We start from the raw sequence: 498,346 nt of genomic DNA, 5'->3' as shown, positions 1-498,346 counted from the left end.
AAAACGTATGACTGTGATTGTGTGTCACTTTATACTTACTGTCAATTTGTTATTTGGATATACTCTTTTGGATTTAAAAAAAATCTGGTCACCCTATGCATTACTGAAACCGGAAGTAACAGCTCCATTATTTCCACTTGCAATAGAGGGATAAATTTAGATATAGAATCTGTTCTTCAGACAATGAATCCATATCACTTACATACGTATCACTGGCAGAAACTGCTTCCCGTATCTATTAGTGCAGTCAAATTACCAAGAAAGAAAGGAACAAATTAGTAACAAGCTGAAACTTGGTACAGATGTTCGGAATGATGTTGTAAACAACATACTAAAAGTCTCCTGAAATCATACGTGACCTTCGACGCAGCCATATTGGAAAATAGCCATATTGGAAGTGTCAAATGAACAATACCCAGATGAAAATAACAATATCTTCGCAATGGTTGAACATAAAGAGATAAACTTAGTGTCGTTTTATAGAACATAGATAACACAATGAGAACACTACAATGTTCTGATATTAAGCAGTGTTGGGTAAGTTACTTGTAAAAATGTAACGCGTTACAAGTTACTTTACTTTCTCTTAAAATGTAACGCGTTAGTAACGCGTTATTTGCAACAAAAAAGTAACTGTTACTTTAATTCGTTAGTAACGCGTTACTTTTAGGTCTGAAACTTTAAAAATGTGAAAAAAATTATTACTTCAATTTTCCGTACTACTATTACTACCGCTATTATTATTATTATTATTATTATTATTATTATTATTATTATTTAATTATTATTATTATTATTATTATTATTATTATTATTATTATTATTATTATTATTATTATTATTATTATTATTAACAACAACACTGGATATAAACATGAAAGATAGGCGGTTTGTATTTGAATACTAAAAATCTAGTTGATTGCCAACCTCGATAGTCGTGAAGTCTAGGAGTCAAGGACATTGTTCACGAGATTCTGAATTTGGGTTGAGGGTCTTGGTTGAGTATTCGGGCTCGAGCCAAACACTATTAAAAGTAACAGGGCACTGGCCAAATATCTTCAAAACTGCTCGGGCCGGATTTAGAATTGTCAACGACTCCAGCAGCTCGGCTCACACCTCATTCACTACCGACCCGAACCGAGAAGTGAGCCGAGCCAACAGCTCACCCAACGACTCGGCTAGAGCCTTCGGCTCAGTTGAGCCGAACCGAGCAGATGGCTCATCCCTACCAAGCCAGCTCGAGCCGATGGTTCACCCCAAGTGAGCCGGCTCGAGCCATCTTCTCAGTTGAGCCGATCTGAGCTGAGCTTGTTATGAAAAATCTCTTGTGGTTTCGCTATCGAGACGAGACGAGATGCGAGCAGTGTCCCCTCTCATGAGCAACACTAAAAGTATTCCATATTACTGTTTAGCTTACATTTCTCATGGCTTTCGTTTTCCACTGTAATCAGGCCATGATTTCAAGACGAGTTAAAACGAACGAGCCATTTATCAAACTCGACTGGACTCGAAACTCGACGTGAAAACCTCAGTAGGTCCACGTCTCATATAGCCTCGCTGCTGAACGGGACGATAAACTCAAAATCAATCAATCAATCAATCGACGTGAAAACCTGAATCGGTTCGGAACTCGACTCGAGGATATTACCTTTGACTTGACTCGAAACTCGACTTGAATTCGAGTCGAGTCGAGTTTTAGCTTGACTATGTAAAAGTATGTTATGTAAAATTAAAAACACAGAATATAGAGAAACATTACACTACAACTAATAAAATGAGAACATATGAACTGGAAGTGAATCTAAACTCGCCAGTAACTCTAAAATCGATACATGTGTTTTAAAGCTAGTTTCAAACTCTATAATCAACGGGAGTCTAGGATAAGCAAACTGATCTGAAAGAACTCCAATATTACATACCATCAGCAAACTATTTTCTAGTAATAAGGTAGACCTGCTCATCAGAACACAGTTTATTTATATTAACCCCTTACTATAAATCGTTAATTATGGCACCCTAGTTGTTGATAAATATTTTCCGCCGGGGTATTTCAGACACTTTACTTTTAAATTCTGTCCACCATCATCCTCAGTTCTTAAGAAAAAAGTTCGAACGGTAAAATATTTTCGTTCTCCATCTTTATAAAAACAACACCAATCAAAGTAAAATAGACTACCGGTTTCATTGCACTCCTAGTTCACTCACTGAATGTATTGATTTGGAGCTGTCAAAATCTACGACGAAATCTTCCAGGTGCTTGCAATCAGTACACGTGATTTTCTTAAGGCTGTCCTCATCTTCCAAAAACAGCAAGTGACACTACGAACTTATCTGTTTCTCTGTCTGTGACTGTCGGTCACTGACATATATAGTTCATGCTCGATTGTTTCATTCTGAGAAATTCATTTACAGGAAAGAAACATTTGTTTCCGAAAAAAATTACATATATTGTAGTTACTAATCCGAAATGTAACGCGAAAAAAAGTAACGCTAACTAGGTACGTTACTTAAAAATTTGTAACGCGTTACCGTTACAGTTACTTTGGAAAAAATGTAACGCGTTACTAGGAAACGTTACTTAAAAAGTAACGCATTACTTGCGTTACGTTACTTCCCAAGACTGATATTAAGATATAAACTTAGTGTCGTTTATAGAACATAGATAACATAGATAACACAAACATTCAACATGTGTTTTCAGGAGTGTCATTTCAAATTTTCCTGGGAGGTAAGATAAGAGTTTCACGTCTTTTCCTAGTATATTAGTAGACACTTGATTAAAATATATTTAATTCTCATACTTACTTGGGCAATTTCCCCCTGCTTCCCCGTGTTGTGCATAGTCCGCCCAGAAACAAAATTTTAAATGCGCCTCTGGGTCTGACATATTTTCCTGCATTCTTATCACATACAGAGCTAGAAATTGAACGACAATTGTGTGTATACGGTAATTTGGATGACTGTACCACATAGGAAGGCCACGGATACCCACAGAGGGGGGCTATGACGCAAACTGCATCATTGAAATATTGGGGGTGTAAAAATCTATATAAATATGTTTGAGGGGGTGTAAAAATTAATCGAAAAGAAGATTTTTTTTTCATGGAAGAACACCTACGGATAGACAATTGGGGGGTGCGTCATGGACATAAGGGGGGGCACCACTGCTGTAGGCTAATTTTGATTTGCAAATTTGTTTCACGCTCTGATCTGTATTTCAAATCTAGAGAGAGAGAGGTCTTAAGTAGTGGCAATATTATAACTACAAATAGACTAATGATTAATTACCTGTTTTGCGTAATTTGTTGTTTCACTTCCGATTCGAATGTCCTCACATGTCCTTGTTCGGTGATCCTCCTTGGAGCCAAAACCAAAGAATATTTCATTAAAAGCCCTGTACAAGGAATAGTATTTTAAAATATTCTGCTTTTTCCTAAAAAAAAAAAAAAAAAAAAAAAAAAAAAAAAAATTGTGACTCATCCTACCTATCTATGGCATAGGAGATGGAGTGGAAAGCCGGACACCTGTAAGAAAACTTCTGGCTACCTGTGCATTTTCACTCAACATGCTTTGGTTGTATTATTAGGTAGCTTCAACCCATATTAAGTGGTATTTTATTCTGGTAGAACGAGGCAGGATTTCACTTTGCTACAGAGGAAACTCACTGTGTACAGTTTTGCTGTCAACGAACTTACTTTATTAATACGGGCTTGTATCTTGATGGCGTTCGTCTCTTGTTCCTTGATACAGTCTTTATCTTAAGGTTTGCTCGTTGATCACTTTTAATGTGGGTTCAAGCTCAGAATCTTCAGCACTTTTGTCTCCGAGCTCTGAATTTATTTCCTGTATTATTTTACCATATATAGGGTGCTAACCAAATATTCTTTTCAATTATAATCGTTGACCTATTGTTGTGAGAGACTTTTGCAAAATTATCCAGCCCCGTGCGTGCTATATTTCTGATCACATGCGGCTTTTCACTGCATCGGAGTCAAACTTATTACCGATATGCAGCACACTCTATGAGGTGTGTTTATGCTAACAACAATTTCGTCCCAAACGAATTTATTTAGCTGTCTCTTTGTGCTGTTGCTTATGGTTGTTGACCCATCACATCTCGACCTCTAGGTGTCGCCATTAGCCCAATAACACACAAGTAGCTAGAAACTCAAGAAAAAGTTCGGAGCGTTTACTTAATCACGGTTCGAAAAATGAGAATTCTATTGCGTGTGCCTTCTATACGGACCAGGACAGATCAGAATTTAGTCTGGATCGTCTGTGTTTCGCGTTCACTGCTTAACTTATAACAGTTATGATTATGCCCTCGCGTCTAACTTACGCTACGACGTATCACGTTCGCAAGCGTTATTACAAAACCTTCATATTGTATTTAATAAAGACGCTCTTGTATGTTATGGTGAGATGACATCAACAAGGTTTTGATGCCATTGACTACTGAGTGTCGTGTCACATAAGCATTCGGAAAATGAGTGTCGATACAACAGCCGAGGATGCTGCAATGGTAAATGTTGCACTAAAGCACTCTCTCCTACGCTCCGATGTCTATAGCTTGTACCTCGAACGAATGCGGTCCCACTGATGAATGGATTGGAACCAGGTCAACGAGGAAAAGTTCATTCTGGAAAGTTCATTTTGAGTAATTGACAGATGTCATCGTGTACTAGCAGCAGATATGAAGTAATCCTAGCTCACTTAGGTACCAAACATTCTTATGGGACAAATTCTGGCTCACTTGCGTATCTGACATTCTTATGTCACAAATTCTGGCTCACTTGCGTATCGGACATTCTTATGTCACAAATTCTGGCTCACTTGCGTAACGGACATTCCTATGTCAAATTCTGGTTTTCTCGCATATTGAACATTCTTATATCACAAATTCTAGCTCACTTGCGTATCGGACATTCTTATGTCACAAATTCTGGCTAGCTTGCGTATCGGACATTTTTATGTCATAAATTATTGTTTAATGCGTGATGTCAATTCGTCCATATTGGGAAGAGTGTATCATTCCATTCAGTAGTCGAATGTCAGAACTAGAAAGTCAGAAGTACTCCAACCTCAGTGAACATTTATGACGGTCCAACAATATTAATCAGTCTTAGGAATGACAGCTGTGCTTTTAGGGGCTTAATTCTCGCCTTTGTTAGAGTAATTCAAATAGTTAATATCCTTTTAAGTTGGGGGGCGCGGTGGCTCAGTGGGAGTTGCTGTTAAACTGTGCTAGCGGTAGGACGTATTGTCCGGTGCAGTGTTTGTTCGCAGTTTGACGTGCTTAGCTTTACCACTACGTGTGGTTTATTTGTGTAAGTGACTATATATTGTAAAATATTACGATGTCTCAGCTCGTTAGAAAAAATACCATCAAATGTGTATTTGACAAGGAAAAACGTAATAATCGCCCGTCACCCATCGCTATTCATAAATGGATTGAAAGTTTATTTAAAGAGGACTGCCATGACATTATTGCGCTCCAACTTCACTCTGATGAATATGCTGTGTTTGTGACTTTTAATACTGATGCCATTTTTGAAAAAGTGTTAAGTAAGCTCGAACCTACGGTACCATTTAAACATAGTGACGGTAGTACCTCTTTTGTCCAACGTGTCAACTCAATGGAAAATATTACCAGGGTAAGAGTCTTTAATTTACCTATTCAACTAGATAATAATGTTATTGTGCAAATTCTGACTGAATATGGAACAGTGAAAAATATAACCAATGAGACATGGTCTCAAAATTATCCCCTTGCAGTGTCCAATGGAATACGAACTGTGAACATTGTCCTTAAAAAACCTATTCTTTCACGTTTACTCTTTAACGGCTTTCGTGGCTTCATATCATATGAAGGCCAGCCTGTAATGTGTTTTTTCTGTCGATCATTAACTCACCGACTTAGTGACTGTGATAAGAAAAGAAGACAAGAACTGAATGGCCCCCATACGTCTCAAACGTCTGACATTCGATTTACCGAGTTTTTCCCCCCACTCCGCCCCGCATCTAGCGCACCGCCACTGCCTTTACAAATGTCATCTCTCGGCACTATTCCAAAACAACCTTGTGAACAACATGTGCAATTACAACCAAACAGTTCAGCATCAATAACTGACACCTCTACTACGATTGCTGCTCATACGGATGACAACTCTGATTCCCCATCTGGCCTTATCAGCAATGCAGCTGAAGAAACACATACACCTAGTGTTAATGTTAATGACCTTGCAAGTGTAGATAATATCGATACTCCGTCTTGTCTCCCTGGTAAACAGCCTGTTGGTACTGAGAGCTCCCTCCAAGCTGTGAAACAAAAAACTGATATGGAATTCATTGCACCTACTTCAGATACAGAAGGTAGTGACCTTGACCTGGAAAGTGAAACAACAGACATTCCTGATACAAGGGAATTACGTCCACGAAAGAAACGAGGCTCACGTGGTTCCTATTCACAACCTGTGAATGCCATAACAACTCGAAAGAAGAAAAGGCGTGGTGCTTCAATAACTGAATGTTTACGTCACGACGATACTGCCTCAGGTGTGCTCACTGACGTTCAAGATTTGTAAACACTTTTTTCGCTTTTTTGTTGTCAGTGTGACTATATTGACGTTCTCGTCTTCTGTTTATAGTAATACGTCGATATGTTCCAATCTTGCATTTGCTTTTTTGTTTTCTTACTTATAACACTGTACATTACACGTATTGTTTCACTCAATGTAAACCGTATGCAAAATAGTGTTAAAAAAGAATTGTTTAAAAAATTTGTTTATGATTATGACGCAGATTTTATATGTCTTCAGGAAATAATCTCCGATGAACACTGTTCCATCTCTGGTTATAAGAGTCATGTTAATATTGGTGTACATGGTTTTGGAACTGCTATATTAGTGAAAGAAGGAATACAAATTGATTCCCTTAAAATGTTGGTGGATGGCAGAGGGATGGCGTTGTATTGGAAAAACACTGTAATTGTCAATATATATGGGAATTCGGGGCATCAAGGAAAGACGGGTAGAGAGATCTTATATTCTGAAGATTTGTTGTATTTGCTTTCGGAACCTTTTAATAACATTATGCTCATGGGCGATTTTAATTGTGTACTTCGAGCTAATGATTGTATCGGGACACCATCATATAGTCCTGCACTGCAATTTTTTGTTTCTCAATATAAGCTGGTTGGTACTGCTATCTACTGTAAAAAGGACCATATCTTTACTTACGTGCGCAGTAATGCGGCGTCCAGAATTGACCGTTGCTATTGTAATCCAGACTTGGTTAAATTGATTGTTAAATATGATGTCTGTTTAGCCCCGTTTACAGATCATTTAGGTCTAGTTCTAGAATTTAATATTGGTTCGCCATACTGTGTCTGGGGACGATCCTACTGGAAAATGTCCCCCCTTGGTCTAAATGATCCTTATTTTCTTAACCAGTTTCATCGGCACTGGTCAGTCTGGCTTCACCACCGCCACAGGTATACCACACGCCTCAAATGGTGGGAGCAATATGTGAAACCCAAAATCAAATGGCTATATATCGATCACTTTCGAGATAGGAATGCCAATAGTAACCATATGATGCAATTTTATATGAAATGTTTACAATCTGTTAGTGGTTTATCGGCTACTTCCCCAATATCGTACCGAGATATGCAGTATTATAAAGGTAAAATTTTACATTTGCAGAGAGAATGTACTGAAAAATTTCGTTTCTATTGTAAAGATAACACTGTGGTAGAAAACGAGCGTATGACGTTATACCATCTAATTCATACAAAGAAACGTAAAAATCGAGCTTTAATTTCAAGATTAACCTCTAATACTCAGCAAGTACTAACTAATCCGAGTGAAATTAGAGCTCACATTCACCATACCAAGAGTTGTATAATGTATCACAGAACACGACTCCTGTTTGGCAGCCTCTGCCAGATTATACAGTGACATCTGATTATAACGACATGTTAATGCAACCATATACCAAAAATGAGATCCATGATGTAATACTCAGTTTTCAGCGTTATAAAACTCCTGGAATTGATGGATTAGTAGCAGAATTTTATCAAAAGGTGTTTCCTATTATAGCAGATGAGTTTACTACTATTGTCAATGAAATATTGCATCATGGTGTAATTAGTTAATCCTTTGCTACAGGTGTCATTATATTAGTACCAAAGTTACCAAATCCTACTTGTCTTAAGCATTATAGAGCGTTAACTATGTTAAATGTTGACTATAAAATAGTAGCAAAATGCTTTTTCAATAGGTTAAAAACAGTGCTCTCAAGCATTCTACACCCAATGCAAGCAGGATTTCTAGAAGGTAATAAACTTCTTGATGTATTGATGGATCTTCGCGATGCTGTGGCATATTTTGATCACACCAAATGTAAAGGTGGCCTTCTATCTATAGATTTAAGGACAGCATTTGATTTGGTTAACCATGGGTATTTATATCAAGTAATGGAAAAATTTGGATTTCATCCTGCTGTAATTAATCAAGTGAAAATTTTGTACATGTTTGCGAGATCTAAAATCCAGGTAAATGGTTATTTAACACCTTTTATAACAATCAATAGATCTATTAGACAGGGGTGTCCGCTTTCTATGTCTCTTTTTAATATTTACATTTCACCATTGATTTGTGAATTACATGCTATGCAAATAGGTATTTCCTTTGCTGATCTCCACCTTACAGTGCGTTCCTATGCTGATGATCTTTCTGTTTTAGTACGAGATGAAGCTCAACTTAATCAAGTTCTTCATGTCATACAAAATATTGGACAATCTAGTGGGGCATGCATAAATTTTCAGAAAACAAAATTGCTTGCATTTGGTACTTGGGATTTTCAGATGATTACTTTTCCTATTCTCCATGTTGATAGGATAAAAATTTTAGGTGTCTATTTTTATTGCACGGTCCAACAAATGATTTTAGAAAATTGGGCTCTAGCCCTCCAGAAGGTGAAAGGTTTATGTCAATCGTGGAAATTTCGTGGCTACTGTCTTGAACAAAGAATTTGGATTGTTAATACATATATTACATCTCACCTTTGGTATTTAAGTCCTGTTTTACCGTTGCCAAGTCGAATTGCCCGCTCTATGCAAGCTGCAGTTTATTGGTTTGTTTGGAGAGGTAACATTTTTAAAACACCCATGTATGTACTTACTCAATCTAAAAATGCTGGAGGTCTCAACATGGTGGATATATATTGCAAAAGCACTGTTTTATATTTGAATAATTGGATGTACAAGATACAATTACATACACCCAGTTTTGCTAAAATCTGGGGTCTCTATTGGGTACAGGCCACGGCGGTCACCCCTCCTCTTAATATGTCGATTCTTTCAAACACTGTAAAATATTTGTATGATGTACTCTTGAATTCTAGTTACATGGTTCTAGACTTAGATACTCCCAAACACCAGAATATTAAACTTTTGTACAGCTCATATCAGTGTAAACAAAATGTTACTATTAAACGAAAAGACAACTTTCCTAACTATGATTGGGATATGATCTGGAAAAATATCAAAAACACAGTCCTAAATGTCAATCAACGCTCTGTGTGGTATCGAATTGTACTTGGCGTCATACCAACTAATATAAAGTTACAGAAAATTAAGCTGATGTCTAACGGAACATGTTCGCATTGTAGTAGAGACGATACTTTACAACATCGGCTTTCAACTTGTGATTTGGTGCACGACATATGGTTGACGTTCGCACGTATCATGTGTATTCTCGTTCGTTGTGAGATCCAGGATATTTCCCCGCTAATGATTTTATTTCCTGATTTTTCATATTATCCTCATTACAAACAAAATAGTGTAATTTGGTTGTGTGGTGTAACTGTGGAATATTTGATTCAAAGTCAAACGCCAACCCTTGCAGACTATTATTTTCACCTGTTGAAAGCACGATGGAAAATAACTGAAACTATCAAACGAAAACAGTTCTCGAATTATTTAGCTGTTGTTGATGAAAAATTAACAATGATGTATTCATAATTTTTGTATTACTAATGTTTTCTTTTCTTTTTCTTTTTCTTTTTTTTAATGTTTCTGCTGGTTGTGATTTGATTCCTTGTTATTTGTTAATAATACAGTATATGTTATCCTTTTTGGAAAAAAATTGTTATGTATTCCAATGTATAATACTTTTTTGCATCTAAATAAAAAAAAAGTTAGTTAAAAAAAGTGGTAGAGCGTTCCCCTCTGGTGCTTGGGGTCCCGGGTTCGATCCCAGCCCCCGCCAAGTGAACTTTGTGGTGGACAAACACCGTGCTCGTGGGTTTTCTCGGGGTTCTCCCGTTTCCTCCCACTTTCTTCATTCCACCATTTCACTCATCTCTCATAATCACCGTCTCCTTTAGCCTAGCCGGCATAACCGTGGGACGTAAAAATCAAAGATTTCATTTCATTCTTTTTAAGTTATCTTTATAGAACTTAACTGTTAGATTTTTAATTTTATTGCTACTTCTGATTTTCCCTATTATTGTTTCTTTTTGTTATTTATTATTCAAGTTTTCTGGTATGATGTTTTTATACTAATTTTTTTGCTTTGTTCTATTATTTCCTCAAAGCTATACTTAATTTACATTTTTGGAAGGTTTTATATATATATATATATATATATATATATATATATATATATATATATATATATATATATATATATATATATATATATATATATATATATATATATATATATATAATTTTTTCCTAAGACTAGTGTTTCTTTTTTAAAAATTTAGGTTTGTTCCTAGGAATGTTTCTTCTATGTTTCTCGATTTTCAGTTACCTCTCTTAACTCACAATATTTTCTTCTATTTTTTTTTTCAAATCATTGATCAGTTGTGCTCTTCCTATTCCTCACTTTCCTTCCATCTTTCATTCTATAGCGGTATGAAGAAGACAATTTCTTTGAAAGATTTGTCAAATTCAATTTTCCTTCCTATGAAGGATGCTGGTTAAATGTGTCCTCTTCTCTCCTACCCATTTTAAAACATATTTGTTTGTTATTCTTTCCGTCCATTTTATCTTTTCCATTTTCCTCCAAAACAACATTTCGAAGCTCTCTACATATGGATTTCAGCTCTAACTTCCACAATGTCCAAGTTTCTGAACCATATAGTCAAATACTTCATATATAGCACTTGACCAGATTCTTCCTTAGTTCAATGTTAAGCCTGCTAGCCAACAGTAATCTTTTCTTTTTGAATACCTGTTTGACAGGCCGGTAGCCAGCCCAAAAATTTAGAGGGGCCCGACTGAAGTTAGGGGGGGGGGCGATCCAACAATATTATAGTTCATCACCATATTATATTTCATTTGTAAGCCTACCGTGAAAATTTTAGAGGGGCCAGCAAAAATTTATGGGGGCCGCCCCCCAGAACCCCTGGATACGGCCCTGCTGTTTGATTATGGTAATCCTTGATCTCATGTCTTTGCTCCAGTAAGCGTCTCTCGTCAAAACACTTTCCAGATATTTGAAGTTGTCGACCTCTTCATACCTGCCGATATTTCTGATAGTATCTCTTTATGTTAAATGCATATGAGCTGTTTAGTATGATATTTGTATTATCAATATGTATGATATTTGTATTATCTTTCGCATGTATTCCTGATACTATTTGTTAGTAAATCCATATGACCTCTTTTATATGATCTTGGGGGTCACGGTAGCTGAGCGATATATCACTTACCTCTTATGTGTGGGATCCTTCATTCGATCCACGACCAAGCAAGTTTGTGATGAACAACATCGTGTCCGTGGGTTTTCTTGGGGGTACTTCTGTTTCCTCCCACTTTTCATTCTACCAATTCTTCCTCACCATTTACTTGCCTTAATCATCGTCTCCCTTAGCCTAAAGGACATAATCGTGGTACGTTAAACTCAAAGATTTCATCTCATTGTTTTCTATTATATGATCTTCTTTGTATCATCATTACTTTCCATATGTTGAAAGTGAAACGTACTAGGAAAATTGAAGGTAAAAGTCAGATTTAATCTATATTTATCTAAAAAAAATTCAAAAAATATAAAACGAAATGAAATCCTTTACTTTTACGTGTCTCAGTTATGTCATATCCTAAAAGAGACGAATGACTAATGTCATTGAACAATTATTAAAAATATTGGCGACAGAAAAATGTGGGGTCGACAATGGAGAAGCTCCATTGACACGAAGCTGTTCATTAAAAATCCTCTCAAGTCTTGGAATCAAATCGAGTACCTTTCACACCAAAGATGAGCGCTCTGTCACTGATCCAACGCGCTTTCAGAGGGAAATTGAACAAATGGATTTAGTACATTAAAGTTAAAACATACCCTAAGATGACGAGAAAATCAATAAAATGTTAGAAAACTTGAGGGATAAATGAGAAGAATATGGAATTAAAATAAATGTTAGAAACACAAAAGCCATTGTGATCGGAACGAAGCGGTCGGTGTCAAATATAAAAGTAGAAAGGGAGAAAATAGGACAGGTAAGTAGTTTTCGATACCTGGGTGGCATTATTAGTGATGATATGAAGTGTGAAAATGAAGTAAAAACAAGGATTGGAATAATGTAAGAAGCCTTTAGGAGGAAGAAAATACATTTTTGTGGGACCTTGAATAAAGAGTTGAGAAAAAGACTCATAAAATCCTTCGTGTGTAGTATTGTACTGTATGTGGGCCGAAACATGGACATTATGCAAAAATGATGAAAAACGACTGGAAGCTTTCGAAATGTGGGTGTGGAGAAGAATTGAGAGAATTAACTGGGCCAAGAGGAAAGCAGATGAGAAGATTATAGAAATGGTGGAGAAGAAAAGAAAAATTTTAGATACCGTATTTCTTCGAATATAAGGCGCACTTTTTTTGTCAGCTTTTAGACGTCCAAAATTCAGGTGCGCCTTAGATTCGATGGCGTCTTGGATTCGATGTGTATATACTGCAATATACATATTTATTCATTGCATGTAGGTTACAACATAGAATCTACTGCAATCTTTAATACTGGTAGTTACAACTAATTTGCTTAAAATTGGTTGTATTACAACAATGACAGACTGCTCGAAGATGGCAATCACTCACGAACAATGAACATTTCGTTTTACTGATAAGAAAATGCTTATCGAAATAGGACTGTATTTGTACATTATTTCTGCGCCTTACATTCAAAGTCTTCTTTAAAATTGGTTTAAATGAGTTGAAATTTCAGGTGCGCCTTAAATTCGATGGCGCCTTATATTCGAAGAAATACGGTATTATTAAGAAGAGGAAAAGAAATTGGTTAGAATATTGTCTAAGAAGAAATTGTATCATGATCGATGTGCTAGAGGGTATGGTGGCAGGAAAGAGTGGGAGAGGACGAAGGAGACAATTAATGGACGATATAAAAACAGAAAGATCATACGTGAAGACGAAGAGGTTAGTGGAAGACCGTGGAGCACGGAAGCTTCTCAATTGCAGCAAGTGACCTGCCAATAATGACAGAATACCTTTGATGATGATGAGGATGATGATAGCCTAAGAAATAGATAATAAATTGTATTCATAAATTCATGGATTATTTATTTAAAAAAGAACTTTATTTAGTTAAAAAATCAGTAACACCTTAGTCATTAATTAATTTGTACAAAGTTCATTTGTTACAAAAATAGTATATATATATACAACTTTCCAAAGAAATAGCGTACAGTTTTATTTCCTGTCCAACAAACGTAATTTCAAAGGCTTCTTCGGATGATTGATAGCTTTACAGTCATACGTCATCTCACCATAATGGTATTCAACTCTGAAGCGTTGTAAAAGCTAAAATAGATAAATAAATAATTTATTATTAATAGAACATTTATTTATACCCATACTAATTTGTAATAAAAAAAAGCATTATCTAATGTAAATGCATATAGAATAAAAGTTCGTATTTTCTTACTTTTTTGCCTATGTTTCGATTTAGTAAACTAATCTACAAATACATTGAATAGTGTCAATATAATTTTATTAAAATTTTTGTACATAAAGGATAATACATTGGTATATATATTTGTTTGTGTATCAGTCCGCTAAACAAAGCTACATCTTTTAACCAACCACTTAAAATGGTTTTTTAAAAATGGTTACCATTTTGGCCAATCTAAGCTTTTCTCGTGTTACTTCGATTAAAATTTGTATCATAAAAGGTGCAAGTGAGTTCGAAATTATGCGAAAATTATAAAATCTCAGGAACTCAACAAATACGGAAGATGAAGCTCAATGAATACGAGGGTGATTCAGAAAGTAATGCCTTCAAGGTGATTTGTCTTTGACGGATAACTCAGTGGATACAGGTAGACAGTGGAAAGCTTGCAATATTAGATACTAATGGTGAGACCATTTTTCAACATAGTCCGCATTACGGGCTTCACACTTGGCATTACGGCCAAGGTTTTTCATGTTGGCGAAAAATTGTGCTTGCTGCTGGCGATACCATTGCCGAACTTTTGCTTCCATCTCCACGTCACAACTGTAGCGTTGGTCCTTAAGGTTATCCGGACTATAGGCGATCCGGACTTAAAGTGACAAGGACTATAACGTTTTCATAAGAGCCAAAAGTCGCAGGGCGCAAGATCCGGACTATAGGCAAGATGAGACAGAATGTAAAGAAAGCTTTGCCAGCAGATGGGATAACTTTGAACTATTTTTTTGGGCGGAGAAGAGAACATGTTGCGGTTCTTTATCGACTGACGCTTCGTTTCCGAATTGTAATGGTGTATCGACGAGTCGTCGCCGGCGATGAATGTTCCTGGGCGCACAATCTCCCGCAATCAGTAATTCAATGACAGTTCACTGTTTCAACCGGACATCACCACTGGATGCCATGAATTGGTTCATTACTCTGGAGCGAGAAGAGATAGGAAGGTGAAACAAGTGACATTCTATAGCTTAAACATCAGTGCATTAATGATAAAGAGTCAGAATGTTTGCAGTAATATTGGCCAAGTACTGGGCTTGGGAGCATTACTTTCTGAAACACCCTCGTACATAAACTCTTAAAAGTAGTTAGCACTTGAGATGACGTAAGCTTTTAGCATGTTACTTAGAGTAAAATGTATATCTCAGGAGGTAAATAAAGTTCTCATTAAAAATACGTTGAAATGTACCTCGGTGTTTACGAAGATTATGATTCTAACAAGAACAGAAGTAGGATAATTTCTACAGATACAATATTTATAAAATGGAGAATTTGAGGAAAAGGTTGAACCGTTTATAATTTATTTTTGAACGTAGTTAGCACTTGGGTTGACTTGGAATGTTATCACTACCCTTTGATTGAAATGTACAGGGTGGCGCCGAGCCGATTGACTCATTTCAAACTTTAATATTGCACAGGCATAATAACTTATATTGGTTGACGAGGGAAAGGGAGCAGAAAGAGGAAAGAAAGCCATGTCATATAGTTATTTGCAGTAGGGCACAGAATATCGTATTACCTCAGTTGGTAGTTATTACGAAACTAATTTTGTGCCAGAGGTGCAACTTTCTTTAGACGAAACTTTAATGTTGGTCTGTCCACATCAGGCCCGTATCCAGGGTGGTCTAGGGGGAGCCACCCTAAATGTTTGCTGTCCCCCCTAAATTTTTACTGTCCCCTGAAATTTTCACGTAGGCTTGAAAATGAACTATAATATGGTTGGACCGGGCCCCCCTAACTTCAGCCGCGCCCCCACCTACATTTTTGGGCTGGCTACCGGTCTGCTCTACATTCTCACAATCGGGAGTTCGTACTGTTGTTGGAGTTCTACGTTTCACATCCAACACACTGTTAGTCTCTTCAAACTTCTTGGCCCAAGCCAATATGTTACTTGGAGACGTAATCATACCATGTCAACCAACATTGAAGTTTTGTACTTCTGGCACATATTTAGTTTCGATTTTGGATCTCTCTCTTTCTTTTTCTCACTAATTGACTAGATACTTTTGGCTCTCTCTTTCTTCCTCTTGCTAATTGACTAGATACTTTTGGCTCTTTCTTCCTCTCACTAATTGACTAGATACCTTTGATTCTCTCTTTCTTCCTCATGCTAATTGACTAGATACCTTTGATTCTCTCTTTCTTCCTCATGCTAATTGACTAGATGCTTTAGGCTATCTATTTCTTCCTCTTACTAATTGAATAGATACTTTTCATTTTGTTTCTCTTCCTCTTGCAAATTGACTAGATACTTTTCTCTCTCTCTCTTTCTTCCTCTCACTAATTGACTAGATACTTTTGGCTCTCTCTCTCTTCCTCTCACTAATTGACAAGCTACCTTCGATTCTCTCTTTCTTCCTCTTGCTAATTGGCTAGATAATTTTTGGCTCTCTCTCTTTCTTCCTCTAACTAATTGCCTAGATACTTTTCATTCTCTATTTCTTCCTCTTGCTAATTGACTAGATACTTTTGGCTCTCTCTTTCTTCTTCTTACTAATTAACAAGATACTTTTCATTATCTTTTTCTTCCTCTTGCAAATTGACTAGATACTTTTTCATTCCCCTTTTCTTCCTCCTGCTAATAGATTAGATACTTTTGGCTGTCTCTTTCTTCCAATCGCTCATTGACTATATACATGTGCTCTTTTTTCTTTCTCTAGCTAATTGACTAGATATTCTTGACTCCCTCGTTCTTTCTTTCGCTACTCGACTAGAGCTTGATGCCTTGGCTTTTTTCTTGATTTCGATCATTTAGATAGTCAATATGGAATACTCAAATACACAATTTCAGGTGATTTACAAGTAAACACACCCTTTGACCTATTGCCATGAACCTACTGCTTTTCAAGAGGAAGAATTTCAGACGTTTAACAATAGTGAAGATTCTACAGTGAACTATAATTGAGAAGCATGTTTGCTTACTATATTTGAATGATATACACGTTAAGAGCATCTCTTTTATCCTTTGTAAATAGGTGCAATACATGTTAAGAGCATCTCTTTTATCCTTTGTAAACAGATGCAAACTTTGAAAGCAGTCAGCTCGATCAAGAATTAAGAATATAAGGCTGTGGAGTACATATAATAACAAAGCACTTCATGAACAATCTGTACATGATGAAAAAGCTAGGACATGGTACGCCATGACTTCTCAAAGAATTGTAGGACTACCTTTTCCTTTTTCAACGACACTGTTAATACGTAATGCTACTACCACAAAATTTAAGAACAGTTCATTGGACATCTCACCAAGTCTAATATTACAGATTAGTTCCAGCTGGATGGCGCCAGAGCGCACGCAGTCCAAGCATATATGGTATTACTCGAGGTTTTGGGGAATAGCATTGTTTCAACTAGCATATCCTCTGCACAGTCAGCACAATCCAAATAATACATTTGATACCTTACAATACGTAATCTCCATCGCAATACAGCAAATCACCACGGACACCCTAAAACAATGTCTTCAGAGACATGTAGCACCGCGTCTATATCTGTTTCTAAGTTAATAATCATCATTCCTAAAATCTCTAGTATCCGTACTTCTCACGTTACGTTTAATTTTTACTGACTTCCATGTTCCACCACGGGCTATCTACTATGAAACATGACTGCAAAGTCACTTTATGGGACTGTATATGTGTACCATGCTTATTGCTTATGCATTATTATTAAAATATTTAACTACTAATTTTTACAAAATAAATGCAAAATAGCACTGAATGATTTAACACTGTAACTGCAGATGATCTTGACTTTTGCAACCTCATGACATTTAAATTAAATTGTAAATTATTCATTCATGGAAAATTCAAGATTCCTAATAAAACTCCAACTGACCAAAGAAGTATATATATTTAAAGGAATTAAAAGGATCAACACGAGCTGTTGTAGCAGGTATACTATGGAGAACAGCAGATGGGCAGGAAAACCGCTTTGTTTCATGTTGCAAAATCATCAGATCAATCATCACTCTACATCCAAAAAACAAAAACTTTTTTAAATTACAACATTGTCGAGCCTATAACCCAGCATTATGGAGTGATCTGCAAACATTAAAGTGAGAACTCAAAATCCACCCAAAAACACAATTAATAGAGCAACCCAAAAGCATAAAAAGCATATAAAGCATAACAGCAATTTACACATATGGTTGGTACCTTGAACATGATTGTGATTGTCTAAGAGTCCAGAAGAAACTAGTTTTAAAAGCATATTTTTTGAAAATAAAGCATAAAGCATAATTTAAAATATATAGCACAATTCTTGGAAAATTCTCTTTAACTGAAAGTTTAACATACTGTGTTAATATTTTTTAAAGCCAATATTTACAATGCAAAATCATTGTGAACATAACAATGCAACAATGAAAAGCTTATTTTCATTTCTGTAAACTTTTCGGTGTAATCCTTTGATGTGGAGAAAAGAAAGTACAAGAAGAAATTTTTCCGCCATCAATGAATAGTATGCAAGAACTCTATACTATATTGTTATGTTGACTTTTTGAACTTAAGCACTTTCTGTACTTTTTGCTGGCATCTTTTACTTTCCCTTTCTGTATATATGTACCTGTAAGGCGCACACAAATGATAGAAAAAATTTATTCGAGCAAAGCACATCTCTTTACAATGAATTAAGTACAAAGTTCATTAAATATGAGAGAAACTAGTTGCAAAAAAATCAATAAATAGATCAAGATATTTAAAATATTTAATGTATAATAAATATTATACATTATACACGATTAATGTAAAATAATCATTGAAATTAACAATAAAGCATAATTTTAAAAAAAAAAGCATAATTAAACAAGAGATAAACCATAATGGAGGTTGCTCTAACAATTAAGTTGTATGAAGACGAGAAGAAAACCAAAGCTGATTCCTTAACGAATTTCATTGGTCTTCTTTGTGTCTACAAAAACGCATTCCTAGAAACCTACAAGCTAGGTACCATCTCTGTGATTATATCAGTTTCTAGTGCTACATGTGAAAGGTCATTCTCTTCTTTGAAAAGATTAAAGACTTGTATACGCAATTCAATTACTCATGATAGGTTGAAAAACTTAGTGTTACTTTATATTGAGAAGAAAATTGCTAAATCGTTAGATCTTTAACAAGTTGTGGATATGTTTACTGTTGCCCACACAAATAGAAAGATCCTCTTCAAGTAGAGGCATGAACCTATAAGTTATTTTCTTTACCTGTAAAAGTGTGTTTGCTTCCACTTAAGTCAACCAGCTACACATATTTTAAACGCCATGATTAAATAACTATTTACTTATATTAGAAAATAATTGCATTAATGAATCGTAGTTGTTTGAGGTACTAAATTCTTATATTTTCACTGTTTTCCAAAGAGTAAAATCATGAACCTTAAAGATGGAAACATTCACCTTGAATTCACACATACTCACACACACACACACACACATATATATATATATATATATATATATATATATATTGGAGATGGTCCCCTCAAAATCCTCTTGGGCCCTTCATTGCCCCCCCTGAAAGAAACTCTAGCTAATTTACTGGACACCATGCACCAGAGATGAATTCTCTACCACTGAGCCACCGCGGCCCTGCTTGGGCTTGGTCGTTCATATCCAAACTTTCTTTTGACCTTGCTTAAACAACTTCTAGTTTTGTTCTAAATCCAGACTCCATATTGGCGTAGATATTAATATTACAGTCGATTGGTAAAATCAATCTTCCACATTTAAAAATTAAAGTACACACAAGTACAACAATAAGCATTTACCATAAAAACACTAGCTGCAAGTGTTCAAAATAGATTTATGGTTTCTATAAAATCAATTAAAAATTGCTATTTTTAATTAGGCAGCTAGTGAAAAACAGCAGCTTTCGACTCCAGCCGAGTTTAAACTCAACCTAAACTCAGTTGACCAAAGTGAACTGACCCGACTAACCCGACCCGACAACCCGACCGAGCTGACCCGACGCGATAACCCGACCCGAGCTGAACCGATTGACCCGACCCGAGAACCCGACCCGATTGACCCGAATAACCCGACCCGAGCTGACCCGACTGACCCGACCCGACAACCCGATCCGAGCTGACCCGACTGACCCGACCCGACAACCCGACACGAGCTGACCCGAGTTGACCTGACCCGACCCGTTTGAGAGCACTAATTTAGATTGTATATAAGCTGTAAAAATTGGATATTTCTCTCATCATGTGTCTGAGGAAGGCTATGTTACATAGCCGAAACTGTAACACAAAAATATATAATCTTAAAATGCATATACTGCTTTGGTCAGTTGGAGTGTTCTATTAACAATCTTAAATTAAATGTTACTTTTACCTTGATAATAAGAATTTCAGCTTCAAGCTCTGCAAAGCGACGTCCTATACATGTTCGAGGCCCAAATCCAAAAGGCAGCGACACAAATGGATGTATTTTGTGGTCTTTGAAGGGACAAGCTTCCGATTCTTCCTTTGTTGTTTTGTTCTTCTGCCTACTTTTCATCCATCTCTCTGGAATGAATTTCTTCGGTTCTGGAAAATACTCCTCCAAATGACTCAATACCATATGAGGCGTTGTTACCATAGTCTAGAAATAAGGAATTTACAATTATTTATTTTACGACTAATTATTATTCTTGGTTCTCTTAAGGTTAATTCACACATAGTTTGCAGTTCCCATGCCGTGCCCCAACAGGCAGCCTTGAAGAGAGACCATCCTGGTCGTGGCCACGATCCTTCGGCTTTCTTCGGAGTACATGAAGCGATACGAAGTTTATCAGATATTGGGCAATGGCGCAGAAAGCACTATCTGCATGGCACGGCATGGCATATTATAATGTGAATGACCGCGGTCGTGGCAGAGGAAAGGCATGGGCATGAGTCAGCCTTTACATGGAAAACTTAAGGGTCTACAAGACAATAATTTAACTCTCTCATTAGGAGCACATGAAACAAACCAATTAAGCTTCTTCTTATGTTTAATAATGTTATAGAATTAAGAGGCAACTGTTACAATAGGCTGAATGCTTATGCAAACTGGCTATTTCTTAACTTTAAAGAATGTTTTTGAAGCTATAGAGGGTTAAAGGGACGTTACCTTGGCTCTATACTTTTTGAAACTTATTTCGGAATAAAAGGTAGATCTTGATTAGTTCCATCCAATTATGAGGACATGGAGTTTTCGTTTTAATGATTACAGCAAATAGATAAAGAATGGAGAATCAACCTTGTTTGTGTTTACATAGCCTAATTTTGAGAGAAACGTTGGAGAAGCAATGTTGTTTAATTGCTAAATAACGCGAATTTTGTCACTTACTCAATTATGCTAATTATTTCCGGAATTTCTTCGTGACTATGTGGATAGCGTACGCGCTTTGCCGTCGGAAACTCGGGTTCGAGCTCATATGGATCGGATCCCACATTAATCTGTAGGTCTATGTCTTATGTAGCCTCGCTATTGAATGGGACACTAAACTCAAATCCGATCCCATCCAATCGAATTATTTCCGTTACGTAGGCGTGATTTTATTATATGATACAGTAAATCTACATTAATGATTGCAACATATTTACTTACGCCTTTTGGTATCCTGTAGTTTCCTATTACAATATCCTTTACCATTGTTCTTTCATTGCAGCTTACTACAGGAGTTAGCCTTGGAGAAAAGGAAATTGGAAACAAAAAGAATTAGATTATGTATACTGTTCTAGTATGTAATATAAATTTGGTATAATCCTCTACTTAAATGTATTCAAATCGTAAATTTTATTGATTCTAATGAATTATCTTTTGTTTAATTTACTTCGTTACTTTGTGTTTGCATTTTTTTGTAGTAATATTTAAAATTGCATTAAAATATATAACAATTTAGCTTCTTTAAATTCATTTGTTTTAGTCATTGCAGTTAAGATTATATACCAGGGACGGATCCAGGGGGGGCGATCGGGGCGATGGACCCCTCCAGAATAAGAAACTTTCTTATTTTATATATATAAATAAAACCCATCCCAAAGTTTGGAGCCCTTAAAAGTAGCAGTATGACAATCCACCGCCCCCCCCAGAAGTCGGTCCTGGATCCGCCCCTGTAATATACGAGGGCATTTCCAAAACTTTATGGCCTGACACTGAAATGTCGCAACTCTGGTAATAAGCCGTTCATGGTATATAGTGCCATCTATGGAAAAAAAAAGTAATATACCAGTTTCAAATTTTAGCTGCGTCAGTTGAATGGAGGCCTTTGAATCAGTTGCTGGCGTTTAGTTCACATATTGCATGACAATGCTTTAGCCCATACGGCTGTTTTTTTTTGCCAGCGAAAGATTCTCACTTCAAAAAAAAATTACCATCCACCTTAAAGATCAGATTTTTGCATTACAGCGTCGGCAACAAAAGCCATGTGAACTCGAGCATATCATGCAATATGCTGCTAGCTCAACGCACAAAAACTGTTTGAAAATGACCACCTTCAACGAATCATTAATGCCAACTTGAAACATTATAAAAATCCCATCTTCAGAGACAGAAATTCCCAATTTGCTCTTGAAATTCCCAGTTAGACTTAATACAAAATTAAAATTTAAAAACACTACATATATGTCACACTTCTTTAAAAAATATATGAGTAAGCTAGGCGTAAATTTCGAGCTTCTACTTGTATCAAGGACCTGATGAATAACTCTTTTTCTTAATTGAAAGATATAGTTGAAAATGTTAGCGAAAACAAATACATTTTGTCCTCAGGACTTAGCATTTACATACTTCTTTTGTGTCATATTAAAATGAAAATAAATTTATTCTCCAGCCGTTTTGTGTAGAACGTTTCCGAAACAGGTTGTTTCTCATTTTGTACTTTATTTTATTCGTTAATTATATTTTTCTATTAAAACAAAAATACCAGAGCACAATTTATACTTCTAAGCAAGGGCGCTGATCTTAAGGGGTGATGGGGGGCGCGGTGGCTCAGTGGTAGAGCGTTCACCTCCAGTGCTTGGGGTCCCTGGTTCGATCCCAGCTCGAGCCGTGTGGACGTTGTGGTGGAGAAACACCGTGCTCGTGGGTTTTCTCGGGGTTCTCCCGTTTCCTCCCACTTTCTTCATTCTACCATTTCATTCATTTCTCATAATCACTGTCTCCTTTAGCCTAATCGGCATAACCATGGGACGTAAAACTCAAAGATTTCATTTTTCCTAAGGGATGATGTGGCTCCCCCTTATTGTATTTAAGAATATACAATATTTGGCATAATTTGAATGCAATTTGTATTAAAATCCTCATATATGCCTTCTCTATCTGAATGGGCATATATGAACCCCTTCCCCCCAAATTTACAGATAAATCGGCCCCCTTGCTTCTTGGCGCTTCTTTTCTATAAAAAAATTAAAAAAAAAAAGTTCATCTGTACTGGCATGCACTTTTATATAGCAAAATTTTTATAATTAACACTGATTTCAAGATTATTGACAAGTCATTGGTGTACTCACGGCCCTTAGAGAATTTTGTTGCTGTCGATGAAACATTCCATATTTGCTGCCAATTGCTCTGAAAATTTCCCTTTATCCCTTCGCAAGAAATTAATGTCAAAAATCCCACAAAATGGGATTTTCCTTCACGGATTGGCATCACAGTAACGCAGGGAGTAATCTACACCCCCTAACGCCCCTCCAAATTTCTTTACACACACCCTTGAATGGAAAAGGAATACTCCCCCAAATCCAATTGTATCAATCAGTATCATATTGGTTATTTATTACATAGAGTTAAAAAAGGTTTAGCGTTTAGGAAAGAAGACAATATTTTTATTTATTTATTTATTTATTTATTTATTTATTTCACTTCAAAATACGAAGCGACCTCGTTTTCATGTACGGCTTCGAGAACCACATGACCTCATTGTTTCGGGCGATATTTCGATCAAAACAATTGACAAAACAGACCGCGGATACCTACCCTCCTGGGCTCCGCGGTCGTTTCCGAGAAAAGAGATTGATGGACAGATGCAGATGACTGAAATTGGCAACGTCTTGAGCGGTCATTCACCTACCTCCTCCTCAATAAGGAAAAATGTGACAATATAGTAATAAGCCTATACCAGATTCAGTTGGTATATAAGTACTACCTTGCAACAGGCTCGCAACCAGAGGGGAGCTAAGGAGGGCCTGGCTCTCCCTAAATTTTTCATGTCCCCTCCAGACCTCAATACAAAATGCACAATTGAGATATTTGTAAGAGAATTTTTAATGACTTGGCCCCTCCTAACATATTCATGGACCCCAAAGCTTTGTGGCTGGTTTCGAGCCTGCTCTGCAAGTGGTGTATCAACAGACGGACGTTAGAAGGGTGTAGTCAAAACGTTTTTAGAATGAAGAGATCGATCGAAGTAAGAATTATATATATTTTTAGACTGAGTCTAGTGTTATGCAGGAACGCATTTGGCGCTAGCTTAATTTTTGTAAAGTATATTTTTTATTTACGTAAATTCATTGAGCGGAACAGGGCTCATAGCGAGGCACTTTTTTAACTAAAATTTACTTTTTTTCAAGTTGGTCACTCTGTTTCACATTGCCAGTTTTCTAAGAAAAATATGAAAACAAATGGAAAAAGGCAGAAACTTGTTACTCATTACTCTTCTAAAAGCTTCAGTACTTGCTGCCACATGTGAAACAGTCAGCTTTATTCTCACTTTGGCTTCTATTCTTTCTAAAGCACAGTGGATGGTTTGTGGATGCTTAAGCTCTCAAGGTGAGGTTGAGAACCCTTCTGTGTCTATTCTTTCTTCTATCATAATAATCTTTTAGTTTTCTCTCGTAATAGTTAACGCTCCGTTCAACGTTGTGTGTGTGTGTTTCTGTGGTTCATCATGTTCGTCTTGTGTTATGCTTCATTGTATATTCTTCTTAAGAGTAGGTGATGAATTTGAATATTTCACGTTTTTGAGAACTCTCAATGCGAAGTTAAATATAATGTCTTGGATTAAGAAATTCGGAAATAGGCCAGAACTGGTTCTACTTACTTAAAAGCTTTTTACTTCTGCTAAGTCTGCCTACCGTAACTACAAAGAATACTTTGAAAACCTAGGAAAGGAGGAAGCTCAAAAAGAAGAAGTAAAGAAGAAACAAAAGAACAAACAACGAAAGAGGTGATGGAGAAATTGACAAAGGAGAAAAGGGGCATGATGAGATTTTGGTAACTTTTTCGTGTGCTTTTGGCCATTTTTGGTCACTTTTCAACTATTTACAAGAGATCAGACCACTATGAGCCCTGGAATTATTAAAAATATGGTATATTAAAGAAGACAAAACAGAAAGATACAACATATTTGTAAATTAAAAAACTGAATTTCTGGAAAACAACTAAATCAATGAATAATTTTCTTATGAAAGATATTCAGAGCCAATAACGTAGCCAGGAAGAGGCAAGAAGGGAGATTAAGAGATCAAATAATATTACAACAATTAACGTTAATAACAGGGTTAGAATATTAAAATAATGAAATTGGAACTATGTACAGTATTAATTACTAAACGAATGTGATTTCAGCATGGGACGAGGGATTTTTTTTCCAATTAATATTTTGAAAAAAAATCACCCACTAAAACTTGCTGGGGTGAATAAATTGAAATAATAGCAGCAGTTTGCAAAATAATTAGACTACAATAATTCGCATGTAATCAATTCACATGTAATTACTGGGTAAAATAGTGTAGGTTAATTCCTAATACAGTGAAACATCTCTTAACGAGCATCTCTCAACAGTGAACATCTTCGTAAGAGGACAAACTTTCTTATTTTTCTATGCCATAAATATGTGTGGTGTGGTGTTATAAGAGAGAACCCTTCCTTTTAGGGATACCTCTCATTTACGGACAAATAATCGGTTCCATCGATGTCCGTTTTGAGAGGTTTCACTGTATTACTTAATTTAATAATAATAATAAATTCTCAAATGTGTGAACTTACTTTATTGAACCCACCACTGCGAAGAGCTGATATTATTATTATTATTATTAGTAGTAGTAGTAGTAGTAGTAGTAGTAGTAGTAGTAGTAGTAGTAGTAGAAGTAGTAGTAGTAGTAGTAGTATTGCAACAGTTGCGTAACAAAATACACTGTTTTCTTGTTTGAGTTGAGAGCACACAACCCCTTTTATTTTGAACACCCCCCCAAGTAAAAATTTCTGGCGTACTTACTGCAGTAACGGACTGTCGCAGTTAGACAATTGAAATTGATACCTTTTTTTCGTAGATGGCAGTATATGTAATGAACGGCTTGTTACAAGTGGCTGGATACTTCAGTGTTTGACGGGATACTTTTGGAAATATCCTCATAGAGTGCATACAGGCCGGTAGCCAGCCCAAAAATGTAGGGGAGGGGGCGGTAGAAATTAGGGGGACCCGACCCAACCATATTATAGTTCATTTGCAAACCTACTGTGAAAATTTTAGGGGGGTCAGTGAAAATTTAGGGGAGGCCCGGCCAACCCTAGCCCCCCAGTGGATACGGGCTTGAGTGCACACTTTCCTTTATACTATGGTGGCCAGATTTGCAAAATGGAAAAGCGGAACACTTGACAAACTGACATAATTTGACAATCCAACTAGATATAGTTATTTCTATGCCGTTATTCATGCCATAAGGAAAAAGTAACCTTTGATTACTTCCAACGAAATGTTATCGAATATCAAACATGAAGTTTACTAAGGAGCCAGTCGTATCTTTAATTTGTATATATAAAAATGAAACTGACTCTGTTTCTGATTTCACACCGTTTGAACCACCTGGTCGATCTTAATCAAATTTTCAACATAGATGAGGTTCGGGCCTGAAGTAGCTTTTGTCATTTCACTTTGACGGTGCAACTTACGGGAGGGGAAGATAAAATTACCTATATTAGTGCCGAATCCATAGACCTAGTTTCCGGGGTCGCTCAGACGAACAGTGACACTTCCGATGTCGTTGAAATCGAAATGCAGCCCGTTATGTACAAATTGAAACGTATTCTCCCCCCTTGCGAAGAACGGGTATTCTACTAGTATGAAAATATTTTACCTTTCAAAACCGTTTCCAACGGCGATTCAACTATTGTAGGAAAATTATACTACCGGTCAAAAGGTGGTACGGTTTACTTAAAAACAAAAAGACCATATTGGATCATGTTTTCATTTTTCTCCACGGACACTGGATGACTGTATGTTTAAAAAAATAAAAATAAAGAAGATAGTCTTGTTGAAAACGGGACGCCTGCTCATCCAACTTTATATATCCTTCATTTGCTACAATTTCGAATTAAGAAAAGGAAAAGAAATGTATACATATACTATGTTCCGTAAAGTCAAACGAAAATATGTATACTTATCATGGGTACTAACAGCCTAGTCTTTCAAAGTTGGTTGTAGGACATACCATCAAACCCGCTTTCTCTAGACTTTTAGTTCACCATATGCAGGGTGTTTTAAAAAATGAAATGAAATGAAATCTTTGAGTTTTACGTCCCACGGTTATGCCGGTTAGGCTAAAGGAGACGGTGATGATGAGTAATGAATGAAATGGTGGAATGAACAAAGTGGGAGGAAACGGGAGAACCCCGAGAAAACCCACGCACACGGTGTTTGTCCACCACAAAGTTCACTTGGCCGGAGCTGGGATCGAACCCGGGACCCGAAGCACCAGAGGTGAACGCTCTACCACTGAGCCACCGTGGCCCCAGGGTGTTTCAAAACAACACCGACAACGTTTGGGAGGTGATTCCTGAGACCAAGATAAGACGAAAAGTATAGACCAACCTGGATGCACAAATGCTTCCTTTCGGAGTTATAGGTTGCCGAAAACATGAAAAAAAAAATGCACTTTAAAGGTTCATAGCTCAAATACTGAGACCTAATGTAGTCAGGTCAAGACTTTATTTAGGAACTAGTAAATGTCCTATCCAAATATCCATGTTTTAAAATCCTGCGATACTTCCGCAACAACTTTTATAGGAGTTGGTGAGCACTTCAAATTATATGCTCGTAGCCAAACTGCCTCTATAAAAATTGTTGCGGAAGTATCGTAGGATTCTGAAACATGGATATTTGGACAAGGCACATACTAGTTCCTAAATAAAGTCTTGACCTGACTACGGTAGGTCTCATAATATTTGAGCTATGAACCTTTAAAGTGCATTTTTTTTTTTCATATTTTCGGCAGCCTATAACTCTGAAAGGAAGCATTTGTACACTCAGGTTGGTCTATACTTTTCGTCTTATCTTGATCTCAGAAATCATCTCCCAAACATTGTCGGTGTTGTTTTGAAACATCCTTTATTTTTTCTTTTCACACCTATAATGTACGTAAATAAATAAACAATGTTCCCGCAGAATAAAAGATATTAATTGTTATTGCAACGAACAATATAATTTTAGTGTCCGAAAAAGAAAATTATTCCTTCTCTATTTTATTGAAAATTACGGTTCAGAATAAAGTCTCAGGCATGTCATGTGTCATGTTGCTCATCTCGACGCAATGCCCACCTGTAACTAGAACCAACATGACTGGCACAACACAAAATAAAGCAATAATTTCCCTGGTTTTCAATGGCATCTTTCTGTTGTGGATTGCAAAACTAATACGATATATCATGTATTGGGTTTTGGGAATATTAATGCAAAAGATTGACATCTTCATATTCACACATGATGTCTATGAAACATAGGCTACTATTCTACGCTTTCTTATGTTGTGTAATTTCTGATTATATACACCATAGGAAACATCTGGCTACATACACCATAAAAAACATCTGGCTATATACATAAAATGAACAACCTACGTAACTTCATTTATTTTCATCCTAAGAGGATACGATACCAAAATACGATTTTCGCAAAAACGACATCCATATATTACAATTCGTCTAATGCGTGCAAATAGCACGAAATATTAATAAAGTGAGTCTTTATACTATGAAGATATAGAAAGTCATCGATGTTGTGACGGTAGCTGGATTCTAGAAGCGCTATCCTTTTCAGAACTTGTGATAACTCAGCAAGTCAATTGCGTCACAGAAAGACCGCCACTGATCAAAATTATTGATTGGTATATACGTACGCCCCATCCTCGAACACTTTTTTTTTCTTTATTATGAGCTAAGAATATTGTAAAGCTTTAATTATTGAAATACAAAATGCAAATACACTGAAAAATACGTATAATTACCTTAAATTCTCTTTTATGCAAGCCTTCAAATACTTGGCGTCTTCGAGATTATCTGCGTTGATTGAGTCATCTTTAGATGGTATAATTCTCTTAATTTCATTTGCTAATTTTTCTTGCTTTTCAGGATTCTTTGCCATATGATACAAAGTATTTCCTACCAACAGTGATGTCTGCAAAGGATAGAAAAATCCTCATTATATATATATATATATATAGGGTGTGTATATTACAGTAAGAATATGTACTTAGTATACAGATAGAACTGTTAACGCTGTTGATACCTGCGCTATATTAGTGTTTTAGCCTATTCATGTATATAGATAATAATTTTATATTTTTTCTATTGATTATTTTTTTGTTTTTTCTTACTAAATTCTTTTTCAAATCTATCTTAAATGTTCCTTATTTGGTGAAAATCAAATTTCGTTTTACATATTCGAAAAAAAAAATATTACGAGGGATGATCGAAAAAAATTACAAAGCATAAAATTTTAGTTATTCATAACTTAACAAAACTTAATAACTTAACGAAATTTTATTTGTAGATTAATAACATGTCTATCTTGGCGCAGGTTTAAAGACTTCGCATTCTGGTCATGTATAACTGAGGAGTGGACATTAAAAATGATGATTCGTCTGAAAAATTGGTGAAGAGTAAAAGTGAGGTCAGTAGCGTGTTTCGTATGGGCCAAAAACACTACACTTGCTGATAGTCATAGGCAAATTGTAAAGGTGTATGGGGAAGGCTAAATTTAAAAGCAACATGTAGGAAAGCGGTGTCGTGCCTTTACAGGAAAACAGACAAATATTGTTAAAGACAACCCTAGACATAGCGGTAGACCCAATACTTCAACCACTGACGTTACACTTGGATTGACTAGAACACCTCTTCTACAACCCTGACCTAGCCCCAATAACTTTCATCTTTTCTCTGTTTAATGTAATTTTTGTTGATTTTTGGAACGTTCCCTCTGGATTTGACCTTCAAATGACCTTGAACTTAACATGATGGAGGTAAGCCGATCTCGGATTCGGTATCAGCAACCCCAAAAACCCTAGTATACCCTAGTGGGACTCGTTCATACTTCATAGATAAAATGTCGACCTAATTATTACTTTCAGTTTACGAGGAAGCATATTCCTTTAAGTGATGATAATAATCAGTCGATATCTCAAAAGCATGGGTTTTCGGGCTTCGTGTCCATTGAGAATTTTCATCAGGGGACCAAAATACACAACATACTGAAATACAAGCCAATTTAACGGAAACCGGATTTCCATAAGCCCTGAGCGGGGTCCTTTATCAAATTCTGTCTAAACATAGTATTTAATAATGTTACACATCATTATTAAATTAATAATGTACTGAATAGACTAATATTTCAAAATTCTCGTGCATTTCACACGACATTTGAACAAAGAAGCATGCATGGATACGCAGATTACTGAAACATACAGGCCCGGACTGGCCCAGGTGACTAGGGGGCAATCGCCGCTCAGACAGGGGCCAAATGAAAATTTTACTAAAAAGTGGAGGTCAGGAGGAATAGAAAAATGTAGAAAACGTATGCGACAAGTAATATTCTTGTGAACAATCACGATAGCAATATGCATAAACAATGTCTAAGTTATGCATTCAAACTACTACACGAGTTAAGTGGCCACGGATCGTTTTACACTTCCTATATATGACTTATAAGTAAGTGTTAACTTTATGCTGTACTCAGGTTTTCTGTTAGAGGTTTTTTAGTTCTCAAAATAATAATAAAAAAATCGTTTGCATTCGTCCTGAGACAAGAACTTTCAGAGATTTTCTTTTACGTAGAAAGTGACTTTCATTTCGATATGATAGATGGCGTTGCAGTTAGTTTCACTGAGCTGTCTAGAATCCTGAAATTCTAACTTTGTCTGTATTATTCTCATAAATAATGTTACATAACATATACGTGATTGGCTTTTGGCTTTACACACTTGCACTTGAAACGCATGCTTTCATACAATCTGCCTTTTGTCGTACTTGCAAGCGAAGCTTTAGACACTTTGCAGAGCGTCATAGCATCACTGATCATTCATTGGTTATTGACTTGACTTGACTTGCAAAACGCTTGAGTCAAGCTTGAATGAAACACTAAATGCAATGTTGCCCCCATGTAACTTCGTTACTGGAATCCAGCTTGCCGCATGCTTGTACGTTTTCCAATCAAGTCAAATGCAAGCTTGGCCTACTTGCAATTCTAGCTTACAGCAAGCGGTTTGCAAGTTGTCTCTTCTACTAGGGTATGTTATTGTATTGTATAAACCAGGATTTTTTTTTAAATATAGTATAAGACGAAATTTTCGATCTTTATACTAAAGGTTCGAAATTCGTTAAAATCTTTCAACATTTGGAAGAAAAAAAATTAAAAATTTTTCGTCCTCCTATTCTCTTAGGCTAATAATCTTCCAAGTATGAATATCAATACCGTATAATTAGCGATAACAGCTAATTACTTTCTAAATATTCAAAAATTCCTATCTACGTCCTTACAATAGTATCTGCTCGTAATGTCTAGGGTATTAGGCTCATATCAAAGAATATTAAATGAAATTTCGAGAAATTAAATAGGAGATTATTCGTTTATTTACAAATAGAATACTCTAATTTAAAGGTAGGTTACTAACTTTACCTCAGGACGCCACTCCGCCCTATATGCACTCTATCTTCCTTCTTACCCTTCCCCAATAACTAATGGAGAAAGGAAGTATTTTAATCTAAACTCATAGAAATCCTAATTTCCTTATTAATCAAATTACTCTCTATTATAGCAGGGACCTGTGGAAATACGGTTTACAGAATTCAGTTACTCCTGGACCGTACTCCTTGTTTTAAAGACGGGACCTTGACTCAAAGGTCACTGTCTGGCCTAAACCTGTCTCTGGGACTCCAAGTTAAGTCCAAAAAAGGATTCTATCTAGCTTAAGCAAATAATTTTATAGGATAGGTTTGGTATTAGGGATAGGATTGTCAGCCTTTACTCACGGCTCTAAATTTCCTTACACTCAAGGAAATAAAGGAATTTGGTTAAATACTCACTCTAACACTCTCTTAAATGAAAGTTGCAGTGAGAAATCTCTAATCTCTTACAGCACCTAAATATGCTATAATTACATAAGCAGGGATCGAACCCAAACGCATTTGGATTTCAAAATAAATGTTCCTCCACCACTAGGACGGAACCAAAACCTCGAGTCTATACGTGCGTCACTCACCTCCGCCATAGACCCTTAGGAAGCTTATATACTCCCATTCTAAACAAGCAATAGTAATCCAATAGCCTCTGTTATAGGCGTAGGATTGAGCATCTAAAAATAACAACTTATTTCCTAAATCCCTATCATTTGAATATCCTATCTAAACGGCCAAAGCTCAACTGCTTAAGCGGGCATCTGTAATGTAGTAAAATCACTATTCTCTCTACATACAGTCTCTAACTAGAGGGGACTCTCTCCAAACTGCACTATTCTAGTGTTGTGTCGATCATGAACGATTCGATCATTATGAACGAATCATGGCATGAATCAAATGAATTATGATTCTTTTCACAAATGAATCGATTCTTCTAATGAATCATTTGTACTTCTCACTGAATTGTTTGCTGTGATCGAAATGAATTGAGAATCACAAGCTGCCAGCTTGTGTGAGACAATTGGTGAGGTTGCTTCTGCAAATGCGCTTGCAGTTCACGGGGAGTAAAAAAGAAAGAAAACCATACGCGCGTTTTTTCTTCCTGCTTTTGTAGATGTGTGCGACTTTTTTTTTTTTTTTTTTTCTTTCTGCGTGGTAGGGTTGTTTCCTAGGTAGAAAGGAAGCCGCGTTGTTAGATTACTTTCAGAATAAACTTTCTTGTTGCTTGCTTCTTGTCGTGAAATACTGGCAGTGTTGCTCAATTAGATATAATACGATCTCGTAGTTAATTTCAACATACTCTTGATGAGCATTTATCCATTTTATTAAGATACTGTACGTGCATTGGATACAATTATTTTCATTACTTTCAACTCCAGTAGCCAAAAAGGTCAATTTTAATGTTTTATAGTCAACTCGAAGTACTATATTATATTCAATGTAAATACAGTACTTACACAGAAAAAGTGCACTGTAAATTATTTGTACTGTACATAATTGATTTTAAAAATGTACATGTAGAAAGACGAATAAAGATTCTTTCTGGGAAGACAATGTATTGCATATTTCAGTAAAAACACTTGTCCACATGGAACGAAGCTTAGTGGTACCTACTTTTCACTTTACTTCTATTGAAACATACATAAAGACACAAATAGTTCTCTGAGCTTCCATGTAAACAAGATGTGGGAGATCCCGGCGGAAGCTCACGTGGTTCGGATTTCATATTAATCAGTAGGTCCACGCGTCATATAGCCTCGCTGCTGAACCGGACTTTAAACTGAAAATCAACTCAACTGAAATTTAACTAACGGTTTTCTCTTAGAAATGTAGGCAAACACTGATGATAACAGGGGTGGCCGGGGAGAAAATCCGCCAGGCCAAGAAGTTTCTCCCGGGGCATTTCTCAGATTGGGTTCAATTGGGGTTACCAGTATTCTCGCAAATATATGTTCATCTCTGGCTTATTGAAGTAGTAGTGGCTCAGTGGTAAAGCGTTCACTTCTAGTGGATGAGGTCCCTAGTTTTCTATTTGCGCCAAATGGGATTTATGGTGGACAAACACCATATGTGTGGATTTTCTCGGGGTTCTCTTGTTTTCGCTCACTTCCTTTATTTCACCATTTCATTAATTCTCATAATTATCGTTTCCTTTAGTCTACACGATGATAATTATGGAACGTAAAACTTTAAAATTTCATTTCATTTTACGTTTATTCATAGTCACCCCGAGTTAAATCTTTTAAAATTATCACAATAGTATTAAATATATGTTCATGTGTAAACTCCCTCTTTTTCTCTATCTAGAAGGTCAGTATCTTTTCCAGTTAAGAATAAAATAGAACATATTTTAGAATATAATAGAATAAAATAGAAATCTTGCAGTTTAACGTTCCATGTTTATGTCCATTAGCCTAAGGAAAACGAATGCTTAAGGCAAGTAAATGACGATGGAAGAATAGTTAGAATGAGAATATGGAAGGAAAGGGGAGTGGGTTTACCCGATAAAACCCACGGACATGATGATGTACATCACAAACTTACTTAGCAGTGGATCAAACCAGGAACCCCGCGTAAAGGAGGCAAGAGTTTTCTCAGTGAGCCACGGTGACCCCTAGGATAGAATAGAATGGACTGCGAGATAACAATTTACTTTAATTAATCATCCGCATCTTCTTTACCGTACAGGGTGTAACTCTGACTTACAACAACAAAAGAAATCCATTAACATGATGTGCACTTTACAAAGTTTATATGACCTGGACAAATAATAACCACTAGAAATGAATATAACACTACAGACTCATTGTATAATGCTTTCTGTATTTAAAACCAAAAGCATAAATGTCGCCTATACAGAGCTCTATATTTTCCTCTATATTAATATATACTACAATAAGAAGTTGAAAATAAATTGTTATAACTGCTCAATCCCGTGAAAATCTTACGGAGTATATTTCAACAAAATATTACCTCGAAAAACTGAAGTTGGCAGAAAAAACGTGGAGATTGCAACAGTTTTAGTGTTTGTCTCAACCTCTAATATGAAAGCAGGATGCAAAAATAACAACAATGAGAATAGAGTAACAGCATATTATTGAAACTTCATAATTGCACTGAAGCTTACGAGTTCCCGAGCCACTCCACTCACCCAAATGCAACGCTGTCCGTGTCATATGGCAAAGATGAAGTTGCGCAGAAAAGAAGTGCAGTAGCCCAAGCGATTCATATGATCGAATAATTCCCACTCAATTCATATGATCGAATAACTCATTGCGCAAAAGAGATGCGCGGAAACCTAACTGATTCAATGAGCGAATCATTCCCAACCAATTCACTTGCGCAAAAGAGATGCGCAGAAACCTAACTGATTCAATGAGCGAATCATTCCCAACCAATTCACTTGCGTAAAAGGAATGCGCGAACGACCAATTCATATGAACGAATTAAATGATCGAATCATTTTAGTGAATCAAAGTAAATGAATCGATTCTCCGAAATGAATCGTTTTGCCCATCACTACACTATTCACTTCCAGTGCAGCGGACTGGCTGGCCAAGATCCTCAGGAATCCTCAATTTGCACAGCGACGAAGATAGGGGAGGCAGCCTTTTTATACGTTTGACCTGCTAAAAAAAATAGCAACAAAAATTCTTTAGAAAGTTTTTTAGCGCCAACTTCTAGAATGGAAAATTCCCAGTAAGGGAGACTGAAATACAATGGATTTAGCAGCTAGCCTCCTCGACAGGCTTCTAAGAAAAAAGTTAGCATGGAAAAAAGCAACGATAGAACTAGCTAAACTGTAAATAATAATATGGTTAATTCTTAAATAATAGGGGATGATGCTCTAATATATATATACATAAATATACAACATAAATTGATTAAATATTTCCTTACACTAATAATAATAAAATAAATGAATATATATATATATATATATATATATATATATATATATATATATATATATATATATACCAATAAATTAATATACTCCAGGCCTGGATTTCTAACTTATAAATAAACACAATTATTAAATAGAGCAATATTTAAATTATATCAGTTATATTTGAATATAATATCAGCAAGGTCGCAAGACGTACCTTGCACATTCATTAAATTAGGAAATAAGAAGGGGTCAATAATTTATTTCTGAACATTTTGTTACGCTGAATAATTCTGAACATTTCGTTACGCTGGTATTTGTTAAATCAAGGTACTGTAGTTATAGCCAGTGATGCCAATTTGGGGGAAAAATCGCTAAATCTAGGGGACTCGGCTTCCAGGATAGGGACAAAAAAAATATCTTTTTCGATTAGCTGCTTTTTTGATGATTTTTGAATGAGAATTTGGCGACTTACGTAGAAATCTAGCGACTTTTGTGCTACCAAGAACTTGTCCTTCTATAATGAAGTACTATTACTATAATGAAGTACTATTACTATAATGAAGTACTATTAGTCGAATCAGTTTAGATACATGTTTGTTTTCCTTTTGTTTATTTGAATTAGCGTAAGCATTGATGAGCTGGGAAAGTATATAGCATGTATCTCCATATTTCCGCTATGATTGCTGTTACCTCTTGCCCTCTAACGGAGACCAACTCCAATTTATAATGTCCTTTAGGTTGCAGAGGTTCCGTTTAAAGGCAAAAATAATGCATTAGCAATAGTAAGTTGATAATTTGTAGAAACGTAAGTAAAAGTGAATTGGATGTAAGATTCAATCCTTTTTTCGTTTTTCTAAACTCATTTTTGATTTTGTTCAACTGAAATTGATCATAAATTTATATATATATATATATCGTTCTAAAAATGAAATTATTCTTAGTTACATATGAGTCTTTCAATTTGAATTGACCACAAATTTAACACACACACACACACACACGGAGAGAAAGATAGACAAAATTCCACTAATAATTTTTTAGCGACTTTTCACCCGAAATTGGAATCATTTCATCTGTCATTTAGCGACTTTTTGTGACAACTTGTTGGCAACACTGCTTATAGCTTTTTGCCTTATATTTAATGTCACAAACATGAAATTTCTAAACAAGCAAACTCAAACGCACAGTGATCACTAATATTCATAAATATAGAGCCTTCTTCTCAGAGTTATATTGAATGTAGATTGCATTACGTAACACTATACAAAATATTTCATTTGTTCTACGAGAAATTAGCTTGAGTTTCCTACGTATTTAGCTGTTTCATGTAGTGTTATTTGGAAAAAAATCTGAAGTGTAAATTATTTGCATTTTGAAATGTTTTCAATAAACACTAGATAGTGTCATCTCGTGTTATAACTAACAACAATTTTACATACAAACTCAACGAGATCGTAAGAACCGTCCTCCTGGAAACTAAAAATTTTAATAATTGATCGTTAGTAAACTATCCTGTTTAGAGTGTGTTATGAAAGAACAGGAATTCCCGCTGAGCTGGCATGCACTAGGCGAGATCTTGTAACAAAACACTATGTAAATTATCAATATTTCCCTAAGGGTACGGTTATATCGAAATTTTCCTATTTCATTCTTTCCTTTTCCGCCTTCAACGGGACAGAAAAAGCAAAACAAACACATTGATTTAAAAGGAGCCTGGTGATACCAAATTCTGAATCAAGCTTGTTCATCTCGAAGTGGTCAATTGTCTGACAAATGTCTTGTATTTGGACAATATTTTGTTTAAATACAAATTAAAATTTAAGTGGTAATGGCAATTTTAGGGTGTACCTCATGAAGTGTACTGAATGCTGTCGTCTTGGTAGTTTCATAATGAACAGCTTAACGAGGATATATTTTAGTATACATTACAGGTAATTAAATGGTATGAATCTCGTACAGATTTTTTTAAACTTCACAAGTTAATAGGTTTTTCCCCATTTTCTGGGAAATTACGTATGAGGTTTTACATTAATGGATATAATTGTGTTCAGCCCAATAAGACCTATCTATTTATATACATCTCACATCTTTGAACAGTTTATTTTCGTTAAATGTTATTAATATTGTAGAATCTATATCTTTGAGAACAGCCGTTTTTATTTTTCATTATTTCATAGGCAATTGCAGTTAGATCTATTTAAGTGATATTAATGTATGATCAAAATAATTTGGCATTAGCTATGCAAAAATACAAAAAAAAAAAAAAAAAAAAGTAAAACTTTCGTTATTAAACACGAACTTCTGCTGTCCCAGAACCTCACTCCGTATCAATCTTCACAAAATTTGCGGAACGATACGAAACCCCAAAATGTATAAAAAGCAATTATAACTGCTATATGATTATTGCAAACTTTACTGTAAATTTTGCTTTCGGATGCAAACCGCTATGGACTGAGGCCTTAAATAAGGCTCAACGAAGATATGTTAGTGGTTCTGCTGTACTATACTTGCTGTACCATATCTGTTAAGTAAAATATTCATTAACACTTATTACACGGTTTCTTTCGTGTTACAAAAGATAGAATCGTAAAATTACTGCTGCCACAGAGCAGCTTGCGATAATATATATAGTCAGTGGCGTATTTAAGGGGGGCTTCCGGGCTTAAGCACCCTCGAAATCTTACTTACTATAGTAAAGTAAATAAAATATCTTGCAGAATTTTTACATTTCCAGGCAAAGACCCCTCCTCCGAAAGTCAGCAAAGCCCCCCGGAAACAAAGGCGTAAATACGCCACTGTATATAGTGATAGAATTTCCCACACGATTTAACTTGAGATGGGATTCCACTATAGCCTGGCTTTCAATCCTGTGATTTCAATTTGTAAAGAGAATATGTCAATTCGGCACAACGAGTGCTTGTGTCTCCGCAGTTTGTACAGTTTTTGATTCTCCAGGGTGTTTGAGATTCAAAGCACTGGCAGTCAGTGGCAGGTCTAGTCCGGGGCCGGGGGACCTAGGCCCTTAATTTTTTTGAGTAACAAAAAGTTTAAAGTATTATTTATATATTTTTGAAAGTTTATAGTAACATAGTAGACTCATGATACAACCATCATAGTCTGAGTTCTGCCCCCCCCCCCCTTAGTTTTTACCTTCTAAATCCGCCACTACTGGCATTTTCATTAAATTGCATTTTTATTCAAGTGATTGTGCTTGTGCATTGCTGGCCCTTCAAACTCATCCAACATCACACGCTGGATTTCTGATACATTGTTAGTAATAGAGAAAAGGCACACACATTTTACACGCTGCTCGATAGACAACCGTCTTCCGGTCATGTTTTCCTGACTACTAAGTAAGCAAAGTGTTAGGTCCGTTACACAGTCACGCGGAGCTCCACGCATTGAGTCCCGCGTGCCAAGATTGTTCTATTGTTTCTTATGGGTGCATACATAGTCACGCGGAGGCCTCTGCGCGCGGAGTAGCCTCCGCGTGGCCCTATCTGCGCTCCGTCCTCCGCGAGGCGGATAGGGCCATTGAGCAAATGGGTGCTTACATAGTCAAGCGGAACTCCGCGCGCGGAGCAGCCACTTCCCTTTAAAATGTAAAGAGCAAGGTGCATAGTAGCAAAATCAAAGCGGAGATTGATCCAGAAAGACTTATTACAGAAGTTGAATTAAAACCATGTTTATGGGATCCCGCTAGCGTAGAATACAAAAATCGAGAGATTCGCAATTTTTTCAATTAATTCTTCGAACGACCGGATTGACATGCGAAAATAATTGAAGAACTTTTTCTCATCTTCTCACAAATCTTCATACAGAGTCACAAAAGCTCCCATCAAACTTCTTTGAGTAACTAAGGGGTGACTTTGGAACCGCCTATTTTTCTGTGTCCTTCGTTTTCTCTCCTTACAGAGATAATAAGAAGCCACTATTGTCGTTTCGATCTTACTCATGTTGACTCGCAACACTGACTGAGGAGAATTGTGTATGTAATCACGTGACGCGTAGCTACGGATGACTGTGTAAGCACACACGCGTAGCGCGGAGGGCGGAAGACGGAGTGCGGAGCTCCGCTTGACTATGTAACAGACCTTAGGCTCGAACCCTGATGATACTATATTGACAAAAGGTACTTTCTTATTTTTCATGTGTTATTGGTTTGATTGGTTATTAAATGTTCAAAAATGACCATTAAATCTGGTCCACCCAGCACATATACGGGGTGTTTTAAAACAACACCGACAATGTTCGGGAGATGATTCCTAACACCAAGATAAGACGAAAAGTATAGACCAACTCTGTACACAAATGTTTCCTTTCAGAGTTGTAGACTGCCGTAAACATGAAAAACTGAACGTTAAAGGTTCACAGCTCCAATACTATGGGACCTATCGTAGTCAGGTAAATAATTTATTTAGGAACTAGTATGGGCCCTATTCAAATATCCATGTTTCAGAATCCTGCGGTACTTCCGGAACAATTTCTACAGACGTAGGTGGTGAGTACTTGAAATGATATGCCCGAAGCCGAACTGCCTCTATAAAAATTTTGCGTGAGTATCTTAGGATTCTGAAACATGTATTTTTAGATAGGGCACATATTAGTTCTTGAATGAAGTCTCAACCCGACCATGGTATGTTCCATAGTTTAAGAGCTATGAACCTTTAACTTCATTTTTTTTTTTAATGTTTTCGGCAGCCTATAATGCCGAAAGGAAGCATTTGTGCACCCTGGTTGGTCTATACTTTTTATCTTATCTTGGTGTCAGGAATAACCTCCAAACATCTGTGTTGTTTCGAAACACCTTATATATATATATATATATATATATATATATATATATATATATATATATATATATATATATATATATATATATATATATGTGTGTGTGTGTGTGTGTGTGTGTGTGTGTGTGTGTGTGTGTGTGAGTCTAGAAAGGTAGAAAAAAGCTAGGATATAAAAGGGGTAAGTGGTTTACCAAGATGCTCATACGATGTGTTTGAATTTCATGCAAGGCTTCGAATTGAAACAAATCCTGGATGAAAGAGAAACACAAAAGTTAAATAAAGACAAAGATAACTTGTACAAAATGTGAAAACATGTAATGAAACATTCATAGTGAAATTGAAGGAATATTGAAAAAAAATACGTAGAATTATAACTTATTTTTAAACATACTGTATCAACTCCAGCCATCATCATGTCCAAGGCCATTATAATGGGCACTTTAGCGCTTGGATCTTTTTCCAGAAGTCTCTCCAGTAGAGTCAGATCTTCATCACCATCCTTTGGCTTGTTCTTCAACCTCTCAAAGGCTTTGTTGATATGTCTTGAAGACACCCTGTAAATGTTAACACAAAAATTAATACATCAATTTATTTTTCTCTTCTCTTTTTCATAACATGTAAGAATGAAAAGAAATATAATCGAATCCGCTTTAGTGGGGATTATTGTTAATCCTAAATGTAACTAAGTAGGTCCAAGAAATACAGGGTGTTTTAAAACAACATCGACAAGGTTTGGGAGGTGATTCTTGACACTAAGATAGAACAAAAATATAGACCAACCTAGGTGCACAATCTAGGCGCACAGACATGAAAAAATGAACCTCAAAGGTCCATCGCTCCAAAACTATACGACCTACCGTAGTCAAGTCAAGACTTCACCTAGGAACTAGTATGTGCCCTATCCAAATATTTAAGTTTCAGAATCCTGCGGTACTTCCACGACAATTTTTCTAGAGGTAGTTAATGAGTACTTCAAATTATATGCCCGTAGCCAAACTGCATCTATAAAAATCGTTGCCTGCGTACCTTAGGATGCTGAAACATGTATTTTTTGGGCAGCCCACATAATAATTGCGAAGTAAAGTCTTGACCCGTCTACGGTAGGTCCCATAATTTTGGAGCCATGGACCTTTAAAGTTCATTTTCTTCTTCATGCTTTCGGCAGCCTGTAACTCTGAAAGGTAGTATTTGAGCACCCAGGTTGGTCTATACTTTTTATTTTATCTTGGTGTCAGGAATCCCAAACGTTGTCGATGTTGTTTCGAAACACGCTATATAAGGTTTTAAGCTCGGACTAGAAAATAAATGTTCAACGTTTAAATTTATATATCTACAGTGCAAGTCAAAATGATTGACTAGATTTTAGAAATTTATTCTGTGAAATCTATGAAATATATGTCATTGTGAGACATGTGCTAAGGCAGGTAAACTTTTTTCTTCAAACATACCACAAGTATTGCACCTCGCGTAAGTCGACGCACATCTTCTACCAAACCTTTCGTACCATTTTGCGGCCAATATCAGCAATTTATTTCATGTTCGCAGCTGATTCTCTGAAGCAGAAAGTAGAAACACTACGTAAAAATTAAACTTAGAAAGTTAACCTCTCGAATCGCTTGTCTCACAACAATACGTTTATTAGATGTCACAGAATAAATTTCTGAAATCGGGTCCATTATCTTGATCTGCTCTGTATCAGGCACATAGCCAAGGGAGGGGGGGTCCGGACCCCTCTTCGAGACCAGAATCGAAAAAAAATAAGGAAGAATGAAAGAAAATAAAATGGGAAAAAGAAGGATCAGCGTTAAAAATAAACTACAGGAAGCTTTTGGTTACTCTTTCTTATGAGGAAATTTGTATTACTTGCACTACATAGTTGCGAGGTGAGCGATATATCCTGGGAATTTGAAATTTCTAGAAAAGTTGCGGAATTCGCAGAATTTCTGCTACTAGTCAGGGAGATTTCAAGTTTCGAAAGCATAGTGCCGTTGTGTAAGAGCGTGGACATTTTTTATCATAATTTGTCGTCATCGCATCCTTGCAATATCAAACACGTTATTTCAAAAACACTTTTCTACTGCCCCTTTAACCTGTCATTTGAAACAGACGGTAGTTGACGGAATAATAAAAACAAAAATATATGAGGAATGAAAGTTCCGTTAACACTTGATTCAACAAAAAAAGGATCGCAGATATTACAAAATATTTTACAAGACTTATTGAGTATGTACTTATTATAATACTTGAAGTCATAATGAAAGTAAAATTGTTATATTTGAATCAACACAGGAAGGATGTATATATTGTATATTTTTCAATACGTTCTTTTTTATTTTACTCGAGATTTCTTCATAGTTTATTAAAATACTTACCAACATATCCTCACAAACCAATATATGTTGATACTAAAGTAGTTTAGATTGATTGAGCTTCTGGGCCTTCAGAATTTTATGTCACGACCCCTCCCCCCGTTACGAAATCCTGGGTAAACGAACCAATATATGTTCCAGTAAAATTGTTTAGAATGAACGAGCCCCTGGTGTGATGACTACAGTATTTCATGTCACGGATCCCCCCCCCCCTTCACAAAATCCTGGCTACGTGCCTGCCTGTATACATGGGTCCAAAACATACCGAGACAGTTGTCCCAGCATATGTACAGTTATAGGTATACCCATGACAGAAATTAGAGAAGACAATGCCACCCCACATTAGTTGGCCTATAGGATGATGTTTTGAATAGCATACAAGTTTGAACTGGAATTCAATACATACGGTGGGCAATAAATCACGAAAAAATGCATTTGAAGCAAATTATATACCAACTACGAAATTACGAAATTATTACACGGCTTAAGGGGATGTCTACCCACTTGCAAGTGTTTCAGGATCCCTATAAGATAACACGTAGATATTTCTATGTGAATATTTAACAAGATATTGCACTTACCGTCTCAAAATTTTCCATTATATTTTCCAACAGCAATACCTATATGTTCATGGTTTCTGTTTTTGATTTAATGCCCCAGATCAATTTAGATTAATTATAATATATACTTCCGTTTACACTTGGCAACGTAGAGGATAGAATTTCTTCAGGAATTGAGAGTTCTCTGCTGAACCTCTAGCCCTAATAGTCTTCGCGTCACGTGGTAGTGATTTATGAGCGCTTCTGGCTAAAAACAAATGTTGTCTCTGTTTCTTCTTTTTTTTTTTTTTTTTTTTTTTTTTGTCAAAAACTTGTTTTGGACAGCTTTGTCCTCAGTTTTGTCCACTGCCTCTATCGAGATAGCAGTTATACAATGGAGATCGTTTGCAGATCTCATAGCAGATAATGTAACATTCTTTGAAGAAACTCGAAGACTGACATACGAACCACGTGACAATTTGGGTAGGGAATCTGGAGCGTTGCAATTTTGTGTTCTGAAGTCCGCCTTATCACACAAGACGAAATGACCATAAACAAGAGACTTGTGAAAGAAGGAAAATGTTCTTAGTAATTGTATCCAATTGTTTCCACATTTTTCACCTTTCCCCCCGAAAGATCCCTTCGAAAAGGGAAAGAGGGGAGGGTGATTTTGTGACCCTTGAGTTTTAGAATAGTCTTGAAACGAACTGCAAAGTGCACTTACTGGAAATTCTACTGTCGTTGTGCTATAATATCTGTGTTGCAAGAAGTGTGACAAAATGAAGGAATCAAAGAGGAAAAGAATTTGGTACTCTCTCCTTCCAAAAAAGAAGTCTCGCCAAGCTAATTCATATGTGTGGTCGATCTCAGAGTATGGAGTTCAGAGACTGGATAGTTAATATTTACCATTCAGGATTACTTTACAACCAATTAAATTCCATTTTCACCTAGGTTGGGCTGGGTTTGGGCAACTCCCTCTTGTGCAGTCGCCTGGACCCAGATCAGGCTCGTATTTATGGACATGTGTCTATTTCCGGATCACTTCGGAATTGATCCTTCGTTAATGACCATTCAAGTTCATTACTATATTTCCTGAATTATCCAGTAATCCTTTCTCCTCCAATCCTTTATCTTTCTTCATTCTTTCTCTTTTTCTTTTCTTCTCTGCCTCCCTCTGCTACTCTTCTTTCTCACTCTTCTTTTTCCTAACACTAACAAAACTGAAAAACGGTGTCGTGACGGGGAGTAGTCGCTATCAGCACGGTCAATAAGTTGTTTCGATAGTTTTTTTTTCTTCGGGAGCCCGATATGGAATGATTAACTCGAAAATGAACATATACAGAAAGAATAATAATAATAAAATTTATTCATGATTTCAATTATCAGATAGGAGAGTATTGTATTTCTTCCTTACTTCGGGCGACTCCTCCTTCCACCCACGAATAAAATTACCCGTATACATGACAATAGGAAGGTATTTCGTTGAAAAATATGCTTTTTGTAGGATCATTTTAATTTCAGGCATATAGTCATTCTACTCCTTTTCATAATGTAATTAATATAGATGTATGCACAGTATAAATGTAATGTGTTAGAGATGTAATAAACTATTTCGTTGATAATTGTTTTTGGTAGAATCATTTGAATTTCAAGCATAACGTCATACTAAGGGGTTCCATAGTCTTGTGGTTAGAACTTTTGACTCCTGTTCGCGTGATTCTAGGTTCGATTCCCTACTAGAATACTCAAATCATTGGCGTTTGCTCATCGTTGTGAGGTAAGCTGGGGAGCCACGTGATTAAAAGACGTGACAGTCTATAGAATTAATATAAATGTATACACAGTACAAATGTTGTTTGACAGTAGTAAGGTATTTCGTTGATATGTATATACTATTTCTAGGATGTATACATTTCTTTGTATACGACTTTTATAATGTATAATGTATTCTTATAATTAAGAACGAAATTTTAAAATTCTTCTTCTTATTATTATTATTATTAAGTATTCTGCCTTTTGGCCGGTCCTGGGACTGATGAGATTTTTTTCGTTTCTTCTTAATTTTCAGTTTGGACCTTGAAATATTTCTTCCATGTTTTTTTTTTTTTTTTTCGATTTTCAGCTTCTTCTTACTAATAATTAATTATTAATGCTTAATAATAATTAGGCATAACAATGTTAGAAAACTGAAATATTTTAACAGAGCAGTTGATTTCCACGAATGTCTAATAACAAATTTTACCACCCAAGTGAGATTTATACCACTTGACACTATGGTTCGGAACTCATGACTATCATATTTGTGTTACAAGGTTATTTTCTAAAGACAGCTGTTTATTAGTCTAAAATCTAAACTCAGCAATACAGCCCATAGGGGCCTGGACATGCCAGCTGGTAAACATTCACAACCTAGAAGATCGTGATCAGTGCAATCTGCAATGACATCAAACAATCCTTTCGTCTTTCTTGGCCAGAGATCGTTACCACTTTATTCGGATAGTTCTCCGTTTCTTTCACGATGTTGACTCAACTTCGGAAGTTGTGAGCTTACATTGGCAATCGAATCCTATTCTACGTACAATGCAGACACAATATAACGAGATTCAGCTAAGGAGAAACTCCTAAATAGTCATTAGTAGGAAAAGAAGCTGAGTACTATTCAGGAATGAATTGTTGATCATCTCTTAGGGGGAGGATATTTTCGAGAAAATGTACGCATGGAAAATAATAATAATAAGGGTAAACGTCCCCTGAACGGGACGTGTTATCATCTGCATGATCTTCAAATACACTCTCAATATTTAGTCAGGTTTCTAGTCTCAGCAAGCCATTATCGTACTTCACATCTCTCAACAACTGGTGTTTCATGGTTGAATGAATTTTCTCTTTTTCCTGAATTCAGCATTGCAACCTTCTGTCTTAAGATCAAAAAGTTTAACAGAATAAGGAGATATCACTAATAAATTTGATTTCGAGAGTATACTAAGTAATACGAAGTACATCGCACATAATCTTATTATTAACTTCCTAGTAATGATAAGAGACAAGACTTGAAACTTAAGGCTTTTATAAGATTCAGGAGTAGTAGTTAACTCTTGCGACTGACATCTTTCTAGACTATCTTCTCGAATGTGAATCAGTTTTATCAAAAACGACTCAGGTGATTCTGCTTATATTTCATAAATAAATATTTAAATCCAATAACCCAAGAATAATGTGTAAAACAAATTCTTATATAAAAATATGCAGTAAAGGTAATTTCCTGTTAGGGCTGTTTTTTTTGGTGTGTGTGTGTGTGTGTGTGTGTGTGTGTGTGTGTGTGTGTGTGTGTGTGTGTGTGTGTGTGTGTGTGTGTGTGTGTGTGTGTGTGTGTGTCTAATACGGCATGCGATTTTATTGATACTTCCTTCAACTTGCAGAAATATAACTGTTTGGGATTGCAATACATCAAGTTTACGTGAGGTAAAAGGAGTAAATTTTACCCGATGTTGCACCTTTGAACATGCTCATGCAAAATAATTTTCCAGTGAAACCTACCGAATAAATTATTCGATTTTATTAAAATATGTGTACAGTTATCTTCTTTATCGCATTCAAACAATCCTCACTTTTTGCGATTGAAAATAGTAGGGTAAACGGGAACAAATACCCCAGACTTTGGGATTTCCATATTTTAAATAATATAATAAGAAAATAATTTTCTGTAAAGACGTTCGCCAAAATTGCTAGATTTTGTCATAATAAAGAGTATAGTTTGTTTATAGCTTAACAAACATCCCAATGCATGTAGTTAAAATAGATCAAGGCCCCCTTATTCTCCCGATATTCTGAAAGTTATTTCCGCGATAACTTTCGTGAAAAGTATTCGCTTTTGAACAACGTAGTATATATATTGCTTGCGATTTAAATTAGTGAAGAATGGGGATAATCCTAGGAAGGTCATTCCGCTGGTACTTGAAAGTCTCTTCAATGGTAACTTTCGTAAAGAAAAATAAAATAAAATAAAATAAAATAAAAATAAAATAAAATAAAAAATGGAATATGTGCATTGTAGTATATTATTTCGGATGCCTCAAATTTGCCACAATTTCCTTGAGTTTAAAATCAATCAATAATGAAGAAGTTATTCTTTTGAACATGACTTTAAAATACATTTTGTGATGATAAATTATATTTTTTAAAAAGTCAAAACATCGGAATCACAAATAATAATACAAAATCATATTCGATATTACGGCACTAACGGGGAGGGGGGGATCGAGCTGGGTGAGCCTCCCTCTCTATACCACTGCCTCAAAGCATAATCATGGAACATTAAACTAAAAACAATAAGACCGATTCAGAAGGAAATCGGCGATGCTAATAATAATAATAATAATAATAATAATAATAATAATAATAATAATAATAATAATAATAATAATAATAATAATAATAATAATAATAATAATAGTAGTAGTAGTAGTAGTATGAAAAATATTTCCTACTGTTTGCTAGATTAATATTCGAGTGTAATTATTTAACATTTTAAAACAGTCTTTTTTTTTAGGGGGGGGGGAGATTTCCAGGTGTTGGCGCCTTAAATTTGGATGTTTCTTCAAGAGATTATTCAGTGTGTTAGCACATCCTAGGCAAAATACTGCTGGTTAGAATATCCACATGAATTTATAACATGCGATATTGACATTTATAAAATGTCACGATAAATTATATGCTGTCTACTAGTAGGTTGTACTAAGTAGGCTACAACCTCGAGGCGCAATGTCAACTGCCCTTCACACTTTATCCAGGCTTAGGACTGGCAGTGTAATGGTAGTGTATAAATTATTAGCACTACATTGGCGTACTTAAAAGTTAAAAATTGCAGGGGAAATATAGGTCCCTTTGTCATCATTCATTCAGTTTAACGTCCCACATTATGCCGCCTAGGCCAAAGGAGAGGGAGTGATTCCTTAAAATAACATTTTATGTTTTCAAAACCCACTTAAAGGTACACCAAATGAGCACTTAAGAACGTTATAGTAAGATGGTGAATATGAATTAATTACCTTTGTGCATACCCATACGAAAAGTTTTGGCTACATCTATAGATGGAAAGCCCTCCCAGCTGGTCTATGACTACCACGCGACCTTTAGGTGGACGAGGCCCCGGGTCCGATTCCCGGTAGATTATTGAATGATAGTGGTTCGGATTCGACATTAAACTGTACGTCCAAGTCTCATATAGCCGCGCTGCGGAAAAAGGAAAAAAAGACTTGAAAGATGGCTTAAAAATTTTAAACTCAAGGAAATTGTGGCAAATTTGAGGCATCCGAAATAATATACTACAATGCACATATTCCATTTTTTATTTTATTTTATTTTTATTTATTTTATTTTATTTTATTTTTCTTTACGAAAGTTACCATTGAAGAGACTTTCAAGTACCAGCGGAATGACCTTCCTAGGATTATCCCCATTCTTCACTAATTTAAATCGCAAGCAATATATATACTTCGTTGTTCAAAAGCGAATACTTTTCACGAAAGTTATCGCGGAAATAACTTTCAGAATATCGGGAGAATAAGGGGGCCTTGATCTATTTTAACTACATGCATTGGGATGTTTGTTAAGCTATAAACAAACTATACTCTTTATTATGACAAAATCTAGCAATTTTGGCGAACGTCTTTACAGAAAATTATTTTCTTATTATATTATTTAAAATATGGAAATCCCAAAGTCTGGGGTATTTGTTCCCGTTTACCCTACTATTTTCAATCGCAAAAAGTGAGGATTGTTTGAATGCGATAAAGAAGATAACTGTACACATATTTTAATAAAATCGAATAATTTATTCGGTAGGTTTCACTGGAAAATTATTTTGCATGAGCATGTTCAAAGGTGCAACATCGGGTAAAATTTACTCCTTTTACCTCACGTAAACTTGATGTATTGCAATCCCAAACAGTTATATTTCTGCAAGTTGAAGGAAGTATCAATAAAATCGCATGCCGTATTAGAGACACACACACACACACACACACACACACACACACACACACACACACACACACACCAAAAAAAAAAAAACAGCCCTAACAGGAAATTACCTTTACTGCATATTTTTATATAAGAATTTGTTTTACACATTATTCTTGGGTTATTGGATTTAAATATTTATTTATGAAATATAAGCAGAATCACCTGAGTCGTTTTTGATAAAACTGATTCACATTCGAGAAGATAGTCTAGAAAGATGTCAGTCGCAAGAGTTAACTACTACTCCTGAATCTTATAAAAGCCTTAAGTTTCAAGTCTTGTCTCTTATCATTACTAGGAAGTTAATAATAAGATTATGTGCGATGTACTTCGTATTACTTAGTATACTTTCGAAATCAAATTTATTAGTGATATCTCCTTATTCTGTTAAACTTTTTGATCTTAAGACAGAAGGTTGCAATGCTGATTTCAGGAAAAAGAGAAAATTCATTCAACCATGAAACACCAGTTGTTGAGAGATGTGAAGTGCGATAATGGCTTGCTGAGGCTAGAAACCTGACTAATTATTGACAGTGTATTTGAAGATCATGCAGATGATAACACGTCCCGTTCAGGGGACGTTTACCCAATAATAATAATAATAATAATAATAATAATAATAATAATAATAATAATAATAATAATAATAATAATAATAATAATAATAATAATAATAATAATAACACAGCTACACAAAAAGAATAAAAGTTCTGTGCACCAGACCCCAGGGTATGGATTCAAAATATTTTGGTACCCAGAATCCAAATTTCGAAACCCCAGGACGATTGACCGTGATATTTTTTTAAATGGGCGATAAACATAAGCAAACGTAAAACAGCACTTACGTTCTTCGCCCATAAAACAAAGTTGACACGGTCAAATCGTCCTGGAGTTTCAAAATTTGGGTTCTGGGTACCAAAATACATCGAATCAATACCCTGGGGTCCAGTGCACAGAACTTTTATTTATTTTGTGTGGTTATGTAATAATAATAATACTGTATAAGGAAAAGGAATGAAGACGTACTAAAGGAAGCTAATGAAGGACGACAGATCATGAAGATAATAGGAAAAAAAAAAAAGAAACAGCATGCTTGGACATATTCGGCACTCCGATTGGATCACCGTGTTGATAGGGAAAAAGGCAGAAGAAAAACCAGGAAGTGGAAGATCAAGGATAGAAAAATTTATAAGTTTTACGTCCCACAGTTATGCCTGGTAGGTTAAAGGAGCTAGTGATGTTGTGAAAAGAAGGAAATGTTGGAATGCAGAAAGTGGAAGGAAACGGGAGAACCCCGAGAAAACCCCCACACATGGTGTTTGTCCTCCACAAAGTTCACTTGGTGTGAGCTGAGATCGAACTAAGGACGCCATGCATTAGAGGTGAACGCTCTACCACTGAGCCACCGCGGCCCGACCAAGGATAGATGCAGTTACGAAGAAGAGACCTTATCAAATTATAAAACAGCTTTCCCAGGGGAGAGAAAAGTTTTAAAATTTCCTTCTTGCGCATCAACCTATGATTGAAGTAAGGAAGATTATTATTATTATTATTATTATTATTATTATTATTATTATTATTATTATTATTATTATTATTATTATTATTATTATTATTATTATTATTATTATTTTATCGAGAATGTACTTCTGGGTTTCCTCCTTAAAAAATACACACACTATTTCCAATTATGGTTATCCTACTTTTTACAAATTTGTCTTTTTTTCCTCTGTCTTTCATTCCCATCATGCGATGGGTGGGCCATAGAAGGTGACGCCTTTTCTGTGGCCAGAGTGATCAAATTTGTCTAATTCAATATTGCTTTAAATAGTATTAGTTTTCAAGCTACATATATGAGTTCTTTGACTAACTGAATAGTGCACGCCCCTTCTGGCTCACTCGCCACTATTTAACATTAAATTTCAAATGCCTCGATATACTTGCATAAGTTTATTATTTCTAAAATAAACATTACGTAAAAGGTTATTCAAATTGATATCAAGTTTTTCTGACATTTGTATATTACGCATATCTTTCTTAATTTGCATTACTCACATTACCCCAGAGAACGAACAAATTTTAGAGTTCTGGTTTGAACTTCTCTTACAATAATAAGCAAATATACGAGGAACAAATTTACCATTATTGATGATGCGGAGGGGAGGATATTTTCTGGACTAGGAAGGAATGTGTGCGCGGGTGCAGAGCAGAGGTCTGCACGGGCCGGAATTTTCAGCCCGGGCCCGGCCTGTGAATTTACAATGTGAGGCCCGACCCGAGTCCAAAATATGTCTTAGCATTTAGTCCCTAGCCCGGACTGAGCTCTGTGATAATCAAATGAGCCCGAAATAAGCCCGAATTGCAGAAACTTAATTATTAATGCAAAATTGTATTTTTATTTACAGCAATTCGAGGTTTGATTTTGCAGTTGTGTTTTAAAAGTCCTCCAGAAAGAACGGTGCAATTTGTATCGTTTTACACTAGCTTGACAAAGTTAGGCCCGAAAAAGTCCGAGAAATATGGTTGTATATTTAAAAATTCACAGCCCGAACCCAGGGGCGTCATTTAGGAGGACAGGGAGAGGCATCTGCCCCCCTCCCGAGTTTGAGAGTTATATAATTTTATCAATAGCATAGTAGTAAATCAGTGAAAAACGCGAAATTTTACATATATCAAGGGGTCTTGGCCCCCCAAGCCAAATCTGAAATGACGCTATTGCCCGAACCCCTCCCGGGCCCGAAGTGATACATTCTTTGTAGGCCCGAGCACGTGCAGACCTCTAGTGCAGAGGCGTTTCAAGTGCCCACGGCCTTGCATCTTGAGGGACCTCGCAAAGACCAACGAGCCTAAATCGATTTAGCACTCACTTTTGTCGATGCAACAATAGAAACAAATATGAATTCGGACTTAATTACAGAAAAACAATACGCTTCAAATTAACTTTTCATCTATTCCTATATATTAGATCGCTAGCATACGCGACAGGCGGCGAGTTTATTTTAAAATTGCAATAATGAATGTGTATGTCTTTATCGTTGAGATGAATTGTTTTCGATAAATTTTATTATAATTAGCAATTTTTAAAAAAGGGGGCAGGAAGGACTCGTAAACCTTATTCGCCTTCTGTGCAGATGGTATGGTAAAAATCAATACTGGATAATGAAAGTGTAAGTGAAAAGGCTAATATGGAACAGAGAAACAAAAGAGAACTTCTTCAGAAGGAATTGGGAGGGGAAGGGATGAGAGTACAATGCTGTGACACTTAAAATGCGTCATGATTTGTATACTTCAACAAACTTTTCTTATTAGATTACGCAATTTCTAGTTTCTTACTCCGATTATTCAAAGTATTCAAATGTTCTCGGAGGGAGCCCCTCCCTTTAATCCGTCCGTGGTGTCATTCAGTTTGGCTTTTCGCTACTAATTCAAAGTGCTTTCCGAAACAAGTTGTCTTCTTGTGACAGCAGAGGGTGGAAGAAACAAACAAACCGTGAAAGGAAGAAAGAAGAGGTTTTGGGCTCTTCCAGTCCAGACCATTCTAACCACTGAGAAGTGAGAATCACGTGATTTTTCTGGTAAGAGCGTCCTTTTAAAAGCAGCTAACAAGCAAACAGATGGTCAGCCCTCTCCCCTCTGCAGCATACTTTTTATTCTCTGTTGCCAAACTTACTGAAGAATATATTGCAATTAATCTAACGCATGTAACGTAAATTGGAGACCGTGGTTGGATTTATATGGATCTTGTGTATTTGTATTAAAAATTTCAAGTTATTACCTGCATTACTTTGTTAGAAATTACCATATTAAATTTTACATGTTATCAAATGGAGGGTTAGAAACCTAAGCGGAGATGGTAGAAGATCCCCTTAAGTTAAATAAGTTAAACTGCCTAAATCAGATACACAAAGTATTCTTAGTCATTTTTCAATGAACAAATTATTTCTTTGAAGCGCAGAAGAATATATTACGTACATCACTAATAATGCTTTATTATAATTTATCAAATTCAGAATTGATACGTTGTTTCAAATACTCTACATCTGATTTTTTTACCAGTAAGTAGCCCTGTGTAGCGTTGTCACTTACGCTCTCATCTTTGGTGCGAGCGGTCCTGGGTTTGATTCCCGGTGGGGGCACTCGGTCGAAAAAAAATGAAAAAGGTTATATCCGGCCAGTCATCCTAAATGAGGTTTTCATGAGTTTTCCTCATTCACACAAAGCAAATGCCGGAGTGGTACCTAACTTAAAGGTCCCAGGCCGCTTCCTTCCTTTCCCAATCCTTTCTTCCTTTCCTTTCCCCGGATAATGTGCTCGCCGAGGGACGGGTTAAATGCCGAAAGCCCAGAAATCTACCATCCTAAAATCCTAAATATTTACCAGTAAATACTTTATCTTTCATTATACCCAAGATAGAGAATACTGCAAAAATAGTTCGATCACATCTTGGTAGTTGTGTTTCTGTAACCATCACTTGTGAATTACGAGCTACGTTTATCCTTTCATAACTTTCTATTCCTTATAAATGTAGTTAATAATAAACGAAACAAGCGACATACTTTGCTAATCTAGTTAATTGGGAACTGAATTAATTCCTAGCTTCAAAAAAAAAAAAAAACTTATGGCCCATGCTATGTTTTATGCACTGTGAAATCAATTTAATTGTCCAAATATGTTCGTTGTATACCGTTTCTCGAAATTAAACTTTATGAAACGAACTCTTTATAGTAACAGTACAGAGTAGCCTTCCACCTGTTCAGTTTGAAGCTCTTATGTATTAAAAAAGCTATTTCTTCAGAGACAGACATTTAGAGACATTTTCCTACTGCATTCTCAAATGCAAGACACTGAGAATTCCATTTGAAATTAAGGGGGGCACGGTGGTAAACAAGGGCGACGATTTCTCTGTAACTTTGGGGGGTATTTATAAAAAAAATACATATAACAAGAAAAATACATATTTATAAAAGTACAGGGGTCCACATGAGCGGCCCCCCCAGGATCGGCGCCCTTGGTGGTAGAGCGCTTACCTCTGGTGCGTGTGGTCCCTGGTTCCGATCCCCACCCAAGTAAGTTTGTGGTGGAGAACATCGTATCCATGGGTTTTATCGGGGTACTCCCGTTTCCTCCCACTTTATAATTCCACATATTCTTCCAACATTATTCACTTGCTTTAATCATCAGTCTTCCTTAGCCTAATGGGCATAATTCTGGGACGTTAAACTCAAAGATTTCATTCCATTTCATTTCATTTCCATTTGAAATTAAGAATGTCTTCAAATTCGAAAAAATGAAATGAAATTTTTGAATTTTACGTCCCACAATTATGCATGTTAGTCTAAAGGAGACGGTGATGATGAGACAGATGAAGGAAATGGTGGAATGAATAAAGTGGGAGGAAACGGGAGAACCCCGAGAAAACACACGCACACGGTGTTTGTCCACCACAAAGTTCACTTGGCGGGAGCAGGGTTTGAACCCGAGACCCCATGCACCAGAGGTGAACGCTCCTACCACTGAGCCACCGCAGCCCCAACTTCAAATTCGAACTGAATGGGAGAACAGATAAATTGAGATTAGAAATCTTTCACTTAACGTCCCACGATTATGCTTGTTAGGCTAATGGAGACGGGTGATTCAGGCATATGAATGATGATGAAAGAATGGGTGGAATGAGAAGGTGGGAGGAAACGGAAGTACTCCGAGAAAACCCACGAACATCATGTTGTCCACCACAAACTTATGTGTCCAGGGATCGAACCAGGGACTCTGCGCATTAGAGGTAAGGGCTCTAGGACCGGACAACAGTACTGAAAGGGGGAAAATTGATTGGTTTGGGGTTTTGCCTTTTTTCAGCAATGAGCCTATATGAGACGTGGAGCTACAGCTTAATATGGGATCCGAACCACATGAGCTCCTGCCATAATTTTTTGATCCAAAATACGGACAAGCCTTAAAATGACGACTCATCAAAGATACGGTGCCCAAACACAAAAATAGATATTTTGAAATTTCTTACCTAAAAGTCTACTTTTTAGGGTATCACACAATTGTTTACTGTAATACTTAGAATAGTATTGAAAACTAACATGTTTTATAATATTTTTCATTAACACAAACATAATAAATCATACCATTAAATTACGTATATTAAATCTAACCAAAAGAGCCCTGGAATGTAAAAATAAGACTTTTTTTTTTGTTTTTTTTTTTTAAAAACATAACCTACTTTATTAATAGTCACTAAAATATAAATTATATGATGAAAACACAATTCTTTTCGACCGAGATTTTAGCGATTCCCGATTCGGAAATTGTCGGGTAGCTCCAAAAACTGTCAAAACCGGACATTTTTCTATTTCATGCTTTGTACGATACGGACACGGACTCAAAAATACAAACAGTCCGTACAAAATACGGACATATGGCAACCCTAACCAGGAATTGATTCTGGGACTCCCACATCGAAGGCTCGTACCCTATCCATATAGCCAACGAGAAATTACTGGAGAAAAGAAGGACTTCAGGTTGAACAAAAAAAAAAAAAAAAAAAAAATTAGCTAAAACTTCAGATGTTTATAATAAACTAGTATGTATAATAATAGCATTCTCATTAATCACTAAATGTATTTTCTTTTCTCTATTCATGCACAATATTAATATAGAATTTGAAACACAATACTGCTTCAAAAGTCATTTAAACAGTAATCAGAATGTCTCATAGATTGTAGAACTACAGTAGTTTAAATCGACTTCTTTAAGAGTCATCTTTTGCTTTATTTCTAACTTACTCTGTGAAATAATGCTTTATTTCTAACTTACTCTGTGAAATAATCCAAAGCCTGAACGAATTTTTTCCATGTAGGAGTTGGATAATACCTCCAGAAGGGAAACTGGAAATCTAACTTCACAAGAGATTGAAAGAACACTTGCACACAGTCAATCATCTTTTGGGGTTCTGAGTCCGGTGCCAGATTGATGTCCAGGCATCCAAGACGAGTGTCTAGCGCCACCATAGCTATTGCTGAAAGAGGAACAAAATCATACAATAAAGCTAGTCACACAATTAAAGACAATGTTCATCTTCCTCAAAGCTTAACCTAGAAGTAATATATTTGAAGTACATGAATGTCGACCTTTTCTGCTTGCCGCTAAGCAATCAGTAAAGACGTAGTTGCCAACTTATTGTCGTGCAGCTCTGTCAATATTTGAAACACTCGCATTTAGGGGAGACCGGGGTATTCACGAACACTTAAATATATATTGTTTTTGGAGATAAAATTAAAATTTCTTGTGTATAGAAAACTTGGAGTTTTTCCTCTTTACTATAGTGCAGAGGAAAGTCAAAAGTAACATTCTTCAACAAATCAGTGACATATTTTAAAAATGTACCACCGTGGTCGGGGTAATCCCGAACGTAATGTTTACTTTAAACTTTCCTTTACGAAAGAAGCGAAATCCATTAAAATACATTAAAATTATATCGTAATTTAGTATTTAAATCTTTCATAAAAATTATAATTACAAACATAACTCAAGTTAATGCGAATCATTACAGACATCATTATCTTTGAAACTATTAGAAATGGAAGCTAATAGGTAAAAGGCTAAACAAAATGTAATCTTATGAAACAAATTCAGAAATGACGGCGCATTAAGTAAAATATTCATTAAAATGAAAACATTATTATGAATTGTAGAAATCACAGATATACATATTAATGTTTTGCTCCCCAAAACAGTATTCTTTATTAGTCCAATGTCCAAATGCGGTTAATAGGCTGAACAAAATTGGCTAACTGCTAATGGGCGCTACTAGGCTAAATAAATTTTTAAAACACTTTGCGAATCATACACAGAAAAAAAAATTGCAGGCTATGATGAAGGATCAGATATCTAAAATAGGGTTACTGATTATAGAATATTGAAGTAGGATAGTAATGGCCTAAAATAATAAATATAGCAAACTATTTTAATTAATGAAGCTAATAATGCTTATTACCAAGAGATGCTGTATTTCCCAAACTAATTTCATTAACTTATTACTTCCTTTTCAATAAAGAAAGATTTTTTTTTTTTTTTTTTTTTTTGGATAATTTATTTCACACCATGGGGCAATCCCGAACACTTCTGGGTAATGGCAAACATTCTGTCTTGCCATTTTATTGTTAAAGTTGAAAAAAATTGTTGACTGCATACAGGCTAGTAAGAGTACAAAGAACTAATGCACAAATATAAGTGAATATATAGCCTTATCTGTAACAATATAGATAAGAGAAGAGACAAGTTACGTTGCCTAGATTGTTCAATCAACGTTATAGGTGAATCGACAAAAACAACAAAACGTCTTCTTCCTGACAATCCACTCAACTGACTCTAACCAAATTTATACTACACTTTTCCAGGTCTCTCCGCTAGCATGCAGCAAAATCGACTAACAAGCTCCCTTGGGCGTAAACTTGGGTGTTCGGCATTACCTCAGTGTTCGCGAATACCCCTGTTTTCCCTAATTATTCTATGTTACTTTGGATTTAATTGCTGTGGTCTGTCTGAAACGCTCTAGCATTAAACCACAGAACAATTAAAAGAGAATCGGAACATCTACTTATATTTTGAGGTTTAAATTATTGTACTGGGGAACATGGTTTACTAAAAATTAGAGTTTTAAACAAGATTGTATATGTGATGATGTAACAGGGTGCATAGAATGTGAGTAGTGGGCTGTGAAGTAAAACTTCTAGCTCGTAGCAAACATTGCTGACGATAGAGATGACGACGTACGTCATGATATGCGTAGAATTTGGGTGTGTACGATAGGAACACGACAGGATGGTGCAAGTAAACACAGTTCGCTCAGTTAACAGATTATGTTAGAAGGAATATCATGGGTTTATGAAAGGCCGGGTGATCCCCAATGTTGCTATTAATCCAACGAAAGTGTAAATGCAATTCAGTCCTCTTCTGGATACGGAGTAGGCCTGGAAATCCGCATCAGGTGAGCTATCATTGCTAGGACCATCTACAAATATTTGATGAACTACCATCATAGGCCCACTCACCAAGGTTTCCCTCACATCTCATACACTTTCCACTCTGCCTTTAATGATATTGCGAAAGAAAAAATTGAAGGAGTATGTGGTGTTGAGTTGAGTGATGAGTGCTGGTTCTGCCTTGGCACTTGTTATGGTTGTTTACGGATATGGTATTGATCAGCTGAGGTGTATTTTTCACACTACAATGATATCTCGGTACGTATCCACTTTGGAATCAGTTCCATCTTGGTATACGTTGTGTTAGGATATGAAAAATTTTGCTTGGTATACGATCTTTGTTTGAAATACGAGTCGCGTGCTAGAGCATATGTGTCAGAAACAGTGAAGACACCGCACGCTATCTTTGTTTCCCTCTTTAGCGACAAAGCCATGACTGTCCAAGACAGTCAATGCGACAGGGTTCGTATACTATAATGCATACACCCGTACATCTCCTCTACTCTTCTAAGCATCATCCTAGTAGACACTCGACTCTTGTTAGAAACGTCAAGTGAGGTTATTTTTTTTATTTAATACTTCTAATTCCTTTTGTTATACATTTAAGTAGTAAGCATTGTTTAAATGTATTGTATACGAGCCCATCAATTATATGCCAATAACAGATAGGATTGTTTCATGGAAACTGAATGATCATTTCCTCTCTATTTCTTACAGGAAATTCGTTTGATATACGTCCTGTTTGTTGTAAGTCGAAGGATTTAGGACAGATTAAAGACATATACCGGGATACCACCATATGCAGCAGAGAGTCACGGGACTAGATATCATAGTGTGGGGAGATATGGCCTGGAATGATTTTTACTTTGGTTTTCATACAGAAACCATTAACAACCGCAGTGTACATTCAGAACAACATCTCACACGCTGTATCGCTGTTTTTGTATTATGTGGGAAACATAAGCTTTGAACAGTATAATGTTCGCCCACATAGAGGTTCTGTTACCCAAGGAATTCTGCAAGAGCAAGGACATTCCTTGATCTTCATAATCACCAGACCTGCTACTACTGATCATATGTGGGCAACGACTAAACGGCGTCTTGTTCTGTATGGAAATCTGTGTCGACAACAGTTGAAGAGCTGCGCCACCTGGTAGAAGAAGCGTGGAATTCTGACCACGTGTGTAGATCGCTGTGTAACGACGATGTATGGAGAATATAACCCATAAATTGCTTATATGCCAGCCCGCAACTAGAGGAGGCTAGGGAGCCTGCCCCCTAAATTTTTCGTGCCTCCCCCCAGGCCTCAATACAAATTTCTATAATTAATTCAAAAAACACAATTTAGACATTTGTAACATAAATTTTGGCGACTTGGCCCCCCTAACATATTCATAGCCCCCACACCTCTGTGGCTGGTTGCGGGCCTGCTGATATGTATAAAATTCCATTATGTTGTATAAGATTTCTGGATGATCAGTTTCCTTTTTCTGCTTTGATATGGATTGAAAAATACTAGTGGTGTCGCGTACAATGAAAACGATTGATTTTTATTTAAAAGTTGAAGATTTACACCACCTTACTCCTTATTGATATTACTCTCAAGCAGTAGGAGTAGTTCTTATGCATTTAGGAAAATGCATAACATGCTGTACGAAAATTTTATGAAACTTACTTAAATTAGCGATATATTCATTCATCTCCTGGCACTTACTGATATCAATTCCAAGTAATAGGTCATTATATTGAGAAACTTAAAACAAAAAAAAAAAAAAAAAGTGTCATGTTTCATAAAATCGTATCTGGTAATGGACTACTTTTATATGTGTGAATTCTGCCCAAGCGGTATACGACATTTACTGAAAAAGGCAATACCTATCTGTTGCTGGTTCGATAAACGTCATATGCTTATCATTATTAAATAAGTATCCTGTTAAAATTATTATCACCATATACTTAAACAGAAACTCTGCAAAAGACTTTTCTTTAACTTTGAGCACTTACTCCCCTGTGTAAGAATTAAGCCCCTGTGTAATGGTTTCTGGCTAGTTTGGTGACTGAAAGTGAGCATGGTTTGATGAATCAGCGAATAAACACATCTGTAGGTTACCTGTAGGGTTAAGGAAGTAATATTTTCTATGAAATTTAAATTTGAGGCGGTCTCGGACATTCAATATGTACACAGACTTATAATTTATGTGTATAGATTTAATTATTTGCGAATGGACTTTAAAGCAGTGGTAAAAGTGAGGGGTTATGCAGGGAGATGTCCATCACCCATTTCCATAAACATATCTATGGCGTCCCTCCACTTCCTAAAAAATTACAATGGGCAAAGATACTCACATGGGATGGCATGACGTCATCCGTCCCCGGCTTTGTGTGTGTGTTTGAAAAATTCCTACAAAACAATTCGTTTTTTTTTTTTCAAACCTACCCTGGCCCGTATTTAGGTAAGTGCTATTCTGTGCCCGAGCACAGGGTGACAGAATTTAGGGGGTGGCAAAATTTTGGATTTTTTTAAAGATTCACAATAAAGTAATATTTAAAACTAGCAACCTTCAGACTCTCACGCAAGCGCGAGAAAATATGTTATTATGTTTAATTCGCTCTAATTACACTAGTTAGTAATTAGCTAGCTTATCTGGTTATTTTAAAAACTCATCCTCTCCCACCCTCACCCCGACGGGTGAGGATGAACTTGAACATCATGAAAACTGATACAGTTAAAGTCAGCGACCAAGGAAATTATGAATTCAACACTAATATCTGTCGTTTTGATTATTTTTAAAACCTCGCCTCCTCCCTGAAGAGTGGAGTATGACCTTAAAGTTGAATTGGATTGTAACTGTCACTATTCATCTCAGCGACCCCAAAAACTCAATTATTGATCATTTTCGATTATTTTTAGAATGCCCCCATGTTATTCTTATGGTAAATTTTGTAACTTGTAATACCTAAACTGCTACCTAACAAGAGCAGGTATGTTTGCAAAATTATAGCTTGATTCCTTGTTTGAGACATAAGTTTGTGCGATGAAGATGGGGCGGCAAATTATTTACAGCACAAGGCCGCACAATATATAAATACGGGCTTGAACCTACCTCTTTCAAAAGATGCTCTATATATAACTTATTATACTTAAGATTATTGTTGTAACATGTTTTTTTTATTCTTTCGGAAAATAAAATAATACGACATTGTACTAGAACTTATTGTGAAGGTAGTAACAATAAATAATACGTACAATAACTGACAGAAATTTCTCAAACATTGAATATATATATCTTCGACTGTTTACTTGAGAATTAAAGAATCGGAATCCTCGTGAACAAGTTCAAAAATCTGATCATCATGTAAGTTGCTACTTTGCATTCTTAACAGCATAAACGGGAACACAACACGTAATTGTGTTAGCTTCACTGTGACAAAAAAAAAAAAAAAAAAAAAAAAAAAATGTACCGTACTATGTAGTGTCTCAAACTTGAACGCAGAGGCCGAAATAAATACGCACAGAAGACATGGCTGGAATATAGCTCGTAAATCATTCGCAAATAAAAATGTAAAGCAATGAGCAGGCTGTGCCCTCGTTCGCTCTACTGGACGTTAGATCCGTAAGGGTCATAGGATGTCTCTCGTCCGGAAAATGTTATATCCACGCCACGAGGGTCATAACCCGTCTCTCGTCCGAAAAATTTTAGATTTTATGAGAGTCGTAGCCCATCTCTCGTCTGAAAAATGTTAGATTTTACGAGACTCATAGCCCATCTCTCGTCCGGAAAGTGTTAGATCCACGAGTCATAGTCTGTCTTTCGTCCGAAAAATGTTGGATCCACGAGGATCATACCACGTCTCTTGTCCGGAAAGTGTTAAAAAGTCATTATGGAATTTACCCTACGATTTTTCTATCTTGTTAAACTAGTAGCATTATAAATTATTTTCCTTGCTTTGTATCACCGATTACAGACTACTACCAGTCAATCTCTATGCCTTGAAAGTATGTGTTACTCTCCTTGACTCTATGAGCTCAACTTACTTACAGAAAATGAAATAAAAATTTGATTAATCGATTGATTAAGGTTTTACGTCTTTCCTTAGCAAACTATACGGATCGTAACTCAACGTAATAAATGTAACAAGTAATTAATAACTGCTATGCGTATTGTTATATCTTACACGTCTCTGTATTTGTAAACACCAATATATGCTTTTATTTTGTAAACAACACCACATGGTTCCTTACTACAATTACTACAAAAAGTAGACGAGACATCATCGTCATCATTTGGTAATGTGACAGAACAAGAACACCAGGAGAAGGTAGAAAACTTCATGTAATGTCTCAATCGACATCAGTTTCGACTGGTCCATTTTTCTCTCTTCGCTTGCCTGGAGTTCTGAGAGATTTAACGTAGTCCAAGCCTTTCAGCTTGCTTAGAGATCTGAGGCGTCCTGCCCACATAGCTTGCTTGGAGCTTTTGAGAAACTCAACCATTCTCTTACCTTGACTAGAGCTCTAAGAAAATCCTAATTGCAATTGCCTAACTTCCCTGGAACTCTGTGGATTTCCTACCTACCTAGCTTGCTTGGAGCTCTGAGAACTCCTGCCCACCTAGCTTGCCTGGAGCTTTCGGGAAACTTAACCGCTCTCTTACCTTGACTAGAGCTCTGAGAAAATCCTAATTGCAATTGTCTAGCTTGCCTAGAACTCTGTGGATTTCCTACCCACCTAGCTTCCTTGGAGCTCTGAGGTCTCCTGCCCACCTAGCTTCCCTGGAGCTTTCGGGGAACTTAACCACTCTCTTACCTTGACTAGAGCTATGAGAAAATGCTAATTGCATTTGCTTACTTACCTGGAGCTCTATGGATTTCCTACCCACCTAGCTTGCTTGGAGCTCTAAGGACTCCTGCCCACCTAGCTTGCCTGGAGCTTTCGGGGAACTCAACCACTCTCTTACCTTGACTAGAGCTATGAAAAAATTCTAATCGCATTCGCCTAGCTTACCTGGAGCTCTGCGGGAAACCAACCTCTCTTTGCTTGCAGGAGCATTGAAAATTCTTAAATCATCTCCACTTAACTTTTCTAGAGATTTGTGGGAATCTCTCTGTTGGCTAGCTGGGCCTAGAAATTCTTATCTTATCCAAACTACCTAAAAAAAAATATATTGGTCTTCTTTTAGTAACTTTGTTTTACCCGGTATGTTGTATATAACAGAAATTTTATAACAAAAGGGTTGTGATAAAAAAACAAGTCACATGTCCTAAATTGCCATACGTACTATCATACGTATTGCCAAGGTAATTTTACAATCGCCAAAAAAAAAAAAAAAAAAAAAAAAATGAAAATTTTGCTTTACGTTAACGCAAACCGATAAGTATCATGGCACTTGGACGGCATGATGTAGAACGTAAACTACCATTCAGTTCGAAAGAACTTTAACATTACTTCATTACAAGCCAGTAGCCATCTCTAAAATGTAGGGGGGGGGGCGGTAGAAGTTAGGGCGGGCTATCGAACATTATATTATAGTTCAACACCATATTATAGTTCATTTTCAAGCCTATCGTGAAAATTTTAGGGGGACCCGTAATATTCTGTATTGATATATTCAGGTAACCACTCCATACTATATTTAATACGTCCATAAGAACAGGCACTTTTCCGGACAAATGGAAAGAAAGTCCAGTGCCAAAGTCTGGAAATAAAAGCGAAATATAAAACTTCAGACCTACAGCTATATTACATCCTTTTGCCAAAATTCTTGAGAGCATTTTATATACACGAATTCTGAATCGCGTTAAACCAGCTATATAAATACAAAAACATGGTTTCTTACGCAATAGATCTATTGCAACAAACCTAGCAGTTGTAACAAATTTCATAGCAACGGAGTTAGACAAAGGCGGCCAGGTAGACGTTATTTATACCGATTTCAATGAGGCATTCGATGTCGTGGATCATGATGTTCTAATGGCGAAATTAGCAAGTCTAAACTTTACAAAGTCGGCAATAGAATATATTGTGTCATATTTATGCACTCGGAAACAATCTGTTCTGTACAAGGGTCATATCACTGAAAAGTTTGCTACTTTGTCTGGGGCTCCTCAAGGATCTCATCTGGGTCCTCTGCTATTTCTCCTACTTATTAATGATATTCCGCTTTTTATTGAAAACTCTGAGATTCTCCTATTCGCTGATGATCTCAAATTATATTCTAGAATTAATTCAACTGAAGACTGCATATAACTACAACAAGACCTACAGCGAGTTCAAACATGGTGTGATGACAACAAATTAATAATAAATGTATCTAAGTGTAAATCCCTTTCTTTCACGAGAGAAAGAAATTCCATCATCTTCTACTATACACTGAAAGAAACCAAACTGTCTAGGCCAAGTACTGTCAAAGATTTAGGCATTATTTTTGATCCTGAACTAAATTTCAATCAACACATAGATATGATAATAAAGAGCGCATATAGAAACTTAGGTTTAATTTACAGAATAGGGCAAGATTTCTTCAATGAGACAACGTTTACAACACTTTATTTTACATATGTTAGATCGAAATTAGAATATTGTTCTGCTATATGGACCACCAATAATAAAAAATACTCTCAAGAAATAGAAAACATCCAAACAAAATTCTTGAAAATGTTTACATACGAAAAAAACTAGTTTTTATCGCAAATATTTTTCCTACAATGATCTAGTAAACAATTTTAATTTCCAAACTTTAGAAAAAAGAAGATGGATGTTAGACTTTTTATTCTTATACAAGTTATTAAATAATAAGGTTGATTGTATGGAGTTGGTCTCGAAGTTATCACTGCCGATTTCCACTTGCAAAACCAGAGTAGAGAATACAGGTACATTTTATTGTGCGAAAGCTAGAAAAAAATACCTATATTATTTAAGGTTGGTGTAAAGAAACAAGTTTGGCCAATAGATGTCACTCAGTCTTCGTATCTCTCCCATGTATTTCTTACCTTTCACGAAAATTTACAATTTCTCTTTAAAATTTCAACCTAGAGACTTTAAAATTTTAGAGAAGGAACTTCATAATCTACAGAAAGCATCAATCCATGTCGATTTTTTATTTAGAATTTTCATCATTGTTGAAACAGTTATATTGTTAACTGTTTGGATATCCATTGCAACAATCAAGCCATTTCAACAATGTAGAAAATTCTAAATAAAAAATCGGCACGGATTGTTGCCTTCGATAGGTTATGAAGTTCCTTCTCTAAAAATTTGAAGTCTGTAGGTTGAAATTTTGTAAGAGAACTCCAGAATTTTCATGAAAGGCATAAAAGACATGAGATACGAAGACTGTAGTGACATCTATCGGCAAAGTTTGTCTCTTTAAACCAACCTTAAATACCCTATGTGGAGGCTATGTACGTTATATAATGACAGTGTAAATAAGCATGATAAAGTTGATGTATTTAGTTTGTCAGAAAACAGGTTCCGATCATATGTAAAATAAGAATAAAAATAATTAAGAATTTTATGTATGTAACATTTACTGTAAGTACACAACACTATAATTAGGCATTAAGCCTGTTGTGTTGTATATTAAATAAATAATTTATGGGGGGCCCAGCCTCCCTAGACCCCCCTGGATACGGGCCTGCTTCATTAGTGTATCAGGCTGGAACACGCTTTATTGTTAACTACTAACTCTGGTAACAACAGGGCAGGATTTAGGGAGGGGCTTAGGGGGCCTCCTGGTGAACTGTGGCCTCTACTCTGATCAAAATCTGAGCTGACTGTCTAAAAAAAATCACACAAGGTACAATCATCACCATAAGACAAAATATACCAAAAATATGAAACATAGTCCCTTAACATTCCTACCAAGGGCGCCCATGTTGTGGTTTCCAAGGGGGGCAAGTATAAGCGACGTTTGAAATATACTTTCAAATTTTGCTGTAACTAATGTAAAAATTCTATTGGGTTTTCGATATTCCCAAGTATAATTGCCTCTTAGGGGGGCGAGCGCCCCACCTTGCCCCCCCTGATGGGCGCCCTTGATTCCTACTGTACTTTCACAGAAATATTTTTGGCGAAGTCAGCAGGGACCACATATTTTTCCCAGCCAAGGGCCTCCAGATGGGTTAATCTGCCTCTGGGTAACAATAGATGGTACTGTGTATCTGAAATTTTAGAAATATAAATAAATTAATCTCTACCTGGTTTAATTCTAGTTCAAGTACGCTAATAAATATTAAGCTTAAATTCTGATTTACTTACATTCTAAAGCCCATCTGTACAAATCGTTTAAGAAATTGTCTGGCACTTCCATATTGGAATCTCGTAATAAGTAGATCCTGTAACAATATAATTTATTAATCTACTTTGTTTAACTAGCAAAATTTAAACAGTAAGTATAATTGTCATTGTTTGTGAACCACTTTTTTCTCTTCGATGTTTTCTTGATGGTTCACCATTCATTTAAGCTTAAAACATAATTAGGAAACGTTACATATATACGAGGAATGGTCGAAAATGATTACAATGCATAAAACTTTTATGTTATTGGCAAATTGTGATGATATATAGAGAGGGCTAAATTTCAAAGCAACTTGTAGGAACTGGTGTCGTGCTTTCAAAGAGAAACGGACCAATATTTTTAATGACAACTCTGGACACAACGGTAGACCCAGCACCTCAATCACTGACGTTTACGCTTGCATCGACTAGAGCGCCCCTTCTACAGTCCTGACCTAGCCCCCAGGACTTTTCATCTTGTCCGTTCTACAGCATATATATATATATATATATATATATATATATATATATATATATATATATATATATATATATATATATATATATATATATATAACTGGTCACAATTATCTGATATGTGATTATGCCAAACCGCTGCCTCACGGTGACTACGAGAACTTGACGCGGATTTCGATGCAAATGATATGGAAAATTTTATCTATCGTTGTGATAAGCCATGTGCTTAGATCGAGGACTATTGTTGAGCGCCCTCTATTATATCAACTGTGTTAATCTTGCAGATATTTCTCACACATAAACCATAATAGGCTTTGTAACTTTATTCGATCACATGGTGGCCCCGCGTAGCGTAGTCCCTTTGGTGCGAGCGGTCCCGGGTTCGATTCCCGGTGGGGTCACTCGGTCGAATAAGTGTTACTCATTTTTTCAGGCCAGCCTTCCTGAATGAGGTTTTCCTGGGTTTTCATCATTCACACCAGGCAAATGTCGGGGTGGTACCTAACTTAGAGGTCCTTGGCCGCTTCCTTCCTTCCCCAATCCTTTCTCCCTTCCCTTTCCCCGGATTGTGTGCTCGCCGAGGGACGTCATCCCTCAAATTGTGATGAGCTTAGTTGACGAAAGCCTAGAAATCGAAATCCTAAATCCTTTTTACGATCACCCATCGTACTATATACATTAAAAAGACCAATCTTTATGTCGAACATTTTTTACATATTTTCTACGTATTTTTTATGTTTTAACAAAATTAATATTGTATATCTTGTTCCTTAATATTTACGAACACATATATCTATCTTCTTCTTAAAGCACAAGAGATATAGACAACAAATCAAGAAACATTTTTGATAACCTATATTATTTGTTCCGTGAACTCATTATTGTTTTATTAAGAAGGCTTTGTTTGTTTGTCGGATATATAAATTCTTTATTTAGAAATGTATTCTGTTTCTAAGAGTAGAAAAAGGAAGGCAATTTCTATATTTCCTTACAATTTATTTAGTACACATTGATATCAACGCTCTTTGTCGAAAAAATAAAAGCTTACTGGAATTTTGGAACATACGTAGATAGCCTGGCTTTTATTATATGACTTTTTATGGGGAAGGATGAAAGGGAGTTCAAAATTTATCTTAAAAATAGAGTTTATCTCACGTTCCCTTCAAGTTAGCCAGGTGCAATTCGGTTCATAAATTCCTTGTTCAAAAATAAATGAAACGTGTTCCAGCAATTCCGTTTTTAAAGCAGGGAAGGGCAATCTCTACAATAGTATTTTACTTTTATTTTCCCACTAGCTGAATATACTGATTTTTCCCATGGGGGCTGTGTTTGGAAGTCAGTTCCTGTGGGATTATCACTATTCATTTCTGCGACCGCGAAAACTATGGAAAACTATTTTTACTGCCTCGGTATCCCTCTTCCCGTTGACCCCCGGCCCGCATTGGAATAGGGTAAAGGTGGAAGTTAATGCGATCGGAGTTTCACCATTGATCTCAGTGACCACGAAAACTGTGAATTCGACACTACTATCGGTCATTTTCTACTACTTTTACATGTCCAGGTAAAAGCCCCCTTGAGACCCCCGTGGTTCGAATTAAAAAAAAAAAACTCTTCTCCTTGGTCTGGGGTCTGGACCAAGGTATCCGTGACCAAAATTTCGTAACTCTCGGTGAACTTGTCTTGTTCCCAGGCCGGTCCCGCTAAACGCCTCCCCTGAGACTCTCTGGTTCGAAATTTAAAAAAAAAGCTTCATCTTAGTATGGGGCCTGGACCAAGGTACCCGTGACCCAAATTTGGTTACTCAGGGCGTACTCGTTTGATTCCCAGGCCGCATACAGACACACAGACAGACAAACACACACACTTATTATATAGCCTAACTTAGGAAATGGTTGAGCCGATTCACATTAATTCTTCAACATAACTGATATTTAAATGACGTGGGATTTTACCGTTACTCTTTGGTTGAAAAATTAAGGAAAAGAATGGCGAAAGAAGACTTTAAAATAGGGATGCAAATAACCACTCGCCCGGGGCGAGTGATTCACCTGTGCGGGCGAATTTTTAATATCACTATTGTTTACTTCAAAGGTAAGTAAATGATTTCTATTGTGAGATGTGGCCTAGTAGCTTTTTTCTTGGACTACTAAACTTTTGTTGCTTATTTACATCCCTGCTTTAAAAGGAAGAAAATACACTATTTTGTTGGACCTTGAATACAGAGTTGAGAAAAAAGACTCATAAAATTCTTTCTTGTGGAGAGTTGTACTGTATGGGTCAGAAACATGGATATTACGCAAAAATGATGAAATACGACTGGAAGCTTTCAAAATTTGGGTGTGAAGAAAAATGGAGAAAATTAACTGGGTGAAGCGAAAAAGGAATGAGACGGTCTTAGAAATGGTGGGGGAGAAAAGAATGATTTTAAACAATATTAAGAAGAGGAAGAAAAACTGATTGGGACATTGGCTAAGTGGTAGGAAAGAAAGGGGGAGGATGAAGAAGACTACAATTAATGTACAATATGAAAACAGAAAAATCGTCTGTGAAAACGAAGAGGTTAGTGGAAGACCATGGAGCATGGAAGATTGTCAATTACAGCAAGTGACCTGCCAATAATGGCAAAATATCTATGATAATGATGATGATGATGATTGGTTGAAATTTGTTATCATAAGTGACGAAGGGCTTTCTTTCGAAAGAGAAATGGCTGCGCTGTTTGATATATATATATATATATAACAAATGAAACAATTACCTATTTTTTTTCTTCTGTTCCTTGGATATTCGATTAGCTTCGAAATATAAAGTAGTATTTTCGTGTTATATCTACCTAGGTAGTCCACAGTGCCATCTTTTGATTAAAAAAAAAAATAATTAATGTACGTAAGATTTTCGAGATTCGGGGCTAAACGAAAATTTGTAATGATATTTTTCGTATCGTTTCGATTCTTGTCTCGAAAACGAGACAAGAATTGTAATGTTCTTCGTCTAGTCCCGTCTCGAATTTGAAAATGCATTTTTTTTTATTTTTTTTTTCTTTGTCTCGACTCTCGTCTTATTTTAGAGACGCCTCGTATGGGCAACACTATTGGCGTAAGGTCAGAACTGTACGGCGAGTAAGCATTGTGCTCCATACCGAAGGTGGCAAGGTAAGTTTTACGTTGTGTAGTCTTGCATTGTCTTCCAAAAGAAAAACGCTAAATGTCAGAAGGTCAGACCACTTCCTGCAAATGGCACACATTAATAATATTGTCAATGCTAAACAAGTTCAAAACACGTCCTCTCCATACTTGCGCAGCACAGAGTGAGTTATTCATCCAATTTTTCTGCTACTGCAATAGCAATATCTACAGGATCTTGATCGTTACCCCATTGCTTTACGATTTCTCGGCAGGAAAGAAAGGGGAGAAACAAATTCCCCCATATTAATTCATTTGGATTCAAATACGCATTCTAAAGTGTGTGTGGGGAAGGGGGGAGGCTTCAAATATAGTATACCTTTCAAACATTTTCAATAAATGTTATTCTTACCTTGCGAAGAACGAACTCTTCAGCTAGCATATTATAAAATAGTTAGGAAACTGAACTTTTTTCCTTACCTTTTAATAAAGTCATCTGCAACATCATTAACGGGTTTTACGTATAATTTAGCCGTCTTTGGTTGCATCATAGGCTGGTTTACAATACTTCGAAAAGACTGCCAAAGTTCACCCTGTCTAAAGTTAAAAGAACACTAATTAAGTTCACCCTGTCTAAAGTTCACCCTGTCTAAAGTTAAAAGAACACTAATTAACTTCACCCTGTCTAAAGTTCACCCTGTCTAAAGTTAAAAGAACACTAATTAAGTTAAAGATAATAAAAACATCGTTGAAAAGTGTATCTGAACTAGAGATGCAAGGGCTCGAAAAAAAAACGGCTTTTTTGAAAAAAAACTCGGTTTTTTCTGCTTTGCTTGGGAAATTTTGGGCTTTTTTCAAAATTCTGCTTTAAATTGATAAAGCAGACTTTGTTTCGCTTCTCTATAACACAAAAAGTCATTTAATTAGTGGTTGATGCCGATAATAATATAAAAACTCGAAAATAAACCATGAATTTCGAAAAGATATTTTAAACAATTTTACTTCAACATTTTTACGTTATGAATTCCAAAGGATTAACCAATGTATGTAATAAAAAAAAAATCTCCTATATACAAAAGTAAGCAGAGTTGGCAAGAATCATGGTTGTTTCTGAAAATGCCAAAAACCTGTTTTTGGGGGGCAGTTTAAACCAGGCTTTTTTGGGGGTTTAAACCAGGTTTCTTAATTTAGATATTTTGCTTTATGTATTTATATTACATATTCACAGAAATAAGATTGTTTCGCCTTGGTGTTATTATGCAACAACGGGATTATGCTGTAAGAGGTCCCATAAGCTTAAAGAAGTCCGATCAGCAAATTTCTTAAATTGAGAAACTCCCGCCCTAACCATCGCGAAAATCCCGTCATTATTTTAAATGTAAAACAATAACGGAAAAATCCTGTTATTGCTTTCCATGTAAAATTTAAAGGTCAACGTATTATAATCACTACGCTAAATTGAGGTATTAAATTACAAATTTAGTATGTAGATATCATTGAAAGTCCAATCCAAGCTAATGTTGGAAGCTACGTAGGCAATCGATAAATTTTACCAATTTCAATCAATATATTTAAGCAACCTTGGCTTCTTTATAAAACAACAGGCATGCAGAAATATATAACTTGGTTTCGTTTCGTATGTTTAGGCTTAACATCCTTACGTAATACCGAGGATATCAAGGAGAAGACTTTCGCTTAAAGTGACATCCGAACCGCTACTTGGTTTACACATGAAAGTAGGGTTGTGGTTCGACCGAGAATTGAACATGGGACACCTTGATTAAAAGGTGAAAAGGAAATAAGACTAATGCAGATGGTTTGACATGTGGAAACGTCACCATGAAGTTCACACGATTCGCATTTTTGTTCTTTTAATTTTTTTTTTTTGGTTAAACCAGTTATTTAAATAAAAAGCTGGTGTAAACGAGCCAACCCTAAAAGTAAAAACTTATTTTTAAAAAATGTACAAATAACTACTAAAATTGTATGTAGTATTTTTACTTCAAAATATTCCATACCCTCTTTTTGAAACAAAATAAAATTAAAATAAAACATAAGAGAAATACTTAGATTTATATGATACAATTAAAGACTGCACATCAGGAACTTTTGGTTCTGTATATTCTTGAAATTCTACAGTTAAGTTTTTTTATAACCACCATCAAAGGCGCCCATCAGGGGGGCAAGGGGGGGGCGCTCGCCCCCTAGAGGAAAATGTACTTCAGAATATCGAAAATCCAATAGGATTTTTATATTAGTTACAGCAAAATTTGAAACTATTTTTGAAACGTCGCTTATACTTGCCCCCCCCCTTGGAAACCACAACATGGGCGGCGTTGACCACCATCACGGTTTACCCAGTCCTCAAGTTTTCTGAATCTTTAACAAGAGGGATTCAACATATTACGGACTCCCCCCCCCAACCAAAAAAAGAGCTACGGAATATATTTAAGTTAAGCTAAATACAACTACACAACAAACATGACTGAGTGGTTGGCTTTTGCGCTTCTATCGGGAAGTCCGGGATTCAACCCAGCATTCGACCATTCTGACAAAGCTTTCCTTCATTCCATCTGTGAATGTAGAAATAGTGCGTGTACTGGCCGACTAGGAGTGTAGGAGTTGGCCGACTTCCTTTCTTATTGTTTTTAAATCGTTATTATTGCTAATTACCACCAGTGACGGTTTTGCGAAGGTCAGGGGGTCGGTCTTCCGGACTGAAGCCTGTTCCCCAAAGTTGCGGAATGTCTAAAACGAACGATATATCTATTAGTTATGCCTTTACTCATAAACTTTAAGCCCCCGTCAAATAAAAATCACGAATGTTTAGAAAAACTAAACATTAGTAGTAAGAAAACCCCTCCCAAAATACTTTTTCTAAATTCGCCACTGATTCTCAGTATAAAATGATTTTCAAGGTTGTATCCGGAAAATTATTGCTAAACATATAAACGAAATGAAATGTTAGTTATGCCTGTACTCATAAACTTCAAGCACATCCCAAATAAAATTAGGACTTTTTAGGAAACGAAACAATCCGAGAAACCTCTCCCAAAGTACTTTTCTAAATCCGCTACTGATTATTTGTATAAATTGGTATTCAAAGTTGTATCCCGAAAATTATTGCTAAATCATTGCACAACTACAGTATAACAGAAATGTGGAAGTACGGTTTGACAGACATATTGAAAAACGTATGCTTTGACGGATATATAGAAAAACGTAAGTTTAACTTTTGTGCTAGAAGCTAGAGTACTAAGCTCTTAGAAATGAAACACGGATGACAAACTAAAATGATCTAGAGAAGAAAAAATATATATAACTCAAAAGTTAAAATAAAGTTAAATAGCCTGTAAAATTGCCCTCAAATACTACATTCTTCATGTTAGCTTTAATTCGTAAAACATGTGCTCCATCCATCTTGATGGTGAATTACGGAGCTAAATATGGCATTTAGGTCATGGAATTCTTATCTAACTATAGAATATACTATAAGAAAGCTATTTTGATAGAAAAACCATGAAAATGAAAAAAGCCAAAATTTCCAAACTTCTCGTTTTTTTCCAAAAAAGCCGGCTTTTTATGTGAAAAAAACCATCGATTCAAAAAGCCGGCTTTTTTGCATCTCTAATCTGAACTAACTTTAGACTTCTTCCAAAAAAAAAAAAAAGTATTCACAAACAAAGCAGTTTCCTGCCAGAGTTCACGATGCACTCTCTGTTTCTATGAAATATCAAATGAACACAATTATAAAGCGTTTTCAGCACTTGTGAGAGCAGGGGGGCCGTAACTTGTGAGAGCAGGGGGGCAACTGCCCCCAGAAAGGCTTCAAATCGTTCAAGGGAAGCCCATTTTAAGAGAAAATTTTGTTACTCCATATACGATACGAACATGAAATTATAAATGAAGCATCTAACAAGTTCACTACATTACATAAACAAAACAGCACACGAAAGGTAAATAAAACAAAAGTGAGTCATGGGCCCATTTCAGTAAAAAAAAAAAAAAAAAAAATCTACTATTAGGGGCCCTAGAAATAATAGTTATTCGTATGGCTTTGAGATTTGTCAATATTATCCCCTTAATTAATTTGTCATGTATGGAAGGAGTCCAGATGCGTAACTAACGCCCACGCATACCTTACCGTGCGTGAGAGGTCACAACAGTGACGACGCCAGCTTTAAGTTCTTAGGGGGGCAAAGTAGGGGCAGATACATTTTCGGGGAGGGCGGCTATTTGCCATACCAAAAATGACATATTTATTATGTTTGACTTATCTTACACTACATTGTGTAATTTCGTTGCTGTTTTCATATTAGACCTATATGATTATAAATTAAACTTATTTCAAGTAAAATTTGTAACTAACAAATAAGTAATGTCTGCACATGAAATATTTTTCAATGAAACTTTTGAAGCTTAACCCACAAACGCCCAAGACCAGTTTTATTTGTTTGCAACTGCCTTCGCCTTGAACAATACCGTGTTACATCGAAAACCTGAGAAGAAAACTGAACGAAATTCGTACAACAAAAGAATGGGTAGTGTGCCTGAAGTGGAACAACGGGGGTTTGGCTAAATGAATGATATAGCGCATGTAATGTAGTGAAAAATAAAGTGGGTCACTGGTGGCACAAGGAGCGTTTGTGGGTAAAACATAAATTGAATTACTTTTGCGTATGCTACAAGTAACACATTCATCTAGTACTATATGTTACGTATCTCTCTCTCTCTCTCTCTCTCTCGCTATATATATATATATATATATATATATATATATATATATATATATATAGATAGATAGATAGATAGATAGATAGATAGATAGATAGATAGATAGATAGATAGATAGATATAGATAGAGAGAGAATTTAGAAGGAGCTGCTGAAAATGTCCTAGTCCAATCCAGAAAGAGTGTAGGTACTAAGTAGAAAAATGAAACCGTAGTTTAGAAAAACATATCTCTGTATGTATAAATACAAATTTTCATGTTAATAATGAAATTCTTATTGTTTCTCAGGCCTCTGAAGTGATTATGTGTACCCAAATAGATAATTTCACGAACATCCAGATCCTAATTGTTATAACATTTTGTTTTTGAGTGACAAAAATAATTTAAGCTATTATTTATATAGTTTTTAAAGGGTATAGTAAATTCACGATATACTTATTCTAATCTGAGGTCTGGCTGCACCCCGTTTTCTCAGTTTTTACCTTCTTAGCAAAACTTGTGTCAGAGATTCTGGGCATTTCTTTGGAACTCGTCGGTGGCATAATTCAGAATGGCTTCGGTATGCTCAAGTTCTCGACATAATGGGTTCTTAAAATATCTGTCAGGAGAATAAAAGAGTGACGGCATTAAGAGAAGTCTTCTTCCAATTTGACCGTAATGCTGATCAATTTCGCTCACAAGTAGTAACCATAGATGAAATATGGTTGTGCCACTATGATCCTGAATCGAAGCAACAGTCAATGGAGTAGTAGCACTCATTTCTCCATCGCCCCAAGAAGTTCAAGACACAGAAGTAGGTTGAGAAGCTCTTTGCAACATTCTTCTGGGATAAGTATGAAGTCGTACTCATAGACTACCTCCGCAACGGTCAGATATTTAACCCAGAATCTCTTCATTACTTACAAAACTGAAAGAAAAATTCAAAGTTTAACGCCGCGGAAAATGAAAAGAAAGAAATTCTGTTCGTTTAGGAGAATACAGCTGTCCATCAAGCCGCTGCGAACACAACTGACATTGCATAATAATCTAGGATTTCAATGTCTAGATCATCATTCTTATTCCGCAGATTTAGCTCCGTCTAACTATAACGTGTACTTATTTCCCAAACTTAAATAACACTTGAAAGGACGCCATTTTAGATTTGATAGGGGTAGTGCTACGAACAGTGGTGCGAGGAAATCTTCAGATATTTTAACTTCTCCGCAAAAGCTGGAGCACTGTACAAGGTAGTATATTGACTCTCGGGGTAAGTGTAGAAGAAGTAAAACTTCACCACTCCACATGCACTCCTTTTGGGTTGGACTACGAATTTTTCAGCAGTTCCTAGTCAATATGGTAGACGTCACGTCAGTACTTTGAAACAAAATAAGTAAGGGAGCACTAGTATAATAAACCAATTACTAACTAAAGATCAGCACTCTGACAATACGTTTCATTGGGAATCAATTTAATTCCATAAATTTATTATTATCATTTGCAGGAAGGGAAAACACAACTCTTTTTATCCCTTTCAAAAAATTAAGCCCTGGTAGTTGCAAACTAAGCTGTTATAAGCACATCCTCCGAATATTGAAAGCCGAAAATAATGTTCCAGAAAAAAGAAGTACAGAACCTTTAAATAAAACAAAATATGAAACTGAAAACTTCAAACCTGGATAAATACAAACAAGTTACGTAATTGGTTTTACCTTTCTTTTGTTTCCAATCGAAGTTGATTCCGACCAAATCTACTATTGTTCGCTAGGCACAATAATTAAAAATCATAAGAAAGAAGTAGCCCTATAACTAAAATTTACCTCAAAAGGCGCTAAATTTGAAACCAGAAATTTCGTGCATACCCAGACGCTCAAAAAAGAAAGCTTGAGGACTAATCTGCCACATAGTAAATGCATGGAAAGTAGACTACAATTTGACAATGAGATTGATTATGATACTGATATAAAATACTACATGTAGAATGTTTAAAGATTGTAGGAGTCTGGGGGGGGCAGTCTAGGTGGCAGTCAGGGGGGCAGAAGTAGCTACTAGGGGGGCGCTCGCCCCCCTTGCCCCCCTCTGCCGTCGTCACTGGGTCACAAGCTCCGGGGGGGGGCATACAGAGTAAAAGAAAGATGGAAAGAGGGGGCCCAAGAATTAGAAAAACAACTTTTCTAAGAGGCCCAAATACGCGTATTAATGCTTGTCCCCCGCCCCCCGAGAAAAATCTAAGTTACGGTGCTGGTTTTCAGAACAATTCGTCCTCCAAGGCTAAACTATCTCTTGTGATTATTATATTTTTATGAGAACTGATTTAATTGTTAATGAAATATCTATTTACAAAATACACCCTCCATTCCGAAAGAAACCGAACTTTTGAAAACAAATAGTACCAATAGTGCCATCTGTTGTAATATTTTACCGGTAGATAACGTAGTCCCTCATTGACAACTGGTATAAATGTCATGACATTTGGATGCACGGCAACAAAGTTATTGCGTTTCAACTGTCAGTGTGTTGTGTACATCGGTCGGAAAATGAGTTTCAAACAACGAGCTGCAATTGAGTTTTGTGTTAAACTGGGTAAAACTTTTAGTGAAACGCACCAAATGCTACAAAATGCATATGGTGATGAGTGTCTATCTCGTACGCAAGTTTACGAGTGGTTCAGGCGATTCAAATCGGGTAGAGAGACGCTGGATGATGACGAAAGATCAGGCCGTCCCAGAACCGGATTATCGGAAGAAAACATCGAAAAAGTGCGTGAATTCATCAAACATAACAAAAAATCGTCGGTGAAAGTTATTGAAATGGAATTAGGCATTCCTCAAACAACCGCATACCGCATTTTGACCGAAGTTTTGGGCCTTAAGAAGGTTAATTCGCGGTTTGTACCACACAAACTCACCGAAGACCAAAAAGTTGATCGAATTGCGCATTGCAAAGACATCGTTAAAAGTGCTCGGCAGGATCGAAACTTCTTGAAATCGATTGTAACTGGTGACGAGACGTGGTGTTTTGAATATGAGCCCGAAACAAAGCGGCAAAGTGCTGAATGGAGAGCGCCGGATGAAGGATCACCCAAAAAAAGTCGCTTGGTGAAGTCAAAAGTTAAGGTGATGCTGATTTGTTTTTACGATTCAAAAGGAATTATCCACAAAGAATTTGTTCAGCCCGGCCAGACAGTCACTGGAGAGTTTTACTTGGGCGTCATGAAGCGTTTGCTGGCAAGAATTCGTCGTATTCGGCCCGCATATCGCGAAATCATCAGTTGGACTCTTTTGGACGATAATGCACCATCACATCGTTCGCGACTTGTAACTGAATTTTTGGTCAAAAATCACATTATTCGGTTGCATCATCCGCCCTATTCACCAGATCTCGCTCCGTGCGATTTCTATCTGTTCCCGAAACTGCATTTGGCGATGAAAGGAAAGTGGCACGCATCGATTGATGCCATTGAGAAGGCGACGACCGCCGTCCTAAAGACCATTCCAATAAAGGACATGGAGAAGTCGTTTGACAACTTGTTGGAGCGTGCAAATATGTGTATCGATGCAGAAGGGGAACACATTGATTAATAAAAATGATTTGTTCCAAAATGTACATTGCTTTTTTGTTTTTTTAAAACGTTCGGTTTCTTTTGGAATGGAGGGTGTATGAACAAAATCACCACACTTTTGAGTAAATAGTAAGAAAAAAATTATTAAGCTCAAGATTATAGTACCGTGTGTGATTTTTTCATGACAAATGAACTATTTCATATTGTTGGGTTGAGTTGATTTTGTGCTTAACGTCCCTTTCATCAGCGAGGCTATTTGGCAAGGGAGCTACTGATTAACGTGGAATCCGAACCACATGAGCTCCCGCCGCAAATTGAACCCTTGATCTCCAACGTCAAAGGCGTGTATGCTAACCGCTTAGCCACGAAGGAGCTTCTTCATATTGTTAGCTAATTAACGTAACATTTGTTTATGAATATAAACATACTTGAAGAGTCGTTTATGAGTAAATCATCCAAAAAGAACTCACTGCAACAGTAAAAACTATCCCTTCTTTTTCTTTTTTCTTTTTTTTTTTAAAGAGAATGATTTATACCACACTATAGGGTTTTTAATAAAGTATTAACGTTATCAATAGAATTGTTAGAGTCATTTTCAAAAAAAAAAAAAAGGAAAAAGGAAAAGAAAGAAAAAAAGAACTTTTAATTTTTAGCCTTAATTAAACAATCCCTAATTTTAGTGATACGAAAAGCATTCAATAATTTTCCCCAAGAAAATTTTATTTTGAAAAACCTTAAGTTTAAAATTAGGTCTGGTATGGGCTCCAGGTGAACGTACAATAATGTCCAAGATTATTGTCGCGTGTCTATAAATATGTTGTTGTAGGAATATAATTTGATAACGAATTCGCCCGGTATTTCTTATAATGTTAGTATATGTATAATCGGCAAAGACATGTATATGGCAAATTTCATGTCAAAAAGAGTAGTAAATAAGAACAATAAAACTAAAACAAAACTTTCTTGTGCATTTAGCAACAATTTGTTTTACTCATTCTAATTTTCCTAGTTATAATTCTTCACCACAAACATACATTTCCCAATTATACACATAGTATCCGTATTAAAAGTACCCTGCAAAATCATTGACGAATTATATTCTTACAACAAGACAGTTATAGATATGCGACAATCATTTTGGACATGAGTGTACATACATTGGGATGTACAGACGGATAGGCATAAAAAAAAATATCTTTTCGGTACACTGAAAAAATTTACGCAATTAAATTGCCAAATATTAATGTCAAATCATTTACCCTTCTTCTTGTAACTTGATATACACTTCTTTAAATTAAATTACAAAATTTGGTGTTTCTTCTACAAATTTTGAGTAAATTTATAGGCAAATATGATATTTTTATTGATGAAAATGTAATTTTACATAATTTCGTATTAGTAAAAACAATGATGAACTCTTGTATTTGACTTTTTTTTTTTTTTTTTTTTTACGATAATTATACTTGTTTCCCACCTTTCATTACTCGAAAATAAAGAAAAATACAGTAAAAGTTCTCAATAATGGACACAGATGTGATGTTGTTATTTGTCCATAAATGAGAGAATGTCCGTTACAGAGAGGTTAATCAAATTTTGATTACCCACAGCTTTTGTTATAATTGTATGCAGTATACAGTAAATACATTATTTATAAATGTAAATATAGACTTAGATTATATACAACTTATGCAGTAAAAAAATGAAATCCTTGTGTTCAACGTTCGATTATGCTTGTTAGGCTAAATGATTTAGGCAAGTGAATGATGATGAAAGAACCGATGGAATGAGAATGTGGGAGGAAACGGGAGCACCCGAGAAAACTCGTGCATACGATGTTGACCACCTCAAACTTACTTAGCCGGGATCGAACCAGAGACCTACGCACCGGAGATAAGCGCTCTATAACTGAGCCACAGTGCCCGCACCTTATGTGGTAATTGCATACCGTATACGGTAAATATATATATTAGTTGTAAATAAAGGCTTAGATTACTTACAGCTTATATGGTAAGTGTATGCAGGTTACAGTAAATACCTTAGTTATAAATGTAAATATAATCTACACTGTAAAAAATCGTTTTGTTATTTCAACGACATGCATATGTGTTAAAACGATCGTGTTAAAATATAACACAAACAGGTGGTTAGAACAACTCAACTCACTCTCCATTTGGAGTTGTGTGTTAAATGCAGATAGTTGAAGTGACATACACAGCCTGTGTGTTAAATTAACACAAGTATGGAATGTTCGGTGTGATTGCCAAATATGTTGAGCATCTAATTATAAAGGCTTATGAACTGAAGCTATAACCACACTAAAACAAATACTTAAACAAATTCAGGTATTCGCAAAATTTCAACATGCAAACCGTGCGATGTGTTTTCAATTGTTTTACATGTGTTTCTAAAGAAATATGTCAACAGTGAGAAACAACACCGTATTACTGTGTCACTTCTACACTGCACTAGAGCTCACCAGTCAACAAAGGGAATGTGTTTCAAAACTGCCGGAAAATAACTAGAAACACGATTACGAGGCAAACATATTATAAGGATATAGGCCTAGGTAAGAGTTTCCTATCATTCTTGAACAAGATGTTGGTGAATGTTGTGTTTCGCACCATCAAGAAACACTTCACAATAAATGTTGGGGAGGACGACAAAAAATTTTATGAAGATTTTCTAAATGAAGTGTTCTGTAGTTTACTATTCTTATTTTAAAATTAGAATATTCGGTAAGCGTAAGCATGCACGCCACATGGTTTTCCAACACAGAAAAATGGTTACATCAACACCACATACGAAGTTGTTTTATCACCGAAATAGGTATAGTAGTAACACAGAAGTGGAGTCGAACTAACACCAAAAACGACGTTAATCTGGTGGTCTGACCTTGAATTTTAACACAGAAAGTGTTGAATTAACACCAAAACGGTGTACTTACACGGCTTTGCCCTTGAATTGTGACACAAATTGTATGTTGAAATAATAAGAAAATGATGTTGAAATAACACAGGGACTGTGTTATATTGATACTTGATATAATGTAATATTAGCACAAAATAATCAACACACTACACACTGTGTTACTTTCTTCGTGTTGGTGCAACACTGCCACAAGTAACACTCAACACTTTTCCCCACACTACCGACCCTGACATAATATCGAAACAACACCGAAAATACTAACACAGATCCAAATTTAACACCGCTCAACATCGGTTGTGTTAAAAACGTAACACATCCTTTGTGTTAAATGTCAACACCACGGGGTCTGTGTTGAACTAACACCGCATAGTAGTAGTCATGCTGGAACCACTGCCCTGTGTTAAAATTAACTTGAATTAACACAATCATTTCTACTGTATAATATCGAAATACGTACCTAGCGTTAGAATTACTATGAGGAGGATGGATAAATCTTCTCTGTAAACAAACAAATATATCGCTGGGGGATGTGTTTATAAGGGCGGGTATTGCAAAATATAAATGCCTGTGTGATTATTTTCTTCGTACGTACAAATTACTGTAGGCCCTATACCTCAATAAAAGTTAGTTAATTCGCTTACTGATTGAGTTAAAAGTAAAAGTAACTCTTTAAGAACATACAACATTATTATTAAATACTGAATATGTACTTAGGTAGACAGAACCAGCCAATCATGACAGTTTATGGATTTCTTGAGAAAACGCCTGCAACAGTTGACTCTCTGTAATCTTCCAGACACTAGTTTCTGACCAAAAATTCCGTGAAGGTTTTGGATAGAGAGAAGGAATCAATTCAACATTTACTTTCAAATCAGAAGTATTTTCTGTGCTAAATAAGTATGCAGTGAGAATGGATAAAATTGATTGTTCTTGTCCGTTATCTGAGAGTATCCGTAAAACAGAGGGTTCTCTCCCATAATAATAGCTATACTTTTCCAGGGACAAAAATGTTTACCCGTATTATGGAGGTTTCCGTTATCTGAGAGTGTCCGTAAAATAGAGGGTTCTCTCCCATAATAATAGCTATATTTTTCCAGGGACAAAATAAGTTTGTCCGTATTATGGAGATTTCCAATAAGTGATTTTCGTTGTCAAGATTGTTCGTAATAGTATGACGGGAAAACGGCTGAAGTTTATCATTTGAATTTTGAAGCATGGTTGGTATCTGTTTCGAGCTGGTTTCTTTCGTGTTAATTTGATTAAAGGGTACATCGTAAGGACGAATAGGAGGGTTCAAAAGTATGCCAGAAATGAGTACCTTATAAGCTTTTATCATTTCACTATCACTGAGTGGTGTATCCTAAAGGGGGATGGAGGTTCAAATATTGTCTACAAACCTATTCCTCCCGTTCGATGGACGGGCATTTTAGCTAATATTATGTAAACACCTAATATTATGTAATTTTGCGAAAGTTACAGTGGAGAAAATTCACCCACTTACTCTTTACTGATTTTAACTTCGTACATAGAGGATTTTCAGGAAGACTTGAAACTGAAATATGTTCCACCTTGCATCAAAATCGAACTTTCCTTCTATGAAATTCGCCTTCAAAGTTTGTTTACTGGGTTCAAATGTATTCTTTCATTCATAGCAGATTTTAACCACAAATTGTAAGAGTGATTGAAATGTTCTAAAGGAGCTATACACCATGTTCTGTCATCAAACAATATTTACGTAGTTTATACTGGAAAATTGCTTTGCATCTGCAAGCTTGCATCATGAGGTGGATTTTAACCCCTATTCACTCTCTTATACTTAATGGATCGCAGCCCTATATTACAGCGTTATTTACGATCGCAAAAAAAAAAAAAAAAAAAAAACACGTACCAAGTTTCGTTAAAATCGGAGAAGTTTTGCGAAAATTAAGGTGGAAAAAAATAGCGGAGAGACATAGAAATGCCGATTGAGTTGAAGCTTCGATAAACTTAGAAAAAATATTACAAATGTCCTGAGATTGTCCGAAAAATATCGTTGTATATTTTAAAATTTTAAACTTGGAATCTGGCTCGAGAAGAAAGTCCTTACTTAATTTGTTGTAGGTCTGATACGGACACTGACCTTGTCGACTTGTTCTGTGCCCATGTAGAACGCTAATTGAAGAAACACATATATTTATCTTTATAGTGCTAACATTCTTCTTCTTTTATCACTCTGAATCAAAAGAGTACCAAATAATAATAATAATAATAATAATAATAATAATAATAATAATAATAATAATAATAATAATAATAATAATAATAATATAACAAACTTACTCAGATACGAGTCCTCCATATCCTCCGAAGAAGTCCTTGCGAGTAACTTTTCGATAATAGTCAAAACTATTTATTCCTTCCCTGATTGGCCATGGACCTTCATTCCTAAAAACTTTCTCAATGTAATCTGGGTCAAAAACATACAACATATTGCGATTGCCAGGTAATCTGCTGATTTTGCATAACTTCCCATATTTCTTATATAACGCATTATGCATTTCGAAAAAATCAGCTCCGGAATATTCGCCTGTAAATACAAAAAATAGGAATTGTGAGTACATATTTAGCGCTAAAGTTAGTCTTTATCTATAAAGCAAAGTTAAATGAAATTCAGTGGAAGTCTTAACTGTTAGAAGTTGAAACAAAGATATCATAATTTGGGCAAGATTCGTTGAAATCGCCGAATAGCCCTTCCAATGGTGCTATAGTAAAATGCTCGACTAGATACTGCACTCTTCAAGATAATTAAGAATTACTTCAACACTAAGCATTATGACTGCTAATCAGACCTGTAGCAAGCCCAAAAATGTAGGGGGAGCCCGGCTGAAGTTAAGGGGGCCGATGCAATCATATTATAGTTCATCACCAAATTATAGTTCATTTGCCAGTCTACCGTGAAAAATTTAGGGGGCCAGCCAAAATTTAGGTGGTCCCCTAGACCCCCCTGGATACGGGCCTGCTGCTAATGCTAAGTAACATTGCTGAGAGGGCATACTACAATGTAAATCAAAACTGCTAATCTCGTATGGGTTATTAAAACTTCGGATGGGCACACGCACTCATTGGAAATCTTCGTGCCTCTTTGCCGTTATTTGGGTGAATCTCCTTGAGGGTACTCTGTACTAACCAGTATATTTACTGGGTAAAGCTCATTATCATCTTCTCACAACTCGTCACCACTAGTGATGGAAAAGGAGATAGTCCATCATGGAGGAAACATTGCCTGAAATGTGGTCCAAAGAATTATTTCGCACGCGTTTGTCAGTATGATACTTCTAAAGCTTCCGACTATAAACAGCAGGCACCAGTGTTAATTGGGGAATTCCGCTAAAGAGGAATATGATAATGGAAAGCAACATCTTGAAGGCTTACGAGTAGATACTATGATTAATTTACTCAATATTTTGATGGTGCGAATAGTGTAACTGCGTTCGAGGATGATGTTGAAAATATTGTACCTAATATTCTTTTCGGAGACTTCGCAGAAGGAACCTCAAACGAGGCCACACATCCAAGAATGGGGTTCACTCGAGCAGACGGCTCTACCAAAATCAAAATTAATATGTAAAATATGATGTCAAACGCTTTTCGTAAAAGAAGTAGAGTGTGAATATAAGTAATTTCTGTCATTAGACATCATATTGAAATACATTTTGAATGGGAGTGAACGTTTTCTAAGTGTAACTATTTACTGAAGCGGAAGGCGGAAGAATACAAGAATGAGAAAAAGTTGGAAATAAACGGCGGGAATGTTCTGTTCGTGTTAGCAATGGACATTTGCGATGGATATAATGCAAACATACGATTTTATTACAAAGAATTGTGCGATAAAGAGCGTCATATTATAATTTTTTTGCAGCATCATGGTATGTTGAAACGTAAAATCAATTATGCGAAGTGTGGAAAAGAAGTAAACATTCAAAACAGAGGAATTTCTCCTCGCAGCGGACCATTTATACCAGGGAAACCAGTGAAGCAATTTTGAAAGTAAGAGTTATTACGATTATTTAAGTGTTTTTGAAGGTGAAAATTATTGTGGATGTATTTTTCCACTATCCTTGTTTATGCGTATGCCCCCCGTTGCTGACGCGCCTGCTCCCTACGGACGCACCCCCTCGCTCCGCTCGGGCCCTCCTGATGCGCTCCTGCCCTGACTCGGTTAGATAGAATTCGTGCTTTTATTGGCCACCTAGCAAGTTGGTTCGTGGTTTATGCATTAGCTCCTCATTTAGTGCATGCTCTGCAAGGAGAAACCGGAAAATGCAACAAATGTGTGAAAATTTGGTAGAGCCGTCTGCTCGAGTAATGCCCAAGAATGAATCTACAAAACCACCATCTGCCTCAGAGGAAGTGAATTCGAGAAAGTAAAAAATATCAACGAAAGGAGAAAGGTGAATTACTCAAAAAAATCAAGTACGATAAAAAAGAAAGGCAGAGGGCAGGAAGTGAAAGATCTAAGCAGTTTGGCTACAAACATATGTACTGGGAAGTGCAAGGATCAAATGTTGCCACAACTAATTGAAAATTAATTCATTATGTAGAAACAAATCAAATATCTGAGGAAACAACTTATGATTATTCGCAGGAAAAATAAAAGATGGTTCGATTTTACCAACTGTTCCAGTGACTCTGAAGATTAAAATGGAAGTGGACTGAATAACTTATTAAAAAACGTTTTGTATGGATAGAGCTTGAAATTATTGTTTTACAATTCGTATCGGAGCATCAAATGATTACTTTAGCAATTCGCTAATCAGTAAGAGGTAAAAAAAAATCATTTAAAAAAATAATCTTGTTTCTTATTGTAATTTTCGTTCTATTCTTACTCTTATATTGTGTTTGTAATAGGTTTGCTTAATCAGTTTTTCTTCGGAATAGTGTAATCACATTTTTTGTAAAGGGGACAGAATGTTGGGAATTGGAACTGATACAAAATGCTACAGAATGTTTGTACTTGGCTCAAAGTGACACAGAATGTTACACATACTCTATTAGGATGTTGGTAGTAGTGTATCTGCGCAAACAAAGATATAGCAGCTATTATTCAATGGACTCCCATGCAGATTCTCTTGGATGGATGAATCTCTACTCTAGTTAATGTGCACTCTTGTTGATTTGGTATGATCTCTTTTAATAATTGATTTAGGTTTTAGATTTCTGGGCTTTTGGTATCTAAGGCCATTTAGCCCTTCACGATTTGAGGGATGACGTCCCTCGGCGAGTATACAATCCGGGGAAAGGGAAGGAAGAAAGCGGCTTGCGACCTATATGTTAGGTACCACCTCGGCATTTGTCTGGTTTGAATGAGGAAAACCCAGGAAAACTTCATTCAGGGTGGCTGGCCTGAAAAAGCGAGTTACACTTTTTCGACCGAGTAACCCCACCGGGAATCGAACCCGGGACAGCTCTCTTTTAGTAATTGAATCACTCTATCAGGGATATACAAATATATACACAATAAAGGAATCAACAATTATCGGTGTGTTATATATTGCAGTAGTGTGGTCACTCTAAGCCTAAAATCTATCTTTACGAAACGTAGATAATAGATTCGCAAGCTTTCTCATATTTTGACGTAGATTACCAATATTGACTCCGTTTACAACTCCCTTTTCAGATAATTTAATAGTCTAAGTAGCAATACTGAAATTCGCTTTGTATAGAAATCATATTAGAGGTATGTGTATTGTATTGTTTGGATGGGTAAAATGAAGTAGAGGGAGATCCTAGCGAATTTAGCAAAGTACTCTACCAAAAAAAAAACACTTAGTAGCGGAACGCCAAAGAAGAAGAAAAGAAGGACAACAATGACAGGGGAAGATGGGAAAATAATGGGTCGATGCATAAGTTAGTGCGGTTTTTATATTTTATATTTTAGTTTTATTCTGCTGTTGAAGAAAACGAACTATGAAAAATCTCGAGTAAAAAGAATATAACAAAAAGTATTGAAAAAGATATAATCTTCTGAGTTTCTTAAGTTTTTCTGAGAGTCAATCTGATCGAACCGATTTATCGATCGTCATTTGTAGTCCATAGGATTAGCATGGAGCTAGATGGAATTCGGAATGCTCCGTTACAATAATATCAGTCCCCATAAAACAACTCTACAATTTGATTTTTTTTATTTTTTATTTTTGGTGATTTACCTAGGGAACGCTAACGAAAACGTACAAGCATGCCGAATTTCAAGTTTTTATTCCAATTCCAAGTACCTAAAATATGAGATTGTAGGTAAAAAAAAAAAAAAAAAAAAAAAAAAACTAGAAGTACCTGTTTATATAATGTTAGTTTATGTAGTTTTATATATACGAGGAGCATACTGGAAGTCGAGAGCAACATGTTTTCACATGTAATCTTTAGTTGTAACTGAAACTAAGTATATCATCTCGATCTATAGATCATTCTTTCTTTCTTTCCAGATGTTGACGCTGTTTGTTTCTAGCACGTGACCACAGGCAGAATTTCCAAAATGGCGGGCAGCAATGTTTTGTTTCGACAGCGTGCTGTGATTTTACCTTGTTAAAGAGGACCAATCTGCTTCTGACATTCACAGCAGACTGTAGCGTGTCTATGGAAATGTGTACATGGGTGCCAGCAGTGTTAGGAGATGGGTGAAACATTTTAAGGATGAAAACACGAGTATCGAAGATGAGCCTCGCAGCGGGCGCCCTCAAACTGCTTCCACGGAACGCAACAAAGTAAGGATTGATGAGTTGATTAGGGGAGATACGCGTATCCCTGTGAATGAAATTGGTGCAAACCTTGGTGTTGGACATAGTGCGGTACGAGAAATGAGTCACAGCTTCGGTTATCGGAAGGTTTGCGCCTGTTGGGTCCCACGTTTATTAACCAAGGATCACCAGGGGCGGATCCACTATGGAGCAGATCAGAAGAATTGGGTGAGAAACACTTCCACATCCTCCCTACAGCCCCGACATGGCACCCTCCGACTACCATATTTTTAGTTTTGTGAAGGAACAGATACGAGGCCACCGCTACGAGACACTGGAGGATATTCGACAAGCAGTGCGTCAGTATCTAGGGGCAGCTGAAACGGGATTCTTTGGCGATGGTATTTTCAAACTTGCAGAACGATGGTGAAAATGTGTTTTAAAAAAAGAGACTATGAAAAACTGAAAGAAGGTTCTCTAGATTGGGATGATATAGCCTATTTGGTTTCACTTACAAATAAAGATTTTGGTTGTGAAAAAATGTTGCTCACGACTTTCAATATTCCCCTCGTAGTTAGGATTAGGATTTGATGTAAGTAAGAAAGTCAGGAAATCAAATTTATTGTTTATGTAAAATGTTGCTGGAGGAGAAGACGTTGAGGTTCAATTCTTTAATCAAATACTTGAAGGAAGATCTTTGTTTACCCTCAATGAACAAACAGGGGCGTCATTTAAGGGGGGCAAGAGAAGGCAGTTGCCCACCCTTCCTTTCAAGCAAAGTCTGAAATGACGCTCCTGTGAACAAAATGTTTCTTTCTTTGTAAACCTAAATCAAATAGTAGAAAAAGAATTAAAAGGAAAAAATAAGTAAAAGGATATTTTTAGACTTTCAGAAGTGTAGTAAAGAGTATATTGTAGTACAACTCTATGAATTTGACCTAGTTTTTTTTTTTATTTAGTACCTTAGAAGATTGTACCTATTATAATATAACAATGTTTTTGTATTTATAGACAATTACCAAGAATTTTGATTTGTATCTTGTTCTTAACATATTAATATTGAGATTGAAAATAATATTGAGATTTTTACTCTAAATACAAGTTATGACAAATACTTATTGAAGAGTAATACCAATCTATCATTTTCCAACGATTTGGAATGTTACAAAGATTTAATATATTTTGTTTCTCAAGTAGACAAAAATAACAATTATAAAATGAATCTTTGTTTTCTAGAAAAGTGCTCAGAATATATTTCTGAATTTGCATGTATTCTGTATGTTGTTTGTAAGTGTATAACTTTACTAAAACATTGACTGGTTTTTGAAAGCATGCTCAGCGTCATTGGTATAACGTATCATTTTTAATATAATTATAAAGATTACAACGATATTGTATATCTGACATCTGTGAATTACTTCCATTTCTAATTGTAGCTATTTTGGGCAACGGTGCTTAAAAGTGCACAATCTCTTGTGAAGAAGAAGAAGAAAAATGTAGAATATTATGTGGAGATAGATTGATGTTCATGTAATGGTAGTTGCTGTGGGCTATCTAGAGATAGTTATTTGTTTCGTGTTGCTATGACAACAGAAAACTTATTCATGAAATTTTGAAAATAAAAAGTTAGTTGTGCTATGCATTTGATGTGCCTAATTTTAAAGGTATGCAGTTATTAGAACTTGCAATTACATATAAAAATTAAAGTGCTGAATCGTGTTGACTTATCTAGTGATTAGAATTGTGGGCAATATGTGTAACATAAAGATAACAAAAAGTATAAACAACATTACAAGATGAATTATTTATTCGAACAGGTATTGTATGTGTTATTCACATTTTTTTTAAAAAAAAATACATAGAGTACCTTTCATTGTATTGCCTTTGTTTCAGTCTGAAGAAAATTTTCGAATAAAATTTTAAACTTTACTCTGAAAATTAAAAAAATCCTTTGGATTTAAATGGAAATATGGAAATGGAAATGGAAATATCTTTTTATTACAACATCATCGTCGTTTCGGTCACACTGAGGGCCGGATTTGGGGAGGGCTCCAAAGGTGCACGTGCACCACAACCACCCCTTATTTGTTAATATACACTACCTAAAGTGAAAAGCTAGCTGTGAGCTTTGCAAAATCAATAGTTTAGGTCAATTTTCTGAAGGTTGAAGGAAAAGAATTCATCGAGAGCAGACACTTAGCATTTCCAAAGGAATTCTTCATTCACATCACAGATGCCTAAAGGCATTTTAAAAAACTAAAATTTAATTCAAATGTACTGGTAGTTATTGGTGCAACCCCTCAGAGAATCCTGGATCCGGCCCTGGTCACACTGTTTTCCTTTTGGTCGCAAATGATAAAAAGTGTCAAGCCACAACAAAAGTAAATTATTCTGGTTTAAAACCTTGTGATAATATGGTAATTGTGCACCAATTTTACGGTAATGAAAAATCGTATATTCTAAAATTTATCCAAAATTACATGTGTGCAAAAATTGAAAAAAATAAATGAAGTTTTATACATTCTTTAAATTTAAAAAGATACAATTTAATTTATTTTAATCTTGTATGAATTTTTTTTAAAAAAAATAAGCGTCGTGTGGCATATTTTCTGAGCATTTAAAACATATTATTTTACAAAAAAAAAAAAACTTAAAAGACATTTGACTGAGATGTATAGCAACACTCTGAATTTTTTTCTTCTTCATAAAACCTAAATAAATCTACAACCAGCATGGTCGCTTTTGTGATGAATGTGAGAAAAATGTCAAAAGTAGTCGTGCTTATGTCTGTGGCTATTTGAGAATGTGTTTTCAAAGCATTACTCCCTAGACCGAACGCGACTAAGGTGGCCTTTTGGTACCTTAACTTTTGGCAGAGTTGTAAATCATACTGTGAGCCAGTCAGGGTTTCCAGGTCTTTCTTGCCAAGTCCAGGTCTACAATAGCAGAATTCCAGTACTCTGCACAAAGCATCGTCAAAGCAGCTCTTTCTTGCTAAAATCCCCTTGCCTGGCAACACGTCTTTCCTTTTTTCCCTTCCTTTAGACGTATTTTAAACAGCGGGTGGTCTATTGTTCCGAAACGCACCAAATACGCTCGAGCTGACGTTTTCTTCGCGTTTTTATTGCTTTCGCGTTTGTGATTAGCCATTCACATTTAAATACATGGTCAGCGTATTCCAAGCGTACGCGTGAGCAATAAAAATGCGTTGCGATCGCTTCAAATAGCCGCCTTATTACAAAACAAAATCCATATGCGCATGTAAGAGATGTAATAACGTGTAGTTGTCCACTCCTTAGTTTATTGTTTACCTACAAGCGCTAACTCGCAACATCATCTTTTTCTTAGTTTTTTCTATCTGAAATAGAGATGCAAGGGCTCGGAAAAAAACCGGCTTTTTTGGAAAAAAACTCGGTTTTTTCTGCTTTGCTTTTTTGCTTCGGAAATTTTGGGCTTTTTTCAAAATACTGCTTTAAATTGATAAAACAGACTTTGTATCGCTTCTCTATAACACAAGAAATCATTTAATTAGTGGTTGATGCTGATAATAATATAAAACATCGAAAATAAACTATGAATTTCGAAAAAATATTTAAAACAATTTTTCTTCAACATATTTACATTATGAATTCCACAGGATTAACCAATGTATATAATAAGAATTTTTTAACCTCCTATATACAAAAGTAAGCAGAGTTGGCAAGAACCGTGGTTGTTTTTGAAAATGCCAAAAACCCGTTTTTTGGGGGATGTTTAAACCAGGCTTTTTTGGTTTAAACCAGGCTTTTTTGACTTAGATTTTTTGCTTTATGTATTTATATTACATATTCACAGAAATAGCCTAAGTTTGTTTCGCCTTGATATTATTATGCAACAGCGGGGTTATGCCGGAAGAACTCCCATAAGCTTAAAGAAGTGCGGTCAGTAAATTTCTTAAGTTGAGAATCTCCCGCCCTAGCGATTGGGAAAATCCCGTCATTACTTGAAATGTAAGACAATAACGGGAAAATCCTGTTATTGCTTTGCATGTAAAATTTAAAGGTCAACGTACCATAATCAGTACGCTAAAACTGAGGTATTAAATTACAAATTTAGTACCGGTACGTAGATATCATTGAAAGTCCAATCCAAGCTAATGTTGGAAGCTACGTAGGCAATCGATAAATTTTGTCAATTTCTATCAATATATTTAAGCAATATTGGCTTCTTTATAAAACAACACGCATTTAGGCATGTAGAAATATACAATTTGGTTTGTTTCGTATATTTAGGCTTAACATCCTTACGAAATACCGAGGTTATCAAGGAGAAGACTTTCGCTTAAACTGACATCCGAACCGCTACTTGGGTTACGCATGAAAGAAGGATTGTGGTTCGACCGAGAATTGAACATGGGACACCTTGATTAAAATGTGAAAGGGAAATAAAACTATTGCAGGTGGTTTGATATCTGGAAACGTTACCATGAAGTTCACACGATTCGCATTTTTCATTCTATTTATTTTTGTGGTTTAAACCAGTTATTAAAAAAAAAAGTTGGTGTAAATCAGCCAACCCTAAAAGTAAACACTTCTTTTTAAAGAATACACAAATAACTAGCAAAATAGTATGTAGTATTTTTACTTCAAAATATTCCATACCCTCTTTTTGAAACAAAATAAAATTAAAATAAAACATAAGAGAAATACTTAGATTTATATGATACACTTAAAGGCTGCACATCTAGAGCTTTTGGTTCTGTATATTCTTGAAATTCTACAGTTAAGTTTTATAGAACCACCATCACAGTTTACCCAATCCTCAAGTTTTCTGAATTTTTAACAAGAGGGATTCAACATATCATTACGGAACTCCTCCCCCCCCCCAAAAAAAGACTACGGAATATATTTAAGTTAAGCTAAATAGAACTGCACAACAAACATGACTGAGTGATTAGCTTTTGCGCTTCTATCGGGAAGTCCGGGATTCAACCAGCATTCGACCATTCTGACAAAGCTTTTCTTCATTCCATCTGTGAATGTAGAAATAGTGCGTGTACTCTGAGTTGGGCGACTTCATTTTTTATTGTTTTTAAATCGTTATTATTACTAATTACCAACAGTGACGGTTTTGCGAAGGTTAGGGGGGCGGTCTTTCGGACTGAAGCCCGTTCCCCAAAGTTACGGAATGTCTGCAACAAACGAAATATCTATTATTTATGCCTTTACTCATAAACTTTAAGCTCCCGTCAAATAAAAATTACGAATGTTTAAAAAAACTAAACATTAGTAAGAAACCCTTCCCAAAATACTTTTCTAAATCCGCCACTGATTCTCAGTATAAAATGATTTTTAAAGTTGTATCCGGAAGATTATTGCTAAACATATAAACGAAACGAAATATTAGTTATGCCTGTACTCATAAACTTCAAGCACTTCTCAAATAAAATTAGGACTTTTTAGGAAACGAAACAATCAGAAAAAACCCTCCTAAAGTACTTTTCTAAATCCGCTACTGATTATTTGTATAAATTGGTATTCAAGGTTGTGTCCGGAAAATTATTGCTAAATCACTTCACAGCTACAGTATAACAGAAATGTGGAAGTACGGTTTGACGGATATATTGAAAAACGTACGCTTTGACGGATAAATAGAAAAACGGGCAAGTTTAACTTTTGCGCTAGAAGCTAGAGTACTAAAAGCTCTTAGAAATGAAACACGGATGACAAACTAGAGAAGAAAAAAGATGTCGATAACTCAAAAGTTAAAATAAAGTTAAATAGCCTCTAAAATTACCCTCAAATACTACATTCTTCATGTTAGCTTTAATTCGTAAAACATGTGCTCCATCCATCTTGATGGTGAATTTCAGAGCGAAATATCACATTCAGGTCATGGAATTCTTATCTAACTATAGAATATACTATAAGAAAGCTATTTAGATAGAAAAATCATGAAGTTGAAAAAAGCCAAAATTTCCAAAATTCTCGTTTTTTTCCCAAAAAAGCCGGCTTTTTATGTGATAAAAACCATCGATTCAAAAAAGCCGGCTTTTTTGCATCTCTAATCTGAAACCCTTGCACATCTCCTTTCACATGAGTCCTACTTGCCGCTTCCGGCTCCGCTATGACCGACCCTGGTCTACAGTATGCTACCATTGTTGAATTTCTGCAAGCAGGTGGCTAGACAATAAGATCGTTTGTTGGTTCTTCAGATTTAGCGCTATATTTAACTCTTCAAGCCGGCTCGACGTACATGTGTAGGACCCTCATAGTGCTCTAGAGGCGGTTCGACGTATACGTATACGTCCTGTGTAGTAGTATGTATATTCTGCCATACAGAATATACATGAACGAAAATGCATGTCACTTTAGAGTAGATGGCAATGTGCTGCTATTTGCTGGTTCCGAAACGCTCCAATACAAGTTGGACTTCTAAACTAACAAGAACACAAGACAGAAGGAGTATTTTGTAAGCGCAACATGTAAATTTTAATTTTTGTTATATTTATACATTCTTGTGTGGTGTAAACTTTCGTTTACAAGTTCTGAAGGTTTCATTGTAATTGAGGAAATGTTTTTAAAGATATGTTCAATTTTGTGACACTGTGCGAAAATTGCAGTTTTGGTGATTTAAAATTACCACCTCCCGCAGGGGCTATGCGTATTTAACTCCCAGCTTGAAGGGTTAAGCACTGTGACAATATGAGATATGAACTTAAGTTTAAAGTGAGTTGAAAATCCAATGTTTTTCTGTCATGAATCGAACCTAGGACTTCAGAAGCAATAAAACATCGAGACAGGTGAACTGGTTATACTCATTGGTTATAGGAGTAGAGCAAAATTTCTTAAAGTTGAATACCGGAGTTGAAATCATAGCTTAATTTTGTATTTCCAACATCATTATCTAGTCTCTGGAAAGCCTAGAACACCTACTAAAACTTACCAATGATCGGCAAAAATTTATGAATTGACCCTATAACCGGTAGTGGCTTCGGTCCCGGAATATCTTCAAAAGGCCTAGCATTTTTCCATTCTTCCTCAGCATCAACAGTAGCATTGTACGTAGTTTCTGCTGTTGCAGCGACTGTTGATTGTTGACGAATAACTTGGAGAAGATTCGTAAAGAATCTGTTCTTCAATTGGAGTTGAATAACGTTTGTTGTTTTACTCATAACGACCTTGAAATATAAAAAATAAAATCATAATTAAAAACTGTTATATTTAGTAAATCATCTGTAAGCTCTACAATATATTTGTATTTAATGAGAAAACAATGTCTAAAGATGAGCTCATGTTGGTAGCCAGCCCAAAAATGTAGGGCCGGCTGAAGTTAGGGGAGCCGATCCAACCATATTATAGTTCATCGCCATATTATACATTATTTGCAAGCCTACCGTGAAAGTTTTAGGGGGCCAGCAAAATTTTAGGGCGGCCCGGCCCCTCCTAGACCCCCCTGGATACGGGCTTGATTGGGCTGAACAAAATGGTAGACCTATAAATGAGCAGGGCGGGCGCAGAAATTGATTTCGAATGTGGGAGGCAAAGCTTTTCAAGGCAGGTCCAAACTCAATATGAGGAAAAAATTATACGTATTAAAATTTGTAAAATTAACCCTAAAATTATACTAACTGTACACAAAAGTTGAAATCTCGGGGGTCAGGACCCCAGGACCTACGCCGTTCGTACGTCCCTGCAGGTCAAAATAAATAGTCAACTCACCAAAATCAATTGAAAAAAAAAAGTAACCAGCTTCAATGCGCTTATCACTTCATTCGGTCAGAAAACGAATAAGATATCTGAAACTCGATGCCAATTTCTCTTGAAATCCGAAAATCGGAAAATGAAATTTGCAACTTTAGTGCTGAGAAAAACTTGTCAAGTAAAGGCTCACCACACGATACTGTATAGAACTTGTTCTCAGCACTAATGTAGCAAATTTCATTTTCCAATTTTCGGATTTCAATAGAACTTGGCATCGCGTTTCAGATCTCTAAACTTGCAGTTTAAAGTTCACCTGAAAATGAAATGAAATCTTTGAGTTTTACGTCCCACGGTTATGCCGGTTAGGCTAAAGGAGACGTTGATGATGAGTAATGAATGAAATGGTGGAATGAAGAAAGTGGGAGGAAACGGGAGAACCCCAAGAAAACCCACGCACACGGTGTTTGTCCACCTCAAAGTTCACTTGGCGGGGGCTGGGATCGAACCCATGACCCCCAGCACCAGAGGTGAACGCTCTATCACTGAGCCACCGCGGCCCCCAAAAGTTCGTCAGAGTTCAAACCGCTCTTTATACCAGGTAATCAAGAAAGTTCTTGCGGTTTTTGAAAACAGTTACTTTTTTCTTTACTTACGTTAGTGTGGTCAAATTGATTCTGGTGATGTCACATGTTTACATTCCATTCAAGCCTTATTCAGTAGAGAGTTCTTTAGTGCATTGCACGTTTCGCTATCAGTTTTGCAGGAAGCGCAATCTTCGAAAGAACATGTCGTTGGAAAGGGAGATTTTGATGCCTATTTTTCTTTATGAGTACAAATCAGGAAACAAAGCTGCAGAGGCCGCTAGAAGAATATGCTCCGCATTTGGAGAGACGTCAGTGAATACTCAAAAGTGGTTTTCCTGCTTTTCCTCTGAAGACTGGAGCCTTGAAGACAAGCCTCATATTGATCGTCCATCCACCCTCGACAAAGTCCAACTGGAATAGGAAATCAAGTAGATTTCTCATCTTACCTGCCAGGAGCTTGTACACAGTTTGGAGTATCTGTCGAAACCATTCGATCACATCTTCATAACTTTGGGATGATATGGAAGCTAAGCAAGTAGGTTCCTCATGTTCTGTCCCAGGGCAACAAGCTCGAACGGTTGAACATCTGCTTGTCATTGCTGTCGCGTCATAATAAACACTCGTTCCAGGACCAAATCTTGACATGTGACGAAAATGGATCATAAACCGAAAAAGAAAACATCATTGGTCGATTTCTCGTTTGGTCTCATTGGCCGCTAAAGCGAACATGCACCAAAATAAGGAATGCTGTATGTTTGATGAACCAGCACTGGCATAGTAAACTATGAATATGTAGAAAGCGGAAAAACCATAACAGCCGATGTCTATTAGTCACAATTGCAAAGAGTTACAGGTGCACTGCTTCAGAAGCAGCAAGCACTGGTCAACAGAAGAGGAGTTCTTCTCCTTCACGATTTTGTCAAACCTCATACGGGCAAAAGCGATCAAAGAAGTGATCAAAATACTGGGCTGGGAAGTTCTGCCTCACCCACCCTATTTCACGGACGTCGCCTCATCGGATTATTACCTGTTTTTGGCCATAGATAACCACCTGTGGGAACAGCAGTTCCGAAAACGCTGTATCAAATTTTTTGGGCTCCAGAAAAAGGGATTGTTTTAAACGGGCACTTATAAGCTTGTGTCTCGTTGGAAACATGTCGTCGAAGCCAATGATGATTATTTCAAGAAATAAAATGACTGTAGAAAATTTTTGTGGGTTGTGTTTGATGAGTAATGGAAACCACACGAACTCTCTTGGTTACCTGATATTATCTTTAGCCGGTGTAAGTTTTCTCAAATGATACGAAGTTCTAATTAAAAATCTGAAAATTGGAAAATGAAATTTGCACTTTAGTGCTGAGAACAAGTTCTATACAGAATTGTCTCGTAAGGCTTTTTCCTTGGTAAGTTTTTTTTTTCTCTCAGCACTAAAGAGCACTAAAGTTGGAAATTTCAATTTTCCAATGTTCAGATTTCAATAGAACTTGGCATCGCTTCGGATCTCCATCCTTTTTCGGCCTAATGAAGTGATAAATAACTGTTATGTAAGAACCTGGCTCCATTTAACATTTATGTGTTTGGTGCAATACTTCGAAAGCCTTTAGAAATCTCATCTTTCATTTACCTAAACTAGACTATTCTTATTTTTCCCTTGTCCCCCTACTTTTACCACTATCGAGGGAAACATCTTGAGTTCTTACAATATATATATATATATACCTGGTATATATAAGCTGAAAAAGTACCCTATAAGTATTTTCTTCACTTTGAACTTACGTCCTGCATTTGGGTTAAATTTGAAATTTCCATGTTTACAGGAAGGACGTTATGATTCTAATCATTTGGACTTGTTACTATGTAACTTTGCCCTTGCTCTCTTACGTTTATCCCTTCGAGGGGAAAATTAGGTGTTTTTTAGATTTTTCCTTGATTTATACCACAAAACCTGCGTAAAAGTTTCCAATCGTTGTCATAAGTGACGTAATAATATATATTTTTGCTATTTAGCCTTAATCTTCCGGGGTCTGCGGTGGCTCAGTGGTAGAGTATTCACCTTTGATGCATGGGGTCCTTGGCTCGATCCCAGCTCGCGCCAAGTGAGCTTCGTCGTGAACGAACACCGTGTGTGGGGGTTTTCTCGGAGTTCTCCCGTTTATTCCCACTTTCTTCATTCCACCATTTCATTAATTTCCCATCATCACAGTCTCCTTTAGTCTAGCCGGCATAATCGTGGAACGTTAAAATATTTTTAATTTTAGCCTTCGAGAGAAAAAAATCCCGTTTTCATGTTTCTTTCACACTTGTATCACGACTCTTATATTTGTGCCTAATTTCAAGTTTCTGTGTTTAGAGGAACTATCCTATGGATTTTGAATCAAGTGACATAATATCATCTTGAAGCCTAATTTTCTTCCTTGAAGGAGGAAATGTGCCATAGTTACAGACTCGCAACCATTGGTGTAAGTGATTGTGTTATTAATGGTCACCTTTTTTTTTTTTTTTTTTTTTTTTTCAAAAACCTTATTTTGCGCAATCTATCCTACTACGCTAGGTAACATCGCGCACATGGGTAGGTGAGAGTACGCACGACAGTGATATTACAGAAACAACCTAGGGTCAATCCATACGAAATGGTCCAGAGCAGGTTGCTTGACCATCTCCGAAAATTATAGAAATTGGAGTGTGATGAACCTTGTGTATGAGAAGGTCAATAACATCATTCACGTTGTCGTACGTACAAGTGTTCCTGAATGGCGGCCATCTTTGTTGTCAGTGGAGTGCCAATTTTCGCATTTGCAAGTGTTTTGCGAAAACTACAGTTGATCAGGACGTACGAATCAGACGAACACCAAACAAAAACGAATGTTTACAAGAGAGACTGAGGTACATGGATAATACAAACTTTTGCTTCTAAATAAATATGTAGGGTTGCAAACCTATACATGAAATCACTAGAGAAACTACAAAAAATTACACTTTTAAAGGGTATGTATTTTGGAATTGCATAAAGTGTAAGGTTCATACGTTTTGTGCTGAATACTATTGCATGTAAAGAATTTGTACAAGTATCCACAGCTATGATACTACTGGCACCGCAGATTTATGAGGGTCCGAAATTTGAAGTTTGTGATTTTGATGTCATTTTTAAGGAGTATTATCTCAGGAGAGCAAAGTGCTAAAAAAAAATTGCTGCTTAGACCACATAGTAATTCTGTATGTCAATAAAATATTGCAAAAATTCATGACTGATATTACATGGAGAAAAAAGTGAGGACATGGTAAAAATGAGAAGAAAGTACATGTGTGATGCTGGTCGTAGCCCGGGAAAATTTAAATGTTTGGATATGTTTCATGTTATATATCAAAAACTACGCACAAGGCCCACTTTTGATTGTATTCAGTTGTGCAAAAGCTTGCGAGTGGTGTTTGTTCCATCTTTCTATCTTTGCGATCATTGCTATGTTTGTATGGTAAGGGGGTTAGCACCCCCTTGCACCCACGACACCCATCGTCGAACTGGACCGCGGTATTAAGGCACTTAATGTATCAGGAAACTATCATTGAAATCCAGTCCCAGTTAAGGAAATTAATATGTTTACAAGGTTTGTTATAATGTATAGGATAGACTAGCCTTTGGGTAGCTGGGGGCTCTGCCCCCAGTCTCCGTGTTTGCTCGCTCTACGGCCTCGAACCTCTAAAACCTACAATTCTACCAAATTTCAAGTTTCTTTTCGTATTTCAATTATCTAAAAGATAAGATTTTGTATCACAAGAAAACACTCTCCTAAATATCATGGGAATTACTTCATCCCCTATATAAAATCCTTAAAAACTAAAAATATTCATTTTTGGCAATTTTCCTGTGGGTTAGTCTCGGAAGTCTACAATCATGCCAAATTTCATCATTCTAATCCCGGCGAAAGTGCCTAAAGATTTTGGAGTGTAGAGGATATCCCATATAAGTAACATTGGAAAGATTTTTCAGTTCCCCATAAAATTTCTCTACGTTTGAAAATTTTTATTTTTAGTGATTTACTTAGGTAACGCTAATGGAAACGTACATCTATATCAAATTTCAAATTTTTATTCCAATTTCAAGTATCTAAAATATGAGATCATAAGTCCTAAAAAGTGCCCATTTAAATAACATGGAGAATTTCTTTATTCCCCCCTCCCCCGCCCCTGTAGTCTCCCTAGAAATTAAAAGTTATTAACTTTTTGCAATTTACCTGTGGGCTAGTATTTGAAAGCTACAATCATGCTAAATTTCAACTTTCCACGTCAACCAGAAGTGCCCCTTTATTTTATGTCACTTGAAGTTGTATATATATAGTTAGAGGTAATGCAACCTTTTGAACACATTACCTTCCGTAACTGAATTTCAATGGCACTTTGCTGATATATTAAGTGCCTTAGTACCGAGGTCCAGTTCGACGATGGGTGTCGTGGGTGCAAGGGGGAGCTAATCCCCTTATCATATAGACGTGGCTATGATCATAGAGCTACAAAGATGGAACAAACACCACTCGCAAGCTTTTGCACAACTGAACATAAACAAAAGTGGGTCTTGTGCGTAGTTTTCGATATCTAGCATGAAACATTTCCAAACATTTAATTTTTTCCGGCCTACGACCATCATCACACATGTGCTTTCTTCACATTTTTACCATACCCTCACTTTTTTCTCCATGTAATATCAGTCATGATTTTTTGCAATAGTTTATTCACATACAGAATTACTTTGTGGCCTACACAGCAATTTTTTAGCACTTTGCTCTCCTGAAATATTACGCCCCAAAAATGACATCAAAATCATAAACTTCAACTTTCAGACCCTCATTAGTCTACAGTGCCAGTAGTATCATAGCTGTGGATATTTCTGCAAACTCTTTACATGCAGCACAAAACTTATAAACCCCACACCTTATGCAATTCCAAAATACAGCCCCTTTAAAAGTGTAATTTTCTGTAGTTTTTCTACTGATTTCATGCATTGGTTTGAACCCTACATATTTATTTAGAAGCAAAAGTTTGTATTCTCTCCTGTAAACATTCGTTTTTGTTTGGTTTTCGTCTGACTTGTACGTCCTGAGCAACTGTAGTTTTCGTAAATACTTCCAAATGCAAAAATTGACACTCCACTGACAACAAAGATGACCGCCATTCAGGAACACTTGTACATACGATAACGTGAATGATGTTATTGACCTTCTCATACACACGGTTCGTCGTCACACTCATTTTATATATATATATATAATTTTCGGAGATGATCGAGCAACCATTTTCACCATTTTTGGACCACTTCAGATGGATTGAGCTCCTAATGTGATGAAGAATGGTATGTTTTTGAAATAGGGTAAAACTTGAAGTGAACATTTATATGATACTGCACGATATATTACTTATACAAAGCAACAAATCGTCTTAAAATAGACATTTATTTGGCCTATGAAACCTCCTTAAATAAACATTTGCTTATAGAAAGAACCTGTAGATGTCGCATATTTTTCTCATTACTCTCTCTAGTAAAATGTCACCGCGCTCGCTCGCGCAATCTCTCCTATGTACTGGACTATCTCTTCTACTTCATGATTGCGCGAACTTTCCTGTTTGGGTAAAAGGGCTTGGGTGGAATTTTTCAGTCTGGCGGTAACGTATAACGCTAGTTTCGACAACGAGCTAACTCAGATACTTATCAAATTTTGACTATTTGATTCTGAAACCTTTCTTATGAATTTGTATCTATTGTTTGTGGAAATATACGCTTAGTTTGCACCATTCACAAAAACATGGTTGATACTACTTCTGAACGGCTTCTATCGACACGTGAATCCAAGTGATAAATTTATTTGCGTAGTTGTCAATTTCCTATTCGTTATCACTTGCCAGACTCTCTTCTTCCCTATCCCTTGGCTTTCGCCCAATCTACCATACCACGCGATCTCTCCTTACTTTACCCCATAAATTATGTCCATTTTAAATGCAAAATGGAAAGTTTTATGATGGATCAATATTTAGGACCTTTTGGTATTCATTTGCCTTTAGTTATACAGGAAATAGATGAAGCTAAAATTATTTCAGCAATTTAGTGATGTCAACCGGCTCGGCTCGGCTCGAGCCGGCTCGGTTCAGCTCGGCTCAGATGAGCCATCGGCTCGGTTCGGATCAGCTCAGGTGAACCATCGGCTCCAGCTGGTTCGGTTGGGGTGAGCCATCGGCTCGACTCGGTTCGGCCCAACTGAGCCGAGGGCTCGAGTCGGCTCAGATGGGTGAGCTATTGGCTCGGCTCACTTCTCGGCTCGGTGGTGACTGAGCCGTGAACCGAGCCGCTCGAGCTGTTGACAATACTAGATTAAAGTTGCTAACTACGTGCTACGAAATATTAAAACAAAAGCCCAATTTTAGAACTTGGATTACGTGAAGACAAACAAAATGTAGTTGAGTTTGAGTTTGTAGTAACTGACTTGTTAATTAATCTCTTAGATCAGTGGGCACTAGTGTGATCTCTGTTGTAAATATCATTCAAAAACTAATGAAATAATAGTACAAATATGTAAAAGTTCGAGTACACCGACAACTATTATTGTTAAGGTCGTGTAACTGCATCTGTGTAATTTTTTAAAAGCATCCTTTGTGTTTATCTAGACTTGTTTTATTACTTCCATCTGTTTATCAATAACTGAAAAAATATTTCTAAGCGAACTTGTATTTTTCTTTGTTGTTAATCAGAACGATGTTGCGCTCAATCGGCTCGGCTCGGCTTGGTTCACCTGAGTCATCGGCTCGAGCCGGCTCGGTTGCGATGAGCCATCGGCTCGGTTCGACTCAGGTCAGGTGAGCCATAGGATCGAGCCGGCTTGGTTGGGGTGAGCCATCAGCTCGGTTGGAGTTAGCCATCGGCTCGGCTCGGTTCGGCCCAAATGAGCCGAGGGCTCGAGCCGGCTCGGTTGGATGAGCTGTTGGCTCGGCTCGGTAGTGACTGAGCCGTGAGCCGAGCCGCTCGAGTCGTTGACAACATTACAGCAATTGGGGAAATATTTTTATCCCCAGTAAAATATTTAATGACGCCATCAACTGGAGTTGTACTTCTGATTTCCTGTTACAAAGCAAGAACACTAATTACTACTATGCATCCGACACGCAATAGAGGTGAATAGCTTAATAGATATGATTTAATTATTATTGATTTCAGTATCTATTTTTCTGCTCAACAATTATGTCCATTTTATATTTTTAAGTCGACTGTCAGCCCATCTTGTATAAACTGTGTGTGTAACGAACCTCTATACAGTTTTTCGGTCAAATATTGTATGAAATTTCCAACATTTTTCAGTAACTTGATATCAAATGTAAATGCAATTACTACTTCCATTTTCAATTATAGGTTATCGTTTTGTTTATCTTAAAAAGTACATAAGTAAGAAGATACTGAATATACAAAAAAAAAAAAAAAAAAGTTGCATGTGACCTTCACTCACCAAAACAAAGTTATGTAGGCACACCACACATGAGGATAGCGGTGAAGTGGGTATGACTGCATACATCCTAATTGCAAGAATAAATCTTCCATTAAGAGTCCCTATCACTGCGAAATTAAAATACCGCTAATTTTACAGTAATTATGTGATATCTTCATATAGATAAAAGATAATCGAAAAGTGAAACAAGATCTCCCTAGACAATATTATTTTGCGTGAGAAACCGTTATTAAGACTCATTTATCTGCTTTCGATTTCAAGCCATTTAGAAAATAGGCATTTATTTTCGCGTTTCTAAATAACTGCAAACGAAAAGCTACTAGGTGACTAGTGATAACGGTACCTCGTGTAAAATAACATCGTCTAGAGAGGTCTTGATCCACTTTTCGATTATCTTTTATCTATTTGAAGATATCACATAATTACTGTCAAATTAGCGGTATTTTAATTTCGCAGTGATTAGGCCTCTTAAATAAATATATAAAACGTGACTAGTATAGATTCTATACATGAAGCTAGATTAAGTGCGAAACAAAAGGGCTACTATTCTGAAGCAGTGGCGACGCCAGTTCTAATTTAATGAGGTGAAAACGGAGGGCCAAAGACATTTTGAAATGAAATGAAATCTTTGAGTTTACGTCCCACGGTTATGCCAGCTAGGAGACGGTGTGATGAGACATGAATGAAATGGTGGAATGAAGAAGTGGGAGGAAACGGAAAAGCCCCGAGGAAAACTACGCACACGGTGTTTGTCCACCACAAAGTTCACTTGGCGGAGTTTGGATCGAACCAGAAACCCCATGCATTAGAGGTGAACGCTCCACCACTGAGCTATCGCGACACTCAGAGACATTTTGAGGGGCCAGCTATTTTTGCGCATACCGAAAACGATATTTAATAATATTTGGTCTAAATTACAACATGTCTGGGGAGACAGGTGTTGCCACCGGGCTAATCCACCCCCTTGCCCCATCAGGCGTTGTCATTGTTTTGAACAAATAAAATCTGAACGTTACTTTTATAAATTGCGAATTAGTTGTCAAAGTATCCGTATACAATGATGTTTTTAAGAACCAGACTGGTTCAGTTTTTTTTTTTTTTTTTTGTCGTGGTGATTGCCAGTTCTTGAATTTCGTGGTTTTTCCCCGAAAGAAAAATGTCGTAGTTTTTGTTTGAAAAGAAAAGTCTTGCTCAAGTGCACAAAATCAATTACAGAAGAATGAATACTTACATTTGCAAATACATAATAGAGGTACTACCTTTAAATCTTGACTATTAAGGGTCCTCACTACAGCGAAATTAAACTACCGCTAATTTTAGAGTTTTTCTGTAATATCTTCAAAATAAATAAAAATATTGGAAAAGTATAAACGTAGTGAACTAGACAATACGATTTTGCATGTGGTACCGTTATCACAACTCATCTATCTGCTTTCGATTTGCAACTGTAAATAAATTTAGCATTTTTTGCGGATTCTGTAAATAGCGGGATACCAAGAGCAGATAGGTGAATTGTGGTAAAGGTATCACATGCAAAATCGTATTGTCTAGTTTACTACGTTTCTGCTTTTCCAATATTTTTATTTATTTTGAAGATATTACAGAAAAACTCTAAAATTAGCGGTAGTTTAATTTCGCTGTAGCGAAGACCCTTAACAGGAACCAAAAGTTAAGTTTGAAGTAAACTACTGCAATTTATTAAACACTGGAACTTTCAAAGTAACAATGTTGGGAAATATAATTCCATCAATTTATCTCACAAAACAATAACCGTGGTGAAGACGCAAACATCGGGATAATTACAGAAAAGCCAAAAGACAGTCCTAGGACACATGTTAACGAACATACCTGAAATATTTAGTTGTTATTGGCCGAAACTGGAAAATGTAAACAAGTGTTTATACTGATCGGTCAAACGTCTGTTCACAATTTTGAAAGAAAGCTTCTAGAAACTTCTCTTTTTTTTTTTTTTTTTTTTTTAATGGTTTTCTGAACAGTTTTCCAATTAACACCTTCCAGTGACATCCATGTGGACGTAATGTCATTTCCCTTTTTCAGCCCAAATGTTCCCCAATGCAAATGCCTTCTATCAGTAATGTAAATGCTATCGTTGCGCTTACACAATAACTGCCAGTAAATGAAAACCAGGTATGACAGCACGCACATAGAAAAACGACACCTGGAACGCAAGGGGTTAATTATAGTCAATACTTACTCGAAATTGAAATATAATACAATTTCTTCTTTACTAGTGTCAAATTGAGATATTTATAGTTAAGAGTTATGGAATTAGCCATCGAACTGTTTGCGAGTGTCAGAATTTGACACAAAATCACTCATTTTGATCACAATTGTGCATTATTATGAGCAATTGTACGAAATATTTGTCGGATCTAGACAGAGGCGGATCCAGGACCAATTTCTGGGGGGGCGATAGATTGTCATACTGCTACTTTTAAGGGCTCCAAACTTTGGAATGAGTTATATATATATATATATATATATATATATATATATATATATATATATATATATATATATATATAAATAAGAAAGTTGTCTCTTCTGGGGGGGTGATCGCCCCGATCGCGCCCTGGATCCGCCCCTGGATCTAGCCCGTAATGCATACAAACTTTACATGAATAAAATTATATAGAATAACTTATCACTCATAAACAGTATGGCAATGAAAAAACCTCTGCATTCCTGAAAGAACGAAGCACAAACAGAAGGTTAAAATTAAAATTACGTAACCTTTCATGATTCACACAAACTATGTAAGATGTTTCAAAACAACACTGATAACGTTTGGGAGATGATTCCTGACACCAAGATAAAACAATATATATATATATATATATATATATATATATATATATATATATATATATATATATATATATATATATATATATATATATATATAGACCAAGCTAGGTGCAGAAATCCGTCATTTCGGAGTTTATAGGCTGCCGGAAACATGAAATAATGAACTTTAAAGGTCCATAATTCCAATACTATGGCATTACCGTAGTCGGGTTAAGACTTCTCTTAGGAACTAGTGCTTTATCCAAATATCCATGTTTTATAATCCTGCGGTACTTCCGCAACTATTTTTATAGAGGTAGTTGCAAATTATATGCCAGTAGCAAAACTCTCTATAAAAATTGTTGCGTGAGGATTGTGAAACGTATTTTTGGATATCGCACGTATTAGTTGCTAAGTGAAGTCTTGACCCGACTACTTAAAGTCCCATAGTATTGGAGCTATTCACCTTTAAATGTAATTTTTTCGTGTTTTTGGCACCCTATAACTCCGAAATGACAGATTTGTGTACCCACGTTGGTCTATATTTATTGTCTTATCTTAATTCAGAAATAACTCCCAAGCTTTGTCAGTGTAGCTTTGAAACACCTTGTATTTTCTTTAACATGCCGATCTTTCATTAGTCTTCCGGCGTGTGCGTCTTTTTCAGTCAATATATTTAAGGTAGTTTTCAGCTCTGTTCATCATGCCAAGTTTGGTCAAGATTGAATTAATACCGTCAATAGCATCCCATATAAAATACTCTTTCAGTAAGTCCAATTCCATAATTTGATGGTCAATAGCTCAAGGAACAAAAAATCTGGACACCATAATATTCCAAACGTTTACTAAGCTCATGAAGTTCTATCGGCCATCTCAATTTTGGTCAAGATCGGTTGAGTTTCATTCATTGCGTACGATATACAGGCTACGGTTCTATCACCATCCCAATTTTAATCAAGATTGGTTGAGTTTCATTCATTGCGTACAATATATAGGCTACTAGTACTATCACCATCCCAATTTAAGTCAAGATCGGTTGAGTTTAGTTCATTGCATACGATATATAATGTACTATTTCTATCACCATCCCAATTTAGGTCAAGATCGGTTGAGTTTTATTCATTGCGTACAATTTATAGGCTACTAGTACTATTAATATCACAATTTAAGTGAAGATCGGTTGAGTTTAGTTCATTGCATAGTATATATAGACTACTAGTTCTACCACCGTCCCAATTTTGGTCATGATCGGGTTGCGTTTAGTTCATTCCATACGATATATAGGCTAGTAGTTTTGTCGCCATCCCAATTTTGGTCAAGATTGATTGAGTTTCATTCATTGCGTACGATATATAGGCTACTAGTTCTACCACCATCCCAATTTTGGTCAAGATCGGTTGAGTTTAGTTCATTCCACACGATATCTAGACTACTAGTTTTATCGCCATCCCAATTTTGATCAAGATCGGTTTGAGTTTCATTCATTGCATGGGATGTATAGGCTTTTTTTTCAAATAAAAAAAACGATCAAAATTACTATGATCTTCTCCTTCGTAAATGCTAATTTTGAATTTCGCCATTCCAACGTTTGCTTATATTTAGGATTGCTAGATTTTTGCATGCAAAAATACGGACACTTTCGATTTTACTGTAAACTGCTGAAATAATTTAATTTGTTAGTGGTTTTACCTGTTCTTCTCCATAACCTCAAATGCATAGCATGTAACAGGCCACTACATAATTAAGTATAATGCTTCTCTCATAAAGCATTACTCTTATCTTACCTTTAATAATAAAATAAATTGTCTTAATCCTCTTCTTCTTCTACAACCGAAGGTTTTAGCTGAAATCTAATTTTATTCTATCAAACTAAGGTTGTAGGTTTTTGCTCTGAGAAATATATATTTAATATATAACACTTGTAGAATTGATATCAATTTATTTTTAGAATAAAAGTGCAAATATACATATGTACATATAATCAAAATTCTGTCATCGAAGTTCTTCAGCCTTAACTAATTAACCTTTGTATCTTTTGATTAGAAAAATATCTTAATCGATGCCCACAGATTCCCAAATTTACTCTACTCGGAAACCCGCTGTCCGCCACTTCGAACAAGCTTCGACCGATGTCCTACTACTATCAAGAAAGCCTGACTACAACTTTCCATCAGTAAAAAAAAATAGATTAACCTTTCATCTATGACACCCACTTGTGAACATAGAAGGTTAACTCCCTTAAAGAGAACACCATCACTTAGGTCTCTCTGGCCTAAACAAAAAAATATCTAATACTTCAATATATAAGCGATTTGAATCTCAGAACTCAGTTAAATCTACGCTTCTGTATAGACCATCACTCAGGCCTTCCCTACATGAATTTATTTCAAGATAATACTTCTACGGCCATCACTTAGGCCCAGAGAAAATTACTTCTCTCTGCAACTATCATCACTTAGATAGTTCCCTACATGAATTTTATTTCAACATAATATTTCTACGGCCATCACTTAGGCCCAGAGAAAATTCCTTCTCTCTGCAACTATCATCATTTAGATAGTTCCCTACCAGAAGACAGAGAATTTCAAAAGGACATCACTTAGCCCTCCTGACCATCTTCTAAAAAATTACGACTGAGGGTCTTCTTTTATATGGTCGGTGGACGCGTTACTTTCTCTTTTTTTTATTAGGTTTATATTTTCGCTAAAGAAAAAGAACAGCTTGGGTAGGCAAAACCTCCGAGATTCTAGTAATTCCATTCTAAAATTTTCAGCCACCAAATATTTAAAAGCTAAAGGAAAAAAAAGTACGTTAGAAAAAAAGATTAAGCACAAACTATGAACACAATTCTATACACAAGTTATCCTCTACAATTATATATGTATATATATATATATATATATGTGTGTGTGTCTGGCCAGACCTAATAGATTATAAATATATAGTCTTACTAATTAAACATATAAATATGTATAAAATATATTTAATCTTTTTTACCTTATTACAGCAAACCAGTAAGGGCGAAGATACGTCCTTACAAATTAAAGACAAATTATCTACTACAGTAGATCTATACATAACGAGATTGAGATACTGAAAATTAAAACAGCTAGACTAATCTGTTTGTGTAAACGCGTATGGCACTAAAATGCTTTTAAGTATTTTTTTTTCCTTTTTTTGTAAACGTTAAATGATACTTGATTCATTACCTGTTATGTTTTTAACTTGTTAAGCAATGGAATATCCATGGAAGCTAAGGAGTCTGAAATCTATGTCTGTGATTGGCTTTTCAAGGCAGTTTCTTACCTGAGATTGGAAACAACATATTTCCAATTTCACTAAGAGATTTTTTTTCTCGCTCATAATTCTCTGCACTGTTCGCAAACTCATTCCAGAGGCCGCCGCAGTTCTCTCATAAAGACCGCATTCTGTTTTGTGATCTTCTAGGTATCTCTATTATGGAAGAGTACAAAACTTCTGCTTTTTTCTTGGTGAAAGTGTAATCCGTGCATTGGTCAAGGAAACAGTAATTAATTAATCTATTTTTCGAGTTCAAAACAAAAATTCGGATATTTTGTCACTTTTCTAAAGAGTACAATACGGACACGAACCAGTGATAACGCTAGTTTTAATTTCTTCTTGGAGGCAGGAGCAGCTTTTGTTTTTTGTATACCGAAAATGATAGTTCTATATTACTTTACCCATATTAAAGTATAACATATCAAGAGGGGTCGACGAAACCTGCCCTCTTACCCATCTCTAGCGTCGCCACTGATATGGACATAATAAAAACTGTCCACACTAAATACGACCATCTGTCAACCCTATTTATATTAGATTTTCACGCTTTATGTTTTCAATAATAAGAGTCTGATTCTATTTAGGCACTGAATATTAATAATTTTAGGTAGATCCTCAAAATAGGTTTTGTGCATGTTTTAACACGTTCACTGCTGAGAACGCCCATCGGCGTCCAGTACTGAATTTGGCATATGCACCGGACGCCTCTCGGCGCTTGTCCCTGCAGCTAATCAATTATAAAACTTGTATATCAATTATAAAACTTTCCCGTCAATACCTGCACTAGCGCTAGCGGGAAAGTGAATCAGCTGCAGGGACAAGCGCCGAGAGGCGTCCGGCGCATATGCCAAATTCAGTACTGGACGCCGATGGGCGTCCTCAGCAGCGAACGTGTTAAAAAATTTCTGATACAGACAGTGTAGATCACGTGAGCCTTTTATTTATGTGTCCTTGATAGTAACTGAAGCAGTCAGTATTACATGCGCCTCTCGTACCCCAAGTATGTGAGGATTTAACCTCACAAACATTTTTGAAATTTAACCAAAACAATTTATATGTGAGGTTAAACTGGTGCATAAGTCAACAACAATACCCTAGGCTTTATATACCCTCATACCTCTAGTACGTGAGGGATATACTTTCTCATACCCAAAGTATGTGAGGATTTAATCTCACCAATATAGAGGAACTAGCATGTGCCATATCCAAATAGACCTATCCAAGTTTCAGAATTCTGCGATACTTCCGCAACAATTTTTATACAGATAATTGGTGGGTACTTCAAATTATATGCCCGTAACTAAACTCGCTCTATAAAAATTGTTGCGTGAGTCCCGCAGGATTCTAAAACATGCATTGTTGGACAGGACACATATTAGTTCCTAAGTGAAGTCTTCATCGGACTACGGTAGGTCCAATAGTATTGAAGCTATGGACCTTTAAAGTTCATTTTTTCATGTTTTCGGCAGCCTATAATTCCGAATGGAAGCATTTGCGCAGTATATACTTTTTGTCTTATCTTGGTGTCAGGAATCGCCTCGCAAACCTGACGATGTTGTTTGGAAACACCCTGTGTACCCTCTTATACAACGTATATGATGTTACTCTATGCTTTATATACCCTTTTATAGTCAAATGTATGGGATTAAATAATGTCTCCAACATCTTTTGAAGTTTAACCAAAAAATTTGTTAACTTCAAAAACACTTTTAACCTCATAAAATATTTTACCTTTTAACCTAAAGAAATTAGCCTCAGTACATTTTTCTATGTATGGGATATAGACAGTTACTTCCAAAGTAATCGTTATTTGTGAAGATTTTAACGGATTCACTTCATTAAAGGAGCAGTTCGAGTTAAAAACAAGTTTGGTGCAATAGAAAGAGTAACAAAAAATAAGAGACCCGTATTTTTTTATATCTTGATAGGCCGTCTCGTTCAGCTTCTACAGGAATTTGTTTTTGATGAATCGTAAATGCTGACGTCATTGGTGGGATACGTGAGAAACTCAATGTGAGTCAGCAACCATTCCCTTGTATGCAGCTGATAAACCTTTAATAGTGCATTGAATTTAATAGATTGTGTTTTGGATTTGTTAGTTGCTCTGTGTTGAATTCTTGAGCGAAGTTTTTGTAAGTTGTTTTTCCTATAGCATTAGTATATAAAAAAAAAGAGTAGAGAGAGAGCAGTAATTACGTTTGTTGTGCGAAACAGTGTTTCTTCCAGACATGTTTTTATGGTGGCACTGTCTCCCGGAGCTCTGAGAGATTCCCCCGAAGAAGACCAAAATAATACGTCTATAATGTAATAAATATAATAGTACTGTGTAAAAATAATGTGCCTCTCCGAATACTAAGTGTCCCTTTCCCCCCCCCCCGGATTTTTTTCTGAAAAGAACACTAGTGTGAAGTAGAAAACACGTGTTAGAACAGCGCGTGCTGTGTCTGTGAAGTGAAATAGAAATGCCTAACACCTGCTGTGTTTTCGGTTTCTTGTGCAATTGAAGCTGAGGACGTAAAGTATCTTTTCTTTCGTTTCTAAGTCGTGAGAAATCACCAGATCGATATAAATTATGGCTCAAGAAAATCAATGGAAAAAATGTACCAAATAAAATCACTCGTGTTCCAAACATCTTGAAGAGCCTGCCTTCGAGAAGTCAAGTATACTAAAAGAAAAGTTAATGCCAGTGGCGGATCTAGACTGGGGCCGGGGGCCTAGGCCCCCCAGTTTTTCAGTGACAAAATTGATTTAAGCTATTATTTAGATATTTTTGAAAGTTTTTAGGAAACATACATATCATAGTATGGGTTCTGACTCCCCCCCCCCCGAGTTTTTACCGTCTAGATCCACTTCTGGCTAATGACAGGAGAATTATTTACACGCAAACTGAGTAAGAATGCTGTTCCAAGTATATTATTAAAAGGTTTAAAATCCGAGCCATTGAAGAAGCACCGATCTATGTCCAGTTACCAACGTACAAATATCGTACAAGATGCAATTGACGGTTGTAGTCAAGACGAGGCATTAGAGGGTAATAGAGACTATGTCACTCATGATTCTGAAGATTAACAAATAAAACACAGTTCTGACCAGAGCAGAATGAAATATATTAAAAACTATACTTACAATGTGTTACAGTTTCAAGGACCTAACGTCCTCTTCATCAGACACCAACACTCTGATGGTGTCTGATGAAGAGGACGTTAGGTCCTTGAAACTGTAACACATTGTAAGTATAGTTTTTAATATATTTCATTCTGCTCTGGTCAGAACTGTGTTTTATTTGTTAAGCTACTTATCCAGAGTCATGGAGTTTGTTCATTCTGAAGATACTGGTTTAGAAATAAGCTATATAATGTGAATTAGGGAGTGAAATATATCGGCTTGTAGAAGGAATCAGTGACGATGACTGTTCCTCAAGACATTGATTCATCGTTTAATTTCTCTGTATTATGTGACAATGATGATGAAACGGGTGATGAGAGTTGTTCCGCGGACAGCTATGAGAATAAAAGAAATTTAACCAGTGAAGTGTTTTTCGTATTCTGGCAAACTTTACAGATGTTATTTCATTTTTGCTTCATATGTTGCGCTCCTGTACATACCTTGAAGCACAAAATTATAGGGTCAGCGTTAAAAATTGCAACGAAACGTGAAAATGAACATACTTATGTTTGGGAATCGGAAGAATGATTAAAGAAAAGGTACTTAGGTGTTGCAGCAATCTCGTCCGCCATCTATTTACATATTGGTTTCGATTTGTTTTTCTTTTTTTGAAACGCTGAACTCATGCTTTATAGGATACGTTTTATAATATTATAAAAATGTTTGTACAGCCCACCAACAGATATCATTTTCTACATGCAGATGATATTTGTAAGTCTTTGCAACCAGTTCTGGAAAAGGAAACCGCACTTAGAACGTGCCACCACACCTCTCACAAACGAAATGCTTGGCACTGTGTAGTATGTATTGTAAGCCTGCTCTCGCTCTTTGCCCACCTATGACGTAATCACAAATTCTTTCTTCCTCTGTTACTCGCTAACGACTGAACGTATCGCGATCAAACAAACACCATTCCATTTAGAATTTTCAACTCTACAAATGGAAATAAATTGTAAAAAATGCATTTCTAAGTCGAACTGCTCCTTTAAAAAACTCAGCCGAGACAACCACTCTAGCTATCTATTGCACAAAAACAGAATTCAAAAATTCGCTTTCGTTCAAAAGTTATCGTGTGGAGTAACGGACGGTATGTGTCACCGCTACACGTTATGATGGTAACGAATTGCCGTTACTCGTTAAGATCTTAACGGATTGACTTCATTAACGAACCTGTCCAACATAATTACTCTAGTTACCTGTTACAAAAAGAGAATTCAAAAATTTGTTTTCGTTCAAGAGTTATCGTGTGGAGTAACGGACGATATGTGTCACCGCTACACGTTATGATGGTAACGAATCGCCTTTACTCGTTAAGATTTTAGCGGATTGACTTAATTAACGAACCTGTCCAACATAATTACTCTAGTTACCTGTTACAAAAAGAGAATTCAAAAATTTGCTTTCGTTCAAGAGTTATCGTGTGGAGTAACGGACGATATGTGTCACCGCTACACGTTATGATGGTAACGAATCGCCTTTACTCGTTAAGATTTTAGCGGATTGACTTAATTAACGAACCTGTCCAACATAATTACTCTAGTTACCTGTTACAAAAAGAGAATTCAAAAATTTGCTTTCGTTCAAGAGTTATCGTGTGGAGTAACGGACGATATGTGTCACCGCTACACGTTATGATGGTAACGAATTGCCGTTACTCGTTAAGATCTTAACGGATTGACTTCATTAACGAACCTGTCCAACATAATTACTCTAGTTACCTGTTACAAAAAGAGAATTCAAAAATTTGTTTTCGTTCAAGAGTTATCGTGTGGAGTAACGGACGATATGTGTCACCGCTACACGTTATGATGGTAACGAATCGCCGTTACTCGTTAGGATCTTAACGGATTGACTTCATTAACGAACCTGTCCAACATAATTACTCTAGTTACCTGTTACAAAAAGAGAATTCAAAAATTTGCTTTCGTTCAAGAGTTATCGTGTGGAGTAATGGACGATATGTGTCACCACTACACGTTATGATGGTAACGAATCGCCGTTACTCGTTAAGATCTTAACGGATTGACTTCATTAACGAACCCGTCCAAGATAATTACTCTAGTTACCTGTTACAAAAAGAGAATTCAAAAATTTGCTTTCGTTCAAGAGTTATCGTGTGTAGTAACGGACGATGTGTGTCACCGTTACCCGTTATAACGGTAACGAATCGCCGTTATCCGTTAAGATCTTAATGGATTGACTTCATTAATAAACCTGTCCGAGACAGAATTCAAAAATTCGCTTTCGTTCAAGAGTTAGCATGTGGAGTAACGGACAGACGGATGGATGTACAAACATTGTAATCTTATAAGGACCACTATCGTGAGTCCCAATAAACAAGACAAAATTAAAAAAAGAAGTCATAATACATACCATAGTGTAAGGATTTTCAATGTGCTCAGCGAGCACTTTCAAGCCATCAACGAACTGCGATCCCCCAACACGATAACACAATGACTTCTTTACTTTTATTATCACTCCTAATGACAGACAAAAAAAAATTAAAAAGAAAATTGGCAAAGTGTCAAAGGTTCTTTGTGTTTGTTAATGCCCACGCACGTGGACTATAAATAAGAGTTGCCAACTTATTATCTGGACATTCTACTAGATCTAGAGCCACAAGAAATTTTATTTGTTTTTTCAAGCTAATGTTTAAAAGCATCATCCTCTTCCATTTCCAGCTATACATTTCATATTTCCTCTTTATTTTTATGTTTCAACCATTAACAAACTGTGATCTCCTAACACTATAATAGAATGAATTCTTTATTTGCATTTGATTTTATTACTGCTTTAAAGCAAATAAATAAGTATCTAGTTTTTTTTTAAATAGTCTCATTGAGAAGCAGTAATTTTTACAAATTGGTAATCAAATTCTTAAACTAAATATTATTGTATTTGGTTGCTTAACATTTGACAGCAGGACTTCATACGTAAAAAAAAAAAAAAAAAATGTAATTTTAGAAAAGGAAATGAGTTTCATCTCCTTTTCCACAGAACGAAGAAACAATAATTTTAAAAAAGTACAAACACATTAAAAGTTGTATTTAAAAGTAACCTACAAGTTCTAATACCATGAGAGTTGGTCGGTTGGTTGGGTGGATTTTAACGTTCCTTTTCTTCAGTGAGGCTATATGAAACAGGGCCTCACAACAGGCCCGTATCCAGGGGGGTCTAAGGGGCCGGGCACCCCTAAAATTTTGCTGGCCCCCTAGAATTTTTACAGTATGCTTGCAAAAGAACTATAATATGGTTATGAACTATCATATGGTTGGATCGGGCCCCTCTACATTTTTGGGCTGGCTACGGGCCTGCCTCACAATATGCATCTTTTAAAGTTCTGCTTGTTCAGGAGTAGGTAGAGCAAATTACAATCCGGAATCGTTTCCCGCTACAGGTTTTTATTACAAAAATCCACTATAAACAGTATTTTACAGAAATATTACAATAATGTAAATTCTCTAATATACCATAAGGTAAAGAGAGATGATCCAAGGTTCGAGCAGCCTAGGGCAGGATTCCCACAGAGCTCCGAAACAAGCTTCGCTGGAAGAAGGAAAACCTAGAGTTCCGAAGCAAACTAGAAGCTTTGGGTTAGGTACCCCTAGAGCTCCAAAGCAAGCTAGAGGAGGGATTGACCAGTCGAGACTGAAGCTGTCGTTGAAATGCTCTTGTTTATATAGGCTCTCCAGGTGAAGCGGTGGCGCTGCTGTTCCCTTATAGTCATGCTGCTCTTCCCTTGTGGTGTTGCTGTTGTCTCTGTCGTCTCCAGCTGTAGTGCTCAATAGTAAAGTGCACGTCTTTGTTGTTTATAAATAGGAACACATGTTGGAAGTTTGTAAACACAAGCACGTGGGACATTACAATATATTGTTTAAAGTAAAATCAACATCCAATCTGGTACCTGTGTTTGTATCCGATGTAAGTACCTTTCTAGGGAATAAAACTCCGTCCCACGTTACAGTAGTGTAGTAAGTTTTTTTTTTTTTTTTAACTGGGAAGGCAGTACGAGGGCCACTAAAATTCTCAGGATACCATTTGCGTTAAACTCGCTTTGAGAAAATAATACACTATGTAAACACGTATATTACCATTAAATTTAGGATTAGGAATGTCCTGGGTTCCAAACCGAGGTATCATTCTGATTGAAGTTTACCGAAGTGTTTCCCAAGGATTAACCCCATCAGGATCCTGCCGCCTACAGTCGGACAATTTGTCCATGCCGACCAGATGCTGCGGTCGGATTGCCGACGCCTTTCCGCGCGATTTTCGACCGCGACGAATAGTTGCTTGCCGAGCAGTCGGCAAACAGCCGGAAATGAGCATTAAATGCGTCGGCGCCCCCGTCAAAAAGAGGCAGGCAAAAGGAGTTGGCAGAGGGTCGGAAAGAGGCCTTTTCGACTGTTTTGCCGACTCCGACTGTCGGCAAAGAGTATTTTATTTTATGATTTTCGACCGCTTGCCGCCTCGGCAAAAGGTCGGCAACTTTGAACAAGTAGATCGTTGTGCCGCCGCGGAAGGGTGCCGGCAGAATCTGGAAGTCCGCCACCGTCGACGGTGGCAATCTCTCTTTCCGACCGCGACTTCTTGATGGAGAAGTGACAGACTTCCATTATAGGAGTTGACTTTCTTTCTTGAAATGTAAAATTTTGAAACAATCGTCGTTTTTGTGGAAATACTTTTAAATAGTAAAAAGAACAATATATGAATATCTCTTACAGTATCGGACATTCTAAAAGTTTCAATTGTTACTCAGAATCTTAAGTCACAGCAGAAAATCAATACAACATTCTGACACTTCAGACAGTAAACCCTTTCTTTAAAATGCTATCCAAGGTAAACATTAATTTTAAAAATAAAAACAGTTGCAATTTTGTTAGAAGCAAAATTTGTCTTCCAGTAACAGATAGGTATTTACTCAAGTCACACTTGAGATGTATCCAACCTTTGCAATTAAGGCATTCACACATTCTTCTCCAAATGACTGGAGGCAAATGATGTATTTAGTCTTTAGCTTCCCGCTTTCGGTAAGCCTAAACAGGAATAGAAAAAAATATAAAAATGTTTTATATTTTTTTACTGAAGAATTTTATATAATTTTAGTTTGAAATTCCAATATATTGAATGGAATGATATGTATACACATATCGATACAGACGAAGAATTTGATTTTCAGTTTAGCGTCCCTTTTTCAGCAGCGAGGCTATAAGAAACGTGGAGTGACAACTTAACGTGGGACCTGAACCACATTAGTTCCCACCAAGAATTGAACCGGGTCTCCCATACCACAGGGGCGTTTGCAAACGAAAGAATCAGCTCTCAGACAAAGGAACGGAGTGATGGGCATAAAATACGCGAGAGTTACGAGTGCATGTAAACTGTAAATCAGTTATAATCTCGAATTCTATTTCTTATTTTAACTCCCAGACTGTCGCTGTTTTTGGTAGGTTTACTAACAGTAACGGAACAGAAAATGTCCTCGATTCCGGTCCCAAAACTAAGTAAACGTTCTGATTTGGTGTGTGTGGTTTAGGGGAAAGAACCGAAATTCATTTCGACACATTGTTTCTGTTCACGAAACCCGTAATACGGTGTGGCTTTATAAGAAAACTGAAAACACATTTTGGCATTAGCACTTGCAAACAGTGTGCGAATTAAAAAATTTTCCCAGGGGGGGGATGAATTTCACCCATATGCGAACCAATCCTCCCCCCACACATTATATATATATATATATATATATATATATATATATATATATATATATATATATATATATATATATATATATATATATATATATATTTACTAACAAGTACAAAACAGTTCAGATGTGAGATCTTTCATAAATTTTCACTCAAGTAATATTTAGGTTAGCTACGCATCTTATCTTTATGTCCATTTAAAAATACTCCAGAGGGGGGAAAAGTTGTCCCTGCCAGGGATAAAATTTTTCTTCTCCAGGTTGGGAAAGATTTTTGTCAGGGGGGAAATCCCTGGCATCCCCCCCCCGCCAATTCGCACCCTGCTTGCAAATATTGTTGGCTAAAAGTCGTTACAAGTCAAACAATGTTGACCAACTATGAAACGACATCTCAAGGGAAACATCTACAGCGGTTTTCTTACAAGATCTACGCTATTTCTTCTTTCTCTATAATTTCGCTTTCACTTCAATAACGTTTTCGATTTGAAAACTAGAACAAATTTTCTGAAAAATCAATTTTGTTTCTGGAACTAATTTTCTCAAAAAATCAATTTTGGTTTCGTAGTTGGAACAGATTTTTCTCAGAAAATACATTTTGGAACTGATTATCCCAGAAAATCAATCTGATTTAGGGGCGGAATGGATTGTTTTAAAGAAAATCCACTTTGATTCCGTGGTCAGAACGAATTTTCTCGTAAAATAGATTTCAGTACCGAGTTTGAAATAGTTCTTTTCACCAGAAAAAAAAAAAACTGTTTAAAATTCTTGTGCGGAAGTTTTTTTTTTTCGATAATGACGTTCCTGTTCCGGAACCGAAACCAATTAGAACCAATTTACATGATTTGTTCCTTTACGGTTAATAACCCTGGATTTTTGCTCTGGTACCAGTCGAAAGACAGACAGATATACGGTCAAAAGAGTCTGAAAGACTTCCTTTTCTCAGGCATAGTAACGTTTGGAAGCTTTTTATTTTTTTCGGAAACTTTCCAATTGAGTGATAGGAAATTAAGAGTACGTGATAAATATTGGCATTAGGTGTACCAAGGAATTTATTTCTGGAGGAGTCCAATGCAGTTTGGAGGGACTTAATTTAATACGGCAATAAATTATGTTAAATTTTGTGTAAAATAAAGCACCCCTAACATTAGACTAAATTTAGAGAAAAGTTGAGATTTCGGGAGCCCAAACTCCCAGGATTCATACCCTGCATACCTCCTTCATTGACAGTTTACTTTAGGCTTTGTAATTTTGGCTGGCTGAGAGGACAGAAATCAATAGAGAGCTTTTGTGAATGTGGCATTGAACCTCCGGGTTCCATAAGCCATAGTTATTTAGTTAAACGAAGACTTAGAGGGCCAGGACTTATCTGAACTTTCTTCCGGCTCATCAGTGTTCTGTTACCAACATTTGGTCATTTCTTTCAGTTATTATTATTATTATTATTATTATTATTATTATTATTATTATTATTATTATTATTATTATTATTATTATTATTATTATTATTGTGGTTTATTTATAAACTACTAATTATGCGCAATATTAAAACAAGTATGGAAATTATCTCTTCACTAACTCCCATTATTGACTGCGTTCCGTCAAATTAGTGCGGTAAGCGTTCCAGCTATTTTCTGAAGTCACTTTAAGGGCTATAGAAGAAGAAATACGTTTCCAGTCTTCCACAATTTCAGGTGCTTTATGCTATGACATTACCTTAAGCTTTATAACATCTCTAATTCTAGCAATCAACTAACGTTTTAGACCCTACAATGTAACTTTCATGATAGCTCATCAGCGCTGGAGAAAGCTTTATAAATGTTGCAGTTTTCATTCAACTCTCAGAAGTATTATTGTAGTACATAAATATAGACCCTAATAAACAATGTTTTCCAGTTTCTTTTGATTTTCTTTAGCACCACCATAGAGTGGCTATCATATCTCCGTTTTGGAAAATATTAGTGCATATGCATATGCTTTAAAAATGGTTTTAGCAGCGAACCTTATCGTATATACCAGATCTTACTAAATATATTAAATTCAATTAATGATCTCGGAGTTACATTTTATACGAAAGTACCCTTAATAACTATATACGGTAGTTAACATAGTTAATGACTCTCTCAAGATGTTAGGGGCCGCGGTGGTAGAGCGTTCACCTCTGGTGCTTGGGGTCCCGGGTTCGATCCCAGCCCCCGCCAAGTGAACTTTGTGGTGGACACACACCGTGTGCGTGGGTTTTCTCGGGGTTCTCCCACTTTCTTCATTCCACCATTTTCATTCATTACTCATCATCACCGTCTCCTTTAGCCTAACAGGCGGGACGTAAAACTCAAAGATTTCATTTCATTTTTTCAAGATGTTAGGGTTCATGATTAGAACTCGCAAGGAGTTAACATATTACCACACTTATAAAAAGGTATTACTCCTATGTCCGATCAAAACTGGAATACGTGCTGTGATCTGGAACCCATCGCAACACCAATACCAACACTCAACAGCAAAATTTGAACCTATATTTGAAATGTCGTATACTTGCCCCCCTTAGAAACCACAATATGGGCACCCTTGCCAACGCCAACTGGAAAAAGTCAAATCTAAATTTATCAAATACTTGACGTACAAGAGAACTGGGATCTATCCATGTTATGAAAATTATCTTACATTAATAGACAACTTCTGTATCCCTACACTAGAACAAAGGCGAAATGTGGTAGATCTGATCTTTCTTCGTAAAATAGTACAAAATGAGTTTAATAGTACAGATCTGATGTCAACACTAAATTTTTATGCCCCGACCTTAAAACTCGTGTTGAAAACTCTGGCTTATTTTATTGCAAAAAAAAAAAAAGCAAGGAAAAACATATTATTGGAATCACCAATCTGGAGAATCTGCTCTTCTTATAACAAAATATGTATCGAACACAAAGAAATTGACATCTGTAATATGAACTCTATGTTTAAGAAAACTATTGTAAATTAATTTTGTAATACACCAACACTATAATTGGGCTTATACCTGTTATATTGATGACAAATAAATAAATTTTGAGAGAAAAAAGAACAATGTCCAAAATAAAACAACTAATTGTTTAAGAAAAATAGAAACATTCGCTTCCCGACTTCAGTTTAAACAAACCAGGACTAGAGGCGAAAAGAAAGGATTGTTCTGCAGTAGCGGATATAGAAGATAAAACTAAGGGGGCGTCCATAACCCTGACTATGAAGGTATATCATTAATTTACCATAAACTTTCAAAAATATATAAATAATAGGTTCATTTTTTTGTTACTCAAAAAACTGGGGGGGCCCATCCCCCCCGGCCTCGGGCTAGATCCGCCACTGTTGTCCTGACGAAATCGGGACATCTGAAACTTTAGCTAAGAAAAAAATTGAAATAATCTATATCTTGCTAGAAAATAGCAAAATTGGCAACCCTGCCATGATTATCATGTTAACATGTGATTTCTGTTTAGGCATTGTAATGATTACTCAGTCATATGCACTCATATAAAGACAACAAAATATTTTCAAGTACTTTTGTACTTAAAACTGGCAAAAGGGAAAAAAAAGAACTTATGTTTGACGTATGACGTAAGCGATGCGATATTTACATTAGTTATGCGCGAAGGAAATATGACGCATCTGAACAAAATAACCAGACATTGCATTTCTAAAGTATGAAAATCAGAAGCGCTTAGACGTGGTGGAGTTTCAGAGCCTCCCAACTTTAATAATTCGACATACGTTTATACATTTTCTTAATAAAAGCTTACTTGTCCAGCCAAGGGCGTCGTTTTCTTTGTAACTTGGGGGGGGGGGGGCACATTCAGATGCAGAAGGCATATATGAGGATTTTTAAGACAAAATGAACTCAAATTATGTCAAATATTGTATATTCATAAATACAATGCGGGGGCCCTCGTGAATTTTGGGGGTGTCCAGGCCCCTCCAGCCCCCTCAGGATCGGCACTCTTGTGCCCAGCAGAGAAATGATTGATATAGCCTTAAGATTTCATCTTACACTTCATTTGTATTCTTTCTGTTCCTATTAAAGCAATCTAGTTCTATCATTTTTCTTCAAAATGTAGATGACAGAGTAAACAATTACTGTTTTTTTTTTTTAAAAAAAAAAGAAGAAGACATAAATTTTCATTGAAAATGGTGGGGGCCAGGACATCAAAGAAAGTGATTTAAATGGTAGTACCTAGCCCAACCTGTTTATTATCTTCGATTTCATTTGTTACCTTTCTGCTTATCTTCACGGACCCCCCTGAAGTAGGCCTATATCAAGAACTCTGTTATAATCGTTTCACAGCCCGAAAATTATATTCGAAATAAATATAATTATTATTATTTATATATTATTCTGGCGTTAGTAAATAAATTAAATTAGAATAGAATATTGAATATTTTGTACTCCAAAATATTTGGGGGGTACGTGTTCCCCCACCAAAGACGCCCGTGGGTACAATCGAACTTTTTTTTTTTTAAAAAAAAAGGACATATTTGTGAGTTTAAAGTTTTGCTTGAATAACATGTGTTCACTCTGTAAGGTGGGGATCCTTACAATATTCCTGTCCACGATCTTTCATGTCGAGTATGACCTGACACAAAAAGATGCGTTGTCGCCATTATTATTCAACTTTGTTCTCGAGTACTCTGTAAGGAAAATCAAAGATAGCAACCGGGGTCTAAAGCTTGAATGGTATTCACCACGTTATGGGATATGTTGATGATACAAATCTGATAGCGGATGATAGGAGAACAATAGAAATAAATGCAGAGATCTTATTAAATGCTTGCAGAGAATGGATTTAGAAGTAAATGCAAAGAAAACTAAATACATAGAAGTTCGCCGGAATCGTACGTAATACTGCAAAACAATCCAAAACCATAGACCCCCTATTCATGAAGATATTAAGTGTCTACTAAAAGCAGGGGATTGATGTTATTATTCAGTTCAAAATCTCTTGTCCTTGCGAATTCTGTCGAGGAATATGAAGCTTAAAATACATAAAACAATAATCATGCCTATTGTGTTGTATGGTTGCGAAACATGGACGCTTACTCTGAGGGATCCAAGACTGAAAGATCCTAGATCGCAGACTCTCAAGAACAAGATCCTGAGACGAATATTCAAACCTAAGAGGAAACGGGAGCCTAAGAGGAATGGCGGGAACTTCGTAGTTTATAACAGCATTCTTTATAACGTTTACCAAACATTGTTAGGGTCATCAAGTCTAGGACACTCAGATACTCAAGTCTTGAGCCAGAATGGAAGAAAGTAGGAACTTTTCAAACTTTTAACTGGAAATCTAATCGGGAAACGACCCTTAGGAAGACCTAGGCGCAGATGGGAGGACAATATTAACATGGATCTCTCAGAAATAGGAATACAAAGCATAAGCTCGATCCATTTGGCTAAGGACAGAAGTCAAGGGAGAGCTTTTGAGAGTATTGAATTTCCGGGTCCCACAAGCCATAGGGTGTTTCAAAATAACACCGACAACGTTTGGGAGGTGATTTCTGACACCAAGATAAGACAAAAATATAGACCAACCTGGGTGCACAAATGCTTCCTGTCGGAGTTATAGACTGCCGAAAACATGAAAGAGATTAATTTTAAAGGTCCATAGCTCCAATACTATGGGATCTACCGTAGTCGGGTCAAGACTTCACTTAGGAATTATTATGTGCCCTATCGAAATATCCATGTTTCAGAATCCTGCTCTACTTCCGTAACAATTTTTATAGAGGTAGTTGGACAGTGCTTCAAATTATATTCCTGTAGCCAAACTCCCTCTATATATTTTTTGCATGAGTACCTTAGGATTCTGAAGCATGTACTTTCGGACAACGCACATATTAGTTCCTTTGTAAACTCTTGATCCGACTAAGGTAGGTCACATAGTTTTGGAGCTATGGCTCTTTAAAGTTCATTTCTTCATGTTTTCGGCAGCCTATAATCCCGAAAGGAAGCATTTATACACCCAGATTGGTCTATACTTATCGTCTAATCTTGGTATCAGGAATCACCTCTCAAACGTTGTCGGTGTTATTTTGAAACACCATGTGAGCGAATTTTTGAATTCTGTTTGATGAAGTAGGTAGCTAGAGCGATTATCTTAGCTGAGTTCGCTATTGGAATTCTTAACATCGTTAATGGAGGCCTATTCACGGTGAAATTAAAATACCGCTAATTTTACAGTAATTATGTGATATCTTGCAAGTAGATAAAAGATAATCGAAAAGTGGATCAAGAGCGCCCTAGGCAATATTATTTTGCATGAGGTACGGTTACCACGAATCACTTAGTAACTATCCTGTTGCAGCTATTTAGAAACGCCAAAATAAATGCCGATTTTCTTAATGGCTGGAAATCGTAATCAAATAAGTAAGTCATGATAACGGTACCTCATGTAAAATAATATTGTCTAGCAAGCTCTTGTTCCACTTTTCTATTATCTTTTATCTATTTGAAGATATTACATAATTACTACAAAATTAGCGGTATTTTAATTTCGCCGTGATGGGGCTTCTTAACTGAATTTAAGGGTGGCTATTCGAATTTCATACATAGAAGTATTTCGTATTTTCTGTCTACTATCTTTACCAGAGTTTATTGCGGTTTGTTTTCATTCAATATTATTTTCATAATTCTTATATAAACTTTTCAACATTTCTTTTTAAAATTCTAGCTTAGATTTCGTTATAAGACATTTGAATCCTGTTTTTGTTTTTCTTTCTATTTTTGTTTTGTTTATTTCTCTATATTTATATATGAATGTATTGATTTATTTCTTGCTCTATTTTTAGGTTAAGAAAGTCTGCGTAAATTTTTGCTTGTACTTACAGTTACGTGTACGATCTTCGGAGATATACTGATTTAAGCTGGATCGCTTGTCACATTTAGGGTAAAACTTTCTCACTAGATGGCAGAGAACATTGCGACACATGCGATGTTGCCACATGAGTTACGAATAGAAAAGTGTTTACAGACGATCACATTTTATACATGCACACCTGAAGATTATAACAGTTCCAAATAAGAACACTTTTACGCGTATCCAGAAACATCTGTAGGATTTTTCCAAGGGCGGGGAAGGGACAAAAGCCAGACATACTCAAGAACAACTCTACCTTGAAATATATAGATTTTCTAAGTTCAGTGAGAAAATGCACTTGGATATTTATAAATAAAATGTCACTACATCATACAAATTGAAAAAAAAAGTATTTATTATCACAAGCATCAAATACAAAACTCTTTTTTGACAATTTTGACATTCAAGTACACTTGTTATCGTACATTTACACATCTCGACAAAGAAATGTTGTCACAATTCAGGTAAGAAAAGGTGCTTCAGAAAAAAAAAATGAGCCCCTTTTATCACACACAAAAGTCCCGAAGAAGTTAATCTAATATTTGACATTCATTCCTACGTAATTTGAATATTAGCGAAAAGATTTCACATCAAAGTCAAAAATAGTACTTTATTTCAAAATTACATTTGTTTCTTCATTTTTTTAATTGTAGTTAAGTGGCATTTTCGACTAGTATACTGTATATGTGGCATCTAAACTTATGGATAAATATCACCTACTGAATATACAAAAATGTAAATAATCAAAATAATCATCACCTGTCAATTAACATAAATAATCGTTTGTTTTTTCTGGCTATTTTTTCTTTCTTTTGTTTGCTTTAATAGTTAATAGTTACTTTTTTACTTCTGTTGATGTTTTAAAATACAATTTATATACTCTACTCATTTCTTTTCACTTCTTATTGCATCTAACTGTGACGTACACAAGAGGGAGAAATATTGATTCTCAAATCTTCTGATTTGGGAATTCTTTAACTTTAAAAAATAATAGTAATAATAAAAGATACAAAATGAAATAATTGAGTTTATACATATTACTATATAAATGAATGATGATATATGAAGATATCATTTGTTTTACATTTCTGACAGTAAACTAAAGTTTATTCAAGGAACGTTTAGTATCTCATGTAAACAAATACACGTGGTGATTGTTTGATTTTATTGGTTAGAGAGCCTTAGAACACCCATGCGGCAGAAGAAAATAGTCCTTGCTTATAAGGCTCATTACCAGAATTCTTTAGAATTAGACAACAGAAACAACAATTTATCTAAGAACTAAATTGAATTAATGCAATAAAAGAGAATACGCATGCATTGAAAGTGGTTTAGACCCAACTTTAGCGCGAATCACAGTTAACAATATGGTCACATGCGGGGAATAAGTAAAACGTCGACAGGGTACAACAAGCACGTGCTTCTCGAAAGAAGCGCTGACCGATAGCCAATTATCCGATGACTGGCTGAGTAATACAATTCTGCAATGTTTACATCAGGATCAGAAGGTTCGCTGAATGAACATGTATTCTCAAAAGTTTGGTGAAGTTAAGGTAAAATAAAGGAAACAGAAAAATAATGGTTTAGAAACCAATACCGTACACATTAAAACAAAATCAATACTCCTTATAAAGTGAACGTATTCTCTTCAATGAAATGTTTCAGTAATGGTACTATATAAAGTTAAATATACAGATATGTTTCTTTCTTTCTTATCATTGGCATACGGTTGGCCGTTTTTTATTGTTTTCCACAGTCGATTCGACTGTCTCTTTAATAGTGATTCTTTTCTGATATTGTCTACTTTAATAATTTTTAAGCGGAATCTTTTAAATTAAATTTTCTTGGACGATAGATCAAAAACAAGATGCATATTTATCAGATTTGTATACACTTTCTACTTTTGAACTTAGCTTTCCTTGCATTTTAACATTGGATTTATAGCAAGAGAAATCATTGAAGTAGGTCTTTACAATAGTTGAAACCTTCATTACTTGCACGAAATCAAATCAGGTGTGTTTCTAAGGAAGAAAGATGAATAAATATTCTTCCACTATACAAATTCACGCTGTTAGCTTTTTATAAATTAAATTTTCTTGTACGATAGATCAAAAACAAGATACATATTTATCAGATTTGTATACACTTTCTACTTTTGAACTTAGCTTCCCTTGCATTTTAACATTGGATTTATAGCAAGAGAAATCCTTGAAGTAGGTCTTTACAATAGTGAAACCTTCATTACTTGCACAAAACAAAATCAGGTGTTCTAAGAAGAAAGATGAATAAATATTCGTCCACTATACAAATTCACGCTGTTAGCTTTTCATAAGTTAAATTTTGAACATAGGTAGCACTTACTCTGTGCTGTATTGTTACTATATTTCGTTTTAATTGAAGTACAAATCCCAAGAGGATGGAGGTGATGGTCAATGCTTCCCATACAAAGAACAGGGATAAAGCTAGTTGGAAATAAAATCGGGACAAGAGAACATTTAATAAAGAAAGGCGATTATTATCAAATTAAAAAAAGGGATGAGTTGAAAGCTCATCAATGTGGACAACGTAATGTGTCAGCAAAGTACTTTGTGATAAGTTATAAGTTAGTCGCTCATTGTGTAACATCAAGTCAAGGATCTTTTAAAATGGAGGCTCAGCCCTTACAACAAAATCTTGAAGCAATACGTCACAGTTTCACCCCCCCCCCTACTCTGCTCACTCCGCCCAATAGAATCGCAATGTTTTGAGCCAACAATCATGGCGGAAACGAAAGTAGCCAATCATTCTATGGTAGAAACGAGAGTAGCCAATCAGACGTGCCGATGCTCGGTTGCTTTTTGGCTTCACCGATTTAATAGGATGAAGATACATATGGACAGATCCTATATTTATAACATCCTTTCATCAAGTATTATATTTATCTGTTATATTTTCTTTTAACTTTTAACTAAAAAAGTTAATCTGATTTCTTTAGTAAACGTTCGTAATAATGTCCAAAAAATTTCTTTCCCGTATACAACAGTATTTCAAACCTTTTTTCATTTCTAGATGCTACTTGTTTCTTCATGATAGCTCTATAACTAAGATTTCTCAGTACAACATCTGTTGTTTTTGGTACTTTTTATCATCATAGCTGACCAACACCTGTTTCATCATTCGTTTCAGTTAAAGTTTATTCTTATAATCCATAAATAACACATTATTCTATTTATATAGTTATTTTCTTCATTCTCTTCTTTAAATAATAATATTTTATTCTACCTTATAGAGAAATGTTACGGAATTCTATATCAAACTAGTATTAACCCCAATTTCTGAATTTTATTCAAGAAATATTAATTTCAGAAATTTCATCACCATAATTATTTAAAATCTAACACTATATGAAGCAATCCTCTAAATTGTGACATTCTCTTCATTGTCAAGATGTCTTTACAGCATAGATACATATTTACATTTTTTAAGAACAGTATCAAAGGATATTTCTCTACTGAAAAGAAGTTAAAAGAACTCATGCATGTGAAAAAACAATACTCTACGATATTCATTCAACCCAAGTAATTTAATCAGAAGATATGTATTTAGCACATATGATATATGTGTACTACATGACTGTATAGTAGTCAGCAAAGTTGCATATCATTTACTATCCCATCTCCACTTGAACATGTTTGTTTCTCAGTAACTTTCAAATAAATGGTCCAGGTTGAATAGAGTTTTCTGTATTATAATTCTCTAAGATGTTCATGGTAATAAGCCGGATGAAGACTTAGTAAACCAAGAAGGTAATGTGCTTGTTGATTATATATAAACAAACAAAAAAATAATGTTAGAAGTGTACACTCTACCGAGATATGCACCTTTATTGCGTTGAGTTGAGTTGATTTTGAGTTTAACATCCCTTTCAGCAGTGAGACTATATGACACAGGACCTACTGATTAACGTGGAATTCGAACTACATGAGCTCTCACCAAGAATCGAACCTGGGTCTTCCTTGCCAAAGGCGCGTACGCTAACCGCTTAGCCATGAAAGGAGCTCTGCATCTTTGTTGCAAGTAATACTACTAAGATTAATTTATTTTTGTTATTATTATTGTTACAGAAAACTGTATTCAAATTCGTCGATTTGTCTAAATATTATTGACCCAAAAACCGTAGAAGGATATGCACCTTTGCTGAAAACTGAAAGTAATACTCCTTATAATAAAAGAAATTATTTAACTTGGAGCTGTTATAATTAACTTCTGTTCATTTAATTCACTTGTTTTACTAACTTGCTTTTCATACATTAATGATATATTCCCATAGAATAAACAGTAATTCCATTGTTAAACCTTGTTCACGATCTTGATACATTATTTTCAATAAGCAAAATCAGTTCTGTGATACTTATTTGATAGCCGTATTTTCTTAAAAATGTCCAAGTACGTTATATGGTGCTAGACCAATATTTCCATTACCGGTGCAACATATGCTGCTTAGATAAATATTTATTCAAAGTCTTATCAAGAGTGCTCGTTAACATATTTTGATGTATTCCTTTGTTAAAAATTCACAAACATTTTTAAGTTGACCAAAATTATATGTTGGAAGAATTCATAGTTACATACGGTGTTTTTGGTTCAGTTATGATGCGTGTGATATGTATGGTATACAGTATGTAAAATGATAATGATTCATATGTCATGCAGGATGGGAAAATATAACATGATATGAAATATAATCATTTGATAAACGGGGACAAAAGTTGTGTGTTTCTCGTTTCGTATATGAGGATTCTTTTAAGTCTTAAGATAATAGTAAGAAGTTGCAATACTGTTTTTTGCTTCTGGGATATTAAAGCTGTACCATGACTTTAGCACGATTTAAAACAGTTATTCCATCCTAGCAAGTATATACAACAAATTTACCTATACTTTTCGATATCATACATAAGACTTTTTACCAGTGTATTTATATATGAACCGTTATTTGTTAAAACAACGTCTGTAACTGTTTTAGCGATTATCATTTTCACTCCTTCTTCATAAACAGGGTTACTATTTAATAGTTGCTTCAACCCCAAACAACCGTATCCATATGGCCTCCAGCAAGCAGAGAAAATGAAGATCTTCAAAATGTTCACTGACAGTGTTATAACAAATATCGATTCATATGTAAATGTATTTACATACATACACACATATTGTGCTTTAAGTTTCTTTCATAGAAAGATTTCACATTGCTGTTTTTAAGTGTTTCCTTGACGTCAATCGATTTATTTATGGTCATGTAATTTTGCAGTAACGTTAATTTCCCTTGATTTCGATGCTTGAAGCTGTTTCCTTCGTCGCAGATGGAAATGTACCATCACAGTCAGGAAAGCTGTTAACATAATAAGTCCGAGAGCTAGTCCTCCAACCGTATTGACACTAAGAATACTTCTGTGGCTTTCAGTTGTATCTTCACTAAGTTCGTTTCCATTATCGTTATTCGAACTTGCGATAAGGGCCTCTGCTTTCGGCAAAAGATCGTTGTCACCCGCTACTAGAAAAGCGTGTGTGCCAAGTGTGATTTTAATAACTTGGTGTTGATCAACGTCTCTTTTCGCAATCCGGCGAAAATCGTTGTTGACAACAGGGACATCACTGTTGTCCATATTTGGCGCTTCACGTTTGCCAAAATTTCTTCTGTTTGAAGGTCTTCTAGGACTAGGCTGGTACAAGTCTATTGAAATAAGAAAATAACAAATATGTATTATTCAGTTTCGAAGACAACATACTAGGTTTATCTTACAATTGGGGCATTCAGAGCACAATGGATTCAAGTCCAATTACCGAGGTTGTTAGAAAACGAGGCAAACATTTTACACTCCGTTTAAATGCATGGAAGAGTAAATACTGTATTTGTTTTTAAAGTTGTGAGATATTTACAATATCAGAACATGAATCTTTGAAACATTGAAAAGAGCTTTACATAGAGATGCTAATACAAAATATGTCCAAAATGACAAAAAAAAAAAAAAAAAAAAAGGACTTGTATCCTTCTTGCACTGACCGTCCCAATTATAAATCTACAAAAAGTGATGAGAAATGCATAGGCACAATTAAAAACGTGTCTAAGAGTGAAACTAAAAGTTATTATAAAAGATCATTTTACTATTATTATTACTTCTAAAAGAATATGAATGAATCTTTAATAGCAAATCCCATGTCCATCATTTCCCGATATATTGCTGATGTTTCACCAGGATGTTTATCTAGCAGTTTCGTTTTTATAGACTTCTAAACTTCGGGTCAAATATTGAAACTGAACGTGGAATTCTTCCACAACTTTAGGTTTCAATTAAGGGATATGAGTCAAGATAGAAACTAATCTTGGGATCCTGAATCTACACCAAAGAACCATTTCTCACTATCTTTAATCGTCTTTGTTCTATCAGGATTCAATATTGAGAAGTGGAAATGGTGTAATTCTTCTACTTCCGGTTTCAGTAGAGGGACATGGGCAGAGTTGGAACTTATACTTGGAACGACTAATTCGTACCGAAAATCCAGTTCTAACTATTTCTTATCATTTTTTTCCTATCAAGATTCAATATTGAAATTGGACCTGGTATACTTCTCCCATTTCCGCTTTTAATAGAAGGAATAAGAATAGAAATGAAGCCTATTCCTGGTACCCTGAATTAACTTCAAGAAGATTATTTCTTACTATAACTTAACGTTGTGCTCTGATACATGTCGCCAGACAGACAGACGGATAGATGGAATCGTACTTTAAGACGTAGTTTATTATGCCTAGCGTATCGTGGTTTGAAAATCTAAATAATAATTGCATTTAAAATTTGATTCGTCCACCAAATTCTTCTATCAATATTTTAACGGAGGTGGTGGTAAAGATTGGCCTCTTTCCGCCTATGATAGTCATAAAAAGAAAAAGTTTTCATAAAAGCCGGTATGTCGTCTGAATATGAAGTTCAACTTGTATCTTGTTCGTTACAGCTTTGGAAATATTCCACAGTTTCGGCAAGGTAACGTCGTCTTCGTCAGTCAGATTGTATTTGATGAAGGTGACATTATCTTCCGAAACAGTTACACAACTATTATTAATAAATATTTGATTCTCAGTTTTGTTTTATTAATAATGAAGTTCAACCATAGTAAACGTTATATCTCTGTAAAATGCATATGAAGTATATTAAAGGAAGCCACATAAAGGACCCCCCCCCCCAAAAAAAAAAAGCATGGTTGTTGATATTCCGACAGTTTAGACGTTTTTTTCGAACTTCAAACAACAATTTTAGTACCGGTATGAGGCATGTCATTAATCAGTATACTTCTTGTTCTCGTGAAGACTAGAGTTAGTCAACTTATCAACAAGTATTCGTAATGTGGTTTATAAAACGCCTTATTGTTTCAAGTTCGAGGAAACGTCTAAACTGGCAGAATATCAACAACCATACTTTGTTTGCAAGTTTCTTTTTATGTGACTTGATACAATATTTTTCATATACATCTTACAGAGATATAACGTTTGTGGTTGAACTTCATATTTCTACGACATATCTGCTTTTATAAACACTTCTATTTTTTTTATGACTATCATAGTTGAAAAAGACCGATATCTATCTATCTCGTTTATGCACTCTGTAAATTTATATCTTATCTACAGGGTGTTACAAAAATGTGTCACAGAAAAAAAAAGTTCATATGGACCTGTGCTGAAAAGTGAATAGTTTCGAAGTTATAGCCTGCTGAAAACGTGAAATAAGCGAACTTTAAAAGTTCATAGCTCCACGACTATGGGACTTATCTTAGTAGGATCAAGACATCACTGAGGAACTGGTATGTGAACTATTCAAATATCTAGAAGTAGCTCAAGTGGTAGAGCGTTGGCTTCGCATTCGGGAGGTCGCGGGTTCGATTCCCGCTGCCGACCATCCTGATTGGGGTTTCCCAGGGTTTCCCTCAATCCTACCAGGCAAATGACGGGATGGTACCTACTAAAACAGGCCCTGGCCGATACCTTCCCAAATCCTTTCCATTGTTGTTATTGTTAAATATCCAGTATAAAATGGCTTCAGAGCTGTGTCTGGTAATTGTTAAATAAATAAGTAAGTAATTGTTAAATAATTGTTTAAGAATGCTCCAGTACTTGCACATCAAGTTTTAGAGAGGTAGGTGGAAAGTGATTAAGTACTCCCAAACAGCCTCTCTTAAAAAATGATCGTGCAAGTAATAGGGGTTCTGAAATATGGATATTTGAATAGTTCACATACTACTTCTTAATTGATGTCTTGACTCGACTACGATAGTCCTATAGTAATGAAACTATGGACCTTTAAAGTTCATTTTTTTTACATTTTCGGCACCCTATAACCCCGAAACTATGCACTTTCAACCACAGATTCATATGAACATTTTTTTTTTAAATGTTGATGTGTGAAATCTATCCCCAAAATATTGTGACAATTTTTTTTAATGCCCTAGCATCCTGATCATCTTTGTATTTTTAATTCCATCTTTGTAAAACAAAAGGTGGAATATATTAAAATACAGCACTCACACATTCAAGCTTGGTGTATCCGTTAAAAAAAAATAACGATTAAAAATTTTGTTGATTTTAAAATTAATTAATTAATATTTACGATAGTTATTTTTAATTAATAATTGTTAAACATTTTTATAATGATTGAAAAGGTAATTTGTTATTTTTTTTTTAATTCCGAAAAGCCATCTGAAATGGATATTGTGCAAGAACATATCACTAACATGATATTCACCAATCACATTTCTATATTTTAATACTGTATGTAAACAGTAAATGTTCATAATAATAGTTTTCTCACGTCCTTAAGTCTATCTACTAAATTTTATATTAACTTTTCTACTTATTATAATAGTTTTCCCACGTCCTTAATTTTATCTACTAAATTTTACATTAACTTTCATAACTCAAGACAGTGACAGTTCTCAAATAAATAAATAAATAAATAAATAATCTGTAATCAATTAACTTTGAAGTTAACTCTAACTTTAAGCGTTATCTACTAAATTTTTTATTCACTTTTCCAGTCATTATAATAATTTTCCCACCTCCTTAATTTTAATATATACTAAATTTTATTTTAACTTTTCCATCCATTATAATAGTTGTTCCGCGTCCTTAATATTATCTACTAAATTTTTTATTCACTTTTCCAGTCATTATAATAATTTTCCCATCTCCTTAATTTTAGTATCTACTAAATTTTATATTAATTTTTCCATTCATTATAATAGTTGTCTCACGTCCTTAAGTCCATCTACTAAATTTTATATTAACTTTTCCATTTATTATAATAGTTTTCCCACGTCCTTAATTTTATCTACTAAATTCTATTTTAACTTACCCATTCGCTATAATAGTTTTCCCACTTCCTTAATTTTATCTACTAAATTTTACATTAACTTTCATAACTCAAGACAGTGATAGTTCTCAAATAAATAAATAAATAAATAAATAAATAACCTTTAATCAATTAACTTTGAAGTTAATTCTAACTTTAAGCGTTACTTTTTCTAGCATTATTTTTTAATTTAATCAATTATATTCTCGTTGCCTTAATTTTCTTTAATTGTTCTAATTATGCAGAAAATGTATAACATAGATATATGAGCTTTATGGGAAAAGATAATGGTAAATGCCACTTTGGCTAAATTGAGTTATTAAGTGGACTGAATTGGAGTTGAACCACAAAACAGTATGTAGGTAGTTTCAATTCAAAAATATATCCGCAGATGACAGGAAAAGCATGATTGGTATGTGTCATTATTGCATTGCATTGCATGGGAATGTGAAACTTTCTTTTTCAGTTTTAAAAATGTCACTTAGCATTATCTTCCCCTGAGCCGAATATATATATATATATATATATATATATATATATATATATATATATATATATATATACAGGGTGTTACACAAAAATTTGTCATAATATTGGCGGAAGAGATTCCTTACATCAAAATAAGAAAAATGTTCATATGAACCTGTGGTCGGAAGTGCATAATTCGTAGTTATAGGGTGCCGAAAACGTGAGAAAATGAACTTTAAAGGTCCATAGATCCATTACTATAGGACCGATCTTTGTCAGGTCAAGACATAACTGAGGAGCTATGCAAATAATATGTGAACTATCCAAATATCCATCTTTCAAAACCTCCGGTACTTGCACAATCATTTTTAAAGAGGCTATTTGGTAGTACTTGATCACTCTCCACCTAGCTCTCTAAAACTTGGTATGCAAGTACTGGAGCATTCTTTAAACATGTGTAGTTGGATAGTTTACATACCAGTTCCTCAGTGATGTCTTGACCTGACTACGATAGGTCCCATAGTAGTGGAGCTATGAACTTTTAAAGTTCACTTGTTTCACGTTCTCGGCATCCTATAGCTCCGAAACTATCCACTTTTGAGTACAGATCCATCTGAACGTTTGTTCTTATTTTGATATGAGAATCTGTAACCTATATATGTATAAACAGGATGTGAAAAACATAATAATCATATACTGAATTGTTAATAGTAACAAAAATAATAATGATTATAAAGTTATAAAATGCTTCGTTATGAAATGATTATAAAGTTATAAAGTTATTATCATTTATCTATTATCTCGGAGTTCTAATACGAACACGAAAGGTAACGAGTCTAAGAAGGAACGTTCGAAACCGTTATTCGTATATATATTTAAGAACAAAAAAAAAAAAAGAAAAGAAAAGAAAAGAAAAGAAAAAGAAAAAGAAAAAAGAAAAGAAAAAAGTTATATACAAAATCATAAGGTAGGTACGGAAAATATTCTAGAAGGAGGATTTCCATGTTGAATTAACCGTTTATGGGAAATCATTTATAAACATTTCTTATGATTTTGAATATTGCAGTTTTGGATTTTCAGAATACAGTTTCAAATGTAACTTTTTGTTAAATTACTTCGAATATTGCTGTTGTCTTCTGGGATATTAAGTAAAATAATAATCATGTTACTTGATCTTTTGAATATTTCATTTTAGAAAGAAGTGTTTGAAGTACCTATACTCAATCATTATCATTATCATAAGTGTTCTGCCATTATTGGCAGGTCATTTGCTGCAACTGAGAAGCTTCCATGCTCCACAGTTTTCCATTGACCTCTTCGTTTTCACATTCGATTTCCCCGTTTTGATATCACCCGTCAATTGTGGTCTCCTTTTTCCCCTCCCTCTCTTTCCTGCCACCATACCTTCTAGCACGTCCCTCATAATATAGTTCTTTCTGAACCAATGTCCCAACCAGTTTATGTTCCTTTTCCTAATAATATCTAAAATTGTTCTTTTGTCTCACACCATTTTTAACACCCTCTCATTCCCTTTCCGCTCGACCCAACTAATTCTTTCCATTCTTCTCCACAAACACAATTCTTCTCCAATAGTTTTCCATCATTTTGCGTAATTTTCATATTTCTGACCCATAAGTACAATTCTCCAGACGAAGTACTTTATGAGTCTTTTTCTCAACTCTTTATTCAAGGTCCCACATAATATTTTCTTCCTCCTAAGGCTTCTTTCGTCATTCCTATACTATCCATGCTCATTGAAACTTTTTAACTATAATTTGAAAAGCATATTTTTACCATCCAGTCCATGATCATAAGTCCCAGAGAGCTCTCTTGTTTTAAAAAGTTTAAGGTATTAGTTCAAAAAAGTTTTCGGTTATGATAAAACGTTATCTTCTAGAAAGATGGATGATTAGGTTTCTTCTTGTACATGACTGTATATATGAAAAAATGGTGAAATGTATATACTTGTACAGACATGTACTTAAATCTTCATAAATGTCTATTCGAAACAAAACACAGATAAAATTATCAAATTAGTGCAGTGCAATTAGGAAACCAGAACATTCAAAAAAAAAAAGAAAGAAAAAAGAAAAGAAAAAGAAAAAAGCTGAAACCTTTTATAAAATGATCATGATACTCTATTCAGCATCTCAGAGAAAGCCCTAAAAAATCCCGCACCGGTTTTGGTCACTACGGCCGCCATATTGGGTATCCTATTCCAAACGCCAAGAGTTTTCGTGGAAACCATATTTAACCGACTACATTTACAGCATTTACTTTAACTGACTATAATACAGGTTGTAAACACAGCAGAAATATAAACTATACCTCGTTAAAAAGATGCTTAATTAGTCGTACTTATTGTGTAAAAATTGAGGAAATTTACACTTTCCCCAAAAGGAAAAAAGGGGAAATTTCACAAAATTTCTCAAAACAAAAGTGAAAAATTGATTTTGCATCCTTATTACAACATTGTAGGGAGAAGTAACACAAAATATGTACAAATTGTTGGCCAAAAACCCTTCTCAATAAAACATTAAAAATATATAATAATAATATCTTCTAAAACTGTGGTTTTTAATTACATTCACGTGATGCGTTAAATTCACGTAATAGGCTACCCAACATCGCGGCCACAGTGTCCAAACCCGACGCGGGATTTTTCGGACTTTCTCTGAGTTGCTGAATAGAGTATCATGACCATTTTAGAAAAGGTTTCAGTTCTTTCTTAATATTCGGTCTGGCCGCGGTGGCTCAATGGTAGAGGGTTCACTTCTAGTGCATGGGGACCCTGGTTCGATCCCAGCTCGCGCCAAGTGGGCTTTGTGGTGGACAAACACCGTGTGCGTGGATTTTCTCAGGGTTCTGCCGTTTCCTCCCACTCCTCTTTCCACCACTTCATTCATTTCTCATCCTCACCGTCTACTTTAGCCTAGCCGGCATAACCTTGCGACGTAAAACTCACAGATTTCATTTTAATTTTTTGGTTTTCGCCTTCTTTTGATCTAATTATACTGAACTAAATACAACATAACTGGAATTCCAAATAACTAAGTGATAGGTTTCTAGTTCGATTCCAGGCTAAGTGACTTTTCGTGGTGGAGAACATCGTGTATATGGGTTTTCTCATGGTTCACCCATTTTCTTCTAAATTTCTATTCCATCACTTTTAGTAATCATCTCTCGCCTTTAGTATAATTTTACATCTGCGAGATGTAAAATTAAAAATTTCATTTCATTTTATCTCTAAATTACAAAGAAAATCACTAAAATGTTCGCAAGGGGATACATGATCGAAGGACTATAGTTTATATGGCGGATACAGTTTACCAACAATTCAAGAAAGTGAAAAACACAATAAGCAATTAACTATCTAAAAATATTTAAAAATAACTGAATCGTTTAACTTACACGAATGAAATGCGTGATATCTGGGATCTTGATCTTTTCCATGAAAATCTCCCTCGTCATGATCTCTTCCAGGTTTCGGTGTTCGAGAAGTTGTGCTAACAGGAAGACGAGTTGTTGAAAGGCATCGAGGATCTTTTGTTCCAGGGAAACATTTTGGCGGTAAGATGTTAGACGGAAAGTTGACAGAAGTATCACCAGTGCAATTTGCGCCTGAGACTCCCGGGAAGCATCCAGAAGGAGGTTCAGTAGTAGTTTCAAAACAATTAGGATCTTTGGATCCAGGATAACAGCGAGGTTGCGTCGGTCTAGTAGTAGAAGGTTGTGTTGGACGTGAGCAACGGGGATCCGTACTTCCTGGATAACACTGAGGACCTCTGGTAGTCGGAGGTTGTGTTGGTCGTGGACAACGAGGATCCGTACTTCCTGGATAACACTGAGGACCTCTGGTAGTCGGAGGTTGTGTTGGTCGTGGGCAACGAGGATCAGTACTTCCTGGGTAACACTGAGGGCCTCTGGTAGTCGGAGGTTGTGTTGGTCGTGGGCAGCGAGGATCAGTACTTCCTGGATAACACTGAGGGCCTCTGGTTGTTGGAGGTTCTGTAGGCCTTGGGCAACGAGGGTCAGTACTTCCTGGATAACACTGAGGACCTCTGGTCGTAGGAGGCTTAGTTGGCTGTGGACAACTGGGATCTTTGCTTCCTGGATAACAGCGAGGTTGCGTCGGTCTTGTAGTAGGAAGTTGTGTTGGTCTTGGGCAACGAGGATCAGTACTTCCTGGATAACACTGAGGACCTCTGGTGGTCGGAGGTTGTGTAGGTCGTGGGCAACGAGGATCAGTACTTCCTGGATAACACTGAGGACCTCTGGTTGTCGGAGGTTGTGTAGGTTGTGGACAACGAGGATCAGTACTTCCTGGAAAACACTGAGGGCCTCTTGTAGTCGGAGGTTGTGTAGGTCGTGGGCAACGAGGATCAGTACTTCCTGGATAACATTGAGGCCCTCTGGTCGTTGGAGGCTTAGTTGGCTGTAGACAGCTAGGATCTTTGCTTCCTGGATAACAGCGAGGTTGTGTCGGTCTTGTAGTAGGAGGTTGTGTAGGCCGTGGGCAACGTGGGTCAGTGCTTCCTGGATAACATTGTGGCTCTCTGGTCGTTGGAGGTTGTGTCGGTTGTGGACAACGAGGATCTGTACTACCTGGATAACACTGAGGTCCTCTGGTTGTCGGAGGTTTAGTTGGTTGAGGACAATTAGGATCTCTGCTTCCTGGATAACAACGAGGTTGTGTCGGTCTAGTAGTAGGAGGTTGTGTTGGTCTCGGACAACGAGGATCATTATTTCCTGGATAACACTGAGGGCCTCTGGTTGTAGGAGGTTGTGTAGGCCGTGGACAACGAGGATCAGTGCTTCCTGGATAACATTGTGGCTCTCTGATCGTTGGAGGTTGTGTCGGTTGCGGACAACGAGGATCTGTGCTACCTGGATAACATTGAGGTCCTCTTGTTGTCGAAGGTTTAGTTGGTTGAGGACAATTAGGATCTCTGCTTCCTGGATAACAACGAGGTTGTGTGGGTCTAGTAGTAGGAGGTTGTGTTGGTTTTGGACAACGAGGGTCAGTACTTCCTGGGTAACACTGAGGACCTCTGGTCGTTGAAGGCTTAGTTGGCTGTGGACAACTAGGATCTCTGCTTCCTGGATAACAACGAGGTTGTGTTGGTCTAGTAGTAGCAGGTTTTGTTGGTTTTGGACAACGAGGATCAGTACTTCCTGGGTAACACTGAGGACCTCTGGTCGTTGGAGGCTTAGTTGGCTGTGGACAACTAGGGTCTTTGCTTCCTGGATAACAGCGAGGTTGTGTCGGTCTTGTAGTAGGAGGTTGTGTTGGGCAACGAGGATCATTACTTCCTGGATAACACTGAGGAGCTCGAGTAGTAGATTGCGTTTCTGGAAGAGGAGGTAAATATGTAGGCCCTTGTGTCGATACGCGACATTCTGTATTTGAATTACCAGGGTAACATACAATACTTGTACTTGGAGATGTTGTAGTAGAAGGTTTCGTTGGTTTGGGACATCTGGGATCTGAGCTTCCGGGATAACACTGCGGTTGTTTCGTTGTTGGTTTAGTAGGTTTTGGACAACGAGAATCTGTACTACCAGGAAAGCATTGTGGAGGTTTAGTAGGCTTAGGACACCGTGGATCCGTGCTGCCAGGATAACATTGTGGAGGTTTGCTCGTAGGTGGTTTAGTTGGTTTCGGACAACGAGGGTCGGTACTTCCCGGATAACATCGAGGAGCGCTGGTAGTTGGATGTTGTGTTGGTCGAGGACATCTGGGATCTGTGCTTCCAGGATAACATTGTGGTGCCCTGGTTGTAGGTGGCTGAGTTGGTTGTGGACATCGTGGATCCTTGCTTCCTGGGTAGCAAGCAGGTGCTTTGGTAGTTGGAGGCTGTGTCGGTTGAGGACATCTTGGATCTGTGCTTCCTGGATAACATTGTGGTCGCCTAGTTGTTGGAGGTGTAGTTGGTTTCGGACAACGAGGGTCGGTACTTCCCGGATAACATCGAGGAGCGCTGGTAGTTGGAGGTTGTGTTGGTCGAGGACATCTGGGATCTGTGCTTCCAGGATAACATTGTGGTGCCCTGGTTGTAGGTGGCTGAGTTGGTTGTGGACATCGTGGATCCTTGCTTCCTGGGTAGCAAGCAGGTGCTTTGGTAGTTGGAGGCTGTGTCGGTTGAGGACATCTTGGATCTGTGCTTCCTGGATAACATTGTGGTCGCCTAGTTGTTGGAGGTGTAGTTGGTTTCGGACAACGAGGGTCGGTACTTCCCGGATAACATCGAGGAGCGCTGGTAGTTGGAGGTTGTGTTGGTCGAGGACATCTGGGATCTGTGCTTCCAGGATAACATTGTGGTGCCCTGGTTGTAGGTGGCTGAGTTGGTTGTGGACATCGTGGATCCTTGCTTCCTGGGTAGCAAGCAGGTGCTTTGGTAGTTGGAGGCTGTGTCGGTTGAGGACATTTTGGATCTGTGCTTCCTGGATAACATTGTGGTCGCCTAGTTGTTGGAGGTGTAGTTGGTTTCGGACAACGAGGGTCGGTACTTCCCGGATAACATCGAGGAGCGCTGGTAGTTGGAGGTTGTGTTGGTCGAGGACATCTGGGATCTGTGCTTCCAGGATAACATTGTGGTGCCCTGGTTGTAGGTGGCTGAGTTGGTTGTGGACATCGTGGATCCTTGCTTCCTGGGTAGCAAGCAGGTGCTTTGGTAGTTGGAGGCTGTGTCGGTTGAGGACATCTTGGATCTGTGCTTCCTGGATAACATTGTGGTCGCCTAGTTGTTGGAGGTGTAGTTGGTTTCGGACAACGAGGGTCGGTACTTCCCGGATAACATCGAGGAGCGCTGGTAGTTGGAGGTTGTGTTGGTCGAGGACATCTGGGATCTGTGCTTCCAGGATAACATTGTGGTGCCCTGGTTGTAGGTGGCTGAGTTGGTTGTGGACATCGTGGATCCTTGCTTCCTGGGTAGCAAGCAGGTGCTTTGGTAGTTGGAGGCTGTGTCGGTTGAGGACATCTTGGATCTGTGCTTCCTGGATAACATTGTGGTCGCCTAGTTGTTGGAGGTGTAGTTGGTTTCGGACAACGAGGGTCGGTACTTCCCGGATAACATCGAGGAGCGCTGGTAGTTGGAGGTTGTGTTGGTCGAGGACATCTGGGATCTGTGCTTCCAGGATAACATTGTGGTGCCCTGGTTGTAGGTGGCTGAGTTGGTTGTGGACATCGTGGATCCTTGCTTCCTGGGTAGCATGGAGGTGCTTTGGTAGTTGGAGGCTGTGTCGGTTGAGGACATCTTGGATCTGTGCTTCCTGGATAACATTGTGGACGCCTAGTTGTTGGAGGTGTAGTTGGTTTCGGACAACGAGGGTCGGTACTTCCCGGATAACATCGAGGAGCGCTGGTAGTTGGAGGTTGTGTTGGTCGAGGACATCTGGGATCTGTGCTTCCAGGATAACATTGTGGTGCCCTGGTTGTAGGTGGCTGAGTTGGTTGTGGACATCGTGGATCCTTGCTTCCTGGGTAGCAAGCAGGTGCTTTGGTAGTTGGAGGCTGTGTCGGTTGAGGACATCTTGGATCTGTGCTTCCTGGATAACATTGTGGTCGCCTAGTTGTTGGAGGTGTAGTTGGTTTCGGACAACGAGGGTCGGTACTTCCCGGATAACATCGAGGAGCGCTGGTAGTTGGAGGTTGTGTTGGTCGAGGACATCTGGGATCTGTGCTTCCAGGATAACATTGTGGTGCCCTGGTTGTAGGTGGCTGAGTTGGTTGTGGACATCGTGGATCCTTGCTTCCTGGGTAGCAAGCAGGTGCTTTGGTAGTTGGAGGCTGTGTCGGTTGAGGACATCTTGGATCTGTGCTTCCTGGATAACATTGTGGTCGCCTAGTTGTTGGAGGTGTAGTTGGTTTCGGACAACGAGGGTCGGTACTTCCCGGATAACATCGAGGAGCGCTGGTAGTTGGAGGTTGTGTTGGTCGAGGACATCTGGGATCTGTGCTTCCAGGATAACATTGTGGTGCCCTGGTTGTAGGTGGCTGAGTTGGTTGTGGACATCGTGGATCCTTGCTTCCTGGGTAGCATGGAGGTGCTTTGGTAGTTGGAGGCTGTGTCGGTTGAGGACATCTTGGATCTGTGCTTCCTGGATAACATTGTGGTCGCCTAGTTGTTGGAGGTGTAGTTGGTTTCGGACAACGAGGGTCGGTACTTCCCGGATAACATCGAGGAGCGCTGGTAGTTGGAGGTTGTGTTGGTCGAGGACATCTGGGATCTGTGCTTCCAGGATAACATTGTGGTGCCCTGGTTGTAGGTGGCTGAGTTGGTTGTGGACATCGTGGATCCTTGCTTCCTGGGTAGCAAGCAGGTGCTTTGGTAGTTGGAGGCTGTGTCGGTTGAGGACATCTTGGATCTGTGCTTCCTGGATAACATTGTGGTCGCCTAGTTGTTGGAGGTGTAGTTGGTTTCGGACAACGAGGGTCGGTACTTCCCGGATAACATCGAGGAGCGCTGGTAGTTGGAGGTTGTGTTGGTCGAGGGCATCTGGGATCTGTGCTTCCAGGATAACATTGAGGTGCCCTGGTTGTAGGTGGCTGAGTTGGTTGTGGACATCGTGGATCCTTGCTTCCTGGGTAGCAAGCAGGTGCTTTGGTAGTTGGAGGCTGTGTCGGTTGAGGACATCTTGGATCTGTGCTTCCTGGATAACATTGTGGTCGCCTAGTTGTTGGAGGTGTAGTTGGTTTCGGACAACGAGGGTCGGTACTTCCCGGATAACATCGAGGAGCGCTGGTAGTTGGAGGTTGTGTTGGTCGAGGACATCTGGGATCTGTGCTTCCAGGATAACATTGTGGTGCCCTGGTTGTAGGTGGCTGAGTTGGTTGTGGACATCGTGGATCCTTGCTTCCTGGGTAGCAAGCAGGTGCTTTGGTAGTTGGAGGCTGTGTCGGTTGAGGACATCTTGGATCTGTGCTTCCTGGATAACATTGTGGTCGCCTAGTTGTTGGAGGTGTAGTTGGTTTCGGACAACGAGGGTCGGTACTTCCCGGATAACATCGAGGAGCGCTGGTAGTTGGAGGTTGTGTTGGTCGAGGACATCTGGGATCTGTGCTTCCAGGATAACATTGTGGTGCCCTGGTTGTAGGTGGCTGAGTTGGTTGTGGACATCGTGGATCCTTGCTTCCTGGGTAGCATGGAGGTGCTTTGGTAGTTGGAGGCTGTGTCGGTTGAGGACATCTTGGATCTGTGCTTCCTGGATAACATTGTGGTCGCCTAGTTGTTGGAGGTGTAGTTGGTTTCGGACAACGAGGGTCGGTACTTCCCGGATAACATCGAGGAGCGCTGGTAGTTGGAGGTTGTGTTGGTCGAGGACATCTGGGATCTGTGCTTCCAGGATAACATTGTGGTGCCCTGGTTGTAGGTGGCTGAGTTGGTTGTGGACATCGTGGATCCTTGCTTCCTGGGTAGCAAGCAGGTGCTTTGGTAGTTGGAGGCTGTGTCGGTTGAGGACATCTTGGATCTGTGCTTCCTGGATAACATTGTGGTCGCCTAGTTGTTGGAGGTGTAGTTGGTTTCGGACAACGAGGGTCGGTACTTCCCGGATAACATCGAGGAGCGCTGGTAGTTGGAGGTTGTGTTGGTCGAGGACATCTGGGATCTGTGCTTCCAGGATAACATTGTGGTGCCCTGGTTGTAGGTGGCTGAGTTGGTTGTGGACATCGTGGATCCTTGCTTCCTGGGTAGCAAGCAGGTGCTTTGGTAGTTGGAGGCTGTGTCGGTTGAGGACATCTTGGATCTGTGCTTCCTGGATAACATTGTGGTCGCCTAGTTGTTGGAGGTGTAGTTGGTTTCGGACAACGAGGGTCGGTACTTCCCGGATAACATCGAGGAGCGCTGGTAGTTGGAGGTTGTGTTGGTCGAGGACATCTGGGATCTGTGCTTCCAGGATAACATTGTGGTGCCCTGGTTGTAGGTGGCTGAGTTGGTTGTGGACATCGTGGATCCTTGCTTCCTGGGTAGCAAGCAGGTGCTTTGGTAGTTGGAGGCTGTGTCGGTTGAGGACATCTTGGATCTGTGCTTCCTGGATAACATTGTGGTCGCCTAGTTGTTGGAGGTGTAGTTGGTTTCGGACAACGAGGGTCGGTACTTCCCGGATAACATCGAGGAGCGCTGGTAGTTGGAGGTTGTGTTGGTCGAGGACATCTGGGATCTGTGCTTCCAGGATAACATTGTGGTGCCCTGGTTGTAGGTGGCTGAGTTGGTTGTGGACATCGTGGATCCTTGCTTCCTGGGTAGCAAGCAGGTGCTTTGGTAGTTGGAGGCTGTGTCGGTTGAGGACATCTTGGATCTGTGCTTCCTGGATAACATTGTGGTCGCCTAGTTGTTGGAGGTGTAGTTGGTTTCGGACAACGAGGGTCGGTACTTCCCGGATAACATCGAGGAGCGCTGGTAGTTGGAGGTTGTGTTGGTCGAGGACATCTGGGATCTGTGCTTCCAGGATAACATTGTGGTGCCCTGGTTGTAGGTGGCTGAGTTGGTTGTGGACATCGTGGATCCTTGCTTCCTGGGTAGCAAGCAGGTGCTTTGGTAGTTGGAGGCTGTGTCGGTTGAGGACATCTTGGATCTGTGCTTCCTGGATAACATTGTGGTCGCCTAGTTGTTGGAGGTGTAGTTGGTTTCGGACAACGAGGGTCGGTACTTCCCGGATAACATCGAGGAGCGCTGGTAGTTGGAGGTTGTGTTGGTCGAGGACATCTGGGATCTGTGCTTCCAGGATAACATTGTGGTGCCCTGGTTGTAGGTGGCTGAGTTGGTTGTGGACATCGTGGATCCTTGCTTCCTGGGTAGCAAGCAGGTGCTTTGGTAGTTGGAGGCTGTGTCGGTTGAGGACATTTTGGATCTGTGCTTCCTGGATAACATTGTGGTCGCCTAGTTGTTGGAGGTGTAGTTGGTTTCGGACAACGAGGGTCGGTACTTCCTGGATAGCACCTGGGCTCAGTCACTGCTGGTCTAGATGTCGTTTGTGTTATTCTTGCTGTTGCAGTTGTTCTTGGAGTTGTTGAACGTATAGGTATTTCAGGTTCTTCTATGCACCTTCCTTCGCATTCACCCAAACATATCTGTAATTGAGAATATTTGAATCTTAGAATATTTTGTTGCAGTTGAGAGTTATATTTATGAATTTTGTTGTTGTATTTTAAGATTGCATGATTACCCTAATAGCAAGAAAGCTTTCGGCTAGTTGGCGCGTGCCTGACTTTTGGCTTCCTACGCTTGCACTTGAAACGCATGTTTTCGTACAATTTGCCTGTTGTTGTACTTGCAAGCGATGTTTTAGACCCTTCGCATAGCGTCATAATATCACTGGCCGTTCATTGGCTGTTGACTTGATTTGTAAACGCTTGCGTCAAGCTTGACTGGGACACTAAATGTAAGGTTGCCCCGAAGTACCTTCGTTACTGGAATCTAGCTTGCGGTATGCTTGAATGATTTAAAATCAATCTCAATGCAAGCTTGGCCGACTTGCAATTCAAGCTTACAGCAAGCGGTTTGCAAGTTGTGTCCGCTACTATTGTAAAATATAAGTGATGTAGCGTTGATTCTACAAAAAAATATTTACTTTAGAGAGGAACGTTCTGATTGTTTCGTGTTTAATTGTGAATTTAATATTTTCAGTATCTATTTTTGATTTGTTAATGTATAGTTTTGTTTTGTTTCTCTAAATTTACTTTGTATTTTCTCTTTTTTTTTTTTTTTTTTGTTATATTATGGTATAAGTGATATATACGTATTTCATTACTGTTTATATAAAGATATTTCCTTAACTTGAATTGTTGATTGTAGCATTCATGTTAATACCAACTAAATTTATTGTGTATGTTTTATAAATTATTTGTTGGGTATTGGAAAATAATAAGGTATTTAATGAGGTACTTTTTTGGGGGTGGTATATCTTGTTTAAGAGTCTTCATCCCGGCGAAATTAAAATACCGCTAATTTTACAGTAATTATGTGATATCTTCCAATAGATAAAAGATAATTGAAATATGGAACAAGAGTGCCTTAGACAGTATTATTTAGCGTGAGGTACTGTTATCACAAGTCACCTAGTGGCTTTATGTTTTCAGATGTTTAGAAACGCGAAAATAAATGCCGATTTTCAAAATGGCTCAAAATCGAAAGCAGATAAGTGAGTCGTGATAACGGTTTCTCATGTAAAATAATATTGTCTAGGGCGCTCTTGTTCCACATTTCAATTATCTTTTATCTATTTGAAGATATCACATAATTACTGTAAAATTAACGGTGTTTTAATTTCGCCGGGATGAAGATTCTTAAGGAAAATCTCCGGTTTTTCTTTCTCTGGTATCCATGATATACTTTGCATTATGTTTCACAGTGTAGGTCTCGAATGTGATGTTTACAGATGATGTGGCTTCAATTATAATATTTAAACAAAAACCAAGACAGAAATCATTAAAATGGATTTTTCACAGGAGTTAAAATTTTCCTCTCTCGATTCTTCTTGACAGTTAGTTATCTTTGTAAATTCTCTTGAAATATCTACGCGGCAAAATTAGCATATTTTTTCTCTGAGTTTGGACTTCGTTAGAATTATTGTTCTGCCATATACTTATTCTATGTTTATAATTGTTGAAATTTATTTTTGGATCAAAAAATCCAATATATTTCACGCAAAAACTTTCTTGTACGCGTTATACCTGGAGAATTACATACAGTGTAGCGAAACTTAAACTATCAGTTAAATCAGTATGATGTGCTTACTCCGTAAAAGATACGAAAATTCGATTTAGGGGCCATTTAAAAAATTTGTGGCCCCAGATCCAAAAATGCATCAAAAGATCCCACATATTTCAATCAATAATTTTCTTATAGGCGTATCTGGAGAACTACATACAGTGTAGCCAAACCCGAACTATTAGTTAACTCAATATGATGTTCTTATTCCGCAGGAAATAAGAAAACTCGATTTAGGGGCCGTTCAAAAATTTTTGTGGGTCCCTGATCCAAAAACTAATTATTGGTCAAGATCACAATCTTTTGGTCCATTTTTTTGGATCATTCCTAAAATTCTTGTTAACAGAGATCCGTCAAGTAGATTAAACATATTTTACCTTACACACCTTTGCCTCAACTAGGCTTGCTCTAAATCAACCTAAACGCTATACTTATATGTACTATGTGTAGTACTGATAGTGATCCACACGGGCTATTATGGCCTTTATTCATCTAACAGCCCATGATCCACAGGACAGCATGTCTAGAGGTCAGAATCACTTCAGAATTGTTTTTTATAACTTAGAAACTTCTTTCATCTAAATATCTCATATTAATCAGTTTCTTTTCTGTTCTTTAAAATAATTACTTATTCTGCATATAACAAATAAAATATTTGACCCGCCTCTAAGTTCGCCTAAAAATTCACAAGAAAACAAGTGAATGATTAAAATGAAATGAAATCTTTAAGTTTTACGCCCCCACAGTTAAGCCAGCTTACCTAAAGGAGACGGTGATGATGAGAAATGAATGAAAATGGTGAAATTAAGAAAGTGGGAGGAAACGGAAGAACCCCGAATAAACCCACGCACATAGTGTTTGTCCACCACAAAGTTCACTTGGAGCGAGCTGGGATCGAACCCAGGACCCCATTTATCAGAGGTGAAAGCTCTACCATTGAGCCACCGCGCCCCTAAGTAAATAAATTAATCAATAACAGAATATAACTAAGCATCCCGAACAATGACTTCTTTGGTAAAACATGTAACTCAATCTATCCCATCAATAACTCCTATAATTGTTTCCATTGATACTTCCTCAACCTCTCTAAAATATGAATACCGTTCTTAGCGTTATGATCATTTTTGTGGAAAACTCTGTTTATATGTAAGTTGGAGACAAATGTACCCATCTAAAATAGTAATAGGAACTGGATTAAAACAAAATGTTTTGAAAATTGTGAAAAGTTTGCAATGAAGACCAACGTTTAATAGAATACATGTCTGAAAACATTGAAGTTCAACTTTGTTCTACTTTTTAGTACCCATATGTAATTCAAACATTGTGATATTATCTTTGTTACACGGAAATAAAATAACGTGAGAACTTTTACTTGGGACTGGATAATTCATTTTAATTCTACTTCAGTGGTTCCCAACCTGGGAGACGTGAAGATTGAGCAAGGGGACCGCAAGCTATTACAGAAATAAAGTGTAAAAGTATGAATAAACCACAAGTTTAATAAACATTTACACTTTAGCTGTCAAAATGCTACATGTTTGGCATTTTGTCTTTCCTCTTGCTATTTAATATTTCTACTTTATTAAAAACTAAATAATTGGCAAATTATTATTATTATTTTTTTACAAAATTATCAAACGTAAGTAGAAAAATGAAATGAAATCTTAAAGTTTTACGTCCCATGCTTATGTGCAGGCTAGGTTAAAGGAGACGATGGTGAGAAATGAAAGAAATGGTAGAATGAAGAAAGTGGGAGGAAACGGGAGAACCCCGATAAACCCACGCACACGGTGTTTGTTCACCACAAAGTTCATTTGGCACGAGCTGGGATCGAACCAGAGACATCATGTATCTACCACTGAGCCACTGCGCTCTAAGAATGAGTAGAAAATGATATTTCAGTGTATAAGTTGGAGTTCCATACATAATCCAATAAGAACAAAAGAAAACTCAATGTGATCGTTTCCTTCACAAGTTTCTTGATAGTTGGTGTTAAGTTCGACAAAGCACACCTAAGATCATTTTCTACTTCTAAACTATTGTGATATTTTTATTTTATTATGGTTAACATCGGGAATCCTGACTCACAGACGTAGGTTGTCGAGAACTGAACAAGAACTTTTAAGGTTTCTGTTGCTACTCTTAGGTAAACAAGTAGGAAACAAACACATTTTTTTTTTTTCTAAGACGTTGACTGAAAAACTTTATTTCATCTGAATCGCTCTTCAATTCAATTGCTTCCTCCTGAACTTCATGTGGAAGTGAATCTACATCAATAGTGAAAGGTGTTCTTGTTAATTTGTACTGCCAGCCTTCTACACACAAATCAGGAAAATACTGTATCGCTTGCATTCATCATAGACTGAGTCTAGGTGTTAGTTGATATTTTCTCTCCACGTGGTTAAATCACATTCTTTATTGCCAAGAAGTACATTTTACCGATGAAAAGATGAAAAGTAGGGATAGAAGCACTCAGACCGCATTTGCACGGTAGGATCTTGCCATGAAAGCTCTTATCGCACCCTAAGAAGTTAGTATACTCGTGTTTCTATCTTAATTTTAAGATTAAGATTTATTTATTATTTCAAACAAGATTTTTTTAGGAAAACCACAAATGGATCAAAAGATTGCGATCTGGGCTAATAATTAGTTTTTGGATCAGGGGCCACAAAATTTTTGAACCGTCACTAAATCAAGTTTTCATATTTTCTGCGGAATAAGTACATTATGCTCAGTTAACTGATAGTTTGGGTTTTGCTACACTATATGTAGTCCTCCAGAGATACGGCCTAAAAGAAAATTTTTGTGGGTCAATAATTAGTTTTTGCATGAGGGTCCACAAAATTTTTGAACGGTCCCTAAATCAAGTTTTCGTATTTTCTACGGAATAAGCACACCATACTAAGTTAACTCATAATTTGGGTTTAGCTATACTGTATGTAGTCCTCCAGATATAAGGCCTACAGGAAAATCTTTGATTGAAATATATTGGATTTTTTGAACCAAAAACTCAGCAAGATATGAAAGAGAAAATACAAATATGTCGTCAGTTAAAAAAAAAAAAAATAATAAAGTTCACTTTTTTCATACACTTAGGAGAAATATTTCCAAATTTGACTTAAACTCATACACCCTACTTGACATAATTTATATATTAATAATTTGTTTTTAATACTCTTATGCAAAGTACAGGACAAAAATAAACGACCAAAAACTCTATTAAAACTAATGACGGTTTTGGTCGTTTATTTTTGTCTCGCACTTTACAGCACCATCAAACATTATTACATGTATCTTAAAAACATGGGAAACCTATAACCAACATACAAGAGAAAAGAAGTTTCTGGAGAAGTAACGAACGAGTTTAAAATACGAAAAACCAGGACTTTGAAAACTTTTCAATCATATAGAAAAGTTTCTATAATTATATTATATTATTATATATTGTTATTATATCATATTATTATTATATTGTTATATTATTATTATTATTATTATTACACTATTACATTAACTATTTTTAACAATTATAATTTAAAAACAAATAATCAAGTATAATATACGAGGGACAGCCAAAAAGTTCACGGAAATTTGTTTTACCTCTTAATTACCAAAATATAAGCGCAAGGTTACTTAATCATCTTGAAAGTAGGCACCTTCGGAATATACAAACGTGTTCCACTACTCCTGCTATTACTGGAAACGCCGACGAAAGTCCTTTTTTTTTTTTTTGGTATCTTCCGAACTTCAGCCCCCGTCGCATTGGTTTTGATTCCATTTTTAGTCTATCTTTGAGGCTCGTTTTCAGCTTTGGTAAGAGGTAAACATCCGATGGTGCTAAACTGTTTTTAAGGCTACCAAAGTCACTGAAGCAAATTTCTCTCCAATTTGCACATGAAATTGAAGTTTTGGATGTTACTCGAACTGCCACATTGCTTCAACTGCGCATGCGCAAACTGTTCCAGTTCATGTTCCAGTTCTGATTCCGGTTCCGATTCCTGCTCCGATTCATGTTCCGACTCCTGTTCCGATTCATGTTCCAGTACCTCACCACACACTTCCTGCTTTCAGCTACACTACTCATACACTGCCTGTTGTGATCCTTTCATACATGTCACAATTCATAATTAGGAACCCTAAAAACTGTTTCCTAATTATAAGATTCATTGTGATTGCATCACGAATACCGAAACTACAACGTTCCGGGAACGTTTTGACTGCTCTTCGTATACATCAACTATTTATAACAATTATAACTAAAATAACTAACTAAAGTAACAACTTTCAACACGAATTTTAGTGCTTTATATATAAATTAAAGAACTAAACTCTTGGCGCAACACACCTTAGGAGACCATGATCTACTAGCCAGTTTATGGCACATGCCTTTAGGATGATGTGTAGTCATTTCATCGGTCTCAATAATGGCTTTCTAGACCGGAGTTCACTAATTCTTTCTTTTAAGTATCTCCACAGCTGTCCTCACGACACTAGATGGAATCCACAATACTAACACTATCTAGTGAGTAGAAATGGTCACCTATCTTTTCTCAGACATCTGGCACTGCTTCACTTTGTTGATCTCACGAGAAACGGTATTCCAGTGCGGTTAACGCGTTGTCTATATACTTCAAACATAAACATTGCAAAAAGGACAATGTAAAAAAAAAATTTACAAATGGCGACTAGAATCACTCATTACTTTATGTATTTTACGAAGTTGTACCAATACTAATTGGACATATATTATTTATGGAATATATCAGATACTCAATGATCGGTGATACACTAACTAAGAATCACTTCTACCACCAGAATAGATAATATAATTTAAAACTTACGTCATTCCCAGTCTTTAAATAACACCTTTATAGGTGTTACTAAATTTACCATGAGGAGTGTTCCAAAATGTACACAAGATTTGAATTTTGTATCTTTTGTGCGGTAAGGTATTAAAAATAGAGCGTTACATGAAAGAACAACGCGTTTAATGAAGACTTGGCAGCTCCAGTTCGCAATTTTCGTACGAAATATGGTTGAAATGGTGATTTAACTCCATCAATTGTGAAAAGATTTATTATAAAATTTAAGGAGGGTAACCACTTTTTTGTACTTAAATTGCAAGATATGGATCTGAACGACATGAGATTTCAACAAGATGATGCCACATGATGTCACACAGCCCGAGAAACAATTCAATTACTTTATGAATCAATAAAAATAAAAAATAAAAGATACAAGTTTTAATTATAAACTTGTGTTTTCTATCAAAATCACTTCTTCCGTTAATTTTGGGACACCCAGGCGAATATTGTTATATGTTTGGTGCATTAAGGATTATTATTATCCTGCTATATATATATTTCGCAAACTCCACTGTTTGCTTATTCATGTAGTTCTCCTAATTACTTCTTGGACCTTTTCTTAATTCATTCCTTTCTTTCTTCTTCGTCTTCTTCCTCTTGTATTCGGAAGCAAGAATGACTTTAGCACATAAGGTTAAAATTCAGTAGTTTTTTTTTCTTCCTGAGAAATTGGAAAACTGTACACATAACATTTTTTATGATCAGCATATGGTGTCTTCATCTACCTTGTTGAAACAAACAGTATTTCCAAATCCGTTAACATTGACAAAGGTAGATGTTTAGCGAAGTGTGCTGATTCAAATGTTGTGAATATTTCGGTGCAGTGCTAAAAAGAATGCTGTAAAAAATTTGGGTGCTGTAACAGTCGCCATAAGATTGTATTGTTTCCTGTAATTTATGAAGTAGTTTTATTATTTGTCTAAGTTACATTTATCCAAGTTCAATTTTGGGTTCTCGGTCCTGATGAAAAGTTTAGATTAGCACGTTATATTTACGAAATTATAAAATTGGTATCTATATAGCAAACTAAGAAAAGAATTCAATTACAGAGAAATATCATAAGTAAATGAATACCTTGCAGTATAATGAAATGTACTGACTTGAATGTTATTAATTGTCGTAATTTGTTCGCTATTCAAGGTGTGGATAGTGTGAAGATTCCACAAAAGAAACAACGATACCGCGGTCCACAGCAGCCAGAGAGCTGAGTGATTTCGAACGCAATCGGATAGTGGGATATATAATACCTTCAATGATGTCCGAAACCTTCAGATTTTAGATTAGATTAGATTAGATTTATTAATCATTCTCTGGACCATGTTACACGTACATTTGTAAAAAATGGTATAGAACTCGTCAGTACATAATATCGATACAATGCTCTTGTGTTCAACAACTTGTCAAAATAGATATAGGCTACACCAATTCTGCAATCTATATAGCAATAATATATATATATATGGACTTAATTACTATTTTAATTACTGTATATTTGTATTTACCATCTAGTATATACAATTGGAATTTAATTACTTTTGGAAGTTTCAAATTTTGCTGCTAAGATATTCATTTACAGTATTAAATGTGTTTTCTAATAGCAGTTTGCGCACTGAGTTCACAAAGAAACTCTTTCCATGACTATTTTTATGTACCCAGGTGGTTTATTATACAACTTTACACTCATATAGATGTGTGATTTTCCGTATGCAGATGTTCTATGATACGCAGTGGATAAGTGGGTACTATTTACCGAGTGCTACCATTACGAAGGTGCTTTACTCAAACGCACCAAGGCAAGGGACAAAAATTACTAATTTCTTCTTTACACACATGTCAATTTAGACAACACTTAATTCAAAAACACACTCTAAGGATTCATTGAAACACCGATGCACAATTATACGCGCGCGGTTGAGTAAAACCACTACGAAACATGATCTATACTACCCACGAAAATCTTATGACGTCTCCATTAGTCTCATACTGAAGTCTTTCTATCTGTTTATTACCCAGTTTAAAAGATATAAAAAAGAAAAATGTTAGTCCATGTTCTTGCTTACCAGGCTAAAGGCAGCGTCAGTCGAGAACTATGAAGAGTTGTGTGGAAAAATCCCAAGTACAAGGATGTAGACGTGACAGAAACGTCTGCTTGTGAGCCAGATTACCGGCACTGTTACCAGATATTGCATCAACTTAATTCACACGGGAGAGTTGTAAAACGTAAATCCTTGCCCAAAACAGCCGATATTGCTCACCGGAAACAATGAGAAATAAACATGGTGTGGCAGGATGTTAACTGTCGGCACCAGGTAATTTTCTCTCATAAGTCCATATTTTCCCAATTTTCATCCAGTAGACGCAGATGGGTTTGAAAACAACACCTTCAAGAATTCTACTTGGACCACTTACAACCAATGGTCAAACATGAAGGGTTTTCACTGATGTGGGGAGCCATTCGGAGCTCTGGAAGTACCGAGTTGCTGCAATGTATTGGCCACTCAACAGCGTTATATACATTGTCATTGCAAAGGAAAATGTTTCCAACTGGGTTATCTCCAACTATGTTTATGGAAGATGGTTCCCTTTGCCGTACTGCCTGAAATACCCAAATATGTCCCATAAAATGACATCCAAAGCTGCCATGGAACAGTCAGTCCCTAGACATGAATCCAATTAAACATGTCTGAGCTATACTTGATTGTGTCATCAGAAAGTGTCCTTTAAAAAAAAAAAAAAAAAATTCTAGCGGAGAACGTCTCCAATATTTGCGCGAACAATGGACAAAATTGTCCTAAGCCAAAATTACGAAACTTATTAATTCCATGCCTTAACGAGTTAAGACTTTGCTTTAAGCTAAAGATCGGTAAACAAGAAATTAATATGTATCCTCTGGTTACTTTTCGATCTTCAGCTTTCTCTTTCAACTCCCAATATTTTCTCCTATTTTTCAAATCAACGGTCAGCTGTATTCTTCTTCTTCCTATTCCTCGCTTTCCTTCTATTGTGGTATGAAGAAGACAATTTCTTCGCAAGATGTGTTCAATTCAATTGACCTTCCTACGAAGAATGCTGGCTAGAAGTGTCCTCTTCTCTCCTATCCGTTTTAAATAATCTTCGTTTGTTGCTCTCTCTGTTCACTGTATCTTCTCCATCTTTCTCTAACACCACATTTCGAAGCCCTCTAAATATTTCTCGTCTAACTTCCGAAATGTGAACCAAGTAGTCCAATGCTCCATATATAGCATTTGACCAACTTCTTCCGTAGTCCAATATTAAGGCTGCTAGTTAAGAGTAACCTTTTCTTGTTGTATGCTTCTTTAGCTACGGTAATTCTCGACCTGATCTTTTTGGTGCAGTACGTATCTTTCGTCAAAAATATTTCCCAGACATTTGAAGTGATCGACCTCTTCAAGTTGCTTTTGTTCTATTCTGACTCGTAAGGGCACATTTCCACGGGATATTCTTATGACTTTCGACTTTTTGATGTTGATTTCCATTCCATACAGTTTCCCAGTGTCAACTACTTTCTCAATCATCTCCTAGAGTCTTAGTTCGGTTCTAGCTGTATTATCTGCATACCTGATCTTGCTAATGATCTGCCCTCCAATTTTGAAATATCCAATTCCCATTATTGCTTCCTTCCCATTCGCTACACTATTTCCTATGATATTTCCTTAAAATCCTGTCCATCTCACTGCAATGCTACTTTGTGAGTTCAAATGCATCTTATCAATTTATCTTTTCCTTTATTTATTATTGAACTTTTATCAATGTTGCCAGATTAGGAACTTTTGGAATGTCTAAACTGCAAAACTATATTTGCTTTTTTTTCGGGGGGGAGTTAGGGGGGGAGACAAGTTTTACAATATTATTTGTTAACCCCTTGCATACCAATGACATATCCATGTGGATGTCATGAAATACTCCGTTGCAAAATACCAATGACATCCATGAGATGTCACGAAAACGTATTCCTTAACGTATTAACCCTGGAGACGATGAAATTTTTTAGTGGATGCAAGGCATGAGTAAGCTCTACTATTTCTTCTAAGGTGACAGCACCTTGCTGACAGAAACAAAGTTTTGTCTCACTAGATGGCAGGCCTAAAGGAACACTAAATTATGACACACATGTGTTTGTTTTGAAAATAAACAATCAGCAAATTCGAGATCTTATTTCGAGATCGAATAAAATAAAAAATAAAAAATATTTTGTCTTTGATCTCCGGTCAATGCTACCAACATGAAGCAGCATAAAATCCCTTCAGAACATCAAAATTTCCCACTTTCTGTTCAAATGTTCCACAATGCATTTTTTTAATCAATAATATGAATGGTCTCCTCGCGCATGCACAAAATCTTTGCTCTATATAAAGTCTAAATGGCCTTTTAACAGTAAATGAAAACCTGGTATTACAACACGCACATAGGAAAATGACACCTGCAACGCTAGGAGTTAATATTTACAAAATAAATAAATAAATAAATAAATAAATAAATAAATAAATAAAATAATAATAATAATAATAATAATAATAATAATAATAATAATAATAATAATAATAATAATAATAATAATAATAATAATAATATATGTGTGCACCACGGCAATTAAAATTAAGTATCATAATCTAGAAAAAGTTTAAGATAAGTATTCATTTAAAAGAAGTTTAATACATCATTAAAAAAAACTTACCTCTACATTACAAGTTAAAAACACTTGCATCTTGTCAGGAAATTTGAAAGCTGTGATATTGTTGTATGCGATTATACTGGCTCCAGATGCCCCAGTTTCATGGGTTCTTCTCCAATAATGGATTAACTTCCTTTTCCTAAAATCGAAAAGAAAAAAAAGAAAAATAGTTGAATAAGTGACTGGAATTTTTAATTTATCATCCTAAGTCAACATCTTTGTTAGTAACAATTTCGTCTATGTCACTTCATCTACATAACACTTCATTTACATTTTAAACAATATTTTCTTTATATATATCTAAAACTATATCTATATCTATCTATCTATCTATCTATATATATATATATATATATATATATATATATATATATATATATATATATATATATATATATATATAAAGGGTAGATCTTTATCTGGAAATACCATTGTAATGCTTAAGCTGATTCATAAAATTTGCTGAAATTTTGTACGATACAAGTATGAACAAGAGAAATTCGTTTGGCATATGCTGTAATTCCTCCAAACTAACGGTGTTGCTAACCCAATTTAAACTTTTGTTTTCCTTTTTTTTTTCTAGGTAACTCTACATCAGATTATTACTTTATCCATCTTGACTCTGAAACAATTACTTAAATAATTATTATTTTTCTTACCAGAGAAAATAGAATATTAAAATTAAAGTAAGTCGTAATAGTTTCAATTAAACAGTTTAATAAAATGAAATATTGTGCGAATGTATGAATAGTGCTCATTTTTAGTTAGTAATTGGTATCAACTTATATCACTTTTCTTATTTTACGATGTTAGCGGTGAGGTTATTCAGGCAGTACTCCTAAACTGGTTGTCAAAAAGGTCTCTTCACCTCTAGATCCAATACTTATGAATAATAATAATAACTCTCAAGTATTACTTTTGGCAATCTAGTATTCTAGTATATATTTTTTTCCTTTCCATCTTTTAAAGGGTCAATTAACGTTTCATTAAACGATTTACAAGATTTTAAGGATAATCAAGTTGTTTCTCAAGCAGAAAAAAACGAAATGAAATCTTTGAGTTTTACGTCCCACGGTTATGCCGGTTAGGCTAAAGGAGGTGGTGATAATGAGAAGTAAATGAAACAGTGGAATAAATAAAGTGGGAGGAAATGGGAGAACCCCGAGGAAACCCACGCACATGGTGTTTGTCCACCACAAAGTTCACTTGGATGGGGCTGGGATCGAACCCGGGACCCCAAGCACCAGAAGTGAACGCTCTACCACTGAGCCACCGCGGTCCCTGTTTCTCAAGCAGAAATTCCACGAACCATCAAAGAGGCATGGAAAATAATAACTGTTGCTGTGAGTTCCGCGGAGGTAGAGACAGCATTGAGTTTAATAAACACTGTATCTACAGATAAAATGAATTTCCTCTTTCCTGAAAGTATATTTCATTTCATATTTTTTTAAAAAAAATATATATATAGAAAAGCTTTTAGAAGAATGAGATGCAGTGTCATCTGTAAAATAGTGGTTATGCTAAGTATATTACATAGTTACCGAGTGTCGTCCTTGGAAGAAAGCAGCCCCCGAGTACTTTAAACATAAACTAGTCTTGTGATCTCTTCTTAAATTCTAGGCCTATCTTTACAGCTTGTAAGTTTTCCAACAAAGTCTCACATCACAATAACTATGTGGTATGACTTAATTCTATTCGCTGTTACTAGTGTCATTGGAGTGAATAATAATAATATGCTAATACATAATAATATAATCACAGTAAAAGTATTAATACTAAGTTAATTTACAATACTAGATAAAAAAAACAGTTGTGAATTTTAATTAACAGCAATAAATGTGACAGTATTACCATTATTCTGAAAAAGTCTCATGTTTCTTCCAACTACCATATTAACGATTTCCCCTGTTCTGTTAGTCATAATGATCTTGGTTCATGTCTGATTCGAAACTCACCTTTTCTGACCACATCTCCTCAATAGTTAAGAATTCAATGCGTATGTTGGGGCTTCTTTATCAATTTATTGAACTACACCAAAACATCATTAGCAACATTCCATAAAACTATAGCAGCATCCAAGATTGAATATTGCTCTCCTATATGGGCCATGGCCACACCTATTCATCTCTCTAGAATTAATTCTGTTCTCAATTTCTTTATTGCTATAGCACACTTTCTTGTTCCCGCACTTCGAGTATCACCTAGGAAGGAACTCTTACGATATCTTAATATCCAAACTCGGGAGAACGCAGAAATAACTCTGATTGCAATTTCTTCGTAAGATAGTTAATGAGACCTTGAAATTGGAAATTCTACTTCAAGAGCTATCATTATGTGTCCCCTGCCCTAGATTAGAAATTATACGGAGGTCTCTATTCCACAAAATACCGAACTATTACAATCATCTAACAACTGATGTAAACATTTTTTTCGAGCTACCCGATGTTTGCCCAATTTAAACGTGTGTTAGCCCAATAATAATACTTTTGCACTCTTTGTTGACATTATTGTTATTGTCAGGAATTGAAAAAGAACCGTTCTATTTGTTCCAGAACCGGTTCTGAACCGGTTCAGGAACCGAGAACAAATGATAAAATTAGAACCGGTTCCAAAACCAGTGTCATTGTTTACTTGAATTTAAGAACCGCCCTCTGAACTGGTTCTATTGTTTTGTTAACTTTGGAAATCGGTCCCAGAACTAGTTCAACATATTTCCTACATTTAAGAACCGCTCTCCAAAACAGTTCCTCATTTTCTTGATGTCTCAGAACCGGTTCAGAAACCGCTCCTCTCTGTCCTTAACATCTCACAACGGGTTCTAAAACCACTTCCTGAAAAAACAGAATGGTTCCTGAATAACAGCCACAGCCTAGAACCTGCTCAGAAAACGGCCCGGAGCGTTTTCACGGGAACCGGTTCATTTTCCATCTCTGATTGTTGTTGTTGATATATTATTTTTTTATCCTTTTTTCATTTTTTTTCCTGTTTGTTAACATTTCCCTGTGTAAAATGGCAAAATGATGCTGTATCTGGGAATTTGTTCAATAAATAAATAAATAAATTTGAATAAGATTACTGTGTATTATCAAACGTATACAACTATTAATTCTATTATTAACAAATGTCCCTATTAACAAATGAATTTTACTTAGAATGTATCTTACCTGGGACATCCTTCATCATCAGTTAACTGCAATTTGGATGTTCCTCGGGCGTTGTAATCTTGGTCATCATAAGCCCAACAATCTCTCACTCTGAGATCGTACTTATTCTCATCATCTTTCAGGTACACAAGTATAGTCAGTGTTTCCCCAATTTTGATTATCTCATCTATTGGGGCTGTCTGTAGATAATTCACTATTATATATTAACGGTATTTAAGAACATATAAAAATAAATTACCAAAATGGTCCTTTTTAATATTTTAAATATAATTTAATTAATCAAAATCTTTTCCTTCAAGTCCTCTAAAAACATTATTTTTCATAAAAATTTTCAGTCAACATTCGGGACTTCGTCAGGATCATTCTATAAGGAAAAAATGGTTGATGGTTCTTTGTAAGAATAATGCTACCTAGGGTAAAAAGGAAAAAAAAACTTTAAAAACTCATTTACTGGACACGGGGCCTCGGCGGCTCAGTGGTAGAGCGTTCACGTCTCTCGCATGGGGTCCTTGGTTCGATCCCAGCTCGCGCCAAGTAAGCTTTGTGGTAGACAAACACCGTGCTCGTGGGTTCTCTCGGTGTTCTCCCGTTTCGTCCCACTTTCTTCATTCAATCGTTTCATTCATTTCTCATCATCATCGTCTCCTTTAGACTAAACGGGATAACCATGAGACGTAAAACTTAAAGACTTCATCCACTGGACATATTTTTATCAATTTTACAGGCGAGTTTTCCCATCTTATGAAACTTTAATCTTACAAAAAAACCCTGAACCACCTTTTTGTTATTAAAACAAACCTGACCGCTGTGGCGGCTGAAAATTAGCTCTGCTATTTGTGGGACTTAAATGAAAACTTAAGTATTTTGTTAACAACATTGGTCTTCTACGTTACACAAAATAACATTTTAGAAAAATTATTAATTGAGGAATCAATTGTATCATCTGTAAATAAATAAATAAATAAATAAATAAATAAGTAAAATATTTTTTGTTGGTATCAGGAAATTATAGACATTCAGTTCAATTACGATTCCCAAGAAAAGTTAACAATAACAATACATACAAAAACATGCATATAGTGATATTAAAATTAAAGCATACATGAAAGTGACATAATAACATACATTAAATAAAACATTACTGAAATATATAATCAAATTATAAAAATACAGCCACGCACTGACAAAAGTAAAATAAGATAAGTAGGAATCAATATAAAACGAAACATGCAATAGATAAGTAAATAAATAAATAAATAAATAAATAAATAAATAAATAAATAAAATAATTGAATAAATAAAAGTTATGATAAATAAGTAATTATTGGCATTTGACCAACATTTATATATTCGAGCGTCACTAAGAATAGGATTATATTAAAAAATTTTAAAATTTCTTATTGACCTGTTAGGAATACCAAGATTAAGAGCCTCTATTAATGATAATTTGCCGTTCAAAACATTATGAAGTAATTTAACATCAAATAAAGTTCTTCGTTCAGGTAATTTAAGTAAACCAAGTAGGTGCCTAATTTCATCATGGGATTTTTCTGATGAGAATTTGAATTTCCATCGTGACCATGAAAGAAATAAGTTCTGAACTACTTCAATGTCTTTTAGAAGATACTGGGTACTTTTATTCCAAATACTAGTATAGTATTTCAGGTGACTTCTTACGTTACGTCAGCATAATATAGAATTATACTGTTTTAATTTTATAATTTCTAAGTTCCTTTTAGCTTTTGGATGTTCCTGTATAATAATAATAATAATAATAATAATAATAATAATAATAATAATAATAATAATAATAATAATAATAATAATAATAATAATAATAATAATAATATAATCATTGTCGAGCATCAGTTTGTTAGTAAGCTCATTTGTGTAAAAAATATTCTTGTCTAATATTTCACAGTTATGCTTATGATTAAAAAATAGTAAAAACACTATCACACGATATGGAAAAGTAAAAGCGCTTTCGCTAAAGTTTCATCAGACAGAAATGGACATAAGTACATAGGAGAAAAATACAGAACAGAGAAGTAATTGTGAAGTATCTAGTTAGTCTCCATAATGGAAGAATTTAAGCTTATGATTTATGTCTAGCTGTTACAGCTATCATTAATATATATGTGCGTAACCATTAAGTCAGTGATGAATATCTATGTGCGTAAGCTTTCGAGATTATAGTTAATATCTGTGTGCACGAGTATTAAGTTTCTGATTAATGTCTATGTGGGGAATCATTACGTTTGGAGATTGATGCGTATGTGTGTAAGTTTTAAGTCTTTGATTAATCTTAGCGCGTGCAAGATTTTAGCCTCCAATTAGTGTCTACGAGTGTGATTCAGGAAGTAATGCCTCCAAGCTCACTACTTGGCCAATAGTACTGCAAACATTCTGAACTGTTTATCATTAATACACTGATGTTTAAGCTATAGAATGTAACTTGTTTCACCTTCCTATCTCTTCTTGTTCCAGAGCAATGGAGCAATCTATGGCATCCAGTGGTGACGTCCAGTTGAAACAGCGGACTGTCATTGAATTTCTGACTGCAGAAGGTTGTGCGCCCAGAAACATTCATCGTCGCCACTGGATACATCATTACGACCTGGAAACGAAGCGTCAGTCGATGGAGTACCGTCACACGTCCTCTCCTCCTCCTCTAAAAGAATTCAAAGTTATCTCATCTGCTGGTAAAGTGTTATTGACATTCTGCCTCATCCTGTCTATGGTCCGGATTTTGCGCCCTGAGTCTTTTGGCTCTTTCCCAAACTTAAGGATCACCTTATGGGCCAAAGCTACAGTTGTGACGCCGAAGTGGAAACAGCAGTTCGGTAATGGTATTGTAAGCAGCCACCACAATTCTTCGCCGACGGCATGAAAAACCTTGTTTCACGTTGGCGCAAGTGTGTTGTCCGTAAAGGGGACTGTAAAATGACGCCACTATTTGTAGCTGACATTGCAAGCTTTCAACTGGTACCTGTATCGGTGCTATCTGTCAATCACAAATAAAGGTATCACCTTACTTTTTGAATCATCCTCGTACATGAGCAAACTAAACGTTGATAGTTAATACAGAGTATCTATATATATATACGTAACTGAGAATGATCAACGTCATGGTAAGAAACTAAGCCACCCTAATTGTTTGTAGTGAATTTGGATTTGAGATGCCAAGAGATAGTAAGAACAATTCAAGTTAAATGAGATGGATAATTATTCGCAAATAGTAATGTAACAGAGGACGGGTGTTTAAGTATACTATTAATATAAATGTACCCAAGCTTTAAGCCTATAATTAATGTTTATAAACACAAACTTTTAAGTCTCTGTTTATTATTATACCTATGCGGGCAAGCTTTAGATATATAATTGATATTTATGCGTGCAACTTGTAAGTCTATGATTGATTCTTTGTGCTTAAGCTTTAAGTCTATGATTATCATTTATGTTCGCAAGCTTTAAGCCTATGGTTAATATATACCAATCGAAAGTGTAACCAAAAGTGAGCAACACTATACTGTTGAGATCAGTCTGTAATCTGACTCGGTCTTATTAAGAAAGAATTGAATTTTTCCTGGCGATGTGATTTTAGTAACCCTTTTCGGGCTATCAGCCAGATGAAGGCATTGACATTCGAGGTTTCGAACGCAGACATAGGAAGCCATAGCTGTCTCACGGGGAAGGAACAGTCTCAATAGAGAGATGGGTTTCAACTCAGCCCTATCTGATCGACCTTTTTCAGGAACAAAAATAGACATTCAACAAAACCATTTCTCGTAGCCACAACAACATCCAATCAGGAGCCAGCGTCCCTAACCCAATAAGAAGCCAGCATTTCTCTCAGCCAATCACAAGCCCCCATTCAAAGCTCTGCCCCTAAATAGTCACTATATATACATGCTCACGTCTCCGGTCTCTTCGTTACAATCCCTGAGGATGAATGCGATGTGTGTATTCGAAACGTCGGATGTTAATACCTTCACCTGGCTGATAGCCCGGGAAGACTTATTACAATCCCTGAAGATGAATGCGATGACTGCATTCGAAATGTCGGATGTTAATACCTTTACCTGGCTGATAGCTCGGGAACTCGGGAAGACTTATTACAATCCCTGAAGATGAATGCGATGACTGACTGCATTCGAAACGTCGGATGTTAATACCTTCACCTGGCTGATAGCTCGGGAAGACTTATTACAATTCCTGAAGATGAATGCGATGACTGCATTCGAAACGTCGGATGTTAATACCTTCACCTGGCTGATAGCTCGGGAAGACTTATTACAATCCCTGAAGATGAATGCGATGACTGACTGCATTCGAAATGTCGGATGTTAATACCTTCACCTGGCTGATAGCTCGGGAAGACTTATTACAAGCCCTGAAGATGAATGCGATGTGTGCATTCGAAACGTCGGATATCAATACCTTCATCTGGCTGATACCCGAAAAGGGTTGCGAAAATAAGTCTCATTATTAATACTAATATCGGGGACAAGGTATGTTGTGACATTTAGATTGAAATGATATTCAAGGATCAACAAATGATGTGAGTTTAAGACAGAATAAAGCTGATGAGAACTACTTAGTGTATGGTTAAAATGACTACAAAAAGATTTTTAAAAAACTGTAATTATTGTACCGGCATATTAAAATTCCAGATTACATCTTCTACACTCAGATTATATTACCCACAAACTTTTTGTAAATGAAGTGACAGGTGATTTTTTGAATGAAAAGACAAATAATGACGTTTACTTACGTTTGGGTACTCTCCCCTCTGAATGTCCATCCAACAATCAACGGTTCCTTTCTCTACGGGCACTGTCATCACATCCAACATGTCTACTACAAACGGACGGAATATTACTTGTTTTTTGTTGTTTTTGAAACCTCCTCCTCCAAGAGAACACGAGATACGTTTTGCTGTATCCCAGATTTCCTGTTTAAAAAACAAAAATAAATAAATAAAAAATAAATAGAAATGAAAATAAAAGTTATAGAATGAGTTATAATATTCATTGGCTCATTTGATATATACATTTTGTTTTTAAACAAAAATAATACTGTAGAAATGCGTAAAAGGATTTTATTCTGCTTATGAAATGCAAAACAAAAAAGTCAAATAAATCTCCGATGCTATTAAAAAAAAAGAAAAAGAAAAAGAAAGAAAGAAAGAAAGAAAGAAAGAAAGAAAGAAAGAAAGAAAGAAAGAAAGAAAGAAATGTCATCTTAAGGTATGGAAACAGAATGTCCAGGAATCTCACGATGAAGATTAAAGCCATAGCTACCATGGAAGTGCAAATTACCCACGGCTGAATAATTTATTTACTTGTCAAGTTTAGAAGGCAAGCAGAGAAATTTATAAATCTTGCTTAGTAAACTTATTGAACTTATAGAAGTGCGAGCACTCTTGGGTTAGATTCCCAGTGGGGGACTCGGTCGAGGAAGTGTAAAAAGTTTTTCAGGCCATTCTGAATCAGATTTTCCCGGGTTTTCCTCATTCACACCAGGTAAATGCCGGGGTACCACCTAACATATAGATCCCAGGCCGCTCCTTAACTTCCCTTTCCCCGGATAGTGTGAGCTCCTTCGTGGCTAAGCGGTTAGCGTACGCGCCTTTGGCATGGGAGACCAGGGTTCGATTCCCGGCCGGAGCTAATGTGTTCCTATTCCACGTTAATCAGTAGGTCCCGTATCATATAGTTTCAATGCTGAAAGGGACTTTAAACTCAAAATCAACTCAATCAACGTCATTGCTCATACGTGACGGGCTAATATGGCCATAGATGCTGAAAGCCCAGATATTTAATTCCTAATCCTAATCCTGGTGACGGGCTAACATAACCGTAGATGCTGAAAGCCCAGAAATCTAATTCCTAATCCTAATCCTAGTGACGGGTTAACATGGTCATAGATGCCGAAAGCCCAGAAATCTAATTCCTAATCCTAATCCTAGTGACGGGTTAACATGGTCATAGATGCCGAAAGCCCAGAAATCTAATTCCTAATCCTAATCCTAGTGACGGGTTAACATGGTCATAGATGCCGAAAGCCCAGAAATCTAAATCCTAATTCTTATTGAACTGAAAAGATGAATTAATAATTTATAGCCTTGTTCATTTGATATCATGTTCAAATATTGTAAGGTTCCATGTGCTTCCACATCACGTGCTAGATGTAAACACTCCTCAGACAATAAAAGCAAGGAAGACGGCGTCTACCATCGCCAACGATCGGCAAATGACGAAGATTCAAGCAATCAGCAATATTTCTGCATAAAAAAGGCGACAGCATCGCAGAAACCATCAGTCAACCCCTGCTGGTCAACACCAACTTTCTAAGACGCTTGGTCAATGAGAGCTACTTGTTCTATACTCTCTAAACCTCACGGACATTGAGGGATCCTTATGCAAATCTTTAAAACGCTTGGTCATTGAGAGGCACCTCAACCACACTTTGTAAGACGCATAATCATCGAAAGATTCCTAACCTATACTCTGTAAGACTCTCGGTCATTGAGAGTTCCTCTCCTCCTCTTTAAGACGCATGGTCATTGGACTCCTGTAATTGACCAACAACCTACCAAGTTATTTAGAGATACTTATACTTTATTTGTGATATTTATTACTATTGTATACAAAAGGAAACGTTTATAATAAAAGTTAATGGGAAAGCCCAATCTTTTGTGTACCATCTTTTAACTCTATCCTAAAAGACAAAAAGTCTTTACAATATGTAATACATTGTTGTTTGTTTGAGATTTGTTTCTTTGCAATAAGCGTAACTTTTTGTGCACACATTGTTTAGAATTGGTTCTGATTCTTCTTCCGTTACCTCGCAAGTGTTACCTCTATTAAGCAGAATTTTATTTTTCTTTTATTAATCAGTCGGTACCTGTAAAGAAAACACGGTAAGTTATGTTATGTTGTAAATTTCTTTCCAAGTGTATCTAAATATTGTGTGCATATTGAGAACGTGTCGCATACATGCAGATATTGAAGTCATATGGAATATAAGAGACCCCATCACGGCGAAATTAAAATACCGCTAATTTTATAGTAATTATGTGATATCTTCAAATAGATAAAAGATAATCGAAAAGTGGAACAAGAGCTCCCTAGACGATATTATTTTACATGAGATACCGTTATTGCGACTCACTTACTTCCTTTCGATTTTCAGCAATTTAGAAAATCAGTAGGCCTACTTATTTTCGCGTTTCTAAATGGCTGCAAATGGAAAGCTGCTAGGTGATTCGTGATAACTGTATCTAATGCAAAATAATATTGTCTAGCGCAAGCTTGTTTCACATTTCAATTATCTTTTATCTATTTGAAGATATCACATAATTACTGTGAAATTAGCGGTATTTTATTTCGCAGAGATAAGCCCTCTTAACAAACAGACTTCCGTGCAATAATAATTTTGAATATAATAATGTAATTTACACTTTTGAATGGTGAGTCTAATATTTTTTCAGTCCGTTAGTGTAGAATCATTCTTGAATTTAATTCTATTATAGAAAAGCAACAGAGGTATTTTTCTTTCTCATTAAAAAGATCCTCCAAATTAAATTTGAACTTGGATCTGGTTCACATGTGAAACATTTAAGAAATGAAACCCTGTAAAAGAAGAAGAGAAAAAAGTGGACACGAGAAACGCAAAATAGACTCTGATTCAGGTCTACCTGCTGAACATTTTAAAATTATTTGGATAAGTATCTCCTAAATTTTCACCAATATTTCAAGTTTTCTTTTCCTATTTTCAGCTAAAGTCCAATTGGTTCTGAAACATCGTCAAATTGTACTTTTGACTGGTAGGTCTGATATTTTTTTCAGTTAGTCATAACGTACAATTTCTTTAGCGTTGTGTCCTGGAAGTCATCATCTATAGTCAGGCTTGCACTGAAAGACGTGCTTCGGGTGAGTAGAGTTTACTCTGTACGTACTAATGAAAACACTTCAGGAAATTACTAAAACTTGTCAAAATTTGATAAACAGTATATTCTGTTCTAAACGATTATAAAGTTAAAATGTTACTGTGGAATAAAACATTTTGTAATAATGTTGTATGTAGCGTAGTAATATGATATGAAGGTTTTTTTTTTTTTTTTTTTTTTTTTTTTTTTTTTTTTTTTAAGACGCTACTAGCTGAACCTGCGCTCTCTACACAGCGCAACATTCACATATAGGCATGAATCTCCTTGTCATTCCTCACAACATCTGAACATGTCCCTTTACAGACACAAGTGAAAGACGCCTTTATAAAAATCGACAAAGGGTATCATAAATGGGAACTTTTTTCCAATATCTCGCACCGTTTGCAAGATTTGAGCCTACTTCCGGTTGGAGTTTCTAGTTCATGTATGATCAATGTTTTCTTTTTTCTTGCATGCAGTATGTAATAAGAAAATACATTACATACAGAATTAATTATGTTAGTGATATATTGTGTTCATTTGGCAAAACACTTCAAACAACAAAGATTCATCTTGGACTGGAGAAACGGTTATCCTTCATGTTTCATTATCATTTGGCCATGAAATAAACGTCAGAGAGATATATACTGACCTCGTATACAAATGTGTGGTGTTGGGATGTATAACTCGTAGGATATGATTTTTAAGATTTCAATACTTCCAGTGTACCTCTAAAAAATGTAATAAAGAAATAACGGCCGTTTTTTAAAATATTGAATTAGAACTGAATAATCTACACAAAATTTGGAATCGATCAGTGAAAAACGGCATCTTTCTAGAGCTTGTTTTCGAGATACCATTGTTAAAAGAATTGGCCACAAACATATAAACGTCTACAAACATATAAACTTTTCTTGACCATAAACATTATAAACATAGAGCCTTTCTACTTCGACTGTGCCCCTTCTGGCGCTACTGTCGATAAGTGATTTTCCGTACCTTCCTCAAAAGAGGAGAGACAAGTTGCTGCGGCCGAGATCTTTCAATTGTTGGATATGGGAGCGTTGCCCCAAAAGAATTATTTCACGGACTTCGCTGTGCTCTGTCTTGTTAGCCATTCTAAGTAGCCTACGATCTTCACTCATCAAGACCAAACGACTGAATGACAAATTGACAACACAGCTGAGGTCATTCATTTCTTTTCCCTAAGGTGGCGGGGGTGGGCCGAAATATAGTTTGCATATTTTTCAAAGTCACAGGTGGAATAGACAGGTTTTAGCGTTTTAATATATATAGATAACATTTTTGTCTAGGTATCCCTTATCTTGATTTAAGATTGGATTTTTCGATCTAATGTGAAACGATTCAGACATTTCCTTCAATGAAGGATAAATATTTGAGCTTCAATTTATTAATCTTATCATTAGTAGAATTGACATATTTTGACCAGGGTTGGAAAAATCGCGATGTTTTCAAAAATTAATTTTGCTGTTTTTTTTTCTAAATTTAAATCGATTTTTTAAATTTATTTATTTATTTATTTCGAAAAAAAACCAGGCAAATGCCTAATTACAGTTTTCCCTTATTGTAAAGTGTATGTAATACACTTTAAAATACACATATAATAACATACTAATATGGCCTCAATTCTATCGTAATACACTCTAAAATATACATATAATAAAATAATATTATGAAAGCAAAATATACGTTAAAATACAAATACGATATACAGGATACAACAAATTTATGTGGAATGAAAATTTTGTTTGCAACTAAAAATATCTATATCTGGGTGTTCTTGTGACATCTTATTATACAATATACACATTTTTCTGATAGGCGATACATCTAATGCATTAGTCCTTTGCGCTGAGAGATGGAATATGTCATTATGGGGTCTCGTTGCTCTATGTGGGACGCGAATTTTGATTTCTGATAACAAATATTCTGAATCTATGGCACCATGAATTATTTTATGTAAGAAAGATAATATGAAATGACTTCTTCTGCTTTCAAGAGATTGTAATGAATATTTGTTTCGAAGACCTTCGCAGTTCTCAAACTTTGGATATATACCTGTTTCTTTATATGTCAAAAAGTGCACAAATTTATTTTGAATGTTTTTGATTTTATTTATATATTTCTTACTATTAGAACCCCATATTATCGCTGCATATTCCACCTTAGACCGTACATAGCAGTGTATAATGTTTTGAGAGCATTAGTATTAGAAAAATCACCTCCTAATCTCATCACAAAGCAAAGATTCCTAAAGATCTCACCAATCACTCTGTTGACATGAATATCGAATGATAGGTTTGACTGCAGAGAGTGACTCCAAGATCAGTAACATTATCCACTCTCTCAATTGGCGTTTGATTAATAGTATACAGATTGCGTACATAGTTTATTTTCCTGGTGTATGATACTACTTTACATTTTCTAATATTTAGTAGCAACTTGTTTGATTCACACCATTGGGAAATAGCATTAATGTCATTTTGCAAAGAAATTGCGTCTAATTCCGTGGAGATACTGCGATAGATTTTTAGATCGTCAGCAAACAAAAGTTTGTGGAAAGATGTTATTACAGGCGGTAAATCGTTAACAAATAGTATAAATAACAGAGATCCTAAGTTCGATCCCTGACGCACATCAGAGTCTACGACATATTCCTTAGTTAAAATATTCTTGTATCGAACGCGATATTTCCGTTGGTAAAGATAGGATGCTATAAGTTGTTGAAGATTTTGCGAAAAATTGAATGTCTTGATTTATGCTTGATTTTTTCTACAACGAAATACAAAATAAATGATATTCCTTTCTTAACTAGTAAACTACGAGAATTTGAGGTTTATTTATTATGTGATATTAGAATAAAACCGATGTCATGAATTTTTTATATTTATGTTATGTTTCTTCCAAGCTGTTTCTTGCATGGGATAGTTACACAATAGCAGTACGTTTCTGTTTCCCCAGCATTTAAGAGTTAGTGGTTACCGTGATCCTCAGACTTTGCTTTACAATAATTGGACAAAAGAAAGGCAATTATGGTAATCTTAGTGCGTATTTCTTTTTAAGTACTCTTTAACAGTAAAGAACCAAAATAAAATGTGTACGTGTACAATATGCTACCATTTTGTAAACTGCAAAAATTTTGCAATTCGTTGCACAGTGAGTATTTCATATTTTTTGAAAGTTTATATTCATGTAAATTGAATACAATTTTTTATTCTTCTTTCACCAAACTCACAATGAATGTCAGTATATCCTAACTATATATAAAACTACATGAGCTGAGTAAATTATTGAAGGGCTACAATGTATTCCTGTAGGGCTACAATGACTAAATTCGGCATGATTGTAGCTTTTCGGAACTAATCCACACAAAAATTACCAAAAATGAATATTTTTAATTTTTACGGGATCTAAAGAGGGGATAAAGAATTTCCCCATGTTATTTAAATCGGCTTTTTTTTTTGACCTATAATCTCATATTTTAGATATTTGGAATTGGAATAAAAACTTGATACTCCGTATGCTTATACGTTTTTGTTAGTGTTAACTAAGTAAATCGCAAACAATAAAAAATTCCAAATGTACAGTGATTTTATGGGGAACTCAAAAATCTTCCCCATGTTATTTATATGGGACGTCTTTTACATCTCAAAATATTTAGGCACTTCCGGCAGGATTAGAATGATGAAATTTGGCATGATTGTAGCTTTCCAGGACTAACCAACAGAAAAATTGCCAAAAGTGATTTTTTTAAAAAAAATTTTTAGGTGTCTAAAGGGGGATGAAGAAATTCTCATGCTATTTAAATGGGCGTTTTCTTGGGATACAAAAATCTTATCTTTTAGATAGTTGAAATAGGAAAAGAAAAGATAGAATTGTGGGTTTAAGGGGTGCGAGGCCGTAGGCCGAGCAAAGACAGTGTTTGGGGGCGAAGCCCCCGGATGGGCAGATTCAGAAAATATGAAGAGCAAGTTCATGAAATTCACTGTTGATGCAAAGGCCGAAAGATAAGAAATGCGAGGCCGTAGGCCGAACAGACTCGGAAGGAAGGGGGGAGGGGGCAGAGTACCCAGCTAGCCAAACGCTAGTTTGGCTCTAAAATTTAAGGTAAACCTGCAAATCACTATGACTTGTATATAAATATAAGTAATTTCAAGTTATCTGCTCTCAGCATGACAATAATAACAATATAATATTGTTATGTGATTCAGTTATTAAGACCTAGCAATATTTAAGATCTTTTTAATTGTGAGGTGTTTCTAATTGTTGCTTGTTTTGTTTTTCAAATATATTTACACTTTTCGTCCTATTTACAGTATTAACAGCTGGCTGAAATGTGCGTTCCTTGTACGGGAAAAATAGATTTAGGGCATATAAGAGATACATTTCAACCCTCTTTCCAGCCCCTTAGGAAGATTACGTGATTTGAAATGAAAAGATAGAAACCTAATCGGACCCAAGGGCTAACCACTTTCAAAAAATCCTTCAAACGTTCGAAAAACATATTCCTCCTCCCCCTCCCCCCTTTCCTCCAAATATCCATTTTAATCCAAGTGTCGAGCTAATGAAAAGTGCCCAAATCAACCCACGTTGTGCTTAAAACTTTATTTTTTAACGGTTTAACCATGTCTTCATTTTTGCTATTTTATAAATACAATAGGAAATAAAAAATATTACAAAAATGTTTCTGCTTTAGAGACAGAATTTTCGAAAACCTTAGAACATATCTCAACTTATTTTCAATAAGGATATTATGTGTCTAACTTCAATTGGTGGTAAATTCAATAGCTGGTGGATTGGTCTAACTTCAAAGGACTCGTGAAATACATATTTTTGTCATATTCAAATTTTGTTGAAAGTGACAAGTTAAAACCTTTGCTCGAGTCAATTGCTAATTATGCTCAAACATTCATTACAAATGGTCACCCATTTTCCTGTGATGGTGAAACAGGCAACGTCGATGTTATTTTTATATATTTGAGAATAACATAGCAATTATGATCCTTCTCTTAGAAGCGGAAATTTCTAAAATGTAGCACGTGGTCACTTATTTATAATAAGGAGGTTATATCGTCGACAGCGTCACAAACTGTCGTATCTCAGTTTTCTAAACTTTTCAGGAGAGCGATTTTTAGGTTTTCACACAACTTTGAACAGCCATAACTCAAAACCTATTTTACCGAAAGGAGAGAAAATTTACCAAGTTATAACTTAAAGCATAAGAAATCAGTGGAGAAAGTTTTATGGAATTTGCCTGTAAAAGCTTGTGGAAAATTTGGCGGGAAAAAGATACGACAGTTTGTGACGATGGTAATCCTCTCTTGTATGAAAGATACGACGCATATTTTTTTTATACTGAGAACTACATTAATAGATGAACAATCGGAATATATTGCACTTTTATTGAAAAACTTCGTGTTTATTACACAAAATAATTTAACAAGTGCTTCCTGAGATTCTTGAGGGTAAAACGAAATTCCTGAGAACACACAAGATACACAATATTAAGAGCATACTAACCATAACATAAAATAATGCTTTCGAGTTGTCGTTGCCAGAATATAAAATCTTGCAAAGTAATTTGCAAATTGCATGCTTTGATATTGCACTTGAGAAGGATGGCTAATGTGGTAAGTATCTGTAAAATTGAACATGTTCAGGGTTTCGAATGATTGGAGTTGGGCCCGGACACAATGATAACGAGTCCTCGTAGGCGTGGGAGACCCGGGTTCGATTCCTGGCGGAAGCTGATGTGGTTCGGATTCCACGTTAATCAGTAGGTCCACGTCTCATATAGCCTCGCTGCTGAAAGGGACGTTAAAAATCAATCAATGAAAACGAGTCCTCGTACTTTTCTGGAGCAATAATTTTTGACAAGTATGCAAATTAGGAACTTCTATCTGGTGGATTCAATTTGCGTTCTTTTCAGGGAAATAGTTATGTAAGTGTCCTCAAAATGACTTCTCTTAAACTGAATGCAGTTTGGATAGTCTTTGTTCACTTTCACTTCGCGCATTTCCGTCCGATTGATTGGATCTCCATTTCCGTCACGTCTAACTGACAAAATACAAAGACATTGGGACAGAGATCTAATCTCATACATCGCTTCTGTCAATACAATACGGTATATGGGTTCTTTTTCCTTGCCAGTTTAACAATCGGTTCAAGTTGCGAGGGTACAAAATTACTGCCACAGTGCTTAATAGATGTGCTTATAGCACTGTGGACTGAATCTCCCTCATTTTGTCCATGCCTAGATTCAAAGAATCGGAGAGAAATTTTTCTGATGTTTTTACGTGTTTGCACCGCATACCCCATCATAGCAACCAACCTGAACTCCTACTAGGTCCATCCTGTGTTTCCCCAACTCATTCATTACGGATTTTAACGCGCCTCCCTATAAAGAATTCTAATATTCCATGTTCCAAATATCATATCCATTTTCTTTTGTTGATGTCGTGCCAAGTTATCAGTCTTGGTCCGAGGCTTCTGTGATTGTTTCTGAAAAAGTGTCTTTTTTTCTATTACAGGATGAGTTTGTTAGGCTCACCCAAACCCCCAAGATGGAGGGCCACTCCTTGTCTGCCCGCGACTGCTTATTCAGTATCTTTGCAGCTAACCTCTATATCTAAAGGCCTTCTCCTCGATCCGAAACCTGGGTCCGCGGTGGCTCAGTGGTAGAGCGTTCACCTCTGGTTCATGGGGTCGCGGGTTCCAACTCTGCTCCCGCCAAGTGAACTTTCTGGTGGACAAATAGCGTGTGCGTGGGTTTCCTTGGAGTTCTCCCGTTTCCTCCCACTTTCTTAATTTCATTCATTTCTCATAATCACCGTCTCCTTTAGCATAACCGGCATAACCGTGGGACGTAAAACTCAAAAATGTCATGTCATGTCGATCCGCAACCTGAGGACGCCCCATGCCGTGTACATAAATATATATGTATACAGCCCCGCATTGATCAAGTATAACATTCTAGCTTATAAGTTTATTTGCTTCGGCTGTTCCGAGCTTAAGATATAAGTAAAAATACATTAGGAACAAATGATAAAGAAACTAAGTCTACCTGATGGATAACAATAAGAAATGATATAAAAAGCAATGAGTTTATCAGTACGGGACTGTATACCTACTTTTGGGCCACTTTGTACATATAAACAAATTGCTTTGAATATAGGCGTATCTGTCCACTTGCGAAAGATCTGTTGCTCACAAACTGTCGTAACTCAAGATACGCCTGTTTGTGAAAAGGGTTAAATGCTTCATCTCAAGATACGACACAGTGACGTCATCACCACCGTCAAAACAACTCACATTACAGATGTGTCGCTTTGGGAAATTGTAGAAGTCAGTGTATGCAACTACATGGTAAAATATCTCAATTTTCGATTTTTTTGAGATACGACACTTTGTGACTCTGTCGACGATATGTGAAGTTTCATTTTCCAAACACGAGGCACTAATAAGATATTCTATTTTTGGAACATATTTTAAAACCCGTCTTCCAGTCCCTTTAGGATACACATTTTAATGAGACATGATAAGAATTGGCTCGACGTATGACCCGGTTAATTTCTCCCATTCTTCTCCACATCCACATTTCAAAGGCTTCTTGTCCTTTTCATCGCTTTTGCGTAATGAGCATGTTTCTGCTTCATATAGTAGAATACTCCACACAGAATATTTCATAAATCTTTCTCAAATCTATATTCAAAGATTCACAAATTATATGTAAATTATTATAATAAATTAAAATATACATACTTGTACTACTCCGTCGCTTTGAATGATAATTATGTTGTCCATTGTTCCTGCATTTGTTACGGATGTACCACAACCATTGGATGGAACAGTAAATCTGAAGGACGTTTTCTGGCTGTTCGACTCCACATACCTGAAATTAAACCAAATGTCATTTATAGAAAAGTAACCAAGCACAATAATAATAGAGATGCAAAAAGCTGGCTTTTTGAAATATATATATATATATATATATATATATATATATATATATATATATATATATATATATATATATATATATATATATATATATAGTGGACTCTTTTTAATTCGAAGTCCAAGGGGACACGAAAAAACTTCGAATTATCCAAAATTCTAAATTATCCAACAACATTCATTTTCACATATATAACAACAAACAAACCAAAGTACTGCGCATCAGAAATATATTCATATGGTGTAGTCTTTGCCTTTAAAGCAGCTTATTATTTGCGTGATCGAATACAGCAAACTAACAAACGACATTGACTCCACATAATTCAAACTAAGTGTACAATGGAAAATATATTTACGTACAACACTACAACATACATTGAATAGCCCAAACAATTAAACACCTGTAACAATTTGAATATTCTGTTCTCACTTTTAAGAAGTCGTAAACCTCATTTGCTTAAATTTGATTGTTTTTGTACGGTCAATAAATCTTTAATTTCATGTATTACGTGGAATACGGTATTAATAACATTTGGTTGACTTTATCAATAATTCATCGTAAATTTTCAACCAATTCTGAAACAAGATAAGATTGGCACACGTTCTCTATCTTTACTTATTCCTCAACTCACCTTCATCTTTATCATTACATAGATTTTCTATTTATATTTTGTATTACTCTTCCCTATGGCTGCATCTGGATAACTGAAAACACGTTAAAACTGTATTTCTCTGTTCACATCTGTCCAACATTAAAAATTTTCAACTGTATTTACTTCGAATTATCCAAAACATAGGTTCAAAACTTCGATTTATCCACATTTTTTTTTTACTATTGTTTTCAATACAGTTTTCAAGGGGAATGGATTTCTGTTCGAATTATCCAATATTTCGAATTATCCAAATTTGAATTAACGAGACTCCACTGTATGTATATATATATATATAGATATATATATAGGTAAAAACCGGATTTAAGGATTTTGTAACTTTCTTATTCATTCCTTTTACAACATTCAGTTATTGTGAGTCCTATGTTCAGTCCTGGGCTAGATGTTTTCATTGTTTTTCAAACTAGTATTGTATTAGTTGCCAGCAAGTAGAAATTATGCAACTCACCATACCACAGATATCGTTTTGGTTGCCTAACCACTTATTCAAGTGCCTCTAAAGCAGGGCGAGTGGTTCATCGGTGCGGGTGAGTATTTAATATCATACTTACATAATATCAAGGTAAGTAAATTATTTCTATCTTGGAATATGGCTTTTTCCTTGGGTTAGCATACAATTTTGTTGCTTATTTGCATCCCTGCACTAAAGTATACATCTTGGTATATGTTTTACTAGTCATCTAAATTCAAACTGGCAGACAAGAACAAAAAAGTACCATAAACCATGAAAAAAAAAGTACACAACCACTTTTGTTTTGGTATATCATTTCGCTTACTTCCTTCCCCGTTCAGGAAGCACCTTTATCTTGAGATTTAGATACTCTATTTAATTAGAATCTAATATGAGTTCAGTAGAAAACAATTAAAGCCATGAGCGTCTATTTTTTTCTTTACTTTTTCATCGTCTCAAAACGTTTGAAATAAGCAAGTTTTGGATAGCGAATAGTTCAAGCTTTTTTCTCCTCGTATTTTAACGGTTTCAATAAAAGTTATATAGTTATAACGAAATTTTAGTTCATTCACAAGTTTTAAATGTTAATTTTGCAACATAAAAGATTTTATAAAAGCATTATTTTCAAAATAATTTTATAGCAGGGGTGCACCCACGGGGATCAACCAGGTCCGGACACCCTCCCAAATAAAAATTTCTGACTCAACATCTACACTTCCTCAACATAACTATATTTGTTTAACAGGGAAATGATTGATGTAGCATGAAAATTTGATCTTACACTTCATCTGCACTCTTTCCCTTATATAAAAAAATCTAGTTCTATTAATTTTTTCCTGAAAATATAGGTGGAAGAATTTTACAATTATTTATCGTCTTTTCGGTGCAGAATAATATCTGTTCAATGCTACATAGACGTAGTGGCTTGTAGTATTAGCCCCCCCCCAAACAAAAAACTTGGACCCATCCCAACAAAAATATTATGTATGCACGCCTGTTTTAAAGCTATTATGGGATCAAAAGATCCAATATATTTCAGACAAATTTTCTTGTAGGCCTTATATCTCGAGAACTACATATAGTATAGCCAAACCAAAACTACCACTTAACTCAGTATGATGTGCTTATTCCGTAAAAGATACGAAAACTCGATTTAGGGGGTATTAAGAATTTTTGTGGTCCCTGATCAAAAAAAAAATCCAATGTTTTTCATTCAATTATAAATATTCTTGTACGCCTTATATCTGGAGAACTGCATGTAGTGTATCCAAGCCAAAATTACCTCTTAACTCAGTTTGATGTGCTTATTCCGTAAAATACACGGCAACTCGATTTATCTAGAGGCCGTTTAACAATCTTGTGGCTCCTGACCCAACATCTAATTATTGGCCAAGATCGCAATCTTTTGATCCATTTTTTGGATCATTCCTAAAATTCTTGTTTTTTAAATGACTTTTGAATTAAGACAAAACTGATAATAGTCAGGAAGCTAACTGTACTACTGAATATCCAATAATTAATTATAGTTGAAAGCAGTGTTTCTTTCGGAAAACATCTTGTGGCGGGAAATAGGGTGGGGTGAAAGTACTCTAAAACTACGTATTAACAAAGCCTACAGCTACAGCGACTTGTCTTACATTTTTTTTGAAGGAATCGCAACAAGACGTTCAATTGTCACACATCTGTTCAAGGTTAACAGTTACAGATACAAGGTACTACCTAACCTCTAAATATATATATATATATATATATATATATATATATATATATATATATATATATATATATATATATATATATATAAAGTTCAGCATGAGCTTTAGAACACTTCCAAAGTAGCAGTATTAAAATGTATATTTATTCATTTATTGTCGTCTGAAACCATTTATTTCCCACTGCTGGTACTCTTCTAGTACGTATTAACCTTATCTCGTCCGGGAAGGCATTCTCAGGGCTCTGGGGGACACTGCCTCCCAAAACACATGCCTGAAAGAAACAATGGTTGAGAGAGGAAGCTAGCACGGAAGAATTATTTATTTATTTGGTAAGAACTTTCCATGATTAAATTATTAACAAGCAATTTGCATCCATTGTATAAAATTAGACTGCAGTTTCTTTCAAACGGCCCCTGCCTTCTTTCTTTCGTACTTTAATACGTTTGAGTCATTCCATCATTTTACGTAACCTCTTGAATAGCGTGACACGAAAGACAATGTTGTGCTTCAATCTGACGGAAGATTTGTCGAGTTGTCACAGCAAGAAAAGAGAAAGGCGAGCAGAGTAACACAGTGACGAAGTGATGACATTTTCCCACCATGTATTTAAACGTTTACTTCTTCTAGTTCACCGTTCAATTAGCTGTATGGTCCTGACACTAATGCAACCAAAATGGTCGTTTAGGGTTAGGCGAGGAGGAGAAGAGGTCGCCTCATGGACTTGAACGTAAGCTTGAGATGCACAATGTACATCTTATATATCATCATTATCATAGTATTCTGTCATTATTGGCAGATCACGTGCCGCAACTGAGAAGCTTCCATGCTCCGGAGTCTTCCACTATCCTCTACGTCTTCACGTATGATTTTTCTGTTTTGATATTGTAATCTTCTTCGCCTCCTCCCTCTCTTTCCTGTCACCATAACCTCTAGCACGTCCCTCATGATACAGTTCCTTCTTAACTAATATTCCAACCAGTTTCTTTTCCTCTTTTTATTATAATATCTAAAATTGTTCTTTTCTTCCCCACCATTTCTAACACCAACTCATTTCTTTTCCGCTCGACCCTGCTAATTCTCTCCATTCTTCTCCACACCCACATTTCGAAAGCTTCCAGTCGTTTTTCATCATTTTTGCGTAATATCCATGTTTCTTCCCCATACAGTACAATACTCCACACGAAGCATTTTATGAGTCTTTTTCTCAACTCTTTATTCAGTGTCTCACAAAATAGTCTTTCTTCCTCCTAAAAGCTTCTTTCACCATTCCAATCCTTGCTTTTATTTCATGTTCACACTTCATGTCATCACTAATAATATTACGCAGGTCTCGAAAACTAGTCACCTATTCGTTTCCTCCCCTGCTACTTCTATTTTATAAGAATAATGTAAATTTTCGATCTAGCAAATGATATTTACAGTGCTTTTATCTGGAAGGAAAAATGCTCGTTATGAAGCAAATTCCATTCTTCTAACATGCCGTCCGATATACCTTCCCTGTCTCTAGATTGTTTGTTGTTTTTTGGCAGTAGCGTACCCAGGAATTTATTTCGGGGGGGTTCAAACTAAATATGAAGCTATTTTATATTAAAATTGCTAAAATCGCCCCTAAAATTAGGCTAAATTTTTAAAAAGTCGAAATTTCGGGGGGGGGTCCGGACCCCCGTGTCCCCCCCCTTCCGTACGTCCCTGTTTTTTGGTATTAACCGCAGAACGACATCGGAGCAAATTTCATCATTATAATTATTATTATCATTGGCAGGTCATTTGTCCCAAACTGAAAACCTTCCATACACTTTGTCTTCTTTGTACAATTTTTCTGTGTTAGTACCATCTATCAACTACAGCCTCTTTCGCCTCCTCCCTCTTTTTCCTTCCACAATAACCCCTACTTCATGATACAGTTCCTTCTCATCCAATGTCTCAGCCAGTTTATATTTCTCTTTTTCGAGCTCCTCCGTCGCTAAGCGTTAGCATACGCGCCTTTAGCGCGGGAGACCCGGGTTCGATTCCCGGCGGGTGCTCATGTGGTTCGGATTCCACGTTAATCAGTAGGTTCACGTCTCATATAGCCTCGCTGCTGAACAGGACGTTAAACTCAATTCAATTTTTTCTATTTCCTCTAAAATTTTCTTATTATCCTCCACTATTTCTCACATCTTCTCATTTTTTTTCTATTCGACCCACCTAACGCCTTACCTTCTTCTCTATGGGAGACCAGGATTCGATTTCCGGTGGGAGTTCATGTGGTTTGCATTCCACGTTAATCAGTAGGTCCACGTCTCATATAGCCTCGCTGCTGAACGGGACGTTAAACTCAATGAACTAACTAACCTTCTTCTCTACATCCACATTTCGAAAGTTTTCCAATCTTTTTTCGTAAGTTTTGGTAATATTCATGTTTCTGCTCCATGCAATACAATACTACACAAGAAACATTTTATGAGCCTTTTTTCTAAATTCTCTATTCAAGGATCCAAGGCAGGGACGGATCCAAGGGGTGATCGGGGCGATTGCCCCCCCCCCAGAAGATGAAACTTTATATTTTATATATATAAATAAAAAACATCCCAAAGTTTGGAGCCCTTAAAAGTAGCAGTATGACAACCCACCGCCCCCTCCCCAGAAGTCGGTCCTGGATCCGCTCCTGATTCAAGGATCAACAATCAAAAGCTTCCCTCCTTCTAAATACTTTTTTGCCATTCTTGCCTTTGCTTTTATTTCACATTTGCACTTCATATCTTCACTAATAATAATATACCGGTACTGAAAACTAATCACCTGCTCTATTTTATTTTCTTCCCTCTTGCTTCTATATTTGACACCAAGCGCTTCGTTCCAATCATAGTTCCTTTTGTCTTTCTTAAGTTTATTTTCATCCCACACTCTTTAGAGTCCTGTTTCAAGTTTTCTAATAGTGTTGCCACGAGACGAGACATTTCTCGTGTCCCGTCTCGTCTCGTCTCGTAAACGAGACGAGACACGAGACGAGACGGAACCCTTTTAGACGAGACACGAGACGGGACAGACTACTTGTCCCGTCTCGAAAACGAGACGAGACACGAGACGAGACGGGACGTCTCGTGAAATGTCTCGTCCCGTCTCGTGTCTCGAAAATGCAAACGCTGGCGGGAATGGCCAAGATTGAAATTGCCAGTGGTCATATAGATTGCAAAAGGAAAATCCCCTTTGTGAGAAAACATGTTGAAAAGCCTTCATAGAAAAGTGTCCTCTGTCTATTGAATGAATCAATCGTGATACATGAGCTTCCAGGAATATCATCCTTAATGTCTTGTCCCCAATTCCCCTTGCTGTAAACTGAGGAATTCTCATTTCTTTTTTTTTCCATTTCTGGCTGGAATGATGACAAACAAAATCAAAGACAGGGAAGATTTTTACAAGGTCAAGAAACCGAACTACCACCCCATCTATTCAATTTGAAAACTGGATAAGGTCTACACTCATTACAGGCTGTAGTTGAAAGTTCTGGTTGAGATGGCGGATTCTCTGGTGGCGGTATTCTTTTTGCTATATGAACCGAAATTAACCGAAAACGGCAATTGAAGTATGTCATCTTGCAAATAATATTTTGTCTTCTCTCTCGTTCTCTCTCTCTCTCTCTCTCTCTCTCTCTCTCTCTCTCACACACACACACACACACACACATACACATAAAAATACACTTTTACCATTTTACCAATCTCTCGCTTATTATACAGCAGTCATGTTGTAAAATTCACCTCTTCGTTTGGAAGGCGGGCGCAGGACAAAAAAAGCAGATATTATCGACGAACCCTTCAAATTGTTTGCTTTCAGCAAATTTATGATACTAACAATAACACTTTAAATGAAGAGGTTTTACAGGGGGACCTTCGTTTTGTTACGCGGAAATGTTTGATCTGACCAGTGTGCGAAATTGCCCTCTGCTTCCAAGGTTCGCCGACCCTACTGTTCCTTTCCTCTTTTAAGGTCGCGTCATAACTACCCTTCTTTGAAAACCGAAGATGCAGTAAAATTGTGACGTCACGGCGGGAGCAGAAACAGCTTTCGCCCAAGGTCCTTGTCATTCACCCTTGTTTGTTTCTTTGATTTTTGCAGGAAAGTGAGTGATTCTTGCTTTCCTGTATTAAGAAAACATTAATTACTGTAGTGCTCGTGTTAGCCTATAAGCATGTCGAATTCTACACTAAGTATTTGTCGCCATTATAGTAGAAATATTACGGGTTCCAAAGTTATCATATATTTCCCTCGGTTCCTTTGCGGAAAGTTTGGAAAAAGAAATGCTGTCGGAAAGATATCTTTAAAGTTGAAAACGCCAGCGTCTATTCCGATCATTTTATTCCCGAAGCTTATGGACATAATTTAAAATGTGAGCTTCTAAATATTCTACCCAAGAAAAAGTTTAAACAAGACGTGCCTTCACTAAACTTACCTTTACTATACGGAACCGTGTTGATGTAAATAATGAAAGAATTAAATGTACGGAAGTTAGGTGTTTAAAGAAAAAACAAATCAGACATTGGGGTGCAGCCAGATGAAATAACTATTGTGACTGAAATAAAAAATAACTCTTTGTTTATGTTATTTTTCGTTTGTTTTGTGGAGAGTGAGGGGCATAAACCAAAGGAAGAGCTCTCCTTTTTGCGTAAAGAGAACAAAAAACTGAAGTCTAACAGTATGTACAAAGCCAAAATAATATGTTTATAAACGAAGTTAAAAGAATTGGAAAGCAAATATAATAAAGAATTAATTTCAAAGGCCAGTTCTAAAATATAATATTGTGATCGTTTCAATAAAGTGGTTAATAACCGGTGGTGGATATATTACGAAAAAGTTTTATACAGGGACAAGTAAATGTGCTAATGAATGGCAAGAAAAAACTAAGATGGATTGATTAAGATATCATTCGTGCATTAACACAACATGCCTCATTGATAAATTATACAATCATCTGCGGTTACAAGTTCGAATCCCCGTACCCAATGTGTCAACATTTCGACGTTGTATGATTGCGAATAGATCACGACAATATAAGAAACTTTAATCCAAAATGACCACCCAAAAATCAACTTTTTTTAGACCACTAGCTAATCTGGGTGTACTGTCATGAGTTTGTTACACAAACGGGGTAACCACCATATAGTGGCACACACCCTGCGGTTATGGGAACAGATTTGTACCATGGAGGTGAAGACTGGCCCCAAGCATTCTTTGGTCCGATGTGTCGTTCAGCTCCCATTACTATGGCACTTTAAGTAGAGCTTACTGTGCAGTAACATATAAAATTTCAATCAAATACTTTCCATTACTCAATAAAATTATTTGGTTCCGAGCTTTTTTAAAAAAAAAAAAATAATTGCAACAAATCTAAACATGCTAAAATGAAAAGTAGTTTTTATATTGGTATGGAAACCTAAAGGCTGGAATATATGAAATTAAAGTGTACACACATATCTATCTCTCTATCTCTCTATTTATCTATATATCTTTCCATCTCTCTGTCTCTCTGTCTGTCTGTCTGTCTCTCTCTCTCTCTCTCTCAATCTCTCTCTCTCTCTCTCTCTCTCTCTCTCTATATATATATATATATATATATATACAGACACTATAAAGCAAGTGGGATGATAGTATACGATAGTGTCGGGGATGGTGACACCTTTACATCGAACTTTGCTTGTCGTGTAAACATTATTTGACATTAGTGTCTTCATCTTCAACGTACCTATGAGCAATTTACTGTATATTCGTGTATTGAAACTGGTGAAACAAATTTCAATGTTTCAGAATGTAAAAAAAAAAAAAAAAAAAAAAAAAAAAGCCAGAGTCGAGAAGCCTCAGACAACTAACAGCAGAGATATATTATCTTGTAAACTATTTGTCCTTGCCTTGTGAGCTTATTTGAATTTATTTTTAAGACCTTTAGGCAACTTTGGCCCACCCCGAATGGATGATGATGGGAAAATTAGTGGAATGAAGAAAGTGGTAGGATACTAGACAACTTCGAGAAAACACACACATTCGAAAAATGAATTGAAATGAAATGAAATATTTGAGTTTTAGGTCCCACGGTAATGCCGGTTAGGCTAAAGGAGACGGTGATGATGAGTAATGAATGAAATAGTGGAATGAAGAAAGTGGGATGAAACGGGAGAACCCCGAGAAAACCCACGCATACGGTGTTTGTCCACCACAAAGTTCACTTGGCAGGGGCTGGGATCGAACCCGAGACCCCAAGCGCCAGAGGTGAACCCTCTACCACTGAGCTACCGCGGCCCCCACACACATTCGATGTTTGTCCACCACAAAGCTTACATGGCACTAACCGAGATCGAACCGACTACCACATACACCAGAGGTGAAGGCTTCACGGTGTAGTTACCGTGACATTTCTTGTCTTTGTGTTCTGGTTAATACTTGTAACTTAGTTGTATCTTGATTAGCATGGGGCAGCCTGCTACATTTAACTTTCGTTCCCATGGTATGCTGCCATATATTTTACGAGACAAGACGAGACAAACAAAACGAGACGAGACGAGACGGGACAGAACCTCTCGAGACGAGACACGAGACGGGACGAGCGCATTTTTTCGAGACGAGACACGAGACGAAACACGCTTTACACGAGACGAGACGAGACAGCCTGAAGTCTCGTCTCGTCTCGTCTAGTGGCAACACTATTTTCTAATATCTCATTTTCTTTTCAGATTCCGTAACAAGTGCCATTTCATCTATAAAACGCATAAACCTAATAATTTTACCTCCTACATAAATATCGAAAACATTAATTTTTCAAGGAGACACAGGGTCTCAATGGTAGAATGCTTATTTCTGGTGCGTGAAGTTTTTGGTTGGAGCCCCGACCAAATAAATTTGTGGTGGACGACATTGTGTCCGTGGATTTTTTCGGAATACTTCAGTTCAGGGGCGGATCCAGGACCGACTTCTGGGGGGCGGCGGTAGGTTGTCATACTGTTACTTTTAAGGGCTCCAAACTTTGGGATGGGTTTTATTTATATATATAAAATAAGAAAGTTTTCTCTTCTGGGGGGGGGGCGATCGCCCCGATCGCCCCCCCTGGATTCGCCCCTCCTTCAGTTTCCTCCAATATTATCATTTTATCAACTCTTCCATCATCATTCACTTGCCTTAATCATCATCTCCCTTAGCCTAACGGACATAATCGTAGGACGTTTCATTTCATTTTACCGAGCGCTTTGTTTCAATTATCACGACTTTCGTTTTTCTTAAGAGGCCTCATCCCGGCGAAATTAAAATACCGCCAATTTTACAGTAGGCTTAATTATGTGATATCTTCAAATCGATAAAAGATAATCGAAATGTGGAACAAGAGTACCCTAGACAATATTATTTTACATGATATACTTTTATCACGACTCACTTAGCGTATCTGCTTTCGATTTCGAGCCATTTTGAAAATCGGCATTTATTTTCGCATTTCTAAATGGATGAAAACGGAAAGCCACTAGTTGACTTGTGATAACGGTACCTCACGCAAAATAATATTGTCTAGGGCGCTCTTTTCCACATTTCAATTATATTTTATCTATTTGAAGATATCACATAATTACTGTAAAATTAGCGGTATTTTAATTTCGCGGAGATGAGGCCTCGGAAGTTTATTTTCATTGTATATTCTTCAGAACCCTGTTTCAAGTTTTGTAGCATCTTATCAAGGGTGCCTATTTCTCGGTAACTTTGGTGGGGTCCATTCATAAAAAAATAGGTATAGCAATACATATAACAATAAAAAGTACATATGAAAATACATATTTATAAAAAAACAGGGGTCCCACATGAGCTTTGGGGGGCCCGGGCCCCTCGGTGTGGTGTACCCTTGTATGGTGGGACACAGCTTTATTGTGGAGATAGTACAAACGTGTATTTCCTCTGACAAGGTGGTGGAGTGACGAGGGAATTTAATATTAATTAAAATATTATATGAAGATAATTAATTAATGCTTTTTTTATATGCAAATCCCTATTTGGAGTTAAAGGTACTTTTTTTTGGAGCCGCCACTACAACACTTACTACCTTTAATGAGCATGAGAAACAAACAAAAATAATATTTTAGGGTTTTAAATTTATATTTTAGGGTTTTATGTTACCTTTAGTTATGGTTTTCGAAGCTACTATTAAAGGGCACTTAATTTTAACGGTTTTTTTTCTTTTTTTAAAAAAAAAACATTTTGATGAACAGGTAGCAGCCTGTTTGTTTACCCTTTACACTTATAACTGAGGTAGTTTGGTTTAATGGGGCGACGCCTTTTTCAGCCCCAACCAGGAAGGTTGTTAGAATACTAGAGTTAAGGGAGTGAATTTTTTTTAAACTTTTTATTTTACAAAAAAACACATTTGAAATTAGCAATTTGGGTATTTACCAAGCAGGAAAAAGGAAACCCTCTTGCTAATGGTAGGTGGCACAATTTATTATTTAAAATGATGTTGGAGATTATTTTACAGTAACACTCACTGCATGCTTTTTTTTTACAACAATACACTTTTTTAGAAATATTTGAATGGTAATTACTTTAATGGTGCACTGAACACACTGAATTACATTTTATATTTTACACTTTGTAAGAATGATATTTTACTTAGGATCGATAACACAGATATTCGATAAATTATATATATAAACCGATAAATAACTGAGAAACTTCAATGATCTTAACGATTAACAGCAAAATACAACAAAAAGAATATTTCTTTTTATTTTTTAAGAGTTTATAAGTCTCTTACTGTTTATGCTCTATGAGGACGGAGGAAATAAAAAAAAATAACAAATTAGATTCCGTTGCACCAGTTCATTATGAAACGACGAGTAAGAGTCCACTTCGGTTGAGAGTCTTGGTACTCAAAGGGACGTTGGTAGTTTATATGACGATGAGAACCAGAAACACTGAATCTAACAGTTCATCCCGAAGTCTTGTTCCGAAATTGGAACAGATCCTGGTAGCAGACGTAGTAGTCAAGGGTTTGACGTCATAGTGGTCAACCAAGACACCGGAGTGCTCAACAGCACAAATAAACGTGATCTCACTTTGTCTTCTCTTTAAAGTTCAGGAGAGCCCTGTCCATTGACTCGGACCGGCAAATGGCTCTGGTGAGACATGTCTTACTAAATTAGATCTTTACTAAGAAAGATCAAACGGTAGGTGCGATGCACTATGTGAAGGTTACATCAACTGCGTTGCACTTTTAATTCACGCTGATACGTGGTCATTACAGTCAAGCAGTTATAAATAATGAACAAATAATGAACAGATAGTGGTGTGTGCGAGCACAGGTGAAGTTTGTACTATAGTATTTAACTTTTATATATCACACATGATGATCTAGTGTAGTATAACGCTACATGAAGAAATATTTCTTACCACACACCGAAACAAGGTATATAATCTAATATATACATAAGTCACGGGAGTCCTGGTAGCCGACGAGCTAACCCTCCCGGGTTTTAAACACAAGACACAACTAACTTTTGGTTTGTTACCTTTTCCCTGCACAGTTCGGTTTCTTCCTGGAAAACAAGAGACTCGCTCTTCTAAGAAATGTTGCAGGAAATGTTTGTAGCCGGAGGCTAAAACTTGGGTGGTCTGTGCAGCCACAAAGACCAGGAACGGCAAAACTGCACAGCTCTTCACCACACACACGTGACAGGTGCTGCCCCCACTGCACCAAGCGGCAGTTTCGAAAGTTTTTGAACAAACAGTTGTTCATTGCAACAACCCATGTAAACAAACACATATTTAGTTAATAATAACTATTTACAACATAGTAAAACATGTTTAGACATACCTAAAGATATAAAAAGGTACACAGAACATAATTACCCATGAATATACAAATGACACTCATTAATTATAGAGTAGGGAAATTATTTCTCCATGGCACACCGAAACTCTTCTGCTAGTTTCGGCTGACATTTTACCAAGAAAAACAGAGAAAGAAAATCTGTTTATCTTAACCAATTTTGAAAATAAACCAAAGATCTAAATGTCTTGGACGTAGGGAAACACGATAACAAATCAAATTATGAATTTTAGCTGACTTTCCAAGAACTTGTGAGCGTAATACGATAGTATTAGTAAATTATATATAAAAATAGTCAAAATAAAATACAAAATTTTAAACAAGCAATGCATTTCGGGAAAAGTAGAAAAAGCTTCATTAGCTGACGATTAACCGTCACAAGCTAGTGACGCATCCAGCTCGAGAGGTGAGACATTCTTTTAAAAGGTGTGAAAAGCACACGTATAGAAATTGAAAAACCATCATATCGATGATAAAAGTTTTATGATATTTTACACAAAGATTAGAGTGCGTTGTTCGTTCAATGTTTTTAGCTAGGGATTTTTTACAGTGGAAGTTTCCTGCATACTTCCTATATCATTAATTATTTCGTTCCATGTTTACCCTAGACATTTCTTCTCCCTCATAGTAGCAAACAATTGTTAACAGACTTTCAGCGCAAAAAGCTGTCGCCAGAAAAAAAATCTGTGTACTTGCTCTCTTAACATACGAAGAAATCCAAGACTTCGTTATACGAAGTAACTAATATAATACATTTTCTTTTAATATTCTTATATGTAGAATATTCAAATACGATGATGCATATATTTATTTACATCCAACTTTCCGTTAATGAGATGCATGCGAATACCTAATAACATTAATAAACCTATGAAAAATGTACATACTTGAATAAAATAAATATCAAACGAATATTAATACTACCGTATTTTGTTCTGTGTTTATCCAATATTATCATATTTATTAAACAATATGTAAAATTAAGCTAATTAAAAAGCAATAAATGTATTCACAAAATTCCATTTTAATATGAAAATGTGCACACATCTGCATTTTGATATGCAGATGAAGCAGAGGGCACTCGGCTTCACACATCGGCCCCCCAGGATCGGCGTCCTTGCATCTCATTAATTTAGTTTTAAGATTCCGTAACAAAGATCATATTATCTGCAAAACGCGTACACTTAATCATTTTATTTCCTACCGAAATATCGAAAATACGTAGCATAGAGCGCCTTTACGAGTGTGGAAACCAAACAATTATGCAATTGAAAACAATTCATCATTTTAAATTGAAAACAACTTATTTTCAACAACTTTGTTCTCTTTCTTTCTATATATATATATATATTTGTATGCTTACTCACATAATGAAATTTCTTATGTTCCCGATCTTTTGATACACTCGGTATAGAGATAAGAATTTTCTGTCTTTAATTGTTTTATTTTCAACATACGTCACGTCTACTTTTTCCGTTAAAAGCAAAAGTTAGAAGATCTCTTATCTCACATCACAACTTATTATTATTATTATTATTATTATTATTATTATTATTATTATTATTATTATTATTGATGATTTTCCCAGTTATCTAGATTTCTGCAAATCAGCTTACGTCAAGAATTAAAAGCACTGCGATGACAATATCTGCAGCTGTTATTTGTAGGAACTTCAATTAAATTAGTATTAGTAGAGAGGGGGAACATATGGTTCTTTGAGCTTAGAAAAATACGGGCTATTGGGAGGTGAAGTTCTTTATGTCCTCTCTGCGGATCCAGTAGTGAGTTCTGATCAAAAGAAAGTTTGAATTCCTGCCATTCTTTGAACAGTTTCTATTCACATTATTTAGAAACTACTGGTTACTGCAATGTGAGTCCATTTAATAAGATTATCAGTTCTCCCAGGCCGGTAGCCAGCCCAAAAATGTAAGGGGGAGGGCGTCTAAAGTTAGGGGGCCCGATCCAACCATATTATAGTTCATTTGCAAGTCTACCGTGAAAATTTTAGGGGGTCAGCAAAAATTTAGGGGGGCGGCCCCCTTAGAGCCCCCTGGATACGGGCCTGAGTTCTTCCAAATGAGTTTTGTTCTCATCAAAGTTACAGTAGGTTTCCTACCTACGGTTAATAATCCACTATTGCAATTAGAAATGTTAGGACTATAGTAGTAGTAGTAGGGATTAGAAATTAGCTTCCTGGGCTTTCAGCATCTATGGTCATGTTAGTCCGTCAAGCATGACGTCCTTCGACGGTTACACTATCCGAGGAAGGGGAAGGAAGGAAGCAGTGTGGGACCTATATGTGAGGTACTATCCCTGCATTTGCCTGATGTGAGAGAGGAAAATCTCACTCAGGATAGGTGGATTAAAAAACTTTTACACTTTTTCGACCGAGAGTCCTCACTGGGAATCGAACCCTAAACCGCTCGCACCAAGTAGTAGCAGTAGTAATAGGATTACAGTTTGGCACGTTGGCTGCACCATATAACTGGAGATGTACGGTACCTCTTCTACGTCACTATAAGTATAAATGAAGTGTTCAAGGGTTTTTTTTTTTTTTTGTTCTTGAAAAATGAAATGAAATGAAATCTTTGAGTTTTACGTCCCACCGTTATGCCGGTTAGGCTAAAGGAGACGGTGATGATGAGTAATGAATGAAATGGTGGAATGAAGAAAGTGGGAGGAAACGGGAGTACCCCGAGAAAACCCACGCACACGGTGTTTGTCCACCAAAAAGTTCACTTGGCGGGGGCTGGGATCGGACCAGAGGTTAACGCTCTATCACTGAGCCACCGCGGCTCCTAGTAATAAATGAAATGGTGGAATGAAGAAAGTGGGAGGAAATGGGAGAACCCCGAGGAAACCCACGTACACGGTGTTTGTCCACCACGAAGTTCACTTAGCTGGGGCTGGGATCGAATCCGAGACTCCAAACACCAGAGTTGAACGCTCTATCACTGAGCCACCGCGCCCCCCTTTTTTTCGTTCTTGGACGGCATTAAAGAAACAAATTGTTACTCTCCCGTTTTAGCTGCACACCACAGCTATTTAATGTCCAGATATTTTTGCTTAACAGTGTACGCATTTTTATACATGCGGCACAGAATAAGGATATTATACGTATATGGAATCTCATACACATCGCGGTTAATCGGGAGACCCGACTTCGATTCCGGGCGGAAGCTCATGTGGTTCGGATTCCACTTTAAACTATAGGTCCATGTCTCCTATAGCCTCACTGGTGAACGAGTTGCTAAACTCAAAATCAAATCAAACATCGCATTCAATATGTTAGCGTCCTGCTCAGTGCCAAGGTTGTCTGAGAAGTGTACCTAACAGCATGGGATCCGAACCAAACGAGCTCTCTCCGGATGTCGAACTCGGGTCTCCCGAGCTAAAGACCGCTGGCTAACCATATAGCCACGAGAATTTAGTATTCGGGTCATATTTACTTGATCTTATTGTTGTTAGGATTAACCGCCAGACCAATTTATTTTCCTTTTAAAGCACAAGATATAATAATATAGAGTAATATCTGGTTTCAACATCCAGTTATGGTTAAAGTAATATTTCACACTGAATGACATCTTAAAATCGTGCAAAACATTTTTTTTTCTTCATCTTGTTTCGTCGCCTCAAAGGCGTCAATAAACAATGCCAAATGGCATTATAAAAAGATGTACACGCCTATAAGGAACAAAATGCCAAGGGGCTTCTTTTATGTTTAAACGTCCAGCGCAAGAATACTATGATATAGAAGTTAAAAAAGAGGCCAAGGTGAAAAGAATCTGCATAGATGTAACCTGACGTGGTTCGTCTTCCGAAGACGCATCTCTCAATGGAATCCCTTGATTTCTTTCTTTTTCAAAAGCCAACAAACCTTGACATATTTAAATATGCACAGAATTTTTGAAATGTAATATTTTCTTTTGCTGTTATTTTTCATTATGTTATTTCTTAAGAAACTCTCTGGTGCAAATTAGCACAATATTCGTACTTATTCGCACAAGTCTCACTTTAGAAATTGCCAAACGAAAAGCGTACAAAATAATACAATTAATCTTCGTGACGTAGATTGTACATTTCTAGTGTTTAAGGGAGGGCAACGTCCAAAAATTGAGACTTACAGTAATTGATAGATCTCAATAAGCTGAACAATATGAGTGAATGTCAGGCGCACACCAAGAAATTTTTGTTGGGACAAGTCTAAAGTTTAAGGCGGATCCAAAACACTACGTCTATGTAGTATAGAACGGGTATTATTCTGCACCCGAAAAGACAATAAGTAATTGTAAAGTACTGCTACCTAAATTTTCAGAAAAAAAGATAGAACTATAAAGGTAACCAAGAAATTTCTGTCGCTTTTTCATCCACCAGCTTCAAACATCGATATGTCACCCAAGACGTACCTAGAAGATCAAACATAGTCCCCATTAACATTGACGACCTTCTGCCAACGTTCTGGAAGGCCATGGATTCCATTGCGATAGAACTTGGTGGGCCGTGAAGCGAAGAAGGTATCAAGTGCATTTTGCACCTCAATTATTAGGGACTTGAACTGGCGTCCTCTAAGGTGATTGTTTAAGGAATTTAACAGGTGATCACCGGATAGTGCATTGTCCAGGGAGTATGGCAGCTGCAATAGTGTTTCCCATCCAAGACGCAGAATGATGTCCCGAGTTATCCTAGCCAAGTGGGTCTTAGTGTTATATTGTAACAGGAGAACCTCTTTGCCATTCAGAAGTGCTGGCTTCAAAGTTTTGAGTTTTTTTTTTTTTTCTTGAATACGGCTCAACTGCTGACAGTACACAGTTGCATTGATGCTTTGCCCAGCTGATAGCCGTTCCCGATGCACATTGCCGCGAGCTGTCCATCAAACACACAGGGGAACCTCCTTTCGGTGCAATGCTAGTTTCGGTTGTTTTGGAACCGGTTCATGGGATGCTAAGCAATGATGACGGCACCGTTTAGCTTTGTACAGGACCCACTTCTCATCACATGTCAACACCCTGTCTAGAAATGTCTCTTTCCTGAGACGAGACAGTGAAGAAACACAAGTGTCTGTTAGCGTTGCCTTCTGGTTCGGAGTCAAATCATGTGAGACACATCGACCACCAACTTGTAGCGCTTCCCAAATTGATGAATATGCTGCTGAATGGTTTCTCCACTCACACTGAATTGTAGTCCTAGTTTCTCACATGTCTGGCCACTGTTCGTCTCAATTGCTGCCTTAAGATCTTTATTTTGTACACGTGTTGGTCTTCCGGCACGAGGTGCGTCTTCGAATGTTTCGTCACCGTCTTTAAACTTGTTAAACCACCGCCGCACTGTCCTCGTATTCACGACACCCTCACCAAAGACCTGGCACATCTTCCGCCCCGCTGCAACAGCGTTTAATCCCAGTTTGAACTCGTACAACATACACGTACATATGACGCTCTGTGGAGGTTCCATGTTCACTGTGTCCTTAAGGAAGTTCACGGTGTAACTGAACTGCCACAAGCAGGTAATATGTTGGATATACCCACGCCAACAACTGATCTTCGCCTTATCTCCATTCGCATTCAACTCACGGTGCGAGGGCCAATTGAACACAGACCTCCACAAAAAGCGACAAACCTTTCTTAGTTACCATTATAGATTGTTTTTATAAGAGAAAGATTACAGATGGTGTAAGATCAAAGTTTCATGCTACATCAATCATTTACCTGATAAAGAAATATAGTTCTATTGAGAAAGTGTACCAATGTATGTGGAGTTAAGAAGTTTGAGGAGGAGGGTCGAGAACTAGTGGACCCCTTGTGAGTGCGTCCCTGGTGAATCTAAATACTCATGCGTAGTTTTTGAGAAAATAGAAGAAAACGAATTTTTCTGTAATCTTAAAAATGGATGGTGTGTGGTAGGTAGTCACTACCACCTACGTCGTAACTGATACTGAAGCATAGACTACACTAATGAAATGAAATACTTCAGTTTAACGTTCCACGATATGTCCTTTAGGCTAAGGGAGACGGATGATTAAGGCGAATAAATAATAATGGAAGAATGTGAGAGGAAACGGTAGTGTCCTGAGAAAACCCCGCGGACACGATGTAGTCCACCATAAACTTATGTGGCCGGGGATCGAACCGGGTACCCCATGCACTAGAAGTAATAGACTACACTAATCAGGCTTGTTATTATGCCACTAGCAAGTCCAGAGAACACAGTATAGTTAATGAGATATAACTCAATATTATTGTTAACACTTAACTTCATATTTCTTTAAACTAAAATAGTCTCCGAAGGCAGAAAAAACATAGAATCTATATCAGCTAATAGATCATATTGAGATAAACAACATGGTAGATGCTTGAGAGTAAATTTCCATGCGTAGTTTTCGAGAAAATTGAAAAAAATATGACGTCAAAATGTATGCTGCCAATCTGATGCAAGTAATACTTTCTTTTCTGCTGTAATATAGAATATTGTTTATGTAGTATACAAGTATTTATGTAATGTATATGAAAAGTATATATACAATGTTAAGTTAGCAAATTGTAGCCTATTTATTGTTGCTAAAATTTCCTGAAAGTGACACTCATAGTCATAATATCAGTGCTGGGCCTATTATTATCAGTGCTGGGTCTTAACAGCAATATGGGCCTATGGCTAAACCAGTGTACTGAGGTTCCTACGACAACCACTCACAAGAATAAATTGTAAATAGGCCAACGTGGATGTGAGGTGACATCAAAATGATGGTTCGGTTTGATTTCATTTGATTTTGGGTTTTGTGCCCTTTTAGCAACGATGCCATATGAGACATGGGCCTAGACCTTAACGTGGAATCTGAACTACATGAATTCCCATCGGGAATCGAACCCGAGTCTCCCTCGTCAATGGCGCGTACACTATGGGAGAAATGTCTTTTCGCCAACCAACAGTTTGCCGTCATTTATCCAACAATATGGTTGCGAATTGATCAAATAAAGTTGTAAAATACTTTGACCCAACGTAACTTCACGTGTATGTTGGTCAACTAACAATTTGTCGGCATTCATCTAACAGCATGGTTGAGAATTGGTAATTGTAAGAATGAAATTGAAAAATATGGCTAACCAACAGTTTGCCATCATTTATCCAACAGTGTGGTTTAGAATTGGTAATTGCAAAATTGAAGGTGAAGAACATGTCCCAACATACTTTGAAATGTATGTTCGCTAGCTAACAGTTTGAAATAATTTATCCAAAACTTTTTACGTCCGCTTACCATTTAGCACTATACTATATTTCTTTCTTTGAAGTTACACTGACAATTAAGTTGGTTGGCAGATTGTCGGGAAAGCGACCACTTGCAACGTAGGACCAACGTTGGCAGTTAGATAGCCTACCGTTTCCCACTGTTGGGTCCACTGTATGTGCTGCTAGGGTTCATATTCCTATGGACTTCGGGGAAGGTCAAAAGCATGAGTTATCAGGAAAACCAAGGAAAAGAGAAAAAAAGTTAAAGAGGGACGTCCAGCCAATCAGTTAATACTTTTTTTTTAATTTTAAGAAAGTATAGTACACCAGCCTTCGACATGTGAGACTCGGGCTTCACTTTTCCTGGGAGCTCACCTGGATCATATCCAGTGGTGTCATTTGGGAAGGGCAGGGAGATAATTGTCGCCTTTAGTTTGAGGAATACATACAGTATATTTTAATAACAAGCACATATTATGGGCAAGCCTTACTTACTGGTGGATCCACGGAGGAGGACGACCATCCCTCAAGGCCCATATTTAAAATATTACAATAAATTATTCTGATTTGATATAAAATCCCGTATTTTAAGCCTACATTAATATTCTAGGAGGCGATCTGCCCCCTCCAAACATTCTTCTGGAACCGTTAATATAAACCAAAGAGAATTCAGTCGCAACCTACCCTCTTCATATCCACACAAAAGTCAAACTTTACTTCCGATAAATATAGCAGTTTAGGATTTTGTTATATTTTCCTGACACGCATTTCCCACAGAACTTCTTTCTGTGAGTGGAGGTTTCTTTTAAGGTTATCTCTTTTCTTAAAAGAAAAAAAAAATCAAAGAACATGGTGTAACACAATTGGATTGTGTTGGGTTCGGTTCCAGTTCGGGGCATCCGTTCTTATGGTCTGCAGGGTCTAATTCTTGTTCGAGCTAACCACTTTTGTGACTGGTAGAGTCTGATCCTTACCTGATCCCATTCGGGATAACCAATTTTTATAACTCCGCTGGAAACAACTTCTGTTCAATACGGCTTACCTGTGGTGGCTTTTAGTAATTGGCGTGAAGAAGACATTCGCAATACAAATGATAATACTACAATAGAAAGTGCGCAAACCTCCAAGTTGGATCTCGAACCAAAATACTATTTCATTGAGCTTGCGACTGCGAGTGCCCACCATCCTTACCACGCCTGCTAGTATCAGCGGAATAAGTGCAAGTCATTGGACATATCATCCAGCCACTCTGTAGTGATTGTGCAGAAAGATTGTAAAGGTAATCGCACATAAAGAAATAGATGGTGTGTACATTTTATTCGCTTAACACAGGTTTATAATACTTACGTTTACAACATTACAACATTTTATTAGTGATTCATTTAACATGTACCAACACACCATAAGCCCAAAACTTTATTAATGTGCAATTTATGCGAAGGAATTATCATATATTTTTATCTTATTTTCTTTCTTTCTTTAAGGAAGATGACGCACTACGAATGCCGGCTAAATTTTATATTACGCGATGCACTAGTATTAAACACACGCCATTTAGGTATCACACTCAACTACACTATAAATTGATGGATTTTGGGGGGGGGGATCATGTAATTATTCTTACGAAGAAGATTTCTTCATGCTTCTTGTTCCTCGTTGATCAGTCATTATTTAGCTTCCATGGAAATAATTACTTTTCAATTCCAAGCGGAATTCACCCTTTTCCTTGTACAAGTTCTTTGCTCATGCCTCGTTACTTACGTGATTTCACATGTTAAACGTTGTCTTGGTATACGAACATATTTTTTGTGTTAAATTTATATTTATATACCTGCGCAGATTTGGCTTACTCTTATTATTATCAGACTTAATAAATCTTCAATGATTGCGAGGCAAAACTTTGATATTTTTCTCGGGCGTCACTGTAGTAGAACCAATCTAGACCACCATAACCACTTAGAGTACCTTTCGCGGCTTTTTTGCCTCAGCGTCAATATCTTTACGCTGAGCACACCAGAAAAGATTTTATAAATATTCATAATAAATATCCTTCATCAGAAATACAAATATCAAAGAGCGTTAAATAAGTTTGCAATTAACACAAAACAATTAAAGTGTTAAAAACAGTGAAGGTATATTACGATGGCATTGGAATTCGAGGGACTATATCTTCGATTGTCATAACCACTTTACACCTCCTTTATTCGGTGGACAGGAAGCACGAGTCATCACTCACAGAATTGCCAACTTATACAAAGATAAAACCAAAACACAGTTTGCGTCGACGAACAGTACATGAAGCCTCATTCCAATTCAGCCAAGAGTAACTGGGAAATTTAAAATGGAATGGGAGTGAGGGGGGCCACACGCTCACATATGGCGTGCGATATGGACGATGATCTTCTTTGAAGATTATCAGAACCCTGGGATCTTGCGTTTCCTCTTCTTAAATTTATTTTTCCGGTTATTATTCCTCTTGTTTCTTCCATTATTAACATTTGATTCATTATAATTCACTAACACTTTCCACAAACGTAGATGGGCTTTTATTTTATGGGCTATTTATTTTAAATGGGCTTCTTTTTTTTTTTGTGTGTGTGTGTGTGTATATGCGAAAATATAAAATTACATTTGTTTTTATAAGACAAGATTTCAATATAAGTTGAATAATATTGATTATCTATTATATTTTCATTTTATATTATATACTATTCATATTCTATTTACTAACATCAACTAATATATTTCTTACACTATTACTTAAATCAAAGTTTTCAATTTTTTTTTTTTTTTTTTTTTTTGTAAGTATCTGACTCGTGTTTTAACATCTTACACTAAAGATAATTATCATACTGAACACATAAAATTTTCAATATTCTGAGAAAAATGACACATGAAATGCAAAAATAACCTTTTCATCAATATATGCTTCCTTATAACTAATTCTCAGAATAACTCCTAATAATGTAATATTTCCATTCTTCAAACCTTTAAAATACAACATTTAAACAGCATTATTAATTAGTTAATTAACTTTAAACACAATACAATAATACAGTAACACGGATATATGAAATGAAATCTTTCATTCGTAAACAAATTTTTAAAACATATTAAGTAATATACGTTTTGTCGAGATTTAATTAAATTTATCGGCGCCTTAAAGATTCACAGCTAAATTTTTACAACGTAATAATTCAGTTATGACTCTGTCTGATCACTCGACGGGATCTGCCTGGCTAAATTTCGAAGGAACCTACCCACAATGAATTATTTGTTCTACCTCCCCGAGATGAGGCCGAATTAAAGAATACAAGGTTAAAAACTTAAAATAATAAAGAATGGGATTTACCAAAATAGCTTACTCCGAGCGTTAAAAACATGTTACATTACCCAATATACATAAGGGGGGGGGGACCTCATCTCCATGGCTTGGCATATTTCTTTGCTGGTTTTTCCATTGCTTTGGAAAAGAAATATCAACGGCCATCTGGAAGTCGCATAGCGGGTCACAGATGCCTGCATATATCATATGAAACGACTTCTTTTTTTTTTTTTTTTTTTTTTTTTTTTTTTACATTCCTTGCACTTGTTCATTTAGTGCCACATAAGGATTCTGTAGATTTACTAACGCAAATTCCAACACATCGGATGAACACAAATTTTTACAGTACAGAAAATTCAAATACTTATCAATATCTAACAATTTCTCCAGTATTTTATGTATTCGTTGGTTATTACTTCTGGATTGAACACTTTGGGATAAACATACTGGTGTTGTAGTTAATGCATTGCAAAGAACAGTTTCAACACTGCTTTCTAGATCTGAATTTTTAAATTCGTTTGAAATTACATCATGGTATTTCTCAGAACTATGTTTTACTGCAAGATTTAACCAGATTTTACGAGTTTGTTTCGTAGGTTTCCACACCTTAAGTCTATCTACTGAATGTGAACCAATTGATTTACCAGTTAAAGGATCTAACAATTCGAACACCTTTTCTGAATTGGAGGGTTTGTTAACACAAAGATAGGGTCCCTTGAACACATTGAAAAATTTGGAAATTTTCTTGTCTGTTGCGGAACTTAAGTTTGTCTGTTTCAAAAAAACCAGATCATTCACCTGTATTTTGTGTTTACTCTCCTGTTGTGAGTTATACCTTTCATTTCGCTTTCGGATCACTTCTTTTCTTTTAAAATCTGCCATTACCAATTTATTGTCCCAACTTTCATTATCGTTTTCGTTCGTATCATTCGTAAAAATGCCAAAATGTTCGAAGGTAGGTTTTTCAGCCTGTATGTTCAAATGTAAACTAGCTGGACTCGCGCCAAGACTGCTAGATATAGAATAGTTCAGCAACACAACGACTTGTGGTATGAATTTCTCCCAAGAACCATGATCATCTTTACAAAATAGTCTAAACAACCTATTCGTCTCTCGATGGATTCTCTCAACTGCGTTCGACGCCGGATGGTAAGGCGTTGAATAAAATATCTTAACACCATATTCTTCCATTTTCTGTTTGAAGTTTTTAGAGATAAAACAACTACCATTGTCCGCCAATATAGCTGAAGGTATTCCTAAGTGCACGAAGTACAATGTCTCCAAACATTTAACTACGCACTTCGTAGTAGCGTTCCGGATCGGATAAAGAACAAGGTAGCGAGTAAAGACGTCCAGAACTGAAAGTATAAATTTACACTTTGAGGGAGATGGCACAAGAGGTCCGATAATGTCAATCGAAATTAATCTCCTAGGGCCTTTCACCTGTATGGTTTCTAAAGGTCTCGCCGGAGGTCGAGTATCGACTTTAGTTCGTTTACACTCGAGACAATCGTTTATATAGTTCATCACGTCTCGCCGCATAGATTTCCAATAACAGATCTCGCTGATGAAGCTTACTGTTCTTTCGCACCCGAAATGTCCACGGTTATTATGCATTTCTTCAATAACCAGATTTACTAAAGATGGTGGGATGCAAATTCTCCAACTATTAGGAAAGTGGAAGTTCTTATACAACAATATACCATTTTCTAGTTTGTAAAATTTTTCTACATTTCTGTTTTGCATCTTACTATAGGGATCATTTGGTTTCTCTAGGAATTTAATGATTTTACTGTACTCAGGATGTTCCTTTTGTTTTTCAGTTAACTCTCCTGGTGTGAGATTTCTGAAGAATGATGGAAGTACTTCTAAATTGTTTATGTCCAAAATTTCACTAGGAGGAGCTAAAACTATCCTGGACAATGCATCACTAGCCACATTTTCACTACCTGAAATGTGCGTTATTTCTAAATCAAATCCCTGTAGTTCAAGACTCCACCGAGCCAAACGAGAGTTCCAATGGCGAATTTTATTCAAAAACACTAATGAGTTATGGTCTGTGTAAACTTTCACGTGACGGCCATATAATAAATGTCCCCATTTACGTACGGCTGTAACGATTGCATACGCCTCTAATTCTGTAATAGTGAAATTTCGCTGTGCACTATTCAAAGTTTTACTGTAGAAACCAAGTATGTGTTTTTCACCGTTAACTTCTTGAAATAATATACTCCCCACTGCTACCAAGGAACTGTCTGTCACTAAACAAAAATCGTGATCTAACAGCGGATGATTTAACAACACTTCTTCAGCTAACGATGCTTTTAACTGAGTAAAACTTTGCTCACATTCGTCAGTCCAAACCCATTTTTTATTCTTTTTCAGAAGTTCAAACAATGGATTGGCTAAATGAGCGAAATGATATACAAATTTAGAACACCACTCGAATAAACCTAACACTCGCTTAAGTTCTTTTACATTTTTCGGACGAGGCAATGTTCGAATTGTTTCTACATACGACGGATCCTTTTTCACGCCTTCAGGTGTGACTACGAAACCAAGAAATTGAAAACTCGTATTGCAAAATGAAGATTTCTTTAAATTTACAGTCATATTAGCTTCTTCCAACTTTGTAAACAACAAATTTAAAATTTCTAACTGTTCATCAAAAGAGAATGTTGGTACAGAAATATCATCGATGTACGTAACTAATTTATCAAACAATGCATGACCTAAAACAACCAAAAGACAAGCCATTAATCCTACACCTCCATTTGCATATCCAAAAGGAATAGATGTAAATCTATACATTTTCCCATTCCATGAGAATGCCGTATAATCTCTACAATTTTCAGAAATTGGAACTTGTGTATAACTTCCTACTAAATCAATGTTTGATACGTATTTAGCACCCTGAAATTTTAACAACAGATCATCAATTTTATTTACCTTTAATTGTTTTATTTTTACATGCTTGTTCAAGACAGTTAAATCGACTACTACTCGCATTTTACTAGTGTTTTTCTTTGGCACGCAGAAGATTGGGTGTGAATGAATTGATACACAAGATTCTATTACGCCACATTGTAACCACTCATCGATTTGCGAATCAATATGCTCTTTGAATTTATATGGTAATGTATACTGCCTTTTAACCAAAGGTTGATCAGTGTCTACTTCAATTTCATATTCAAATTTGGTACAACGTCCGGGAATATTTTTAAAAATTTTCCTATGTTTCAACAACAATTTGAACAATTTCTCTTTCTCAAAATCAGACAATTGTGCTTCCATAACCCTTTCCCGTATTTCTGAAATCGGAACAAATTCACTTTCAATTTTACTATCAAATGTATTACAAACTGCAGCTCTATCTAACGATTTACAATGCGATTTTTCGATCTCACAGTCTATTTCTGAAATTTGCTGTGAATAGTAATCAAACAAAAATTTATCTTCGTTAGCAACTTCTAGATTTAACACTTTCATTTCTTTTTCATTACTACAAGAATTACGAACTTTATTATAAGCTTGATCAGAAAGAACAACATGATTAACCCATTCTTTTTCTAATTTTTGTTTTTCACTGACCAAATTATTCACTATGGGACACTCTACATTTACTTTTCCAATCTCAAATAAAATTTCTGATTCATCATCACTGTCACTAGTAACATTCATTTTAGTATTAATACCAACTTGAGATACGAAATTTACCTTTTTCTGTACATCACTTTTAGTCAGAATTTTTGTAACTTTTACGTTGTCAGCTTGACCACCTAGCATAGGTACGTTAACAATCTCTCCTTCCTTTTCAACCGTAATAGAATTATCACCAAAATCTATCTTTGCCTTGGATTGTGTGAGAAAATTTCTACCCAATAAGCATTCAGTATTCAAATCAGAGACAACTAGCACACGTACGTCAAAACTAACTTTCCCTATTTCAATACACAATATTGTTTCACCTTGCACCTGTTTCTTTTTCTTACCTGAAAAATCCACCAACAAAATATGTGGAGCTGGTCGCAAGTGAGGGTGTGATATGATTGACGCTATACGTTTCCATGTCTCTAACGACAAAATACTAACCGAAGCTCCAGAGTCACACAAGGCTACTACTGGTTGATTTAAGATCAGTACTTTTATTTCAGCTGACCTAGCTTGACTATTAAATTTCTGTTCTTCATCACTACTTTCAGATGAATCAGAGTCCCAGCTTACTACATTTACTACATTTTTTCCAATTACAACAACCTCGCATTGCGAATCATTGAGTGCATTTTGACTTTCAGTACCAAACTTACCATTTACATTACCAACTCTGCCAACCGCACTCGCGTTGGAGAGCAACTTTAGTTTAAATGTTGATCTTTGTTTTGTGGAAACATAGCTCTTGGGCTATAATACGGAAATTGGGGTGCAGATTGAGTATATGTAGACATTGGCTGTGTTCGGTTCATACCTTCATCATGGTTACTATTTACAAAGCTCACTCTTTCGTTTTGATTTGAATTTTCATACTCGTGATCATCTTCGTAATTACTACGATTATTACCCTGACCTTCATTGCGATCATTATTCCTTCTGTGATCGTTCTTACCTTTGTTCCAATGGAACTTTCTCTTGTTCGGAGTTCCCTTTCTTCTGGGTCCGTCAAACTTACCTTTACCTGAGTTTTTGTGGTTTCCATTACCATAATTTCCCCTCTTATTAAAATTCTCGTAATTCCCTTGCACTTCGTCTACCTGATTGACACGTACAGTTCTACCATGAAAGTTGTTTCTATCGTTAGTATTTCTGCTGTCATAATACAGTGCTTCAAGATTTTGTATGGCTGTCAAAAATGAACTGAAATCTAAATTTGGGAACAACGCTAATTGTCGTCGGTAAGAAATAGGGATCAACTGTTTAATCGTATTTACGATGAAAGTATCCGGTATATTAGGTGACAAACCCCGTATCTTATTAAACCTTTTGTGAACGAAATCGGTAACCGTACCATCAGTTTTCGGATTGAACGCTTGCGATTGCAACACTGAGAGTTTGCTTGCGATGACTTGTTCAGAACCAAATTGGGCTTTGAATTCTTTAGTGAAATCTTTAAATGAACAAAATGTACCTAGTTTTGACTTGTACCACTCACGAGCGTTACCGGTAAAAATAAACCCTAATACATCTAAATATTGTGATTCAGGTACATCTACAGCGTGCGCTGCGATCTTAAACTGCTCTAAAAACGAAGTTGGTGACTCGTCATCTTCTAAACCAGAAAATTTCGGGAACATTTCAATGTCACCGTGACGCAATATTCGTCGTTTAGCCCTTTTTACGTCACCCCTATCTGATTTTCTTACTTTAATACGCTTCTTTAGTTTTGTTGTCTCACTAGCTGTCGAAGAACTACAATCTGTTTGGTTGTCACTACTAATTTCTTCCTTACTGCTGTATTTTGACTTACGGCTACTCCTATCATCACCGGATGTACTTAATCTACGCCAGTTACGTTCACTCCCCTCTCTGCTAGCATGTTCAGTCAATGAGCTTAACTTCGTTTGGGTTTCATCTACCTTAATTTCTAACCCTGACAACCTGTCGCCTATCAAAGCAATATTTTGGTTCATGCTAATGATATCAATACCGGGAGGGATAGCGTTCTGTGACAAAATATCAACCCTACTGTGCAAAACTACGACATTTCTTTCTAACTTATGGGTCGTATCATTTAATCCCACTAACATTTTTTCTTTGTTTTCTAAATTATCTTCAATCTTATTTACTGACCCCTCGATTGCTTCAATTTTCTCAAAAGCTCGGTCCGCCTTTTCTTCACATTTACCCAAATCGACCGTAATGTTCTCGAGTTCCTGATAATTCTGAAGTGTTTTCCCCCATATTTTCTCACATTTATCATTTACCTTTTCATATTTCTCATCTATTTCTTTGGATATTTGTTCATATCTACCTACGCATTCTTTTTTGAATATTTCTAATTGCACCTCAAGTTTATCGTCGATCTGCTGTTTTGTTGCCTCTGAAATTTCTAACATCTTGTTTTCTAAGGAATCATTGATCTCAGCAATTTTGCTTTCTAAAGACTCGTTAACTTTTTCAATTTTGTTTTCTAAAAACTCACGTACGTTATTAGTTTCTTCAACAACTTTTTCTATTTTATTTTCTAAAGATTCACGTAAATTTTGCATTTCTTTATTAGTTTGTTCAATGAGTTCCTCTTTGTTGGCTTTAAGTGCGTCCAGCACTAACTTAACATTACTTTCATCCATTTTTCGCAATTACAGAAAATTTCTAAGTACGAGTCAGATACTTTATACCTTTACGTTTCTACACATAAATCACTACTTCTTACATGTACGGTGAAGGAGTTCTGTCCCTGTTCGGGCGCCAATTTTTGTAACACAATTGGATTGTGTTGGGTTCGGTTCCAGTTCGGGGCATCCGTTCTTATGGTCTGCAGGGTCTAATTCTTGTTCGAGCTAACCACTTTTGTGACTGGTAGAGTCTGATCCTTACCTGATCCCATTCGGGATAACCAATTTTTATAACTCCGCTGGAAACAACTTCTGTTCAATACGGCTTACCTGTGGTGGCTTTTAGTAATTGGCGTGAAGAAGACATTCGCAATACAAATGATAATACTACAATAGAAAGTGCGCAAACCTCCAAGTTGGATCTCGAACCAAAATACTATTTCATTGAGCTTGCGACTGCGAGTGCCCACCATCCTTACCACGCCTGCTAGTATCAGCGGAATAAGTGCAAGTCATTGGACATATCATCCAGCCACTCTGTAGTGATTGTGCAGAAAGATTGTAAAGGTAATCGCACATAAAGAAATAGATGGTGTGTACATTTTATTCGCTTAACACAGGTTTATAATACTTACGTTTACAACATTACAACATTTTATTAGTGATTCATTTAACATGTACCAACACACCATAAGCCCAAAACTTTATTAATGTGCAATTTATGCGAAGGAATTATCATATATTTTTATCTTATTTTCTTTCTTTCTTTAAGGAAGATGACGCACTACGAATGCCGGCTAAATTTTATATTACGCGATGCACTAGTATTAAACACACGCCATTTAGGTATCACACTCAACTACACTATAAATTGATGGATTTTGGGGGGGGGGATCATGTAATTATTCTTACGAAGAAGATTTCTTCATGCTTCTTGTTCCTCGTTGATCAGTCATTATTTAGCTTCCATGGAAATAATTACTTTTCAATTCCAAGCGGAATTCACCCTTTTCCTTGTACAAGTTCTTTGCTCATGCCTCGTTACTTACGTGATTTCACATGTTAAACGTTGTCTTGGTATACGAACATATTTTTTGTGTTAAATTTATATTTATATACCTGCGCAGATTTGGCTTACTCTTATTATTATCAGACTTAATAAATCTTCAATGATTGCGAGGCAAAACTTTGATATTTTTCTCGGGCGTCACTGTAGTAGAACCAATCTAGACCACCATAACCACTTAGAGTACCTTTCGCGGCTTTTTTGCCTCAGCGTCAATATCTTTACGCTGAGCACACCAGAAAAGATTTTATAAATATTCATAATAAATATCCTTCATCAGAAATACAAATATCAAAGAGCGTTAAATAAGTTTGCAATTAACACAAAACAATTAAAGTGTTAAAAACAGTGAAGGTATATTACGATGGCATTGGAATTCGAGGGACTATATCTTCGATTGTCATAACCACTTTACACCTCCTTTATTCGGTGGACAGGAAGCACGAGTCATCACTCACAGAATTGCCAACTTATACAAAGATAAAACCAAAACACAGTTTGCGTCGACGAACAGTACATGAAGCCTCATTCCAATTCAGCCAAGAGTAACTGGGAAATTTAAAATGGAATGGGAGTGAGGGGGGGCCACACGCTCACAATGGCTAATGACCACAATTTAGTTGAACAATCAACATTTTTATGTTTCATCTTTTAATGTAACATTACAGGACTATTAGCCAAGGAATCGAAAAAAATATTTCGCGAAGTGTGACAAAGTCCAAATTCTAAGTTTGATGTTCCACAACGCGAGAGCCAGGAGCCTTTTTACTAAAGAAATAATTAATTGTGAAAACAGTGAGTGTGGGATTGTGATGTTCACTTTTCCTAAGACTATGGATGGTTCAAATATACTATTGATGGGCGGCCGCACCATCTACCGGGCTAGTGCAATGCGAATGTGGAACTAAGAATCAATTTCTGTGTCCTTATGTCCCCGGAAAACAGAACTCAAGTTTAATCCAGAGAAATTTCCAGGATTTCTTCCATCCATCACAACTCAGAGTTCAACATCTACGCCTGCAGTTTGTTACCTGCACCCTCTGTAGAAAAGGTTGCTAACTTCAAATTACACTGTTCGACAAATTTTGATCGAAAGTATGTACATTCTTTGAAATTGCTATTTTTACATTCATTTAAGCATAATATGAAAGGAAGTGATAATAGAAAAATTTTCTTAGCTCAGGTTGTGAAAAAAAAACGCCCTTGTACAACAGTAGCTGTATATATACAAATGTATTAGACCTAATATTTATAGAAAATTTAAGCAAAATCCTTGTAAAAACCTACATTTCACTTTCTTTTTATCTATTTCACTGTGATGTGATAAGCTGGGGAGTTAAGAAGTACCAAAACCTATAGCTTTCTATACCTTGTACTTCCTTTTTCAAAATTGCGCAAATACCAGTTTCACAGCGATACAGAAAATAAAGTAACCGTGGTCAAGTTAAACATTAACAATTCCGTAATAAAAATCAGTATTAACATCAAAACATGAAAAATATGTACAAATACCTTTTTGTGCAAGAACTACACTGCAATGTAGACAAAACTTTCAAGTGATCCCTTGTACAGGATTATGTTTATTTTATTTTGAGCGTCTTCGCTTGGCTTGCCTTTTGTAGGTTACATCTGGAGCATCCCTTGCAATAGTCCAACAGTAGTCGGCCCATATGTTAGAACTCCAGTTTCCCTCATATCTCTTCTTCATGGCTGCAATATCTTGATGGAAACGCTCACCGTGTTCGTCACTTACTGCTCCACAATCTTCGGGAAAGAAGTCTACATGTGAATGAAGAAAGTGGAGTTTTAGAGACATATTGCAACCAAGATTTTCGTAGCACAATAACAACTTTGCTACCAGTTGTTTGTAATGTGTTGCTCGGTGTCTTCCCAAGAACTGTGAACAAACACTCTTCAAGCTTTCCCACGCAGCTTTCTCCTCATCTTGGAGAATTTCGTCGAACTCGTGATCTTTGAATAGTTGCCTAATCTGTGACCCTATGAAAACATCCTCTTTAACTTTGGCATCACTTAATCGAGGGAATTGTCCTCTTAGGTACTTATAGGCCTCATCCTCTTGGTTCATGCTCTTAACAAAACTTTTCATAAGACCTAATTTAATATGTAGAGGGGGAAGCAAAATTCGGTTACGATCTACCAGTGGTTCATGCTGCACATTTTTCACTCCCGGCTGAAGAGTTTCTCTGGTACTCCAATCACTTTTGCGGTAATGAGATCCACGATCTCTACTGTCCCATTCACATATAAAGCAACAATACTTTGTATACCCTAACTGCATACCTAGCAACAGTGCTATTACTTTAAGGTCACCACAAATGAGCCACTGAAAATCGTAATATTTAATGGCTTGAAGTAAACGTTTCAAGTTTTCATAAGATTCCTTCATATGAACTGCGTAACCTACAGGAATTGAAGGAAGTTCATTTCCAATATGTAAAAGCACTGCCTTTAAACTCACCTTGGACGAATCTATAAAGAGCCTCCACTCCGTAGGTTCGTAATTAATTTTAAGTGCCTTCATGAGACCATTTACATCTGTACATGCCACAAGTGTGTCTTCCATAGTAAAAAATGAAGTGAACATCTTCTCCCTATTCCGATCCACTGAAATATTTACTTTTTCCTGCAATAAATTCCATTGCTTTAAGCGTGACGCTAAAATTTCGGCTTTACTTTTCGAGAGGTCCAAGTCTCTGATTAGATCACTTAGTTCCTCTTGAGTAAGTCTATGTGGCTCACATGGAGGTTCTTCTACAACAAACGTAGGGTCCTTCGAAGTACTTGATTCAGGAGCTTCAACTTCTTGATCATCATCAGAAAAAAGATCGTATTCTTTAGGTGGGTCAGGAACAGGTAGTCCTTCTCCATGTGGAACAGGGCGCATTGCAGAAGGAATGTTAGGATAGTTCAAGGCCCACTTCTTCTTCGTGGAAATTCCCTTCTTGACGGAAGGAACCATACAAAAATAACAATCTCTGATGTGGTCGCTTGGCTCCCTCCAAATCATGGGCACTGCAAAAGGCATTGAGCGCCCCTTCCCATTAATCCAATTTCTTAGATTGCTGGCACAAGTGTTACACACAATGTGGGGTGCCCAAGATTTATCTTGGTCTCCAATTTTACAACCAAAGTAATATTGATAGGCTTTTCTTATTAGTGGTGTTATAGTCTGCTTTTGTGAGGAAAATGTCACTTCCCCACACACGTAGCAGAAGCTATCCGCACTGTTTACATAATTTCGTGGCATTTTTGTTTATTGAAATCCTCAAAATGTCACTTGAAATAGTTCCGACAACTATTTAAAAATATACATTCGAAATACCAGTATTTTTGCGTACTTGTAGTTGTATTTTTATGTCCTGCACTACACAAACGTCACACCCAAAACGCTGATAACTGCACTAAACCTGTCTTTTCTAACAATAGCTGAACACTACTGAGATAAGGAACACAATGAAACCAAGCGTTCATATGAAACCAAGTTTCTCCAGTGTTGCCGGATCAGTGTAACATTCTACCCCAAACGAAGCGAATATATTTATTTTTAAAGCGTTTTTATTAGACATGCCTGTAAAACAAAAGTAGAGCTAATATTCGAAAATAACTTTCAAATTCGTGATCAGCACCACAAAATCAATAAGAATTAGCTGATTTTGTTCAATTTACATTTTCGTTGTTGAACAGTGTTACCGACACAAAATATTGACCTCCTAGTTGTACCAGCACTAATGAGCATAGAATATGAATAGATGTGTAAAGGTCCTACCAACAGGGGCGCCCGAAGAAAATTTTCTAGGAGGGGCCATCTCCATGGTTGCTATATTACGCCTGGTATTTAATATACGTCATTTCCTATATTAAGTATACCTTTTCATGAGTCAGGGAGTCCCGCCCCCTTGCCCCCTTCAGGCGCATATGTCTACCAAAGAAAAAAAGGGAATAGTTCACACTACCTTTGACCAGAATTTTGCGCAACGGAAAATAAATAAACAAAAACACAAAATATCCAAACGGAGAATTTAGAAAAATAAAGAAAAATAAAAAAAATTAACAAAGCATTCGGTCGTATCTATTCCCGGTTGGACTAAGGAAACTTTTAGATGCATTCAATCACTGTAATCGCATTTCATACTGAACTGCAAAATACACCTTGTACTACTCTGCTCCCATTTTGCTGTATTCCTTCGTACACATTTATAAACTTCAATAAACTGCATATTATAAACTGCATATAAACTTCAATAAAATTAAGGATAAAGTTAAAATGAGACTTGCAATTCTACTTAAAGAAAAAATATTCACAGCTTAAAGAAATCTTTCGGATCAACAAACTTTTTTGTAGAGTTTCAGTAAACTCCTCTTTCACATCAGACAGTTATTACCAGGGCCCGGATCTTGTTGACCTATTTTTTTTTTTTTTTAATGACCTATAAAGTGACACTAAAATTCCTGTAAAATGACCCTAAAATTCACAAAAATTGACCTTAAAACTTGCGTTTTTAAACGTTTTTTTTTTCGTTAAATATTGACATTTTTTAAATATTTGTTAGATTTTAATTATCATCTCTCATTCAATTTCAAAAGCTTTGCTTCCGTTAGTTGCAGTCCATTGTACGGCATTGTACGTACTGAAAGCGCCAATTCACTCCCAAGTTTAAACTAGGAAGCACACTTAAAGAATAGAAATTCGCAAGTGTGGACTGTATACACGAGAATAATAGATAAAAACCCTGATTAGAATTTTTGTGCGCCTTCTAATCTATTTTTAGTTATTTACATGATCACATCCGTTGTGATCAACAACCCAAAAGCATTTGCTTTGTTCACCTACTAACCCCCACCCCTTGTCCACCAGTTACAGATTAGTGTTCATTAGCTTGTTAGGAATGCAGTTTTTCCACCCAATAGTCAGGGAGCAGGAAAAGAGATCATTTATTTTGGTGTTTTTCTAATTCGTAAACAGTATTCATTTTAAGATTTCTTTATGCAGAAGAAAAATAATAGAAAGACCATAAGTGACCTAAAAGTTACCTTAAAATATTAAAAAATGACTTCAAACTTCAAAACAGCAAAAAATGTATGAAAGTTGACCCTAAAAAAAATAGATATTTTAGAAGCTAGAATTGGTGGACAAGGATTTAATTTGAACTTGCCTTGCCCCATGTGTAACAGAAAAAAGTTGACTTGTCAACAAGATCCGGGCCCTGGTTATTACAATAGGCTTTATTTTATTATGACAGCTCAATGTGAGTGTGGTGGGCTAGAACCTTTATTTTTACTCATTTGATAAATTTTCTTTGCGTTTCATGTGCTTTACTTCCCCCTGGTTCTGAGCTCATTCGTGGCTAAGCGGTTAGAGTACGCGCCGTTGGTGTGGGAAACCCGAATTCGATTATCGGTGGGAGCAATTTTGATTCAGATTCCACGTTAATCAGTAGGACCCGTCTCATATAGCTTCGTTGTTGAAAGGGACGTTAAACTCAAAATTAACTCAACTCAACTGGTTCTCTGGTTCCGGCTGCAGGGTTTACAGCTTTTTTTAAAAAAAACTTTCGAGCGACGAAGAGAGAGAAGAAGGTATGATGGTCGTGAAAACAAAAATCGATTTCGAGATTTCATCGGATTTCCACATTTCATTACCCACAAATGCTGAGAAAAGTGATTTTTCGACATCTGTCCGTCTGTCGTCCTGGTGCACACACTGAGAAAAATCCGTTATCCGAACAGCGTTATATGTACAAATACAGGAGACCCAAAAGTAGGTATACAAACCTGAACCGATTAAGTATTACGTTCTAGTTTCTTCTGGTGTTCCAAGCTTAAGATATAAGTAAAAATACATTAAGAACAAATAATAAATAAACTAGCTCTATCTGTTTGATATCAATAAGAAATGATATGAAATATAGTGAGCTGATCAGTACGGGACTGTATACCTACTTTTGGGCCACTCTGTATATGGAATCTTTATGTTTACTACAGAAATCAGTATGAAGCATATGTTATCCATATCCTACATATGTGCATGTGGTGTCCTTACATGTTACATCATGCCGTTGCAGAATGTCTGACAATTACATATGTATGCGGAAGTTACGTACGTCACCTATATGTTACATACGTCTATCTGTATATGAGATTCTGACCACCTATATAGCCAGATAGCACAATGCACGTACAGTACCCGTAGAGTACATGTACAATTGCACGGATGCAACATGTGCCTCACCTATATTGATTGATTGATTGATTTTGAGTTTTACGTCCCGTTCAGCAGCGAGGCTATATGAGACGTGGACCTACTGATTAACGTGGAATCCGAACCACATGAGCTCCCGCGCCTCACCTATATAAATGCACGCCCGTACATGTTATGCACATTTCCGTCAAAGGTCCTATTCAACATCTTCACGTGCGCAGTGCATGTGCAATGCACACGTAATGCACAAGTGATTTACACTTACCGCACAGGTGATTGATACGTAGCACATATTTGATTTACATGTAGGACAGAGGTGATTTACACGCAGTACCCAGGTTTTTTACATGTAGGACAGAGGTGATTTATACGCAGTACCCAGATGATTTACATATGGGACACAGGTGATTTCTTCGTAGTGCAAAGGTGATGTCAAAGCATATTCGAGATACAACGAAACAAAGTTTATGTATTTGGTGGCTAACGTTGTAACACAATCTGTAATACCAGTCAGTCAGTCAGTCAGTCAGTCCTTGTCGTGGCTGTTGTTGAGTGGTGAAGTGACGGGCTTGAGCCCTTGCCTTCCATGTTTGTTGCAGCGTGGCTTGTTTTCAGTGGCGTAACTGTTCTTCGGGGCCGCAACTGTCGCTGGCTCCGTGCTGGTCATCTGGGGTGTTCACAGGTGAGGCATCCTATACAAATGTCTTCTTGGTTCTTTGGTGGCGATGTTCTCAATGTGTGGGTATGCAGAACTTCTGACCTGGCGCAAGAAGGAAGCTGATTGTTGTTGTCTGACCTCATTCAGCGTCGCCAAGTTGAGGTCTTCATAAAGTTGAGCCACCCTGGTGTCCCACGAATGCCCTGTGATTGCTCTCGCAGTTTTGTTCTGAACCACTTGCAGCTGGCGGAGATGTGTGTGTGGAACGTGGCCCCAGGCTTGGTGGGCATACAGCAGTACCGATCTGATGAACATCTTGTAGACGTGAAGCTTGGTTTCATGGGTGTTTGGGGGCTCAGGAAGAGCGGAAGGAGGGCTCGGAAGCGTTGTGTCGCCTTCTTCGCTGTCGTGGAGAGACATCATCTTTCGAGTACGGTATATCAGAAGTAACTAATAATTGTCAGTGAGAATTTTACGTTTGGAGTTAATTGCTACAAGCAAAGCTTTAGGAAGTATATTTGATATGTTTGCTCAGTAACAAATAATGCAACATTTTCTGCTGTAATCGGTCACGAAAATAATTTGTAAACCTATGAACTGTCTGACAGTAGTTACATCAGTACAGAACTGCCACCTCTTGATCTTATATCCTAGCTCAGTGGACGTTACAGAGTTTTTACAGTCATTCAGCTGTCATTCGTCGAAAAGTCTCTATAACACCGCCTGGAAGAAAAACAACTACCTTTTAACATTGCAACCAGGCCCGTGCTGGCCCACCGGGACACCGGGACGTGTCCCGGTGCGCCCTCCGAAATATCACAGTATAAATAAAGGTACACGTTTTTAGTAATAAATTCTTACAGTTTCATTGGTAAAGAACCCGTGAAAGGTGCAGTGCGCCCTTTACATTAGGCGCCCTTCCGAGACCACATCAAAAATGAACGATTTTATTTACTCTTCTGTATAGCACAGTTCTGTACAATAAATACACACAGTTACTGTTGGCGAAGAACCCGTGAAAGATACAGTGCGCCCTTTACATAAGGCGCCCTACGAAACATCACGTTATAGATAACTGGTTTTAGTTATCCTGTATACCAGCTTTGTTTAATAAATTCAAATACTGACTGGTAGTACAGAACCTGTGAATACAAGGCGCCCTTTACATAAGATGCCCTGCGAAATATCACATTATTTTTTTTATTTTATTCTTCTGTATTTCAGTTTTGTATTATGAATTCATACAGTTGCTATTGGCAGAGAACAGGTAAAGAGTATAATCACTTACAAAAATATTATAAAGTTATATAGCTATAAAGCGAAACAATGTGATACATCAAGAATAGTTCGGATAGTCAAACGTACGATGCCTTTATGTAATACTACACTGACACTAGTCTCTAATTTACGATTTTTACGGCATCGAAGCTTTCACAGTCTTAATATGCATCCATATATCCAAGCATATTGATTGTTGCTGTGTGTTTTAAAGCAGTGTTCGGATAATCAGTACCTGTTATATTTCTGAAATATAGCTGTATTAATTTCCGTAAAATGTGGTCTTCCTGTCACCACGGCACGGCGCGTCCTCAGGTTGTGGATCGAGGAGAAGGCCTATGGGATATAGAGGTTAGCTGTTAATATACTGAGTAAGCAGTCACGGACAGACAAGGGGTGATAATCCAGCTTGAGAATTTGGTGTGAGGCTAACAACCTCATCCTGTAAAAAAAGGATTGTTCAGATAAGTTCGCAGAATCCTCGGATCAGAACTGATAACTTGGCACGAACTCAGCAAAGTAAAATCGACATGAGATTTGGAACAGGGAATATAAGAAGTCTCTATAGGGCAGGCGCGTTAAAATTTGTAAAAAAATGAGTTTAGAAATAGAGGTTGTACCTAGTAGGATATCAGGAAGTTAGATGAGAAGGAAATGAAGGAGTCAAGTCGGGAAATTTTACGTTCTTTTACGGGGAACAAATTAAAAATTACCAACTAGAAACAGGGCTTTCTATTCACAAACGAATACGTAGTATCAGCAATTACATAGGTTGAATTTGTTAATGATAGATTTTATTTTACTTCTCTTAAGGGTCGGTGGTGTAGTGTTATTGTTTTAAATGCATATGCCCCAACAGAAAATAAGGATGGCGATTAAAAAAATACAGTTTTTACGAAAGAATAGAACGGGTATTTGATCATCTCCTGCAATACCATATGAAAATTCTGTTAAGCGGTTTCAATGCGAAGGTAGGACCAGAGGGTATTTTCAAACCGATTATAGGGAATAAATGTGTGCATAAGAAAGGTTGTGACAACGGCGTTAGACTCGTGAACTGTGTAATATCCACAAACCTTATCGTGAAGATTACAAAATTCCAACATCGCGACATTTATAAATATACTTGGACTTCATCAGATGGAAAAACACATATTCCAACTGATCATGTTTTAGTAGACAGAAAAGAACAGTCTAGCACAACTGATGTTCGGTCGTCCAGAGGAGTTGATTGTGATAGTAAGAGAGAGACTATCGTTGAATAAAGGAAATATTCAATATCTGAAAACGGAGCGGTTTAATTTTTTTTTAAAATATGGAGAGTCAGGTGAGAGGGGAGCCAGATTGAAGTGTCGAATAGATTCTCGGTTTTAGAAGGTTCGAAGTGCACTAGTGTTCAAGATGCTTGGTTGAAATTAGAGATAACATTAAAATTTTAGCAAAAGAAATATTGGAGCACGCAGAAATACGTAGGAACAAACCATGGTTCAACCAGGAATGCACTAAAGTAGCAGAGAAGAGAAAACAGAAGAAACTGGGTTGGCTACAAAATCCGAACGAAATAACTACATAAAATTTCATTGTCATCTGGCAGAAAACTTCTAAAACTTTTATAACAAAGAAACGAGACTTTTGAAAGTTAAAATTAATTAACTTGAAGATAACAGTGAAAACAAAAACATTCGGGGCATGTATAAATGCATCGACGAACTTAAGAAAGGCTATCAACTTCCTGCTTATATATTAAAGAAACCTAAAGGAACAGTTCTCACTGATACAGATAGCATCTTAAATAAATGGAAAGATTTCTTTGACGATTTGCTTAACACACAGCCAAAAACTAATGCGCGTGGAGAAAGTGAAATGCATGCAGCATAACCGTATATTCCAGAACCTAACCAGACAGAAATAGAATTCGCTATTTTAAAAAATTAAACACATATCTCCGGGTGTAGACGAAATTCTGGTTGACTTAATTTTAGCTGAAGGGGAAAAATTGTAGAGCAAGATACACAAACTCATTCTCATTATTTGGAACAAGGAGGAATTACCACAAGAGTGAAGAGAATCAATCATTGTTCCAGTTAAGAAGAAACGCAACAAAACAGATTTAATAATTATCGAGGCATTTCTCTTCTGTCAACATCCAATAAATCCTCTTAAACACTGTATTAGCAAGATTGACTCCATACGCAGATGAAATCATTGGAGATTATCACAACGGATTTAGGTAAAATCTATCAACTATCGACCAGATATTTACCATTCGACTAATACTTGAAAAGAAATGAGAGAATACAACATTCTGGCACATCAATTATTGATTTTAGACTCTGGTAGGAGGAAAACATTGTACAACATGCTTACAGAATTTGCAATACCGAAAAAGGTAGATTAATTAAGATATGTTTAAAAGAATCCCAAAGTAAGGTTCGAGTAGAGAAATTCTTGTTCACGAGCTTTCACGTTGAGAATGACCTGAAACAAGGAGATGCGTTGTCGTCATTATTATTTAACTTTGTTCTGGAGAACACGATAAAGAAAATCAAAGACAACAATCAGGTCCTAGAGCTGAATTGTATTTGCCAGGTTATGGCGTATGCTGATGATGTAAATTTAATAGGTAATGATAGAATAATAGAAAGGAATGTAGAAATCTTAATTAACGCTTGCAGGGATATAGGCTTAAAAGTAAATGCAGAGAAAACTAAATAAATGGAAGTTTGTCGGGATCGTAATACTGCATTTTATGGATGCGTTAAAGTACCAAATAATATTTTCTTTCGACAAAGTGGATACTTTCAAATATCTAGGATCATTATTAACAGGCCAAAACCATAATCACTAGAAAATTTGATAACTGAAAGCAGGGATTTCGTGCTATTATTCAGTTAAAAATCTTCTTTATCGCTAATTCTGTTGAGGAATTTTGTAGCTCAAAATATAAAACGATAATCATGCCTGTTGTGCTATATGGTTGCGAAACATGGTCACTGACTGAGGAAATATCGCAGACTGAAAGTATTTGAAAACAAGATTCTTAAACCAATATTCGAACTCCAAAAGGAACGGGAATGGGGAAAGGCAGAAACTTCATAAGGAGGAACTGCATAATTTTATACCGTTTACCAAACATTGTTAGGGTCACCAAGTCTAGGAGGCTCAAATGGTCAGGTTATGTAGCCAGAATGGAAGAAATTAGAAACGCTTTCGAAGTTGTAACTGGACATCCAAATAGAAAAATGACAGTTAGGAAAACCGAGGCGCAGATGGGAGGACAATATTAAAATGGTTCTCACAGAAATTGAAATATAAAGTAGAAACTGGATTCAGTTTTCTAAGGACAGAAATCAATGGAGAGCTTTTGTAAACGCGGCAATGAGCCTCCTGCGTCCAAAGGCGTGCTATATTAAGTTGTTGATACATTTAGCTTCTTTTTGTTTGACAGAAATGTTGTTGCAGGAACTAAAAAGTTTTTCTGTAGTAAAGGGAATTTCGATTCGAGATTAGCTATTTACGTTAATACTAAAACAAATTTTGTGGTGATTTTGATATAAATGGCACCCATACTTTCTTTCAAAGTCTCTCTCTCTCTCTGATATATATATATATATATATATATATATATATATATATATATATATATATATATATATATATATATATATATATATATATATATATATTCCCGTTTGTATGGGCGCCCTTTTAGTAGACTTGTCCACCGCCCTCATTAGTATCCCACCACGGCCCTGATTGCAACTACCATTTAATATCATGTTTTAAATACTAGGAGAATGAAAGTAAAAGAATACACTTGCACGGTATTATGGACGCGTCATACACATGTGCAGTAGCCGTGCAAATGCAAATGTTCACATGCACGACTTAATCACTTGTTATGTACATGTGCATAATCCACGCAAATGCACATGTGCACATGCACTGGTTGTGCATGGATAGTGCACATGTGCCGTACACGTACGTTTTGTCTGGGTACAGTTCTTTCGTTCGTACGGAGAGTACGATTGTTCGGAACACTTTACGGAAAATGCGTATAAAATACTTTTTCAGTTATAAGTTTGCTGTACGTTAAGTCCAAAAAATACAGGATTTACACATGTAACCTACGATTTTACGTACGCCACATATATTTTTTTCTCAGTGTACTTATCTAGAGGTCATACCATTCAATGTATCTCAACCAAATTTTAAACTTAGTGTTTTTATATGATCCTCCAGGGGGAGGTTCAAATTTTCTTCCACTTCTGAAAGCAAAGGTAGTTTACATAAGGCTAAAAATAAAAGAAATGTTTATTTTCTCCAAAATGGCTATAACTATTTTGTTTGTATTTCATAAATCAATTTTCCAGGAACAACTCCATAATGTAGTATAAATTACTTCTCTGGAAAAATCCGAGAACGGTAGTTTATTCTTGCGCTGAATCCCCTTTCGGATGAATTTCTCAAAAACGATTCATGTGATTTTGTTGTGCAGTTAATAATTCTATAGTATTGTTCAAATTATTCCTTAAGAAAAATCACAATGGGTGGTTTATTCTTTAGGATGAGTTTCTTTTCAGGCTACTTGATCAAAAACTGTGATTTTGGTCATATTTCATAAATAAATATTTCATTATTATTCTCATAAATGTTGCTTAAGTAACTTCCATGAGAATATCAACAAGGGGTAGTTTACTCATGGGGTGATTTTCTTTTTGTTTACAATTTTGTAAAATACAGGGTGATTCTTTTAAAACTCACGGATTTCATTTGGGTCTAGAATTTCTAACTGAAGTCCGATTTTCATGCGGTTTGTGGCAAATGATCAAGGAAGGATGGGAGATTTATGGGGCTATGTTTACTTGTTTAAATTCATCCGGGTTAATATCGATCACGCCTCAAGAAAAACAGCAAATTTTCGCCAGGGTACCTTACAATTGGAACGAGGTGTGATGCGGTGTGGAGATTTGAGTTTTTTTTTTTTTTTTGGTTAGATGGCAGCCTCACCTAAGTCAAGAAGTAGCAGGAAACTGGGCCGCTGTATTGGGAGTTGTGCTGTACTGTTCTGTGCTACTGTGTGAGTATGTTCAGGGCACAGTGAGAATAGTGTATTCTTTGGAACAACACGAGTTTGTCGTTAAAAGTTTTGGAGAACGGAATTTATTGTTGCTATGCAAAGGGCATTCAGAAACAAATTTGCTTTACGTTCTGCCCCAGACAGGAACATAATGTAGTTGGAAGAAACAGGATCGCTTCTGAGTGAGACAGTTACGCATCAGACCCCGCAGGCGGCTGTTGTGGAAGATGTCAGTTATTGACTCCTTAGATCGCCCGAGAAATCTCTCCGTCGTTTGTCCCAAGAAGCCGCCTATAGCTATCCACATGTGATTTATGGGTGTTACTACTAATACTTAATTTGTGTTCTGACTAACAGTTAATTTGTATTCTGCAATTTCGCTTAAAAAATCCAAAACCTCATTCCAATTGTAAGGTACACTGGCGAAAATTTGCTGGTTTTCTTGAAGCGTGATCGATATTACCCCGGATGAATTCAAACCAGGACATATAGGCCCATAAATCCGCCTCCTTCCTTGATCATTTGCCACAAACCGCCTGAAAATCGGACTTCAGTTAGAAATTCTAGACCCAAATGAAATTCGTGAGTTTTAAAAGAATCACCCCTTACCACTCATATGATTTTGTTATTGTTTTTATAAACAAATGTTTCATTAATTACCCTTGACATAAGTTATTTCTTATGGAAAAATCTACCAGTGATAGTTTACTGAATATTAAAGATGTGGTATGCAGCTTTTGTGGCATGAGAGAGTATTGAGTCGAGTTGAAATGGAAAGACATTTTGCAGAACTTAAGTAATGAATTGTAAAATATGTTCCATAGTTGGAGGTGGAGGTAATGATGTGTGAGTGCCTGTAGACACATTGGTTGCTGTGGAAGAGACATAAAGGCATAGTGGAACGACAATTTCTGGGTGAGGCAAAGGTTTTGGGTTTACCCTTACATTGATAGAAATAAGTAAGATGGTTTCCAATGTAGGTGTTACACCTAGAAGATTGATTTAACTCTGACTACCAACGAGAAACTTGTGTCCCATGCGAATAATTCAAACATCGTTGGGAATTTGTTTCTAGAAAATTCTTTAAAACAAATACATGTTGTTCTCCCGTCAGGTCAGATGTGACCTGAAGACTGTTTAGTTTCCAAAACTGTGTACAGATGTCAGGAATATAACACAATAAAGGGTAAAATTGGTAGTCAAAAGGTTAAGAGTGTGCAATTATTGGTTTTGTGAGGTCCTTTGTAATGAGGACAAACTGATGGAAGAGTGCACTTGTTGGTCGGATGCAAGTTGTAGGTAAGACAATTTTCGCAACGCAAAAGAGAGAGGCGGTGGTGTGCGAGATTAAGGATGCGAACGAGACAAGATTTGAGACTGTCTCGTCTCGAAAATGTGCTGTAAAAGTGATGTCTCGTCTCGAAAAATATATATTTTTCTATTGGAAGAGCTGTGTCTCGACTCGAATTTTGTCTGGAAAATTCTGTCTCGACTCGACTCGAGCGCATCCCTATGCGAGATTTTTCAACTCTATTATGACAGCAATAAATATATACTCGATTTTGAAGCAAGTCATCGAATAAAGTCTTATCGTCAGTAAGCAATCGAACCATGTATGTAGGGTCAGTCGCATTTTTATTTTTTTTTTTTTAAAGTGCAGTTTCATTCCCATGCAGGGGCGGCGATTGGAGGGACGCAAGAGGGGACAGTTGATCTCCACTTTTTTCAAGTGACCCCTTAACGTACATAGTTTCATTTGGAAATGTGAAGTTTTTGTATTGGTATGTATTACTGGTTCACAGAAAAACTGGTGCCATATAATATTTGCCGTTGCGTGAGTACATATTTAATTGGTTGTCTTAAGAAGGCTACAGGAATTGCGTTTTAATTGCAATTCAAAGCAATTAACATTGCAATTGCGTATTTCTTTAAATGTTGTGGCATTTATGCTTGTAGTATTTACTTTCTTTCATTTTGTAAGAGTAATAACACATTAAATCGCATGGGTGGAATTAAAAATATAACTTATTTCATTAATTCCCAGTTAATATAACTTCTAGAAGACAAGCCTCATTATTCATTACTATAGTTAATATTATCTTTCTATTTATTTGTTTTGCAAATTTGTTATTAAATAATCTGATAATACTATTTTCCAGACAGAATTTCATGAGCAAGGAATCAAATCTCTTCTTACACTTCCGTTGTCTAAGAGTACAAAGGGCTAGTACCTACTTGCGTTGCTCTCAAAGTCAATTTACTTAATAACATATGAAATACGATACAGGCCTACGGTATTTTAAATGAAAAGGATAGTATCCTATTAGTTATACCATCTTTCGTAAAATAAAGTACAAGTATGTTTTCGTAGAAACAACTAAGAAAACTAACATTGACATACAAATATTCAAATCATGTTTTGCTCCCCCACTTTTAACGTCCAATCGCCGCCACTGTTTCCATGAATAGATGGGCGGGCCACAGAAGGTAATGCCTTCTCTTGGGCCAGTGACATCAATTTATGTGTAGTGAAGAGGTATTAGGAGTGGATATCACGAATTATTTATTTATTTAATTTATTGCCATTAATACATAAGAATGCGGTGAGAGATGAGGTAATAGTAGCAATGAAGTGCTGTTCACATAATATAAGGACACATAATATTAGCTGAAACTAGGGTGTTAATCTTCAGCTCTGGGATTATTCAGGGAGTTGTTGAGACAATGGGGGTCTTGCTAGTGAGAACAAAGGAGTATAAACATGAAATTATGCGCAATAGATATACTGCTGGTGATGGTAAATTGGTCGATGTGGGTTGTAAAGAGGAGTGGCCACGTTATTGGAGTGAAAGAAGATCTACTGGTGAATATGCCTAACGTGGTACAACTGGAGTCTGATCTATACACAGAGCCCGAAACGACTCAAAACGACACAAAAATGCATGTCTTCAAATTTGGACATACTTTAATGTGTACAAATGAATTGCCTTCTAATGGTAGACATAAGGAAATATGTCGATTTTTTGACATTACGGATATGTCCGCCATGAACATAAAAAATGTGAGCAACTATAGCATGTCAAAATGATCTACTGCCTTGTTTTCATTAGTTTTGACGGATTAGTATGTTTTGTTTTGATCACTGGGGCAACGTTTGAGATTATATAATTGACGTCAAAATTTTATACATATACGCGGAAACGTGAGGCGGTTGTCGTTTGTCTCTTGTTATCAGTGTTACCAATGTAGCACTTTGTCGCTTGATCTAGAAATTTTTAAGGATATTTTTATCAAAAACAATCGGTTCATTTATCATTGTTAGAATAGACATTTAGCTCCTTTTAGACGTTGTCTAGTGACTAAACTAGCATTATTTCCACTAAAATTAATATTTCTAGCGTCTTCTTGTAGTGTGTTTAGTGACAGTATTATTCACGTTGTTGGCAGTGTGTTTAGTATCATTACGACATGTGTGTGTGCCCTATTACGGACAGGTTTGACATATATTTTGTATGCCATACCTTGTCCTTCTGGCTCTGTGTGTAATAGCTCATGAAATATCGGGTGAGCGGCGTTGAACGTAGCTACAGCAAAGACGGTAGAGATGCTGTAAAAAGATAGGGATAGTTCTACGGCGGTAGACTTCTTGTGTTGGGGTTCGTGCAGGTAGTAAATAGGAAGGTGCAAGACATGACGTTCGAGGACCTGTAATCTGTCATAGAACTTTGGGGGATCAGGTAACCAATCGATATGTCTATGAGTAAGAGCAGGGCGAACAAAGACCTTGTGCGTAGAAAGTATGAGGTTCGCACTGAAGTTCCGGTTGGTAAGTCGTAAACCGCTCAACAAATAAATTCTTCGGCGTATATTAGCTTCTAAATTAGAAAAATAATTTTTCTAATTGAGGTGTTTATCGAAGATGACGCCGAGATATGTAACACTATTTTTCAAACATAATTATGAACCTAGGAGTGAAAGACACCAGCTGACATTAGAGACACCAACTGACAAATGTATCACGTTTATACGAGGTACCGACACACAGAGCGAGGTATGCGGTGTCATCTGCAAACTGTAAAGAATAGATTGCTGGTGGAGGTTGGGGCATGTGTGCTACATATAAAATATAGAGTATTGGAAACAAAACAGAGCCTTGAGGAACTCGAGCTTTCAGGATAAAATGATGAGACTGTGCTTTATTCATTTTTCAAATACTGAGCGGTGGTGGAGAAAATTGGCGATAAGCCGTACGTAGGTTAGAGTTAAAATATGAAGTAATTTGAAGAGAAGCCCTTGATGCCAAAAAGTATCGAATGCTTGCTCAATAACAAATGAAAGTAAAACAGCAGGCAGTCTTTTATTGTAATGGTTAATTAGATAGCTTGATAACTTTAAAAGCTGATAAGCTGTGCTAAATGACGGTCAAAAACCAGCTTACGTAGATGGTAGAGAAGAATGAGTGTTTAAGTGTCAGTGAAAGTACTTTACAAGAATGTGTTCTAGGATGTTTCTGAAAACATCAGTAAAACTAATCGATTGGTAAGATTCAAGAAGCGTAGGATTCTTGTTAAATTAAGAAATACTACTATTTTAACAATCTTCCAAATCGTTGCAAAGAAGCCTGTAGCTAAAACAGTCGTGTAAAGCATTGCGAGGACACCATGCAAAGCTGTTGGTACTCGGAAAAGTTGTTCTAAGTCATAGTATCAGCTCCAGGAGCTGTATTATGGCGATTTCTGAGAGAGTCGACAATATCATCATTGGTAATGAGAGCTGTGAGTGGTTCAGTCGGATCTAGTTGATTTTCTATGGAAGGTGTAAAGTAAACAATGTTCGGGTAGGATCGCCGAAACTTTTTATGTTAAAAAGTGGTGTAGAGTGAGGGGTGAAAACGCCCTGAAAATGTGTGGCAAAAGCTGTTTCATTCTCTGCATCAGTGGAGGAATTGTACGATCAACCAGAATAGATTCTGTAAGCCGTGCTTCTGATAGGGAAGCCGTTTGAATAAATTCTATAATTTCGTAGGGTTCGTTTCATAGCGTAAAATATTATAAGAAGTTCTCCCTCTAATCTAACTGTCTGCGAGCGTTAATGTAATGCTTAAATATACGTTGGAATTATCGATGGTAGTAGTAGCAAGTGCTGATCACGTATTTTTCGGTATTCTAAATAGGTAAGCTAGGTCGGTTAGAGTACAAGCCACTTTTGGAACTGAATAATCGTTAACATGACTAATGATAGTATTTCAAGAAGTGGAGATAGAGTCACTTATTTAATCGGTGCTGATGTAGTTTGGGTGCACCGCATTTTGGAATATTCAAAGTAAAATTCAATACTTTGCATGAAAAGACATGTTTATAAGAAACAAATTTCTGCAGGCGACCAAATTAAATACAGCTGTATTTCAGGTTTACAAGTGTAGGGTTACTAGTATAAAATCATTACAAGCGCTTTACTACGGCTAAAACAAGTGAATGCATATGGAATATTACTCTAGTAGATGCTACAGTATTTTACGCTAGCGGTATATTTCTGCAGAGTGTACAGAATATTTTTTAAATTTTTTTTTTACAAGTGGATGGTTACTAGGATGAAACCATGACAAATGGTATTGAAAGTTATATCATCGCCAAAACCTACTTCTTTTCACCACCCTCGCTTACGCGCATACTCACCATTGACCTGATACTTCTAGTAGCTTCGCCATGCCCTGACTCGGTTAGATAGCATTCGTTCTTTTTAGTGACCACCTAGCACAGGTTGGTTTGTGTATTTTGTACTGTAGTGTTTATGACATACATCCGGAAGCCGTGTGGCAAATCGGGAAGAATTGCAAATTTTCAACAATTACTTCTGGTAGCCAATTAAATTTTATCTGTTCCAAACGAAATATGTTCATGTCATCCGGCTGAAATCATTTTAGAGGACAATAAGAAGGAAATTAATGGAAGAATTATAATTTTTCAATCGTTTGGAAGCTACGAGAGCGAGGCGACTGCAAGATCGGGAAGAGAATTCAGTGGCAGATGAAGGGGAAGATCACGAGGGCGATCGAGGGCAAGATCGAGAAGATAACACAGCCTCGAAAGAAGAAAAAGAAAGACGTGACAGGTGTCGAGGAGAGGATTGCAAGAGAAAGAAAGAAACACTCACTCCGGCCTGCCTGTAAATGCAAGAAGGTGTGCAGTGAGAAAATCCTGCAGGCAACCCGTGTACAGATCCATGAGGATTACTGGGGTATAGATATCCAAAGAAGACGAGATTACCTGGCAAGGAGTGTGACCCGACAGAAAACTGCAAGCAAGACGGTGTTTCCAAAATCGTGCAAGGAATACACACTGATATACAGAATGAGCAACCACATTGTATGCAACCAGTTCTTTCTCAACACCCTCGGATACACAAACGTTCAAGCCGTGGTGTCAGCTTTCAAACTTGTTGCTGTTGAGGCGGACGAAGGAGCTTCAGCCTCTACGTCACTTGTGAAGGCTGAACCAGACAGGCGTAGGAAGCATAAACCTGCCCATGCACTGCCTGACGGGTATAAGCAGCAGATCAGAGATTTCCTTGAGATGATGAACCCGCTGGTGTCAAATTACAATTTAGAGCATGCCCCAAACAGGAAATATCTCCCCTGCGGCAACACTGCGTCGAAAGTGTACAAAGAGTATCTCGAAGATTGTAAGGAAAAAGAAAGAAGAAAATGCAGCTGGCCAGTTTTCCACGAGGGGATGAAATATCTCCACTTCAAGACCCATCCAGGATGCCTGTTTCAGATGCGAGGACCATCGTTTGGCCGTTCACAACGACAACGACGGGTCGCAGCAGGAGCATTCCTACGAAGCCTGTGGGTGCGCGTTGTGCAAACACCAGATCTCCCACTCGAAGAACCGTGATCTGGCTCGGAGGCACATGCACGACTTTCAACGCAATGAAGAAACTCGTGTGTCAGTCTACACTGTCGATATGCAGAAAGTGCTCTCGATGCCAAAACTGTCTACCAAAGACAGCTCAGCTTCTTCTTGCGAAAACTTGTACTGTTAAATGAGACGTTTGCTCAGGTTGGCCAAGGCGCGGAGGCAGTTTGCGTGCTGTGGCACGAAGCGGAAGGTGGGCGAAGGGCAAGCAACATTGCGTATGCCTACGTGGCTTTCATCCAAGGTCATGCCAGGGATTTGGAAAACATCTACCTGTTTGCAGACAACTGCAGCGCCCAAAATAAGAACCGAATCCTCTTCGGGGCGCTGTTACGAGTCGTCAACGATTGTACTGTATCCTGTTCCAGGATCCGACTGGAATATCTGGAGCCATATCTCATTTACATGAGTGCGGACAGCGTGCATGCGTGCAACAGCAACAAAATTCGACTAAAAGACCTGTACGACATGGATGACTTTGTGTCGACTATAGGTGCCAGTTGAAAGAATCTCAAGACGATAACGCTGTCCCACAGAGAGATGATATTGTTCGGGGATGAAACGAAAGCCGAACTCCCGAAAGGATGGTCCTACACTAACATGCAGATTGTGGAATTTCGGATAGGTAGTTTGGAAATCTACGTGAAAAAGGACTACGATGCAGAAGATTTTCGCGAGATTTCAATTCTTAAAGCAAGCCACGGAGAGAGTCCTTGCTAAGGAGTTGGAGAAACAGAGCCCAGAACTGCTGTCAGCACTGGCGAGGCAGAGATCCCCAAGAGGTATCAGTGCGGAGATGGAGGATCTCCTCAAGCTCTGTCAGAGTATGCCTCAAACCAGACGAGGGATTTTTCAGAAGCTTCCTGTCACGAGCGGAGTTTTCGATCTCGACAGGGTCGTTGACGTCGATTTTTGAAGTGACATTTGAGTTGATACATCAAAGAACTGTCTAGTGTGTAAGTTTTGGTAAATAGCTTTTACAAAGTACAGACTAATTTGTGACAGATAATTTGGTTTCTTGCATGTCTTTTTCCCTTCATTTCTTTTTCGCTATTATGTGAAGGAATAGTATGTGATCGATAAGTACGTTTTCCAAAGAACAGCTTCTGTTTTCGTTTTATATTTTCCTTAAGGTTCTTCATTACATCGAAATTTAACTGCCGCTAATTTCAGAGTTTTTTTTTTTTGTAATATCTTCAAAACAAATAACAATACAAAAAATGCATCCACAGTTTGCTAGACAATGTTATTTTGCACATGATGCGGTTGTCGCGACTAACCTCTCTGCTTCCGTCTTGTAGCTATTAACAGATTTGTCATTTAATTGCGACTAGCAGCGTTCACCCCGCTTCGCTGCGGTCACCCCGGAACGCAATAAACCTTGTTAATTAGATAATTTTTACTTTTTCGCTTTCAAGTGATATGATAAAAACCATAGTAGATTCCAGTAAATGTTAACATTATATCGCCTGTCATTTATGTTAACCCGCCGAGTCACATGGTCATGCGGGTTGCATATAAATACGTTTATTTTTACCTATGATGAACTAATAACAAAGGATTTGTACGTATGGACACTTGAATGGTCAATTATCTCAAGACACTGGTAATTAAAAATTAAAGTGATATGATAAAAACCATCTAGGGTCCAAATCCTAATAACCCCCAAAAAATGAAAGAAATTGGTTCAGCCGTATTAGCGTGATGAGTTCACAAAGGATTTGTGCGTTCTCTTTTATATATATAGATTTTCTGACTAGCTGCACAGCGAAAACAGACATTTGAGCCGCGACAACGATATGATATGTAAAATAATATTGTCTAGTAAACTGCGGATCCATTTTCCTGTACTGCTATTTGTTCTGAAGACATTACAAAAAAAAAAGTGAAATTAGCGGCAGTTAAATTTCGATGTTAAATGTTTTCTTTAACAATTTTAAAGAAATGTAACGGAAATATGTTCATACTGACCGAAATATTAGAAAGGGGTACAAAACTAAATCAACATGCACGGTCGTTCAAATTACGTACTAGCAAATAAACCATATTCAATCCTTCAGCAATTTTATTTTGTGTGTCTATTTATGGGCTTTCTTTGGTTGTTATCAGTTTTCCCCACAGTTTTGCAATAAACATTCAATTACCATTTAACAGTGAACTTTATGTATGCCATGAGCTGCCAATAAGTACGAAGGAAAACATTTGTGATATTCATGGGTACCTTAAGTTGTGTATAGAAAGCCGCTTTTGTTACTTGGTGGATGGAACATGACCAACCAATTGAACACAAAATATGTTGTATATATCATAGGCAAATTCGATTAGGCCTATTACAATAGACGAAACAAAGAATGTGTGTGAGCTCGCTATTATTTAACATAAGAATTGCCTCTATACCGAACGACTTTCCCGGCCTGGAAAAGAGCGGTTCTTAACATGTCCGTATGCCTAAATTACAATTACGTACTCCTAACGCCTGGGTATTTCAGTTATTTCATTTATTAAATAGTTACTATTTGCTATTAAAGTGAATTCAATTTCAAATAATGCTGCTAAATCGTGTACGCTGTAGCCACAAAATGACGTAACTGCAGATACATAGTAGATGCTGTAGCCACAGACTGATGTAAGTCGAAATACAAGCTCAGCGCTATAGCGACAAAACGATGTAACTGGGCAATAATGGTCAACCAATCAATTTTCACCAAATTTAATCACACAACATGCATTTACGTAACATTACATGTAACCACGTGTTTCCAAAGTCAAGATACACTGGTTCTACACGATAAAAATCACATTTTCGGATGGAAACTTTACGGTTCTTTTTCTCAAAATTGCTCCGCCAAAGTTACAGCGTTTTGTCGTAACACAGCTGCGCAGTGCGAACCACCTAAGAAGTTAATTTATTTGGCAGTTTTAATCCGAATTTATTTATAATAACAAAGTCACATACATTTTCAGCAGATGCAATTTACTTATTCATAGTTTTGATAATAATACCAGACAATATTTCCTTTAAAGCTTGAGATATGTCTGCAATTTCACTGAGTTAAATTTTTGGCGGTCATGGAAATTAAAATAAGAAAGAAATAGAAACTTAAGTAGCTATTGCAAGAAAAATGTCTTACAGTCCCTCTATCTGTTTTCTATTGCAAAACCAATTTTCTTTAGAAAGTTACTACAACTTACAGTGCAAATACGTTTATAACAACACTCTGTGTTGGGATATATAATAAAACATATGGCCCACCGCACAAAACATTTTATTTTTTATTTATTTATTTATTTTTTTTCAAAAATTGAACATGCTGCAGTTGTTATTGGAACACTTAAAACCAACATTAACTTACAGATGGTGATCAGAAAAATGGAAACACCTGTAGTTGGCAACACGTCAGATGTATGGGTTGGCAGTGGTGTCGTGGCGCCCGCAGCGCCGGACCGCTGGTGGTGGTGTGTTAGGTCGGTCTCCATACTACGTCAGGCGCAGTGGAACAGCAGTGTCCAGTGGCTGCAGCAGACGGAGGTTGTGTAAAATGGGAGACCTCTCAGATTTTCAAAGAGGGCAAATTGTTGGTGCGTGGTTATGTGGAGTGAGTGTGACGGCAGTGGCTACTGTGTTAGGTGTGTCGCGTGGGACAGTGTCGAAGGTGATGACGGCCTACACAACACACGGGAAAACCACATCGGGGAAGCAGAACAGTGGACGGAAGCAAATCATGAGTGACAGGTCACGCCGGGTATTAAAGCGCATTGTCACGCAGAACCGTCGTGCCACTGCGGAGCAAGTGACGGAGGAACTCAATCAGCACCTTCCCCACCCTATTTCGACAATCACAGTCCGCCGCGAATTACATGACATTAAATTACGGGATCGTGTTGCACGGGCCAAACCGCTCATCAGGGACCATAACGCTTTCGCACGCCGCAAATGGTGCCGCGACCATGCAACTTGGACCGTTGAGGACTGGAAACGTGTGATATGGTCGGATGAGCCATCCTTCACCCTATTCCCAACCACGGGCCGTGTTTATGTGTGGAGAACGCCCAAAGAAGCTTATGATCTGCAGTGTCTCCGCCCAACTGTGAAACATGGCGGCGGCTCGGTGATGCTGTGGGCCGCCATATCATGGCTTTCATTGGATCCTGTGGTTACACTTAGCGGACGAATCACTGCCAACGATTATGTCGCAATTTTAGAAGACCACTTGCATCCTATGATCCGGATGTTGTTCCCGGACAATGACGCCATCTTCCAGGATGATAATGCACCAACCCATTCACACAGCTGGCGTTGTTGCAGCGTGGTTTGAGGAACATCGGGATGAAGTTCAACACATCCCCTGGCCCGCCCAATCCCCAAATCTCAACATAATTCTCTAACATTTTACTATGGATATATCACATTGACTTGACACCTAGTCTTCCGTTCCAGGCGCTGCTGTCGGCTGAAGGAATTCCACTCCCTTTCGCTAAGGCTCTCTCGCTTAGCAACAGCTGAACCCTTATTGGTTCAACGAGTGGGTGTGTCTAGGATGTGAGCTTTAGTTCGCATTTTTGCCAAGGCTCAAGACATTTTGGCAGCACTATAGCTTTCAGGTACCTTGTAATAAAAAAATTAAAAGAACTTGATTTATTCATGAGAAAATCGTCCGCAAAAAATAACATCAAGAATAAACTACCCCTGAATTATGACTTACGTAATTCTGAGAAGCAGGCTCACAACGAGAGGGGGCCTGGCCCCCCTAAACTTTTCGTGGCCCCTCTAGACCTCAATACAAAAAACACAATTTAGATATTTGTAAGAGAATTTTTGATGATTTGGCCTCCCTAACATATTCATGACCCTCCCAAACCTCTGTGGCTGGTTTCAAGCTTGCTTAGGAGTGTAGCCATTAGGGAGTATTAAGGTGAGCTGGTCCTCCAAACGATATCCTGTACTACTAAAATGAGATTCACCTTTTAGGTGTTTGTTAAATTTTTAAAAGTAGTTCCAGGAAATGATTAATGGTTTTCATTTGGTTTAGTTTAGTTTATTTAGCACATTTCACAATCCAACGATTACTGTATGTACCAAAACTAAAGTAGACGGTGTTAATGACAGACGATAATGAAATGAAGAAGGTGGGAGGAAACTGGCTCTGGTTATACTGAAACTGAGAAGGATATAGTGCCTGAAATCCTGTAACACATTATTAGAGTAACCGATGATATTAATTATAATAATAATGAACAGAAAGACAAAGTGTTTGAAAACTATAACACACATTGAAGTAATCGGTGACTCCAGTGCTAATGTGACAGAGAAGGATACAGTGTCTGAAATACTAGAACTCGCATTGATTATTACAGCAACCAGTGACAAACAGTAATGTGGCAGAAATGGATGTAGGGTCTGAAATACTATAACACACATATTAATAATCGCTAATGCGACTGTAGTGCTAATGCGACAGAGAAGGATATAGTACATTAATTATAAATAATCGCTGATGCGACTCTAGTGCTAATGCGACAGAGAAGGATGCAGTGTCTGAAATACTAGAACTCGCATTGATTATTACAGTAACCAGTGACTAATAGTAACGTGGCAGAAATGGATGTAGGATCTGAAATACTATAACACACATTAATTATAAATAATCGCTAATGCGGCTCTAGTGCTAATGCGACAGAGAAGGATACAATGTCTGAAATATTACAGTAGAACTCGCTGTGACTGATAATAATATGGTAGAAATGGACGTAGGATCGGAAATATTTTGCCACGTACTGATTATTTAAGAAATCTGTAACTCCAGCAGTAATGCAACATAATTGTGGGGCCGCGGTGGCTCAATGGTAGAGCGTTCACCTCTGGCGCTTGGGGTCGCGGGTTCGATCCCAGCCCCCGCCAAGTGAACTTTGTGGTGGACAAACACCGTGTGCGTGGGTTTTCTCGGGGATCTCCCGTTTCCTCCCACTTTCTTCATCCCACCATTTCATTCATTACTCATCATCACCGTCTCCTTTAGCCTAACCGGCATAACCGTGGGACGTAAAACTCAATGATTTCATTTCATTTCAACATAATTGAACATCTGTGGTCCGTCTTGGAAACACGACTCCGGCGACGATTTCCACCTCCATCCTCTCTCACAGAACTGGCCAATGCCCTGCACGAGGAATGGTGTAAAATTCCACTTGCTACCATTCACGATCTCTATGCCTCCATCCCACGTCGCATCAAGGCTGTTCTGAAGGCGAAAGGTGACCCGACATCATATTAATCTGGTAAGTTGCAATTTAGTTCATGTGTTTCAATTTTTCTGATCACCATCTGTATATCTTGGCTATTAACCAGTCCTTGTGTTATTTTATAAAAAAAAATAATAATAAAATAAAATAATTCTGGTGTTTTGTAGCATTGCCAATGAATTATATAAGAAATAAAATATGAACAAAATCCCCTGAGGGCAAGGACACCCATGTTGTGGTTTCCAACGGGGGGGGGGGGGAAGTGTAAGTGACGTTTCAAATATAGTTTCAAATTTTGCTGTAACTAATGTAAAAATTCTATTGGGTTTTCGATATTCCCAAGTACAATTTCCTCTTAGGGGAGCAAGCGCCCCACCTTGCCCTCCTGATGGGCGCCCTTGCCTGAGGGTTTGTGACGAATGTTCGAATAAGAATTTTAGGAATGATCCCAAAAAATACATCAAAAGATTACAATCTTTGCCAATAATCAGTTTTTGGATTATGGGCCACAAAATTTTTGAACGGTCCCTAAATCGAGTTTCCCTATTTTTTACGGAATAAGCATATCATACTGAGTTAACTAATAGTTTATGTTTGACTGCACTTATGTAGTTCTCCAGATATAAGGCCTAAAATAAATGTTTTGCCTGAAATATGCTGGAACTTTTGAAATGAAATTTTCGAGTTTTACGTATCATGATTGTGCCGGTTAGGCTAAAGGAGACAGTAATTATGAGAAATGAAGGAAATGGTGGAATGAAGAAAGTGGGAGAAAACGGAAGAACCCCGAGGAAACCCACGCACACAGTGTTTGTCCACCACAAAGTTCACTTGCGGGGGCAGGGTTAAGGCCAGGATCTCATGCATCAGAGGTGAACGCTCTACCACTGAGCCACCGCGACCCCTTGGATTTTTTGAGTACATTAGAATTACCTTGTGTAGCGATTACTTATGAGAAATGACTTACGCAATATACCATAAATACTCGTAAATGCTAATGAAATATTTGCTTATAAAATATGTTCAAGATCGCTTGACATGTTCCCTGTATCTCAAAACTCTTTCACCTGACCACCCCAACCATTTTGTCTTTTCTGCCTATTCTTCCGACCATCTTCCCTACCATGTTTCACCCACATATACTGCACTGTAAATCCATTATACTAACAGGGCTTCACATGTCTTCATCACTGTCCAGAGTAGCCCCTGGACAAGAAGATAACCAGCATTCGTGTTTTTAACAACTTGTTTGTGTTTGTCCTGTCAAGTGCACCTCACCATCATCTTTCCTTGTCCTAATGATTATGATCACAAGATCATAATGTCCAAATGGATACCATAATAGAATGAAATAAAGATGAATTACAATAAAGTACTATCTATATAAATGATGTTCCAGTTTTCCTACACATCTCCTAGACCAGCTCCAATCTCTTTTCTGCCCCAATACTTTCGCCTCTCACCCCAAACAGAGGGTTTAAATTTCGCAAGGAAACTAGGCTTCGGCTAGCAAGAAAAAAAAAACTTGACATGTTTCTCCCCTATTCTGTTGTCATCCCTCCAATTTCATTACTGTTTACTCTGTACCGCTACACTATTCCTCCAAACTATCTGACAATATATATTACTCGCCATACTCTATAAATGCTGATCTTCCTCACGTCTGGCCATCACATACTGACTGTTTCTAATAGGCAGGCACGTAGCCAAAGGGTGGGTCCGGTGGGTCCGGACCCCCACTTCGAGACCAGAAATAAAAAAAATTAAGGAAGGATGAAACAAAAAGAAATGAAGAAAAGAAAAATCAGAGTTAAAAATAAAAAGCTACAGGAAGCGTTTGGTTATTCTTTCTTATGATGAGCTTTGTGTGGAGGAAACGGAGGGGTGGAGGGGGTCAAGTTAAAATGGATATTATTGTAACGGAGAATTCCGTATTCCATCTAGCTGTATGCTAATCCTATGGACTTCAAATGATATTCGATAAACCGGTTCGATCAGATAGACTCTCAGGTAAAACTTAAGAAATGGCCACAATCATCAATCATATGAGCCTGGCAACATAGATTCCAGTTACACTTGTTAAAGGAATTTTAATTTCGCGGCAACACTAATCCATTTTATAAGATGTTTTTACTGCCGAAAGATATCTCGTTGCTATCCTTGACGGCACTAAACGAAGAGAAGAAAAAGAAGAAGAAAGAAAACAGGAAGAACCGAGTTCAAATGATCTCGGAAGACTATATCTTTTTCAATACTTTTTAAAAATATTCTTTTGCTCGAGATTTCTTCATAGTTTGTTATCAAAATTCTTACTGACATATCCTCATTTTATTGTTCTAACAAACCAATATGGGAATGTTGCCAGTAAAACATGTAGTTTAGAGAATCGAGCGCCTGGTGTGTAAACACAGTATTTCATGTCACGCTCCTCCTCCCCAGCCATTACGATATCCTGGCTAAGCTAACCAATATATATTGCCAGTAAAATAGTTTAGAATGATCGAGCCTCTGGTGTGGTGTAAAGTATTTCAACACGGACCCCCCCCTATTACGAAATCCTGGCTACGTGCCTGTAACAGGGCACCTTTGTCTTCATTAATGCCTAGCGTCGCCCCTAGGAGAGAAGATAACGCACATTTGCCTTACTAACAGAACCTATGTGTTGTGATGTGGTCTGCATTTTGTTTTATCTACTTTATCCAGCTTTGATCCTTCTTCTTCATTTGTACCTATTGCTCCTTAATAATGATTATGGTTAAAGACCATAATGGTTTATAAATTGATCGTTAATAAAGATTTTTCCCTTAACTACCCATATCCCATGTATTGAATGCAATAGTATTTCTGCATCTCTTCCCCTACAGAAGGCGTTACCCTCTTCGGGTAGTATCTGGCAAAAAATAAAGCTTGACTTGTTATCATTATTAGACCAACTATTGTCCTTTATCCAATTGTTCCGATTTCCCTTACCTACAACAGGGCATAACTCTCTAACATTGTACAGCTCACAGATGACGAGAAGAACCCTAAAACAGGGGTAGCGGGGAAAGATCAACGACACGGTCAAGTCCATTTTCGGTTTTTGAGCTGTGGTCTATATTTAGATGTCGTCTGCTACTCCGGGTAGTTATCTGTGTGCTATTCCGTGGTGTCATTTGAAACCCCCGTGCGAAAAGTGGGCGAGCCCATACCTACGTCACACTACTTCTGCTAGGGTTCTTCTCGTTATCTGTGAGCTGTACTAGCCTTCAGGTAGCTTGTAATAAAAAAAATAAAAAAATAAAAGAACTTTACTTATTCATGAGAAAATCGTCCGCAAAAAATATCAAGAGTAAACTACCCCTGAATTATGACTTACGTAATTCTCAGAAGCAGGCCAGCAACTAGACGTGGGCTAGAGAAGGCCTGGTTCTCCTAAACTTTTCGTGGCCCCTCCAGACCTCAATACAAAAAAACACAATTTAGATATTTGTAAGAGAATTTTTGATGACTTGGCCCCCCTAACATATTCATGGCCCTCCCAAACCTCTGTGGCTGGCTTCGGGCCTGCTCAGGTGTGTAGCCATTAGGGAGTATTGAGGTGAGCTGGTTCCATAAAAGATATCCTGTACTACTAAAATAAGATTCACTTTTTAGGTGTTTATTACATTTTTAAAAGTAAATGAATAATGTTTTTCATTTGGTTTAGTTTAGTTTATTTAGGACATTTCACAATCCAACGATTACTGTATGTACCAAGACTAAAGGAGACGGTGCTAATGACATGGACGATAATGATGAAATGAAAAAGGTGGAAGGAAACTGACTCTGGTTATACTGAAACTGAAAAGGATGCAGTGTCTGAAATCCTATAACACATTATTAGAGTAACCGATGATTTTAATTATAATAATAATAATGAACAGAAAGACAACATGTTTGAAATACTATAACACACATTGAAGTAATCGGTGACTCCAGTGTTAATGCGACAGAGAAGGATACAGTGTCTGAAATACTAGAACTCGCATTGATTATTACAGTAACCAGTGACTGACAGTAATGTGGTAGAAATGAACCTAGGCTCTGAAATACTATTAACACAGTGATTATTAAAGTAATCGGTGACTCTAGTGCTAATGCGACAGAGAAGGATACAGTATCTGAAGTACTAGAACTCGCATTGATTATTACAGTGACCAGTGACTGACAGTAATGTGGCAGAAATGGACGTAGGCTCTGAAATACTATAACACACATTAATTACAGTAATCGATGACTCTAGTGCTAATGCGACAGAGAAACATACAATATCTGAAATATTACAGTAGAACTCGCAGTGACTGATAATAATATGGTAGAAATGGACGTAAGATCGAAAATATTTTGCCACGTACTGATTATTAGAGAAATCAGTGATTCCAGCAGTAATGCAACAGAGAAACATGTAGTGCCTGAAGTACTATAGCACACATTGATTATTAAAGTAATAACTAGTGGTAATGGGACAGACAAGAACACATTGTCTAAAATACTATAACACGCATTCATTAATAGGATAACCAGTGACTCTAACAGTAATGTGGTAAAGATGAGCGCATTATCTGAAATACTACGGATAAAGAGAAACCAGTGGTTTTAAAAATAATAAGGCAAAGAAAAGCGTGATGTATAAAATACTATTAACACGCATCATAGACTGTTACAGTAAACCTCTACCAATAATACGACAAAGAAAGATGCAGTGTCTGAAATATTACAATACAACATTAGAGTAAACGGTGACTTTAATAATAATAATAATAATAATAATAATAATAATAATAATAATAATAATAATGGGTCGGAATATCCATTAATTTTATTAGAGAAACCAATGACTCTAGAAATAATTAGGCAGAGAAAAACGTAGTGTTTAAAATCCTATTACCACACATCGATTGCAAGCAGCGACTCTAGCAATAATGTGGCAGAGCAGGTAGTAGTGCATGAAATACTATAACACTCATTGATTATAGTAATCGGTGAATTTAGTAATAATGAACAGAGAAAGTCCTCATGCCTTATGAAATGAGTGCCTTATGCAGAGTCGTTCTGACGCGTGATTAGAGCCATACTAAAAAGTTCGACTAACATATTTTTCCTGCAGTAGTCATGCCTTTAGTATGACGCTAATCATACATCAAAACGACTCTGCATAAGGCGTAAAGTGTCTAAAATACTATAACACGCATTGATTATTGGAAAAAAATGAAATCTGTGAGTTTAATGTCCCACGCTTATGCCGGTTAGGCTAAAGGAGACGGTGATAATGAGTAATGAATGAAATGGTGAAAGTGGGAGGAAACGGGAGAACCACGAGAAAACCCACGCACGCGGTGTTTGTCCACCACAAAGTTCACTTGGCGGGGGCTGGGATCGAACCCGGGACCCCAAGCACCAGAGGTGAACGCTCTACCACTGAGCCACCGCGGCCCGCAATGATTATTGGAGTAACCGGTGACTCTAACAGTAGTGTGACAAAGATGGATAACACGCACTGGTTATTAGAAAAACCAGTGACTCTAGAAATAATGAGGCAGAGGAAATGTACTGTCTAAAATACTATTAGCACGCATTGATAAATTCAGTAACCAGTGTCTCTTTTGCAATAATGCGGCACAGAAAACCGTAATGTATAAACTATTATAACACTCATTGAATGTTAGAGGAACTGGTAAATTTTGTAATAATGAACAGAGAAGGACAAAGTGTCTAAAATCTATAAGACGCCTAGATTATTCGAATCACCGGTGAGTAACAGTAATGGGGCAAGCAGGGGGGAGTGCTAATATCGGTTCCCTGTTTCTAAATCACAATAAAAAAAATGTTTGCTTCCTTACACTATTGAAAAGTCCATCATGATTACCTAGTAATGTTTTAGTCTCACGAGAAAGGAGCAAATTATACACCTGCTCATCAAAGAGTCTGGATCACGCGGTGAACGTATAGCAGAGAAATTATGTTGATTTGTAAAGGGATAATTTTCTTTCTTTCTTAAACATCTCTGAATAATCAATGATTATGGAAGTCAACATGTTTAGCAAAGCTGCTTTTTATCAATATGTAAAAATCTTCGTTGTTTTGTTCATCCTCGCAGCAGTTGCGGAAGCAGTTGGCAGAATGTTGCATACTTAGGATCCCATTCCGTATCGGTTTGCGTCAGTGCAATGCAAAATTTGCGTTTTATGTTGCTTTAATAGACATAATAATTATAATGATTATAGCAAGTTGATTTACGATACCAATTTTTGCGAAAGCTAGTACGGAATGAGACCCTTAGAAACAAAACACACACTTACACATTTAACGTCCCTCCACGAGGCTCATAATGCATGTTTATTCAAGATACTCTTATTATTTCAATAATTGTATTTGTTTAAATTAATATGATTTAATTTGTGTGTTATTACTGTCTTGCGTTATAGTGCATTTGTTTTATATGGTTGATTTACAGTAGAATTATCTTTCCAGTGATGAACTAATTTGCGTCAGAGTATATACTTCGTTAACTCAACAGCCAATCAAAGTGCATCAGTTACATGTGGCTTTGTTTATGGTTGATTAGAAGTAAGACGGTACAGATAATAGTGGCTAAAATATCATTATGTGTAATGCATTACAAAAGAATGTTTTACACTCATCTGAACATTTACCTTCGTTTTATTTCGTAATTTAAGTACAATTTTTCTTCATTGGCCTTCAATAAAACGAGTTCGTATGCATTTTATGATCAATACTTTGGAGAAATGGGTCAAGATCAGAACTATGCATAAAATTTAAGTGAAGTCTTTAAGAACACAAGTGGAAGTTGTTTTTGAATATGAAGCTAAGGTAAACATCCAAAATTTGGGAATTCAATATGGAGATCGGAAATAGTACACTTATCACTTCCGGTTTCAGCAGTGATACGAAGTTGGAGATGGAACCATTTCTTGGAACTCTGGATCCCTTGGAATCAAAAATGGTACATTTCTACCACCTTAGAGAACAGACTATGTTTTGAAGCATTGCTCAAATGGTAGATTTCTGTCACTATTTCTGACCGAAGTACAGTATATATATTTGTCTATTACAAGTAAAATATAGTGTAACGGTTTTGACAACTTAACGTTATCTTCATCAGACACTAACTGAAAGATATATCATCAGAGCATGGAAATAGGTCTATATATACTAAAAGCAGTGTTGCCAACAAGTTAATACAAAAAGTCGCTAAATAGGAGATGAAATGACTCCAATCTTAAGTGAAAAGTCGCTAAAAAATTATTCGTGTAATTTCGTCTCTCTCTCTCTCTCTCTCTCTCTCTCTCTCACACACACACACACACATACATATATTATATATATATATATATATATATATATATATATATATATATATATATATATATATATATATATAATGTGTATGTATAAGATATGTGATAAGTTCAAGCCACAGTACCATCTACCCTACAAAAGCGCAAATGAAAGAATCTTATGTAACTAACAATAATTTCACTTTTAATACAATGTATACCTAGGTATTTTTAACTTTATGATCAATGTCACTTCAACGAAATGAAAAATGAGTTTAGAGAAAAGAACAAAATTAAGAGCCTGCAAAGAGAAAATCTTACACACTTCACTTCTACTCACGCTTCTACAGATAATCAGCTTGTTATCGATAATGTATTATTTGTGCCTGTAAACGGAAGCTCTGCAAACTTAAGGACATTGATGGTTGGATTTGCTCCCCGTTAAAGGGGAAGATATAACAGCAATCAAAGCAGAAATATGGAGATAAATGCTATGCACTTTCGCAGCTCGTCAACACCTGCGCTGATTCAAATAAGCAAAAGGAAAATAAGCATATATCTGAACTGATTCGAGCTGATAGTACTTGATTACAGGACAAGTTATTCTCAGCACAAAAGTGAATATGGAGATAAATGCTATGCACTTTCGCAGCTCGTCAACACCTGCGCTGATTCAAATAAGCAAAAGGAAAATAAGCATATATCTTAGCTGATTCGAACTAATAGTACATGATTACAGCACAAGTTACTCGCAGCACAAAAGTCGCTAGATTTGTAAGTAAGTCGCCAAATTGTCACTCAAAAATCACCAAAAAAGTCGCTAATCGGAAAATTATTTTTTGGCGCTACCCTGGTAGTCGAATCCCCTAGATTTAGCGACTGTTCCCCCAAATTGGCAACACTGACTAAAAGTGAAAGTACCAAGGTTCATTGTTTGTATACGAAGGCACCTGTGTAGGGTGACCAAATCGTCAACTAGAAAAAACGGGACACCTTTTATTTTGCATAGGTTGCTCCCCTAACTATATTTTTTAGCTTCTCCGTTCTCTCTCTCTCTCTCTCTCTCTCTCCTCTTTCTTTGTATATCTCACAAAAAGGGCAAATTTACACTTTTTCCTTTTAAAACCTATTGAAAAGGTTGTGGAATTAATTAGATAATAAGTAACTATCAGAGCTAACAAAAAATGAAATACTTGAAAACATTACTAAAAATATATGAGCGCTCAAATTTATCACCGACAGGATTTGTAATTACTCTCAGCATCGGATTCCAACTCTTTTTTATTTGAATTGTCTTGCTTTTAGACATTATTTCAGTCACAACTAGTTTTCTCTTTACTTTCACTTTTATAGTTCTATACTTTTGCTTACCTTTCGTAAATGGAAGTATGTTATATCTTACAAGTAAACCTTACGTTTGGGTGAATCGAGTTGCTGACTGAGACACATATGATAAAGTAGTACTAAATGTGGTCAGTATTTCAGTGAAGTTTTAGGTGCGAAGCTCCAGGGGTTTAGGAGATACAGCTACCAGAACATCACATGCAAGTACAGAATAGTCTTCATACAGTTGGAGGTAAAAGCTCTGTAAGACCTCTTGTAACGACAAAAGGTGAATAACATATATATATTGGTATATATTAGGACTAGGGAGAAGTCATATAGTAAGGGTATACCTGACGGCGGCCATCTTGAAATCCGCCATTTTGAATTAAGGTTAAGTTTTTAAAATAGGAATAGGGTCATGTGATACATGATTTAAGGCGCAAATTTAATCAGAAGAACAATGGTGACGTTAATTTTGATTTACGCGCAACTGGTAAAAAGTTACAGGGAAATTAAATATTGTTGCAGCATATGTATTAGTCCTTTACATCACCTTGTAAATTTTGTGTTAATGATAATAATTAAATAAAAAGCAGGTGGATAAATATTAGGTCTATGGTAAGAGTTGCCTTGATAGCGGCCATGTTTAAATCCGCCATTTTGAATCAGACAAAAGTTTTAAACAAAACGCATAACGTTGGTCACCCTACACCTGTGTCGTACTTCCTCGGGCGTCATCTGTCGGTCCCTGCCCTGACGTAATTACCCTTCCACCTGTGTTTAGCTTTTCCAAACATCTGCTGTTGATAATTGACCAATTGCCTTAAGATGACACCCGAGGAAGAACCACACAGGTTTCTTCCCACACAAACAATGAATCTTAGTACTTTCACTTTTAGTGTACCGGTATATATATCTATGCTCTAAAGATATCTGTTTCAATTAGTGTCTGACGAAGGTAACGTTAAATTGACGAAACAATTACACTGTATTTTAGTTGTAATAAACAAGTGTATATACTCTGATCACAAGTGTTAATTATTCCTTTAGTGAGTTCCAAGTCGTGATGGGTAAAGTAAACTTGCTTCACTAACCTTTCATTTTAAAGCAACTATAGTACTTGTAATATACAATAAATTATGTTCTGTACCATACACTTCTAACGTAACTTCTTTTTTCTGATATCTCTATTATTGTCAAGAGATGGCAGGCAGGAAAAGAATGGGTACGTTCGATTACATTAAGTTACTCGTATATTATACCGAAAACAACCATAAAAAATATTTCAAAAATTGTAATTAACTTTCAAGAAGCGGGAAAATATTGTTTATATAAAATGCAGAAAGTTATTATAAGTGTTATTGATAATTAAAAGCATATATAATTTTAGATACCTTTTATATAAAGAAAATGGTTACAATCGATATTGTGATTAGTGATTCAATAGGTATTAAGTTTGCTTCGTTAGCTGACGACATGATTACTTTTTAAAGGAATCTGATTACAGCTCGTAATATGCGAATTAAGCATTGTTAACTAATTATTGGACTTAAGCCGAGTCGACATTCAATGCCAATTGTAATCCTAACATGTCATTCCCGAGAATGCCAGCGGTATTTTCAACTTGATGTTACATGGATCTGAAAGTAAAATGATGTGACGTCTTGTCTGAAGCGTGCCGAGCCCACACATGAACTGAAGCTCACTGACCTAAACCAACTCAAGTTCGAAGTCAACATAAGTAAGCTGAACTGAGGAACGGAGTTTACATTCGTAAGAAGAAATATCAAGTTACCGAATCCAGGAACTCACCTACATCCTTACCTTATTGGAATTGCTGTAAGTATGGGCATCTCACATAGAACTGGAGTTGCAAACAGTATATTACATAGATGCGGGGTAATCTACTGTTTATCATGTAAAGCTTTAATAAATAATAATATTTGCGCTATAGCAAGGATAGCAGGTACTGGTGAAAACAGCTGCCTTCTGAAGCTTATTCAAAACAAGTAATAGTAGATTCCTAGACTACTCAATGCGCAGAGTTGACCGAAATTCCAGTAGGTAACCTAAACTGTAGCCCTTGAGAGACTCGTGGATCGTCATTCAAATAAAAAACCAAGCTTCAGATTGTACCAGAACTCCCATTAAACTAGGAATAAAACCCGTATGTTAAAGTAACGAATCAACAAGACGATTACAAACTGGAACATAGTTGAACTAAGGAAAAATTCAACTGAAAGTGTTATGCATACCATACCAACTAGTCAGAAAAATCCTGAAATAGATATCACTCAACAGCTGTAGGAATTTGCTGTAAAACAGATCATTATCTCTATCACATCAGTTCTGACCATAACAGTACTACACCAGTATTGCTTGCTTAATATATTCGTAGAATAATGTGAAAGACATTGGAGAAAATCCTAAAGTCGAAACCTCATATATTAACCCTTAAAATGTGAGCAATTTAAATCTAGAAAGGTTTTTTTAAACGTGAAATGATTTACATTTGTTTTGGAGGGTCTATACAACTTGAAACTTATTTCAAATCTAATACCTCAGACTAATACCAAGTAGACTAGAAAAGACGAAACAAACCATTTGGCTTTGCTTGTTTAATATTTTAAAAAGAAAGATGCATTAAGTGTTCTCGCATAAATCCGATGTTCATAGGTTAAGAAGCAACAATGTTGACACCTACGTTAGATACAAATAAAACTGTTAATACGTAACTAAGTAACACTTTCCACATACTCTATCCTTCAATTTATGTTTCTTGTTTTAGTTAAGTATATTCATAAGAAGTAGTAGAGAAGATGAAGAAACTGAAGAGGACAATTCATCTACGCCATCTTCCACAGTCTGATCTTTGTGTTTAATTCGATTGACTTTTGTCATTTGCCAGATGCAAAGAAATGCTTAATATGAATCATTGAAGAAAGTAGTAATATTTGTTATATTTCCATCCACCCCTTTCTGGAATGGTAAATCTAAGAGCCGAGCTAATTGACATTCCTAGTTTCGAACAAAAGCATTATTAGATACGAACATCAAGATATGAGTCCAAAATGGATCTTGTCCATTTATATAAAATCCAGAAAACCGACAAAAACTGTAGGATCGATGCGTTTTGTATACAACTGGAAATATTTGAGGATGTTCAAGTTTTTCACATGAACATACAGAAGTATTCCCAGTATTACAAAAGATGTAGATCCTACATTGTCCTAAGTTTTCTAGGATTTGCAGTAAATGGACAAGAGTCATTTTGGAGCTTGAGGACTCATATACGTTCAACAGCATTACTGCGAAATTGTATAATGGATTAATGTTATCTGTTCTTCGAGCTCGAACATTCGTTTTATTCTAGTGTAACATTTCTTAATTTGTCTTGAATATTTCAAATATCATTTCAAGTTTATTCATCTTCCTATACTGGGAAATAACGTAGTGGTTCTTCAACATCGACTATATAAAAAGTTTAAATGGAAAAGTGCTTGGCCTCAGCGGTATCTTTTGTATTTCAAACGACAAATTCTACAGGTTCGTTTGATTAAACTTTAGCGATCACTCAGAAGAAAAAGCATATAGATTATATTTTCTGTGATTCTGACACGTATATACACTGTTAAAACTTGTAATTATCTTTCAGTTTAATGGTTTGACACACAAGGAGGAAGAAAATTATACATTTAGAGAGAAGACAGAGAGAAAGACAAGAGACTCGAATTTATTAGTGTTATATTAGCAACCTCTCTCATCTCGTATTCTCCATGTTTATGGAGATATTTAGTTGTCTCCGAATTACAGTGAGTTTATTCGAGTCACTGAGTAACTCTGGGTCATGTGTCTGTATGTTTCACCAGGTCTTCCGGGTAACGGAATAGCCTCTTTGGTGAATGTGATACTAAACTTCAAATCTACCAAACATTCAACATTACCGCTCTACTACGTACGTTAACTATACTTTTCAAATATAACTCGTGTGCTTGTGCAATATATATAGGACAGAAGCTATGGTTTAAATTGATATCCGAACCAGTACTGTTGTTTGTATCTGTGGCAGGTACTCTCCATGGATAATCGAATCCAGGACTTCGCGCAGGTAAAACACGTGCTTAGCCTCTTGATCGCAAGAAGATACATTATATGAACAGCAATCCAGCAGATATACTGACAATTTCATGGATTGACCCGGAAGAATTATCACTCGGAGCCATACATCCGTTCATGTTCAATGAAGATTACCAGTATTTACCTCTCCCCCTCCCGCTATGTGTTGAAAGTTCCTTCCGCAGAAAACCTGAAATCTCCACTGGAAAGCTATTCCTAGAAATGATGTAATATAAATTAGAGTTTAACGAAAAAACTGTGTCTAAAGATGAGAGATATGCCAATTGATAAATGTCATTAGTGAACAAAATGGTATGGAGCAGTATAAATCTTCATGCGTAGTTTTCGAGAAAATCAGAAGCATGTTTGTGTGTAAATCTAAAAATTAATGCTGTACAATAACTACGCCGTCTCTTAAGCTGAAACTGATTCTGAAGTATAAAGTGTAATCAAGCTTTTATTTCTGATACTAGCAAGACAGCACTATGCCATAGAGTATATGGTTAATTATATATAGCCCAACATTTATGATGAACTCTTAAATTTTATTTTTGTTTAACTATAACAATATATATATTACTTGCTTGAGGATAAATTGTGGAGCGTAATTTCCGAGAAAATTTAGAAGACGAATTCTTTTTTATGGCGTTAATAGAAAACCATTCGTTGCCAAGTTTGATTCAATTTGATAGTTTTTATTCTGCTGGAGAAGACTATTTTTCTTATGTACTTTATATGAAAAATTATTCAGTACTAACTTGTAAGTTGTAGATAGTACATATTGTTTGATTCTCCTGACAGTGGCACACCTATAATTAGGGGTCTATAGAACGAAGCTCATATGATGATGTTAGATTTATGATGATGATTGTTAGCGAAGAAATAAAAAAAAAAATGATGATTAAAATTGAACGCTTCTTCTTGATTCGTTCGATAAGCTCTCATCGTTGCGAACTAATGTTACCGAAGTTAAGGGTCAAAGTTTATTGCTAATTGTGTTAACCTTAATACTGTATGAATGTGAAACATGACCACTAACACGATGGCATATGAATGCAATCTGAAAGGTGTTCGTAAACAAATTTTTGCAGTCAAATAGGAACTACAAAATAGGGGAGAATAGAGAAAAATTACATAATAAGGTGCTCCACAAGAAAGTGATTCACCCAAAACTTGCTCCGCGAATAGATTGGAAATGGAAGATACAATTGATGAGCTGTTTTCTCAGAAGTCAAGTATTAAGAGAGGGAAGTAGTTTGACCATAACGCGCAAGATTACCAATTTAGAAATGTTACCAACTTAACTATTTTTTTAAATTTCATATAGCATTACGCAAGATTATTACATATTTCAAATCTAACAAAAAACAGATTCAGTTTTCAAAGTTGCAAACTAAGGACGTTGCACTATCACATTTTGCAGGTAACTACACCAGTGATAACATAACTGAGATGGACGGGCGAAGACTGACCAAAGTATTGGTGTGGTGTCACAGAGAATATGACACTGTCCACTGACTCAATCCGTCAAAGTCTCTGAGTAAATCCATATTTTTATTCTCCTGAGTGATGTCGCCAAAGTCAATCCGATTCCTTTGAGAGATTCGATTCTTTCATTCCATTAAAGAATTCCTTTTTATGGAAGGAATCGCTCATGAATTTACCATTACGATTGTAACATGTTGACAAGGTTCTCCTTCCACCAAGAAAATTCAGCATGTCTTACGTTGTCCGAATAATCATTTATTTAAATAAGTGTTCGGATAAGTATTCGTTATCTGAATAAGTATTCGATTAATTATCCGTTACCTGAATAAGTGTTCGAATTATTCATTCTCCGACTATGTGCTCGATTATTTATTCGTTATCTGAATAAGTGTTCGAATAATTATTCTTTATCGGAATAAGTGTTCAGATAAGTATTCGTTATCCGAATTAGTGTTTTAATAATTATTTGCTGTCTGAATAAGTGTTCGAATAATTATTTCTTCTCCGACTATGTGTTCGATTAATTATTCATTAACCGAATAAGTGCTTGATTAATTATTTGTTATCTGAATAAGTTTTCGATTAATTATTAATTATCTGAATAAGTGTTCAATTAATTATTCCTTATCTGAATCAGTTTCATACTGAAACATTAGGCTGTCTTCCTAATGTGGTTGCAGTTGTTGAAAATATATTCATAAAACATACGAGCGTCGTGTAGCAATAGATTTTCCTAAACCTACTCTGAAATGCCTTTTTTATGTTATAACAAGCCGTTTTAAGTTGTTTAACAAGTAAATATACTGGACTTTGCACAAAGAAGCACTGAAGGTTAACAAGTTTCTTGGTAAAGGAAGAAGCATAAGACAATTACGGAACCTGTGATTCTTGTTGTTCTATGAAATAGCAATGTTTGTGATATACCAATATGTTTCGAGCATAGGTACACTTGGATTTGTAATTTGATTTCGCTATTAATGATAGAGTGTACCCCATTGTGTACCCGTAAGTTCGATTGTGCAGGTCCTCGTTGCCAAAGTCTGATATAGCATTGACATCATAACAAAATTAAGAACCTATGAATATTATCTTGGAATCTAAAAATAAAATCGGGGGGAGTTAATTTAGTACTTACGTTGTTCTGTACTGAAATTTAACTCCATGCAGCAGGGGCGGATACAGGACGGACTTCTGGGGGGCGGTGGGTTGTAATACTGCTACTTAGAGCTACTTTTAAAAGCGTCAAAAAATAAACTATATATAAAATAAAAAAAAGTTTCCTCTTCTGGGGGGGGAGCGATCAGCCCCCCTGGATCCGCCCCTGCCATACAGAAATGATAACTGATATGTTCCAAAGATAACGTACAACATAGGACGCTTCAAAGAAAACGTACGACATATAAAACCAAAATAGAACATTTTTTTTAAAACTAAAATCATCATTAAATATAGTTCTTAAATGGAGAAGTAAATTCATTCATTCAGTTTCGGCAGATCTTAAGCTCAAGCTGTGAGGATGATCAGAATGTCCTAAAGAAACTGTCTACCTAGGTAGTATGTTTAGTCATAATCGAATATGTTTACCTAGTTTGTTCTATATACAGGGTTTTCATAAAGTATGGACGGATTTAATTCGCTTATAATTTACATAAAAATGCTCATATTGAAATCAAATAAAGTGCAAACGGTAGCGGAAGGATTAAAGTTTTACCTGTAATCTGCACCAGCTCAGTTCATTCACCGCCACACCTCCAACTGGGCGCCATTTACGTCCACACATTCGCGTACCCTGCTCACTGTTGCAGGCGATGTTGGTGGCCTCCCACTTCGAGGACGGTCCAGGACGCTTCCTGTCTCCAAGAACTTAGCATGCCACTTTCGGATTGCACTCTCAGTCGGTGCTGGCTTTTTGAACTCTTTGGTGAACTTTCGACACACCAGAATTGGTGATTTTAGCTCTGCGTACCACAGAACACATTGCGCTTTCTCTTTCACCGACGCCATCTTTGATACGGTAAAAAAAAATAGTCTTCTCAGAGGAGTTTTTCATTTATTTATTTCTTTAAAAGACACACACACCAATACAGCTTACAACTTACTTTTAACAATCAACATTGAAACAATAATGAAAACAACAATGGATGGAATTTGGTAAGAAACTGACCCTTGCCCTCCCTCTCCCTCTCTCAACGTGTTCAGAGTTGCCGCTTATCTAACAGTGTTGTCAACTAAAAATTTAATCCTTCCGCTACCGTTTGCACTTTATTTGATTTCATTATAAGCATTTTTATGAAAATTATAAGCAAATTAAATCCGTCCAGACTTTATGAAAACCCTGTATATTTCTTTTAAAAAGTCTTGCATGTAAGTATTCAAACTGACAAATTGGGGATGATTTTATCCCTTTTTATCCCTTACTTTTGAAAAATTACAACCCCAAACCACTTCAGCAATTTGAAAGTACGCATATACTAAGTTTCATTAAAATCTGATAAGTTGTACGGAGTTATTGTTGAACAGACGGGCACATACAAATGGCGATTAAATCGAATGGCAGAAGCTTTGCTACGCTCGCTTCAGTTAACATAATTATTTTTTGTTGTGTATTTATTTTTCAACTTGATTTTCACAATTTTCAACCACGCTGATAAGGACTACCAAATGTACTGCTAGAATAAAAGTAGTTTGTTGTAGCTAATAGGTGTTTTAAGACAGACTATTAGGACAACAGAGAACGAAAGAGACAAACTATTGAGTCTTCAGGTCATTTTATTTATTTATTTTTGAATAGTTTCTCAAGACTATATTTTTGCATTCTCGTTACCAGGGGTAAAAGTGGGTCTATAAAGGTAGGGGGACGGTAGGTAGCGACATGACGTTACGCCGTTCCCCTGCCTATCTTTGCCCATTGTAATTTTTAGGAACTGGGGGTATGCTGTACATATTTTTGGAGGTGGGGGAACGGCGTACACCCGCGTTCCCCTGCACATTTATCCCTGCTTGTTACGCTTTAATGTGCTTTTTACAAGGGACTCTTTCTAAAAGTCTCTGCCCTCACCCTAAAATTTAGTGCCACTGGTAATAAGCCGTTCATGGCATACAGTGCCATCTACGGAAGAAATAATGTATCAATTTGAACTGTCTAGCTGCATCAGTTCGTTGGAGACTATTGTTTGAATCAGCTGCTCTGAGTGGAGCTGTCATACTGCATGACGTTGCCCCGGTCCGGACAAAGTTACAATGCTAAATATGGGCAGTAGGATGAGTGTTCAATCTCCTCGAAGCAACAGTCTTTTAACAATAGCTGTTTATGCTGGAGCATTGTCATGCAGTAAGCGAGCTCAATGCACTACGACCGATCCAAGTGATTGTCTCCAACGAAGTGACGCAGCTAGACAGTTGAAAGTGATACATTATTTCTCCCATAGATGGCACTACATGCTATGAACGATTTTTTACTAGAGAAGGCGTGGGTCAATGAAAACTTGACCCATGACTCCCTCAACCACCACCCACCATGACCTCTGACCCATCACCTACCATGATCCACTGTGAGTCACTCCGATCCACCACCTACTATGACCTTGACTCATGACTCACTCACCATCCTCCATGACCCACTCCCCACCGTGACACACTGACTCACCACCATGTCCCACTCTGACCTACAATCCACCATGACCTACCTACTCTGACCCTCCAAAACCCATCGTCAACAACTCTGACCCATGACCCTGCTCTCCACTGACTAAAGAGTTTAAACTTGTAATAAAACAAGGCTGTGGTATTATCACTAATCGGAGTTTGAATTTCTACGGTCAATTGCACAATAACCGCTTTGTTACAATACCGCTGAATCTTGCCTTTACGATATAAAATGATTAAAGTGTTTGTCATGGACCATATTACGATGAATTTCAATTTAATTATCATATAATTATTTCCTTGTTGAATTACAGATACTTTTCAGTGAATGGGTCGTGGTGGCTCAGTGGTAGTGCGTTCACCTCCGCTGCTTGGGGTTTCTGGTTCGATCCCAGCTCGCGTCATGTGGACTTTGTGCTGGACAAACACCGTGCTCGTGGGTTTTCTCGGGGTTCTCCCGTTTCCTCCACTTTCTTCATTCCATCATTTCATTCATTTCTCATCTTCACCGTCTCATTTAACCTAACCGGCACAACCATAGGACTTAAAACTTAAAGATTTCATTTATTTGTCAGTGAAAAATAGGATGAAATTTGAAAATCTCAAATCAAGATAATGTAGACCAACGTAAAGGAGAAAAAACTGTAAAATTCAACTATTGCTACTATTACAATTACAAATGGCAATATCCAAAAGTGCCTGAAATTCTTTTTTTTTTTTTTTTTTTTCCACTTAGATATATCAATAGGATATGGACATGGAACGTACGTACTATGTTACAGGAAGGAAAATTAGAAAATCTTAAAGAAGAAATGAAACAAAATAATTTAGATTTAGTAGGCGTTTGTGAAGTTAGATGGGAAGGTAATGGGGTATTGAACAGCGAAGAATGCAAATGAAGAAGTATTGGAAAATTATGAGAAAATGAAGGAATTATAGATAGGGAGAAGAAAGGTGCATACATAATTCTAATGGGAGATATCAATGCAGTTGTGGGAGAAGAACAGGAAGGTAGTATCGTAGTCAAATATGGTTTAGACTAAAGAAATGAAAGGGGAGAGGGACTGGTGAATTTCTGTAGACAGAATTCACTAGTAATTGGGAACACTTGGTTCAATCAGCACAAGAGAAGAAGATATATACATGGAAATCACCAATAGACGCCGGAAGATATAAGATAGACTATGTTATGATTCAGGACAGGTATCGGAATAGCTTAAAGAACGCGAAGACCCTTCCCGGGGCTGATATTTTCTCTGATCATAATCTTGTGCTGGCCGAAGTAGATATTCAACTGAAAAATGTAGGCAGAAGAAAAATAGGTAACAAAGTGCTGAATACTGAAAAGTTGAAAAACGAGGAAATAAGAAATCTTTTCGTTAAAAAATTCGAAGAAAAATGTTCAAACGAGGAAAGAATAGGTGCAGGTAGTAACGCACGGTGGGAACATATTAAACGTTGCTTACAGCAAGCCACAGAAGAAGCAGTAGGTTACCGCGAATACAAAACTGCTAAGAAACCATGGGTTACAGAGCAGATGTTACAGAAAATGAGGAAGAGGAAGATGTGGAAACAGGTTGATACAGAAGAGGGCAGAAAGATGTACAGAAAGTTAAATAATGAATTACGAAGAAAAACAGACAGAGCGAGGTAAGAGTTTTACAAAAGAAAATGCGAGGACATAGAAGAATTAGAAAGAGTTGGGAAATATGAGGAAATGTACAAGGAGGTGAAATCTATGGAATTTCGGAGGAAACAAGGGGGTATTATGATGGCAGTAGAAAATAAGAATGGGAAGGTAATCAGCGAGGGAAATGAGGTCATAGGAAGGTGGAAAGAATACATTGAAGACTTATATGAGAGTAGGGATAGACCGTGTAGCCTAAATGTTGAAGTAGAAAATGAAGTAGGCGAGGATGATAAAGGATTTAGTATTCTTAGGGATGAGTTTGAAAAGGCTATATCCGAGATTAGGAATGGAAAGGCAACCGGAATAGATAACATACCAATCGAATTCATTAAAAATATAGGAGACAAGGGAAAGAAAGAATTGTTCCGACTATGCAATAAAATATATGAAACAGGAGAATGGCCAAAAGACTTTCTGAAAACGATCATGATACCGATGGCTAAGAAATCAAACCCAAAGAGATGTGAGGATTATAGAACTATTAGTCTCATATCTCATGCAGCTAAAATTCTGCTCCGAATACTGAACAGAAGGTTATATGAAAGAACAAATAAAGAAGTTGAGGAGGAGCAGTTCGGGTTCAGAAGAGGCAAGGGCACAAGAGATGCAATTGGATTATTAAGGGCGATCGGTGAAAGATTTATAGAAAAAGGGAAAGAGGTGTATGTTATATTTATTGATCTAGAAAAGGCTTTTGACCGCGTGAATTGGGAATTGTTGTTGGGAGTTCTAACGAAGATATGGTTGGAATGGAAAGATAGAAGACTTATAAGAAACTTATACATGAACCAACAAGTAAGTGTTAGGATAGGGGAAGAACTGACGGAAGAGAGTGCAATTGGAAGGGGAGTTCGACAAGGATGCTGCCTCTCGCCAACACTATTTAATGTCTATGTAGAAGAAATAGTGAAAAAGAGTTTACATGATGATGATGGTATTTCGGTAGGAGGTAGAATGATTAGATGCATAAGATTTGCAGATGATATGGCGCTTGTTGCAGAATCTGAAAAGAAAATCAATAAAATGTTAGAAAAAATTAGAAAGGGCTTTGAAGAATATGGGATGAAAATAAATGTTAGAAAGACAAAAGCCATGGTGATTGGAACGAAGGGGTCTGTGTCAAATATAAAAGTAGGAGGGGAGAAAATAGAGCAAGTGAAGAGTTTTCGATATCTAGGTAGTATTCTTAGTAATAACATGAAGTGCGAACGTGAAATAAAAGCAAGGATAGGAATGGCGAAAGAAGACTTTAGGAGAAGAAAAGTCTGTTTTGTGGGACCTTGAACAAAGAGTTGAGAAAAAGACTCATAAAATGCTTCGTGTGGAGTGTTGTACTGTATGGAGCGGAAACGTGGACATTACGTAAAGGTGATGAAAATCGACTGGAAGCCTTCGAAATGTGGGTGTGGAGAAGAATGGAAAGAATTAGTTGGGTCGAGCGGATAACGAATGAGAGAGTGTTAGAAATGGTGGGTGAGAAAAGAACACTTTTAGATATTATTAGAAAGAGGAAGAGAAACTGGTTGGGACATTGCCTAAGAAGAGATTGTATAATGAGGGACGTCCTAGAGGGTATGGTGTCGGGAAAGAGAGGGAGGGGGTGAAGGAGACTACAATTAATGGATGATATAAAAACAGAAAGATCATACGCGAAGACGAAGAAGTTAGCGGAGGACCGTGGAGCATGGAAGCTTCTCAGCTGCGGCAAGTGACCTGCCAATAAAGGCAGAATACCTATGATGATGATGAGATATACTCATCTCAGGTAATTAAAGAGAAACAAATGGAGAAGGAAGAAAAATGGAGGCCTTGAAAGGGAATTGTAGACAAATTCATCAGTGCTCAGAAGATGCTGTCTACAATGCACTGAGCAGGGTGGATCAGAGAGTCAGTGGATCATGGTGGGTGGTGGGTCGCAGTCATGCTGACTCACTCACAAATTTTGACCCATGACCCACTCCATCTCTGGTTTATACTATTAGCCGTGTCAGTCCGAACACTTCTTTAAGTATCCTGGTATATACATTCCACTAGCAATACCTGCCAATTCTGCTGCGTCAGAAAATTGTGTTGGGAATTTTACGGTAATATATTGTGAACATATTAAACTATTAGCACTTTTAAGAAGCACTTTGTGATACACACAATGCGATAATATTACATATATGATTCAAACACATAATCGTCTCTTTTCCCTTAATTATTCTTACCACTGTTATACCCTGTAGGCTAAAGGAGGCGGATGACTAATGAAAGCAAATGATTTTAAACCAATAGGTGAGAATTAGAATGTGGAAGGAAATGAAAGAATCCTGAGAAAATCCACTGCAACACAAGCTCGTATGACCTGGGAACAAACTAGGGAACCTTAGATTAGCCTACCACTAAGCCTTTGTACCTCATGTATTCGTTGGTATCATTTCCTTGTATTGGAAAATTCAAATTTAAATTTGGTGTAAACTGATACATTGGAATCTGAACTTAATCTGTTTCGAACGCCGTTCGAGCTTCTCTTTAAAATAATGGAAACAGAATTAATTGAATATGAACTTCGTCTATTTCAGAACCCCGTTCAAGTTTTAGTACAATTTTTCCCCTTTAAAATAATAGAAACAAAACTAATTGAATCCGAACTTAATCTGTTTCAGAACCCCGTTTGAGTTCCAAATCTGTTTCAGAACCCCGTGTGAGTTCCAGTACAATTTTTCCCCTTTAAAACAATGAAAACAGAATTAATTTAATCTGAACTTAATCTGTTTCAGAACCCTGTTTGAGTTCCAGTACAATTTTCCCCCTTTAAGACAATGAATACAGAATTAATTAAATCTGAGCTTAATCTGTTTCAGAACCTGTTTGAGTTCCAGTAAAATTTTTCCTCTTTAAAGCAATGGAAACAAAATCAATTGAATCTGAACTAAATCTGTTTCAGAACCCCGTCTGAGTTCCAGTACAATTTTCCCCTTCAAAACAATGGGAAAAAATAATTGAATCTGAACTTAATCTGTTTCAGAATCCTGTTTGAGTTCCAGTAAAATTTTTCCCCTTTAAAACAATGGAAGCAGAATTAATTGAATCTGAAAATCAGTTTCAGAACCCCGTTCGAGTTCCAGTACTTTTTTTCTTCTAAACAATGAAAACAGTATTAATCCGCCCCTAGGTCCCACTAACTCCAATTTTCTAAATGATTTTAACAGTAAATTACAGTGGATTTTAGGGTGAAGTATTAACAAACAATAAAACTAATAACATAACTGTTAATATTATATTTTAATAAAAGTGTAAATTAACAAAATTGAAAATGTGCAAGTATGTTTTAAAATAATATGAAATAGCAAACAAAAAACATAAAATAAGCAGCAAAAAATGCGGGGAAAATCAAACGGGACGCTTTCGCTACGGCTTCTGACGACGAACTGAACGACAAAACGTATGATATGAGTAACCCAAAAACTAGGGATATGTTCGTACAAACACACATACGAACAATGTGCAGGACGTACGGATTCCGGGGCAAAATTTGCTGGAATGTTTTGTTCGGACTCCAAGTTGTTTGAATTCTGGAGCATTCGAATTTTGGAGACAATAATGTATTTAGAAAATATGCGCGATGTTCGAATTCTGATACTTAGATTCCAGGGGCAGTACTGTATTTAGAAAATATGCGCTTGTTCGAATTCTGGTGTATTTAGATTCCGAGGACAATGCTGTATCCAGAAAATATGCGCTTGTTCGAATTTTGGTGTGTTCAGATTCCGGGGACAATACTGTATTTAGAAAATATGCGTTTGTTCGAATTCTGGTACGTTTAGATTCCGGGGGCGATACTATATCAAGAAAATATGCGCTTGTTCGAATTCTGGTGTGTTCAGGGCAATGCTGTATTTTGGAAATATGCAACACCTCAACAATGTAAAGAATATTGTGTTCCATTTAAAAAACATACTTTTCCTAATAAACGATTCTTAATTTATTTGTTTTGTTTCAAATGAATTACAAAAGGAGCAAAATGAACATGCATCATACGAATTTCTAAAATCTCAAATACAGAGAAATGCTCCAAAATTGGAAATTATTTTGTACAACTTGAATTGATTAATTTTATTGTTATTCTGTGACTAATCACATGCAGCAACATTGAATATTGATTATTAATTTTGATAAAGTGTTTAATAAGCTAACTGTTACTAACGTTTTAGGCTTGAACTGTTAACTACATTTTTTAAATGGAAGGTAAAGAATATGTCCTTATTCAGGAAATATAGATTAGAGCCACGAGTGGTAGTTAATGAAGACAGCACCACACTCCGGCAGTTTTTATCCCTCATGTTTCGTTAGATACTAACTTAACACAGTGGGTCAACTCCTGAGCAGTGTTTCTTCCAGACCTGTTTTCTTGGGGGGCACTGCCGTCCGGAGCTCTGAGAGTGGCCCCCAGGAGAAGACTAAAATAGTACGTCTATAATATAATAATAAACAGAATAGTGTGAGTAGTGTCCCCGGAATACTAACATAAGTGTGCCCTCCCGGAACATTGTTTCTAAAAGAAACACTGCTCCTAAGGGTGTTGGAACAAGCGAAGAACGTCAAATGATTCCTGCACCCAGAGGAAATCGAACTCATGCCTTCTGTGGTGTTTGCACAATAGCGGCCTTGCATGTTCTAGGCTGAAGTATCGACAGGCTAGCCACATATTGAGCAGAGAGTAGGGCAGAAATGTTGAGGCAGAGGGAGGCAAAGGGGAATATGGAGAGAAAGGCCAGACTGCATTGACTGTCTATGACAATCGTCACATTGGAGAGGCTTTTGTGTAACACGTACTCGGGTGAGTATGCGATACGAGACTTTGTTTCACCATTCATAGTTCTCTGCCTGTGAGTATGACATAAGAGGTTTTGTTTCACTGTTCAGTCTCCTGCCTGTGAGTATACCGTAATAGGCTTTGTTTCACTGTTCACAGTTTCATGCCTGTGAGTAGGCCTATGCCGTACCTAAACCTCCCACATAAGAGGTTTCGTGGGAGACCCGGGTTCGATTCTCAGCGGGAGCTCATGTGGTTTGGATTCCATGTTCATAAGTAGGTTTAAACTCAAAATCAACTCAAGGGATTTTGTTTCACTGTTGACAGTCTCCTGCTTGTAAGTACGCTGTACGATGCTTTGTTTCACTGTTCACAGTCTCCTGCCTGTGAGTATGCGATACGAGACTTTGTTTCACTGTTCACAGTTCTCTGCTTGTGAGTATGCCGTACGAGCTTTGTTTCACTGTTCACAGTTCTCTGCTTGTGTGTATGCCGTACGAGGCTTTGTTTCACTGTTCACAGTTCTCTGCTTGTGTGTATGCCGTACGAGGCTTTGTTTCACTGTTCACAGTCTCCTTGCCTGTGAGTATGCGATAAGAGACTTTGTTTCACTGTTCACAGTTCCCTGCTTGTAAGTATGCCGTACGAGGCTTTGTTTCAGTGTTCACAGTCTCCTGCCTGTGAGTATGCGATACGAGACTTTGTTTCACTGTTCACAGTTCCCTGCCTGTGAGTACGCCCTAAGAGGTTTTGTTTCATTGTTAACAGTTTCCTGTCTCTACTACGTTGGCTTCACTGTCCTGTCCTCGGGTCAATACGTGGCTAACCATAATCTGGAATGAGTTTTTGAGTTTTACGTTCCACGATTATGCCGGTTAGGCTAAAGGAGACGGTGATGATGAGTAATGAATGAAATGGTGGAATGAAGAAAGTGGAAGGAAACGGGAGAACCCCGAGGAAACCTACGCACACGGCTAAGATGCTCCACGGTCTTCTGCTAATTTCTTCTGTTCTGTTTTGATACCGTCCATCAATTGTAACCTTCGTCCCCTCCCTGTCTTTCCTTCCACCATGCTCTCTATACCACTTCACTTATGACACAGTTCCCTCTTAATCAAGTCTTAACCAGTTTCTCTTCCTCTTCTTAATAATATCTAAAATTGTTCTTTTCTCTCTCACCATTTCTAAGGTCCTTTCATTCGTTTTCCGCTCGACCCAACTAATTCTCTCCGTTCTCTTCTACACCCACATTTCGAAAGCTTCCAGCCGTTTTCCTTCATTTTTGCATATTGTCTATGTTTCTGCCTGATACAACACAATACTCTACACGAAGCATTTCTTATGTCTTTTATTTAATTGATACCAAAGTTTAGGCATCGACACATTGTTAAAGAGAATATTCCAATGCTCAACTTTTAAAAATTTTGCTATAAGCTACTATTGTCAACAAGATGAAACAGAATTTTCTTATCTATATACCGGATGACACAATACTCTTGCAATATACTTTTCGAGACGAGGATGTGTCTTCATGACATATTTTCGAGACGATATAGTCTCAAATTCACACTACTCTAAGCTAGAGTGAATTGATGTCCTTTTTATTTTCAGAAAGTTGTTCGGTGTCCCCACAAAAATGCAAACGGAAAACATTTTTAAAAATATTTCTTAAATCCTATGATTGAGTGTCCGTTTCGACCGTTTGGAAAGATTTCAGTAAAATTGTTTTCATATTTTCCGAACAGATCGTTACAGAGTAAAATCGATGTTTTTATGTTTCATAATCTTCCGTGGGTCGATAATCGAAGGATTTAATACTTCCGATTTCAAACTTCGTTCGTTTGTATTTTTCATTATACCCATGAGCACCGATCCTGGGGGAAGGGCATGGGTTCCCTTCTCCTCTGCAATGTTTGCTTGAATCTCCCAGAATCTGGACACGTTGGTTTGGATCTTTACTTGGATATGTATATGAAACTGGAACACACACATACCTGAATGAATCTCCTAAGTTGTACAGAAAGAGCGGTGCCACTGACTTTACCTAGGTGCAGGACCAAGGGGGGGGGAGGGACAAGAATCCCTCCATTTAAGCTCCCAGCTGTTCGAGGGGACTCACTTCAAAATAAAACTTTCTTACTCTAAATGGTAGTATACGAACAGGAATATATAAGTGTATAAATGAAGCATGAAATAGGTTCACCACATCCGAAAAACAACAAAAAAGAATCTTAAATTATGTATGGAATAGATTCACTCTATCCGAAAAACAACACAAAAACACAAATTTCTTAAATGAAGCATAAATGTAAGCAGGTCATACTTGAATATAACGCCAACTGGGGCTCCCAGAGGCAATAAACTTATTTATTAATGTTAAAATTCTCGGGGGTTCAAATTTTATATTTCTTATTTTAATAGGTATCCAACTTCACTTTCTTCTACAGGTCCAAGAAAATTTAGAAGTTACAGCGCTGCATAGGTGGATTGTTAAATTTTGCCAGTTTCCCGAGTGTGCCGTGTATTATTATTATTATTTATTTTCTAAATCTGGTCATCCAACTCTAAGTAGACCAATAAGATATTGAGAGAAGCACGGTACACAGGCTTATAGAATATCTAATGACCGTACGTAACTGTATGTTCTGTACATCAGTGGCATAAACTATGAATGGACTAAGTGTACATATGTACTGTACAATATGTGTATAGGTAACTCAGTAAATAAAGTACGTCATCGTATCCAATGTCACAGTCACACTCTCTTCCTTGACCTCTGACCAGCCTTCAAGCCTTGACATTTTCCAGCAGGTAGGTGGGGAAAAGAATGAGAGGATGTACACATATGTTTTATCTTTTAAAAGAAAGAAATCGCGTACCGCATGTGTGTTTATATGCATATTTGACGTTACACACATGACGGTCTAGAAGCTTCTAATGAATATGTGGAAACAAGAATCCTGTTGTCATTCACAAGGCAGACTTGTTCTTTTTTCTTTCTAATTTCATTTTCAACTCAGACTTCTTAAAATTATATATTTCACTTTCTTCCGTCTACTAACCAGAACAAATGTCTTCATCTTACGCAATGAGCAGTCCAAATCTATCCTTGGACAGCAATAAAAAAATGTCTAAACTTTAGCTCAATTACTCACTGTTTCGTACTTGTGTCGAAATCGCCAGATCTCAAGACCCAACATTGGCTTAGACAGACTTCGACAGAATTTTGCATCTTCACTCCCCTTCCCCTGCGCACAACTTGCCTGATGCTGAGTAATTGCTTCTAGCCTAAATTCTGTTCGGAAGTGACTCCACCAGGTGTCTGCAGTTTGGCTAAGTCATAGTATGACCTTATATCGTTTGTACTGATCCTCGTTCGATTAACAAATTACCTAATATCACTATGAATCAGGGACTAGAGACGTATGCAGGGGTAGGTCCGGACCCCCCCCCCCCGAAATTCGACTTTTGTGCAAATTTAGCCTAATCTTAGGGGCAATTTTAGGAATTTTAATATAAAATACCCTCATATTGTCTGGACCCCCTCCCGAAATAAATTCCTTCGTACGCTACTGCCAGGGACGTACACAGAGTGGTCTTGGGGATCCGTAACTACCCCCCACGAAATCCAGACTTTTCTGTAAACATAGTCTAATTTTAGAGGTGATTTTACAAATTTTAATATAATTTAGCCTCATATTGAATTAGAACTCTGCCCCAAAGCATTGGACACCCTCTGAAACTATTCCTGTGTATGTGTCTTATAAATGACAGATAAACGATAAGATTTTTGTCCGCTATTTTAGGCGAAATAGGGTCCTTATTTTGGCGAATCCGTCTACAATGGCGTACAATAAAATACTAGCATAGATAGAAGAAAATAAGTTCCTTTTGTTTTTGTCAAGTTCGATATTTAATTGATCTATCAGCCAATCAGAAGTGAGCAGTTATATTGATTTCTTCCCTTTTTGATTGGAAATTCAATTTTCACACTGCAAAAATACTACAGTGTTTGAACAAGTTTTTGATACTTATCAGAAACTTATTTTGAACAGTGATTAACATATTTTAAAAAGTGTTCAAAATTACCTAAACTTGTGATGTTTCTAATGAGTATACACTGCAAAAAATGAGGTGTTGAAATAACACAAAATGACTACCACTTTAGTTAGCTGTTACTTGTGTTAAGTCAGCACAAAGCACATCACCTTCCGAGCATATAAGAAATAGTTACTACCTGGGAGAATTTGCATTGGTATTTTTATCGTTTAATATGAGCAAAGCTTTGCAACTTATGGCACTTATGTCAAGTAACGAATGATGTTCTATGTTTTCTGTAATCGGTCATAATAATAGTGTTGTAAACCTGTGAATCGTGTGACAACAGTTACATAGGCAACAGTTCTGCCATCTTCTGTTCATATGTGCTAAGACACAAGAATAAAAGATAAAGGAAACAGATGGAAGCACTGCTATGTATGTAACTGTGGTCAGATGATTCACAGGTTTACAACAATATTATTGTGACCGATTACAAAAAACAGAATGTTATTAATTACTTGCCATGAATGCGAAATATATTTCGCAAAGCTTTGCTGATGCCAAACAATAAAAAACAATGCAAGTACTACCAGCTAGTAACGAGTTATTTCTGATATGCTCTGAAGGCGATGGGCTTAGTGTTGAATTGACACACAAGTAACACGCTGAAGTGGTAGTCATTTTGTATTGTTTCAACACCTCATTTTTTGCTGTGTACGTTCACTGAGAAAATGTCATTACCCGGACAACGAAATATTGTAGAAATATATGGAATCTTTATGTCAACTACGGAAATCTGTACGTATCATACGTTATCCATATTCTTCATACGTACTACTCTTTTCTCAATTAACCAGGTTTGATTCCCGGCGGGAGCTCATGTGGTTCGGATTCCACGTTAATCAGTAAGTCCCGTGTCATATAGCCTCGCTGCTGAAAGGGACTTTAAACTCAAAATCAACTCAACATTTTCCCCCTTAGATGCCGCTGCAGGATGTCTGACATCTAATAGTCTTCCATATATTACATATGTGATATACGTCAATCTGTATGTGAGATTTTGACCGCTATATGCAGTTCTTTCTTTCGTACGTAAAGTACATTTATTCGGAACCCTTACACGAAGACTATGTATAAAACACACATTTTCTGTAATACGTTTGCTGGGACTGTTACATAGGGTTGGGCAGTCAGCGACAGAAGTTTTAGTAGTTTGATTAAATCAGTTTTGCAAATAACTTCAGAATGGAAGGACAATTTGAGTACGGATTTCAGTAAATTAAAAAGAATGTAATTTTATGTACGTTCCTGCCATACCACTGTTGAACGTTCCAGCAATACCACCGTTGAACGTTCCAGCAATACCACCATTAAACGTTCCAGCAATACCACCGTTAAACGTTCCAGCAATACCACCGTTAAACGTTCCAGCAATACCACCGTTAAACGTTACAGCAATGCCACCGTTAAACATTACAGCAATACCACCGTTAAACGTTCCAGCCATACCACTGTTATTTCCAAAATAAATTTTACCAAACGGAAAATAACTTTTGTCGCTGACTGTACGTTAAGTCCAAAACCTACAGGATTTACGCATGTAACCTACTTATTTACGTATGTCACTTAGATCCTCAGTGTTCAGAAACGACGCTTGAACATAATTAAGACATTTTAAACAACCACAGTTGGACACTTATTCAACCTTTTTAGACAGATTTGAACACTAGGCGAGATATTAAAAAAAATTGGGAGACCATTTTTTAAATTAACATTTACGTATTGCAATTACACACGAAGAAAAACACATTAAAAGAATGAAAATTACATTATGGCGAGACCTGGGATCGTACAAAGAACATCAGGCACAACAGTTTTATGTTCTTCCGATTTGTCTCCGGAGTTTGTGGAGTTTAGTGGAGTCACAGGATACTACATACTCCTTTCATGCTCAAATATGTTCGCGTACTCAGTTATCAAGTTCGAGCTAAGAGAGATTGGCTCCCGAGTTTCGACACTTCTGCTAAATCTATTACCATCTATATAGGGTCTATTCGTTATAAGCACCCCGGACAAAACATTATGAAGTGCATACTTTATTGCTCAATAACCCGTTGTATCACCCGGTCGCGGATTAAAGCGTTGATTTCCTGTGACATGCTATCAACTGGAAATCCAATTTGGCTCGTTCCTTCAACAACTGGTTTTGCAAAGCGGTCAACGTGGGGGTATGTTAATTTCTTCCCTTCACGGCCCGTTCCAACAAGTCACAAATTTTCTCGATAACGTTGAGATCACGCGAAGTCGCTGGCCGGGTGAGATGTAGGATGTCCACCTCATGTTCTGCAAACCATTCCCGCATAATCCTTGCTCGGTGAACAGTGCAGTTGTCGTCTTGATACTGGGACTCTTGGAAATCATCTCCCAGGAACTGGACAAACAGCAACACCTCGCTATCCAGAATGGATACATAATCCTCAGCCTTCATGCGGTTGGACACCTCTATTAAGGGCCTCACACAAGTATTCGAAATACACCCCCCAACATGGCACTACCATCTCCTTTCTGTTCATTTCTTCGCACACACTCAGCTCGTGTGTCACTGTGTGTGTAAAGTAAAACGAGAGCTTTCAGTTTAAATATAAGATTGTATAGTGAAGATTGCATCAGGTAGGTTTTTACATACATTGAACTACCACAGTGTATTGTGTGTCATGCTGTCCTTAGCAAAGTTGCTTTCCACCCTTTTCGATTGGAACGACATTTGTCAAACAATCTACATTCAAAGACAGATCTAAAGATTCTTTTTTTATTGTGAAAACAAACTCGCCTGAAATGTATGAAATTGGATGCCTCTGGAAACTTTCACGAGCAAATTGAGAAGGTGGTAAAAACATCAAATGAGCTTTCTCTTCTAATTGTCAAAGATAGAAAAGAAACTCATAGCCTACTACTAATGAGACTCTAATCAAACCTTGAATACTAACGGCAACTAAAATTATACTGGGAAAGAAAACTAGAAAACATTGATAAAATATCGGTTTCAAGCAATAGTGTGAAACCGCCTTGAATATAAAAGATCAGATAGTTGAAATGGGAAAAAAAGCATTCACTTCTTTCGTTCTGCAGTGTGGTCCACGATCTTACCTCACAAGGGAATATTTCGATTTGGTGATTTCAATTGTTCAAAATTGTTGCTAGAACTGGATTCAGCACCAAAAGAAACATAGAAAAAGAGGTGCTTAGTGGCAGACCGTATACAGGGTGGAAGATAAGTGAGGGCAAAATGCGAAGATAAATGTGTAGAAATGCCATGTTAATTTTGAAACGAGTAGAGGGATTGAGGTCAAATGTTGGATATGAGCAATGCATGTAGAGCTCCACTGAATAGGCGTAATGTGAATCATAGGGGAACATCTGGAAAGCCGGCATGTTGAATTCAGCGCAAGAAGAATATACGATAAAGAGGTCATGTGACATATGGCTTTTTAGGCACACCGACTATTGGAATCAATAGTGGTCAATACTGTTTGAGACCTCTGTGTAATTGCAACTGTTATGGACCTTAAGAATGATTGTGTGGTTGATACAAAAGTGGAGACTACAGTGGGCAAATTTGAAAAACAATAAAGATGGACAATCGGGCTCGTCACAGCTGTCGCCGAAATTGAAATTGAAACAGTCGACAGGTGTCATGAATGCGCCAAGTGCTGTTGCATATATTCAGTTTTGTAGAAAGCATATCTATTCATAACTTGGAACCTTGGTGCTGTAAACTGGAAGTGGGTGAGTGATTGCAAGTTAATGAAGTTGTCCCGTTGTCGTATTTTGAAGTCAGATGAGAGAAAAATGGTGTCTGTTATATATTTTACGAAATTCTTATACGGCCGATAGAAAAACACATCCAACGGTTGTATGAGTGACGTGTAACCATCAGGGATAAGGAGTCGGGTAAGTTCAACATTATCCGGTTTCTGCACCAACTCTTTATTGGTTCTCCATGAATCAACGAGGAGCTATAGTTTTATCTACTGTATAGAAGGCCAGAAAACGTCAGTCATGAACTCTTTCAGATTGGTCATATTTGCACTTTTAGCAGCATGTGAACGAATGTTGGGTGGATCGGGACATTTGTTGTCTGGAAAGTGGCTTCATCACGTTTGTGGTTGTTGCCCATTCACATCAACTTCACGAGGGTATTACTACATTGCCATAGTGTGGAAAACCTCTGTTACAGAGGCCTCAAACTGTATTGGCCACTATTGATTGCAATAGACGGTGTGCATCAAGAACCATATGTCACATTACCTCTTTCCCGTATATTCTTCTTGCGCTAAATCCAGCATGGCAGCTTTTCAGATGTCTCCCATGATTCACATTACACCTATTCAGTGGAGCTCTACATGCATTGCTCATATCCCACATTTGAGCTCAATCCCGCTACTCGTTTCAAAATTAACGTGGCATTTCTAGGCATTTATCTTCGCACTTTGCCCTCACTTATCTCCCACCTTATATACGGTCTGTCACTAAATACTCTCGTTTTATGTGTTTCTTTTGGTGCTGAATCCAGTGCTAGCAACACCATTTTCAGCAATTGAATTCACCAAACCGGAATGTTCCCTCGTCAGTGTTGTCATTTAATACTGTAGTGTCGGCTCGTAAACGAAAATACGTTAATTGAAGAAATATTGTTTTTAAAAAGTTTGGAGATATCATCCAAACGTTCTGATGTTTTTTTTCTGCTATGAGTAAGTTTATGTTGGAAATGATTTGTCTTGGGACAAAGTTGTAGGAATACGTGCTGATAGAGTTCCAGCAATATTAGATTGGCGGCCTGGATTTACAAAGCTGGTAAAGACCAGAAATCCTACAATCATTGATTCGCACTGCTTAGTTTACAGGTAAGCCTTAGCTGGAAAAACTTTACGTGAACACCTGAAGCAGGCATTATCATTGGCAATCAAAGTTGTTAATTTTCTAAAGTCAAGTGCTTTGAATACTCGTGTCTTTTAAGCTTTGTGTACCGACCTCACTGCTGAACATAAAATTTTACTTTTCTGTACCGAAGTTCGTTGGTTGTCGAAAGATAATATGTTAAGTAGGCTGTACGAGCTAAGTCACGTGTGCAAATATGTCTCCTAAATGTAGGAAAGATGAACTTTATATTTCTTTTACTCATACATATTTGTATTTTCTGTTTCATTTCTGGCTTCTTCTTCTTCTTCTTCTTCTTCTTCTTATTATTATTATTATTATTATTATTATTATTATTATTATTATTATTATTATTATTATTATTATTATTATTATTATTATTATTATTATTATTATTTTGAAATATTAAATAATCTCACAAGGGAGGATCCCGAAGTGCTCCGCTGAGATCCGAACGAGACAATTGTGTGGCATTATTTTCGTGGCGTTATTATTTTCATTATTTTCGTGTGGCATTAGTTTCAAAGTACAATTATTTAAGTTAAAATATCTTGTCCCAGGGCCACGGTATGGTTCCAGGTGGGGTCCAATTGAAAAGTTTCAAATGGAAATGGGGGTTAAGTAGCACATCATTTGAAACTTGTTTTTAAATGAGGGAATATGAAGCAAGTCTTGACTCTCTACGACAACCCTGTGCAACATGGGGGTGAGTCAAAATGTAAACAAAAGCTTAATTGAAAAATCTTCTTTCATTAAACAACAGCTTTCAAACGATGTGCAATTTAATCCCCTTTGTCATTTGAAACTTTTTAGTAGAAGAATCCCGTTTAAGACCCTGCAGGGGACCCTGGGGCAAACTTCTTTACTCGCCAAAGTGTGCCCTTGAAAATGATGGGATACGTGTTCGCCGAGTTTTCCTTTCACCCAACCGTTTCCGAACAAATGACTCGGTTCAAGTTCAAACTATTCTGCTGGTAATTTTTTGTACTCTTACATTACAAAATATGTTATAACTCACGATATCCTGCCCGGTGGCACGTATAACTTTGGGATATGTCTAGTTATAACATATCAAATGCAAACACAATTGTCTCGTTCAGATCTCACCGGAGCCACTTCGTGACCTTCCCTTGTCAGTTTCATACTCAAAGGAAAAAACACAAACATACTTATCTTTGTCGAACTTGTTACCGAATATCAGACAAGCAATGTATACTATCATAGTGAGTTTTCTCCCCTGCCCTTACTTGTCAAGGTTTTGAACTCCATCTTATACACTAAAATAGCATTTTTATTAATTTTTTATAATTTTGTAAAAAACAAATTAATTTGCATAATTATTTAATTTTTAATTAAGTAGAAATCTTGAATAGAAATAGGAAAGACAAAATTTCAGACATCTAGCGATTTGAAGTTTATTAAAGCTAAAGTGTAAATCCTTATATTACAAGTTGTGTTTTACTTATCTTTTCACATTTTATTTCTGTCACAGCTTGCGCTCCGAGGTTGACCGCTCTAGCGTTAGGAGGTAATCTGCATACTTATTTCTCACTATTGACCCAGAAAAAATCTTTCCTTAATCTTCTTTTCACTGAAATGCTTAGGATTAGGTTTAAGGGCTAATGTTTAGCAGAAGGGGTCCAGCAATTGTTTCTATAAAATGTTACAATTTCGATCATTTCTGTTCACATTAGGTTAGTTTAGGTGAGTTTAGATTAGTTTAGGTTAGGTTAGATTAGTTTATTTTACATTATGTTAGTGTAGGGGTCCAGCATAATTTTCCAAAAAATGATAGAATTTCACTTATTTCTACTAATATTAGTTTAGTTCAGGTTAGCTTAGGATAGTTAAGGTTAGCTTAGGTTAGTTTAGGTTAGATTTGGTTGTTATGTTAGGTCTAACATAAGAACTTGCATTATCTATTTCTCCCGTAAATTTTGTGTTTTTGGACCCCTTCTGCTAAACATAACCCGGTTTAACTATGGAACACCTTCGTGGTCAGGGTTACAACGATGGTGCTAATATAATATGGCAGGAAAAGTAAACGATGTTCTGGCTCGTGTTTTAGCAGAACAATTCCTTTCAGTTTACACATACATATGTTTTAGCCACTTCTTAAACGTATGTAGTAGGTAAGTCATGCGAAATTAAGCACATTGGAGATATGTTGATTAACGTTCGTAGGATATCAGCTTTCTTTCCGGAATCACCAAAACGTGTTAATGTCTTACAAACGATCATTTCTGAATCTGCTATTTCTAGCACGAAGAAAACCAAACTGAAAGCAATTTGTGGATACATTGGGCAGAAAGACATGAATCTGTAAGTACATTCGTAGAACTGTTTCCTCATGTTGTGGCAACACTTGCTTCCTTAGAAAATAAGTACAGTGATTAAGTGTCCAGCAGTGGTTCAAGCTACAGTGTCACGGTAAAACGTAGCAAGTTAATTGTGTCACTGCAGATTGTAACTTACTGATTTCTTTTTTTGAGAGTCAACCTAAGTAAGACTCTGCAAAATCCAAAATTACATCTGTATTCTGCAATTACCAATCTAAGATACTGTATGTCCGTCAAGTATTCGAAGAACTGAGAGAAACTTTGGATGTAGAATTCTCATTTATATTTAGGAAGGTGACCAAGAAAGTTCTGTGTTCAATTGACCCTCACACGTGAGAAGAATGCGAATGAAGATAAGGTGAAGGCCAGTTGTTGGTATGGGTATATACAACATACTACCTGCTTGTGGCAGTTCAATTACACCGTGAACTTGCATGAAGACAGACTGAACATGGGAACTCCACAGAACGTCATAAGGGTGTGTATGCTATACGAGTTCAAACTGGAGTCAAACGGGGCGGAAGATATGCAGCGGTGCGGAAGATATGCCAGGCATTTGGTGAGGGTTTCGTGACTACACGGACAGTGAAGGGGTGGTTTAACAAGTTTAAGGACGGTAACGAAACATTCGAAGACGCACTACGTGCCGGAAGACCAACACATGTACAAGATGAAGATCTTCAGGCAGCAATTGAGGCGAACAGTGGCCAGACATGTGAAGAACTGGGACTACAATTCAGTGTGTGGAGAAACCATTCGGCAGCAAATCCATCAACTTGGGAAGCACTAGAGGCAGGGTTGGCAAGGTAATTTACTTGTTACGTATTTTACGTAAATTATGCGTAATTTACTAGTAATATACGTCATGTAGAAAACCAGTTTTTTACGCAGACGTAGAAAACTATATTTCTTTCATTAAAGCTAAGATCATTTTGAATAGTCGGTTATATTGTAAGCTTAGTTATCTTATTTAAGCATTAAAACATTATTATCTTCTAAACAGTATATTTAAAAGTAATGATTTCATGCCAAATCATAGTAATAAAAGATAATTTTGGATAGCCCCTCGCCGGCCCACTACTACTTTCCACCTATTAGCGCACACCCAAGCACAACCACCCAAAATATAAGGACACACATTAAAAATATGTGTTGGTTCGGATATGTTTGAAAGTATCAAGTAACATTTTGATTATAACAATTTATTGTTATACCTTTGCAGCTTTTAATATAAATCTCGAAACATTTCAGTATACTTTGATACTTCTATGAGAAAAGAAAAAGAGATTGACTGTTAGGCTCATTTCACCTTCATATTACACACTAACACACACATAACTGATACGAAAAATACTGATCAGAATATTGAAATAATGAAATTTTAGAATAGACTGATTTGTTTTTCTTCCACGTCTCAACGATACTATATATACCACTTCACTTAGCACTGGGACATATTGAATTTTCGATGTAAAAGTTATTAGATTCTCATTTTAAGCACACACAACTGAAAACATTTAAAAGCACCCAACAGAACATTATACTAAATTTTTCGGAATGAACTCATTTATTTTGCTCCTTTCTTCCAAGTCCAACAACACTAAATATATTACTTCCCTTAGCACCTGACTATCATTTGAACATTTAATGTAGACATTTTTCATGCTCATAATAAATAGACAAAACTGAAGAAAATACTCAACAGAATATTGAACTACTTGTTTCTTCCTTTTGTGTGTGTGTGTGTGTGTGTATTTCACTTGGTTCCAATAAAACTGCGTATATCATTTCATTTAAAACTTAGCCATTATTTTAATTCTAAAAAAAATACATGCCATTTCCATTATAGTTTAGTACAATTAGAACACAATACTCTTAATCACACTAATATTCATAACTTGAATGGTCTTGTAATTTGAGGGTGTAGTATAATTGAAGTAGTTTCTTCGAACGTTCGAAGCTGAGCCGGTTTCTTGTTACGTTATGGACAAAGGACCAATATGAGAAAAAGTCTTTCAATTTGCGCTGAAGATGTTGCTAGGATGTTCAGTAACTTCATAGCAAATTCCGACAACTCCTTATGTTGTCGAGTACCGAAATACCAGAATGTGCGTGGTGTTGTAATTCTCTTCTTCATAAGTTCTTCAAATTTTCCACATTTTCCCCGATATTGCTGGTAGCTAGTTATTCCTGAAGGGCCGAGGTTTTCCAACAGAAACTCCTCTACTTGTTCGTGGTGCTTTTCTCAGACATTGCAGAAAGTCGTCACAAATGGAGACCACGAAGGCTTACCATTGTTGTTATATTGCACAATAGTTTCTTCCATGGCTTCTCTTGCATAAAACTTTTCTCGATTACAGAGGGTTTAAAACATGAAACATGATGAAATGGGTTTTGAACAGTCACGCATGCAAACCGTATTATACAATGCTACTTTACATAGCCAATACAAAATTCCCAGTTTATGCTTACGGATTAAATTTTGCAAAATCCAGCTAGATTCCATACAATTTTAGGAAGAATTTTTTAAAGCTCAGCGCGTAGAACGTTTTCTTTTAATTTGTAGACCTGTTTCTAATTTTTTACGTACTTTACGTATTTTACGTAAATTACGCATTTTTTACGCGTATTTTACACATCACGTAGAAAACCTTTTTTTACGCGTAATTACCCAACCCTGACTAGAGGTTAGATCGATGGGTCACACACGATTTGACTCCGGGCCAGAAGGCAACGCGACCAGACACCTGTGTTTCTTTGCTGTCTCGTCTGAGGAAGGAGCCATTTCAGGACAGAGTGTTGACATGTGATGAGAAGTGGGTCCTGTACGAAGTTCCACGGTACCGTCATCATTGGTTAGCATCCCATGATCCATTTCCAAAACAGACGAAACGAGCATTACACCAGAAGAAGGTCCTCATGTGTTTTTGGTGGACTGCTCACGGCATCGTGCATCGGTAACTGCTTCCAGCTGGTCATAGCATAAATTCAACTGTGTACTGTCAGCAGTTGAGCCGTGTTGAAATGAACTCAAAACTCTGGAGCCAGCACTTCTGGATCGCGTCTTCCTGTTACAGGACAACTCTAAACCTCACGTGGGAAGGGAGACCCGGAACACCATTCTACCCATTGGATAGGAAACACTATTACATCCGCCACTCTTCCCGGACATTCCACCGTCGGATTATCACCTGTTCCATTCCTTGGACAATCACCTTGGAAGATGAAAGTTCAAATCCCTAGTAGAGATTCAAAATGCACTTGACCTACTTCGCATCAAGGTCCACCAAGTTCTACCGCGATGGAATCCATGGCCTTCCAGAATATTGGCAGAAGGTCGTTGATGCTGATGGGGACTATTTTTGATCTTCCAGGTGCGTCTTAGGTGACATATCAATGTTCGAAGGTGGTGGGTGAAAAAGCGACAGAACTTTCTTCGAAGTGTAACACAGCTAGTGATTTAGGGGAAGACATTAAAGCTCTAAGGATCGGTTGTAAATCAATGGATGGGGAAATCTCAAGAAACTGTGAGAAGTATTTCAAAAGGACAATATTCATTACTGTCTTTGATCATTTCATTCAGCAGCTAAAGAGTAGATTTGATAACAGATTAGTGAAAATTTTACCTCTTGAGGGACTGATTCCTGCCAATTGCCAATCAACACCGTTATGATTATTCTATTGTGCTAGAAGCTGCATTAATATACGAAAAAAATTCGCATGGAAACTCAGGTGTATTAGAGCTGCATGCAGAACTTTGTGGAACAAAGCTTAGAGGAGGAGTGCGAGATACCTGATACTGTTTAAATGCACTGTAACACTGCAACAAATTCTATCCTAATATAAGAATTCTTCTCCAACTTTTAACTACTTCATAAGTTTCAACTACTACTATAGAAAGATGTTTTCACACTGCAATGACTGAAAACATACTTGAGTGGTACAATTAAATGTGCTTGCTTTAACGAATATTTGTAAAGAAAAAAATATTGATGTGGAAGAAGTGATTAATGTTATTTTCTAGAATTAAATCCAGAAGAATGGAGTAAGTGATTTGTGGAAAAAGGATTGAACAATTTGTTGTCAATCCATAACATTAGCTACCAAATTAGTTGATAACAAGTTCCCAGCCCAGTACTGCATTTCATTCAATTAGAAGTGTAAACCAATGTATTACAATATTTTTACATTCAATTACATTATTTTTATTCATTCAATATTTCTATTCATTACTTTATTCATTATTTTATTTTTATTATTTTATTCATTATTTTTATTTTATTCATTATTCATTATTTTATTCATAATTTTTATTCACTTCATTCAAATACAATATTTTTAATATTAGTGTTCTTTTATTATTAGAGTATATAATGTATATTCTTTAGTACAAATATGTGATACGAGGTGTGACACACACACGCCCCCCCCCCCCCTCAAAAAAGACACTAAACGTGTAGCTTGAAGAAAGAATGGAGTTGGCAACAACTGTTTTGGTGACGTCATCCCACACACCTCCTCTTTCCATGCGGCCAGTTTCGATTTAACCGATCACGCCAGTTGGGAGTACTGCGTCATTGGAAATGAACACATGCAACTGCATTGTGCCGGGAAAATGTCTAATGTTAAAAACTGAATAGCGAATCAACATCAAGTTTCTTGTGAAACTTAAGAAATCAGCCACGGAAACATTTCAAATGTTAACCGAGGCTTATGGAGATGAAACTTTGTCTCATGCACGTATGTTTGTTTGAATGGCATAAGCGGTTTTCAGGGGGAAGAGACAGTGCACGCATGCCAAACTCAAAATTCAAGGCAATATTAATTGTATTAATTGTCTTCTTCAACATTTATGGAATTGTAATGATTGAGTAGGTTCCCAGTGGTCAGACTGTCAATGAACACTACTACATTGAAGTACTAAAAGGACTTAGTGGAAAAATTAAGGAAAAAGGCCACAGTTGTGGAGTGATGGATGGCTATTGCACCAGGACAATGCAAAACGGCCCTATCTGTCTAGTAGTTTCTGACCAGTAAAAACATTACTGTGATGGGGCATCCTCTTTATTCACCTGATTTGGCTCTATGTGACATATTTTATTTCCTAAAGTTAAATCTTGCTTAAAGGGAACCCATTTTACCTCAGTTAAAGAGGTTCAGGCAAAAGCGAAGAATCTCCTGAAGGGCCTTCCAAAAATCTCGTTCCAGAACTGTTACCAGCAATGGCAGCACCGAATGCAGAAGTGTATGAATGAAAATCTTTGAAATGAAATCTTTGAGTTTTACGTCCCACGCTTATGCCGGTTAGGCTAAAGGAGACGGTGATGATGAGTGATGAATGAAATGGTGGAATGAAGAAAGCGGGAGGAAACGGGAGAACCCCAAGTAAAACCCACGCACACGGTGTTTGACCACCACAAAGTTCATGGCGGGGGCTGGGATCGAACCCGGGACCCCAAACACCAGAGGTGAACGCTCTACCACTGAGCCACCGCGGCCCCCAGAAGTGTATGACTGCTGAAGGGGACTACTTTGAAGGTAATAATGTCAGGGAGAACTGATTCTGTAAGTACAATGATTTATTGGACCAGTCTCTTATGTGTGTGTGTGTGTGTGTCACACCTGGTACATGTCGGCCTATTTGTTTAGTATGGTGTTACATATTTTTCAAACAATATGCGTGTGTGTTTACTTAGTATATTATTCCTAAGTATGCGTAGTGTTTACTTATATATATATATATATATATATATATATATATATATATATATATATATATATATATATATATATATATATATATATATATATATATATATAACGTCTCCCAGGCCCCCTTGTTTGCTCGGCCTACAGCCTCGCATCCCTTGTACGTATCAGCCTTCGCATCAACAGTGAATTTCGTGCATTTAGTCTTATTATTTCCTTAATTTAATGTATGTATATGTATATTTATTATATACGAGTATATTGTCTAAATTATCGGGTAAACATAACTTATAATATAGCCCCCTTCTTGATCATATCCTGGATCCGCGACTGGAATTATGCTTGTTTTCGATTAAGGAAATACTTATTCACAAACTTTATGCGTAGAAGACCGAAGAGCTTCATTCTTGCTATTGTCATTGTTATTGTCTTGTAATTAGTATAACGTGGATAATGTGCATCCCCGATGTGCAGTTTCATTGGTTAGCAAAAAAGCCCGTAGCTAACGGAAGTAAAGGACAGATGAAGAAGCTGCAAAAGCCATTAATCACAATCTTTTTCTGTTTTCGTTCTGTAGAGATCAGGCCCAGAAATTTTCTGTTGAGAGGAGTCCAAGATTTGAAGGCGTCCAATACTACTAGCAACAACGTCTATGTAGTAGTGAACGGGTATTATTCTGCACCCAAAAACACGATAAGTAATTGTAAAATACTTATTTTTATTTCAGGATTAAATTATAGGACTAGCTTGTTTTTACAAGAAAAAGAGGACAGATGAAGTGTAATATCAAATTTTCACCGGAAGTGGGTGCGCCCCTGATGGGCACCAATATTTAAACCAGAAGAAGTAGTACATTTCTACCACTTCCGGTTTTAGTAGACATGTGGGTAAAGCTAGTGTATTTTCTTTAGACGCTGAAACGATTTGAAGAAACTACTTGTCGCTGTATATTACCATATTTGTTCTATATGACGATCAACGTTGAGACTGGAAGTTGTTACTTTATAGTATTATTAGTTCTAACACATGGTTAACGGGGAAAAGCAAAACATATTCTTAGAACGCTGGTGTTGAATCGATTCTAAAAATCTGTTTCTCTGTATCTCTTACAAATTGTGGCTCACATACTACAAGAAAAACGGCCAAAGTCGTTATACAAATCTCAAGGAATCACAAAAACATAACGCAAATTCGAAGATTTGCATTGAAATGCTGTAACAAAATAAATAAGTAATAGCTTCGAAAAAGGTTACAATAGAGATACATTCAATACGTTTATCAGATTACAGATCAATTAATACATAATTTGATATTAGTTTTTTTTTTAAAACTTGGAAGATTTTTTTTGAAACGTAAGTAAAAAATTGATTCAAAAAATGTACAAAATTTTCAAATAAGCCAATGAACTTCTACACGTTGATTATATCGCCCTTTAATGGCCACTAGCAGCGTTCACCCCGCTTCGCTGCGGTCACCCCGGAACGCAATAAACTTTGTTACTTAGATAATTTTTACTTTTTCGCTTTCAAGTGATATGATAAAAACCATAGAAGATTGCACTAATGTTAACATTATATCGCCTGTCATTTATGTTAACCCGCCCCGCTTCGCTGCGGTCACCCCAACCCGCCCCGCTTCGCTGCGGTCATCCCGGAACGCAATAAACTTTGTTACTTAGATAATTTTTACTTTTTCGCTTTCAAGTGATTTATAGCGCCTGTCAGTTATGTTAACCCGCCGAGTCACAGGGTCATGCGGGTTGCATATAAATACGTTTATTTTTATACCTATGATGAACTAATAACAAAGGATTTGTACGTATGGACACCTGAATGGTCAATTATCTCAAGACACTGGTAATTGAAAATTAAAGTGATATGATAAAAACCATCTAGGGTCCACATCCTAACAACCCCCCAAAAATGAAAGAAATCGGTTCAGCCGTATTAGCGTGATGAGCGGACAAAGGATTTTTTGTACGTATTGACACCTGATTGGTCAATTATCTCAAGACACTGGTAATTGAAAATTAAAGTGATATGATAAAAACCATCTAGGGTCCAAATCCTAACAACCCCCCAAAAATGAAAGAAATCGGTTCAGCCGTATTAGCGTGATGAGCGGACAAAGGATTTTGTGCGTTCTCTTTTATATATATAGATTTGTGTCTCCATTGCAGATTTTATGTGAAAAATTTTATTTTACCAGGTATGTACCAAAAGTACGTGTCGTTTTCCCAGAGCTCCCACCGTTTTCAATTTTCGAGTTATATATTCGTGTCAGATTTCAACACAATTCCCATCCACTTCTAGACATCACTGCAATCTTTCTATCTCAGTATCAAAAGCATTTGAGAATCTGAGAAGTCCCTCATGCTTTAGGTACCGGTACTTGGAAAATGTCACATTCGAGAGAACTTTTGGACTAAAAACTTCTGCCTCGCCATGAATTCTTCAGGTTTCAAAACATAGAAAGGTCACTGGGACATTGTTTCGGGAGCAGGATGACGAGGGACCAGTTCTATATTCTTGTCCTGTAAAAAGCCTTCTTCTTGTCCGTAAGACCTTCAAGTGATCTGCCAAATCTTTTTTTTTTTCATAATGCAATCCTGTAAGATTACAAATATCCTCAACGATTCGCCTTCTGTCCTCTATGATCAGGACCTCAATAGGAGCCATGTTTTTTGAGATGGTTGCACAAATTGGTCTTTTGGATCTGGATAAGTCTTCAGTTGATTCCCGCCCCTCCCCGTAAATTCCTGCATCCACTTCCGCAGAATGAAGTTGGCAAGGGACACTGTCCTTACAAATACCCTTTGACCCTAGAAAGCTAACATGTCCAAAAATTACGTTAAAGGTAACATATCGTAAAATTCACGACTGGTTAAAATAATACACAGTTTTTAGAAAATTGTACTTTAATGATTAAATTCAGCAAGAATACATAGTAGTGGACATTTTCGTAGCAAATATGGTTGTTCAAATCTCTTCTGCGCAGTAGATACAGCATTTCCTCACGATGTTCTCTATCGATCGGCTTGTTGCAGCGGCAGCAATAGTGACGTCATTACCCTCTTTCCTGAAGGACATATCCCACAAATTGTGCGAGGTTGGTTTTGGGGTTGGACAACATTCTTCTCTGGCACCGGTGTTTTCGGGATATCAGCAATGGACTGTCGGAGTTTCCGTGGCAAAATTGAGTATTGAGCTCGTTATTGGAGCCATGGTTCAATAAAACTGCTCTGGATTTTCATAGCGAATTTTCTTCTGGAAAGGGGTTTTTGGCCTATCTTCACCACGTTGTGAACATAAATGAGTAGGCATTAACAATAGATAACAATTTGTTTTTAGCAACACCAGTGGGGCCAGTGATTACGTGAATGACATTTCTAGCAGCCTAGGGTCTGTTTCCAATATGAGTCAGCTTGTTTGTCCAACGCTGTCCATTTTTTTTCCTTTAAGACTTGCTGCATCAGCAATTACTAAATATGGATCTGGATCTGATGTAGGTCTAGCTTTGGTGTAAGGACAATGATGGGAGCTTGTACTCGGTTGTGTTATAATCACATGAAAATTAGGAGGCTCTTACGAAACATCTGAAATACAGGTGTTATTTTCTTCTTCGGTAAAAATGCTTCTTCATCCGAACTTGAAACTTGAGTCAGTTCTTACTCTGCATGTCTATAGTTTGGATCAGCATCAGAGTCGTCGCTGTTTATAACAATATCATGTTCCATACAGTATTGTTCATTATCAGAACAAATATCCTGGTCCGAAGTATCACTATCACACTCATTTAGTCACTTTCAAATGAAGTCACTGTCATCATACTCTTCCGATTCATTTTTTAACTTCAATAAAAATTAGAAAATGGAATCAACACATTCACTAAAATTGGAACTGTAAGTCAACTGTAAAAATAAAAGTTAAAAGTAATAAATATGCAAAATCTAAGCGTTATTAATAACATATCGTAAATCTTACGAGCGACGAACGATTTCAAACACACGACATGTTAGCTTTATCGGATTAACTGACGATAGCTAACGATACCTTTCTCACAACGTGCCAAAAAATCTTTATTGGGCACTGTGTAGTGAAATCCGTTATTTCAGATGAATATCAAGAAAGCTTTCTTTCACAGGTGAATATATCGTAAAAATAATCAATTAAGGCATATTTGGTAGAGACAGTACTAGTAGACTGGATTGGAGTTTCTCCCACAACCATTTTTATTATAAAACTTCTCTGTGTTACAGTATAATACAAAAGGTGGTCTCAAGACCTAATAGAGTCCCTTAAATTGATAGTTGCTGATTAGGGATGCCCCAGGACCAAGTTCAGACAAGACGTGGTTGTATGGTGTCTCTCAGAGCCCGGATGCAGCAAAGAGAAAAGGGTAGGTTTTTCTCAGGGTCCAGACGCATACAAGAGAAAAGGGTAAATTTTTCTCAGGGTCCAGACGCATCCAAGAGAGAATTAGGAATTCCCAGGGCCCAGACGCAGCCAAAAAATTATGGTAAGGTGCTCTCAGGAGCCCAGAATAGCCAAGAGAAAGGGTAGGAAGTCTCAGGACCCAGACGCATCCAAGGGGAGGTAAGGTAATTCCCAAGGACCAGTGCAGCCGAAGAAGGTAGGTATGGTGATCAGTCCCAGAGCAGACTGATGTTTCCGAACGTGCTGAGGTTTCTTATATACCCTCTCCTCCTGGCTCCTCGTACAACTTCGGAGTGGCGATGACGTTTGTCCTTTTTCGGATCACATGTCGATGATAGTATCTGTCGTTTGCTTGCTTGTAGTAATAGTAAAGAAGCACGTGACTTTGTTGGTAAACATGAGGCATGTGTACGATATAACCAGGGGGTAAAAGTGAGGGGGAACACCGTTCTCCGATCTCGAAAAAATACTTACAGCGTCTCCCAGTTCCTAAAAAAATACAATGAGTAAAGATAGGCAAGGGAACGACTTGACGTCATGCTACTACCTACTGTCCCCCTAACTTTTCAGATCCAGTTTTATCCCTGCATATAACAATATATATAAAAAAATGAACATAATTAGAAGCATGCTCCATTGTGCGTCATATGATGAGTTTTGGGTGCAGATTTATAATAGGGATCCTACTAGAAATTTATTACATATACCGTGCTTTTTTGATAAACTCGACTCCCAGTATCTTCACCAATATTTTTAACGTTGGTGAGATAACGTTGCATTCCTCGTTGGAAGCTTACTTTAGGAGGACATAACCGTTATAGTTACAAATACGGCGTTTTCTTGGCAAAATTTAGTGTCATTATGGTGGCTCAGTGGAAACGCGCTTACGTCTGGTACATTAGGTCCCGGGTTCCATCCCCGACCATAAGGTTGTAGTGGACAACATCATGATCGTGGGTTTTCCCGAGATACTCCTGTTTCCTCCCACAATCTCATTCCATCAATTCTTCCATTATCATTCACTTGCTTTAATCATCCGTCTCCCTTAGCCTAAAGGTCATACGGTAAACGTGGGACGTTAATCTGAAAGATTTATAATTTCATTTCTTGGCAAAATCCAATGGAAATCACTTAAACAATGTTCTCCATCTTAAACACGCACCAAATTATCCTAGGTGGTCAATATGAAAAAGAACTGTATCTACTCTGATTGAGGGTAGAGAGAAGCCGGTGGGTTGACGCAATTGTTCATAATGTGCAGGCGCTTTAGCGATCGTGGGTATGCGCACAAACGAAGACAATAGCAAGAAATACCAATCTGTGCTTATTTATAACTGGAAGATATTTTCTTAATTACCTCACTTTTCAATCCGATTTTCATGTTCCCAGACACCTTACGTGTTTGGCGTAAAACACTGTTTAATTTTATTTTTGCTTTGTAATGCGTTTCATCTTGTAAATTTGAAGGTAAACAACATCCCAGAATAGAAAGAAGTAAAACGCCTTCATTGTTTACAGTGCATAATGGTTGCCGTAGAGAGGTATGTCTCGCTATCGACGTTCTATTTTGTTGTAATTTTTCTGTACTCTACTAACAGGTGTGTCGCCCACATAAATTAACTACTTAGGCAATTACACTTTCATTGAATTGTAGCACATTTTACTTCCAAATTGCACCAATCCTGGGATCTCTCTTCTAAGTCGGCACCAAAGTTTTATAAACCTTTAAATTTTGACGTCAACGCAACACTTATTTTTGTAAGTTTCGCAAAGTAAATATCTGGATAATAGGTCTATCCCTAAAGCATAGCTAAAGTTTCTTTGACACTGTTATTATTGTTAATAATTATAGTGTAAAATTGACATCACAAATTGTATCAGGACCCACGTACCACAACGACATTCCTAGAACGTCCACGAGACGCTAGTCTAATGATTCTTTGATATCCTATTGAAATTTAGAATCTGTGCTCATGCCCCGGAAACGAACATTCTTGAAGGATTCCTGTGGGTCATTTCTGGCCTCCTTGTGGAATAATTACAGAACGATTTTGGACATCCAAAATCCAAACACTATCCCTTGACAAGTGTTATCAGACTTGGCAGTTTCTACTGCCTACTATTATCAAACCTAAATATTTTTACTACCTACTTCTACTAGAATTGCAAGTTTCTATTGCCAGTAATTAGCTCATATGAGACTTATATGTTTCTACAGCGTACTAATGCCAAGCTTCCAAATTTCGACCGTCTATTAGTATCAGGCATGCAAGTTTTTACTATACTAATAGCAGGCTTGTAAGAAAATTTCTATTGAATACTACTGATTTGGACTTTTTCATTTATTATTAGCATCAGACTTGCAAGATTCTATTGTGAACTAGCATCAGACTTGCAAAGTTTCTAGTGCTAGTAGTACCAGGCTTACAAGTTTCTGTCTAATAGTATCAGATACCAGACATTCAAGGTTTGACTATCTCTCAGAATCAGATTTGAAAGTTTTTACTGCCTACTAGTATCATACTGGCAAATGTTTACTGCCTACCAGTACCAGGCTTGCAAGTTTGTACTGCCTACTAGTATGACACTTGCAAGTTCCAACTACTTAGTAATACCAAGCCTGCAAGTTTCGACTGGCCAATAGTATCAGGCATGCAAGGTATTTCTACCTACTAATACCAGGCTTTCAAATTTCTACTGACTACTAATATCAGATTTGCAAGTTTTTACTGCCTACTGGTGTCAGATTTGCAAATTTTTTTGGGACCTACTAGTATCAGATATGAACATTCCGACTGGCTATTAGTATCAGATTTGCAAGTTTCTACTGATTACTAGTAGCAGGCTTGCAAGTTTTTACTACAAGCTTGAATGTCCTGGGATAGGTATGGGACCTACGGGAGTCCAAACAGTGTTTCATTGGCATGTGCTTTATGGGGAAATTATTCAATTAAATATGTAATGAATGTTGATTTCCCATTTTACTTTTTGAAACTCTTTCCCATTATTTTTCAATCCATCAAATTAATGTTCTATATTCTTTATGTCAACATTGTTCGCATTGTTCATTATGTTCGCATTGTTTATGTTTCAACTCTGTATAATACGACAATCACTCCATACTAAACACATGACAAATGATTTCGTATCTGAAATCCTTTGTTCGCGCTTTGATATCATAAAATCAATCTTAAAACCGTGATATGAGCCAGTGTGTAGTATACGTAATGTGCATAATACCTAGATATATTACATTTTTTTATGTTCCTATTGGGAAAGTTGGGCTACAATCCTTTATCATTTTTCCTGGGTAAATTATTATCATGCTTACATAGATTTGTATTAAATCATTTTCGCTGTTCATGATTTCATTCCAACTGACCAGTAGTAGATCGAAATGAACGTTATCGTTGCCAAGGTTTCTCGCTTGGAGTTTGACAAAAAAAGAAAATTAAAAACTTAAATAAAATATTTTTAAAAAAATGTTCGTCTTACCATTCCACGCAAGCATGAATTTTGAGATGGATTAAAACTTCTTTAGAGACTTAATTTTGCCTTTCATAATACAATAGAGTCAAGAAAACTCGGCACCTGATAACCAGCCAGCCACGATAACTCGGCCACACCCTGAAAAAAAGCCCGCGCGCAGACCCGTGCGTGTATCACCTCTTCCCGCATTGCTTTTCCTCTCGTTAATTTTCATTATAGACAGCTTTATGCTTTTATGAAGTATTTTTCTGAAGTCTTATCTTATCAGGTAAATTACTGTGCAGTGTGTATTCATTAAATTTCATTTTCATGTATAGTAAAAGCACTATGCCTTCATAAAGTAGATATTTTTCTTTTGTTTAAAGGTATTTGGGCAGTTTATTCTCTGTTGTATTCTCAAGTAACCAATACATACAAGTACAGTATTGTGCTTTCTGAGGAAACACTCGTACTTATTCTTTTTAAACCCCATTTCCGATAACTCGGGATTTTCACAAACTCGGCCACCCTTGGGTCCACATTAGGCCAAGTTTTCGGTACTCTACTGTAATTCACTTTATTTATAACTTCAGTTTTCTCAAAGAGGTTGCTTTAAATTATAAATTTCCTTGAATATTGATCACTTATTTACTAGTAATCGTGATGAGATACTGCTTGAACAGCAAAAAATATACTTATATACTAGATGAGCCGAAGCTGCAACCGACGACAGGGCTGAGAACTATAAAGTTACTTAATGTGTCCATACAATAATTTCCTCTTCAATACGATAATTTACGTGTCAGCAGCGAACTATGCTGTTAACTTGAGCCCCAATCTGGTAAGGGCTGATGTTCCACCGAAGGGACGAAATGCAGCATATTCAGGACATGAAATCTAATGCGGTCTTTAGATTACAGCGAGGTCCTCACAGAAAAGGAAGTTCACGGTATGGCAGTGTAATCTTATAATTACATTTGCAGTGTATTCATACATTAGAATGTGTGCAAACAAGTAAAGCTAGTTGGCATTTGTATATCTCGTTTCGAAGTTTGCTTTTTTTTTTAAAAAAAAAAGAAATTCAAGTACGATAAATAAACAGAAACTATATATGTAAAGTATGTTTATTATTAGATTAACAAAAAGCGCCCCCTGATTCTGTTAATTATTTAGCTGCCTGGTATCTAAGGTATGTAATCGAATAAAAGAAAACAGTACTTGCTTCCTATTTTTATTTTAACTAGTATTATTAATAAAACAAACTGAAAATCGTGTCGATATTATCTTTTTTTTCAGGAATTAAATGTATTGTGTAGGAGAGACTGAAATGTCATAGCCAAGTGAACTTTGTGGTGGACAAACACCGTGTGCCACGGCTTTCCCGGGGTTCTCCCGTTTAGTCACTGTCTCCTTTAGCCTAGTGGGACGTAAAACTTAAAAATTTTATTTTTTGAAATGTCATGTTTTTACGACTGGCGTGGGCGCGTCATTTAGGGGTGTCAAGGAGTAATTGTCCTTTTTCCACTGAATTAGAGACAAGTTTAGAGTTTAATAAATAACATAGTACTATACTTTAAAAAAAAAACGTGAAACGTGAAACTTTATTTGGTAAAGAATCTTGCCTTCCTTCCCCAGGCAAGACCTGAAATCAAGCTACTTGTTTGGCAGGGCACTACTCTCTGTAACGAAACCATAAATGAACCGAGACCACGCGTACGAACGACGTCATAATTTCAGCACATGTTCAGTAAATGGACGAGTCTGGCAATTTTGTTACTTTCGGTTATAACGAACGTACAAGATTCCAAAATTTATATTGGATTCTAGGTGTTATATCTACTGTTCGAAAGTTGGATTTTTGATTCCAAACAGAGCTCCTTCGTGGTTAAGCAGTTAGCGTACGCGCCTTTGGCTTGAAAGACCCGCGTTCGATTCCCAGAGGGAGTTTGGATTCCACTTTAAGGTGGAAGTATCTGCTGAAAGGAACGTTAGACTAAAAATAAAATCAAAATCCAAATAGTGCGCTTGCTAAAGGGCTTTTCGCACTGCGATCCTATCCTATGTTGATCTCATAAGGAACATGGGCAGCATTGCCCCCAACTTTTTTGGACAGAAAATAAAAATGCCACCTATAAGATGGCCAACTACCAAGAGGTATTCCACAGGTCCGAGACCGACCAAGAGGTCTGCGCCCCCAGCAGACAAATCCTAACTTCTCCCATGGTTAATACGAATTAGCACGCTTCTTTTATCAGTGCGTAATCACCAGCACTGAGTCGTGACGAATCTGACCTATGTATGCCGAAGTGATGTGATGGTGGAAATGCTCTACTTTAGGTTTCAATACTAATTTTCATAGAGAATAAACAGTAAGAAATAACGAGGGGTGGCTTTTGATATGGATTCAGTGTCCCAAAGAATACTTACCTTCTCTGGCTTATTCTGCTATTATAACTTTAAGTTACAGATACACTGCAACCACTTTCAGTAGTGATATCGCATAGTTTAAAAGCTGATTGTATAGTTTTACAGTGTGAAACGACGCTCACTTGTTTAATATTCACAATTAATTTCATTCAATACATGTTGTTACCTTCCTCGTCTTTGTATCTATTTATTCTTTTCAGCTTCTTGTTTTCGAAATTTAAGGGAAAAAATAATTCTCCCTTTGATCATAATGTTTGAAATAATCATAGATTCTCACCATAGACCATCATACCACGAACGCCTTCTGTTGCTGGAGAGGTGGTTTAGGAAAGCACTCTGGACAGGAGCGGATTAAGGGCGGAGCCAATTTAGCCCAGGCTCCGGGGCCCCCAAGTTCAGGGGGCCCCTTAAAATCCCTCTGTTTAATACTAAAATATAACAATCAACTTATTATATTATAGGCTTCAAACCCATGCTAATTTTTTTCCACTCGTTATGCTCGCGGTATTGCTAGATTTAAGTCTTTCCATCAGCAGCATTTAACTGTTAATAATGAATGTAATTATTTAACTGTTAATAATTAATGTAACTAAACTAATTATTGTAAACTTGGAGCACATTAAAATATTACAGAATATTTCTCCGTGTTTCGATAAGCCTATGAGGCTGTGTGGAAGGCAGCAAAGAAAATTTACGCGCTGGAATTATTCGTAACATAGCCCCCCCCCCCTAAAATAGTCGGCTCCAGTGCCTCAAAAGCCTTAATCCACAACTGACTCTGGACATTAATCACAATGCAATCAACGCCCTGTCCGTTTACTATTGTCATGGTTGATTCCGTTTTCGTCTGAAATGACAATCTTGCCCTTCTGTTCCTTACACTGTTCTTTACTTACATTCTTCACATTTTTCCAGACGGCTATTCTGATTGCTCTTTGTTAACTCAAATGGTAGCCATGAGTTCAACCTTTTCACCTTTCCAATTCCTTTCCAACGTTTGCCTAATTCGTCTTTAGTGGGGGGCACGGTGGCTCAGTGGTAGAGCGTTCGCCTCTGGTGCTTGGGGTCCCGGGTTCGATCCTAGCTCCCGCCAAATGAACCTTGTGGTGGACAAACACCGTGTGCGTGGGTTTTCTCGGCGTTTTCCGTTTCCTCCCACTTTCTTCATTCCACCATTTCATTCATTACTCATCATCACCGTCTACTTTAGCCTAACCGACATAACCGTGGGACTTAAAACTCAAAGATTTCATTTCATTTTTCGTCTTCAGTGGCATGAACACTCTTCTGAGGGGCCGCTTCCACTGTGTTTCTCAGGAGCTCAAACAATGTGACGCTGGTCAATCCCCACGGAGATCATTTTGCAAAACTGTGTCACCGAAATTTGACAAACCAACAATAAATAGTGTGTTTATTCGCTATTTCTATTTATTTTTAATATATTATTATTACTGGGGCTTGCTATAGAGAATGACCCAGTTTGAAGTCGTAAAGAAAAATCCCTTCCAATTGTGTGATTTCCATCTTGTATTTCGACATGATTCTGTTCAACAACGCACTACCTCCTGACTGGACACTGAAGCCTGTTTGCTGGACGTGTACAGAGTTTGCGATGTTAGACACGTGACCTTAGTACATCCCTATATTGCGTCCTACAAGACTTGAATATTGATATTTTATTCGCACCAACCTACTACTATAGTTGTAGTAAGACGGTAAATGTAATACTAAATGACATTTTATATTTTAAAAAAGAAATCCTTCCTGAACTATGTCATTCAGTTATTTCTCCCTCTTAGACGATTAGGCAAAGAAAAAGACGATGAAAAGAGAAGAGAGAGAGAGAGAGAGTTTGATTGGCAATCGGCTTAAACGCAGTGTGAAATCATTTACCGGCAACAAGTATCAACAAACAGAATACAATGTCTCTTTCCTATAAATGGTGAGAGATGACAGAGTGTTATATTAACAAGTACGAAAACTTAATGCAACAGTGGCTTCGTAATCTTTCCGTTTTATTAATCTATTGTTTTTCTTCGGGACGAAAAAATATCAAAAACTAATACTAGAAGGAAATGTCTAAGTATAATTAACTGTGTTTTTCTCATTTGCGGAAGAAAATTGTTGAATTATACTATTTTTGGCGTTGTAAGTAATTGCAAACAAAACGCAAATATTAGAGGAAATGGTATTTCTCGATATAATTTCATAGCTGTACTAGGTTCACGTTTATGGAAGGAAATGGAAAGTACGCTGTAGGTGTTGCAATTGTACGATAAGAAAACGAAGCAGAGCAATCAGAAGGCAGATATGTGGAGAAGACGCTAGCTCGGCTAGCAGATAGTCAAATTCGTCGAGCGTAAAATCCCTCCAAAATCACCTCATTCTGGGAGATGGACGTTTCAGCACTTTCTGACGTAGGATACAGCTACAGTGAAATTGCGAAACAAGTGTTTGGCGAGTTATTTCGCCATTTCCAACAAGGGGACTGTCAATGTTAATCAAATACAACAAACATGTACCCCTAGAGGAGATAGGTATAACTCAGCTGCAAGAAAACAATACTCCCGTCCCAAACGGACTATGAATAAGGTTCGACAAGTGCAGCAGACGGTCATACAGGAGACTCCCCCACCGACACAGAGTCATTGGTAGGAGAGTAGGGAGCTCGGAAACAACTGTGCTGAGGATAATTACCCAGAATTTACTGCTTAAAGTGAAATTTAAGCCACGTGTTCACACATTGAGAGCCAAGCACATCCGTAAACGCAGACGGCTTTATGAACGGTATTTAGCGGGTAACAAGTGGAAATATGTGGTAGATGAAGTCTAGGTCTATTTGTCAACTTCCATGCGGGTTCGAGCCATATACTATCATCCAAAGGATACAAATGAACGGGCAAAGCGAAAATTTTCCTCGGAGCTTCTTGGTGGTTGCGGTTTTTACAACAAAAGGAAACTTCCACTGCATCAAGTTGCACATATTGTGAAAATTAACGCAGCATACTATCAACAGCATATTCTGGAGCCATTATATCGGCAGAATATTTCTTCTTTGTATGGTGCTGAGGTATCGAAGATCTTCATTCATCAAGACAAAGCGTCCAGCCATACGGTTTATGCAAGTGTGGCGTACATAGTCCAACAAGGAGTAACACTGTTACCCGTGCTATCGCATATTTCAATATCCTTTTCAAGTCTTCCGAAGTTACACCGATCGGCTTTCGTGCCTTTGGGTTATTGAAGCGAGCTCTTTCCCGCTGACGTCCGCGCAGAATGTAAGGGTTGTGGAAAGTTTGCAAGGATGAGTGGTTAAATCTAGATCGGATGACTCTCAATAGAAACTTCCCTCAATGCAAATTCCGGTGTCGAACTATTGTCTACAATCAGGGATAGGCATATATAACACAACCGCTGGTAGAAACATGGCTTTACGTCCTAGGGTGGGTGTTCCAAAATCGATTCCCTAAACTCGAGTTCCCACTCGTCTTGTACAGTCCGCAGAAAAAAAAACATGCAACATGAGCATGTAAGTTTATTGTGAAACGACGAGGTATTTTGCTCCAAAATAAGTGTGCTGAGAAGGACGCTAAGGTTTTTCCTGGAAGATTCGTACCACTTAGACTTTATGTTGATTATCTGCGCTGTTAGGCGTAGTTTCACAATAAACACATGCTCATGTTGCAGATTTTTTTTTGTTTGTTTGCTGCGGACTGTACATCACAAATTGATGTTTCGCTTCTGAGTAAACCACACGAACAGGAGAATAGGACACAGACAACATGATTAGAAAAACACGCTGATGGCAAGTAAACATGAATACCAACAGCATAATGATTTCCTTAAATTATGTACAGGTATTAGACAGAATAATAGAAACACTTGTTAAAAGCGAAATATATTTTCATTGTGCCTGATAACATTGAACACTGCGTAAATCGCTCAACTCTTGTTTGTTACAAGTAGCATGGACTGTGCACTACTTAGTCGACTGAGGCAGTGTGGTTGCGAATGTTGTGCAGCAGGTGAGGTGAGTGACCAGTATGTGCGACCTGACGGGACCGAACTGAAGCGAAGCGTATCAATTTATCCCCCTTCTCGAAGGTTGCGTTGGACCTCAAGCTCATCAGCTATTTTTCCTTATGGTATTGTATTTGTAGAAAGTGTATTTGTGGCGGCTTAAATAAGCACTTATTTTCATTGTTGCTCGCATGACTGTGTAGCTTACTCGTATTTATAGACAGAGCTGGAAGATGGCGTTATGTTGGGACATGGATCATCTCATATTGTGAAGCTGGTGGCTGATAAGCTGGAAATGTTTTCAAAGCCTCTTGAGCCAGCAGAAAACCTCAAAGATTGTCAGGGAATTTTTCTTCTAGTTGCCTGGTATATAAACATTTTTGAAGGGCTACAGAGTAGTGGAAAGAAGATTGCAAAGAGGTCTAATAGTTGGTGCACATCTAGGTTGAACATCGGTAAGCAAACCATCGACGTTACGTGGTATCTCGAAAGATGTGTCATCGTCATACAAACAGTGCACATTAAAACATGGTCGTTGAAACATAACAACAGTTGAAAAACGAACCAGCAAAGTAAGGACCACTGGGCCTTGAAGCTTATTTTGACGAGGTAGGAGAACACAACAGCCGGAAACATGACCAGAGAACTGAACCAGCACCTAAACACCTCATGCCATCCAAAACAGTGGGCCTGGAACTGTGTAAAATCAGAGTACATGGACGTGTTACAGTTGCCAGGCCCCTAATAAACGACAAGAAGTTCCGAACGACGACGTACATAGTGCAGAAACAACAAAAAATGGACATGTATTTTTTCTTTGACCCTTTATCGTATTCCCCACCACTGCACACTTATTTGTTCGCAATCATTCTCTAAAGCATAAGATGTGGACTGTGTGGACTGTCTCCGCCGGATTGTCAAAGGAGATTAAATAATAAACTAATCTCTGGTTAAACTAATACCTTGCGACAATCTCGCAAACTAAAGACTTGGCATCATCAGACACTAACAAACACGACGGCAGCTCAATTGTGGTCTGGAGCATTATGTTATGGTATTCGGAGTAATTTCTCCCACTGTCTGGTAACAGAAGCATTATATAGAGTACTCTTAGTATTCAGATCCACCCAACGGGACAGGCTTGGTTTCCAGATGGAAATGTCCTATTCCAGGATGCTAATATTACATTTACACCGCTGTCCTGTTCAAGAGTATTTCAAGATTATGCTGAATGAGGTTCAACATTTTCCTTACCTCAATCCTCCAGTGCCCAGACCTGAATATCATTGAGCCTTTGAGCTTGGGCTATTTTGGAAAACAGAGTTCGGTGTCGATTTCGACTTCCCTCGTTCCTACCTGAGCTGAAGACTATATTGTTAAGAAAAGGTGGGTTGAAATTCCACCCAGCACCATTCAGCACTCGTACCAATCTATCCCGTCCAGAATTCAAGATGTATTGCATGATGAAAGTGGACTATGTTTCGACTTTCACAGAAGTTTGCATTATTTTGTCCAATACCTGAACACTACATGCGAAAAGTTTGAAGTAGTGAACTGAACTTCCCGTTTCACCCCTTAGCATCGATCAACTTCAACCCCAAGGAATGGGGATGGTTGGAATCCTTAAAACAACCAGTTTCAACTGAATGCTCTGCATCAATAAGTGTTGTTCACAATACGAGAAATTTCTCGACTAGTCTTAAAAACGAGACGAGAAGTAGAGATGCAAAAAAGCCGGCTTTTTTGAATCGATGGTTTTTCTCACATAAAAAGCCGGCTTTTTTGGGAAAAAAACGAGAATTTTGGAAATTTTGGCTTTTTTCAACTTCATGATTTTTCTATCTAAATAGCTTTCTTATAGTATATTCTATAGTTAGATAAAAATTCCATGACCTGAATGTGATATTTCGCTCTGAAATTCACCATCAAGATGGATGGAGCACATGTTTTACGAATTAAAGCTAACATGAAGAATGTAGTATTTGAGGGTAATTTTAGAGGCTATTTAACTTTATTTTAACTTTTGAGTTATCGACATCTTTTTTCTTCTCTAGTTTGTCATCCGTGTTTCATTTCTAAGAGCTTTTAGTACTCTAGCTTCTAGCGCAAAAGTTAAACTTGCCCGTTTTTCTATTTATCCGTCAAAGCGTACGTTTTTCAATATATCCGTCAAACCGTACTTCCACATTTCTCTTATACTGTAGCTGTGAAGTGATTTAGCAATAATTTTCCGGACACAACCTTGAATACCAATTTATACAAATAATCGGTAGCGGATTTAGAAAAGTACTTTAGGAGGGTTTTTTCTGATTGTTTCGTTTTCTAAAAAGTCCTAATTTTATTTGGGAAGTGCTTGAAGTTTATGAGTACAGGCATAAATAATATTTCGTTTCGTTTATATGTTTAGCAATAATCTTCCGGATACAACTTTAAAAATCATTTTATACTGAGAATCAGTGGCGGATTTAGAAAAGTATTTTGGGAAGGGTTTCTTACTAATGTTTAGTTTTTTTTTAAAAACATTCGTAATTTTTATTTGACGGGAGCTTAAAGTTTATGAGTAAAGGCATAAATAATAGATATTTCGTTTGTTGCAGACATTCCGTAACTTTGGGGAACGAGCTTCAGTCCGAAAGACCGCTCCCCTAACCTTCGCAAAACCGTCACTGCTGGTAATTAGTAATAATAACGATTTAAAAACAATAAAAAAGGAAGTCGCCCAACTCACAGTACACGCACTATTTCTACATTCACAGATGGAATGAAGAAAAGCTTTGTCAGAATGGTCGAATGCTGGTTGAATCCCGGACTTCCCGATAGAAGCGCAAAAGCTAATCACTCAGTCATGTTTGTTGTGCAGTTGTATTTAGCTTAACTTAAATATATTCCGTAGTCTTTTTTTTGGGGGGGGGGGAGGGAGTTCCGTAATGATATGTTAAATCCCTCTTGTTAAAAATTCAGAAAACTTGAGGATTGGGTAAACTGTGATCGTGGTTCTATAAAACTTAACTGTAGAATTTCAAGAATATACAGAACCAAAAGCTCTAGATGTGCAGCCTTTAAGTGTATCATATAAATCTAAGTATTTCTCTTATGTTTTATTTTAATTTTATTTTGTTTCAAAAAGAGGATATGGAATATTTTGAAGTAAAAATTATACATACTATTTTGCTAGTTATTTGTGTATTCTTTAAAAAGAAGTGTTTACTTTTAGGGTTGGCTGATTTACACCAACTTTTTTTTTTTTTTAATAACTGGTTTAAACCACAAAAATAAAAAGAATGAAAAATGCGAATCGTGTGAACTTCATGGTAACGTTTCCAGATATCAAACCACTTGCAATAGTTTTATTTCCCTTTCACCTTTTAATCAAGGTGTCCCATGTTCAATTCTCGGTCGAACCACAATCCTTTTTTCATGCGTAACCCAAGTACCGGTTCGGATGTCAGTTTAAGCGAAAGTCTTCTCCTTGATAACCTCGGTATTTCGTAGGATGTTAAGCCTAAATATACGAAACAAACCAAATTGTATATTTCTACATGCCTAAATGCGTGTTGTTTTATAAAGAAGCCAATATTGCTTAAATATATTGATAGAAATTGGCAAAATTTATCGATTGCCTACGTAGCTTCCAACATTAGCTTGGATTGGACTTTCAATGATATCTACGTACCGGTACTAAATTTGTAATTTAATACCTCAGTTTTAGCGTACTGATTATGGTACGTTGACCTTTAAATTTTACATGCAAAGCAATAACAGGATTTTCCCGTTATTGTCTTACATTTCAAGTAATGACGGGATGTTCCCAATGGCTAGGGCGGGAGATTATCAACTTAAGAAATTTACTGATCGCACTTCTTTAAGCTTATGGGAGTTCTTCCGGCATAACCCCGCTGTTGCATAATAACATCAAGGCGAAACAAACTTAGGCTATTTCTGTGAATATGTAATATAAATACATAAAGCAAAAAATCTAAGTCAAAAAAGCCTGGTTTAAACCAAAAAAGCCTGGTTTAAACATCCCCCCAAAAAACGGGTTTTTGGCATATTCAAAAACAACCACGGTTCTTGCCAACTCTGCTTACTTTTGTATATAGGAGGTTAAAAAATTCTTATTATATACATTGGTTAATCCTGTGGAATTCATAATGTAAATATGTTGAAGAAAAATTGTTTGAAATATTTTTTCGAAATTCATAGTTTATTTTCGATGTTTTATATTATTATCAGCATCAACCACTAATTAAATGATTTTTTGTGTTATAGAGAAGCGATACAAAGTCTGTTTTATCAATTTAAAGCAGTATTTTGAAAAAAGCCCAAAATTTCCGAAGCAAAAAAGCAAAGCAGAAAAAAACGAGTTTTTTTCCAAAAAAGCCGGTTTTTTTCCGAGCCCTTGCATCTCTAACGAGAAGTATATTTTTAAATTTGAGACGAGACGAAAAATATGACAATTCTTGTCTCGATTTTGAAACGAGAATCGAGACGAGACGAGACATTTCACGAGTCTCATTGGCAACACTACTTTACCCAAGTCTTAGATCTCTGACACTCAGTGTTGGGCAGATTTCAATTGTATTAACAATTAATCTGTAAATTTAATTGTTAGTTGCAATTAATAATTGAATTAAGTAATTGTCAATTGTTAATTGCCATTGACAATTAAAAATAAATGAGAATCAATTGCAATTAATCAATCAATTGAAATGAATTTTATGTGGAAAGCAATTGCAATTAAACTGTCATTCTATTGCGTAATTGGCATTCAATTGTACTTTATTTCCACAGCTATCATTTTCAGTTAATTGATTAATTGCAATTGATTTTAATTTATTTTGCTCAACACTACTAACACAGTTCTAGTATTACATGATTCACTGTGTTAAAACCATAAATTAATGAAACGATTGTTCTTAAGCGCGATGAAGAGAATGATGAAGAGGATTTATCAACGTTTAGCAAGACATTACTCCAATAATAAATATGGTTTAAACGTTGTTATGTTGTATCCTACTTGGAATTCTTGTAGGTTACAATGCGGATCCAGCTCGGGCCCGGGGGGCTAGCCCTCCTAGATTTTTAGTGACAAAAATAATTTAAGCTATTTCTTATATATTTTTGGCAGTTCATAGTAATTTCATGATATGCCTTTCATAGTCTGGATTCTGACTGCCTCTCCCCCCCCCCCCTTAGTTTTCAACTTCTAGATCCGACTCTGCGAAAAAGGGTTTTATGATCATTTATAGATGAAATTAAGGGAGAAAATCATAAATTTTGTACATAAATTTTCAAAATGAGACTAGAGTAATTTCGAAACGAGAAAAGATTTTCTAGAATCGATTCATCTCGCCTCGTGGGCAATACTAGTGACATCATACTTCCCTGCTCCTTAATCAATAAATCACATGGAGAGAAAAGGGAGCAGAGAGACAATCTGACACATTAATGGCATACAAACTGAAAAATTGATTTGATTTTATACTTCTTTTAATGTTCTATTCCTGATGTAAGTCTTATTTCATCAGTACTTTATAATATCATTCACTTTACTTTTCGTACGACTTCTTTCACGGGTATAAATAATAAATCAAGATTTTCTTTTCATTTTGTTTTCAAAATTTTCTACTATTGTGGTGGGTGGCTATCTATATCTCATTTTCTACTATTGCAGTGGCTATCCAGATCCCATTTTCTACTATGTTGAAACAAAGATGTATAATTCTAGAATGTTATAAATTGCACATTGCGCCAAAAGATGGCAGCAAACGTCCTTTAGCGGTTGACATCTACCGGACGAAATTGAAACTACTACTAGTAATAAAAATAAATGTACGCTTCGTGATTTCCTCTTAGGTGCATTTCGCCAGCCCCCCCACCTTGGAGTTTCGAAAAAAACTATGCCACTCGTTTGTGCTACGTTTGTGCCGGAATGTACCGCAAAAATTTTCGTTTGTACCATTTCCGGTACGAAGTTATAATAGTTTTAAAGTGGGGGGCTGGGGAAACGGCAGCCCCCCCACCTTGGAATTTCGAAACGAAATCTATGCCAACTAGGGATGCGCTCGAGTCGAGTCGAGTCGAGATTTAAGCCTGTCTCGACTCGTCTCGAGAAAATGTTGTCTCGACTCGTGTCTCGACTCGAAAATAAGGTGCTGTCTCGACTCGTGTCTCGACTCGACAGTCTCTGTCTCGACTCGACTCGAATTCGAGTCGAGACAAAATATACGAGTTAAAATATACACACACATCAGCCAGACCGTTATGACTACCTACCTAATTGTTAGTATGTCCAACTTTTGGCACGAATAACAACGGCAACGCGTCTTGGCATGGTCGCAATGCTCCTCGGTGGGTCGCTGGAGAGAGTTGGCACCACATATGCACACACAGGTCATCTAATTTCCGTAAATTCCGGGGAGGGGGTGATGCACCCTCACGTTACGTTCAATCACATCCCAGATGTGATCGATTGGGTTCAGATCCGGAGAGTTTGGGGCCCAGCACAACACTTGGAACTCGCTCCTGTGTTCCTCGAACCACTCCATCACACTCCTGGCCTTGTGACATGGTGCATTATTTTGTCGAAAAATTCCACTACCGATGGAAAACATGGCCGTCATGAAGGGGGTGTACGTAGTCTGCAAGCAGCGTGCGACACCTCGGCCGTCATGGTGCTTTGCTCGAGCTCCACTGGACACATGGATGCTCACCTGAATGTTCCCTAGATAATAATTAAGCCGCAGCCAGTTTGTCTCCGTCCCGCAGTACAGATGTCAAGGAGCTGTTCCCTTTGAACACGACGGATTCACACCCTCACATCGTCATGATGAAGATGATATCAGGATTCATCAGACAATGCAATGCTCTGCCATTGTGCCAAGGTCTAGTGGTGATGGTCACGTGTTCATTTCAGTTATAGTTGCCGATGTCGTGGTGTTAACATTCGCCATCGTTAGGAGTGTTCGGTGCACTGTGTGTTCAGACTAGTGTTGTGAAGGCCTGTGATAAAAACGGAAATTTTGGGTAAAAAACAGTTTTTTTACTGTTTTCCCGAGCTGGGGAAAAAACGGAAAATTTGGGTATGATCAGAATCATCATTTTTGTTAATCACAGAATCATTTTAGTTAATATGTTAAATCAAACATATATTTCATAGAGATATCTTCATTGTTCTATGTAAAATTCCGGAAATTTTGAAACCATTAGAAAAAATCATTTTTTCGGAAATATTGGCAAAAACAGGAAAATGTAGTTTAAAAACTATTTGTTGGCCTGATGCTAGTGATCTTACTTGCTGTAACATGTCTGCAACATATGCAGTGGGAAGTGGAAAATCCGAACTAATTGGGACCACAGGTATTCGAATTTTCAAATTGTTCGGATTTTCGAAAATGACCAAGAAAATGTCTTTTAGGCTTACATATACTGTACGGTATGTTCTTCTATCGATACAGTGGTTATTCAGTACATACAGTAATTATAATACCGTACGTAAGGCTACTTACATGTAATGTTTCTGAAGAACTTGCTTGTACTCTAAGTCACACTTAAAACTTATAGGCCTAAGAAAAAATAAAAATAAAAATACATGACAAACAATTACATATAAATGAACTTTTGTAAAAACAACACTGACTTCACATAACGTCGATGGACACGCTATTGTTTGTTTATCGCTAGCGTTAAGACAAAATGTAAAAACCTTCTAGGGACTGCGTTCGGATTTTCGACGTTAGGATTATCGACGTCCTAGTGTATATACAATGTATTTCGCTAACGGAAAAATACTTAGAGCAACAGGTTTTAATTCTATTTTACACACATATACCGCACAAGTGAGTAAATTTGAGCAGCGAGAAATATATTAAATGAAACTTCCGTTAGTTATTACAGACTAGCAGAATATCCGTTCTTCGCACGGGGAGAATACGTTTCATTTTTGGACACAAAGGGCACCAAAACTGTCACCAATGAACTTGTGGAGCCCCAAAACTATGAATTTGACATTCATATCGATAATTTTCAATTATCTTTACATGTCACCATCCTCCTTAGAGTACTAATGGGGCTGAATTTGTGGATTTAAACGGCATCTTCTGTTCATCTCAGCGAGTATGGATTCGAGGCCATTTTCGATCATGTATGTATATATATATATATATATATATATATATATATATATATATATATATATATATATATATATATATATATATACAGAGGCGGATCCAAGGGGGCTATAGCCTCCCCCTTCACACTCAAGTATACACTGCATAAAATGGGCTTCAATCCTGCTTTACACTGGATAAAACTGCAAAACTATGGTTTAGCCCCTCCCTTGATCATATCCTGGATCCGCCACTATATATATATATATATATATATATATATATATATATATATATATATATATATATATATATATATATATATATATATATATACTGTATATAATGCTCAAAAAAATTAGGGGTTCAGCTGAAATATCACACAAGACCTTAAGATAGTGTATGAATAAGCTTGTGTTTGACTCATATTATCATACAAGAAGGAATGCTTTAAGATACACTAGAAAAATGTGGCACATACTGGTTTTGGGGCACGGAAAACCTTGTTCACATGGCTCATGACACAAGACGGTTATGTGTGCACTTCTCGAACTGTTCACAAACAGGCAAGGCAACAACAGTGATTGTTCCTTAATATGTCATATGATCACTTCGAATAGCCAACAGGGCCTCGCACCTGCGTGGCATGGATTCAATCAGATTATCGATAAGTTCTTGGGGAATGTTGTGCCACTCATCCAGAAGAGCGACTTCCAGCTCTGGAATGGTTGTTGGATTTACTGGCCTAGCAGCAATTCGTCTGCCAAGCATTATCCAGACATGCTCAATTGGAACGAGATCCGGAGAGCATGCTGGCCACTTCATCCGAGCGATACCCTCAGCATCCAGCATCTCATCCACTAACCGAGCTATGTGAGGACGAGTATTGTCATCCATAAAAAGGAACGAATCACCAATGGCACCAGCATAAGGAAGACAAGAGTTTTCGTGATCTCATCCCTATATCTGAGAGCCGTCAAAGAGTCATTTCGGATGATGTGGAGCTCAGTACGCCCACCAATGCTGATTCCTGCCTACACCATCAGTACACCACCATGATACTGGGATGTTTCTCGCACAAACATGGGATTGTGTCGTGTTCCACACTCTCTCCAGATGAAAACACGTCGATTATCAGGCTCTACACTGAATCGAGACTCGTCAGAGAACAAAACATTGCCCCATTTATTGCGTCCCCACCCACGATGTTCCTCCGCCTACGCTCTTCGATCAACACGGTGTCATGCAGTTAATGGGACACACACCATAGGCCTACGTGCGTAGAGACCACCTTCTCGAAGGCGATTGCGGACCGTTTGAGTAGATACTGTGCGTCCTGTTGTTGTTCGGAAGGCTCGCGGCAGCAGAGTTGTATTCTGACGCCAGTTTCGACGGGCTGTTAACAAGAGATAACGATCGTCTCTGGCTTTGGTTGCTAGTGGACGGCCCTGTCCTTGTCTTCTTTGAACACTTCCAGTTGTTTGAAATCGATTCCACAATCGGGAAATCACACTCTGTGCCACCTCCCGCCATGACTGACCTGCTTCCAACCTCATTGAGGGCCGCGGTGGCTCAGTGGTAGAGCGTTCACCTCTGGTGCTTGGGGTCCCGGTTTCGATCCCAGTCCCTGCCAAGTGAACTTTGTGGTGTACAAACACCGTGTGCGTGGGTTTTCTCGGGGTTCTCCCGTTTCCTCCCACTTTCTCCATTCCACCCTTTCACTCGTCTCTCATCATCACCGTCTCCTTTAGCCTAACCGGCATAACCGTGGGACGCAAAACTTAAAGATTTTTTCCCGGCCCGCATACAATTATAGCTTAATTTGCAAATCATCGCAAATGGAAGTGTCACCATCGATATTAGTGACCGCGAAAACTATGGATTTGACACTAATATCGGCCATTTTGGATTACTTTTACATGTCTCGGTATCCGACCCCCCCCCCCCGGTGTCCACTGAATTCGACAGTAATATCGGCCATTTTCTACCACTTTTACATGTCCCTGTAAGCGCACCCTGAGACCCCCTGGTTCGAATTTTGAAAAAAAAAAGATTAGTCTTGATCTGGGGCCTGGGTACCCCTGAATAAAATTTGGTAACTCTCGGTCCACTCGTCTGGTCCCCAGGCTGCATACAGACAGACAAACACAAACAAACTATTTATTTTATTTATATTAGACTAGATAGATTCTTGCAAATTATGCCAGATTTTCATATTATCTTTCCGAACTAATTTTAAAGACCCGCTCCTACTTCTTTATATATATTTACACAGTATATCTATATTTATGTCTATCTATATCTATATATGTATATAACAAACGCAGGAATTACACCCTAAATAACGCTCCTATAGGGATGGTACCGAGACCGAGACTAGTCTCGGTCTCGTCTCGGTCTCGTCTCGAATTATCGAGACGAGACCGAGACCGAGACGGGCTTTTATATACCGAGACGAGACCGAGACCGAGACGGATTTTATATAACCGAGACGAGACCGAGACGGAGACAGGCCTCTATAAATCGAGACGAGACCGAGACGAGACTTAGGTCAGTCTCGAAAGTCTCGGTCTCGTCTCGAACATTGATAAAAATTAAAATTGTCTTCACTCAAAATTTCTTTCGTCGCAGTGTTAGATAATATGGGAACGGTTGACTGATGTACAGTCCTATATTTAGGGGGTGCCTATCAGGCTCAAGCCTCTCCCGAAATAAATTTGTGACCATTTTTTTGCACTGCACGTACATCACAAATGTTTCTTACCCGTTTCTCAAACCTCTCCCGAAACAAAATCCTCTCTCTCTCTTTCTATCTATCTATCTATCTATCTATCTACCTATATATATATATATATATATATATATATATATATATATATATATATTCCTATATATATCAACAACGGGTGGGAGGTGATTCCTGACACCAAGATAAGACAAAAAGTATAGACCAACCTGGGTGCACAAATGCTTTCTTTTGGAATTATAGGCTGCCGGAAACATGGAAAAATGAACTTTAATGGTCCATAGCTCCAATACTATAGGATCTACGGTAGTCGGGTCAAGACTTTACTTAGGAACTATTATGTGACCTATTCAAAAATACATGTTTCAGAATCCTGCGGTACTCACGCAACAATTTTCATAATTTTAAGTACTCACCAACTACCTCTGTAAAAGCTGTTGCAGAAGTACCGCAAGATACTGATACATGGATATTTGGATAGGGCACATACTAGTTCTTAGTTGAAGTCTTGACCCGACTACGGTAGATCCCATAGTATTGGAGCTATGCAGTAGCATAGCTAGAATGTTTTTCAAGGGGGCCAATGAAGGGACCACGAAAATTTTGATGGGGGCATCTTCAATGAATGGAAAAACTTGATTCATATACTCACAAAACTTGTAAGGTTCAATCACAAGCTAAAATGTACTATATAATTTAAAAATCATTGAATATGCATATCTCATTCTATCCATTAGGCCTATCCTATCCAAAAGCACTATTTTTTAAAAACAGAAATATGATAACTATTTCTTTTTTTAGTAGTCGTTAAGAAAATCAAAGCGAACTAGGAAACAAGTCTGCTTATCATATTTATACAGTGGAACATTACTTCTGAAAGTTGAATGGAAACTGTAAACAAGAAGCTGTTCGCAGAACATGCCGCGACATCCTTTGTGAGTAAACCTAGTGCTCGTGATTGCTGCCGAACACGAGCAAGGGTTAGGTGACTACTCCACTTGGACGTGACGGCGGAGGTTGACTGCTATAATAGAATTGGATATAAGGTGAAGCTCAAGGTTATAGGAAGTAGTCATCTCATATTTTACCAGCTCGAAAACATTCCTTCTTGCACACATCAGACTAGTTTGCCTGATGGAATGATGGAAGTGAATAAATATCACAAGTTCCAGATTTGTTTTAATACCGCATAATAATATACGTAGTTATTTATATTATTATGTAGATAAACTGTAATAATAATAATAATAATAATAATAATAATAATAATAATAATAATAATAATAATAATAAGTAGCAGTAGTAGCAGTAGTAGTAGTAGTAGTACCAAATTATTTAATGATTACTATGCATTTGTTCTATGTCGCCATAGTCAATGAGAATTAACCACTTACTGTACGAATTGTAATAGGTAATGTACGAACACTTCTTTCGTCCAACGCAAGTGTAATGTTTTACTAAAGTGTATGCTATTTGTAAGTAAATGTCTCATATTTTAGTATAAATTTCAGCATTGAAGGGAATGAGAATGCCGACTGATTTTGCTTTTCTTTCTGGCTCTGTCGAAAACAAAGGAGGTAACTACGTCAATAAGATACAAGGGTTAAAAGGTAGTTCAGGTGGTGAGATCAATGCATGCATCCTACAGATTTCGATGAATTAGATCTTCCTGTACTACGAACATAAACTAGTAGAGCTATTTTACTCGAAACGCAGAGCAGTGGTTCAGTGGTAGAGCGTCCACCTTTGGTCCGATCACAGCTCGCGTCAAGTGAACTTTGTAGTGGACAAACACCACGTGCGTGGGTTTTCTTGGGGTTCTCCCGTTTCCTCTCAGTTTCTTCATTCCACCATTTCATTCATCTCTCGTCGTCACCGTCACCATTAGCCTAGTTGGCATATCCGTGGGACGTAAATCTTGATTTCATTTCATTTCGGAAAACAGACTATTGCAACATACGGTATTCTGCAGTTGGTAACTCTGCTGTGGAGAGATGTTTTGGTAGTAGTTTCACTAGTGGCCACGACTCACTTAGCGTTTGTAAACCTATAGCTATATCACTGTGTTTGGGCACTAGGGGGCCAAGATTTTGAGCAAGGGGGCCTGGCCCCCCTGACCCTCCCTTGGCTCCGCCATTGGAACTATCGAACATTAAAATTCATTTTTTTTCATGTTTTTGGCAGCGTGTAACTCCGAAAGGAAGCATTTTGTCTTATCTTGATGTTAGGAATCACCTCCCAATCGTCGGTGTTGTTTTATATATATACAGGCGTCAATTGTAATACTGGGTGCAACACCCTTATTTCATATGGCTACGTACGTCAGTAAGTGGGAGCACCAATTACTCCTGTGAGAACAGTAAGCATCGCTCTCACTTACTGACTATGTCGCCATAGAAATGAGGGTGTTTCACCCAGTATTAAGATTGACACCACTGTCTTGTCCTAGTGTTCCCAACAAAAAACATATTATCCTCGTTTACTTCTAAAATATGGACTTGGGTTTTTTCTTCAGTGTATATGCAATTATTTAAAGACTTACTGTTAGTAATACGCATTGTGTTAATTTTTGGGTTAACTTGTTTTAGTTTAACATCCCACAGTTATGCTAGGGCGGCTAAAGGAGACGTGGAGCTACTGATTATAGTGGAACCACTTTGGTCGTTCAACTGTACCCACACCGGGAATCGAACTTGGGACCACGCGAATTGTAGTTAAGCGTGCTGCTTACGGCTCTGCTGTAGTCAAGCGTGCTGTAGTCTGCTTACGTCTCTGTGTGACATCATTGAAATTCTATGGTTAATCAGAGCAAAAATAAATAAAATAAAATAAAAATAAATAAATAATTTTAAAAACTTTTTAATACTTCACATAAGCTACTGGGAAGAGTAGTACGAAGAGTAAAACTAGATATTTCCAAAGGAAACAAATTATTGTTTTGTCCTACTTAGATGAGTAACAATAACTCTATGGACCCACAAAGCTGATTTCGTCGCCACCGAGAGGCGACATTTTCCCTAGCGTACAAAGAGATAGATCTGCAGTATTCATGACAATTTATTTAAATTATAGCACTAAATTCTTCAATTTCTTACGTATTATCCTTTCCTTATTTCTCAGAGTAGAAATTTTGTAAGCCTGACTGGGTTTTTCGACGCCCTTATGGGTGAGGATCCCGGGACACTATCCCAGTTGCTCCTGCGTAGTTACGGCTCTGGATATATGCATAGTAATGCATTACGACCTTACGATCTCGTATAAGAAACAGAATGTACTTAAATTGAGACGCGAACTATGCGAAATATCGGACTTTGAATCTAACTTGTTTGGTGATTCAACCCAAGACCACACATAACAAAGATGAGTGTCTTAGCTCCCACCACAAGGTTCAGGAAGTCCGTGTTATAAAGTGTAAATTAAATACGTATATATGAAACGCTAATAAAGCATTTGATCAATTAGAAACAAAATATATTGTAGTACTAACTTACCCTATTTGTTAAGATCATGAATGTTATATTCTGTTTTTAAAATGACAGTCAAAGCAGAATGTATTGGACAATAAATGAGGTATTGTAAAATTTCAATTTCGGTCCAATTTAATACTTTCGTGCTGCTATGTGTTGTGTTATCCGTTAGGAGGTATTGATCAATTCTGATTCAAAGGAAGGAAATAAACTACTGTATAGTACTGGAGTTAATTTAATAGAGTTTAATTGTATAGGCAGTACTGAGGCTATTTGAGACAAAGTCTATTGCTAGAAAGTGAAATATGGGTTACTATTAGGATTTTATCCCAGATATGACATATCCACAGACATGGGGGGCAAAGGGGGGCAGTTGCCTCCCCCACCTTTTCGAAATTACCCATTAACGTATATAGTTTCATTTGGAAATATAAAGTTTTGTATGTATTATTGGTTCATAGAATAAAAATAGTGCCATAAAATATTTGTCGTTCCATGAGTACTTATTGGTTGTCTTCCCGTGGAATTAAGAAAGCTACAGGAATTGCGTTTGAACTGCCACTAAAAATGGCCCAAAAATTAACCTATTGGAGCGCCACAATTAGAGCGTACTTTAATTTCTTCTTGCAAGGGCTCGATATGTTAGTCAGCTGCTCTGGAACTAATTGAGATAACATTTCGCAAGAAAAGAAGTCCTTCATAAGTTATTCTTTAATTGCACAAAAATCGACAGCTCCTAAAATGTATTTTGTTCTTTCTAATAATAAGGAATATTTTGATTTGATTTTTTTCAGTTTAACGTTCTGTTCAGCAGCGAAGTTATGTGAGACGTGGACTTCATTATCAACGTGGAGTTCGAACCACGTGAGCTCCCCCCGGGAATCGAGCCCGGGTCTCCCACGTCAAAGGCGTGTACGCTAACCGCTTAGCCACGAATGAGCTCAGTAAGGAATATTAATTTTAATATAATATAAAGGAGTTTAGGGGTGTACATATACAGTTTTGTATATACAATTCAATTTATTAAATTTAGCATAATTCTAGATTTCAGAATTATTTTGTATAACTGAAATGTGGAGTCACTAAGTATTGCTGAGTTTTGATATATTCCAATAAAGTGAAAACTGTACTTAATGGCAGCGAACTTGTTTCGGGAAGCTGCAAAAGTATTTCTTTAAATGTCGTAGCATATGCTTGTAGTATTCACTGTCATTCTAAGAGTAATAACTATATAATAGCATGCGTGGAATTAAAAATAAGTTGTTCATTAATTTCCAGTTTTAATATAACTTTTGCAAAACAAGCCCCATTATTCATTACTATGATTATTTGATTAATATTATCCTTTCTGTTTATTTGTTTTGCAAATTTATTAAATATGCCTCTAATCTGATCACACAATTTTCCACACAGATATTCATGAGCAAGGAATCAAATCTCTTCTTACACCTTCGTTGTTTAAGAGTACAAAGGGCTAGTGTCTACTTGCGTTTCTCTTGTCAATTTACTTAATAAAATATGAAATACGATATACGGTATTTTAACTGAAAAAGATAGTATCCTATTAGTTATACAACCTTTCGCCAAACAAAGTGTTACAAGCAACCAGGAAAACTAACATTGATATCAAATATTCAGATCATGTCTTGTCCCCCCCCCCCACTTTTAACGTCCAACCGCCGCCACTGCCTACAGATGATTGAACCTGGAACACACGCATGGAAAGCATTAGCGCTAGCAAATTAGCTATGAAGAGGTACAGCGTACCATAATAGTCAAGAATGAAGGCAAAAAATAAGAAGCGGAAACGACAGACTGTACGATAATAATACTTTCACAATTTTAATTTCACACTATTTATTTCGAGACTTTCGAGACTTTCGAGACGAGACCGAGATTTGGTCCTCGAGACCGAGACCGAGATCGAGACAAGCATCTATTGACCGAGACGAGACCGAGACCGAGACGGCGATTTTTGACTCGAGACGAGACCGAGACCGAGACAGCTATTTGTCAACCGAGACGAGACCGAGACTGTACAAAGTCTCGTCTCGTCTCGTCTCGATACCATCCCTACTCCTGGAGGACCCCATTCTAAAAAAAATTGCTGGGGAAACACTTGTAGAAACTTCAGTTTTCGTGCCAGACGATTACCGAGACCTGGTGAAAAAAAAAAAAAAAACTCCTTTAGCGATCGAATTAAAAAAATAGTTCTCCTCAGGTTAGTATTCACTGAGAATATTGTTATAAAATTTACATTTTATGGGTAAATCAGTAGACTTTGAATACATCCACATCGTATCCACTGAGTTGCGAAATTGTGTACCTCCAGATATGGGCGGCCGAAGGAAATTTTCTAGGGGGCATCTTCAATGTTTGCTATATTAGTCTTGCATTTAATGTGCATGGTTTGTTATATTACATATACGTGAGCCAGGGACGTTCATTCTTATCAAACACGGAGATTATGAAGGAGCAGATCTACTGTACAAAATATAATAAAAACATCTCTTCCGGATTTCTATCATCCCGCAGTCCAACCCCGAGACGGAAACATAAGAGATAGGCTTTTTGTTTTTAAACAAGATAACGTGCCTAGCGAATGGTTTACATTGTGAAGATTATATTAGTGAAAATTAAACGAATATAATTTTACAACTTAATATACATATCACTAAATGTTGAGCTCTCCGTTGCTATGTGGTTAGCGTATGCGCCTTTCTCGAACGAGGTTTGATTCATGGTAGGAGCTCATGTGTTTCAAATCCGACGTTAAACTGTAAGTTCACGTCTTGTAGAGCTTTGCTCCTGAAAACGACGCTAAACTATAAATCTACTTTAATATTACTAAATATTAAAAAATAATGACTTACCAAGGTGACGTCAATTTGGCAGTCATCAAATCCATTTTATACTTTCACTTAATCCAGTGGATACTAATATAACAATTACAAGACACACGCGCATGTAAATACTCAGAAACAAGTACATACACACGTACACATACACAAATATGAACCCTTCAAATCTATTTACATGTGGTGGACTGCCCTGCATCAAGCACTATCTTCGTCATCATCTTCTCATGTATCTGCATTATTTGATTCATCCACAGATTTGTTATTTGTACGCATCATTCATTTTTGCATTTTCGGGAGGGTTCAGGGTTCTTTCTTCATTTAAAGAGTCGGTTCTCTGTATTGGAAAGAGAATCAGGGGAGGAAGGGGGAATTTATACTTTAAGAATGGATAACATTTTAAGAAATACATACAAAACATGCCGCTTCCGACCAGTGTGACCACCACACAAAAATATTTCGTACTAACTTGTGCAGAAAAAAGTACTAGATCTGGGGAAAAAGTACTAAATTTTTTTCTGTTTCCGTTTCACCCTATTTGTGACTAACCCTTGGAGTACCAAGATATAAATTTTACTTAAATGTCCAAGATGGGGTCAATTTGGTGTGACTCTAAGGCCAGCAAAGTGATAAAATATTCTATTGTTACAATACAAGCAATGAACATTTATTGTAAAGAGGAAAATGTACACAAGAGAAAATAACACAATGAGGTTGGCGCCAAAACTCGCTTGAACGAAAATGCCATGCCCTAAGCACTATTTACATTTGGCGGAATTAGAATTTTTTCTTCCCCCCTCTCGGAATATGACTGAAAACTTTTTATTCCATGATTGACCAAGATGGGGTCATTTTGACCGCATTTTCCATTTCTGTAAATAAAATGACAAATTAAATTCTACGATACTTGCTAAGTGTACAAAATTATTCAAGAGACTCTTATAGAAGCATTCCTAGAAGACTATTTCAGCACATTTTTCTTTTAATGCAATAAAAGTAGAAGCTTTCTCGCTGGAGTCAAATTGACCCCATCTCGGTACTCCAAGGGTTAATATCTAATTATTAGAAAGTTTCCGGCAGATTTCCCTCTCCTGTGGGTGGGGAAGTGACCCCCACATTCTTCAAAGAACACAAGTTTTAATTTTTTACAGTCAAAACTCGATACAACCACTTACACCCTCCCAATTTTGATTTTAAACCTCCAAATCCTGGTGGAATTCCTGCTTAATTGTTGTATTAGAACTCACTGTAAAGTAACACTGTGTCACTGTAAAGTAACACAAGCATGACAAATATAGAGGAGGTTGTGAGAAAACAAGAAATATCATATCATAAAAAGGGCTTATTTGAGAAAATCGAATTTTAACTCTTTAATAGACTAATGTTTAAACGGATCACAAAATATGTAATATTGTTTACTGTGGTCATTTATTAGTTTTAACTCTTCATTCTTTGGCACTTTCGTACTTTCTATCTTTCGCAATAGAATGAACTATACGTTACAGCAATGGATCTGTTTTCCCGACACTCATTACTGAAATTTTGTATATTGCCAAATTTTCATGAGATTCCTTTTTCTTACCCAAATGTAATTATGAGAAAAGAAGAGGAGGGAAAAAGTACTAGATTTCCTTGTGAACGTACTAGAACACTAAAATATTATAAAAGGTACTAGATCTAGTGCGAAAGTACTAGCGGTGGTCACACTGCTTCCGACGCAGCACTGAAGCATTTCTTTTAGCGGTCATACCCCCTCCCCTCTCAAGTTGTAAAGTGAGAAGGGACTGAAACATCCCAGACACTCAGGGTTCAGTTGACAATAATAAAACTATGGGTAAGTAAACATCTTGTACAGAGTCACGTTTTGCTTATTTTTGAACATTTTTGTGAATTCAACAATACAACAGCGGAAATACTAACTGGTTTTATTACTCCAACCATCGCTTTAACTAAGGGATAATTCCCAACGGTCAGTGAGCCATCTAAATTTTCGTTCTTTTTCTGTTCTCCAGAGGAAAGAATGAGATTTTGCCAAGCTGCTAAAGTCAAGATGTTATATGCTAAATGGGAGTGAATTATGCTAGATCTAGCACCAAGATGCTAGATATGGCTTCACTGGCGGGCTTCGATATCTACAGAACTTTCTGCCAAAGCATAAAAAAAAACAATAGCACAATAGTTTCGATAACATATGTGTGGTCCTTTGGTAGGCTACACATCTGGTATCGTAGCCGGCTTGTATAGATAATTGAATTCAAATATTCAAGTATCCATTTACTGAATGCCCATATCGTGTATGCATGCATTTGCATGCATTATTTAATAAGTAAATAAAGTACACACACAATTAATTATGTAAGTGATAAACGGTGTTTATTGAAAAAAAAAATCTCTCCAAACAATGCAGATAATTCTTAGACTGGAGAAATGGTTATCCTTCGTTTTCATTATCATTTGGCCATGAAACAAACATCTGACAGATATACAACCCCTATATACAATTATGTGATGTTGGAATATATAACTCGTAGGGTATGATGCTTTACTTTTTCAGAAATTTCAGTACTTCTAGTGAAATGAAATCTTCAGTTTTACGTACCACGGTTATGGCGGTTAGTCTAAAGGAGACGGTGATGATGAGAAATGAATGAAATGGTGGAATGAAGAAAGTGGAAGGAAACGGAAGAACCCCGAGAAAACCCACGAGCATGGTGTTTGTCCACCACAAAGTCCACACGGCGCTATCTGGGATCGAACCAGGGACTCCATGCGCCGGAAGTGAACGCCCTACCACTGAGTCACCGCGCCCCCACAGTACTTCTTGTGTACCCCTAAAAATGTAATAAAGAACTAATGGCCATGTTTTTTTAATATAAAAATATTCAATTAAAACTGGACAATTTACATAAAATTTGGAATCGACAAATGAAAACGGCACGTTTCTAGCACTTGTGGGTTCGAGATCTCATTGTTGAAAGGATTGGAAACAAACATACAAACTTTTTTGTGAGGAGAAACATATACGCGTAAATCTAGTATTTTAATATATAGATAATAATTGGAATAGTTTTATTTTCGAGTGCTATTTTTTAATATTCGCAATATTGAAATTTTTGAATTTTTCGCGTGTTTCAAAAAAAAAAGAGATATCATTACTAGTAAAATTAACCTAATACAAACATATTAATTTTTTCAATTTTTCCGGAAAATCGAAAAAAAAACGTTTTTTTAAAAAAAAGGTTTAAAATTTCCGGAAATTTGACAACACTAGTTCAGACACACTTGTACTTTGCCCAGCATTAAACTCTGATCTTAGTTCCGACGCAGTTCGCCGCCTGTTCTGTTTTACCAGTCTGCCCAGCCTACGACGTTCGACATCTGTAATTAGGTGGGGTACCCAACCCCTCGACATTTGGACGTCTTTTCCCCTTGGTTTCGCCACTTGCTGAAGACAATCACCATAGCACTCCTCGAACACCTGACAAGTCCTGCAGTTTCCGAAATTCTCGTGCCGAGTGTTTCTGATAGGGATGGCCACAAAGTTCCGGTTCCGGCGGAACCGGTTCCGCAAGGAACCGGTTCTTGGAGATCCGGTTTTCAGAACCGGTTCTGGAACCGGTTCCGGACCTGGATCCGAAAACCCGGTTCCAGAACCGGATCTTAGGAACCGGTTCCATACCAGGATCCGAAAACCCGGTTCCAGAACCGGATCTTAGGAACCGGTTCCAGATCTGGATCTGAAAACTCGGTTCCAGAACCGGATCTTAGGAACCGGTTCCAGTTCTGGATCCGAAAGCCCGAAAGACCCGTAAATGAGGCATAAAGATCACCTTCAAAAATAATGCAAAGAGGACCATGCGCTTGTGCCTTCCTCGCCCAGACACGCTTGTGCCCCCAGAAAAAAAATTTTGGTCCACCAGTGGGTGTTTAGCCAAATGAGTTGGCCAGTTTGCCTGTTTAACAAATGAGTTTGCCAGTTACCTAGTTTATTTAGCCAAATGAGACAAGTTGCCGCCGCCTGGGCGCCTGCCTGTCGCTTCCACCTTTTCATTTAGCATACTGTTCACAGCTTGCCAGCAGCTCGGGTTTAGTGTAGGGATGGTCACAAAGTTTCGGTTCCAGCGGAACCGGTTCTGCGAGGAACCGGTTCTGAAGCAGAACCGGTTCCAGACCTGGATCCGAAGAACCGGTTCTAGACCTGGATCCGAAGAACCGGTTCTAGACCTGGATCCGAAGAACCGGTTCCAGACCTGGATCCGAAAAACCGGTTCCAGACCTGGATCCGAAAAACCGGTTCCAGACCTGGATCCGAAAAACCGGATCTTCTAGAACCGGATCCGTTCAGACCCGAAAACCGGTTCCACTAGGAACCGGTTCTGGCCATCCCTAGTTTCTGATCGAGCACTTTCTTCAAAATAATATTAAAAATTATAGAAAAATTTTCGAGACATTCGAGTCGAGTCGAGATTTTTACCAGCTGTCTCGACTCGACTCGAGTCTCGACTCGAAAATTCGAGTCGAGAAATGCGTTTGTCTCGACTCGTCTCGAATTTTACAAAGTGTGTCTCGACTCGAATTCGAGTCGAGTCGAGTCGAGATTCGAGACATGTCTCGACTCGAGCGCATCCCTAATGCCAACCGTTTGTGCTACGTTTGTGCCGGAATGTACCGCAAAAATTTTCGTTTGTACCACTTCCGGTACGAAGTTATAATAGTTTTAAAGTGGGGAGGCTGGGGAAACGGCAGCCCCCCCACCTAGGAATTTCGAAACAAAACCTATGCCAATCGTTTGTGCTACGTTTGTGCCGGAATGTACAGCAAAAATTTTCGTTTGTACCACTTCCGGTACGAAGTTATAAGGGTTTTAAAGTGGGGGGGCTGCCCCACTAATGTGTAAGCTAAAACCATACTCACAACTGGTCTTCTGGAGGATACGAAGATCGCCAATTGTAGGTCTGCAAATTGATGTGTGACCAAATCAATTTAAAGCTAAGTCATCTGTATAAGGTCTGCTGATTAAATGATACTTGCTTGGAATTGGCATGTCACGTGAACAGGCATAACTTCATATACTAGGTTGATAACAACCCTCATTCCTCAACTGAACCAACCTGGTATTAGGGTGTAGGGTGCGGTGCATTGTCCAAGAAAGTGTTGTCGGACTAGTTTTCTTTGATAGAACTGTGGCTTGGGGGCGCATTACCTAGAAATGCTTCATAACGTGGTATTGTCACAATTCAGCACTAGAGCTAACTCCGTCAAACTGTAGTTTTAGCAAGATGGAACACATCATCATTATGCTTTGGCGATAAAGAACTACCATAACCAATATTTCCACAGTGTTAGTGCGGAAGAGGGGACAGCATTGAATGGCCACCACGTTCAACTGACCTAATACCAATGGATTTTATTTTGTGGGCTTTAATAAAGAACAAGGATCAAGAGACAAATCCTCACACAATAGATGAAATAAAAGTGTACATCTCACTGTCAGAAACATTTGCTGAAAGCGATACAGATATCGTAAGCTAAGTTTTTGTGTCGTACTGTGTGTGATAATGTTTTGAAAAGATTTGAAGCATGTTGGAATATTGAAATAGATTATTTTGAGCACTTACGAGATTAAACTGTATTAGAAACAGTAAATGAAGACTTAAATAAATGTAACAAATACCTATAAATATACCGTATAGCAGTAGCGGTTCGTGGTCTGTAGAAGCACCGGTTGCAATGTTGCAATATCAAAGGTGTAGGTACGCGCAGGTGTTCTCTTCCCTCAGCATTCTTGAGTCTTATCCAAAAAATATTCAGGTAATATGAAGAGGAAAGTCCTTTTAAGTTCTATTTGTATTTATTGATTGAAGTGTATTCTCTAATAATTGTTTAATATAAGCTATTTCCTTCTTTTTTTAAACAACCACTATCAATGTACGTTTATACACTATCTACATACAAAACTTCTTCATTCAAGTCATTGAACAAGAGATAAATTGAATATATAGCATGTGCTGTAAGCCATGAATGATATCGTTAACCCGAAAAGAAGAAAAAAGCAAGAAAATTGCATATATTCATGCACGCAGTTAAACAAAATTATTTAATTAAGTAAACTATGTATTATTTTAAAATGGAAGATCTTTCTTCGTTGTTTTCGAGCTTCAAATTTTTCTATGACTTTATTGAAATCTGAAATGCTGCTCGCCAAGTTTTTCTGAATAGAAAGCATCGTTACCGCAAATATTTTCTCCTCATTTTCTTTAGGGTACAGAAACACCTCTCTCTTCCGACAATATCCATTTTGTTAGCATTTCTTTGTATGAATATAAGTTACAGAGTCCATTTTCAGTAACCACATATTTTTATCTGCTGTTCTACTATAAAGAAGCATGAAATCGAAAATGAAAAAAAAATATAATAATAATAATATTAGTTTAACATTCCAGCAATTTAGGCTAAATAAGACAGATGAGTTTTGAAACTGAATGATTTGAAATTAATTTTTTATGCTCTCCGCCGAAAATCTAACACGGGATCATGTGCACAAAAGACACAGACCTACGAATTAGACCAGTGGTAAGACATTTTCTGCTTCAAGACTCGATCGTCCCCCCTCCCCCAGAATAGGATATTTTTTTATTTTAAAAATAAAACCTATTACAAGAATTTTCACCGTTGTGTTATTAATGTAAAATAAAACCTATTGACTTCGAACGACCGTCCTCCCCCAAACATTCAGCCTGGATCCGCCTCTGCTATCACCAGACGCGTATTTGTTCTTTGCGAGCTTCTGTTTTGTGAATAACTTCTTTCTTCCAAGCATCTATATCTCACTCTCTATCAATTGAGTCAAGCGCTGTCAAGCTAAGGAATTCGTAACTATTACAGAAGCTGACTATATACCAGTGGCAGAAAAAAGGGGCCACTAGAAGGGAGCAATACGGGAGGATAGCAGCGACGCAGGAATAAATCCACTTCCTCATGTTAAGAGATAAGAGCTCGCTGCCATATGCTCAATGTTACTGCTTCCAGTGGCAACGCTCACTGCAACTGTAAATGTAAATCACTCTCTTTCTTTCAGTTTTTTTTACTGATTTTTTTTAGAAATGCATCAATACTGTTTTGAGCTCAAGAGCAAAGGTTTATTTTTTACTGATACACTACTTTAATACCTAAAAGCATCTTTAGTAATTAAAAAAAATATCCGGTTGCACAACCATGCAACATATAGTACCAGCCGCCGCTGCCGTATAGTGCATATGTACTAACTGGGGAAAGTTGCAGGGTATTTCTCTGACTTCATAAATATATTATGCTCAATCGACTCATTTTCCCATAAGAAACAATTATGTAAACGGAGAAATCCTCGATCGTTAGGGTGTTTGAATTACAAGCGTTAAAGGTTCAAAATGGAACAGATTTTGCAGAAAGTTTGAAGTAACCATTTCTTGAGATAGACGCTTCATTTTGGAAATTGGGGGTTTCCTTGGGTGCCCAGCATAATGATGAGGTCAAAACATATGCATTTTGCAACATAATTACCCTTATTAGGGAGGGGGTGAGAAGTAATGGAGCCTTACAACTTGCAAATTGCCTCCTGTTTGGCATACAGGGTCGATATTCTAATAAAATGCATTTGCTACCCCTATTAGACTGTATTGTCATTCAAATATCACTTTCCTACGTGGCCATCTTCAAATTGAACAATTGAAACGCTTTGCCAGGTGTGCGAAATTCAATGAAGAATGTCGTGATATTCATAATTTATCTTGTGATAATTTATATTGTGATGTTCTTCCCCTTCTGCAGGTAGGAGTGAGACCAATATTTCTTTTAAAAGGCCTGTCACCAATGTATTGTTTGGCCAGAATCAGCTGTCTAGCAAAAATTTTGCACATTGCGCACTACAACATAGTATCACATGTGGAAAACAAAAAAACAGTTTATCGTTGAAATGAAGATAATCCAAATATATTATCCACCACTAACTGGCACTGACAGTGAATATGAATCTCAGTTTACACCACCGGCATTTCATTTGTAGTGAATCGAGATGAATTAGCGCTTGAAACATATCGTGCAGCGCCAGAGCGGCCGGCCAAGGAACTATCATCATCGGTACTCCGAACCCTGTTGGCCTATGCTTATGTATTGCGAAAGGCGGTGATTCAAAATATCATCGCTTGCCATGTTTTTCAAGTTTTCAGCGAATTAAAATGCCAATTATGGGAAAATATTGGTCAAACTCCAGGGAATATTTGAAGATATTCAGAGACAAAATAGGCCGGAAAATTAAATAATAATAATAATAATAATAATAATAATAATAATAATAATAATAATAATAATAATAATAATAATAATAATAATAATAATAATAATAATAATAATAATAATTTACGCTCAAAGCTATGAACTGGGTGGCTTTTATTCTGGAGTAAACCGATGTTTGCATACATAATCACTAGCCGATTGTTTGTTTTTAGCCACATTTACCGCCGAGTATCGTAAAATATTTCCTGAAGTTTGGCTAATATTTTCCAAGAATCGCCATTAAAATCCGTTGAAAATAAAAAAAAATGAAAGCAATGAGATATTGAAACACCGTCTTTCACAAAGCATTAGCAGAGGTCAACTGGGTTCGGAGTATCGTTCACGTTAGTTTCGCGGCCAAGTGTTTCGGAGACAAATGTCATTGTTCAATTTGAAGGTGGCCACACAGGAAAGTGTCATTTGAATGACAATACAGTCAAATAGGGGTGTCAAATACATTTTAACAACCTATGACCTGGTGTGCCAAACAGAAGGCAATTTGCAAGTTGTAAAACATCATACCCTTCACCCCCTCCCTAATAAGTGTCCTTATCTTGCAAAATGTGTATGTTTTGACCCCACCATTGTGCTGGGCACACAAGAAAATCCTCCGATACTAAAAATGAAGCGTGTATCTAAAAAAAAAAAAAAAAATGTTACTTGAAACATTTTGCGAACTTTTAACGCTCGTAATTCAAACACGCTTGCGATCGAGGACTTTTCCGTTAGCGTAATTCTTTCATATGTAAAAGCGAATTTATTGAGCATAGTATCGATATGATGTCAGAGTAACACTCCGCGACCTTCCCTTGTAAGAATATGACTATCTTATATGGAATAAATCTGAACGTAGAGTCCCTTGTTACATTGAGACCAGATTAGCTTTCTGATAAGCTGTACAGCAATTACAAAATCAGTTTTGTCACTCAGTGCTAAAGACTTTATATGTGTTCTTTTCTTCCGCATTTTAAATCTTATTTTAACTTTATAACATTTAATTCACGAAAGTCATGCATTTTATACAATGTTCATTTTATTTTTATTTACATTTAAGCCAAGTCATCGTAACTAGAAAGTGAGTTACATGATGAATGTATAGTCCTTAAATGATAGTCCTTAAATGTCCTTTTTGGCATATTTTGCTTCCGAAGCGTGATTTTTTAAAAATATACCCTTATGCCATTAAACTGAAGGCTTTCTTGGGAAGTTATTAGTTTAACCAACTCAACAAGGTTTATTATGTATACATATTCATATAGAAGTTGCTCTAAGTAAATTCATTGACAAAAGTAGAAATAAAATCAACAAGCGAGAAATAACTAATGTATTCAAAAGTAAAAGTCATGTGAATCTGCAAAAAAAAAAAAAAGTACATTTTTTTTTAAAAAAAATTCTGACTCAGGATGTATTAGACGAAATGAGAATTCTTGCCTTAATATCTTAAGAGTCCTTAGCACTGCGAAATTAAAATACCGCTAATTTTACAGTAATTATGGAATATCTTCAACTAGATAAGAGATAATCGAAAAGTGGAACAAAAGCTTGCTAGACAATATTGTTTTGCATGAGATACCGTTATCACGACTCACTTATCTCCTTTCGATTTCCAGCCATTTAGAAAATCGGCATTTATTTTCGCGTTTCTAAATGACTGCCAACGGAAAGCTACTAGGTGACTTCTGATAACGATACCTCATGCAAAATAATATTGTCTAAAGCGATCTTGTTCCACATTTTGATTATCTTTTTATCTATTTGAAGATATCACATGATTACTGTAAAATTACCGGTATTTTAAATTCGCAGTGATAAGGTCTCACTTTATAGTAAAATTCCTGAAAGTAGATAGACGAGACCATAAAAATTACTTAACACGGGGAGGAATAACATATTTAATTTTATTTTTCTATGATCTAACGGAGTATGTGATAGGCGTAAAGTCACGAGACGAGGGTAAGTCAAAAATTATCCTCAAATTTGACATAACTCTTTTTACATTGTTTATACTGTTCTCTGTCCTCGTTTATTTTATTGTTATGCTGTTGTGGTTATGCTATGAAAGTTTGATAATAATTTCTCCATTTGTCTTCCTTTTGTTGGATATAGATTACGGCCTTTCAATTAGAAGTTTACACCAAAGAGGAACAGCGAGCAGTGATCCGGGTTTTGTGGTCGGAAGATGTATCAGAGGCCGCAATCTATCAAAGACTTTCAGCACAATACGGAAACAGTGTCTTGCTGCAACGGAGTTTCTACGAATGGATTGAAAAATTCAAGAATGCTCACGTAAGTGTTACACACAAGCAAGGAGACGGACGACCATTTACGGTCACAAATGATGACAACATTGAACGTGCAAGTAACATGGTTCTGTTAGATAGACGAGTGACTATTGAGACATTTCAAAGTGGAATATTAGAGAGGCGCAATAGTTTGGAGTGGTTTGCGGGAAGAGGATAGGAAGGGGATAGGATAATATTTCATTAAAGCATATCAATGCAGCAGTTGATTGCAAGTGACAAGATTCATTATGCTTATTAAAGAAAGATGTGCATATTTAAGGTGGAGTATATAAGCCCATCACAGTTTTGGATTTACATCGTCTGCCGCCCAGGAATTGTTCAGGGCTCCAAATCTCACAATTTCCCATCAAAACATAAATTAAAAATCATTCATAACTCGCAAGATTTTTAAAACATTAAAATAAAGCTTGGTTTATTACATACCTATCAATACTCAACTGATAAAAAAATAATCTACTGTCTGTCACTTATTTTTGATGAATGTCAGTTTTGCCCACGAGGCGAGATGAACATTTTCAGAGTTGAGAGGAGACAAGGAATTTTGGTAGACAAAAGTAGTTTCCCAACTATTAGATCTCATACACTGTTTCAGTGTTACTTGAATCATAGAACGGAAACCATAAATTGATAAAGTGACAATACGAGCATAGTGAAGACCATTTATCAATGTTTAAATATCTACACCAGTCATTTCACAATATACTTGAATAATTAATATAGTTTAAATGTTGTTATATTACACCCTTGTTGGACCTCTCGTGACACAGAATGATTCTGATAACTTCTAGATAAAATAAAGAAATAATAAACCATAAATTTTATACATAAAAACGAGACGAGGCAAGAAAATATTTTTTTTTTAGAATCGAGACGAGGAGATAAAACTTTATTTCTCGTCTCGTCTCGTGTACAAAACGCAGGTGCTTATGAATTATTATTAATAATTTTGGTATTATTTATTATTAATAATTTATTATTAATAATTTATTATTAATAATTCTGATATTTCAGCAAGAAGCAGGTGCTTATGAACATACTGTAAAATTTCATAAATTTACGTGTTTTATAGTCTAGAAATATGGATGCCCTAGGAATAGTACGCTGCTCGTCATAATAATGTTACTATTAAAGCGTAAAATAAATAAATAAATAAATAAATAAGGACCGCATGCGTTTTTCTTCTATTTCTCTGCTTAAAATCTACTAGTTTATATTGTGCAAGTGTGATTATTTCATTAATGTTGAAACATGGCTTTTAAAGTGGTCCTATGACCCATTGGCGGCTTCAGAAGGTAAAAACTGGGTGGGGACAACCAGAACCCAGACTATGATAAATATATATCATGATTTTACTATAAAATTTCAAAACATATAAATAATAGCTTAAATTATTTTTGTCACTCTAAAAACTGGGAGGCCTAAATTCCTCCCGGTCTTGGGCTTGATTCACCACTGTTATGATCATCTTAAAACAAACAAACAAACAAAAAAATAGAATGATGACAAATAAATAGGAATCAGCAGAAAGTTCCCGAACACAAACGTATTTCCGGGTTTCCATAGAACGTCCACTCGCAGAACTAGGATGGCTCTACTTGCTTTCGAAACGAGACACCTCGTCTCATAATTTTTCCTGTCGAATTCTCGAATTCTTTCGCGTTCTGTCTCGATTTTTGGGAAACCATTTCTCGTTTCGTCTTTTTAAAATTTTCGTACAAGATTTAAATGTCCTGAATTTCTTTAAAATTTCATCTAGAATTTAACTGAATTTTTGCGCACCATGAGAGGTCGACGAAAGGTATGTTCAGGGAAGAAAAGCGCAACACTTGCGGTATCGACATATGCGGTACTGCGACATTTGCGGTAGTTCGAGTATCGATATTTGTGGTACTGGGACATTTTCGTAAGGGAGGATATTTTCGGGTTATCAGTTACAGGATAAGCACGTAGTAGCTATTAACTGCTATACAAAGATCAAATTTTATAGCATTGATGCACCCAGCAAGTTGTTCTAGGGAGAACAACATGATTTTTTCAGGGGACTTGTGGCTTTTTTGCATACTAAAACCAGACTATTTTTATGTTAGAATATCAAACCATTATTAACTCACCATATATACATATATACAAATGTCTCTCAGAACACTAAGAGTAAGAACATGTAAACCCAAATATAAGGATCACTTATACACAAAAGTGAAAAAAACATTTACTAGAATACATGGTAGTCACATCCGAAAGATGTAAATAAATGCTTGTTTGTGATTGGCTAAAACTTAAAGAATAAATAAACAAATCATTATTTTGATTGGTCAGATGCCTGTCGATGACATTTAAAGAGGTTGTTTTCTTTTATGGATTTCATTAACAGTTTTCCAATAACTATTTGCCAGTGTTGACTTAGAGTTGAAATATTATATTCTTTTTTCTTCGTAAGTGATTTATCACAAGTCACTCATTTTAGACACAGTTGTCCATTGTTATGAGCATATTTAGGGATTTTTGGTCAGATCTAGCTCGAAATAGGTATCAGAGAAAAGTCAAAACTAACGTTCAATGAATTAGTAATTTATTTTCATTTATAATAGAATTCAATTAGTACATTAGAGATAACAGTAACACATAATACTAGGGTAGAACTCATTTTGGGGCAGAGCGTCACCTATGGAACTGATTTATAGTCATTTATAAGTCCCAATTCTTTAACCTTCCTCCACAAACACTGATTAAAATGGAAATTACACCCACTAATGTGCCTTTTCTGGTGAACCGTGTTCTTTAAGATGTTACTGCTGGTTGCACGAAATCCAATTTGATCAATTTCAGATTCCAATCGTAATATTAGCCTTCACCAAGCTGAAGAACTCTGATATGTCTTACTGTCTCTTGCTGGTAAGAGGCCGAAGGTCAAAGAGACATTTTTTTTTCAAGTTATGTTCCCGTTGTTGAAATTTCGATACTGCCTATACTGAAAACCAGTGGTCGAAGTGAGACGGTATGCGGTGGTATGCCATACCCAAGGGCGCCCATGTAGTTTCCAAGGGGGGACAAGTATAAGCGACCCCCCTTATAGTTTCAAATATAGTTTTAAATTTTGCTGTAACTAATGTTAAAATTCTATTGGGTTTTCGATATTCTTAAGTGCAATTTCTTCTAGGGGGGCGAGCGCCCCACCTTGCCTCCCTTGATGGGCGCCCTTGACCATACCGCCTCTGGTATTTCAATAATGAGGACATACCGTCTCTGGTTTTTCGGTGACCAAGACAATATTAAATTAGCCGGTATGTTGAGTCAAAATCATAATAAAACATACCGTCTCTGCTTTTTCTCCACTTCGAACACTGCTGAAAACCCTGATGAAAAGTGCATGGTTTCTTGTTAGAGTTTCTATTACTGCCATAGTTTCCATTAGGTGCCGTGATCTCCGTGATCTCCTTTTATACATTTATAACCTACTAAAATTAGTCAATCAGAATGAATCACATAATATTTATCTGTTCCATCTCCATATCCACCTCCTTTATTATTATATCCATTCTAATTTAGACTAACGTGGGGTAAAATGAATGCTTTTGGCGCACGTTCCACGATGTGTACCGCAAATGTCCTACTGTCGAAGGGAAAGTTTTGAACAGTAACGCAAATGTCCCAGAAAAACTAGTTTTCTAGTTGTACCGCAAATGTCCTGATACCTCAGAGAATACCCTAGCCTATTTGCCGCCGCGTACAAAGGCATCATTTGCCGCCGTTCCTTTCTCAAGAAAGAACAAATCTTAAAAGCCACAATTTTAAGTATGCTACCCCACCATCAACAACAAAAGTGGTGGAAAACGCACTCGCACTCAGAAAAACTTAAACACTACCAATACAATCTCGTATCTGTGTTTTTTTCTTCTAATAATGATCTATTATGCTAGTGAAAATAAAGCAAACACGCCTGCAGGCGAAAGATGTTAATCCTTTATATAGAATTCAATACCGAGCTTCAATCTCAATATATCAGTTTACAGAACCGGGGTATTCGCGAACACTAGGGTAAAGCCGAACACACAAGTTTGGGCCCAAGCAAACTTGTTAGAAAACAGACGAATTTGCTGCATGCTAGCGGAGAGAACTGGAAAAGTGTTGCATAAATTTGGTTAGAGTCAGTTGACTGGATTGCCAGAAAGAAGACGTTTTGTTGTTTTTGTCTATTCACTTATAACATTGATTCAACAATCTGGGCAAGATAAGTCGGCTCTTATCTATGATTTGATTTTGAGTTTAACGTCCCTTTTCAGCAGCGAGGCTATATGAGACGTGGACCTACTGATTAACGTGGAATCCGAACCACATGAGCTCCCGCCGGGAATTGAACCCGGGCGGCTCTTATCTATATTGTTACAGATAAGGCTATATATTCCCCTATATTTGAGCATTAATTCTTTGTAATCGTACTAGCCTGTATGCAGTCAACAATTAGTTTCAACTTTAACAATAAAATAGTGTCTTATGGGGAAATGCCAAACAGAATGTTTGACATTACCCCGTAGTGGACGGGATTGCCCCATGGTGTGAAACAAATTACGAATTTTTTTTAAATAGTTCTTTTTTAATGAAAAGTAAGTAAAAAGTTAATGAAATTGGTTTGGGAAATAGATCATGTGTTGGTAATTAGCGTTATTAATTAGAATAGTTTGCTATATATATTATTTTAGGCCATTAGTAGCCTACTTCATTGTTCTATAGTAAGTAACTCTATTTTAGAAATCTGATTATCATATGCTGCAATTTTGTGTGTGTGTGTGTGATTCATAAACTATTTTATAAATTTATTTAGCCTAGTAGCATCCATTAGCAGTTAGCCAATTTTGTTCAGCCTATTAATCGCATTTGAACATTGAACTAATAAAGAATACTGTCCTTGGAAGCAAAACATTAATGTGTATATCTGTGATTTCTACAATTTCAAATAATGTTTTTATTTTAATAAATATTTTACCTTATGCACCGTTATTTCTGAATTTGTTTCATAAGAGTACATTTCTTTTAGCCTATTACCTATTAGCTTTCATTTGTAATAACTCGTAATTTCAAAGATGATGAGGTCTGGTCATGTTTCTCATTAAGTTGAGTTACGTTTGTAACTATAATTCTTATTAAAGATTTAAATACCAAGTTACGATATAATTTTAATGTATTTTAATGCATTTCGCTTCTGTCGTAAAGGAAAGTTTAAAGTAAGCAGTATGTTCGGCATTACCCCAACCACTAGAGCAATTCCGAACATAGGTACATTCTTTAAAACATCTCACTTATTTGTTGAAAAATGTCACTTCTGACTTTCCTCTGCATTTTAGTAAACAGGAAAAACTCCAAGTTTTCTGTACACAATAAATCTTAATTTTATCTCTAAAAACAACAGATATATAATCAAAGCTTAAGTGTTCGTGAATACCTCGGCCTATATATAGGCGCGGATCCAAGAGTGGGCTATAGGGGCTATGGCCCCTTCCCTTGGCGCTCAGGTATACACTGGATAAAATGGGTTTCAATCCTGCTTTACACTGGATAAAGCGGCAACTATGGTTTAGCCCTCCCTTGATTATATCGTGGATCCGCCACTGTATATATATATATATATATATATATATATATATATATTGCAATGAATCATGTAATTAGTGCTCTCAACGGGTCGGGTCGGGTCGGGTTGAAGACCGACCCGACCCGTGACCCGAATTGACTGACCCGATCCGACCCGACTGACCCGAACCGTGATCCGACCTCATTGATCTGACCCGACAACCCGACCCGAGCTGACCCGACCCGACAACCCGACCCGAGCTGACCCGACTGACCCGACCCGAATAGCCTGACCCGAGTTGACTCGACTGACCCGACCCGACAACCCGACCCGAGCTGACCCGATCCGAGTCGGGTCGGGTCAACCCGATCCGTTTGAGAGCACTATGGTCACGACACTGGGTGAACGCCAAAATGCACTCCCATTGGGAATTAAACCCGGACCACGTGTACCGAAGTCTTACACGTTAACCACTAGCTAGATCAAGCGGTGGATTTGTATATGCATCTTAATGAATATTTGGCACTTTTGAGTTTTGGTTATTTCTTTTTATAACTGATACCAATGTCCGACGTGGGAGAAGTTTATTTTTTTTTTCTTGCTTTAGTTCTATGTGACGAAATTTTTATTCAAGGTCAATGTTCTCACCTGCTTGGACGGCAGGGGGTCTTCTCGGAAGGCAATAGCAAGATTCTCTTGGCGGAGACAAAAGGAAATCGTTTAACTACAATGATAAGGGTTGAGGAAACAGGAGAACACCTGTGATTTTTTCCAAGCCTTCAACTTTCATTCCAAAATATGTTCTTATGATTCCGGGACCCGTGCCACTTTGATTTTTCTTTCTTGGTATTTAAAACGTATTTTACAGTATATATAATTGCACGTAAGAAGATACATAATATGAAATTTGCAATTTAAAATTTAAAAATATAGTATGATATTTAATTACAAAGTACTAATTTTATTTCATCACTTTCAGCCCAACAAATGAAATTCAAACAATTCGCTCCCTGGGTCTTGGTCATCAATACTGCGTCTTATTCTTTGTCTTGCAGTCAAGTCTTGGTCCTGCATTTCGTAGTTTTGGTGGTCTTTCATGCTAAACAAGAGCCAAGAATGCTCGCCGCATCGGTACAAATGAAGACCAAGTGTGATTTTGATTATGGTGTTTCATACTATACGGAAAGCAAGAAAATATGCTCATCGCTACTTGGTGATCACCAACACAAGGCCAAGACAAGATTACTATGCAATTCGTCTTGCATATCCAATCTTTATCTTGTTCTTGTATCGATATCCTTGGGCTTGGTGAAATAAAATGAAATATTCAGTTTAAGGACCCTCGATTCTGCACCGAGGCTAAGAGATACGGTGACCTGAGAAATGAATGAAATGGTGGAATGAAGAAAGTGGGAGGAAACAGAACCCCGAGAAAACCCACTAGACGGCGTTTTCCCACCACAAAGCCTACTTAGCACAAGCTGGGATCGAACCATGGACACCATGCACCAGAGATGAACTTTCTACCACTGAGCCGCCGCAGCTCTGCTTGGGCTTGGTCGTCCATATCCAATCTTTCTTTTAGCCTTGCTTAACACGTTAGCTGGCATGTGGGTCCGATCGGACCTACTGGAGTGATCTAAGAAAATGTTCTTGTAGGTCCGATCGGACCCACAATTTCTAATTCGTCGAATTGACGTTAGAGTACTTGCATTGTTAAATCCTGTCTCTACTGTTATTGAACTGTAGTGTTTTTATTACACATGTAGGTTTTGGTCTTTGATATTGATTATTAACGCCCCTAGGGGCGCTAAATACCAAGTAACAAGCATTTGTTGCTTTTGTAGACCCGATCGGACCTATGTTTTGCTTTTTTAGTGACGTTAAAAAGTTTAACAATGGATTCATTATTTATTCTAATTTATTTTCACAAGATGTCAGTGTCCCTGTCATTTGCTGAATTTTCAGAAAAGTCTAGATCACTACACTGCTATTACTAATGAGATCGAGTTCTGCGCATATTTCTTCGTTTTTCATTGCACAAAGATATTACTTATTCGCACTAAAAGCAAGATGAATATATCCACACTTCTCACTTCTGCACATGTAGTAATAAACAAATAACTTTCTAACAGAGTTGCCAGTTCAACTGTAATTTATCCCCTTGCCCATAAACAAAATATACACACGTAGGTCCGATCGGACCCCCAACTTTTATGCACGCGGATTCACTACCATGCCTTAGATTATGTTTCAATATTAATATTATGTTTAAAAAATATGAACAAAACAAGAATAATGTAAGTAAGTACGCTTCGCACTCTACCGGTGAACAACAAAATACACCCTTGGCAGCAACGTGTTAAACAACTTCTAGTTTTGTTCTAAATCCAGACTCTATATTGGCGTAGATATTAATATTACAGTCGATTGGTAAAATCAATCTTCCACATTTACAAATTAAAGTACACACAAGTACAAAAAAAAAGCATTTACCATAAAATCACTAGCTGCAAGTGTTCAAAATAGATTCATGGCTTCTATAAAATCAATTAAAAATTGCTATTTTTAATTAGGCAGCTAGTGAAAAACAACAGCTTTCGACTCCAGCCGAGTTTAAGCTCAACCTAAACTAAGTTGACCAAAGTGAGCTGACCCGACCCGACAACCCGACCTGAGCTGACCCGATTGACCCGACCCGACAACCCGACCCTTGCTGACCCGACTGACCCGACTCGACAACACGACCCGAGTAGCCTGAACCGTCAACCCGACCCGAGTTGACCTGACCCGACCCGACCCGTAACCCGACTTGAGCTGACCCGCCCCGTTTGAGAGCACTACATGTAATACTAAAAACAGTATTTAAAATCTAAAACTTTGGTAAACTAGTGTTGCCTAGAAGATTCGACATATTTCTCGTCTCGAAATTGACAAGAATTGTCATATTACTCTTCACGTCCCGTCTCAAATTTGAAAATACACTTTTCGTCTCGTCAGCTACGTGTCCGATAGACATCCTGATGTCGTAGGAGTATCGTCCCTTGGATATCCACGGAGCGTCTTAGTATTATCCAAGGCTGTCAACTTTTCTTAAGAAAAAATCGGGACCGGGTAATCGGGGTTGGAACATCCCCTCCCTCCGCGGAGACGACTACACGTGCGGCGAGTCGTTCAAAACAATGCAAATAATCAGCCGAATATCATGGAACTGAATGAATGCAGCATCTTATTTTTTATTATTATTATTCTTCTACCCACTGCTCATAGCTATATACAAGCATTATATGTTATGAGTTCAAATCAAAACAACTGTAATTTACTTAATATAAACAAAGTTTAGAGAGAAAACTATGTAGATTGTTTGTATCACAAATGAGTGCATAACATTGTTAAAGAATTACTGACACATTCTTTGGCTATCATCATACAGCAAATTCAAACCAAAGCAATTGTAATATATTTAACATAACCTTTAAAAAGAAAATCATATAGATTGTTTGTTTTTTTTATCACAAACAAATGAATTAGAGTTAGCGTGGCGGCCACCTGTTGAAGTGAGCTAGTGTTACTGCCACTGCAATAGCAGTCGCTTTTATGTAGAGATTGTGAAAATAATATTTTTAGCTCTCCGTGGAATATACTATCATCGTAATCGGCTGGATTATCAACTCAAAACAATTAGGGAATAACTATAATTAAAGATGAGCTACTAATTAATTTTTCATGAGTCAAATTAAAACACAAATTTGTTAAATTGATTCTATACATGAAACTATGCGTGTTTGTAAAAATGGCCCTGTAAACTATTAATTAACTTTGAAAATCGATAAATTGGAACAATATGCGTCCCGACGAGTGTCCGATCGGGTCGGGACGCGGGACAAAAAAGTCAAACATTGGTACAGTCCCGACAGAATCTGGACGGTTGTCAACCTTGGTACTGTCTGAGAAGTGATGTCCACTATGTAAAAAATTCAAATCCTTTGTTTCCTAATCTCTTTTCCTAGGAAACAAAAAAGGAGGGAAAAGCAAGAAATAACTTCCAAAACGCAATGTTCTGTGTTATGCAACGCAATCTTCCGTGATCAATTCCCTTTTATTTGAAAAAAAAAAAAGATATGTTGACCGAACTTCTATGAAAAAAAAAAATGTCCAGTTGAGACCCATATGACATGTAAATAATTGTAGTATTTTGTTTCACGAAATGCTCATACAACAAGCGCGCTCTTTTACTAGTGCAATATCCAAATGACCTACTTCCTCCGAAAGGTCATTCTTGGAAACAGACACGTGAACATAACTGAAACATAATGTTCAGGATTGCGTCACTAGATGTATAGGATATATGACATTATTACACTACAAGATTTAATACAAAACGCTTTTTTAAGAACCATCATCTCTTTTTATTCAATGCTTTGAGGAGCTTGCAGCGAGAAAGAATCTAAAGTCGGTGTCAGTTTTAGTACACACTTAAACGCCGGTACGTAAAATACGTCATAGCAGTGTAGCCAGTAGCAAATAATGCGCTTTGCTGTCACAAAAAGATTAGAAGTTATTTACTATGCATACAGGGTGGTAGGTAACTCCACTGACAAACTTTGGGAGGCGATTCCTTATACGAAATGAAAGAAAAAAGTTCTAATAAACATGGGCCGAAAAATGCCTCCTTTCAGAGTTATGATCCATTGTAAATTCGAAAAATCATTTTTCAAAACTCCCTAACTTAGAAACTATAGGACCTATCCCAAGCGGTTTAAGGAATTACACAGAAACTGGTATACGATCTATCTAAATATTCATGTTTCAAAATTCACCGGTATCAGCAAAACGAACGAACCACTAGTACTTAAAGGAGTATCCCTATATTTCAACTTCCTTTTTACAGCTCCTTTCACTGATAACGGAGGATGGTAAAACATGGATATTTAGATAGAGCACATACTAGTTCCTGTGTAATTCCTTAAACCGCTTGGGATAGGTCCTATATTTTCTAAGTTAGGGAGTTTTGAAAAGTGATTTTTCGAATTTTCAATGGATCATAACTCTGAAATGAGACGTTTTTCGGCCCATGTTTATTAGAACTTTTTTCTTTCATTTCATATTAGGAATCGCCTCCCAAAGTTTGTCGATGGAGTTACCTACCGCCCTGTATAGATGTATGGTAAATATATCTATAACACAACATTTCTTTAATACGTAAGTGTTGCGCCTTTTCACAAAATAAGTGGAAGATAAATGGCAGGAGCGACTTTATGTAGTTATTTATACAAGTATTTTTATGTATACAAATTCTTGGTCTCTGAAGTCCAATATATTATTGTAAGCACTTGCCACTGCAGCCGACATCAAGAACTGAAGCATAACATAAGTAAGTGTCGATTAAAAGTGTATCGAACAACTTGGAATACAGTAAACTAAAGACTATCCGATCTAATGTGGTAGAAGGGAAAGTCGGATAACAAAACAACCGGGTATGCCAGGGTTTTATAATTACTCACGTCTTGATGCACCCAGACCAGTCAGGGGTAAAAAGTGGAGGTAAGGGAATGGATGACGTCACGCCGTCCCTCGTGCCTATCTTTGCCCATTCTATTCTTTTAAGAAAGTGGAGAGACGCCAATGATATTTATGGAAGTGAGGGAATGACGTTCTCCCATCTTGTCCCACACTTTTAGACCTTGCAGATTACTATTGTGCTGCCAAAATGTCTTGAGCCGTGGCAAAAATGCGAACTAACGCTCACACCCTCACACACCCACGCTTTGAGCCAATGAAAGTTCAGCTGTTGCTAAGCGAGAGAAAGCATGGAATTCCTTCAGCCGATAGCAGCGCTTGCAACTGAAGACTAGGGATTAAGTCAATGTAGCATACCTATAAACACAATAATTTATATCAAATTTGCTCTTATTCATATTCTCTGACCTCTTAATACTTTATAAATGTTCGTTATATGTTATATGTTTGTTATACTATGTTATATGTTATAAATGTTTGTTATATGTACTATACTGTAAGTTTTAAGGATTATTATAGAGAAGGGAAGTCCAAGAATAAAAAATATTGTACACATTTTATAAGAAATTTTATAATGTCTAACTTAATTGCAGAAAACATAAAATGATGTACACTGTATACACAATTTTAAATAAATACAATATTGCCATAAAACGAAGGCCTAATTCTTAAATAAATTATTTAAACTTTTTTTTGCCGTTCACTGAGAGATTATTACACAAATGTGAAAAGTACGCCTAAAAGAGTAAAAACTTAGTTCTAAATTTTTGAAAAAAGACTGCTTTTCATTGGCAAAGTCGCGTCTTTATGAAGGTATTACAGGTCTAGTAGATCGTTAAAAAAAAACTCCTAATTTTATTAAGGAGTTAAAGAAAAAACCGGCCGTGTCGACAGTGGAGACTGATGTGATTACTTTTACATTAGGTAAACGATAAAAGTAAGAATGGCTGTTAGAATAACAAATAAGGAAATGGCAAACTCAGTATTTCTCTGTTAAATTTCTTGGAATTGGATAAACTTTGGCAACATTAACTCAAATTAGTTATGGGTCAGTGACAGAACGTTCATCTCTGCTGCATGGAGTCGTTGGTTCGATCCCCGCACACGACAAGTGAATTTTGTGATGGGCAAGCACCGTTTCCTCCCACTTTACTCATTCCAACATTTTCGTTTATTTCTCATCATCACCTCCTCCTTTAGCCTGGCCGTCATAATCGTGGGATGTAAAACTTAAAGATTTAATTTCATATATTTTTTTTTTAAAAAAAATCAGTTTTTCCACTATCATTTGGCGGATTTACAGTTAGTATCTATTCACTGGCCTGTGAACTGTGTGAGGATTGTTCAGTAAATTTTGAGATGTGGTTTTATTGTTTAACAACAATAAGAAAATAAGTAATTCCTAAAATAACAGAATTCAATACTTAAAATAGATAGTTACGTCGGTTTGAGTAACTTACTGTTATTTGGTTTGTTTATTTTTCCGTTATTTTCTTTCTTTCTTGAATCGTGCTATCTTTAATACTGTTAGTGCCAACGTCGCACTGCACGACGCCATGGTGAACGTCACTTCCGTTTTGTTACTGTCTAAAAACTGAAGTGAAATTTAGCTCCAGTTGTATAAGAATACTGTCAGTCTGGGTTTATACTATACCTAGGTAAAGGTAACAAAGAAAATTCTATCGCTTTTTCACGCACGATATACGAATATCGATATGTCACCTAAGACGTACATCGAACATCAAAAATAGTCCCCATCAGCATCGATGACCTTCTGCCAACGTTCTGGATGGCCATGGATTCCATCGCGATAGAAATTTGTGGGCCGTGAAGCGAAGAAAGTTTCAAATGCATTTTGCACTTCTACTAGAGATTTGAACTGGCGTCCCTTAAGGTGATTGTCCAAGGAATGGACAGGTGATAATCGGACGGTGCAATGTCCGGGGACTATGGCGGATTCAGTATTGTTTCCCATCCAAGGCATAGTATGTTGTCCCGGGTCATCCTAACCACGTGGGACTTAGCGTTGTCCTGTAACAGAAGAACCCCTTTGCGATTCACAAATGCTGGCTCCAGAGTTTTGAGTTTTTCCTTAACACGGCTCAACCGCTGACAGTACGCAGTTGCATTGATATTCTGACCAGCTGGTAGCAGTTACCGATGCACGATGCCGCGAGCAGTCCACCAAACACACAGAAGGACCTTCTTTTGGTGCAGTGTTGTTTTCGGCTGATTTGGAACCAGTTCATGGGATGCTAGCTGATGATGACGGCACCGCGGAGCTTCGTACAAGACCCACTTCTCATCACATGGCAACACAGTGTAAAGAAATGGCTTCTTCCTCAGACGAGACAGCAACGAAACACAGGTATCTGCTCGCGTTGCCTTCTGGCCCGGAGTCAAATCATATGGGACCCATCGACCCAACTTGTGGTGCTTCTTAAGTTGATGGAGTTGCTGCCGAATGGTTTCTCCATTCACACTGAATTGTAGTCCCAATTCTGCATATGTCTGGCCGCTGTTCGCCTCAATTGCTGCTTGAAGATCTTAATTTTGTACGTGTATTGGTCTTACACGCCCTTATAATGCTCTGTGGAAATCCCATGTTCACTCTGTTTTTACGCAAGTGTACGGTGTAACTGAACTTCCACAACCAGGTAGTAGGTTGAATATACCCACACCAACAACTGACCTTCGCCTCTGATAACGGAGTCAGTTCCATCTGTTAGGGAAACAAACCCAATGCTCTGAGTTGCTGCCAGTCTACACCATATGTCTAACTTGCAATACACAAAAGTTAGCATGATACATTTCTAGTACAATAAATTAATTTATTCTGCAGTATATGAGGAGAAGAAGAGGGTGCAAAATAAGCCGCCTGAGGGAGGAGGCAAGTTTTCTAGCCTATTCGGTCTAGGACTAGGTGTTAAATCCTGGTCTGATAACGGAGTCAGTTCCATCTGTTAGGGCAACAAAACCAATGCTCTGAGTTGCTGTCTGTCTACACCATATGCCTAACTTGCAATAAACAAAACTTAGCATGGTAAATTTCTAGTACAATAAATTAATTTATTCTGTAATATATGAGGAGAGGAAGAAGGATCCAAATATGCCGCCTGAGGGGGAGGCAAGTTTTCCATCTACTCAGCCTAGCACTAGGTGTTAAATCGTGGCCTGATACTGGAGTCAGTTCCATCTGTTAGGAAAACAGAACTAACGCTTTGAGTTGCTGCCTATCTAAGCCATAAGCCTAACCTGTAATACAGAAACGCTTACATTGGAATACAGAAACGACCACTATCTTTTTCTCACATCGTTTCGTAATCAACGCCTCAGAAATGGCTCGAGTTCGTTACGTTTCAGTAGAGATTCACCGATGAAAATCCAATAGAGTAAATGTTTTTGCATCAAACCATGTCATACCCAAACATCGAACTTCCTCTTGTAACCACAGCTTTTGCCAAATGGCTTAAGGCACTGGCGTCGTTAGCTTTTCAAATCTGGGGGGTCGGATGAATCAAAATCAAAATCCTCTTTCCGACAAAAGTTTCTTTAAATATATTTGACTGAAACCTAGGAGGACGCTTCCCCCGACCCTCCCGCTAACGACGCCCATGCTTAAGGTGATGGTTGGTGATAGTTGTTTAGGTCATTGGCAATGTCATGACTACTTACACGCCGATCTTGCCCGCTTTAGCCGGAACATCATTCACTTTTGATGTAATTTGTCGCCCATTGCGAGAAGCATCTTGGACAGAAATTTTCACAGTGAAAACGACTTAGCCATTTTTTGTTGTGTCTTTTGACAATACATCTTGTCACAAAGAGGCACAAGATCTCGACCTATTTTTTTGGCTTTCTATATCTCCTTATAACTCTCACTCATTCCTCAAATCTTTCACAGAAAATGCTCCACGTCCCTGACAGTAAATAGAAAAGTTTACCTCAGTCAGTATATAACGTATTAGCAAATGTAAAATTTTTGGATAATTTCGGAACTAGGGGCCAAAATCAGGTAAAATCAGCATGTTTACAGGAGAAATGAGTTGATGTTATGTAAGTGTAATTACTAAATACTAACATAACATAACATAAACTAACCTAATCTAACCTAACCTAAGCTAAACCATCAAAAAATAAGGAAATATAGGAAGAAAGTAGAATTTTAAACAAAGAATTCCGATGCCCCAAATCCAATATCCTAATCTAACCTAAAATAAAAAACCTAACTACCTAAAACATCAAAGAATAAAGAAAATATAGCAAGAAAGCACGAAATTTAAGCAAAATATTCTTGCCCCCTACTTTCAGAATATGCCAATTTTTTTAAAAAAAATCCATTCTCTTAGTGTAAAAGTAAAGTACAGGTGATACATGAGGTCCTAAAAACTAACATCTTACAATATTAATTAATGATCACGAAACACACATATTAGAAACGTACGTATAAACCTTTTTTTATTTGTACAATTTATGCGAACTTTCGTATTTATTTATTTCGCAATTATATGTACTACTAAAGTTCATATATTTTCGTAGTAATCTGTATTTCTTTCGCAGTATATATATATATCTGATTTTCTTACTTAATACCATATTTATTAACACTTTATTTATGAAGAATATGTAGATTAAAACCATTTTCTTACATAATTGCTTGTATTCCTTGTGTGCTTTCAAGGTCTCTATGTATGCACATCCTTAAATATTTTGAAATTGATGGTTGAATACATGATGCGTCATCCTTGGTTTTCATTGATCCATTGATTTGTATGGAGAAGACTTTGCAATATGAACTGGAATTTTATTGATTTCTTTCTATAAATCTGCTTAATTAACTCTTACGTTTTGTTATACAAAATTACGTTCTGTTATACATCATTTTAATAATCAAGTTTGATTTCTATAATATAAAATTTATATACACTAGATTTTCGCTAATCCGACCATTTCTTTGAAAGAGGAGTGCTGGATTAGCGAAAGTACCGGATTATTGAGTGTGTCTGAAGTTTAGGGATTTAGGATTTAGAATTTAGATTTCTAGGCTTTCGGCGTCTAAGGCCATTTAGCTCTTCACGATTTGAGGAATGACGTCCCTCGGCGAGCATACAATTCGGGGAAAGGGAAGGAAGAAAGGCGAGCGGTCCCGGGTTCGATTCCTGGTGGGGTCACTCGGTCGAAAAAGTGTAACACGCTTTTTCAGGCCAGCCACCCTGAATGAGGTTTTCCTGGGTTTTCCTCGGTCACACCAGGCAAATGCCGGTGTAGTACCTAACTTATAGGTCCCAGGCCGCTTCCTTACTTCCCCAATCCTTTCTTCCTTCCCTTTCCCCGGATTGTGTGCTCGCCGAGGGACGTCATCCCTCAAATCGTGAAGGGCTAAATGGCCTTAGATTCCGAAAGCCCAAAGGTTATGTACATTATCACAAAAAAAATAGAAAACCTTAGTGCTTGAGATTATACGTAGATTATCATTCACTGCGAAACATGTCTCAAATATTCAGTTCAAGCAATAAAGATGCTCGACGGCGATATGTATTATTACGCAACCGCTCTCCAAGCAAAAATAAACGGAAACCACAATAGTACTGTATGTGTTTTCCCAGTAAAACCACATAATTAATATTCTAGTTCAAATTCTAGTAGAAAATAGAAAAAAAAACATTTCCTCATAGAAATGTATGGACCAAGAAATAAAGATAATGTAAGTAGCCAATGCCTTAATTAACTTTCATAACACAGACACACAAAATAAAAGTTCTGTGTAGCGGACCCCAGGATAAGGATTCGACGTATTTTGTTACGCCGAATCCAAATTTCGAAACCCCAGGATGATTGACATTGGTCAATTTTGCTTTATGTGCAAAAAAAAACAAGTGTATCGTCCCTTTCTAAAATCGCTCAAGTTTTTCGCTTATGAAAAAAATTGATACCGTCAGTCATCCTGGGGTTTCCAAATTTGGATTCAGCGTAACAAAATACATTGAATCCTTATCTTGGGGTTGACACCGTCAATCATCCTGGGGTTTCCAAATTTGGATTCAGCGTAACAAAATACATTGAATCCTTATCTTGGGGTTGACACCGTCAATCATCCTGGGGTTTCCAAATTTGGATTCAGCGTAACAAAATACATTGAATCCTTATCTTGGGGTTGACACCGTCAATCATCCTGGGGTTTCCAAATTTGGATTCAGTGTAACAAAATACGTCGAATCCTTATCCTGGGGTCCACTACACAGAACTTTTATGTCGCCTATGAGTGTGTGTGCGTGGAGGGGGGGAGTGGATGTGTAATTTTTTTTACCTCCTTTTACCTGTTCAAAGAAGTCACAAATAAATGAACTAATTGAATTCAAAATATACCGAAAAGGAAACTAAGTGTCAAGTTCTTTGAATATCTACCAACTGCACAAGAATCATCTTGTCTTCTTTGCACGTATACGGTAAGACTTCACTAAGTGAACAGAAATAGGATTCTTACTACTTACATTTCCTTAACCAAAACGTAATCAAATTTTAACTTACCTGTTTAGATGAAAGCCGCCAGAAACTTCTAAGACAAACTCTTTAGGATTTATCTTAACAATTTAACTTTTAAAACAAATATATTTAGAAATAGCGTTTATATTGTTTGTTTTTATAAACCAGGTATTATATAGTTGTTAGAAAAAGAAAATAAATATATTCTGTTTATAAAAAGTGTTTTTATTACAAAATATGTAATAATATATTCATTTAGATATTCTTTATTTTTACTTACATTTACAAGTTTCGTTTTAATTTGTGCTTTTTTAAAAAATAAAATGTCTTCTTACATAACACCTGAGGCACTACTAGAAGTGGATGTTTTTTTTTTTAATTGCTTGGTTCATATTTACATTGCTTGTGGTAAGTTATTAAAAAAAAAGAATTTGAACCACATAAATACACAAATACAAAGGCAGAATAGAACGTGAAAGCAAAAATTTATTTTTTTAAGACGAAAGAAAATATATTAATATTCCACCTACAATGTAAAAAAAAAGGTTATTAAAAATAACATTGGCTTCATTATATATACATACATTTATATTTTTTTACAAAGTTAACGCATATTGTAATTAACTATACAATTCTTACAAAGTTATTAAATCAGTAAGATGTGATGTTTAGTTTTTTTTTTAACTGCACAATATTGCTTTTTTAAAATTCTTTTAAATAAATGTATTGAAAAATATACATAATTGTTTTCAATGTATGGCACATTATGACTTTACTTTTTTTCATTGAAAGTGAGCAAAGTTCAGTACGTGTTTCCTAGAATCTATAGTATATCTCTCATAGTTTATAGAACTCATGTATTCATAAAAGAATTTATCTAACGAGGTAATATTTTGTGTTGTGTGTGTGTGTGACGAAACTATGATCAATCAATTTCTTTCGTTAGTTTTTTTTTTTTTTTTTTTTAAGTTCTTGGCTTTTACATCATCATGCATCAGTGAAGTTACAGCAAAGAAAGGTATTATTAACGTAGGATCGGGATTTAAATCCGGTCCTGTTTGTTGGTGAAAGTATTCTCATGCAAGATTACACCTTACAGTATAGGCAGTTCTCCATTAGAGTTGAAGATTACAATATCGTCCGTAGACACCTTCTTTCTTGATCCATGAATCTGATTTTCTGGTGAAACCCCAAATCTCAATCATTTAGGAGCTACTTTAGCATGGTTGTACTTAGCGTTCAGTACTCTCCACATACGTGTAAAAAGACTTATATGCAGTCAAGTGTTTCTAAAGCGACCGCCTAAATTTTTTAACTAAGATCAATTGTCTAAAGGGAAGACCTTCTTAAAAGAGAGTTAAATGATCCGGGAGCGAAGATTTTCAAGTTAGAGGGTAAATGTCAAATAACGAGAGGCAGTATTGAATCACACAATGTTAAGCTCTTTTTGTGGCTCTTTTTTAACCAGTTTATATCAAAGTGGTAACGTGTCGACAATAAGTTTTTAAAGTTTTTGATAAACTCACAGAATTGTCCACAAACAGGCACAATAAGTAACATAAAGAAATGGAACAACTACCATTCTTTGAGAAAAATATGGTCACCTTAGTTTATTTATAGGATTGTCAACCAAGTTCTTAATATTCCTATTTATTTCACTTCTGAATGTTCCATTTTACCAGAAGGAACTTCTCTGCTAGAAGAAAGGATTAGTAACTCTTTTAGGATATTCTGAATATTCCTATTTATTTCACTTCTGAATATTCCACTTCACCAGAAGGAACTTCTCTGCTAGAAGAAAGGATTAGTAACTGTTTTAGGATATTCTGAATATTCCTATTTGTTTAACTTCTGAACATTCCATTTCACCAGAAGGAACCTCTCTGCTAGAAGAAAGGATTGGTAACTGTTTTAGGATATTCTTTAGAACTATCACAGTGAAAATTTCATGTTTACACATTGTTGATATTCGTTATAGTTTATCGTTCTTATTTATCATCCAGACTGTATGACAGACGGATGTACAGTTTTTTTTAAAAAGATGGAATCTGAATCACCATGATGCTTTCAATGGTCTTCCCCAAGAATTGAACCCAGGACCACGCTTGCCACTGGGTCAGCCAATATGGTTTTAATGCTTACATGTACACATTAAATCTTCCCGAAACCCGATAACACACCACTGAAAAATTAACTTAATAAGGTAGGCTTTGACTGTTATATCAGTTCCGGTCATTATCATTACTGTGCTACTATTTGTTAAGATTGCAAGTAGTAATGTTTTTAGGGAGTGGCCCTTGGAGGGAATTCTCTCGAAGTTTCGAAATCCTCACCCGAAGACCATATATCATAACGTGTTTAATGTAGATGATCAGTATTTTCATAACAATATTTTCACAGGTGTATTGAAATTCCCACCCCTTCTGAAATCATCACTGACTACAGGTATCTCACTTGTCCAAACACGTATTAGTAGTAAAGTGGTCGTCTGGAAGACGATGAAAATAACTTGTAAATAATAATAATACTTCGTAACAAAAATTATTGTTCACCGTTTTTGGGAGGAAGGGTGATGTCGGCATAAAGGGGATTCAACTACTACATTGCTCTTGTGGAATTATTAATTCCATTCCAGTGAATATCGGAAATGATTAGGGCTAATCAACTTACAGAAATTTTCGTTCAGAAGGTTTTAACTCTTAGAAAAAATGACAAGTAAGCTTATTTTGGTACTCAACCAAGTGCAACCATAACATTTTTAAAGTTTTGGTATCATTGATGTAACACTTCATAGTAAAAGTAGGGATCTAATACAAGAATAAGTACTTCTTCTTTCGTGATAACTGACACTTCTTTATAGTTACGTAATGTTATCTTAGAGATCAAACATTTCTCTTCTAAATTTGTTTATTATAATTTGTAAAGTTGATTGATCATAGTGTCATCAAAAAAATATATTTGGCAAGAGCTAAGTGTCCACATTAACTGTTTTGTAACAATATTTCCCTAAACGCACACGTATTTGTTGGCAAAATATGATAAAACTGGATATACGTAACTGCGATGTATGATATCAATTCCTGGTACCTAAAAAACAAATCTGATATGGACATAGTCAGAGCATTTGACTATTAATATTTTTTGTTTCGAAAAATATTTAATTATTATCTGCATTTCTAACACCACCAACATGATTTCAAAACATGTGTTGGTGGTTCCAGTAAAACATTTCTTCAAAACTCAATCTTATTGAAAGTATGAAAAGTACCATATTTAAATGCGCAGCTAACAAATATTTCTCACACGAAAGGATCGACAATGTGGATCGCAAGATGAAGAAATGCCTATTGGCATTAAGATGACAAATAGACTTGATTTTCACACATACGATTAATTTTCAAATGTTAATAATTTACAAAATTACCAGAAATGATTGCCTTACATCATAGATTTGGTGTAAAAAATGAAAAAAAGTTTTCCACAGAAAAAATATTAATACTCCACAGAAAAGAAGATTAATGTTTTCATTAAACTTGAGTTTAATTTATTTGTATCTCGGCATTTCGTGGACATACTCAGATCTCTGTACCATAAATTTGAAAGTTTGCGCACACTATTTGAGATATACTATTCTAATATCTCTTTCTACATGCCATCCTTACCAGATCTTTTAGCTCTGACACAAGCAACAGTAGCTACAAGCGATGAAAGTGTTGTCGCGACGAGGAGAGTGCTAAGCACTACTCCAACAGTAAGAGAAGACAAACATATTTCACTTTCTCGACTGCCATCAGGTTCTAATCTAAAGAGCGCCTGTCCAGCTGCATCTGATTCAAGATCGGTTGGGGCTATAACTCTATATCCTCTCAACAAACTCACGGTAACGTTATGTTCGTTGGCTATAGCATCTCGACGAACTCTTGTAGCGGCCTGACTGTTGGTATCTTGCGCATTGGCATAAGCTGCTCCAAAGCGTCTTCGGGATCCTCTACCTCTTTGATATTGCCAACTGTGGAAAGAGTGATACGGACTATATTTCCCACCTTCCAATCTAATACATTCAGGATCAGTGGGATTACTGACGCAATCGAGAGCTCTACCAGGTTCTTTAGTAGTCGTACTTGTCGTAGGTTGTGGACAACGAGGATCTTTCGAACCAGGTGTACAGACAAATCTAGTAGTGGTAGGCCTAGTTGTTGTAGTAGTTGGGCACCTAGGGTCCCTTGAACCAGCAGTACAAACTGGGGGACATCTTGGATCTGTTGATCCTGGGGTACAGACAAACCTAGTCGTAGTAGGCCTGGTTGTAGTAGGTCTGGTTGTAGTAGTAGTTGGACATCTAGGATCTCTAGAACCAGGAGTGCACACAAATCTAGTTGTAGTGGGTGTTGGGCATCTGGGATCTCTTGACCCAGGCGTACATACAAATCTAGTAGTGGTAGGCCTAGTTGTGGTAGTAGTTGGGCACCTAGGATCTCTTGAACCAGGGGTACAAACTGGGGGACATCTTGGATCTGTTGATCCTGGGGTACAGACAAACCTAGTCGTAGTAGGCCTGGTTGTAGTAGGTCTGGTTGTAGTAGTAGTTGGACATCTAGGATCTCTAGAACCAGGAGTGCACACAAATCTAGTTGTAGTGGGTGTTGGACATCTGGGATCTCTTGACCCAGGCGTACATACAAATCTAGTAGTGGTAGGCCTAGTTGTGGTAGTAGTTGGGCACCTAGGATCTCTTGAACCAGGGGTACAAACTGGGGGACATCTTGGATCTGTTGATCCTGGGGTACAGACAAACCTAGTCGTAGTAGGCCTGGTTGTAGTAGGTCTGGTTGTAGTAGTAGTTGGGCATCTAGGATCTCTTGAACCAGGAGTGCACACAAATTTAGTAGTTGTAGGTCTGGTTGTAGTAGTAGTTGGACATCTCGGGTCTCTAGAGCCAGGCGTGCATACTGGAGGACACCTAGGGTCTGTAGATCCAGGTGTACAGACAAATCTAGTCGTTGTGGGTCTAGTTGTGGTTGGAGGAGGTAGACATCTGGGATCTTGAGATCCCGGCAAACATCTAAAAACTGTGGTAGTGGGACGTAAAGTTGTAGTTGTGGTGGTTGTACTTGTTGTGGATATTACGCTTGGAATTAATTCTGAAGGATCCTTTGGATAATCTGGATCTTGACAATGCCCTTCGCATCCACCTTTACACAGTTCTACCTCACAAGAAAGAAAAACGTCCATCTTATCTGGAAATTTAAAGGCCGATATAGGAGCAAACGCTATCAAGTCAGCGCCAGTTTTTCCCGTTTGTCTCGTACGCACAAAATAGCTCATTAATTTCGGTTTCAAGAGACAACCAGAATCATCAGTAAGTCTAAGTACTGTGGTAGTTGGAGCGTCGAAATCAGGTCCATCAAACGCCAAACAATTCTTCACTAAGATATCATAATTAGATCCACTGTCCTTAATATAAATCACAACTGACATTTCATCACCTATTTTCACAATCCCTTCCACAGGTTTCCCAAATGGGCCTTTACCTAGTTGTATGTCCATCCAACATTTAACATCATCCGCCTCAATTCTAAAATCTTCAACGTCCAGCATTCCTACAGAGAATGGGTTAAATGTTACTGTTTTTTGGAACTGTCTCTGCCAAGCACATGATATTTTTCTTGCAGAGTCCCATATCTCTTGCACTTCTTCGTCATTTTGTATGATGATAACGTTTTCATAAATAGGATTGCCTTGTTCCTCAGTAGGTCTTGTTCCACATCCGGAAGTAGGGACAACGAATTCGTAACTATTCCTTTGGCTGTTGGCTTTTACGTATCTGTTTAGGAAAACAAGATTAGTTAACTTGTTTCCTTTAGTTGTAAATAACAAGATGATTAGTTTTTTTTTTTTTTTTTTTTTTTTTGAGATGAGTTAGTTACGTTTTCTTTGTGCGTCACCATGCAAATGAAATGACGGAAGTTCATGTACGGATAAGAGTTATTGGTGATTTAATGGTAATGTTTTCAGCGACAAGATGCACATATCTTTCACTCATGGCATCAAATGGTATAGATGATTTATGATAAGAGTAGATTGCAATGATGGTGCGATTATGAGAAGTTAGTAATATGTCTATGATTGTCTCTTAGGTCACCTCAATTTCCTCTTGAGACAACAAATATGGGTTTCTTTCCGATATAATGTTCTTCCACCACATGAAATCTTCTCAGCAGTTTTGTTATATTCACTTACGAGATATTCAGAATCGCTTCCCAACCCCAACTCGTTTTAAAGAGTCTCGGTAATGGGTAAATAATGGTAATATTGTAAAATGCTGTATGGTATGACATGTATAATTTATTTATCCTTCCTGCCTTAACGAGATTCTTTACGGAATCATACGTACCAAAGGATTTAAAGATACACATAATTCATCCTTATTTGAACGATTTAGAACCAGAACTGGCCAGCTTGACATAAGTTGGACTAATACTAATGTATTCTGGTATGAATGGGAAAATCGCATACTCCCAGGGACACTTTTTCTCTGAATTTCTTAAGTTACGAATATTCTAATCAACACATGCTCCCCATGTATAAAGGTAAATATTACCCTTTTCCCTTTCCGTTGTTACAGAAGCAGGCATGACCTAATCTGCCTATAAACAACTCATTGATACTCCTGTGCTAGGGCAGTCAGTAAGTTAACGAGAAGCGAGTTGTAATGCAATTTCTTAGATATTGTAAAACCACCATCCTATATATACGTATATAAACCACTGATAAATTTGTTCAGAAATCATATGAATATAACATAAATAACTGTTCAATGCATAAATTACTTTCAGCTAGTATTTCTAAATATAACCCTGCATGAAAATTTTGTACTTCAACGTTTATCTTAATTTTAAAAAGCCAAACACCATATTGAATTCCAAATTGAAATATTCAAGAAATTTAGAAGATTATGAAGTGGCTATATTTGTGTGCCAGAAATTATAACTTCTCTTATACGTGTATTTTAGAGTTTGTTCTCGTTTTACTTATTTTTATAACGATACCAACTACATACAAAGTTCTTTCTTCTAAACACAATTTTTTCTTCATTTCTATTTTTCAAAAGAAACTTAGTATTTTTGTTGTATTGATGTAAGTTATGTTAGTGTTTTATTGTAATATATAGAAAAATTGTGATTACTTTCATTAAATCTTGTTTTCTGCACATATACATCATAAGCACACATTTTCTGTTAAAATTGTATTTGTTCAGGAAGCAAAGCACTTAAATTTAATAAGTGATAGATGCGAATCAATATTCAAAGATCATGTAATAAAGTATAGCATAAAATATAGTAACAAAAATATGTGTTACGTAAAGAAAACATTGATCATATAACATTAAAAGTTATGTACAAAATATCCTTGTTAAAACAGCTCTTCTTGCTGAAGAATAGAAGGCGATCCTTCAAATACGGTTCACCAAGCTTGAAATCTCTTTACATCATACTTCGATAAAATATCCACTTTTTAAGACATTAGAAAATAGTACTTAAATATATTTACAAGTAATCGAGCCTCGAAAATGAAGCCAGAGTGTTGTCACAACAGAATGAAACCATGACTGCATACATGGATGTAAATGACGTAATATCTTATTTTATGATGAATGAGTGATTTGTATTGTCTTTGGTTTTTCTTTTACTTGAAATTAAAAAAGTGGCATCATTTTCCTGTGTTCCCGGTTTCTTATACATTCTACAGTAGCAATCATTGTACTAAATACTATTAATCCTAGCAATGCACATAGACCTAAATAGAATGAGGTAACTGACATACAAACACTGTTGAAGTCTTCTCTACGTTGAGGATACGTCAGCTTCTCGAGGTCCACCGTCAAATCTACAAGATCTGTTGGTGAAATTACCTGTACAGACCGGATCAGACGAACATGTCCCTTATCATTGCCTGTAGCGTTGGCATCTCTTTTGATTCTTCTGCCGTAAACAGGAAACCGAGGCCGTCTACCGTCACCTCGTTGATACTGAAACGATTGAATTGGAGTGGTTCGTAGAGGTGGTTCACTTTTAAAATTCTTTGGGATAAAAGGGCCTGGTGGACCTGCAACACTTCTCGGTCTTGTAGTGCTCGGTGTTACAACACTTGAAGATCGTTTTGTTGTAGTGATTGGTGGTAAAGTTGGAATTATCACAGTGCGTCGCGGCAAAGTTGATTGAGCCTGCTTTGGAACAGGTCTTGACGGTGAAAACGGAAATATTTTAGGGGTTGTTGATTGATCACAAAGTGGACTTCTTGAACCAGGAGAACAGAACGGTACTCGGGGAGTACGGGTTGTGGAAATTATCTCGAACGGTAGTATTGTCGTGGTACTAGTGGTAGTGGTAGTAGTTAATGAAGCATTTGGAGGCTTTTTACCTGATCCATTTGGTGATTTTCGTCTACCACAAGCACCACTGTAACACCTAGACAACGGTGCATTCTGAGTTGGAGATATGCAAGTGGGATCATTTGAACCTGGCAAACAAGGTCGTGATTTTATTGAAGAAGGTGTTGCCGCACTTGTTGTCAGTGAAACACAACGGAAGTCTGTAGAACCTGGTGAACAATTGGGAGATGTGTCTGATGCTGACATAGATAAGCAACGAGGATCTTTCACTCCTGGTCGACAGTGAGTACTTCTTGTAGTTAAGTTAGGACATCTTGGATCAGTGGTGCCCTGAGGACACTGTAATATAGGTTTACGATTCTTGTTAGGCGATGACTGTAAAGGCGGGAGATCAGTTTTAGATGGAACATTAACTGAAGCAGCCGGTAAAGGTGATGAGCGAGGAACAGGAGTAGTTTTCCTACTGGAAAAAGTAAAAGGTATTTTTGGAGGATCGTATAGGTATCCGGGAAAGTAACTTTCTGTCCCTGTATCCTCAGGTTGCACTTCAGTAACCGAGATCTTTTGTTCTGCTATTGACAAACACTGATCGTCACATTTCTTTTTACAAATTTCTATATTACATGTTGTAAATACTTCCATGAAATCTGGAAATTTGAAAGCTTGAAGATGTGAGTAGGCTACCATTATTGGTCCCTGTGGCCCACTCTTTCTCATTTTGTAAAACGGTGACATAAGCTTCTCACGAAGAACACAACCTTGTTCGTCAGTTAGTTGAATTTTGATTGTCGACGGAGACTCAAAATCAGGACCTGAGTATGCATAACAATCTCTGACTAGAAGATCATATGAGCCCTCATCATCACGTTCAAAAACTACAAGTGAGAGATTTTCACCAATTCTAACTACAGAATTTATAGTGGTAGACTCTGGATATTTCCCAAGCTGAAGATCCATCCAACAATCCACTTTCTCGTCTGCAGTAAATTCAACCTCAACAGTTTCAAGAGTTTCGACCTCAAATGGTTGGAAACTTACCATCTTTTGAAACATATTGGGCCAATCACACGATATTTTTCTTGCAGCGTCCCAAATATCTTGAACTTTTGCATCACTTTGAATTATAACGGTATTCGAATATACCGTTTTGGTGCCAACGGCATTTTCTTTATCTTGAGGAACTGCTTCTGTGACTGTTGTACCACATCCTGGCTTCGGTATGGTGAACTGAAATTTTTGCAATCCGGATCCACCTTCCACATACCTGAATTTTTTTGAGTCATTTCCAAACAGACAAAGCACAGAAGAAGGAACGACGTTGACATGACGTGATAAAAGCGAAAGAAGAAGAACGTAAGCATTAGTGAATGAACATTGACACACATGTTTAAGAGAAAATAAAGAGAATAGATGAAAAAAGGGGAGGGTGGGTGTGTGTACTGGTATATCTTTTTGTTTAATTATGGATTCACCTGTAACTTTATTTGGAATGTAAATATTTGACCTCCAGAATGAAATATCATTAGTATTAGCCAATGTAGAGAATTCTAAAGGATCTAAGTTGTCGTTGAAATTTTAATTTAAGTACCAGTATTTTAAAATCGCTATTACTATCGAACATTTCAAATGTTTGTAAAACACTGTAACTAAATTAAATTCCTTAATAATTTAAAATGGTCAACTGGATTGAAAAATAATATTTCAGTTTTTTTTTTTTTTTTTTTTTTATTTAATGGTATCAGCCACTTGGCAGACTAACCCGAGTCTTTACGTTTGTCCAGGTAATTGTATCATACATATCTTCTAGTGAACTAGTGCCTAGGTTTATATGGTGACTTTTAACTGTTTTAAACTGTTCCGTTCTTGGCACTACCGGAAAGAAATCCACGGGTGTTAAAAGAAATAGAGTAGGACGTCGATAATCCGAACGTCAAATATCCGAACGCGATCCCTAGAAGCTTTTTACATTTTGCCTTAGCACTATCGATAAACGAACAGCATTGTTGTCCGTCGGTGTTGTGTGAAGTCAGTGTTTTTACAAAAGCTCATTCATATGTAATTGTTTGTCATACATATTTTTATTTTCCCTTAGACCTATACACGTTAAGTTTTAAATGTGAGTTACAAAAAGAGTCAAATTTAGTGTACGAGCAGGTTCTTCAGAAACATTAAATGTAAGTAGCCTTACGTACGGTATTGTAATTACTGTATGTACTGTATAACCACTGTATCGATAAAAGAGCATACTGTACAATATATTTAAGCCTAAATGGCATTTTCTTGGTCATTTTCGAAAATCCGAACTACCTGTGGTCCCAATTTGTTCGGATTTTCGACTTCCTACTGTAGTTGCTTTTTAAGTATATTTGTAAATCTTAAATTGAAAAAGCTGTACATCATTTGAACTGATATAATTGAATTGTTTAAACATTGAAAATGGTTAAATTAAATTTGATATGGTATAATTTAAACTTAAGACACTCAAAATGGCAAATAAACACTGTTTCAAATTTCTTATCAACGAATGTTGAAATAATAATAATAATAATAATAATAATAATAATAATAATAATAATAATAATAATAATAATAATAATAATAATAATAATAATAATAATAATTTCAAATGCCTTTCTTAAAATTTGATGATTGTACATAAAATAAGTAAAGTAAAACATTTTTTAAATTTCTGGTTTATTTATATTTCTTTCCATCTCTCATTCTTTCAAAATAAGTAATTTTAATAATGTCAAAACTAATTTAGTTTTAGAAAAAAAGTTCCTGCTTTGATATTTCTACTATTTTCGTAGACACTGATACTTTTACTATATTCTGTATACATCTTCAAAGAAAAGGGAAACGGATCAGATACACAGAAATTAGGGTATATTATAAAATGCCTTCTCTGCAATGCATAATGTATTTGTCTAATTATTCAGAGAAGTAAATTTGATTTGCAATCAAAATGAAATGGAATGAAAATTGTCAGTGCTGTTTAAATCAGCTTGTCGTGCAGTGGCATTTGGATGTAGACAGCTGTATTTGATATAGTAAAATAATCCCTTGACTTTAACATACATTAGAAATAGATTTGTTTTATAATATAATGTGTCTGAAGATATTTTAATAAAGAATATATACGGTATATATATATATATATATATATATATATATATATATATATATATATATATATATATATATATATATATATATATATATATTCTTTATTAAAATATCTTCAGACACATTATATTATAAAACAAATCTATTTCTAATATATGTTAAAGTCAAGGAATTATTTTACAAATCTAATATAAATTTTGACACATTTCCTCCTGAAATGTGTTATGTACCTGAAAGCCTATTCGAATACCTGAAAGCTTATCATTTATGTTGTAGTATAACTTAAAAATTAAGAAAACAAAATTCTTCATTAAGAGGTCACATTTTAAGATTGATTCTTCTTACTCGTTTTGTCTCTTACAAAAAGATATACCACTAATGATAAAAGAATGGATAGGGTAAAAGGATACAAGGATGTATTAGTTACCACCACCAATCCAATTTTACATATTTACAAATTTCACAAAAAATAAGTTATTCCAAAATGCAAATGTTCCGTACACCATCACCTCCATCATTACACAACCAGCAACATATACATAATATTGGATCTTCTATGGTCTGTTTCTTGCATCCGTAACATAAGAACCAGTAACTTCGAGATCACCTTCGTCCATATACACCAATTCATGTATAAAAAATATTCCATATTGAACATGAAGGATTCTGTTAAAGAAACTTTGACATTCACAGATTTTTTTGTGATATTCATGTGAACTGGTGCACTTGTAATAATATTTTATATCAGTACTTTCAGTGATATGATTACGTTAGAAAAGTGTTGCTTCTTTTTTGTTATACTAATGATGACAATGCATTTGAGTTGTTTCACAATATAGGCTTGTACAAATATTTTTGTACAATAGTAATACTTCTTGATAATCAACGATTATTCTGACCGTACCATATAAGGATTTAATAATAGATTACCGCCTTACGGATTATCTTCAATCATGATCGAATAGTGACCAATATTTATTTATTTTCTTCACAAAAACATAAACAAAATCAATTTTAAAAATAAGAATTCTTGTATATCTGTATTTTGTTTTAAAATTTGAACGAAGGTTCTGTATAATCAAACACACAGAGTTATGTTTTTTTTACTTCTCCACTTCGTTTCAGCCTCAGGTGTCTATCAATTTTTATTCAATATTCTTTAGTTCTCTTCTTGTTACTTGTTCGATTTAATGATTATTTTAGAAGGAAAAATGTTATTAACATGCAAGTTTGTTTTAGAACATTCATTTAGGTGTTGTAGTTTAGTTCTAAAAGGTTAGTGTTAAGTTTTAGAGAAATAATTTATCATATCAATTTTAGTACTTTCTATTAAAATAGATAAAAAATAAAGTCTTACACTTGTATACATCGACTTGCAATTGGTGCATGCATGTTTATCGAACGAGTATTATTATATCTTGAGAATAAACATGCAAAATGCAAATGCAGTCAAAGATTTGTTTGCTATATATATTCAATATTTCAAAATCCATTTTTTTCATTTTCCCTAAAGTTTGCACTGGCAATACTGATTACTGTAAAAATTACTGGCAATACTGATAATAGCACAACCACACACAAAAAATAAAGCTTCTGTGCACCAGACCCCAGGGCAGGCCCGTATCCAGGGGGGTCTAGGGGGCCGGGCTCCCCCTAAATTTTTACTGGCCCCCTCTAAAATTTTCACGGTAGGTTTGCAAATGACCTATAATATGGAATGAACTAATATTTTTGGATCGGGCCCCCCCTAACTTCCACCGGGTCCCCCTAAATTTTCGAGCTGGCTACGGGCCTGCCCCAGGGTACGAATTCGATTTAGCCTATTTTGTTACTCAGAATCCAAGTTTCGAAACCCTAAGTCAATCGATCATGTCAATTTTTTTTAATGGGCGAAAAACTAGCGATTCGGCATAGAAAGAATATGCGTAAGACAACCATACAGAAAAGAAGTTCTGTGCAGTGGACACCAGGTTATGTATTCGATATATTTTGGTACTCAGAATCCAAATTTCGAAACCCCAAGACGATAGACTATGTCATTTTTTTATTGACGAAAAACTTCAACGAACTGTGGTGCGAATTTTGGTACGTAAGACAGCACATACATACGTTTTTCGACCATAAATCAAAATTGACAGGTCCTGTGTTACGTGTATCTTTCCTATCTAAAATCGCTAAAGTTTTTCGCCCATAAAAAATTGACACGATAGATCGTCCTATTCTATGTAGTAAAAGTATATCGAATTCATACCCTGGAGTCCGATGTAGGGATGCGCACGAGACAAGATTTGAGGCTGTCTCGTCTCGAAAATTTGGTGTAAAACTGATGTCTCGACTCGAAAATTGTATTCTTTTCTATTGGAAGAGCTGTGTCTCGACTCGAAATTTGTCAGGAAAATTCTGTCTCGACTCGTCTCGTGCGCATCTCTAGTCCGATGCATAAAACTTTTACTTTTTGTCTGTGTGTGGTTGTGTAATCATTGAAATTCAGTAAAGTTAGTAATATTGACGAAACTTCGGAAAGCATGAAGATAGATTTCGAAATATTTTCAGATGATGGCATTTGCAATTTTTATTTAATTTCTGAATTGTTAGACAAAACTTCACTTCCGCAGAAGACACTTATTACTCCTCTAAATTATTTTTTTTAATAATACAATTAACAAATACTTTTCTAATAGGATACTACAATATTTTAACTACAAGTTTCTATCTATAATGACTACGATTCCAAACCCTACAAAGATAATTTGCAGGCCAAAACTAGTATAACAACTTGTTACAGGTAACTAACTGATTATTAGCTGATTTTTACCCTATATTGAATATTAATTAGGAGCCCTTCTTCGAGAATTAGAATGAAATAATAACTATTTGGTTCTAAATCTGTCAGATTTGGAAATACCTTCGACCGGATAATGATTTATATGGCAGTTGTGTCTTTTATGGTACAGCATCTATGTTGGCAAAATTAGACATTCTAACTTTATTATTAAATACAGTTCAACTAATCTAATCTACGTATTTTGTTGTCATCTACGGATGTATTACTTCATGCACTACTTATGAACACAAAACCAAAGTTTCTTTCTAGGTTTGTCGACATATCATCACTTCAGAAAAACTGAAGGAAATAAACTGCTTTATTTTATTATTGGACTATAAGTGATTTACAATGTTCATAGAACTACCCGTATAACAAGAATATAGAGCTTCCTAGAATTTCCACATTATTTTCAGTTCGATTATATACAGACTATATTAGATTCTGCTTAGACGTAGCAACTAAAACGGCAGTAAAAATATTTTATTACTATTGTGAAGTTTAGTAGTGAGTTATATACATTTGGGAAGAAAAAGTTTGCTCCATCGCTATATAAAAAATCTTGCAAATGTCTCAAATCTACAAGAAATGTGAAATCTACTTTTTTTTTTTCCTATCGGTTGATTTAAAAATTCAACGTAATAAAATGTAAATATCGAGTTATTGAAAATGATTTACGAATGTTTCTTAAGAGGCCTCATCACGGCCAAATTAAAATACCGCTAATTTTTACAGTAATTATGTGATATCTTCAAATAGATAAAAGATAATCGAAATGTGGAACAAGAGCGCGCTATACAATATTATTTTGCATGAGGTACCGTTATCACCTAGTAGTTTTGCGTTTGCAGCCATTTAGAAACGCGAAAGTAAAATACCGATTTTCTAAATGGCTGGAAATCAAAAGCAGATAAGTGAGTCGTGATAACGGTATCATATGTAAAATAATATTGTCTAGCGAGCTCTTGTTCCATTTTTCGATTATCTTTTACCTGTTTGAAGATATCTCATAATTAGTGTAAAATTAGCGGTATTTTAATTTCGCCCTGATGGGATCTCTTAAGAATATAAAATTCTTATTCTTGTTATTTTGGTTTTGTGCTCATTTCATGCAGCTAAAATAGTCCAAAATGTCTCATGAGTGAGCAATATTTAAGTGAAAAACATAATGAAGTGTTCATGGATGAATTTTATGGATAGGGTAGCGAAAATGTAAAAAGATATTCATGATGAAAAAATTAGTGAAATGATCACAACAGTTTAGATTGAAATACAATTAAAACGTTAAATTGTTTATATTGAATATCATTGAAATCATAATATGTTACTCTCTTTACTATTTATCATAAGCGTTTATAACCATGCATTAAATAAACAATTTATTTTTTAAAAAATTATTTCTATGTTTGCAGCATAAAAAAATTATTTTTATTAGTTGAAATTGTTTATTTTATATCAAAAATTTTAATTTGCTTTCGTAGCAATCTGGTATTCAAACCTTACAGTATTTGTTCTGTTTGTTCGCAGTAGTACACCATGATATTAAATATGATTCATTAGATTTTTTTTTAGAAAATTCAAGTGTTTTACTGGTTTAAAAGATCCTGAACAAATTGTATTTGATCAGCTGTTATATATTAAGTGGCGTGCTATACTAATATTTCCTCATAATTATAGATAGTGTACATTTGTTAATATTCATGTTGAGTAGCTACTTATAAATTTTAATATATAGGGTGAACTTGAAAAATGTGTACAAACTTCGGGAGGTGATTTGTGATATCAAAGGAAGACAAAAAAATCCTCTTGCATATTGTCGAATTCCGCGTCGTGTAAGAGTGACAGGGTGCCAACTTAGAATCGAAAATCGAATCATGACAATTGCAACGAAACAGAAAGATGTGCACATACTTTCGGAGGTGATTCGAAACATCAAAAGAAGACAAAAAGTCCTCTTGCATGGTGCATTTGATGTGCATATCTTTCTATTCCGTTCCAATTGTCGAGATAGGAGTTTCGATTCCATGTTGCCACCCATGTTACTCGTACACGACGCGGAATTCGACATGCCACAAGACTTCTTTTTGTCTCTTTTTGATATTACGAATCACCTCTCGAAGTATGTGCACATCTTCCTGTTCCGTTGCAATTGTCACGATTGGAGTTTCGATTCAAGTTGCCACCCGTGTCACTCTTACACGACGCGAAATTCGACAATATGCAAGAGAACTTTCTGTCTTCTTTTGATGTTATGAATCACCTCCCGGAATATGTGCACATCTTTCAGGTTCACCCTGTATTATTCATATCGTACGACCAGTGCATGAGAATCGGATTACTGAAGAAGCTTAATTGCTTACAAAATTCCCAGATGATGCTGGAAACATATGTAACAAAACGATCATAGGAAATGAATATATGGTATTTGAAAAGTACCAAATGATGTTAATTGCTTTTTCTAAAAAGTTCCACGTAAAATATGTGTTAAATTAATCCGTTAAAACAGAAAGACGAAGTTTTGTTCGAATACCAAATTGCCACGAGCAATCATGAATTTAATGTTAATTTTCGGTATAAATTTTAGAATTCTCTGTATTATTAGAAAAACATTAACTTTAATAAATATTTCAATATTCAACTGCAATTTTCTTCAATAACAATAAATAAGTAATAGTAATAAATAAATGCCTTCCTACCTGCAGTTGCTATCTTGAAAATGTCCTTTGCTGAATACCACTCCGTTAAAAGGGTTGTCAAATTCTAATTGGACGGTCATTCCTGTCTTCTCACACTTCACGTCTAACCTTGTGATGTGTGTGTGAGTGTGGTCATGTCCCCCGGGGGGACCCAGCGCATTGTTGATCCCGTCGTCATCGTCTAACTGAAGCTGTGCTACAGCCAGCTGAAATGAGAAGAGACATAAACAAATTAGAAACTGCAAAATAATAATAATTACTGCAGGGCAGATCATTATGTAACACAGTCTATTACCTGACCAGGATAGCAGTGCGGTTTTGGGAGGATGGCGCTGCTGTTGTGTTTACATGAGTTTCCTGGTAAGCGCGGTGGGACAGGGGAGCGGAGAGTTTCACTCTGCAGTGTATCCAACGGTTTTTAAAAGTTGCTGTTTGGATGTTATGCATAGCCTAATCTCTTTCCGCTTAATAAAGAATGCCGTAAGTTATGTGGTTGTAGTGAACCATTCCTGCAGTAATGCAGATGTATTGTGAATAGTGATATATGAATGGAAATTACCAATTTAAGAACAACATAGCACAATTGACAATTCAATGAGCTTCTACCATGTATTAAGCAGATTTATAAAAATTGATTACGTTTTATTCGATGTCATTATAAATAGGAGCAGCCTGTAAAACGCTGCTCGCTAGTTTGTTCGCAAGTTAATATGGAGGGTGTATTTTTGTTGTGGTTGTTTTTGTGCTTCTTACTTAAGACGTTCTGCAAATAACTTCAATAACTTTTGAAACTGTTTGTCTTACCTTCAGCCAAGGGCGGATCCAGGCTGAATGTTTGGGGGGCGGTCGTTCAAAATCAAATCAAGGTAAAAGTGTATTGCAAAAAAAAAAAAAAAAAGTAAAACAACTTTAGAAAAGGAGAAGTAGCTATTGTCTACAATTTCTAGAACGGAAATGGCCATCTGCGATTTCGAAGGTGGACATTTTTTTGAGCAAGAACGCCAATGTAAGTTATTTCTTGCAATTTATTGCTTTATTTGACTTCTGCAACGTAAAACAAAAAAAAGTAAGGCCTACCTATTTTAGGTTTTATTTTACATTTATAATACAAAGGTGAAAATTGTTAGGTTTTATTTTTAAAATAAAATATGCTATCCTGGAAGGGGGGCAATCGCCCCGTTCCCTGGATCTGCCACTGACTTGAGCATATGCGTGAAGTGGTTTATTACGAACAGGACAGAAAGAACTGTGATAGATTGATTACAAGTAATCCGGTTAGAAACACTGCTGCTTGCATTTTAGTTCCGAAACCGGCCGCCCGCACTCGTTCGCTGGTCAGGTAATACCAATAATTTTGCAAGTGCACTAAGTTTGATTCTATTGAACTCAGTGGCATCTTCTATATTCTACACGACAAGTTTTATAAGTTTGCTCTATTAAACATTGACGATCTCTCATAAAAGAAACATATAGTTTTTCTTTTCTGTAATTGTCAAGCGCATATATTCTCATAGATCTCGTGGTTATCTTTCAGTGCAATGCTTTGACACACATATACGCACATAACAAGAGAGAAAGAAATTTATAGATTTTGTGAGAAGACAAGGAAACAGACGAAAGAATCGTGTTTGTTAGAGTGGCATTACCGGTTTCATACATACTTTCTATTTGTATTACGATATTTTGTCTAGTTGTGGGTTTAAAACACGGTTTTCCAGTAACTTTCAAACAAATTTTTAATAAACGGTTCGGTTTTCTATCAAAATCCGGTTTCTATTTTTTTGTCAAAACCGGTTCAAATGAAAAAAATACATCAAATCTTTCAGTTTTACGTCCCATAATTATGCCTTAAAGCGAAGACATATAACTGATTAAGTCAAGTGAATGATGATGGAAGAATTGGTGGAATGAGAATTGGGAGGAAATTGGAATACCCCGAGAAAAACCCACGAACACGATGATGTCCACAACAAACTTAATTGGCCGGAGATCGAACCAGGAACCCTAAACATCAGGGATAAACGCTCTACCGCGGACCCACCGTGTCCCGAAAACGGTTCAGTTTTCTATTTAAAACCGGTTCCAGTAAAAACAAACGATTTTCGAGAAAGAGAAATGTCAGTTTTTCATGTTCGGTTTCCTAATTAAAACAGTTTCTCGTTTTTTTAAAAAATAAAATCCGTTTTTTTTTTCTATGCCTAGTTTCGTCGTCTGTCACACGGAATATGTCCAAATCTTTTTGGGTCATGAATCTGTCCAAATCACAGGTCTGTCCGAGCCTTCGTGACCACGTATTTTTCCATCATTGCAGTGTACTGATAGTCATTGGTCTGTTAGTAGTATGCCTGGAAAATCATTGACTACACTTTCGATGTTGTTATTTTATTAGCAGCACTACTCTTTCTGAACACCAGATTTCTTGTTTGCTCCTTCTTCTCTCCGTTTTAGATTACAGAGAAGAGGAGCAAACAGACTTGTGACATCAGAGAGTATAACTAACTAAGTGTATTGCCTATGGAACCCGGAGGTTCAATGCCGCATTCACAAAAGCTCTTCGTTGACTTCTATTCTTAGCTAACTGAACCCAGTTTCTACTTTGTACTTCTATTTCTGCGAGATCCATCTTAATATTGTCCTCCCATCTGCGCCTAGGTCTTCCTAATGGTCGTTTTCCGATTGCACTTCCAGTCAAAACTTTGAAAGCGTTCCTACTTCCTTACATTCTGGCAACATGACCTGCCCACATGAGCCTCCTAGATTTGATTACCCTAACAATGTTTGGGAAACGGTATAAATTATGTAATTCCTTTTATGAACTTTCCTGTATTCTGCATTCCCCTTCCCGTTCCTCCTTGGGTCCGAATATTCGTCTCAAGATCTTGTTCTCAAATACTTTCAATCTACTTTCTTCCCTCAGAGTAAGCGAGCATGTTTCGCAACCATACTGAAAAACAGGCATAATTATCGTTATATATATCTACTTTAAGCTTCAAATTCCTCGACAGAATTCGCGACGACAAAAGATTTTGAACTGAATAATAACACGAATTTCCTACTTTCAGTCATCAGAGAGCATGCAGTTGAAAATGATTCCTACGAACACACATAAGACATGAAAATGTTAACAAAACGACGTGAAGCAATGTTCGCTTTATGAAAGATATAATGTGTGTATAGCCTAATGTGCAATATCACACACAGAGACCTCATCAAATCAGAGTTAAGCATCAAAGAAAAAGAGAAAGTCTTTTTTTAAATATCAATTTTCCCTTATCAAGTTGAATGGAAAGCAGACATTTAAAATAACCATGCTTAAGAACAAAGAAAGAAAGGGAAAAAATGTCTTCCTACTCATTGTGAAGTATTTTTCCAGCCTAAAAGGAACATAAAAATATCATGATTGACGTGCCCAAAGGGATAATGTACTCTGTAGACACAGAGATTCAAGGAAGCGATCTTAATGCAGACAATAACATCTTCCTTCAGGGGACATAGAAATCTTTGCTTTTGTTTTACGATCAACGATATCATAAACAGAACCACGATTGCTAATAGTAAAGAAAGAAAAAAAAAGTTATAATGGATACCTCTGAGGCATCTTAGAAGTTCATTGCGAGTTGTTCTGTCCAATATTTCTTAACATCTGGAGAAGGATTGGAGCTCATTGATACTTATCTTAGAATCAGATTCCACGTGTTGTTGATGATCACGTAGGTTTATCATACCAAATTCCGTAACAAATATATTATACGAGTGTTAAGCATATGCACCGTGCTCGTTGTGTGTCATTCAAGTTTCAAATTACACCAGCAAAGAAGATAATGTAACTCAAAATTAGTTCAGTCTTAATGTATAGTGTTACTCTCTGCTAATATGGGTATTTCTTCATCCCTTGATTTACAAGAATCTTATCTAATTCTTTTCGTACTTCAAAACTTAGAAGACGGGGAAAGAGCAAAAAAAGAAAAGAAAAGAAGGAAAGCGATTTGTGATATGTGACTAGTGCTATTACTTTATTATGTAGATTATAGAAAGTGTACTCATTTATAGTCGTGCACTATACAAGCAAGCGAAAAAATTCCTTCCTAAATTGATGGATTTTGATTACCCTCTGGCCAGTTTCAATAGCTCAGTTGTTTCCTTCCGTCGCTGATCCGTCTGCTCTCTACGGATGCTCAAGGGCGCCGATCCTGGGGGCCTGGGCCCCCCAAAGCCCATGTGGGCCCTCCTATTGTATTTATGAATATACAATATTTGGCATAATTTGAATGCAATTTATGTTAAAATCCTCATATATATACCTTCTTCATCTGAATGGGCCCCCCAAAATTTACAGAGAAATCGGCGCTCTTGCCTGCACTACGTATCAAGCAGATGTGATTTGATTTCATTTTTTGAGTTGTCCACGTGCTACTCTCTTGCGCTGACTTTGATGCAATTCGTGCTTTTTAGTGGCAATCTAGAACAGATTGGTTGGTGTTTTATGAACTGTAGTGTTTTTTTTAATAGTATATGTTCGTACGCTGAATTTATATCCTTAATGATTAAACTAGGGTTGCCATATTTCAAAAACGAAAATCCGGGACGCTACTAATTTACAAGAATCTTTGACATGCTTAAAATGAAAAGAAGTGTTATATATTAATTTACTTTGTTCCATTAGATAGAGTTGTTCAAGTATTACGTAATCACATTTTTAGTCATTTTAGTAGACCTTCTTTTCCCTAGTTAAGCAAACGTAAGCAGATGATTTACCTCCTCCCCCCTGGTAAGCAGTTTTTTTTTTTTTTTTAATTTCTCAGGATCTGTTATGTTTTCGTGGCTTTCAGAGTCTGTTTTAGCTCATTCAAGGTATGGTGTTTCCTTTCACACGTTTTGTCTGTTCGTGTTGCAGCTTTTTTTTTTTTTTTTTTTTTTTTTTTTTTTTTTTTTTTTTTTAAAGAACGGTTAGTTTATTGGCTTCTATTTTTTAAAAAAAAAATACTTCAACATTTTGCCATTTTTGCCTGTTCAGTTCTATTAATATTAATTAAAATAATATTTTTCTTCTTGAATGGTCAGCGGAAAATTATTAAAAATATCGGTCAGGGATTTTTGATTAAAATATTTTAGAAGCAAGATGCAGATTGAAACAGAGTACTGAAGATAACAATAAAATTGAAGAGTAAAAACTTTTCTCCCTGGCCCAATAAAACGAATGCTTCCTTCAATGTCGAAGCAGGCCCGTAGCCAGCCCAAAAATTTAGGGGCCCGGTAGAAGTTAGGGGGCTACCACCCAATCATATTACACTTCATCACCATATTATAGTTCATTTTCAAGCCTACTGTGAAATTTTATGGGGGCCAGCCAAAATTTAGGGGGGTACCCCCCTCTTGCCCCCCGTGGATACGGGCCTGTGTCAAAGTACTTAAATCGTTAACTTAATTAAATCCATATTTTATGTATTCAAGTTTTTTTTTTTTTTTTTTTTTCAACTTTTGAACTGCCATACTCAGAAGTTTAAGAGAATAATTATATACCTAATCCTTTGAAAAAAGCAAACCAAAATATTCCCTTCCTTCCTCCTTCGCTGAAATCCGGAACATTTAAGCGTCCCGAGGAATATTTTCGGGACGCCGGGACGCAGAGCTCAATTTCGGGACGAATGACAACCCTAGGTCAAACTCTCCTAAACTCAATCTGCATTGAGAACACCCAGGACATAATATAACGTAAATAAATATGCGCGGTTTATAAAGTGAAATAACCTGACAAACATCTGCAAAGTATATCCCCTGAATGTGTTACTATTGTAACCCTTCTGTACCTGGGATTCACGAATTTTCCTCAGTGCTACAATGAATTGAAAGTTAATACAGGGTGTCCAATATACAATGTAACCCTGAGTTTGGGATAGTAGAACTTTTGAACCTGAAGTGATACATAAATAATGGTTATACCAAAATGAAGCCTTGTTCATCCATATATTTTTAAACTAGAAAACAACGATTGAACTACAATAGGAACCACACAGTGTTGCCAGATGTAATCAAAGGTGTAAATCATTTTTTTTTTTTTTTTTTGTAAAACATATAAATTGACTCATATCTCATACATATGGATGTTCTGTCATTAATTTTCAGTTTGTTTAGTTGTAGGAGGTTGGAAACTATGGAGCAGAAGAAAGAATTTTTAGTTTCCACCGATAACTAATCGGATGAGGCCTCTGTAAGAGGGAACTAGGAAAATAATAGTTTTCATGAATTAACACTGTGAATTGCCAACTGTGCTGATGTTTCAGAGCATCAAAAAGTGCATTAAGGGTCTGTCTACATTATGCAATTCATAAAAACAACGAAAAAGAAACTTTGAAATTATCAGGATAAAACTGTTACTTACATGCACCCGGCAACAGTGCTATTACCACGCAATGAGTTGTCAGCTCTACAATAGATGCTGACAGTATTCCTTGTTTTGATTCAAACACAGGTTCACACGTTTTACCATGTTGGCAACAACTTTACGAAGAGTAGAAGTGTTAATGTTCTCAATGGTACTGCGAATGTTCGTTTCCAGGTCTTGTATAGTTCGAGGATTGTTCTTGTATACCTGTTGCTTTAAGTAGCCCCATAGAAATGAATAGGATAGAAAGCTTAAACTTAAAAGTTTAAATCAAATGTAGTGGTAGTTATTGGTGAACCCTTCTTCAAGAAATCCTGAATCCGGCCCTATATATATATATATATATATAGACCTATATATATATATATATATATATATATTTCTTGGTTGAAATCAGTCCGTAAGATGTTCTGGACTGTTGTTAACGTGGTACAGTCCGCAGCAAAAAACCTGGAACATGAGCATGTGAGTTTATTGTGAAACGACGAAGTCTTTTGCTCCAAAATAATTGTGCAGGGGAGAACGCCGACGTTTCTCTGGCGTGATTCGTCCCACTTGTACGTTATGTTGATTCCCTGCGCTGTTAGGCGTAGTTTAACAATAAACTTACATGCTGATGTTGCAGGTTTTTTGCTGCGGACTGTACATGCCCAAATAATTATGTACAAATTCATAATATGCGTACAAACTGATGTACTTTCTCTTACGGATATAAATATCCGTTCTTACATGCGTCATGAAAATTCTTGTTTAAAAACCACAGTGCTATGTGGCCACTAAAAACGAAGAATGCCTAAGCGAATCAGGGCAGAAGTGCAGCAGGGTGGCCCGAGCTTAGGTGCGTTCGTAGGAGCTTAGGTGCGTCAGCAACGGAAGGTGTGTGCATAAACGAGGGTAGTGGAAAAGCATTTGATATGGCATAAAATCCCACACGTTAGAGCATCTGTAATGGTTTCACACTAGTAATTCTATGCTTGTAAACATAAAATGCAGGTTCCCCACATCGTGTAGTAATACTCAGCCGGTGGAAATTAACATGCTACAGAGAAGTATTCTATAAGAACACATTTATTTTAAACCTAGTATAGCCCTTGTTATGATTTGACAATAGTGACATTACACTTGTAAATGTAAAATACTGGTTTCCTACAGTCTGCAGAAATTGTCCGACAGTGGAAATTAATATTCTAGACAATCCTCTTTCATATGCGCTCACTCATATTAACCGTAAAATGACTAGTTTTGTAAAGGACTATTCTGCAACAGTACCAAAATTACTTCGTACTTTGAATGGTTTCTTGCAGATTGAGAAAAGCTAAGCATACACATTGTGGTTACAAAATAGTATCTTTTTGGTCAAAGTGATCCTTTAGTTTAGTCTTAAATTCTATAAATGTCAGTGGCGTACATAGAATTTAATAAAAGGGGTTCATGCTCTGGAATTCCTCTCATCTCAGGGTTTTTTTCTACACTACATATCCTCTTGCAGATAAAGAATGCTGGGTTCACTTTGTAAAATTATTTTCCACCGCTTTTCTTACTTTAATCAATACCCAAATACTTCTAGTGTTATTTTCTTGGCTCATGTGTAAACTATTGCATACAGGCTGATAATATGTGTACGAACTTATGTGCCATGGTATCATCAAAATTATTTTATTCATGAAAAAACATGTGCCAACGTGTAGTACAGTACCGTTTAGTAGAGTTGGTAAAGTTGATTGATTTTGAGTTTAACATCTTTTTCAGCAGCGAGGCTATATGAAACGAGACGTACTGATTAACGCAGAATCTGAACCAAATGAGCTCCCGCCGGGAATCGAACCCGGGTGTCCCACGCCAAAGGCGCGTACGCTAACCGCTAGCCAGGAAGGAGCTTTTTAGTAGAGTAGAGTAGGGTATGTTAGGTAAATAAAGTAGAATGAAGTAGATTATTCAGGCTAGTACGGTAAGTTATGTTAGACTAGGTTAGTAGAGTAGGCTAAGGTAAATTAGATTAAGCTCGTAGGGTAGGTAAAGGGCCTATCCAGTTTGCCATAAGGACCAGACTGTGTGACGTGTTCAGGTCAAAAGTTACATTGCTTGCTAAATCGAATCTGGAGATTCCAAATCCAGATGTGAGATATTTCAACCACGTAAACTCCGCATGAGGCACCCAGGGTAATTCGAAGAATATGTATATATTTTATCATTATTAATATTTTTTCTCAAACAACTTGAATTTTGATAATGTTTCGTCCATATTTACTTACATTTTTAAGTGGTTCATTATGTCTTTATAATAAACTTTCAATTATCGCCTTATTATAATTTTTGAGATAAGGGGAGGCAGACCCGCAACTAGAGGGGAAGTAGGGCCCCTCCAGACCTCAATACAAAAAAACACAATTTAGATATTAGCAGTGGCGTATTTAGGGGGGCTTCCGGGCTTAAGTCCCCCCCCCCCCGAAATCTTACTTACTATAGTAAAGTATATGAAATATCTTGCAGAATTTTCACATTTTCAGGCAAAGCCCTCCCCGAAAGTTAGCAAAGCCCCCCCCCCCCGAAAGAAAATCGTAAATACGCCACTGGATATTAGTAAGAGAATTTTTGATGACTTGCCCTCCCCTAACATATTCGTGACCTCTCCAAACATCTGTGGCTCCCCCTGAGTGGAGGAATTATTTTTCATTGATTTTCGATTATCATTAATGTTAATATTTCCTGAGTTTTTTCTATGTTCCATCCATTTTAGGACAATTTGCTTTTGGCATATGGAATCTACCTGGTCTGTTCTATATTTGAGCTGAATTTCAGCCATTTTCCTCTTTTGATTTTTGAGACAAGTGGAAGAATTGTTTTTCATTGATTTTCGATTGAATGTAATGCTAATGTTTCGTGCGTTTTTTGACTACGTTCTAACCATTTTAGTATAATCTGCTTTTAGAATATAGAATCTACATAGTCCCTTCTACATTTGAGCCGAAGTTGAGCCATCTCCCCGAAAGTCAGTTCACATCACTGCAACCGGATAGGTCTTTAGGCTGCGATAGGTTAATAGGGGCCAGGGGCCATTGAGAGCAAAATCAACTATACACATCTCCCAGTACTACTATACTTAAGGTTATTACTCGTGGTGTATGTGTTCGTGTTAGTTCAGTATACAGTATAGCGCTAAATTCGTTGTACAAAAGCAGAGGAGTGATTCCTGAGAGTGAAACAAACAAAAAAGTTCCAATAAACATAGGGCGAAAACCCGATCGTTTACGTGTTATAGGCTGCCGAAATCATGAAAAAATAAATTTTAAAGGTTCATAGCTCCAAAACTATGGGACCTACCTTGGTCGGGTCAAGACTTCACTCAGGAACTAGTATGTGTTCTATCCAAAAATGCGTGTTTCAGAATCCTGAGGTGTTTTAACAACAATTTTTATAGAAAGAGTTTGACTACGGGCCTATGATATAAATTACTCTCCAACTACATCCATAAAAATTGTTGCGTGAGTACCTTAGTGTTCTAAGACATGTATTTTCGGATAGGATACATACTAGTTCCTAGGTGAAGTCTTGACCCAACTACGGTAAGTCCCATAGTTTTGGAGCTATGAACCTTTAGAATTCATTTTTTCATGTTTTTGCAGCCTATAACACGTAAACGATGGGATTTTCGCCCTATGTTTATAGGAACATTTTTTGTTTGTTTTACTCTCAGGAATCACTCCTCTGCTTTTGTACAACGAATTTAGCACCATACTGTATATAGTACTGTACTTCCCATGACACTTTTTTTATTATTTATTTAGGAGTAAATGTTATTTGCTTGCTTGTATTCTTACACGCAAATAATATGTTCTTAAAGATAACATTTACTGTATTTACAGTAGCTTCATTAACTTAGGTACGTATCAATGCATATTTTTGGATAAATCGGACTGTCTCCCTTCGGACTTCGAACTTCAAAAAAATCCACTGTTTAAATTAATTGAAGAAATTGTTCCGTTTTTAATATGGACATGAGAGACCTACGTTTAAAGTTAGATCAGAACAAACATTAGTTTTTTTTTTTTTTTTTTTCAATACTTTATACTCCAACCTGGAATAACACACAAAAGTGAACTTTTTATGCATTTATTTTTTTATACTGCGATTTCTATAATTTGGTGTTTATGTCACTGCTATGGATGTTTGAGTGCGTGCGATCAAAACAAATACACTCATACTCCACACCACAATTGAAAGAGATGATCAGTTAATCATTTGGCGGAGTGCTTTGATGTAGGTCAACAATTCTTTTTTTCTCACCACGAAATAAAACGTTCAACAGAGGACGCCACGTGCAATAGTTTACACTGCCATCTATGAGTTGACAGGGCAAGTCACGAACAAACAGAGGTAAAGTGTTGAGTAACTGGTTGTATTATCCACTTTTTCCTCTCTTTCCTTATAATCTGAAATTTCTTTATCAATGACTACAAAAAAATGGAAAAGAAAAGGTTATGCCTGCCCACTGCTACGAAAACAAATAGTTTTGTGTAATAACCGTTGCTTACACAAGGTTGTTTCATAGCATAAATCAAGAGATTGCATCGGAAAATAAACCTATTGAATCTTCTCTCCTCCGGCATGGCTGTGGAAACAGACAGTGAAAGAATAGTGGTTTCACCTTTGATATTATCAGTACTTTTTAGTACTTGTAAGGACTTAAACGAATGGTACGTGTCCTCCAAATACAATCAATTATCGTAGCGGGGAAAGTAACACTGGCGTGGATTTCTGTAGACCATAACTTATTCAGTGGTGCCCACCCACCCCCCTCGTGTCCATGACGCACCCCCCTCAATTGTCTATCCGTAGATGTTCTTCCATAAAAAAATCTATGCGATTAATTTTTACATCTTCTCAAACATATTTATATAGATTTTTACCCCCCCCCCCAAATATTTCAATGACGCAGTTTGCGTCATAGCCCCCCTTTGTGGGCACCCCTGGCTTTTTTTCGGGAGGTAGAAAGACTCCTTCACACAGTGGTGACTTTAGAAGTTTTCTTCCGGGGAGAATTTCAATAATAAACAGGGTATATGTTAGCAGGGGCGGATCCAGGGGGGTGATCTGGACGATTGTCCCCCCAGAAGAGGAAACTTTCTTATTTTATATGTATAAATAAAACCCATCAAAAAGTTTGGAGCCCTTAAAAGTAGCAGTATGACAACCCACCGCCCCCCCCCCCCTCAGAAGTCGGTCCTGGATCCGCCCCTGGATGTTAGTGTAGTGTACTACGCTCACGAGCAGGGGTAAAAGTGGATCTGAAAAGATACGGGGACGGTAGGTGGCGGCATGACGTCACGACGTCCCCTTGCCTATCTTTGCCCCTTGTAATTTCTTAGGAACTGGGGGGACATATTTTTTGGAGGTGAGGGCACAGCGTTCCCCCACACTCTTACCCCAGCTCACGAGACGAAACAAAATTTATGTCCTGATTTAAAAAAAAAAAAAATCATCTAGAAGCTATCAGAATTCTCAACCAATTAGAGGAGGGTTACCAAAGAGTACGCACGCCCTAAGAGCGCGCAGTGCCAATTACGCTGAAGTGGTAACACACATAATTATTATTGCTACGCTGTTTGATGCGTCTTTGTGTGAGAGATGATACGAAGAAAAGGTATGTTAACGGATCACTGCAAACAGAAAATACAGCTAAAAATAACTTTTTTGAATTCTTGATGTAATATTTTAATACTCTTAGTTAAGAAATTATTCTGATATAGCAGCTAACTACAGTATCCTTGTTGTATGGTAGGAAACATGAATGCAGATAGAATTGTTTGCCATGGCTTTGTTTCGGGGGTCTTGCATGTGCAGCCACATGGATGAATTTTACTCGAGTTGACTGCTGTTTCCCAAAGAGTGCGCGTTAGTGAGTTACCAAAGAACGCGTACGTACTCTTTGGGAGAATTTCTTTGATAGTGTGTGTGGGTAGCGGCATTCATATTACAGACTGTGGTTATTCTCATCAGTTACTCTCGGAGTGTAATATCATGTTTGAATGGATTGTAGAATTATTTATAATTGTTTGTCTACGATTCAAGCACCAACTGTAAATCATATATAAGAAGTATTTTAAATTCACAAAATTTCTTAAATTACAATGATGATGTGGTGTTCTGCCCGAAGGTAGGCCTTTGGTCCATGGTAGTTTGCCATTGCCTTTCATGGTATGATGTCGTCGTCCTAAGAAGTGAGGAAATGATCAAAATAAAGATTCTGGAAGTGTTCTGGAGGAAGATGCTGAGTGAAATATGGCTTCGATTACGATTGTAATGAAACCACGAACTAAGAATTAAAAGAGACAAACACTAAATGTGTTGTTCAGGATTTTTTCCAGTTGGTGGAATAATGTAATGAAACCACGAACTAAGAATTTAAAAAAATCATCATTAATTTTACTCATAAAAATCATAATTTGTGGGTGAAACTAAACGAAGATTTTCTTTAATGTTTTAAATTTCGTGTACGTTCATAATAAATTCTTTAAAACCACATGAACGTGTAATGAAGAAATTGTTGGAAGCAAAAACAAAATAGTTTAGAATCGCCTGTATACGAACAATTGGAAGCAAACCTTAGGGTAAATTAAAATTTACGAAGGGGTTTAGGTTCCAAGTATGATAGGTGTTAAGTGCGCCCTCTTAGGGACCGCAAAACGCACTCTTTGGGACACTGGTCCTTAAGAGTACGCATTTGAGTTTTTCAACTTTCTAACGTATATCTCCATTTCTACATCTAGTAGTAAATTTTTCTATTTCTTACAATGTAGCCTAAACTTCAATTAAAATTATGTACTATTTATATACTTTTTGCTTCATTGCTTTCGGAGCTATTTGAAAATGAATATTAAGTGCGTGCTCTTTGGTAACTTTCCTCTACGAGAGATCCAAAAGGGTGTGATTTATCAACTTTTAAACCATATGAGTTGATTCTGAGTTTAACGTTCCTTTCAGGAGCGATGCTATATGAGACGAGATCTACTGATTAACGTGTATAATCAGAACCACATGAGCTACTGTCGGGAGTTGAACCCAGATCTCCCATTAACCGCTTAGCTACGAAGGAACTCTCAATCACTTTATGAATTTATAGTTTTTGTATAAGAATCATGTAACACTAAACTAGTGTTTAAAGTCTAAGACGTGAATGAACTAGTGTTGTCCATGATACTCGAGGAATGTCTCGTCTCGTTTCGAATCTAGTTTATTTATACAAATACGGGGAGACCTTGGCACACTTGGTCCCCTCTAGGAATGGCGTCCGTAGGAAGTATTGTGAAGTATAATCTCAGGCGCACACCCAGAAATTTTTGTTGGGTGGAGTCCAACCTGTGGGGAGGTCCAATACTAGCGGATAGCCAGCCCCAAAAATTTTTTGGGGGGACGATCCAATCATATTGGAGTTCATCACCATATTATAGTTCATTTGTAAGTCTACCGTGAAAATTTTAGGGGGGACAGTAAAAATTTAAGGGGCCCAGGCTCCCATAGACCCACCTTGGATACGGATCTGCTACAAGGCACTTTGTATATGTAGTATTGAACAGGTATTAATCTACACCCGAAGAAACGATAATTAATTGTAAAACACTTCCACATATATTTTCAATAAAAATGATAGAACTAGATTTATATATATATATATATATATATATATATATATATATATATATATATATATATATATATATATATATATAAAAGAAAGAGTAGAGATGAGTGTTACATCAAATTTTTATGCTACACCAATCATTTCTCCATTGAACAAGTAGTTTTATTGAAACTGTGAACAAATGTACCTGTGTTGAGTTCGGAAGTTCCCCCGTGTAACTTTGTTCCTATTTATTTGAAATGCGTCATATTATGGTCATAGTATACTACTACTAGGTACTTTGAATATGCATTGCCTTACTTGCAATATTACTATCATAGAGGTTTCCAAAGGTCAGATGTTTATAATACTGTATATCTTTTATAACACTGAATAATAAATATGGCATTGTAAGTTTTCATTTAATATGTAGTCTATATGTAATAAACTGACGTGGTGTCATTCGAGAAAATATAAAAAAATGGAATCTTTAAATTTTACTACCCACGTTTATGCCGGCTATAGGCTAAAGGAGACGATGAGATGAGTAATGAATAAAATGGTGGAATGAAGAAAGTGGGAGGAAACGAGAGAATCGCGAGAAAACCCACGCACATGGTGTTAGTCCACCACAAAGTTCACTTGGCGCAAGCTGGGATCGAACCAAGGACCCCATGCACCAGAGATGAACGCTCTACCACTAAGCCACCATGGCCCCAGCAAATAAATTTATGTTTGGTTGGCAACACTCTTAATCTGTCAGTACTGCAGAATAAATCAAACTCTTTTCCCCCGTCAATCAGTGTTGGAATGGATCATTTGTCACCGCGTCACTTGGGTCACGACTTTTATTCGGGTCTGGGTCTCGCTTCTCACACCCGTACAGAGTCTGTGACCCAGATAGAGACGATTACCTAAACAGATTTGGTGGCCCAGACACACTTGGTAACCCAGACAGACCCCATAATTTAAACAGACCCGGTGGCCCAGACATAGTCGACGACTTAAACAGGCCCTGTGGTCCTGACACACTCGATAACCCAAATATATCCGATGATTTAAATAGGTCCGGTGGCCCAGACAGACTCGGTAACCCAGTCACATCGGATAGTTTACAAAGGCCCAGTAGTCTCGGTAAAAAAGACAGACCTGACAGATCCGACAACGTAAAAGGACCTTGTGGCCCAGACAGGCCCGATCGCCTAGACAGACGCGATAACCTAAAAGGTCCCGAAGGCCTAAACAGACCGGATACCCTAAAAAGACCCGATGGTCCAGAAAGACTCGGTGGCCTAAACAGACCTGATGACTTAAAAAGGCCCGGTGGCCCAGACAGTCTTGGTGACCCAGACAGACCCTATAACTTAAACAGGTCCGGTGACCTAGACAGATTTGGTGACCCAGACAGACCCGATGTCCTAAATAGGCCAGTGGCCCAGGCAGATCTGATAACCTGAAAAGGCCGTTGACCCAGACAGATTCGTTGAACCAGACAAACCCGATGAACTAAATAGACCCGGTGGCCTAGAGAGACACGATAACGTAAACAGGTCCGGTGGCCCAGACACTCGATAACCGAACAACCTGGCGCTCCAAAAGCCAAAATATCATCTCTGCAGCATTAGTGACGCTTTACCACTAAGCCACTATGCTTTCCGTTAAAAGGTAAATGGCCAACCCTCTACAGTAATATCCGAAAAAAAAAATCCTGACATATTTGTTTCTTCTCCCCTGCTTCAAAGAAACAAGTATGATCGAAACCAAACAACTTAACTTGTGTTGTATGTTATTACAAGTTCGTAAAAGATGAATATAGAAAGGAGATGATTTGACCTCGCAAGGACATAAATATCCGTAATGGTAATGCAAAGGCAGTCATTAAGTTGTAAGAATTCTCTTGCATTTGTGAAGGTATGAAGGTAAGAAACTGAAAGGGAAAAAAATCCTGAAACATTTAGAATAAAGATGTTCTCCCTTTCGTTTTTTTTTTTTTTTTTTTGAAAGAAGAAAATAAAATTCAAGAAATCAACAGTGTTTTGTGTAATTTTCGTTTTTTTTTACCTTTTTCTTTTTTTTCAAAGTATTTTCTTGCATTCCAGTTCTTTAATTTATATACTTACACATTGCAATTTCTTTTTATGAACAAATAATCATAGCGAAAATGAACAGTTACAAGAGGATGATAAACGTAAAAAAAAAAAAAAAAAAAAAAAAAAAACTGTAGGCCTTGCACCGAGAAATACTTATCATGCCTTGCAACAACATAATACTCCTTTTTTTCCCTTATAATATAGCCTGGAGATGCAACTATTATCCGATTACGTAATGCTTCATTGGAACTGACGTTTTTTTCTAAGGTAAACGTTCTTTGGCTAGCGGCTGGCGCTTTTCTTCTGTCTTCTTCCCAAGCAAAGGGTACATAAATTCAAGACTGTGAATGATACAGCATGTTTCGTAGCTAGTTCCTCAAGTGACCGCCAGGAGGAGTCTCAAATTGGCAAACTACACTTAACCCAGTAATTAAAATGCACCTTCTTTTTCTTTAAATACTTTGAAAATACCACAAAAGAACATCTTGTCCTATTTGCATGAAAAAATATTCTTTTTTTGGGGGAGGGGTACCAGTAGGCCTTTACTGGATCTAATTGGTTAAGGATAGATTTCAATTCAATTTTCGGATTCCATAGAACATATAGTTAGTTAGTAGCATATACAAATACTTTTGTCTGATGGCTTCTGTGATTGTGACATTTGACATTTTATTATTTCTGAGAGCTGACAAGGAAGTTATTATTATTATTTCTCACTGTCATTTTGATTAATATGGGACAAAGGTGGTGTTTCTAATGCCTGTGTAATTAAAGACCATTCCCATTTTACGGTTATTAATAAAGCTTGCACATTTATGTTTTGCAACTAAATACCACCCAAATGTTAATTAATCAATGACTTTCTTTCCGACCAGGTGATTTTCTTAATTGTTGTTTTAATTATTTTGTTGAAATTATACACAGGATAATCAGGTGCGTCTTTTCAGATTTCGCCTGAGGCAGCGGGAGATAAAACTCCAATACAAGTAAATTTTCATATTTTTTTGTTTGTATGTCATTATACCCAGGCCCGCAATCAGCCTCAGAGGTTGGGGGAGGGGCATGAATATGTTAGGAGGGCCAAGTCATTAAAAATTCTCCTACAAATTGTTTTTTTTTTTTTGTCTTAATAATAGCATTTTGTATTGAGGTCTGGAGAGGCCACGAAAAGTTTAGGAGGGGCTAGGCCCCTCCTAGCCTTCCTCTGGTTGCGGGCCTGATTATACCACTGGTTAATATGTATACATATCTCAAGCACAAGGAAAATTGTCTCTTTGAATTCCCAAACGACGCCACCGAGGATAATCTTATAAACTTCTTTGCCCTTATGCAAATAATTGTCCAAGACACACTATCAAATACGAGCTCTTTCGAGGCTATGTGCTTCTTCGCTATATGGGAGGCTCGGGTTCGATTCCCAGCTGGAGCTCATGTGGCTCAGATTCCACGTTAAGCTGTAGGTACCTGTCCCATGAAGTCTCCCTGCTGGAAAAGACGCTAAACTCATAACCCAACCCAACTCTTCTCAGATAATTAAATCATTTAGCATTTAGATTTCTGAGCTTTCGGCTTCTAAGGACATTTAGCCCGTTACGCCTATTTGACATCGATGATCCCATATGTGAAACACAATAAGACATAACTATTTTTGTATATATAACATTTACAGGTAAAATTGGACACTCGACATTGAAAGTCATATTTATATGGAATAAATTTCTGCAGACGACTTATATAAACATTAAGTGATAAAGGAGAAAATAAGATGTAAACTTTGGGGGGGGGGCAGGGTGGCTCAGTGAAAGATCTCTTACCTCTGATGCATAGAGGCCGCGGTGGCTCAGTGGTAGAGCGTTCACCTCTAGTGATTGGGGTCCCGGGTTCGATCCCAGCTCCCACCAAGTGAACTTTGTGGTGGACAAACACCGTGTGCCTGGGTTTCCTCGGAGTTCTCTTGTTTCCTCCCACTTTCTTTATTCCACCATTTCATTCATTTCTCATAATCACTGTCTCCTTTAGCCTAACCGGCATAACGTGGGACGTAAAACTGAAAGATTTCATTTCATTTTTCTCTGATGCGTAGGGTCCCAGGTTAAATCTCCAGCCAAGCAACTTTGTGGTGGACAACATTGCGTCTGTGGGTTTTCTCGAGGTACTCCCGTCTTTTCCCACAATTCTCTTTCTACCGCTTCTTCCAGGGCATAATATCGTGGGACGTTAAACTGAAAGATTTCAGTTTTCCTTTACATCATCCATTACTTTATAGGATATGATAAATTCTCATTGGGACGACATTATTAGAGCATCAAGAAGCAGTGACGCAAATCTGTCTTCAACATTTGGCGGGGACAAGTAAGACTTTGTTGTTGTTGTTGTTTAAGCGGTGCTCAAAGTATTTGTGAAGTTGAAAATCAATCCTGTGGAGGATCAGGGACCAGGGTTGTCTTCAACATTGGGAGGCGGGCAGATTTCAGGCTTATTCTGGGGAGACATCAATTTCATCCCACAGTCACAAATCATCACCTTTTTCCCTCAAAAAACACATTTCAAATCGGATTATTGAGGGGACAGTTCCCCCAGTTCCAAGATTGGAGGGGATGTGTCCCCCTCATCCCCCCAGGATCTGCGCCAGTTTCAAGAAGAGAAAAACACTATTGATTAAGGGGGCTCAGTGGTAGCCGGTGGATGTAGCCGAGCGGTCTGAGGCGTTAGTGGATGATCGTGACGTGAAATCCATTGGTGGTTCGAGTCTTTCTGTAGTAGCAAGGGTGGAATTTCAACTGTCCTCGATGTCTCTATGTTCGTGTCCCTGTCGTGTCTAGTAATCCTGAAAAGTGGTAGAGCCCTTACCTCTGGTGTGTGAGATCCCTGATTCAATTCCTGACAAAGTAAGTTTGTGGTGGACAACATCGTGTCCGTGGGTTTTCTCGAGGTACTCTCGTTTCCACCTACTTTCTAATTGCATGAATCCTTCCATCATCATTCACTTCCTTTAATCATCGTTTCCCTTAGCCTAAAGTGCACAATCGTGGGTTCATTTTACAATTGATTAATGGATTTATGTGGTGTTCTGCAGCACCGATATTTTATGTTATGAGAACCAATTTAAAACGGAATCTGATCCAGAGCTCTATTTAACAATTTTGCCTTCCCGAACTATTAGAAAATACCACCCTCTTAATATCAATGTTTGCGGTCAAATATTTGTAATTTCCAGAACTGAAATATATAATAATATATGAGAAAATCAAGCTGACATGAGAAAATTTTCCCGGACCATAGCTCAAGTTGGCCTATCACTAAATACGGCTTTATCTGAACCATATAGTGTACTCGATATTGAGTTTAACGTCCCGTTCAGCAATGAAGCTATATGGGACGGGGCCAACTGATTAGCGTGGATTCCAAACTGCATGAACTCTCACCGGGAATCAAAACCGGCTCTCCCACGCCGAAGGCGCGTACGCTAACCGCTTAGCCACGAAAGGGGCTCTTGTACTCGATTTTCTCCCAACTGAAATTGAACCCGGGATCTCGTATACCAATGGCCCACTCGTTGAACACTGGAGAAGGAGGGCTGCAAGGAAGAATGAAATTGTACCTACTGTCAGCGACGTACGCAGGAATTTATTTCTGGAGAGGGGTCCAAATTCAATATGGGAACAAATTGTATTAAAATTTGTAAAATTAAGTTACCCTGTCTAAAATTCGACTAAATTTACAGAAAGTTGCAGCATGTTTTCAGGTGTACCATCAGGCCCGTAGCCAGCCCAAAAATGTAGGGGGGGGGCGATCCAACCATATTATAGTTCATCACCATTTATGTATTTGCAAGCCTACCGTGAAAATTTTAGGGGGCCAGCAAAAATTTAGGGAACGGCCCCCTAGACCCCCCTGGATACTGGCCTGTGTACCACGTATACTGCGTTCAGGTGTACCGAGGAGAGATGGGAAATCTGCTTGAATACAGAGAGCAGTCGTGTCGAAGTGCTGTGATTCCGTTTATTTACGTTGTCTTTTTTGAGATTATAAATACTTCATTTGAATTCAAGTGCTCCTTCTCATAGACGGTTAAGACTTCTCGGACACCCTGTGTAAGTATTTAAATCAAAAACGTAAAGAGTATTCTTGTCAACTTATGATTATGATTGGCACACTTCACGCGTTGTTAGAAGTGTATCTGCATCGGTTATTAAGGTCAAGAGTTTATTACCTCATCCTTTTCATTGAATTACTCAAGGGTCTTGTCATAAAACACGTTGTTTTCATTCCACTTTGACCCTAATCTGTTATTAATTCTTAGAAAAGGTCATGTAAATATTTTGGAAATGTTAAGAACTCCACCCTATTTGTCATTTTTTTCTTTCTAAATGTTTATCAAAGCTTGCAGACTTCGATTCTCTCACATAGTATAAAAGCATTCCTAAAGATTACAGCTGGTTATTCTCACGATCAGAATGGGTGGACTATGAAAGATCAAAAAGGCCATATGTCAATTCCATGATTCTGATAGGGTATCATTAAAGTAAATGGTGAAACCAAAAGTATTGGTTTAATTAAAACAAGGACATCACTATCCATTTTTACTCAGGCTATTGACCAGTTTCTCTATTTGTTGTCGAGGACAATGGCAAAGATAATAATATCTAAATACATCAAGATTTATTTAGAAAATGGAATCTCCTACTGGGAAAACCAAATGGATTTCCCGAACTAGCTCAGAAGTATTTTAAAAATGGAATCTCGTCCTGGGAAAACCAAATGGATTTCCCAATCTAGCTCAGGACTATTTTAAAAATGGAATCTCGTCCTGGGAAAAACAAATGGATTTCCCGAACTAGCTCAGAAGAATTTTAAAAATGGAATCTCGTCCTGGGAAAAACAAATTAATTCCCCGAACTAGCTCAAGACTATTTTAAAAATAGAATCTCCTCCTGGGAAAATGAAATGGATTCCCCGAACTAGCTCAGGACTATTTTAAAAATGGAATCTCCTCCTAGGAAAAACAAATTAATTCCCCGAACTAGCTCAGGACTATTTTAAAAATAGAATCTCCTCCTGGGAAAATGAAATGGATTCCCCGAACTAGCTCAGGACTATTTTAAAAATGGAATCTCCTCCTAGGAAAAACAAATTAATTCCCCGAACTAGCTCAGGACTATTTTAAAAATAGAATCTCCTCCTGGGAAAATGAAATGGATTCCCCGAACTAGCTCAGGACTATTTTAAAAATGGAATCTCCTCCTAGGAAAAACAAATTAATTCCCCGAACTAGCTCAGGACTATTTTAAAAATAGAATCTCCTCCTGGGAAAATGAAATGGATTCCCCGAACTAGCTCAGGACTATTTTAAAAATGGAATCTCCTCCTAGGAAAAAATGGATTCTCCAAACTAGCTTTCTTGGTTAATTTTGAGTTTAGTTTCGTTTTCAGTAGTGAGCAAGAGTAAAAGTGGATCTTAAAAGGTAGGAGAACTCATGACGTCAAACTGTCCTCCGTACCTGACTTTGCCCATTGTAATTTTTTAGGAAGTGGAGGGACGCTGCAGATATTTTCTGGAAGTGGAGGAACGGCACTCCCACATTCTCCCTCACTTTTACCCTAGTAGTGAGGATATGTAAGACATGAACCTTCAGTTTAACGTGGGATTTGATCCACATGTAGTCTCTTTGGAAATCGAGCCTAGGTCTCCTCCATCAAAGGCTCGTACCCTAAGCATACAGCAACGAGAAAACTTGTTGTTCAACTGTAATGACTTACATACGTTATTACAAAATAAACAAGTTACTAAAAAATAAATACAAATATTATTTAAAAAGTAGTTAACAAGAAACACAGACAACATGATAAGTCATCAATTACCATTGATTTCATTTTTCCAGTCGCTGCCATAACCTACATTTTTGGGCAATTCAAATTCTGGTTACACTGTAATTTCTATGGATGGCAACACTGAAAATTCTTTCGACTCGCATTTTCAGGTGTACAACAACATTATCTATTACTGAAGTAAGTTACATTTCACTATCTCTTTTCACTTACGAAAAAGTGGGAAAAGAAAAATTGTTAGCTTTTGAAAAATATTTAGTAGTCTACCCTCTTAAGTCCTTTGCAATTACTTAATTCTGTTGCTCTGTTCGGTGCGAGGATGTCATATTTTTGGGTGACAGTGTATACTGTAAATAGTGACCTTTTACTCCAATTTTTAAAATGATTATAATTTTAGGGTAATCATAGGTCAAGAAATTGTTTTTAGGTACAAATAAATGTTAAAATTGAATTTGATCCTGTAATGTTTGACTAAAAAGTTTTGATGTCTGTTTTTAAATATTAATGTAAGGAATTTAAAAGGATTTTCACTTAGTATAATATCCTAAAACTTGACTAATTTTACATTTTACTGCGGTTACGATAAAACTAAACCACTAATATTTGTAGATCTACTTAAAATGATCATAATAATAAAAACGAGCTGTGTACATAACGCATACAAAATTTGGAAAAGCTTCTCCATCAGAAAAATTTCATTTGACAAACTTTCTATCAAGTTACTATATATTATGGAATCAACTTATTATTACCTTTGCGATGCTGCACTTTTCAGTTTATAACAAATAAGAATTATAAACCGTTCTCATTAACATTAAATATTTGTACCACGATGTTTATTTGTCACTTAAAGCAATAAAAAAATAAGAAATTAAAATAACGTTCTTCCGTTGACTTTGATAAATTATTATAATATTGTAGAAACTGCTATCTACCCTTCATCTGAAAAAATTATATACCATCGTATGTTATGTGGCCAAGTTTGTCCTTTAATATAGTCTATATATATATATATATATATATATATATATATATATATATATATATATATATATATATATATATATATATATATATAATATTTATTTATTTATTTATTTATTTATATTTAAATATATACGCCCGAACGATGCTTTTTTTTTCAAGGAGAGATAAGAGACCAACACAAATCGGAGTAGTGACAATAGACACATTGACATTCATATTATTTTGTAAAATATTATTAGGGTCTATTATTGGCGCACATTACTTAACTTTATTAACGGCAGAAAATATACTGAGTAATGAAAATCAAGGTCTAAAAATCGAAAGTCATAAGAATATCCCGTAGAAACGCGCCCTTACAGGTCAGCGTAGAACAAAGAGAACTTGAAGAGGTCGATCATTTCCAATAGCTGGGAAGTATTTTGACGAAAGACCAATCACCAGGCCAGTATCCAGGGGGATCTAAGGGGGGCCGGTCCCCCCTAAATTTTTGCTGGTTCCCCTAAAATTTTCACGGTAGGCTTGCAAATGAATATGGTGATGAACTATAATATGGTTGGAACGCCCCCCCTAACTTCAGCCGGGCCCCCAATACATTTTTGGGCTGACTACTGTCCTGCGAATCACTAGCACTAATCAACTTCCTCAGATGGTGTTTCTGAAAGAAAAAAATTCCTTAGATGGTGTTTCTGAAAAAAAAAATACAATTTCTGTTGTCTTTCTGTTTTTGTTGCAAATGTATCAATTATTTGATCCATAGATAGAATACAGCAGCTTTTTATTGTTCTATTTGCAAAACAGCGAAAGCTGATGTTCTTTTTTGTCCTAGTCTATTTCACACATACAATCTTAATCTTTTTGAATACCAAAGGGTCGTTCGCATGAGCATAATGACACCGCCCGTAGTAGTGATGAGCAAATGCAAGACCAAGACCAAGACCCGGGTGGTCTTGGTCTTGGTCTTGCACATGTGGTCTTGGTCTTGGTCTTGCACTGGAACCCTCGGTCTTGGTCTTGGTCTTGCACACCCAGTCTTGGTCTTGGTCTTGGTCTTGCACACCCAGTCTTGGTCTTGCTTGCAAGAGTCTTGCAACTCTTGCTTTTAGAAATCTATGCTTTTCATACGTAAATTTTACTCTGTATATACGGGATAATAAATTCTACATTGCGTCAATAGTGAGGGAAACACAATGTATGTTTCTAAATGTAATATATTTTACCTTCGTATAAGTGTGATGATACTGTACAACATAGGCGATTGCCTTTACTTTTTTTTTTTCAATGGGTGATCACGCTTCACTACTTGTAAGATAAATCACATTTCGTAATCTTTTTATATGTTTTTGCAAATCCAATACTCCACTGGTTCCCAAACTGGTGAGGCTACCCCTGACAGTGAGACGCATGAAAGAAAACCAAGATGGCACAGATTACTGAAATACCATAACTTGCAAAACTATTTTTACACTCTAAAGGTGTCAGATTTTTTTCTTTCCAACTACGGTTAGCTCATCTTAGTATTCAACAAACTCCCAATTAAATATTGAAATTTTGTTTTACTGATTCTAATATGTACTGTATGGGGCAGAAACAAGGACATTACGCAAAAACGATGAAACAATTAGTCTTTCGAAATGTGGGCATGGAGAAAAAAGAAGAAAAAGAAAGAGCTGGGTTCAACGGAAAACGAATATGAAGGTTTTAGAAATAGTAGCAATAGGGGAGCAAAGAAGAATTTTAGATGTAATTAAGAGGAGGACATGGGCTGAGGAGGAACTGTGTTATGATGGACGTGCTGGAAGATTGTGGAAGGGAAGAAAGGGAGGGGCCGAAGGAGACTGTAGTTGAAGGAAGATATTAAAACAGAAAATTGCTACGTTAAGACGAAGAGACTAGCTGAGTACCACAATTATCGAAGCTTCTCAGCTGCAGCAAGTGATCTGCCAATAATGGCAGAATAACTATTATGATGATGATGATATGTTTTGCAATATTGACCAAAAAAGAGAGAAAATATAAAATAATGATAATTAAACCTCTTAATATTTTAGAGTATGAAATGAAATGAAATTTGTGAGTTTTACGTCTCACAATTATGCCGGCTAGGCTAATGGAGACGGTGATGATGAAAAATGAATGAAAATGGTGGAAAGAAGAAAATGGGAGGAAACGGGAAAACCCCAAGGAAACCCAGGCACACGGTGTTTGTCCACCACAAAGTTCACTTAGCGGGGGCTGGGATCGAACGCGGGACCCCAAGCACCAGAGGTGAACGCTCTACCACTAAACCACCGCGGCCCCAATATTTTAGAATAGTTTGAGTGAAAACTGAAAACGACTCAACTGTATATGTCTTTTGTGTAAACTCAACTTATATAAATACTTTTGACCTATATTAGAAATACATAATAACGGCATCAAACTTCAAGTTACTTGAAATAAGTACAAAATAACTCTCAGTTGTGAATATGGATTATTTATTGTTGTGTAATGTTATATCGTGGAATCCTAGATATGCCGTATACCTAAGGAGGCTATAAGTTATATTGATAAACAATTATTCAACGTATAAGCATCCACCTATGAAATCAAACTTGCGGTCACATGCACTAAGTTCTTGTCAATGTCATGAAATTGTTATTTCAATATTACTTTTATGAGCACATATTAAAAATTTCCAACGGATGCTTGAGCCTCAGAGCCAAGGCCATACCATGTAGTCGGCACCTATGGTGTACGGAATTGCCGATGTTCAATACTACATTTCTTTATTTTTGGAAGAACACCACTAATATGTTTTGAAATGAAATGAAATATCTACTTTAACGTCCCACGATTATTACACTAAGGCTAAGGGAAACAGTGATGATGAGAAATGATGGAATGAAGAAAGTACACAGTAAAAAATAGTTGTGTTAATTCAACTCAATTTTAACACAGGGCAGTGGTTCCAGTGTGACTACCACTATGCGGTGTTAGTTCAACACATACCCTGCGATGTTGGTGTTTAACACAGGGGGTGTGTTACGTCTTTAACACACAACCGGTGTTGAGCCGTGCCGTAAGCGTTAATGAACCACAAAATTACTCCCCCAAAATATGTTAAATCGCCTGGATGCGTAATGTGTTTACATTATGCTGAGTCTTAAAAAAAAAACACTTTAAACAAGTAAAAAAAAAATGTACTCCAGTGGCATGGGAGCACGAACCACCAACCTTTTAATTACTAGCCGCGTGCTCTTCCGACTTGGCCACGGAGGCGATGAAGAAAACGTCGCTTGTAGAGGCATAAATCGTTGAGGTCTTTTGAATTTGGCTAATCAGAGTGCTCCTTTAAGCCGCGCATATTCGACGATAACCGTTCGGGATAAGATAAAATCTGCTCGCCATATAGACCTAATTTCATAACAAAATGACGACTGTCTACTTTATTTTATAGTTCTTCCATATTCACTTTCAAATGATCGGAGCCAGTTGCCATCTAATAAAGTTGATGCGTTTGTTGCTTCTAGTACACAATCGTTTAGATAAAGAAGCAATAAATGCATCAAATGTGGGAGATGAATTTAGAACACCTAAATGGCACATGCCTAACACATCTTGTTAGGGTTTCTTCAGAAACAATGGCACATGCCTTGCTGTTAGGGTTCCTTCAGAAACATTATGTAAAACAATTGAAAACACATCGCTCGGTTCGCATTTTGAAATTTTGCGTATACCTGGATTTGTTTAAGCATTTCTTTCTACTGTGTTTGTCTGTAGGTTCAATTCATAAGCCTTTATAATTAGATGCCCAACATATTTGGCAATCACGCAGAAAACAACACCGAAGATTCTAATTAATTCACCGAAGATTCTAATTAATTCACCGAAGATTCTAATTAAGATTCACATTAATTTAACACACAGGCTGTGTGTCATTTCAACTACCTTTATATGACACCCAACTCCAAATGGAGAGTGAGTTGTTCTAACTACTTGTTTGTGTTATATTTTAACACAATCGTGTTAACATATAGGCATGTCGTTGAAATAACACAACGATTTTTTACAGTGTACGAGGAAACGGGAAAACCCACGCATAGGGTGTTTGTTCAACAAAAAAGCTCACATAGCGCAAGCTGCGATCGAACCAGGGACCCGATGTATCAGAGGTGAACGCTCTGCCACTGAGCTAGTGGTCATAACATGCTCTAGTTTATTTTTGCTTATCCACTTCTTATGGACACAACTATTCTTCGTATGATTTCCCAAAATCCAATCATGGGCCATCATGAATGATCAAATGATGACCAAAGTAAATCAGACACTGAAGTTCTTACATCTTGTAACAATTCATAGAATTATGCTGTCGGTCGTCTCGTGAACAACGGATTCAAAAAACGACATACTGTAGCGATATATTACAGGAGCAGATCGACTCACATGGATTGCATACACATTCACTCCGGCGGTATTTTTACTGGAGCCAAGAAGTTCACGTGAAAGGTGTAATGATTTTTCCTCTTTCTTTTTACATTCTATAAAAAATCAAGTAGTACCGTACTTGTGCAAGACTCTTGCGCAAGAGTCTTGGTCTTGGTCTTGGTCTTGCAGGTATGGTCTTGGTCTTGGTCTTGGTCTTGCACCCCTTGGTCTTGGTCTTGGTCTTGCATCGGGATTCCTGGTCTTGGTCTTGGTCTTGGTCTTGGTCTTGGTCTTGCATGCAAGACTCTTGCAAAAACTGCAAGACCAAGACTCTTGCGCTGTGTCAATGCGATTTGAAATAAACCTCTGCGTTGAGGAAATATACATTTGGGAAATAAATGATAAATATTGGGGTGGTACTGAGGATCTATTGGGGAGGTATTAATAGAAAATTAATCAATAAATAAATAATTCCTGTTTCCCACTCCTAATACCTTATTACTGCTCATAAATTAATGCTACTGGCCCAAGAGAAGGCGTTACCTTATGTGGCCCGCCCATCTATTGATGAGAATGAAACCACTTAAAAAAGAAATGGTATTGAGTTAGATGAAATTTCTACATTTTAAAACAATTTTGTACCAGGCCCGCAACTAGAGGGGGCCTAACCTGGCCCGTAGCCAGCCCAAAAATTTAGGGGGGCCCTGTAGAAGTTAGGGGAGGCCCGACCCAATCATATTATACTTCATCACCATATTATAGTTCATTTACAAGCCCACTGTGAAATTTTATGGGGCGCGGCCAAAGTTTAGGGGGCCCGGCCCCTTTGCCCCCGTGGATACGGGCCTGGGCCTAACCCCCTAAACTCTTCGTGACCCCCTCCAGACCTCAATACAAAATGCTACTATTAATACAAAAAACACAATTTAGATGTTTGTAAGAGAATTTCTAATGACTTGGCCCCCCCTAACATGTTCATAGCCCCCCCGAACCTCTGTGGCTGGTTTCAATCCTATTTTGTACCACATTTATTGAAATCCATTTCATTTTTTCCCGCAAAAGCTTCTAGTGTTTCTTCGTTTAGGAAAACCGATGATTTAGGATTGCAAACTTCCACCTCTCGCAAACTAATTTTGTCTTCACCAACTTAAGTGCTTATCAAGCTCCTTTCAGTCCCGTAGCCAGCCCCAAAATTTAGGGAGGCCCGGTAGAAGTTAGAGGGGGCCCAACCCAATCATATTATACTTCATCACCATATTATAGTTCGTTTGCAAGCCTACCGTGAAATTTTATGGGGGCCAGACAAAATTTAGGGGGGGCGGCCCCCTCTTGCCCCCCGTGGAGACGGGCCTGGCTCCTTTATAATGGCATCTAGCACAGGATAAAGAACGTTAACCCGAAAACTTCGACATTTTGGTTGGCATTTTGAAAGTAATTATGAAATTGTTAAGTCTATTGGTTGAAAACATAAATTTTCTCTCAGACTCTTGATTTGCTATATCAATGTTATTTTCCTGAGCAAGTCTCACTATCTTCTGAAAAAAGATTTAGTAATGCTTGTTCCGTTTGCATATCCTGTAGTGTTTTTGCTACACAGGTGATGAATGCATGGGCGTCGGGTAGAGTAATTTCTTTACAGAGATGTCAGTTAATAGACCCTTAGCGTCATAGGACGAAAACTGCTTCGCGTAAAGCTTCACTGAATTACTCAGTGATTTTTCAAGACGGTTGCTGCAGTTTGATTGTGGGATGATCAAAGCAACGTTGAAGAAGTCTGTACATTGAAAAGTTTCAGATAAAGTGATATTTGAATATCTTGAAGGCGCACGTGAGGAAACGCTGAAGAAAAATAAACATGAATATTTTGTAAAAGGTTTAAAATTAATTTGCTTCCCCTGATGAACATCCATGTAATAATACCAGATTAAATTTATGTACGTAATAAATTGTAGTGAGTTTTGTGGAGGACAAGCACCGTGTGCGTGGGTTTCCTCGGGGTTCCCCCGCTTCCTCCCACTTTCTTCATTCCACCATTTCATCCATTTCTCATCATCACTGTCTCCTTTAGCCTAACCGGCATAACGGTGGGATGTAAAACTCAAAGATTTCTATCATTTCATTTTTGAAACTCTAATAAAGAAAAAAATAATAAATGTTTCTGAAAGAAATAAACATTGTTACTGCATTGAAGGCATTGGCTGGTACACTCTATCTTAAAGTTGCTTTTAACTAATTTTTAAATGCTTCACGATTTTTAAATTCCAAAAATTCGTGACATGCCTTATGTGACAACACAACACACTGGTTGCGAACCAGTATACTAAGTTGGAGTATCTATAGTGTGCTTTGATTGTCAGAACAAACGAAAAAAAAAGTGATTTTTTTTTTCAAATGCTGCTATCCTGCAAAATCTCACAGTAAGTTGTGTGGATCATTTATCTCTTTTACTGCCGAATAATAATAATAATAATAATAATAATAATAATAATAAAGATAAAGAAAACAAAACCGACTTCAATAAAAGTGCTAATAAGTAGAAAATAGTAAAAGCGATAAAAGGTAGATAAATAATAATAATAAACGGTTAAAAGGAGACAATAAGTGAATACCATTATTTATGGATTAAGTCTAGAAACCTCGCAAGGGCGCCGATTTCCCTGTAACTTTGGGTGGGGGGCATTCATAAAAAAATACATGTAACAATAACAATGAAAAATACATATAAAAATATATATTCATAAAAATACATGGGGTCCACATGAACTTTGGGGGGGGGGGCTCGGGTCCCGTCGTCTTCCCCCAGGATCGGCGACCCTGTTAGAGACAGGGAGCACACTGACCACACGTTTTTCGCTAGATTGGACGTAGTTCAGAGGATCCTTAATAGATGGCGTTGGAGCGCCTCAGGCTCATAAGGGCTCTCATGCCAATGCATAGTGGTTAATTTTTTAAAAAAACATTTATGAAAAATATTGAAATTTGTGTCAAGCTAAACAAATTACTAATATGAAATTAGTTCGGCTGGTAATGTTATGAGGAATTAATTTCTTCTTTCGGTTGAACGTCCCATGATTATGGTCTTTAAACTAATGGAGACGAATGGTTAAGGCAAATAAATGATGGAAGATTTAGTGGAACAAGAATATGGGAGGATACGAGATACCCCCCACGAAAAGCGGGAGAACCCCTAGGAAACACACACAGGATAGTTATCCACCACAAAGTAAACTAGGCGGGTGTTGGAATCGAAGTACGGAACACGTGCACGTGAGATGACTACTGCACCACTGAGTCACCGTTTCCCCCTAATATATATATATATATATATATATATATATATATATATATATATATATATATATATATATATATATATATATATATATATATATATCAACATAGATATTCTGCCATTATTAGCAGGTAGGTCACTTGCCACAACTGAGAAGCATCCATGATCCACGGTCTTCTGCTAACCCCGTCGTCTTCACGTACGATTTTTCTGTTTTGATATCGTCCATCAATTGTAATCTACTTCGTCCCCTCCCTCTCTTTCCTGTCACCATACCCTCTAGAACGTTCCTCATGATACAGTTCCTTCTTATTTAATGTTCCAACCAGTTTCTCTTCCTCTTCTTAATAATATCTAAAATTGTTGTTTTTTCTCCCACCATTGCTAAGGTTCTTTCATTTGTTTTCCGCTCGACCCAGCTAATTCTCTCCATTCTCTTCTATACCCACATTTCGAAAGCTTCCAGCCGTTTTCCTTCATTTTTGCATATTGTCTATGTTTCTGCCTTATACAACACAATACTCCACACGAAGCATTTCTTGAGTCTTTTATTTATGCCAAAGTTAAGTTTAGTTAGGCATCGACACATTGTTGAAAGGAATATTCCAATGCTCAACTTTTGAAAATTTTGCTATAAGCTAGTATTATCGAAAGATGAAACAGATTTTTCGTATCTAGATACCGGATGACACAATACTCTTGCAATATACTTTTCGAATCGAGTCTGTCTTCATGACATATTTTCGAGATGATATAGTCTCAAATTCACACTACTCTAAGCTAGAGTGACTTAATGTTCTGTTTTTAATGGAGTGTTTTTTTTTTTTTTTTTTTTTTAAGAAAGTAGTCCGGTGTCCCGAGAACAATGCAAACTTAAAATGTTTTTTTTATATATGTATATATTTCTTAAATACTATAGTTGAGTCTCCGTTTCGACCCCGCGGTGGCTCAGTGGTAGAGCGTTCACCTCTGGTGCTTGGGGTTTCGGGTTCGATCCCTGCCCCCGCCAAGTGAACTTTATGGTGGACAAACACCGTGTGCGTGGGTTTTCTCGAGGTTCTCCCGTTTCCTCCCACTTTCTTCATTCCACCATTTCATTCATTACTCATCATCACCGTCTCCTTTAGCCTAACCGGCATAACTGTGGAACGTAAAACTCAAAGATTTCATTTCATTTTTCCGTTTCGACCGTTTCAGTAAAATTGTCTTCATATTTTTCATATTATTTTCTCCCCCACTATTTCCAACACCCTGTCATTCCCTTTCACCTCAACCCAGCTAATTCTCTCCATTCCTCTCCACAACTACATCTCGAAAGTTTCCAGTCGTAAGTAATAAATTAATATAAAGAAAAATAAAACATTTTATCTTAAACAATAAAGCAAAACAAAGGGAAAGTTTCCCGGGAGAAGCTCATGTGATTCGGATTCCACGTTACTCAGTACGTCTACGTCTCATATAGCCTCGCTCTGAATGGGGAGTTGAACTTCAGACAACTCAACTTAAAATAAAGGGAAAAAGAAATATTTCAAAAGGGAGAAGCTAACATTAATAATAGTAAATTATCGACTGTTTTAAACTGTCGTGTGATAAACTTAGGCTGAACATATATTGACCGGAAGAAGACCAGTTAAGCCGAAGCACAACAAGGCAGAAATCTCACAGAGAGAGAGAGCGGTCTGAGTGCATTGACCGTTTGTCTGAATCAAAATGTTATTGAGCCCTTTGCCTACACTGAGAAAAATCCGTTCTTCGAACAGCGGTATATTGTACAAATATACGGAATCCTCTTGCTTACTACAGAAATCAGTACGGAGCATACGTTATCCATATGCTATATACGCACTGCTCTTAGATGTTACATCATTCCGTTGCAGGATGTTTGATATCTAACAGTCTTCTTTATATTACATACATATATGTATGTTACCTTTGTCACCTATATGTTATATACGTCCATTTGTATGTGAGATCCTGACCCCCTATATTGTTTCATACGGAAAGAACATACAAATGGAACCTTATACAGAAAGTATTAGAAAACATGCCTTTTCAGTTATACGTTTTCTGTACGTTAGCTCCAAAAACTACATGAATTACACATGCAACGTACGATTTTACGTACACCACATACAATTTCTTTTTTCCTGAGTATAGTACGTGCTCAAGTGAATATTTGGTATGAGGCTTTGTTGCATTGCTCACAATTTTCTACTTCGGCTGGGCCGTCCTTTCTTCTGTTCAATGTGCGGCCGCCCTTAGAGAGTAGCAAATAACTTTTTGTTTCTTGATTGTTCTGATTGGGCTTGTTGATCACTATAAGCACTAACAAAAATACAACCAAATCCTGTTGCTCACAACGCTGAAAAATTCAAAAATGAAATTAAACTTCTAGTTTCAAGTCGCACACTTCTGATCTGTAGACTAATTGAGACGGGTGATTACTGAAAGTGAATAACTATGAAAAATAGTTTTGTGGAATGAGAATGCGGAAGAACAGGCGAATTTTGAAAAGTCTCACGGATAAGATGCTACCTACCACTAAAACTTACTCACCAGAGGACTAACTCATTTTGGACTAATCTTATACTTATTTGATCCAGGGGCGGATCCAGGACCGACTTCTGGGGGGGGGTTGTCATACTGCTACTTTTAAGGACTCCAAACTTTGGGATGGATTTTATTTATATATATAAAATAAGAAAGTTCCCTCTTCTGGGGGGCGATCGTCCCGATCGCGCCCCCTGGATCCGCCCCTGATTTGATCTCATACTCACATCACGCTTGCTCGACCTCACATTCACATTATGATTTGGAATTTGCGCTCACTAGTGATGCGCGCGAGACAAGAAACAACGATTATAATACATTGTATTTTTTCGATTATTTGTATTTTTCGATCTGTGTATATCGGGCTTAAGAATAATAGGGTTGGACACGATTCGAGCTAAAACTCGATTCAACTCGAAACTCGAAGCGAATTCGAGTCGAGTCAAAGGTAATTTTCTCGAGTCGAGTTTCGATCCGAGTCACTGTTTTGAGATCCAGTTTCGAGTCGAGTCGAGTTTGATAAATGGCTCGCTCGTTCAGCTCGTTTTAACTCGTTTTGAAATCATGGCCTCATTAGACCGGAAAGCGATGGCATGAGAAATGTAAGCAGTAATGTGGAATGCTTCTACTGTTGCTCACGAGAGGAGACACTGCTCGCATCTCGTCTCGTTTCGATTAACGAGACAGCAATGGATTTTTGTAACGAGACAGCCTCAAATGCCGTGAGCACCAATATAAGTATATACTGTAGTTCTTACCATGAAGGCTCATACCTGTAGTGTCGAAGTTTTGAACCCAAGCAGAGGCCAAACCGTAGTGATGTCAACCTGCTCAGCTCGGTTCAACTGAGCGAACAGCTCGAGTTGGCTCTGTTGGAATGAGGCAACGACTCAGATCAGGTGAGCTATCGGCTCGGGCTAGCTCCGTTGGGTGAGCTGTTGGTTCGGCTCGATAGTGAATGAGCTGTGAGCAGAGCCGCTCGAGCCGTTGACAATCCTAAACCCGGGCCGAGCAGTTTTGAATATGTTTGCCGGCGCAATATAACTTTTAATAATTTTCGACTCGAGTCCGAATACTTGTTCCTCCGGAACTCAAACCCAGAACCTCGTAGCCGATGCCCTTGCCTTCTAGACTTCACGACTACCAAAATCATCAATCAACTAGTTTTTAATATTCAGATACAAACCACCTATCTTTGATGTTTATACACGGTGTAATAATAATAATAATAATAATAATAATAATAATAATAATAATAATAATAATAATAATAATAAAGTTGCATAGTAGTAGTAAGTATCATTGATAATAATTATATAAGGTCCATGTAGGATACTTGAAGAAAGTACTTGAAACTACACACAGCACTTGGCTCATTTTGGCTCGACTCGACTCGAAGCTCGAGTGAAATTCGAGACGAGTTGGGAGAAACTTTTCGGGCCGAACTCAAAGATGTCTGTTTCGAGGAGAGTCGAGTTTCAATGAAAACTCCCTCGAACTTGCTTGTGCCCATTGCTAAAGAATAAATTTTTTTCTGAATTGTACTTTCATACGAAAAGAAAGAAAAAGAAGAAGAAATAATTTATAATGTTACACTGACTATGTGAATTTTGTTATTTCAAGCTCTAGGATGTTATAAAACAGAGGATCTGTCCATGCGTATCTTCGTCATATAAACTCAATGAAGCCAAAGAACAACCGAGCAACGTCTGAGCCGACACGTCTGATTGGCTACTCTCATTTCCGCCATGATTGTTGGCTCGAAAGATTGCGATTTTAGCAAGGATGTTATAAAATAGAGGATCTGCCCATATGCATCTTCATCCTATTAAATCAGTGAAGCCAAAAAACAAACCGAACATTGGCACGTCTGATTGGCTACTCTCGTTTTTGCCATCGTCTGATTAGCTACTTTCGTTTCCGCCATGATTGTTGGCTCAAGACATTGCAATCTTATTGCGCGGAGTGGGCAGAGTAGAGGTGGCGAAACTATGACGTGTGGCTACAAGATTTTGTTGTAAGGACAGAACCTCTATTTTATCACATCCTTGGATATTAGTGGCGCAGAGCGGGCTTAGTAGAGATAGCGAAACTGACGTATGGCTTCACTATTTTGTTGTATGGGCAGATCCTCTATTTTATAACAACCTTATTCTTCCAATAACGATTCGCTTTTGTTTAGGATTGCTTACAAACGAGACAGAATGAGTTATTTTATATAGCTTGAATGAGTTGTTTATACACGAAAAATTGTGAAATTGCTATCAAATCTTAGTAAAGAATAAATGTAAAAATTTACGTAAGTTTAAATAATGTTTTAAAAGCTATGGAATTTTGATCTAACTAACTAACTCTATGGCCTATGGAACTCGGAGGTTCTATGCTGTGTTCTTAGCTCTCCATTGACTTCTCTTCTTAGTCAATTGGTTTCAGTTTCTACTTTGTATTCCTATTTCCGCGAGATCCATCTGTCTTCCCATCTGCGCCTAGGTTTTCCTAAGGTCGTTTTCCGATTGGTCTTCCAGTTAAGACTTCGAAAGTGCTCCTACTGTCTTCCATTCTGGCTACATGATCTGCCCACCTGAGCCTCCTAGATTTGATGACCCTAACAATGTTTGGTAAACCGTATAAATTATGTAGTTCCTCGTTATGAAGTTTCCGCCATTCCCCATTCCCGTTCCTCTTGGCTCCGAATATTCGTCTCAAATACTTTAGTCTACGTTCTTCCCTCAAAGTAAGCGACAATGTTTCGCAACCATACATAACAACAGGCATGATTATTATTTTATAAATTTTAAGCTTCAAATTCCTCGACAGAATTCGCGACGACAAGATATTTCGAATTGAAAAATAGCACGAATTCTCTGCTTTTAGTCTACATTTAATTTCTTCGTGAATATGGTTTTCGTCTGTTAGTGTTGATCCTACATATTTGAAAGTATTCTCCTTATCAAAAGTATCATGGAAATTTGATCACTCGAGTAAATATTTTCCTGGCATTTATTATTTAAGCAAACTTTAAAACGATAAAGAAGAAAGTGCCAAAAGATCGAAATAAGTGAACAGACTGGTAAGATTATAATTTCCACTCGAAAATGAGCCATAAAAGTTATATCTCATCTCAAAAAGCGTAAATATTGCTGTTTCTATTGGAAGTGTTCTGTCTCGTCTCAAAAATTGTACTTTTTTTAAAAAAAAAAAGTTCTCTCCATTTGAAAAATGTATTTGTTTCTGCTAGAAAAGCTCATTATCTTCTCGAAAAAAAAAATGTACTAAATCGTTTTTATTGAAATTATGGTGTCTTATCTCAAATCTTATCACGAAAATTCTGTTTTGTCCCGTCTCGTGTACAACCGTATACCTTACGCTGAGGGTGAGATAGAGTGAGCATTAATTTCAAACTCCTAAGTCCGACTTCATGAGTTCGGGTATATTTGTAGTTGAACGTTCTAGCACTGAACCGCTTAGCGGTTAGCGTACGCGCCTTTGGCGTGGGAGATCCGGGTTCAATTCCCAGCGGGAGCTCATGTGGTTCGGATTCCACGTTAATCAGTAGGTCCACGTCTCATATAGCCTCGCTGCTGTAAGGGACGCTAAACTAAAAAATCAACTCAAGGAATCAACTCTAACACTGAACCACCTCTGACAGCTTAAGTTACATATATAAAATGGTTACGAGGTCGCTGGCAAGAGGATGTGATAAAATGTGGGTCGTGATAGGAATTAGTTTGAGAACCACTGGTCTAAGGGTATAATCGCGGGACGTTAAATTCAAAGATTTCTTTTCATTTTCATTTATAAAAAAAGGTTATACGTATTTCTTTGTATAAATTTGCAAGTTGATCTGTAGATGTTTCTTCTATCTATTCTTAATCCATCTTATAGATCTTATTTTCTCCTCCAAAAAACAAGGAATTACTTGCACTTCATCAATGCGCAACGTAACAGGTATAGCCTGAAGAAATCATCAAGGAAACGCATCTTCTTATTCAATAACAGTATATGTATTCCGTAATGTTTCTTGGTCTAACATTTCAATTCAATTGTCATCACATTTTCTGCCCTCCTCTCTTCAAAATCCCTCGGGCTCTAAATCTTAAAGAAGTTAACATTTTCAATAATGTCGGCTGACGGACAACTATATAGACAGTGTCTAGTAGCCACTAAAGTGGGTGCATCTTTTTTGTTTAAGTAGGTTAACACTTTCACTCATTCGTCAGGCCATGGTTTAACAATATAAGTAATACGTTAATGGTGTGTAACATGGATTCTCAGATAGCCTTCATATCATCATCAAACATATTAAATACATGACCAGAGGGTATAAAGTAATTGTAGACTTCTTATGGCTTGCCCAGTAGCTTACATTTAAATGTGAGTTTCAAGTATTGCCATATATTACAGTTGTATTCAAGTGGGAACACAAATGACATGTATCAGTAGTACTATGCGAATATTTTGTAAGTAGTCCACTTAAAGTTGGTACCGGGAGTCACCATTATCATCATGGTAGGTACTCTTCAATTATTGGTAAGTCGTTCGCCGCAAATTAAGTACCCGCCTATTTGAGGCGATTGCAAAGCGCATTTATTGCTCATGCGTACGCTTGGAATACACTGACTATGCATTTAAATGTAGATGGCTAATCACAAACGCGAAAGCAATAAAAACGCGGAGAAAACGTCAGCTCGAGCGTATTTGGTGCATTTCGGAACAATAGACCGCCTGCTGTTTAAAAGATTTCAAAAAGAAGGGGAAAAAAGGAAAGACGTGTTGCCAGGCAAAGGGATTGTAGCAAGAAACAGCTGCTTGGAAAATGGTTTGTGCAGAGTATTGGAACTCCGCTATTACACAGCTGGACCTGGCAAAAAGACCCGGAAACCCTAACTGGTTCACAGTATGATTTACAACTCTGGTGAAAGTAAAATTACTGAATATCCATCTTGGCCGCGTTCGCTACAGGGGGTAACGCTTCCTTAAATAGCCTAAGACTAAGAAAATTCCACTCATTGAGGCATTCATCTAACTTCTTTGTCTAGATACCATCAATCAACTATACAGTTCATTTCTTTAAGTGTAGTTCGTATATAAAGAATACCGCCTTGTATGTGTGGTGGCTCGTACCATAAGTCATCATCCGAGGAATCTTGAGGAAAACAGTCCCGATAACTAAATGGACAATCAGATCCCCTATTTCAAACAATTGACAGTCACTTGTCAACTCCACGTGGAATCTTAGTTGCCACAGTTCCAAATTCTGTCCTCATCCCGGCGAAATTAAAATGCCGCTAATTTTACAGTAATTATGTGATATCTTCAAATAGATAAAAGATAATTGAAATGTGGAACAAGATCGCCCTAGACAATATTATTTTGCGTGAGGTAGCGTTATCACAAGTTACCTAGTGGCTTTCCGTTTTCAGCCGTTTAGAAACGCGAAAATAAACGCCTATTTTCAAAATGGCTCGAAATCGAAAGCAGATAAGTGAGTCGTGATAACGGTATCTCATGTAAAATGATATTGTCTAGGGCGCTCTTGTTCCACATTTCGATTATCTTTTATCTATTTGAAGATATCACATAATCACCGTAAAATTAGCGGTATTTTAATTTCGCCGGGATGAGGCCTTTTAAGCTAGTGCTCGATTCCCTGTTCCCAAGACCAGTTTTCTTGTTCTTATTGCCTGACATCTGTTTCTTATTAGCCATAATATTGGGAAGAAAGAATAAACATAGTGCGTGGTAAGACATTGTAACCCCGCAAATGCAGTCAAAAGAGGGAAGGAGGGAGGAAGGGATACTGTTGTAAAAATCATCATGGGAACTTGAAAGACGTTTGCCGAAGTGCATTCCTAATGTGTGAACACACTATAGCTTCTTTAGTCCCTGAATCTTTTCATTTCATACTTCGTTCTTCACGTTAAACATGTTGCAGTTCCTTTCCAGCTAGTGTCCCAGCCAGAGATGTTCAAACTTCCGAGTTCGGCGCTCGGGATCAATAATTTAGGTGAGCCCGAGCTCAGTTATACACCTAGGTAGCGAGTCCGTGTCCCAATGAAATAATTAAGAGCCACCTCAATTGAATGAAGTGAGCCTAAAGGCGACTCAGCCCGAGACCAACTGGGGCTAGTGAGCTTGAGGCGGACTGAGCGTGAGCGAAATTAAGAGAAGTGATTCTGAGCGCGAACTCAATCGAGATTAGTAAACGTGAGCCAGGTAAGATCAATGCAAAATGGGTTCCAACCCACTTTCTTTTTTTCTCTTTTTAATCCTATCGTACATTTCCGTTCAACTTAGATCTCTTCTTCCATTCTTCTCCACACCAAAATCTTGAAAGCCCCCGGTCTCTTTTTTTAAGTTGTTTTGGGTGGGGTTCATGTTTTTGCCTCAAAGAGTGCAATGAAGCATCTTATGAGATCGTTTTTTTTTTTAACTCTTCATATAAAATACTAGTGGTGTTATTTAACCCTTTCGTGCCTGTTTCACCCAACCAATTATTAAAATTTCTGAGATTTACGGAAACGTTTGCTAAAATTCTCTCTCCACTTTTAAATCTGGAGTTCAGCGGCCACATGACTTGCTTCGATGGAGAAAATTCCTGTTCAAGTGCGTCAGATGCAGCCATTAGTTTTTAACTCCAAAAATACTAAAGATGGATGCGTCATTTGCGGCTATGTGGAACTGTTAGGTTCAATTCGATTCCATTCAACCAATCTTTTTTCCAGACGCTTTTGGGGGGCACTGAACCCTGGATCTCTGAGAGTGCCCTCCAGGAGGAGGCCAAAACAATACGTCTATAATATAATTAATATGTGCCTCTCCAAATACTAAGTGTGCTCCCGGAACACTTTTTTGAAAGAAACACTGCATTAAACTCATTATGGATCCATTTAAGTTGGACGCATTTTCTCTATAATAAGAAGGTAGATGGTAATTCTGTAAGTAGGACTAAAATATCGAACTCCGAGGAAATATTTTTCCACAGTACTCACTATAATATATAATGTATAGTGGTTTACTACTCAAGTACAAACGTTCAGTGGAAAACCACCAACTAACGTGTTCATCGTAACATTAGCTTTGTAGTAAAAACAACTCGGACCAGTCATATACTACGCTAGAGTACCTATAGTTAGGGTTAAGAATCATCCCAATTTTGCAGAAAATATCCCGCGTCCCGACGTGGCTCTGTCGGAACTTTAAAATGTCCTAGTTTTCATATTTATAGATGAAATTTGAATTATTATTATTATTATTATTATTATTATTATTATTATTATTATTATTATTATTATTATTATTATTATTATTATTATTATTATTATTATTATTATTATTATGTTTCCACGTTATTAGACACAGCCTTGAAAACAAGAGGAAACCTCACAACAGCGAAACCTCACTGAACGACTAATGTAAGCGCTTATTTTGTAATTCATTAAGATAGATTTCTTAAGGCAGCAAACAAGTAGATCAGAAATATACATCAAAATACATATGAGCAGCAGCAGCTCACCTGAGAGTGACATCAGCTGAAGCAATAATAATAATAACAAACGGAACCGTTTGTACAACAAAAATCATGTTGAAGTATCTATAGATAGTTAGCTATTTCCTTTTTCTATCACATACAATTAGGTGCGTAACGTATGGATCTATGCATGTCTTATATACTGTTCAAATTGGTCACATTTTATTATACATATACATATTATCAACCTATATAAATAAAAAAGGAAAATGACTATCAGTGGCATACGTAACTAAAGGCTTGAGGGCCCTCCCGCAGACAGCGTGGAGCGAGGCCCCTTCTCTACGTCCCACTTCACGATTTGGGGCCCCCTGATGGCTTGAGGCCCCCTCAATGCGGGGTCTGCGGGGCCCTTATTTACGCCCCTGGTGAATTAATAACTCTTGAACCATCCGACTGATCTCGATCAAATTCTCAACATAAATGAGGTCCGGGCGTTCGGGCGCGGTATGGTTTTTATCATTTTACTTTCACGGTGCAAGTATCAAAGTAAGTGCTTATATATGATCGAAAATGACCCATAGTAGTATCGAATCCATAGTTTTCGGGGTCACGGAGATGAACAGGGACACTTCCGTTGCCGTTTAAATCCAAATTCATCCCCACAACTTTGCGGAGGTTGAGATAGATATATAAAAATGATCGAAAATGATCGATATTAGTGCCGAATCCATAGTTAGCGATAACTGAGATAAGGGGGAAGGGGAGATATACACAAATGATCGAAATTGACCTATATTAATGTTGAATCCATAATTTTCGAGGTCGCTGAGACGAACAGTGACATTTCAGATGTTGTTTAGATCCAAATCCATCCTCACAACTTTGGGAAGGTTGAGATAGATATATGAAAATAATCGATAATGACCGATATTAGTGCCGAGTTCATAGTTTGCGGGATCACTGAAATGAACAGTGACACCTCCGATTACGTATAAATCCAAATTCATCCCCACAACTTTGCGGAGGTTGAGATAGATATATAAAAATGATCGAAAATGATCGATATTGGTGCCGAATCCATAGTTTGTGGGGTCACTGAGATAAGGGGAAAGGGGGAGATATACACAAATGATCGAAATTGACCTATATTAATGTTGAACCCATAATTTTCGAGGTCGCTGGGACGAACAGTGACACTTCCGATGTTGTTTAGTTTACGGGGTCACTGAGATGAACAGTGACATTTCCGTTGCCGTTTAAATCCAAATTCATCTCCACAACTTTGGGGAGGTTGAGATAGATATATAAAAATTATCAAAAATGATCGATATTAGTGCCGAATCCATAGTTTGTGGGGTCACTGAGATAAGGGGAAAGGGGGAGATATACACAAATGATCGAAATTGACCTATATTAATGTTGAACCCATAATTTTCGAGGTCGCTGGGACGAACAGTGACACTTCCGATGTTGTTTAGTTTACGGGGTCACTGAGATGAACAGTGACATTTCCGTTGCCGTTTAAATCCAAATTCATCCTCACAACTTTGGGAAGGTTGAGATAGATATATGAAAATAATCGATAATGACCGATATTAGTGCCGAGTTCATAGTTTGCGGGATCACTGAAATGAACAGTGACACCTCCGATTACGTATAAATCCAAATTCATCCCCACAACTTTGCGGAGGTTGAGATAGATATATAAAAATGATCGAAAATGATCGATATTGGTGCCGAATCCATAGTTTGTGGGGTCACTGAGATAAGGGGAAAGGGGGAGATATACACAAATGATCGAAATTGACCTATATTAATGTTGAACCCATAATTTTCGAGGTCGCTGGGACGAACAGTGACACTTCCGATGTTGTTTAGTTTACGGGGTCACTGAGATGAACAGTGACATTTCCGTTGCCGTTTAAATCCAAATTCATCTCCACAACTTTGGGGAGGTTGAGATAGATATATAAAAATTATCAAAAATGATCGATATTAGTGCCGAATCCATAGTTTGTGGGGTCACTGAGATAAGGGGAAAGGGGGAGATATACACAAATGATCGAAATTGACCTATATTAATGTTGAACCCATAATTTTCGAGGTCGCTGAGACGAACAGTGACACTTCGGATGTTGTTTAGATCCAAATCCATCCTCACAACTTTGGGAAGGTTGAGATAGATATATGAAAATGATCGATAATGACCGATATTAGTGCAGAATCCATAGTTTGCGGGATCACTGAAATGAACAGTGACACCTCCGATTCCGTATAAATCCAAATTCATCCCCACAACTTTGTGGAGGTTGAGATAGATATATAAAAAATATCGAAAATGATCGATATTAGTGCCGAATCCATAGTTTGCGTGGTCACTGAGATAAGGGGAAAGGGGGAGATATACACAAATGATCGAAATTGACCTATATTAATGTTGAACCCATAATTTTCGAGGTCGCTGGGACGAACAGTGACACTTCCGATGTTGTTTAGTTTACGGGGTCACTGAGATGAACAGTGACATTTCCGTTGCCGTTTAAATCCAAATTCATCCTCACAACTTTGGGGAGGTTGAGATAGATATATAAAAATTATCGAAAATGATCGATATTAGTGCCGAATCCATAGTTTGCGGGGTCACTGAGATAAGGGGAAAGGGGGAGATATACACAAATGATCGAAATTGACCTATATTAATGTTAAACCCATAATTTTCGAGGTCGCTGAGACGAATAGTGACACTTCCGGTATTGTTTAGATCCAAATTCATCCTCACAACTTTGGGAAGGTTGAGATAGATATATGAAAATGATCGAAAATGACCGATATTAGTGCCGAATCCATAGTTTGTGGGGTCACTGAGGTAAGGGAGAATGGTGAGATATACACAAATGATCGAAATTGACCAATATTAATGTTGAACCCATAGTTTTCGAGGTCGCTGAGACGAACAGTGACATGCAGTTTAATTCCAAATTCAACCCCTTATATCCAAAATGAAACGTATTCTCCCCGTGCGAAGAACAGGCATTCTGCTAGTTACTTATATTCCGCATAACCTATTCACTTTCTTCATGTATTGCGTTGCTTTTACGTGGTTCTTAGAATTAAAACCTTACAACACACCAAGAAACACTTTGTTATTCTTTTACTAAATAACTAACCACATAAATTTTGCGTTGACATTCTCTGACAGAAAAAAAGAACGAAAAATAACGGCGAGTAAATGATGTCACGTCGATGTACCGCTAGCATTTTGTTTAGCATCCAGCTCTAAACGGAGGAACAAAATCACGACTTGGGGAAGCAAAGACCTTTGAAATTCAATATAAAGATGTGCAGCGGTGTGACGTAATAAGAAAGGTGACGAAATCAGAGAAGAAAAAAAAAACGTTTATTTCTTTAAAGGGACAGCAGGTAGACACTTCTCTGAAGCTTTTACGGGATAGGTACGTATTTCCAGTGTTTGATCGACACGATCGTGTTTCTAAGTATACACAACAAACACTGTATCATATTGTTAGCTAAATGAAATCGTGTTTTACAAAAGACTCGCCTCGGAGTTTGTATTACAAAAACAAAACATTTTTTTGCTTGCGGTGATGAATTGTTTTCCATTTCACACTTTGACAGGCACAATTTTCATTAGATATACAAATTAGTATTTAAAAATATCACTCGTTTGTTTTCTACTATCTTCTGTCACGCGGCGTTAGTACACAAATCATAATTGCAATCTCTCTGCGTGAAATTGCCCTAAATAGCCTGTTCATGATAATAAAACATAGCGGGTTGTCTTAAGATATTAGTATATGTCATTGCGTAATAATTAATAGGGATATTTCTTCTTACATTTCAAATTTTTGTCCTATTTTCAAGAATTACATGTACAGTACAACCCCTCAAATCCGAACCCCGGAAATCCGAAAACCCGGCAAATCCGAACACGTTCTCAGGAGAAAAAAAAATAACTACAGCTGGAAAATGAAAAAAAAATAGATTTAATCACAATTTTTTTAATAAGGTTTTAACATTTTTAGACTTAATGCTTATTCCAAATCATTATCTAATTATATTCTTATAAGAAGACAGTTATAGATATGCGACAATCATTTTGGACATGAGTGTACACCCGCCAGTCAAGATCACTGCCCTTTCCAGCACTGGGCCACCCTGTCTAACCTCAGTCGTTGTTTTACCGCCAATTCAGTGACGAAATAAGTACGTAATATTATTTCCCGGGTAATCCGAACCCCCCGAAATCCGAACAGGCTTCAGCCCCAATTAGTTCGGATTTGAGGGGTTGTACTGTAATATATGTAGTGGTGGATCTAGAAGGGAAAAATTGGGGGAGGGGCAAGCCAGAACCCAAACTATGATAGATATATCATGAGTGTACTATAAACTTTCAAAAATATACAAATAATTCATTAAATTATTATTGTTACTCAAAAAACTTGGGCTTAGACCCCGGCCCTGGGTTAAATCCGTTTCTGAATATATGTATCATTGTTAAGATTGTACGCGTCGGTGTTAGGTGGTGTTAGGACTATATATATATAGAGAGAGAGCTATGTCTCTGTTCAGAAAATAACAGACAACAATAGGAATTTATGTTTCATATGTAGTACATTTTTATTAAGATCAAAAGAAAATGTATGTGCCTCATCAGCTTTACGCATAGAAAGGACTAGGGTCAATTACCCGCTTCGTTACGTTAAAATAAGAAAAAAATGGTACCGAAAAGTATCGATTCGACACTAATACCGGTCATTTTCGATCATTTTTATATGTATCTCCCCGCTTCCCAAAGTTGAGGGGCTGAATTTGGATTTAAACGGCATCGGAAGTGTCATTGCTCAACTCAGCGATCCTGAAAGCTACGGATTCCAGTGGTGGATCATGGAGGGGGGGGCGATCGGGGCAATCGCCCCTCCCAGAAGAGGAAACTTTCTTATTTTATATATATAAATAAAACCCATCTCAGAGTTTGAAGTTCTTAAAAGTAGCTCTAAATAGCAGTATGACAACCCACCGCTCCCCCCCCCCCCAGAAGTCGGTCCTGGATCCGCCCCTGACGGATTCGGTACTAATATAGGTCATTTTCGATCACTTTTCTATATATATATATATATATATATCTCCCCTTCCCCTTCCCCTTCCCCTAAGTGTAATGATAAAAACCCTTCCGGGCCCGAACCTCATCTATGTTGAAAATTTGATCGAGGTCGGTCGGGTGGTTCGAGAGTTATTACGTCACAAACATAGTCACTTATATTTTTATTTATATAGATTAAAGAGCCAACAGATTGTGTCCGCAGAGAGATCTTCAGCGAATCTATACGGCGTGACAAACATCTTGGCATTTGAAGGCGTGTCTCCAAGTTCCTTTTAAATGCTGCTAGCAAATGAGAGGTCAGCGATATTGCCACGTTTATTTTGTACACATCCACGTCTATCCCGTGTCACCTGATTAAGCTGTAGTTTGTTTGCTTAGCCATAGCCACACCCCTTTACCACTTGGCAACGTCGTGCCAGAGCTTGCGTTTTATTCGTTTAGCTGAAATGCCAAGATATTTGTCACAGGCTTTAATTACATACGAAACTGTTTTCCTCGATTTTCGGTTCGGAGGGATCATGTTGGTTCTAAAATAATGCACGTTTCTTTTCTTTCTAGTTGGAATATTTACAGACTTCACATGTCACGGATAGCTTTGCCTATATGCAACCAACATGATACAGTGAATATGAGGACTTACATAATACGACAGGATAAATATATTGCTCTTCGTTATTCATATTGAACGCGGGCTTGCACATAAGAGGAGAAAATAAAATATCCGGACAACAGCAGCGTCTTTTCAGACTTTGGCGAGGGTGGGATGGCAAGACTATCAACAGAAATAAGAGTTTCACATTTATTTAGTAGTTACTATACAATTTATTAAAAAGTATGTGTTCCTCAAACTCAGGGAATGGCAATTGCCCGCTCCCCAGATGATGCCACTGCTGGGTAATGGAAGATTGTGGGAGTATTCCTTCAAGGGCCTTCTACTTCTTCCTCTCCTTTTATCCTGGTTCTGAATTTAGACCCGGCAACGACAGGTACTTTTAGTCAGGGGCTAAAGTGGACTTGAAAAGTTACTGGGGATGCATGACATTATGCTGTCTCCCGTGCCTATCTTTGCCCATTGTAATTTTTAAGGAAGTGGAGGGACGCCATATTTTTGGAAATGGGGAAACGGCGTCTCCATGTCTTTCATCTCACTTTTACCCCTGCTTTCAGTTATATCGAAATAGTTCCTTTGGCTGGCGAGCATTTCTTCACGGGCCTATTTGTACTTCTGTGGTCACAGTCTCTTTAACTGTGAACACTATGATAGTTAAGCCATTTCTCCGAAACTGATTCACTATTCGCTTGTACGAAAAGTGTGCGTGAAAAAGAGCTATCATGCATGTTACAATAACAGAGTTCACTTTCGAACTATTTCACTACCAACATGATACTCCGGTACTTGCAAATTGAGATATCACACTGATAACGACCCCGATTTCATATTTGTGTAGTATTTTACACAGGAGACAACAATGTTGCAAAATTGCTCGGGCATAAACCGATCAATTTTCTGTAGCTATACATACAGTTAATAAGCTATTTAGATGTTAAAGACTTCTCTTTTTACTACCTAAATTTTTATATGATCCACTACGTTATGTTCATTTTCACCCCTAATTGATACCCGTGGCTAGGAATCTACCAATATTGTTTTCTTCCCTACATTTATCAAAATTTTGTATTAATTAGTATTAATTAGTATAATTTATAACATATTATCTCTTTAGGTTTGGAGGACTACTAAGAATCAGGCACGTACCCAACAATTAAATTGTTGGGAGAAGTCCCACGCTTTGGGGTCCAAATTTAATATGAAAATAAATTATATTAACTTTGTAAAATCTCCCGTAAAACTAAACTAAATTTACAGAAAAGTGAGAGTTTCAGGAGCTCTGAATCCCCAGAACCCACCAATTGCTTACGTCCCTTAGTATAATTATGCCAATTACAATGCATCTTAACGGAAAAGCACTTACATGCACCATCAATCTCACTCGAGCTCATTGCACGATACTCTTAAAGTAGGGCTTTGGTTCACTGGACCACGTAGTCGATTTCTCACATGTTATATTTTGCCTGCTCCCCATTTTTATAGCTTAGGTTAACTACTTACGCTTATGGTATAAACTCTTTCTTTCCTAACGAAGCTACTGCATATATATCTATTTTTCATTCTTTCCCATACTGACATTTCAAAATCCTGTAGTCATTTTTCTTATTTCTACATTTCTGGCTTGTTCAGTACATTTCACAAGTAAATCAGCATATGTGTGTAATGTTCCATTGAATTTACTCTATGTTCTTTTTTAAGTTTAACGTCCATTGTTATGTTTCGAGCAAATGTAGACGGGGATGGTGATAATGAACAAAATAGAATGGGGGTGAAGGAAATGGAAGGTAACTACAGAACCGCGAGAAAACCTACGCTCACGATGTTTATTCACCACAAAGCCCACTTGGTGAGAGCTGGGATCGAGCCAAGACTACGCACCAGAAGTAAGCGGTATACCACTAATCCACTGTGGTCCTGCTGTGTTTAATCTATCCGTATACTGATCTCATGGGCATCCAACAGGATTTTTCGCAGAAGGGGCAAAATTTGTAGTCTCTCCTTTTCTTATATATGTATATTATTGCTTATGGCCTTTTGATACACAAGGCTAAGCTCTGGACAGGGAAGTGGAAACGGTGTACATCACAAGGCTGATTTGTATGGTACCATCCCAGTATTCACTTTACAGTTTTTACGGCAAATACAAATACTTTTGTGTTTTACTGAACACGTAAGAGAGGGTTTCCATAGTCTAGTGGCTAGAGTATTGCACTCACATCTACGTGGTCTCGGATCCGATTCCCAATTTTTAGCATCCTAGCGTCATGAGGCAAACTGAGGAGTTACATGAATAAAGACGTAAGACCATTACTTCCAGAAAGCTTCTGAAACGTCTGTTAGAGGCAGGACAACTTGACCACGTGTTCGTAACTAGACTGGACGTAGTTCTGCCAATCGGTAACAGATGGCATTGGAGTAGGCTCAGGCCAGCGAAGGGCTCTCACGCCAGTGGTTTAGTTTTCTAGTATCATAGTACAGATTTCTTTTAACAACAGAAGCCTGAAACGTAAGAAATAAAGAATACAATTGAAGAATTACCGTATATATCCGTGTATGCCGCGCACCTTTTCTGTACAAAAACGAAGTCAAAAAACAGGGTGCGCGGCATACACGAGGAAATGTGAATTGACTGAGCCACCAAGCATTTAAAATCACGGGGAGTTTTTATTAACCTAATACTGGAATATTGTAAGTAATTTTACAAGAGTAGAAAAGTTTTAATATAAAACGACAAGTTACAGCTCATCTTTCCTCTTACATCTACATACCGTACATGTACTACCATCTATTGACTAAGTCCTCCACCATGCACTAGTTTCCAATAAGGATCAATGGATGGCTATTGCAGCTGATGACAATTGACTAGCTTGCAGCGTACTTACTATGGCCACTTTTGGCGCTCGGGCATCCTTTTGTAAATTCATGGCACTAGTGGTATTTGAAGCCTAGTCGAATTTGTTATTCTGTGAAGCAGGTACTATTAACATTCAAGTACCCTATGTTACGTTGGTGAGTACCGATATACGGTACCACACATGAAAGTCTGTGATTTGTGTGGTTTTACGTGCTGTTAAAATGATGTGCGCTGCTTACACGAGTTTTTTTTTTTTTTTTTTTTTTTCAATTTTAACGTTCCAGAAATTGGGGGTTGGCGGCTTACACGGGGGCGCGGTATACACGCGTAAGTACGGTATATTAGTATATATTCCTCGTGGCCGGAAACTTAATTTAATTTGTTGATTCAGTTTAATTCCAGGGAGAGTTCTCCTTCCCCATTCCCCTTTGCAAATATTCTTGCCTGACCTACTCTAGCCCACTAAACCAATATTAATCATTGTGTTAGAACGTCTGGACTTCCCCAACTTTGCCGGTACATTCCAAGTATTTGTCACACGTAGTTATGCCATAGGACAATCTTGCATAACTAGAATGTTGCAAATATTTTTTAAATGTTCATTTTGGCTAAACAGGTTTCAGTAGTTTCTATGTCAATGTCAATAGGTCAGCCAAAGTATGGTATTTCTTGCACGACAGGCAAGAAAGAAAAAAAAAACTTTCCTGTTATGCTAGGTAACCATATGTGCACGATGAGTTAGAAATATCTCTATACAGACACATTTAGGAAAGACGTTTACTCAGAAAAAGAAAAAAAAAAAGGAAATAGTAATAAATTAGGAAAAAAAATGTGATGCGTTTTGAATACTAACAGCTATTGGTATTAGCAATTAAAAACACAAAACGACTTTCTCCGTTTTGTATTAATGTTGGTAAGGAATATTACATTTGAATTAATTAAACAAGGTAAATTACAATTATATTATGCCTCTAGTAGTTTTATGTGTTACTATTATAATGATACTTAACACCTATATCGTAAACTGCAAGAGCACACACAGTGGCTCACTGGTTCAACTCTGGTGCATGGAGGTCCTTTGTTCGACTTGAGCTTTGTGCTGAACATACACCGTGTGCGTAGGGTTCCTCGGGGTTCTCCCGTTTCCTCCCACTTTCTTCATTTCACCATTTCATTCATTTCTCACCATCATGGTCCTCTTTAGCCTAGCCGGCATAATCGTAGGACGTAAAACTTAAAAAAGATTTCATTTCATTTCATACAAGAGCACACTACAAAGTTCATTTGGGTTCAAAGTTCGTGGGACTTTGCCAACTAACACAAAGTGCCAGACAGTGCCAGACAGTTTCGCCAACTAACTGAACATATTGGCTTTATCAGATACTGTCATATTGGCGACAGTTTCGCCAACTAACTGAACATATTGGTTTCATCAGACACTGTCACATTGTCGAAACTGTCACACACTTATTATTTTGAAATAAACGTTGCTTCGTTTAGTGATTTGTATTGCCAGTTCAAGTTATGTGAATTAAGAATATTATATACAAAATTCAGAATTGTAGAATGTATTAGTATCAACGGATATTACCATTGTATTAAAATTCTCAACATGGGTGTGAGATGCCGCTCGTATGGGGTATATAGAGTAGTGACGTAATTTGGACCTTCGGGCTGCGAGTCCCCCTCTAGGTTTGAGATATGTATGCATTCTTTTAAAAAATATAATATTATAATACATAAATGAATGGTATGAAAATTTCTTAGTATATCAGAGAGTCTTTCTTCTCCCCCTAGCAAACCCTGAAATGACGCCATAGATATAAATTTCTTGCTTGAAAGGCGTTAGGGTAAGAGATCTCTCGATATATATATATTGTTCTAGAGATTGTATAAAGAAGATCCTCAGGAAGCAGGGTACATTAAACCCGAATGAATTACTGTATGCTGACACATGCCAGTTATATTCTTTTGTTTCTACAGCAATGAAGTTCGGGATTCCTTAGGCCATGGAGTTAGTTAACTTAGTTCAGTGCTTTCCAATCTTTTTTAACACACGACATACTTCATGAACATGCACAACTCGTCAGACACAGGTTATGTTAAGTAATTACTATACTATTACCACTTCTTTACTCAGGGGTGGCTTCTCACCTTACTTCGCCTAAATGACACCACTGCTTAGAGTGCTTACAAACAACGTACAGAACAAGGCAGAATCAGATCCGACTCAAACTTCACCCAGAGGACACATAATAGAAAAGAAGAAAAAAATGCCAAATTACAGCTGCCCCAGTCCAGAAACACTGGAGATATGCTCCGCAATATAACGCAGTATGCGACAATATGATATAAGGTAAACCTCGCAAGATACCCGTTTATGTCGAAAACGGAAAAGATGGGCAGCACGAGAATGACATCAAGATATTTGATACACTATAACACTGACTTGGCGACCCTCTTGAAAGCCGCGATCTTGGATATACCTCTAGGTATTGAAATGAGAAGCGGGCTGTGTGATCTATCAATGTAAGATAAAATGCAAAAAGGAAACCAATGATGTAACCGCGAAAAGCATATGTGTAATGGTATTTACGGGTAAGAAAATTGAACAAGAAACGTACAAAACGTCGTCCAGGAGTGGACTTCAATCCCAGATAGGTTGTGCTTTTGATCACCAATCCAAGATGATATCACCTACACTCCGAAGCTAGCTGCCGAATTGCTGTTCCATAAGAGATAGTCCTTTGTAGTTTATGTAGTCTCCAAACTAGTGCTCGTATCGCGGGTTGCAACTGTGGTTTTCACTGTCCCAAACGGAATCCCAATATCCTCAAAAGGCATAATGTGTCAAGGCGGATGCACTTCCATGCACAGACACTGTTGCAGTTACTTGTCGCGTACCATTGTCGTGGGGTCTTGTCCTATTATTCTGTCCTTCGAATACACGTTTGTTTTGCCCGAGTTTTCTATACTTCGTTCCGTAAACCACTACACATATGTTTTTCGAGGTTACATCATTGGTTTTCTTTTTGCATTTTACCTTACATTGATAGATCACACAGCCCGCTTCTCATTTCAATACCTAGAGGTATATCCAATATCGCGGCTTTCAAGATGGCCGCCAAGTTAGTGTTATAGCATATCAAACATCTTGATGTCATTCTTGTGCTGCCCATCCTTTCCGTTTTCGACATAAACGGGTATCTTGCGAGGTTTACCTTATACCATATTGTCGCTTAGTGCGTTATGTTGCAGAGCATATCTCCGGTGTTTCTGGACGGGGGCAGCTCTAATTTGGCATTTTTTTTTTCTTATTTTCTATTGTGTGTCCTCTAGGCGAAGTTTGAGTCGGATCTGATTCTGCCTTGTTCTGTACATTGCTTGTTAGTTACATTAGAACTGAGCATTTTCCTGTTAACTGGTACTGTCTGTCTCAAAATTCATTTTAACTTATTATTAAAAGCTTCATGGAAAACACAAAATATGTTGTATACAGCTTCGGCTTATAGTAGACATTCTGTACGCCAATTTTTTTAAAAGTGTAATTTCGTTCCCATCCGAAGATAGGAGGGTCGCAGAAGGTAACGTTTTTTTGGGGGCCATGAGCATTCATTTATAGGTTGTATCATTGGAAGATGAGTATGAGGATGTATTTATTTGTTGATATATTTATCTGGTTAGGCATAAAGAACAAGGTGACCTGAGCATGTATGTAATATACTGTATATGTTGAAATGAAATGCAGGAACAAAACACAAGAATATATTATGTTAGTTGCGATGATGGTGTTAATCTTCTGCTTTGGGGCTACTTGGAGCGAGTTTACACATTTGGAGTTCTGTTAGGAAACAAAGGAGTGTATTCATGAAGTTATTTGCAATGGATGAATGGATGGTGACAATATATACGACGACAGGGGTTATAGTGAGCGGTGACCTAATCATGTTCATGGATAGTAAGAAGGTGATCTAACGGTGAATATGCGTAACGTGGTAGAGCTGGAGTCTGGTCTAAGAGTTCATGAGAAATCGGATGAGAGTCTGCTATGAGGCGTTGAATATAACGAGAGCGAAGACTGTACAGATGTGGTAAGTGTGTTGGTATAGATGTGCGATGGTAGACCTCTTTTGTTGAAGTCCACGGTGGTAGCCATAAAATTTAATTCTAAATTCTGAAATTTCACGTCACAGCGGCTGCGCAACACGTCGGTTAGGAAAGACTGGTTTAGTTGACGCTAAAATGTCAGAATTATTTTTACATTACGATTGAACTTAAAATAACGATCTTCTCGTTAACAATACGAGCATATTACACAATCTTTTTTTTTACTATCTTACCATCTAACCGCATGGTGCATGAATTTAACACTACATCTAATGTCCACATTGAATCACGATACCAATATAAAACGTCATTATCAATTTACATATTCTGTTGTCAGACAAAGACGAACTCATACATACACAGGCCTACATACATACAAGGAAAAGATTCGTTGATGTTTTAGACACCTTTCTTGTATTTCCCAAAAGTGGTTTCACTCTGAATAAATATGTTAGCCTACAGCGTAAAAGTATGAAGCAATAAGTTCACCTTTGGATGACCCTTGCGGCGTTCTTCCCATGAGAAATTCTTACTGCGCGAAGCATTCAGAGCACTTTGAAGACACTATATGCATATATGTGTTATGTTTGTGAGTGGTTTGTTCGTTTTTGGGCGGACATATTCTGTGAGAAATTGTACGAAGCATATGTTGTATTGGTTCCATGTTCAGATATTTTAAGCAAGTCACACATATATAAGAAAGAGTCATTGTTGTTTCATCATTTACATCAAAAACAACTGGGTAGAAAGTCACTTTTCTTTTCATTTTCTTCCTTTAGAGCCAAATCAATGGGTTTCTTAAAATTCATGGTATATGTGCCTATAAAAAGATACTATCAAAGTACTCATAACATTTTAACGGTCATGGAAGCGAATTTAAGCGAAAGTACATTATTATACATAATGACATCACATTACACTTAAATATTTCTTAATATTTTATCAACTCTGTAAGGAAAAGATCTCCGTAGCGTTTCTTTTTCCTCGTAGTGTTTGTAACACTTGTAATTCGAGAACGAGAAAATATTAACTGACAAACGGTTTGTTTGTCAAGTCTTTATAACACTGTAGTTCGAGAACGAGAAAATAGTTACTGACATTTTTTTTTTTTTTTTGTTATAATCTTGGTAACACCTGTAGTTAATGACAAACGGTTGGTTTATCCAAGTCTTTATAACACCTGTAGTTCGAGAACGAGAAAGTAGTTACTGAGAATCAGTTTGTTTGTGATAGTCTTTATAACATCTGTAGTTCGAGTATGAAGAAATATTATTGACAAACGGTTTGTTCGTTATACTATTTGTAACAACTGAATTTTTAAAACGATAAAAAGTTACTGACAAATAACATGTTTATCATAATGCTCTGAATGCTGGAGAACGAGAATAAAAATATTTAAAAAGTATTTGTTTGTCACAGTGTATGTAAGATTTATATCTCTAAAACAAGGAAGGAAAAAAGCTGTTGGCACACGGTCTGTTCATCATAATGTCTGTAACACGTCTATCCAGTGTTGTCAGATTCAGAATAACAAACTTTCCGCTCAAAGCCCTGAAATTTCCCGATCGGTTGCAAAATTTCCCGTCAAGAAAGAATATCACTCATTAATTAATTAATTAATTAATCATTATATTGATTACTTCAAATTAAAATCAGATAACTATGAACAATCAATCAGCAGTAGGATCTTTTCCTGCAGGAGGAGAAATCTATTATAGGACAATCCTTTTATTTTTTATCTGCATTTATTTGGTATAGTGATAAGTATACATATTTGTGTGCTTGTGTGTGTATGCTACTTCCAAATATTATATTCTCCTCTTCACCCTAAAATTCCGTGAACGATTGACCATAAAAAATATAGTAAGCAAAGGCCATAAATCTTCCTTTTCTTCTTTCTTCTCGCAGAAAATTTACACTGGCGCGATTAACAAACAGTTCCATACGGTTCGGTTTGTAATCCTCTCTTGCTGTTCTTGTTCTTTTGGCCTTCAAAAACGCTTCTAATCCTTGTATAATTCCATCCACAAAGAGATGAAGACAATGAGTCAAAAAGAGACGACATAGAAAGGAAAAAAGTTGGCCGAATTTCCCATTTTCAAGCAGAATTTCCCGCATTCCCGCTAATGCTAAAAATTTCCCCTTTTGCGGGAAATTTCCCGCCATCTGACAACACTGCGTCTATCGCGAAAACGAGAAAAGAAGTTGTTAAACAAACGGTCTGTAGGTTATAAAGTCTGTAAAACCTGTTTAAAAAATCCTCTTTACTACTGAAATTGAATTACAAACTCTTCTTGCTATTCATCTTTTCCTTTCCAAGAGTTTTCTATCGCATTTTATTCAAAAATATTATTTCATCTTAACAATACGAAATGGCAAATACTTCCATGCGATCTTAATTTTTATGAAAAAATTGAAATGATATCTTTAATTTAAGATGCCTTTTAGACTAAAAAGACGTATGACTGATGGCAGTGAACGATTATGGAAGAATTGATGGAAAGAGAATGCGGGAGGAAACGAGAGAGCTCCGAAAGAAGTCACAAACACGATGTTCACCACAAACTCGTATGGATACAAAGGTCCAACCAAGGGTATCTCGCACAAGTGCTGAGAGCTCTGCCGTTTTTTTAAAAAAGTTACTCAACTCTTTCTTACTCTCGTAAAATGAGGGGCTGCGGTAGCTCAGTGGTAGAGCGTTCATCTCCTGTGTGTAGGGTCTGTGATTCGATCCCAGCTTACGCCAAGTGGGTTTTGTGGTGGACAAACACCATGTGCGTTGTTTTTGTCGGAATTCTCACACTTTCTTCATTCCACTATTTGTCCTTTTCACTCATTTTCATTATCACTATCTCCTTTAACCTACATTGTTAAAAATACTTTCTTAAATCTGAGAGACCGTTTCTTATCAGTGCACCGAGAATATATTTTGTTAGAAACAAGAGTTTGAAACTCTCATTAATGAGAAATGAAGAAAAGTATAAAGTGAAAAAAATATACTTTTACTTTCCTTATGAATGAGAATTGCCAAATCTCATTTCTAAGAAAATATTGTCTCGGTGCACAGATAAGAAACGGTTTCTCAGATTTAAGAAATTATTTTATTTTATTTTATTTTATTTTATTTTATTTTTTTTTACAGTGTACACGATATAACCGTGGTACCTAAAACTGAAAGATTTCATTTTGTATCACTTGTCAGTTTATACCGGACTCGACAGGAACGCGGAAACAGAAAGATCAAGGATAGCAAAAATCATGCTCTTTAGAGGTATTAGAACCTCCGATGGGTATCGCCATCGTGCTCCCGAAAATCATTATATATTGGAAACATTAATGATATGAGATGATTAGGAATTTTCTGAAGTGAATCAGTCAGGACTTATATATATACTGTGGCGGATCCAGGATATGATCAAGGGAGGGGCTAGACCATAGTGTGTCGCTTTATCCAGTGTAAAACAGGATTGAAATCTATTTTATCCCGTGTATACCTGAGGGTCAAGGGGGGACTATAGCCCCTATAGCCCCCTTGGATCCGCCCTTATATATATATATATATATATATATATATATATATATATATATATATATATATATATATATATATAAACTCGCCTGAGGGGACTGAGGAGGGAATCTTATAGCTACTCCCAGTGAGAATTGAACTCTATTCACACTGATTACAATAGATAAAAATGTAATTTCAAATTTCACGTTTCAGTTATGCCTTTTGGGTTAATAGGACGGCTGAGTAATAAAGATGAATAGAACCGAAGCAATTTATGGAATGATAATGTGGGAGGAGATTGGAGAACCCAGAAAACCCGCAGACATTATTTTGGCTATCACAAACTTATCTAGCCTGGAATCGAACCTGGGATTCTAGCACCAGATACGAGCGCTCTACCACTAAGCCACCCTGTCTCCTGAAGTGCTAGAATAATACATTTTTTATAACAACGCCTACTTTTGAAAACTTAAGAAAGTAATCTCAACGACTACTTACCGAATTTAAAAGGGCAAAAGAATCGTCCTGTTGTTTATAGACACCGTAATTGCCGAAAAAATAAGAACTTATAGCGTGTTTTTACGATGCTTAAATCACGACAACTGCTGTGCATTTTTATGATCATGCTCCTTCCTAAAACATTATCATGTAGAAGAAGGTAAAGATCCGTATCTTACAGGGAACGGTACTTAATTTTCTGACCGCTCGCCCAGGAGGCATGGCTGACAAATAGACTGGTAGGTAAGCTGTTCAGTTTGAGAGAGTTTTATTTGTTTTTCTCAGCACGCAAAACTAGGTGCCATGAACTTGTCTGAACTATTTTCGATTTGCATTTGTTAATTGATCACGCATAACGCTTCGTTGTTATTTCTCTAATCTCCCGAAGGGTGATAAATAAAGAAGGAAAAATCTCTCTCTTTCTTTGTATAAGCATACTGCAGTAGGAAGTTATTTGAGAATTCATTATTTTGTTGAGTTTTAAACTAATGAAACAGCTGATCTCTTCATGTGTAGGACTTGTGTATTCAATTTTTCTGTGGTTTACCGTTCTAAGAGAAAGGTATCGTACAGGAATTGATGTGCCAATGGGTCACACCTACTCATCACTTTCACTCTGAAGCTTTGTGCATACACTCTTAAGCATGTTGTGAATTGAAGTGAATGAAGGACTGCAGTGTGTTTTCGTACATAGAGAACAATTTGTTTACTATAAGTACGGGTATTACGTGGTCTCTGTCTTCCGTAATGTATTTTTTTACGCAATGTTGTATTTGTCATTCATACTTAGGATTGCATCTGAATAAGACTTTTGTAGTTTTGAAGTTATCTATAACTAAAATAAAAATATAATTTGAATATGGGAAATATTTATTATTAATAATCATCTGGCTCCATGCTACAATTTCGGTAACCATCCGTACAGTAACTAACAATATAACCGCATTCGTAAGAGATAATGACACTTTATTACAAGATGTAATAAATAACAGCATCTAGAAGAACAATCACTAACTTTTTTGTCTCTTCACGAATATCCGCATTTTAATCCGCCATCCGCAAAGTAACTAAAAATATATCCGCATTCGTGAAGGATAATGACAATTAATTACAAGATCTAATAATAAACAACATCTAGATCATTAAAATTCTTCTTTTCACGAATATCCGCATTTCAATCCGCCATCCGCACAATAATTAGAAATATATCCGTATTCGTGAAGGATAACGACACTTTGTTACAAGATGTAATAGTTAATAGCATCTAGAAGAACAATCACTAAAATGCATGTCTTTTCACGAATATCCGCATTTTAATCCTCACAGTAAAAATATATCCGCATTCGTGAAGGATAATGGCAATTAATTACAAGATCTAATAATAAACAACATCTAGAAGAATAATCATTAAAATTCTTCCTTTCACGAATATCCGCATTTCAATTCGCCATCCGCACAATAATTAGAAATATATCCGCATTCGTGAAGGATAACGACACTTTATTACAAGATGTAATAGTTAACAGCATCTAGAAGAACAATCACTAAAATTCTTTGTCTTTTCACGAATATCCGCATTTTAATCCGCACAGTAAAAATAAATCCGCATCCATGCTAATCTATAGCTGTGGCCATGTTAGCTCGTCACGTGTGAGGAATAACGTCCCTCGGCGATCACACTGCCCAGGAAACTGGAGAGAAAGAAAGGATTTGATTTTTTTAGTTTAGCGCCCCTTTCAGCAGCGAGGCTATATGAGACGTGGATCTACTGATTAACGTGGAATCCGAACCACATGAGCTCCCGCCGGGAATCGAACCCGGGTCTCCCACGCCGAGAAAGAAAGGAATTGGGAAGGAAGAAGCTGCCTGGGACCATTACTTTATGTACTATTCCGGCATTTGCCTGATGTCAATGAGGAAAACCTGACTCAGAATGACTGGCTTGAAAAAGCTGTTACACTCTTTCGACCGAGTGTCCCCACCGGGAATAGAATCCGGAACCCGTCGTACCAAAGGCGTTGGGAAATCTTAGAGAAAAGGTATTTGGGTACACCAGAAGAACGTAGAAGAACCATGTAGGGAAATATAAAGTAACGTCTTAGGCATTTAGAGTAACGTCAATTGGGGTTGAGTCGGCATGTCACAGACTAGAATCCAATGCCAAAATTTGTTTCTACAGTAATAAAAGTCTTCTACGCTGTTTTAAGCCAGAGATTTAATTTTTTAATAATGAATAAAGTAATAAGTTTTATATATATATATATATATATATATATATATATATATATATATATATATATATATATATATATATATATATAGGCCTATATATATATATATATATATATATATATATATATATATATATATATATATATATATATATTATAGGGTGTTTCAAAACAACACCGATAATGTTTGGGAGGTGATTCCTGACACCAAGATAAGTCAAAAACTATAGACCAAATGCTTCCTTTCGGAGTTATAGGGTGCAGAAATCATGAATAAATGAACTTTAAAGGTGCATATCTCCAAAACTATGGGACCTACTGTAGTCGGGTCAAGACTTCACTTAGGAACTAATATATGCCTTATCTAAATATCCATGTTTCAGAATAATATAGTACTTCCGTAACAATTTTTATAGAGGTAGTTGGTGAGTATTTCAAATCATATGTCCATAGCCCAACTCAATTTATAAAAATTGTGTGTTGTACCTTAGGATTCTGAAACATGGATATTTGGATAGGGCACATACTAGTTCCTAAGTGAAATCTTGACCTGGCTATAGTAGGTCCAATAATTTTGTAGCTATTGACCTTCAAAGTTCATTTTTTCATGTTTTCGGCAGCCTATAACTCCGAAGGGAATCATTTGGTCTAGGGTGACTGGGCCAGTGGTGGTCACCCTTTCAGTAGTGGTCACCTAGGACAATAAATTTGCAGTGCAAACTCGTATTAGCCAATAAGCTTTTGTCTTTCATTTTTACTCTATTGCCTATTACCCTTTCTGTATACTGCACCCCTAATAGATAGCTGTTTTAGTTGAAGTACAAGTCTAGGATAGGTTTTCTAATGTGTATGTGGAGATTTTTTCCAATTTCCAAATTTTGAAGGTAAGCAAACCGTTCGATTTATTCAACTATGTCTAGTTTATTTTATAAGTATTGTGAATATTTTTAATATGTAAGAATTCAATAATAATCAGTTATTTCAAAAATATATTTACTTTTTACGCTTACATTACATTGTTGCAGACGTGAGTTGTAGGGGTGACCGCTACTAAAATATAAAAATGACTACTTTTTAGTAATGGTCACACTAGGTTACCATAATTGAAAGCACCATAATTTCAGTAGTGGGCATAGAAATAACCAGAATAAAAATTAGTGGTGGACACAAAAACAGGTTTTTCGGTTTTATTTTTGAAAATTTTCAAAACGGTTTTCCACCGAAACCAATTTCGGTTTCTTTCAAAACCGGTTCTGTTTTTCAACGGTTCCGGTTTTCTACAAAATTTGTTCTTTTTCTGACCAGAATAGTGTTTCGTTGTTATCCGGAAAGCTATTTGGTTTCCACAGAAATAGAAATAATTTTATGTGGTTTTCAAAAGTTTCCGCCGAAACCAGTTTCGGTGAAAACCGAAACCGGTTTCAGTGAAAAGCAACCGGTTTTGGAGAAAACTAAGACCGATTTCGGTGAAAAACAACCGATCTTTGAAGAAATCCAAAACCGGTTTCGGTGAAAAAAACTAACCGGTTTTGGAGAAAACCAAGATAGGCTTCGGTGGATATCCGAACAGGATTTTTGGAGAAAACTATAACCGGTTTCAGTAAAAAAACGAAACAGTTTTGGAGAAAAATCGAATAATATACAAAATACATAGAATAATATACATACAAAGTAATATTCTATACTGCACCGCGTTTCCACTTCTCGAATTCTTTTGTTTGTTTCGAAATATGTTACAGAAAAACTGTAAAATTAGTGGTTTGTTTAATTTCGTTGTATGGAAGGCCCTTAAAATATGATTTTCTGCCAGATTCAACTTTTATGTATGAATATAAAGATACATAAGCATAGCTTCACTATAGGTTTACATATTTTTCTTTTATAAATGTAACATTTTATTTAAAATGTAATCATATTGTAGTTTCTTTTCATATGTTTACTAGCAGCGTTCACCCCGCTTCGCTGCGGTCACCCCCGAACGCAATAAACTTTGTTACTTAGATAATTTTTACTTTTTCGCTTTCAAGTGATATGATAAAAACCATAGAAGATTGCAGTAAATCTTAACATTATATCGCCTGTCATTTATGTTAACCCGCCCCGCTTCGCTGCGGTCATCCCGGTGCTGGCATATTGTAAAAGTGTCTCTAAAAATAAGCAAATCAATTAAAAAATTTTAAACAGAAGATTCAAGCTATTTTCCGCTGTATATCGCCTGTCATTTATGTTAACCCGCCGAGTGACACGATCATGCGGGTTGCATATAAATACGTTTATTTTTACCTATGATGAACTAATAACAAAGGATTTGTACGTTATGGACACTTGAATGGTCAATTATCTCAAGACACTGGTAATTAAAAATTAAAGTGATATGATAAAAACCATCTAGGGTCCAAATCCTAATAACCCCCCAAAAATGAAAGAAATTGATTCAGCCGTATTAGCGTGATGAGCGGACAAAGGATTTTGTACGTTCTCTTTTATATATATAGATGGTATTTTTTATTTTAAGGTTGGTTTAAAGGGACAAGTTTTGCCGATAGATGGCACTACAGTCTTCATATATCTCCCATGTATTTTTAATCTTTCACGAAAATTCACGATTTCTCTTATAAATTTCAACTTACAGACTTCAGATTTTTAGAGAAAGAACTTCATAATCTAACGAAGGCAGTAATCCGTGCCGATTTTTTATTTAAAATTTTTCTCATTGTTGAAATGGCTTGATTGTTCAAATGGATATCCAAATCTTTAATAATGAAACTGTTTCAACAATGAAGAAAATTTTAAATAAAAAATCGGGACGTATTGCTCCCTTTAATAGGTTATGAAGTTCCTTCTCTAAAAATTTGAAGTCTCTAGATTGAAATTTATAAAATAAATTGTAAATTTCCGTGAAAGGTAAAAAATACATGGGAGAGATAGGAAGACTGTAAAGACACCTATCGGCAAAACTTGTCCCTTTACACTAACCTTAAATGAATATTGTAGCTAACTAATTTTTAGTTAGTTACAATATTACTTTGATAATACTAGAGTAGATTTCAATGTAAACTTAATTTTACCAAGAAAATGTAATACGAATAAACACAGTAGCCTATAAGTGTCACCTAAAATGTGTGACCACTAGTGAATATAAAAGTGACCACCCACAACTAGAAAAAAAGTGACCACTACTAGCAAAACTGCTCTTACCAATAAAAAAAATTCATATTTTCAAACTGCTTCACTTAATGAATGAAAACTATGGTTGCATTGAAAGAGAACAAGATTTTCCTTTAGCTGAATAAAAACCACTACTGTAACATTAAAAACACAAGTGACAAAAAATATCAAAATCAAAATTTCCTTAAGGATGTCCAATACCGGCCCAGTCATTCTAGAGTTTTTGTCTTATCTTGGTGTCAGAAATAACCTCCCAAAAGTTATCGGTGTTGTTTTGAAACACGCTGTATATATAAACCAACCTTGGAGCAAATATAAACAAATTTTGTGTTTAGAAAGTATAATAAATTCAAGGTTCGAAGTTCTGTTTTTCGCAGAAAGTTAACCTTTCTTTCTTGTTTTTTTTTTTTTTTAATTATTATTTAAAAGTAAATACAGAAACATTTTCGCATAAACGCTAGAAAAATGTGCCAGTGAGCACAGACAAAAAATAATAAAAATATAATGAATGGACAGCCAATTAATTCATTAGTAGTTTGTAAAGAATCTGACATTTCAATGTTTTTTTTTTGTTTTTGTTTTTTAAAAAGAAAGAACTAAAAAAAAACTTGGTAATTGGTTAAAACTACTAAATGACTACATACTTGTGTAGAAAGTTTTCCTTATTGCATTTTGCTTTCCTTTATACGTATATATATAATTCCTCAAAAGAAATACATGAAGTGCATCAAATTCGCATTGTAGTTAGGTTAAATAGACAAGTCACGATTGATGTTGCATTCACATGTTGTTTGTATCATCTTCCCCGCATGGTTGCCATAGCTATTATACTCCTACTACATACAGGGTTACCATCTCCTGTGAAATAATTCACAAAGATATATATATATATATATATATATATATATATATATATATATATATATATATATATATATATATATATATATTATAATGTGAATTATGGATAAATAAGGCTACAAGAAGAAATATTTAAGGAAGTGAAAACATTTAATTATTTTGGCTGATCTTTCGTCAAGAATGGTGATTTGGTCATGAAAATAACACACAAAATGAAAAAGGGACGGCCAAATTGGGAGAGAGTATGTGGCGTTCTGTGTGACCGTAAAATCCAGTGGCGGTTCTAGCCGGGGCCGGGAAGGGGTAAGCCCCACGGTTTTTTTGAATGACAAAAATAATTTAAGCTATTATTTATATATTTTTAAAGTTTATAGTAAACTCATGATATACCTATCACAGTCTGGATTCTGGATGCCCCCTTAGTATTTATTTTCTAGATCCGCCACTGGGAAAATATTAATAATGAATAAAAGGGTGATTTCAAAACAGTGGTTAGACCAGTGATCATTTACGAACCACAAATTTGGCCAATAAAGGAAGCAGAAAAAATTTGAATATTACCGAAATGAGAGGGCTACGCTGCGTGTGTAGGATAACAAGAAGAGACAGGGTGAGAAATGAAATTGTAAGAGGAACAACAAAGGCTATAGAAATATCTAACGAGATCCAAGAAATAAGACTGCAGTGATATACTTGTCTAATGAGAAAAACAAACGGCCATGTGATCAGAAAAGTGTTAGTAATGGAAGTTGATGGGAAGAAAAGTCGAGGAAGATCAAGAAGCAGATAGACGAACATGGTTAAGAATGCCTTTAGAGAGAAAGGTCTAATAGAGAAAGAATTCCGGGACAAAGTTTTATGGTGACCTCAGGTAAGGTAAGCGAGAAAAAAAAGGGGGGGGAGAAAGAGAATATTTCATCGTTGATACAGATATGTCCACGAGGATTATGACGCAAAATTTCGTCATTAAAATTTTAGAGGAACTAGGAATAGTGAAAAAAATAAAAATATTTAAACTACTTTCCGTCTTTCAAATTTTATATTATCAGTGTTTAAAAGAAACAAAAAGTACAAACATAATCAAGGGCACCCATCAGGGGGGGCAAGGTGGGGCGCTCGCCCCCCTAGAGGAAATCGTACTTCGGAATATCGAAAGACCAATTGAATTTTTACATTAGTTACAGCAAAATTTGAACCTATATTTGAGATGTCGCATATTCTTGCCCCTCCCCCCTTGGAAACCATAATATGGGCGCCCTTGAACATAATATATACAGAAAGTTGTTCGATGTATATCCAACATTTTCGATTCGATACTGCCATCTGGCCTATCATGCTGGAACTATTGGTTTGCTGACTAGAGTGGTGTTGTGTCTGACCTTATAGGTGCGAGAATGTTATCAAATGGCTCCGGAAATTGGGAGGGTTACGTAATGGCCCTTTTCCATACTAAGTTTTCGTACGTACGCATAGTGAAACAATGAAACAGTGTCGGGAGAATGAGTCAACACTCAGGATGACTACTGCGAAAGCTATTTTTCCCCGTTACACACAACAGGCCCCGCTTACGAAACATTCACCTACGAAAACCACCTTAGAAAGGGTGCAAACAGTGACACCCGTAATGTTAAGGGGGATCCGTCGATTGGCATGCCATGAAAATCTCCTGACGCAACGTGATATCGGTCACAGATTGCACCTCGCACCATCAACTATGAACTAAATAACTCCAAGCACCTCAGTTAGAAATGTGTGCGGAAGCCCGGGGTTGTTACAAGGGATGAATCATATGTCCATCTCACTGTTGGTGGTCACATTCGGGCGATAACATAATGTGACATTGATGGCAGGAAGCACAGGAACTTTGTTCGTCAGTGCAGGGAAAGTTTCCCTCGCGGCTTTACGGTTGTCATGGATTCGGATATGAGGGTAAGTTGATGATACGCAAGGCGAACTAAACGTGAAAGTGAATGCAAGATACTTCTAAGAACCCGTTCTGATACCTATCTATCGGAGAGACATCCTATAATTGTATGGAATGGACGAGAACAAGGTAATGATCCGTGTGAACAAGGCTTCGAGTCATACCGCCAGAATATCATTACGTTTTTATTATTATTATTATTATTATCAGGAAATGGCAGATGAATTAGGAATTCGTGTCATTCCAGTTGAAGACGTTTCTGCGGAAAGTACAGATACCAGTCCAATGGATTTTTGCGCATTTGGGCCGTTGAAACGACGTCTTCAACATCGCCGCCCGTGCACCCTGGATGGTCTCTGAAAAGCTTGTAGGAAACAGAATTCCCATGCCTGTCCTGCGCCAGAGCTTGCTGCAATGGAAACTGTGATGCCGTGTAATAGTCCACAATGCTGGAAGTCCAATATAGCAAGATCGATGGTAGCGGCGCACTATCTCTTAAGGTGAGTACTGGTCAAAAATGGTCGGATATAAAGCGAACAATTATCTGTATATCAATCAATAAGCATCGTCAAGCTTAAATGTATATGAGTGTATATGAGTGAGCAGTAGCGTGCGCAAGGCGGAGTCTCGTGGTTCAACCTCCCCCCACCCAGGGACGTGCTACAGGGTATTTGTAGCAGGAAAGAGAGGGAGAGGGTGAAGAAGACTACAATCAATGAACGATATCAAAATAGAAAAATTGTACGTGAAGACGAAGAGATTAACGGATGACCGAGGGGCGTGGACTCAGCTGCGGCAAGAGATCTGCGAATAATGGCAGAATACCTATGATGATGATTATGTTACTGAAGAATATCCTCAGAGTTTTCATAATTACACTACCATAGGCCAGGGGCGGATCCAGGACCGACTTCTGGGGGGGCGGTGGGTTGTCATACTGCTACTTTTAAGGGCTCCAAACTTTGAGATGGATTTTTTTATATATATAAAATAAATAAGTTTCCTCTTCTGGGGGGAGAGCGATCGCCTCGATCGCACCCCCTGGATCCGCCCCTGCCATAGGCGACAGTATATACTTGTATTGTGGTTAATGAAGTATAATCCAAAATTTTTCTCTATATATTTAAACATTAATTTCTTTTTAACTAAAATATTGTCCAAAGATGGGGAGAAATGAAGAGATACATTTCAGAAAGGTATATATCCAGCTGAAATTCAACTCTTTGGATAAAATAAAAAGAAAATATTAATTTTTGACAATATATACAAAAAGCCTCAATAGCTATCCAAACTACAATTTTACAGACGGTAAAATAGACGGACAATTAATGTTGCGGTTTGAAAACGATGTATTTTCTATTCTAATTCAAATTCGATTTTATCTGATCAAATTGTGTAGTTTTTGGTTTAACGCTTTCTCATATATCAATTAACAGATTACAAAGGGCTGGAAAAAATTAGAAAATTGACGGGAAATTCCCATGGGTACTTTTTTTTTTTAAAAAAAAAAAGAAAATCATTTTATAATTTTTATGGGACTAAGAAGTATGTCAGTCATTATAAATAAATAATTGATGACTTTTGCTCTGTTGTAACAGTTTGATTATTTATTTATTTACCTACATCTGTAAAATTCTTAAAAAAAATATTTGCTAAATATAAAATTCTTTGTTTTGTGTTATTTCAACACTGATACACGTATTCTAATAGTCACAGACATATTTCTAGTTATTATAAAACCAGTACAATTTTTATTTAATCAAGAATTTTAGGAACGATCCAAAAAAAATGGATCCAAAAGATGGCGATCTTGGCCAATAATTAGTTTTTGGATCAGAGGTTACAAAATTTTTGAATAGTCCAAAAATCGATTTTTTTTTTTTTTTTTTTTTTTTTTTTTTTTTTTACGAATAAGCACATTACACTGAGTTAAGGGGGCAGACTACTAAATATTTTTCAAAAGCTAACAATTTTTCTTTTCCCACTTTTTCGTAAGTAAAAAGAGATAGTGAAAGGTAACTTACCACAATAATAGATAATGTTGTTCTACACCTGAAAATACCAATCGGAAGAGTAATCAGTGTTGCCATCCATAGAAATGACAGTGTAGCCAAAATTTGAATTACCCCAAAATCTTGGTTAAGTCAGAGACTAGAAAAATGAACTCAACGGTAATTGATGACTTATCATGATATCTGTGTTCCTTGTTAACTACTTTTAAAATAATAATTGTATTTATTTTGTAATAACTTACATAAGTTTTTACAAAATAAATAAGTTATTACAAAATAAATACAATTATTATTTTAAAAGTAGTTAACAAGGAACACAGATATCATGATAAGTCATCAATTACCATTGAGTTTATTTTTCTAGCCTCTAACTTAACGAAGATTTTTGAGTAATTCAAATTTTGGTCACACTATCATTTCTATGGATGGCAACAGTGATTATTCTTCCGATTCGTATTTTCGGGTGAAGAATTACAATATCTATTATTGTGGTAAGTTACCTTTCACTATCTCTTTTCATTACGAAAAATAGGCCAAAGAAAAATTGTTAGCTTTTGAAAAATATTTAGTAGTCTGCCCCCTTGACTACACTATATGTAGTTCTCCAGACATAAGGCTTACTAGAACACTTTTGATCGAAATGTAATGCATCTTTTGATCCAAAAATATGGTTTATAATCAACACCGAATAACCCAGAGAAAGAAAACTGTTGGAAATCGAATCTACGAGTGAGCAAATTTAAACCTTGTATTACCTAAATGTAAGAATATTTCACACTAGACCACTGAGGGTTAGTAAAGAAAAATATCTATTAAAATCGTCTACCGAAAATGAGAAAAAATTATGCTTGAAATTCTAATCTAATTATAAGGTACATATTTACATATCTTATAAACTCTGATAAAGTCAATAGATAGGATCAGGCGAAATATAATATGAGATGTGGCTATCAGCATCATCATCATCTTCATAGTTATTCTGTCTTTATTTACAGGTCACTGACCCCAACTGAGAAGCTTCCGTGCTCCATGGTCTTCTGAAAACCTCTTGGTCTTCAAGTATGCTCTTTCCTGTTTCGGTATTGTTTATCAATTGTACTCTTCTTCGCCCCTCCCTCTTTTTCCTGCCACCATACCCTCTAACTAAGGTTAAAATGAACATTATACGTTACAATGTTAACGGATTAATTCTATTAACGAACTTGGTCCATGTAATTGGTCTAGTTATCTGTTGCAAAAAAAATAATTAAATTAAAAAATAAACAGAATTTAAAAAGTCACATCTCCTTAAGAGTTATCGTGAGGAATTGCAGACGAACGGACGTATTGTCAACACAAAGAAGTTATATGCGTAACTCTTATAGAATTGTCTGTCACTATTAGGAAAATGAAAATAACTATAGATACAACTTGCTAGTTACTATGTATTTTATTAGGATGAGACTACGTCCTTCCGTTACTCTGCCCAACTCTTCAATGAATTTTTTTTTTTAAAGTTCTGTTTTCTGTAATAGCTAAGGAGATTATCTTAACCCTTAAGCAGGCACGTTGGGGTATAAAGTACCCCACTGTTAGTCTTTATAATGTTGCAACATTGTTTCTTTAGAGTTTCTACTGCTATTCGAGTATTTGTTCATTGTTCTTTAACAAGTGAGCTGATGTAGTGGAATGTGTTTTATAGGCGTTTGACTGGAAAATATTCTTCGTTTATTTCAAGTAGATGCGAATTGAAATCATAATAGCATTACACAAAAATGCCTTAGATTCGAAAGTTAGATTTTTTTTATATAGGCCTAGCTGACAATCATGGGTTTATTAGTATCATTAGAAATTATTAATTAGGTAATGTGTATATTATAAAAGTAATGTGCATCTACATAATGTTAGAATAGAACTGAATCAGAAAAATTTCTCATACATAAAGGTAGATAAATTTCATTTAGTTGGCAATCCTGAGTATAGTATTACTTATCAATAGTTTATTTATGATATACTATGACTGTATTAGTAGTTTACGAATGATTCTGCATGTGATTGCTATCCTGCACGAAAATAAACATATGGGGTGTGATATTCTCCAAGTGCCTGGTAACGTTACAAGAATTGATGCGCCGGCTTAACCCTTTAATTGGCAACCATTGATAGCATTACCATGTATTTACTATGCTTTTATGGTTGAACCATGTCTTCCTGATCATATCTCGTAATTTTTAGTGTTTTTGTACTTTGGTTACAAAATACAGGGTGTTTATTTCAAAGCAAATAAAATAGGTCTTATGTGTTGCTACAGAGCAGCATTGCCCTAATATGGTCAAACATCATCCGGATTTTTTTCTGAATTATGCAATCTTAAAAATTCCGGAATTTTCCCGAAATCCGAAATTTTTCTTAATTCTGGAATTTCTCCGAAATCCGAAATATTTTCGAATTACGCAATTTTTACTATTTTATTTTCCGGATATATATTAATTATCCGGAATATATCTTAAGTAAATTAATATATCTACGGTGTTTCAGAAGTATAAAAACTATCAATTAATTATTGTGAAGAAACGACATACCTTTTAGCACCATAAAAAGTGTTTGCCTCTAATTTTCCGAAAGCTACACCTGAGAATTAACCTTGAACACGTTCTCTCTTTGCTTGGCATTATCTCATATGTGTAGAAGATTATTAAGTGATATGATACAGGTCTGTTTGAACTTTTCACTTGTTACCAGGGGTAAAAATGGATCTGAAAAGGTAAAGGGACGCATGACGTCACGCCATTCCCCGTGTCTATCTTTTCCTATTGTAATTTTTTAGGAAATGGGGGACGCCATAAATATTTTTTGGAAGTGGGATAACGGTGTCCCCCCTCACTTTTACACTGCTTGGTAATATTTTTGGAAAGCTGATATTAATCATCTCAATTTTTTTGGACTATGAAATCTTTGAGTTGTACGTCCCGTGGTTATACCGGTTAGGCTAAAGGAGACGGTGATTATGAGTAATGAGTGAAATGGTGGAATGAAGAAAGTGGGAGGAAACGGGAGAACCCCGAGAAAACCCACGTACACGGTGTTTGTCCACCACAAAGTTCACTTGGCGGAGGCTGGGATTTTTTGGACTATACTAATATACATTCTTATTCATTTCCTGTCTTTAACCATGTTTTTCTTTTTCTTTGGGGGGGGCGTTAATTGGCAGAAATGGCGGTCCCGAAATAGACAATTTACTGAGAAATTAGTAGAATCAAACGAAATACCAGTATGAGAATAACAAAACAAAAAATAGAGGTTATCAGTGAATGGTGATTAATTAGGGAGAAAAACTGAGTTAAATTCCGGACTATATGAATTCGCGTATTGAAGCATTCAGTAGACAACCACTAGACTAGGAAAACAGGTTGGCAACCACTGATTTAAGATGGCTTTAATGATAAACTATGCACTAATTAAGATTTTTATTGCTACATTAGGAAGACGATAGAACACAGAACGATGAATGAGATGCAGATGGAAATTACGATTAATTACAATTTAGTTTCTAATTACGTCTTATATTCTTTAAAATATAACCAACGAATCAATAACATCATATCAAGATGAACAAAACGAAATGTTTTAAGAAATCATCATGAGTAACTTTACGATAGGGATGCACACGAGACGAGTCAAGACAGGATTTTCCTGACAAAATTCGATCGAGACACGACTCTTCCAATAGAGAAATATACATTTTTCGAGTCGAGACATCACTTTTACGGCACATTTTCGAGACGAGACAGCCACAAATATTTTCTGATGCGCATCCCTACTTTTCGAAAACACAGATAAACGAATTTAAGTACAGTGAAACCTCTCTAAAGCGGACAGCCGTGGGGAATCAAAAATTGTCCGCTATAGAGAGGTGTCCGCCTTACAGAGGTTTCAATATTTTCTTACGTAGATTAATAAACAAGGTAATATGCAATTAGAAAAAAATATTTTTGCATGAATCACGTATTTATGAATATTACCAAAATGTTACTATACTTGCATTAGTGTTGTCACGAGACGAGACGAGACGAGACTTCAGGCTGTCCCGTCTCGTCTCGTGCAAAGCATGTCTCGTCTCGGAAAAATGTGCTCGCCCCGTCTCGTGTCTCGTCTCGAGAGGTCCTGTCCCGTCTCGTCTCGTCTCGTTTGTCTCGTTTTGTCTCGTCTTGTCTCGTAAAAAATATAGCAGCATACCATGGGAACGAAAGTAAAATGTAGCAGCCTGCACCATGCTAATCAAGATACAACTAAGTTACAAGTATTACGCAGAACACACAAGATAAGAAATGTCACGGTAGCTACACCGTGAAGCCTTCACTTCTGGTGTATGTGGTAGTCGGTTCGATCTCGGTAAGTGCCATGTGAGCTTTGTGGTGGACAAAGATTGAATGAGTGTGGGGACCGCGGTGGCTCAGTGGTAGAGCGTTCACCTCTGGTGCTTGGGGTCTCGGGTTCGATCCCAGCCCCCGCCAAGTGAACTTTGTGGTGGACAAACACCGTGTGCGTGGGTTTTCTCGGGGTACTCCCGTTTCCTCCCACTTTCTTCATTCCACCATTTAATTCATTATTCATCATCACTGTCTCCTTTAGCCTAACCGGCATAATCGTGGGACGTAAAACTCAAAGATTTCATTTCATTTTTTGAATGTGTGTGTTTTCTCGAAGTTGTCTAGTATCCTACCACTCTCTTCATTCCACTAGTTTTCCCATCATCATCCATTCGGCCAAAGTTGTCTAAAGGTCTCAAAAATAAATTCAAATAAGCTCACAAGGCAAGGACAAATAGTTTACAAGATAATATATCTCTGCTGTTAGTTGTCTGAGGCTTCTCGACCCTGGCTTTTTTTTTTTTTTTTTACATTCTGAAGCATTGAAATTTGTTTCACCAGTTTCAATACACGAATATACAATAAATTGCTCATAGGTACGTCGAAGATGAATCCACTAATGTTAAATAATGTTTACAAGCAAAGTTCGATGTAAAGGTGTCACTATCCCCGACACTATCGTATACTATCAGTCCACTTGCTTTATAGTGTATATATATATATATATATATATATATATATATATATATATATATATATATATATATAGAGAGAGAGAGAGAGAGTCTTTAGGTTCCACAGTGTTAACCCATACCAATCCAAAAACTACTTTCCATTTTAGCATGTTTAGATTTGTTGCAATTATTTTTTTTTTAAAAAAAAAGCTCGGAACAAAATAATTTTATTGAGTAATGGAAAGTATTTGAGTGAAATTTTATATGTTACTGCACAGTACGCTCTACTTAAAGTCCCATAGTAATGGGAGCTGAACGACACATCGAACTAAAGAATGCTTGGGGCCAGTCTTCACCTTCATGGTTCAAATCTGTTCCCATAACCGCGGTGTGTGTGCTACTATGTGGTGGTTGCCACGTTTGTGTAACAAACGTACGGGATAAAAGGATTTCAGTCTTAAAAAAATGGAGAGAATATCCTCCCCAGGATACTTTCATGGGAGTAAGGAATTAGTAAAAATATAGGATATACATTTATAGCAGGTTTAAAAATATCCTATAATAAAAATAAAAATATGGTTTGGATATCCTATTTCTTTTCTGTTGATTATGTTCTTCAATGTTCGAATTTTGATCATTCTCATGATATTTTCTGCTTTCAACGGAGTTCCGTGAATATTATACCAAATGTTCTTTACACTCTGCAAGAAACCATTTCTGAAGATAATTCAAGTCCTAATGAATATAATTCACTAGGAAAGGGAAGCATTCCCCTCCCCTCAACATGGAAGCAGAGGGCAATTTCGTACTCTGGTCAGATCAAACATTTCCGCGTAACAAAACGAAGGTCCCCTGTAAAACTTCTTCACCTAAAGTGTTATTATTAATATCATAAATTTGCTGAAAGCAAACAATTTGAATGGTTCGTCGATAATATCTTTGCTTTCTTTGTCCTTCGCCCGCCTTCCAAATGAAGAATTGAATTTTACAACATGACTGCTGTATAGTAAGCGAGCAATTGGTAAAATGGTAAAAGTGGGTTTCTATGTGTATGTGTGTGTGTGTGTGAGAGAGAGAGAGAGAGAGAGAGAAGACAAAATTTTAGTTGCAATATGACATACTTCAATTGCCGTTTTCGGTTCATATAGCAAAAAGAATACCGCCACCAGAGAATAAAGACAAGTCGAGTCTGTTCTGTTCTCTTCTGCCATCTCAGCCAGAAATGAGTGTAAACCTTACCCAGTTTTCAAATTGAATAGGTGGTGGTGGTAGTTCGGTTTCTTGACCTTGTAAAAATCTTCCCTGTCTTTGATTTTGTTTGTCATCATTCCAGCCACAAATGAAAAAAATGAAAATTCCTCAGTTTACAGCAAGGGGAATTGGGGACAGGACATTAAGGATGATATTCCTGGAAGCTCATGTATCACGATTGTTTCATTCAATAGACAGAGGGCACTTTTCTATGAAGGCTTTTCAACATGTTTTTTCACAAAGGGGATATTCCTTTTGCAATCTATATGACCACTGGCAATTTCAATCTTGGCCATTCCCGCAAGCATTTTCATTTTCGAGACACGAGACAAGACGAGACATTTCACGAGACGTCCCGTGTCGTCTCGTTCCCGAGACGGGACAAATAGTCTGTCTCGTCTCGGGTCTCGTCTAAAAGGGTTCTGTCATTTGCCTTTTACAATCATTGTGCATCATGTAATTTGTTTTAAAGTATACACTTAAATGTTACGATTATATTATGTTGAGGATATTCATTACAGTAACTTATCCTTATAGTACCGGTATATTTTACTTTATCACACCATAGAACTTTATGACAGTGTTCAGAAAGGATTTTAACTAAAAGGTAATCAATGAAAAAAAATATCTAGACTCCCCTGAAAACACATAACACGTCCTGCCATTGATATGCACCCACATAAATTTTGGAAAGTCGGAGCTGTGTCTTTATAAACAGTTTTTTTTTCCTGCTGAAAGCAGATTGTATCAGTTGCTGTTTATGTTCTCGTATTAGTGTCATGCACACTTCTAATAGTCACACCGATACACTCCTAACGGTCGCGCCCATGCTACTTGTTAAACTTTTACTGCAAAACTCGTGATTTAAATCTAAATTCGCAAACGAAACACACATATACAAAGTTAATGCACAGATATGGCACCACTGCTACTCAATTGTTAGGTTTTTGTTTTCTTTTTCTTTTTCTTTTTTTCTTTTTTTGTCTAATAGCGTAAACGCAATATGGAGAGAAAGTTTAGTACGGTACTTTTGATCTTTTATTTATATTTTGTTCAACGACTCTTGTCGATTGAAAAATGTGGATAACTGGTTCTTTCGTATAGGCTATCATGTACGCAGAAGAAAAACTATATTTTGCTTGACATCTGTGGTGTACACCATACTCGGAAATGTTTAAAACAAAAATATAACAAAGTTCTTTTTTAAAGTACTATAATGATTCTTCATTCAAATTTACACCACAGAGCATCTTAAAATGGCAGTCATTGAATAGGGTCGCCATATGTCCGTATTTTGTACAGACTGTTTGTATTGTTGGGTCCGTGTCCATATCGTACAAAGCATGAAATAGGAAAATGGCCGTATTTGACAGTTTTTGGAGCTGCACGAAAATTTTCGAGTCGGGAATCGCTAAAATTTTGGGCGAAATTGTGTTTTCATCATATAATTTATATTTTAGTAACTATTAATAAAGTAGGTTATGTTTTTAAAAAGCGTCTCATTTTCCCATTCCAGGGTTCTTTTGGTTAGATTTAATATACGTAATTTAATTACATGATTTATTATATTTGTGTTAATGAAAAATTATAAAATATGTTAGTTTCCAATAGTGTTTTAAGTATTACAGTAAACAGTTGTGTGATAACCTAAAAAGGTGATTTTTAGGTAAAATTTCAAAATATTTGTTCCGAGTTTGGGCACCACATCTTTGATGGGTCCTCAATTTTGGACCGTATTTGTCCGTAATTTTGTCTGTATTTTGGATCTAAAAATTATGGCAACCCTATTACTGAAGAGCAGTATAAAACTTGAATCGGTATGGAACGAGTATATGACTCTCAACTGTGACGAAGAATAGGTATTTTCATTATTATGGAATGAAAGATTGAAGTATAGTTTCGTTTACACTCATCTTTTTAAAAAAAATAACTTTGAAGCAGATACAATGATTGAATAAAAGAAAATATACAAGATTAATCCTTTTGTAATGATTATTTTCGAACAGTCTTTCTTCAGAGACGAAAAAATATTGAACTTGAAGTCTTATTATGAAATAAATAGAATTACTTATTTAACAAATAGGTCACATATTTTATTTGTGTAGTAAATTGTTCTATGTATTTCAATATAATAAGACTTCAGTTTGAAAAATATTTATATATATTTTATTTATTTATTTTGGGTCTCTGAGTGAAGGTGTCCCTATTTAACAAATAGGGCGTCTTCCCTCAGAGACCCAAAATAAATAAATAAATAAATAAAATATATAAACATTAGTCTTATTATATCAATATACATAGAACAATTTACTACACAAATTAATCACAAATCAAGCTTATAATCTCCTCTTACGTTCTCTCCGTTTCCAGATTTCCCTTGTGTACCTCACCCGTTCTCAATGGGACGATCGGTTCTGTGTTTATATGCCACATTCGCTACTGAAGTGTTTCTGCTAAGAATAGTTATTAGTATTTCCCAGAGATGCAAAAGAAAAGGACATCCTAGAAGCCATTCAAGCATATTATTGAGTATTGAATGACTTTGTCAAATGAAACGCACCCGCCCTATACATCTAGATGTGTTTATATACTACGTCCGTCCTCAACGAAACAATCGGTTATGTTCATATGCCATGCCCGTCTTTAAAGAGTTTCCCTCTAGGGACGGTTACCAGTCTTTCTTCAGATACTAAAAAAATGGACCCCTTTTTAAAGCTATCTAAGCTTATGATTGGGTATTTAATGACTTATTTGACAAATTAAACGCAAACTAGGCTTATATACCACAACTGTTCTATCCATCCAAGTTTATGATTGGATATGGAATGACTTATTTGACAAATTAAACGCAAACGAGGCTTATAAACCACACCTGTTCTATCCGTCCAAGTCTATGATTGGATATTGAGCGGCTTATTTGACAAATTAAAAGCAAACGAGGCTTATAAACCACACCTGTTCTATCCGTCCAAGTCCATGATTGGATATTGAATGACTTATTTGACACATTAAACTCAAATGAGGCTTATAAACCACACCCATCCATCTGTCCTGATATTGTGTTTATATACCACGTCCGTCCTCAACAGAACTATCGGTTGCGTGATCAAATGCCACACTCGTTCCTTGGTCCCTTTAGAGGCGGCTATCAGTCTTTCGTCAGAGGCGTAAAGAATGGTCGCCCTAGGAGCCATCTAAGCCTGAAAGACTTATTTGACAAATTAAACCCACATGATGCTTATAAACCATATCCGTCCCCTCAATTCGGATTTTGTGTTTATAAGGTATGACCGTCTCTAAAGAATTAATATTACGAAGGCCTGCTCTGTAGCATCAGCCCACGTAGCACAACATTTTCACAGGACGTCTTCAGATATCCCAGAGCTCCCACATCTATCTCGGAACATTCAGGCTTGCAGTAGAAATTTTAACTATAATAACAATATTCACGTAATTTCGCTTGGACTTCAATGGAATGTGCGTGTCATGAGAATTTGGATGTCCCGAAAATCATTCCATCACTATTCTGCAAGTCCCACGGGAAGTCTTGTTTCTGACACATAAGAGATATCATGATGTCCAAGTGATGTTCTATATTCCAAGACTGAAATCTGTTTTATATCAAAGGTACGTCCACCCCTTTGTAGTATGCAACCCAAGTCTTTTCCTAAACGTCAAGTCGGTTGCATACCATTTAGTTATTTTAATGAAGTCAAACTCCTTCACGCGGTGTACACGTGACATTATTATTTGTTCATTTCAAAATCAGTTAACGCTGATATTAATTTAACAGTTCACTTGATGACAATACCAAAAAACGGGACAGATCCAGGTATAGACCTAAATTTTGCGTTTCTCTTACTAAGAAATACGTAGAAACTTCCTGCCATATGCATAATGTTACTCGATATGGTTGCAGCGATGATGCAACCTAGTATAAATGAAAACAGTTCTTCTCTTTCAGCTTTTCAAATACTAAACTACGTGAGATGTACCAACATTGTCTTGTGCTTAAGACAAAAGATTTATTTGTGGTAAATCAATTTGTTGTTACTTGCAATTTATTCAATTGTTAATGATTGCAGTGGCAATTATGCTCTCGACTTGTATCCGGAACTTTGTTAAATAAACAGCAAGGACAAAAGTGAAATAAACAAATAACCTCTTCTAAAGAGAATAGAGAAAATCACGTAAAGCTTTCATTTCGATCGGTAAACGTCAACCGCTGGAGGATACCTCTAACGGAGTGGTGTGTAACTTTCAGCATACTACAATTATACAAGCTTTGTTTCATTAGTTTGAAATAGGATATACGTAGCCACTATTAAAAGTCATTACTTGAGAAGATGTTAACGGATTAATTTCATTAACGAGATCAGCCGTGGTAATCACTCTCTTTTGCTAAAAATAAAAAATAAATAAATAAAATAAAAAAAATTGCTTTCGTTCGACAGTTATCATGTCGACTAACGGACGAACTAAGTTATTATTAAAAATGAAAATATTACCGGACATTAATAAACTCTGGCGGGACAATTACTCAAACTATCTATAGCAAACCACAAAAACCCTTCAGAACTCAAAAATTAGCGTACTTATCGTATATTATAACGGATGGACATAAATCATTGTTACCCGTTAAGATGTTAACGGACAGACGTAAGTCATCGTTACTCGTTAAGATTCTAACGGACGGACGTAAGTTAGCGTAACCGTTAAGATACTAACGGACGGACGTAAGTCACTGTTACCCGTTAAGATGCTAACGGACAGACGTAGGTCACCGTTATCCGTTAAGATGTTAACGGATTGACTACATTAACAAACTCGGCCCAGGCAATTGCTCTAGCTATCTATTGCAAAACATATAACTCAAACATTAGCTTTCGTTTAATACTTATCGTATATTGTAACGGATGGACGTAAGTCACCGTTACACATTAGGATGCTAACGGACGGACGTAAGTCACCGTTAACCGTTAAGATTCTAACGGATGGACGTAAGTCACCGTTAACCGTTAAGATTCTAACGGATGGACGTAAGTCACCGTTATCCCGTGAATATGTATTCACTCCATTTAAAAAATCGACAGAAAAAATCACTCTTGCTATCTGCAAGGAACATAATTTTAAAAAACGCTTTCGTTTACGAGTTGTGGTGTGCAGTGACAGTACCTATGTACTAACGTTACGATCTCATACGGTTTATTTAGGTGATAATATTCAAGAAGCAAAACTACTAGAAGTAAATTCGAGAAATCCGCTTTGTTTGAACGTTAGAAACATTGAACATCGCAGTATGTCATACTTTCTCTGTTTATACTGTTTCTCAACCATCTTCCGGACATACAGTGAGCGTATGTGTTAAACAATTCACAGGAAATTATCTTTGGACAGCACACGCAGTTCATTAAGTCAAGCTTTTTTTTTTAAAAAAAAAAACATAAGCTTCTTTCTTCCGTTCTTTTTTATGTTTACATCATGCTTCTTCAACTCCTTTCGTGTGCTGGAAATTTGTGCTAAACAGATTAAGACCCCCTTCACTGCACGCGGTTTCTCTGGCAGAAGGTCAAAGATCTTCCTCAAGTAAATTGTGGCTAAAGTAAAACCTTGAATGGGTGATTTCTTTCCCTTTGTGGTAGAGATCGTGCACTTTCAACAGTTGAAAGGAAAAATGTATGATTTAAGGGGGAGATTTCAAGTTGATAATAACATTCCATTCTACTTCTACACCGACAAAAATACAGATACACAGTGTTGCCCTTAAGACGAAAAATTTCTTGCTTCGTGTTGAAAACAAGAGAAGAAGTGCATTTCTAAAGACGAAAAATTTCTTGACTTGACTTGATTTGACTTGACTTGGTTTGACTTGACTTGACTTGACTTGATTTGACTTGACTTGATTTGATTTGATTTGATTTGATTTGATTTGACTTGACTTGATTTGATTGGACTTGATTTGACTTGACTTGATTGGACTTGATTTGACTTGATTTGACTTGATTTGACTTGACTTGACTTGACTTCAAAGTCCCATTCAGCACTTACGCTATATAAGATGACCTACTGATCAACGTGGAATTCGAACTACATAAGCTCCCGCCGGGAATCGAACTCTGGTCTTCCACGCCAACGGCGCTTACGCTAACCGCTTAGCCACGAAGCAGCTCGAAATATTTCTCGAGTTTCTGGTAACATAAGTTCACTCACGTCTTAGATCCTAAACACTGTTTTACTGTCACATGATTCATAGTATAAAAGCTATAAATCGATAAACTGATTGAACAGAAACAGTAACAGAAACAGATACAGAAATCATTACACAACATACTCAAATAATAAATATGGTTCAAATGTTGTTACACCACACCCTTCGTGGACCTCTCATGATGGTTAAGGATTCTCATAATTTCTAGATAAAATTAAGACAAAAACTCAGGACATGAATTTTGTACATAAATTTACTAAAAGAGACAAGAAAAATTTCGAGATAAATTGAGAAAAGCTTGAAGAGAATCGAGACCAGACGAAATTGCTGCAAAATTTAAGAGACCAGACGAGAAAACTTTATTTCTCTTCTCGTTTCGTCTCGTCTCGTAAGCAACATTACAAATACCGTACACTTTAGTGCACTTTTCTACAATGAGGGTTGTGCTCTAACACGATTGTATAAAATATAATTATACCCAATATGTCCATTATATCCATCACGTCCTTTATGCCCATTATGCCCATTATGTTCACTGTAAACGATTATATTCATTATGCCCATGGTGTCCGTTTATGTCCATTATGTCGATTATGCCTATTTTATAAATTGTTTTCGAACCCCTTCTCCGTGAGTACTCCACTGCCTTTATACATAGGGTGTTTCAAAACAACACCGACAACGTTTGGAAGGTGGTTCCTGACACCAAGATAAGACAAGAAGTATAGGCTAACCTGGGTGCACAAATGCTTCCTTTCGGAGTTATAGGCTGTCGAAAACATGAAAAAAATAAACTTTAAAGGTTCATAGCTCCAATATTATGTTAGTCGGATCAAGATTTCACTTAGGAATATGTCCTATTCGAAAATCCATGTTTCAGAATCCTAAGGTACTTACGCAACGATTTTTATAGAGATGGACATAATTTGAAGTACTCATCAACTACTTCTATTAAAATTGTTGCGTAAGTACGGAATAGTGGGGCCGTGGTGGCTCAGTGGTAGAGCGTTCACCTCTGGTGTTTGGGGTCCCGGGTTCGATCCCAGCCCCCGCCAAGTGAACTTTGTGGTAGACAAACACCGTGTGTGTGGGTTTCCTCGGGGTTCTCCCGTTTCCTCCCACTTTCTTCATTCCACCATTTCATTCATTACTCATCATCACCGTCTCCTTTAGCCTAACCGACATAACCGTGGGACGTAAAACTCAAAGATTTCATTTCATTTTCTTTTACCATTGGGGAATAATCACCAAAAAACGGGATTAATCGCTTCGCTTCATTTTTGCAATGGTTGTATAACTAGTACTAAGTAGAGGACGTTAAATCCAGCAGAACTATTTTTTAAATATACATTTCCATGGGATACCTAGAAAAGTGATCTCAAATCTGAGATGTAATTAAATATAAACATCCCAACTTCGATGTAATTTTTTCGTGACTCCATGGGGAGATAACTATTTTAAAACATAGTGTCCAGGGGACTCCTAGAAAAGTGATCTCAAATCTGTGATATAAATAAATATCCCAACTTCGATATATATGATATACTTTTTCGTGACTCCATGAATGGATATTTTTGAAAATAATTCCATTGGATTCAGGATATTTTTTTAAAGCGCAATTCAATTGTATCCAAGCCTAAGCACTTTTATTTATTATTTTTTTTATTTATTTAACAATCACCAGATACAGCTCAGAGGCCATTTTATACTGGATATCCAACAACAACAACAATAACAATGGAAAGGATTTGGGAAGGTATCGGCCAGGGCCTGTTTAGTAGGTACCATCCCGGCATTTGCCTGGTAGGACTGAGGGAAACCCTGGAAAACCTCAGTTAGGATGGTCGGCAGCGGGATTCGAACCCACGAATGCGAAGCCATCGCTCTACCACTTAAGCTACTTCGCTCGGTACCATTGCCATAAGCGGTAGCTACTTTCAATATTCGAACTTGCGTTCATTTTTTTTTCGTAGTTCCATGGGCAGATACATTAAAAATAGTTTCATTTATGTATAAAAAGTACAACAAGAAATTTATCCAAGCGTGACAACTTTTTACTGAAGACATGATCGTGTTCTTTCCAAAAAAAAAAAAAAAAAAAAAAAAAAAAAAGTGGCTTTATATCCTTAATCTGTGCTATTTTATAAATATCTTACTTTTGTCCATCATTTCCATTGCAATGACATCACGCGTTCCGAATTCTCCAAATTTTAGGTAAGCAGACTATCATCAGCATCATCATCACATGTATTCTGCCATTATTGGCAGGTCACTTGTCGCTACTAAGAAGCTTATATGGTCCACGGTCTTTCGCTAACCTCTTCGCCTTCACGTACGATTTTTTTAATGTTATGATATCCCCATTACTTGTAGTCTTCTTCGCCCCCTCCCTCTTTCCTGCCACCATATCCTCTAGCACGTCCCTCATAATACAGTTCCTTCTTCGCGAATGTCCCAACCAGTTTCTCTTTCTCTTCTTAATAATATCTGAAATTGTTCTTTTTTTCCCCACCATTTCTTACATCCTTTCATTTGTTTTTCGCTCGACCCACCAAATTCTTTCCATTCCTCTCCACACCCACATTTCAAGAGCTTCCAGTCGTTTTTCATCATTTTTGCGTAATGTTCATGTCTCGACATTACCACAAGACAATGACCAGAGAAATTGTCATTTCGACGTTATATGTAAATTTAGCCTATTTAACAATTTTGTCATAGGGATGCGCACGAGACAAGATTTGTGGCTGTCTCGTCTCGAAAATGTACTGTAAAAGTGATGTCTCGACTCGAAAAATGTATATTTCTCTATTGGAAGAGCCGTGTCTCGACTCGAATTTTGTCAGGAAAATCCTGTCTCGACTCGTCTCGTGCGCATCCCTACCCTTAAATATGGATCTTATTCAATTGTGTCCTCTTCATAAATATATCGTTCAACGCTCTTTAAATACAAAAGAAAAAAAAAACGGGATTAATTAGTGACATACGTGTTAATGGTATCATTCGATATTAGTGGAAGGTAACTGTGTATGTGTGTGTGATTTTAAAGTAACCGACACTTATTCCTTTGCGATGGGTGGAGTTCACCTGTAACACTTGTATATTTAAACGACAAATTAATATGTATCGCAGCGATTCTCAACCTATGGTGTGTAATAAGTACACCTACGGGTCGCGAATACTTCCTACGTATGATTTAGAAATTTTGAAAGGTGTAACGAACGGATATTGCTAAATTTAGGATAAAATATTAATTAGCTCATGTCAATCTCCACTATATCTTTAGATGAGATTATTTTCTTGGATTCAACTGAGAACGAAGTTGACCTTATTTTTCGAATTAAGACTTAAGTAAATTGTCATTGAGGGAGATTAGAAGAAAAAGAAAGCCATGTCTCAAATTTATTCTCTTAGTATAAAACGTTTCTTTTGTATCTACAACTTCATAATAATTTTCAATATTCTTTTGCAACTCGTGAAAGTCGAGTGGGTCAACACTTAGGCACGGACCCTGAGGGCCTGAAAGTTTGGGTTTGTCTTGAGGGCATCGTGACCATTGCCTTCGTTGTCAAATTTGTGTCTCTAGAAAGAATACCTTCAGACGATGGGAAAAAGTTAAAGCTAGTGAGCAAAACCTTACAAGTGGTGGGTGAATAGGGCAGTGTTTTGTATTGCAATACATGTAATTTTTTGCGGTGCTGTTCATTCGTATTATTGTCACGAAATAAAATGTAATTAGATTAACTTTAATTACATATTTCAAGAAAATTGAATAGAGCTTAAAGGGAAAAGTAGATTTAACATAACCTAATTTATTTGATAAAATGTGTATATTGAATAGAATATAAACTTAAATTAAAATACTTAAAATTTTTGAATAGATAATATTAGAACGAAAAATTATAAATTAATTACTTGGAAAATTTTGAACTGAGAATAGAATGACCTGTGGTTAAATTAGGTTCAAAATATTGGATAGAGGATGCAATGTGAATTATAATTATTCTGAAAATTTTAGACGAATATAATGAAAGGTACAAATAAATTGTTTACAAAATTTTGGGTAGAAAATTGGTTATAAATTTTGGTTAATCTTTTTTATTTCTGATATATTTGAAGAGTGTCAAATCCTCTTTGCTGATATAATGTCACGTTACAACATACTATGCAATATATGATATGTAGTTGAAAACTCTCCAAGCATACTCTAGTTCTTTGTACCTAGGTAAATGACCTACAGTTTCAGAAGTGAAATTGTTAAATAGTTAAATTAGCTGGAAAATTTTCTTATAGAATAGGGTGCAAAACATAATTACTGTAAGATATTGACAAGGATTTGAATAAACGATAGAATCTCAACTTTAATTGAATTAGTTAGAAAATTTTTCTTAGATAGTAGGATGCAAAAGACAATTACTGTAAGATATTGACAAGGATTTGAATAAATGATAGAATCTTAACTTTAATTGAATTAGTTAGAAAATTTTTCTTAGATAGTAGGATGCAAAAGACAATTATTGTAAGATATTGACAAGGATTTGAATAAATGATAAAATCTCAACTTTAATTGAATTAGTTAGAAAATTTGTCTTAGAGAGTAGGATGCAAAAGACAATGACTGTAAGATATTGACAAGGATTTGAATAAATGATAGAATCTCAACTTTAATTGAATTAGTTAGAAAATTTTTCTTAGATAATAGGATGCAAAAGACAATTATTGTAAGATATTGACAAGGATTTGAATAAATGATAAAATCTCAACTTTAATTGAATTAGTTAGAAAATTTTTCTTAGAGAGTAGGATGTAAAAGACAATTACTGGAAGATAATGACAAGGATTTGAATAAATGATAGAATCTCAACTTTAATTGAATTAGTTAGATTGATAGAAAATAGAATGAAAAATGATATTGCTTATATTATTTAAGATGGAGAATAGAATACAAACTATAATTACATTGCCTACAAAAATATTGGATAAATGACCAAATGCAAACTATAATTCAATTATTTAGAGTTGGATAGGCGATATTCTGGTAAGTTCCTGATAAGCTTATCACAGAACACTATATGTTTAACCATCGTAACGGACAGTAATATCTTGTTTGTCTATAAATTGAAAGTTTATTAGAAGATCCCAGAACGGTCTCTGACGCCATTTTGTAGAGAATAGAATGTAAATTAAACTAAATTATAAAATTTTCGAATGAAATAAGATAAAAAATAAACTAAATTACTTTTCAAAGAAGTGAATTTTATTTCATAATGTGAAACTGCTGTAAATTCCAAACTGAGGTAATTCAATTCTCAAACTTGAAGTAGTACATCTATAACTTCTGGTTGCAATACATTAAAAAGATCAAAAATAGAACCAGTTTCTTGGAGGCTGAATCCATATCAAAAAGCCATTACTCACTATGACTCACTGCTTTTGTTCTATGGCGATAAAGGTTGAAACCGGAAATCGTTAATTTCAACCAATTTCGAATTGAATAGATGGTTAAAGGAGACAGAACCCACTCTTGGGAAGCTGAATCGATTGCAAAAAAAAAAAAAAAAAAAAAACTGCATCTCGATATCTCTTACCGTTTTTTCTCTAATGAAATCAGTATTCAAACCGGAAGTAGTAGTAAATTTCAACCTTCCGGTTTAGATAGAGTGTTGCGGGTTGTGATGATATGTTCTCTTGAGACTCTGAATCGATTGCAGACAACCACTTGTCGCTCGCTATCTATTATCATTTTTGTTCTACTGTGATGAAGGTTAAAACCGGAAATGGTTAACTTAAAACACTTTCAGATATAATAGGGGATTAAAGGAGGACATTTAACCTACTTTTGGAAAGCTGAATCGGCATCTCGGTGTCTGTTATTGTTTTTGTTCTGGGAAAGTCAGCTTTCAAACCGGAAGTAGCTGTTAATTTAAAAAAAAAACTTTCAGTTTGAATAGCGAGTTAATGGAATAGATGGAACCAATTGGGACAATGAATCCGTATGTCGATATCTCTTACCGTTCTTACTGTGTGGAAACCAGCATTGAAACAAATTTGAACCACTTCCGGTTTAAGTATTGAGTTCGTGTTAGTCATGGTACGTTGCCTTGAGATACTAAATCATTTACAAAACAACCCCTTCTCTCTATCTGTTATCGTTTACGTTCTATGGCGATAGGGAGATAATGAACCGTTGAAACTGGAAATGACTAATTTGAACCACTTGCGGTTTGAGTATAAAGTTAAGGAAAGAGATTGAATCTATTCTTGGGACGCTGAATCGACTGCAAGAAAAACTCGATTTTTTTTTTCTGGTACCTGTCGATAGACGGACAAACAAAGCCGTTCTATAATACTGTCGACACTGACACTTTCGCATAGCATAGTTTGGAAGTCTAAGAATTGAATTTAATATGCGAAAAATATAAACGTAATTTAAGTAAGTTCTGATTTTAAAACGATGGAGTAGAAAAATAGAGGTAAACTAGTAGAATTAAAATATGGAATTGCTTAGATACAGATTAGAATGTGGAACAGAAAACGAAAAGTGCTTAGAAAATTTCGATAGGTTTAGTAGAATGTAATTATGTACTAAATTCTTATGTCATCAGTAGAGAACTCTGAACCAAATGTAATCTTGGCACAAACACGAAGGCTTAAATGTTGCAGGACTTGCCCACGAATTAACCATAATAAATCAATGTAAATATTGTGCAAACACTGCATATACGAAATATACGGAGGTAGACAAACAGAAGTAAGTTAATAATGCTAATTACATCACTCACATCTCTTAAGTGTATTATCCTGATAAAATTATTACTACAAATGCGCGTACTTTTGTATATACGAGTAAATACAGGTATCATACTGGCCCCTTATGCGGAGTTACTGTTAAGTGAGCAATTTGGTGAGAGAATATCTCAAAATTTATGGTCTGATTCTTTTCCTTAATTTACCCCAGAAATTGTCAGATTCTTTCTGCGTCATGAGGGGCCCAAGGAAGGGAATGGTATAGCAACATGTTAAATGCCATTTATTATTGGAGCATATTGGGGAAAATACGTTTCATTTTGGACATAAAGGGCAATGGGGGCTCAATTGGATTTAAACGGGATCTGAAGTATCTCTGTTCGTCTCAACGACCCCCTAAACTATAACTATTTTCGATATATTTCTTCCCTCCCCCAAGTTGAGGGGCTGAACTTGGGTCTAAACGGCATCTGAAGTGTTATTGTTCATCTCAGAGACCCCAGAAACTATGAATTAGAAACTAATATCGGTCATTTTCGACCATCTTTAAATATATCCCTCCAAGGGCGCCCATGTTGTGGTTTCCAAGGGGGGGCAGTATAAGCGACGTTTCAAAAATAGTTTCATATTTTGCTGTAACTAATGTGAATATTCTATTGGATTTTCGATATTCTGAAGTACAATTTCCTCTAGGGGTCAAGCGCCCCACCTCGCCCCCTTGATGGGCGCCTTTGTCTCTCTCTCTCAGTCACGCAACTAGGCTAGTTGTCGCCCGGGGCAAGAACTGGCCTTATACCCCCCCCTCTGACCAACCAAACCAAAAGGCTCCCCGACTACACCTGATATAGGCATCATTCAAATTAACTCTCGTATTCTATTTTTTCTTCAAATGGTATAGCTTGACTTCAAATTGCAGTACATAATTTAATTTTTAGTACAAGATAAAACACCAAACTAATTAGTAATTGATTACCAAATAATATGAGAGTAGCATGCTTGACATAGCCTATTCTTATAGTCTTCTCACAATGTTTTTGCAATTATATCCGGACGTGCATATGTGTACAATGAATCAACGCTTTAGAATAGAATATTTAATTATGACAAGCTGTCGAGCTGCTGTCTCGAGTATTATACTCGGATATTTCACAAATCTCTTAATTCGAGGTAAGTTAAGTGAAAACACAAAAAGCTGGAACTAAAATTTAACTTTGAGGACTCATCTTGCAAAGGTTTTTACAATGTCCTCAAAAGATAGCTTGGAAGCTAACTTATGCTCTATGGGTATGATCCTAAGGTTGGTAAATCGCTGTTGTCCTGTAAAGTTTCTGAGGTAATTTTTAATGATCTTTAAAACTCATTTCCTTACCTTATAGTGAAAACAAATATCTGCCCAGTTTTGCGCCCCTTCCAATCCGGCGCCCGGAGTACAAGCTCTGTTCCCTTCCCCCAGTTATGTCACTGCTCCCTCCTCCCTCCCTCAAGTTGCACCGTCAAAGTGAAATAATAAGAACTATCCTTGCCCAAACCTCATCTATGTTGAAAATTTGATCGAAATTGCTCGAGTTGTTGAAGAGTTACGAAATCACGAACATAGTCACTTTCAATTTTATATAGTACATTATAGAATGTAAACTAAAATTAAGTTAGTTCATTTTTAAGGAAGAGAGAGAGGGGGTATAAACAATAGATGTTGATAGCATTATGAATACCTAGATTATAGAATGTCAATTCTAATGGAATCACTTTTTTGTTAGGGAGTAGTGGGTAAATAGCAATTAAACAAATTGACAAAACAACAAATAGACGATAGAATGTAAACTACAATTAAATAATTCGGAAAAACTTGCGTATCTTTAAACATTGATAAATGCTTTTCATTGTGTTACTCTGTCAATTTGTAGATTAGTTGGGAAAGTTTGCGTATCTTTAAACATTGATAAATGATTTTCATTGTGTTACTTCGTCAATTTATAAATTCGTTGAGAAAGTTTGCGTATCTTTAAACATTGATAAACGCTTTTCATTGTGTTACTTCGTCAATTTGTAGATTACTTGGGAAAGTTTGCGTATCTTCAAACATTGATAAATGCTTTTCATTGTGTTACTTCGTCAATTTGTAGATTACTTGGGAAAGTTTGCGTATCTTTAAACATTGATAAATGCTTTTCATTGCGTTACTCTGTCAATTTGTAGATTACTTGGGAAAGTTTGCGAATCTTTAAACATTGATAAATGCTTTTCATTGTGTTACTTTGTCAATTTGTAGATTAGTTGGGAAAGTTTGCGTACCTCTAAACATTGATAAACGCTTTTCATTGTGTTACTCTGTCAATTTGTAGATTAGTTGGGAAAGTTTGCGTATCTTTAAACATTGATAAATGCTTTTCATTGTGTTACTTTGTCGGTTTCTAGATAACTTGGAAATGCTTCGTATCTTTAAACATTGTTAAGTGCTTTTCATTGTGTTACTTTAACAATTTGTAGATTTTATACTGTTAACCATGTAATACTAAAGCATGAGATGGAAGTCTTTGGTGAACTAGTGTTGCCCATAGAATTCAACAACTTACTCGTATCGTTTCGAAAACAGACCATGTCGTGTCTTGAATTTGTACTTCTCGTCTCGTGGACAACACTATATACAGGGTGTGCCAAAAGTCACGAAGTTGTTATAACTGTGAATAACTTTTTTATTTATCATTAGCTTGTATTAATATTTCACAAACTTAAAGACCAACAATGGGAGATTATTTACATTATATGGGGTATGTAATCTCAGGTAGATATCTGCCATTATGGTCTCACAGCTACGGGCCCTATGTAGGACATTATTAATGAAAGGACCAACACTTCTGGTTCGCCTGACAGCACTCCACTTAATTTTCTTTTCTTTGGGATTATCTGAAGGACAAAGTGTGTGTGAACAAATCACAAACAGTATCAGCAGCTCAGGGACAATATTCGTGCAGAAATACGGGCACTCGGACCAGAAGTAGTGACCCCTGTCATTAATGATCTGCTGCACAGGGCCCATATTTGTGCGGACCATAATGGCGGACACTTACCATAGATTATAGTCTACATATAAGTGTAAAAAAAATTAATCCTTGGTCTTTAAATCTGTGAAATATCAATGGAAACTAATGATAAATAAAAAAAAAAAAGTTATTCACTGTTATAACCCGTTTTGAACCACCCTTTATAAATGATCGAATCTCTTAACGAAGTGGTTTAACATACGTATTTATTATTTCTAATTTAACTTGCCAAAAATCTCTCAGCTTAAGGTCCCGCGATTATGCCCTTTAGGCTAAAGGAGACAATAATTAAGGCAAGTGAAAGATGGTGGAAGAATTTATGAAATGAGATTGTGCGAGAGAACGGGAGTAACTCAGAAAACCCATATGGGCACAATGTTGTCCACCACAAACTTACTTGGACGGATATCGAACCAGGGACCCGACCATCAGAGATAAGCGCTCTTCCACTGAGCTAACATGCACCCCAACTTGTCATAAATGATGGGAAAATATTAAGTTTAAGACATGTGCAGGAATTTTATTTCGTTAAAATGGTCCAAAGCTTTAGGGAGGAACTGAAATTCAGTTTGAGGAGAAATTTTAAAAATGAAATCTAAAATTAGACTAACAGGATCCACCCTCTACATATTTCACTCTTTGTTATGCATAATGAAAATATTCTCTTTTTTTTTTAACTATAAACAACACGTAATTTCTCTTTATTACAAACAGCCCACAACGCACATAACAACATTTCAATGTATAAAAAAGCCGATACTTCAACTTTAGCTCCTTTTACAACGTTATTCTTCGTTTTCATCTTCTTTTAACACACTTGCTTACATATATATACAAGCACACACTCACATGCATACGTAACTGCGTTGAGTCATGCTTACCTTTTGTATATGAATAACCTACTTCCAAATGTTGTAACGCGAAGTTGCATACTCACACAGGATACCGATGTCATATTTCATTATTTCAATTCAAAAGACCGGATATCAACTTAACCACATATAAAATGTCTCTAGCGAAACAAGTAGCAACAATATAAGGATCTACTCTGAAGATTTATTTTTTTTTTTTTTGTCTGTTAGTTTGATAGAACAAAACGTTATATCAGCATTTACTTGAATGACATTTTTAAAAAGGATTATGTGCTGCGGTTGTCTAAATGCTACTAGCAGTTGCAGTTAATTTATATACAATATTCTTCTTGGAATGCAACACATTCAAGGTGATTCGTGTGAGTAATGGATATAACGTCCTTGGCTAACGTGTCGTCCATCATCTGCAATCCACAACAATAACTCTTTTGGCTACTATGTTGAAGCTACTTGAATTGTACCTTATTATTAAAAGGATATAAAATCTTTGTTAAGTGCTTGTGGTTATTATAGTAAGCCATTTTATTTCAATGTTCAGGAATTTATAATCAGCTTCACCATGTATTATTACTATTGTCAATAGTAAATCGTTTCTTATATTTAAAAAATAATTTTCTCGAAGAGAATAAAGAAATTTTATCGAAAAGGAGACGAGAAGATAAATTTCTAGACTTTCGCAGGCAACACTAGTTCACCCAAGCAGTTTTTCTTCGTGACATGTTTTTTAGAGGGTACTGCCCCCCCCCCGAAGGAGACCAAAATAATATCTATAATATAATAATAAATAGAATAGTACGAGCAGTAATCCCCCGGAATACTAAGTGTGCCCTCCAGAATATTTTTCCTGAAAGAACAACTCCACACAAGTCTCATACACTGCTTTTTTAAAAAAATGAAATGAAATCTTTAAGTTTTACGTCCCACGGTTATCCCGGCTAGGCCTCAGGAGACGGTGATGATGAGAAATCAATGAAATTATGTAATGAAGAAAGTGGGAGGAAACGGGAGAACCCAGAGCAAACCCATGCACACGCTGTTTGTCCACCACAAAGCTCACTTGGCGCGAGCTAAGATCGAACCAAGGACCCCATGTACCAGAGGTGAACACTCTACCACTGAACCACCGTGGCCCCGAAACACTTCTTTAGTGTAACATGATTTATAGTTTAAAAATATATTATATAAATTGATAAAGTAATTATACGAACACAATGAAGATAATTTATCAACGTTTAGAGTTACGTAAATCATCACACAACATACTCCAATAATGAACATGGTTTAAATCAGGGGCGGATCTAGGGGGCGATCGGGGCGATTGCCCCCCTCAGAAGAGGAAGCTTTCTTATTTTCTATATATAAATAAAATCCATCCCAAAGTTTGGAGCCCTTAAAAGTAGCAGTGTGACAACCCACCGCCCCCCCCCCCAGAAGTCAGTCCTGGATCCTCCCCTGGTTTAAATGTTGTTATATCACACCTTTCGTGGACCTCTTGTAACGCAAAAGGATTCTTATAATTTCTAAATGAAATTAAGAAGAGAATCAGCGTATATATTTTGTATATACATCCACTTACAAAAGGCTACTAGAAAAAATTTGAGGCGGGACGAGCAAGAATTCATCGAGAATCGAGACGAAACGAGAATTCGACAAAATTTACGAGACGAGATGACACGAGACAGGACAAAACCTTATTTCTCGTCTCGCGGACAATAGTACAAGTGCTTATAAAATGTATACCGTTTCATGCAATTTATCACTTTTATATGTTTTGGGAAAGAGGTATAGCATTAGTTACGACTTTTCTTATTAAAGTATTACATAAAAAAAAGTAAACTAAATCTCTTGGTACAATTTTCCTTCTTAATAGGTTCATTTCTCACTTCTTTTTTTTTTTTTTAAGTGGGGACCACTCGTATTAGTCACAATGTTTCACGGTCAGCCCTACTCTTGCTCCCTTCGAAGCAGGGACGTCATTTAAAGGGCAGCAGCTACTGTATTGCTTTGAGTTACTATATATGTTATAAATAAACAGTATAGTCATGTATGGTAGGAACGGGAAGTCGGATCATGGGGGAAATTGGGTTGGTTAAGAATAACCCCATTCTAGAGACATACGAATTAAAGTTATTGCATTATTGCTATGTGCAATGTGCTATCACTTCTCAGAAGAAAATTTAGAATATTTAAAGGTTTTATAGAATCCTTTTTAAATAATAATAAATTTGCCCTCTTGAGCTTAATATCGCATTAACCCGAAAATAAGACAGAACCAGAAAATAAGCCTTCATATAAGGCTTTAAGGTGGATCACTACCCGGAAGTCAGTACATATTTTAGCTCATTACCTTAACTACTGCGCAATAAAACGTTACATATTATAAATATTGTACTATAAGATACAGTTACGTTTCAGCTACAACACAAGACACTGATTCATTTGATTATGTCTTCTGATATTGAAAAAGGTAACAAATAAAAGAAAATATTTGATTCGTTTCACAATGAGCACACAAGATGTCACTTGCTGCTAGATCTTACTAGAAGTGCTCAGCTTTATGAAATGTTCATTTGTGTGTGTAAATTACTTCAAAGTATCGATCTCATTACGAAATACATATATTGTGTGACCGTTATTCGTGTTACGTGTCACATTTTATTTAAATATTAAATTATATTTAAGGAAATAGTTTGAGAAGAAACTTGCGCAGAACGCCATAATGCGTTGTTGCCAAATTTGCACGTTTACTGTGGTAGTCACAATAAGAAGATAGCGTTACAGTTCGAGAAGCGGTACTTTGCTGTGAATTGCGGTAAGGATCGAAAACTAATTTCCCCAGTAAGTATCCAAGCAGAATTCCATGATTACTTCCTTTATTATCTGACATCAGTAAACATTCGACACTATCTGGCAACGCCTCACTATTCAAACAAAGTTTAACATAGCACCGAGAGCACCTAGTGATCCAAGCTGTACCCTAAAGCTCACAACAAAATTTATCTTGGGCATTTGTCGAAACAATTAGAGAGCACGTTAGTAACGTTACGGTCGGAGTTGACAATGGCTCATAAATAATAATAATAATAATAATAATAATAATAATAATAATAATAATAAACCCTAATCCATCTTTTGGGCAAAATAATAATAATAATGGATGACAGTCTTATAATCAGGGAAACACGGCAGTAGAGAATATAATTCTAAAATATCCAGGAATCCCGGTCACGTTTATCCAGTCTCTAAATCCCGGATTACAAGATTCGTAATCCTAGGTTTTCAAATTGGGTCTCATAAACTGCGAACACTACTACAGCAGAAGTTTCCCAGCCGTGACCCGGCAATCGGCTTTCTAGATCCCACCACAAGGCTTTGAAGCTTACATTTAGAAAATGACTTTGAGGTAAGCAACGCAGGTGGCAGCTCTGAATTGAATTAAACATCTATTCTATAACAAGTAAAACGACAACATGGAAGGATGCAGAGAGTGGTAATTTTTTGTAAATGGTAAAATAATTTAGAAAACAGGCTAAAAGAAGAACTGTGATTCTACAAAGCCTTTGCGATGGAAAGTTGCAGTCTCCAAAACCTCCTGCAAATAATTATGGATTGTACATGAATTTTAGTGCAAAAAGATCAAGTTTAAATTGTAAGCATTTGGCGACTAGACATTTTTGGTTTGTGTATTTTTGATGTAATTAACCATTTTTTAGAACATATGTTATTCAATTTAATCAGTATGTTTGTCCAATTTATACACATTTTCTCAATTTTTAATAAACTTAATTATGTTGTTTATGCATTTTAGCAATAATTTTGCTTTCTTAACATTCTTAATACAACTGGCTAAATGCCCATTCTTCGCACGGGAAAAAATAAGGTTTATGTAAAACATTTGAAACAAACAACATTCTACTAGTTTCAAATTACTTAACAACGCAAGTTCAATTTCGCTGAGATTACGCTCTCAAATATTCATTACATTGCTCTTAAATAATTTTTCAAACATAAATAACAAGACTCAGTCCAAGCGTTTTCTCACACCCAGACCAGTGGATTCGCTCCAATGCACTGAACTTGTTCGGCAAATATTTATTCGGTACCCATTATCCCATAATAGTTTTTAGTGACGTCTATAAATGTATTTTGTCAAAGTTGTGACCAACTTAAATCGTTTTCTTACACCTAAAATAGAAATGTGGATGTGGAGAAGAATGGAATGAATTAGCTGGTTCGAGCGTAAAACGAATGAGGGGGTGTTAGAAATGGTAGAGGAGAAAAGAATGATTTTAGATATTATTAAGAAGAGGAGGAGAAACTGGTTGGGACATTGGATATAAAGAAACTGTATCATGAGGGATGTGCTAGAGCAGCCCTGCCCACGGCGAGCAGATAGTGGAAACTCTCCTCGTGAACGCTCACGAGCATTCTACGGGCAAATACAATTGTTCGTGCTTCGTGGATCTTCGGGTTTCGTCCTTAGAGGAGCGGAAGTGTTGTCAACCTTGGCGGTAATCACTAGCTTACCAAAAAAAAAGGTATGTATGGTAACTGATTGCCATTTAGTGTTTTTTTTTTTTTTTTTTTTTTGCAATGTGGTAACCGTTAACTATAGACAATACAAACTTGTAACAGAAATCAAATGATAAACTATGTACGTTCCTTTTCTTCTTTTTTCTTTCCTTTTGTTAAAGAAGGATATGGGTTTGTTATATCCGAGTGTGGGTTTGTTATATTATGTTGTTTCGCTTTTTAGGAAAAGAGATAATCTGTTGATACGAAAAAAAAACTGTAGCACTTGTTTGTAATTATCTAAGTATTATCTCCAGAAAATTAGCTTATGCATGTATGTGTGTACGAATACGCTTAGCAAGGGGTTGGTTGTGGAGATTAGAGGCCACTATTACACTGTCAATAGTAAGAATAGTATTTCTTACTCCACTTTTAAAGTTACTTTGATCGCAAAGAATCAAACAAAATATTAAGAGAGCCAAAGAGATTTTCCATTTTTAAGAGTGACCGTTAGTGACTGCAATTAGTTTTTTCTTATTTTAACAAAAAGTGTCTTTTTAATAAGGAAAAATGTATTGTCCCTGGCTGGTTGCTTGCCGGTGGCTTGTTAAAAGTAAAAAAGAATGTTAAATCATTTCAACGACTGAAGCTACACGCTTGTCTTTCTTCCATAGTTACTGACTGATTTTGAAAGTCACAATGTTGTAGGCCTACTGTAATAGCGTAGGTCTACTGTAATAGCGTAAATTCGGAAGGAAACGTTCCAACTGAATGATACGAACAATTATTCCCAATGTCTTGAACATGAAACGTGGGTTGCACGGATAACGCTTAAAGTAGGCTGGACTGCACTGGAATTTCCTTCCGGCAAATTAGTGTTTGGTCGGAACTCAGTTCTTCTGTGTAATTGTCTCTTAACAACATTTGAACATTTCTTTTAGATAATAATAACTAACTAACTCTATGGTCTATGGAACCCGAAGGTTCAATGCCGCGTTTACAAAATATTTCCACTAACTTATGTCCTTAGCCAACTGGATCCAGTTTCTACTCTGTATTCTTATTTCTGCAAGATCCATGTTAATATCGTCTTTCCATCTACGCCTAGGTCTTCCTAGTGGTCTTCTTCCAATTAGGTTTTCAGTTAAAATTATGAAAGCGTTTCTAATTTCTTCCATTCTGGCTACATGGCCTGCCCACCAGAGCCTTCTACACTTAATAACCCTATTAATGTTAGGTGAGCGGTATAAACTATGCAATTCATAGTTATGAATTTCCTCCAATCCCCATTTTCATCCCTCTTTGGTCCGAATAATAATAATAATAATAATAATAATAATAATAATAATAATAATAACAATAATAATAATAATAATACACATTATTATTATTATTATTATTATTATTATTATTATTATTATTATTATTATTATTATTATTATTATTATTATTATTATTATTATTATTATTTTCAACCTCCCGTCGTTCTCCTATCAATCTAGCAACGAAAGGCGTTTAGAACTTAGCAAACGTGAAGCGAGTGACAAGTTACAGACCAAATGCTAATGTAATACAACGTCACGAATTGTGTAAGCAAGCTAAAAAGGTCTGAAACAATTCGTTTCCGATTTTTGCAGTCGTTTTTACGTCTGTAAGATGACATGTTTAATATTAGTTTCTTTCTTTCTTTCTTTCTTTCTTGTTCATTTGTTAGTTACTTCAACGCTAACTGTAACCTCTATCATGCGTCTTCCTCGACCAAAAAACGTACCAATTTTATTTCCTGCAGTGTTTTCGCGTCACTGCTTTCGAAATGGGGAGGGGGAGAGCACACCTGCACATTTCACGCTTGCGTCTGCTCAATGCTTATCATCGTGCGAATTTCTGGCCAGGCTTGGCCATAGGTTTTTTGCTATCATGTGTGGTTGGCAACACTTATCGGATGCAGTGGAAGAAGCGAAGCTAGCAGCACCTGTGCTCACCTGTTCTTATCTTCGCTCGTGCTCGCTCACGCTTTGGCTCCGGGAGCCAATTCATGGACAGGCCTGTGCTAGAGGATGTTGTGGCAGGAAAAAGAGAGAGGGGACGAAGGAGACTACAAGTAATGGACGACATCGCAACAACAACAACAAAAAAAAACGTACGTGAAGACGAAGAGCTTAGCGGAAGACCGTGGAGCATGAAAGCTTCTCAGTTGTAGGAAGTGACCTGCCAGTAATGGTAGAACACCTATGATGATGATGATGATGATGACACTTAAAATCAGAAGATTTTCTGCGTCTCGTGGAAATTGTTACTCAAAAATGTGTATCCTTCAAACTGAATTTTTTCAGAAATCATTCTTGTCTTTTCTCAATGTTGATGTCATCTTACATATGTCGTTGATGTTGTTGATGTCAATGTTGATGTTCATATTATATATGCCAAAAATATACTATATTATACAAATTTCATGTTTGTATGGTGAACGTTTCAAATGAAAATCGTAATAATGTAAAACTTTTCAATAATTCTGGGTAGATTGCTCAAAACTCTGTCTTAGACAATAACTTCAACTTCTTGGACCGAAAATAGGTTGGATTCCCTTTCTGTTCTCTTAGAACTTGAATTCCAGAAATTTCTATTTTATCCGTGGTATGGAGGTTGAGGAAAACATTTCTGAAAATTCAGTTATTTACATCGAGCTGGTTTGGAAATCTAGTGAACAGCGAAAGACAATTCTACCTCTTTTTTTTTTTTTTTTTTTTTTTTTTTTTTTTTTTTTTTTTTTTGCTATGAAATTTCGTAAAACTTCGTCCTACCCTGTGCTTCATTTCGCAGAAGCCTGTCTTATTTGAAACTTAAACTGCAAGGAAAACGTTTATACAAAATTTCAAGATAGTACGCCTAAAAGCTTTGGACATCTGGCGAACGGCAAATTATCATTCAAGCTACGTTATCCCCTCTTAGGGGCCACACTTCACAAAATTTCATTTTTGTCTGCAACCTAAGACTCAAAAGAAACATTTGTATTACCTGACCAGCGAACGAGTGCGGACGGCCGATTTTGGAACTAAAATGCAAGCAGCAGTGTTTCTAACCGGATTACTTGTAATCAATCTATCACAGTTCTTTTTGTCCTGTTCGTAATAAACCACTTCACGCATATGCTCAAGTCAGGGGAGATCAGGGGCGATTGCCCCTCCCCCAAGAATAGCATATTTGTATTTTAAAAATAAAACCAAAGAAGGACCTTTGTATTATAAATGCAAAATGAAGCTTAAAATAGGTAGGACTTACTTTTTTGTTGTTGTTTTACGTTGCAGAAGTCAAATAAAGCAATAAATTGCAAGAAATTACTTACATTGACGTTCTTGCTAAAAAAGAAAAAAAAATGGCCACCTTCGAAATCGCAGGTGGCCATTTCTGTTCTAGAAATTTCAAACAACAGCTACTTCTCATTTTCTAAAGTTGTTTTACTTTTTTTTTTTTTTTTTTTTTTTTTTTTTTTTTTTTTTTTGCAAAACACACCTTGATTTGACTTCGAATTCAGCCTGGATCCGCCCCTGACTCACGAAAAACTGTTTCAAAAGTTATTGAAGTTATTTGCAGAGCATCTTAAGTAACAACCCCCCCCAAAAAAAGAACTACAAAAAAAATACACCCTCCATATTAACTTACGAACAAAGTAGCGAGCAGCGTTTTACAGGCTGCTCCTGTTTTATAATGACATCGAATAAAACGTGATCAATTTTTATACAATCTGCTTAATACACGGTAGAAGCTCACTGAATTGTCAGTTGTGCTACGCTGTTCTTAAATTGGTAATTTCCATTCATATATCACTATTCACAATACATCTGCATTAACTGCAGGAATGGTTCACTACAACCATATAACTTACGGCGTTCTTTATTAAGCGGAAAGAGATTAGGCTATGCATAACAACCAAACTGCAACTTTTAAAAACCGTTGGATACGCTGCAGAGTGAAATTCTCCGCTCCCCTGTCCCACCGCGATTGCCAAGAAACTGATGTAAACACAACAGCAGCGCCATCCTTCCAAAACCGCACTGCTATCCTGGTCAGGTAATACACAAGTTCAACGTTCTAGGCCTAATAATTTTTGAGATCTATTGAGGAGCCAATCATTGAATAAGTCAGTGGATTTACTCTTTTATACATATATCAGTTTGCAATTAATAAACTAGTTCATGTACTTAGGTAATAGAATAGAGTCACAGCTTGTTTCTGAATTTTAATGCAATCAATCACCTTGTTTAAACATTTTAAATACAATCGATGGGATTGTTTGTACATTTTCAACAATGTTAATCAGATTGCTTATGTGCTTTTAAGTAGAATTAATTCCCTTGTTTATTTGTTTATAAGCATTAATAAGTTTTATTTAAGCATTTTAAAATCAATTTATTAGCTTGTTCATGTATTGTAATGTAGTTACTAAGCTTTGTTTACTTACTCAACACCATTGACTAGCTTGCTTATATAGGCTATTTGAATACAACTAATTAGCTTGCTTAGTCATTTTCAATACAATTGATCAACTTCTTTACATTTTTACAATAAATTACTTTATTTATGCACATTCATGCAATTAACCACTTTCTTAGGCATTTTTCATACAATTAATTAGATTATTTACACATTTTAAAAATATATCTTTCAGAACGTAATAGGCCTATTTCTTTTTAACTTCCCACGTTTATGCCCCTTTTAAGGGTACTGGAAACGGATGATTAAGGCAAGTGAATGCTTATGTAAAAACTAGTGGAACGAGAAGGTAGGAGGAAACGGAATTACCAGGGATCGAACCAGGGGCTCCATGCACCAGAGGTAAGCGCTCTATCATTGAACCACCTTGACCCCCTGCAATTTTAAAAATATAATTGAGTCTATCTATTGTTATTAAATTTAATCAGCTTGTTTAAGCTTTGTTTTTAACAATTAGCTTTCTAGAAATTTTTGACACAAGTAAACAACGTATTTAGTGATTCCTGAAAGACAATTCATATATATATATATATATATATATATATATATATATATATATATATATATATATATATTAGGTGAATATAGACATTCTTCGCATGAGGTCTGTATTTGGAAGTCAACGCCTGTAGGAGTATCACCATTCATTTCAGCGGCCGCGAAAGCTTTGGATTTGACACTAATATCAGTCATTTTGAGCTATTTTTACATGTCTCGGTATCCCCCGGTCCTCATACAATGGTAGCTGAATTTGCAAGTTATCACTAATAGAAGTGTCACCATTGATCTCAGCGACTGTAAAAACTATGAATTCGACACTTAAATCGGTGATTTTCTACTACTTATACATGTCTCGATAAACGCCCCCCTCAGACCCCCCTGGTTCGAATTTTGACAAAAAGGCTTCGCCTTGGTCTTGGACCAAGGTATCCGTTACCAAAATTTGGTAACTCTCGGTCAACTCGTATGGTCCCCACGCCGCACACAGACAGACAGAGAGACAAACACAAACAAACTCTTTGTTTTTAGAGCAGTTAATAAGATTTTTAATGCACTTTTATTACAATTAAGCAACCCTTTAATCATTTGGTATAAATCAGCTAATTTATGTATTTTTTTTTTAAATTACATGAATTTTAAATGCAATTGATCAGTTTATTTTTAACACAATCAAGGGCACCCATCATGGAGGGCAAGATGGAGCGCTCGCCCCTCCCCTAGAGGAAATTGTACTTCGGAATATCGAAAACCCAATGAAATTTTTAGAATAGTTACAGCAAAACTTGAAACTATATTTGAAATATCGCTTTATCTCGCCCCCCCCCCTTTGGAAACCACAACATGGGCGCCCTTGAACACAATTGAAGGTCTTCTTATTCATTTTTATGGAATTAAGACTCAGCTTGTAAACTTTTTGTTTTTAATAATGAGTCTGCTTCTTCGTACTCTTTGCGTACAGTCAATCAGCTTATTTATGTATTGTTAGTATTTTCTTCACAATGAGAGCATTATTTACGAAAATATTATACTGAGAGGACGAGATATTTTTCACAAATTACATTTTTGGGATGAGTACATCCATGGCTCAGAAAACGATTAACATAACTATTGCAAACAAAACATGTGAATACAAAATGTGTTTATAATATTAATCAGAATAAAACGATAGAAAAATAAGTAAGTAAGTAAATTGAAAAGCTAATATTTCAAGTATAAAACAGTTTCTACTTACTCGAGCGACGAGCATCAGCAGGTATAACCGCATGGTTGCGTATGTGTCCTGGGGTCCTGAAAAATTACATATATACATTGTTAATAATTAAACCTGACAAATGGCCAAGTTTTCTCTCCTTCACTCTTTTTTTTTTCTGTCATTCAATGTTCACTAACCTACACTTTATTACCATACTAGTTACAAATCCTAAGAAAAGTGTACAATTTTTATGAGTGTTTTCCGCAAATTATTTTAAATTTTGCTAGTGTTTCAAAAAAAAATCCATAAAATGTTGTTTACCTAGTTTTTTTCCTCTATTTTTCAACCGTTATATATACTCTGGTCGTATTTTTGCAGAAGTCGACATATCAATGACACGCATGTCATATTTAGTAAGTAGAGCCTCAGTGACTCAGTGGCAGAGCGTTCATCTCTGGTGCATGCGGTCCTAGGTTCGAACACAGTTCTCGCCAAGTGAGTTTTGTGATGGACAAACACCGTGTGCGTGGATTTTCTCGGAATTCTCCCGTTTCCTCCCACTCTCTTCATTCCACGATTTCATCCATTTCTCCTCATCACCATCTCCTTTAGCCTAAACAGCATAACAGTGGAACGTAAAACAAAAATATCTCATTTCATGTTACGTAATTCGAAATATTTAATGGCCCATCAAATGGAATTAAAAGCAGCTTATCGAATTCAAGACTTCAGAGCTATGTACAAAAATCTGCCTTCTTCTTGAGATAGCTAGCAATCTCTTGATTAATTTAACATAGCTTTACATTCTTCTCTATCCTGAGCTAGACTTCTTACTTCCTTGTAGTTTTCTGTACTTTACATTTTCTATTATTTTTATATCCTTGTAAATTTTCCTTCCTTACATCTATTATTTTCATTTCCTTGTAGTTTTTCTTATCTACATATTATTTTCGTTTCCTTGCAGATTTTCTTCCTTACATCTTACATTCATTCTTCCCTACATCTACTACCTTAATTTTCTTAGGGTTTTCTTCTCTTCATCTTGTATTGTTTTTACTTCCTTGTAGATTTTCCTCCCTACATTCTCTTATTTTGATTTTCTTGTAGTTTTTCTTCCCTACATCCTCTTATTTTCATTTCTTTGCAGTTTTTCTTCCTTCTGTTGTTTATTATTTTCATTTCTTTGTATTCTATGTCTTGAATTGTTTTAATTTCGTTATAGTTTTCTTTTCCTATATCTGGCCCGTTTAATACAGTTATGGCCTTCCTCTGTATCTGTTACTTCTTCCGTAGCCAATAGCTTATTTCTGCATGTCTCAGAACGTGTCCAATCACCTCTAGTCATATTTTCAAAATTAGTCTTCAGCATACTTCTTTTTTCTTCTATAATTTGCAACACATTTTCATTGACACTTTATCTACGCATCTAATTTTCTACACTCTTCACTTGTTCTCCTCTCCCGGAGTTTATGTTTCACATCACCAAGCTCCATACGTATCATTTCATAAATTTTTCTTCAGTTCTATTTCGATAATTCCGACCAGAAGTATTTTTCTTTCTTCAGGCACTGTTTTCTGTTTAGTTGCTTAGTTATTCTGAATTTTACATTTTGTTTCTATCTATTTCTGCTTGCTATTTCATTACTTAATTATCAGAAAATCGAAAAATACACCTCTTGATGAAATATCTTAAGACAGTTTAGTTTATGAGTAGCACTTGATTGATTTTTTTTTTTAATATATTAACGGAGGAAGTAATTGAAAGCTCGATTAACAAACGTTGTAGACATCATTGAATTCTTAATGTAGATTTCAAATATCGAAAATTAGAAGAATGAAAGCTTCGTCGCAAATTGTTTTCCAACCCTGCTAAATTTCCTCGAAGATTTTCTTATTACCACATGTATATGACTTCAGTTTTTACATTTTTGATATTTTGAAGAGCAGTGCGAGACGACTTGTGGGAACTCCAATTGTTTCTGATTCCACTCTAGGCTGTTTTCAAAGTTGATAAAGAATGTAAAGCTCGAAGCAAACCAATAAATATTCGGCCATCTCGTAATGAAATACTTGATTATTGCCATTCAGAGTGTGAAGCGCTCGATCATCTGAAGTTTGGAAGGTAACTTTTTTTTTTATTTATTTATTTCTAATAAAAAATATGGTTGTGGGGTTCCCGCAAGATTTAGCTCATAACGTAAAGTTCGTCAGTGGAATTGACGCTTTTAAACAAGTTAGTAACCAGGGGTGCCCACAAAGGGGGGTTATGACGCAAACTAAGTCATTGAAATATTTGGGGGGGGATTAAAATCTATATAAATATGTTTGAGGGGTGTAAAAATTAATCGAAAAGATTTTGTTTTCATGGAAGAACACCTACGGATAGACAATTGGGGGGGATGCGTCATGGACATGAGAGGGGGGGGGGGAACCACTGTAGTAACTGTAAAATATATATGATTCACACTGGAAAAGCGCGTTTAATCAAGGTCATACGTAGGGTAAGAGGATGCTGAAGGTCGAAACTTTAGAGCCACCTTTACTTGTGGTGGAAAGACATGGCAATACTTGAATTTTGAGGAAGATGTATTATAGACCTTGAAGGATGGGCATGCCTGCAACATTGCCACAATAGATGTAATACAGAGCTCATAAAGCTTTAGAAAAACATTATTACATCTCGTAAAAGATGAATAATTTAACAGATGGGATCTTAGACTATTCTTTCCTTGTATTAACATTTCTTGCCTCAAACGAATTTGTTGTACTATTGGCGGTGCACACACAAGATTTCTTCTAGAAAAGAAGGGTGGATCAAGCTCCAAATTTCATATCGTTTAGGATTTTGTAATCATATTTTAATATACTAAATGCATCTTTTATTCATACTATCTTGTTGAATTGTGTTTTAAACCTGGAAACTTCTCTTTATGTGCCCCACAGAGAAAAAAAAGCGTACGTGACATACGTAAAAACGTAGGTTACATGCGTAAATCGGGTACTTTTTGGACTTGACTTACGATTATATGTAACACCTTGCAGCAAACGTGTAACTAAAAACGTATGCTTTTATAATAGTTACAGTCTAAGTGTTCCATCTATACATACTTTCCGTATGAAGGAAAGAACTGTATATAGGATCTCACATACAGGTGGACGTATACAACATATAAGTGACGTATGTATTAAACGGAAGACTGTTAGATGTCAGACATCCTGCAGTGACATGATGTTACATATAAATGGGAAAAGGCAATATGTATGTATGTAGTATATGGATAACGTAGGCTCTGTACAGATTTTCGTATTAAACATATGGATTTCGTATATTTGTACAATATACCACTTTCCGCATAACGGATTTTTCGCTGTGCACTAGGTATTACACTAAAAAGAACAGAAAACAAACTAATGTAAATTTTTCTGTAAAATATCATTAAAAAACATCATTGGTTAATTTGAATTTTAATGTCCCTTATCAGAAAACACAATATGTAAGACGTGGATATACAGCGTGGGATTTGAACAATATGAGTGCCCAACAGGAATAGAACCCGCATCTCTAGTGCAAAAGACATGTATACTAGAAAATTACTCACTAGGAAAGTTTCCTATGTAGCACATTTTATACTAGAATTCAGTAATGAAACGTGAGATAATATTTGCTTAATCAAAATATTCAGGGCCTGTCTCTTCGAAGATACCATTCCACCATTCGTCTGATGAAAATAAGAAGGAAATTGCACAACTTTCGTTCGGATGGCTGAACGCGGAATTCGCGCACATATCTGCACATTAAAAAGACATTGCCTTGTCTTGCACTTAACAGATTCATAATTCATGAACTAACTAACTAACTAACTAACTCTATGGCCTATGGAACCCGGAGGTTCAATGCCGCGTTCACAAAAGCTCTCCACTGACCTCTATCCTTAGCTAACTGCATCCAGTTTCCACCTTGTATTCCAATCTCTGCGAGATCCATCTTAATATTGTCCTCCCATCTGCGCTAGGTCTTCCTAATGGTCGTTTTCCGATTGGTTTTCCTGTCAAGACTTTGAAAGCGTTTCTACTTTCTTCCATTCTAGCTACATGACCCGCCCACCTAAGCCTTCTAGACTTCACGACCCTAACAATCATGAGCGGCGATTAGGGGGGGCAAAGGGGGGCAGTTGCCCCCGCACTTTTTTTAAGTAACCAATTAATGTATATAGTTTCATTTGAAATGTAACGATTTTGTATGTGTTACTGATTAATAGGAAAAAATGCTGCCATATAATGTTTGCTGTTGCGTGAATACGTATTGGTTCTCTTCCCGTGGAGTAAAGAAAGCTACAGTAATTGCGTTTTAATCGCCACAGAAAACAACCCCAAAAAATAACCTATTGGAGCACAATTTCAGCATACTTTCATTTCTTCTTACAAGGGCTCCATATGTTAGTGAGCCGCTTTGAAGCTATTCGAAAGAACATTATGCAAAAAAGTAGGGCCTATTTCACAAGTTATTCTTTAATTGCACAAAAATTGACAGTTCCTAAAATGTCTTTTCTTCTTTCTAAAGTAAGGAATATCGATTAAAAAGAGCGTGATAAGAAACAACTTCTACCTTTTCCATTGTTTTGTAGTGTAATATACGAGTGAAGTGTTGTGTTTAAGGATGTACGAGAGTATATACAATAAAATTTAGTAAATTGAACATAATTCTAGGTTTTAAGTTTATTTTGTATAACTGAAGTGTGGATTGTAAGTATTGTTGTGTTTTGATGTGTTCCAAGAAAGTGAAATCTGCACCTAATGGTAACGAACATATTTCAAGAAGTTGCAAAAGCAAATATTTCTTTAAATGTCGTAGCATATGCTTGTAGTATTTACTGTCTTTCATTTTCTAAGAGTAATAACATACATTTAATATCATGTTTGGAATTAAATATTAAGTTTTTCATTAATCCTCAGTTTCAATATAACTTTTGCAAAACAAGCATCATTATTCATTACTATAATTAATATTATCCTTTCTATTTATTTGTTTTGCAAATTTATTAAATAATCTGATCACACAATTTTCCAGACAGAATTTTAAGATGTTCATGAGCAAGGAATCAAATCTCTTCTTACACTTTCGTTGTTTAAGAGTACAAAGGGCTAGTATCTACTTGCGTTGTTCTTTTCAATTTACTTAATAAACTATTATATACGATATACGGTATTTTAACTGAAAATATAGTATCCTATTAGTTATACAACCTTTCGTCAAACAAAATGTTAGAAACAACCAGGAAAACTAACATTTATATACAAACATTCAGATCATGTCTTGCCCCCTCACTTTTAACGTCCAACCGCCGCCAATGCTAACAATGTTGGGTAAACCATATAAATTATGTAGTTCCTCGTTATGAAGTTTCCGCCATTCCCCATTCCCGTTGCTCTTGGGTCCGAATATTCGTCTCAGGATCTTGTTCTCAAATACTTTGTCTATGTTCTTCGTTCAGAGTAAGGGACCATGTTTCGCAACCATACAGAACAACAGGAATGGTTATCGTTTTGTATATTTGATATGATATGATAGACACAAAAATTTAAGAGTGAATCTAACCATAGAAGAAAAAGAAGCATCTTCTTGGCCTACCTAATTTCCCGGGCTACTTATTTCCCCCTCTTGATTTTCTTTAATTCAAATATTTATCTTTCTTTATAACTAAACGATGTAAATATTCTTTTGCAATAATAATTAAAGTCCTGTTATGTTGATATCTGTGCAAGTTGGTGTTACTGACGGCGCGACTGCCGACTTGAATCACAACGAACAGTCGAAAGTATGATAGCAGAAACGAATTAAAGTAACAAATAAGAAAAAGTAACAGAAGAATAGAATAGACGAAAGGAAAAAAAACGCAATTCTTACAGGAATTAAATTTCATAAATATTATTTCTGAACAAAGAGCATAAGAAAAGAGCATAAGCAAAGAGCATAAGTGAAATTCTTAGAAATGGTAAGAAAGATTATTGTTGTATGTGGAATGCGAAAAACTTACAAATGTATTTCAGGAGGGCTTCAGCCCGATAGGCCATTCCCTAAATAAGCCACTGTTCATGAAAGAATAGCAAATGGAAGTAAAATATATACAAAATACATTCAAAGAACAGTATAACTAAAGAAAAGAAGACAAATTTTAAGAATTCAGAATTCTTAGCAATCAAATTAGGTGGTTTCTATTACTGGTTTCAGGGGCGTATGCTGGGGATGGGTCCTGGGGGTCCGGACTCTCCCCCCGAAATCCCGACTTTTTTGTAAATGTAGTCTACTTTTAGGGGCAATTTTAAAACTTTTCATATAATTTAGCCTGAAATTATATTTGGACCCCCCCCGAAACGCTTTAGACCCCTCCCGAAATAAATTCCTGCGTACGTCCCTGACTGGTTTGATTTGACTTGATTAAAGTTTAACATCCACATCAGAAGCGAGGCTATATGATAGGTGGACCTACAGCTTAACGTGGGATCCGAAACACATTTGCCCCCACTAGGAATTGAATCCGAGTCTCCCACGTCAAAGGCGCGTACCCTAACCGCTTAGCCACTATTGAGCTCCCCCAATTATTGGTAATCTGACTCAAGAATGTAATTTTCTTCTAAATAGAGAAACAATTTATGAGTTTTTAATTAATCAAGGACCGAATTCCATAGTTGCATAGCGCCTACTGTAAAAGATTTCAAATAAATGCTTTGTGAAGCAGAAATTTTAAAGACTTACTGTATAGTGACGTACTGAAGAAGTAACACAGGAGTAGAAAATAAAATGCAATTTTTCAGTATAACGTATCACCCTTAAGCCCGTTTGGTTAAGGAAGATTATGATAAAGCAAGTGAATGGTGATGGACGAATTGGTGGAATGAGAACGTGGAAGGAATGGGGGTACAACTAGAAAACCCACGGGCACAATGTTGTCCACCACAAATTTACATGGCCGAGGATCGACTCAGGAATCCCACGCACCAGAGGTAAGGGCTCTTCCACAGAGCCATTGTGCCCTCCTGAGCAGGAGTAGAGTGGCCAGTTTCATCACAGTGTGAAAACTAAAAAAATTAGAAACTGGAGCGGAAGAAAGGTTCAAAACAAAGATTAGGGATGCCACGTATATCAGATTGATTTCTTAAATTAGAGTTTAGCGTCCCATTCAGTAGCGAGCCTATATGACACGTGAATCTACAGCTTAACGTGGAATCCGACATCCTAACTACTTGAAATCCCGAGTTTCCCCCGCCAAAGGCGTGTACGCTATCCACAAAGCCATGAGGGAACTCATAATGGTAAGTGTACTGAACTTCCATCCTAGAGGCTTCAAGTTCGACCCCCGGAGGAAGTAAATGTGATGTGAATGCTACGTTAAAGTGCAAGTTTTCTTTTCATATAAATAATTTCAATGGTGAATAGAAATGTTAAACAGAAAAAAAAGTTACAAAGTAACCAGAGATGGTCAATCCGTAGATTGCTGTCTGCCAGTCGACCAGCATGTCCTGATTGGTAACCCGTGGTACTCTCTGTTATTACTGTCTGTATCGGTCATGATTTTGAGACACAGGTTCGATTTCTGGTGGGAGCTCATGTGTTTTGGATCCAACGTTAATCTGTAGATCCATGTCTCACATAGCCTGGCTGCTGAAAGAACCGGTAAACTGAAAATCAAATGTTGTTATATGATACCCTCTAGTGGGGTAGTAAGCAGTCAAATACTTGTAGATCATCAGTGATTCTGAAATGTCAAGTAGCTCTCAATCTAAAAAGGTTGGTCACCTTTTTTGTCTAGAGTAAACCATCAATTAATTGGCAACTTGAAAACTAAAATTCCTGATAAAGAAGATTAGTTAGATCACCGTTTCGTCGGGTAAATGTAAAGTCCCTCTTTCAACATCAAGTAGGAGCATCATTTAAATGAAAATGAAATTAAATCGTTGAGTTTTAATGTCCCACGTTTATGCCCTTTAGGCTAAAGGAGACGATAATTAAGGCAAGTGAATGATTATGAAAAAGGTGGTGGAATGAGAATATGGGAGGAAACGGGAATACCCCTAGAAAACCCACGGACATCATATTGTCCATCACAAACGTACGTGGGCAGGGATCGAACCAGAGACCACGTGAACCAGAGGTAAGCGATCTACTACTGAGCCACCGTGCATAATTTAAGATTTTGCCAGGAGTTGGGAGCAAGATGGTCCATCGATATAAGTTTCACGTTTTTTTTTATTAGTGCACTATTATAGAAATTATGGAAAAGCACGTGTTTCTCAAACGAATAATGACAAGTGCCATCTGCCTTTCTCGATTGACGCCCTTGGCGTGACGGGATCAACCTACTGTTTTAAGTGGGATTAAATGAGATTGATTTAAGTTTAAGTCGCTTTCCAGCGCCGAGGCTATATGAATCGGGAGTTACTGTTTAAAGTGGTGTACAAACAACTACACAAGTTTTTATCCGAAGGAAGTACTCCTACACACAGAAAATATGCTTTTTGGGCATTTGGCTACAAACAGACACGAAAGCCATTTAGCACCGTGGGTTTATGTTCTCAATTCTGATTGATTGATTGATTAATTTGCATTTAAGATCTTTGTTAGCGGGCAGCGAGGCTATGTGAGACGTGCAGCTACAGCTTAGGCTGGCCGTATATTGACCTGAGAAAGGCCAGCCAAGCGCAGGTAGGAGCGGATACAGAGAGAGGAACCTGAGAGCATTGACTGTGTGTTTCAGTCACAGTGTCGAAAAGGCTTTTGTCTAGCACGCACTTGAGTAAATATGTAGTACGAGAAATCGAATCACTCGATCCATATCTTTGCATATTATAGGCAACCAACATTTCTTTGCCACTGTGCTGGCTGCCTAGAAGATAGGAAATGTTATGGATTTTAAATGGGATGTGAATAACCACCGTTACCCATGCACATGTTAACGGATTGACACCATTAACAAACTAAACCGAGATAATTACAATAAGAAAAGCTATTTATCCTTACATTATAGGCAGCCAACACTTCTTTGCTACTGTGCTAATCTGATTTTCACGAAGCTTTGCACCCCTTGTAAACAATGCAGACTGCAGTGCAGAAATGTTGCCAACTAATGAAACAAAAAATGTTGTATACAATTTTGTGCTAAGAAATGAATAAACAAACTGAAGGAGCAAAAACAATTAGATTAAAAATAAAATGGCATGGGCTTGTGATAGAACAATCAGGAACCATTTTCACTCGTTTGCAGTGGCGTACGCACTGCTCTCCTGAATCTTTGAACTACTATGTAAACACAGACACGCACCAGGAGGAAGAAGTGAAGAATGTTGAATTTCTTCTACCAGTGTAAATTACAACTAAAACTTACTATTCCCATTCCTAACGTTTCCTCTACCTGAGAATCTACCTAAAATCTTAGGATTCAGATCCACTATTACATGATGACTTAGTGTTCCTACTAACAGATCTATGGTTGGGTAATGGATTAAAGTTTATCGTCCCCTTCAACAACAAGGTTCTATGAGATTAGGACCTACAGCCGAACGAGTGATCCGAACTACATGCATTTCTTCAGGAAATCAAACGCGGGTCTCCAGCCCGACGACGAGTATGCGGATCATATAGCCACAAACGCACAAAGGACTTAATTTTCAGATCTAGAAACATGTGCAGTTGTACTCACGACATCTATTGAAAATTGAGCTGTTGTGGGGCCGCGATGGCTCAGTGGTAGAGCGTTTACCTCTGGCACATGGGGTTCCTGGTTCGATCCCAGCTCGCGCCAGTGAACCTTGTGATGGACAAACACCGTGTGCGTGGGTTTCCTCTGGGTCCTTCAGTTTCTTCCCACTTTCTTCATTCCACCATTTCATTCATGTTTTCATCATCACCGTTTCCTTTAGCCTAGCCTGCATAATCGTGGGACATAAAACTCAAAAGATTTTATCTCATTTCATTTCAAAATTGAGCTCCTTGTACGTTTCCATTACAGGCGAGCGAGTGTTTGGAACAAGCAATTGTTCATTCTGCAAGAACTTGAAAACTACTGAGTTTACTTATTTGTTAAATAGAGAATTTATTTTTTTTATTTCCTTTGCTATATGTAATAAATTACCTATAAACTATATTTTGAATCCTCGTGACTTATCCTTTCATTTGATATCTAACAGAAAAGCTACGCCATAAACTAATACCAGTCATAAGAGTATGAAGACTCTATCGACATCTTATTCAACAAATTCCAAGAAACTTTTTAGATTATACATAGGAATAAAGACACATTATTTAACATGGGCATAGTACCTCCTCTTAATTTCACTGCAGCCAGAAAGAAATGAGACTCAAAAGCTATGAACATTCCTATCCAATATTATAAAAATTCTTAAATGTTGAAGATTCCTTTGTACATTATTTCATTTCTGGCACCGAATATTCGGTTTTTGCATCTTTAAAATGGTCATTTATTCTGATCGCATTTTAAAAAGGCGATATACAAATTATAACTGAAAAAATTAGCCTCATATTACTTCGTAATGAATCACTAAAACAAGTTTTATCCTCTTTAACTTCTCTCTATCCCATCACTCTTTCTTTCTTTCTTTCTTTTTTTTTTATTGACTATTTCCTCATATCTAATGAAATGTCAAACAAAGATCTGAAATACTATAAGGAACTTATTATCTTCAATAAAAACAGCGAGTTCACTTGATTTCTCTTGTTCATTTTCTTAGCCCATTTTCATGAAATGACAACTGTTTGACAATCATTCTTTGTGAAAAACTGAAAAATAACCATGAGTTAGCAATATTGAAAATGAGTCTAATAACAGTTTATTCTTCCATGAACAAATAGTACACAACAAATGCAACGTATTATGGTAATTAATGTGTTGTTAAGGCACAGTAAGAACACTTAGGATCCGACTCAAAGTATGTATCTATATGGGATCGAAATCTTGAACCAAAATCGAATTTGTAAGAGAAAACTGTTACAACAAATGACAAAACACACGAAGTGCACGCCCCAATTTAAAGATGTCGCCCAAGGAAGCCAGCAGGTTACCTGCCGCTCCTTGTTATTCCGCTAAGCATAAACAAGGCAAACCCGTAAGTGTAGAAGAAAAGCAAATACTTTATCAAAAGATATCAACATTGTTCAATTCACTTGAAGAAAATTAAGACCTATAATAACTAATTGTCATGTTCTCATAGAATATTTATTTACTTACTTTGTAGTACTGAAGTTAGTATATGTACATTCGCATGCTATACAATGTAAAAAAGCACATCAATAAATTGAACTTAAGGGGGAAAAGTACAATCTGTTTTTCATGGACATGCGTAATGATAGGTAATAGATGAAAAAGAAATAATTTCCCATAATCATAAATATGCTTGCTGTTACCAGCGCCATCTCTTTATCGTTCAGTTGATAATTTGGCATAACTCATTGTAATTTTATCTATAATTACAGTTTGGACAAAAATAACAATGTTCAGTTGCTCTTAAAGGAGGGGGGATTATATAGTATTGGGTATTTAGCCCTATATCACGGCAATGGTGTGAGAATGAGACGAGTAATGCACATAGCAGTAGCAGAAATACATGCACGTGCTGCAGCAGAAATATTGCGGGAAACAGACGAAACAATCTCCTCTTCACCAATCAGCAAATAGTCGTGCGCGCAGTGATACAACATCAAGTTACGCGGTTTGTTTTTGAAAGGTGCAAAGGACTGTGAAAAACGCTTTAGTTGCATAGAAGTTAGGAAGTGCTATTGATTGTAAACGGGATTTGAATAACCACCGTTACCCGTGCATATGTTAACGGATTGACTCCATTAACGAACTAAACTGAGATAATTACAATAAGAAAAGCTATTTATCCTTACATAATAGGCAGCCAACACTTCTTTGCTACTGTGTTAGTTGCATAGAAGTTAGGAAGTGCTATTGATTTTAAACGGGATTTGAATAACCACCGTTACCCGTGCATATGTTAACGGATTGACTCCATTAACGAACTAAACTGAGATAATTACAATAAGAAAAGCTATTTATCCTTACATAATAGGCAGCCAACACTTCTTTGCTACTGTGTTAGTTGCATAGAAGTTAGGAAGTGCTATTGATTTTAAACGGGATTTGAATAACCACCGTTACCCGTGCATATGTTAACGGATTGACTCCATTAACGAACTAAACTGAGATAATTACAATAAGAAAAGCTATTTATCCTTACATAATAGGCAGCCAACACTTCTTTGCTACTGTACTAGTTGCATAGAAGTTAAGAAGTGCTATTGATTGTAAACGGGATTTGAATAACCACCGTTACCCGTGCATATGTTAACGGATTGACTCCATTAACGAACTAAACTGAGATAATTACAATAAGAAAAGCTATTTATCCTTACATAATAGGCAGCCAACACTTCTTTGCTACTGTGCTAGTTGCATAGAAGTTAGGAAGTGCTATTGATTGTAAACGGGATTTGAATAACCACCGTTACCCGTGCATATGTTAACGGATTGACTCCATTAACGAACTAAACTGAGATAATTACAATAAGAAAAGCTATTTATCCTTACATAATAGGCAGCCAACACTTCTTTGCTACTGTGTTAGTTGCATAGAAGTTAGGAAGTGCTATTGATTTTAAACGGGATGTGAATAACCACCGTTACCCGTGCAGATGTTAACGGATTGACTCCATTAACGAACTAAACTGAGATAATTACAATAAGAAAAGCTACTTATCCTTATCCATAGTCAACCAATATTTCTTTGCTAGTGCTGGCTGCCTAGAAATTAGGGGATGCTCCGGATTTTAAACAGACTTTTTAACCACCGTTACGCGTGAAGATGTTAATGGATTGACTCCCATCAACGAACTCAAAAGAAACCATTGCTCTAGCTGCCTTACTGCAAAGACAATATTTAGAAACTCGCTTTTGTCATGCGGAGTGACGGATGGATGTACTGACAGTACAATCTCATGCCATTTGTGTGATCATAATAAGTTAAAACGTGATAGTCTACCAATGTTTCTAAGTAACATATTCAAATGCCACTTTGCAGTTTTAATTTCTATTATTTAACTAGTAACCCTGGTGAAATTACGGGATACATGTGAGATGTATTGCATTCTCAGGGTTTCCTAGGAGATATAATGCCTTAGCGGCAGAGTGCTTAATTCTGATGCTAGATGTCTACCTGTGTTTCAACCCCAAGCCATACATTTCTGTAGTTTACAACAGTGGCTGAGGTTTTTCTCGAATTTCTTAGGATCTTTCCATATTTCCATTCCACCACTATCTTATTTAATGATACTTTTCCCCTAAAGATTTCATCTCTTATTACTGTACTAGTTGAAATATTTTTCTAATTTGAGAACCTCTATCTTCTTTCTCTATATACCAAAAAAGTTTTTCTAATAATGAGATTTTGACTTTTTTAGTCATGAGGGGAAAATTTTGTTATTTAAAGAGAAAATCTGTAATTTAAGGGGGTATCTTCAAAAGTTTTTCAAATCTTAAAAAAAAATATTGTGTCCGTCTAATTCTATGAGGACAGCTTTGTCCCCAACTGCTCCACATTTTGCACATTCTCCCATCTATCTATCCATCTTAGTTGCTTCAAAGTTATCATTAATATATTTGGTAACATGCCTAGGATTAATTCGCCTTTTTGCTCGTCTTTGTTTTAACTCCAAACCTTCTCGAGACTTTGGCTTCCCTTTTCGCTGCTCTAGTGGCTAGTGCGAACGATTTTTGTGTATGGGGTTCCTGGTTCGACTCCGGTAGATGTGTAGCAAACCATGTTGGCTCGCTACTGACAAAGGATATAAATACGTACCAATTAATCATGACTTTGTTTTCAGAAACCGATATTATTTCAATAAGTCAAAATTGAATCTTGACACCCATTCAATATAAAGACAAACTTTCTCTTCTACATGTGGGTAAATTACCCTCTTTCTTGTATATTTTCTCTTTACATTCCTTAGATGTTACTAGTAACGATACAAAAAATGAAAAAATGAAATCTTTAAGTATTACGCTCCATGGTAATACCGCCTAGGCGGTGATGACGAGAGTGAACGAAATGGTGGAATGAAAAAAGTGGGAGGAAACGGGGAAATCCCAAGAAAACCCAGACACACGGTGTTTGTATATCACGAAGCTCACTTGGCGCGAACTGCGATCAAACCAAGGATCCCTTGTACCAGAGGTGAACACCCTACCATTGAGCCACCGCTGCCCCTAGTAATGATAATCTTTTGCACAAGATAAATGACAGGGCTCCCTCGTTGAAGCGGGAGACCCGAATTCATTTCCCAGTGGGAGCTTAGGTAGTTCGGATTTCACGTTAAACCATAAATTCTCGTCTTATATCTCTGTAACTTTCAGTACTTAAAATCACAATAATCTCCAAATCAACCAACGAACCAAAATAAATAAATAAATAAATAAATAAATAAATAAATAAATAAATAAATAACAATTCTAAGTTTCAAAAATTAAGCTTCTCAGCGTACATAGATCACGGAACTAATTTTACTTTAACCTGATAAACACGTTAGAGAAATTTGTTTGCATCTGCCATTCGCATTATGATTCCATATAGGGGTAACTCGGATAAGGGCGTATCGACCTATTTCCGGTAAAATGAGATATACATATTTTCTGCAAGTTTGAGCAAGCCCGTGTGTCTAGGTGGTGTTAAGGTAATATCTCTGCTCCGTAGCGAACGTCTGTCTCCAAAAATAGTTTGCGGATACGTTGGTTAATTGGATAAGGGCGTTTGTTTTTCTGCTCTTCTCAGTAATTGAAGAATTGCTAGTTACGCCCTTATCCAAATGCTCCTCCACAAGACGAGATGAGACGAGACAGAGTTTTCGTGACGACACTCTTCCAATTAAAACGGTTACACTTTTCGAGACGAGACATTTTCACGGCACTTTTTAGAGACGAGACAGCTTTAACTCCTGAGTCATAGGCAACCCTAACATTAAGTATTTGGTCTTTAATACAAAACTTAGATTAAACCTTCAAATGGAAATGAAATGAAATGAAATATTTTAGTTTAACGTCCCACGATTATGTCGTTTAGGCTGAAGGAGACAATGATTAAAACAAGTGAATGGTGTTGGAAGAATTGGTGGAATGAGGAAGTGGAAGGATATGGAAGTACTATGAGAAAACCCACTGACACGATGTTGTCCACCACAAACTTACTTGGTCGGGGATCGAATCAGTGACCCCCACGCACCAGAGATTACTGCTCTACCAATAAGCCACCGTGGCTGCTCCTTCATTTCTTATGCCGTCGTTGTTTTTCAGGGGGGGGGGAAGGGAAAGTGAAGGACGATATGCTATACAGTCGTGCTGTATTTTCAATAGAAGCAAATTTTAAATATTTATCAAGTGTCCTTAGAGGACTGGTGTTGCAGACAGTTGCGCTATCTTTTCGGAAATGGGAATTTTCTATCATTAATCTAAATTTTAAAAAAACTGAATAAAGATATTAAATGCATAAGGAAATTATCACTATTTTTTTTTTTAAATTTGACTGCTATTTCACATTTAGATGATATCAGTTGGTATCTTTTATCTTAATTGGGAGTCACTGTACGAAAAAGAAAAATCGGTAACAAATTAAATGATGATTTTAATTAGAAACTCACCATACATTCTATCTACAGATTCGTAGTTCTGTAGGCAAAGCCTCTTCCCGCAAAGATTTTTTACTCAAACAAAATATGCTCAAATATTAAGCTAAATATTTACTATATTTTAAATTCTAAACTAAAGATAAGGATTTCATTCGGTTAGTTTTACACTATCTCCGTCACTTACTTTTTTCTGACGTGAATACGATAACATTAACAAAAAAAAAAATCTTGACATTTGTATGAAAAATTAACAAATAAGATAAGTAGCTAAATTATGGATATTTCTGCTTAACTGAAAAGAACATATGTTCGATTCTCGGGGGATGTACGTACATTTGATACAAGTTCCATCCTAAATTGGTTAGAATGATTGGAAGCTCAAGGATTAGAGGCTCAGTGGTTCATCTCTGATGCATGGGATCTTTGGTTAGATCCCAGCTCGCACCAAGTGAACTTTGTGGTGGACAAACACCGTGTGCGTGTGTTTTCTCGGAGTTCTCCAGTTTCCTCCCATTTTCTTCATTCCGCCTTTTTCCTTCATTTCTCATCATCACCGTCTCCTTTACCCTAGCCGGCATAACCGAGGGACGTAAAACTAAACGATTTCATTTTTTTTTTTAGTTTAGCGTCCCTTTCTGTAACGAGATTATGTGACGTGAACTTACAGCTCAATGTGAAATCTCAAAATATAAAACTCATATGGTTCGGATTCCACGTTAAGTTCTAGTTCCTTGTTGCTGATTAGTGATGCTAAACTTTTATGCAAGCAAGCAACTGGACAATATGAGCTTCTACCGACATCGATCTCAGGTCTTCCGCACACTAATCATGTAGCTATGATGGATCTGAAATTCCAGGTCAAATTGTAGGGACGTGAAATTCCTAAACTAGATATGAAATGACTCTAGTTCTCAGTTCAAATCTGAGAAATAAACACTTCCCTAAATTTCATAAGTTTTAGGTATACGTCTTAATCTCTTTACTGCTTTTTACTTTTCTCATAATTTTCAAAAGCTTGCGCTGTATTAATATAGCGTTACGAAAGACGTATTTCCTAAAAGGTTCAGTTGTTAATCCAAGATCGAAATTCTTTTGAGAGTTCAATTAAGATACTTTACTATAAAAGTTGAGTTGAGTTGATTTTGAGTTCAACGTCCCGTTCAGCAGCGAGGCTATATGACACCGTGGACCTACTGATTAACGTGGAATTCGAACCGCATGAGCTCCAGCTGGGAATCAAACCGGGGTGTCTCACGCCAAAGGCGAGTACACTAACCACTTAGCCACGAAGGAGCTCCAGAAAGTGGAATATTTTTGCTTAACGCAGGAGACGAATAGGGATGTGCACGAGTCGAGACGAGACAGGATTTTCCTGACAAAATTCGAGTCGAGACACAGCTCTTCCAATAGAAAAACATACATTTTTCGAGTCGAGACATAACTTTTACAGCACATTTTTGAGTCGAAACAGCCTCAAATATTGTCTCGTGCGCATCCCTAGAGACGAACCACGTGAGTTGCCGTCAAGAATCGATTCCAGGTCTCTCACGCCAAAGGCGCTTACACTAACCCCTTAGCTACAAGGTGGCTGATAAAAGGTGTGTTCCACTGATTAGAGAAATAGTAGGCATCTTGTTATAAAAAATTCGAATGGCTTTTTCAGGTGTGTAAATCCATATCATACTCCGGAACAAAGAAATAGTTAAAAAAAAAAAATATGGTGCATAATTTAAAAAAAAAAAAAAGTTCTTGCAAACAAAAAGTCTGTTTTCACTTAAGTTTCAATACAATGGTTCAGATGCTTTTTATTATCATTTCTTTGAAGCGCTGTATCCTAATTTTATTATTAAGTCTAAACTCTTTCGTCTTCGCAAATTCTGCTAAAAAATTGAAGCTTAAAATTTATAAGATGATAATTTTGTCTGGTTGTACTATATGGTAAAAAAACATGATCACTTACTCTGAGGGAAGAAGGTAGACTGAAAATATTTAAGGATAAACTTCTGAGGCGAATATTCGGATCTAAGAGGGACAGGAATGGGGAATGGCGGAAACTTCATAACGAAGAACTGCATAATTTATGTTGTTTACCAAATATTGTTAGGGTCACTAAGTCTAGGAGGATCAAGGGAAGCAGGTTATGTAGCTAGAATGGTGGAAAGTAGGAATGCTTTCAAAGTTTTAACTTTAAGTCCAATCGGAAAGTGATCATTAGGAAGTCCTAGGCGCAAACGGGAAGACAATATTAAGGTGGGTCCAGCAGAAATAAGAATTCAAAGTAGAAGAAACTGGATCCAATCAGCTAAGGGCAAAGCACCCTTGAGCTTCTGTGAATGCAACATTAAACCTTCTTGTTGCATAAGCAATAGAGTTGAGTTGATTTTGAGTTTAACGTCCCGTTCAGCAACGACGCTATATGAGACGTGGACCTACTGATTAAAGTGGAATCGGAACCACATGAGCTCCCGCCGGGAATCGAACCCGGGTCTCCCACGCCAGCATAAGCAATAGAGTTAGCTAGTTAATTGTTGTTTGGTTAACTTATCAGCTTCACTTTACTCAGGCTTTCTAGACTTAAAATTACTGACTCTTAATTCGAGTAGATCTCCAGTAGCCTCACCATTCTGGTTCAACGCGAATAAAATTTCTGATTCATCGGGATTCAAACTCGCAATTACGGGTCCTAATCATATCATCATCATTATCATCACGGATAAACCACACTAAGTAACGTAAATTACTAATGATGAGTAGGTCGATTTCTTAACTTTTTTGAAGTAATACAACGTCCACTTTTAAAAGCACTCTCGTCTTGAAATAAATATTTTTTTAAAAAAGGAAATTTGTCTTTCTCTGTAAGTGTTTGAAGAATTTCAGTCCAGCTCCTTATCCGTAAGTGATTAAGAAAAAAATCTTCTGGTATAAACAATACGAGACACTGTATTCCAAAGATCCAAGACACTGTATTCCAAAAACACAAACGTTCAGTTCTTCTCAGCACTAGTAAAATATTGTCTTCAATACATGAGGATTGTTTATCAATGTTGATAAATCAATATATTTTACGTTGATATTAATGGGGTCCAATTATTGTTCCTTGTACATGAAAAAAAAAACGCACATATACACTCAATCTATTTTTTTTTTCATTTTCATTTCTTTTTTCTTTTTTTCAATTGACACACTCCCGCACACACAAAACTCACCTTATGGTAATGGACTCCTCAAGACGATGCTATTTCCGAACAACCAGCAAAACGTATATGCTGTTAGAAATAAATGGGAGAAAGTATTTATATGGCGAGAGGTAAATTTTTAGCCTTTGGAGGGGTGAAGAGAAGAACTTGCATAGTATTTATACGTGTACATAAAAGACATAGAGCGGAAGAGAGAGAAAAGGAGGACTCTATAAGGTAAAGCGTGTTGCATACATAATAGGGGGTCTCCAGTTGGTTCTTTCATTGGAGATTTTTCTTGCGTTTTCGGGGAGAAGATGCTACGAGAGGAGAATGGAGGGGAAAGAATGTGTGGGTGAGCAGAGATGAGGTCCTTTCGGAAGGAGAGAGAGTGGAGAAGAAGAAGAAGAGGTGAATATATTGTCTTTTCCAGAGATTTCGCTTTCAATCGGCTGCTCTGCAGGGTTGCCAATATCTATGATACTTATCGGAAAAAGATAACGGTTTAATCTTGGATTCCCATGCATGAATGGAATAAAAATAAATATTTTTAAAAATGAAAGTGGTGACGAATGGACACAAGAGAATTGTGTCAGCTGTTTAAAGCGAATCTGGTGTGAATACACTTAGCATAGATTAGGAGCTTCGATCTAACATGGACCATAAACACTTTCCATGATATATCTCAGGCCTATATTATTATTATTAAGTATTCTGCGTTTTTGTAGGTCCTGGGACTAAGGATGTGTTTTCTCTTCTTTTTTTAAATTTTAGATTCGGGTCTGGAAATGTTTCTTCCACGTTCCTCGATCTTCAGCTTCCTCTTTTAGCTACCAATATTTTCTTCTGTTTTTCAAATCATCGATCAACTGTGTTCTTCTTCTTCCTATTCTTCGCTTTCCTTCCATCTTTCATTATATGACGACATGAAGAGGACTTTTTTTTTTTTTGCAAGATGTGTCCTACGAAAAATGCTGGCTAAAACCTCTTCTCTCCTATCCCTTTCAAAACATCTCCGTTTATTAATTTTCTATGTCCATTTTATCTTCTCCATCTTCCTCCAACAGCACATTTCGAAGCTCTCTAAATACTTCTTCTCGAACTTCCGCTATGTCCTAGTCTCTGAACCATACAGTCCAACACGAACCGTGGTGGATCAGTGGTAGAATGTTCACCTCTGGTGTGTGGGGTCCTTGGTTGGATCCCAGCTTGCACTAAGTGAACTTTATGGTGGACAAACATCGTGTGCATATGTTTTCTCGGGATTTCCCCGTTTCGTCCCACGTTCTTCATTCCACCATGTCATTCATTTCTCATCATCATCACCGTCTTCTGTAGCGCAGCTAACATAATCGTGGGACGTAAAACTTAAATATTTCACTTTCATTTTTCATACAGTCCAATACTCCATATATAGCATTTTACCAACCTCTTCTGTAGTCCAGCAGGGGGCGCGGTGTCTCAGTGGTAGAGCGTTCACTTCCTGTGCTTGGGGTCCCTGGTTCGATCCCTTCTCGGGCCGTGTGGACTTTGCGGTGGACAAAAACCGTGCTCGTGGGTTTTCTCGGTGTTCTCCCGTTTCCTCCCACTCTCTTTATTCCACCATTTCACTCATTTCTCATTATCACCGTGGGACGTTAAACTTTAAGATTTCATTTCATTTTTTTCTTCTGTAGTCCAATAATATTAGGTCTTCGATTTTTTTAGGGCACAATAAGCCAATATAAATAATATACAGTATACTTCAGTGCAGTTGCACTGATGGAAGCATCATAGTTATATTAAAGCTACAATTTATTATTTTAACAATCGACTTATTTTATGGAGTATTCAATTATTATTATTATTAGTGTTGCTCTCGTCTCGATTCTCGTCTGAATATATTGAAAAGGTCATGATAAAACAAACAACTTCCGTAGGATAATGAAATGAAATCGTTAAGTTTTACGTCCCACGATTATACCGGCGAGACTAAAGGAGATATTGATGATGAGAAACTAACGTAATGATAGAATGAATAAAGTGGGAGGAAGTGGGAGAATCCCGAAAAAACCCACGCACTCTGTATTTGTCGACCACAAAGTCCAAGATTGAACTAGGGACCTCAAGCACCAGAGATGAGCGCTCTACCACTAAGCTACCCTGCCCCATGTTTACGAATAATCATCATTTAACTGCACTACAGTATCAGTATTGTTCTAGATGAAAATACACCGTGTATTATACTTTCCTACATTTTTCCATAATATTTCAACGGTACATCAACTATTTATTCATTTTAGAAAGGCGTACGACTCGGTTAGGATAGAAACATTATACATCGTTCTTACAGAACTTGGAATACCGAGAAAGCTAATTAGATTAATTAAGATATGTTTAAATGAATCCCAAAGTAAAGTCCGGATAGGAAATTTTTTGTCCACGAGCTTTCACGTCGAAAATGACCTGAAACAAGGAGATGCTTTGTCGCCATTATTATTTAACTTCGTTCTGGAATACGCTATAAGGAAAATCAAAGATAGCAACCAGGGCCTAGAGTTGAACGGTATTCACCAGGTTATGGCACATGCTGATTATGTAAATTTAATAGGGGATGATAGGAGAACAATAGAAAGAAATGCAGAGATCTTACTAACGCTTGCAGGGACATAGGTTTAGAAGTAAATGCAGAGAAAACTAAATACATGAAAGTGCGTCGGGACCGTAATACGGCAAATTGTGGATGCGTTAAAATATTAAATAATACCTTTGATAAAGTGGATACTTTCAAATATCTAGGATCAATATTAACAGACGAAAATCATATTCAAGAAGAACTTAAATGTTGACTAAAAGCAGGGAATTCGTGTTACTATTCGGCTCAAAATCTCTTGTCGTTGCGAATTCTGTCGAGAAATTTGAAACTTAAAATATACAAAACGATAATCATGCCTGTTGTTCTGTATGGTTTCGAAACATGGTCGCTTACTCTGAGGGAAGAACATAGACTGAAAGCATTTGAGAACAAGATCCTTAGACGAATATTCGGACCCAAGAGGAACGGGAATGGCGAAAACTTCATAACGAGGAACTACATAATTTATACGGTTTACCCAACATTGTTAGGGTCGTCAAGTCTAGGAGGCTTAGATGGGCAGGTCATGTAGCTAGAATGGAAGAAAGTAGAAACGCTTTCAAAGTCTTGACTGCAAGACCAATCGGAAAACGACCATTAGGAAGACGTAGGCGCAGATGGGAGGACAAAATTAAGATGGATCTCGCAGAAATAGGAATACAAAGTAGAAACTAGATCCAATTGGCTAATGATAGAAGTCAGTGGAGAGCTTTTGTGAAAGCGGCATTGAACCTCCGGGTTCCATAGGCCATAGAGTTAGTTAGTTAGTTAATTTTCAACTATGAATCAAATGGCATACGATCCCGATTAACATTTTATGGTAAACTCTCAGTCAGAGATGATTTCAGAAGATTTTCTCCGTGGGGGTGAGTGGGGATGGGTGGGGGAGGATTTCAATACACTGGCGATGAAAAATAATATTACTAAAATACTGGGAATTCACATTGAACACACACTATGATACATGGTTCCGGGAGAATTTTGTGGCTCCAGTAGGAAATTTCCCCGGTCGACTCCGTGAAATCTCTTCCTTCAGGCTACATAACAGAGGGTTCTGTGGGTCAAGAGTGTGAAGTTTCATTCGATCTGACTTCTAATATTTTCTGCTCTTACTTTTGATTCATCCTTTTATTTCCAGCCGTGTGTGACTTATTAGTACTGGACGTCGTATCTAGAACATATGGTACTTATATGTATATGGATATCATGATATCAGTGAATCTCTCTTGAATCTAAATTCATGTATCTTATCTTGCAAGTCTATTCATCTTCCAAATGGAAGTAAATTTAAAAACTAATAAAATTAGTGAATCTAATTTAAATCTTATAAAAAAATATATATATTTAATATGTTTTCATACTAAGGAGAAAATGACAATATATATTTGTATTGCACATGTTGTATATTACCAAATAGCTAATCCAACATATTAATTAATGGGGCTGCGGTGGTTCAGTGGTAGAACATTCAAATCGGGTGTTTGGGATCCCTGGTTCAATACCACCTCGCGCCAAGTGGTTTTGTGGTTTATAAACACTGTGTGTGTGGGGGGGGGGGTTCTCGGGATTCTTCCGTTCCCTCCAAACTTCCTTCATTCAACCATTTCATTCATTCTTATCATTATTTTTACCTTTTAGCATAATCGTGGGACGTAAAACTGAAAGATTTCATTTTATTTTCATATCAATCTACTAAATAGCTAATAATGTTGGATGACGTCATAAAATTTCATTTTTCTGTACATTCTTTACAAAGAGTAATTCAGAAAGAAAAGAATAGTTAAGTGGTTCATAAATGTTTTCGGTTCAAAGCAGTACATTATAATTTCAGGCTCGAAGATACAGCAGTATGCGTAAAGTGTATTAAAACTAACATTACGGGTGATTTCGTGACACATCCAGATCCCTGCCGACACTGAGATATTTGCTGCTTACTATAAGGATACCCATTGTGTTCCTTGTCCTTCTACATCCTGGGTTATGAGGCTGCAATGACTCAATGATACACCTCTCACCTCTGCCGCATGGGTCCCTGTTTCAATCCCAGCTTCCTCCAAGTGGACTTGCTGGTAAACATACACTGTGGGGGTGGGTTTTCTCGGAGTTCTTCCGTTTCCTCCCCTTTTGTCATTTCACTATTAACATCCGTCTCATAATTACCGTCTCCTTTAGCCTTGGTGCATAATCACGGGACTTTAAACTAAATGAAAATTACAAACCATTGAATCAAGGTTTTATAACATCCCAGGATAGTGTGACGCAGACACCGATACGTTTCTCTTTTATAATTAGAATACAACCTCTAAGCACTTGTAAGCATATTGTCTGCCAGTTCGGGAGTGCTTCAAGATAGTAGTACTTCACTATAGGAGGAAGTAGTGCTGTTGTGTCACAATTTTATGTATATTTTTATGTCTAATTGCATACGTTTATTTCTACAATATACAACTAAATACAAGAAAATCATAGAAAGTTTACTATTAGAGGTAAAAATGATATAGACTATTTCCCTCAATACTTTTTCGTAAATCGCTCTCAACCTGGCACTGGCGCCTGCAACTACCGGTACTAGTTTAGTCATGACTTTTTCCACCAGACGTTCTTTGTTCAATTATGGAATGTGGTTTGCAAGTAAACGCTTTGATTTTGTTTTCTCGATCTAAAAGTTTTGAAATGTTAGTTTTTTACTTGTAGTTACAGTGCTTATTCATTTAAATTCATGCAATGGATAAAGCATTTTCAAAAAAAAATATTTTTTTTTGTGTAAATAGTACGTAACTTTGCAAGTTACAAGGAATTGATTATTATAAGAGTTTCAATTCCAATATGGTGAGACTTGTAATATGAGCATCCAGAAGTGATTGGTATATGAATTCCCAAAAGTTTAGTTACTAAAGAAGAAAGAAAAATTTCAAATTCAGTTAAAATAGAGGAAGAAGAAAAATGATTAACAGTCTAGCAAGATAACTCTTAGCAAGAAAGGAAGTAGGCAATAAAAAAATCCCATATACACAAACGGCTCGAATTGAGAACCTTAGTTATAAAGCCAGATTGAGGTCAGTTAAAAAGAAAGCTTCTTGAAGATTCTGATAACGAATCATGTAAATCAGATATCGTTTCTGAAGAATGTGACATAGAGACACTTATCGGAGTGAAAACCTCTGTAATGAATCAGTTCTTCGAGATGATGTTCGGCAGGTGACCGAGAAGAACTGACAAGACCAATGTGTTAGCTGCAAAATGTGGGTACACAATGACTGCGATGGAAGCATATATATATATATATATATATATATATATATATATATATATATATATATATATATATTACTTTTTGTAAATAGACATTACACAGGAAATATATCATAAAAGTTTTTAAATTGTTTCTGTGTGAGCCTTATTAATTTATTTTTAATTACCCTCTTCATTGGGCTTATGATAATTGTTTTCAATAGTCTTGTAATGAATGTAGAGTTTTTGATCGTTTTCCACCTCATAATATCTTTCTTTCCAGATTTTGTACTTAATAAAATGTTATTTTTAAATTAATAAATTTGTTACTCTATTCATTTCTATTTGGATCTTATCTATTTGAACTAGCACCAAACTACTTTCTACAAAATTACTTGCTTTACTTTTAATCCCCCCCCCCATATCCTTAAAGTTGCTCAAAATTATTTTTAAAGTGTTTTATAAGATATTATAGCTTTGATAAAATTTTGATCAAAAATACTTAAAACTCATTTTTTTTTAAAATATAAAAACCAAAATGGACACTAATACTCAAGGGTGTCGATTTCTCTGTGACTTTGGGTGGAGAAAACAATGAGTGAGAGTTCATATGTGAGTTTGGTTGCAGACAAGATTCTAAAAAGGCATATATAAGGATTTTAAGACAAATTGAATTCAAATTATGACAGACATTCTATATTCATAAAAAATACGTATCTATATTGAAAATCACTATGTTTGTGACTCTAAATCTCCTGAACCGCCGACCGATCTCGATCAAATTTGTCACATGGATGAGGTTCAAGGCTGGACTGGTTTTAGGCTATTCACTTTGATGGTAGAACTCAGAGTGAGGGAGGGGAAGAGGGTATAAAAATAAATAAAACTTAACTCCTGAACCACTCGATCGATCTTGATCAAATTTTCAACATAGAAGAGGTTCAGGCCTTGTATCCTTTTTATGATTTAAATTTGACGGAGCAACGTGGGGGAGGGGAAGGTGGGGGATATAAAAAAATATACAAAAATCAAATTATATAAGACTGAAAGTCACTATTTTTGTATCTTAATAACTCTTGAACTATCCGACCGATCTCAATCAAATTTTCAAGATACATGAGGTTCGGATCCCGAAACATTTTGTAATTTCACTTTAACGGTAGATCCTAGGGGAGGGGGACACATAAATAAAAAAAACAATAAAACCTAATAACTTTTGAACCACCCAACCAATCTCGATCAAATTTTCAACATATATGAGGGCCTTGGGAGTTTTTTATCATTTCAGTTTGACGAGCCAACGTAGGGGAGGGGGAGGAGAAAATATATGTAAAAATATTAAAATAAAAATGACTGCCTTTGTGACTTCATTACTCTTGAACCACCCGACCGATCTGAATCAAATCTTCAACATACACGAGTTTAGAGGCAAGGATTACTTTATGCTATTCACTTTGACGATGCAACGTAGGAGAGGGAGAGAAAACTTTTTAAAAATGATCAAAAATGACCGATATTAATGTTGAATCAATAGTTTTCTAGGTCGATGAGAGAAACAGTGACACTTCTTATGCTGTTTCAATCCAAGTTCAGCCCTGACAGTTGGGGAGGGGGAGAGTACAACGTAGGGAGGGGGAATCCATAGTTTTAGGAGTAGCTGAGATTAACAGTGAAAATTCTGATGCCATGTGCCGCAGCACGGAGGAGGGGAGGGGGAGCAATATATATAATAATGATCGAAAATGACCAATATTAGTGTCTAATCCATAGTTTGCGGGATCATACAGATGAACAGTGACATTTCCGATTCGGTTTAAATCCAAAATCAGCCCCGCCACTTTTGGGAGGGGAAGAAAGAGGTGGGGCTATATAAAAATGATCGAAAATGGCCACTATCAGTTTCGGATTCATAGTTTTCTGGGTACTTCAGATGAACAGTGATACTTTCGATCCAGTTTAAATCCAAATTCAAACCCGCAAGTTGAGGGACGGGGAGGAAGAGATATTTAAAAATCATCGAAAATGACCAATATTAGTGCTGAATCCAAATTTTTTGGGGTTGCTGAGATAAACGCTGACACTTCCGATGCCATGGCCCGCAACATGGGGGAGGGGGAAATATATGTATATGTATACATAAAAATGGTCAAAATGACCGATATTACTGTTGAATCTATAGTTCCTGCGGTCGCCGAGATGAACAGTGACACTTCTGATGTTGTATAAATCCATTTTCAGCCCCGGCACTTGGGGATGATTAGGGGTGACATACATTAAAATGATCGAAAATGAGCAATATCAGTGTTGAATCCATAATTTTCGGGGTCACTAAGATGAACATTGATATTTACGATGCAGCATAGATCCAAATTCAGCCATACAACTTGGGGTATTAGGAAAGGGAGGCATTACACTTCAGCATAAAATGTAAGATATTGCTAATACTATCTTCACTTTGTTAATACCACCTTCACCTCTACGACTCCTATACACCTCTACAACTCAAAACAACGATATAAAAATCAAATTATATATCGTGCACGGAGAACATTCCAGAAATTACGTTTTATTAATACATGATCTTATTATAAATTGAATGTATACATCTTATGCTTAAATTTAGTTAATATAGAAATATTGTACAGGGTGATCCAAAAGTCATGAAACCAATCGAAAACTGCATATATTTTAAACTGCTGCACTCGCTGAGAATCGTTGGTCTGCCACTTCGGCTTGTATCTGACACGATTCCACGGACAAGTTTCGGTGATAGATGTAATTACAGTATTCGTATCTCTCTAATGTATTTTTTACCTTTTACGAAAATTTACAATTTCTCTTACAAATTTCAACCTATAGACTTCAAATTTTTAGAGAAGGAACTTCATAACCTATCAAAGGCAATAATCTGTGCCGATTTTTTATTTAGAATCTTCTTCATTGTTGAAACAGTTCCATTGTTAAAAGTTTGTATAACCATTTCAACAATCAAGCCCTTTCAACAATGAAGAAAATTCTAAATAAAAAATCGGCACGGGTTGTTGCCTTCGATAGCTTATGAAGTTCCTTCTCTAAAAATTTGAAGTCTCTAGGTTGAAATTTGTAACAAAAATCGTGAATTTTCGTGAAAGATGAAAAATACACTAGAGAGATATGAATATTGTAGTGACATCTATCGGCAAAACGTGTCCCTTTAAACTAACCTTAATGGTTGATTTATTCGGAGATCCCCTTCTCGTCATGTTCTCCCGCATAGCGTGCCACAGTGGATTCGTAACACAAACTTCTTACATACTATTTCAGAATGAAAATTCTTTCTCCCAGTCTGTACATGTTGATGTGGCACTGTGCTACAAGTTCCTAGCATTATTTAAAATATTCCCTGCAACGAAAGAAAGAAAAAGAAAGATAAAATATTTTAGCCTTGGTTTCTAGATATGGAAGACCTGGATACTCTTCCAATCGAACTTATGCACAATTATTACTAACAAATAATAATAATCAATGATATTGGTGAAACAGACAAATGGTAATCCTACCACTGCCGCTTTGGAGCTATAGTACCTATTTTTAGGTACTTAAGTAGTCATCATTATTCGATTTAAAAAAGTACCAATAAAGCTTTTTACTTCGGGTTTCTTTCCAAACATTGTTGAATACGTTACGTATGGTTTCACGCCTTTTTCCGTTGAGACATACGGGCTGATGACATCATAAATTAAAAAGTATTTTTTGTTAGGCCTATTTTTTATTATTTTTGGCGGGCTTAATTTTGTAGCTAGAAGATTAAAATTTTGCACAAACATTCAGTGCGCTAATTAGTTATTTTCAGATTTTTTCAGATCCCTGCGTTAACACAGGGGGGTCCAGAAAGGGGGGTAAGGTTAAGAAAAGGGATATTTTTTACCAAAAAATTAACTGTTTTTTTTTTTTTTTTTCAAATTTCCCGCCTCAGACACATGATGAAGACATGTGAATATTACCGTTTAAAAGATTGTTTTATTCTGAAGAGAATGAGGTACTACAGATCAAGAGTCTAAAATAAATAGAGATGATGCTGTAGCCGCTTGACTGAAAGTATAACTTACAAAAAAAAAAAAAAAAGCAATAATTTTAAAGGGTTACCGGTTCCAAGCAAGCCCGTATCCATGGGGGACTAGGGTGTGCCGCCCCCTAAATTTTCACTGCCCCCTAAAATTTTCACGGTAGGCTTGTAAATGAACTATAATATGGTGATGAACTATAATATGATTGGGTAAGGCCCCCCCTAACTTCTCCCGGGCCTCCCTACATTTTGGGGCTGGCTACCGACTTGGTTCCAAGTCAGGCTGAGAAAGGAGTATGGTTAGGCTTTCATTCCCTGTAAAACCATAAACAACAAAAACACATAAAAGTTAGCCTGAACACCTAAAGCAGAACAGTCTCATCACGATAGTATGCTGCGGGTTGAGTTTATATTGCATTAAAAGAAAAGAGAAACAGAGATCGCCTTAGATGACTTAATATAACAAGAAGGTGAGGATTAAAACATATGAGAAATGGAACCTGGAATGTTAGAAGGTTGACAGGAAATGAACTAGAACTAATAGCACAAGCAAAGGAGATAAATTTGAAAATTATGGAAAGAGTTGAAATCAAAAAGAAAGGGCGAGGGATAGAAAAAAGTAGGAAATGTGTATACTTTACTTTGTATTTTATTTAGAAATATCGGAATTCGAAAATGCGAAGAGAGGTGTGAAGACGATATCATAAAAGAAATACAAGAATACGCATTGCTTATTCCTTACCACCATGGACGCTAACACAAGAGGTCTACCGTTGCACATGTATACCTACACTCTTACCACATCTGTACGGTCTTCGCTCTCGTTACATTCAACGCCGTATAGCAGACGCTCAGCCGATTCTCCATGCATTCTTAGTCCAGACTCCAGCTCTACCACGTTACGCATAATCACCGTTAGATCACCTTCTTGCTATCCATGAATATGATCAGGCCATCGCTCATTAGAGCCTCTGTCGTCGTATATATTGTCACCATTCATTCATCTATTGCACATAATTTCATGAATACTCTTTTGTTTTCCAATTAACAGGGTTCCTAGTGTCTAAACCAGCTCTGAGGGGCCCCAGAGCAGAAGATGATCACTCTCATCGCAACTAACATTATATATCCTTGTGTTCTGTTACCTGCACTTCATTTCATCATATACAAAATATACCATGCTCACGTCACCTTCTTCTGTATTCCTAACCAGTTTATTATATCAATAAATAAATACATTCTGATACCCACCTCTCAATGAAACTACCAATAAATGAACGCTCATGTCCCCCAGAGAAGGCTTTACCTTCTATGGCCCGCTCATCTTCGGATGGAAATTAAATTGTACATTAAAAATAATCATAAATTAGTTAATAGAAAAATATGGAAATAAATTAAAGATGAGAGAACCAGAAATAGGGTGTGACTATTACCTTTTATTGTCGAAATTAATAATAACTAGAGAAGATATTAGAAAATCAACTTCTGGAAAAAGGAAAACTAGAAAGGAAATAAAGATTAAGAAATTACCACCAAAAAAAAAAAAAAAACTAGAAAATTTTACGAACAAAAACCGCAAAATGTTTTCGAGAGAGTTCTGCGAAAAAAAACTCACTTGTCTTTTTCCCGAAATAAATCACAGAATGGAGCGCTCTTATACGATAATATAGTTATTTTGACTATTTCATTTTAAATAAAGTTTCCCTATTCCGCGCTGCTTCAAGCCTTCCTTGCCTCCTTATAACTATGTACAGTTCAGTAACGTACAATTCAGGAAGTTAAGTTTGTATACAATATAGTTTACGGGCCAGACAAAATTTGAGTATAATTTGGGGATACCAGATTTCCTTCAAACCACAATTGTATTGGTACCTGAGGACCATGAAAATCTATGAACGGTAGCTTTTCAAGATGGCGTCGAATCAAAGATGGCGTCCGAGTCGATCTATAAAACTGGCAATATCTCGGCTCCAAATTATTGAATTTTACAGATCTTTTCTTAAACGATAGCTCATTATATTTGCAAGTAATGTGGTCATCATTTTGCTGTCTCTTGGAAGATATATGAGAAAAATAAAAAAAAAAAAATGAATTTCGAAGCGCTTTAAATTTTATTTAATCTATATTAATCGTGACAACAAAAGAGTTTATGTAAAAATACTTTAGACAAAAGAAAAGAGACATTAATTAACTTTCGTTTGATGTGTTTGTGAACATTCTATCAATAATACAACCGGAAATATCAAGATTTGAATGTTCAATAGTGTGCGGCGTTCAGAAAACTCAAATAAAAAAATTGATTTTTAAAATTAAAACTTCTCTTCTGCAAAGAGAGAACGTAACATGAGCTACATTTCATATTATTTTACCCTCTTTAATTGTGAACTAACCTTGCAAATTTTAGTTCTCTTTTTCACTGTCTGAAAACCCAACCGCTTCGTTATACTCCTCAGGGTCTGTTTGAGGTAGGTTGTCACAGTCTACGGACTTACAAGCAGGTGTATAATTCGTTATTAAATAAACAAGAACTGCTATGTAGCTTACAGGAACAAAAGCAAGGGCAATTCAAAAAGGTTCAAGATAGTTTCTGGAGGTGGTCATCCACTTAACAGATACATGTCCACTCTTGTCAATTGTCCAGTCACGGTTTTCAGGCTCGGGAATTTTAGGAAAGTTCTCCAGGCATGGTTTCCAAATTCCAGATTGGTGATTTGCTCTGAGAGCATGCTGATAGAAGCAATCTTCGCAGGGAGTAAGTTGAACAGAATCGATTGCACCTCGTTTACTTCGAAATAATTGGTAGTGTGCCTCATTTACTTGACCAATACGCTTATGTCTCAAATACAGGTAAGTAAACAAACTTTTGTAGTTGGCTGAAAAGTTCACTGTTTATGTTCCGATCTCTTCCAAAGAAAGGAAATAAATTTATAAATGCATTATTATTTCGCAACAGTTTAATTGCATTTAATTTTCCTTGACTACACATAGCACTAACTGAATCACAACCAGTCATTGTATGAAGAGAAGGTAAAGCAGACAATAAAGAAGATCACAGAACTGAGACAAGTTTCCTTACATCAATAAGTCGAATTCGGGGTTTTGTTCCACGTTTAATGGAAACATTACTTTGATTTTCAATATGCACAGACGCATATGCACACAGAACGAACACATCCGTGTCATTTGATTTACATGTGACATTTGAAAAGTCTTGTCAGTCATGTTTAATATGTAACATCATTCTCGTATCAGCTTCTTCTTCAGAAGATGACAGTTCTGGCACTTCATTGATAGCTTTTCCTGTACTTTTTAAACACTTGTTTCCATACATTACGAACATTTCTTTTCCTTTTCAAATCCATTCATTTTTCCTTTTGCTGCCAACTTTCTGCTAGGATTCTCGTTAGCTTGTTCTTACTGTCATTACTTCTTAAGAGTCTTCATCCCGGCGAAATTAAAATACCGCTAATTTTACAGTAATTATGTGATATCTCCAAATAGATAAAAGATAATTGAAATATGGAACAAGAGCGCCCTAGACAATATTATTTTGCGTGAGGTAACGTTATCACAAGTCACCTAGTGGCTTTTCGTTTTCAGCTGTTTAGAAACGCGAAAATAAATGCCGATTTTCAAAATGGCTCGAAATCGAAAGCAGATAAGTGAGTTGTGATAATGGTTTCTCAATTAAAGTAATATTGTCTAGGGCGCTCTTGTTCCACATTTCGATTATCTTTTATCTATTTGAAGATATCACATAATTTCTGTAAAATTAGCGGTATTTTAATTTCGCCGGGATGAAGACTCTTAAGAGTTGCTTCCAGTTTGGTGCTTTATGTGCACTCTTCAAAACATGAAATGATATCCTTTCATTAGCACCTCTCAAAATTCTTTAAGGGGACTTTTATTGATTTCTCTTTATAAGTGTCAAAAGCGACATCTATTCGTTCACTGACATAACCTATTTTTAAAACTTCTAGCCGTATTAAGTGAGATATTTGATCAAAAGTACATTTTCTCCATGTAACTTATGAATAACCTCCAGTGAGTCAATAACTGTTGCCGATTCACCTTGTGACGGTCAGTAGGTCAAACCATACACTCAAGGAAGTTCGCTGGTGTGGGTTTATTAATTTTCCTTAAGATACCACCAGGATTCCCTAGACTCAATGGCAAAAGACCCAAAGGATGAGTGAAAACGGTTTTCTGCTAATAAAGTCATATTCCTGAAAATATTTCTATCTGTCTTTAAAATTATTTCTTTATTGTTGTTTTATGCCTAACCTGTGATTATGTTGGAAGTCTTGGTAAGCTTTTTCTGTCTTGCCAATAATAAATCATTTTGAACTTCTGTCTGCGCTTCTAAGCCTTTGAAATGTGTAATGTTAAGGCATTTTTGTCGAAAGGATTGGTCCACTCATTTTACAGAAGCTCAACTAAGGCCAAGACCTGTTCTTCGTCTTTAGAAATATGGGTCTTCTGAAGATCAGGATACTGGTATTTCTTGTATGAAATGATTTCCACAAATTTTCGCATCTTCCTAAGTGCTGGAGCTCGATATTCTGCGGTTAAATAGTAAAATACTGACAGCTCCAAGCTTTAAACTGAATCCTTTTGTCCCACCTGCTGTCTGTGTATCTTTATTTACTGTCTCCTGTAGAGTCTGATCAACCGAAATTCATGCAAATGAATTCTTTGATTTAAGCTGGACAGAAAATTCTACAGACATGCAGAACTCAAAAACTGAAAAATTTGTATTTCCCAATTCGGATAGCTCAGCCAATTAAATTGACAAGTACCTGGCATAATTAATTTTATCTAAAGAAAACACCATGGGATCATTCTTGTAAACAAGAAAGGTAGTGTAACCAATAACCTTCCCTATGAGCTCGAATTAAGCTCAACAGTAATTCCACTAAATCTATGTAAAACATCCAGAAAGACGAAAGTATTCCATTCTCATGTCTTTAATGATGCAGATAGTTTTCGAAAAGAATAAAAATTTATTTGATTTTGTCGTCTATGTACACTCCGCTTCAAAAAAATTGCGACAGCTAACGCCATGCAGCTAGGCAACCAAATATACACCTTCTTATCCCATAATAGTGTCTGGTAAAGAGACCCCTTCTCTCTCCTCCTTTCTTCTCTCCCATACTAAAATTAGCTAACAACATGAACACAATTCTAGTTTCAAGCTACACATATATTAGTATCGATAAAATGAAATAACAAAACCGAGACGAAACAAGATTCATAAGTTGATTTAGGGAGAAACTGAAACACACACAATGAAAAATTGAAACCAATGGATGTATATTACACAGAGGTTCAGAAATGAGGCAGAGAGAGAGAGAGAGAGAGAGGAGAGAGAAGGCGAGAGAAGAAGAAAAAGAAAGGGAGAACAGATAAAAATGTGGAATTTTAAACTTAGTAAAAAAAAAAAAACTTAACATAAAGTTCCGTTACCAGAAATCCAACAGTAATATAGAAATAACTTTTGTTTTTATATATTTTTTCAGGACTATTCGAATATATAGAGGATGTTTCAAACATTCATTAAGTCACTTTCAAAAAGGATAGCATACTCAATTTCCAGAAAACTGTAGATCTCACAGACACATCTAAGATAATGTCAACAGTTTAACACACATGCTTTGTTTCCGCGTGGTTCGGTTGTGAATTCGGTAGTGTTCATTCGACGTACTGATGCAAACTACATTATAATAAACCAGTAGCTAGCGTAGGTCATATCTGCCATTCCAGACTACTAATGCAAAGTGAACAAAACAAGAAGAAAGAAACGAAAAGAAAAAGGAAGAAAGGAACAAAGATAAACTTGAATGAGTGTTATTTTACTGCTAAATTTTTATCAGAAATATGCTATATTAAAAGCTCAAACCGTATCATAATGAAACGTTACAAATGTTCAAATGGAAAATTGAATGTTCCTTATACATGTAGCAAACCTTGCATGTTTGAAATTTCAACGTGAATAAATCACATTGAATTATAGGATGGAAATAAATTTGTGTCGATCTAGTATAAATAAAATTTTGTTTCCAAATAACCAAAGAGGTTGCCATTTTCTTGTCTTTTCCGAAGATTTATCTGTACCGAACATCCAGCATCACTTTCATCTCTTGCGGATATAACACTGTAATTTGCACAGATAGAATGAACACGCTACAGCTCAAACGGATCATAGTGTCAGTCGGATGATGTTGGTTAGCTTATGGACCACCAGTGGGTCGAGGATTCAAACCCGTAGTGACCCGGTAATTCGACTGAGACTCGGTAACCCAGATGATAAAAAAGATATTTTGCTTATTCCGTTGCGTTTAAACAGTGTTTCTTTCAGACATGACCAGGACTGGAGATATTATCCCCAGAGCACGAAATTTTTGGAAATGTGCATTCCATTTTGCCTTTAATTTTTTGGGCCCCAAAGAGTGTGGGGCCCTAAGCTATAGCTTTTTTAGTTTATACATAAATCCGGCACTGGGAAAAATGATGACAACGATACCTGTTGCAGATATAATGAGCTATTGTTTTTTTTTTAAATGAGCGTTAAAATTTGATAATTAAGAGCCGAGATGTTGCCAGTTTTATAAATCGACTCGGGCGCCATCTCTGATTCGACGCCATCTTGAAAAACTACCGTTTCGAGACGGCCATCATTGTTTTTCGTGGTCTTCAGGTACTAATACAATTGTGGTTTGAAAGAAATCTGGTATCCCCAAATTATACTCATCTTACCTATACTGGCCCATAGACTAATAGCTCTCTTTATCATTTTAGTTCACGTAAACGGACACATTTCAGTGGAGTCACATGTGCTATAGCTATTTCTAGAGGCGAGTACTATTTTATATTCAATTAAGCATGATTAACTCCAAATGTTTCCTTGCTAAAGTATCACTTTATTTTTAATATATAAAGCGCAACTAAAATATATTTTTCTTCGAAAATGAATATGGAAATTCAGCTCTTTTATTTACTCCTGTGCGCCGTATACATAGGTCTACATTGGTAAGTATGATGTATACAGTGGCGTTTTTAGAGAGCTATCAGGTAAATCCCCCCCCGAAATAAATTTATTAGTTTTCCCCATTCTACGTACGACAATAATCCTTTATACCATTTCTAAGAATTTCTTATGCTCTTTGTTCAGAAATAATAGTATTTATCAAATTTCATTCCATGTAAGAACTATGTTCTCTTTTCTTCTCTTTCGCTCATTCTACTCTTCTGTTTCTTTTTCTTAGTAGCTACTTTCTTTCGTTTTTCGTATCATACTTTCGGCCATTGTTAGTTGTGATTGAAGTCGGCCGTCATGTCGTCAATAACACCAAAACTAAGAGGAGCTGATAAGTGAAGCTTGTGTTCCACACCAACTTGCGTATGGAGATCAACATAAAGCGACTTTAGTTATTATAGCAAAGGAATATTTACATCGTTTAGTTATATAAAAAAAGGTAAATGTTTGACTTTAAAAAAAATCAAGTGGGAGGAATAAATAGCCCGGGAAATTATGTAGGCCAAGAGGATGCTTTCTTTTTCTTTTATTATAGAATAGAAGGTTAGATTCACTGCTAAATTTTTGTGTGTATCATATCAAATAAGATTCACCATTCTGCAATTATTGTCATTAAAACTTCAATTTATGCATAAATCAAAATATAATTAATTCCACCAATTGCTTCCCGTGGTATGCATAACCCTGCCCCGAAGCAAAATCCTAAATACGCCACTGGCTATACTACAAATTGTCTTACCAAGCCTGTACCGTGAAGGGCAAAATGAAATGAAATCTTTGAGTTTTACGTCCCACAGTTATGTCGGTTAGGCTAAAGGAGACGGTGATGATGAGTGATGAATGAAATGGTGGAATGAAGAAAGTGGGAGGAAACGGGAGAACCCAGAGCAAACCCACGCACGCGGTGTTTGTCCACCGCAAAGTTCACTGGGCCGGGACCCCAAGCACTGGAAGTGAACGCTCTACCACTGAGCTAGCGCAGCCCCCTGTACCGTGAAGGAGTGTTTCGAAGGGAAGAATAATTGATAACATTTAAAAGTGGTACTTCTTTATAGATGAAGCGTTAAGGAGGAGAATTTGAGTGGAATACGTCACAAATCATATTGAATGAGAATCCCTGCTTAATACGATATAAACCTTCTACCAAATCTGTAAATTAGAGAAACCGTATTATTATTGGGTTGCCACCTTTGCTATAGGCCCATATCTCATGTAGTTCAATGTTGTGAAACTGCAAATCAACCAAACTGTCAACCAACTCGTATCTGAGTGGGAACGGGAGCTCCTCCGTGGCTAAGTGGTTAGTGTACGCGCCTTTGGCGTGGGAGACCCGGGTTTGATTCCCAGCGTGAGCTCATGTGGTTCGGATTCAACGTTAATCAGTAAATCCACGTCTCATATAGCCTCGCTGCTGAACGGGACGTTAAACTAAAATCAACTCAACTCAACAGAGTGGGAACGGCCTGGAGTAGAATGGTACTTCGCCCATACTTGAATCCCGTACTTGAATCTGGTAACCACTCTGCTTGAAGATCTTTCAGTTTTTCTTCTTTTCTTTTTCTTTTCTTTTCTTTTTTAAAATTCAACTTGATGAATGTCGGGATTATATATTTCAAAGAATAAGTTAAAAAAAAGTGGCTAACATGAGTACTTGTGGTCCTGAGTTCAATTCCCTGTGAGGACACTTCACTCGGATATAAACCCAAGTATTGAGCCTCCTTTTGATCTAATTCGCTGGCGGTTGATTTTAAGTTTAGCGTCCCGTCCAGAACCAAAACTATGTGAGACATGAACCTGCAGCTTGACGTGGGATCCGAACTATATTAGCTCCTACTGGGATCCCGGATCTCGCACGCCGAAGGAGCATGTGCTAACTATATAACCACGAGGGATTTCCGGTGGAAGAGCTTCGGACATATTACAGTGGTTAGTTACAATTTCAACTTAAATTGAAGGTTCATGTTTCATATTGCCTCGGTCCTGAAGATTAACGCTAAATGTTAACAAACAAACAAACTTTAATTTGGATTCAATTATAAAAATTAAATCAGTCAATCGATCATAAATCTAAGTCACCAAATTGCTTTTAATAACGAATACTTGTGCTAGAGTACTGGCAATCCTGATTGTCTTGGATGGTATTCTTCGGCCAGCTGAAGGATGGATTTTCTGGAGAAGTGCAGAAGGCCCGACGCGAGCAACGATGCAGACAGGCCAATTGGATGACTATCAATGGAGGAGGGGGGAGGAGAGTAAACAAGAATTTTACAGTGAGAGTGAGTGTTGTAACACTTTTCCCTGCAGACGATGGTGACCCACTAAAAAGGAGTAGAGTCACACACAAAAGGTTCCATAAACGTCATTCCTAAAGATACGTATGTAGGTGGGTTCTTGGTCAATTGTATTTATAGGTATCCATCTGCAGTCCTAGGTTATGGTGGGTCAGGGGTAGAATATTTATCTCTGGCGCCACGAGGTGCTGGTTTGATTCCAGAGCATGGTAAGGAAGACACGGTGGCTCAGTGGTAGAGCGCTTTTTTGTGGTGTATGGGGTCCCTGGTTCAATCCCCGGGCCAAATAAGTTTGTGGTGGGCAACATCGTGTCCATGGGTTTTCTCGGAGTACTCCCGTTTCCTCCCCCATTATGATTCCACCAATTCTTCAATCACCATTCACTTGCCTTAATCATCGTCTTCCTTAGACCAAAGAGCACAATCATCGGACTTTAAACTGAAATAGGCCTATTTTATTAGGCCTATAGGGCATGGTAGACCCTAGGATATCCCACTAGTTACATCAAACTCATTAAGACATGGTTAGTGCAACACAGTGGCGTAACCAGAAATTTATTTATGGGAGACTCACACACACAAACATATACATATACCGGGTGAACCTGAAAAATGTGCACAAACTCCGTTAAGGGACTCGTGACATCAAAAGGAGACAAAAAGTCCTGTTGCATTTTGTCGAATTCCGCGTCGTGTACGAGTGACAGGGATACCACCTTGGAATTGACAACCGAATCCTGACAATTGGAACGGAACAGAAATATGAGCACAAACTATCTCTGTCTGCACAACTGCCCAATATACCATTTTGCTGATGTTCGTAGACACATTTCACTAATCAACTCCCGAAGTATGTGCACATCTGAAAAGAACTTAATATGATGATATATTTGTTCATCGTTTGCTCCCCCTCCCCTCCCAATATTTTCTCGAAGTCGGCGTCTATGGTTCTATTCATTATCATCGTTATCTCTCTTAGGTTCCAAGGCAATTATAGGTTGAGAAAGTGGAAGATTTAATTTCATATTCTTATCATCATGATACAATTAGGAAATGATATACATAAGGGCGGATCCAAGGGGGGCTAAGGAGCCAGCTATAGCAACCCTTGACGCTCAGGTTTACACTGGATAAAATGAGCTTCAATTCTGCTTTACACTGGATAACGGAAAATAATGGTTTAGCCCCTCCTTTGATCATATCCTGGATCCGCCACTGTATATATATATATATATATATATATATATATATATATATATATATATATATATACGAGATGGATGTACTATAAAGCCTCATTTGTGCTTAAATTCACAAATTAGTCATTTAAGGAGTTTTAGGATCCTTTTTTTTTTAACCGGTTCCTAAAGCGTAGAAGTAAAACTAGAAATTTCATTTAATTTGAAATGTTTGACACACAATCATACGTCTTGCAAATCAAATCAGAAAAATAAACACACTGCTGCGTGAGCGTACGTCTGATGATGATCTTGGGTAGAAGATCGAAACGTCACGTGTAAATGTGTTTTTATATTAAATAAGTGCAGTCTTGTTCAGCAGTTTTTTTTTTTAAATGTTTGATAGTGACTATTTTTAAAAATATAGTGTGGCTCCCCGGGGAAAAAATGATCACACGACTTCACTTTTGACATTACTATGTACCCAGGACAAAAACAAATCAAAACCATTAATCTACTCAAGAGTTTTGGTCACGTTATATTGAAGAAAAAAGGAAAATCGAAGAAAGCGCACAGTATTGTGTAAGTTAACGTTTTTTTCACTCTTTTTACAATGTAAAACTGTGATACTTAATATTTAAATATGTGTAAACAAATATCTTGCGACTCTGATGTTCTGTTTTCCCAAGAGATGGGCCAATACAAAGTGTGTTACGATATTTGTTTCGTGTCTATAAACGAGTCAAGAAAAACAAATGGAAACCTACCAAAAGGAAGGAAATAGGTCTTTGCGAAAGGATGTGAATTTTCTTTCAGTATTTTATCGATATTCTACTGTTTCCTATTTAGACTGCTCTCCCGCCATCTCTGGAAAGAGTTTTATTACACATATCCTGAAAGAAGTAGGCGCTGGTTATACACGTAAGGTATAACATGTAATCAGCATAGATGCCAAACATTTTCCGTAACTTTCACTATCTGAAAACAAAGGGAATTTTTGTAAGTAATATTTTTCAATGGAAACTTTAAAATAAGTTCTGAAGTCTCTTCAATTAGTTTTCAAGTAAACAATTGTAGTGTCTCAAAATTTTCTAAACAGAAGTTTAACAATATATTTAGTAAAATACTTTTAGTTTGTATCTCTCTCACACTCTCACTCTCTCTCTCTCTCTCTCTCTCTCTCTCTCTCTCTCTCTCTATATATATATATATATATATATATATATATATATATATATATATATATATATATATATATATATATAGATAGATAGATAGATAGATAGATAGATAGATAGATAGATAAATACGAGGAGATATCAAAAAGTTTCGAGGAGATATTATCACCTTCAAAGTAGCTTCTTTGCACAGCAATACAGCACTCCTAGGGATGCACGCGAGACGAGACGAGACGAGAAATGGCAAAGTCTCGTCTCGTCTCGCAGCCTCAAATGTTGGTCTCGTCTCGCGTCTCGTCTCGTCTCGCAAATGTGAAGTCTCGTCTCGCGTCTCGCATAAAATTTTGAGTATCGTCTCGCGCGAGACTTTCTCGCATGGTCTCGCAGTCTCGCATATATTCTGGGTCAAAATTTTGCAATGTGTTATTCTATTGCTGTTAATGAATGATGATGTGATATTCTGTCCGAAGGCAGGTATTTGACCTAAAAGTTCCTTGGCAAGGTGAATCCATGGTGGTTTGCCATTGCTTTCCATGGGATGAATGTTCGTAACATCGTAAGGAGACAGGATTGTGCTGGAATTTGATGCTGGACCATTAATTTTCGTCAAATTAATAGCATAATTTACAGCAAAACCAGCATAAATTGTTGCTGGATCCAACATTGTTTTCCAACTTGAGGTCTCCAGCAATATTTTCCAGTATGCCATGCTGGCACATTTTTGCCCCGAAAATAAAACTCGCCAATGTAATTAGGATATAAAGAATATAACCATTCTGTATGTGTTTTTCTGAACTCATTGAACCAAACCCGGATCCTTTTACTATATCTATATGTAAATTTCTTCGTCTTCATTTAACCGGATTTCAACCTTGTCTTTGCCTGCTTCTAGTCCGAGGAATGCTCTAATGTCACAATATCCAAAATTGACACGGATTGTTCCCTTAGAATAGGTTTGAACTTTCTTTTCAGAAAGTTTAAACTCTCTAGCATTAAATTTGTGGAAGCAGCAGAGAAAATATAAAAATACGTTACTTATGTCCAGTAGCGTAGGGAAGGGGAGGCAGAGGAGCCGCCCCCCCAAAGAGGTCCGACAATGTACTTTGGTACTTTGATGTTTGTAATTTTTTATATATTTTATGTTTATATATATTTTTTGGTTGTAATTTCTCTAGGTGTACCTATAACAGCACTTGCCCCCCCCCCAAACACACATCCTGGCTACGCTACTGAGGAGAACAGTGCTGCCATCTATTGTCGCCTATCTCCCTTTACACCAACCACCAAGGAATAACATTACTTGTGTCAACGGAGTTGTGGATAACGTAATATGTTACCAATTGCGAGAATCAAAATATCCAGCAAACTATACTTGATACGAAAAAAGCTTTCTGGATCAATTCCAGATCATACAGTTGAACTAACTGTAGTGTTGCCAGAATATCAAAACCTGAAAAGTTTTGGTTAACCCGACAGCACTGGTGTCAAACCACACAGACACATACCACATGTCTTTTTATCCTGAACTAAGTAAAATGCTGACCTTACAAGAACGCGGTTTCGTGTAACTTCCTACTTCAACACCTCAGTTGTAGACCGCATTTTAACGCTTGCTGAGAGGCATTCTATGCGGAGGCATCTAACTAAAAATATCATGTTATTTCTGCGAGCCGGGCCGTAGATAAACTTTGATGAGAGGGGATTACCCCGCCATCCCCCAGCATTAATCGCTAGTAATAATGTGAAAAAGACAGAAACAACAGAAATATCACATTTCGCAGCAATAGGGAGTCTTGTTCGCTTTTCAGACCAAATACAGAAGTTCATGTATTCGTGCGCGCCCGCGTGTATGTGTTTGTGTCGCAAAATAAAGTTCTAAATCGATGCTGTAATCAATTTCCAATTTACAAAGCTTTTCTTTTTTAATGATGTTTAGAAACTAAAGAAGGCTTTAATTCTGAAAATCAACCTTGAATAATAATAAATCTCATAAAATGTCTATTGTCCCAATCACATTTTTGTTCCTGGAGGCATTAACGCTCAACTTAGAAAACTCAATAAAAGTAAAATCACTAAATATACAATTAAATGTAATTCACAAATGTTGCGAGACTGCGAGAAGTCTCGCGAGACTTCTCGTGCGAGACTTAACCGAGTCTCGTCTAGCGTCTTGTCTCGCATGGTTTAGTCTCGTCTCGCGTCTCGCATAAAATTTTCAGTCTCGTCTCGTGTCTCGTCTCGCATTTGCGTCTCGCGTGCATCCCTAAGCACTCCCTACCAGGCCCGGGCTGAGATGATAACGAGAACGGTGAACAGGCCTACCAAAAGGATGCCTACAAACGCGAATATGTATATAGCCTATATTCGAACACTGCTCTAAAACACACAGAAACACTCAAATTTGTAAACAAAGATCTTTTTCAAAAAAAAAAAAAAGAAAAAAGAAAAAGAAAGAAAAAGAAAAAGGAAAGAAAAGTTAAATAGTTTAAATTGCGTCATGGTCGATTGCTCTTACGGAAATAACTCCTGTTTTACCAAATAGTCCTACATGTTAAGTTTTTTACTGGCTGTACTATAAATGTTTTGTTTTATAGATACGTAACTTATACATATTCTTTTAAAAAAGTTATTGTACTCTTTAACTGTTCTCTGCCAAAAGCATTGATTTTGAAACTCCTTTGATGGTGTGACAGATTATATGAAGCAATAATACTTTGACAGCTTTGCCATATATAATTTCAGCACTTTTACCTCCCGACGTAAGCATATGGGAACTCATTGCTTCACTTTAAGTGTATACGGTACTTACTTCTCAGTAACTACTGATATGACCGGATAAGAACAGAATATGCTGCAGAAGTAGGGATGCGCACGAGTCGAGATTTAAGCCTGTCTCGACACGTCTCGAGAGAATGTTGTCTCGACTAGACTCGAATTTAAGACGGGACGTCTGGAAATTCGAGTCGAGACAAAATATACGACTTAAAATATACGCACACATCAGCCAGCACATTATGACTACCTACCTAATTGTGGGTATGCACACCTTTGGCACGGATAACTACGGCGACAAGTCTTAACATGGACGCAACGATTCTTGGTAGGTCGCTAGAAAGAGTTGGTACCACACGTGCACACACAGGTCACCTAATTCCCGTAAATTCTGGGGAGGGGGCGATGCGCTCTGACATCATGTTCAATCACTTGGTTTCAAGGCTGTTTCTGAGTAAATTCTTTCTTCAAAATAATATTAAAAATTACAGAAAGATTTTCTGGACATTCGAGTCGAGTCGAGACTTTTACAGTCTCCACTCGACTCGTGTCTCGACTCAAAAATTCGAGTCGAGAATTACTTTTGTCTCGACTCGTCTCGAATTTTACAAAATGTATCTCGACTCGAATTCGAGTTGAGATTCGAGACATGTCTCGACTCGTGCGCACCCATATGCACAAGTTGCCATCGTCCGAGGGAAAAAAATCGCTAATTTATTTGATGGCCTAGTTCGACAGGCTCAGCTCGAGAGTGTAGGCTTTAGGTATTCGACAGTTTTGCATGCCGGGAGATTGCGAGTTCGGTTCACCGACGTATTCTGCATGTTCACTTTATATATTAGTTTAAATTCAATTATGTCAAAATAAATGATCCACCCTTTATATAGTAAACACAATATTTTCATTATCTAAATAAGAGAGTGACGTTTCAGGTATTATCCAAGTTAAGAATGACTCTTTTTTTACAATGTAAGTAAGATTTTGCAGAAGTCCTGAGGAAGGTACTTTTAATAATCGATTTTTACTCAGAGAATATACAAATAAAAGAGAAAATGAATTACAACTAGTGGCAGTTCGAGAGTTAGAGTTTCATATCATTTATTGTAGAATATTTATTACAAAAATTCAATATGTCGGTGCTGTTTTAACGTTTATTTATTAGGAAAACATTTCCACATTTGAAATTGAAGCTCATATATTTTATATTTGCATTGAATATCATTTCTTCCTGTGCTGCCACTTAGTAGTCAATTATAGAACTAGTCTCAAAACTTCATGACCACTGTTTATATAATGTATGTGTATTCTGAGAAAAAAAATGTAGGTGGCGTACTTAAAAACATAGGTTACATGCGTAATTCCTGTAGTTTTTGGACTTAACGTAGAGGAGACGTATAACTGAAAACGCATGTTTTATAATACTTTCTGTATAAGCGTTCCATCTATACGTACTTTCTGTATAAAACAATGTAGACGGTCAGGATCTCACATACAAATGGACGTATATAACATATAGCCGACGAAGATAACATAAGTATATGTATGTGATATACGAAAAACTGTTATCATAGATGTCAGACATCCTGCAACGGCATGATGTAACATCTAAAGGCAGTTCCTATGTAGCATACGGATAACGTATGCTCCGTACTGATTTCTATAGTAAGCAAGAGGATTCCGTATAT

General features: G+C 36.7%; 2 protein-coding genes across 3 annotated transcripts; both read right to left on the bottom strand.

Annotated features, from left to right (window-relative positions):
• Positions 1–13,575: 13,575 nt before the first annotated feature.
• Positions 13,576–115,690, bottom strand: LOC145669658 (putative cytochrome P450 49a1). 2 transcript variants are annotated; one of them, XM_081737911.1, is made up of 11 exons: positions 115,590–115,690; positions 95,121–95,355; positions 83,806–84,052; positions 70,769–70,885; positions 66,672–66,748; positions 56,247–56,448; positions 40,890–41,052; positions 29,149–29,318; positions 21,536–21,614; positions 20,297–20,545; positions 13,576–13,820 (listed from the first exon to the last, which is right to left on the bottom strand). In XM_081737911.1, the coding sequence occupies exons 1-11, from the start codon at positions 115,590–115,592 to the stop codon at positions 13,710–13,712; spliced, it is 1,653 nt and encodes a 550-aa protein (XP_081594037.1). In that variant the 5' UTR covers positions 115,593–115,690; the 3' UTR covers positions 13,576–13,709. The 2 variants fall into 2 exon arrangements, with proteins under 2 accessions (XP_081594037.1, XP_081594038.1); XM_081737912.1 differs by lacking the exon at positions 95,121–95,355 and having other exon boundaries at positions 115,590–115,648.
• A 10,445-nt stretch (positions 115,691–126,135) lies between these two features.
• Positions 126,136–472,453, bottom strand: LOC145669657 (uncharacterized). Its single transcript, XM_081737910.1, has 9 exons — positions 472,347–472,453; positions 453,492–453,547; positions 352,094–352,299; positions 176,791–176,920; positions 165,850–166,029; positions 161,076–161,254; positions 157,915–158,050; positions 139,055–146,714; positions 126,136–131,511 (listed from the first exon to the last, which is right to left on the bottom strand). Exons 2-9 carry the CDS (start codon positions 453,522–453,524, stop codon positions 131,063–131,065), a joined length of 8,973 nt encoding a protein of 2,990 aa, XP_081594036.1. The 5' UTR covers positions 453,525–453,547; positions 472,347–472,453; the 3' UTR covers positions 126,136–131,062.
• Between the last annotated feature and the right edge of the window lie 25,893 nt (positions 472,454–498,346).

The sequence above is a fragment of the Thermobia domestica genome, chromosome 14 (genome assembly GCF_964235325.1).
Source record: "Thermobia domestica chromosome 14, izTheDome1.hap1.1, whole genome shotgun sequence".
Classification (NCBI taxonomy): domain Eukaryota; kingdom Metazoa; phylum Arthropoda; class Insecta; order Zygentoma; family Lepismatidae; genus Thermobia; species Thermobia domestica.
Note: the sequence above shows the minus strand (reverse complement) of the source record. Positions and strands in the feature narration are given on the sequence as shown.

Excerpts from the sequence above, each read along its gene's own strand:
- LOC145669658 (XM_081737911.1), bottom strand. Across the intron at positions 84,053-95,120 it reads TAAATTTTTGCCGATCATTG|GCGAATATTCCGGAGCTGAT; the intron begins GTAAGTTTTAGT and ends TTGTATTTACAG. Across the intron at positions 70,886-83,805 it reads TATGGAGGACTCGTATCTGA|ACAGGGTGAACTTTGGCAGT; the intron begins GTAAGTTTGTTA and ends TTTTAACTTTAG.
- LOC145669657 (XM_081737910.1), bottom strand. The coding sequence starts at position 453,524 with ATGCGGTTATACCTGCTGATGCTCGTCGCTCGA. Across the intron at positions 352,300-453,491 it reads TGCTGATGCTCGTCGCTCGA|CTGGCTGTAGCACAGCTTCA; the intron begins GTAAGTAGAAAC and ends TTCTCATTTCAG. Across the intron at positions 146,715-157,914 it reads TTTTAACTTGTAATGTAGAG|ATATGTTTGGGTGAATGCGA; the intron begins GTAAGTTTTTTT and ends TCTCAATTACAG.